We start from the raw sequence: 424,481 nt of genomic DNA, 5'->3' as shown, positions 1-424,481 counted from the left end.
ATAACTCAGTGACTTCTGGTACAATGACCTGTTCTCTTAGAAGTTAAATAAAACGAGCAAAGCTTCCATTATTTTTTTGTTCTCTCCTAATTAGTTTGTTAGACCACAAATTACAAATCAAAAGTCTTCTCATCTCCACTCCTTCCAGCACAGAGACTGTTATCAGTTCCTGAATTTTCTGGGGACTGACTGTCGCTCTTTTTTAAGTGTGAAAAGCTTTAACAGCCGCAAGCAACCAGTGGAATGAATGAAGCAGCAGCTCGCGTGTCCAGGCTATGCCATGGGGAGGCACTGTTCTCACTGGGACAGGACGGGAGCTCTGACGGCTGCTCTCGACCCCAAACCAGGACAGGTGGGAAATGCCTCAGTGGCACCACGGCATCGATCGTGTTACCTGCTGGTACCTGGGCAGGAGAGAAGCAAAGCGCTGCTGCTGCTGCTGTTTGGGCTTATTTTTAAAAAATGCGGTATTTAGGGCAAATGGAACTTTCCAAGATCCTCTCCACCGCAGCAATTAAAATAATAAAATATGCTATGACTATATTTAATATGCTATATATGTGTATATATATATGTTCTATACGTGTGTATAAATATATGTTATGTATGCATAACATATAAACGCATGACAAATAACGAAACCAACACAATTTCACACAGACCCTGAGCCGAGGGGAGCAGGACCGAGCAGCGCTGGCGCGGGGAGCCCCCCCCTCACCCGGGGGGCAGCACCCCCGGACCCGGGGGGCAGCACCCCCGGACCCGGGGGGCACGGGAGGGTTTGGGGGGGTGGTACCTCCGCTCCGCCTCCCCCGCGATGCCGTTCCCGGGACAAACGCGCCACCGCGCGGCTTTGGGGACAAATCCCGGGATCCCGCAGCCCGGCGGGGCTCCGGGGGGACAGAGACCCCCCGCCCCGGGTCGCCCCGCAGCGCCGAGCGGGGCCCGCCCGGGGGTCCCGGGGGGTCCCGGCGTGCGGAGGGTCCGCGGCCCGTCAGCAGGAGGCACCAGAGCCTAAGGAAGATGGAACCTGGAACATCCCCGGAGCCTAAGGAAGATGAAAACTGGAACATCCCCGGAGCCTAAGGAAGATGGAAACTGGAACATCCCCAGAGCCTAAGGAAGATGGAACCTGGAACATCCCCAGAGCCTAAGGAAGATGGAAACCTGGAACATCCCCACAGCCTAAGGAAGATGGAACCTGGAACATCCCCAGAGCCTAAGGAAGATGGAACCTGGAACATCCCCAGAGCCTAAGGAAGATGGAAACCTGGAGCATCCCCAGAGCCTAAGGAAGATGGAACCTGGAACATCCCCACAGCCTAAGGAAGATGGAACCTGGAACATCCCCGGAGCCGCAGAGCCCCCCCGGAGAGGGGCACGGGGAGGGTTCGCACCCCACCCTCCCACCGGGAGCAGGTCGGGGACAAGAAAACGCCCCCGGCCCCGGCCCCGGGACTTGGCGACGCCCCGAACAGGTCAGCAGAGGGAATCGCGGGACACGGAATCGTGGGATCACACGAGCATGGAATCACTGAAGCACTGAGGTTGGAAAAGACCCCTAAGACCACCAAGTCCAAGCGTTACCCCGGCACTGCTGCGGCCACCACTGAACCCTGCCCCCAAGTGCCACAAGTGACAAAGCAAGGAGGTTTCCAGTCTCTGTGATGTGGCCCCACAAAGTTCCCAGGGATCTGAGGGTCAGGGGTGCCAGGCAGCATCCCAGCCCCAAAGAGATTCGAGTCAAAAGTTGAGGTGTGATCACAGGCAAACCACACCTAACGGCTCATGGGCTGTCCTGCTGTTCCACAATTCCTCCTCCCACGTGCCTTAAACAGGGAAAAATGCATTTTGGAGGGTCGAGTGTAACCCAGCAGGTTTGGGGCATTCTGCAGTACCAGCCACACGCTGCCCCTTCCCCTGGCAGCTCACCCACAGCCCAGCACCTCTCCTGGCCAGCCAGCACCCCCCCAGGCTGGGAGAAGCACCTCCGAGCTCCAGGATCACTCCTGGTCCTGGTGTGGGTCTCCAGCAACATTCACACCTGTTTTTTCCCAGCACAGGTACTGCAGGAGAAGCTCCTCTTATTCATAAAGTAAGGTGATCTGCAGGGAGTTAACTTTGGACCCCATCCCAAAGAAGAAAGCAGGAGGAGATCGAATTCTCTGCCACTCTGGAAGACACAACAGTGCTTTTCTGAGACTGAACTGAAGAAATTTCAGTATCTGCAGGCAAACAATGAACCCCGTTCATATTGTGCACGCTGCTGTCTGTCTTCCCTTTAATTCAGTCATCTAATTGCAGACAATTTGGTTTCTAAGCTGTAATCTGATATTTGCACAAAAGTGATACAAGTATCTTGCCTTTGAGTCCTTTTTACTCTGAGGAAACAGTTCAGGTATTGAGAGATGCTTATCAAAGAGCAGGAGCTCTGGGTTCCCAGCTGGAGCTAAGCTATTCTGCCTGCAGGAGAAGGACCTTCTTCGGATGGGGAAGGGTACATGTGCCCACCTGGGTAAGCAGAGGATGCCCTCCTCCTTCCCAGGAGTATCTTATCCTGCACCACACTGGTGCAGCAGGAGCTGAGGGAGCAGTACAAGGACACTTAGGAGAAGCCTGGGGTAAGACAGGATGGCTACAGGCAACAGGGAAGGTGTAATCAGAGAAAACTAAGAGCTTCTAGGATCAGATGTGGCTTGTGCAATATTGTATAGGGATTTTGGAAGTGACTCAAGTTCTCAGCTGGACCCATCTGTCTGCTCCTGCTAGATATTCATATCAGACTCACTGTTCTGTCTCCGAGTGAACAGAAGGGCCACTGAAGAAAAACAGGGTGGAAAAATGAAACTGGGTTTCAGTTCTCCCACTGTACAGCCTTCTCTACCTCACAGATTTTTCAAGGCAGAAAGCCCCAGTTACACAAGAGTGGGGAAGTGTTTGGGGCACAGAACCAGCGGAAACAATGCAGAACATTACAGCCATAAAGAGAGCAAGAGGGTCCCCAGCCCTGCTGTGCTGGGGACTCGCTCAGCCACTCTGTCAGAAGAGAAACAATGGCTTGTACCTCGCCAGCACAGCACAAATTCCAGGCTGCCACCTGGGAGTGGTCCCTGTGCTGCCAACAGCCAACCACAGAGCCAGGCTGGGAACTCCTCATGCACCCAGGAGAGCCAGGCTGGTCCCCTGGGAACTCCCCATCCACTCAGGAGAGCCAGGCTGGTCCCCTGGGAACTCCCCATCCACCCAGGAGAGCCAGGCTGGTCCCCTGGGAACTCCCCATCCACTCAGGAGAGCCAGGCTGGTCCCCTGGGAACTCCCCATCCACTCAGGAGAGCCAGGCTGGTCCCCTGGGAACTCCCCATCCACTCAGGAGAGCCAGGCTGGTCCCCTGGGAACTCCTCACCCACCCTGGAGAGGGAGCAGTCAGTGGATCTGTCTCACCTAGACCCAGCAGCTTTCAAGCAGTGAGACCTCAGCATGGAGTGAAACCCCAACAGAAGTTGCCAAGAGCCACGACAAGAGCAGAGCCTTTCCCAACCCGGCCAACACATCTCCCTGCAGTTCCAAGCCATCAGCAGCAATGCTGCAGCAGCCAGGCCCCTCTGCCAGCCCTGCCCCATGTCCCTGTGCCAGTGCCAGCAGAGCAGAGCCCCTGGGGAGCACAGAGGGGCCCCTCAGCACAGCCCCCAGCCCACCCTGCCCTGGTGAACCACCCACTGTCAGAGAGGGTTTGGTCATTCCAACACTGATTGTTCTACAGCAAGGAAAAAAGATCCAGGAAAAGGTTTTCCTGTGAGAAGCTGCTGTAAACACCACGCTCAGAGCCCAAACAGCACAGAGCCAAGTGTTACCTGTCACGACACAGAGCCAGCCTCAGCCCACGCCTTTGCCAGGAGCTGGCTGGGGCAGCAGACACCTGGCTGCTGCTCTGTGGTCAACACCAGCAGGGAAATGCTCCAAAGGAAGGGAGAGACCGCAGCCCTCTGCTATTTGGAAAGAAAAACACGCAGACAAATCACAGAGCTTTTCTTAATGCTGCCATGATATACAAATAAGAGGCTTAAGTATAATTATAGGTTGTTTAATCAGTGTGAATAAAGAAATATGTAGTAATTGATGCCATATTTTATAAATATCCTAACTGTTTAAGAAACTGAAAATGTTTTCAAAAGAAATACTTTAGCATAATGATTATAAAGCCCTTTAATGAGAGTGAGCTGCTTTCTGAAGCTGGTTTTAGATTCAGGCTCATGAACATAAATAGAGTTAATTGCCCTTCTGTGTGAGCTGGATGTTAGCACATTCCAGCAGAGAGTGCATTTTCCAAAGTGCCAATTCCAACACATTCTACCCTGTGCAACTTCTGCCTTTCTGCACAGCACAGAGAAGGGCACATCTGGGCAAGGGCAAAGTTGAGTGCTCCTAGCACTGAGCCTTGGAGATGGATTGAGACCTCAACTGCTGGCCCAGATGTTAGTTGGATATTCAAGTGCAAATGTGTTTTTTCCTGAATTTGCCCCACGAGGGAGAGCACACTGATGTGCAAATGGAGATGGGGGAGAAGGGATGCTGGTGGCTCCTTCCCTCTTCCTTCTCAAAAACTGCAGCTGCACTGGGATGTGAGGGGATGGTGCTCCTGGTGAAAGGAGGAAGCCCTTCTCCAGAGGCAACTTCTCAGCTGAAGGCCCCCCCAGGTAACCCCCAGGTGCAGGATGCTGACACTGCTGGGAGAGGATGCTCAGGGCAAACTGCCAGTGCAGGCTCTGCCTCTTCCCTGGAGTGCCCCTCCCGCCCCGAGTGGGTGGCAGGACAGAGCCTGCTGCACCAGCCATCCCCCAGCCCCCTCTTCCATTCCAGTTGCCCACTGAGCTGCCAGTCCCTCTGTGATCCCAGCCAGGCCACAGCAACAGAGCTGAGGGATGTTCCTCCCCCAGGCCACGCACAAAGCTCCTTATCGAGTTATATATGAAAAATGCAAATGAAAATACAACACAACTCTACCCAGAGACCTTACAGAAACAAAGCATCTACATCTCCAAAAGTAAATACCACCGGGAGGAAAACAGGGAATACTTTGTGAGTAATGCTAAAAATAACAAAAAAGTCCCCATTTGGACACGGCCCCAGGGCAGAGCACAGTGTGATTCCCAACTGCCAAGCGGAGCAGCCCGTGCAGATGACCCGTGTCAGAGGCTGCCTCGGAGCACAGCACTCCCCGGGGTTTTGGGTTTCTGCCCTTAATGAGCTGGTGATGAGTGACCCTCCCTCAGCCCTCCTTCGCTCCTGGGCCTTCTCCCGGGAGCCAGGCAGAACCATTTGAAATCCAATTTCCTCTCAGAGGCTCTCAGGCAGGGGTGACGAGCAGTGCTGAGCCAGCACAAGTCCTGGCTCCTGCTGCGGCCTCACAGCCCAGCCCAAGAGTCTGTCACCACCTCGGCCACGAGCAGCACCAGGGGCACTTTGGGCCCAGCTCAGTGCAGGGGGAATGCACACCCAGTACAGGGGGAATGCACACCCAGTGCAGGGGGAATGCACACCCAGTGCAGGGGGAATGCACACCCAGTGCAGTGGGAATGCACACCCAGTGCAAGGTGAATGCACACCCAGTGCAGTGGGAATGCACACCCAGTGCAGGGTGAATCCACATCCAGTGCAGTGGGAATGCACACCCAGTAGAGTGGGAATGCACATCCAATGCTGTGGGACGATCCTGCAGATCTGCAATGCTGGGATGCAGCAGGAGCTCCAGCTGGGTCATGCTCTGTTCAGAGCCAGGCTCCTCTGGACCCTTCCAGGGGTCTGTGCTCTCGGCCATCAGCAGCCCCACAGCCCGGGGAGGACGGCAGTGCACTTGGCTCCACGCCTGAACTAAACACTGCCCCATCCATCAGCAGTTTGGCTTCTCATTCCTATGATGGGCTTGATCTTGAAACCATCTGTTTTCCCTCAGCTTGCATCCAGCTTTCACTTGGACAGCAGAGCCCTTTTCAGCTACAGCCCCTGGGCATGGGGGTGGGAAATCTGCTTCACTGGCTGCTCTCTGCAGCCAAAAAAAAAGAGTTTGGCTGGAGAACACACCAATGACTCTTTCCTTGCAGGTAGAGGTGAGACTGGCAGGACTTGCTGGTGAGGATGACCAGAGCAGTAGTCCTGGGACAGAACTCAGAGGGTGCCTTCAGGGCTGCTTGGGCTGGATCCGTGCAGTGGGGCAGATCCTGTGCAGATTGGAAACATTCACCCCATCAGACCCTTCAGTGTGTGGAAAAGGTCCTTTTTCCAGTCTGGGACTCCAGGAGAGAAGGATGCTTCCAGCAGTGGGAAGAAACCCTCGGCAGTCTGAGAGCCTCTGATGAGTAGTTTCATTCTGGTAATATTTGTTTTAGTTGATGTTTTCTGCTCCCCAAAAAACGTGATCTGGACTCTGTCACCAAGAGGCTCTGAGTGTGCTGGCTGTGGCTTGGGGCTTTGTTTCTTTTTCAGGGAATGGAACCAGCGTGAACTTCACTCAGTGGGTCCTTCCCTTCTCTCCTTGTGATGCTTTTGCTTTATTTCAAGGCTGTTATTAGCTGACAGGTTGGTGTAAACACAGGTTTTGAAAGGTGTGAGCAGACAGCAGTGCCTGCACACGCAGGTCCTGGCCACGATTCCTCACGTGCCCGGGTCAGCTCCAGCACCCAGGTGGGGGGAAGGAGCAGTGCCCTGGACTGCAGGGCTCACCTGGGCTCACCTGGGAAACAAAGGGCCTCTGGGCCTGCAAAAGGTGGCTGGGAAGTGTTGCCTCCTGCCCACCACCACGTGGAAGCCGAGCTGTGAGGCGGAGGAAGGAGCTGTGTGTGTCCCTGAGCCCAACTCCCTGCTCGGGCAAAGCAGAGTCTTGTCCAGCTGAGCAGCACAAGTGGTTTCAAAATCCACAGCAGTGAACTGCAGAACTCTGTGCACTTCTAGTGCTTCAGGAGGAAAAAGAGAGTGTTTCCTGCAAGTGTTTCCTGGGCCAAACCTAAACCTGGCATGAGTCGAAGCAGTGCCCAGAGGAGCTGATGAGAGAGAGCCTCCAACAATGACACCCAGAGCAGTAACTCCTGTCCAGCCTGGTGGGGACACCATGTGATGCTCCATCAGTCTCAGTAGCTCATGGTGCCAAGTCTGCAGGAGCAGGTGAGGTACCACAGTGAGGATAATTAAAACCAGCTGCCAGCAAAGTGTCTGGAGACAGCAGCAAACTGTCAGGCTTGGGATAAGTACTGTCTCCTGCAGCATGGAGACAAGATAGCTGTACCTCTGGGAGGGCTCTGCAGAGGTCATTTCCAAGGAGTGGATATGGAGGAGATTTTTGTATTAACCCTTTGATTGCCTCGGCACTGCACAGTTAAAATCCTGGTGGTTGTTGCTGAGCCATTTAGAAGTTCAGCTGCTCTCAACCAAGCCCTGCCCTGGGAACTGCATCTGCAGCCATCCCTCGGTGTGCTGTGGGCACATCTCCATCCTCGAGAGGCAATTGCTTCTTCCCATCATTGGAGGTGCTGCAGGTCAGGCTCCTGTTGAGAAGCCCCGGAGCGCTCGGGAGGGAGGGAGGGAGGACCGGGGAGGGGCTGCCGGGGCGGGGCGAGGGGGCCGCGGTGCCCCCGCGGGAGGTCCCGGCGCTCGGGGACCCCCGCCCGCTCCCCTCGGTCACCGTGAGGTGGCACCCGCCGCCCGCCGCCGCTCCGAGCATCGCCCCCGCATCGCCCCGCATCGCCCCCGCACCGCCCCGCACAGCCCAAAGCGCTGCTCCGAGCCCAACCCCGACTGCCGCCTCTCACAGTCCCCCGGGGATGCCGAGTCTGACTCGCCGTCCCCACGAGGAACCCCCCCAGTGCCCTTGTTCATTGTTCCTCTGGTTGCAGCCAGCGGGAATCTGTGTGTTCTGGCTCCTGGATCTGCTCATCGGGAAAGCAGCAGCGCAGAGCTCTGCTTAAAGCTCCTCTCTGCTCTGCTGGAGTCTCCACTGACACCCCAGCCCTTAAACTGCATTTCTGGGAGCCAAAAAACACCTTGGGGAAAGCGGGAGCATCTCTGCTCCTGCTTAGTCACATATGGTTAATCCAAGTGCTTGGAGGACACAAACCAGGACCCCCAGATCCCAAAAAAAGACTTTAAATCCTGAATCCTCTCTATTTTAAATTAATCTTTTGCCTTTTAACCCTTGAGTGACTCTGCCTAGCTTTCCCAGCCCTTCTGCTGGAGGAGAAATTTCCTCCTTTAGGAAACAGAGAAACCAAGGACTTTCTGCACCCAATGGCCTGCAGCAGATGAGGCACTGGGACCTTCCTGGCCCAGCTGGAGTAGGTGACAACAGAACAGACACACACGGGCTCAGGGAAAGGCTGCCAGAGTGGCACCAGCTGCCCACTTGAGGATACATCCATCCATCTGGCATCTCCCTCTACATCTTCCCCTGCAGCACATCTCTGCCCTGGACCCCATGGGACATGGAGCCCTCACTGGAGGGCTCACTGTGGGAGGAAGACTGCAGGGATCCCAGCCAGGAGCTGCAGCACCCCAGAAATGCAAGCACAGCTCAGACATCTACCCAGGAAAACCTGGGGCTGTGGAAGTCTCCCCCTTTGGCCAGCTGAGGTGAATCCCTGCACTAAACCCCCAGGACAGAAGCCCGAGAGCCAGGTGAACACTGTGGACTGGCCTGGGATGAGATGTTGTCTGTGCAGGCTGGCCTGGGATGAGATGTCTGTGCAGGCTGGCCTGGAAGGAGATGATGTCTGTGCAGGCTGGCCTGGGATGAGATGTCTGTGCAGGCTGGCCTGGGATGAGATGTCTGTGCAGGCTGGCCTGGGATGAGATGTTGTCTGTGCAGGCTGGCCTGGGATGAGATGTCTGTGCAGGCTGGCCTGGGATGAGATGTTGTCTGTCCAACGTACGTCAGATCCATCAAACCAGCTCTGCCGTGCTCAGCCTCCCGCCGGGATGAACAATGATATTTGCATCCACCACGAGCCAAGCAAAGCCAGAGAGTCTGCTGGGAAAGGAAAAAATCTGGAAGGGATGGGCTGTGTTCTGGGTCAGGGCTGAACCCCTCCTGACTTTCAGCCTATACCAACCTCAGTGTGTTCCTGAGGGACTGGGAGAGAGCTGCTCACTGGGACACACTGGATGTGTGGTACCAACGAGAAGCTTTTCTGACTGTGCCAGTGGCAGAGTCCTTCTGGGAATCCACTGGAGACAGAGGGACTGGGAGTTTAGCCCAGAAGGCAGTTTACAAGAAAACACAAACAGCATTTTGGAAAGACCCTGTGCATTGCTGGGGGTGATCAGCTGCTCTCCAGGTGCCAGTCCACAGTCTGGGCAATGACCTGGGCCAGCAGCATGGCAGCTCTCAGCCAGGGTGTAGAATGGGTCTCAGAGGGGTAAGTGCCCAGCTCAGGGCCAGGGCTGCAGCTACTCCTGAGTCACACAGCACATGGGAACCCAACTGCACATCCAAAGCCTCTCCATTCCTCCTAATGCTGTCACCCTGCTCAGGAAGACAGAGGAAGCACTCCATTCCCTTCAGCAGATTCCCTTCAGAGAAGCTTTTATGGAAAGGCTTCACCATGAGTCTCCTTCTCAGAAAACCATCTTTGTCTTGACACAGAAGTGCCACGTCCACACGGCCAAGCAACCCCTCCTCCTGAGAGGAAGACCTGCCACACAGCTGGTTCTGCAGGGAGCATCCCAGCATCTGCAGGGAGCCTGGGACACTGCAGGGTGGGAGTGCCACGAGAGGACAGCCTGACGTAAGGGACGGGGCCTGGCAGGAATCAGCCCCTCCTCATTCATTGCCTCTAATAAGAACAGCCCCTGGTCAGCACAAATTCTTTCATGTTCACTTACAATGTCTATTTATAATATCAACAAAACCACAGGACACAACAGCCTCAGCACACTCAAGAGCTTCCAAGGGCTGGAGACAGAAGAGGGTTTCCACCAGCAGCAATTCCCCAGCAAAGGCCAGGGAGTTTTGTGGTCGGGGCTGTGGGCAGAGGTGCAGGAGAGCCAGCTCAGCCCCAGCTGTGGCCCAGCTGTGCTGCCCAGGGGCTGCAGGGGACACAGCCTGTCACAGGGACACAGCTCTGCTGTCTGTGGGCACTGCCCAGGCAAGACACAGCCTGGCTTGGTCCTCACCTGGGCTCAGCCTCCAGGGTCTGTTTCCACCAGATCCTGCACCAACAGCTCATCCTCATCTCCCTCCTGCACCTCTTCTTTACAAACCAAGTGGTAATAATTAAAAAATGTCTCTCTGCTTGGAGCCAGAGGTCCCTGACTGATGTCTGGGTTTGAAGCAACTCCTGCATCTGCCAGACCCTGTGGAGCACCCAGATCTCCTCAAGAGCCCCACCGAAGCCAGGACACACAAAAGCCAGTCCAGTCACAGAAATGAATGTTTCCTTGGGATCCCTGAGCCCAGACACAACCAAGTTCCTTGAGGGCTTTAGGCCTGGCAGGACTCCTCCCTGCATGTCACATTTTTGGATAACCAGATCCCATTGCTTTGATGTATCTGTGGATTTTTGGTGCCTGCTGGAGCCAGGAGCGTTCCCGGAATGGCAGTGCCATTTCTGCCCCAGCCTGGCAGCACTCAGACCTTCCAGGGCCAACAGCCAAACCCCCATCCCAGCTGGGCTCTGCCCTGCCCAGCAGCACTGCCAGAGCGAGCACAGCCCTGGGCACATGGCAGGGAGGGAGCAAAGCTCCAGGGCTGCTCCAGTGCCCGGTGCCCGGGAGCTGCTGCAGGCCCAGCCCTTCTCCTTGTGCCTCCTACCTGCACCCTGAGCTGTGGCAGCTGCCCCGACCCCGGGGATGCCTCACCATCTGTATCACAGGGAGGCAGCACTGGGCTTTCCCAGAAACACACTTTTTAACCCCCAGATGCATTTGGGATCATCCAGGGGCTGCTGCTGGCTCAGAGCCGGGTGGTTTGGCAGATACAGCTCTAAAGAAAAAGAGGGGGGGGAAAAAACTGGAGGAAAAACGTCCCCTCCAGCCCTCTTGTTGAATTAAACCACATGTATATTTTTAAAATACAGCGGAAAGGAACGACTCTCCAGCACATGTTCGAGAGCAGAGTCTTATTTCAGAGATTTCAAAAAATTAGTGGCTGAATGCTGAAACAATATCGCCTCAGACGGGGACATTTGGAAGTGATTAACGAGCCCCAGCTCATGCGTTCAAAATAAAAAGTTAGTACCTCATGCTGGTAACAACTGTCAGCTACTAAAAAACTGGGGAGGGGGGAAGAAATCAAACTCAAACCCGCATAATCTAATGCTCTAAATCAGCAGGAGAGCACTGTCAAGCCCACCAGCCTGCACCTTCCCCAGGGGCATCACCTCCAGAGCTCGGATGGGTGCCCCTCTCCACTCCCACAGGAGGGCTCGGGGGACACCCCAGACCCCACAGCCCCACTGTGTCACCTTTCCAGGGTGAACAGGGCTGGGCTGGCAGCTGGGTCCCTCAGGAGCTGCCGACCAACCCAGAGTGTGGTGGGAGGCACAGGGGATGGGGTTTGCCAGAACACTCTCCTTCTGCTTCCAGACTTGCTGTCTTTTAAACGATAAAAGCATGAAAACCTGCCCAAGCCCGTGCACTCCGTGCCTTGAAGGAAGCCCCGGGGGTGTAGTCGGCACAGGAGGGAGCTCACAGCCCCTTTGAACATCAAACCTGCTCTGCTCTGCAGGGACTTTGCAGCGAGGAGCAGGAGCCATCCAGCGCTGTGCCGGTGCTTCCCAGATCAAACAGCCCAGGAAGTCTCCATTAAGCAAAACTCACACCTCACACTGCTGTGCAGAAGCTGCTTCTCACCCCCCCAAATCTGAGGCGATTAAGAAGGACGTTGGCCCCGTGGCAGCCAGCCCAGGGGATGGGCAGCTCAGAGCAGCCTGTGGGGCTCCAGAACCTTCTGCCGTGCCCATTGACCAGCAGCACCCCCAGCCTGCCCTTGGAGGGTGCTGGGCTGCCCACCCCAGGGGCACTGTTCCCCAGGGCAGGTGATGTGCCCGTGGCAGGATGCCATGGCACACCCACAGCACACCCTGCCAGGGCAGGGCCGGGAGCTGTGCAGGAATGAGCTTCCCCACGTCCCATGTCTGAGAATTTAAAGATGGATGTTTTGAATTTGCTTCAGTCAAAAGAAACATTGGTAACACGACCAACATCTGGGAGCTTAAAATGAAACCAGACTGCTCCTCCTCTGCAAGGAGCAAACGTGTCCTCAGGCCGGGGCACCCGGCAGCCCCCGGCACTCACAGCCCTGCATCCCCAGCCACACCTTCCCTCCCTGCCTCAACCAAGATCTGGCCATTCCAGCAGCCCCCAGAAATTCATGGCATTTTAGAAATTAGCCCAGAAGTTCCCCCGCCCTTCTCATGTCTTTGTTTTGTTCTCAAGCCTGGCTGAATCACAAGCTGCTCCTCTGGACTGTGCTGGTCTGTGCCATGGTCAGGGGCTGGCAGCAGCCTGTCCTTGCTTCACACACGTGTGCACTGGCAGTGCCATCAGCCCAGGAGTCCAGGACATGCTTCCCATCCCCAGAGCAGACCAGATGTGGTGGCAGAACAATATCAAACCCTAAATGATCTCACTGGGACCAGGGAGAGCATCTCCATATCAGCACAGAGAGCAGCTGCCAAGCCCTGGACCTCACAGCCTCTCTGGACAACGGGCACCCGAGTCTGTCCAACATCCACAGGGAGAACTGTCTCTGCAGCCTGACACACCTCTCCACCTCTCCCCAGAGGTGAAGCTCCACGTCCAAGCAAAGGAATGTACAGCAGGGAACAGGAATTGGAGCTGATGGACAAGAGAGCACAGAAAGTTCCCAGAGCTGGAGTTGCAGCCCCTGAGAATCTGCCAAGGCTGAAGCATGAGGAGCTTTCTTAGCTGAAAGGCACTGAATGCAATTGCAGCTCCTCTCAGGAGCATTCCTGAGCACAGATCGTTATTGTTGTTATTTTCTTGTTTTGTTAATGGCATTGAACACGCTCTGAGACCCCCAATCACAGGGGAGATTACAGCAGCCTCCCAGAGGGCTGACAAACAGGCTGAGCAGGGCCAAGAATAGCTGCAGTGACAGCGTGTCCTGCCAGGAGCAGCTCCGAGGGGAGACGGAGGATCAGGGCAGAGAGCAGCCCCCTCCCCGCTCCCCGGGCAGGCAGGAGGCTCCCACTGGGCTGGAAGGAGCCCAGCACAGCAGGAGCCTCCTCCAGCCCTCTGGGCAGCCCATGCTGTGACCACGAGCCTGTCCCAGCGTGTCCCAGGCCCCCGAGCTGCCCTCCCGGGGCAGGCAGCCAGCACTCCCTCCAGCACAGCTATTCTGGGCTGGGGGGAAGTGAGAACAGTGTTTTGCCCCCGAGGCTATTCCTGCAGCTGCTGGGGATGTGCCAGGATGCCACAGGGTCTGGCCACCAGCTCAGGAGGTGCTGGTGCACAGCAGCTCCTCTGCAGCCACTCGCCCCATCCCAGAGATTCCAATGCCTTGGGCGCTGTGCTGGGGACAGTTCTGCTGTTCCAGAGCACGCTGCAAAGTCAGCAGCACATCATTTCCAAAAGGATTTGCCTCTCTGGGCACGTGGCAGAGGGACCAGCAGCAGAGCTCCCCAGACTGGCCCTCCCCTGCTCAGAGGTTTTCACGTGGGAAAGGTGGGACTGGCCCTTCACAGGGAGCACAGAGCACACTCCAAGCCTCCTCCCTTGATATCAATCTCATGGCTTATCCCACAATTTTGTAAAATAGAAGGTGAACATTTTAAATGAAACATATTCCGCTCTTCGACACCAGGAATTATGAATTGATAAAGATTTCCTATTATCTTACAAAAATCTACCAGGCCAATCCTTCAGCGAGGCCATGCCCATAATTGCAAGCAGATGTCTTTCCCCGCTGACGCGTTAAATGGAAGCAGAAAGACCCGCTGCTATCTCCCATCAACAATTTGCACTAAAGCAGAGAACGGATTTTCACAGAGCTGGGCTGCTGGAGGAGGAGGGGGATTAGGTTCCTGCAGCCCAGGCGTCTCAGCGTTACAGCAAAACAAGGCAGCTCGGGGAAAACAATGAACTCTAAACAGTCCCTAATCCCAAAGTAACCAAAAGCTTTTGTGAAGGAAAATGAATTTGTGAAACTAATACTGCCAGGGCCCGGGGAGAGCGGGGGCTGAGGTAATGCAAGGGGAGATGATCCAGCTGAGGAGCCCCCCCTGCAGCTCCCACGGACCCCCCGGGGCAGCACCAGCTTTTGGGGTCTGTGTTGGTGTGGGGCTGTCCCGTCCCCTGGCGTGGCTGCAGGGCAAAGCACAGGGCCGGGAATTATCAATACAAGTGGAAGTGACAGGGTGTTTAGCAAACATTAAACCCAGGAAGCTTAAAAGGTCTTCAAGGATTATTAAATAAACATTCAGGGTGAGTGAGAGGAAAGATCATGAAGTGGTGAAGAAATTGCAAACACTCCGGAGCAGGCAGGCAGGGCTGCAAAGATTCAGCTGTGCAGGACAGTGTTTAATCATCACCCACAGTCATGCCTCAAGTCTCAGCAAGAGCTAATCCAGGAGAGGGACTTTAATAAAACCTTAATATCAGGCTAAATGTTTGTCAAAGACCATTTGACACACAAACTTGAACATGCCAGCCAGCACCATGGGCTTGGCCAGGCCAACACGGCCACCACTGTCACAGGAGCCCCGGGAGAAGGCACATGGCCTCACACAGCCACCCGTGGAACCACCTCGGGGCTCCCACACCCAGCTCAGCCCTCTCCAGAGCTGTGTCTGCCCTTGCTGTGCAGGAGCTGAGCAGACTGGGCTGGGTGTGATCACCCCCACGTGAGGATGACCCATTTAAAGGTGTCACATTTGCCTCAAGGGGCTGCAGTTTGTTATTTGGGGGGTTTAACGTGGTTCTGAACACACGAGAGGCTGCCCAAGGCAAATGCCCTGATCTCCTCATTTCTTTCCAAGTAACAGCAGAGATACTCCCTCTCCACCATCCTTCTGGGGCCATAATTTATTCATATACAACATTACACCTCCCAGTAAATTAACCTCTCAGCCACATTAATAACTCAAGAGTTTGAAGAAAGGTAGAGGCAGCGAAGTGCTGAACCAGAGGTTGCCAACAGCCCAACCTGCCCCAACCTAAGCTAAAGAAAAAGCAGAAGAGCTTTGGTGGCAGCCCCACGGAGCCTCAGAGAGAGCTGCTCTTCCCACACCTCAGGAGTGGGAGCAGAGAGCTGGACCCCAAACCCTGCAGTGCTGACTGTCCCAGGTATGGCTCCTGCCAGCCCTGTCCTGGCTCCCCTCTTCTCACTCTCCACAGCGATGGCTTGGCAAACATCTCCTGGTTGCCTCTAAAGGAAAAACTGTTCAGACAGCAGCGAACTCCCCACCCGAGCACACTCCTGCAGAAAAGAGGGACTGTTTGCTGGCTGCTCGTGGCTCTGGGATCTTGGCAGGCTGTGAGAGGAGCCCGCTGTGCCGCAGCGTGCCCGTGCCCTCGCCCTGCGAGTGGAGACAGATCCATCACTCTGCTGTGCCAGGAGGGGACGGGGCCAGGGCAGAGCCGTGCCAAGGGCAGGGGCACGGCGGACCCCGATCCCGCCACGCAGGCAGCATTCTTGTGGCAGGCTGCCGCCCCAGAGGAGATTCCAGCCTCTGATGGGAAGTCCTTGAAACAAAGCCCTCATTTTCCAAAGGTTGCGAGGCCACCGTGGCGCAGACGGGGCCACCCTGACAGGTTGATCTGCGCTTCCTCCCGCAGGGCTCCCCGGGACGGGCTCTGCCGCGGGCAGCCACGTGCTGCAGAGCTCCTGGACCCCGCACGTGGGCCTGTCTGCAACGAGAAGCTCCCAAGAGCAGAGGAGCCGCCAGCTTGCCCCACTCCCCTTCCAAGGAGGACATTGGAGCGTGGCTCAGACACCTACAGAGCGCCCAGAGGGAGCAGCTCATCCGACAGGCAGCACGCTCAGGGGCTCGGGGGGGATTACCGGGGGAGAAATAGTAACAAAAAAAGTCTGTTCCTCTGCAAAACAGGGATTTCAAAAGCACTTGCTGAAGACACTGGAAGACGTTTCTCCCTCCTGGCTCTCAGGAGCCCGTTCTCCACGGCGTGCGGAGCTGGGCTGGGATGGAAAAGGAGCCTCCGCGCCAGGGAGCAGTGGTTTCCAGACACAGCTCTGGCCTTGGGGTGGAGGGTGGCTTTAATTACGTGTGTGTGTGTGTCCTTTTTAAGGGTCATCCAGCACGATGCAGTGAGAAAGCAGGAGCAGCCCCTGGAACACGGTGGAGCATTTTCTCTGCAGTGCTACTGGTGCTGGGGTGGGTGGAAGGAGGGTCTCGCTGTGGCTCTGCAGAACATCCCAGCTGAGACCTTGGGTGTTCACTGAGCAGCCCCTCACTGGGGGCCCATCTCTAGCCATGGGGGGCTCATCTGCCCCCCCTCCCCCTGGCACTGCCCAGAGCAGTGATTGCTGTCAGAGCAGCTCCATCTGCCTGCCAAGGGAAGCAGTTTGTCATTTCTGTTATTGCTGCTTCTGTTATTTCTCAGTCACTTGTGCTGCAGTCACTGCAGCCCTGGGTTACCTGTTTGTGAACAGCTGGTGAAAGCAGGACCCTGCCTGTTTGGCTGATGAGCCCAGAGCAGCTGCTGCCTGTGAGCCCCTGACAAGCCAGTTCCAGGCTGGCACAGCCGGGGTGTGTCACCCCCTCTCATGTACAGCATGCACAGAGCAGGACACCAGGCTGACACCCTGCCTGCCCCAGGAGAACCAGTCCTCCCCAACTGCTCAACAGTTCTCCCCCAGCAGAGGTCAAAGCAGAACGCAGACTGCCAGTAATGGGAAAAATTAACTGAGGGATGGAAGATGACTTTTTTGTATAGCATGAAAGAAAACTGTATTTGTTTGTAACTGAACTACAACTGGAGGCCAGAAACTCAATTAACGGGCGGTACTCGACAGAAGGAATGCTGGAGCAAAGAAGATAAACATTATTGGGAGGATAAACTGAGTCACAAAAGGATGATATTTTATTTTAGGATTTAAGATTCTTACTTCAGATAAGCCCAGGCAGACAGCAAGCCTGAGCAGCCCAGAGGTGGCACGTCCCTGTCCCTTGGACACCCCACAGCCCTCAGCAGGGCAGAACTGAAGTTGTCTCCCAGCATGACACGTCTTAAACTGAGCATTTACACAAATGCTTGTAACCTAAACTGGAACTCATTATAACAACCAGCATCTGACATTTTAAAATGTAAAATGTACCCATAAACTGCACAAACACACATCTCTCTGCTCCAGGGAATGCTACACCAGCAGACAGGCAGTGTCTGATCTAAGGAGCCTCTCATGCTTTCTCATTTCAGCCAAAGTCTGTTTGCTCCATATGATCCAGCATGAGCACGACTCCAGGACCTCGGGTGCTTTCTCCTTAGTCTACACTTAGACCATTTCAGGTTTCAGTAGACTTTTGTTATCAGAGAGCAACACAGGAAACCTAAAGACAGCAAATGCCCCCACATGCAGCACTTGACTGTGAGTCTCACTTTTTACAGGACATAAAGATACTTCAGAGTTGTCAGTTACAAGAAGTCAGTGAAGGAACTGAGTTGGTAAATATTCAGCAAACACACTGCCTGGCTTCCTGCACCTCTTCAATCTACCTGGTGCTCACATTTTGTCCAGCAATCACAGACCACCCAGCAGTGAAATGCACAAAGCAGAGCCCAAACCACCCCAGGCACCAGCTCTGAGCTGGGAAAAGGAGACCCCAGGCAGCAGCCCCACAGCACTGGCCTTACCTCTCTCGTGGTGTCAGCATTGCTGATGCCTCCAGCCAAATGTGCTGCAGAAAGAACTTGTTGCTTCCCCCAAGCTCTCAAACCTCCCCCTGCACCAGAGACTCAACTGGGACTGCAGCACATTCACCCTCAGGTGGGTAAAAAATCACCTTAATGCAAACAACCTGTGAGCTGCAGCCAGGACTGGCCAAAGCAGCAGGATGTTCCCAGGAAGGGCCCTGCTCTCCCTGCAACGAGCTACAGCTGCTGCAGGCAGGCAGCAAGGAATCATGGCATCACTGGGGCAGAAAGGACCTCCAAGGTCATTGAGTCCAACCTTGGACTGAACTCCACATCAACCAAAGTGGCACCAAGTGCCACATCCAGTCATTTCCTGAACACCTCCAGGGATGGTGACTCCACCACTGCTCTGGGCAGCCCAGTCCAACCCCCTGGGACTGCTGACAGCCCCCAGGCCAGCTCCTCTGCTGCCCTGGGTGCTCAGGAAGGGGAACCAGGGGAGATGGAAGGTCCCTGCCCCGGTCCCTGCGAGGCTTTTGTGGTGCTGCCACTGTGGGCACTCCCAGACAACCAGCCTTTCACTCCATCTCCCACCCAGCTGGGTTTGCCAGCCCTCTCCATCACTCACCTCATCAATCTGTGATGTTAAAGCCTGTGGTTTGTTTATTTATTTCTTCACTGATAAAAGCACATTATCTACAATGATTAATTTTGCAATAAAGAAACAACACTACTACAAATGGTGGTCTAAGACAACCTAGTGAGACTCTCTACAAAGTTCATGTCCTAAATCCATCTCTCTGTTAGCTGTGAAACATCATTCCTCAGAGTGCTTGGCTTCTTCGTGGAATTCTTCTACAACCAAGTCCACAGCTCTGTTCCCACATGGGGAATAAACAGCACTCCTGAGCTAAGGAATAATTAATTTACCAGCTTTGAGTGGGCTTGGTTCAAACCTCAAAAATGAGGATTTGTTATTTCATTTAACCATGATACAGCAGGATTATCTCAGCTCTCAGATATTCATTCTCCTAGAGTATTGCTGATGGATGAGAATACTGAATGGAAGCAGGAAGGACAATGAATGTGGGATGATATGGGTCCATGGAAAAGAGAACTTGTCCAATTAACAGAATAATGCATTTCAGTTTGGTCGATAAATGCAATCATTCGGATGAGATACTCTTTGTCTTTCATAAACTGTTTGAAATCATACAAACACAACATTTTGATTAGGGGGAAAAAAAATGTAGAATGATACAAAGCCAAGTTGTCCCAGATCAAACAGACAAAGCCCAGACTGATGGGTCCCACAGGGACAGCAAGGAGGGAGAGGCGGAGCCGCCGCGTTCCCTGCAGCTCCTGGGGACGAGTCCTCAGCCTGCTGCTCTCTGGGACTGAGCCAGAGCCTGGAGGAACCATCCAAACATCACTGGGGAAGTGAGGGACTGACATGGGCTGGAGGAGCTGGCCCTGAGCTCCCCCCAGCTGGAGCCCCGGGCAGGCCAACCCTTGAGGGGGCTCAGATGGAGTGGCAGCTCTGGGCACCAGCAGCTCTGGGCACCAGCAGCACTGGGCACCAGCAGCTCTGGGCACCAGCAGCACTGGCCACCCCTGCAGGGCAGTGCCCCCCAGGCCGAGGGCAGGGCAGCTCAGCAGGACCTGCTGTGCCAGGGGCCCACGTGAGGCTGAAGGCACGGGTGGGGCACAGAGCCCCCTCTGCCCCCAGGGCTAGTGCACAACTGCAGGGCATGGCCTGGGGGCTCCAGGGCTGCCAGGGAGCAGCACAGCCCTGGGCAAGAGGGGCTCACAGTGTGGCAGAGGCCAGGGCAGGCACCTGGTGAGACATTGGAGAGATGCTGGTGAGGGAGGGCTCCAGCCCAGCAAGGCACCACAAGGACCTGGGGTTAAGGCTTAGACAAAGCACATTTAGACTACAACGGGATTTTTTTACAGTGAGGGCAATTAGGAGTTTTTCTCAGAGGCTGTAAGGGGACTGTGAGGATGGGATGTCTGTCTGATCAGCTGGCTCTGGTTCGTACAGGAATTCAGGGCGATCCTGCAGCCATGAAGACAGGAGTGACATGGTCACAAGGGTCCTTTCTGCAGGTGTGTAACCTCTGGACATCACCTCACACCCCTCTGCTTGCCCTCTTTACCTGACAGCTGCTATTTGAATGGCTGCACATGTCTGTGGAGTGACAGGTCTTTAGGTGCCGTGGACAGACACCGCGTGTGACCCCAGCGACTGTTCGGGGCACACACGTGGCACGCCCAGGCCAGCGGGATGTGGGAGGGCTGGGGTCACTGAGGGAGCTCTGAGGAGCAGGGTGGAGCAGCAGGAGGGCTTGGCTCCAGCACCCCTGCTGCAGAGGGGCGAGCCCAGCCCGGGCAGCGGCTCTCCCGCATCACTTGAACACGGACGGAAACGTCGGGCAGTCAGGAGACTTCATCTTCTTCATGAACTTCTTGAACTCCTTGTTCTTCTTGTCCCACTTGTAGATGGCTGTCAACAGGTACTGGGTCTTCACCTGACGGCCCATGATGAGGAAGTAGTGGCCGAGGTTGTCCAGCTGATGGCAGGGACAGTCTGCCCCGTTTTTCAGGAACAGCACCAGCTTCTTCAGGTTCTTCTTCCGGATGGGCCCCAGCTTCAGTGCCTTCCTCTTCCGTGGGATGATCATCTTGTCCCCGTTCTCCTTCTTCACTTCCTTTATGGTCATCTTAAGAGCTGCAAAACAAGACAGAGAGAGGGGAAAAACAACACAACTCCTGAGCAGCCTTCACCGGCACAAAGCCTTTGCTAAGTGAGGCTGGGGGTGAGGGGGCACTGGCACCGTGACCCCAGGACAGCAGCAGTGCCCTGCCCCACTGCAGACATCCAGTGCCCCATTCCTGCACCCCCCTTGTCCCCACTCAGCTCCTGCACCCCCCTTGTCCCCACTCAGCTCCGTGTCCCCCTGCTCAGTGACGTGGCCCGTGGTGTCACACACACCCTGTGCCTGAGATGGAGCCGTCCCCAAGCCCGGGAGAGCATCAAGGTCAAACACTGACGTGTCTGTTCCCCTTCCCCCAGCAAAGCATCCAGGCTTTCTGCTTGAGAGGGGACTTGTTCAGCTGCCGAGGAGCTCTTTGAAAGAAAAACGTTAGCTAAGTAAACAGGGTGATTTCCCTGCTCTGGAGGCATGGAGAGATTCTTGAAAGGATCATTTAAAAGGTCAATTTGGCTTCTCAAGCATTTGTTTGCAGTCACACCGGCCCTCAGGTGCCTGTGAAACAAGTTTCCAAGCACTGGGAGTCTCTGCATGGAGCTGAGGAGACCCAGTCACACAGCCTTAAGGGCCCAGAACAGACATGTGCCTGCACCCTCCCCAGGAGAAGGGGAGTTGGTCTGATACAACTTCCATGGAAAATACTCTCCTCTTTGGGTTCAACATTTTCCCAAGCTAATCCCAACCCCCCAAAAAAAATAAAATTAATGTTCTTTTGCTTGACCATGAAGAAGAATTTTGCATACATGGTAAAAATGATGAAAATGTGTTGTACATTAAAGTATCACGTCTGAGCCATTTGGCTTTGCCTCCTTTTTGGGGAAAAGCACATATGGCCAAAAATTACTAACACATTTCCAAGGTTTGGGAGTTTACTTCAGAGCTGCAGATAACTAGTGCTCAGAGAGGTGATTAATTGGCTGCTGTCCCTTCTCATTTGAGTCCGAGGGCGGGTGCAGGCAGCCCACAGGAGCCTCTGGCTCCGCAGCACCGTTCCTTGAAGTCCTGCTCTGCTGGAACGTGCAGCAGCAAACACGTGTTGCTTCCTGGAAGGCAGCGCTGCTCCCCCCTCCAGCCAGGGATGGCAGCAGGACAGCGCTGACAACCCCGAGCAGGCAGCACAGACATCCCCCTCTGCTCCCATCCACTGCCCTGGCAACAGGGGCAGCGGTGTTTGCCTGCCCCTGTGCCAAAAACACCCGCTGGGTTTGCCAAGAGCCCTGTCATGTTACACTGTGACTGCACAGGGAAGTAATCCAGGACTGGAAACCCAAGCAAAACTTTCATTCCATCCGTTTTCCAAATTCAGGATGCTTAAGGAGCTAAAGAGGTTCCAGCTTTAAGGAGCTGGAGATGCTGAACCAGATCAGTTTGCAACAAATCTGGAAAATGAAGCGAGTAGTTTTTGGGCAGCTCTAAACTCCAGGACATAACTGGGCAGCAGCAGCAACACCCTCAGTGTGAGCCTCAGTTTTATCTGTGCTGACCTGGAGCCCTTGCACTAAGCACAGGAGTGGCCAGTGCAGGAGGGATGTAAAACACCATTACAGTGGCACAATAAGAGACTTTTGTGAAATGGCTTGTTTGCAGATTGCTCTGCTGGGATCACTGCAAGGTTCAATCCTTGTTGCTGGAGGAAGAAAAGGACCTGGCAGCTGGTGCAGGAGCTGTCCTGCTCCAAGCATGGAAGACAAAGGAGGCCTGGTAATCCTGTGCCGTGGGAGCTCACAGCTGCTCCCTTCCCTGCACACTGCAGCTCGTCAGCCAGCCATGCAGGTTCATGGGAGCTGCCCAGGGGAACCACAAATCCAGATGTGAACCAAAACCTCATCCAAACCTTGCTCGTGCAGAGCAGCGCACAGAGCCAAGATGGGAGAACGCCAAGGGGGGTGAAGGAGGAGGCAGATCAGGGGTGCAAATAGTTTGTGTCGGACTCCAGTCTTCCCAGCAGTGATGTCCTTGTCACCAGCAACAGCCTGCAGTGCTGCCCAGGTGAACACAGCCTGGCTCAGGGAGCACCAGGCTCCAGCTGCCTGCAGTGCTGCAGGCTGAGCAATCACAGAGCACAACAATCTCTGCTCAGCCCTCACCCCCCTTCAGTGACCTGGCCCCCCTGGCCCCCACTGCTCCCCAAATTGGGCCACATTCCCACAACCCATGTTCCAGGTGAGGCCCCCGGGTATCAAAGCTGTGTTCCCACACACACCAGACCAGCAGCACCCGAGGGCACATTTGTTCCCAGTGCACATCCCACTCCCAGAGCTCCCCACCCCACAGAGGGAGGTGGCCCCTGGCTCGTGGCTTTCCCAAAACCCGGGGTTTGGCAGGGGGGACCCCGGTGCAGCCGCTGCTGGGGCAGCTCGTCTGGCACCTCCCCAGCCCTGGGAACGGCCCTGCGGCAGCGAGAGGCTGGAGCAGGATGGAGGGAGCCTTGGCTCGGGCCCCAGCCGAGCTGCCAAAGCAAACAGCTCCTCACTGGGAGCCTTGGCCTTTCTGCTCCCCCCGTGCTGCACCAAATCCGCCCCAGCGCCGAGCAGGAGAAGGGCCAGAATCGCCTCTGAGACCCCGGGATGTGTTTGCTTGGACACACTAAATCTTCAGCCGTGGCTGCCAGGCAGGAGCTGACCCCAGGAGGAGACCCAGAGGGCTGCCCACGCCACAAGCACGTGCCACCTTTCCAGCCCAGCAGCTGCACAGGCTGCCTTGGCATCGGCCGCAGCACCGGCACCCACTGCCCCACGTGGCACAGGTCCTGTCACCAGGACCCTGCCTCTGGTGTTCTCCTGCCTGCTGGGCCCCACTCCAGCACCTCATGGGCAGGAAAGGAAATGTGAGAGAAGGGAAAGCTCCACTGTTCCTTCAGCCTCATTTCTCCTTCCTTTAGAAATCACTGAGAAGGAGGAAACCTGCCAGAAGACACATTAGGGCTGTAACAGGAGAAGACTGCAGGCAAGGAGCTGTCAGTCACCGGGAGAAAATAAACAGCATGTATTGATTGTTCTGCAGTCCCCAGTGCCACAGAGCCCGTTCAGCAGGATCCCCTCAGACCCCAGAGAAAGGGCAGAAACAATAAATAAAATCACTAAGAGAAACAGAGCATGGAATGAACTCCAGGAGTAAGAAACAAGCGCTGGCTGCAGCCCAGGGCAGCCGGGGGAGGCGGCAGTGGGGGCACGGGAGGCCAATCTCACACTTCCTCTCGCATCCCTCCTGCCCCAGCACACCAGCACTGCACCAAAACCTACACTGCAGTGACACCCACGGACCTGCCCCAGCCCCCTGCACGGCTCTGTGCCCAGGCCAGGGGCCTGGCACCCCTCCCTGACACCCCAGGGACCTGTCCTGCTCTTGGAGGAGCTGCTGAGCCACCTCAAACCAGCACCCAGAGCCCACGGTCACCACTGCTCAAACGAAGGCAAACCCAGAGCTCTGCTGGACCACGAGGCTGGCAGTCCCCTGGCACCCCTCTGAGCCCCAGCACCCTCTTCTGCCTTTCCTTTACAGTCTCCCTGTGTTCACAGCTGGCTGCAGCCCTCCTCCTGCACTGTCCTCAAGATCACTCCCAGGGCTGCCACACAGCCACCTCCTACCCTGGCACAGCCACATATCTGTGGTGGGCAAAGTGCTCCTCACCTCTTGTCTGTAAGGAGCTCCTAAGAGAAAACTACAGTAACAATTACAGTGGGAATCGGTGCAGAACCCACCAACAGCTGCCCCATGCAGCACATGTTAGTTTAAACATTTATTGTACATGTCTGGCTTTGATGAGGATCTGTAACCTGTCAGCTGCCAGTGTTTACCTTGGTGGATGTGCATGAAGAACCTCAGTCTGAAGGGTCAGGAGTTTATTTTAGAGCCAGATAAACAGCTCTCCTTGAGAAATCACCCCACGACAGTAAAGCCCCAAGACTAAACAAAGATCCAAGGGCCACGCACTGTGCTTTGGGAAAACTTCCTAAAGCCCAGATCTCCTCTGCTCACCCCAGCTGAGACATCCCCCAGAGCCCTCGTGCTGCCTGCCCTCAGAGGGCACAGGTAGGACCTGCATTGCATCCCAGCCCTTGCTCCTGCTCCCAGCTGGCTACAGACTGGCCACATCTGCCAAGAAATATTTCCACCCTCTGGACACTGTCACCACAGTATTTCCCAATAACAACTTACACTGGGCAAGTCACTGTCCCAAGGTGCTCTGCCGAGGCCACGAATTCCTCTGGTTTGGCCTCTGCTCCCCGTTGTGTAACTGCCCCAGAGCACAGGAGGATATTTAGTGGCAGAAGCTGACAACAAGCATGTGGTCAAACTTGTTATTTGCCTTCCTGGCACTTGCCCACCAGCAGGATGCCACCTCAGCTCACTCTTCACACACCTCTGGCAAGGTGATGGGGATTGCAGTGACCCACCAGCCAGTGCCCCTGGCTCCTCCTCTGGGATGCAGGTCCCCAAACCAGAGCCTCTGCAAGCCCAGGCAAGCAGCCCCTGCCCCAACCAGCTGGGCTGGTCCCAGAGGCCACTTGCTCCCTGCCCCAGTCTCTCCCCACGCTGTCAGTGGGGCAGGGGCAGCTGTGGTTCAGCTCCCACCCCGTGCCTGCCCAGGGCAGGGCTCTGAGCACCCCAGCTCACCCCGCTCTGAGTGCCCAGCATCTCCTGCTGCCCAGCCAGGCTGTGCACTGAGTGCCTGCTGCCATTCCCCCACCAACCAAGTATGCACATTCCTGGGAAACTATTACATGGGTGTTCCTGTTGATGCTTTTCCCTCTTAGAAAAAGCCTGAGCTGAACTTAGGACTTCTGGCATACCAAATCTGCAGGAGAGTTGAGAATTCATTTCCAGCAGAAAGGGTAACACGCCAGCATGCAGAGCAGGTTTGGGTTTGCACAGCACACTCTGGCACAGGGCACATTCGAGTGTTAATCCCCCAGGAATGCACACCTTGTTCAATATGCCTTTAATAACCTTCCAGGAAAGTCACATACACCAGCAAGGATGTCACAACCAGTTAATTCTGGGTTTGATCTGAGAAAGCTAATATTTTTCCCTGTGATAATCTTTTTTTTAAAATGAAGTTCAGTTTACCTCCGATTGTCTGACTCACTCACTCACTCATAATATATTTAGGACACAGCTTTCAAGTAGCTCTGCATTTTTAAGCTCCCATCTTGGCTCTAGCTAGACAAGGATTGGCTTTGGGGTTTTATGCCTAGATTCGACAAGAGCAGCACAACTTTGCCATAAAGAAATAACAGCAGCACAAGCAATCTGGGGGAAAAGGAGGCTGGTTTCCTCCTTCATGCTTGCAGGCAGAATAAGGGTCCATGCATTATTCCTGCAAGCACACAGAAGCTTGGGAACACCAGGGTTAAGTTACAAACCCCCCTGAGTTCCCCAAAGAACCGGCACTGCCACTTCTGCCCCAACCCCTGCGGCAGCACCGCTGCTTTGGCAGGTGACCCCAGGCCCCACATTTCCCCAGGACGAGCAGGAGGGATGCACAGCACTGCCCCTGAGCCAGGCAGTGTGCGGGCACTGCCTCGGACCCGCTGTCCCTGTCCTGCCCTGTCCCCGGGACGGGCACATCCCGCACGCCCAGCCCAGCCCAGCCCAGCCCCGCCGCAGCGCCCTCCTCCACGCACCCACACTGACATCTAGAGGCACAGGCTGCTGGCCTCGGGGACAGACTGGGCCACACCGCCACCGCCCCGGGCAGGGCAGTGGGGGAACCCGGGGGTCCCCATCCAGGAGCTGTGCTGGCCCTGCCCACCTGGGAACCCCCCCATGCCCCCCGCTCCTCCTCACCGAACTCGCTGGCACACAGGTGCTCCACGATGGCCTCTGACTTCATCTCGTTGTCACAAGGGGGACACACAGTCGTTCCTGGCAGGAGAGGAGAAGCAAAGAGAGAGGCAGTGAAAAGCCAGCTCGAGAAGCACCAGAGCCAGGCTGCCCACGCTGCCAGACCGCTGCCCTCGAGGGGGGCACGTGCCCAGGCACCCTGCCCGGGTTCCCAGCTCCCAGCTCTGCAGGACAACACCCTGCCTGAGGCCAGGAGCCCTACACCAGATCACAGGGCAGCGCTGGCCACGGGCAGCCTCCTGCCAACCCCACTCCAATGCTGTCAGTGCCCCCAAGGCCAGACATAGGCAGGGGCAGGCAGCTGCCAACAGCAAGAGGACAGCCCTGGCAGGGAGAACAGTTCTCAGGACCAGGCACTCAGCTGAGGGGAGCCTGGCCCACAGCCTGCTGACATTCCTTCCCCATGGCATGCCCAGGTGAGCACACGGTGCCCCAACCCCAGCACAGCAGGAGGATGGTGCCCAGGGAAGGCTCATGCACCAAGAGGCCACCCCAGTGCCAGGCAGGGGGGTTCAGGACTGGGACAGCCCAGTTCAGCACAGTGTTCCCCTGGGTGCTGGGGACCACCCTGCAGGCTGCCCAGGCAGCGCTTGGCTAGCCCCTCACTGCCCTCCCTCCCACCCTGTCCCAGAGCAGGGTCTTCTTTGCTTCTTTGTTTTGAGCCCAGCGCAGCCTCCCGGCTCAGAGGAGCAGAGCTGGCTCTGCTCGCCAGCCCTGGGCAGGGGCCAGCATCTGCCTCTTGGGAAACACCAGCCCAGGAGGTTTCACTGGGACATGTCCTGGGAGGAAAGCTCACTGCACCCAGAGAATAAGAATCTGTTTCCAGGTTCCTGCCTGCAGCCAGAGCAGAGACCACCCAGCAGCACAGACGCAGATTTGCGCTACTGGCAGATGAATTTATGGAGCCGGGAGATGCTGCTTGTTCCTGGTCCAGCAGGATGGAGGGCTCTTCCCACACAAGGGAGTTACTCTCAGGGACAACGCTGCAGCAAAACATCTGCCGGTCCCTGCGTGCAGAGCAGCGGCCTCCCAGCCCTCAGCCAGCCCAGCAAACCCACAGCATTGCTGCACTGGAAAAGCAGAGAGGTGTCCCAGAAAGAGAGGGCAGAGCTGGCGAGAGGGGCACGGCCACGACCACAGAGTCATGTCTCCTCAGCCACAGAAGCCCCACAGGGGTTCAGGCGAGACATTTGTTTTCTGTGGCTTGTTCTTTCCCTCTCACCACCCCTAAATCTGTTCTGTGCCAAATCCTAATTCCTGGGGACATGCACCACGACTTTATTAATCACACATGCAGAGCAACTGGCCTTCTGCTCGCCCCTCTGTGCAAGTCACAAGTCACAAGTCAGCCTTCACAGCAGCAACAGTCAATTGCACAGTCCCACTCCTGGTACCTCTGTACCTGTGGGATCTGCCCATCACCTGGGTAACCTCCTCTTCCAAAACCCTAACGTGCAATTGCCACCATTGCCATCTTAACTCAGAGTGACACAGGCAGAGGCCAACCTCTGGGGACACCGATGACATCCCCAACACTTTATTTTTAAAATCAGCAGTCAGAATATTTTCTTCCAGGCCACACATTTAATGAGCTCATGACAAGGGAGAGAGGGTGCTCCCAGGAGGGCGACAGCCCCAGGGCTCCATCTGCTGCAGAGCCAGGAGTTCCTCACTGTGCTGGGGACCACCCTCAGGAACAAGGGGGGGTTCCTTCCATATCTGGGTAACCTGTGCCAGTGTTCTACTATCCTCACTGCAAAAAAACTTCTTTTTATCCAATCTACATCGACCCATCCTCCAGCCCTGCCTCCTGCAGCCCTGTCACAGCACAGACGTGCAGGGGACACTGTCCCATGCCGACAGGGAGGGAAATTGTCCTCTGCTCTGGGACACCACATCACGCCACAGTCAGGGCCACGAATGACAGAGGCCTGGCCAGCTCTGGCACAGCTCTGTACCCCAAGAAAACTGCTGTTCTGTAAAGCCACAGCTACCTCAAAACCACCTGCCCTCCCAGCCCCCTGAGGCACCGTGGCCGAGGTGTCCAGCCCACCCTCCTGGCCCACTGCAGGTCGGCTGGGGCCTGTCTGCAGCTGAGGCTCGACTCCAAGCACAACCTCAGCCTGCTTCCAGCTCGCTTGTTCCCTGCTGACCATTTTCCAATGCCTGGCTGTAGAGCCAGCTTACTCCAGGGGCAGGAGAAGGAATGTGTAATGCTGTATTAATCTGCAACTCCCCTGATGCATCCCGTGGGCCTGCAGGCTTTACCGCCTGTGCTTAAGGAGAAAGGAATTCAACAGGTCAGCTCTTTGAGAGGCAGAAACAAATTCCAATTTCAAGGTGTTAACGGGGAAAAATACTGAAAGGACTCGTTCTTATTAGTGCCGAGAGAAAAGGGGGGACACTGCTGGGTTCTGACCCTCTTTGAATCAACAGGAAACACCCCAGTGCCCAAAAGCAAAGCGGGTCCAGGAGCTGGCACTGGCGGAAAACACAGACAAACAGGGAGCCCACGGCAGAGCCCAGACAGAGGGAAGGACCCAACCAGCACAGGGACAAGGGTTGAGCTGCAGCTCACCCAGGAGGACTCTGCATCTGCAGGAGTGGCAGTGCCAGAGCCCAGGTGAGGGGTCTGGCCCCTGCAGTCACCGAGCTGCCGGCGGATCCTCTGCAGAGCGCAGGAGACCCGGCGGTGCTGGCTCAGAACACAGCAGTGGCTGCAGCTAACTTGGACTTTGCTCTGCTCACTCTGAGCTCTTTGGAGCACCAAAAGAAAGCAGTAGTGTCCCACCCCAGTGCTGCTGCCAAGACAGGTCTGAAAGGTGATCAGAAAGTTGTTAAAATCACACATAGGAAAACTTGGCCAATGCTGCTCATCTAGAAGACTGTTCCCAGGTCTTGGCTCATTGTCTGTAAAATGAATGACTTGCAAACAGCTCAGACTCTATTTCGGACCTTGGAAGGGGCAGCTCAGACCCAGCTGCCCCAGGAGCATGCTTGGCTGCAAGTCCCTGGGGAATAAAAGCAACCTTTGTACCTGCAACACAAGACACGGCTGCGGTCTTGACCAAGGGTCCAGGTTCACACAGGACATATTATTTTAGAGCCTTCCTGGAAAACAAAGAGCTTCCTCCAGCAATCACACCAGTAAGGGCAAGCCAGTGTGGCTGTACTGCCATCAGTGTCAGGAGAGGCTGAGAATGAGAGCAGCCAGAGCTCAGCCCCTGGCACGGGCACAGGCTTCACACTCCACCTGGCTCTGGATGCCACTGTGAGATGTGACACGGAGCTCCTCTGGGTGCCAAGCTTGGGTGTCCCCCGTGCCTGCCAGCCCACAGCCCTCCATGTGCCCCCACAAGGCTCCTAGGGACCCCTCTGCTGCAGGACACCCCTTTCTGCCCCGTATTGGAAGGGCTCCCTGAAGTGTAAGTCCCTCCAGGATGGGCAGGATGACCCTGCACGGTCCCTGCCAGCTGGGTGAGGGCTGCCAGCCCAGCACCACATACAGCCTTTGTCTGTGCAGGTAACTGCAAAGGGCAGCTGCCCCTCCAGAGTAGCTTTGGACACAGAGCAGAAACCACGGCAACAGTTCAGCCCCCCACCCCCGACCCCCAGCTCCTCCCAAGCACCAGCACTATGCCCGGTGGAATCGGGAGTGCCACTCCCTCCAATGAGGCTCTGCTCCCCAAAAAGCACTGCACTCTCTTAGAGCCCTCTGCCATCTCCCTCTACAAACATCCCTCCTTCCAGCCTCTCCCGGTTTCCGACAGCGAATGCCAAAGTGACATCAGGATATTTATTTATTGTAAAGTTTCCAGCAACAAGCCAGACTCACTGCAACTCAAACAAACAAGCCAGTCTGGCACCACAGAAACGTGCCGCACGCAATGGGAACAAACACGAATCCCGTCCACTTTCCCTGGTCATTTCCTGGCAGGTCTCTGGCCCCAGCTCCAGCCCACAGCCCACCCGAGGGCAGGGCTGGATCTCACTGCCCCGGCTGCCCCGTCTCTTGCCCCAGGACTGCAGGGGACGCGGGGGATCCCTCCAGAACTACAGTCACTGTTGACTGCAGCCAGCCAGCACCTCACGCCGCGGGGGCCACGCACCCTCCTGCTGCCCGGAGCAGCCCTGCAGGAGCCGGGCTGGGGAGCAGAACCGCGGCCAGGGCACCGCAGCACCTGAGCACGGAGGGTCGGGCCCTGGTCCACCAGGGCTGCAGCCCAGCCCCGGTGCACCCCCGCCGTGCCCCAAACAGCCTGTCCCGAGGCTTGGCTCCGGGACAGGGATGAGCAGCTGGCAGGGCATCCTGCCCTCCTGGGGACAGGAGTGTGCCGCGAGTGCTCGGAGGCTGGAGCAGGGCTGCTGCCAAGAAGCAGAGTTCAGGTGAGCCTCCTCTTGCCGCAAGACCCCCTTCGATCCCACGCAGCCCCTCCTGGGCTTACAGCTGCTCTGCCAGCTCAGACAGCAGTGCCAGGAGCAAGGCTGCAGCACCGACCATGCCTTACCTTTGGGCCTGGAGACCTCGGTGGCATTGGGAGTTGTCATGGCAATGCAGACGTCATCCTGGGGAAACTGGTCACACTTGAGCATCTCTGGCCAGAAGAAGCCAAAGAACTGCATGACGGGCTCACAGGAGTCACGGACGGCCTCGCAGAGCCAGCGGCAGGGGTAGACCGGCCGGTCCAGGCAGACGGGGGCAAAGAGGGAGCAGAGGAAGACCTGGGTACCCATATGGCAGTTCTTGTTGAGCAGTGGCACCCAGCTGCTCGCCTGGTGCTTCACCTCGGCCATGGTCTCGTGGTCCAGCAGGTTGGGCAGCACCATCTTGTCGTAGCCCACGCTGTGGCAGAGCCGCAGGTCGGCGGGGATGGCCACGCACTGGTGGGGCTTGGCGTAGAAGCGCCCGCCGGGGTAGGGGCCCAGGTCGGACTGGTAGCTGACATAGTCGTACTCGCTGGCCCCGCCGCAGGCCAACAGCCCGGCGGCCACGGACAGCAGCGCCCGCAGGGCGGCCCCGCCGGGCCCCCGCACGCTGCCCATCGCCGCGCCCGCCGACGCCGGCCCCGACGGCGCCGCCCGCTGCCGGCGGCCGCCCCGGCGGACCCTCTGCCGCGCCCTACCCGGGGCCCCGACCCGCCGCCCCCCGCCCGCCCGCCGAGCCCCTCCGAGCCCCTCCGAGCCCCGCCGAGCCCCCCGAGCCCTCCGAGCCCCTCCGAGCCCTCCGAGCCCCCCGCTCCCGGCCCCGCCGCCGCCGCCGCCGCCCCCCGGCCCCGCTCTGGCCGCGCTCGCGCCGCGCCGCGGGTTTGTGAGCCCGCGGCAGCCAATCAGCGCCGCGCCGCCCGCCGCGCGCCCGCCCGCCGCCGCCAATCAGGGCCGCGGGAGCCGATCCCGCCCCGCCCCCCCCGCCCGGCCCCGCCCCCCCGGCCGGGGGAGCCCCACGCGCGGCGCGGCCCCGACGGCCCCGGGAACGGGGAACGGGAACGGGACCGGGGGAACGGCCCCGCACACCCGGACCGACCCACGGCACCGGGAACGGGGGAACGGCCCCGGGACAACGGCCCCGCACACCCGGACCGACCCACGGCACCGGGAACGGGGGAACGGCCCCGGGACAACGGCCCCGCACACCCGGACCGACCCACGGCACCGGGAACACGGACCGGCCCGGCGCCACCTGCAGCGGGACAGGGGCCTGATGGGGGGCTCCGGTGGGCGGCCCGAGCCTCGCGGGGGCCGTGCCCGGGCGGCTCTGGGAGGTCCCGGCGCTCCCGAGCGCCTGTTCCAAGGTTGCAGATGTTTCTGTGAACCTGGACTGAGCCGCGCAAACCTCATTTCCCCGTGGACAAATTCCAACAGAAACTATGGTATTTGGAAAGAAGGGAAAAAAAAAAAACCTAGGAGAGAGAAAGAGGGTCTGTTCCTTAAAGCGGTATCGCACCTGGGAACAGCGGGAGCTGCACTCCCTGCTCCTCGCTCACCCTGCCACGCTCCCCAGGGCCCCCAAAGCCTCGCTGCCCCCAAAGCCAGGAGCTGGGCACACGGGGGACTGTGGCCGTGAGCCCACCTGGGTGCCAGTGCAGGCGCTCCGGGCCAGAGCAGTGTCCCTGGGCACAAGCCGGGCAGGAGGAGCCGGCTCAGCCCTCGTGCACAGGCTCTGGCCTTTGAGCAGCTCTGCCCACAGGTCCCTGTGCCAGGGAGCTCTCCTGAGCTCTCCAGTGGCTCTCCTGAGCTCCCTCCTCCAGACTCCTCTGAAGCTCTTGTTCCTGCTGCTGCCTTTGGCTCAAACAGCTTGTGCCATTTAATACAGGAACTACACCTCATTGAGAGGTAAATGGAAGAGGCTCTGAAGCCTGGAAGCCTGAAAGAGCCACTTTCACCTGAGGGCCAGCAGAAGAGAGCAGCCAGTTTGCACCACTAATGAAGTGAAGAATTCAGCATTAACAGGAGACGTCCGTGCCGTAAGGAGGCTGTAGCAGAGTGAAATAAGCAGTTGGATGGAGCAGGCCCCCTCCTGCTGCTCGGGCTCAGGAAATGTTGGCAAAGCACTGACCACCGTTTGCACCGAGAAACAACTGCAAAATGAACTTTGCATCCCTTGAGAAATTCTGACAGCATAGAATCTGCTTTCACCAAAACCAGTCCAGAGACACTGAAACACTTAATTTTGAGAACGTAGTGCCGTGTCCCAGGAGCCAGGTGTAATGTGGAACACGGAGCAGGGCACTGATCTGCTCGAGGCTTTGTTCGAGCATCTTTGTTTGCACCCAGGTGTTACCTCATGGGCACTGGTCGGGAATCAAACTCTTCCAGTGACTCTCCATTCCATGGCAAGGTCATAGGAAAGTGTCAGAGCCTCTCCATTTGTAGAGCAGCAATGGGCATTTGACTCTGGCAGTGCTACCATCCTGTTCCAGGCTGAGGAGTGTGACAGGGACGTCACGGGTAGGAAGGCAAGGTGGGGACTCGGGAAGCTCTTGTTCGAAAGTTGGGGAGCTCTCCAAAGGCCACAGCAGCAACACTGCCATAAAACTGCAGTCAGGGTTCCAGTTACCTGGGGGTCAGCAAATGCCACGTGGCAGCAGGTAAATGTCCTGTCACAATTACTCCAGGACATGTGCCCTGGAGCATCCCACACTCATTAGTGGGCTTGGCTGCAGCCCCGACACGCTGGACAGTGGCTGCTGAGCCTGCCACAGTTCACTGCTCCAAGCAGGAAAGCTCCAGTTGGGAATGCCTTGGCTGCCAAATCCAACCACACTCACGGCCTGCACGGTTCTTGAACTCGGCCCAGGGAAGGTCTTTGCTGGCTGCCTTCTCCCCTCCGTGGCTGATACCCACACTCATGGCAGCAGCGCCTGAATGGGAATCCAAGAGCGAGTTGTGAACTGAAATACAATTGACCAGCAAATACAGTTGCCAGCAAACCATTTTTTCTTAAAAAAAAAAAAAGAAGAAGAAGAAAGAAGGGAGAAGGGGAAAAAAAACAAAAAATGAAAAAGTTAACAGCTCTGGTCTAGGCCACTAAATTGCTTAACACACAGTATAAGACCTCTTAGAGAGCAGCTGCCCAGGAAGGGCTGCTCTTTCAACAAACCCCTTCTGAACTGGGCACCAACTTTTTTGAGTGAAGCCTGCACAGCCATTTCCCTTCATAATTATGTAGCCCTTTACTGCTTCTTAAATCTCAATCTCTCTAATCTTAATTACTGCTTCTTAAATCTCTGCCTAGTCTCTAATGTCATCATTTAACCTTACTTTACAGCCATTTATTGCTGCCTCTCCCACAGGGGCTAAGATTTTCTTACTGAATAACGAGAGGCTTTGCACCACGCACCATTCTGGCTGTCCCCAGACCTCTCCTGCCCTGTGAAAAGCCCAGCCCAATTAACCGTGCCTGTTCCTGGCTCCATTGTTTGTCCTGGCAGCCGCGGGACCAGGCGCTCTGCCCGCCCCTCCCGCAGCTCAGCACCCCGCCCCGCTCCACACCCACCTGAGGCAGGTGCTCAGCGGTGACAGGGCGGGTGGTGGCCGAGGTGGCCCTGTGCCCCTGGCAGCGGTGCCCTCCCGCCTGTCCCGCCCTCCCTGCCCACTCTGGGCACACTCTGCCCCGGCCCAGACGCTGGAATGTGCCTTTCCCTCCACACTGCCCTGGGGAAACAGGCAGGCGTGGGATAATAGAATATATTAGCCCTGAGCCCATTCAGGCCCTGGCTCTTTAGGAACAATGCCTGCTAACTGAGCTGATTTTTGCCAAATGACTGGCTTTCGTGCATGAGCAGCAAAGGGAAGCCCCCAAATAGTCCCATGCAAGCAGCGCCGTTGCCCAGGGCTCATTGTTTTACTGCTGCGTTGGAGGGCACGGAGGAGTCACGGCCTTGCCTGCCCTGGCATTTCTTCCCCAGTTTCCCAGCCCTGCGTTAGCCCCCTCTCAGCCCCAACAGAGGCAGCAGTGATGGGGTGATGAGCCCAACTGGCCGCAGGGCTCAGGCTGCCCCTCCAGGGAGGGGATGGGACGTGCCAGGGGAGGCAGCCCACCCTCCATGTCCCCTCACGGAGAGCCTGCCGTGGCAGGACAGCTCCTGGACACCTCCAGGGAGTATTTGCTTTAGATTAGCCCCCCTCAGCCGAGAGCTGATAGCCCCTGCCGGGGTCAGCCCCGAGGAGGATGTTGGTTTAGCAGTGTTTGTTTTCTGCCTCCAAGGCTCCAACAACACCGACGCAGCTCCCACGACCAGGGAAGGTTTTGCAGCTGTGGGGACCCGCTCAGGCACCCTGGCCAGGTGCCCAGCGCCCCTGGGGCTGCAGGGGACACCTCCACCACGAGCAGGGCCAGGATCAAGGCCTGCCACAATTCCAGCTGCTGTCTCGTGTTAGTGTGAAATTAGCACCACTAAATGCTATAACCATACAGGATCAGCAATGGGTTTACTAGCTGAGATAACATGTAAAGAACTACAAGAGCTAATGCCTTCAGCACTGTTGAAACTCTGACCGTCTGCCCCCAGTCCCAGGAGGGAACCGACGGCAAATGTTTACAGGGGCTTATAAATATTTATCCTGTAATAACTTGCTGCATTGCAGCACATTCTTCTCCGTGAGGCTCAGCTTTGCCTGGACCAGGTGCAGGCTGCTGAGAGGGTCTGTGGCATATATAAAGTTTGCCTGAATAACATCCAGCGAGCGCTGGCGTTCAATAAAACCGCAGCAGCCGAGCTGTGCACGTGAAAGGAGCTGCAAGTCATTCCTTACCCAACAAAAGAAAAGTGTGGCTGGGGAGCACAGGTGTGCAGGCACCTCGGCGTGGGTGCAGACCCCTTCTAGGTTGCCAGAGGAACCTGGGGAAGTGCTGCAAGTCACCGGGGAGCTCTAAATCACACCACTGGGCTGGTGTGGTGGGAGCCTCAGCCCTGTGGTGCCTGAGCACATGGGGGCCCTCAGCTGCTTTGGTGAGGACCCCAAAGGAGGGGAGCTGGAGACCTGCCCACCACAAGGAAACGCCTCCTCATGCTCTCACTCTGCAGCAATCCCATTTGCCCTCTTCCCTCTAATAATTTTTGAGCCATCCTTCCACTTATTTATTTATCTTTCTCATGCCTGATGATTTGCAAGAGCATAAGAAGCCTGTGGTTTGGAAAACATGTGACAATCTCCAATCAGGACCAGAGATGGAGCTCAGAACTACTTTCTAGCAGGAGTAAATAAACAGCTTGGAAAAGCTCCATTGTGTATATTCTAGGTTGCTATTTTCTTAACCCTGTCTCATTAAGATGGATGGAGTTTCTGCTTATTAGTAATTTGGCAAGTTCCTCTTTGTGTACACTCTGCACTTCTCACTAATGACGCTGTGCTTCAGTGATTAACAAAAGAGACTTCCAGCACAGTCAGGGAAAACACAGCCACGCACTTGGGGCACTGGGATGGAAACCCAGAGTTCTGGAGGTGCTGCCTCTGGAAGACAAGGAACTGCAGGGAACCCAGAAAAGGAGAAGCTGCTGGTCATAAAACCTCTCCTGACACTCAAATAGTTCTGACCTGAGGACGCTGGTCCTTTGATTTACATGCACAATTGCAGAGCTGACAGAGCCTATAACAAAGTGATTCAGAGCCCTTCCTCTGCTGTTCTTAAGACACATCTGATGGACATGAATCTGGCACTGCTACTGCCCGGATTTACAGCTGGCCATTAAAGTATGTTTACAAGCCTTTAGTACAGTGTACACATCTGGTAAATCATTGATTGAACAAATAGCTCCTCGTGTCACGCTCCCTCTCTCACAGCTTTTCCCACTACTCTGTTACCCAGCCCAGAGCCCGAGTTGGGCAGCAGGGGCCAGCCCAGACAGGTCTGAATGTGGTGCTCACAGGCACACACAGGTGCCCACAGGTACCCACATGTGCACACGTGTACACACATGTACCCACATGTACATGTACACACATGTGCCCACACCTGCACGTGCCACTGACGTCTGGATGCTGCTGGACACAGCCCTACCCAAAAAGCCCCCCACGGGTCTTTGGCACTCCCAGCTGACCTGCCCTCACCTGTGCACGGGGACAGGGGTGTGCCCTGCGCAGGGCAGAGTCCCTGCTGGGTGTGCAGGGGAAGGGAGAGGCTGTTCCTTGCTGGGATGCTCTCGGGAGAAGGGAAGGCAATCAGAGGCTGCCTTCAGTGGGCTGCAGGCTGGGCTCACCCCAGCACCACGGAGGGAAAGCCAGGGCTGGCAGGGCTTGGCTTTGCTGCACAGGCACAGTGGAAGAAAAGCAGGATGGAGACTGGGAGCAGCACTGAGCACACGGGGAAGCAGCAGCCCCTCTCCCTGGCACGGGGCAGCATTGGGCACAGCACTGGAGAAAAATCCCAGGTTTGATGTTTTAGCAAGCATGGCAGTGCCTGGGGCCAGGGAGCAGCAGGAGCCCCGGCCCCCCCCCAGCTCATTGTGCTCCTGTGAGAGGATCTGGCCAGCTGTGCAGTCATCTGTGGCCAGGCCCTCGCTCCCCTGGCCACAGAGCTGGGCAAAGGCCAAAGGGTAAAGGGCAAACCATGGGAGCAGAAACAAAGCTCATTCATGCAGACCCTTTCAGGAGCTTTTGGGTGGCAGGACAGACAGCCATGGGAGCGCAGGGCTCCCCATCCGGGTGGGAATTGCTGTGGAGACACACAGGCTGCTGGGTCCCCTGCAGTCACTTGGGCAGCAGCTGAAAAGGTGCAGAGTTCTGGGGGCTTGGAGATTAATAAAATACCTGGAGTTGGAAGGGACCCACAAGGATCATCCAGTCCCACTCCTGGTGCTGCACAGGACACCCCAGGAATCCCACCATGTGCCTGAGAGCATTGTCAAACACTCCTGGAGCTCTGGCAGCCTTGGGGCCGTGCCCACTGCCCTGGTCAGTGCCCGACCACCCTCTGGGGGAAGAACCTGCCCCACTTGCTGCTGTCACACCCTCACCACTGGGTGCAGCAGCGCCCGTGCCCAAATCCTGCTGCAGCATCCTCAGAGTGAAGGTCTCACTTAAGCTTTCCTGAATAAAACCTTGTCAATTCGCCAGAGAAGTGCCTGCAGGGCAGGGCCAGCCCTGCTCCCCTTCCTCTCTTTAAGGGGTGGGAAAATGGAGTGGCTTTGCTGTTCCTTGGGGTTGGAAGGGAAGAGCTGGGCACTCCCCATCCATCCCATTGCACCCAGCTGGTGCCAGTGCCGGCTTCTGAGGGAGACTGGGAGAGGCTGGCTTGAGGCTGATTCCCTGGGGCACAACAGCCCCTGAATTCCAGGGTTTCCATGGACTGGCAGGGCACCTGGGAGGGAGGAGAGGGAAACTGAATTTCCCTTCACCCATAAATAATTTTATGGACGATTTTAAAGGAGATTTAAAGAAGAACCTCTTCCCTCCCTCCCCCCTTTCTCAACTGTACTGTGCATTTTAAACACAGTTTGCGGAAGGAAATTAATTAGTGCAGGCAGCAGAGCCCAAAGCTCTGCAGCAGCCCGTCTTCTGCACAATTGAGATCCAACATTTTCTCCCCTGCCTGAGAAACACATGCCCAAAATCCAAGTACATACATTTTTTTCTAACCTAATTCATTTTGTAGATTGATGGAGAAAATCCATAGCAAATATTTATGACTTTGCAATAAATAACCCTCACAGAAGTTACAAAGAGCTCTGGCGAGTCTCAAGGTAACTTTCAGCGAATTCCAGGGGTCAGGGCAGGCTGGGATACTGAGCCCATAGTGCTCGAGCCTCTGGCTCATCTGTTTTGAATTATTGGTATTACTCAGTGGAGCGCTGCTCTCAATGGAGTGGCTGTGCTGGGATTCCACGCCGTATTTTATTTCTGTGGCGGGAGAGAGGCTTCAATAATTATTAGCTGTGCTCTGCTGCAGCCAGCAAAGAAACCAGGCCCCGGCGAGGAGGGGTCGGGCTGGGAGGTGTCTGTGCCCGGGCGTGACCTGCCTGGGACGCGGGGCTGGGGCAGGACACGGACCTGCCGAGGTGCTCGGAGGGCTCTGGTGCTGTCCCAGAGGTGGCAGAGCCCGGAGATCCCATGGAAGGAGCTGCCGAGGTGCTCGGAGGGCTCTGGTGCTGCCCCAGGGGTGGCAGAGCCCGGAGATGCCATGGAAGGCGGCCCAGGATGCTCCGGGCCCACGGGAGCCAGCGAGGGCAGTGGGTGCTGCCAGGGAGCCAGGAAGGGGCAGTGGGTGCTGCCAGGGAGCCAGGAAGGGGCAGTGGGTGCTGCCAGGGAGACAGTGAGGGGCAGTGGGTGCTGCCAGGGAGCCAGCGAGGGCAGTGGGTGCTGCCAGGGAGCCAGGAAGGGGCAGTGGGTGCTGCCAGGGAGCCAGGAAGGGGCAGTGGGTGCTGCCAGGGAGCCATCCCCGCTCCACCTTCGTTAGCTCTTAATCACCCCAGCGGAAGGAGAAGCCTCTGTCAGCACCACGCTGCTCTCCCGGGCGTGGGCTCCTTTCAGGGCTTTCAGAAAACAGGGTCAGACGTGTCTTCTGACCTGTGACCTGTCGCTTCCCTCCTCGCCATAATTATCTAATACAGCGCTCTCCCTGCCAAGTACAATGAAACAATTTGTCACTTCAATTGTCTGTCAGTCAACACTGGGGCCTTTTCAACAGGCCAACACATGTTTTTTGAGAGCTTGTCAGCAAGGGCTGTCTGGCCAGGCACATAACCATGGAAAATGGAACCTTTGTTAATTCTGGTTCTTAGAAAAGTAAATCCATTCACTTGTTTTTTTCAGGCCTTCAGTTTGGAATTTGCACAAGAAGCTGAATTGCCCCTGATCCCTAAATGATTGGTCAGAGGATTTGCATGAGGAAGCAGAAATTAATTATTCTTTTCTTTTCTTTTTATTTTCTGTAATTGTGTGTTTAGAAATGAGATTACATTCTACAGCAGCACGAGGGGCTGGGGGGGGGGAATTGCTTTGCATTTGTTTAGCTCCTTAGAGTTAAGATCACCTAATCGTTTCAAGCATTTCCTAAGATTCCCTCTCTCTTTTTCTGCTTTAATGACCAAACAAAGATTGTGCTACTTCCCGGGGAACTTTTCTGGCAGCTGAGCTCAGCAGTGGGAGCCAGGGGCTTATCCCTCTGCCCAAACAGCCTTAGAATCACACAATCCCTAAGGTTGGAAAAGACCTCTAAGATCACCGAGTGCAGCCATTAACCAGCTCAGCACTGCCAAGGTCTCCTCGCTGCTTTTGGCTTGCAGGGCACAAAATGCACCCCAGGGCCCTCGGGCTGGGGAGTCACAGCAGCTCCTCGTGTTGGAGGGAAGGTGCCAGGACTCCCACCAGCCCAGGAGGGAGATGCTGTCGCCCCAGTCAGCACGAGCAGGGTGCTGGGACCATCACCTGCCAGGACAAGGACCTGCCAGCTCCAAGCCCTGCAGTCACACTCCTGTTCAGACAACAAAACTCACAATCTTGTTAATGCCACAGATGGGTAGAGGAAAATAACCTTCATTTTTTTGGTAGTACTTTGAGCTTCCTTCTGGTTTTGGGCAGACACGGAATATTTTATTTCAGAGCATTGCAGAAATGCTGGATGGCCTCTACTTGATTACAAACACCCTGAGTGAAAACCTCTCCAGATCTGGCTTTCTGGAATACCCCTATCCCAACCTAATTCAAACCATACAGGGAGCCCTGACTTAGGATCTTTCAAGCCTATAAAACGAAACAAATTGGCTTTGCGAGCGTATCTCCCAATCTAAGCTGTGCCTGTAAATTTGATTTGTCCTCTTGGATCTATACTGCACGAGGTGGCCTGAAAGACCCTTTGTTTCAAAGCATCTCCCCCCGTGAGCCCCAAGTGCCTGCTCTTGGTCGGGCTGGAGGACCCCATGCCCATGGCACAGCGTGGCCCTCCAGCACCCGGGGGCTCACAGGGGCAGAGGGGACCACGTGGCCCCGTGGGCCCTTCCCAGTGCCCCTCCCAGAGGATGGGATCCCACGGGACAGGACCCCCGGAGCCCCCCGGGTTTGTGGCTGAGCCCCTCCAGGTGAGCCCGGGGTGTGTGAGCCCGGAGACAGAGCCTGGCTCTCTCCTGAGCACAGCAATTCACTGCCCTGCTTTATGATTTCGGGGACGCTCCCTGCACAGCTTTAACGGGCTTACTCTAATTCACTGCTCTGGATCGGAATGGGCCCGTTAAAATCATGAACTACTTAGGCATGGAATCATAAAACACCGCGCTGCAATAAATGTGTATTTCAGAAAGGGACAGATTACACGACCAGCGTTCCCATGCCTGGCCTTCCTGTTCACATGGCAAACCTGGAAGGTTTCCAGGGATTACAGTGTTTGCCATCCCTTCTGTTTCAAAAGCACAACAGTAGATGTCTGAAAATGAACATCTATTAAATTCCATTTATCTCCTTCCTTGACTGAGGTTTTCAGTTAAGCCAGGAAAGAAATACATTCTCACCGCCTCTGGAAGCCAGCTGGAAGGGGCTACAGTTGCCAGGCAGGGGAAGAGAGATCTGTTCTTTTGCTTGCTGGGGGATAAGAGAAGCAACTGAGTTAACTGAAGAGTTGCCCTGAGCTCTTAAGCTGTACTTCAGAAGCCAAGCCTTTGGCCTCCAACAGAAAGGAAAAGAAGGTTTCAATGCAGAGATGGAACATATTTGTTATTAACTGCTCCTGTGTTAAGTGGTTTCAGAGGTGATCAGATACAGGACTGAGAAATTAGCACATTTACCTCATCACAAAACTTTCAGAGACATCTCCCACATAGCAGTGATTATATTCCACTGCAAGGTCTTCAGAGTTTACTGCAAAGGCCAGCAGTATCTCAGACACCCTGAAAACATATTTTTATGTTTTTATAAACTAATAAAATTGTAATGGGATAAAACCTTGCATTCAAGAGCGCATTCTTTGAGAATATTTTATATGCACATAAAACATCTGAGAAAATGTTAACATTATGGTCTTAACTGTTTACACATTGGAACCAGCTAAAGGTTAGGAAGATGCTGTCCATCTGGCACAGTATTTTAAGCAGAATATTTCTGAGCACATTTCCTTTGCACTGGGGCTCCTGGCACTGCTCGAGCCCCGCTGTGACAGGCACAGGGCACCGACCACAGCCTTTGCAGGAACAATGAGCCCACCTCGCCTTGCCCACACTCGAGTCCCGGGTCCCCAAAGAGGGGACAAGGCCTGACAGCACTGAGGGGCACGCAGGGACCGGGCTGGGGGTCTGGGCTCGGGGGGCAGGAGGGAAGAGCTGGGGGCAGCCCCAGCCTGCGCTCCCTGGTCTCACCCCACCCCACAGACCAGGGGTTTCCTGCAGCCTTTGCCGAGGTTGTTCAAGCAAACCCATTAGGTGTTTATTAGCCTTCATTATGGAGTGCTAGAGGGTTAATTAGTTCAGGCTGCTCCTGTGGGAGGGCAGGAGGGTGAGGCAAGACCCAGCAGCCGAGTATCCAGGTCCCTGAGCCGGGACCAGGCAGCCTGGGCTGCCCCGGTCCTCAGAGCTGGACAGCCTGGGGGGAATCTGGAGCCCCCTCGCTGGCAGCAGGGACTCCTGCCCCTCCGACCAGGGGCTCGCTGCTCAGGGCCCCCCCAGCTGAGAATTAAGGGTTAATGTTTCCTGCTGCTCCACTGGCACTGAATTCCTCTTGGCCATCAAAAGTCCTCTCTCAGAGGAAGGACAATGCTGCACCAGACTCTGGTGTGATGGGAACCAAGTGGAAATTGCAAATGCAGAGGGTTCACGGGGGTCTCAGGAACTCCCAGGCGGGGCCCCCTGGCTCCCTCCAGCCGTGCCCAGCATATGACCAGGCAGGATGGGGACACTGTCCCCTCCCAGCTCCTGCAGAGCCTTCCAGACAGGCAAGGGCACTTTCCACTTCAAGAGTAGAAAGACAGAGTAAATACAAACAGGAAAAGGTATCTTTAAACTGGTGTTGTGCTGCTTCCTCTCTACACACACTCAGTCTGTCGCCCTGCTGTGTATTCTCTGTTCAGCCCAGCAGCCACTCCTGGGATTTGTTTGCCCACAAAGTCCACGGACTGACTCAGGGTGCAAGAGCAGCTCATCTGAAAGTGGATTTCTACAGGCCTTGTGATAGGAGGTGCAAACATTATCAGCACCTGAGCAGAAGAAAAGGAAAAACTAGCCAAAGAGGACAGTGAAGTAATCCCTGCCTGGCTGAGCCCTGGCAATCAGGTACAAGATAACTATGCCTGTGGCCCTGCTTAATTATTTCTGCTTCATCTCATTGTGAAAAATCGGTCATTTCCACTTAAAAGACACTCTGTGTGATGTTTGGCTTCCCCAGGGGAGTCAGTGCTGCAGCCCCACAGAGGGATTCCCTGCAGGAAGGGCACAAGGCATTTGCATTTTTCAATTACTGCATGGAGAAGTCCCTGTCGGTGGGAACTCCGACACCAAAGTGCCACAGGGCCAGGAGTCTGTGTCCATGGAGAGGGGGACAGATGTGCCAGGGCAGTGTCCAAGCAGCCTGGGCCCCCCCAGTGCTGCAGCCAGTGACCCCCAAGCCCCCTTCCCTTCCCTTCCCTGCCCCATGGCCTGGCAGCACATCCTGCCCCGGGAGCCTCCCCTGGCACCGGGGGCATGGGAAGCACGTCTGGCCCTGCAGCCCTGCCGGACACCGACCCAGCAGAGAGGGAGCGTGACCCAAAACATCCCGTCTGAGCCGCAGTTCATTCCCCTTGGGATGCTCCCCTCGTTTATCATCTCCCGGCGGGAGCTCCAGCTGGCTGGGGAGGGCCGGCTGCGGGAGCACACGGCGGGACTGAAGAAAGACATGCCTTCTTCCCGGGCTGTTTGTTCACCCGGGGACGGGTCTTATCCACTGCTGAAATAAACGAGCCACTGGCTGACACCACAGCGGGCACTCAGCTGGCCGGGGCTGGGATGGTGGCCAGGGGCACAGGGACAGCGAGGGGCACAGGGACAGCGAGGGGCACAGGGACACAACAGCAGTTCCCGGGATGGGAGGGGCCGTTCTTGGGCCGTTCCCGGGATGGGAGGGGCCGTTCCCGGCGGTTCCCGGGATGGGAGGGGCCGTTCTTGGGCCGTTCCCGGGCCGGTCCCACGTGCGCGGCGGGGGGGGCGGAGTCACGCGGAGCCCCCCCCCCCTCCTGTGATGGCGCAGCCAATGGAGCGCGGGCTCCCTTCACGCACGCGCAGACGCGGCCGCTCAACCGCCTGGCGGAGCTGCGCCTGCGCAGTGCCGCGCCCCGGCGCGGTGCGGGCAGCACTTCCGCCCTCGGCCTGCCCGGCGCGGCGCCGGCGCTTTCGCGACAGCCGCAAAGCGCGCGGGGCGGCGGCGGCGGGGCCGGGCCGGGGCGATGAGGCCGCAGCAGGCGCCCGTGTCGGGCAAGGTGTTCATCCAGCGCGACTACAGCGGCGGCACGCGCTGCCAGTTCCAGAGCAAGTTCCCGGCCGAGCTGGAGAACAGGGTGAGGCGGGGCGCGCCGGGGCTCGGCCAGCGGGCCCGGACGGGCCGGGCTGGGCCGGACGGGCGGGCGCCCCGGCCGACCAGGGGCCGGTCCCGCGGGACCTCCGCGCGTGGGGCAGCGGCTCCTGCACAAACCCGCAGCGGAGGCCGGGCGGGGGGGGGTCCCGCCCCCGTGTGCCGGGCCCGGTCCCGTGTCTGGGTCCCAGGAAGGCGGCGGGTTGGCAGCAGGGGGGCAGAGTGTGCCCGCTGTGTCTGCGCGAACAGAGCTGGCTCTGTGCCCCCGGGCGCTGGCATCGTCCCCTCCCGTGGAATCCTGCCCGTCCTGCCGAGCGCGCTCCGAGGCCGCTCAAGTGCGGCCTCAAGTGCTCTCGCTTTGCTCGATGCTGCCAGGTGTGAGATCCTCAGCTGACAGCAAAGCAAACACCCCTTCCTGCCCCCTTCTCTTTCTGTTGCTCCACATTTTCCTCGCCCTCATTCCTTTACTGTGATTGTTGGGGGTGTTGTGTTTTTTGGGGGGGTGTTTGGCCAGCTCCGTGGCAGCAGGAGTGTCCAGGCACTTCCCACCTGCTTGTCTCTGCTGGCTGTGGGCTCAGTTTCTCTCACGGTGGCTGAGGGGTGTTGTGTGCTGCTCTGAGGGGCTCTGTGTGCACGTTGTGCTGCAATCCAGGCCCGGCCCGAGCACAGGAGCTGCACCCTGAGACTGGGTGTCCTTCAGGCTGGGGCTCTGAGCACAGTGCAGCTCTTCCAGGAGAGGAGGGGGATGTCTGAGGGTGTGGGAGGCTGTGACAGCCCCTCTTGCTTCTCCTGCAGATTGACAGGCAGCAGTTTGAGGAGACGGTCCGGACGCTGAACAACCTCTATGCAGAAGCTGAAAAACTTGGGGGCCAGTCTTACCTGGAGGGGTGTCTGGCCTGCCTGACTGCCTACACCATCTTCCTGTGCATGGAGACACACTATGAGAAGGTGTGTGTTTGCCTCCCCTGTGGGCAAGGACGTGGGCCTGGGGGGGTTTCCTGTGACCTGCAGTGCTGTGGGACAGATTCCTTGTGGAGGTACCTCAGTTGGGTCCCTTTGGGGTGCCCCTGATCCCCTAGGGGTGTCCCTAGGTCCCCTTGGGGTGTCCCTGAGTCCCCTGGGTCCTGCAGGGATTTGCTGTCACACCAGGTGTGTGCTGGTTCTCCATACCTGTGACACTGCTGGGGCTCTGACTTGTGACTAAGGAAGCCTGAGGAAGGAGCTGTGACTCCTGTGCTGTTCTGTTGGCAGGTTCTAAAGAAAATTGCCAAGTTCATCCAGGAACAGAACGAGAAGATCTACGCTCCTCAGGGCCTCCTGCTGACAGACCCCATTGAAAGAGGACTCAGAGTTGTATCCTTTTGTGGCTTCTGAGGTTGTCTCCTGGCTCGTGCTGCTTGTTTGTCTCAGTGTGGCACCTCTGTTCAGGCCTGATCTGTGACACAGCACACCCTGGGATTAGTTATGGTGCTCTCTGTTGTGTCCTGGTCTCTGCTCAGGTTTTGGTACATTAAGATTTGGCAGATAGAAAGGCAGTGAAAATGTGGTGGAACCCAACCTGACAGGGCATCTCACATGAGCTGTTCCCTTTGCTTTGGAGCTCTGAGACCTCCCTTAAAACAGCAGGAATGAAGCAGAGGTCAAAGGTCCCATCATCCTGCCTTTTTTTGGTTATGCTTTCATAATCTCTTTATGGTGTGTTTCCCTAACATCTTTTCTGTGCAGATTGAAATTACCATTTATGAAGACAGAGGTTTGACCAGCGGAAGATAAAACTGTGGAGTCTCAGGTACCTGTTACCTTGATCCCAGATCAATCCCAGCCTCTTCTCTGTGCTCAGAGGAGATATAGAACATCAGAATTACTATCCCTGGCCTTGGAAAGCTCAAATTGGAACTGGCTGCCCTGTCTTAGGTGCTCTGCAGGTCCTGGGATGGGGGTGTAAAGTCTGGGTTGCTGGCAGTGTGTGCAGGAAAGAGGGAGGAAATATTTATGCCTGTTATGCAAAAAAAAACAGAATAAAAGTCTTTATTTCCTGTTGGACAAACGAAATCCAGAGTGCTGAGTTCTGCTCAGGCTGCTCCTGCTGCCTCTCCTCCTGAGATAACAAACTGCAGCTGTGGAAGGGTTTGACTTAGGAGGAGTTTCTAATCCCGTGAAACTTCTTTTGCAGACGACAGCTCACCGGTGGACTCGCTGTACCAAGGTTCCCCTACCTCCTACTTTAGAGCATCATTCCTTTCTCTGCTGCCAGATCCACAGTGCCATCTACTACAAGGACTAACTTCCTCAAACTGCTCCCCAGGGGGTGACCTAGCTGGTCAGCATCCACTTTACAGGAGATTTTGAAGCAATGAAATCACTTTTTAGTTTTGTTTTGGCTTTGGGATTTTTTTTTTTTTTCCTGAAGAAGAAGAAAAAGCAGAAGTGGTAAAGCTGCTTTCTCCCCTGAAAGAAACGGGGCCCTCAGCCCAGCAGAGGGTTAGCTTTAGTCCCATAAGTGCAGTGCTGCTCCTCCCTGGTTCTCAAAGCCCTCTGTCCCTCAGTCGGGCTCTGCACAGCTCCAGCTCAGGGTGGGGAGTTCCCCTCCAGGTCGGTGCTGGAGTGAGGACATACCCAGTGCCTCTTCCTGGCCAGGAGTGACCCAAGGCAATGCCTCTTGTAGGAAACCAGAGGGCAAAGTGCTCCTTGTGTGGATGTGTTGGTTATCCCTGGAAGGGGAGGAGTGGCCAGACCTGAGCCCTGGTGGTCTTTGTGCTCCCCAGGAGGGGCCTGTTGGGCTGTGAGCAGAGAGCACAGTAAAGTGGATGCTGAGCCAATAAACATAACAACTCCCACCCTACTCTGATTAATATGTGAAGTGTACAACTGTTTCTTTATGGGTTTATTATCTATAAATTATAGGAAAACATGGCTTTGACGAGCTGTTAGGTGTCGTGTGAGGTGGTCTCTCAGTCCTGGTGCTGCAGGAGCAGAGCTGTGCATTCCTTGGCAGCCTCGTGCATGGACATTGCTCAGCACCATGGAGGGCCCACAGTCCCAGCTGGCTTAATCCTTTCTCTTCCATCCTTTTCCCTGATGAAAGCCTGGGTTTAGGTGCCGGGTGTCAGTGTCCAGTTGTAGAAGGAACTCAGGAGTTCAAAGAGACAACTGAGCAGGGGCCCAGGGGCTGATTTGGTGGTGCTGCAGGTGCTAATACTGGATCTGGAACTCCAGGCTCATTCCTCAGCCACTGTGGGGTTTTGTTTGAGATTTGTTTAATATTTTCATTGTATAAAAACTTGTTTTTTCTAAACTGTGTAACAGTGTTTGCCTTTCACAGCTGTTGCAATATTGGCAGAAGTACTGATCAGTAAACCTTTTCTTAAACCGAGTGCGGGTCTGTGTGGCGGTGCCGGGGGGTGAGCGCAGGGCCGGGATCGGGGCCGGGGCTGTTCCCGGGGAGTTCCCGCGGCTCCGGGGGCGGCGATTCCTGGGCGGGGACCGCTGCTCCCCGGAACGGTTCGCACCCGGAACGGGGGGACACGGGCACCGGGGGCCGGGGGGGGCTGGGGGCGGGAGGTGTCAGCCCGGGCCGAGAGCCGCGCGCTGCGTCTGCCTCCTGATTGGTTGAAGAGGCTGCCGCGCGTGCGCAGCCGGCGGTGGGCGGGGCCGCCGTGAGGGTGGCGATGGCGGCGGCGATGGCGGCGCCCGGGGGGGACGAGGCGGGCGCGGACTCGGACGGCGGCAGCAGCAGCGAGGAGCTGGTGCTCACCCCGGCACAGCTGATCCGCAGCCTGGAGCAGGTGCCGTGCGCTGGGGAGCGGGGGGCGCTGGGCGCTGCGGGACCGGGCCGTGTGCGGGCCCCCGGGCTCCCCGCGGCCGCGTTTGTGCCCTCCCGGGGGCGCGGCGTGTGGCAAGGGCGCTCCTCGCTCACGCCGGCAGCCTGCCTTCTTTCAGGCCTGGCTCAACGAGAAGTTCGCTCCGGAGCTGCTGGAGAGCAGACCCGAGATCGTCGAGTGTGTCGTGGAGCAGCTGGACCACATGGTGGGTTCTGCAGGGCTGGGGGGCGGCACAGGGGCCCTCGGTTGGCTGGACTGGCAGACACACGCCTGGGTGTCTCTGGGAGTTGTTTGCTCCCTGTCTCTGGGACAAAGGCTCACTGAGCACCCTCTCTGAGCTTGCCCAGGGGAGGGGTTGAGGGGTACAAGAACACTGTCTTTGGGTCACCAAGGGCAGCCACGGTCTGATTCCATGGGTTCTGTGTACAAAACCTGTTTTGCTCTGTGTTTCTTGCTGTTTGACATTTCAGCCACTCGATGTCTCTTGGCTTTTCCCTGCAGGAAGCAAACCTGAAGCGGGCAAAGAGAGGAGACCTGAAGGTGAGCGTGCACCGCATGGAGATCGAGAGGATCCGCTTCGTGCTCAGCAGCTACTTGAGGTGTCGGCTGGTGAAGGTAACACTGGCTCTGCAGCCCAGGGGGGAGAAAGGGGCACTGCTCAGAAGGAGGAATTCTTACCCATGCAGGGCCTCTTCCTTCAGCAAGACACTTAGTTAAAGCGTGTTCTCTCCCTGTTCTCCCAAGTGCAGCCCAAGGGAATGAATTCTTTGGGCACACGCCCTGTGGTGGTGAAGGGAGATCACAGTAGTGTTGGTCACAATGCTGTGAGTGTTGTTTCCTTCACCTAAGCCCAGAGTGGCACAGTTGAGTGCTTGCCCATTCTACCTGAGCCCTGCCATTGCACATGTGGTTGTACAGCCTGGCTGGTGTCCCAGTTTGTCCAGGAGTAGGGATTTGGGCTGGCCTGTGGCTGCTCATGCAGCTGCTTGTAGGGGAAGCCAATGGAGAGTGGGGATTTGGGCACTGAACTCTTGGGAGAGGTCTGTATCATTCTTTTGGATTTTGTTCCAATATCAGATAGAGAAGTTTTTCCCCCACATCCTGGAGAAGGAGAAGTCTCGAGCTGAAGGGGAGCCCTCCATCCTGTCACCAGAGGAGTTTGCTTTTGCTAAAGAGTGAGTAGGTTTTTGATGCATCTTCCTCCCTTTTTGTAGATTACAGAACTCCCCTGTGTGTTATGATGAACAGTTCTTGAGACTGAGAGCCTTAGACAGGTCTGAAGTAAGGATCAGTGTGTTTTACCAGGAGGTTTTCCTTAGGGGCAAGAAAAGAGAGCTGAAACAAAATAACCCTGAGTCAGTTAGTTACCAGGGTAAGCCAAGGGGCCTATCTCTGGCTGTGCCTGTGGGACCAGGAGCTGTTGCTTGCTGGCAACAACAGCACTCTCCCTGCAGATTTGTGTTCCATTAAACCAGTCAGTGCTCCAATGGTTTGTTCCAGGTACATGGCGAACACAGAGGCTTACCTGAAAAACGTGGCCCTAAAACACATGCCACCCAACCTGCAGAAAGTGTCTCTCCTAAAATCAGGTGAGTCCATCCAGGTCAAGCTGAAAATTGTAGCGCCAGGGCAAAGTGTGGGAGCCCAGAATGTGAGGGCTTGTCCTCCAGCTGCTGCTCAGGAGAAGCAAAGATGATGTGCTGACAGTGCTGTAACAGCTCCGTGCTGCTGCTGGAGAGTCCTGCTGTGCCCTGCTCTGCAGTCCTGCCTTGCCCTGAGGCAGGGCACACGTGTGCTCAGAGGTGTCTGGGGTTCCCTTTGCTGTGCCCTGCTCTGCAGTCCTGCCTTGCCCTGAGGCAGAGTACATGTGTGCTCAGAGGTGTCTGGGGTTCCCTTTGCTGTCCCTCGGACCCCTTGGTGTCCCACGGAGGAACATCAGCAGGGGCTGAGCTTGTGCTCTGAATCCATTGTGTGCAGTTCCAAAGCCCAACCTGGACTCCTTTGTGTTCCTGAGGGTGCTGGAGCGGCAGGAGAACATCCTGGTGGAGCCAGAGACGGATGAGCAGAGGTGGGTGGGCTCGTCCCCGCGCGGGTGCGGGTCGGTGTCACGCTGGGTGGGCTGGGCTGCAGCTCAGGTGCCACCTGTGCCCGCAGGGAATACGCCATCGACCTGGAGGAGGGCTCCCAGCACCTGATCCGCTACAGGACCGTGGCCCCGCTGGTGGCCTCGGGCGCCGTGCAGCTCATCTGAGGGCAGCGGTAAGTGCGGGGCAGGGGGAGCAGCTGCCACGACCCCTCCCCACACACACACGGCCCAGGGCTCCCTGGAGCTCCCTGTGGGGCCACCCAGGCTGGGTCCCCTCCAGGGGAAACCAGGGTGTCCTGTGGTACCTCAGCACCTGTCAGGGGCTCGTGTTGGCCGGGGCAGGGTCCTCCCTGCGTGGTCTGTGTGAGGGGAGCACCTTCTTCTGCCAGGCAGGGGGTGACATAGGGCATCTTGTAGTGTGAGTGGCTTTGCATGTGTGGTTTATAGTCTTCCTAATTAATCCTTTTAGGTAAAGAAGATTCTTTCAAGTATAGACATTAAGAGGAGGCTGGGTTTAATCCTTAGGAATCAGTAGCACATTCCCCTGCACAGCCCCCCAGGAAGGGCTGTGGATTTGCCCTGCCTGTATTTACAGCCAGACAGCTTCACAGAGGTGACTGGAGCTCCCAGCCAAAGTCCTCGTTAATCTGCTGCTGCGGGAGCGTGCTCCAGGGATCTGCCTGAGCACTGTCTGGGTGGCACGTCTGGCAGCTTTCTCCTTGGCCCTATTCAGTTTGACTGAACACTAGTCCAGACAGCCCGTGCTTGCCACCACGCTGCATCTCACGTGGCTGCTGCACTGCAAGCATGAGTGGCACTGTCCTTTTCTAGCAGCTGAACCTCGACTGACCTGGTGGTATCCAGAGTGCCTTTGGTGCAGCTCCTCTCTGGAGCCTGGCAGCTGGCACACAGCAGTGTCCTCACAGGCTGGGCAGGAGAGTGGACATGGCTGGTAGGCTGAGATCACTCAGGCTCCAAGTGAGAGTCAGTTGTGGCACACCTGAAAATGCTGCTACCTGCTCTTGTGTCCTTCCATGACTAAATACTAGGACAGCTCTGGAATTGCTAACACTGCACCTCTGTTCTGTCTGTGCTGGGGGAAGGAGGTGTGTCCACAGCTTTGTCGAGAAAGTGGTGGTTTTTAGCTTGTGCTTTTAGGCAGAGAAGATGCAGCAGTGGATGCACCTTAATCTGTGCCACTGGAAGAGACTGGGCAGAGTGAGAGCGGCTTTCACAGGGCCTGCTGTAAAACTTGGCCTCAAATATGTTCCCTGTTCCCTGCTCCCCCGGGTGAGATGGCTTTGGTTTGCTGAGTGATTAGCTCTGAATGCAGAGTAGGTAGATGGTGAAAGAGGTCGCAGGGAGGGCACTGATGGTGAGCTGTGATTTCCCTGCCTGAGCCGGATCTGCTCTCCCAGGGTCCAGAAGAAGGTGGGGCAAATGGTTTCCTTGCTAGGAAGGCACTTTCAGATGTTCTGCTGACAGGCTGGGGCTGAACAGCAGGTTTTTGCCAGCCGAGCACTGGGTTCAGCCTCACTTTGGTCGTGCCATGAGTGGTGTCTTGCCTTGTACTGCAGACATTCAGACACGGTGATGAAAAGCTGTGTAGAAATACTGATAGGTCGGTCAGTTGTGTCATGAGCTGATGAAAATCTGTGCTGTCAGCAGGAACAATCAGGGCTGCTTAACATAAATGGCTAGACAGCTCTGGGGAGATTAGCAGGGAGTACAGGGCAGGGGTGATCTGATTTAGGTGACAGTCTTTAGTGTCAAGGAGTCACATGTGAGCTGAACAGTGAAGGTGATTTTGAATATAAATGTCAGGGACACCACAGTGCTCGGGTGTGAGCAAATTTCTTTCTCAGTGCACACAACTAGGGTAAGAAGCTTCTGAGGATGAGCCCAGGGTCTGGGCTTTTCTTTGTTCTTAGACACCCTGGAAATAGCTGTCTTTGGACAGGCACCTGAAAAGGGACGTACAAAGCCCTTCTGAGCCTCCCCCATTGAAGACAACGTGAGAGGAACGTGCTCCTCTTCCTCCCGGTGCTGGTAGTTCTTCCAAGAGCACTCGCGTTTCTCTGGCACCAGGAGCCCTTCCCGTGCCGTTCCCCCCGCTGTCCCCGCCGGGCCCGTTCCCGGTGCCGTTGCCCCGGGGGTCTCCCCGTTCCTTGCCCGCTCCGGGGGCGTGGCCGGGGCGTGGCCGGGCGTGGCCTCGTCGCTGATTGGCCGAGGCGGGGTGTCCCGGGCGCGGGCGCTCCCACGGCCCCATTGAGGCGGAGCCGCCGCGGCGGGAGCGGAGCGGAGCGCGCGGGACGCGATGAGCTGCGGCGAGTGAGCGGGGCCGGGGCGGGCGGGGCCGGGGGGCTCGCCGGGGCTGGCGGCCGGGGCCTGACCCCCTCTTCGCCTCTAGGCTTTTCCAGGTGTGCGGCAGGCGGGCTGTCGCCCCCCCAGCCATGCCCGTGGACCTGGCCGTGCGGCTCTGCCTGAGCCACTCGCCCCCCATCCGCAAGCTGCTGAACTCCTACGAGGAGCTGCGGGGCAACCGAGGCCGCAAACCCCTCCGATCCTGTCTCAACCAGAAGCCGAGCGCAGAACCCGAGCCCGAGCGGCGAGACAACACCAAGAGCTCCAAGGGCCAGAAGAAGAAGCGAGTCGTGTTTGCTGATATGAAGGGGCTCTCGCTGACAGCCGTCCGCTTCTTCTCGAGGATTGAGGAGGACCTTTGTGACTTGCAGCATGCCCTGTCAGACCTTGCCTCCTTCCGCCCCAGGCTGTGGGACTCACGCCCAGAAGCGTGCAGGTACGTGCTGGACTTCCCACAGCCCTCAGTGGACTACACGGCTTTCCGCAGCAGCCTGCACAGGAACCTCGTCTGCCTGGAGAGCTGTGTGATCCAGGACCGTGCTCTGTCAGGGACAGTGAAGGTCAGAAACATCGCCTATGAGAAGAAGGTGGCAGTCCGCATCACCTTCGACGGCTGGAAGAGCTTCCGGGACGTCCCCTGCCAGTACATGCACAGCACGTACGGCTCAGCCGACACAGACATCTTCTCCTTTGAGCTCACCCTGCCCAAGCCAGCCAGCGGCCGCAGGGCCACCGAGTTCTGCATCTCCTTCCAGTGTGGACAGAAGACCCACTGGGACAACAACCATGGGAAGAACTACAAGATCCACCATGTGGGCGGATCCTCCCGTGCCGTGAAGAGTGCCAGTGGGGCCTGGGAGCACCTTGGCACCTCTGGGGCTGCCGCCCTGGTCCTGTCTCACCTGCAGACCTGGCAGCGTTCAGAGACCCAGGCTCCTTACTGGTAGGAGGGCGGTGTGTGAAGACATGTAGGTCCCCTCCACATCCCAAACATGGTACAAGAGTCTTGGGGGAAGGGTCAGCTGCAGAAGATGCTGCTCACAGTTCTGTTAGCTCCTCCACGGCTCTATGAGCAGCTGCCGGTCTCTGCAGAAGCTTTTTCCCTGCTGGCTCCTGCCACAGAGGCTGGAAGCTGCTGCTTGGAGTGACTCCTGTAGGTTCTTGCAAGTGACAAGGAACAGGCTGTGGGCTGGAGCCTGTGGCCATGCCTGAGCCATGCAGGGAGCCACGGGGGCCAGTGCTGCCCAAGTGCCTTGTGTGGAGAGGGCTGTTGGGGAGGGGACGGGCTCCTCGTGCTCCGCCGTCCCGAGAAGGGCTTAGTGTGGGGCCACCGGGCCAAGAGCAGCGGGGACACCTCCGGTCGTTGGTGCTGTAACGGGGAGTTTAATAAAGTGACGGCGCTTTGCGACTCCTGCCTCTGCCTCCTGCTCTTCATCCTCCTCCTGCTCTTCATTCTCCTCGTCTTCATCCTCCTGCTGCTCTTCATTCTCCTCATCTTCATCCTCCTCCTGCTCCTCATCCTCCTGCTCTTCATCCTCCTGCTGCTCTTTATTCTCCTGCTCTTCATCCTCCTGCTCCTCATCCTCCTGCCCTTCATCCTCCTCCTGCTCTTCATCCTCCTGCTCTTCATCCTCCTCCTGCTCCTCATCCTCCCCTCCCACCTCGCGGGGCGGGGCCGGGCGGGCGGGCGCCCCCTGCCGGCGGCGTGGGGATCGGGCCGGCCCTGCGGGCGCGGCCCCGCGGGCGGCGCGCTGACGTCACGCCGGCGGCGCGGTGCGGGGGCGCGCACGGCACGTGGCGGGGCGGAGCGGGGCCCGGCGGCGGCGGCGGCAGGTGAGTGAGGGAGCGGGGAGGGAGGGACCGACCGACCGACCGACCCACCGCCCGGGGCGGCCCCCGCGCCCCGCCCCGCCCGGGCCCGGCGCGGCCGGACGGGGCCCGGCCCGGCCGCGCACCGTTATCCCCGGGAGCGCGGCCTCCCCGGCGCGGCCGCGCGCACCCCGGGGCCGGAGGCGGCCGGGAGGGCCGAGGCCCGGCCCTGCCGGGAGCGCCGAGGAGCGGAGCCGAGCGCGGCCCTCCGGGCGGGCCCTGCCGCCGCTGCGCGGGTCCCGCTGCAGCCCCGGGGCGGCGGTGCGGGCCGCGGGCGCTGCCCCAGCCCCGGGCGGGGCCGGACGGGCGGGGCCGCCCCGGCCCGGCGGTGACACGGTGCACGGGAGCGATAGCTGAGCCCTCGCAGGGCCTTCCCCTGCTCGGGGGGCCGGTCTGACCTGTTCGCCGGCGTGAGTCCTGGTTCGGATGGGTGACGGCTCCGGCATAATGGGCACGTGTGGCTGACGAGCCGCCTCTCCCAGGACATGGTCTGTGCGCGTGTCTTTGAAGCACTTACCATATTCTTAGCGTTACTGGTACAGCCGTGTTCAACCAGCAGCTGCAACGCGCTGTACAGGGGAGCAAGAGGATCTTCACAGACTCTCCTCTGCCCTGTCAGGTACCTGTTAAATCCCATCCTCAGGCTGACACTCCATAGCCAGGTGAAGGTGATGTCTGGAGGGGAGTCTCCCCTGAGCAGACTTGACTGTTGTCACAAGCCTTGGTCCTGTGCATGTACATCCTCCCCCAGCAGGGCTCCGGTGCAGGGTGTGTGACCTTTTCACTGGTCCCCGTGCCCCAGCAAATTCCTCTTTGGCTCATCATCATCAGTAATTCTCTCCCTGGGGTAACTTCCTGTCCTGAACTGTTTGTAAAGCTGCCCTGTGTGACCGAGGATGAGATGTACAGGAGCAGAGGAAGTGATGCCTTCCCAGGAATTTGGGTACCTCGCCTCCTCAGTGCTCTGGGATGCCCTGAAATGAGGGAGGCGATAAGATCTCTGTCACAAGGAAGGGCTTTCTGTCACTCCTTTCCTGTGCTTGGGACCTGATTGCAGCGTCTGTGCCTTAGGCACGGTTGTGGATGAGTCTGCTCTGCCTGAGTCTGAGTGTGCGTGGTATGAAAATACAGGACTGGTATGAAAATACAGGACGAGTGGCAGCAGGAGGTGATTCCTGAGTCTGTGACAGTGCCAGGCAGTAGCTGGAGTCCTGGTCCGAGTCTTGCTGTGTCTCAGGAGCTTCTCTCAGTGGTGTGACCTCACTCAAGCACTGCCTTCCAGGTTCCAGAGCCCACTGTCCCTGGCCTCCTGCCACCATCTCTGCGCTGACACCTCTGCGAGCTGCTGACTTGGGTTGCTCTTTCCTCCGCTGCTGCTGGTGGCACGTGAGTGCCTCGTCTGCCAAGAAGCCAACTCTCTGTTTGAAGAGCTTCCCAGCGACACAGGCTTCGTTCGTGTCTGTAACAGCCCTTCAGCGTGAGTGGATGCCAGGGGCCTCCAGAACTGAACCCGTTCCAGGCGTCATGCGAGGACCTGTGCCGGCACCCGTGTCCTCGTGGGGAGAACAGTAATAGCTCCACACACGGTAGGCTCCGGCGAGCGCCAACTCCCTCCATCTCCTCCAATGCAGGCTCAGGGATGGACTCCACCTTGTCCCTCTGAAGAGACTCTGCATGCTCTCAGCAGCCGGGAGGGGATTCTGCTGCCAGCTTCTCCCCAAGCTGCCCCGCTGCAGGACTCGCTCGGCAGCAGCCTGGGAGGGGCCCCGCGGTCGTGTCGCTGCCGTGCCCCCCGCGCGCCCATGGACGGGCCGGTGTGCGAGTGCCCTCTGCTCTGAGCTCCTCGGCCCGCGCTCGCCTGGCCTCCTGGCAGACTCCTGGCTTGTTCTCCCAAGTGCTCTCCCTGATCCCGTTGCATTCCCTGTCTCTCAGAGCCCCAAAAGGATGTGAACTTTGGAATGGGGTCTGTGAGCAGGCTGCGGACTCGGCGCGTGTGTGAGACTGTTGCTCAGTAACAGGAGGACTGGTTCATCGCTGCGGGCAGTCCTGTCTGGCTGCAGGGCCCCGGCCTTGCCTGGGCCCTTCACCATGTTCCTCCTGCTGCCCTTTGACAGCCTGGTGGTTAATCTCTTGGGGATTTCCATAACTGTCCTCTTCACTCTGCTTCTGGTTTTCATCATCGTGCCAGCAATTTTTGGAGTCTCCTTTGGTATCCGCAAGGTTTACATGAAAACTTTATTAAAAATTTTTCAGGTAAGTCGTGTTTTCAGAATCTTCTGTGTGTTTGCAGGGGTTTTGTCAAGTGTGGTCATGCTAGGAAGAGAGGCTTTTGCCTCAGCAGGGCATCGTGGATGACCAGGGTGGAAGGTTGGGCTGTTGGTGTCATGCTGGGGCCAGATGACCCATTTGGCTCATCCTGGCCAAAGGTGGTTTACCGGACCTCTGTCTGTGGGCTGGTTTTTCCCTCTAATTAATCTAGTAAGTCTTCAAGTAAAGAAACAGGCTGGTGAGGTTGGGCAGCCAGCAGGGATGCAGCAGGGTCTGAGGGGTGCTGAGGGATGGCTTGGAGGGGTTCCTGTCCCAGACAGGGCAGAGTTCTGGTACCCCTCGATGTGGGGTGATGGGGAGGGACCAGCCTGCAGCCAGCAGGTTGCTCCTCTCCAGGACATGTTTGGACGAAGCAAAAGCAGGAGGTAAGGCAGGACTTCTGTCCTGCAAGCCCTGAGTGGTCTGTGGCCAGAACCCAGAGCTCTCAACATGCTTCTGTCCTGGAGTGTCGCCTGCTGAGCCGTGTCTGGACCTGCCACCTCAGAGGACAACCAGCAGCCCTTGCCGACCCTCTTGGCACAGAGAGGCCAAGTGGAATTTTCCAGCTTGGGGTCATGCTGTTCCCTTGCCTGCCTTTGGCGGTCTAATTTTGTGGGCTGTCTCTGAGCCAACACCTCTCCTTGAAGCAAGGCCCTGACCAGAATTTTTTATCTACTAAGAGTAGTAGGTAAAGCCTACAGCACCCTACCCTGGCAGCCCAGGGGAAAGAGCACCCTCTGCTTGCTGGGGAGGTTTTAGGCTCTTAAATGTGGAGTTCATGCTGCTAGAGGGTTTATGGTACAGCTGCTGGTGTTTGAACAGGGCTGGTCATCCTCAGAGTATTTCTGGCTGGGATATAACTGTGTGCTGATTGGCTTGGGAAGCCAGCCCTGGAGCTCACAGTGTTCAGCTCTTTAAACTCCCAGTCCCCCTAAAAGCCTGAGGGAAGACCCTGGTCTTTGTGAGGGGCTTTGCTAACACAGGTGTCTGAAGACCTGACTTCAAATTTACTGACTGAAGCAGGGGGAAAAATAAGAAGTTTGGTTTATCTGAAATGGAACTTTTCACCTTGTTTTCTTTTTTTTCCCTTCAATTCAGGAACATTTACTCTCAACACCTATTTTGGTGTTTGAACCTATTTTTCTGAAAGGAGTGGGAAGTGTATTTCAGGTTTTATCAAAGAATCTTAGTGGTGGGATAGAGGAGCAGTCACACACAGCTGCTCCCTGATAAGTTTGGTCATTCAGAATTGCATGTTTGGGGGCCATTAGTTGCCCAAATGATTTTCCCAGCTCTCGAGGCCAGTGTTGGGAACCCAGAGGGGCAGCAGTCTGGTCTGGCAATTGGTGGGACACAGCCTGAGCCATGGGGCCTGTCTGGCAGCGACACCCCCGTGTCGGTGGGGAGGGAGGGACCTACCTGGTGCTGCCCGGGTGGGTTTGCTGCTGCTGCAGTCAGGATGGAGATGTGCTGGGCTTGCCCTGAATGCCTTCTCCATAGGCTGCTCAGCTCCTGCGGGGTCAGAGCTCCTCTGCTGACTTCTCTTGGGATGGCAGTGTCTAGGCAATCTTCTGCAATCCTGCAGTTCCTGCTGCTGGCAGAGGCGGCTGCGAGGTGAGCCAGACAGACACTCGGTGTGCAATCAGCATTCCCACATCGCTGCCTCCTGAGAGCAGGATGCCAGGAGTTCCCGGCAGTTCCCCTCCCTCACAGATAAGCATGTTGTATACAAGGGCTCCTCCTTCGGAAGCTTGTCCTCCCAGGCCTGGGTGATGCAAGGAGTTACGGGCTGCGGAGGTTTCTCAGAGGGCAGGCAGGAAGAGTGCCCAGAAATCCAGCCTGTAGTTTGTGCTGGTGCCCTTGAAAAGTAGCTGAGAGAACAGGTAGTCCAGACATGGGATTTGGCAGCCAGCTGTCTGAGGGTGCTTGCTGCTGTTTAGGGTGGATTGGTGAGCTGAGAAGCAGCAGCAGTCATCAGCTGAATTGGAGGGGAAAGGATCCCATCCCGTCATCAGCCTGGGGTTTTCAGCAGCAACCTGAAAACACAGTCTCTGCTTTGAGTTCGGAAGAAACAAGGTTGAAAAATAGCTCTGGTCCCCTGAGCAGCTTTCTCCACCCAAGCAGGATGCACAGTTCAGCCAGAAGCTGTGCAGTGGCAACCACGTGCCAGGTGCAGCAGAGCCGAGGTCATGGAAGCTGCAGGAGATCTTGCTGTGCCATCTCGTGGTTGTCTTGTCTGTCTTGCAGTGGGCGACACTGAGAATAGAGCGTGGTGCCAAGGAGAAGAACCATCCGTTGTACAAGCCCTATGTCAATGGTGAGACCCTGCCCTGCGTGGGTGCACAGGACGTTCAAAATTCCTTTGGGGAGATGGGGTAGATGTGGTGCCTCTGAGCAGCTGAGGTCTGTTGGGAAGCCTTTTCCATGTAGATGGATTGGAGGGAGTTATGGAGAGGTCCTTTTCATGAGGAAGGGCAGGGAAGCACCCCAGGAGTGCTTCATTTCTAGACAGTGGGGAGGGCTGGTTTGTGCCTGTCTGGACTGGAGGAAGGGTGGGCAAGGAAGGGCCTGGCTCGTGGCTCTCTTTGAGCGGGCAGGTCACACTTTGCTCAGGGCTGCCTGTGGCACGTTGCAGGTATCATTGCAAAGGAGCCAACGTCGCTGGAGGAGGAGATCAAGGAGCTCCGGCGGAGCGGCAGCGGCAAAGCCCTGGACACCCCCGAGTTTGAGCTCTCAGACATCTTCTATTTCTGCCGCAAAGGCATTGAGACCATCATGGACGATGAGGTGACCAAGAGGTTCTCAGCTGAAGAGCTGGAGTCCTGGAACCTGCTCAGCAGGACCAACTACAACTTCCAGTACATCAGCCTGCGCCTGACGGTGCTCTGGGGCCTCGGGGTGCTCATCCGCTACTGCTTCCTGCTGCCCCTGCGGTGAGTGCTGGGCCCTCCTGCCAGGGGGCTGTGCTGGCCCGGTCCTGCTGCAGCCAGGGCAGCTGCTCCCCAGCCTGTGGACCCTGCTCAGCACCATCAGCAGAGATGGCTGCCTCAGGGAGCAGGGTCCGTGGCTGGTTTTGCTAACATGTGGCTTCCCTCTTTCTGCAGGATAGCCCTGGCATTTACTGGCATCAGCTTGTTGGTGACTGGCACCACAGTGGTGGGATATTTGCCAAATGGAAGGTGAGTTCGTCTTCGAGGGAAGAGCAGATGGGGAGCACCCCCTGCAGTTTGAGACCTGGTAATCCTGAAGTTTTCCTGCAAGGCCTGTCTGTCCTGCCACCTGCAGACACAGCCTCTCAGGACAGACACCCTCTGATGCTAAACAAAGGGCCTAGATGTGAACACTAAACCTGTGGCAGAGTGCTCAGCCCTGGTCTCTGAAAGGAGTAATAACAGAAAAGAGCAAAGGCCAAAGTCTGGTTCTCATGAGTGGCCATAAGCTGATAGCAAAGCCCAGGACATGCTGCCTTTCTGTGGCAGAGACTTAAGGGCTTGGCTGGCTCTGGGCCTGGGGCAGCTGGGCTGAGTGGCACCATGACAGGGGAGATTGTAGGACTGGGGAGTGACTGTCTCTGTCCTGGCTGCAGGTGTAAGGAGTTCCTGAGCAAACACGTGCACCTGATGTGTTACCGGATCTGCGTGCGGGCCCTCACAGCCATCATCACCTACCACGACCGGTAAGGCCCTGCCCGGTGGGCTGGCCCTGCCCGGGAGCTGCTCCAGGCTGGGCCTCGTGCAGGCCTCCCTCCTCTCCTCACCCCTGCCTTTGTTTTGCATTTAGAGAAAACAGACCCCGAAACGGAGGCATCTGCGTGGCCAATCACACCTCCCCCATCGACGTGATCATCCTGGCCAGCGATGGCTACTACGCCATGGTGAGGGCCCAGCTCTGCCTGCAGGGCCTGGCTGCCCCCGGGGAGGGAGCAGCAACGTGTGTGGGACAGGGGGTGGGCAGCCAGAGTCCCTGGAGCAGGCAGAACTGCTGCAGGACATGGCAGGGCTGTCAGACTCTGCTATGCACAGCTTTCGAGCAAGCCTGGCCTGGGACTCAGAGCACCAGGGATCTGTGGGCATGGCTTTGCAAGCAGAGCTCTGGGCTTTGCTGTTGTTGGAAGAGCAAAGCACTTCTGCAGCTGGACCTTGTGCCACACAGAAAGCACTTGGGGCTGGCTGTGTCTGACCTTCCTGTCAGAGCCTGGGACTTTTCCTCTCAGCCTTTCCAGGGCAGGGGTAGGAAGATGAATCTCAGCTTGTCTGTGGAGCTGGGAGCTGCCTTGCCTGTCATGTGTGCCCGGGTCTTGTAACTTGTGTCTTCTTGCCCTGTGCAGGTGGGTCAGGTCCACGGCGGGCTCATGGGTGTGATACAGAGGGCCATGGTGAAAGCTTGTCCCCACGTCTGGTTCGAGCGCTCTGAGGTCAGAGATCGTCACCTGGTGGCCAAAAGGTGTGACAGTCGCTGGCTGCAGGGCGGGGCTGCAGGCTGGGGAGGGAGGAGCTGCTCACTCCCCTTGGATGAGGGCACTGCCTGGCCTCGGGGGTGCTGGCACACTGTGCCCCTGTTGTTGGCACCCTGGTGACTGCAGGGCAAGGACTGTGTGCTGTGTGGATTGCTAGTGAGAGCTCTGTCCCCTCTGCTAATTGGTGACACTCTTCTGTTTAGGCTCACAGAACATGTCCAGGACAAGAGCAAACTGCCCATTCTTATTTTTCCAGAAGGTGAGTGTGCAGCAAGGCCAGGCAAGCACCTGGTGGAGAGGGCACCTTGGGACAGCACCACATCTCTGTTCCTTCCCTTCTCACACAGCCAAGGGCTTGAGACCCTTCACAGAGACAAAGGGACATTGTGTCTTTAGAGCTGCCTGAGCCCAGAATGTGGGGGTCAGATCCATGATGAGTGACCCATCCTGTGCACTCAGAGAACAGGCCTTGGACTGAGGCTTAGGGGGGAGTTCCTGTGGCCCAGCCCTTAAGCCTGTAGCTTAGACTTCTGAACTGACTTGCAGACAGAAGTTGAGAAAACTGTGCTTGTCTCTTCCAGGAACGTGCATCAACAACACATCTGTGATGATGTTCAAGAAGGGGAGCTTTGAAATCGGAGCCACAGTTTACCCTGTAGCCATCAAGGTATGAGAAGGCAACGTTCTTAGGGCACAAGTAGCCCTCTGTCTTGGCAGCCCAGTCCAGCCTGGTCTGGAAGCACAGGAAAGCTGAGGTCACTCTGGGAGAGCTGGCCTGTAGCTGCACTTGGGTGGAAGCTGGAGCCTCAGGGAGGGTGCAGCCACTGCCTGACTTTCATGAACTCTTCTGCTTCTGCAGTACGACCCACAGTTCGGAGATGCCTTTTGGAACAGCAGCAAATACGGGATGGTGACCTACCTCCTCAGGATGATGACCAGCTGGGCCATTGTCTGCAGCGTCTGGTACCTGCCCCCAATGACCAGGCAGGTAAGTAAGGTGAACCTGGCTTGTCTCACCTCCTCCCTCTTTGGCCCTTGCTGCTGCTGAGCTGTCTGACTTTGCCACAGCCTGAAGAGGATGCAGTGCAGTTTGCCAATCGAGTGAAGTCAGCCATTGCCAGGCAGGGGGGCCTCGTGGATCTGCTCTGGTGAGTCCAGGCAGGCTTTTCTCTTCCTGGTGACAGTTCCCTGTCCCTGGGTTCTGGCATGTGCTCCTGGGCTGTAGGGCCATGGGGGCAGCTCCTGGCAGAACCCAGTGGGACAGTGACTGCCCCTGGGGAGAGGTGGCCTGCAGTGTGCCCTGGCAGCCTGTGGTTCAGGGGCAGCTGCTGGAACTCTGACCTGCCCTGAGCGGCCCCATCCAAAGGCAGTGCCTTTCTGCAGCCCCCCTGATCCGACTCTCTCCCCAGGGATGGAGGACTGAAGAGGGAGAAGGTGAAAGACGCCTTCAAGGAGGAGCAACAGAAACTCTACAGCAAAATGATTGTAGGCAACCATGAGGACCGGAGCCGCTCCTGATGCTGCTGCCTCCAGCACTGCCGAGGGGCTGCAGAGCCCTCTGCCTCCAGCACCAGCCAGGGCTTGTCTGGAGCAACTCCAAACCTTTGGACTTGGGCCACTCCAGAGCTGCTTGGACTCACTCCTTCACCCTCTGGCTGTTCTCTCCCAGAGGCACTATTATTGCCTGGAGTCTTTAGGCCCTGGGCAGCTCGTGGCAAAGATGCCTTCTCATTTCTGTTACAGTGAAGCCCCATGCAGGGGCAGTATTAAAAGAAACTCTTATGGTGTCGTGTGCTTCCAATCTGGTGTATCCAGCCCCGGGGGAGGACTGGAATGCTGTGCAGGGGTGTCAGTCACAAGTCTCCACGGCACTGAAGCTGGTGAGCTGCGCTGGAATCAGCTGCCTTGACAACCAGGGGAGTCCTGAGCCTCTCACGTGTGTGGCATAAACCCCTTAGGAGCAGAATGTGGTCTCTCAGGCTGTTTCCAGATCCACTTCCAGGAGAAATCTTTTCTTTTACCACTTTCCTGTCATAGCCTGACCCAGATTGTTGCTTCTCCAGTGTCTGAGTAACAGCCTCTTTGCTGCTCCTGATGCAGTGAGGATGATCCTCCCTGGAAGCCTCCCTGGAGCTGGAGGGTGCCAGGTGTCACTGGTGGGGCTCAGTACGTGCTCTAGTGGGAGCTTAGGGTGGGTAGGAGAGCCTGAGAATTCATGGCTGGGGCAGGAGATCCCCTTTCAAGTATCTCCTGAGGGAAACAGTGGGATTTGACCTTGTCATGTGCCAGCATGCACATGGATAATCTCAGCTTGTTGCAGGAAAACTGGAATCTTGTGCTGAAGGTGGTGCCCCTTTCCCTTTCAGCTCTGCAAGTAAATTATTCAGTAAAACAATTTGCATTTGAGCATTCATCCCGTGTACTTTCCAATTTTCCTGAATTCCTACAAACCTTAGTACTTTCACTGGCTTCTCTGCCTGCTCTTACAAGCAAAAGCTGTTTCACTACCTGCTGAAGCCTGTTTGCATTTCCCAGCACCCTGGAGAAGGCAATTACCTAAGTGCCTTTGTACCTCAGGTGTTTGTGGGGAGGGCATCTGCTCCCCCAGGTGAGGACAGTTGTTCCAAGTGGCCATAAACTGGAATTTCCCTGTGCTTTTTTTTCCCATTTGCCTGATGGAACTTTGCTGCCCTGGCTCCAAGGCTTGCAAAGCTTTTCCCTTGCTCGGAGGCCATTTGGACAAACACCCTGACAGGGTCCTGTGGTCCAGCCAGCTCTGGTGGGAGTTCCAGTCTTGGAGAGCCACGGGGTGCCCGGGCAGGGCCGTGCCCACCAGGAGCTGTGGATGCCCCTTCCCCAGGGGACACAGCCCTGAGCTGGGGACGTGGACACTGCTGCCTGTCCCTGCTGCCCAGGTAGGGTCTCTGGGGTCTCCTTCACCCCTCCCCAGCCAGCAGCTGCTCTCAAGCACTCTCCAGGGCTGGGCAGGGATGGGCATTGCCTTCAGGCCGCGCAGATGCTGCTGCACAGTGTGGGCAGGGCTCTACCCGGGCCAGGCCTCCCACGCCCCTGCCGTGACCTCATGTAGGGACCCAGCTGCAGGTGCCCACAGGTCTCCTGCCCACAGCTGGGTGCCCTGTCCCTGAGGCCGTGGTGATGTGCAGAGCCCTCCCCAGCTCTGCAGGACCTCCCCGTGCTCGGGGACCGTCCCCAGCAGCACCCAGGCCGCTCGGCAGCAGGCAGGGAGCTGGACGGGTTAGGAGGCACACATCCATCTCTGCTCGGCTCTCCCACCCCATGCCCCCAGTCAATATGTCTCTCTCCGATGAGAAAGTTAATAAATTTAGCTCTAGATTAAAAGTATCGATCATTTCATTTGTAAGCGATAAATAACCGGGGGGGGAGCTCTGGGCGGCCGGCGGGGCAGGGGCTGCTGGCTCGGGCTGCAGCCGCCGCGCACCCCGCGGGGGCCCGGGGCTCTCATATGCATTCTGCCCGGATGCTGGCATTGATTTGCTATTAGTCTCCATGCACCACCCAGTAGCACATCATTCCCAGAGCCGCTATTAATGGCCTTTTGATAAATAATCACTTGTAAGTCAATAAATTTTTATTAAACAGTGTGGCGCTTTGATTTATGAAAATCCGACGGGGTTTGTCTGGGAGAAAAGGGATGCGGAATTGAAGCGGAGCTGCCATCCATCTGCCTGCCAGGCTGCCCTGCCTGTGCTCGCACCCCCGGCACCGCGGCTCCCGGCTCTGCCCGCACAGCCAGGGGCTGCTCAGCGCCAGGCACGGGGTGGGCAGAGCTGTGGTCACTGCTGACCGCTCTGCTCGCCCCAGCGAGCCCCCGGCGCCGCGGGGGCACCGCTCTGCTGGGCCACGGGAGCCACGGAGGGCAGGGGGGCAAGGAGAGGGGCTGGTCCTGGCCAGCGGGCTGGGCCCTGCTCGGAGCAGCACTGCCTGGGGTCCTGTCTGGCTGCGGGGATGCATGGGGCAGCCAGGCTCTGGCAGCCATTTGTCACTCTCCCTGGCTACAGCAGGCCCTTTGCCACTTGCTTTATTTGTCTCCTAGCTCTGACGTGGCATCAGACAGGTGTTAAACTACTTAATCACTTTAAAATTGTTTTAATTTTCTGTTTTGTATTGATCTCCACAGCACCAATTAATCAGCTCACTGGACCAGGCAGTTAGTACATTAAAAATTGTCAGCCACACTGGGCAGCTTAGAAAATGTTAAAAAAATATCCCGACAGCAGCCCCTCACTTCTCCCACCGTGTGGAACCTGCTCCTGCTGAGCACTGGCTCTGCCCACAGACAGTGATGTGCCTCTCCCAGCCCTGCCACCAACCCCGGGCACCGCGCTGCCTTGGGACCTGGCATCCCACATCCCTGCAAAGGGTCCATTGGCTCTGCCCCTCAACCCTCCTGGCACCTGCCCATGAGGGCAGTGGAGGGGCTGCGTGGCTGAGGGGGCAGCGTGATGAGCCCCGTGCTCGCTGAGGAGCTGGACAGGCACCTGTGCAGGGAGAAGATCTCCTGAGCCCTGGAAAAAAACTGCCAGGCAGTCAGGGCTCCTGGCAAAGTGCCCCCAGTCCAGTGACAGGTTGGAGAGGACTCGAAGCCCCGTGTGGGCCTTGGGGCCTGGGCAGGAGGGTTGCACAGCCGTGGTCTGCAGCCACACACCACAAGGCTGGTGCTCAGGGCCTTCGACTGTCCCAGGCGTGGACTTGGCCACCAGCCTGGCACAGGTACTGCCTGGGGCCGCAGGAAAGGACATCCCTTCCCTGTGCCTGCCCCTTCCGTGCCTGTGCCACCCCGCTAATCAGTGCTGATGGGCCGGCAGCACCTTATCTCCTATCGATTTCCTCCCAAGACACAGACCGTGTATTTGCTCACACCTGGCTGGCACTGAATTGGCTCTTGGCTGAACAACTGCCGAGCTTGCCGGGCCCCCAGTGCCGTGCCTGTGCCAGCAGGAGCCCCTCTGGCACCTGGGGACGGCCGGCCCCGCACAGCACCCACCCCTGGCACGCAGGGGCTGAGCCCTGGGCAGCCAGAGCAGGGGGTGTGCAGGCCCACGGGTGTGGATGTGCAGCCCCCTCTGCACAGGGCTGCAGCACGGAGGGGGGACCCACCAGGCTGGCAGGCAAACACAGCAGGGCCATCGACGCCACATCAATCCTGCAGCCCCGACAGGTGAATGGGCTCTCACTCACAGGCCAAGATAAATGATATTTATTTGCCGCTAAGAGGTTCCAATAAGAGGCCCCAACGAGTGACTTTTGAACCAGCACCTCTTGCTGCTGGTGCACACCCAAACCACGGCAAACCCTGGGAAAGGTCCCCAGGGCTGCCCTGCTCCTGTAGGCTCTTCCTGCCCCACACACAGCACCACAGCACAGCCCCTTCCCCTGCCTGACACACAGACCCTGCCCCACATATCCTATCCCTGACCCTTCTCTGGCCCAGCCTCACAGGGCCACCCTGGACCCCACACCCACGAAACAAGTGCTTGGACTTGACCGGGACCTTTATTTCATCAGTGCCGACACCACGGCCGTGCCTGACGCTGCCCACACGTGCTGCCCCCAGCCCTGCGAGCCACGAGCTCCGTCCCACCGGCAGCTGCCCCCTTCCAACAGCCTGCCGGGGAGGGCAGTCCCCCAGCAGGATGTGGGTGGCCAGGCCAGTGTCCCCCCAGCCCCGAGGGGCCGGCTGTGCCCGCGCTCAGCCGCTGTGTGAGCCCAAGCCCAGCATGGAGAAGGCCGCGCGGTGCTTCCTCAGCAGCAGCCGGATCTTCTCGTCATCTGAATCGGGGTCCAGGGGTTTGTTGTACTCATCATCCTCGGTCTCAGAGGCCGCCCGCTCTCCACCAGAGCCCCCCGCCCGCTGTGAGGATGAGGAGGGCTCCAGGGCGCTCTTCTTCCTCCATTTGGTCCGTCGGTTCTGGAACCAGACCTGCCACCCCACGGGCCCAGCTCGGTGAGCAGCCACCACACTGCACACCCCGTGCCATGCAGGGACCAGCACTCACCTTCACCTGGGACTCAGTCATGCCGAGAGAATAGGCCAGCCGTGCTCTTTCCGGACCTGCCAAGTACTTGGTCTGCTCAAAAGTCTTCTCCAGAGCAAAGATCTGGTGCCCTGTGAAGGTGGGACGCGTGTGCTTCTTCTTGTGGATGCTGTCAGCCAGGTGAGCAGGGGCTGCAGGAGAGGAGGACAGAAGCAGGTGAGCTCTCTGCAGCCCATGACTCTGGGCAGCTCTCCCCTTCTCCTGAGCACGGCACCAGCCCTCAGTGCCCACAGAGTTCCCCCACACCAGCTCCCCTCCAAATTAAAACCGTATTCTGGCTTGAAAGCTTCAGCCCCATCCCAGGAGGGTTGAGCTGACGCTGTGCCAGAGCCAGGCTGTGCAGCTCCTGCTCGAGGACAGCACCGGGTGGTTGTGCTGAGAGGGGAAGGGTCACTACCACCAGTGCAGGACTCCAGAGCCACGCAGCGCTGGTACACCGGGCCCCCATACCCCACACCTTGCAGGACACAGGACAGAAGACAAGCAGAGCTGGTCATCAGCTCATAGCTGTGCCAGGACCGGATGGCCGAGCTGCCTGACCCATCTGTTCCAAAAGCATCACCTGGAGAGGGTGGAATGGGACCCTGGCCCTGGCCCAGAGCCTCCCTGAACTCCTCATTGTTGGTGCAACCATCCCACCCACCCTCTGGGAGAGCAGCACCATGCTCTGCAGTTCCCCTGCCAGCTCTCCACCAGGCAGGCAGTGCTGCCAGTCCGCAGCCAGCCATCCTGCCTGACTCTGTGTGCCATCCTGCCTGTCTTGGCACCGAGCTGGACCAGGCACTGGCCCCAGTGATGCTGCTGGAGCAAAGGGGGATCAGCGAGCCAGAGTGCTCTGCCTGTCCGTGCCAGCTGCGGCTGCCTGGGGGCAAAGAGTTAATTTCTGTCATTGGAGCTGCCCCCGCTCTTGAGCCGAAACTTCTGTGACAGTTCGAGGTCCAGCAGCCTTTGGCATCGCGGCCCTTCCCACCGCCCGGGGCAGCCCGCGGGCTGACCCGCCGTGCCTCGTGCAGGGTGACGGACAAGACGCAGCCCGGGCAGCCGCCCCACGCCTCTGCCCCGGTGCCGACGGGCCCGGGCTCCGCGGGGCTCCCCCGCACCCCCGCCCGCCCCCGGCCCGGTACTTACGGCCGCCGCACTGCCGCCCGCCCCGCCACGCCGGGGCCGCCTCGGCCCAGCAGCTCCGGCCCCGCGGCAGGTACTCGCCGCCAGCCTTGGGGAGGGCGCCCACCTGGGGCCCGTAATAGACTCCCGGGGAGCTCAGTCCGTTAAATCCGCCCGCGTGCGGGTACCCGGGCAGGAGGCCGCTGTTGGGCGTCGCCGCGGGCCGGCCGAGGATGTCGGAGATGCCGTGCGGGGTGCCCGCGGCCAGCTGGGCGCCCAGCCCGGGGGGACCCAGCTTGTAGAAGGAGCTCTGCACCGAGTACTGGCAGACGGGCGCCTTGGCCTCGGGGAAGGGGCCCAGCGAGGGGCCGTTGAGGAGGAAGGTGCCCGGCAGGTTGGCGTCCATGGCTCCGGCACCGAGGCGGCCGTCAGAGCCCGGACCCCTGGAGGTGCGACGGCTCGCCCATTCCCACTGGACCGGGGGCTACTGGGCCCCCGGGGCCCGGCGTGGCCGGGGGTGCCGGGTGGCGCGGGGACCGCGCGGGGCCGGGCAGAGCCGGCGGGCTGGGCTGGACAGGGCGGGCAGGGCCGGCTGGGCAGGGCCCGGTGCCCCGGCGGGTCCGGCCCCGGACCCTCCGCTCGGCCCGGGCAGCGCCAACATTTCTGATAAAGCCGGGCTCATTAGCATAGCGCGCTCCCATTGGCCGCGCGGCCGCGGGCGGCGCTCCCATTGGCCGGGCCGCGGCCGCCTCGCCCGCCATTGGCTGCGCCGCGCGGGCCGCGCGCGTTGGCCCCGCCCAGATAAATTGCGCTTTGAACGGCGGCGGGGACGGGATGGGATGCGGGATACAGGGATAGAGGGATACAGGGATACAGGGATACAGGGATACAGGGATACAGGGATAGAGGGATACAGGGATACAGGGATACAGGGATACAGGGATACAGGGATACAGGGATATAGGGATATAGGGATATAGGGATATAAGGATATAGGGATGGGGTATGGGGATGGGGTACGGGAGTATAGGGATGGGATATAGGGACACGGTACAAGGATATAGGGATGGGGTACGGGGATATGGGGATGCGGGCACAGTACGGGACAGGACAGGATAGGGAGATACGGGCACGGGACGGGATTTAACAACGGGATACGGGAATGGGATACGGGGTCGGGATAGAGGGACGGAATACGGGACGGGGTGGGATAGGGGCCGGAGTGCGGGGCGGAGCGGACGCTGGACAGCGCCGGGCGGGCCGGGGCTCCCGCTGCCCCCGGGACACCGCCCGCAGCGATGGGGGCACCGCCGGCACCGGCTGCGCTGCCGCTTCCACCCCACCCACCGCGGAGAGCCCGCTCGGAGCGCGCCCGGTCCTGCTCCCTTCCAATCCCCTGCGAACCGCAGGGCACGAACAGCCGCCACCGCCACGGGGGGGGCGGGCAGAAGGGACCCCCCCGGGGTCTCCACCTTCCCCCACCTTTGGAAGAGCAGAGACGAGACACGGTCTGTGTTGGTTTCTTTATTAATTCATAGTCCGATAGCTGGTGTACAGGGAAATGATCTATACATCAGGGGCTAAGACAGGGAGATCCAAAAGGCTTGTTTTCATAACAATTAAAAAAAGAAAATAAAAGTAATTTTTAAAACTCTAAAAAGCTTCTAGTGTGCAGACTGCAGCATTCTCTAGGCTCAATGTTGGGTGCAGCCTCCCCCTACCAGCCCTACAAGCAATCTGAGCGCGAAGCAATGTCACTGCAGGTGCCTGGCACGGTTCAGCACAGCACATTCCCTACGGCATACACAAGGCCAAAGCACTGGACCCACACACAACTCTATGGTGATGCTACGGAGTCAGCTGTCGCAGTGGGTCTAGGGAGGTTATTGTACGCAGCGAGGGTGATGGATGGAGAGACTGTGCCTATATGGCTCAACTTTGGGGTGGGGAAGGGGCTGCTTTGCTCTCCAAGGCTAAGCTGGGTCAGTTGCTTTGCTGCAGTGAGGCTTCTTCGTGGCTGCAGGGCAGCCAGGGGCTCTCCCAGCAGATGTGCACCCACTGCGAGGCAGGGCTGCCCTGCCAAGGCCACCATCACATGGCCTGAAGCTGGAGGTGGGCTCGTTCTGCACGTGGCCATAGAGAGCAAACTCAGACTCTGCAAAGCAGGTCCATGGCCACCTCCAGGGGAAAGAGCAGGGGGTCTCCATACCACTGTGCTACAAAGGCCAGGCCCCCACATCAGTCAGGTAAAGGACAGGATTGGGGACCTGGGACCTACTGCCACCACCTGCATCCTGCACTCCTGGGGTCAGTATTGCAACAGGTTCAATCCATTGCCCACCCCCGAGCTGCCTGGGCAGCTCTGCCCAGTGCTGCTCTCCTGCCAGAGCAGCTGCCGGGGCTGCCCCGGCCCCACGGTGACCTCTGGGCTCGGGCTGCTGCCACAGCACCTTCCCCTTGGCCAAAATGCTGCTACTGGGGCAGCAGCCCCCATGTCTCTGGGATTGGTCCCGGGAGGGTCAGCATCCAGGGGTCACTGGGCTCTATCCTCCCTTGCAGGTAGGCCAGGGTCCCTGCAGAGCCCTTGCCTGGGGTGCGTAGTGCAGGGCTGCTGGCTCCTGCCAGCTCCTGGCTCATCTCCTGAGCAGATATTGTGCTGAGTAGAGCTAGGCACGACCCCATGCGTGGCACAAGCACCCCCTGCTCTGTCTCACTACTCATCCTCCATGGGCCCCAAGCACCTCAACACTGGCCTACAGCTTCAACCCAGCTGGAACCAACACAAACTGGGGCTGCACCACGGACAGACCCATGGGACTGCACCTCTAGGCCCCCCTCTTCAGGCCAGGAAGGGGCCAGGCTCAGGCAGAGGAGCACAGGGCAGGGGCAGACCCTCTCACTGCTGTAGCCTCCCTGCTCCATTCACCAGAGCTGCTCACACACTCCAGAGGTTTTGCCTGTCCTGCAGCCTGAAGAGGTATTTGGGAGCAGAGCTGTTAGTGCTTTGTACATACTGCTAGAGTGTCCCTAGGGGTTTGCATAGTATTTATCGGTTCATATACACAAGGCTGATTGCTGTACAGTTTACACTTTCAACACAAGTAAGAGCTCAGTGCTCAGCCCAGAGCCCTGCCCTGGCGGGAGACGTTGCACGTGCTGGGGAGAGGAAGGGCAGCCCTGCACTCGTCCCTCTGCCCAGGGCAGCCCTGCAGCCTCCCCTCACACCCCCTGCCACTGCTGCCCTCCCCAAAACCCAGCACTCACTGAGAGGGATGAGAAGCGAGTCCAGCAGAGGCAGCAGAGGCACTGGGGGGGCCGAGCACCTCTCCTCCCGTGGTGAGCAGTGCCATGCTGCCCCAGCTTCCCTCCTGCAGCCGGAGCACGGACGTGGGGATGCATCTACACACGCAGTCACACGAGGGTGGAATCTCCTTCCCCCTCGTTGTCTTCTAGTCCAGCTCTTGCCTCGCAGAGGAGCTGAGAGGATGCCCCTGGTGTGTGCTGCTGTCCCTGGGCTCCTGGCAGCAGCGGGGCAGGGACGGAGGCCCCGTCAGTTTGAAGTACTGTAGCTCATGCGTCTTGCAGTCAGTCAGTCATGCGGATAGGACGGTAAGTATGTCTCATACAGAAATCATGCCATTAGCCTATAGAAACATGTACAGCCAGCCCTGCTCCCCTCCACTCTCTGCTCTCCTCTCCTCTCTTCTCAGGTATGTGTCAGAACGTGTGTGGAGTTCAGTGGTTTGGTGTTGAGGTGCGATCCTGGAGAGACACGTACAGAGAGATGGGGTTACCGGGCGTTCGTGGTGGCACAGCCAGGAGAAAGGCTGAGGGCAGCCAGGCATGTGGCTGGGAAGCCCCTTCTGCACGCTGTGCTCAGCCCACATGCACCCATTCTGCCCAGAAACCACAAGACAAGTTTTGGGGAGCATCAGAGAGACGGTGACAGAGCCCCAGTAAGTGGCCTGCCTGGAACCAGGAGCAGTGACACAGATGGCATTGGTGAGAGAACAGCAAGCAGGGGCTGAGCAGCACCAACAGCAACATGGCACTGGGAAGGAGCTGGCAGGGCTGCTCTAGGATGGAGGAGGCCAGCCCTGAGCCCCCAGCCTCAACTGGGGTGACTGACTGCACCCCACTCTCCCAGCAGTGAGGAAGACCCCATACATCCCCCATGCATACTCTGGGCCACTTTGACACATGACAGAAAATAGCAAAAGCAAAGCAGCAAGAGCAGTGCCCCAGAGAGAGGCAGAGCCAGGGACTGCCTGGGGAGTGGGGCAGACAGAGAGGATGAGGATGGGTCTGCATGAACCTGTGCTCACAAGCACAAGCCTCTTCACTGTCACGCACCCACAGAGAGCCCACTAACAGAGTGGAGAGAGCAGGGAGAGGGAGCACAGACAGACCCATGCATGTAGAGCAGAGGACCAACTGCCCCTGCTGAGCAGCCTCCTCCCAGGCCCAGGCAGTGCTGGGCAGCTGGGGAGCACTCGTGCAACACCTTCCCCAGCACTGCTCTGACGGCCCTGAGTGTGCAGAGCACAGTGATGCAGCTGCCCAAGTGTGCTGTGCCAAGCACCCTGCCTCAGCCTGCTCCAGACCCACCCCACAAGGAAGGCAGGGGGAGCAGGGAATAACTCTGAGCTCACGCTGCGGATCAATGGAAGAAATGTCCCAGGCCAAAGGCAGGGGTTCTGCCTCAGCCCCTACAAGGGTCATGTTCCTGCACCTGCCACTCCTGCATCCCTACTGCCCTGCCATCCACCAGCAGCACCCTGCCATGGCCTGCACCCCCATCCTGGCTTCAGTGCCCCTCACTGTGGCTGCAGTGGGGTGCTGTGCACACAGCTGGCTGAGGCATCGAGGCACCCTGTGCCCACAGCACCCAGGAGCAGGTCAGCAGCAGGGGCACCCCACTGCCCACCCTCAGCACTCTGCTGCAGCACAGCAACCCCTCTCTGCAGGCCAAGAGCTGGGCACAGCCATGTTACACTTCCCCAGGAGAATGTGCATGACCACAGCTCGGTGCAGGCAGCAGCACGGGCAGAAGGAAGAGCAAAGGTGGGGTTACCTCAAAAGAGGCCATTTGAGGGGTCACTGCTTCCCCCTTTTCAGGCTGGCTCGTTTCACTATCTGAGCCCCCATCCTGCCCCCGGAGACCTCTGGTTTCGGGACACGCACTTGCACCTCCTCCTGAGGGAGCCGCAGGGGCAGGAAGCAGGACATCACCCGGGTGAAGACAGACACACAGAAGAGGACAGGAGAGGGAAAGGCAGAGTCAGTTGGCAGAAGACACCAAGCAAGAAGACAGGGCAGTGGGCAAGATTTGCCCCTGGAATTCTTAGAGGGGAAACAGGAGAGGAGAGCAGGGCAGAAGAAAGGACAGAGGGTGGCATAATCCCAAAGCCTGAGAGTACTGCAGAGGTGGTGCTGGCCCGGGCAGGCTGCCTGCAAGGCAGGGCTAAGAGCCACACTGTACCTTGGCCCCCAGACCATCCCGGTGCAAGAAGGAGTATTTCATGAAGTGATCATCCTCAGCCTCCAGGTCTTGGGGCTCCCGCAGGGAGCCCTCCAGAATCAGCTCCTCCTGTTCCTGCCTGTCACCCATGTCACCAGGGCCCAGCTGACGCACCACCTTCCGGATGATCTGTGGAGACCCACACAGCCGCTGTCACAGCTAGCTCCAGGACACCATGCCTCCCTCCTCACCCAGTCTGGCCCTAAAGTGCACGTGGCAGCCTCCGTCCCACGAGCTGCAGAAGTGCCCTAACTGAAGACAGCAGGACACGAGTGCCCTGCATGGACCCCTGGGCTGCAGGGAGGAACAGGGCAGCCAGGTGGAGGGGAAAGAAGAAAGGCTTCTTCGTGCCCTTGTCCATATCTTGCCCCTGATCACTCACCTTCTTGGTGACTATATTGCCTTGATCATCTGTGAACTGCTCCTCCGTCACCTGCTCTCCAGGGAGATGAAGGACTTCGTTCCCCTGCAGCAACAGGAGGGAGATCAGGGCATTTGAGGCGGGTGAGGGGAGTCCCTTCGCAGGCAGAACAGTACACCTGACACGCACCCCACAGCCTGCGGCTCCCCCCTGCCCTGCCCCGTCCCTGCCTTCCTCCGCATCTGCCCCGGGGCTGCTCTCTCGGCTCCCTGCTCGTTACCTTCACCAGGACGCGCCGGCGGACGACTCTGGCGGAGAGAGCCTCCTCATCGTCCGCCAGCCCCGGGCTCTCCCCGAGCTCCTTGTCCAGCTCCCGGTGGGCGTGTGTGAGCAGGAAGCGGACGGAGCCCCTGACGATGTGCATGACGTTCTGGCAGCTGACCAGGAAGAACGCCAGCAGCACCAGCGCGATCAGCAGCTGGGCCAGCAGAGCCCACATCCTGCCCCCGCGGGTCCGCGCCCGCCGTCAGAGCGCGGCCATGCCCCGGGCTGGGACGCTGCGGGTCTGCCCGGCCCTGCGGGACGCGCCTGTAACCAGAGCTCGGCTGGCTGGGGGCGGCGAGAAGGGAGCGGGCAGCTGCGCTGTCCTTTGCGCTCGCAGCTCCTCTCAAAGTCATGGGGCCGGGATGCCCCGGCCAGGCAGGGACCGGGACAGCTCTGTCCCTCTTCCCCGTCAGCCTGCCAGTCCTCCTGACTGCGTGGGAGGGCAACGTGCAGTCCCTCTGTCACAGGACAAAGGAAGCCCTGGGCAGGAGCCAGGGCTCTGGGATGTCATTGGAATCACCCGTGACTCAGGAGACTCACTCTGCAGAGCTGAGCAGCCACCTCCAAGCCTGACCGTGCTGCCGGGATGGCTCTGCGTGCCCTGGCTGGGGAAAGGTGCTCGCCCTCACCTTGTACCTGCTGGCTCTGTGTGACCATGCCATCATGCCCACCACCCAAGCCTGGCCCCCAGACCAGCGCTATTTCTGGCTCCAGCAGGCTGATGGGCCAGCAGCCAGGGCAGATACTCAATAAGGAAGCAGTCAGAGAGGGTGACTGGGTTATAAATGGAGAGCAAGGTCTCAGGTATCAGGCACAGCAGGCTATTCTGGGCCGAGAGGCACCCCTAGGGGCAGGAATTGTGCCAGGAGATTTGCAGAGCTAGCATCCGGTCTGCCTGACTGGCCTGGCAGCAGGCTCCAGACAAGGCTGTCCATAGGGTCTCCACCTTCTGCGGGGCCAAGTCCCCTGCCCTTCCCCTCACCTGCCCAAAGAAGCGGCTGTGGGCCTCCTCCTGCCAGCCGCCCGTGGGGTGCTGAGGCTGCCAGTCGCTGTCCTCTGCAGAGCTGATCCGCATCAGCTCCACGGCTGGCACCAGGACCTGCTCTTGCTCCTGGCCCTGTGCCTCGGAGGCCGTGGTGTGCGTTGGGAGCAGCCTTCGGGTGACCCCCTCCTGCCAGGAGCCCGCTGTCAGGTCCTGTAGGCAGGAGATAAAGGAGCCTTCTGCATTCCAGTCCCTCAGCCTGGGCACCGGAGAGGGACAGGGAGAGAGAGACAGAGAGAGAGAGGCAGTCAGCTTTGCCGTGGAGTGCTGCACCCCGAGCACCAGCCGAGCTCCGCAGGCACACGGGCACAGCCCACACCCCGCCGGGCGTGGCTCCCGGCACTGCCGGCTCCCGGCAGAAGCAGCACAGGATACAGATGCACAAAGGGCACAGACCACCTCCCTGCCATGCTCCCTGCCCACCCCACAGCCCCACAGCTTGGCTGCCAGGGTCTAAGGCAATGCTGTGGAGCATCACTGGGTGCTGCTCCCAGTGCCACTGGGAACATGGGAGGAGGCAGCCCAGGCTGGGATGGCTCTGGTAAGCACAACCTACATGCAGGGCCTGTCTGCCTGGGCTCCCTCCCAGCTGCTCTGCAAGGAGTCCCCCCAGAGCATCGCCAGAGGTGCACGAGGCACTCGGCCCAACCACTGCTCCGTGTGCCCGGGCTCCAGAGCTGGAGACCAGCAGAGAAGCAAGCAAAGCTGGGAGATCATTGCAGCTGGCCCAGCACAGGGCAGTAGCTGGCGAAGCAGTTCTGCTCCCCTCCCGTGGTCACCCTGGTGCTCAGGCTGCAGTACCTCTCTGCACTCTTCTCCACAGCATGGCTAATAGTGGGTGATGTCGTGATCCTGGCTTGCACCTTCTGCTGAACTGAAACAAAAGAGACTTCACTCTCCGGGTCCTGCTCCCCAGTCCCTGGCTGATGATCACCGGCTGGCATCTTCCCCTCTGGCCTCTGCCCTTCCTCCTGCTCTAGAAGGTCAATCAGGCCATTCATGGCATCTGAGTCCACTGTGTCATCCTCAACCAGGTCCATAGAGCCCATGTGGTCTGGGCCATGCACATCTGCTAGAAGCTGCCCTGTGAACCGGCCTTCGCTCGTGGCGTCCGAGTCCTCAGCCTTGCTGCACTCCAGAGAGGAGTCCTCAGCCGTCACCAGCGAGGGGGTGAGCCCCGAGGACCACACCTGCATGTCGGACATCTCCATCAGGGCGTCCTGCTCAGTGGCAGCCATTGGGATAGCATCCATGATGGCCACCTCATTCCAGTACTGGTCAGCCCGCAGCGGGGACGGCAGCGTGTAATGCAGGGAGGCGGGGGACAGCAGCTCGTCCTGCAGCGAAGCGTAACCTATATGGGCAGACAGAGGCAACGTCTCCAGCAGCCGCCCCACGCACGCACAAGCACAGTGGGGCAAAAGGGAAATGGGGAACAGCCTCTGGGGGGATGCCTGCCCCGAGGACAGCGATGGTCATGCCACAGCCCCCCATGGCCAGGCTGAGCAGGGCCGCGCTCCCAGCAGCAGCTGCCTTCACATGGTCCCTGCGAGTGCTGCCATGCCTCCCTTCGAGGCCTGGGGCTGCTCTGGGCAGGCTCTGGGGCTGCCTGCTCCCCTGAGGAGGACTGGCCTGGCGTTCACATGATGCCCCATCCACACTGCAGGACACAGTGCCCTCTTTGCTACCCTGCTCCATCAGACCCCAGGTCCCTGCCCACAGCCCCCATCCAGCATCAGCAGGCTGGCACTTAGCCTGGAGTTCAGGTGGCCAAGCCTGGCAGACACTGACTCCCAAAGCCAAACACTCTCCACAGCACAGAGGAGCAGGTTGAAAGTACCATGAGCAGGGAAGGACCACGCCAGTAAATGTCATGCAACCCCCCAAGGCCCTGCAGGAGGCAGCCAGGGCCTTACAACCCTCTTGGTCTCTCCAGGGCTACAAGCAGTTGTTATGTCCTCATCACCCAGGGCCACATGCACAGCTCAGGCACATCCGTATGGACAAGCCAGGCAGCCCTACCCATGCAGGTGGCTTTGCTCAGCTTTTTCCCGCTCTGAGCCATCAACTCTTTTTCCACCCCTGGAGATCAGCAACAAACCCGTTCTGTTCCCCAGACAGGGAATGCCAGCCACAGCCAAGGCATGGGGCACAGCTGGGACCTCCAGCACAGAGAGGGCACCTCAGCCCCGTGCAGGCGCCTGGCCAGGGACATGCAGTGCAGGGCCAGCAGGGGAGGAGCAGCCCGTGCAGGAGGAGGAGGCCTGGGATGGCTGCCTGCAAGCACAACACCCCCCGGGTGGGCAGTCCCTGGACATGCAGTCGCCGGAGCAGGACGCGGCTCCCGGAGGGCTCAGCTGAGGTGGAGACAGTGGAGACAGGCAGTGGAGAAAGATGAGAGAAGGAGAGGCCAGGATGAGCTCAGAGGAGAAAGGTGACAAGAAGTGACCCACAGGAGTGCCCGCACCTGGCAGCACTAGGTGGCATGTTTGAGAGAGCAGAACAAGGGGAGAGACAGAGAGGGAGAGAGCGATGAGCCAGCGCTGCAGGGGCAGAGCCACAGTGCAGGGCTGCAGCAGCACAAAGCCCTGCCCCTGTCCAGTGTGCCCGCTCCCTGTGGCACATGCTGCAGCTGAGCCCGGCTGTGCCCCACACCCAGGCACGCTCTGCCTGGGGCCCAGCCCGGACACACCACCTCAGCCACACAGCCAGGGCTCCACGGGCTCCTGGCTACTGCTCAGCTTGCACAGCCAGGGGCACCTCTCACTGGCACACTGGGATAAGGAACGCGTGTCAACCCCACCTGGAGAGTTTTGAGAAGGCAGGAGGACAGGGCCAAGTTTCCTGCAGCGTAAGCCCCAGTGAAGAGGCCACGTCTGTCAGCAACACCTTGTGCCCACTGAGTTCTCAGCAGGTGCAACCTGGTCAGGCAGGACACCAGCCCCGATCTCTCTGTGCACAGAGTGTGACCCCGGGGCCCTCCTGCAGTCCCTGCCAGGAGCTGGGGCTCACCATTCATCTGGGATGGTGAGAGGGAGTATTCTCTGTCCGTGTAGCGCCAGCCGCCCTTCAAGCTGCGGCTCTGCCGGCCGGAGCCGTCCAGCGCGCTGACGATCTCGCCGCGGTCGATGTTCCTCAGCGCCGTGTACAGGTTCTCCACTGCAGGGGGAACCAGTGTCAGCAAACTGCTCACTGGAGGGGACACAGCCGTGCCCCACACGCCCTCCAGGCGGGCAGGAATGCACGAGCCAGTGCTGTAAAGCACAGCCAGCGATCCCCCAGCGTGCACACAGCCAGCCCGGACACCTCTGTGCCCGTAACAGGGCACCACAACTACTCACTCTTGACATTCTTGCCCTCTCGGCTGACCCAGAGGTTCAGTAAGGCTATGCTCTGCTCCAGAAGGGAGTTGGGGTTCTCCACACGTATCCTGTTGATGTCTTCCACTCCAAACTGCAGCTCACGTGCCAGCTCTGGGGAAAACACCACGTCTCAGTATCACACCCTCTGGTGCCCACCACCAGGCTGGGGACAGTGTGAAGGGCTCAGCCAGGCCCGGTGCAGAGACCCTCTGTTAGGTACAACTGAACACAGCAGAACATGTGGGAGCTGGGATGGGGCAGAGGCTGAAGCCCTGCTGCCCAGGTTGGCTGTGACCAGCGTGGCAGGGTGTCAGGATAAGGACAAGTGTGGGTATTGCCAGGTGGGTGTGTGGCTGCAGCGACAGTGCTGGGCCTCCCTGAACAGCAGCAGCACACACAGCTGGTGACAAAGCACAGGGCTGGTACTCGTGTGTGTGACACGTGCAGGAAAGTTCACTCCAGTGCCCTGGAACACTCGCAGTGTGGGCCCAGTGCAAAGCACAGTCACTCCACCCAGCACCTTGCTTCCAGCTTCCCTAAGCATCAGCTTCCCAAGGAGTGCTGTGCATCCTCAGAGCTGTCAGGGGTGGACTCACCAGCCCAGCTGAGGCCCAGCTGTTCTGCTATGTCAACCATCTTCTGGTCTGCCTTGTCCGTGCTGCTCAGAGAGCCTGGAGGAGAAGAGGGAGTCACAGCTTCAGCTGCACAGAATGGGGAGGGGAATGGGGTGCTGGCCTGGGGGTCTCACAGCCCCATAGCACAGCAGTGCCCTGCAGGCAGGACCAAGGAAACCCGCAGGGAAAGGGGAGCTGCCATGAGTGTGAGCACAACAGGGTCAGCCCAGCCTTTCCACTGAGTCGGGCAGCCCAAGCACAGGTGGTGAGTGGGCTGGAGCCATCCCAGCTGGCTGCGTACCAAAACTGGTCTCACTGAGGATGCTGTACCGCTCCCGCAGAGACAACGGCGTCAGGGTCCTCCTCCGCTCCTCGCTGCCGCTGCCCTGTGACAGAGGGGACAAGCCAAGGGCTCAACAGCTTGCAAAGAGGGCAGCAGCTCTACCCTGCCACCACTGCTTCTCCCACAGCCACAGAGGGGCATGGCATGGCCGTGTGGAGAAGCTGAGGAAGAAAAGCTGGCAGCAAGGGCTGTGCCCTGCCCTCCCAGAGTGGCAGACACTGACCTTGGTGCAGGGTGGTATGCTGATGTTCAGGTGGCAGAGCACATGCTGGAGGTCCTCATATTTCATGGCTTTGCGCAGGAAGGACAGGGAGCCGCTGGCTTCCCGGCTGCTGTCCCGGACCTGAGCAACAAGGGCCCGGTTAGGTGGCCTGGCACAAGCCAAGGGCCCCAAGTGCTGCCCAGTCCTGCACCCTGACGTTACCTTGATGGGGATGGCGAGACGATTCTCCCGGAAGGACTGGAAGAGGAAGGTGCGGGGCTGGGTGGCCTTCTTGACAGGCACCAGGTTCCCTGAGAGTTCGACGTGCAAAGGCATCCCCTCTACCACCTGGCAGGGAGCAGAAAACAGGCTCAGACCCTGTGCAGAGCTGCTTCTCCTGCTCCTGGACAGGGCAGGTAATCTTGACTCTCCTACCCAAGCCAGGGCCAGGCCCCTCCACCAGCATCAGTCTCCCCTCACTTGGTCAGCCCTCTCTCTCCCTGCTGCCCTCCACGTGTGTGCTGGGGACAAACCTCAATGTCCCTGCTGCGGGCCACCTCGGTGAAGTTCTCGTGCTGCTCCAAAGTCTTGTCAACCTTGTCATCAGTCATGCAGTAGCAGCGCAGGCGGCCTTCCCGTGCATCGTTCATCTTGGCAAACACCACGAATTTGGCCATGTAGGGCACGGCTGTCAGCTCCTTGTACAGCATGGTGGCAAAGTGCACGGCCTCGGCCGTGCGCGGGCAGTCAGCCAGCCAGAACCTGCGGGAGAGCGGGGTCGGGGTGCTGCTGGGCAGGGCCCCCAGTGGCACCAGTGGAGCTGCCCCCACACCATCCCCAACAGCAAACTGGACTGCAGAGGGTGCCCCAAGAGCTGGGTACAGGTGGAGCCCCATCTGTGACAGGGACACACCCAAATACAAAGAATGGCACCCTTCCCTCTGCACACCCTGTTGCCATGAGTGTTTCCTCATGCAGGGGGGCCCCATGGCTGGAAGGAATTACCCTGCATGTAGGAATGGGGCAGCACCACAATGAGCACAGGGCAAAGGGCTTCTCCTGGCAAAGGCCAAGAAGGTCCAAGGAGCACTGGATGTCCCCAGAGGAGCACACGTTCAACCAGGACTCACCTGGCAGACACATTGGTGGTAAAGTTAGCACACTCATTTTCATAGACCAGCTTCGTGGTGCCTGTTATGTCTTCCCACTGGGCTTGGGCTGTCCCTCCTGCAGCAGAAAGCAAGGGTGAGCATACTGTCCTTCCATAAGCCTGGGGTCTGCATCCCCTAAGCATTTGCTCTCTCCACTGCTGTGCCCTTTCCTCAGCTCCCAGGACCTGCATCCCCTGTGGCAGGCCAGCCTGCCCCCATGGAGAGCACACGCAGAGGGACTGGCAGCCTCACCGATGACACTGCAGAGCAGGCGCAGGCTGGTGGTGTCACCCTCACCGCTGTCCCTCGGGTTGTCCTTCCAGGACGGTGGCAGCGGGATGCGGAGCCCAATGGGTCGGTGGAATTTCCTCCGTCGTGGCTCCACCGTGACAATGGGGCTGAAGGTCGCTTGGTTCCCCAGCAGCTTGGTCACCAACTCGTCAGGTACAGGCTGAGCCTGTGGGTGGAGAAAGGAGAGGCATCAGGGATGGTTTTTCCCGGGGCTGGGGCACGTGCCCACCCCTGCCTGCAGGAGCATGTCTGGGCCCTGGGCCAGGCCCTCTGGGGCTCACCTGCAGGGCCAGCCTCACTCTCTTGGTGACAGCAGTGTCTGGGAAGGTGGCCTGTACCATGGGCACCAGTGTGCTTTTCAAACACCCTCCCTCAGGGCCGATCATATCGCAGTCCTGGCAAATCCGGGACATGACCACAAAGTAGAGAGGGAAGTCGGTGGTGATGATGCGGCAGACCCTCTTCTTATCCAGCTCCTCCTGGCTCTCCAGCTCTGCAAGGGCAGCACAGCCATCAGTGCTCGCACACCGAGCCTGCGGCTGTCACCCGACACCCTCCTCGCTGCACAACCGCAGCTCAGTCCATCCCACCGCCCCGGCCGGCACAGCCCTGCCCGCAGCGAGGGCAGAGCCCCTCCTGCCCCGCTCACCCTCGTCCATGCCGTTGAGCAGCTGGTCCATGTAGCTCTCCTCGTAGCGGTTGCGGTGCTCCTTCCACACGGAGCCGTTCTCGCTGCGCAGCACCACCAGCTCACGGTCCCCGCGCCCGTACGAAGCAAAGTGTGGGATCTCCACAATGACGGGGCTGCAGAGGCAGAGAGAGGGCACTGGCACCCACGTGCTGCCACCAGGACATGCAGGCAACGAGGTGGCCCTGGGCAGAGTGCCTGCCCATGCCGTGCAGCTGCCGGGCGAGAAGGCAGAGCTGCTGACCTCCCTCTCTCTGGGCATCGGGCTCTGTGCCCGGTGGGACGAGGCTGGCCAGGGCTTCTCCTACCACTGCTCTGTCATGCTGGAATGACCCACCCCAGAAACACACTGTGCCCAGCCAGAGGTGGGACATCTCCTCCACCCACCCCCAAGAAGCAGAGGTGGGCCGAGGTCTTGCCCCGGATAGATCCTCTCTGGTAGAGATTCCAGAGGAGCCCAGATCGGTTCCCGGTCCTGAGGGATGACCCTGGTGCTGGCAGTCTGATCCACTCCGTTCCCAGCCATGCTCACCTGAGAAACTGGGCACCAGCAGGCCCCAGGGCGATGATCCTGCTGGCCAGGCCCTCCTCCTCGGCCAGTGGCGGGGGCGCAGGCAGCTTCTGGGGCTTCACCAGGCGGCAGGTGATGCGGGTGGGCGCGGCGCAGGCGCGGGGCGGGATGACCACGCGCAGGCCGTGGTGGCGGCTGCCCCGCATGGACCCGCCACGGGCGTCCACCATGAAGCTCACCAGGAACCTGGAGCGGGCAGAGGCACGGGCAGGTGGGCACCGTGCAGCCGGCTCGTGCACAGAGCACACACGTGCTGCAGGGGCCGGGCACTCACCCTGTGTGCACGGGGCTGGCCACCGGGCTGATGTTGTCCGAGGTCTCGGTGGCAGGGCTGCTGGGGATCAGGGAGTCCTCGTCAAACTCCTTGGAGGGCTGTGTAAGGCACCAAAAAGACCCCATGGGCAAAGGGTCCTATGTGGTGGTGTTGAGCCTGCCCACCCTTACACAGTCTCACAATGGTCCCTGGACAGTCCTGTGCCACTGGGTCGATGCCCACCACCCACCCCATGCTTCAGCTCAGTGATGGTGGAGCTGCCCCCAGCAGGGAATGCCTGGGGGAGGCTGTGACAGGCTGTGTCTCATGCTCACCTCCTGTGGGGACACCGAGGGTGCATGCAGCAGGCTGACTTGCTCAGCTTCTGTCTCCACAGGTCCTACCTGCTCAGTCTCCTCTGCTCTGGTCACCACAGTCTCAGGTGGGACACAGGGGACCTGCAGGACAGCTGGAGACTCCACCCTGGCAAGAGAGATCAGTGACAGCCAGTGAAGAGGCAGGCCTGGGTCCCTCAGCCCCCATCCATCCCCACAGAGTCCTGGGGCTGCTGGACAAAGGCAAAGGCAGCAGCAGCCTCATGTCCTGGTGCAGGAACAGCACTGACCAGCCTTGCCTGCCATGCCAGCTGATGGGGGCTCAGTGATCTGTTCCTTTCCCAGAGCTGTCCCTGCCCCACGGGCAGCCCAGCCCAGCACAAGGCTGGTCCTGTGCCCTGTATCTGCTCCCTCCCCACCCTGCAGTTCTCTTACGTTTGCTCCAGTGTCGTCGTGGTCATGAACTCCAGTATCTCCTTCTTGCCTTCCTGGTCCCTGAGATCAGCTGTCCTGGGTTTTGGTGCCATCAGCTCCTCCTCTGAAAGCGAGAGCTGGCTCAGCACGCAGAGGCAGGTGGACAAGGGAAACACAGACATCCAGCCCTTGCCCCCCTCCCTCCTCAGGGCTGGAGCCAGGGCCCATCCCTGCTCCCTCTCCTGGACACACACACTTGTCCCCTGGGCCTCAACCAGACATGGGGGTTTGCTCTCTGCCAGGGGGGGTCTGCTGGCAAGGCAAGGTCTATGCAGTGGGCCAGTGGGACAGGAGCTGTGGGAGCCACCAGGAGCCTCAGCTGTTCACTGACCCCCTTCTTACAGCCCCAAACACAGAGCAGAGCCTGCAGGGGACACCCTATCCTTGGATTCCTGGGACAGGGGCTGGGGGTGCCCCCGCACTGGAGGCACAGAGCCCTGCCAGCGCTGCCCGCTGGCCCCACTAACACCTGCTAACGAGCTCACTGGGGTTTGGCTCTTGCCAGTGCCCTGTGGGAGCGTGCCCAGCACCTCCCAAAGCAAAGGGAGTCCCCAGAGATGGGGTAGGGACCACAGGAGCACAGAGCCCCTAGAGCTCTCAGGTCAATCCCTGCTCTGGCCAGCACGGCACGGGGCAGTTGTGGAGGGGCACAGAACCAGGTTCCTCTGCCTGCCAGGGACAGGGCCTGGGGCCACCAGGGAGTCAGGGTCCTCCTGAGTGGGAGGATGCCCGTTCATGCAGTCACACCACAGCAAGCAGCACGGACATGGATGGGCAGGGCAGGATGGCGGGGCTGGCACTGGAGCCCAGCCCAGCAGGAGCTCAGCAGATGGACATGGCGTGCGGATGGTTAGTGGCCATGGGGTGAAATGGGCCATTGAGCTGGGGCAGGGGGACACATTTCATACCCATTACTGTGACATGAGCAGTGCCTGCAAAGTAAGAAGAGGCAAAGGTGAGGTCTTGGTGGGAGGGTGCAGGAGCAGACCAGCTGCAGCTGTGCTGGGAGCTGGTACCCCCCGGCAGAGCAGGGCACAGGGGGGGCTCTGCATGCCCAGGGGCTCTCCACACGCTGTCCCTGGGGCTTGGGATCACAGAGAGGTCCAGGCACATCCCTCCTGCACAGTGCAGGGAAGCACCCGAGCCGGGAGGTGCCACCCCAAGAGGCTGGCGAGCTCCCCTCATCCTCTCTGCAAAACCACTGCAGGACCCACAGCTCCCCCACCCCAGCCAGCAGGAACACCAGTGCCAGCCCTGTGGCTGCTGCCTGCCACACTGACCCAGTCAGACCTCTGGGATGGTGTGACCCAACCCCTGCCCCTCACCTTCATCCTCTGATACATCCAGAATCTCATCCACAGTCTCCGGGAAGCTCATGCGGTGCTTGTCGCCAACTGGCTGTGGGAGCAGAGCAGAGTCAGAGGAGCCCTTCCCTGCACAGCCCTCTCCTGGTACCCGGGCTGGGCACCCAGCTGCAGACCTGTCCCGGGCTGCTCCCAGCCCTCCTGCCCAGGGTCCTGTCCCCACACCCGGGGGGCTCACCGGGATGTCAGTCTCCTCTGTGACGATCTTGAGCACGTCCGTGACGGAAATGTAGCCCAGGCGCTTGGCGATGGCCAGGGGAGTGGTGCCGTTCTGCCACGGGGGAGAGACGGGGTCAGCAGCCACACAGGGGGCCTGGGCAGCTGCCCGGGCTGGTCACAGGGTGAGGAGGGGCGGGTGAGCACCGTACTCACCGTGCTGATCTCGTTGGGAGAGGCTCCGTGCTTCAGCAGCAGCGTCACCACGTCCGTGTGGCCCTGCTGTGCCGCCTGGTGCAGGGGGGTGTAGCCCAGCTGCAGGGGAGGACAGAAGGTGCTGCCATCAGTTCTGGGAGCCTGCTGCCCCAGGAATGCCCCCAGACCTCACACTGTGCTTCATGCCCAGAGCATGAGGGCAGCTGCCTTCCCCATCAACCTGCACGCTGTGGCCCAGGGCAGAAGGGTCCTTGGAGCACAGGATAACTTTGTACCTTAGTCTTGGCATTGACATCAGCTTGGTGCTGCAGCAAAAACTTCACCAGCTTGATGTTTCCATAGTGGCTGGCCACATGCAGCGGGGTGTAGCCCATCTGAAAGACAAGACAAGGTCTCAGCCTCTCCTCAGCAGTGCTTTCTGCCCTTCTGGCTTGGATATGCTCATCCCACAGGCAAGCCCCCGTGCATGAGGGATGAGGCACATGTGTGGGTGTTTCCCCAAGAGCCCAAGATCAGGGCAGAGGGCTCACTGCAGACTATGCTGTACCCAGGGGTACAGGGGTGAGCTATGGGAGCAGGTAAGAATCATCCCTCCAGTGAGGTGGGAGGTAGAGGAGGAAGAGTCCCCAGGACACTGGCAAAATGGCAAGAATGCCTGTGAGAGGGAAGTCTCTTGCACAAAGAAAGAGGAAAGCAATGCTCCTCCTGGAGCAGGCCTAGGGGTAGCTCCCTCATGTTTTTCACCACAGCCATGGTCAATTCACTACTTTACCCTGGTTGTTGCATCCACTGTCACTCCATGTTTCACCAGAACATCAGCGACCAGCACATGCCCCTCTTGGGCCACAAGATGGAGAGGAGTCAGGCCACTCTGCAGAGAGAGGAGGTCTCAGCACAGTGGCAGTGCCATCACTGCAGCTCCACCAGCAGAGGCTCTGTCAGGTCTCCAGCCTGGCAAACTGACTGGCACTGTGCTGCTGGCCATGGCACTGCTCCCCGAGCACAGGGGGGCACAGGGGCCTGGCCAGCACCCAGTCAGCTGCTCTCTGCTGGCCTGTTCATCCCCAGCCCGGCAGCAGGTGCTGGGACAACTCACCTTGTTGCCGAGGTCGCCGTTGGCTTGTTTGGAGAAAAGCAGGGCCACCATGTCTGCGTGCCCCTCCTGGGCAGCCAGGTGCAGGGGGGTGACGCCCTGCACAGACTCGGCGTTCGCAGAGGCCCCGTACTGCAGCAGGCTGCTGGCCACCTCCAGCTGGTTCTGCTTGGCAGCGATGTGCAGGGGGGTGTACCCATTCTGGGGGAGAGAGGCTCCTTGCAGTGCTCAGCCCCGCCGAGCAGAGCAGCAGGGACAGGAGGTGCCACCCCTGCCTGCAGGCCAGGTCTGCCCTTCCTAGTTGCCCCTGAAGCTCAGGGATGCTCCCAGAGCATCTTCCTGGCAGCAACTAGCCCTGACACTGAGGCCAATCCCACTCTTCCAGCCAAGGCAGCAGGGGGGTGTCAAAGACCATCTGCGTCAGGTTCAGCCGCTGTGGGCTGTCCTGGAGCTTTCCACACAGGAATTTCTGCGGCAGCAGCCTCTGGGAGCTTCGAGAGGCGGGGCAGACAGACACCTCCTGGAACGTGCCTGGCTAAGGAGCGGAGCTCAACTCCCAGTGCACAGCATTAGTATTCAGGCAGAGACTGCAGGGCCCTGAGTGCTGCCCTGTGCCACGCTGCAGGAGCAGAGCAGCTGGCACACACCCGCTGCCCAGGGTGACGCGCAGGCTGCCGGTGACGCAGAGCGGCGGGGCTGGCACCGGCACCGGCTGCTCCCGGTGCCTGCCCAGCACGTCTGCCGGCAGCCTGCGCAGGGGAGAGCAGGGTGCCAGATGGGCAGGGCTGGCACCAGCAGCCACTTGGCTGTTTTCAGGACGCAGCTTCTGCAAACAACACAGAGAGCGAGGCGACTGCTGCTCTGCTCTGTGGGGAGATGCTCCCCACGCTCAGGCAGAGAGGGGCGACTCTCACGAGCTCGTGGGTTTTCTGACTCACTGCTTCGTAGCTGCATGAAAACATTTGTGTGTGGTTCCCCAAACTGCCAGAACGCAGTGCTGCTCTGCAGGACTTGCCATGGAAACACACTCCCCACACAGCAGTCACCACGCTGCCAGCAGGGACCACCCCGACACAGCCTATCTGCTGGAACGGGACCATTGCCTGGCACCCTGCCTGCCCCTCGTGTGCTGCGAGCACAGGCAGCATGAGCAGCAGGCGTGGAGAGAGGCTGGGGATTGGTGCCTTGTGCATTCCCTGAGTGCCAGGGCTGAGGGGCAGTGCTGGCTGCAGACTGGTGGGCACTGAACACACAACAACACCTCCCCACACCCCCAGGGACACCCAGCCCAGACTCACCCAGGCTGAGTTGTGCGGGGAGCTCCCCTTGGGAAGCAGCAGTTTGACAATCTCCAGGTTGTTGTGGTGCACAGCCACATGCAGCGGGGTCAGACCATTCTGCAGAGGAGGAGAGGGTACAAACAGGTAAGACAGAACCTCTCCCCATACTGCTCCACTCCTCCCACAGCTGCAGAAGCAGCACTCACCTTCCCTGCTGCATTGGGGTGAGCATCGTGTGCCAGCAGCAATTCTGCCACATCCACCTTCCCATACTTGGCTGCAACGTGGAGAGGGGTAAATCCTTTCTGAGGAGAAAGGCAGCCCATCACAGGGTGGCAGAGATGAGGAGAGTGCTAGCCCATGCTGTGACACAGGAGGAGGCTGCCCCTCCTGCAACAGGGACACTGTGCCACCAGCCTGCCCAGCCTTGGCCCAGCCGGGTGACACCTTCCACAGCCGTGGACTCAGTGGCCTACCTTGGTCATGCAGGTCTGCAAGGCCCCCTTCTCCAGCAGGGCCAGGGCCGTGTCCATGTGCCCCTCCCTGGCAGTGATGTGCAGGGGCGTGTGCCCTGCCGTGGTGGCCAGGTTGGGGTTGGCATTGTTGTCCAGCAGCAGTCTGACCATGCCGGTGTGGCCGATGCGGGCAGCACAGTGCAGGGGGGTCTGGTCATCCTGCAAGGGAGGCAGAGCAGTTGCTTGGGCAGACCTGGAGCAGTCCCTTCTTGCCATGCCAAAGGGGTCCCAGCCCTGCACAGCCCCTGGCAGGCTGGACTCTGGCCACGTGAGAGCAAAGAAACAAGCACTAGCTGTTCCCAGAGCTGACTATCACACAGGTTCTCTGTACCTACCTTGGCCTTGGCATTGGCCTTGGCTTTGTTCTGCAGCAGGTACTTTGCCACATCCGTGTGCCCAGCTCTGGCTGCCATGTGTAGGGGTGTCTCTACTTTCTGCACCAAGGACAGGATAAAGTGGTGAGGCTGAAGGAGGGGTTATGCCTTCCTGCATTTGTTCCTCTGCTCTGAGCAGAGGAGGGCAGTGCCTGCAACCTTGTCTGGCCCACACTAGTTCCTCCTGCCAGCACAAAGCAGAGGGCACCAGGCACTGCTCAGGTGAACAGAGGGTGCAGGACCTGAGCAATTCTCACATCCTGTTGACCCCCAACATGCTGGGCTCCCAAAGCCCCAGCCAGGGTGGGTACTCACCACGTTGGACACGTTAGGAGAGGCTCCACGCTGCAGCAGGGTCTTGACAATGGGCAGGTGCCCCATGAAGGCAGCCACATGCAGGGGGGTCAGGCCAGACTGCAAAGAGAAAGGGGCCAGGAGCCAAGATGGGACTGATGGCCTTGCCAGCATCTCTTCCTGCCCCTTCCTCCCTCTCCCCAGGGCACGTTCCAGCACAGAGGCAAAATCTGAGTCCCTGGCCTGCTCCAGGAGCCTGGCAGGTGAGTGCAGGGAGAACGCAGAGGGCTGCTGTCTCCCCTGCAGGGAGATGCTGCCAGGCTCAGCAGGTCCTGAGCTGCAAAGAGCTCCCAGAAAGGTTCCTGGGGAGCGGCAGAGGGAGCAGGGCAATCCCATCCTGGGCTCACACCCACCTCTGTGACAGCATCGATGGAGGCGCCCGTCTTCAGCAGCAGCTCCATCACACGGATGTGGTTCTTCTTGCAGGCGATGTGGAGGGGCGTGAAGCCGTTCTGCAGACAGACAGACAGACAGACAGACAATCAGTCACTCGCAGGAACACCCCCCTCTCTCCCCTGGCCCAGCCCCGCCTGCCTCCCTGGCTCACCAGGGCTCTGGAGTTGGGCTTGGCCCCCTTCTCCACCAGCAGCTTGGCCACGCGGTGGTGGCCGCAGTGGGCAGCCACGTGCAGCGGCGTCAGGTGGTCGAGGGTGATGTCGTCGATGTCGGCGCTGTACTGCAGCAGCAGCCGCACGCAGTCCAGGTGGTCGCCCTGCGCTGCCATGTGCATCGGAGACAGCCCGTTCTGCCCCGGGGGGCGGCACCTCAGGCTGGGCCGGGAGGGCACCGGGCACCCCACCCACACCCCCGCCACAGCTCCGGGGCAGGACAGACAGCCTGTTCCCAGGGGCTGCCAGAGAGGAGCCCTGAGATCCCTCACTGCCCCAGAGAGGAGCCCTGAGATCCCTCACTGCCCCAGAGAGGAGCCCTGAGATCCCTCACTGCCCCAGAGAGGAGCCCTGAGATCCCTCACTGCCCCAGAGAGGAGCCCTGAGATCCCTCACTGCCTTACTGGGAACAATGCTGGGTGCAGTCAGGGCCTGAAGGGCTGTTGTCCCCAGGCCATCCCCTTCTCAGGGCTGGTCCCTTCCAAGCATGAAGCCCTCAGGCAAAGGACTCCAGCTAGAGCCAAGCAGGTCAGGAAGCTCCTTATCCCTCAGCCCCAACCCACCATGGGTGCCATCCAGCAGCTGTGCACAGCTCGTTACCCCCCTGTGCTGCCCTGGGAGCTGGCACCAAGCACAGCCCCACTGAGTCTCATGGCTACCTTAGTTTTGGCTTGAATGGGAGCCCCGTGGTCCAGGAGGATCTCTGCAATTCTCACGTGCCCGTTGCGTGCTGCACAGTGCAGAGGGGTCAGCTCATCCTGGGGAGAGAGGAGGGTTCGAGGGCTCAGTATGGCACGGAAGGGCAGGGTTTCCTCAGGCAGAGGAGTAAGAGGGACTTTCAACCTGTTTGCAAAATAAGGCAAAACCGAGTCTGCCCTCAGCCCCCAGGCACACCCTTGCAGCCATGAAGCTCTGTGGCTCCTCTCACCTCTACAGGTGCCAGCAAAAAACCTGGTCCATCCCCTCAGTGCACCAGGCACCCTCCCTCCCAGCCCCAGCAAGAGGTTTGCAGGGTCAGCACTGGGATAAGGAGCTCAGGGAGGGACATGGCCTGTGTCCAGACGGGCCGTGCTCAGAGCTGCTCTCACCTTGGTCCTGGTCTCGATCTGGGCCCCGCGGTCCAGCAGCAGCCGCACCATGATGATGTTGCCCCGGCGGGAGGCAATGTGCAGGGGAGTGATCCCGTTCTGTCAGCAAGAGCAGCACTCTGTTAGAGGAGCAGCCCCTTCTCTCTCAAGGAGGCAAGGGGTGAGCAAAGCAGAGCCCCAGCAGCTTCCCCCCTGCCCTCACCTGGGGGGTGAAGTTGACGCTGGCCCCGCGGTTCAGCAGTAACTGGGCCACGCTGAGGTTCTCGTAGTGGGCTGCAATGTGCAGGGGGGTGAATCCAGTCTAGGGGAAAGAAGGAGGGATCAGCCCAGCCAGACAAAGGCTCCCTGCTGGAAGGATGGACACACACAGCATACCAAGCTGCTGCTCTCCCTGGGGGCGGGGGAAGCTCCCAGAGGCAGGACGGGGAGGGCACACACCTTGGAGAGCACGTCGGCGTTGGGGTCGTTCTGCAGCAGCACGGCCGCCGTGCGGGTGTCGTCGTTGCGGGCTGCGATGTGCAGGGCGGGCAGGCGGACCTTCCCCTTCGTCCCGTAGTTAATGAGGTGAGCCACCACGTTCTCGTGGCCTTGCTGCAGAGCCACGGCCAGTGGCGTGAAGCCGTCCTGCCGAGGAGACCAGGTAAGAGGGGGAGAGCCAAGGAGCCATGGCAGAACCTGGAACACCCCACAGCAGCCCCCCAAGCAGAGCCACAGGCTCCCCCCCAAGGATCTCACCTCTGTGGCTACACTCTGGTTGGCTCCGTTTTCCAGCAAGAACTTCACAACTTCCAGGTGGTTCTCCTGCGCTGCCATGTAGAGAGGTGTGAAGCCTTTCTGCAAACACAGGGCCATGCACATCAACACAACTCTTCCTCGAGTTTCTCGAGTTCCCTGCAGACCCACACCCCATCAGCACCCACACCCCCAGCTCAGTGAACTGGGGCAAAACCATCCCAAGTGTGGGTGTGAAAAAGCAAAAAAGTGGCGACGGTGAAGCAATCATGGAGCTGGAGCCCAGGGCTCCACACATCCAGGAAAAAAGGACTGCTGAAGTGCCCACGCTGGGCACAGTTCCCACCACGAGGACACCACCATCACACACTGGGTGTCTTTCCCAGTCCAGACCAGGTGACCCTACCTGTGACTGTGCGTTGACGTTGGCCCCATAGTTCACCAGCTCCCGGACCACGTCCTGCTGTCCAGCCAAGGCAGCAATGTGCAGGGCTGTGTTCCCCTTCTAAAAGACACCACAGGGCAGTGCTCAGGGGCTGAAGCAGCCCAGGATGCCAAGGAAAGATGGGCCTGACATGTGCTAACGGGCATGCAAACAGGGCAGCTGGCCAAGAAAGCCTGTGGGGGCCGTGCAGCCCTTGTTCCATGTCCCATCCCTGCCACAGATGAGCCATCCACCCTTCCCATGTGCTGGCCAGGCAAGAGAGTGACTTCATCTCTCCCATGCAGTTACTGGCAGTGAAAGCTGTGGGCACTGTCAGGTGCTGTGCATGTCCAGCACCGAGAGATGAGCAGGGTAGGCAGGACGGGGGAGCTGAACTGGCAGTCTCCAGGCAAAGCTGCAGAGTGTGCCCTGGTAGCCAAGGCACCCCAGCAGACTTAAGGGATGATGAGCAGGCTGGAAAATGCAGACACAGGCTCTGCCTTTGGGTGGTGAGGCAGAATGCCAGACTCTGCTCCGTGTCCTGAACCCCGTGAGAGCAGCAGGGAGGTGGCAAGCGAGGCCTCCTCCTGTTCTCAGCCCTTCAGGCGGTGCTGGAGACTGTTCACTTGTCAGCCCTGCTTGCCTGTGCCACTGTCTCGCCTGTCACCAAGCAAGAACCACACCCCGTGGTGATGCACGAGACAACAGGACATTATTTATGGAGCACCAGAGCTCTCCAGGCTTGTGACAACGGTGCTGAGGCCACCCCAGTGCTGCAGCAGGCAGGGAGGGCTGACCTGAGCCAGCAGCCCGTGCTGGGGGAGCTGTTGGTCAGACAGCACTGGCACATGTTGTGGTTTCTGTTACTCCCCTCTCAAGGGAAGTGGCCCCCACAGGGGAGAGGCCAGACTGCCTTTTCCTTACCTTGGTTGTTGTCTCCAAAACAATCTCCTTGTGCAGCAGCTCCACCACCATTTTCACGTGGCCCTCCTTGGAGGCCAAGTGCAAGGCATTGAGCCCGTTCTGGAGGGAGCAAAGGTGGGAGAGGGGAATTAGTCACCATCTGGGGCTGGGGCTCTCTGGGGAGCCTCCTACTCTGAGCTCCTGTGCAGACACGACTGCAGGCATTTGGACACCCACTTCCACTTCCCAGGTAACAAAAGGGCTGGGATATTTGCTGGAAAAGAGGCTAAATACCTGCAAATGCCCCTTTTTCTCCTTGTCCCTCACTTCTGCCAGGTGGATGCACTAGGTTTACTCACCCCTACGCAGTGTTGTCACATGGCAGAGTTCCTGCCCAAGTACTCCACCTCCCAACCATCTGTTCGGACTCCTGACTGGAATGTCAGTTCACAGAAATGCTTCATCCTCTGAATACAGGTAGGGGAGCATAAAATGCTCAAGGAGGCTCCAGTTCCAGCCCTCAATACTTCAGTTAAAATCAGAACAGCTTCAAGAGCATTGCCAGACTGGAAAAGGCTTTTCCACCCTCCCTCACTCTAAGCACCAGTTGTCCAGGACCATGGTTGAAGAGTTACAGATTCTTTTGCTCAACTCTGGTTACAGCAATAAAAACAAAACCCTCCAGGCTTCCTCAGCATACCAGCCCCAGTGTTCCCTCAAGCCTCAAGCACAGAAGGCCTCTTCCAAGGGGAAATGCAGTGGGAGTGCTGCAGCACCCACAGAACAGTGTCACTGAAGGGAAATACTCCCCAGCCAGGTCTGGCTACACTGAGTCCATCTCCTCTGACCGAGCCCAGCTTCTCTGATGAAGACACACCTACACAACCCCTGACAAATGATCACTGGCACCCTTGCCTCACCAGGGATAAGTGGACACAGACGTGCAGGCTTTTTCTTGGTGACCAACACCTGGAGTGCAAGACCACAGCTGCCCAGCTGCTCTCCTCAGCCCATGTGCCCTTTTACGCAAAGGATTCACAAATCACCTTTTGAATGCTGAAAACCTGTGACAAATCATTATTCTCTGTCCTAACAGCAATAAGTGCAACGTCTGCAGAAGAATGTTTCCATTGGTATTTCTGCTCCAGGAGCAGTACAGGCTGTTTTGCACATTTGCTTTGGCTTGACAGCTCATCTGACCCAAAACCGCCGCAGGACGTGCGTAATTTGAAAGGTGCTGTGTTTTCCTCACCCAGTGCTGCAAACACTTCCCAGAAATCCCAGTCACGGGCTGTCAGTGCGACAAATGCAGCCCCACAGGAAAACACAGACTTTGCATTTGGCCTGTCCCCAAGCAGGGCCCTGCCCTGGACTGTCCATCAGGGCTGGCCACCCCAACGAGGACCATCTCCGGGCACCCCCGTGCCAGCACAGCACTGTTCCCTGCTGGTGAGAGTCCTGGCAGCAAGGTGCACTCATCCTCAGGCCTCCAGCTCCTCGTGGGTGAGATGGGAGCATGCTGGGGTTTGAAACACGAGAGGTGGATGATGAAGATGCAGATGGCAGCGATGGAGGGGATGAAGATCAGATGGCATGTCAAGGTCTCTGCACTTGAGCAAGAATACAGGGCCTGTGGGATAGGTCTGACCACATATATCCCTCTTTATTCTATACAGGACATGTGAGGTTGGACCTTTCCCACAGGTCTGATATTCCTCAGAAGGAAACCCCAAAGTGCCATCTAACCTCTGGGAGATGGCAGGAACCAGTGCAAAGGCATCACTGAGAGAAGTGCCTCATACTGCTGCGGCCACTCAGTGCCCATCAAAGTGTTAATCTCCTCACCAGCACTGGAAATCTGGCTGGAGACAGGACTTGAAGCTGGTCAGTGGAGACAGCTGATGACTGACCATCTCTCTGGGTGAGGAAGAAGTTCAAAGCCACCACCTTTAGCTTGTGGCTGGGTCACCCTGCTGTAGTTCTTTGCAGAGCCCTCTCCAGAACCACATATTCCCAGAGTGTTACAGGACCAGTGCACATAGAAATCCCCCCTCTGCTCTTGGGCTTGCTATTGGAAATGAGGGAACATCCGTGGTGGGCTCTGCCTGTGCCTGGGGGAGCCTGTCCCCAGTGACTGCACTGGCCACCACAGCACACAAACCACAGGTCTGAACTTCACCTGGTTTGGGGACTGGATAACGGAGCAGGTGAAGGTGCCTTTGTGCTGAGTCAGCCTCCCAGCACCACCCCTGCTCCCGAGGGAGCCTGTCTGCTCCCCCTGCTCAGGCCAAGCCCCCTGAGTCTGTCCCTGCCCCAGTTCGGGCTCAGCCACTTGCATTTGGCAGCTCCACAGATACAAAATGTTCTGACAGTGATGAGCAAACAGCTCCTCGGTGCCTGCAGCTCTTTGTTCCTGTGCCGACCTGTCTCTGCTCTGGACGGGCAGGGCTCCCCCTGCCCGACACCTCCCAAAACACCACGGCTGCCGTTTGCAAACATTCCCTGCTTGTGATCGGCTGCAGCTTCTGGGAGTCTGAGAGCCTGAGAACTGCAGGCAAGGGGAATATTCCCCACGAGCCACTCCTGTGATGCTCCAGCCCCTGTGCTACTCTTCATAGCTACTGCTCTGCCCTCTGAGAAGCAGCTGAGCCCCTTCCAGATGTCCCAGGTGCTTGTCACACTAAAGGAGCCCTCTCTGCTTACCTGTTAATGTCCTTTGCAAGTACATGCAGGGGCCCCAGATCTTTATAGCTATTGCTGCCCTCCTGGCCCCAAAAGACAACTGCTTCAGATCTGCCTCCTGGTCAGCCACATTTTCACATGAACTGGAGATGGTACCAGAAGCCCCGTGGGTTTCACCTACCTGGTTACAGGTGTTAATATCTACCCCATTCCTGAGGTGATCCAAGGCTTTGTCCAGATTCCCGGATCTTGCAGCTCTCAAGAAACTGGTTGCAGCATCGGCCTTGGGGACAAAAAGAAAAAGCATGAAACTCAGAGTCCTGCTGTTCTCCCCCACCACCAGCACTGGGTCAGCTCTTGGCTCAGCTGCAGAGAACATAACTACAGAGACCAGGCAGAAAAGGCAGAGACCAAGGAGGTCACAGTGGGAACTGCTGGGACAGACTGAGGTGCCCCAAATCAGACAGGAAGAAGGAGGGCTGGGACCTGGACTTAAAGTGAAGAGCATCCAGATGACAGGGCAGGAGGTCTGCAGCTCCTGTGGGGATGGTAGAGAGGGAGGTCCTGCCACCATGGCAGCCCCCCTTGGCCCAGGAACCCCCTCTGTGTCCAGACTGAGGGGCTGCAGCGATGGAGCTGTGGTGAGCCCACCCCTACCCTCCTCCAGCAGCTGCTGGGTAACCACAACACCAGGTACCAGCACCAGGGACAACAGCCCCAGCTGAGAACCCTGCAGCTGTGAAAGTCAAAGCTCTCTTTTCTGACAGTGCCTCCCTGCACTGCTACACCACAGCCAGCCCAGGCAAGGCACAGCAGCACTTGGAGCAACACCACTGAGCAGGGTGAGGCAGCAAATGAAGACAATGGCATGGCTCACCAGAAGCTGGAGAACAGGGTGGAAATGCAGTGATGTGAGTCTGTGAGTCTGGGACCTTGGACTGGTAACTCCAAGCTGGTACCTGCCTGCTCAGGCCAGCCCAGAGGGCTCTCTGCAGCCAAGAGCCATGAGACATCCATGGCAGGGGCACAGGACACACTCCTCTGTCCTCGGCTCCAAGAGAAAAACCAGAAGCCCTCTTGTACCACTCACATTGGGACTGACCAAGGGACCTCCTGTGCTAGGAGAGCCTCCACCCTGCCACCCCAGAACATCCTGTAGTGCCCACAGCCTGGTTGAAGAAGAGCACCCAGGATTAGGAAGCTCCTGGACAGGAGCTGGGAGCAACACAGCCAAGACAAAAGCCCTGGAGGCAGACCTAGGGAGGATGATGCACCACATGGGTTCAGGCTCCTCTCTTCCCTTCTCTTTACAGTCTCAGACATCTGAACTGGGACTTTGGAGCAGCACAACTCAAATGCCTTCTGCTCTCCTCCCTCTGCCTCCCCAGCTCATCCTTTCTGCCTGACCCTCCTACCCCAGAGAAATGCAGCCGTGCCCTGGGCCCAGGGGGACCCTGCTGTCCCCTGCAGACAGAACCACCATGGACAGGGTGTCCTGGCCCTGCTGGGCTGGGCACAGAGCTCAGCCTGGGCTCCCACCACAGTGGAGGGGGCCATGGGGGCAGGTGGCAGGACCACCGTGCCCCGTCCTGGTGCCAGGGGAGCACGTGCTGGTCCGTGACCTCCTGCCCAGCTGGCTCCACTCGCTGCTGCCTCGGAGGAGGGTCCGTCCATCAGGGCAGAGCCCTCGGATTCACGGTGGAGCCGTGGCTCTGGGGGGTGTGAGCACAGGGGAGGCAGAACACGGCCCCTCAGTGCTCTGCCCACGCGGGAGGATCGGCTGCCAGAGGCAGCAGCAGCAGCAGTGCTGTGCTCAGGAGTGCACACCGACACCCTGAGCCCTGTGTGCTGTCTGGGGTCCAGTGAGGAAACACTGACAGCTTCAAGCAACAGGCTGAGTGCAAAGAGCTTTTCCAATGCAGACCCTGCTGGCAGTCTCTGTGTCTCGGGTCGGGATCGAGGACAAGGCAGCACCTCAGCTGTGCCCCAGCACAGCACAGAGCTCTGACAGCAAACCCCGTGGAAAACCAAAGCACAGCTCAGCCAGGCTCTGCCCCCGTGGGACACACATGGAGCTCTGAAGATTAAAATGGCAAAACTCTACATGGTCCAGCAGCAAAGGGGCTCCTGAAGCCCCAGCACGCCCAGCAGCAGAGACTACGAGCAGAAAGCAAGCAGAGAAGCAAAGCAGAGGTCTCTGTGGGCATGAAGGAGAAGTGCATTGTATACTCACAGCCACGTCTGGACCAGACCTGCCCTTTCGTGCTGCCATAGCCCAGCACTTCGGCTGAAACCTGAGCCCGGTGTCCCCTCTCTCCCTCCTTGGTTATCTACTCCCCAGCTTTGAGAGAGCCAGTAAGTTACATTGCATCCTATCTAAAAATACAGGCTCCGTCCTCTCTCCAACGCAGACCCTGAAGGGATCGCCAACTGCTAATGGAATTTGTTCATTTTCTCTCCATTATTGTGTCAGACAGGATATTTAATACCAAGCTGCCTCCGGAAAGCAAATGACTGCTGCCAAGCGCAGGGAGTGGGTCAGAGCTGCAGGTACCACCTTGGGAACAGCAGAGGAAAAGCAGCCCCACAGCCATGCCCGGGAGCCCAGCATCCCACAGGTAACTCCTGCCACAGAGGAGAGGGCTTGCAGTTCCCTCCCGACCCCCTGGATGCGGGGGCCCGGGTCTGGGAGGACGTGCCAAGGCTGGAGTGAGTCAGAGGAGCTGCCTTTGGCTCCTGTGCTCAGCACGTACCTTCAGGAAGCACAGGGAGATGCAGGGCACCAGACACCAGCAGTCACACCACACATGCCGCCAGAGAAGATGGGATAGCTCAGCTCAAATGGGACAAGCAGAGGAAATGGATCCACAGTCATATTGTCCTTCTGATGCCAGGCTGCTCAGTGGGACTGGCTGCCTACTGCTTGGGGCAGTTCCCTCCCCAGGGAACGGGGGCAGAGCTGGGCCACTGCCCCCTCCCGAACTGCAGCACAAGGGAGCAGTGACAGCAGGAACTGCAGAGACCCCATGGACACAAGGAGTGTGCACATCGAGGAGATACACACACAACACCCCAGCCAGCACCACCCCAACACACCCAGACAGAGACACATTGTCCAGCCACCCCCCGACAAGCACAAAGTGCAGCCCAGCCCTGCCCCGTGCACACACACAGTCACCCCCCCGTGTGCCCCAGGACACACAGCAACTGCCTCCAGGTGCAGAAACTGCCCCTGCTGCTTCCCCTTTACTGGAGTTTGCAGAGTTTCTTTCCAGTCTGCTTCGCCTTCCGAGCAATTTTCCAGGAAGGAGCTACTCCAGAGGAGAAAATAAACTGCCCCACTTGCCGTTGAGTACCTCCTGCACTCTCACTAAATCCTAAATTTAATCTGCTAAAGCCTATACACAGGCGTCATGCTCCACAGACTTGTGGCCATCCAAGCTGTGATGTGTCAGGAGGCTGCTGCCAGCAATTCCCCAAGAAAGAAGCCTCCGATCTGGACTTTGATAAGTGCTCCTTCTAAAGTCAAAAACATAGCACAGCACATCAGACTGCACTTCTATTCTCCTTCCTTTTCTTCAGGAAAAACCTCCCCTTGCCTGCTGACAATATACATTTTTCCCTTTCCCTCTGCCCTGGTTTCAGTTAGGACAGAGTTAATGTCCTCCTGCCCTCACAACATTGATGCCACTGGCCCCTTCACCCCAACAGGACAAGCCTGGAACTGCCTGAGCCCTTTGCATGGGAGCCATGGCCAAGGCAATAAGCAGAGGGGAAGTTCTGCCAAACCAGAGGCTCAGGCTGGGTTTCAAGGGCTGCAGTCAGAGTTCAGTAAGCCTGCTGTGTCTCCTGCTCTTATCTCTCCTGGCAGTGCCTGCTCTCACTCCCACCACCTCCTGCTGCCCATCACTGATAACGGGAGGGAGGGTCTCAGCATTGCCTCCTCCTGTGAGAGGTGGCCACACTGGGCAGGAGCCCACTCTGTACAAGCTGCTAAATGCTGTAAGTCGATGATTTCCAAGTGCAAACGAGTTCAGGGGCTTGTGCTGATCTCACCGTGTTTTCTGGGACACAAAGGCAGCAAGGAGCAGGTCTCCACACTGTTCCAGCCTGGCAAAAGGGACATGTGCACCCTGCTGCACTGCCCTCCTTACCCTGGGTGCCCACTCATCTCTTCAGCTGGGCTGGCAGGGGCTCGTGGGCAGTGGCAGAGGAGGCCCAGCACGGACACACCTCGGGCTGGGCAGCACCCGCCACCCCACAGCCACAGAGCCCCAGGCCAGGCACCCAATCATGTGTTGCTGAGGACATCCTGTCTGGATGCTGTGGAAAGGTCCAACTCACGTCTCAGAGGTCATCCAGTTACTTCCAGCTGCTAATGCCAGCCTGCTGGAGCCCAGAGCCAGCTGCCACTGGGCAGGGGTGACAAACCTGGCAACAGCCCTTGGCACTGGCTGTGATGTCTCCTTGCTCACGGGGGCTTGAGTCCAGCAGTGGGCATGACCCTCACCTTTGAGGCACTGTTTCCAGCAGGCAGCAAAGCCTCTCATCCATTCAGAGGTTCACTTTTAGGCAATTGCCCAACCCGGGAATTCCTCCGGAGCCAGAGCTCATCTGGGCCTCCCTCTGCCTTACAGATACCAAGTGCCCAGGTCTGCAGGTGATAACCTCGATCCCTTCTCATCAGATGAATTTGTCAGTCCTGGAGACACACTAAAAGAGCTGCTAAGATTAAGAGCAGTCAGAGATTACACCTCGGGTCCCTGCAGGATGATCAGGGAAGGTCAGGAAAATCGAATCAGAGATTCAACTCGAAATGCTCAGAAATGGAAACCACACCATCCATCTTACAGGAACTTTCTCTCCTATCTGTATTAACAGAAACTGGATGCTCTCAGTGGTCCCTGCAGTGGAAAGAAAACCTACTGGCAGGTTTCTGCCTTCTGAGTAGAAGGCAGCATTCAGCAGAGCACAGCGTCTCCAGAGAGGCCACGGTAGCAAAGCCTCAGGCAGGCAGCCAGCAGAACATGGAGAACAGGCAGATACTGCAAACCCAGATGAAAGAGAAAAGCAAAAGCACAAGGGAAATTCATCTGATGAATGCATCAATCCACGTGCCCAAGTTCTGCTCTCTCATCATCCTCACCTCTGCCACGTGATTTAGCACAGGTCCACAGACCTTGACAGGACTGATGAGAGTCCAGGCACAAGAAGTTACCTCTGGAAGGCATCTGGCAGGTGAGTTTGTTCTCATTTCATGCACCAGCCTGAGCAAACCCTTTGTCCGTACTGCTCTCTGCTGAGTGAAGATTTCACAGCCCCAAAGGATGTACCTTGACCTGCCCAACAGAGACCCCCAGCCCACGGTGGAAGGGGCAGCTCAACCATCCTGCAGCAGGTGAATCAGAGCGTGCAGGGAGTGAAAGATCTGTTCATGTTCCTGTGCAAGGGGCTGACGGAGCTGGAGAAGATCTCGACACAACTGGGGGGGGAGAAATCCCAAAGCAGAAAAGGAGGGCCCCTGGCAGGTTTGTGGGAGGGGAGGCAACCTGTCCATTAGCATTTTGACAGAGCTGAAGAGGGGGCAAGCTTTCAGGTGCCAGCACCAGACTGGCCTCTCCCCCATGCACAGTCCTCCATCATTACATAATCAGGAGTAGTGGGCTTCTGGAAAGGTCAGGTTAACTCAGTCCCTACTGAGCCTTTGGGATACAGGCAGCATCTCTGCTGCCATTTGGCTCCTTCCTTCCCCCTTCATGGGTCCCCTTTCCCTGCTGCAGCTGGAACAGGTTCAGAACTGTGAGGAGGGAAGATAGCAGGAACAGTTTAATCTGCACTGAGCAAGGCAGCAAGGACCTGCCCCTACCCAGCAGACTGATCCTTCTGATAAGGGTCCCCTGGTGCTCCAACTCTGTGGAAGCCTCCCTCCAGCAGTGCCTGCCTGCTGCTCATGGATTTTCTAAGCAGTGGGATGGAGACCTTGTTCTGTCATTTGTAAACTATCACTTCCCCTGTGAAGTACAGTTCTGGGTCCAGCAGAGAGTGGAGAGAGGAACAGGGGCTGGTCCAGAGACCTGAACAGGGAAAGCAGAGCAGGACATCTTTCCTTTCACACAGAGCCAAAGTAAGGCAAGAATTAACACAGCTACTGCTCCTCTGCCAGCTGAGGCCACGCACACCCAGGGGAAAGCTGTCACTCTCCTTTGATGTTAGCAGGAGCCTCTGCTCTCTGCATATCCTGAAAAAGAAAAGCTATTTTTATCTCATCAGAAAATATATAGACTGTGACTGAAGACAATACACAAGAGCTTTTTGCTCAGGCACTACACCTCTTCTAACAGCATAACAACATTTACAGCTGCTGAGAGAGGTGCAGCAGAACAGGAACTGCTTTCCATCTCCTGCTTTCCTAAGGCAATACCTTCTCTGGACCATGGCATGGTTCAGGCAGGTCTGTGCAATGAGCACTGGGGAGCTGAGAGAGCTTTAACGGGATGCCCAGTGCAAGGGGGAATCAGAGACCTGCCCTGAGCCTGCCTGCTGCCAGCCAGGGACTCAGACCCAGCTTGTGGACCAGCCTCAACCTGCCCTGGGCTCTGTCAGTGCCCTCCTGCTCAGGAGAGACACTGAGCCCAGGCCACGCCATCAGGATCTGCCCTGGCACCCTGTGGAGAAGCTTCCTCCTCTTTGCTGGTGATGCTCCCAAACTGCTCCTGGTCCCTGCAGTCTGTTCTGACTCATTCCCTGCCTCTGCTCCAGCACACCAGCCCTGCCTGCACGAGCAGAAGCGCTGGGAAGGGGATTTTCCTCTGGGATCTGCACCCTGGGAGGAGTCACAGTGCAGCCCATGGATTCACTGCCATCAGCCCTCAGCCTGGCCAGACTCGGGTGCAGCCTCCAGAAGCCATGCAGGGAGGGAAGCACTGACAAGGGAGCACCTGAGGCTGGGATGTGTCCCTGCAGCTGAGCCCTGGGAGGACATGCGAGCACAACACAGCCCCTGCTCAGAGCCTGCACCGTGCTGGGGGACAAACAGCACCCCGTGCTCCTGCCCCAGGGTAAAACAGCAAAGGTGGCAACACAGAAATCAACAGGGACCATCACAAAAACCAACCCCGGGGCACCTCCCTGCCATAGCAAAGCAGTGGTGAGAAGGACAAGGCAAATACAGCACCAGGGGACCTGGTTTCGACACCAGACACTGTCACTGGCTCCCAGTATGACCTTAGGCAAGCTCCCAGTGACTTAAGAAGGGCAGCAAACCCTTCCTGCCAGTCTGAGGTCCATTTAGCTGCAACCATTTGTGGAGAAGGGCCATTTTCTCTGGACTAGGACTTAAGTTCATGTTCCCAGCCAGAATACACCTAAACTGCCTTGTGCAAACCAGCTGACCTGATTCCTCTCCCCCTGTGCTGCCCAGCACACCCCTGACCATGCCCACGTACTCACCCTGAGGCAGTGCAGACATGTCATGGCTGCAGGAGAAGGTCAGCTCACCCTGGACAGCCAGGTCTGCAGCTCTGATCAGCCCCTCACACTGAATGCTGCAGCCAAAGCAAGCGTGAGCAGCCAGGCTGGAGGAGGTTTATCAGCAGCAGGACTGCACCCTATCACCACTCACACACCTGACTGCCAGCCAGCACAACAAGGAGGCTCCTGCCTGGAGTCTGGAGATTACGGGCTGGGCTGTCCCACCTCAGGGGCTCGAGGACACTGTTTATTTGGTGTCATGCCTGAGCCACACGTCATGAACACATCTGTGGGCTGTCAACAGGGAGGAGCCCACGTGCATGAACCCTGCTCTTCAAACAGTACGAGGGAAGATGGAACTTCAGCAATACGAAGCAGAATGGAACAGCTCTGTGGCTCGAACCAAAGTGTCCCTTGGTCTGTGCCACACGAAGCAGGCTGGGCCAGAGGCAGCGAGCAGAGACCTCATGTCGTTCACTGGTCTCTGCAGACCTTGGCTGGGCACAGTCCCAAATGGAGGACACCGAGATGGAACTGAAGTGGCAAATGAAGTCTCGTGACAGCAGCTCCAGGCTCTTGGTAGGGCCTCGAGCCCCTGCAAACAATGAACGCGCCCCTTCCCCCCTTCTACCTGCACAGCAGACTCCTGCTCCAGCATCCCTTCAGGAGATCCTTGCTTGCAGCAAGAAGGCAAGGGGTCCACAGTGGTTGGTGCATGCCCTCTCTGAAAGACACGCAAGGGAGTCACACCAGTGGTCCAAAGGAACAGCCCTCCTGGACATCACTCCCGTCCCACCCTCCGGGGGCTCTGCGGGGTGACCCTGCACAGCTGGGCTGGCAGGACTCATCCAGCCCTCTGCCTGTGCTCTGCCTACCCCTCCTGGGGTCCAGATGCTGCACCAGGGCCATCTCCACGAGGCACTGGGGGCCTGCAGGGCAGCCACACAGCTTTGGGCCTGGAAAAAGGAGCTCTGCCCTCCAGTCCATCCAGGGTTCCCTTCGGGCACCACAGGGAAAAGCAGTCACAGTGCCCCTGAGACTGCCCCCCTTGTCCTCCCCCACTGTGAGACTGGGTCTAGCTTTGCTTTGTGCAGCCTCTGGCACTGGGGACGTTCACAAATCTAGAACAGGCAAACTCAGGGACGAGACAATCCCTGGGGCTGTTTGTGGAGCTGGTGCAGGCTCCACCTCTGAGAAAACTGGTCTCTTTGCTCCATTAATTGCTGTCTCTTGTTAATGATAATTTCCTGAACACTTCCCACTGATGCCTCTACCAGGTCTCATTCACTCATTATCACCTCACCTGAGGCATCTTCAAAAGTTCCCCTTATCTAATTGTAGACATGTATCAGTGCTGAATCTCATACCACAGAGCAACTTGGTTTACAGTTTGTCGCTCTTACCTTGCCTGTTAGATATAACAATAATATCTCTGCAGTTCTGGAGAAACCAACACTATGGGCACAACCCTGTCTGAGAAATCAGAGCCTGGGAGAGCTTGAAAAATAACAAATACAGTTCTTATAAATGAATAGCTTTTACTCCCAAGAGCTCTTTCCATTTCTAAGGTCTCTGGCAGCTCCTTAACACTTACCTGTTTCCAGAGCCTGAACTGAGATTGTCTGGTTTGCTCATTCTCCAAGATTTTATCCTGTGTCCTCTCCTTAGTGACATCAGAGCACATGAATGTCCCTTTAAAGCCTCAGAGACTGCACAGGTCGGTGTCATGTTGGACCCACAAAGCTGACACAGAGTTAAACTGGGCCTCTGCAAAGGGACATGATTTACACTGGGAAAAACAGGAGCATTGTCTAAAAAAAGAGCTAACTCATGCTGAGAAAAAGTGACCAAGAGTTACAGTGAATGACAGCAAATAATTGCCACTGGGCACCCCTGTGGGCTTCAGGGAGTTTTTGTGAGCCAGGGTTCCAGTACTCTCTTAAGTGCTGTCCTCTGGATGCTGTGATATCTATCATACCCACAGGAAAAATAATTTCTCCCTCTGCTATCCTGAGATGGCTCCTGGGACAAGGCTCCACGTCCCTTGTGCCTCAGTGCCATCACATTCCAGGTGAATGGGAGGTGAAAACACCAAATTCCAGCAGCAGCTGCCAATGGACTCAGGGGTGCGGCAAAACTGCCAGAAATTCAGGAGCAGAGGAGGTCTGAAGGAAACCACTCCTTCAGCTACAAAGAGTTTTGTTTTCTCAAGATCCAGAGTCCTGCCTGTGACCTTTGGAGAAGCTCCTGAGGTGGTGATGTGGCTGTGGAGGAACGTGAGGCTCCTTCCCTGGGATCTGTAACCAGAGACGTGCTGGCTGCTGCCAGTCTGTCCTCAGCTGCTCTTCCTCTGCCTTCAGGGAACGGGGAGGGAAGTGTGTGCAGCAGAGAGCCTTAAACACCTTGCAGGAGAGGAAATAACAGTGGGCTCTCCTGTCTGGAGCCAGCTCTGTGTGCCTTTGCTCGGGGAAGGAGGGGCAGCCCTTCCTGCACTCAGCACTTGGGAAACGATGGGATGGGTCCAGGGCTGCAGTTACTGAAGGGAACTGCTGCTCCCTGAGCACTTGGCAGTCCCCTCCTGGTGCAAGGACACGGCACACAGGGGTTCACCTTACTCCAGCATGTCCCTTTCTGCTTACCCAGGAAAGCACTGGCTGTGCTCCTGTCACCTGCTGGGGCTCCAGGAGCAGCCAGGGCCTGGCCAGCAAACTGTTCCCTCAGGAAACCTCAGGGGAGTTTTACAGCCGAGTCAGCAGCAGAAGCTGAATAATTTAAACCTTTAGCAATTCTGCCAGTGCTGCCCAGCCATGGATAACAGCAGGTACTCAGAGGAACAGTGGTGCTGTCAGGCTGCTCCCTCCTGTCGGGAGAGCAGTGGTGATGCAGCCAGAAATGCATAAATAAGGGGACAAGGATGCTCTGCAGAGCTGGGATAGAGCTGCAGCTCAGAGCAGGCAGCTCCCAGAGCACCACACAGCTGAGCCTTCACTTCCCTGGGGTGTTGGTGGCTCCTGGCACAGTGATCTGTGATCCAACAGGAGATTCATGGGTGCTACTGGTGCCTTACCTCTCCAGCAGCTCACCCTCAGCCTCCCAAGTGCTGGAATCACCAGCCAGGAGCACCAGAGGAACTATGTGAGGGGTCCACACCCACACCTGCTCTTCAGCTCTCTGTCCATGGAGGAGCTGTGCAATGTTATGTGGTGGGAGGGGGACAAAGATTTGCTGTACACAAATATTCCAGCCCTTGCTCTCTCCCGAGCTGCCTCTCCGTGCCCTTTACTGTCAGGAGGGGAGGAAGGTGAGGAAGCCAATTCAGAAGTACTTCTCCCCAAATCAGTCTAAAAACTGGCACCCAGAAGCACCTAATAGACATAAGAAATCTCCTCCTGTCACAGCCCTGATCTAAGAAACCATTTCATGGTCGTTTATCGGTTCAGAACTATTTAATCTGTGAGGTTCCCAAAGGAAATTCAGAAATACAAAGTGAGTAGATGTTCTCCAGGTTTTGTTTCTTGAACTGTGCACTGCTGCCTCCAAAGGCATGGTTCTGAAGATGAAGCAGCCTGCTGTCTCACTCCAAGAGACAGCTGCCCTGTGCCAGCAGAGCCACCATTTAGTTCCTGGAGAGGAATTAGTCTGAGCCCTAAACCAAGACATTCCAGCAGCCCTTTGCCCCTCCCTGCACACAGACAAATTCAGAGCAGACAGACAAATTCACAGCATGTGCCTCTCTGGCATCTTGTGCCATGACTTAGCAGGTGTTCCTTTTGCTCATCATTTGGACAAGCCAAGCAACACAACTGAAAATTTCACCACACTGATTTATCTTATTCATATTTATTCACCATGAAAACTCAGATCTTCGGAGTGAAGACATGGAAGAGCTGCAGAGTTCCCAAAGGAAGGGAATATTCATGGCCCACTGTTTATGCTATGGCTCAGTTCTGTGCTGTCCTGGCTGCAAAGAAGATATCTGCACAGATAAAAAGTGTTCAGCAACCTCTGCCTCCAGCTCTCCTACCCAGGGAACCAGAAGGTGTCTTACCCACAGGATTAACAGCCACTGTTTGTCCCCCTCTCAGAGAACAGGCAGTTCTGAGACCAGAAACCATCACCTAGCTCAGCCTGAATCTGAAAAATCCCAGTTCTAGGAACAAGGAATTTGGCATTACGCCCACAATATGGGCCAAGGGCAAATCACTTCTTAATTACTGCTCACAGTGCAGATTTCAGCTTTCACTCAGGCAGGTACCAAACTAAAAGACGTAACAAGACCCTGCCCAGGCTGCAGTTAATCCACCCCAGCTATTGATCCTGTTGGATCCCCTGGTCCTGCAGTAACTGCAAGGCTCCAGATCCCTGAGAGATGCCAAAATTGTTCCCCCTGTTTGGGGATCTCAGGACCAAGAGATTTCCAGCACTTGGCTGCAGTGCCTGCCTGGAGGCAGCACAGACCGACCTCCTGAGAGAGCAGATGAAGGCACAGTCCCCACCTGGGAGGCTGCACTCTGCTCCTCTTGGAAAGAAACCTGCTCTGCTGCTGAACATCGAGCCAGAGAGCAAGAACTCAGCTCTCATCCCACACTTTCAGTGGACCTTCGTTCTCAGCCACCCTGAGGTCTCACTGTCCCTAAACAACACAGTCTGCACCAAGATCTTCTTGCTCTGCTCAGGCAGTCTGACAAAATATTTCCTCCTTCAGCCTGCAGTGGCCAAGAGCACTGAGAGCACAAGTCTGAGGGTTGTTTATTGCTGTGACAGCACGAGGGCACTCAGAATTACCTGATTTCCCTCAGCACATCTCCCAGCTGTCCTGAGTGCCCATCTCCACAGCCCCCAAAGGACATCTGCTGTGTCCAAACCAGTCCCACATGTGCCTGTTCCCTCAGCACACATTGGCCAGAGATGCTGGGGTCACCCAAAAGAGAAATGGTCACAACAGCAGTGAATTCCCAGGGGCCGTTTCACAGACCACAAGGGGGAGGATGGGGCATTTTGCCCAGGACACACAGCCTGACAGTCCCAGGGAGGGCCCACAGCAGCCCCTGACATGCTGCCCAGCCAGACCAGGAGCACATTTGCACAGTGTAAAAAGCTCAGCTTTGTGCCCACTCCTGGAAATCCACTGTCTCCAGCACACGTGGAGCTGCAGGAGGATGGAAGAAGCACCTGAGGGCAAGATCCCGAGGGCAGGCTCACCAAAGCAGTGCTGGGCTCCTACAGAGTCAGTGCTTGAAGCAGGACTCGCTGCCTGGCTCCCTGGAGAGCCAGGGAAGAGAAAGGAGCATTTCCAAGGGTGTAATTCAGCTGACCTACTTCCACGTGTGGCGCAGCACGGGAAGGGCTCCCTCCTCCTCCTCCTCTCCCGGGCTGGAGGAGCTGAAGTGAGCAGCTGGGGTGCAGAGTTCTGCCCCCCAGGACCCCTGAGTGTGCCCAGAGCACCCCCTCGCACAGGACGATGCCCTCGGTGGCACCGCCGTGCAAAGAGCAGCCCCGCTCTGCCCAGCACCCCGAGCAGCACAGTCCTACCCCAGAAACATCCAAATCCTCTCAGCTGCTGTTGCCATGGTAACGCCAGAGCCAGGATCCACCAGCCTTTGATGTTGGGATCCGCTCGAAGCGTGCAAAATGTTTAAAGCGTGCAAAACGCTGCTCGGAAGCTGGGGAGCTGAGTGGAGGAGCCCCTGACTGCCCCGGAGACGGGAGGCTCTCCGAGGAGCAAGGATTGGTGCTGGCCAGCACTGCTTCATCCCCTCCCCAGCCCGGCACTGCCAGCACGCTGCTGCCTCTGTGCCCCAGCTCACCCACTTAATGCAGTTTAATATTTAACGGCAGACAAGCTGCTGTTTCACGGGGTAATTTGGGTTATTAATAAAAAATCCCCCTTCCCCCCAGTGATTCAGAAATAAGATGGTGTTACTCCATGTTACCCATGCTGGGAGCTGAGCCCCACGAGGGTGCTGGCACTCAGGAAGGGCTGAGCAGTCAGGAGAGCAGCCAGAAGAGCCAGCAGAGCCCAGGAAGATGCAGCACAACACTGTCCCCATCGCCCACTGCATCACAGCAGAGGGGAGGTCATTCCACATGAACACAGGCTGTGCCAACCACAGGAGGAGCTGCTGCCTGCTCACCTCTCCAGCAGCACAGAGATGCCCTGTGTGGCAAGGGCACCTCCGACCTCAGCACTGAATAACTGCTTACCTTAAAAAAATGAACACTCCTGGAACACTCAGCACTGGGATTCTCTGAGGCTTTGCTAAAACACAGTGCTGTCAGTGCCAGGAAATGCTGGGCACTGACCCTGCCCCCACCTGACCCTGCACCCACCTGACCCTGCACCCACCTGACCCTGCCCCCACCTGCCTCCCCCCGCCAGGGCAGGGGGGTTCAGTACAAGCCAAGATGCTCTGAAGTGTGGGGGCAGAGAGAAAGATCTGAAACATCTGAGGGGTTTTTATGCCAGACTTCTGACAGAATTTCCTTTACAACATGAAACACAGAATCCTGAAGCAGTCTCCTACTACAGACTGTGCTGAAAGGCCCCACAGGCAAGTGCTGCTGATCCCTGGGAAATGTTGTCAGGAGACAGGGAATGCTGCTGCCTCACATTTTGGATGGAAAGGGTGTTTCCTCTGTGCCTTACTGAGCTGCTGCTGGCCTTGGAGGACTTCCCTGGTGCCAGGTCCAAGAAGCACATCTCCCCACTGGCAGGGACGAGTGCACGAGTTCTGAGAAGGAGTTTTGCTGATACAGAACTGATGGGCAGCAGATATTTTATACTTGTGCCCTGTGACACTGCAGCTACTCTTACTGCAGCCTCAGCTCCACAGCCATCTGACAGCAGGCTGACAGGGAGCATTTCTCCCCAGCCCTCCCAGGGAGGGCTCAGCCCACCTCGTGGGTGTCGGGGCAGTGGCACGGCCGAGCTGCGTGTGAAGGGAGCTGCCACACCACGCTCCACCGAGCAATTCCTGCTTGGGCCAAACCTACTGTCACTGGGAGCCGAGAGGCTTCTGCCAGGAAAAGAGCTGAAGAATGAAAAAAGCCTCGAAAATTACAGCCTGCGGGCCAAATCCTGATCCCAGGCAGGCACCTCCTAGAGCTGAACCCCCCCGTGCCAAGGACAGAGTGCCACAGATGCCACTCCTGTTTCAGTGTTGAAGAGGGGAAGAACTGTAACACTCCCCACTGCAGTAAAAGCAAGTCTAACATCAAAAGCCAGTTGGGTAAGATTTCCTTTTCTCAGAACTCTCTGGCACAGCACCCACCCCCTGCACTCCACTCCCTGTCCCCACTGCCAGCCAGGGGACTTTCATCCACCACGAGGGAAATGGAGAGGGGAAAACAAAAAACCACTCCAAAAAAAGAGAAACTCCACACAGATATTCCAAAGTCAAGAACACTGGATCGTTGAATTTTAGTATCTTATTTAAGGACACACTACTCCAATAACCAAACCCATGGAAATCATTTACAGCCTGAGAACCTAGAAGTTTATATTCTTCTAGGTTCAGAAGGTTTCAGAATGCTGTTCTCTGCATTTCCCATTGGGAAGGTCCAACACAGGTCCATGAATGCACCCTACAAGCCCTGTAAAGTCCTGTCACCACAGTGCAGTGAAGGACCAAAGCCTTCATTTCTGCTTGCTGCCTTGCTGCAGTACCTTTTCCATTAGACAGGAGTCTTCCCAGTGGCCTGGACACACACACACACACTCTCTCCTTCCTTCCTCATCCCTGGATAAATTTAGAAACCTCGTCTGTTTTCTGAATGCTCTCCTGCTGCTGCGTTCTCTCCTTCCGCCTCCCAAGGCACCTGGGTGAATACCTGCTGCTTTGTCTCTGCTGGAGATTTTTCACTGAGGCTGCAACATCTTGGAGGCATAGATTTAACACAGTTCCTACACTTGCAACCCCTCCACACAAAATGTATGGCTCTGGCTTAACGTTTCACCCAGTCAGCAAAATTTCATTTGCAAATAGGAAGGGAGCTTGAATTTTTGCTGCTGTTTGCAGAGTTGAGGTTCAAAACATGACATAATCAGCTGTGAAAGAAAATGTGAATTTTCAGATGGCTCTACTGTGCTGGTAAGTGCCCTTAGAGAGAGAAGGTGTCAGGAACTTCCCTGCACCCAGGAAGCTTCCCTCTACTCACTGAAGGTTTTAGCAAGCTGGTCTGTTCAGCCCAGAGCTGACACTTTCAGAATCTACCCCCGTGGCATTTTGAGAGCTGGAGGTGAGGACTGTGAGGGAGATGTAAGTAGGCCAGGGAACCCAGAAACCTCCACCATCCTTGACCCATCCTTCCATCACAGCCCTGGTGATGCCACACCTTTCCAGACCACCACACAGAGGGTGTATTTCTGGAGAACCTTGACACACTTAGACAATTAAAACAAATTAGCATAATTCAGACTAAACTTCTAATTTTAGCACTCTGTAAAGCTGCTTTCCTTTGAGCTTAGATCCAGCTTGCTGCACCTCAGCTTCACCACACTGCCTGTATGCCTTCCTGCAGTGGATAACCTGAGCCCCCCGGGCTGCCAGGGGCAGGACTTCCAGAGTCCTTTGTGCTCACCCTCCTGAAGGCACCTGCTCCAGGCAGGGCTGGTCCCTGTGCTCAGCCAGGGCCCTGCTGAGGGGACAGCGTGGAAGAGCTGAGACACATTTCTGAGTGCTGGGAGCTTTCACCTCATTCCAGCACCTCCTTAACCACTGGGCTCCCCAGCCACATACAGATGCTGGTATGACCTGAATAATTTAAGAGCCTGTAGAGCAGCAGTGCAGAACAGCACCAACATCCCCCCAGTGCTTCCTCCTGCCAGTGAGTCCCTGCAGCAGAGGATTCTGCTCCTGCCCCACCTCCCTCACATCCAGATGCCTCCTCACCCCACCCCACATGGGGCTGCATCTCCCTCCTGCCTGGGAATGCCAGGAAAAGACACAGGCACTGCTCTGAAATGCCTTTCTAGCCAAGCACTGTGCACACTGTTCTTCAGCTACAAGTATTTGTGGACAACTATTTAGTGGGGAAGGGATGGACTTGTCAAGTCAAACACAGGTCAATATATATTAGCTCATGTTATCTCAGAGACCAGGCTCTCTTGTCACCACATTCTGCAAAGGGCAAGGCAGACAGTGAAAGAAGAAATAGGTAAACACCAGAGAGGACCTGCTACCATATAAATATTCTGATTTTCCTAATTGGGTCACTCAAGAGGGCTCTTGGTCCACGTCCCCTGCGATGCCCTGTGCTCAGTCAGGATCTCCTGTAACATCCCCAACACTGAGATCAGCGTTGCCTCTTTCCATCCTGCACACAAACATGCTGTGCACTGTCCTCTGCCATCCCTCCCCCAGACACGATGGCAGCACTGAAGGAAAACCCCCGTGCTGGGGGCAGAGCTGGGGGCAGAGCTGGGGGCAGAGCTGCTCCCGTTCCAACCAGCGTGTGCTGTGGGGCTCGACAGGGTGTGGGGAGCAGAGGCAAGTGAGACTGCCCAGAGTTTAGCCACAGGTCAGTTTGAAACAGCCTCTTCCTGCTGACTCCATTCCAGAGAGTCACGGGGAGAGAAGGAGATGGAGAAGCCTCGGTGGCTGGAGAGGACAATGTCCCTCCCGGCCACGGGAGCCGAGAGGTGCTGCAGGGATCCTGCTTGGAATCCTGACAGCATTTCCCTTCCTGCAGGACTCCAGTGGCAGGTCAGACAAGCACCATCAGAGGAAAACACAGTCCCACACAGTCCCTCTGCTTCCCAACCCAGCCTAAAGCAAGAACTAAATATTTATTAAGCTTCTATGAATCAGAGGTCTGAGTCTCCTGACAGTGCAGCCAGCTGACGTAATCCTCCCCACACCCCAGGGGGACTTGCTTCCCCAACAACCTTGACAGAGCTTGGAGGGTCACAGTTACCTTGCTGGCACACAGAGCAGTTCCAGGCTGGAACACTGGGCAGAGGTGGAGGAGCAAATCCTCCCCAGTTGCTCCATCCCTCTGTGCTCCAATCTCCTGTAAGGCAGCTCATGCTCTGCCCCACTCTGCCAGCAGCTCTGTGTACAAAGCACCTTCAGCTTTACACACTGGACATTTACAGCAGGAAAGATTCAACACTACTTAGTCTGAACCTGGCACACAAACAACCCAGAGGAAGATGTGAGATGACCCTTTGATTTGCAAAATAATTTTGACAGTCTAGGTAACAGCTGACAGTTGGGCTCATTACCAGTTATAGTTCAATTCTTTGTCTATACTGTCCCTCTGGTTACATTCAGAGTGCTAAAAGCTCATCCAGCCTCAAAGGCCTTGGCTGTCCTGATATCCCTCCCATGCCCCTTCTCCCCACCACTGCACAGCAGCATCGTGTTCCAGGAAGAAGATACCCATTCCTCTGCAGAAAAAGTGCCTCTGACAGAGAGCTCTGGAGTACAAACACCTAATCCTGGCTGCAAGGAGCTGCTGCAACAGCTGGAGCCCAGCTGGAGCTTCGGGTGTCCTCCTGGCCTCACCTAGTGCTGGTCTCACGTGGCCCTTCAATGCTGTGCCCCACCACAGCTGGTTGACTTCTCAGTCACTGCTCTGCCAAGGGCACTTAGTTGCTGGCTGGTGTTAAACCACACCAGAGATGCAGGCAGGGTTTTGGCTGATAGAACCAACAAAACCTGCAGTAGGAGAGAACAGAAGCTGCAGCAGGAGCTGCTGCTCTAGGAGCAGGCAGAGAGAGGAGACAAAGCAGCTCTGGTGCTCTGAGACTCTGCAGGTCCTTTCTCCAGCTTGCAGGTGAGACACCAGCACAGCTCCCAGCAGCCAGTGAAGGCCTGGGGGGCTGACAGCCATGTCACATCTCTGGCAGGATCTGCTGCAAGAGTCCAGGTAGCCCAGCCCAGTGACTGCAGCCAAACACCCACGGGAGGAGGACCCAGTGGAGCTCACAAGTGCATTCACCATGGGCTGTCCTGAACCCCCTGCAGCTGGCTCTGCTGAAACCCTTTGCCCTCCTTCTGTGCATCCCTTTTCCCTGCAGCCCCTCTGAAGGCAGTGCCAGCTGAGGCTGCTGCACAGTGAAGCCATTTGGGAGGATGAGGCGAGCAGGGAGAGCAGCCCCTGCTGCTCCTTGGCCACGCTCCAGCAGCGATTTCTCACCCCAGTTTCTCATGTGCTCATTGCATAATTCTGACAGAGGTGTCCGGATTTTACAGCTCAGGGATCCTAAGCTCAGACCCAAGTTCCACCCTGATACACCCTGTCAGTGAACAGTCAGTGAGTGACCTCTTTTCCTTGTCACACGACAACCACAAGCGTGGTCACCCTGCGCGACTGCTCGACTGTCCTGCTAAGGAATCATCTGCAATTGCTTCCCTGTCTGACTGGCTTTGTGGCTGTTGGTCCAAACTGTTCCGACTTGTTCTAGTTCCCACATTTCCCTGGCTTCCTAAGGATGCCAAAATTCACCCATGTAAAAGCATTCTCATCAGCATCCTCCATGTCACTGTAATCTCAGTGCTGCCCTTCCAAGACCCAGCCCCTCTCCCAGCTCACCTCACACACCTCAGCTTGGAGTTTCTTCTGGCAGTTGTTGCCAGCCATTCCAAGGCCCACATTTATTCCTTATCCATGACTGACTATACAAAGGGGGTCCCTTGCTCCTCTGTCCTCCCTTTGCTCTTTCCCACCATTTCACCCCAGCCGATGGGGGAGCTCTGTCTCTGCCACAGCTCCTGCCAAGCAGAAACACCTCTCCTGCTTTCCCACGGAATTCAAACCCTCTCTCATTAATTTCTTGTCTCCCTGCTCCGAAGAACCCCCCCAGCCTCTCCTGCCAGGCTGTATTTCTGTGAGCACCACACGTTTCCTGCTGCAGAAGCAGTGCTGCACTGAGGATGGGTGCCAGCCTGTGCTCTGGAGAGCCAGGGACCCTCAGGCTGCTCCGTGTGCTGTTTCCAGGAAAATATCAGCTAGAAAAAGCCAAGGGATTTTATGCAGAGGTTTCTTATTAGGAATCACTTTCTTTCACTACTTAACACTGCACTGTGTGAGATGCTCTACAAATCCATAACAAGGGACTGAATTACCCTTGAACAGCTGCAAGAGAAAGAAACTAGAGAGAAGAGAAAAGCAGTTTGTTCCTCCCCCACACCAAAAAAAAAGAAATTAAAAAAAAAAGGGGTAAATTCAGGCAGTTCCTCTATTCTTTACATGCCCAAGGAAAATTTACTCTGAATGTACCAAGCAGATACCTCACATCTTTCATACTAATAATTTATCATTTGAACACGGATAGCAATCATCACAGGAATTTCCTTTTGAGCTCTTGGTCAGATTTTTATTTAATACCATGGTTCCAGTTATGCTGCAGACAGACTGCCTGTGCACTTGGGGAGTTATTGGCACTGCTGCTGTTACTGAAATCCTCTTGCTCTTTGCTGTGTGGCACCCTTGTCACAGACATTTTAGGGGTTCCAGCCTCCTGCTCCATGAATCCTGCATGGCCAGTGAGAAGCACAGCTGGAATCTGCCTCTTTGTAGAGAGGCAGATGAAGGTGTCTGCTGAATACATGGCTGAATGTACATGGCTGAATTTAGTACCAGAATAAGGATACTTCAGTAGGAAGAAAGATGCTCATAAAAGTATTAACTTTGATTTATTAATCTCAAACTGTGTCAGGCTGCAATGCCACCAGCCACCAATGATGGTGGCACAGCTGCAAGGTGCTTGTAGGTTTATGTTTGAGATAAAAGGGCCCAAGTGCTCTGGGCCCCAGTTTGGGGGTTGGACACTTTGGGGCCTTTCTAACCACCCATTTGGTGAGCTCTGCCAGTGCTGCCAGAATTCCTGGAAAGAGATTCGGTCCATTTTCTGTCCTGAACACACAACCACAAGTCCTGTGCAACTCAAAAAGGACTCAGTAACTGTGTGCACACAAGTTACAGGAACAGAGTCCCAGCCTCCCATTGCCCCAGTGGGTTGTGCTGCTGCCCACGACCCTGGCAAAGGCAGGAGTGTGTCTTTCAAGTGCTCTGTGACTGCCCCATGAGGGCTTCCTGCTGAGGAGCCTGACCACAGCTGCAGGGGAAGGAAGAAAGTGTTCCTGCCCATCATTGCCTCTCAAAACCACAAAGAAGGGATAAAGAGCTGCATCCAGAGCACAGACATGGGTCTGCCCATCACCACTTCCCTGTCAGGGTAGCTGTGGCCACATCAGAGGCTCCACGAGCAGCCCAGCAGCAGGGACAGAGTGAACTGCCCATCCAAGCAAAATGCAGAGATTTGAAGCTGGGATCCTGCAGCAGCAACAGGAAGGAGCCAACCCAGAGGGTGCTTGGCACATTCTCTAAAGGCAGTGAACTCCTGCTAGTCCACTCTGCTCTCTGCCACACCTGCCAGTGTCAGGGCACCCCGAGGACTCACCAGCACATTTTGCCACAGCCCTGGGAAGTCCTCACAGTTCAGCACTTGCACCAAGTGTGGGAAGGCACAGCTATTGTACACTTGCTCTCTGGGGTCAAGTGTGCCTGGGCTGGACAGAGAGCACAGGGGAGTGACAAGATCCTGTTCCTTAAATCCTTCCTGCAGCCCCTGTCAGACAAAACATCAGCTCTCATCACCTGAGTTCCAAAGGCTGGGTGCAGGGGGTACTGGAGGAGTGACAGGGTCACACTCCTGGACTGTCCCTGTGCCAAGAGACAAACAAGAGGCACAGAACACGAAAATGGACAGTACAAGGTCAATCTCATTACATGCACTTAATACAAAACCCAAGAAATTGCCATGGAAACTGAAGAGCAACAAATATGATCATGGTCCAAGGAGAAGGGTTTTGGGGAACACAGCATTAAATAACAGAACTCACTCCTCCAGGTGTCACAGAACACGAGGTTCCTGAAGGATTCAACTGTGCAGTTCATGGGACACACACAAACACACAGAAATGCCAGGAAATGCTGAAGGATACAGAGCTCAACACATAACAGCTCACAGCAGGAGCTCACATGGCATGAGGAGAAGAAACTTGTTCTGGGGCCATCATCTCCTTCCCTCTGGCCATCTCCACTGCCTTGTGTCATGCTGGGGCTTCCCTGGATCACAGGTCACACCTCTGCTAACAACCTCCTTTGCAGCAATGCTTGGTGGGCTCAGCCAGAACTCGAGATCTGATCCCCTGCACTGTGCAAACCCTGAGCAGATGAGCAGCCTCTGCCCAGAGAGCCCTGTGTGTGCACAGAGCAGGGCACAGCCAGCAGGCACTGCCAGAGGGGCAGGAACACCACAGTGCCTTCAGTCCATCCTTGGCCAGTGCAGGGGCCTTTGGCACGGCCACGACACGAGTCCTGCCGGGCTCACGGGGCACCAACAGCCTGCCCTGACACACACCAACCCTCCACAGCTGCTGCAGCAGCACAGGATGGGGCTCCAACACCTCCTGGCAGCTCCCTGCTTGTCCCAGGGGGACCTGGGCAGTAAAAACACCACCACTGGAGACCCCGAGGCTTTGGGGGCAGGGGAGAACAGGAGAGAGCTGACCCAACAGAGACATGTCCTGATTTGGTGGCTCTTCACAGGAGAACCCCTTTGCAGTCCTCTGGCAATGTGAGAGGGAAGCTGCTCCATCAGCTCCCAGTACCAGGGGCCCTGCAGGGACCCCCAGGAGGGAGCAGCTCCTGTCACTGGAGGAGGCACCTGATCCCCACACCCAACTTCCAGCTGCTGCCTGCAGACCCCACATTTGTCCTGATGTGCCCACTGAGCTCCCCCTGAGGAGCTGCTCTGTTGGCACAGACCCCTCCCAGGCTGCCCTGGCCCAGCTTTAGGAAAAGCAGGGCTCTCCTCAGGGCTCTCCAACAGCAGAGCTCTGCTCTGGGGCTCCTGCTCAGAGGGGCACATGGAAGTCTCCAAGTCTTTTGCTAAAGGCAGAGGAGGAGCCCACCTAAGAATTCCTGTATCACAACCTGCTGCCAGATATATCCTTGACTACCCTTGGTCTCACCTCTCTCCTCGCTGCCTCTCTGCATTGGTGCAGAGCACAAACACCCTCAGACCCTGCTGGGAGAGGAGCATCCAGTTCAAGAGGTCTTCAAGGGGGAGCAAAGCTATTTTACCAACACTCCTGCAGGAAGCTGGTGGCAAGAAAAAGCTGGCAGTGACTTTCCAGAGAGGAACTACAGCTCAGAAGAGCCAGCAGACCCCAGGCTCCAGCATGTGGGTGTCAGCAGAGGGGACAGACACCCCTGATCCCCCCCATCTGCTGCCAGCAAGGGATGTGCCTTTGCTGGGAAGGACGACCCCTGTCCCATGCACAAATCCAGCCTGCCCTCAGCAGCAGAGCTCACAGTCCCTGCCCAAACATGCCTGCTCTGTCTGCTCCTGCTGTCCCCTGATCTCGGTGTTCTGGGGGAGATCAAGCAGCGGGGGGAGTGGACACCAAAACTGCTCCTTCACTAGAGAAAAGGAGTGGGGGCCTCTTGGCCCTTTGCTCTGAACACAAAGAGCAACTCTGGGAAGCTGCAGGAAGCCAGGAACCAGCAATTTTATTTTAGAGATCCAGTCTGTCACTGGTCTGAACAAACCTCTTGAGCTGCCTTGATAAACCCCTCACTTCCCTTCCCCCTCACCAGACTTTTCTCCAGCCCCCCTCCCTAAGATGTCAGGGTAAACAGCAGATCCTGCTCCTGAAAGTTGTCCTCTCTTTGGCAGACTGTTTCCTGTGCTGGCTGCACACAGGCTCACACAGGGACCAGGCTGCCCCTCTCTCCCCCCACCACAAACACCTCTCAGTGCCAGACCACAGGACCTGGACCTGGCTTTGCTCTCCCAGCACCACTGACCTTTTTCTTCCGGTCCCGGGAGCGGTTCCTGCGCTTGCGGTTGGATTCCTCCTTCTCCTTCTGCTCCTGCAGAGCCTGAGCCTCGATATCTTTGATTTTCTTCAGCTGCTTAGCTGCTTGAGCCATGGCTGGTCAGACTGCAGTCCCCTCCAGAGCTCACACCTGCACTTTCCACGCAGCAAAATCCTCCTGGCCAGGGAAGTCCCTTCCCCTCGCGCAAACGCCGCCGACCCAGATGAGTGTGAAACCAGTAATGAGAGGAGAATCAAAAGCAGTCAGCAAGCCCCAAAGGGCAGCCAATGTCTCCAGCTAGTTGCTAGATGGAGTCTGGGACACCTTTATAAAGCATTAATAATCCCAAATCCAGCTGTTTGCGAGGTCCCACGCACCATTGCAGCAGCCCCTGACTGCGCTGGCACATCCTGCAGGAGCGTTCTTGTGGGACAGGACACTGGGCTGCTGCTGTGCTCACCGTTTCTCCTGCAGCATGAGAAGAGATGCAGGCAGGCAGCCACAGGAAGGAAAATAACTCCCAGCAATTAGTGCCCGATGACAATAGAGCAGCAGTGAAAAAGGAGGCCGATGCATCTCATCCGCCTGCCGAGTTCTCTGTAGCAGTGCCTGAGGAACAGGAACCTGCACGTAGTCAGGCAGGGGCTTCACCACTGCAGTGCTGCTGAGGCAGGCACATATTCCAGGCTCTCCAGCTTCCCTCCTCCCAGCCAGGCTCTGTGCAGCGGCCGCATCACTCACTCACTCCCCGGGTTGTGGTTCCATCTCCCTTCCAGGGGAGCAGGAGGGAATGGCTGCAGCATCTCTGCTCAGCAAACAGCCTGTTCTGCAAAGGATGTGCCAAGTACTGGAGCAAAGTGCAGCTCAGCAGCATCCTTTCCTCCTCTCATCTCCGTGAGCAGCGAGGGGAGGGGAGGGATCTCAGCTGTGAACAGGAGACACAAACCAAGGGCTCAGTCTGCTCGTTTACACAGCAGCAGCAAATTAACCCAATCCAGCAGCTCCTGCCCACCCTGGCATCACCAGAGCTCTCTGAGGACACCCAGGCAAGACACCCAGGGAGTCAGGACCCCTTCACCACACGCAGCCCTGCACTTCAGCTGCAGCTGCCTTCCAAAAGCACCAACAATTCCGTGTGGGAACGCAGGGGCCAGGCCTGGAGGAGCCACTTTGGTTCCTGCATGTGGTGCCAGTGTGTGAGGGGGCAGGATAAAAGGGGGGTGGGCTCTTCTGTGGTGGCCACACCATCACCTGAGCAAAGCAGGTGCAGGCACTTGAGAGCAGCCCTGCCTTCACCAGCTCAGTTCTTGTCCCTCAGAAAAACCACTGCCTGGGTGCAAACCCACGGGCAAAGCCCTGGGCAAACTGCACAGGGGCAGGCTCTGCACAGGCTGCCCTTTCCTGGGACCATTCCCCCCCATTCCAGGCCCTGATGGTCCCTTTTGTGTTAAAAGATGGCCAAACAGGGATTAATGTCAACTTCTCAGCAACTACTTGACACTCACAGGTTCTTTGGGCTGGCAAGAAGCTGAGATGCAGACTAAATTGTACAAACACTATAGGTCACTTCTCTGCCTGAGTAAGTTTTCTTGCATTTGTTTTCCCTTTGTCTCTTTTCCCTTTGAAGTTCCTCCAGTTCTGTTACTTCCCCACAGACCAAAGCAGACGCAAAAATCAGGAAAAAAGACTGAACTACAGTTCCTAAAGGATATGATGACTGAGGATATAGAGAAGGTCCTAAGAGAATATGAAGACTAGGAAATCATAGAATTTTGTGGTGTTTCCAACTACAGCTTTAGTTTTGTGTATTGCACCCACGTGGACAAATAACACACTCCAGCCTAGAGCCCACCTCTTAACTCCTTGGGAGCCAGAGCTCAGGGCAGGAGCCACAACGAGCCCAGCAGGGCTGGGTGAGGAGCTGGGGGGGGTCAGGCCGTGCAGGGCCCCTGCCTGGCTCTGGGGAGGCTCAGCTGCCACAAAGGGAATTTCCTAAGTTTGCTCTGGGAACCAGGAGCAGGGCAGCCACTGCCACCAGCTCGGGGCACCTCCACCAGGTTGTCGAGCCCAGGAGTCTCTTGGGAAGCTTTTCCTTCTGCCACTGCTGCTTTTAACCTGCTAACCTATTTGCTGGCTCGTGCAGCAGGCACTGCATTCCTTCTTTCTCCACACTGGGAGAAACGTGTGAGACCTCAGTTGTCTGGTTCTCTTCCCCAGGCAGCTTTGGGCAGTGTCACCAGAAGCTCCAAACAAAGGGCTGGGGAAAAAAGCAGCAGCATTAGGGAATAGGGACATTTAATGGACTCAGGGGTAGAGACGTAAAAGCCAAACTAAGAAAGAAGTTATTAATCACAAAACAGGCCTGGGACATACAATTACAAGGTAACATCACAGCTCAGAGCTCAGAAGAGCTCAGGAGAACTCAGAGGTACAAATGCAAGTGCTCTGAGTGACCCTGAGGGAGACACTTCCAGAGGAGGTGCAGATCTCATCACCACCTGTGCAATCAGCTGCCAAGCCAAAACAGTGCAGACTCCAGTAACTAATTGAGTGGCCATTCTTGGGGCCTGGATATGCTCAGGCAGAGAACTTTTCGAAGTGCTGTTCCTGGCCATGTCGTTGATACAAACCCCTCTCCCTGCTGCCCTCTGTGTTACTGCTTGAACTGCAAAATATCCCCAGTGCCTGCCTGCCCACAGAGCAGAGCAGAGGAGTAGGTAGCAAGACTCCAGAGAGCCCCAGGTTCAGACTCCATCTGTAAATCAGAGGGATTATTGATCTAATGCCCTTTAGGTACAGCCTGAAAGGCACCAAAAGCATCATCTGCCATTGCCAGAAAAGGAAGGAGCACTTGAGCAGATGAATCACTTTTACCAGTGCAGCTGAGACATTTGTGCTTTTCTAGGGCTGGAAATGTTTCCCTGTCCAAACTCATTTTCCTTATCACCTTACCCAGAGCAATATTGTATTCTTCAGCCCCTGACTGTATCCCTGTTATCTGCAGCTGTACATGTGCTGTCAGAGCTTCCCAACACTGCTACCCCATAACACAATTCCCTTTTTACCTTCCTCCTGCACCAACATTCACTGCTTGGACTCACTGGGCCCTGTGCAGAATTTGTGATGAAGGTTCTTGAGGACAAGGATCAGGTTTCCAAGCAGATCAAAGTGCCTGTCTCACAGCTGGACAGACAGAGAGATGATCAAGGGTGTCTGCCATGGCCTCTAAAGACACTGTTTTGTTCAGTGCTTTCCTTTGTGCCCAGCCATCACCTGCTGGCTCCTTGCTGTACATCCCCAGCCAGCTCTGATCACCTTCTGGGGACCAACTCCTGTGATTCTCTTTGCTCTCAGGAGCATGTTCACCAACACAAAGCAAAGGAGGACAAGGACACTCCGAAAGCAGCTGCAGCCTCGTCTGCTTCAGCCTGCAGGAGATTTTTATGGGGAGGGAACACACAGCAGCTTGAACCTGCCCCCTGGAGAACAGCTCCAGCTCCTCCCAGCAGGGCTGATGAAGCCCTGGGTCAGGAAATCTGCTGTCCAGTAACAATTCAGTTCTTCCCATGTGACACCCGTTTTCCTTTCCCCCCAGATTCCAGGGGAATTTCACCCTATTGAATTCGGAGCTTTGGCCCCCCTGGCTGGCAGCCTTTGGGGAGATGCTGAGCTCTGACAGGGCAGCAGCACGTGCTGCCTCCTGAGTGGCCTTTGGTGCCAGTGGTGGTGCTTTTAGAAACATCTGTCCTGAATTTTGACAGTCTGATTTAAAAGTCGACCTTAACTCACCGTGTCTTTTTTTTTTTTTGTCCAACACTGATTTTTATCTTCTTTGGAGAAATTGTTTGGGAAATATCCAGAACTGTAGATGTGTCATATCTTGTTGCTGCTTGTTCCTATGGGTTAAAATGGGAAAACAGAGGATGAATATTTCAGTAAACACTCTCTCCTATAGCTGGAAGGTACCACAGGCATCTATTAGCCAACATGTGAATAGAAAAGGAATTTTCAAGAGCCTTATTTAATTTTTTGGCACAGAACACCATGTTTATCACTTTTCCCTTGAAAACAGATTATTTGTGCTATGATAACTCTGTTATCTCAATCATAGACTGAGATTCTGCCACGTGACAAATGACAAACACACCAACAACAGAGGCCCTGTCTAAAGAGTTCACAGGGTAAAGTATTTGGCAAGGGAGAACAAACAGATACTGACAGGGGAATCTTTGTGAAAATTATCACACAAAATGAACAAGGTCGTTATGTGCCAGTTCCACACACAGAGCTGTCCTACAGCACAGAACCTCCCATAAGGAAGGAAGCACAGGAACAAATTCCTGATTCTCTCTGCAAGGCACTGCAGCTGTTTCAAGAGATTAAGCATGTAGCTGGAGTCCTGCCTCGCTCTAGGTGAAAATCAATGTTTGGTGAAGTTGCTGAGATTCTCTGTATTCGGGGCAAAAGGATTTTACATTCAAAGCTCAACTTCAGGCAGCTATTTTTAGGTAAATTATTCTGGCTGACAAGCTGTGAAGATAAAAGATGCTGCAGGCCTCACCTCAGCTGCTGTAAACTTGGTGTGCCTCAGTCAATCTGCATTCCTCTGCTACTGCAGAGCTCGCAGGGATCTCAGCAAGGAGCTCTTTCCCCGAGCTGGGAGCCTAATTAAGAACGTTCTCTGCTTTTTAGCTTTTCCCGAATTATCTCACTGATGAGCTTTCAGAAATCACGGAAGCCCCCGAGATCCTTCTCCTTTCAGTCAGTCCCTCCCAAGAACCACCACTCCGGGCTCCCAGGCAGTAGCTTGGTGCTGTGGGTTGCATTCCAGCTCTTCCCTGCGTGTTGAGAGCTGCCAACAGACATTTTGGTCCCCCCCCCAACTAATTTAGAGCAAAGGTGGCAGTGCTGAACAGAGCAGCTCTCCCCTGCCCCAGCACGAGCAGAGCCTGCAGCAGAGCTGCTCTCAGGTACCAAAGGTCCTTGCACTTCAGGACAGCCAGATTTCAATTGGCAAGTCTCTCAAAAAAAACCCCACAAACAAACAAACAAACACCCAACAAACCAAACCCCTTTCCCCTGTTCAGTCCCTCTCTAGGGGTGGGATTTATCATCCCACTGGCCCACGGGAGCAGGGGGTGGGGGTTTGTTTGTTGTCACTTTTTAACCAACGAGCAGTGACCAGAGCAGCCTATTTGATCAAATAGTGGGGTTTATAAACAGTTCTGCTTTCTCAGGACATCGTGAGGGCCCCTCTGTGGCAAAGCCTTTGGGAGGTGCCCGTGGGTGCTGGGGCTGCTCTGGCTGGCAGAGATCTGGGCAGTGAATTCCCAGTGTCACCTCCCTCCCAGGTGAAAAGGCCAAGAGGGAATCGTGTTCCCAGGGCCAGGGATCAGGGGCAGGGTTCCCCACTCACAGGGAAGAAAAGAAATCCACACGCACAACTGACATCCAAAATGGCTCAACATAATTTATTTTTTATGTTAAAATGTACAGAGTTCTTTTGAAAGTACTTGCTAGAAAGGGGAAAAAAAAGTGATATTACATACAAGGAGAGGAAGGGAGACCATCCAGCCAGGAGCGTATGACATGGAGAATTACAAAGGCATCTAGGCACCCCCTTCCCCTTAGCTTACAAGTCACCATGAACAAAGTACAAAGAGGTTACAAAACAGGAAAAGCAAATATAAACAGACAGGAATAGACTCAGCTTCATTTGTACATGCGGCTTTTAGAGGCATCTGGAGCTCCTATTCACACACTCTAGAGATCTCTTTAAAGAGAATTTTATCTTTCTTAAAATAGTTTTTAATATTCTACAACAAAGATAAAAAATTTTAAAGATGGAATGAAATGAAAAAGCTCTTATTTTTAAAAGGCATCAAAGTCACTAACTGTGAGATTTTTTTTTTTAATTTCTTTTAGAAGATTACCCAAGTTATCTTGCTAAAAATACATTTTTTTTTTAAACAGAAGTGAAAAAATGGTAGGTACCAATATTACTGCGTTGGATAATTTCTTTTTATATATAGAAAAGAACTTTTTTTTTCTACAATAGTTCTACAGTCACAAAGGCTTGTGGAAAAGGGAGCTGCCCAATTGATAAAAAAACCCATACAAAACCAAACCAAACATAACAGCAAACAAACTAAATTCACGGCCCTCATTTCAACAGCTTCTCCTCCTGTCTCAGACCCACCCCCACCCCCAGGAAGCAGCGACACAGCTGAAGATCAAGGAAGAGAGGGCAGCACAGTGCGCTTTCTACACGGGTTATTTGGAACTGGAATAGTATATACAGAGAAACGGGGTCCTACACAGCCTTGTACATGCTCAAAATTAAACAGAAATAAAAAGTGGAAGTCCTTTGAATTCTGCCTTTTATGGTTAGCAGTTACTGGAGGAAAAGTCCATTTTAGTGCATCTGAAAAAACCCCAACTTTCTTTTAGACTCTTTTGGTTTAAAAACAAAAGAAATTAGTCTTATTAATGTGTCTGTATCTCTACTTCATATACAATAAAAAAAGAACTTTACATTAAAGGGTGTCCCTTTTTGTACTGGGTGACGTGCCAGCAGTGTAGCCAAAAAGAATGTAAATTGGATTATGCAGCAACAAACAGCAAAATCCTCCATCCTGCTCCGGTGCTGGGACGGTTTCACTGCTGTCAGACAGGCCGATTCCCTTCTTTGCCCACACTAGATCAAACGTGGGGCTATTCCTATAAAATGGGCATCAAACACGGGGGGAGAATCAGGGAGCACATCACCGACTCCCCCCGAGAGTGGCACATGCAGCAACTTCCTACCCCGAGCAGAGAGGGAAGAGGGACGAGGACCCCGCAGGGCTCCCGCCCCAGCCCCCAAACACTTCGGGCTCCAGCACTTCCCGAGCCAGGAGGGAACTGGAAACAGCTGCTCCCGAGCTCAGCCCGACCCCCAGGCTCAGAACCAAGCCCCTCAGCACTTCCAGGGACATACCAGAGCAGTTTGGGGCTGACTCCAGGTCCCCACAGGTCCTTGTCCCCGCAGACATCGCCCCCCGTCCCCCACGCAGGGGGACACAGCCAAGTTCTCTCCTGAGGTGCTTCCAGCAGTCCCGTGCCAGCACGTGTGTGCATTCCTGCACACGTGTGTCCACGGCTGTGCATTCCTGCACACGTGTGTCCACGGCTGTGCATTCCTGCACACGTGTGTCCACCTGCGTGTCTGGGTGGTGAATGGGATCACTTTAAAGTTACATTATATTTTCAGCATGAACATACAATTTCAATTAACTCATCTACAAAAACACCAAGGTGAATAGTTTATTGTTTACACCTAACTCCAAATTTTACTGAGGGTGAGGGAGTCAGGGAAAATACAAGATTAAAATTTTTTCCTGACTTGCAGAAATAAAGATCTTCATTTATCCTCTGTGTCCCCTTCCAAGTCTCCCAATAAGTGCCTCCTGCTAGAAGTAGGAAATGCTAAGTGGGGTTTAGAGGGAAGGGTTGTTATTCTTTGAGATGTCGAACATTTTACATGGCTGCAGCACTAGAAACTGCATACAGAGGGGCACAGGGGAGGGAGAAGGACATACATTTTTTAAAAAATTTAGGAACATGATTTCACTGTTACACATAGTCTGTCCACTTTGTCAGCAAAGTAAGGCTCTTTTTAAATTATGAAAAGATTTTGTGCATGTTTTCCTCTCTAAAAAACATCTGTAAATGATTTTAGCTGTAAAATGTTTGAGGATTGTGAAGAAAACAAAAACAAACAAATAAACAAACAAAAAAAATCAAAAAAATAAAGACCAGGCTTCCTAAAAAATAAAATAAACCAAAGAAAATCCCTCTAAATCTACAGCAATATTTTAACTGGAAAAAGGTCCATTTTCTCTGGTTTGTCAGTATAAAAGGTTCCTTTATTTATATATATTTCAGTTTTTAGGACGCAAGTTCATCTTGCTCATCTTCTCATGTATGGTCCATTGAGGGACTGCTTGGGCACCCCGGCAGCGTTCATGTAGCTGTGATGGGAGGGGCCAGTGTACATCATGTTCCCGTGAGGGTTTGGCTGCATAGGCTGCTGGGTATAGGCCTGGCTCCCCATCATTCCCATCTGCATCTGCATAGGATACTGTGCTGTCTGGTTCATGTAGGCAGGGTTGCTATGGTAACTGCTGTTCATCATGGGCTGCGTCATGCGGTAGCTGTTCATGGCGTTCAGGGTGTTCATGTTCATGGAGTTCACGTTGTAGGGGGCGGTGGGCATCAGGTTGACCCCCATGTTCATGCCGCGCTGCACGGCCAGGGCGCGCGGCCCCGCCTGCATGGCCACGGCCGGGGGGCTGCGCCCGTACAGCTGCTGCTGGTGCGCGGGCGCCGAGGGCAGCGGCGCCGACTTGGAGCGGATGGAGATGTGCCCCTTGACGGGCATCTGGCCCTGCAGGCGCTGCGCGTGCGGCAGCCCGATGTTGGTGGCCGACATGTTGCACTGCAGCAGCGGCGACGTGAGGTTCATGGTGGTGGAGGCCAGGTTGGGCGGGGGGGTCATGGTGGCTTGTGCTTGCGGGGCGCCGGCCAGGGGGTGGGAGGGGGCCAGCTGGGCCAGCCCCGTGTTGGACAGAGAGACGCTGGTTGCATAGGAGGTCACGGCAGGAGAATGGCTATAAGGCATGGCGTGGGGGTCCATTATGGTGTTGGTCAGCTGCTGCAGCTTGGCTAAGCTGAACGTGGCCGAGGGCTGGGAATAGCTCCCGGCGCCGAAATCCCCCGGGATCCTCTCGTAGATGCTGATGTTCCCGGTGCTGCCCGACTCGGGGATCTCCATGATCATGGGGGCCGGGGTGAAGCTGTTGTTCATGCTACACTGGGACAGCGGCGGCTGCTGCTGGGGCGGAGGGGGGGGCTGGGGCTGCTGGGACTGAGGCTGCTGCTGCTGGGGCTGTGTCGTTGGTTGCTGGTTACTCGGGGGCCTTTCCACCACACAGCTCTGAGGTGACTTGATATTACAGTTTGCTGCAGGCTGGACAGTGTTTTGCTGCATCATGCTGCAACTGCTGCCAATGTTTGCCATTTGCTGAGTGACAACACAACTGTTCTGAGTGAGGCTGCTGGAAGAAGACAGTCCTCCGTAGGAACAGCTGCTCTGGGAAGAGTTATTTCCACAAATGCTGCCTCCCATAGTGGAGTCGTAGCTGCTGGGGTTTTCATAATTCTCTGTAGTGCTCTCAATGCTGCCAAGGTCACTGAAGCCACTATCCACCACCTGCTGGGAGTGGTCCGATACTGAAGGCACATCCATCATGGGGCTGGTCTCCATGTTCTGCATAGAGGGAGCGGACAGGGATCCTTGCTCAGGACTGATCTGGGTGTAGCTGCTCTCCAGAGCAGGCACGTTTGGGCTGCTGACAGAACGCACAGACTGGCTGGGGTGGGACTGAACGGAGGATATTGGACTGTTGTGTTCTGAGGCCTGGCAGTCTTCAACCATTGATATCTGAGGGTCCTCCTCAGTCTGGGTGTAACTCTGCAAAGTCTGACAAGCTGCAAGAGTTTCCTCACAGTCCTGGTAAGCTACATCATGCTCATTGCTTTCCTCCTGTGTCAAGGACTGGACTGCTTGAACAGTTTCAAGATCTAGTTCACTATGAGGAATCTCTTCCTTTAATTCAATTAACCCTTCTTTATTACTTTGTTCTTCTTCGTGATCATCCTCAGACCCAGGGACGTGCTCTGAGCCCACCGATGTCTCGTTGGAAGCCTGCTCTTCCTCAGAATCTGCCTCTGCTTCATCCTTTTCTTTTGCATCTTCTCTACTGCTTGGTATGCTTGTTTCTAAAAAACATTCTTGCCCCTGAGGCTCTTCCTTGACCCCTTCTCTAACAGGCTGTTCCTCCAATTCTTTTTTCTTCACTGACTCCAGATGACCATCATCTTCGTCGTCAGCGTCGTGATCTTCATTTTCATTTGTCACTACTGCAACCTCCTCCTCTTCCTCATGGTCGTGCTCAGGTTCATCGAGTTCTTGCTGCTCTTCTTCTGATTGCCTCTGCTCTTCTAAAACCCGTGGCTTCTCCTCTACCTCCTCTTCTATCTCAGGCTCTTTTACTTCTGGCACTGGACTGCTGTTGCTGTCCACAGGAGAAACTGCTCTTACTTCATTGCTGGCTATATCTTCCTCTTCTCCCTCTCCTACCTCTTCTGCTTCCATGTTCACATCTTCCTCTTTCCTTTCCTCAAGGAGAGGCAGGTCTTCTTTCTGCTCAACACATTCTTCTTTATCTGAAATTTTGGGCTTACGCCCCGGTTTTGAATTAGCTGCTGCTTCATCAGCTCCTTCATCCTGAACTGGTGGTGGCACCTCTTCCTGGGTCAGTTTAAAACCTGGTTTTCGACCAGGTCTTTTCTTCCAGTGGACTGGTTTTCGGCTTTTCCCTTTTGGCCATCCCTTCTTCTTTTTCAGGGGTGTGGAAGTATCTGGCTCCAGTGAAGAATCCTTTGCTTCGCATTTCCTCAGCATAGACAACGGTTTCAGAGGTGGGGTACCTGAAAACACAGATTGAAAGACACTGTTCAAACGTTTTGTTTGACCTGAGCATTCATGGGAGCCTTCCCAAGCACGCCCAAAGTGTTCATCAGCTCCAATATTAGCTTGGAAATTTATTGTGAAGAGCAACAAGGAGGATCAAGGTCTGCTCATCTGCAAGCATGATGCACACTGTATTTTCAAAGAACAACAATGCTTTCAAGATTTTGAATGTTCAAATCTCTGAGCCTTTATACACAATCCCAATTAAGCTCTATGCTATACAATAAAGCCCTGAAAAGACAGATTTTACTGATAAAATATGTTCACAAGTGAAAGTGCTGCAGCGTAGGGGAACACGTGAAGTTGCAATAAAAACGTGTTTCCATTTAGATCTGTGTTCATAGTATTTGTTAAAGCATTAACACTTAAACCCTTAAGAATAAAATCCACCTCCTAAAAAAAGTAAATCACTATTTCTCTTCCCTGTCTTTCACATTTCATATCTGCTACAGCAGATGAGATTTATCACATTCACAGTAAAACTTACAGACTGAACAAGGGAAAGTAAAAAAACACAGTTCAGCCTATTACTGAGCTTCATCTTCCCCCACACAACACTGCTCAAGCTGCACAGAACTGGTAGAACATAGAGAAAAAGCTTTGTTTTCCACACCACAGAACACCTTCTGTCTTCTAGAACACCTGACCCCTATTAAAAACTGGCCTCAAATCCCCACCTGCATTAAAGGCAAAAGCAGCCAACAGCTCCTGTTTGATGTCAGGAACAGAACACCCTAAAATAGTGTGCTTACTACTCATTACTTAGAGGTTCTGACAAATTTGCAGAAGTCAGGGGAAATAAAAAAAGGCAACAGAAATGAGACAAGGGAACAGAAAGCACTAAGTGACAAGTATTTATAAAATAGGTGAGCAAGAAATTTATCATTGTAGTATGTAACAGGTGTGAGTTAAAACAGTGGCTTTGCAAATACCATTTTTGATCCCTGGGCACTCTATGGACTATTTGTAGTCTGCAAAAGACAGTTAAAAATCATTGATTTATTTTATAAAACAATATATGCGAGTGGAATCTCTAAAGGGATCTGCATCTCCACCAGAAAACATTCAGAAGAGCACAAAGTCCTTTTAAAGAAAAATTCTCCTCTGGTAACCACAGCCTCGTTGAAAGCCATAAATTAATGAGTTTGTTCCAGTAACAATTTTTTATTGTGGGATAATGGCCCCATACTTGTTTTTCATACAGTTTTTTTATCTAGTTGACTGTTTTGCACTGTGCAGCCCATCAAGAAAACAGCCATAACGAAGATTGCTAATGGAGCATCTAATGACAGATGCTGCTGCTGTGGACTCTACACAACCAGCCTCAACCAAATAACTTTATTTTGTGAACTGAAGGTTCAGAGAACTTCAAGGAGATGTGAGAAGCTGAGTGCCTGAACATGCAATGTGATAACGAAGAGGATCTCAGAAGAGACAATTTAATATTTCCCTTTGTTATGGAAAATTGAGGGCTCCCAGTTCATGTTCATTTTATCTCTGTAAGTGACCCTGCTCTGTAGGTTCTTCCACAATCACAGATACAAATTCCATTAGGAAAGCTGAATCACAGGGACAAGCCTGTGATCAGCTCATGGCTAATAAGATAGTTAAATGCATGCACCACATTTTCATAAACCTTGGGAGTGCTTGAGGCCAGTTTGAACTGGGAATTTATGCCTACCCCACATTTGGGCCAGAAGTTACAAGGCAAGGTAAGCAACTTGTTCTGTCCTGAGCTGTTATCATCTCACACAGCCTATACCAGACTTTCACCAGCATACCACCAAACATACCAGTGTTGTCATCAGACTCCTCCTCGTCTTTGGACTTCCTCTTGGAAGAGGGTCTGTGCCTGAGCGTGTCTGCTGGGGCTAAGTGCCGAAAGTATCCACTGGACAGAAGTTCACTCTCCTCCTCTTCGTCCTCCTCCTCCTCCTCCTCCTCCTCAATCTCAAAGGTGGGCTCTAACCGGGGCATCGGCCGCTCGGAGTCGGAGTCCTCGAAGGGCTCATCCAGCACCTCGGTGGTCTCGGAGATGGTCTCGGTGACCACGCTGCTGTTGTGGTGCTTGCGCTTGCGGACCCGCCTCTTCCGGTGCAGGATGGGCTTCTGGGAGCGGGAGGGGGGAAAGAGGAGGCATTTCATCAAGTGAGGCAGAAACACAGCACTGGTAAATACGGGAAAAAGGACCGGCAGAGTTCAGCGGCCCGAGCAGGACCAGAGAGCTCCCTCCTGGAACCCAGAGTTCACCAGAAATACTGAGGAGCACCTGCCATCAGCTGGGATTTGAACAGCTGAAGTTCACAGCCCATCCACAACAGCTGGAGTTTAGAGACACTACAACACAGAGGTGAACAGTTTAGAATAAGCTGTGAAGATGATATAGGAGAGAACCTTTTAGTGCAGCTTCCCACAAAGAGAGGATCTGCTTAGTCACGTTGATAGAATTCACATCTCCACCTCCACAGTAAATAATTTCAAAGACTTTATGCTGTGATTTCAGTTGTTTAGAGAGCATTTGTGGTTTGCAAGCTTCTTGCATAAGTAGGACCATATCTCTTTCTATTTTGCATAACTGAGTAAAACTTTAATAACCAAGGTAGAAAAATAACCCAAGGCACGAGATAGAATTAAAAAACCCCAAACTCCTACCCAAACTCCTACCCCTGATTCAACAAAAACCACCACTAAAAAAAGTCAGTAGGACTTTAGAGAGAGTTCTGGAACACTGAGCATGTGCCACCCGTCCACTTAATACAGACCTCATGAACTGCACCATCCTTCAGAAAGCCCCAACATCCTGACCAAACCGCCTGCATGACACAGCCAGAGACAAGAGGAAATAAGGTACACACCTTCCGTTTCAACGTTGGCTTGGTGAGGACGGGTGGAGAGCTTGACCGGGGGCTCACGGGCTCGTCGTCCTCCTCTTCACTGCTCTCGCTGAAACACCTCAGCAGTGCCCTGTCGCTGTCGCTGTAGCGCCGGGGTAACCTGTCACAGTCCTCTGGGAATCGACACTTGGGGGGCTCCGTGTTCTTCTTCAGCTGCCCCCTCCACCTCTCCATGCCCTCGCTGTGCCGCCGGCGGGGAACCGCGGCCTTCTCCCCTTTGCCGTACTGTCCCTGGGAACCCGGGGATTTCTCCTCATCCTCAGCATAGCGGCCTCTCAAGGCCGGAGACTTCTCCTCACACTCCCCACACCTCCCTTGCAGGGCCGCCGACTTCTCCTCGCAGTCGCTGCAGCGGCCCCGTGAGGCTGCCGACTTCTCCTCGCACTCGCTGCACCTCCCGCTGGGCACGGCCGCCTTGTCCTCCCCGGGCAGGGCCGGCTCCTTCTCACAGAAGGGCTCGCGCAGCTTTTTGCTCTTGCGGTTCCATCGCCCCCTCCGGGAGGGCTGGCTGTTGGCAGGAAGACTGTCCAGGGGGAACATGTGCTTGTCTGGTCGCGCGGAATTGGCCGGAGCGACGATGTCTGGCTTTTTTTCGCTCTCTGTAGGTGAGTAAGGCTCCTGCTCCTTCTTCTCCCATGACACGGATTTTACCATCTGAGTTAAACAAAAACAAACAGATTTCACACCTCCTATTTCAGCGTGCATGTCCATCCTGAATTTGATTCCACAAAAGCTCTCAAGCAAAAAGTCAGAAAAGTTTAACGAGAGTGACTTTTAAGAATCCGATATTAAAAAGAAGAATTGACCTTTATGAGATCCAAGTAGTGCCACCTGCTACTCCTTTCCTCACTGGTGATAATGCACCTCAATTAGCCTCCCAATTAACTGACTGCAGTCAGCAGTGGCAGCTGGAACACCACCCATCACCTTGCTACATTCCAACACGTGTTTGTGCCGTTTTCAAGAAAAAAGTGAGACAAACTTGAATCTATTTTCCCATTGAAATGCACAATTAGCTTAATGTAAATACAGGAACAGCAGATAATTTGCCTCTTAGTATTCTAGTCAGTGCTGATCACCTGGTGCAAGAGTGCAACCCCTTCAAGGACTGTTCTCCAGACTATGCCTCCACATTTTCTCTATTTTTATTTTCTAACCTGAAACCATAAAGATACATCAACTTGTCATGACTGCATTGCTTTTTATGATTATGACAAGCGCTCAAACTTTGCACGTGAAATCCTGTCAGCGCTGCCTGCAGAAGCACCAAGGGTAAACCACGTGCCACCCTGGAGTAATAGATTCACTCTTACACTGGTCTCTGGATCCTTTTCTTTCTGCTGTTGTTGCTCCTCATTTTCCCCATCCTCTGTTTCCTCCTCTTCGTCCTCAGAGACCACGGAGTTGGAGACGATGACGGGCGTCCAGCGCAGACACTCGGCGTCCACGTCGATGGGCCGGACGTTGGTTCGGAGCTTGGCCATGTGCTCCTGGATCAGCTTCTCCCGGCGCACGATCACAAACCTGGCCAGCAACGACACCCACTCAGTGACAGGCCACAGACTGCACGTGTTGGCACGTGGAACAGATGTGTTACAGAGAAACCTGTGTGCTCTCCATCAGGGCTGTCACAGATAACTTCAGGGGACACAGAGCTCATTAAAACTGCACAACTTCCAGCACCATCAGACTGCCAGAGAAACCATCTCACAGCTGAGGAAACGCTAAACTCTTTCCATTTCTTGTTAATGGTGAAGCCTTTATCCTGCCATGGGTACCACTGAGCTGCAGAGGATCACTTTTATGACACTTAAATAGACAGGGGGTATGCCATTGGGGAACTGGCAATAGAAGGTGAAAGGTACTAAAGAGTAATAAAAGAACTGCTTAAAAAAGTTTTAGCCCCACTATCATAAGTGAATTTTATTCAGGGGGCTGGGAGCAATATCACTGGTTAAAGTATACTGTGAAATGAGGAAATAAAACTATTCTCAAGTAACTTCAAGTTTTCCAAATAAGTTTCAAGTTTAACACACAATAGAATACAACCCCACTCAAACTGCTGTGGTCTGAAACAAGAATAATTCCCAGTATTTCACCTGACTTGTCAGCTGGGCAAGCAGACTACCTCTATTCTACACCCACACACCTCATTTCTCCCAGTGATCTATCCCACTCCTCAAGCATTCCATGTTATTCCACACAGCTCATGGCATTTTTGAGACGCAGAGAAAAGGAGGGGAACAGCTCAGAAACAACTGTCTGCTCAGAAACTGAAAATAAGGAGCAGACCTCCCTTTGGAGAAGGGAAGCTGCTGTTCTTTGCTCTGTTTTGTGAGCATATTCCACTGATTGTGCTGAGGGACCCCGAGAGAACATGACCAAGAGACCAGCTCGCTTTCTCTCACAGCTGCAAGTTCCTCCCAGGCTCCACATCTGCAGTGCTACACAGCTGGACACCTGACCCAGCTCTGGCACCTCTGGCACTGTAAATGAGCGTCATAATCTCTACAGCCAGTATCTGGACACCTAAGTCTTAAATGAAATCAAGCTTTCTGCATGTGAGTTGTCTCCCAGCACCACCAAACTTCACTGCAACCCCCCTGAATGCAGCTGGAATTGCAGAGGGCTCCTGTACTCACTGGTCACTGCGGAAGTCGAGCATTCGCAGGTGATGGAGGGTGGAAGTGATGTCTTGGGGGCAGATCCCAGTCAGCTTGCTCAGTTTCTTGATGCTTAATTGCTTGTCACGTTGATGATAAAGGCACTCCAATATGACACTTTTCCAGTAAGCCATGTATGAGAGGCGCCCCAGGTCTGACAGGGGCTTCTCTGGGGATCCTGCCTGACCCTCACGCTTTGAAAGCAAATAGCCTAAAGGATACACAGGGAAAAGGTTACAAAAAATACCTTCTGCTTCCACCCCAACTTCCACAAAGGCATTTCTCCAGAAAGCAGCTGAATGCTGCCTACAAGATACAGATGGTAACTGTGAAGGATGCTCCAAACTGTTCGGTCAATTTTGTATTTGTTTGTTTAAACTCCTGTTATTCAACGCTCGAGTGTGGGATTTGTGAGCTCTGCTGCCATCAGACTCTGGTTGTAGGCAGTGCCACGAGATGGCAGCAGGAGCCTGCCCAGACACTGCACCCAGCCCAAAGCACAGCTGCAGCAGCAATTTTGGAGGCGACAGAGGAAAAAGCTATTTTAGCCATTTAAAACTAATACATCCACTTCCACTGCTAAGTCCTTCTTTAAAACATGGAAAGACAAGGACTAAAAAAAGTAAAGTTTCTTACTGAAGTCGATGAGGAACCTGCCATAGCCCTTACGCTGGTATTGTGGAAGAATCATTATACAGGAAACATTGTACTTCTGTTGGCAGTGCTTTTCCTGTGGGAAAAGAAAAGCAGAAGACTGGTGAGAAAAAGTAGAAGTTGTTCTGTACAAGCTCCTAAGTAATTTTATAGCAAAAAGTGAGAGGGGAAGCCACAAATAAAAGATAAAAATCTTAAGAAAAGGCCTATCTGAAATCTTGGTCCTGTTCCCTCAAAAAAATAAAAGGTTTCAAAAGAGGTGCAAAATTGCCAAACTTGTTTGGAAAACAATGTATTCACAGAACAAAGGTGAGACAGAACAGTTGGTAATTCTGTTTATCTCACAAACAGTACTCCCCAAGAGCAGGAAGTCATTTGAGGAGCTCTTCTTTAACCACTAGCTGCAGTACAAGTTCCTTAGCAAATATATGCTATTCAACATTCTGAGGAAACCTGGTTTTACTAATTTGTGGTCTCTGAGTGTAACATAAAAAAAAAATCTGTTTGAAACAGATGTCTACACCTGTATTACATAATTTATCACGTAAAATGCAAGAGCCCTAAAATTACAAGAAGTAAAGACTCCAAACCAGCATTTCTCAGCACAGCAAACAGTTTGTACTCAAACACTCACCTTGGAAAAGTAGCCAACAAGGTGACAGCCCTTGACATCGTTCTGTGTCAGCACGTAGAAAAGAAATGGCTCCACGTCGTAATAGAGAGTCTTGTGGTCCAGGAAGAGCTTGGCTAACAAGCACAGATTCTGGCAGTAGATAGTGCTGACATTGCCATCAACCTTACAGACAGGAGAAAAGCTCTGTCACTCCACGTGCTGGCATGCAAGCTCGTGCTTCACCTGAGTGTCCCCGTGTGTTTAAAAGGCCTTAACAGGAGAGGAAGACTCCTCTGGTACAGGTGGTGCCTCAAAGGACTTAAAACTGCCCCAGAACAAAGGCTGTGGCCAATTCCTGTTACATTCATTAGCTTAAGAGACAACCTAAAATTAATTTTCCTAAAACGAAAGAAACACATTTTTACACAGTGAGTTTTCTCCTGTTTTGTGGATGAATAATCTATATACAGGGTCAGTTCCCACTGCCTGCTTGCTCGTAGTTCTTCACTCTTGGCAAGTGAATGTTTCAAGAACGAAGGTCTTTTGGGCTGTGAAAAACTTATCACCCAATTTAGTGCTGAAGATCCTATTTTACAGATAAAAGTGAGTGACTCAGTTTTCTAACTTACCTCAAAGACTGAAATATTGTTTTTCCTGTAAATTTCATTGGCTGGAGGATGAAACCAGCCACACTTTTTCATATGCTGTTGGAGAATAGTTCTGCTTTTCATATACTTTAGACAGAATTCACAAAGGTACAACTTAGGTAGCCTGTAAGCAAAGGCAAAGGAAGGTCAGAGACTGAAGATACAAACTTCTGTATAAAATTCCTCACTCCTGCAGATTGAGAACCTGATGACAACAAACCCAGTGTGTACTGACCTCGTGTAATGTGCTAATGATAGGCAAAACCACCTTACCATAGTTAAAGTCATGGCATTTACTCCTTCTGTAACAAATGCACATTTAAAAAGTGTCCCTCCCTTCCCTCGTCCCCACAGACATATGGGTCACACTGACATCAACAACTGCAGTGCCAGTGTCCTGACCCTGCTGGGCTTTAACTCCAGTTACACACTCCAGCTTGGGCAGGAATGCTGTTTGCAGTTCCCTCCAATGTCTTCAGTACAGCTGCAATAATTCCTCATGACAGACCACGTGTTCTCATTAAATGGTGAATAGAGTTTCACTTAATTTTCTTTCTCTAGTTATAGCCCTTAGAAGTCATTCCTCTTTCAGAATAAAGTTGAAGTTCGAAGGGTTTGCAGTTTAAACAGTTTGCAAAGGCCTTAGGTAAGAGAACCTCAGAACACCCATACATGCAGCACAGCACAACAACCCTCCAGACATCAAAATGTGTAAGATTTCTGTGCCAGCTGTCCCATAAACACTGAGGCAGAACCAGAGTCTTACCTCGAGTACTCCTGGGGATATGGGGAGGAATACCAGGTCTGGATCTCATATTTGCCAAACTCAATGACAGAAGGGCAGCGGACCTGTGGGTCGGGAGGCCCAGTCACCCCTACTTTCTATGCAAGGGGAAAAAAAACAAACAAGTTTTCATGAATTTCCAAGTGAAAGACTTCTAAGCTGAAATAAGTTAAAACATTCTTATCTACACAGTCCATCCTACTCAAACTCAGAGAGAACCAGCAAGAGGCAGATGTTGTTTTCTGACACTAAACCCAGTGCCAGTCACACTTCAAGGAACCACGTGATTCACAAAAAGAAAGAATTATAAGCATTGTCACACCACAAACCTCCACTACCTTCCCCACTGCTGCCTGTCACAGTTTTAAATGCAGATTAGTACACAGTGAAGTTTAACACAATCTTTCTTTAGTCCCACTGTAATTTCCTTTCTTGTTATTTCAATAGCCAAGAACAGAAACACAAACTGCTCCTGAGGTTAAAAACTGGAATATGCAAGTATTTAACCTAATGCATCAGTGTCTTCCCAGTTTTGAGACTGGATGTACTACTGTAAATGTAGCAGCTACCAATGTTCAGGGTGCAGCTACCTCCTTATCATCACAAGTGCAGAAGAATTAAAAACCACCTCACATTTATAAGAAGAAAAAACAGCAAAAAGAGTACTTTTTAATGACTTATACATGCTTTATTTCCTTTCTGCCACTCTGACAGTAACTGTATCTATTATGGCACCCAAAAATAAGGAAACTAAATGCTCTGCTTTCAAAGAAAACAAATGTTTTCTTAAGTCATGAGGATTTTATCCCAAAATGCCAAAATTTAACTTTACCTGCAGTGCTTGTTCCTGAATATCTCTGAACAACTCCATGTCTTTTTCATTTAAGACATCCTGGCTCCCAAAAAAACGGTCCTCATTTTCTTGTTTTCCATCCCAGCCATCCTGATTGTCTGTAAATAAAAGAGAAAATTGTCTTCACCTACATTTACAAAAGAGTTCTTGCTTTTAGAGCACTGACAAACAACACCTGGCTGTATTCAGACACCCTGCCAGGTTTTTTTGATGGGATTTTCTATTCAGATTTGGGACCACAAAGAAAGAACCAGGAAAGCAGAACTGTATTTAGAAGAAGGGAAGGGGTGCTTTCCAGCAAGAAGATGCCAAACTGCACAAACAGGCTCCTCCATGGCTGAGAAATCTAAGAACCACTCACGAGCCCAGACCACAGATCAGAAACTCACGGTCTGTCAGCCTGGTTTGAATCACCCACTTCCCATTTCCCACTTCTACACTGCTGCTCTTATTTTCCTTAACCACTCTCTATGTTACCTCTTTCAAATGGGACATTATTTAGCATGTTTTCTAGGGCATTTTACCTCACCATCATCATTTAATCCCTCAACAGACCTTGCAATCACATATAAAGAGGCAAAGGTCTCTAGGATCACTTCCTTTTTCCAGCTGGTTCTACCTCAGTGCACCAAAGATAACTGCATTTGGGTGTCAAACTTCAGCTCAAAGTCTCCAGCCTCTAGCAATTCTACCCACTTCAACATCCTAGCCTTTGAACATTTGCTTGGTGTACAGGATACTTACATTGGCAGGGTGAAAGATCTTTACCTGTGGGCCATTCTGAAGTGCTAGATTTCCTGGTACCCTTTTTCCTGATCCTGTACTGCTGAGAATAGTGGACCACCTCCCCTCGAGCTTTCCGGCCGTCGGGGGAGGGAGTGAAGAATTTAGTAAGGCCATCTATGAGCCCTTTGGTTTTCTTGTTGAACTTCAGGGTGTTGCTGCCATCTCTGCAGAAGTCCAGGACATCTGTCTGCTCCAGGTATCCCCCTTCTGCCCCCGCTGACTGGCCGGACAGAGCGATCTTGCGCTTCCGGCCCCGACCGGGCCCCGCGCGCACTTTGCTGAAGGGGCCTTTTGACCTGCGGGGTGGGAAGGGCAGAGCTGGGGCCAGGAGAGCTGGGGAGGGGCCTGCCCTCCTCTCCAACTCACCTGTCAGCCCCACACAAACCAAACATGAACTGAAGGGCAGAGCTGGGGCCAGGAGAGCTGGGGAGGGGACTGCCCTCCTCTCCAACTCACCTGTCAGCCCCACACAAACCAAACATGAACTGAAGGGCAGAGCTGGGGCCAGGAGAGCTGGGGAGGGGCCTGCCCTCCTCTCTGACTCACCTGTCAACCCCACACAAACCAAACATGAACTGAAGGGCAGAGCTGGGGCCAGGAGAGCTGGGGAGGGGCCTGCCCTCCTCCCCGACTCACCTGTCAGCCCCACACAAACCAAACATGAACTGAAGAGTTTAAAAATGAAGCAGTCAGAGATCCTGTGCACCCCACAGGAGCCAGCATTTAAACCCCTCAGGAGAAGCACTGCACTGGTTTTCTCCACACTGAACATTATGTGAAATTAATCTGAGCATAAACAAGAGATTTTCACCAAATTTAATACACATCAAATTTTAGAATTGGTAACCAGAATGAATACACTGCACACGAGGCTTCAGTTTCTGCAGTCATTAAACATTCACACTTGTCATTTGTCAGAGTTTTTGCACTGATCAGGAATTGTTGTAAGAACTCCACAGAAAGTTAATACCTGCAGGACACATATTACCTAAGAACCTACACCACTGGTGGTCATCTTAGCTGAGGACAGCATTCTCCAACCAGCTGCCATCTTTCAGGCTGGAAATTTTAAAACCCTGCTGAGATGGAAGTATTCAAGAGGTGTGTGGTGTGGCTTGGGGACTTGGGTAGTGGTGAACACAGTGGTGCTGGGATAAAGTTGGACTCAATGATCTTAGGGGCCTTTTCCAATCTAAAGGATTCTATGAGAGAACTGAGTATTCAACACTTCTTAGAGGGAGTGCCCTAGAAGTCACTTCTAGTCTTTCACAGCCCTTTTCAGAAAATCTGTATTAAAGAATAATGAGCAGCTCTTAATTGTAAAAGAAACCTTCCCACAAGGTAAAGCAGACACTCCAGAAATAACCCCCGTCCTCCAGAATCTCACATTTTCTCCTCCTTGCAGAGACTTACGCTGTGTTTTGATTCTTTAGCCTGTTCTTGGGCCGTCCGATGGGGTTGGCGTAGCGCCTCTTGATCTGGGCTGCCTTCTTCTGTAACAGCTTCCTTCCCTTCTTCCGGGGCCGACAGATCTGACATATCCACATACCTGTAAGGCACAAGTCCCCACCACTGAATGCAAGAGACATCTACACAGGACAAAAAGCAGAATTACAGTCCACAGGCCTTCTGAGAGTAAGAGCAGGAATGGTGCCATAGGCCTTGATTACACATATAGGGGTAAGAGAAATTATGTGTATGCTTCAGCAATCTAAAACTCGAGTTAATGCTCCCCACCCCCCAAATAGTTCCAAACATGAAGGAAATCTCTTTAATTGGCAGCACATCACCAAAAAATCATAATTTAATGGTTAATTATCCCATTATCTGCTTATGACTGTACTACTTCCAACTATCTTCTATAGGAAAATTTTCTTATACCTACCAAGGAGGAATTTTCCATAGATAACCTGCTTTCTGACTGAAAGTTCATTTGTCTGGGACACTCTACTGTCCAACTGGATGTGACTTCAAAAACTTCTAAATCCATCTCTTTCTTTTGGACAAGGCTATTCATTCAAATGGAAGTTGATCCTTTTAACCTGCAGGGATCACTTCTACTCCTTCAAATCTCAAAGATTTTTTTTCAAACCCCTCCACAGACAGTAAAGTACGGGAAGCAGGAGACAGCGGAAAATCTGGATGTGAAGCTCTGACCCTTCTCTGGTTTCTAACACCTGAAAAGGAATTCCATAAAAAACAAGCCAAATGCAGCTAAAAGTAGCTAAAAGAGGACTAAGTAAGTGGAAGCACTGTCTACCCACTGATCTCTTCCCACATCATCTTAAAATCATCCTTTTCACAGCACAGTCCTCACCTTTTGGCATCCTGGTGAGCGGAGGATCGCAGCATTCCATGTGAAAGCCACGGTCACAGGAGTCACAAAAGAGCATGTTATCCTGGGGAAGACAGAGGGAGTGAACCTCTCCTGACATGTGCACCAGCACCAAGCCCTCCTCTAACCTGTCACCATCCCAGAGAACAGGCACAGGTTTTATCTACAGACATATCCAGGTATCCCACAGGTCTCAGAAGGACTCCCAGACTCAAATAAAAGCTGCAAGTCTTTGCCTCTAGACTGTTTTATTGTGTAGTTGAACAGCACAGCCCCAGGGCTGCTGTGCTCCAGCCCCAGCCCTGCACTCACAGCATTCTTGCCCTGGTCTCGACAGGAGCTGCAGGTCTTGCACTCGATGCACTGCCACCGCAGGGCCTTCACCCGCACCGTCAGCTCCGGGGAGAACTTCAGGCAGGACGGATGACCTGGGGAACGGGGGAAGCACACCAGTAAAACCCTTCTGCTGCTGGCAGTGGTCACAGAGAGCTCACAGGCAGACTGCTGCATCACTTGTGTGCTCCCACGCAGAATTTTGGTTATCCAGATACTCCTATTTTTAGATGCTTCTATTCCTATCTATTATAACACCAAACCAATGCCCTAGATAGCAAGTGGCAGGTCCACACACAAAAGAACACAAAGGTAATTCTTCATAACTGAATTGAGAAACATGATAAAACTGGTCTTCGTTGCCATATTTTTAAAGAAACTTCCAGGAGCCAAATGAACTATTTGAGGCTGACTGAACTGAACTGTCTCCCCTCTGAAAGCACAAGATCCAGCTGAACTAACTGTTCTCTGCCCCAGCAGCATATTCCTCCCAGGTCTGGGTCAGCAGCAGTCACTACACGGGATTTCTCTGTGTTAAATGGCAAAGGTCTCACTGGTGGGTCCTCCCCGTGGGGGGGGACAGAAGCAGGCACTGGACAAGCTCCTCTGCCCCAAGGGAAGGGAGCAGCACCAGCAGCTCTGTAAAGGGTCACCTACCACTGTTGCCACAGTCAGCACAAGAGATGAGCTCTTCAGGCTTCTTCTCCCGATTTTGCTCTTTTGTACCAAGGCAGAAACTGCAAATTGGAATTGGTTCAGCAACAGGCTGTGAGGAAAAGGGACAATAAAGGCACTGAGTAACTCGAGGGAACAAACCCTAACACACAAAGTGACACAGACATTTACAGATCATCTAAACTGTTGTATGTACAGCACATCTCACAGATTTTACTTGGTTCTCACACTCAGTACAGCACTGACTGTAACCTGGACAGAAGTTAGTGCTCCAAAGTGTACAACTATTGACACCATCACTTGTTTATGTTCAGTTCAGTCAGATGTCATCATGAAGTTTCACAGAGAATCTCAACTACATTGTAATGGTCCTTCAGACAGAAGGTAAAAAACAATATTTATTAATAAACTTTAGTGGGACTGAACATTCAAGAGCATCAATTTCCCTGCATGTATGGCTAAATCTTACATTCTTACACAGTTTTTAACTCATAGTTCAGAGCCAATGTGACATCAAAGTTGCACTATGGAATCACAGAATCACAGGATGGTTGGGTTGGGAAGGGACCTTAAAGATCATCCAGTTCCACACCCCTGCCTGGGGCAGGGACACCTTCCACTACACCAGGTTGCTGACATCCCAAAAAGTGCCCCACACAAACATCAGTTCAACAGTGCAGCTGCATTATCACCACCAGTGAATGCTGTTGGCATTTCTGTGCTGACTTTTCGATCTGAAAGACTACAATATTTTCTTCCCAGGAGGAAACCATACATTTTGACCCCATTTCTTTTTTATCTGCCTCAAATCCATGAGGGCTATTTTATGGGGGGGAAGGGTGTACAATCCTCTGTAAGAAACAGTATTTGTGCACACCCTGTTCATCCCCATAGTCCTTCCCATTTGATGTCCACATTCAAACACTGCCTAGGTTTGGAAGAACCAGATTAAAGACTATCCTTCACAGCTCCAATGTTTCCTGTGTTTACCACCTCTGACAAGCTGCAAGCAAAGACTTTACCAGATTTAAAAAAAAAAAAAAAATCACCTACAGATGGGGGGAAGGTTCTACCACCATTCAAAATGTTTTAGAGTAAGTAACTAAATTGGAATAATTTTGAAGGTGGAGATCAGGCTGCTCCTCCAAAAGGACTGCCTTTCTGTGTGAGACTGTTATGCTAAGTATGGAGAGATTTCAGTGCTGCTGTGTTTGTTCAGCAAAGAACATCCTGGCAAGTGGAAAACGCAAGCACACAATGAAAGATTGGTGAAAACAAGACTGGAAGCAGCCAGCTCAGTTTTATACTGCGAATTTTTGGCAGCCATTCAACTCCTTCTGCTGTTTTGCTCGCGAGCACATCTATCTGTGTGATGTCACCGGATTCGGCGAGGGAGGCAGCCAGAACAAATTGGGCTGACAGTGTCTTGCAGCCTGCCAGCCTCCAGCACATGTTGTTACTATACAAAGGGGATCCAGGAACCAAATGTGCTCCACGAGTCACCCACGGGGCCCCCTCCTAAGGCACCACGGACAAGTGCCCATGGAAGGAGTGTGTCTGTGTGTGCAGTGATGTACAACCCCAGCCTGGGCCCATCCAGCTGCCCTGTGGCCCTCCTAGTTTAGGAACAGGGAGGCAGGAGCTCCTCAGGACCCCCAGCCCAGCCTGCAGCCCCCAGTGCTCCCGTGGTCACTGTCACAGCGTGGATGGACTTCACTCCCTGCATTTACCACCACGGGATCACTGGGCACCAGCACTGCCTGTGCCCATCACACACAGGATCACTGGGCACCAGCACTGCCTGTGCCCATCACATATGGGATCACTGGGCACCAGCACTGTCTGTGTCCATCACACACGGGATCACTGGGCACCAGCACTGTCTGTGCCACCATCACATATGGGATCACTGGGCACCAGCACTGTCTGTGCCACCATCACACACGGGATCACTGGGCACCAGCACTGTCTGTGCCACCATCACACACAGGATCACTGGGCACCAGCACTGCCTGTGCCACCATCACATATGGGATCACTGGGCACCAGCACTGTCTGTGCCCATCACACACGGGATCACTGGGCACCAGCACTGTCTGTGCCCACCATCACACACAGGATCACTGGGCACCAGCACTGTCTGTGCCCATCACACACAGGATCACTGGGCACCAGCACTGCCTGTGCCACCATCACACACAGGATCACTGGGCACCAGCACTGTCTGTGCCCACCATCACACACGGGATCACTGGGCACCAGCACTGTCTGTGCCCACCATCACACACAGGATCACTGGGCACCAGCACTGCCTGTGCCCATCACACACGGGATCACTGGGCACCAGCACTGTCTGTGCCCATCACACACAGGATCACTGGGCACCAGCACTGTCTGTGCCCATCATCACACACAGGATCACTGGGCACCAGCACTGCCTGTGCCCATCATCACACACAGGATCACTGGGCACCAGCACTGTCTGTGCCCATCACACACGGGATCACTGGGCACCAGCACTGCCTGTGCCCATCATCACACACAGGATCACTGGGCACCAGCACTGTCTGTGCCCATCACACACGGGATCACTGGGCACCAGCACTGCCTGTGCCCATCACACACAGGATCACTGGGCACCAGCACTGTCTGTGCCCATCACACACGGGATCACTGGGCACCAGCACTGCCTGTGCCCATCACACACAGGATCACTGGGCACCAGCACTGCCTGTGCCCATCACACACGTGCTCTGGGACCCCTGGGGCTGGGCTCAGTGGGTGTGTGACTCACACCAGTGTAAAAGGAACACAGACACTCACACCAACACTGTTCTTCCTTTGCTTTGCTCTGTGAGCCCTCGGGGGGCACTGAGAGGTGGCTGCTGAGAACTCACACCAGGTCCTGCTTTTCTGGGGGTCTGTTTTTAGACAAGCACTACTCCTCACTTCAAATAGCCCACGCTGGTGCAAAGGTCTGCCTCAAAAGCTGAAGCAGATGAACCAGAAAAGCCAGAGGGGAACTACAACCTCCACCACATGAAGAAAATTATTTAAAACATGAGGAAACATGTTCCAGTGAGGAGGGCAGCACAAAGCCTGGATTCCATGCCTTTTGGATCAGTGGCTGGGGAAGGAAACCGCTCCAGTTCCATGCCTCAATAAAATCAGAACCAAGGAATTTCAGATTGCCAAAGTAATTTTACTAATCATGTGGGGTTTTCTGTGGTATACAGAGAAAACTGGATAATTTGGGAAATACTATCCAGTAGTACCAACCTGTGGCAGCAATGGTTAATAACTAACCCTTCTTCTGTCTAAGCTACCAAATCACAATTTTTAATGTTCTCTCCAGACAGTATGGTGAAGAAAAAATATGGAGCAACACAGTAAAAACAGAAATTCTGTAAAATACTGTTTGTGCTCAAGAAAACAATGCTAAATATATTTTAATACACCCAAGACAAACTGGTACCATAACACGTGTGCATGTTTGCCTGTGCAAATGGATATTGTCCCCAGTTCACCTGTTGAGTCTCACTTGAAAGAAAGAAGCTTATTTATATGGCAGAATGATGGCCTAAAACATGAGGCTACATTAAAACAAATGTAAGGAAGGAAAGGAAAATTGTATACAGAAGGAAGGACAAGCACAAAATACATTCCTCTTCCTAAGAGAAACATATAAGGGTCACTTAAAAAGAAAAACCAAAGGACATTCAAAGTAAGTGCTGCTGTTTGAGGAAGGACTATTACAATGGGGAGAAAATCTGAAATGCTGCTGCCACAAGAGTAAAGTCAAGTGTGAAGGCCACAGCTTGGATATTAGTGAGGTACATATGGGCTGAACTTTCTGCAGTGCTTACTGACACCTGGAAACCCCCACAGAAAAGCAACGTGGACACTCTGGGGCTGCCACTCAATCTGAAGAAACTGCACGTGGCAAGAACTTCACAGGACGTCAAGTGGAAATATTTAGACAGTCAGTCGTTAAATAACCTTCCCAGAGCTAACAAGTCCCCTAAGCAGAGGATTAAACCGGGGCAAGATTTCCTCGTCACAATCAGGATCACATGCCAGGACTTCCTGCCTGCAAACTGGGGTGTGGAGGGAGGACAGGCTCACATTCCTGTCTCTGCAGTGTAAGGAACTCCCTCCACTGGACACTGGCTCAGGAACCTGCAGGTTCAAGGCACTGAAGTTTTCTGTACCCAAACTTAGATCCTGGGAGCTCTCTCCTGCACTTTGTCCTACCTTAGAAAATAAAGGATGCTGTCTTGGGAGTGACAGATTACTCTATTTTAGATTAAAAAATGTATAGGTAATTATTCTATCTTTAAATACTGTCCATTGATTTACATCAACATCAGCTGCATCCCTAAAAGAAGGGAAAGTACTTCAGTTAGAAAACAAACGTAAATGAAAAAAAATATTTAAGAGAATGCAGGGAGCCACATAAACATGATACTAGAGAAGACACAAAAGGAACTGTGAATGAGCATTTTGTGCACATGAGAAATATCTACCTGGTTCCTGGCTGCTATTTGCAGTTTACCCAGGACACCTACACAAGTGCAACTAGGACACCAAATCCCACTCATTTTTTGGAACTCTACCAGCTTGAACACAAGATGGAGAGAACAAAGGAAAAGAAATATTTATCTACATACATAGTTCTACATATTTTTAATTCTATGTATAATTCCTCACTATCCAAACCCACTGCTCAATATAACACTGTTGACAGTAAGATTGAACAAAATGCCACGTTCTTGACCCACAGTCCTGCTGTGCTGTTCTCTCTCCCTGCACCCTGCACAGGCACAGACCAGTCCCAGGGGAGCAGCCTCACACAGCCAGTGTGGCAAAACCCCAAACACATGCAGAGAAAACCTCCTCCCAACAGGTCTGCTGCTGAGACCACCCCTACAGAGGCATCCTGAATTTGCAAAGCCAGGTAAAGCCTGTGCTGAGTCAGTTTGTGCATTTTATGGATGTTTATTTGGGAAAAAAAAATAAATATATTTTGTAAGAAATGGGTAGCAGCACAAAGCCAGGGCATCTCCTTGTTCCTGAGCTGGCACTCAGGGTTTTGCTCACAGCTCAGTGATCAGCAGGTTCTGAAGCTCAGCCACTGCAACACTCAGCAGCAGAATCACCTTCTTTCCTTCCACGCACACCTTCAAGGAATTCACTATGAGCCCAGACAAGTTCAGAGATCCAGCACTACAATCAAAACACTCATTACTAAATATCCAGATTTGAGGCTCAAAGACTGAGGAGAAACCTAATCCCTGGGAGAGGCTGTATACTGTTCAAGAATTCTAAATGAAGTCAAACCCATACACACACACCTCCACAGGCTGTACCCAACACCAGTTCTTCTGGACTTTTAAGATCAGATGGAACAGTTTAACAGAAATGGGATGAAATGTGTAGAACCAGTGATTTCTTTTATAACTCAGAACACCTTCAGTTTTGGCAAAATTTCCATTTTACACACTGATAAGTGGAGATAAATTGGTGACTCGAGTTGCTGGTAAAGGTTTAAAGGCAAAGATTTCAGGAAATTAAGAGATCCATTCTCATATTTTTAATAACACTTGTGCAGGTATTTAACTGTGTACCAAGATCCATAATTTGTTCTATCCAATTTTCCGAAATACAGTGAACTCACAGAAGTATTGATAATTTAAAGTTTTACTAATTCATAGGTCTTCACAGAAACATGCTTGGAAGATTCAGTATTTTCATCCCTGAATTCGTGGTTCCTGCCCAGGTTGGTAACTGACCTTGCAAAGGACCTCAAAACAAGCAAATATATCACAAATGAGACTGTTTGCAACACAAGGGTCACTCTCCTCAGACACCCTTCTTTCCCTTTTCCATCTCACTGCAAGTCCAGCTCCACAAGAGCAGTGACAGTGGAGGGCTGCCAGACCCTTGGCCAGGGGAACAAGCAGCAGCATCCCGTGCCAGCAGCAGTTTTAGGAGCTGCTCCAAGGAGAGGTGCTCGTGTAGTGAGAAAAAAATTAGTGAGGACAGAAAAATTAAGTCAGATTTACACACCAAATAAAGAGAAAACCTAAGCAGGTGGAACAGAGCCTAACATGACTGATCACAGCTCATTAGGATAAATGCAGTTTGAAATGCTTGAACAAGGCAGGTAGGAAGAAAGCCCATCCACCCACCTACTCCCAGAGGACAGAGGCTGAAGTCTCAGCAGTCCTGCACATTGTGTTTGTTTACCAGACTGTGTTGACTGTGTATTCGTACTTATTTAAGAAAACTGAACCTATATTTTGACGAAAATGACAGTACTTCCTTTAATAATTATTCCTCTTTAACTGTTTTTCCTGCCACCACTATGACTTAAGACAAAATTGCTGGAAAACAAGGGGAAAGGCAGGGATGGGATTATCTGTTCTCATTTTCTCTGCTGTTTCTTCCCTTCCTACATAACAAAGCTAACAGAGGAATCAAGCTGTTGTTTATTTATCAACATTCTCCATCATCCACCCTCCTCCCTGTCTGACTAGGTTTTGAAGCTCTGTAGTAAATACAGTTCCTTTATTAACCAAACTTCAGAGATGTGCCATTCCATATCTGCCAACAGTCCCCAGGACAGACAGGACTGGCACACTGGACATATTGGACTGGTCTCCTTTTTAACCAGGTATCCCCTGCCCAGCTGAGCCTGTGTCAGAGAACACTGTTACAGACACGTCCTCCCCAGTGGCACCTGCTGACACAGGGACCCAGCACACACCTGATGTCCTCCCCCAGTGCCAGGCTTGGCTCTGAGTTCCCAGGACTGCAGACCCTGGCAGAGCCCCCCCGGTGCCATCCAGCCCCATCCCACCCCGGGTGCACCAGCCCATGGCATCCCCTGGCAGCTGCCCCTGACAGGAGCATTTCAGAGCTGCTCTCCTGGGCTCTGAGAGCTCCTTCACCTGTTCACTAATGGAGTGAATAAAGTTCAAAGTCATTTCTTAGCACTCTGGTTTCCAGAGTTACCCAGTGTACAGATGGAGGCCATCTGTTATCAACCACGGATTTTTTAGACAGAACTACAGACTTCTCTTCCCCAGAACCAGCTGGAGGAGAGTGAATCCTAATCCTCCTCCAGCTGGGAGCCAAAGCTTGCAGAGCACCCTTGGAGAGCAAGGGTGAGCTGTCAGGATGTAATTACAATGCTCTGGTTGCAGATCATTTCTGTGCTCCACCCCACACAAACCAATCCACAAACAACCCCTTCCCGGTAACCGGACAGTTCCTCTAAGACATGGAATTAACAGTCATGAACCTAAAACAGACACAATACAGCATTAAAGGCCTCCAAAACAACCATGACGCCCTCAAAGCACAAGAAATGTGGCTTCATGTGAGTTTCTCAGTGTTTCTGGGCTCCAGAAGTACTGCTGGCAAGAGGGAAGGCCTCAAGGGTGCTGCATGTACAGCAACCCCAGTGAAAGGGACTGGTGAGTACCAACAAAGAGCAGTCCCAAACCAGGAAACACATGCCACAAGGAACATGTGAGACAGCAGGGCAGGGAATCTGCTTGAAATATTATTCCTGGTTTTTAGCTGCAGAAGTTCCTCTCTTTTTTTTTTTTCCCCAGGAAACACTTCCAGAGTTTTGGTTTTATACTCTAAGCTGTACTGCAGGATAATACTAAGATATTTACTTAAAAGTTGCTACAGCCATATTCAGTTTTAACTGGCATAAAAGCCAGTTTCAAGGATAGTGCAAATGGAGATCAAATAATACCACCTGTATTTTCCTCCTGATTGAGGAAGAAACAGTCCTGCTATTGTCCTGAGATCAAATTTCAGATGCTTTGGAAACTTCCAATGCACATGTACATCAGTTATTTCAACTTCTCCTTCAGTTAGCTGATATGTTACCTTTTTTTTTTTTCCAATAATAGCAATTTTACAAAAACTCTGACAGCGTTTCAGCCTGTGTTCTGTAACAAGTGTCCCCAAAACAAAAGCAGAGCAAGCTCTCTCTAAGGCACCCAGCCTCACAACCTGCCTCTTACTGCAGGTGAAGTTCCTCAAAACAGTGTCCCAGGAAAGAGCTCTTTGCTCTTAAGCAGTACCAAATATTACTTGTAGCAGTGCAGCAGTTCTTGCATTGCAGTCCCACTGTCTGAACCCTGGACAGCTGTTTGGTGGCACAGTGTTCACCAGTCCCACTGTCTGAACCCTGGACAGCTGGCCTGGTTGGGTGGCACAGTGTTCACCAGTCCCACTGTCTGAACCCTGGACAGCTGTTGGGTGGCACAGTGTTCACCAGTCCCACTGTCTGAACCCCAAACAGCTGGCCTGGTCTGGGGGCACAGTGTTCACCAGTCCCACTGTCTGAACCCTGGACAGCTGGCCTGGTTTTTTGGCACACCTGGTTTGGTGGCACAGTGTTCACTCTCCCACTGTCTGAACCCTGGACAGCTGGCCTGGTTGGGTGGCACAGTGTTCACCAGTCCCACTGTCTGAACCCTGGACAGCTGGCCTGGTTTGGTGGCACAGTGTTCACCAGTCCCACTGTCTGAACCCTGGACAGCTGGCCTGGTTGGGTGGCACACTGTTCACTCTCCAGGGCTGTGCTTTCCAGGATGACAATACTCTGGATAACACCCTGATGTTTCAGTTGTTGCTGAGCAGGGCTTACACCAAGTCAAGGACTCTCCAGCTCCTCACCCCCCAGTGAGGAGCTGGGATGGGACCCAGCCTGGCCCCAGGGACATTCCAGACCATCTGGTGCCATGGACTGGGGGAGCTGGCTGGGCACTGCCAGCCCCTCGGGCAGCAGGTGCTCAGCAACTGCCCTGGGCAGCACTTGTTGGGGAGGCTTGAATTATTTTACCATCATTGCTATTATTTTCCCTGTCTTTCCTGTCTTATTAAACTGTCTTTATCTCAACCCATGAATTTCACTGGTTTTTCCCCGATTCTCTCCCCATCCCCTGTGGATTTGCTGTTTGGTGACAGCAGCCCTTATTTATTGGAGCCATGGTCAAGAGAGTCATGCCCACAAATGATAAAACTGTTCTTCTGAACCACCACTAGCAAACATCACATTTTTTGTCCATAACAAGTAATACAGAAACAGTTCAACTCACATTTTCCCTTCTAAACCACTTTTCAGGAAACTGAAAAGAAAGGAAAGGCCACTTCCCTAAAGCCTTAAAACTGGAATTAAAGACTACTCTCCTTTTGTAGGCCACTGTCACTATCAGATAAGCAAATTTCAGCAGTGAGCTCAGCCCATCAGGAGGGGTTTTTTCTGTTTGCTTGTTTTCATCCAAGTAGTGTTTTTAGGCCAGGGATTTCAAAACCATAATGTCAGCAGCATGTCATTACTACCCAGTAAACCAGGACAACTTGCCAGGTCTTTTGCCCTTGAACACTAGAATGTGGTATTCACAGAACACTGAGATAAAAAATAAGATCAAACAGTATTTACTAAACAAAGCTTCCCTAGTGCTGCTTTATGTTTATTTTGATTAAAAAATTTAAGCTTCAGCTTTACAGATCTCATGCAAGGTGCTCAATTCCATAATACAGAGAAAACATCCAGAAGTGAATGTCCACTGCTAGATATCCAACAGTGACAGTGACAGTGCTGTCAGAGCCACTCACAGCTGAGTGGATGCTGCACTTGAATAAATGAAAGGAAAAAATATTACACCTTTAAGATTCATAAATTTGGATCATATATGGAGAGTTTTTAAATGCATGTCAAAGATCAAACAGTGCAAGGATAAAAGATTAAGAGCAGACTGTTAGGATTTCTCAGATTTGGGAACTTTTTTGTTCATGTTACTGACAAGGCTCTTCTAAGAATCAAGAGAAACATTGTCACAACACTCCCAAAGAATCTGCACCGAGTATATTCCACTAAAGACAAAAATATTCAGAAGAATTTACTGAAGAAATCCCCTGCAGAATTTCTACTCTGGCTACTGTGCATTCTCATGCTACCAACAATCCTTCCAGTGTTCAAGCTGCTCAGATCTGAACAGGTGGGAACATATCAGAGAGCATATCTAACAACCCAGGCACACACACAACAACTCCACACACAGATTTTCCCCAGAGGGACAAAAAACCAAATCCCAGACCAAATTCAGTATTTATGACACCTCATATCATCATTCACCACTCTGATATATCACTTTAAGAAAAGTGCAGGGAACAATTTATCTCCAAGAATATCAATGGGTCCTGAGTTTGGCACTTCCCAAGGAGCCTGCACGGCCTGTCAGACAGACTGTGTTAATGAGAATATGCACAGCTAATATTTTCCACTGCCACCAGCACTCTCAGTCCAGCCACCTCATGTGCCAGCCTTGCTTACATCCAGTTTTCAGAACGTTTTACAGCTACACTGATCTCATTACAGACAGAGCTGCAGATGTACACAGGAAACATTTGTAGACAGAGCACTTGAAAAAAGGATGGAGGAAGCTGCTGGAATTCTCAGCACAGTGATCCTGACTTCCTATGTGACACCAGCCCACAACACAACACTGACTAGATAAGTACTGTGGCCACAGTAGCCCTCCCACAGTTAAATTAGAACTTCAGAGAAACTTTGCTGGTGATAAAACAGCTGTGCAGATTTTGTTTTAGGAAAAAGACTCCTACAGTGGTTTCAAACCTTCAAACCCTAAGAGATCATAAAGCAGCCCTCTCACCAGAGAGTGAAGCTGACTCCAGAAAACCTGAGCAGCACAGACCAAAGAACTCATCCCAGAGCAGGATATTTACAACAACAAGAAATTCCAATTCTGCTGAAAAACGTATATTTTATGAATAGAAAACATAGTTTTTACATTCTAGATGTCCTGGACACTAGGAATGACTGGTAAATTGATCTTTAAAAAATAAAAAGGACAAATTTCTGCTTTACTTTCCACCCCCAGCAGCAGAAAGAATGGAAAGATACTGACTGGGTATGAATTTCACTCCAACAACTTCATCTTGAGGTTGGAGTGGAGGATCAACGACCTTAGGCATGCAGAAGGATGGCAGAAAGGAAGGGAAGAAACAAGAGAAAGCAATAGAAAACTCCTTTGTTTTGTATAATGAACTACATGTAAAATGGGGGGGCAGTGGCACAGGGTGCAGAAGTCCCTGAGTGCTCATCCCAGCACCTCCACGCTCTCTGGATCATAGAATGCTTTGGGTGGGGACCTTAAAAAACATCCATATCCAACTCCCGTCCACTAGAGCAAGTTTCTTCCTATTTCACAACAAAGTGGCTCTGGGACAGAAAGGGATTTGCTCATTATGAACAAAGAAAGCCTCTAAGACAGCACTGGGTGGTAATTGCTAATCAGCACTTCACTGTGTTACCTGAATTCAAATGAGAAGGTGAACTGGCAGTCAAATAAAAATGTGAAAGTAAGAGATCATCTCAAATTTGTTTAGCAAATCCACCTCACCTTAAAGAGAGGAGGCTTTACTTCCTATGTTTTGCTAACACAACTGGTAAGCCTGTTACCATCCATTCAGTTCCCCTGTACAGGAGTTAGGAGGTAAATTCCCCACAGCAGCTCCTTTGCAGTTCTCTGTTCAAAGTACAAATTGCAACCCATTACACCTCCTGTGATCCTGCTTAGAAATTTGGACACAGCAGGATCCTAAATGCACATTAGTAACTTTGAACTTCCCAGATGCAAGTTAAACAAACCACTGACCTCAGGCTGGGACTCTGTATCATCACATCTCATCAATCACAAGAAAATGCCCAGGCAAAAACCGTGTCTTACCTTATCCTTTTCATGGGGAAGGAGACACACTGGAGGGAGACAGGAAAGAGACTCAAAGCTCTCCTTCCCATCAGCATTCGTAGTTGCTTTAGTGTTGAGCTGGTAGAGAGGTCCATCTTTGAGGAGCCTGCCATGGCCAACAGCACGTTTGACAGCTAACCGTAATTGCTGGTGAAAAATGGAGGCAGCACTGCCCCCAAACAATGCAGACACATCTTTCTGACCTTTCAGAAAGCGCTCAATGTTCTTCAGGGATGAGCCACTGGACTCAGCCAAGCCCTCGATCGCCCGCTTGATGAGTTTATTCCAGTCCACATTTGGTTTACCATCCAACTTGCCATGATTCCGAGGCTTCGGAAGTGCTATTCTCCCAGGATTATCAGGATCCTTGTAGGAGTTGAGACCCTTGTTGGACACTTTTAAAATAGTTCCATCTTTAACACTCAGCTCCAACTGCTCCAGAACAGTTTTGCGGTCCAGGCCATGAGAAGACGACACTGCATTGCATATCCTCTCCTCCGAAGGACGCTGTTTCTGCTTCTTTACCTTTTTGATTGCCTCCAAAATCCACTCTGTGTACAGCGGGTTGGCGAGTTTTACCATGGTGAAGGATTCTGTATATCCATAGAGTCGTTATCCTTTGTCCCGGTGCTGAGCGAGTGTCACGCGAGGAGAAAACAGCCCCGGGAGGCAGCTAACCATAGCATGCACCTGGTCTGCGCTGAGCCAATCCCCTGGGCTCGGACATCATTCGTCTGCACTCTGAAGGGAAGGAAAGAAAACAGTTAGAAACTTCTGCACTCCTTCCAATAACCCCCTGACAACTTCACGGAAGGTTTTTCCACAGAGGCGCAAAGATCTCAGCATTTCTCACCTCAGCTTCTGATCTGCACACTCACAATCACAAGAACTGTAACGTTAGGCCTGGAAGAAAACAAGGAGAGAGACGTTTTCAAAGAACAGTTAAGAAGAAAAAAAAAAAAGCAGCAGACAATATTAATTCATTAAACACATAGCAGAGTTTTAAGCCACTACTACAGCTCTGAAATACTCAAGTAATACTTCAGGTTTTATCCTCACTACTAATAAAAGCAGACTAACACTGAAGCATCTCCATTCAACCCACAGAAAAAGGCTGTGTCCTTTCCATTTTGATCAATAAGTCAGTATAAATTCTATACCGAGTTTTACATCACTGCTGAGCACAACTTAATATTTGGGGGGAAAAAAGAAAACCGCAACAAAGATGTTAAAAAAGCTGCAGGTCTCTTCATTTTTGCACATGGAAGACACTGCCTGAAACCTCAGCAGAAGGCGGGAACAGCCAAGAGTCTTGTGCAAACAGCAAGAAACTTTCAGAGCTCTTCCAGGAGTGTAATCATAGGTCTGTTTGCCTTCTGCTAAGAAAAGCTATGACAGTTGTTCCATAAAGAAAAAAAAGCGAAGACACAGCTGGAGATTGTAATCAAACGTTCCACTTTCAGAGACCATAGAAAAAAAGAATGCAATGTAATTTTCAGTATAGATGAGGCAATCTGAAAACACTTGAGGACACAGTAACAGGTGACCATGCACAGTGAAGAAGGAATGCTTATGACACTGCTAATTAAAGATGCTAATGAAAGGGTATGAGGCTCTACTTCAGAGCATTTAAGAGTTATCTTTAACAAAGACCTTTTCTAAATGTGATAACAGTCTGTTGTGCTGAAGTTCTACTGCAGGAGCACAGTAACCCAGAAGGGTCTGTAAACTGTTTATCACAAGGAATAACGATTTTCTGCAAGCGAAGTTTTAGACAAGAGCTAAGTTGTCAACACAGTTTTCCCGTTCTCCTTTCCAGTAAGCACTGAAGAATCTATCAACACACACAAGGCATTTCCACACAGACACCAGACTCGCAGCACAGCTCCGCACGGCCGGTCCCGGAGAGATCCCGACCGGCTTCCAGACCGGTGCTTGTCTAGAGTTCTCTCCAACAGACGAGAAGGGGAAAATGGTCCCCGAGACGTGCCCTCCTGCCCGAGCGGAGCTGCGCTCGCTCGGTGCCGCTGCCCGCCGGGACGGCGGGGCCCGGGGGATGCCGAGCCCAGGGGATGCCGAGCCCGGGGGATGCCGAGCCCGGGGGATGCCGAGCCCGCTCCCGGCACAGCTCCGTGCGCAGGGGTTACGTAACCGCCCGGCCAGGCCCGGCCGCACCGGGACGGTCCCGGCACCGGGGGTCTCTCTCCCGCTCGCTCTCGCCGTGACAAGCGGCCCCTGCACCTGCTACCGCCCGTCCCCCTCCGCACGGCGGGCGGGTCCCGCGCCCCGAGGGGCACTGCCCCGGCACGGGGACCCGCACCGGCGGCATCGGGAGCGGCGCGCCGCAGCCGCGGCCGCCCGCCGGGCCCCGCGCCGCTCCCCGCGCTCCCGGGCACGGGCGGTGCAGCCCGGCCGGCTCCTCGCAGCGGCACGGCCGGGCCCGCGGCCGCCCCGGCCGCGCTCTCCTCCCGCGCCGGGCGCGGAGCGCGGCTCAGCCCGCGGCCGCCCGGCCGCTCCGCCGCCTCCCCCGCGCCGCGCCGCGGCCGCCGCCTGCCCGGGGCGCGGGCCCGGCGGGCGCCGCGGGAGCGGGCGGCGGGGCCGGGCCTGGCGCAGAGCGGCGGCGGGGCCGGAACAGGCCGCGAGCCTGGAGCGCCCGCCGGGCCTTCCCCGTCCCCGGCCCGCGGGGCCCGCCGGCCGCCCGCCCCCGAGTCCCCCGGCGCCAGCCGCCCCGGTCGGCGCGGCCCCGCCGGCGCTACTCACCGAGGTCCGCGAGCGCCGGGCCCCGGCGGGCGAAGGCCGGACGGCGGCGAAGCCCGAAACTGACACGGCGGCCATCTTGGGCCCGGCGCGCTGCGGCGGGCGGGGAGGGGGGGGCGGCGCGGGCCGGAACAGCCCGCGGGGGGAGGGGGGGGCGCGGGAACAGCGCGGAGGGGCGCGCGCGGCCGCCGGGGGGCGCTGAGGAGCCGCGGCTGCGGCACCGGGGGCGGGGCCAAGGGCCGAGGGGGCGGGGCCGGGACAGAGGGACCGACCGGGGAACCGGGATGGAACCGGGATGGAGTGAGGGAACCGGGATGGACCGAGGGAACCGGGATGGAACCGGGATGGAGTGAGGGAACCGGGATGGACTGAGGGAACCGGGATGGAACCGGGATGGAGTGAGGGAACCGGGATGGACCGAGGGAACCGGGATGGACTGGGGGAACCGGGATGGAGTGAGGGAACCGGGATGGACTGGGGGAACCGGGATGGAGTGAGGGAACCGGGATGGAACCGGGATGGAGTGAGGGAACCGGGATGGACTGAGGGAACCGGGATGGAATGAGGGAACCGGGACCGACCGGGGGAACCGGGATGGAACCGGGATGGACTGAGGGAACCGGGATGGACCGAGGGAACCGGGATGGAGTGAGGGAACCGGAATAGACTGGGGGAACCGGGATGGAGTGAGGGAACCAGGATGGACCGAGGGAACCGGGATGGACCGAGGGAACCGGGATGGAACCGGGATGGACTGAGGGAACCGGGATGGACTGAGGGAACCGGGATGGACTGAGGGAACCAGGATGGACCAAGGGAACCGGGATGGAACCGGGATGGACTGAGGGAACCGGGATGGACCGAGGGAACCGGGATGGAACCGGGATGGAGTGAGGGAACCGGGATGGACCGAGGGAACCGGGACCGACTGAGGGAACCGGGATGGACTGAGGGACCCGGGACCCAGCGAGGGAACAGGCGGGGCCGCGGGAGGGCTCGGGGGGCCAGTTGGCGCTCGATGGATGCCCGTCTCCTGGAAAGCAGGAAATCCCTCTCTTAGCCCTAATTAAGCTTGCGCTGGGAACCGCGAGTCTGGGCTTTTAAAGATGAACTCTGAAATAACGACACCATTTAGCTCGGAGAGCGGGCACTCCTTACCTGTGCCCGTGACTGCTGATTTTAAGGTCCAGGTTAAAAACAGAAAGGTTTGTGCTTCATGGAGAACCAAATGTATAAAGGCTTTACGTTGTTGTCAGTCTAACTATGTTCTGTCTGTGGTATCTCTATGACTCCCATTAATACAGTCTCCAAGAGCCTCCTGGACTGATATGATGATCTTTACAATGTCTTTGTGTTAAAAGTAAACCTGCCCCTGGAGCAGTGAGGGACCCGTGACCTCCTTTCCCCTGTGACAAGCGCTGTGTGCTCAGACAGCTGCTTTAGCAGGGTACAAAGGGCCGCTTTCCTCTTGGTTCTCTATTTGTTCCCAACAGTGTAGGAGGAAAATCATTTGTAATGGCATCTGCATGACTCAGAAGTCCAGGGATCGGCTCTGTGAACATGAAACATCTGTTCTAATCGCGCAAAGGAATCATTTGGCAGAGTTCAGGTAAAATTTTGCACGACAACTGTCACTTTCGTGCCAGCTGGGTCGGGATTTCAGGGCTGTTACTCCTCCGTGCTGAACAGACCAGGAAAATAATACAGTGAGATCACTCCCCCGGCTGCTCCTCGCTGCAAGGCCGGGTCACTCCCATGTGTCACAGACTATCCCCAAGCTCAGCTCTGGAACATCCCCGAGCTCAGCTCTGGAACATCCCTGATTTCTGCTCTGGAACATCCCTGAGGTCTCATCTGGAACATCCCCGAGCTCAGCTCTGGAACATCCCCGAGCTCAGCTCTGGAACATCCCTGGTTTCTGCTCTGGAACATCCCCGATTTCTGCTCTGGAACATCCCCGAGCTCAGCTCTGGAACATCCCCGAGCTCAGCTCTGGAACATCCCCGAGCTCAGCTCTGGAACAGGGACCCCTGAGGGCCCGTGACGGGCTGGGGGGGCCGGGCCGCGCCCCCCGTGGGCGCTGCCGGGCGCGCTCCCGACCCCGCTCCCGCCGCCGCGCGCGCACCGCCCTGTGCGTCACCGGGCGCGCGCCTCCCGCCGGCCAATAGCAGCGCTCGCTGCCGGCCCCGCCCACAGAGACCGGCGCGTGTCTGTCCGCGCGCCGGGGGGCGGGGCCTGTGCCGGGAGCGCGCGCGGGGGACTCGCTCCGGCCCAGCCGAGCCCGGCCCGGGAGAGCTCAGGTCAGATCAGATCAGATCAGATCAGCCCGGGAGAGCTCAGCTCGGCTCAGCCCGGCCCAGCCCCAGTCCCAGTCCCACCGCCCCCCAGCCCGGCCCAGCCATGATCCACAGCCTGTTCCTGATCAACGCCGCCGGGGACATCTTCCTGGAGAAGCACTGGAAGAGCGTGGTGAGCCGCTCGGTCTGCGACTACTTCTTCGAGGCGCAGGAGCGGGCCTCGGAGGCGGAGAACGTGCCGCCCGTGATCCCCACGCCGCACCACTACCTGCTCAGCGTCTACCGCCACAAGATCTTCTTCGTGGCCGTCATCCAGAGCGAGGTGCCGCCGCTCTTCGTCATCGAGTTCCTGCACCGCGTCGTGGACACGTTCCAGGTGCGGGTCCCGCGGGCTGGGCGGGCGGGCAGAGCCCTTCGGTGCCGCGGCCGTGACAGGGTTCGCTCTGTTTGCTGTCACTTCACTCGCGTCCTGCCTTGGCGAGGGGACAGGCGAGGGCTTGCGGTGGTTGGGGATTTACTGCCCGGAATTACGATGGCTTCGGGACCACCCGCGCTCAGGGGAAGGACCTTTCAGCAGTCGGTGTTTCTGCTCTGGCAGCTGGAACTAAGACCAAGCTGACCTTGTTCTCACAGGGAGCTCTTTGACGTGCTTTAGTCAGTCAGTGACACCCAGCCCGTGCTCACATCCAGGGATGCTCCTTGGAATCCTCCTAAACGGTGGGTCGTAGGGGCTGCCCCAGAGCAGCCCTGTTCCCTCTGGGCTCTGGTGGACATGGTCCATGTAAGAAAATGGAGAAGATGCCTGTCCTTCTGCCTGCCAACAACAGGGTTGTGTTGCCCAGATTTGAGATGTCTTGTGACCAGCATCCTGACAGAACACAGGAAATGTGGTGCTTGGTCAAACAAGTGTCATGTGAGCTCTTCCTTCCAGATGCCAGTCGAAATGTGAGTGTATTCTGAGTTCTGTTTCACTGTGGATTGGCTGTTCAGGCCAAAAATAGATCCTGTCAGACATTTAGGTTTTGGTTTTTCTTGGGGTACAAGATGTGTGTCTTCACTGGCCTGGCCATTTATTAAAATCTGGTATGTCTGAAAAAGAAATAGTGCTTGTAGTGCAGGACAGGAGTTCTCTGCTGTCACAGTCTGTTATTACTCATGCTTTGTGCAGAATGTCTGATCTCCTAAATTGCTGTAACTAACCAGCAGCTCAGGTGTGTGTTTGTGCTCTCTCCTGAAAGATGTGTGAAATCCACATAGAGTAAGACTGTAAGGAAATTAAATGTTCAGTTTTAAAAATTGCTGAATTAATTGGGAGTGCTGATGCAGGGATTTGGCAGCTAAGTGGGGCAGTGGCAGAGGGTGCTCAGAGCTGCACATCTGCTGGAGTGGTCAGTCTGTCTGCTGTGCTCGTAGAACCTCGAGTTTCAGTGTTGTTCCACCTCCTCCAAGAAGCAGCTGGATTTATTCCTGGGGGGGGAACACAGGACTGAATGATCAGAAGATTCTCTTTCAGCAATTGTTGAGTCATTATTTCTTTTGCACAGGATTACTTTGGCGTGTGTTCAGAGGTGATAATCAAGGACAATGTCGTGGTGGTTTATGAGGTGCTGGAGGAGATGCTGGACAATGGCTTTCCATTGGCAACAGAGTCTAATATTCTTAAGGAACTGATAAAACCTCCCACTATCCTGCGGACAGTCGTCAACACCATCACAGGTACAGGGAATCAGAGCAGACAGACTGGGAAGTCCATGTGCAATATCCCTGCAGAAGGGAATTAGGACATGGGTGAGGGAAGTTTATGTTCCCTGCCATTCTGAACTGCAGCACAGGTGTGTTAGTGCTTTGCTTGGGGTTCCTTCCAATTCCAGCACCAGCTGCACTTTGGGTTTTGGGTTGGTTTTGGGTTGGTTTACAGTCAGATTACATCTCCAGTCACAGCCGTGCCCTGACTTGCAGGATGTCAGTGTGCTGTGGGTTTACACATCCCCACATGTTCACACTTGCCCGTGGTGTGTTTTAGAGCTGGGTGTAAGAGAGATGTAAACTCTAGAACACAGTGGGTCTCCAAGAGTAATTGCCCCCCTACAAAGAAACAGGCACTCAAGGGTTAATCACAATTAAGTTCTGTAGGTCAGGGGACTTGTTCTGGAGCCCTGTCTGACGTCTGGGGGGGTTGTGGTTGCCTTTCTTTTTCCAGGAAGCACTAATGTGGGTGACCAGCTCCCCACTGGGCAGCTCTCAGTGGTGCCTTGGAGACGGACTGGTGTCAAATACACCAACAACGAGGCCTATTTCGATGTGATCGAGGAGATCGACGCCATCATCGACAAATCAGGTATGGAAGCTGCTCCTGGCTGGCACGAGGGGGACTTGTCCTGACAGTGCCTGGAGAGAGAGCTGGGTTTTCGAAGAGGGTCGCCTTCCTCCAAGTGTGGGAAGCTCTGTGTCTGTTTTACTCTGGATTGTTGCCATCCTGTACGTGCTGCTCAGTCAAACATTTCCCAGAGGTACCACGATTTTCACTTGTCCTTGTTCTTGAGGTCTCCTAAGCAATTTTATATTGGGAAAATAGAAGGTGAGCAAATATTCTTTCTCTTTACTATTTGTGCATCTTAGTCTTGTTAGATTTGGGAGATGCTGTCTTTGGCCATTAGAATGAACATTGCTGGTGTCTGTTGTTTTTAATTGTTTGCATCTTCTAGAGAAGTCATTGGGAATGAGAAAAATGTTGAGCAGGCAACATAATGAACCATGACATTTCATAAAGATAATAGATTTCCTTCCTCCCCACTGAGGGTTTTTCCACTTTGGGATTTTTTTGACCAGGTTCACATAACCACCTGTTTGCTTTATGGTTGCAGGTTCCACGATTACTGCTGAAATCCAAGGGGTGATTGATGCTTGTGTCAAGCTGACTGGGATGCCAGACCTTACCCTCTCCTTTATGGTAAAGCTCAAGGATGTATTTTTACTGAAGTAATTGGAAAAGCATTTGCCAGCCCCCCTGCTAAGATCTGTCTTACACTGACAGAGTCCAGCACATCAGACTCTGGGTATGCCAAACAGAAAGAGAAAGAAATGACAGTGGGAACTCATTGTGAACTTCAGCAACTTTGAGCCTAAAAATTGTATTTTCAGGTTCTTTGTTTAAAAGCACTGTTTGTGTGTGCTGTGACTGAGTATTTGAGTCTTTAGTGGTGCTTTAGGCAGATATGAAGGGCCATCTTTTTCATGAGTATGTATCAATGCAATTATTCAACATGACTAAATTTTCTAAAATAGGGTAAAAAATGCCCTGAGAAAGGACAGAGGTTGCTGAGTGCTGCTTTCACCCGGGTACAGCAGCACCAGAGAGTGTCCCGTGCCTGAGTGCAGACACCTTCAGTGGTCAGAGTGTGTCAGGAGATGAGGAGCAGAGGAGTCCTTTGAGGTGGCACTGCCCTCACAACCCTCTGCTGTCTCTGCTGCAGAACCCTCGGCTGCTGGACGATGTCAGCTTCCACCCCTGCGTGCGGTTCAAGCGCTGGGAGTCGGAAAGGATTCTCTCCTTCATCCCACCTGACGGGAATTTCCGCTTGCTCTCCTACCATGTCAGTGCTCAGAAGTAGGTGATGATTGTAGTGCTGTGAGTTATGAAATTTGGATCTTTCTGGCCAGGGAGAGGATAAAAAAAAGGGAACTTTTAAAGATCAGGTGGTGTGTTGTGCCAAATGAAGTAGAGGGGCACGATAACTTGCATTTTTCCTTTTATAAACCACGTTTTCTCCTTGCTTGGAGCAGTGATTCTGTAATTTCTTTTTGGTCAGCCAGCATTTTTCAAAGACTAGTAGCAGATAAACAAACTAGAGAGGGAAAGAGTTAGGCAGTAGGGAGTAATCAAGCTGTTGATTTCCCATGCTTATAAAAAGCTTTTAGAATCAAACAAGGTGAAAAGAATTGTAATTAAGACTTGAGAATGGGGTTCCAACTTTGCCCTTAGACCAAGCAAACGGGTGTAGGATTTCCTTCTCTGTTAAGGAGATTGGTTCCCAGTGTTCTCAGTGCCTCAGGAAAAGCAAATACGAAGGCAGGAGATGGACAAGGACTTTCTGTCTCTGTTCCAGTCTGGTGGCAATTCCTGTCTATGTGAAGCACAACATCAGTTTCCGGGACAGCAGCTCCCTGGGGCGCTTCGAGATCACCGTGGGGCCCAAGCAGACCATGGGCAAGACTGTGGAGGGAGTGATGGTCACCAGCCAGATGCCAAAAAGTGTGTTAAATATGACCCTTACACCCTCTCAGGGAACACATGTCTTTGATCCAGTTACAAAGGTGAGAGCAAAGGTAGAAATTAGATACTGGGTGTTTTTAAGAAAATGCAGTCGAGCTGTTCCTGCTTCCATGGACATTTCCAGGAACACTGCTTTGCTGAAGGCAGGATCCTTTTTTGGGATGGGGTGCTATCTTTTCTTTTTCTGAACAATTGCACACTAGAAGTTTCCTCAATCCCCACAACAAACAGCTGGGTGTCTGAGTGGATCATAGTTCTGGTTACTTGGGGTGTGAAGCAAATGCCAGCACTGGTATTGTGTGGTGGCTCTGGTGGATGCCTTACAAACCTCTGCATATCTGGTTGTCCTGCCTGGTGCTGCATGTTAGACTTGGTCCTTGGCAAACACTGAGGGGTTTGGTGGGTTTGGATTTGGTTTGGGGTGTTCTGGTTTTGTTGTTTGAGTTCATTTAAATTTAAATCTGATGGGCTTGTCCATGGGGCCTTTAGCACAAGTAGAGGAAATATCATTCGTGGAAGGCTTTGGGGAGGTATCTGCTCCTTAAGCCTGTGTCTGTCCAACATGTGTCTGTCAATATGAAAGGTGAGGTACCAAGAAGAAAACATTTTTCACAAAGAAACCCTAAAAGCTGTCACTGGAAGGGGACTCTTCTTTAGAGGGTGTTACAGCATTTCTGTTTCACTGCTGAATTTTCTGTTCCTTTCAGTTACTGTCATGGGATGTGGGGAAAATAAACCCCCAGAAGCTGCCAAGCCTGAAGGGCAGTGTGAGCCTGCAGGCTGGGACATCGAAACCAGATGAAAACCCCACCATTAACCTGCAGTTTAAAATTCAGCAGCTGGCTATATCTGGTAAGTGACTGTCAGGTGAAGGAGGGGAATGTTCTCTGCTGTGCCAGTGCCCATTCTGCAGGTAGCTGAAGTAGCTCTGCAGGCCTTCTACAGTACATTCTACCTGAAACAAGCAAAAAATTGTCTGCTTTGACTACAGATACATGGATTTGTTCTCTCTGGTGCTCTGTGAAGCAATTCACCTACATTTCCTTGCATTTGCTGCTTACAGAGCTATAAAGAATTTTAGGGTATGATGTGTTTGTAAAGAATGATTCTGACATTAGGCAGTTGTCAGCTTTTCTCTGTTCTGTTTACTGCCTGCTAAAACTTCCCCTGTGCTTTCTGTCCCTCTCTCGAAGGCCTGTCTGCTTTGTTTGTGGCAGCACCAGCCTCATGCTGTGTTTGTTTCCTTTAGGACTGAAGGTGAATCGCTTGGACATGTATGGGGAGAAGTACAAGCCATTCAAGGGGATCAAATACATGACTAAGGCTGGCAAGTTCCAAGTGCGAACCTAGAGGATCCTGGCAGTGAGGAAGAGCACTTCTCCTTTTCCCCTGTCCCTGGCTGTTGGGTGCAGCCTCTTTCCCCATCCATCTGTTTAGGGTTGCTCCCTTGCCTGTAGTAGCATGAGCAGGAAAGCAAGTGCTCAGACTGCTGGAAAGCAGGGGAAAGTAAGGCTGACCTGAAACAACCTCATCTCTTGGAAGTCTTTGGAATAACAGTGGATGGGAGAAGTGTTCAGGTCCCTTGGGATTACTGAGTCAGCTGTTTAAGCTTGTATCACCCTCATTTTGCTGTCTTAGAGGAAATTCCAGGTATTTATTGCCTTTTGTATCTCCTCTTCCTTGTATTTTGGTTGGCTTTTATCCCTTTGTAGATGATCCAAAGTTGAATTTCCACAAACTTCAACTCCAGTGTGAGGATCAGCACCTGCCCTTCTCCATCACTGTGTGTCAGGGTGCAGAGCTGTTCTTGGCAGCAGGGAAATCATCTTGCCTTTCTGCCTCAGAGGGGCTGGAGAAAGTGGAAGGGTAGATTGTTCCACCCAGGATAGCTGGTTGAGAAGCCTGAGACTGGGGATGGTGCCACAGAGGGAGGAATGGAAGAAGTGGATGCTTCTTGTAGATACTTCATAAGCCATCGTTAAGTATCTTAAATCTCTGAACACAGACTTGAAATGCATTCAAATCTTGTAACTGGGGTGTGGTGGCATCTCAGTGTCATTCTGCTTCTCTGGTTATTTTATCAGTATTTGAAGGTAGGAGTTCTCCCAGCTGCCTTGGGGAATCAGACAAGACAGGGAGGGGAATTTTTGTGAGGACAGCACTGATGGAAATTGCAGCTGTGAGTAAATGAAGATAATCACTGTCCTATAACTTGTTGGAACCTCTCTCTGCCTCTGCTTGCCTATTGCAAATGAAGGCTGTTCTCCTGCTCACTGGTGTCCTTCTTTGACATAATTGTGACCTGGTACCTTTGTAGTGTTCCTGCCTGTCCTACCTCATTCAGTTCCTGTCCCAGTCAGGATGTGGATTCAAGGGTTGCCCACTGGGACCATCTCCTGTGCAGGAGCTGTTGCTCCATGTCCCACCCCAGCCTGTGGTACCTCCCTGTGTACAGCAGAGACAGGAGATGGGAGGCACCTGCACTGTTGGTGGTGTCTGGAACAGGCTCCTTGGCCACCACATGCCAGGGTGTTTTCCCTGGGGGAGCAGAACTCGGCCCTGAGCTGCTGTGCTGGGACCCACACGTGTGGCTGTGCAGTCCAGCATGGTCAGCCCCTAAAGGAAGGGTGGCATCCATGGGGGGGTGATGGAGACTCGAGTGGGTGAGTGGCATCTTGCCTGTGGAGCTGCAGGTTCCAGGGCTCCAGAGGAATGGAGAGCAGGTGGCATCTGCTGAGGTGACATTACTGCTGAGCATGTTCGGTGCAAATAAAACCTTCAACGAGGGCATCAATAAAATTAATTTTTACATGTCATCTGTGTCATTTCAGTGTGGTTTGTGCAGGCTTTACAAGAAATATGGTTGGTATTTGAGGAGGAAAGTAAACTATGCCAATTGGACTGTGAGTAGTGGGTGCCTGAGGGAGATAAATGTCTTTATGCAGTTGGGATTGTAAGCCAGGGACTAAGTCACTGTCTGACAAGCTAAAATTCATTACTTTCTTGGTAATTTTTCTTAGTGTTTCCCAAAAGGAGTGCTGAGCATTTCCTGGAACCTCAGTGAAAATCATGTCTTTAGGAGTGCAGCTGAACCATTTTTGTTTACTGGGTAGCAGGCTCAGGGTAGTGCTTTGATTATAAAGACAATGAAATACCTCATCACCTCCTGCTTAAGTACTGATCCTGTCCTCTGGCTTTGTAGCTTTGTTTTTTAAAGGATCTTTTCTGCCCTGCTGAAGTGATTCATGTTACTCAAGGTTTGTTATGTACATAAAGGCATCTGGCCCTTGAGCCTTTCTCAGTCTGAGATGGCTGCAGGGTCCTGTGGGATGAAAGGTGAAACAGGGCAGAAGGGGGAACAGGGGAACAACATTAATGACATGAGCTGGTTGATAGAAGGACTTTTGGGGAGGGACCATGAGGTGTAGCTGTGCACCTCAGTCACCACAAATGCTGATGCTGACCTGGGTTCTGAAAGACCTTGAATATGACAATAGCAACTGCAGAGGCAGAGGGAAGCAAGCAAGCAGATGGCAGTGGCTATTCTTAGACCTTGTCTAAAGATGGTGCTGCTGTGTCCTGGAAGAGGACAAGCAGGGATAAAAGCAGGATAAGAAGTGGAAAAGTTGATGTTGTAAAGATGGAAACATTTTATTGGTGGCTGTTAGGTCACATTGAGTTCAAATATTGTATTTAATAGACTGTTTGAATGGCAAAACAAAAGTGTTCCTGAGGACACTTACTTGGGTTACCCAGTGGAATGGTTTTGGCTGCTTTACAGGCAGGTATTTGGCAGGCTTGGGAATGCCAGGATAGTGAGGCACAAGAGCACTTGGAAATGGGTGTAGGGGAGATGAATGGAAATTTAATTTGTATTTTTCTCAACATTAATATTTAATAAAATGAAAATATCAACAATAAAAAGAAAATTTACACCAAAACCCTGAACTGTGACTCTTCATTAAAAAACATCTTGGGGGGTTTTTTCCCCGTCCACTGTTGTTGAACTGACTGGACTTACACCACCATTGCTCTGAGGGCATTAGAGATCATCTCTCTGAGGGCATTGCCTAAGCTGGTAGCTGGAAGATCAGACATTTACAACCCCCTTTTACCATCCCCACCATGTCGCTGTACTTCCATAGCAGGGTTCTGTATTTGACTGGGTGCTGTGCTGGTCTGTTCTCAGTAAACATTTGGAGTTAAAATGTTTTGAGTTTCCCAAGTACAACAGACTGGTGTTCTGGCTGCAATTGGTACCAAAGCTAAAACTCCTTTTGTTCCCTCAGGATAACGTTTTCCTTTTGTAAAACAGTAGTTACACCTGCTTTCTCTTTATAAAGCCACTGGACAAAGGAGAAGCTTTCAAAGGCTCCACTCCTGGGTGTGCACAGATGCCACTCAGTGTCACATGGCAGCTGCAGTCAGGGCAGTAAAGCTGATTACTGAGGGTCTGGTTCATGGGGATTGGTTGTACCTGCCCTGGCTGCTGCTAAAGGACAAAGGCAGCCTTGTGACATGTGATTTGGCCTTTTACTTGTGGATATAAATCTAGCAGGCACTTAAAACTGCTGCCATTACACTTGTCCTTTGTTCTGCCCTACTGCACTGAAAAGAGAGCTTTTGCTTTCATATCAGATGATAATGCACAGAAATTTAACAGTCAAAAAGTATGCACTGATTTTGTGGCAGATAAGGCATCTGATGTTAATATTTTTACCTATTCCTTTACCAGGAGGAAAAGCAAGTGGGAGAACAGAATGTCCTAACAAGCATGCCACCCTGGATTTGCTCAGAGAGTTTAAGCTCAGACTTGGTTAATTAATCAGTTCCAAACTGAAAAAGCAAGTAGTATATTGATCTGGAAATAAGCAGCTCATACCTACAGCTTTGTTCTTTCTATTGGAGTCAAGCTGAAACCAGCTTAAATTACCCAAGTCAAATGTTATAAGGACAGAGCTTAAGTCTGACTGGAATGTCTTCCAATTTTACAGCCAAGTAAGGAGGGAAATGAAGTTTTCAGGAAATTAGATCTGTCCTCTTTGCCTTCAGTTTACACCCATTTCCAAAACAACATATCTGCTCAGGGATGCACGATGTTCTCTCTTGGCTTATTCTTTTGGCCCAAAACTAATTTGAAATTGTACTCATGTGATTTGATGCGAGTGGAAAGCTTGGGGATGTTGGGGGGAAAGGAGGATGAGTTTCTGATAACCTGTAATAAGGACAGGAGGGTAATTTGGGAACGTGCCCTTCTCACACACTGCAGTTTGTCCTCCCGTTGCACTGAAAGTCACGAGCCTGTGGACAAACAGGAAGCCCTTGAAGTCCTCAAGGCACCAGAGGGAAGTTGTGAGGGACATGGCCACGAGACTGCAAAGAGTTCATGTTTCTCTCTCAGGGTTTCGTGGTGTCCTGGATCCAGCCCAGGTAACGGCTCACGTTTGTGTAAACACCAGGCACGTCCCTGCGGCCACAGCCAATGCCCCAGCTGATGATCCCAACCACCACCAGCCGCTCCTCCTCCGGGCACACCAGGGGCCCTCCCGAGTCGCCCTACAGAGAAGCAGCAGATTAGTAACAGTTTCCTTTTCTGTTTGTTTGGGTTTGTGCTGGTTTTTCGCTCCCACTATCTTTAGAGGTGCACCAGTGTTTGCAGAAAGGCCCTGTGCAGTGTGCTCACAAATCAGGAGCTCTCAGGAACAGCACTTCTACAGAAATCACTCTCGTGTTCCAGATCCCTCAGTGCTCCTCATGGGGAGAGATGCAAGAGATGTAACAGTGAAGTGTCTAACTTTGTATGGTGCTCATTTATGAAATGTAGGTGAGATGCTGATAATAAGAAAAAGAGGAAGGCTGTGTGTAACAGTAAAGCAAAATTATTAAAGACCTGTTCAAGCAGAAAGGATGTGGAGTGAATGCATCCCTTCCTTTTTCCTCATGTCATAGCTGCTCCTTCTCCACCATCTTTCAGCCTTTATTTTTCTTTTCTCTACTTTTAAGTAGAGAGGCACCTCTTCCTCCTCCAGAACCTCCTGCTGAGTGTTTTGCATGCTCACATAACAGAAAATATTAGGAAATGCTGGGGTGGATTTTCCTGTTCAGTTTTGTGGAATTTCCTGTATTTGGGATTTTCAGCCTGTGTTGCTCTGGTTTGATTGGCTAAGTTGTGCCCTGCCTTCCCATCTACAAGGGGCAAGGGAAGGAAAAAGAAAGAGGAGCCAGCAGTTCTGTTCTGTTCAACAAAAGTCTACTGGAGCTGCCACGCAGGCAGATGCACAACTCCTTTAAACTATTTTCTGAAGCCTTTTGTTTGCTTGGCTCAGACTACCAGGGGCAGAGAAAAGAAAGGGGCAGGGGGAGGAGGAGAGGAACAGAAGGGGGTTTACCTTGCAGGCATCATCGAGGTTCCTGGTGTCTCCTGCACACAGCATGTTGTCGGTGACCGTGCGGTTGTCCAGGAGCTGGGCCGTGCACTGGCTGGGCGGGAACAGCCGCACCCGACCCTCCTTCAGCTGCTCCGAGTAGAACGGAGAGACTGCAAGGGACACAGGATACTTACACACCTCTGGGTATGTTTTAAAAACATTGCAGCTCAGTTTCTGCAGCTCAGAGGAGCATAAACAGAAGTGGCTCAGTGGCTAAACAAATATTTCCTTGCCAAAGGGTTTTTTTGTATCTTGGGTGTTCCACTTCGCCAGTGAGAACAGCTTAAACCTGACTGAGGGAGAATATTGTTTCTTCAGCAAGCTTTAGCAAGTTAAAGAGGTTTTTCTAGGCTCCAAATTAAAGGCTGCTGGGTGGGTAAGTCATCTTTGCACAGTTACATCAATCGAAATGAAGTCACAGGAAGTGCCTATGAAAATGCCTCAACTGTATGAAACAGGGTCCCAACTTTTTAATATTAGACTTGCACTAACAAAAATCTGATGCCTTGTCATACACAATACTGAGTAACTGGATAGGAATTTACACTTGGGTTGGAATGGAAGAGATTTGGGTGGTTGGTTGGTTTGGATATTGGGTTTATGTGCAGCTGCAATTGCACAAAATTGAAAGTTGGCAAGATTGTTGTTATTCAGTCTAGTTTTGAGTTACAGTTGCAGCATCCTGCCCTCTCAAAGAGTTTATCCTGTACTCCCTGTAAACAATGCTGAGGACAAGCTTTAAAAGCACTTTAAAAATCTGTAACTGTATGGTACACCAAATCTTGACAGGAAGGGATTTCTGTCCAAACTACAACATCTAAATGTACTGAGTACAGCAGAAATGTGGCAGCTGTGACTGCAAATCTGCTGTCTTTCCTTCCCTATCCATTGTGCCAGGTTTTTGGTTTTGTACTGTGGAGAGTATCAAGGAAGACTCTACTGGCCCATACAGCTGACAGAACTCAGATGAATGAAATAACTGACAGCAAAACTTCCTTTTGAGTGACTCCTACTTATACATACATTTTGTGGTGTTCATATAAGCCAATATATGAATTCAGTAAGGCTAAAGGCTTGAATTCTTTGATGGCAGGGGACTCAAGCTTTGGACAGACTATTTTCTACTTGCATGTAGACATTATCTTCTACTTACATTCCTCATCTTTGCCATAGCCAGAGATCTCACACTCGGTCCAGTCAGGCAGCTGCAGCCCTGGCGTGGGGAGGCAGGCAGCTCGCACGGTGTCTGTCTCAACAGCACAGGTTCCTGCATCTGAGCTCAGCTGCAGCAGAGCTGAGGAGGGAGAAAACAATCCCCACTTCATTAACCATTATTAAACTTGAGCCAACCGTGAGCTTTCCAGCCACAAGGGCAGAAAAGTTCTTACCAATATCATTGTTGAAATTTTCTGAGTCAAATCTCGGGTGGACAATGTAGTTCTTCACTCGGAACTGTTGTTCATTTTCCTCGGGGGTGGCTCGGGAGGTCCTACCCAGCACAATCTTCAGCTGATTTGTACTAAAGCTGGAGAACAAGAGAGTCTCTGTTCTTGTGTTAACTAGAGGGGACCCTTCCCTTCGAGATGTGTTGTTGGAACTCCTGCTTTTCTCATTTTAGCACTATTACTACTCTGTTACCCAGGCAGCTTGACCTCAAGTGACCTATTTGGCTTCATTTTTGTGCTATTTGCTTACAGCCATCGTGGCAAAGCTCCTCTGCCAGCCCCTTGCTGTTCTCAAGTTTCAGATGGCTCTGCATGTGTATTGACAACTTTGTTCTTCTGCTATTTGATATTCTGCTGTGGTACCTTAGTGCCATGCTGCTAGTTTGCACAATAAATGCCTCTCTGTAATGCTCAGCACGATTAACTACAATCTTTAGTGCAGACTGGCTTAGTGGGATGAAGAGGGTTTTCTCCAAGGCCCCACTGGACCCTTCCATTTCCCAGGTTTTATTTTTTTCCCCCAGACAGTGCTGGACCCTCAGCTTACCGTTCCTGAAAGCAGTGAGCAGCAGACAGCACCCAGCAGGAGCTGATGAGGGTGCCCCCGCAGAGGAAGTGCTCCCCGGGCAGCCGGCGGTAGGAGACGAGGATTGCAGCCTGCCAGGGGTGCGCCGCGATGTCGGCGGAGGAGCCCCCTCGGACGCGGAACTGCCGGGCCCGGCGCTGCCGCACGCCGCAGCTGGCTGGGGATGACAGACCCACAGCAGGCTGTTGGTGCCGGCACTCGGGCTCTGAGAGTGGGTTAAGAGCCTGTTAGTCACCGGTGCGTGCTGAGGCAGCCTGCTGTGAACTGTTTGGTATCTGACTCACTCCTGTTTCCTAGGAAACTTGTATTCGGATTTGAAAAATACAGTAAGGAAACCCTGCCTTTCCTGTCCTCCATTTCTGCAGTCTTCCCTTCTGGCAGAGAGAAAGGCACTGCTGAGAGTGGAGCTACAAATCTCTTTCTACTCCAAAAAGCTTTTTTTTTTTTCCCTCCAGCTCTTATTTTACTGTAAGAGGTTTCAGTTTAATACAGATGGCATGCAGGACTGTAGTGCCTCAAAGACAGAGAAGAATCAGCAGTGCTAGTATCCTTACAGCAAGCAGGCACATTGCAGTACTCCCACGTGAGCTGACTTCCCTTCAGGACGTGGCACCAGGGCTTGCTGTCATTGTCAGGATTCCTGCAGCACAGGAAAAAGAAGAGCTCTTTGTATTATCAGATCTGCAGGGGGGTTGTGGAGACCTAAAGGTGGCAGACTGCAACCCCAGTGTATTCTTTTTGATTTTTCTAGAGAGCCCTGAGGGCACATGGAATTTGCATTTATGGGGTCTGATGTCAGAGAAGCAGAGATAGGTCAGGCAGAACAAAACTACTATTGCAAGTGAGCTTCATTCCCAGCAGGAGTGTATTTCCTGTGCTTTCTACACCCCAGACATACCTGCAGAAATTGTGACTCCCGAGGCCCAGCTGGGAAGCGTCTCTTCTCCAAGCAGTGAATCGCCTGTTGAAAAGGATCCCAGAATTCCACCTCAGACAGGGAGCTCCAGAACTGGTAACACTGTGGCTGCCTCGGTAATCTGTGCCTCTCCCAGATCTGCAGCTGGTGCTTGAAACTGCAACAAGAAAGCTGCACATTAACCCATGGATGGAACCCATCAGTTGTTCCTAAGTGTGACTTCTGTCAAGGCATCTCTCTATTAACCAGACACATCTCAGTCTCTTGGTGTCATACACATGAAAAGCTTACATATAATTTAACATGAGAGTCTCAACTTTTCAGGCTACAGAAACAGCACGAGTCTACAGTGAACCCTCACACATGCAGTGAATAACAGAAACTCCAAAGTCCCCTCCCTGTCCCCCTGCACGTACCTTTTGAACAGGAGGGCACACTGCAGTGCTCCCAGGTGTACCTTCCCCCTTTATAGATATAGCACCAAGGTTTGGAGTCCTCATCTGGGTTTCTGAAAGAGTTATGATATTATGCACCATTACAAAGCTGTTGTCAGCAGCCCCATGTCTGCCATCTCGTTTGGTAGCTCCATCCTGCTCTGCAGCAAAGACAGGGACTGACCCACCACAAGTGTCTGGATTCCTGTTTTAACTGTGGAGCACATGGAGGTGAAGATGAGATGGCCAGTGGCTAGCAGGGGTGGACAGCATGTTTGTGCAGTTCAGTTCCATGTGCACAAAGCACAATATTTTTACAGTTTTGACTGGGATCTGGAACTGTGGGAAACTGAATTACAAATGGAGTTTTAGGCACTGAGAAGGGACAAGGGAAAGACTGTGGGATGAGAGATATCTGCATCTTTTAGCCTGTCATAAGCATCCAGTCTAGACAGATCTGAAGTTCAGATATACCTCCAGAAGTTGCAACTGCTGCTCATGTGCTGGGCCATATCTGCACCTGCTGGGTATCAGACTCCAGCAAAGAGCTGCTCCTTTGCTCCAAGCTCTGATTCCTCTCACCTGTGTGCCATCAGCCCCTCACCTGCAGTAGTTGTGATTGCCTAATCCCAGCTCAGCTGCATCTGCTCTTTGGCCATGGTATGTCCAGTCCATCAAGTCTTTGCTATTCCAATTTAAACATTCAGATCCACTCTCTGTCACACTCCATGTACCCCTGTATGTTACTCCAGCATCTCTGTAGCATTTAACTTCAGTATCTGAACAAAAGGGAACAAAATGGTACTGGAAGGACAACATCCCAACCCTGCTTCCCCAGTCTCTGTTCTGTTTAAACTTGGCTCTCAGATGTCTTGTCTAGTGGGTCAGTGAAAATGCCTTGTCAGGCAGACTGTAAGTGTAAACAAAGGTGTCTTCAGCTACAAAATTTAGAGTTTTATTAAGAGATGCTGAGAACAGCCCAGGTGTCCTTAAAAGTTCTTTGTAGTATTAGTTTTAGAATAAAAATGGCAACTTAATAGAGAGCCTAGAATACAGAAGGAGCTTCTGGGTACCTCCTCCTTCTGTACTGCACAGCTCAACCCAATCCCTGTTCACAGAACTGATGTGCTGTACTCACCTATTTCACACTGCTTCCCTGAGAAACCCTGGTGGCACTGGCAGATGAAGAGCTGTGGGGAATAATATGCCTGTGAACATTGGCCCCCATTGTAGCATTTATTTCTAGTGCAGGCTGTGGAATAAGCAAAAGCCAGGAAATACTGTTAGGTTTCACAGAAGCAAGAAGCTGGCAATGTATACACATCTTTCCTTTCCTGTCAGTCTCCTTTAGCCTGTTCTGTTTTTCCCTACCTACCTGGTACTGCCACGTGCTTACAGCCTTTCTGTGTAGTGCTGACATTCTTCCTTTGTTCCATTCTCTCCACATTTGCTGTCAGAAGACTCCCCCAGCCCCTTGCCCACTCCCACTCAGTCCTGCCTGAGTCAGCAGATATTGGTATTTTCATTTCTATCCTATTTCAAGCCAAATTTCCTGTGCAATAACTCCAGCCCTGACTGTGGAGTTTTCTTTCAGGTGGTTAGACAGACAATCTCTCATCCCTCACCATTTCCTTCCTCTTCTCCTTTGTCACACTCACCTCTGACGGGCACCGTGTGGCAGCGCCTCTGCCCGCTGTCACACCTACAGTATTCTATCCTGCTCCCTGCCAGCCTCAGCCAGGTCCATCCATGCTGGAACACTTCTCCAGAGGAACTGTCTTTGCAAATGGCTGCAATCAGAGAAAGGAAATCCTTTTAGAGATCTGGGGAAAAGACCTGGCTGAGCAAGGCTCCCTTCCACTCCCAGGAGCAAAGTATCTGTGAAGGGAGCACCCGTCTAACAGGCTGCCCTTCCCCTTCTCAGAGCACCCTGTCCCATCCCTCTCTCTCACTGCTGTGTTGCTGGAGTTACTATTCCACTACTGACCAGCCTTGTTTTCTTTGAAGAAGAGCAGCAGGAGAGGAAAACCTCCCTGAGCTGTGGATGGCACTAATGGTCTGGTATTTTGCCTCCTGAATCTCTCATTCAGATAACCCCGACAAACAGCTTTCAGGCTCCACTCCTGCAGCATCATTTCCTTCCACCTCCCGTGCTCCTCACACTCCAGGTCACAGGGTTGTAGTTTCCTGGCTTACCTCTGGGTCTGGCTCCCCGTCTGAAACGTGTGAGCAAGCCCTGCCAGCAAAGAAGGTTAATTCTGTGAGTAACTGCTCTCTTAAAATAACTGAGAACAAGTGTCTACAGAGAGTCAGTCTTCTCCTTGAGGTCATGGGAACCAGGGAAGCCGTTCCAGAGGCACAGAAATCTCACCTGGCACTGGGTAGTCACGACTGCTCCCACCAGCAGGAGGAGACATGGGAGTTTGCCTTCCATTCTGAGTGTTTTCTACATCAGCTCCAAATCTCAAGTTATCTACAGAGACAAAAAATAAGATGTTGAACAAAGGGGTTTTACAGAGTGAATGGAGTTCAAGGTCATAACCTTAAATAAAGGTTTTCCATTATGAAAATTCTTTGTACACACTTTCAACCCTTCACTTCTCAGCTGTCTGGTCTAGCTGTCCTGGTCTTCCAGAGGCACAAAAATCCTACACAAACCAAGAGGTGGGAGTGAGGTAGAGCAGCAGGCAAGAAGGTACAATTTAATTCCCAATCTCTAAGATTGCCCTGCAGTTCCAAATATTTGAAACAGTATTCAGGCACTGTCTCCCACACTATCACCTTTTTATCATCTACATTATATGTAGAAAGCTGACCCAATTATTTGAGAAAACTACTACTTCCAGAAATTAGGAGCTCAGACTGTTTATGCAAAGCCAGAGAAGGCAGCTGGATAACAGCTGGTGAAATTGGAGTATGACAGATGAGTCAGAAATTGTGATTCATGGCTAATAAAGTGTGTTTGTGGGTTTTTGGTGGTTTTGTCATTGTGTTTGTTTGTTTGTTTAAGATTTGTTCAAAGAAAAAGCAAAAGGAACAAACAGTCCAGTTTCTGAAGCAGATCAGGAGTACAGCAGGACAGTTTAGGCTGTGATTTCTCATCATTAGGCAGTAAAAAGTCACTCTGAACAAAGGAAAAGATTCACAAGAACATCTTCCAAGAACTTTAATTACTCCATGACTTGTCTTTAGGTCACATCTTGGGGACGAAATTCTTGTAATTCAGAGCATCTCTCAGGGATTTTTGTTAGCCCCCAAAACAAGGCAACACCAGTGAAATTTGAATCTTGGAGTGTTCTGGTGTTGTTGTGGGTCTTTTGTTGTTTGGGGATTTTTATTTTGTTTGTTTGTTTGTTTTGTGGGGGGGTTAATTTGATTGTTTCTGTGGAGAAGAGAGTGGCAATGCTGGCCTGATACCTGGAGGAGGTCCTGGCTGTCTGAAACCAGCAGGAAACTATAGATAGTTTTCAGGAGTAGTAGGAAACATCTTTTAAAGTCTCTATTTCAAAGGCATCTGCGTGTTTAATGTTTACTCAAGGTTATGGTTACAGTCAAGTTTATCTCATACACTTGGCTGTACCAGTGGGTTCTGGTCTTGCACAGCACGTGCTTATACTGCAGTACAACGCAGTCCAGAGTCTGCCCAAAGTTAGTTTGCATCAGATGCCACCCTTCTTTCTGCTGTCCCTGTCCAGGCTGTCTCAGCTCACAGTGCTGCCACGTTTCCTGCTCCTCTCCCCCTCTCCATGTGGGATGCCTGTCCATCCACTGATGGCTGCTGTCCCACTGTGCTTGGAAAACTGATAGCAGATGTTGCCAGATGTTTATTTTTAGTTTTGGGAAAGGTACAGCTTAGACCAGTCCTTTGGAATGTTCTGGATGCTAAGGCCCATCAAACTGAAACCATATGGCTGTTTGAAAAACACCACTTTGACAGGACTCCAAGCAGAAACCTGCAGTGTGCTTTCTGGCAGGACTCCCCAAACAGTGTGTGCCTTCTGACCTCAGCCTGTGCTTCCTCTCTGATCGAAAATACCACAGCAACAAGTCAAAGACTGATGTGCTGTTCCAACATTTTGATTTGATTTGACACTTTCGAGTACATTAGGACACAAAAGATATACAGTACCCTAAATTTGTCTCTCTTTGCTGAAGAATCAGCAGCAGAAATACTTACAATCCTATCTATTAATTTATTATTAATAACAGCCCTTCTGAGCAGCAAGAGTGTGAGCATTATCTTACCAATGTGGAATAATACCTAAAAAGGAGATGTAACTTCTCAAGGTCGAACAAAAAGTCATTAATCACAGAATCACTTAGGTTGGAAAAGACCTTAAAGATCATCGAGTCCAACCATAAAACCAACACTGCCAAATCCACCATTAAACCATGTCCCTAACTGCCACATCTACAGGTACAGAAATTAAAAGTGGCTCTCCTCCCTCCCACTAACACAGCATGTCCATCCCAAAATGCATTGATTCTGCATCTATAAGGCTAAGAGCTTTCCTGTTGATCAACAGCTACCTTGATTTAGTTCAAGCAACAGACTGCAGCTCCTTGCTGCCTTTTCCTGCCTTCTGGAGAAAGTGCTTTTGCATCCCTTTTCTGAGCTGAGCAGATGCATAGCAGACTCTTACTATTTCTCCTTAAAAATATAACAGACAGACCTCTGGTTTGGGGGGAAAGAGTTAAAAAAAAAAAAGGAAAAAAAAGTAAGATGCTGTAGTCTTTGAAAGCATTGGAGGAAATGGATATTTCAAAATCAGGCTTTGTTTTGGGAATCATTCTCAGTATTCCTGTGGTTTTGGCCACATTTAAAGAGAAGCATGATTAGGGTGAACTGAAGATGACCCACCCTCCTCCTCCTCTTTGTCCCTCCATTATCCTGGTTTGGAACCTGGGGTGAGAGGAACAGTCTGATCTCCTCCCAGGGAGATTAGATAAATTCTTCTTTTTCAGCTAGTTCTCTGGGTCCCCTTACCATCAAGATATTTGTCCATAACTCTTCCTTTGGTTTAAGTTCTTTTGCTAATGTTCTTTGTGCAGGACACTCCTCCTTGCTTAATGGGTCAGAGCCTGAGGCTGTTGGTCCTTTCAAGAAAGCTTCAGCATTCTTGAAACAACTGAAAGTTAGCAGCTTTACCCACATTATGCATCCCTTCAAAAGCTGAAAGCCAATAGCTCAGTTAGGTAACAATCACGGTGATGCAGTGGGATTTATTATATAATAATATTTAAGAGTAGTTAATGACTTTGCCACTGATGTTGAAAACAGGAAATGCAGTTTTTAAAACAGGTACAAAGTAGTACCTACCTTTTTGCTTTTTCTCTTCTGTATTCTGATTATTTCCTTTCCAGACCAGGCTGGTTTTGTGTTTTCTGTGTCTCTGCTCTGATTTCTCTGAACAGCTCCTGCCCTACTTACAGCTCCACTGGAGGGGGTGGAGACTCCCCGGGCCGTGCTGTCCACATCCCACCCCTTCCCGAGCATCTGGGATGGTCCGGGCTGGTGGCTGAGGGTCGGGAGGGAGCCTGTGCAGGACGCCAGGGAAGCTGCTGTACTCCGAGCAGAGATGTCTGGCAGAGAGGTCCTGACCTGCATGTGGAGCAAAGCACGCCCTGAACAGTGCCATGGGAGAAGAAACAGTCAGGGGAGCTCGTGAGTTAAAGGAACAAAATGTCTAAGGAACTTAAGACAGAAACAACAGCATGTTGGGGACCAGAGGGTTAAATGTTCACTGCTACTGCCCATCCTAGAAAATGAAGATCTGCTCAGCAGGGTGTGGCCACACTCGGTTATCAAAGTGTGGCAGACAAATCTGAGTTATCGGTTTAAGAGCTGATCTTAGGGCTGGGTTATGAAAACAGTCGGTGATGCAACTGTCAGAGTAATGGATGTGTCCTAACTACTCATAACTGATTTGACAGCAATCAGGTTCCTATAGCATTTGGTGTGAGCACAGACATAAGAACTGGTGCTCTTATGAGGGACCTCTGTCTTCAGGAACTAGCTGCCTGGAGTCCTTATTTGGGAAGCATGGCAGTGGTTATTTTGCATAATGATAAAGATGGAACACTGGCTACTCTGTATGTTTAGATTTTCTCTGTACGGAAATCTATGCCAAGATTATCACATGTATTTCTCCAAGAGTCACGGTGCTGGTGGTAACATTACTACCACAAATCTGAGTCAAGGGGAGCTGCGTTTGACTGTTTCCAGAAGGGACTCCCAGCTGCTGAGAAAAAGATGATCGAACACTGCTGAGTGAGCGGGGGCTAATTTATTTCCTTTCTAAAAACAGCACCCATTTGCTACTGGCCTTCTAGATTAAAGATGCTAACAAACTAATGGCCGTGGGGGGAAGAGCTCAGAAATTATCTCCTGACTTTTCACATCTTTAGGACAACTATAACTTGTCTCCAGAGCGCTGTGCCATTTGTACTGCTTAACCCACTTTGGGAAAGGCGGCGACAGCAGCGTCTGCTCTCTGAAGCACCATCTGCCGGCTTTAATCTGACCGTGTCTCGGGGCGCTTTCGGCAACGACACCGTTCAGTGTCGGTGACCAAGTGTGACCCTGCGACACCCCCGCGGGCCGCCTTACCCCGAGGGGCCCCGCAGTGCCCGGCAGGTCTCACCTTCCCTCGCTGGCGGCTGGAGCCCCTCACGGCCGGAGGGAGCGGCACCGGCCCGGCCGGAACGCCCGGAGCGGCCCGGGGGGCGCGGGGGGCAGCGCGGGCGCACGGCGCGCCCCAGCCCGGCGGGTCCTGGCGATGTTTTCCCCTCACGATGCCCGCTGCCCTCACGATGCCCGCTGCCCTCAGCCCCGCTGCCCTCAGCCCCGCTGCCCTCAGCCCCGCTGCCCCGGCCCCGCTCCCCTCACGATTCCCGCTGCCCTCAGCCCCGCTGCCCTCAGCCCCGCTGCCCCGGCCCCGCTCCCCTCACGATGCGCGGCCCCGCGCGGGCGGGCGGGCGCGCGCTCGGCCGGAGCCGGAAGCGCGGCGCGCGCAGGAGCCGGGCCCGCCATGAGCCGCCCGCCCGCGCTGCAGGCTCCGACCTGCGGGCCCTGGGAGATGCGGGAGCGCCTCGGCACCGGCGGCTTCGGCAACGTCGTCCGCTGGCACAACAAGGTAGGCGGCGGGTCGGGCCCGCGGGGCACGCCCCGGCGCGGGGCCCCTCGCTCAGCCGGCCCGCGCTGTGCCCGCAGGAGACCGGCGAGCAGGTGGCCATCAAGCAGTGCCGGCAGGAGCTGAGCCCGCGCAACCGCGACCGCTGGGCGCTGGAGATACAGATCATGAAGAGGTGAGGGGGTCCCGCCGTGCCCGGGGGCGGGTCTGGCGGGTGCCGAGGGAGGTGCCGGGAGAGGCCCCGGGGATCCCTTCCGGGCGGTGCCCGCTCCTCCGCTCACCCACCCGGCCTGCGGCTCCCTCGGTACCTCCCGGGCAGATCTGCCGTGCGGGAACGCACTGTCTGCGCATGAAATGCAGTGAGTCAGGGTGAGCCTAGGACCGTGAAGGATGGGTGAATTGCAGACCTTTAGAACTCACCGGTTCAGTTTCTGAAAGGGTTGGTGACCACGTAGGACTTGGAGTGATGACCATGAGCATGTGAAACTGTGTAGGAGTTACAGCACATCACGTGTGCTCGCCTTGTTTTCATTCCTCAGGCTCAACCATCCCAATGTGGTGGCTGCCCGTGATGTCCCCGAAGGGATGCAGAAGCTTGCCCCAAATGACTTACCCTTGCTGGCCATGGAGTATTGCCAGGGTGGAGACCTCCGCAAGGTGAGGCCCTGGGAAGGTGACCGAGGGCTGGATCAGCTGCTCATCTCATCCCAGGTGTTCTGTTCAAGTTTTCCCATAAAATCTTTGTTTTCACATCCTGATGCTTCGTAGTCATGGCATCAACAGATTCCTCAAAGTGATTAACTCCTGTCTGTCAAAGGGAAAAATAACACAGGGTAATTCTAATCCTAAAGTTTTTCTAACCCTTGCTGTAATCTGCCTGTAGATAACAGCCAGAGCTTAGACCTGAGGTTTGACCTGATACTCCCACACTAGGGGAAATGGCTGAGAAAGGTGGAGCAAGTAGAAGGATGAGAATGGGATGACCCTGACTTCTCTCACCCACTCTGTTATCCTCCCATGCCATTAGGCCAAGGCCTGAAGCTGTAATTGCTGCTACCAGAGGTCACAGACCATAGAATTTTGTGCCTCTGGAGAATTTGATTGCTGTTACTTAGACTTCTTGCATCCCTGAGAATTTGTGGGACTGTGAGCCTCACTCAGGGTAGAGGAGGGAAAGCCTACATTCTGTGTTGTTTCCTTGCAGTACCTGAATCAGCTGGAGAATTGCTGTGGCTTGCGGGAGGAAGCCATTCTCATCTTGCTGTCTGATATTGGTAAGTGGCTGCAGCACCTCCACTGTCTGAACCAGTGCTGTGACCTTAATAACTGCAGCAGTGACCTTAATAACTGCATCTTAGTCTGACCTTTTATGATCATCTACCAAAGGTTCTGGGAGTCTGTGGAGGTCCCTGCTGACTTGAAACTAGCCAGCATTATTACAGTTTACAAGAAGGGTGGGAGGGAACACCCAGGGAGAAAACTCTGCTTGTGTCCAGAGGTGTTTGATGCTGACTTTCCTCTTGCACTTACGTGTTTCATTGTATGAGATTTGACCCAAAAGCCATGCTTATAGTCAGTAGAACTGAATCCTTACCAAGCTCCTGCTACATACTGTTAATTATGCTCTTAGAAGTGGCTTTTTCTGTGTCTCAGCTTCTGCTCTCAGGTACCTTCATGAGAACAGGATCATCCACAGAGACCTGAAACCAGAGAACATTGTGCTGCAGCAAGGAGAGCAGAGGGTAAGCAGAAACTGGGTGTCTCTACCTGCACACACAAGTAAGTGTAAGAGGAGGTGCGTGTGGTCCCTCTGCAGAGCACTCCACCTCCACCCAGGGTGACAGCTGTGCCAGATGAACAGTGTTCTGTGTGCAGCTGAGATGAGAGATTGTGTTAGGCACCTGTTAACACCTGACATTCTGACTTTCAACTATTAAGCAGAGAATCATAGTGATGGACCAAGGATCAGAAAGAGCTGGAGACATAACTGCTAAATGTGTGCCAAGCCCCTGACAGCTTTACATATGTTGCAGTTTTAGGAATCTCCCATTTCTCCTTCCCTCTCTTCCTTGGCACCTTTCCTGCATACCTTTGAAGAGCTGAACCTTTTCTTTCTGCTGTATGATGTGCTTTTAACAGGACTTCAGTCTAGTGTCCTTGTTCTCTGTTGTGTGTTTCAGTTAATACACAAAATCATTGACCTGGGTTATGCTAAGGAACTGGATCAGGGTAGCCTGTGCACATCCTTTGTTGGGACTCTGCAGTACTTGGTAAGGAAGGAATTCAGCTGGAAGAGCAGCTCCTGCTTTTCAGTGGGGTAGAATTAACTGTTATCCAGCTTTGGGCTGGGATGAGGTCTTGTGCTGGCATGGGGTGCATTTGGGGTGCTGCAGCGAGCAGAGGTGACCCTTTTTTGCTGACACTGTGTTTTCAGTGTCTGCCAGCTCTGTCTGTTACAAATCAGGAGCAGGAGGGCCAGTGACCTGCACGGGTCACTCTGGGAGGGTCTCGAAGCTCGTGTTCCATAACATCTTTGATCTTGTGTAGGAACATTAGTGAGCTGTTAAGGGGCAGAGAGAGCCAAGAGCTGGGTGGCTTTGTCTCACGTGTGTGACTGTCTCAGGCTCCAGAGCTGCTGGAGCAGCAGAAGTACACGGTGACAGTGGATTACTGGAGCTTTGGCACACTGGCCTTTGAGTGCATTACAGGCTTCCGACCGTTCCTGCCCAACTGGCAGCCAGTGCAGTGGTGAGTGAGCTGGGGCTGGTGGCAGGAGGGGACCCCACTGTCTGTCCTGTTTACAGTCCCTTGATTCTTAGGACAACATCCCTGTGTTCCTTGCCCTTATGGAGACTGGCTCCCTTCACAGGAGTTTGACCTACCTGAGCAAGTTCAGCATTCCTGATACTTGCCCTCTGGGAATAAGGTCTGACTCCTGCAGGGCAGGTAACAGAAAGCAAAGTGGCATCTGTATTATATCTGTCAAGAGTAGCTTTAAGAGCCTACTGTCATGCAGGCTGGGAGAGGCAGGTGCTTGTTTCACCATTGTACTTGCTTGAATTCCTCAGGCACACAAAGGTGCGTCAGAAGAGTGAGCTGGATATTGTTGTTTCAGAAGACTTATCTGGAGAAGTCAAGTTTTCCAGCAGCTTACCCTGCCCAAACAATCTAAACAGGTGTGCACTGGAAATTGCCCTGCTGGGATAAACTGATTCTTCTGCATGAGGACCAGGTTTCTATTATACACTGTGTTGATCTGTGGATAAACGGAGTGCATGACACAGACAGTTCTTGTGTCACCTGTCAGACTTGTGTAGTTGTGAGTCTTGGTTTCTGCCTTCTAAACACTGCACTTGTGATGGGGAGTGTTGGGGGGATCGGGGTGGGGGCAGTTGTTTGTCAGTCCTCCTGCAGAGAACAGGCCATGTGGTGACTGCAAATGCACTTTTACTTCTTGTGATCCCCTTCTGTTCTTGGTTGTTCAGTGTTTTGTCTGCGAGGTTGGAGAAATGGCTGCAACTCATGTTAATGTGGCACCCACGTCAGAGAGGGACAGATCCTACTTATGGACCCTATGGGTGTTTCAAAGCCCTGGATGACATTTTGAACTTGAAGGTGAGCAATGGCTCTGTATTATCCTGAAAAGTTTTCCAGTGAGCAGTTGCCTGTAGCCCATGAGAGAAGGTGCTTGAGTCAGAGGCCTAGGAGAAGGAGTTGCACAGAAGCTCATGGAGCTGTCTCCTGACAGTGAAGGGACTTTCCTCTTGCTTCTCTGAGGACAAATACTCCTTGAGCTTGTTGGGAGTAGCAAATAGCTTCTGTGTGTGCTTAGTTCCATGTTCTGGTAGAGGATTCTTTGGCATAATATTATGAAGTAGCTGCAGAGTGACTTCCTGAGCCCACCAAGTGCTTTGAACAGTTTATTGGTGACCAATTTCTCAGTCCTGCCATCTCTGCTCAAACATGACCAGTGTTTCTTCAGCCTTTCTCATGTCATGCTGCTCTTGTAGTTGCTTCATGTTTTGAACATGGTTACGGGAACTGTGCACACCTACCCTGTGACAGAGGAGGAGACTCTGGAGAGTGTGAAGGCCAGGATCCAGGCAGACACAGGAATCCCAGAACAGGACCAGGAGCTACTGCAGGAAGCAGGACTTGAATTGTTTTCTCAGAAGTTGGTCACTAAACATATAGCTGATAGCAAGGTGAGTCTGGGTACTCCTTTTCTTGTTGTTGAGTGAATCAGCAGGCACTGCTCTCCCTTTGGGATCACAGCACTCCCTGCTGTTGTGCAGGCCTTTGTCACAGTAACCACACAGCCCTTGCCTCTGGTGTTCTCAGTGTGGCCGAGGAGGAGTGTTCTGGTTACGGGGTTAACGAGGCTTGGCTTTCTGAGGGAACTCAGTCGGGTCTTTTTTCTTCTGCAGGTGAATGATGCTGCAGCTGCAGACACAGACCTCCTGTTCCTCTTTGACAACAAGAAAGTTTCCTACGAGGCTCAGGTGGCCCTGCGTCCTCACCCAGAAAGTGTCGACTGCATCCGTAAGGACTTTCTCTGACGTGAACGTGGGAGGGGGCCTGTGTCCTGTGCTCTGTGCCACGTGCACACAGCAGACAGAGCTTTGCATGCTGGGGACTGAAGCAGCAGTAAAGTGGACTGGCATAGCATTCATTCAGTTTGTCAGAGTAGCTGAGAAAAGGGAGTGTTTGATTTTGGTACGGGGGGAACTGAGTAGGGCTTGGCCAGCTCTGGGCTTGGCAGGAGGTAACAGTGTTTGAGGCTGCTGTGTCATGTGGTAACACCACTCTTGGGCTGCACGTTGACATGGACGTTTGTCTTTCCCTCCCTCCCCCCCTCTGTCTGCAGTTCAGGATCCCAAGAAGAACCTGCACTTCTTCCAGCTGCGCAAGGTGTGGGGTCAGATCTGGCACACGATCCGGGTGCTGAAGGAGGACTGCAACCGGCTGCAGCAGGGGCAGCGCGCGGCCATGTACGGGGCAGCTGCTCTGGGCACTTCTCTGTGCTCTGGGGCACCTCTCTGTGCTCTGGGGCACCTCTCTGTGCTCTGGGACACTTCTCTGTGCTCTGGGGCACTTCTCTGTGCTCTGGGACACTTCTCTGTGCTCTGGGGCACCTCTCTGTGCTCTGGGCACTTCTGTCTGTGCTCCGGGCACCTCTCTGTGCTCTGGGACACTCCTCTGTGCTCTGGGGCACTCCTCTGTGCCCTGGGGAGAGGGAAGGGGTGGGAATGGGGCCCTGCTGGAATGGGAAGCCCCTGAGTGGAGCTGTAAACTATTCCTGAAAAGCTGGGAGTTGGCCCTCTGGCCCAGCTGCCTTTGTCCCCAGTCCTCAGTGAAGCTGTGCTGTGCTGGAAGTGCATTCCCAGTCTGGGAGGCTGACAGCACCTTCCTGTCCCTGCAGGATGAATCTGCTGCGTTACAACAGCACCCTCTCCAAGATGAAGAATTCTATGGCCTCCCTTTCCCAGCAGCTGAAAGCAAAGCTGGACTTCTTTAAAACAAGCATCCAGATCGATCTGGAAAAGTATAAAGAGCAGATTGAATTTGGAATTAGTGAGTATAGCATCTGGAAAACGTGCCTTTTCTTCCCACAAAGTACCTACCTCTTCCTCTGTGAACCTGAGAAATCCAATGTCTCTTCTGTCATTCCTGTAGCTTCTGAGAAGCTGCTGTTTGCCTGGAAAGAGATGGAACAAGCTGTGGAACTTTGTGGGCGGGTACGTTTCTAAATAACTGCTTATCCTAAAGAAAAAGAGGCTTGTTTTTATTATCTTTTTTTTCCCCCTTTTTCTCCTCATTGTTCCCCCTTAAACAGAAACTTCTCGTGTCTGGACTGATTCCAGATTTCACATTGCCTTGGTTTGGGTGGCACCATTTTTGTCCATTACTAGTATTTCATGAAGCTCACTCTGTTGGAGGAGGCAGGGGGCAGAATGTCTGTCTGAACAAGCAGCAGTTTCTGCTTGTGAATGGGTTCAAGTGAAAAGCAGGATTTGGGGTGCCAGGAGTTGATGTGGTTATGTGCTGAAGGAAAAGGGGAAAAGTGGTAATGGATAGGATGAGAGTAGCCAAGGAAAAGGGAGAAAGATGGCCTGGGAACCAGCAGCACATCTACTACAAAGTCTGACCCTTAATTGCTCTTTGTCACAGGCTGAATTTTTCACCAAAAAATTCTTGGAAGTTGTCTTATCCAAGAGCAAAAACCTAATTTCTTTGAATTGAAGTGAGTTCTGTTCTCCCTTGTCTTTGGCCAAGGCTGCTGTTTGCATCCTGCTGATGTGTTTGGAAATGTGAACAAGAAGGGAAGAGCCACTGTGAGTGGTCGTGTCTCTGAGTATGACACTGTTTGTTGCTGATGCTCTGCCCTGCTTTCAGGAGGATGATGTGGATCAGCTGGTGAAGAGGATGATGGCCCTGCAGACAGACATTGTGGACCTGCAGAGAAGCCCACTAGGTCGTAAACAAGGAGGAACACTGGAGGATCTGTGAGTTGAACTACCTTGAACTTCAGATGCAGGACTATTTCTAGCTAAGCTGACCCAGCACAGGACAATGGAAGGGCTCTTTCCTCTGCCCAAATTATGGGGTACTGGGAGGACTTCAACACTGAAGGCAGTTTTTGACTCATCTGCCATCAGTCTGAAATGGCAGACTGGCATAGAAAAGATTCAGCTTCTCAAACTATTTGTTCCTTATTTTGGTTCTTGAGAAGTCATTTGTTTTCTCTGCCTTTTCCTTCTAGAGAAGAACAAGCCCGAGAGCTGTACCGGAGACTGAGAGAGAAGCCAAGAGGTAAAAGACATTTGAGCTCAAGGTCAGCTTGCTTTGTGGGGATGGTGACTTTGGAGATGCAGCAATGACCCCTGAGGAAACTTTCTGTGCATTCTAGGCCTGCCCACACATTAGCTGCACATGGACTCTGCTGGACTTACCTTCTTTTGGAGAGGGGAGCCATGGAGTCAGTTTTACACTAGGCCAGCCTTGCTTTCTTGGCACCTTCTGAGCTCTCCCTGAGCCTCCTCTGGAGCTCTGCTCAGAGCAGGCTGTTGCCACAAGCATCTGCTGCTCCTTCTGTGTGGGGTGAGAGACGTGGCTGTTCCTTGAGCAGCTGTCCAGGCCCAGCTCTGCTTTCCAGTTCTTAAACCTTTGAAAAGGTGGCTAAAATCCAGTGCAGTGCATCCCACTCAAACTTGCATGCCCTGAACTTGGGGTGCTTCAGGGTTGAGGCAGCAGTGGAAACAAGCCACAAAGAATCCTCTCCCTCTATCCTGTAAGGCTTTCTTTCTGTGTGACACTCTGGGTCTCGCTCCAGATCAGAGGACGAGCAGTGACAGCCAGGAAATCGTGCGGCTGCTGCTCCAGGCAATCCAGACCTTCGAGAAGAAAGTCCGAGTCATCTATGCTCAGCTCAGGTGAGCTTTGCAGATCTTACTGAGGGCTGAGAGAAAGCATTCTCTCCTTCAGCAGGAGAATGTTTAAAACCCAGTGCACACAGGGAATAAGTAACTTCAGAAATGTTTCCCTGCTGCAGTGGCCCGTGTGTGACCTGATCCATTTTTACTTTTTTAATAGTAAAACTGTAGTTTGCAAGCAGAAGGCACTGGAATTGTTCCCCAGAGTGGAGAAGGTGATGGATCTGATGCGTGAAGATGAGGAAACCGTTGTCAGGCTTCAGGAGAAACGGCAAAAAGAATTGTGGAACTTGCTGAAAATTGCTTGTGTAAGTAAAATAAAAACTCCACTTTAATTTAAAAATATGGTTTGTAGCACAGGTTACTGAAATAATAGTAAATGGAGTAAGTCCTATGGTTCTTGCCTTTGTTATTCTGAATTAGTGTTAGAGCCAAGTTCCAGGTTGTCTCATACTCCTGTCTGCTGATAACTAGTGGAAATAGTTGCAACCTGAATATTCTGTGTTTTCTCCAGAGTAAAGTCCGTGGTCCTGTCACTGGCAGCCCAGAGAGCATGAACACATCTCGTCTTGGTGGCCCTGGTCAGCTGCTGCTGCAGGTCCCTTCTGAAACCTACCATTTATCAGACTCTGTAAGAAAAAGGTGAGGCAAGTCTGGAGTATGAATTATGAATTATGACCTGACTGCCTTCAGTGTCTGCAGCATACCTGCCAGAAATATTTCAGAGGTAGAAGCAGTATCTCTTTAAACTGCCATAGAAAATAATAGTGTAATAATTGTCCCTTTCAGTGAGGAGCTACTGCTGGAATCACAGAAACTTTGCAGCCAGCTAGAAAATGTGATGTATGACACAATGAAGGATCAGGAGCAGAGCTTCATGGTAATGTATTCATTCTTCTAGAAACAGACTGGGCAAGCTAATGGAAATCTGGGATTTACTCTTGGACAAAGAGAACAGGAGCTGTGCAGACAGGAAGCACCTGCTCCCCCAGGAGCTGCTGCCTGACACTCTGTGGCTGCTGAGAAGGAGAGCCCTGCACTGGGGACTGGTGGGGTGAACAATAAAGGAGGGGGGAGTTGCTTGGCTGTTGTATCAAAATACTGCAAAACTGCACTCTTAAATCTGGTGGCAATACAGGGGGGGCAGGATGCAGAATATTAAAATGAGAGCAAAATATTAGAGAAATAAATAACTTAAGCCATGTGACTGCTGTAAAGGAAACCCTTATCTTGAAACTCTACTGCCCAACTTGTTCACAGTAATTTTTTTTAATTCTTTTAACTCGCTTCTCCTTTACTCTAAAGAAAGCTCAGCTGTAAGCTGGTGTTGACCTTTGCAGTTCTGTTTATTCTCCAGGCTCTAGACTGGAGCTGGCTGCAGCTTCAGGTGGAAGAAACCAACAGTGCAGAACAAACCCAGATGTGAAATCACGTCCGTCGCCCCTGCAGACGCTGCTTTGGGAAGCCAAGTGTGAAAAGCTGCTGCCCCTGAGAAGGGAAGATCAGCTGCCCCCTTCTCCTGTCACCTGCTGCTCCTGTGACACACACAGCCTAGCTTTAGTATCCACCTCCCAGACACTCTGCTCACAAAGCTACATAGGAAATGCCTGTTCTAACTGCCTGGAAAACGTTCTTAATTGTGCCTTATGACAGCAGATAATTCTTATTCTCTGTCCTGATATATCTTCCCCTAGGCATCACCTGTGGCTGTTCTACTGCATTTTAGGCTTTCTGATGGAACAATGGACAATGTTTGCCCAGGCACTGGTAGATGTCACCTTTGTAATATACTTGAACTGTGAACCTCATTTCTTAACTCTGCTGATTTGCACTTTTTTTTCTTTAAGTGTAATGGTTGTACTTACCTAATACTTGTTTCCTATATGGGAACGAAATTATCTAAAACATGTAAACTTTTGGTTTGCTCTTTTTGATACCATCAATAACATTTTAATGGAAAAAGCTGCTTTCACTGTGCAGGTCTCTAAAACATGAGAAGTGTAAGGATGTTATCCTGGAAACCCCAGGAGAAGGAAATGCTCAGTGTGCAGGTACAGTGTGACAAAGCATTTGCAGGTTATCTATTAGCCATGCTTAAAGTTGCATCAAAAGGAAAAAAAAAGAACAGCCAGGTGGAACACAGGTTTTCTGAACCTGGCTAAGAGTCAAGACACAGCAACCCTCTGTTCCGACTGGGACCAATTTATTTCATTCCGATGTAAACCCAAATTTCCACTACAGCACAGCGACCACCTTTTGGAAAAGGCTGTGGAGTACAGGACATGCAAAATGCAATACAATAAGGGGGAGAGGTTGGATTTTCTTCTGTTTTTTAGGAACAGATTTAAAATACAGGAAACTGAAATGTGGCACAAACATCACAACTTCCATGCACGCCTTCAAGTGTCTTCCTCTGTTGTGCTGGCACTCTCTGGACCTTCAGCAGTGGGTTAAAGTCGTTCTTTGGAAGAGCAGAAAGTTCACACTTCTTCAAATTTCAGAGTATATTAAGGCCGAAACACACTGGGTATACTTTTCCTTCACCTTCCAGAGCACCACCAGTTGTTTTACTTACAGCTGTGTTAAGCTTCCAGCTCAAATCCCAGCCCAACTTTGTGACCTCCAGCATTGAAATTCTTGCCATCAATCAAGCCTGAGACGGTCAGTTTAACACCTGTGAAAGCAAGTCATGAGAGCCACCCCACTGTGAGAGCCCTGGGCAGTGCCCTCCCTCAGCACCCGAGCTCAGCACTGCCTCTGTACCCCAGTTCCTCAGTGAGATACCCCTTCCTTCTGTGACTGTGCAAAACTGAGCTCACCTGTTCCTCTGTTCTGTTCTAAGGATGACAGGAAATACCCCCCAGTGCAGCACTCAACACTGTTTGCTGTGCCAGTGGGACTTACGTACCGGGTCGGAGGACATGAGTGTAGCCGAGTCCAATGAGGCTGGCATTGTTCACCTTGCCCTGCAGGGAAATCACAGCAGTTATACACTGTGCATAAATATTCAGCACTGTCCCAGCCCTGAGAAGGTGGCTTATGCATTAATTCTCTTCAGCTACTTGTAGAGTAACCTCTGTTAGGAGCACATTCCAGTCTTTTCTCAAGAGTTTCCAGCCCAAGCAATCTTTTCCTCAAATGGTGGCCCCATTATGCCCAGATAAAATGCCACCCCATTCTTCACTGCCCCCAGCACTGTGTCTTCATATCCTTTAAAGAGCTCCTTGCTGCAGTCCCTCAGAGCCAAAGAAGCCTGTCTTGTTCACATCACTCAGGAGTGACTTTTTTTTCATTTAATGAGCAATAAATACATGAATATGCAAACCCCATTTTCTGCATTACTAAGTTTTGAGCTGTTTACAATAGTATTTCTCATCTTTAATTCTGGCTGAATTGTCCTGGAACTGAGTCTTGTTTTGAAACAAAACAAATGCTTGTTTTAACACTAAGAACTGAAGCAGCACTGACTTCATGTGTCAGCTGACTTTCGAGGGTCAGCTCAGGAGAAGGCTGAACCTCCACCACTGTAACTGTAGTAGTGTTTTATGTTATGGATTAGAGAATTAAAACACTACAGCCTTTCAGTACCTTTTGACACACATCTTGCAGGGCTCCAAACACACTAATCAGACTGTTTCACTGTGGACAAAATTACGGTTTAGATTTATTTTTTTTCCTAATTTCACAAGTATAACCTGTGAGGTCCCAATTTAAATTTGAACCACAACAAAAGCCACAGTTTGACCTCTACTATACTCAGTAATTAGTCAAAGCAACTACTTCATAACACAAATTTTCAGTATTTGTGGGAGCTTGAAACAGTCATTTCTTTAACCAAGTTCTTACCACAAGAGAGGTCTTGTCATCCAGTTGGTACTTTGCAGCAATCCCAAAGCGTGTGTTGTTACTGCCAGCAGTCCATGCCAGGTTGACTGATGTCTCAACGTTATTATTAACCTTCTGATAAATAGACCCACCAAACTCGGTGCCATCATTCCTGTGTTAACAGATCAAAGTGTGTCAGGCCTTGCCTTGCTCAGTAACTCTTTAGGTCAGCCCTTCCCCACAATCACCATAGACAAGACTTTCCAACAGCTGAGACCTACATTTTGAGGCTCTGACAGAAAAAATACACCCAATAACCTGGTTGCTTGTCTCAAGCCAACCTGTGGTAACACATGAAGGGACAAATCCAGGAGAGTTCAGTTTTGGCAGTGATGAGACTGAGAACATGTTACTGCAGTGCAGTTGTTTAAATGCACCATCTCCAGACTCTCAGAGATCTGAATGCCCAGGCATTCAGATCCAGCTACAGTGACAGCTGGACACACTCAAGCACAACAGAAGCCTCTCTCCTTCACCTTGGGCATTTCTGAGGGACACCAATGGTGGGGAGGGGGAGAAGGTACAGTGGTTTAATTGAAGGCTCTTTTATCTAGTGCCAGAACAGAAGTTAAAAGCTGACAGATTTAAATTCCAAATTAACACTTCCAAAGTGCCCCTACGTCACTATCTTACATACACAATCCCCCAAATTACTCTCAGACAAGCTATCAAGGCAGACAAGAGTTGGAAAGGTGCCCTGAAAATGAAAACACTGAATACAAATTATTTGGAAACAAATTAGCATCCCCTTCCATCCACCTGCCTTTGACCTAAGTCCACTAATGCAACTATTCCTACAGTTTGGCTCCTCTGGTAATATTTTCCTAGGCTCAGAGAATACTTACACATTAGTGTGCAGCTGAAAGTCTCCTGACTTATATCCCAAGGCAAAGTTATTTTGTGAAAGCTTATACTTGGCTGTATCAAAAGCCATCTGGTAGCCAGCCAGCCAGCCCTCATAGCCCAGCACTGCCCAGCCATACACGGTCGGCCCAGCGAGGTCAATGTCTATGTTGCAGCCTACATTTATATATTCTCTTTTGTAGGAGGTCTTCAACTTTGCACTCTTCTTCCTGCAGAGAGAAAATGCCATTTTACCCGTGGCAGTGCACAGGGGGGTGTGGGACGTGGTTATTCAGGTATTTAATATTTACCCTGTGTTCGGTACAAATGTAGTGTCAAGAGCCACCTTCAATCCTCCAGCCAACTGCAAAGAAAAACCAAGACACCTGCTCAGAATTCTGCTGAAACATGGTTTGTTACACTCACTACTAGAACTCTGTTTCCTATCTAAAGAGAAAACAAAACACAACCATGTGTTTAAATCCCTCATCCTGCAGCATCTTCAGAGTTCACTGTAAAACATGAATGGCCATACAGGGCAGAGGGCACCACAGAATTTTCACTGTCTTTGGCACCATTACCTTCAGGCATTAAGTGAAAGGCATAAACCTATTAATCTGAAAAAGAACTGTGTGTTTTGAGAGTGCTGTACCCTACCAACCCTTCGTGTAAGCAGTGCCAAGCTGCAAATGCTCATCTTTCTCTTCAACCTTACAAAATATATTCAATCTCAAGGCAGCCAAACTTAAGTCCCTGTGTATTAAAGCATTTAAAATGATGAGAGCCCTCTGTTTTCCCTGCATGACTGCAGCAGTGACAGTTCCACACAGCTCATGGATAACACTTAGGTTCATTCAACCAGCCAAGTAATTCCACAGGGCTGTAACTCCAGGAACTCCATCCCCCTGGATCATTCTGCTGGAATCCAGCACCCTGCCCCCCCAGCCTGTGTGTTCTGCCAGGACACATCACTTCTTGCAGCACTCCAGCTAGTTCTGTTCAGCTGTCACTCCCCAGTGCTTCCTGCTCAGCTCCAGACTTTCCCACACCAGCTGCAGAAACGTTTTCAAAGGATCTACTTCCTCTTACCTGATCCTCCACAGCAACTTCTGTTCCCAACGTGTTATCCGTGTTCCACTTCTGGGTGAACGTCAGCCCATGCTCTTTCATCTTGTATTTGGTCTCCAGACTGCCCGAGGCCTTGCCCGTGTCCGTGTTGGAAGAACCAGTAGCAGTGAAGTCCTGGCAAGAGCATAATATGACTTTCAGCACTCTTGAGGTTCAATTACATTCAGTTTTTCCACTTGTCCAGCACTCACGACTGCTACCCTCAGGCTTCTTGACAGAACCCTCAAAATCCTCCTCCTCTTCCCAATCCCCACCTAAAATAATTATTTTTGCATCACAAAAGGCTACTGCTTTTGGCATCTCTGTTCTGAGTATTTCTTTTATTGAGGTGTGCTCCTGAAAACCCACTCTCCCCTAGGAAAAGCAATCCTACACCCAACTTACAGTGTCAGATGAATATCAAAAAGAAAAAAATGTATTTTTCCCACATTTCTGCAAACACCTTGTGTGTTTCTTCATTGTAATTATTTTTTTCTCCCATGTTTCAGCAGTGAAAGTCTTCTGGAGAACTGATGCTTTTCACACTGACTACTGCAACCTAATTGTGGTTCCCCCTCCCCTTTATCCTGATGTCACTGAGACTCTTCATATACCACGGGGATGACTTCAGTACCTTCTCCCTCAACTTCTCACTCATTACTTCAGTCAGTAACTGCACTTCTGAAGCTGAGTCACCCTTTGGAAAGCACCTTAAAATCAGAGACCTTTTCTTCTTCCCAGTATCAGAAAGTAACCTGCCCCCCACGGCACCCTGAGGTCTCTGCCAGGTGATCCTTCACTGAGGGTCAGTGTGTTCTGCAACATGCTCTGTGTGTGTTCTGGAACATCAGAGCTTCCTGTTATTTAGGGGACTTCAAGTCTCAGTAAACATCTCTCCTCCTGGAATAACTCAAGAGTTTCATGCACAACCCAGTATAAAGCAGTGAGTAGGAATATTGCCACAGCAGTAAGCAAGGTGTGGAATTAGGTTTTAAGAAGCATCTGAGAACAGCCCTCATTTGTTATCCCCACCTCTCAAATATTTTCCTTGAGAAAAGATAAATAACCTGTCATTACATTTCCAAGTTATGTCTCTCTTGAAGTTTAAATACTGAAAAATACAGTGCTTAAGGGATGGCAGTATCCATTTCCAATATATCCAAGCTTTGGAACCCTGACTTTCCAGATCCTTGTCATTCCAGGACTATTCCTGGATGCTGTGTATTACTTTCACAATTCTGGACTTTGCAGAGTGTACAGAGACACAAAGACTGTCAGTAAATGGTTTGGAAGTGCCAGGTAACACCCTCACCCACAGCCTGGGACGCTGCAGGGGAGGGACAGGTACTCAAGCTAATGCAGCACTACAAGAGCACAGCAGCTGTACCACACATGGAGCCAGCTAACAGGGACATGTGACAGTCAGGATGTGTGGGACTGTCCCTCAGACATCACTGCTACCCAGTGTTCTAATGCCACTTTCACACAGTCAGTAAAGACACCTCGACCCTGCCTCAGAATTCAGAAGGAACTCTCTCCTGAGCTTAGAGCAGGTAACCAATTCAAAAGGCTTGGCTTGTTTCTCAGATCAAGCAAAGGGAAGGTTGTAAACACTTGTCTCAAAGCCAAAGAACCTGCACTGTCACATGATCCAAAGCCAAAGCATTTTGTCAGGTGTCAGGAACTAGAGCTGCTTCTGGAAGCAGGAGGCACAAGCCAACATCTGCTGCCATCAGTCTCTGCCCGTGTCACCAGAGTGTCTCCCAGAGCAGCTCGTGGAGGAGCATCTCTGGAATTCTTTGTAGCTGAAAGACCAGACTCATTCTGGCTCCGTGTCACACCCAGCTGGGTCAGCAGCCAAGCACAGCTTCCCACTGACCTTCTAGTTCATGGTGGCACCTTCAGCAGTGCCAAGCACTCAGCAGGCAAAACCACTTGCAATCTCTGCAACAGTTATAACCAACAGACACTGTCGTTGTTTTCTGTGTCCACAGAAAACACCCAAACGTTTCTGTACCATAACCACCAGAGGTACTATCAGTACCCATGCAGGAATTAGATCTCACACTGTTCCCTACCTCAGCTCCATCCCCAATACCCACTTTGCTGCAGCAGAATGCTCAGCAGAAACACCAACAAGCACAAAATCTGAAGCAACAGACAAGTCTATCAATACCACACCTATCCTGTTTTCCCCCTGCTGTTCTTACAGTGTTCTTGTTGTGGACTGTTGGGCAAAGATTGCAAATGGCTTTACACACGTGGATGACAAAGCAGATTTAGAGCTCTGGACACAGTTAAATTGCACAAGGTGGATGATAACAGGACTGACTACACCCAGTGGAATGGTTCACAAGTGACAGTATGCACCACAGAAGACAAGGAAGACAAAGCAATGAAGAGCCAACATGCCAAAACAGTCACTATTCTTACCAGCTGGATAAACATCCAATGAAAATTGCATGGAAAAGAAAAAGCCCATTTTAGAACTTACTACAGTCGTTCATGTTCCATCACACTCCAAAGACAGCAAAATTAACTATTTGCACATTATTTGAGAATCAAAACTTCCAGCCAGGAAAACTGCATATCAAGAGATGTCAGTAAGTGGAGGCAGATGTAGTGTAGAGAGCACAGGGTGTAGAGAGCACATGTTCCTGGAGCACAATGCAGTAACCCATCAAAGGCATAACTGGGCCAGAATACAGCAGCACTAAAGGAAGCACTTACCCCATTTGCATGATAAGAATGCAAGAGAAGGAGGGAGCTAAGGCAAACATGTTTATGAAGTAGGCTGAAAAGCAGGACCATCTCATCAATCAGAACAGCATCAAGTGGGAGCATGCACAGAACTGAGAGTCAGTGTAAGAAAAATATTATTTAGTAAACAACATATGCCTCTGGTAAAGATCAAAATTATGAAGCCCATTCCTGGTTTTGCCTCCTGTGAAATCGTGAGGAAGCTCCACTTCTCCATCATAACGTTTTCTAGTTGCTTGAAGTGCTAAAGTTTAATTAAGCCCTCAAATTCTACATAAAAGGCACTGCAGAAGGACTGTTTAGTTTTAATTAAGTCTTGAAGTGTAACCATAGGGAAAAGGAGTGAAAATGAAGTTAAGTTAAACTGTGGTGCTTATGTGCCACTTGGCCTTTTGGATAAAAGTCCTTCCAGACTCAAAATCCTATGAAAACCAACAGCAGCAGGGAAACTCAAACGTGTTCCTAAGCAGAAATTAGAGCTACATAAGGTGAAGAAACTCCTGTCTGGGACATATCAATGGGAAAAGGGAGGAATGAGAGTTCTTGCAGGCCACAGGAGAAGCAGCACTGCCATGTCAGCTCAGAAACATCTGAGTCAGCTACAAGTTTTAAAAGGAGAAATGAAAGAGGGAGGCAACACCTGCCAGCAGGTTGCTGCCACCAACCAGCTCAGGGCTCTGTCCCTCCACTGCCAGGCTGGTGAGGTGGAGAGCCCCCAGTACTTACCACCCCACTGGTGGACTTGGTCTTCAACTCCAACTTGACCATTCCAAATCCTGAAAGCAGAACATCACACAGGGCCTGTTTTACAATACACAGCACACCCAAAGTACCACAGGTAGGGTACACTAAGCCCCAAATAACTGAGACCAAAGCAGGGATCTTGAGCTGAATTTTAGCAAAGCCTGAACTCCAGGGTGGCAGAGACCAGACCACAGTGCTTTTTAGTTTTATGTAGCATATGGATTTGGGATACAAATGCAATCTTTATCACACACAAAACCAGATTAAAAACATCAACACTGTTAGTACTGTTCCCAAAAAGGGACGAATGCAAATATTGTGACAATATCTTCTCTAGCTGTACCAGTCAGCTGCTCTGATTAACAGAAAGGTCACTCTACCTCAGGAACCTGCTTATTGCCACATACAGCCTCCTATGGCAGCCTACATCACTGGCACTGATTTAATGCCTCCAAAAACAAAAACTGGAAGGGAAAGGGTGGAGCATTTTCCAGAGACTGTTCTGGAGTGCATCTTAAGGTCAAACTCCTAACTCTCCCCTCTAACTCTTTGCCACTGCAGCATTTTCATGACACATGCCCAAAGTTCAGATGCAGAAGGTGCCACGTGCTCCAAGCCTCTGCCCAATTCCTACCACGAGCTAGTAGGGGATCTCTGAGGTACTGATGTTTCTATTGGCATTTTCAAGATGCCTAAGAAAAAAACAGGAAAGGTTATCAAACCACAATCATCTCACTTACCATAGCCCTTGTTGAACACATCCCTGGCAGACTTTCCCAAGTCACTGTACGTCGGTGGTACAGCCATTGGATCTGAAACATATGGGGAGCTGTAAGAATCTTGGGTGTAACAGCATCAAATCCAAACTACAGCCAAAGCATTTACAAATCTATGACCAGCAGTACTTCACTGACAAGGAACTGTCAGAAGTCCTCCTTGTGTCACTGTTGCTGTGTCACAAACAAGCTCCAATCCAAGGAAGTTCCCAAAGCCAATCCATTACTTGGGAACTCTGAACCCAGCTATTACACCCACCAACATCAGCCTCACATTCTTCCACTGCAGAAAGAGCTCCTGGGAGCCTTATCACTGTTCTGATAACCAGCAAACACTGCTTTCCTGGCAGGACCCTTTCTGAAAGGGACCCCAGAGGGCAAAGCAAGGTCAGCACTGAGCAATCCCTCACTTCCATCTGCACTTGTGACTTCCTAGAAAGCTTTTTCAGAGATGTGTAAGACACAGAGATCTCTGTGCACTGTCCAGTAACCATCTGTATCTCTGCACTGTGCATACACAGCAGCAAAACCTACATTTTCTAGTATGGGTCCCTGGTACAACCACTTTGGAGGGCAAAACTCAAAAGGACAGGCACGTGATATTACAGCTCACATGATATATTCATTTTAGTTACCATAATTCAGGGATTTTGCATCAGAAAATCCACAGTAAACGAGTAGAAAAACTCTTCCCCTTGGAAAATTAGTCTTGCCCTTCTAGATTAAGTTTGCATAACTGTGAAGGCACACCTGCTTCAGGAGAGAAAAGCTATCAGAGATGTTCCTTCCTTTTGGTTTCAAGGGTAATTCTTTGTCATTCCTACTTCTGATGCATTTGTTCATATTCTTCTCTGCAACACCCGACACCAGAAACCCCCCTACCCCAGCTTCTGAAAACATGTCACCCCCCTGCCTCTTTCATTGGGGCTCTCCACACCAGCTTCACTGAAAACACATCCAGTACAGGAGGACTTTACCATCCTGTCCAGCACCTGCTTCATCTAAATCTCACCCTTTCGGGGGACAATCTGTTCAGTTTACACTTCATTTTCATAAGGCTGTTGAGACATCTTGAAAATTGTGAGCCTGTTCACTCCCCTAACATGTCTCTTTACAGCACATAGCTACATTTTCTGTATTCTACGTGTTTAAATGTGTATGTTAAGTTTTATGCAAGTATTTAAACGGTATTAAAAAAAAAAAAAAAGGGATTCTCGACGTTAACTCATACTGAAATACACAAATTCTTTGCTAATAACAAACAGCTCTAAAAATCGTCCGGAGGAACAGAGCTCAGGGTTTCACAGCTCTGAACCCTGGTCTCCATCACCCAGACGGGATGACAGCGGCCCGCAAAACGCGGTGCGAGGCGGGCAAGGAAACACAAGAGGCTGTGGAGTAACCGTAAAACGCCCGTACCGCGCACAAGAGGCAGAAGCGCCCTCAGGCCGCCGCGCCGGTTCCGAGGGGCGCGGCGGGGCCCGGCCCGTGACCGCCCTCACGCACCTTTCGGCGGCGGCCCCGGGGGCGCGAGCGCCGCCCCCGCCCCGCCGCTGCCTCGTTACGCAACCGGTAACGGCTCCGGGCCCTGCCCGCGCCCCCGGCCCGGCCCTCCCGGCCGGGACAACCGCCGGCGGGACCCCCGCGCCCGGGCCGCAGGGACGGGCCCGCCCCGGGCGGCCCGCGGGGCTGAGGGCGCTGAGCGAGCGGCCCGCGGCCCCTCCGCAAGGTGACTCGGGGGACGCCCGGGGAGGCCCCGGGGAGGCCCGCAGGACACCGCCGGGCCCGGCCGGACAGCGCCGCGGGACGCGGCCCGCCCTCGCCCCGTGCCCGGCCCCGGTCCCGGCCCCGGTCCCGGCCCGGCCCCGCCGGTACCTGCCGCCCGCGCTGCCTCCGGTGCGGCTCTCGGCGCCCCCCCCTGCGCATGCGCGGGGCCCCCGCTGCGCACGCGCCCCGGCCCCGGCCCTGCCCCGCGCGCGCCCGCCCGCCCTCCCTCCGCGGGAGCGCGGCCCCGAGCGCGGCCCCGAGCGGGGGCTGAGGGTCCCCTCACCAACCCCTCACCAACCCCTCCCCGCTCGGGACCTGGGCTGGGTGACAGGGGGCTCTCGGGTCACAGGCTGGATGGACTCGGTGAGCTCAGAGGTCGTTTCCAGCCTCAGTGATCCCGTGGTTCTGTGATTCCTGAACGGCTGCTCAGCAAAGCCCTCAGGAAGGGCCACCGCGGCCCTGAGGTGGAGGAAGGAGCCGAACTGAAGCAAGTCCTTGGCAAACCCTGCCAGGACGGTGCGGCCAGTGCTGCTGACAAGGCCCAGTGCCAGCGGGCACAGCAGCGGGGTCTGTGTGCCCACAGGAGCACAGCTCTGCCCCTCACAGCCTGCCCAGGGCTCACAGCCTGCCCAGGGCTCACAGCTCTCCCCTCACAGCTCTGCCCCTCACAGCCTGCCCAGGGCTCACAGCTCTCCCCTCACAGCTCTGCCCAGCGCTCACAGCCTGCCCAGGGCTCACAGCTCTCCCCTCACAGCTCTGCCCCTCACAGCCTGCCCAGGGCTCACAGCTCTCCCCTCACAGCTCTGCCCAGGGCTCACAGCCTGCCCAGGGCTCACAGCTCTCCCCTCACAGCTCTGCCCAGGGCTCACAGCCGAGCACCGGGGACCTGCAGTCCAGTAAAGCCCACAGGAGAGCCAGTGAAGTGGGGAGTGCAGGGAGAGAAGACGAAAAAGAAGGGTACACTGTATACGTAGTTCAAGGAAAACAAACAAGCAAGCACTCTGAACAAGCCTTTTGTGGTTTTTTTTGCACATAGAAGAATTCACAGCGTTACAGAGAGGGACTGCAAAGCCAGCGAGTTCTGCCTCGAGGCCCCGGACAAAGCTGGGCTGCCTGTGGAAGAGGATGGAGAAGGCATCAGTGTAATGCTGTGTGCTGCCCAGAAAACACCTGTCAGCACGGGAAACCTGTGCTACTGCTTCCTGATCTCTTAAAATTGTAGCTAATAAATAATAACAAAACCGGATTGCACATTCATGATGGAATATTCAATTTGTTTATTCCCACTGATCATTGAATACTAAATATATATATATATTTTTACTATGAGGCATCAGAAGACTTCACATAGCACCAAGTTAACTTCTAGTTACCTTACCTACCACTGCATGCATTACTGTTGGGGAACATTCACAAAAAAATTATTAAAACTCCCAATATGAATAACAGAAGAAAAAAAAGATATAATCAGGAGAACCAGCCTATAATCTCCATTACTAAGACTGATCAACACTCATTGTATAAGAACAAGTAAAAATGTAGTTGTTCTGTAAGCTTAAGTCAGATAAAAATAAGAAATAGTATTACATCCATCTTTGTTTTATGATTCAGGTCAGGTTAAGTAGTCTGACAATAAAGAATCTTTGTCCCAAATACAGCTAGCAATGCATTCTTGATGAGACCTCCTCTCATATCCAAACCAGTCCTTACCTTCCCCAACAATTAGAGAGGAGGCATAAAATAAGATCTGACAGGTTTGCACATAAAAAAGGGCAGACTGAATCTACAGGAGTGGTGGAAATGCATCGATTCCTCAGAGCAAGCTGAACAAAGTGAACAAAGTACAGAGCACTGCAGTGGACAGGACTACAACCCCCCTGGTAACAAAACCCAGTCCCAGGCAGCAGGAGAATGGTGACAGCAGAGTACAGCCCACACTGAACGGGTTTAGAGGGAAACTGCTCATCAGGAGCTTCAAGACGCTTAGCCCAGAGATAAGGAGATATAAATAGCAGTGAAAATGGTATTCTTCAGGAGTACTGCAGGACACAGCTCGCTTTCTCATTCTGTGGCTACATGTACACAAGATACAAAGAGAGGAGCTGGATGCCCCAACCCTGGAAACGTTCAAGGTCAGACTGGACTGGGCTCTAAGAAACCTGATTTAGTTGGAGATGTCCCTGCTCATTGCAGGGGGGCTGGACTAGAAGACACTTAAAGGTCCCTTCCAACCCAAACTATTCCATGACATCTTGCAGGATTTGATCTTCACTACACGTTCTGTACTAGTGCCATGGACTTGCTTTAAACATCAGTAACACACAGTTTTTGCAGTAACAACCAAAGTAATTCTATGCACTTCATAAGAAGCTGTGAAACATCTCTCCAGGCTACCCAGACAATTATTCACTGCGGTCCTTTGGCTCCCGGTACTTCCACTGGATGTAGTCAAAGATGTCTTCTTCACATTCCACGGGCAGGGCCTCTCCAGCAACTCCTGCAGGTGAATTACAGATGCTGTTTGAAAGGGGGATGGTCTGTGCCACCCAGACAAGCCAAGTGCATTGCAAGATGAAGACAAAACTGCTGTAAGTAAAGCAGACTTAAAAAACCACCCAGAACAACCCTCACTGCTCCCCTGGCCTTTTCATACAGTGTGTAGGTGATTATTCCTATTAGTGTCAAAGGAAATAAGGTAATGAATGAACTTTGGGCCACGTGGTTGTGCAGTTAAATACATTTATAGTCATGTGCATGTGTGTATAGTCACCTCCCCTCCAAAGCAAAACAACTGAAGGACGTGGCATATCCTGTGAAAAGAGTGGGAAACCCCTTATGTGCTGTGCTTGACACAGAAAAAACAATCTTTACACCAGTAAGACTTTAAGAAGATTAGGCAGCCCAAAGAGGTAACTCTGTGCCACAGCACTGCCTGTACATAAGCAGGCTGCCTCTTCTTGCTGTAATGGTGCCCAACACCAAAAAGGACACTGTAAAAACAGTGTTTATCAGAGCTGTTTGCAAACCACCCAGAGAAGATGACACCCAGCATGTGAGCAGAGGAACACTGTGCAGAGCCCCAGACTGACCAGTGACACCCAAGCGACGGATGGTGTACTCATTGATGGTGAAGCCCATCTCCAGGGCATGAGCTCTCATGTTCTTGTTGAATATATCACTCCCTGTGAAGTACAGCACACCACAGTAATACTGATCCTTGGGGATAAGCCTGGAGGAAAAAGCAGAAGTGCAGACAGAGCAAATATATAACAAAAAAGCTACAAGCCACTTGAAATTCAGCCCTTCAGACACTGCTGTGGGTCTGCTTTCTGTTTATGTCCACACATCCTGCAACTCTGTACATTTGATTTTCCCCAAGCCAGATGCAAGAATGAAATGAACTAAATATCAAAGAAAGGTTCAGCACATCTACCTGACCCAGAAGTTACTGGTGTTCAGCCACTACCTGGTTATGGTGCTTGCACTCCTGCCAAGAATTAATGTCAAAGCAGGATGGTAAAACAGGACACAATTCTGAACCTGGATAGAATGTCATGATTTAAAATACAGCATTATTGCTAATAACCTGTTGGAGATACTGGCAGTTGTACAGTGGCTTCCTCAGTGCAAAGGAATTAGAAACCCAGTAAATGCCATGTTCTGCCAATGGAAGGAGAGATCTGACTGCAGAAGTGGATGTAAATGCCTGCTCTGCAGCAGACAGCTGCACTGGGGGTCTGGCTGGGGTTTTTTGGGTGCATTACCTGATATCAATTCTCCTGTGGGGATAGGCTGTGCCATCTTCTTTCGCTGGCAGCTGACAGACACCCTGGGAGGAAGTAAGGCAAGCAAGAAATCCAAATGAAACTAAACAGATTTGAGATCAATCTTTACCACTCCACCCTTAAAAACCCTCTAAACAATCCTCAGTTATCTGGAAAGCAAAGTTAAATTCCAGCTGAAGTGATTAAATATTTCACTGGAACAGCTGGATATCTGAGTACAGTAAATCATTAGAAACTGGGGGGGTAAAGGAAGTTTTTTCTTGAGAAATCCTCTGCCTCTTTTCAGTTCAAACTGCTTTTTAATCTTCATGCAATATTTAAGTTAAAAAAGAAAAGGAAAAGCTGCGTTGTGAGCAAGGGATCTAAGAAAACTAATGTTCCTGTAATTCACTTCTTGCTTTAGGCATCCAACACAGTCCCTATTATATCCTGAGTCTGGCATCTTACCCATTAAATCTGTTCTGCAGCAAAACTCACAAAAAAAAGGAGACCAAAGTGTGTTGTGTATTGGACAAAATCAGGGGAACAGAGGTCCGAGAGCACAGACAACTGTTACCAAGGTCTCGAGGACAGAGTTAGGAAAGGGGTCACTGGTGCTGCTGAAGGAGGGAGGTTGTGCTGAATTCTGGGGAAATACCACCAAACCAGAGACACAACTGACCTGCTGTGGTGCAGGGTGTCAGAGCTACAGAAATATCTGTATACTTACTGAGATCTTATGTAAGAGATTCCCTAAGAGCTAACTGTAGGAAGTTTTTATGGGAGGCAAGGGGGAGAATTAAAAATAAAATAAAATAAAATCACAATTCCAGCAGTCCAAAGAATGTATCTTGTATGTATCCCAGCTTCTGTCAGGAAAGGTAATCCCACCACAACATCCCTCCCCACCAAAGAAGCCCTTACCATGAATTTGGTGTCACCTTTAGACAGCATATCTGTGACAAAGTGGACTTTTTCCAGTTGTTCCACAACTTGATGCAGAAGTTTTGACTAGGAACAATGACAACACAACAGAAATCAGTTCACAGGTAAAGAGAATATCTTACCTATTTATACTAGATGGTGGCTCACATAAGTACAGGACATCACCATAAATATATGTACTATTCTACACGAGATTTGACCCTGGGGGAAAAAATGTAAGTGACTATAACTCCTCAAATTAAACATGGTGATCCAAGAGAGGAGATTAAAATTACAGTAATGAGAAGATGCAAAAAGCTGCAGTACAAGTCTGAGACTACATCTCTTCTGAATTTAAACACACCCTGGTGGAAGGAAAGCCCAGCACTGACTCACAGCAGCTGCAAACACACCTGTTTGGAGGACTGGGATGTGAAGCTCGGATGGGTCAGGAGAACATCCATATCACCACTTGACTCTGCACCTGGGCGAGGGAGAAGCACAGAAAAACCCCTCTGTGCATGACAGAGTGCACTGACATTGGTGAAATTCCATCTAACCTTTTCCTATAAACGTGTTTTTCTGGTAGAGTCACTGTTCAAGAACATTTGTAAAAAAAAAAAAGAGAACCTTGTTCTTCCACCAAAAAGTTTCTATCCCCCACACCTCAGAAAATGCCCCAGAATTTCCTGCTGTACTCTCACACACAGTAAAGGGTCTTGCTTATTATCCCAAAATAAACATAACAAGATCAGAGAGTACCAACCTCGTCTAAAACTGCCACAGACCGTAGCAATATAGTTTGGGTCCAGCTTCTTTACCTCTTTCAGCACAATTTCCTGTGTAAAAAGGAAAGATGTGTGTTGGGAGGTGTCAGTCATTCACTGGCCATCAGCACCTCACATCCTCAACAAAGACATTCTTACCTGCATTTGCAGCATTTCTTCCCTTGGGATTCTTTTCTCAAAATCTTCAAAATATCTGCATATATAAAAATAAAAGTATCTAAAAGAGTGCCAGAGGTAGCATCTTAAATTTTCAGTCAATTAAATGTGTATCAGAGGAAAGAATACAACTTGTGGTACTGTCACATCACAGAAAGCTCCCAACTCCCACCAAGGGGAGAGTAAAACCTCAGAACTGCAAGTCTGACAATGCTTAGAAGATGGTTTCATTATTTCCACTGCACATGAAGAGCTGCTGTGAGGTGGGAGTAGTATATCATCCATTCCATCCTGGTGTCTGGAGGAGCCATTAGAAAAGCCAAGGAAGCTTACTTCAGTCCAATTCGCTGGTGGTGGGTCAGCTTGTGCTCATTTTTCCTGAGATCTAGAACAATTAAGGAAAAAAAAAAAAAAAAGAGTTACCTTAGGACTCAAAATATTACAGTAAGTTTTCAGCAGTGCAAAAATGATGCACACAAAGAATATGTGAGGAGAACACAACAAGCTCAAGGGAAGGAGTGTTAAACTGACTGTGCAGCAGCTGACAGGATGACCACAAATGCACAGAGCACTTCCCAATAAAGACTTAGCAGGACACTGAAGAGCCCAAATCCTTGATATCTTCCACATAACCTGCAAGGACTTTATTTTGGATATGTATATAATGCCTTAAGCCTCTGTACTAACTTCAGCACCTTCCACACCTTCCTCACAGCCTCGGGCACATTTGCTATCACAGAACCCTTTGGGAGAGGCAGCACGACAGAAAAACAATGACAAATCAGTGAACTGAGGCCCCAAATCTACACTTACCTTCTAAAGTCTTAATTCCTTCCTCGACAAACTTCCTGGCAGCAGCAGGACTGCAAAGAGACAAGGCAGTCTGGCATCAGGAACAGCAAGAATCTTACAACACTGAACAGGACATCCCAGTGCACTGTAACTGGCTGGGTCCTTAAAGGCCGAGGCTGAGGGCACTTGTGACACTTACCCTCTTCTCAGCATTGGGCATTTTCAGTGCATGCTTTCAGCTGCAGCCTCAAGAGAGGCAACTTCCACTGTCCTGAGACAGGACAACACCCAACCTTCTCCTTCTGTGTCCCATCTCAATTCCTCAAAGGCATTCTCAAATCCCAGTATACCCTCAACCTTTGTGCACAGTTTTTCTCAGAATTGAGAACGATTGCATTACCCACCCTCAGCCTCAAGGGTTCTAAACAAAACAAAACAATTGTTACCCAATGCCAGTAACTCGTGTCAGGAAATTGATAGAAGCACTTGTATCATCTTGTCGAATCTACGAAAACAAAACAACACAAGCCAATTCCTCCTTTACTCCTTTTGCAATAAACAAAAAACCCTCTGAGAAGATAAAACAGCTTAGTCAGACTCTGCTTGGGAGGCTCACCACAAATTTCTACTTACCATACACCCTATGTTCACCATTCTTAAGACTGACCTCAATCTCTCCAGGGACAAGAACAGAAACTGTGCAAAGCAAGCAGGCTACTTTGCAAGTTCCAAAGGAAAGCAACTATTGAGAAACAGAGCACAAGGGAAAGAAACCCACCTTTTCCAGTTTGCGTAGTTTTCCAGTGGATAAGAACTCATCTATCTTCTCGGCAATCTTAGCACCTACTCCATCCTAAATATTGGGGGGCGAGGACAAACAAGTTACCTTCAAAAATCACTTAAAGTCATTATATTTGGGAAGAAAAGAAAGCTCCCTAGAATTTAGAGTCCCAGAAAGAACTATGGGCCTCCCAAGACCACGACAAAATACGGGACCACAAAGGAGCACAGGAATTCCAGGCTATAACACAACTCCCTGGCGGGAGTTACAGGTTCGACTCGGTGATCTCAGAGATCTTTTCCAATCCTGGGATTCTGTGAAACCCCCACAGCGGCCACCCCGCCCCCGAGGGCACCAAAATCCCTACCAGCTTCTTGGCCTCGGCGCCGCTGCGGATCTTGCTGGGGTAGCGGGCGATCACCGAGGCCGCCTTCCTGCGGAGAGTGCCGGTCAGTGCCCGGGCCGGGGGGCGCGGGGGCCGCGGCGGGGCCGGGGGGGCTGTACCTGTAGGCGTTGTACTTGTGGATGGCCCGGTTCACGTTGCGCTCGTAGTTGGCCAGTTCTGCGGGAGGAGAGTGGTGAGAGCCCGGACACGGACACACACACCCCCTACACACACCCCACACACACACAGACACACCAACACACAGACACACAGACACCAACCCACCCACACTACATACAGACACACAGACACAGACATAGACAGACACACATACACCAACCCACCCACACTACATACAGACACACAGACACAGACATAGACAGACACACATACACCAACCCACCCACACTACATACAGACACACAGACACACATACCCCAACCCACCCACACCTACATACAGACACACAGACACACACAGACACACATACCCCAACCCACCCACACTACATACAGACACACAGACACACACACCAACACACAGACACACATACCCCAACCCATCCACACCTACACAGACACACGCACACCCACACACACCAACCTACCCACACACACGCAGACATACCAACACACAGACACACCAACACACAGACATACATATCCCAACCCACACCCACACACACGCACACACAGACACACATACCCCAACCCACCCACCCACAGACACACACACACCCCCCTACGCACAGACACACGCACACACAGACACAGACAGACACACAGACACACACCCTAACACCCACATAGACACACACAGACCAACACACACCAACCCACACCCCCCCACACACGCCGGGCGGGCAGGCGGCACCCACCCATGAGGAAGTCGGTGATGCCCTCGTTGGGGCTCTCCTGGGGGGCTTTCCGCTTGCTCATGGCCGGCACCGGGAGCGGCCCGAGGGGACGGAGATGGGGTTCGGGATCGGGATGGGGTTCGGGATCGGGTTCGGATCGGGATGGGGATCGGGACCGGGACCGGGACGGTCTCGGCCCTCGCGGCCGCAGCTCCGGGAGCTCCGCGGAGCCGCCTCAGGGAGGCGCTTCCGGCCGTGTCGTCACTGCCGGCCCGGCCCGGAGCGCCTTACACTGGGCCGAACTCCCCCTTTTACACCTTTTTCGGCTTTAACTTGAGCCGAGACCCTTCTTTCTTTATGAAGGATCAAATTGAGGGACACACGCACCCCCTTTAGCGGCGTTTAAAGGGTTTAAATCGAGAGGAAGACAGCGATGTGAGACAGGGAGACATCCCCCCCCCTTCAGAGGTGTTCCCTCGCCCGCCTAATCCAGAGGAAAATAAAAGAGAAAAAATAAATGAAAGAAAAAAATACAATAAAGACTAAATAATACAAATATAGAAAATAAAAATAAAATTAAAAAAATAAAAAGTCCTGGGAGAGGTCTGGGATCTACAACCTTGATAAATTAGGATTGTGAGCAGGGAAGATACCAGAATCCCAGAGCTTCCAGCCACCTGAGGAGCACATTTGCATCCCTTTGTTTATCCCACCTGTGTCTTCCCAGCATCTCCCTTTCTTTCCAGCGGGAGGGGTCTCTCTTTGAAGCCTTCCCGGCCTCAGGAATGAGCGTCTCCATTCCTGGGGATGTTTGAGGTGGCTTTTTTCAACGTTGTGTGATCTGTGCATTCAGATTCTTCACACCCCCATGGAACGTGATAACCCATGGTGTGGGTGGGAGGATCAGCACAAGTGTGTCCTCCAGGTGTGGGAGGTTCCCAAACTGCTCTGCCTGAACAAACCCTTCCTTTCCAGCCACCTGCACATGGAGCTGCTCCTGGGAAAGTGGCACCAGGCCCCGCTGTGTTTTGGGTTGACTTTTGTTGTGGTTTTTTCTCTGATTCCCAGTAAAAAGGGGCAAAAATGAGGCTTTGCCTTTCCAGGCTCACACAGTGAGGACTCCTCAGGACTTCCTGTAATACAGGAATATTATCCCTTTCCAGGATAAAAAAAAAAACAACTGAGGTGGTAAAACCTGCCCCATCATGGTGTCCCTGCCCATTAATTCAGCAAATCCTCCTGGCTGGTGAGGGGGAATAATGACAAATGTCAAAACATTCCCACCTGGCAGTTAGAAATGTGCATTTAGGAAGCACTCCAGTGTTTCAGCAGGATTTCTGGAGAGGGGCACTCTGTTTAGAGAGCAGACTTTTCCTTGGAAACAGCCCTGAAGGAGAACAGAGGGAGTTCAAGGGCAGACCTGGGTGTGATGTTAAAGCCACTCCCCACTGACCTGCAGCTCCAGGTGGGATTTTCCCTTCCCTGAAAAGCCAGAAGCTGCTGTTTTTATTTCAGCCTGAACCAAAACCCTTGATTTTTTCATCATTTGTCCCAGCTCAGCTGTGGAGCTGTGAACCCCTGGCAAGGTGGGGTTGGAGGAAGATGAGGGTTTCTTCCCCGACATGGATGCAAACAGGAATGCACATGGAGGGGTCGGCTTCAGAGATCCAAAATAGCTTGTTTTGGGATTTAACTAAGGCAGAACTGCCCCCTTGGAGCCTGATCCCAAATGGCTGGTGGTTCCCCTCTCCTCTGATGTCTGCTGAGAGCCAGGGATCCCACAGGGATTTGTGTGGAAGCAGGGGACGGAATGCTGGGGGTAGGTGGGCTGGTTGGGCTCCATCACAGGAGGGTTCCCAGGGACACTGCAGCTCCAGGTGCTCCATTGCTCCAGGCCTCAGTTTCACAGACGGAGCATCCTGGATCCTGTGGATGCAGTGGGAGAAGCCTGAGGATGCCAGGAGATGGCACCATCCTCCCGGCTGGAGCTGCCACCTCTTCCTTCAGGGAAAGGGCTGTCCAGCCCTGGAACAGGTTGCCCAGGGAATCATTAAGGATCATGGAATCATGAAGGCTGGAAAAGCCCTCTAAGGTCACTGAGTCAGGTGGCCAGGGCCACCACTAACCCATGTCCCCACGTGCCACATCCACAGGGATGTTAAATCTCCCCAGGGATAGGGACTCCACCCCTGCCCAGGGCTGGGCAGCCCTTTCCATGAAGGAATTTCCCCAGTATCCAACCTGAACCTCCCCTGGCACAACCTGAGGCCATTTCCTCTCAGCTCTGTGTTCTCAATCAAAGGACCCACATACTGGGGGAGCCTGGGAGGGCAGAATCCCTGATTTGGGAGCATTTGGGATTTATGGAGCTGGGATGTGACGAGGGTCATCCAACAACTCACCCAAGGACATCTGTGGTGTCTGACTGAGAAGAAATGGAATTTTAATAGGAAGAAGGAACTGGATTTTAGTAGGAAATTGTTGTCCCAGTGCAGCGGGTGCCTGTGGGTGCAAGATGAACCTTCAAAAATCCCTGGCCAAAGGAGTGTGTGGGAAAATAGGGATTTTTACCCTCTTTCTTTTGTATTTCTCTCCTGTTCTCTCCACAGAGCTGCTGGCACACGGATCAATAGATTGGCACCTTGACCTTGGTGCCGTCCCCATCCCAATGGATGCGGGTGGGACACCAGCACAGCGGGATTGGGGCGGGATTGGTGCAGGATCCCCCTGGCACCACCGCCCGTGCCGGGATGTCTCTCTGCTTCCCAAGCCACAGGATCTCCCCTGGCCCATGAGCCGTGCCAGGATGTGTCCCAGCTCCGGAGCCAGGCTCCTGATGGATTTTTGGCGGGTTGGCCCCTGGCCGAGCCGCTTCCCCGCCGTTCAAAGGCTTTTCTTGTTCGGCGCCGGCTCCCGGAGAAGGGCTCCTTTCACAGCCGCCTTCCCGAGACAGAAATTGTCATTTTCCAAACACAGCTTCCCTTCTCCTGGCCCAGAGCCTTCCTCCTCCCTGACGTCAGCAGCCTTTGTGATGCTCTGGTGGAATTTTGTGCTCCTGGTTCTTTTCACTGGGTTTAGATATCAGGGGGTGAGGGGCAATGGGGAGGCCACGGTGGGATTCCGACGGAGCCAGGGGGTTGGCACTGGGATCTGAGCAGGTCTGGAGCCTTGGGAACCGGCACAGAGTCCTGACAGATGGGGAGAACTTTGGGTTTGAGTTTCCTGGTGGGATGGGAGAAGAAAGGGATGAATTTTTATCATGATTATTCTCATTATTATTTCATTATCATAACTGATCATTACTGCCATTATTACCTTGTCTTTTACTAATTCCTAGGTTTTTGGGGCTGCCAAGGATTTTCCAATGTGCTCACACGAACCAAGGTGCACATCAGAGAGGCCACGGCTCCATGTCCCTGGAGAACTCGGGGCTCACTCAGCTCTGGTCCATCCTGAGGGGCTGAAGGCTCCTGGTGCCTTTTCCACGATGGGGAAATGAGGTGAGGAGCTGGCACAGACATGCAGGGGGTGTTTCCCTCTTGCGAAACCCCTGGGTGCCGTCACCTGGCCGAGACACAAAGTCACCGCTCAGGACAACGTTGCAACACAACCCCAAAATAGCAGCAACCCCCAGAAAACTAATGCCCTGCTCCCTGCCCGAATTCCCCTCCTTGCTCCAGCCCTGTCTCCTGGATCCATCGGAATGCCTGGAGGGCAGAGCTGGTGGCATCATCCCAGGGTTTGTCCCTGCAGCCCCGGTGACTCCCGGCTGTGCCCGCGCTGCTCCTGGCACTCCAAATTTTCCAGCCCTGGCCCTGGCCCAGCGTCGGGGTTTGTTTGGCAGCAGTGCAGAATCTGCTCAGTGTTGCCACCGGAGCAAAGTCTGGGTCTCTCCCGGGCTCTTCCCATGGAATGTTTGTGTTTCATCCCGATTCCCATCCCCACCCTGGTGGCTCAGCCAGGACGTGTCCCCTGCAGAGTCCCCTCGGCCTTGGGGCCCTGTGGGGTCACACTTGATCCTTAAAAGGGGTCTGGGGGGTTGGGATGGAATGGGCTGGCACGGCAGCTCCTCTTCCCATTCCCATCTCATCCATGCAGGGGACCCTCGTGGTGCCACCAGCCTGTCACCTTCTGTGTGAGGGTCCCCTGGCACAGCTCCTGGATCCATTGGAATGCACAGCATTCCAAGGTACAGGTGAGGTCTCTGGTCCCCACCACTGCCCAGAGCAGGGACACTGAGGTGGGGGACACCAAATTCCTGGACTCCCTGTCTGCCAGAGGGTCATTGCTGGCTCTTCCCAGCTCCATAATGAGCCAAACTCCGAGCTTTGGAGTGCTTTAGGGTCTGGCAGCAGTGGCTGTGCCGTGACCTCGCCAGGATCAGGAGCAGATCCCAACCTTCCCCTCCCAGTTTGTCTCCCTTGGGAAACGCAGGTGTGAGCTGTGTAAGATCTCAGGGATCTGCGAGTGCCTGGGAACATCCGATGGCTCCAGGGCCTTCCTCTGCTTCCCGAAGGAGTTCCGGAGAGTGCCTGGACCTGTCAGACCTGTGTGGCCTTCCCGGGGCAGGGACACATTCCAGCCGTTCCTGCGGGCTGAGTCACGCGTGGCTCCCGCGGCTCCTGCGATCCTTCACCCCCATCTCCACTTCCGAAGGTGAATCATTCCCGTGGGAGGGAGCTGGGAATCGCCTATCGCACCGGGGAGGCTCAGCCCGGGGCAGGGACCACAACAGGGCTGTTTTCCCACGTTCCCGGGGAAAGATGGGAGCTCTGGGCACGATCCCGGGCAGCTGAGAGGCTGTGCTGGTGCCATCCCAAGGGGCCAATAACATCCCAAACCTCCTGGCTCTGGTTCTGGCAATGCCATCCCAAGGTGCTGATCCCATCTCAAGATGCCAATGCCATCCCAAGCTTTCCAGCTCCTGTTGTGCCAATGCCCTCCCAAGGTACCAATGCCATCCCTCCCCTCCCATCTCTGGTTGTTCCACTGTCATCCCAAGGTGCTGATGCCATCTCAAGGTTCCAGTGCCATCCCAAGGTGCTGATGCCATCCCAAACCTCCTGGCTCTGGTTCCGCCAATGCCATCCCCAGGTCCCAACACCATCCCCAGGTGCCGGTGCCATGCCCTGCCCGGCTGCGGGAGCGGGCGGATTCCCGGGCAGGGGATGGATTCCCGGGCAGGGGATGGATTCCCGGGCGGTCGCCGCGTGGGGAGCGGGGCCGCGGGCGCTGAGTCAGCGCTCCGGAGGGTGCGGAGCCGCTCCTGCCGGGCCGGCACAATGGGAGCGCTGGATAAACAGGCTGAACAAGGACAAACAGCTCCCGCGGGGGCACTGCCAGCATTGTGACCGCCCGGATTAATGACCCGGACACTGAGAGCCTCTGTTCCACCGCCGGCTGCTTTCCGGGGGCTTTTTCCTGGCCGGACACCCTTTCCTGGCCCTTTGCCCTGCTCCGGTGGCTCAGGGAGAAAGGAAGGACACAGGGAGGAATCTCAAGCCTGAACACCTTGGCTGCATGGCTGGAGAAACCTGCCTGGGGGTCCCACCTGTGCTGGGAGGGTATCCTGAGCCTCCCAGCCCCTTCCCGGTGTCATTTGGGAATGCTGCTTCCCCAAAAGTCACCCCAACACCCTCCTGCCCTTCCCCACTCAGCCACTGAAAAACCTCAGAGGGATCCTGAGGGGGACAAGGAGAACCAGAGCATGGATTTGGGGTCCCACTGCAATGCCCTGGGCAGATCCCTAGAAGGAGTAGGAGAACCAGAGTGTGGATTTGGGGTCCCACCACAAAACCCCAGAGGGATCCCAAGGAGGAGGAGGAGAACCAGAGTGTGGATTCGGGGTTTCTGAGGGCACAGCCAGACGTGCAGCCGCCCGAGTGCTCTCCAGGCTCGGGTCACCGCAGCTGAATGATCCCTGTGTCCATGGCACGGGTGGACGTGGCTTCCCATGACCACAGCAGGTCACGGAGAGCTGGGAAACCCCAAAACACCTGGCACGGGGACCTGCCAGAGCCACCACAGGGTCGGCTCCGGAGCGGGATCAGCCCCTCTCCTGCATTCCCGGGGAGAATTCCTGCTCACTCTGGACATGCTGATCCCTGCTCTGCCACTGCTGGATAAACATATATTTAATATAATCTGGTGCTAACTGATCCATTATTGACATTATCCCGGGAGCTGCCAACCCGGAGCCGGCGGCATTCCGGCAGCCAACAAAGCCCTTGTTAGTGCCCAGCCTTGGACTGCTCCAAAATCCTTTATTTATGGAGGTTTTAGGCAAAAAAAGGGACATAAACAGAAAAGGGGGAGTAAGGAAAAGGGGAGGGAAGGGAGAAAACCCTGAGAAGTTATTTAGGAAAGGAAGAAAGAAAAAAAAACTGGAATAAAATGGACATTCACAGGGAAAATCCTGGCTATGAAAGAGCCTTTTAAGCCGGTGGAAAAACAGAACCTGTAAGATAAAGCCAGGAAAAAATTCCCAATAAAGCCCCATTTTTAGTGGGATGGAGGAGACATTGGAGGTGATGACTGCCTGATAATGGGATGAAGATGCCCCGGGATGGGTCAAACCCCCAAAATTTGGGCCTTGGGAGATGTTGGAGGCACTGCCCTTCCAGTAACAGCCCTGGCATGGGCCAGACCCCCGAAATCCAGGATGGGGCAGCAGCGATCGGAGCATCCCGGGGCTGGGACTCTCCAGAGCAGCAACATTCCTGACCCTGGGAATAACATTTAATTTATTCTCAGCCCATATATTAAGAAAATAAACACGGGGGGGAGGAGGGGCTGTTCCCCCCCTCAGCCGCCGCCTGATTGATTTCAGGGCTCCCCGGAGCAGCCAAACCCATCCCAGCGGCTACAATTTGGGATTGTGTGAGGCGGCGGGAGGGGCCGGGGGGAGCCCAGCGCCGTGTTTTCCCTCTGCCTCATTTTCACCTTCCCCATCCAAAGCAAACAGGCGGCCGGAGGCTTTTCTGCCGGACACGAGAACACACAGCTCCCTTGTTCCTCCCTTCTCCAGGGAGGGAGGGAAACGGGGGATCGGGGGGATTTTTTCCTGTTTTTTTCATCGCCACATCGGAATATCGGTGATTAAAATCATGGGAGCACAAGAGGGATGAGAATCCACAGTGAGGAGAATATTCCCTGTCCATCCCAGGGGGCTGGAATTGTCCCCGTGGGGGCACAGAGGGTGTTTTGGGGGGGAATTCCCCAAACCCCCAAAGTCCCATATTTTGGGTGAGTTTTCCCATCAACTGCTGCATGGAGGCGTCCAAAGCCTTGCCCTCCAGCCTGGATAAATCCCCAAATCCCACGTTTTGGGTGGTTTTCCCACTGGCTGCTGCATGGAAGGGTCCAAAGTGTCACCTTCCACCCTGGATATCCCACAGGCAGGGAAAGAGGAGGGAATGGAGGTTGAAGGTGAAGGGGTTTATGCACCTTTTTCAGGGATTTGCCCTAAATTGATGGATTTATCCCAGATTCAACTCGGCTCTGCTGAATCTGTGGGATCTGCCCCTGGGAATGACCCTTTAATCCCAAACCCAGCATAAACCATGGACAAAGAGCAATTCCAAAAGGAAAACCCAACCCCCGGAGGCTCCCAGGGCAGGAACAATTAAAGAATCCTAATTTAATTATCCTTATAATCCCAAAATAACACCTGGCTTGGGTTTGTGGTTTTATAACTCGGGGAAAAGGAACTGGAGCCCTGGAACTCTGGAGCCAGCACTCGGAGAGGGCTGGATTGTGTGGGGTGATGTCCCGGGTGCTGCTTCCAGAGGGTGAGGATCAGGAATGTTGGTGGGGGTCGGGGGTGCTGGAGGGTCTTGGGAATGCTCATAGAGGATGTTGAGGAGTGTTGAGAATGCCAGTGGGTGCTGGGAATGCTGGAGGGTGTTGGGAATACTGGTGGGGGCTGGGAATGCTGGTGGATGTCAGGGATGATGGTGGGTGTCGGGAATGCCAGTGGTGCCAGGGAGGAAAGAGTCACCTTTTCATACACCCTGCCCATGACATTCCAGGTGCTTTTGAGGTACTCGGGATCAGCCCAAATCCCTTTGGCTCCTCCTGCCCACTCCACTGCCCTGGCCCTGCCACCATTCCCATTCCAATGGCAGCTAATGCTTCCAATGCTGATTCCCAGTGGGTGGGAGGATGATGGCACAAGAGGAAACCTCTGCTTGCAAAGAAACCTCTTTGAAAACTCTGCTTCCCTGTTATCATCCCAGGAAAGCAGGAATGGGGGGAACACCCCGCCTTTCCCATACTGGGATCGGCTCCCAGGGTGTTTTCCCCTTGGATGGCTGGGAGGGGAATCACTGGCAATGGCAGAGGATCCTTTATGGGGTTGGTGGGACCCCACTGAGTGCCACCACTCCAGGATATGGCAGCTGGATTTGTCCTGTCCTCGGGGATATATCTGCCTGGAGCAGCTGGGAAAGACTTGGGATGGTTGGGATGAGCCCCACTGGGTGGAAATGCCGTGAGTGCCTGAAGGAACAGAGAGCCCGGGATGTGCAGCCCACAGGGCCCCCCATGATCCAACGGGCTCCAGTGGGATTTGGGGATGGTCATGGCACTGGGATGCCTGTGTTCTGAGGTAACATTCCAATGGATTTTGGGGTGCTGGGGATTCGGGATCGGCAGCGTTGGGAAGAGCTGGCTCCCAGCCCCTTCAAAGAGCCGCTTTCAAGTGCCGAGGGGAGATGGTATCACCTGGGAACGGGGAGGGCTGGGCCCGGCTCCCACCACAGGGCTGGGAGCAGCTCCCACGGGACGCCGGCACAGCCCGGCACAGCTGCAGGGATCCTGGCACAGCGGGGTCCGGGTGGACCCCCTGCCTGTCCCCACCCCTGGGGGCTTCCATGGCTTAAATACGGTATCCCAGGGGATGATCCTCATGGATCACGGGGGATGTGTCAGCCACCAGATGGATTTGAGCCACCACAGTCTCTTTGTCCCCAAACAATGTCTCCACAACACATATCTTTCCTGAAAGGAATCCCAGCCGGGCCTGTCGGATTTTGGGATGACCAAGATTGGGATCAGTGGGGTGGGGACCCTGTAGATTTTGGGCTGACCAAGGCTGGGATCAGCAGCAGTTGAGGATGATGAAGGATGTGCTGGCAGCAGATTTGGCAATCCAGGAGTCATGGGAGTGCACAGAGGGATGGGGGGGGCTCCTGGTTCCTCCTGCTCCCCCTCCTTGTGGGGACCCCGGTCAGGAGGTGACACTGAGCTGGGGGCTCTGGGGGTGTTGGGACTCCAGGGAGTGTGGGGGGTCCCGAATGGTCCCATGGCAGAGACCCCAGGTAGTTCCATGGGGGTGTCCCGGATAGTCTGGTGACAGGGGCGCCCAGTGGGGTCACAGATAGTTCCGTGAGGGGGTCACGGATGAGCCCGTGAGGGGCGCCCTGGATGTTCCCATGAGGGGGATCCCGAGTCGTCCCATAACGGGGGTCCCAGGCAGTGCCGTGAGGGGGGTCCGGGTGATCCCGCGAGGGCTGTCGGGACAGTCCCCTGAGGGGGGTCCCGGGCGGTTCCGGGGGGGGTCCTGGATAATCCCCTGAGGGGGGTCTCGGTGCCCCCTGAGGAGGGTCCCGGATAATCCCCTGAGGGGGGTCCCGCTGTCCCCTGAGGAGGGTCCCGGATAATCCCCTGAGGGGGGTCCCGCTGTCCCCTGAGGAGGGTCCCGCTGTCCCCTGAGGAGGGTCCCGCTGTCCCCTGAGGGGGGTCCCGCTGTCCCCTGAGGGGGGTCCCGCCGTCCCCTGAGGGGTCGCGGTGGGCGGCGGTCCCCGCGCTGTGCCCGCCCCGGCCCGGCCGGTGCCGCCCATTTCCGCCGGGCGGAGCCGCCCCTCGGCCCCGCAGCGGCCCCGCCGCCACCGCCCGCCCCCGGCCCCGGCCCCGGCGCCGGCCCCGCTCGCTCCGGTGCAGCCCCGCCATGGCGGGCGGCCCGGCCGCGCTGGCCCTCGGTACGTGCGGGGCCGCTCCGGGACCGGGGGGCTCGGGGGGCTCCGGCCCGGGGGGTCCGCGCCCCGCCTGCCCCGCACGGACCCGCCGAGGGGAGCGGGGGGGGCGCCCGCAGCCCCCTCCGCACTGGCGGGTTCTGAAGGGTTTGGGGGTTTTGGGGGTGGTTTGTGGTTGTTTGGTGCGCGAATGCCATGAAATCCCATAAAATCCCCCGGGCGGTCGCTCCCGAAGTTCGTTCCCTGTGGGAAGGCGCCTTCGCCGCGACGCGTGAGTACGGCCCTGGCCGCTAATTAGGGCGGTTAATTAGAGCTGGGGGCTAATTAGAGCAGGGGTGGTGGTTGCCGGGGAAAGGGGGAGCAGTGGGAAGCGGGGGTTCTCCAGGATGGAGCGGGGCGATGCTGCGGATGGGACGGAGGCGCTTCCCAGGCTGGCAGTGGGATGAGTGTGGATGTGGGAGAACGCGGAACCGGGTCCTGGGTGCCCCTCATGGGATGCGGCACCGGGAAGGATCCGCGGCTGGATTTGTCCCGCTGTCCCCGAGGAGGACGTGGTGTCCCCGCCTGTGTCACCACAGCTCCGGGGCTCCTCGCCGGGGCAAGGGTTGTTCTATCCCGGTGGGAAAGAGCCGCTTGGCAGCGCTTGGATTCGGGAAAGTGGCTGGAATTGGCTCCGCTCCAGCTCTTGGAGCTGCTGCTTTGGCTCCGCGTCTCCGGATCGCTCGGGGGGTCTGAGCATCCCTTGAGGGTGTCGGTGACACCCCTCAGCTCATCCAGGGGCTCCCATGGCCCCTCTGCTCATGCTGCTTCCCATTCCTGTGGCTCCAGACCTCTCCAGCCCCGATGGTTGCCCACCTGTCTGGGCACTATAATCCCCCATCCAAGAGCAGTGGCTCCTGGGGGATCAGATCCAAATCTCGATGGGGAGAGAGCTCTGGATAAAATGCATCAGGCCAGCAGATCGGAGCATCCACTTGGAATATCGTGGAGAAGGGGAAAACCCCCTCCAGCACAACGTACATGCACCTAAAGGCTTCCAAGGGCTGGGCTGGAGCTGAGGGGAAATTGGAGCCAAGCAGATCAGGAGGGAAAACTTGGAGCAGGGAACAGACCCCAGCGATAACGGCGGAGGCAAGAGGAGCTGAGCCCTTTGCTGGGGGAGGAGGCTGGGAATTAGTGAGAGGGAGAACCGGGGGCTGGGAATTAGTGGGATGGAGTTGTTGGATCTGTATCTATCCATTGGAAAGGCTTGGGAGTCCCTCGGTGAGCTGGGGGTTCATGCCAGGAGGGTGACTTCAGGGGGCTTGGCTGGCAGAGGAGGTGATGGCAAGGAGAGCTTCCCAAATGTCCCCAGAGAACGGGATGGGATGGGACTAGAAAACCAAGTGAGAGCAGCTGCCTGGGATGGCTGGTGGAGGCAGCCCCAGTCCAGGGGCCGGTCAGACCGAGGGTGTGGATTCCACTGTGTCCATGAGGTGTCCATGGGGAGCCACTGGAGCCCTCGGCTGGCGTTGGGGATGGAAAACTGCTGCCAAGGACTGGCACCAGTGACAAGGTGGTCACACGGGGCAAGCTGGGCTTCCCCCTCAGCCGGGCTTTGCAGGGGCAGATGTTACACCTGACAGGGAAGAGACGTTGGGAAGAGGCACTGCTGGAGCCAAGAGGGATCCCAGCAGGAGAACAGGCAAACCAGAACTCTGGAGGGAGTGGTACAGCCACCCCATGGCACAGGGATGAGCCATTTCCCAAATAACACCTGGAGTGGAGGGCAGAATACTGGGACAAGCCGGAGCGGGGCTGGAGGACGGAGCACTGTCCAGCACTGAGCCAAAAAAAATGGGAAAACCTGATTAAATTTCCGTGGGAAGAAAATCCCTGAGGTCTCCAACAAAAGCAGGGAAGCTGTGGCTGATCCCTGAAGCTCCAGTGATCCCTGGAGCCCTGGTCAGTTCCTGAAGCTCCAGTGATCCCTGAAGCTCCAGGGCCGCTGGGATTTGCTGGATGTGAAGCCCGAGGGTCTGTCTCGCCTTTCTGCGCCGTTCGATTAAATCCATGCAGGAAATTGGGTCAAATCCAGGGAAGGGGCTGCTGCCCTCGCTGGCTCCACAGCCCAGGAAGGCTCCGAGCGGGGGGGCCGCTCCATCCCCCCTAAGGGGGCAGCTCGGGGGGGTCATTCCAAGCCTTCCCATCCTGCAGCCCCTCCTTCTGCCTGCACAAGGAATTCCTGCGTTGTCCTTAAAACTCTTGGAGTGATTTTGGTGAACCCTCTCAGCTTTTGGGGGGTCACAGCGTGGCTGATTCCCATCTCTGCCCCTTCCCACAGGTGTCCTGCTCGCCGCGTGCCACGCGCTGGAGAACACCACGGCAGCCCGGAATGGTGAGTGTGCCAGTGGGAACTGTGGGGTATCCGCGTTTCCAGCCTGCCTGGGATCAGCCACGTGGATGCTCTGGCATCCCACCCTCCTCCCTGCAGGATAATGGGGCCCTGGGTGGGATCCTGCCCCCACGGGGACTTTATCCCTAAGGAAAAGCTGGGCTCTGCAGTGGCTGTTGTCCATGCACCTTGCTTTTGGGGGGTGGAAATTCCTCGGAGTCCTGCTGCGTGACCACTCGGAAGTGTGTCCCACCGGGAAGCTGCTGGTGCCTGACGGTCCTGGCGGCACCGGGGGGATAAATTGGCTCATTCATGGAAGTGGCACAATGGGCTGTGCCAGCCCAGGGCCCTTCGCTCCCGGCACGGCTCCGATGGGATGTGCCAGCCTCGGGAAGGGCTGGCTGCAGGCAGGGCTGGGACATTTGGGGCTGGAAGTGCTCCCTTTGGGGCTGGACACCCTTTCCTTTTAGGGCTGGGAAACCTTTTCCTTTGGGGGCTGGGAAAGTCTCCCTTTGAGGCAGGAAAACTTCCTTTGGGGCTGGAAAATGGGATAGTTCAATGGCATCGTTTGGGAAAGTGGTGCCAGGAGGCTTTGGAGCAAAACCCTGTGGCACTACCATCACCCTGAGGGTGCTGGCAGCCCTTTTGCTGATGGATGTGTGCCCAACCTCCCTTTGGGGCTGGGAAACCTCCTTTTGGGACTGGGAAATGGGATGGTTCAACGGCATTGCTTGGGAAGCATTAAAGGGAACGGTGCTGGGAGGCTTTGAAGTAAAACTCTGTGGCAGGGAAGGCACCCTGAGGATGCTGGCACCCCCTTCCCAGTGGATGTGTTCCCAATCTCCTTTTGGGGCTGGGAAATCTCATTTTGGGCTGGCAAATCTCCTTTTGGCGCTGAATAATGGGATGGTTCAACAGCATTATTTGGGAAGCAGTGCTGGGAGGTTTGGGAGCAAAACCCTGTGATGGGGTTGGCACTGGCATCCTGAGGATGCTGGCAGCCCCTTTCCCAATGGATTTGTGCCCATCCCAGAGGCTGGAGGGTGGGAGCTGATCCGAGGGGACACTGCAGGGACAGGGATCCTTGGGGTGGGAGGAGGAGGAGGAGGAGTTGGCTGCAATGTGGGCAACAGCTGGGAATGCCGAGGCTGAACAGGAGCCAGGACACCCCGGGAACTGTGCTGGATCCAGGGATGCACCACAGGGACAAAGGGACGTGCTGCCTCTTCCAGCCCTGCTGGTCCATCCTCAGCAATTCCAGGGGGCTCCGAGCCTGGCATGAGGGTTTGGAATCCAGGATGGGGGGCACAGCAGGCACAGGCTTGGATTTGTGGGTTAAAACCCTAAAAAGGGGTAGTTTTGTAAAGGTATTCCAGCCAGAAGGAGGAACCTGGGCTCTCCTGGGATATTCCATCCCTGGGGATGGAGGTGTCGGGGTTTTCCTGGCGAGGTGCTGATTTTGGCAGCGATTCCCACTGTGAACTCCAAATCCCTGTGGGAGCCATCCCGCTCCGTGGTTCCTCGCCCGGGCTCCCCGAGGACCCGGAAGCATTCCCGCATCCATGGCTTTAATTACCCTGGCCTGCCATAAATCCACGGCACAGGAACTTGAGGTGGCTTTGAAACGACAGCGATCGGATGTGCTTTATTCCCGGGATAATCCCAGTGCAGGATATTTGCTTCCCGTGTCTATAATTCAAACCAGCGTGGGATGTAATGGAAAACAGGATCCCGGCAAAGCCACCGGCTCGGGCAGAGCTGCAGCGACTCTGACGTTCTTTAACTCTCTCCTCCTCCATTTTAAGCTCTTTAGGAAATTCCTTCAGGATTATTTTTTGCTGCTGGTTTAAGCAGGACCCGTCTGGGCTCCCTTGGGTGGTCACTGGACTGTATCCCACGTGCTGATCCCAAAATAAAGCCGTCCAGCCCCAAAACAGAGCTGGGTAGGTGTTGGGCTTGGGAAGTTCCCTAAAAATGCTGTTTTGTCCTTGTTTTTGCTCCCAGCTCCAGGCCCACCGGTGGCAGCAGCCGTGAGGTCCCACTTCAACGACTGTCCTGACTCCCACAGCCAGTTCTGCTTCCACGGCACCTGCCGGTTCCTGGTCCAGGAGGACAAGCCAGCGTGTGTGTGAGTGCCAGGAAACCTCTGGGATGCAGCTCCTGGGGCTTCCTTGGGGTCTTCCCTCGTCTGTGCCGTGGGGATCCCCAAAGAGCCAGGCTGAGCCTGGCTTTGCTGGCTGCCAGCAGGTCCTGGGGCTGCCTCTGGTGTCCATCCCATGTGTCCTTGTTCCCAGGGTGACTCCCCTGTCCCTCCCATTTGTCCCTGGGGCTGACTCCATGTCCCTCCTGTGTGTCCCCTATTCTGGGCTGTCTCTGCTGTCCCTCCCCTGTGTCCCCTATCCCGGGGTGACTCCTCTGTCCCTGTGGTGTGTCCCCTGTCCTGAGGTGACTCCTCTGTCCCTCCCCTGTGTCCCCTGTCCTGAGGTGACTCCTCTGTCCCTCCCCTGTGTCCCCTGTCCTGAGGTGACTCCTCTGTCCCTCCCCTGTGTCCCCTGTCCTGAGGTGACTCCTCTGTCCCTCCCCTGTGTCCCCTGTCCCAGGGTGACTCCTCTGTCCCTCCCCTGTGTCCCCTGTCCCGGGGTGACTCCGCTGTCCCCGTTCCTGGTGCAGGTGCCACTCTGGGTACGTGGGGACACGCTGTGAACACGCCGACCTCCTGGCCGTGGTGGCCGCCAACCAGAAGAAGCAGACGATCACGGCCCTGCTCGTGGTGGCCGTGGTGGCCTCGGTGCTGCTCATCTCCGTCTGCGTCCTCATCCAGTGAGTGTTCGGGGGCAGGGGCACCCCGGGGCATCCAGCACCCCCCAGGTACATCCCAGGGAGGGGCCTGGGACCCCCTGACCGCCCCCTCCCCGCTCCCTTCCAGCTGCTGCCGCCTGCGGAAGCGATGCCCGTGGTGCCGGGAGCCCGGAGGGGGCCAGGAGAAACCAGGGGGGCTCCTCAAGGGGGGCACCTCCTGCTGCCACGCTGAGACAGGTGAGGGCTGGGGGGACCTCCTGCCGGGACAGGGAGGGGACAGGGGACACCTGAGGGGTGGCACCTGAGACAGGTGAGGGACAGGGGACACCTGAGGGGTGGCACCTGCTGCCATGCCAAGACAGGTGCCCGGGGGCACCATGGTGGGACCACAACCACCAGCACCCCCGGGGTATAACCCGCTGCCCCCTCCTTCCCCACAGGTGTGTGACGGAGCCAGGACCCCCCGGACCCCGGGAATGGCACAGCACCTCTCCTCTGCTTTCGGTCTATTTTCTGGGATGTTTTCCCCCTTTTTCCTCATTTTCCCACCACCACGGAAGAAGCAAGGCAGGAACGTGCTCAGCAGCACCAGCAGAGCCACGGGCCCGAGCCCTGGCCTTGTGCCAGTGGGCTTTGCCTTTGGTTTTGGGTTGTTTTCCCTGGTTTTTGCCTCCTGGATGATTGTTTTTAAACCAGAACCCCGGCAGGATGGGGCTTTATTTTTCTACAGAGACAGAACCTTGGCAGCCACTCGGCCCACGCTCATTTTGGGGACAAATACAAGCTTTTTATTAATAATAAAATGAACCTTAATCCTAGGAAACCTCCTCGGGCTGGAGCTCCAACCTCCAGCACGGCCTTAATGCTCCCCGTAGTCCTTCTCATAACCAACCCGGCGCTTTTTCCTCTGTTTTTGGGTTATTTTTGGTTTTTTTTAAGTCATGGTTACTCTCATGTCTTCTGTATATGTTGCACTGAAAGTTAATATTTAATGTTTTAATTTATTTTGTGTGGTTTAAATTAATTTTGATTCCTATAAATATGTTCTTGTGATCGCCTGGTCTTTTTTTTTTCCCCTCTCCTAATACCTGGATTAGAGTTATTTAAGTGATATAAAAGACACTTTTTTCCAGAAAACTCGTGGTTTGGGGCTTTTTTGGGGGGATATTTGTGAAGGAGGTGCTGGGTCCTGTGACAGGGTGGGGAGTACCCCCAGGGTGCAGGACTGATGCTCCAGTGATGGGCTCAGCCCCCTTTTCCCATGTTTTTATCCCAAATCATGAAGCCAGGAGTGAGGAAAGGGTGGACCTGCAGAATTTGGGGGCCTGGGGGGCCACATCCCCACCTCCCCAGCAGCGTAGGGGATGTGTTTGGGGGAGGGTGAGCCAGAGAATTTGGGGGGCTGCAGGATCTCATCCCTGACCCAGCCCGCCAGCATTGTCAGGGATGTGTTTGGGGGGGAACACAGCGAATTTGGGGTGTTGCTTTTCCTCCATGGCCAGTTTGGGGGGTGAGGGGGGAACGACCTTAATCCTTGTTCTGGATTAAAGTCATAGGGGGGTGACCCCGGTCATTGCAGCACGTGGCAGGGGGGGTTGCACTGCCCCCCTGGCCCCCCCATGGGGCCCCGCTCGGCCCCCCCCGTTTTTGGGGGGCGGGCATTGCAGTGAGGAGGGTGGGCACTGCCCCCCCCGAGCCCCCCGGTTTTGGGGGTGGACATTGGAGCACGGGGGGGTTGTGACGCCCCCTCCACCCCACCCCGAGCCCCCTGGGGTTGCCCGGCCCGACCTCCCCCCCCCGCCCCGGTGTCTGGGGGGCAGCAGGGGCTGGGAATGCCCCGCTTCCCGGGATCCACCCCGATGGTTCCCGTCCCCCCGCCCGCCCCCGGCCCAGCCCGGCCCCGCTCGGGGCGGGCCCGAGGCCGCGGTGCCGGGCGGGGATGGCGGAGGCGGAGGCGGCGCAGGGCCGGGTCCAGGCGGCCGTGGAGAGCGCGGTGCAGGGGCTGGAGCGGGAGCGGATCCGCGCCATGCAGGTACCGGGACGGGGGGGACGGGGGGGACACGCCCGGGGGGCTCCGGGGCCGCGCAGGGGCCGCTTCCCCCCCCGCCCCACGTGTGACCCGGGCAGCGCCGTGACCGCCCTGTGAACCCCCCCCAGTGCTTCTTCTCTGTCCCCACACACACCGTGTGCCCCCTACGCGTGCCCTGTGCCCCCTAAATATGCCCTGTGCCCCCCCCACGCCCCGTCCCCCCCATTCCCAGGGCAGCTGCAGGCTCAGGGGGCTCCTCCTGGGGTTTCCCACAGAGTGTGGGGGGTGTCCCCCACGCTGACCCCCCCGACACGCCCCCACACTGCCCCCCTGCCTGCCATGCCCCTCTGGATGACCCCACTAACCCCCCCGTCCCCTCCACACCCCTGGGGGTGCCCCCATTAACTCCCCCTGTCCCGGGGGGTGTCCCCTCTCACCCTGTCCCCGTGCCCAGGGTGCCATGTTCCGGTGCAGTGCCCGTTGCTGTGAGGACGGCTCAGCCTCCATGCAGGAGGTCCAGCGCTGCATCGAGCGCTGCCACGCGCCCCTGGCCCAGGCCCAGGCCATCGTCACTGCCGAGCTCGAGCACTTCCAGGTGAGACATTCCCCCCCCGGTGCCAGCCCCGTGCCCCCCAGCACACCCTGAACCAGCCCTGCCCACCCCCACACCCTGTGCAGGGCCTGACCCCCCCAAATCTCTGCACCCCCTCACTGCATGTCCTGTGCCCCCTAAATATGCCCTCTGCCCCCCAGTGCATCTCCTCTGCCCCCCAACACACCCTGTGCCCCCCAAAACACCTTGTGCCCCCCGTTGTATCTCCTGCATCCCCCAACATTCCCTGTGCCCCCACGTGTCCTGTGCCCCCTAGACAAGCCCTGTGCCCTCCATCCAGTGCATCTCCTGTGCTCCCCAACACCCTGTGTGCCCCCCAGCACCCCCCATACAGCCCATGACCCCCCCAAATCCCTGTTTCCCCCCCCAGGACCGGCTGAGCCGCTGCTCCCTGCAGTGCCGGGACCAGGCGAAGGACGCGCTGGACTCGGGGGGCTCGGAGCCCAAGGTGAGGGGGCAGCTGGACGCCTGCCTGGCCTCCTGCGGGGACCAGCACCTGCGCCTCGTGCCCCTCATGGCCAGGAAGATGAGGGACGGGCTGGCTGCCATCCAGCAGTGATGGGGGGCACCGAGGAGACCCCCCCAACGGCCTCAGCAAAGGAGAGCGGCTGCGGGGACCCGGGAATTCCCAAAGTGCAGCTGGGACACACTGAAGGACATTGGTACCACCCAAACCCTGCCTGGGACCCCCCAAAATATACTTGGTACAACCCAAAACTCACCTGGGACCCTCCAAATACACCTGGGAGTTCTCAAAACGTACCTGGGATACATCAAAACTCACGTGGGATTCACCAAAGGACATTGGTACCACCCAAACCCTGCCTGGGACCCCCCAGTATACACTTGGTACAACCCAAAACTCACCTGGGACACCCCCCCCCCCCCCCAAAAACACACCTGAGCTGGCTCTGGCTTCTCCTGCACCCCAAAATACAGCTGGGACACCCCCCCAGATACACCTGGAAATTCCCAAAACACGCCTGGGATACACCAAAAGATATTGGTACAACCCAAAACTCACCTGGGACCCCCCCCAACTGGGATTCCCCAAAACACACGAGGGGCCCCTCCCGTGGGTGCTGGGGGTGTCCTGGGTGGGTGGGTGAGGGTGGGGCTGGTGGGCACCCCCATCCTGGGGGGCTCGGGGGAGGATGGGGCACACAGGTGGGGCTGGGGGGCACCCAGGGGGGCACCCCCAACTCGAGGGGCTCGGGGGGCTGTGCTGGGGAGGGTGGTGGGGGCACCCATGGCCCTGCCTGGGCAGGGGGAGCCCAGAGCGCTCTGTGCGGGGCGATGCCGGTGTGGGGTGACCCCAAATGTGCTGGGGGGCGGTGGGGGGGTCTGCAGGGCCCAGGGGGACCCCCCCTGTGTGTGTGTACATGGTGTGGGGCGGCTCCTGCACACGGGCACAGCCCCGGGGTGAGCCCCAGCCACACACACATTGCACACGTGTGCACACATGTGCACGCACACCGTACATGCACCGCACACGTATGGACATGGGCACACATGTGTAACACACATGTACACACACATGTACACACATGCGCACACACCCTCTACACACCTCCTACACACATGCACACACACTGTGCACACATGGCACGCATGTGGACACATGCACACAACATGTGCACACGTGCACTCACCTCACACACACGCGCACACACATTCATTCACACACGTGTTCTCACACACCCATACACACACACACATGTTCTCACACACACACGTGTTCTCACACACGCACATGTTCTCACACACACACACACACGTGTTCTCACACACACACGTTCTCACACACACGTTTTCTCACACACACACACACGTGTTCTCACACACACACATGTTCTCACACACACACATGTTCTCACACATACACACACGTGTTCACACGTGTTCACACGTGTTCACACCCGCACACCCCATGGCGGCCGTACCGTACCTCCCGTAAAGCCTCGCACGTCCCGCTCCCCCCCAACATACCGCGCCGCTACTCGAATCAGTGCGGTAGCGGCGCCGCGGGCTGCCATTGGCTGGCGGGCCGCAGTGACGTCGGGGCGCGGTGACGTCAGAGCCAGCGCGCGGCAGGGACGAGCTGAGGGCGCCATGAGCAAAGCGCACCCGCCGGAGCTGAAAAAGTGGGTCCGGGGGCGGCACCGGGGGTGGGACCGGGCCGGGGACCGGGTCGGGGGGCGAGGGGGCCGGGGGGAAGCGCGGGGGCCGCCGCTTGCCGCGGTTCCGGCGTGCACCGCGCTGTCATGGCGGCGGCGGGGTGGTCGCCCCGGTGTGATGGCGGCGGTGGAGGGTGGAGGGTGCAGGGGGGTCTCTCGCCCCGTGTCCCCCCCGCCGGTGCTGACCCGGCCGCCGTTTCGTTGCAGGTTCATGGACAAGAAGCTGTCATGTGAGTCCCGTGGCTGATCCCGCCCCCTGCCCCCCCCGCTCCCCCGTGGTGCCGTTTTGGGGACCCCCCGGCCCCTCTGCCGCTCACAGTGCCCGGGAGCTCCCCCCCGCCTCGCTCCCTCTCATGGCCCCTGGTATCAGGGCCCTCCACCCACGCCGGTCCCCCCTGATTTTGGGGACCCCCTCACACTGCCCAGGGAGGAGGGTCCTGCCCAGCACAGACCAGACCCCCTGGAGCAGACCCTGCCTAATTTCAGGCTTCACAATCCACTAATTTAAATTAAAATCCATTGAAGTTACAACCCATTAAGACCTAATCCAAAAATTTAAGTATAATATTAATTTAAAACTGCCTTTTTCTCCCTCTCTCCCCTCACCCCCTCAACGGGCTGCACTAAACCCTCCCCATTAACACCCCCCACACGTGTCCTGCCCCTCCCGAGCTGCGGTTTTGGGGTGAATCCCTCCCGTTTTGGGGTTTGCCCTTCCCTAACCCCCCGGGTTCCCTGCAGTGAAGCTGAACGGGGGCCGACACGTGCAGGGGATCCTGAGGGGCTTCGACCCCTTCATGAACCTGGTCATCGACGAGTGCGTGGAGATGGCGCCGGGCGGGCAGCAGAACAACATCGGCATGGTGGTGAGTGCAGGGGCACTGGGACGGACTGGTGGGCACAGCCACGGCCGGCGTGGGCAGAGAAGGGACAGGTGTGGGATGTGTCAGCCTGGGCTTTACAGAGCTTTGGATGCTGTCTCCATCCTGCTGCACTCTCAACTTTCCCCTTCCAGGTGATCCGAGGGAACAGCATCATCATGCTGGAAGCTTTGGAACGAGTATAACTCTGGAAAAACCCGAATCCCAACCCACCGGTGCTGTTCCCTCCCCCAGGATGATGCCCACGAGGATACAACTATTTTGTTTTGTTTTAAAATAAATTTTGTAATGGTTGACATAACTCATCCTTACATCATTTTTTGCCAGCTGGGTGTTAATTCCACTCCCAATCTCAGGAAAACTTTAAAGGAGGCTGAATTTATTGAAGAGGGTGTTAAATTTGTGCTACTTCTGGTGTTATTCATGTTATTTCATGACCTTAAAAACCGGTCAGGCCATAAAATTCCTTATTAACTCCTTCACACCCCGATACAGCGATGGATATTTGTGGTTTTCCTTCTTTCCCACCCATTCTGGCAGCTCGCAGCACACAAGTTCCCCTCCCATAAGCAGTTTGGGAAGCTAATTAAGCCCCAGTTTCCACCCTGAGGAATAATTAGTTGGTAGACAGTTTGGAAAGTAGGTGAGGCAGAGAGATGGACAGTCAAGGAGTGGATATTCCAAGCTGGAGAAGGGATATCACAGGGTTATCAGAATAGGGATATCAGCAGGGCTTCACAGTGATCCTGAGCTGGGAGGGAACTTTTGGGGTCAATATGGCACTTTTGGGGTCAATGTGGCACTTTGAATGACTTCTCTAATCTCAGACAGGGATAGCTGGAGCAGTTTGAGGAAAAGGCATTTGCTTGAGGAAAAAGTCCTGGCTCGCTTGGGAATGCCTCCTGTGCCACTTCACCCCTGTCCTGCCCCCTCCTGGGTTGGCCAAATGGCCTCAAGTTGCACCATGGGAGGTTTAGGTTGGATATGAGGAAAATTTTCTTCATGGAAGGGGTTGTTCAGCCCTGGAAGCGTTCAGAAACCACGTGGATGTGGCATAATTAGTGGTGACCACGGTGGTGGGGTTGGACTTGATGCTCTGGAAGGTCTTTCCCATGGTGGTGGTGTTGTCAGACGTTGGACTCGATGATCTTAAAAGCCTTTTCCAAACCTATCCCACAATTCTGCAGAACACCCTGGGCGGGCTCAGCAGGGAGTTGCTGTTCGTTAGTGTTAATGAACCCCAGGGCCCCCCTCCCGGAGGTCAGAGCTCCGTTTTGAGCTTCTCATGCAGGCCCTCCTGGTCGATCCTGTCGGAGCGGCCGTGCCAGCGGTGGAAGGCGAGGAGGGCGGCGTTCCTGGCGGCGATGGCGCACATCTCCATGGCGCTGGCCGCCCGCTCCAGCCCGTTCAGGTAGTACACGTGCTCGTGCAGGATGATGGGGGGGCACTTCTCGGGAGGGCTGTACTGGGGATACGCCAACCACGGCTTCACCTTGACCGAGTCGTACGAGGAGAAGAGCAGGGCGAGCTGCTCCTTGGTGAGCACCTCGTTGGAAAATATCTTCCAGATGGCTGATTCCAACGGTAGCTTCCCGTCCCCAGTGGCGTCCCCCACGGGGTGCACCACCCCCAGGCTGTTGATGAACAGCTTGGGGTTCTCCGTGGTGAAGATGCCGCTCAAATGAAAGGCCTGTGGGTCCTGGTAGCCAAAGAAAGAGGTGTTTAACCGCCCGTGCACCAGGGTGGTGACAGTCTGGTGGTAGGGATTTGGGAATTCCGGGACGGGAGGGTCGAAGTTCCTGAAGGTGATGTTGGCCATGCTGCGGCCCAGCGGAGCAGCGATGATGACCATGTCGTACGTGTCCCCTGTCAGCCCTGAGGACGTGTTGTAGGTGACCTGGTACAGCTTCACGGGATCCCCTGCAGGGAACAGCTCGGTTATCCCACCTCCTGACGGGAGGGAATCCCATTTTTCCCATTTGGGTTTATAGTACCAGCTTAGCTGTCAGCTGGGTTTTGTGTCCTGTTTACATGGAATCATGGAATGGTTTGGGTTGACAGGGATCTTAAAGCCCATCCAGTCCCACCCCCTGACATGAGCAGAGACACTTTCCACTATCCCAGTTTGCTCCAAGCCCCGTCCAACCTGGCCTTGGACACTTCCAGGGATGGGGCAGCCACAGCTTCTCTGGGAATTCCATCCCAGCCCCTCCCCACCCTCCCAGGGAAGAATTTTCATCCTGAAAGCCCAAGGAGCTGCAGCCATGGGGCTGAGGGTGGTCTCCAGTGTTGCCATTCCCCTCCCCACTGAGGGAAATCCACCCCAACTCACCACTGGGCCTGGGTCTGATTTTTGGCTCTATGGACACAACTGTTCCAGGGATAACGTCAGCCTTGGAGGCATAGAGGAGGCCGGGGCAGACGAGTTTGTTCCCCCCTTTCACAGACCAAAGACCTGACTGCACCCCAGCCAGAGAAACAGCACCTGCAAGGAAACCACCATCGTTTGGTGTCATTGTGTAGGGAAGCACTGGAAAGGCAAAGCGGAGAATTAGGGGGGATAAATATCCCTTTGAGGCTCAGCTTGGAGTCCAGGGAGCAGGAATCCCAACACCTGTGAAGAGCATGAGGTCCCTGGGACAGCCAGGATGGGAGACTGACCTCCAAAACACTCACCTACAAAGGCATTGATGTTGACTCCTTGCCCATAGTTAACCCTCATGACCGGACAGATGACCTCGTTGATGAATTTCTGGGAGAACCCCGCTCTCTGCAGGGCCTCGTCGATGCTCTGGTTCAGCATCCGCATGAAGTCGTCCCCTCCCAGGGCGTGCACCAGCTGCTCGTTGCTGCTGAAGGCGTAGTCGTGCATCTGGTAGCGATAGATCCTTTAATTGGAGGCAAGGAATTCATTATTAATTATCTCTGTGGCTCTGGGAAGCTGTTGGGGATCTCATGATGTAGCTCCCAGCCCTTCGTGGGAGCAGCAGGACAAGGGCCTGGGAGACAGGACAGAGGGGAGGTTTAGGTTGGGTATAAGGAATTTTTTTATGATGAGGGTGGGGAGGCCCTGGCACAGGTTGCCCAGAGAAGCTGTGGCTGCCCCATGCCTGGAAGTGTCCAAGGCCAGGTTGGACGGGGCTTGGAGCAACCTGGGCTTGTGGAAGGTGTCCCTCAGATGGTTTTTCCATTTTTTTGCACTTTTCTCCTCTGAGGGCCCAACATACCTCATGAACTTGTCCAGGATGTCCTCCACCCACATGGACATGCGCAGGGGGTTGAGCCCATAGTGCCAGAGCTGCTTGAGGACGTTGATGATGTACCAGCTGCTCTCCTCAAACACAAACTCCTCCCCGTTGTAAACGCCAGCGAGGCTGCCCGGGACTGGGGCGGCAGAGAGGCCTTCAGGAAAAGGGGTGGAAAACATTAATTTAGGGAAAGGAAGAGCTCTTACACCTTGATTTTACCTTCCTGAGACAACCTGGCTGCTGGGGAAGAAAAGAGGGCAACCAAGACCTGTTCTTTAGAGGAATGTCCCCCAGCAGAGTGGGATCCAGAGCATGCCAGGGGGGTGATTTTGGGACCAAGGGATGATTTGGGGGCTGGAGGACACTGTGACTGGGGATCCTGACTCACCCAATTCCTTGACAAAGTGCTTCATGTGCAGGTTGAGGGGGTGGATGATGGACCCCCCGGCCTCGTAGGCGGCCCCCTCGACGTCCAGCGTGGCCAGCCGGCCGCCCACCGCCGCCTTCTCCAGCACGTCCAGCCGCACGCCCGGGCCGAACTTCTGCCGCAGGAAATACGCGGCGGCCGAGCCGCCGATCCCGCCGCCCACCACGGCTGGGGAACGGGGCCGGTCACCTCCGCGGGCCCATCACGGCCCCCGGCCTTCACAGATCCCCTCACGGGCCCCTCCGTCACAGATCCCCTCACAACCCCCCTTCTCACCCTCCTCACAGATCCCCTCACACCCCCTGCCCCTCACAGATCCCCTCACAACCCCCCTTCTCACCCTCCTCACAGATCCCCTCACAACCCCCCTTCTCACACTCCTCACAGATCCCCTCACACCCCCTGCCCCTCACAGATCCCCCCACGGACACCCCCTTCACACCCCCCCCAGATCCCCTCACAGGCCCCTCCTTCACATCCCCTCGCGCTCCCCTCACGCCCTGTCCCTCCCCGGCCGCACCGATCCTGGCGGGCGCATCGCGGCGGCCGCGGGCGGGCGGGCAGAGCGCGGCGAGGAGCAGCAGGAGCGGGCACAGGCCGTGCATGGCGCCGGGCGCAGGACGCGGCCGAAGGGCGAGGGGCGGGCCGGGAGCCGGCGCGGGGCCGGAAGCCGCTGGGATGATGAGGAGCCGGGAGGAGGAGTTGTAGCAGCCGCGCCGCTGGTGTAGTGGTATCATGCAAGATTCCCATTCTTGCGACCCGGGTTCGATTCCCGGGCGGCGCACTGAGATTTTAGTCCCTCGACCTTTAATTCTTTACCGAAATACTTGTACTCCCTTCACTCTGAATTCCTTTACTTTCAATTCAATTCTTTTAATTCTTTTATTTTTAACTTCTTCATTTTAAATTCCTTCACTTTTAATTCCTTTATTTAACGCCTTCGTTTTTCTTTTCCCACCCTCCACCCCGATACCCCCGTTCCCAGCGACCTGATGTCCCTTTTCACCCCACTTTTAACCCCTTTACTTTTAACTACTTCACTTTTAACTCCTTTCTATATTTCAATCCCTTTACTTTTCAATCCCTTCATTTTAACCCCTCTATTTTTAATCGTCCCCGCCGTTCCCTGTCGCGCACGCGCAGATTGGCAGCGGGCGGGGCGCGCGCTCCCGCTCCGTTCCCGCGCTCTCTCGGCGCACGCGCGTTCCCGCCCCTCCACCGCCCCCCCCAGCCCCCTCAGCCCGCCCGCCCGCCGCCATCTTGCGAGGAGCTGCCGCGGGACCGTCCGCCGGCGGGGCCGGCGCCGCTCGGGCTGCCCGGGCTGCCCAGGGCTCACGGGGCCGCCCCGGCGGGGGGGAAGAGCCGGGGTGGGCGGCGGCGGCGCCATGGAGGATGAAATGCCCAAGACCCTGTGAGTGGGGAGGGGGCGAGACCGCCTATTGTTCCCGGCTCCGCGGGGAGGGGCGGCCCGGGGTCGCCTCACGGAGGGGCCCCTCAGGCACCGGCGGCGCCGCTGGGGCTCCGCCGCGGGCCCTCAGCTGCCCGCAGTGCTGGGGGAGCGACCCCCGCCTGGGGCTAAGGGGTACCCGGCGCCCCCTGCGGTGTTCCTGCCCCTTCCCGGTTCCCAGTGCTGGTCACCGCCGTCCTGCCCCGCGATCCGGGTGTTATCCCGGGCCTCCAGCTCACTTCTGGAGGAAAAGGGGGTCTGGAAGATGTGTCCGCCCTCCCCAGTCCATCCTAGCACGTGGCAGGGGACGGAACTGGATGATCAAGGTCCCTTCCACCCCAGACCGTTCCATGATGACGATCCTATCATCCTACATGCTCCATGTGCATTTTGTGAGCGTCTGGCTGGATTTTACTATCTCTGGAGCATGTGGCACCACCAGCTCCCAGGGAATGTGGGCACTGCCCTGGGAAACAGCTGGAGCCCCAGTGCCATGATCAGCAGCTCCAAGGAAGTACCCAGGAGGTGCCCATGAATCCATTGTTTGCCCCAGTGTTCAAAGCACGCCTTGAGCCTGTTACTTCCCAAAGAACTAATTATGAAGCTGTGTCGGGGGAGGTTTACATTGGGTATTAGGAAAAGGTGGTGGTGCTGTGGACACCCGACACTTTTCCAGGCACGGGAGCGCTCCTGTGCACCCCTGGTGCTGTTTCCCAGAGCTCCTGTGCACACCTGAGCTGTGTGTTTCCCTCCTTTTCCCAGGCAGGTGTTACCTGGAGTGGTATCCCTCATGTAGATCAGGGAAATCAGCCTCCAGTCTTCCCATCTGACCTCTACCAGCTTCATTCTCCAGTGCAGGAGCAAAGGCAGGAGGGAGAGGGAATCATTCCAAGGCGAGGGAACATTGTGCCCTTGGATTGCTGCACCTCCCCAGGGCTTGAGAAACAACTTGGCTGAGTGACCGCAGGAAAACAAGCCCTTGAGGTGCCTCACGGCAGTGACCACTCTGTCTGCTCCTCCAATCCCGTTGTCTTCCCACATTTTGGGAGCTATTCTCGGCATCAGCAAACATGGTCAGACCTGTTGGCGTGTTCTGTGTTTATTTAGGAAGATGTTCCCCCCCCATCCCAATAGTTGTGTGGAGCCTGGTGGTCTCGGTGTGTTCCCGAGGGAATGAGGTCCCTGTCCTGGAGCACGTGCAGCTTGTGGCACAGACATGGAATTACTGAGGGTGGAAAAGATCCCCAGGATCATTGAGCCCGACCTTACACACGGCCGGGTTCTGAGCACAGCTGAGGACTGAGCAGCACCCTGGGATGGGATTCCTGTGGCACCTCCCAGTGCCTTTCTCAAATCACACAGGGGATTGCCACGAGCTGGGTGTCACAGGGCACGTTTAGAACGAGCAGTTGAAGGCAGAAAGTGCAGCTTAAGGTGATCTTTGCAGCTGGGGGCCGAAGTGTGTGTTAAATCCATGTCTACACAAGGATTTCTGTAGGATTTCTGCTCCAGAAACCCCACCTGGGTGTAGATTTTGGGGCTCCCTCACTTGTGTGACATCATGAGGGGCCTCCAAAGCCCTCTGCACCCCTGTCCCTGTTCCTTTCCTTCCTTTAGCACATTTCAGACATTTTTCTGGAATAGATTCCAGACGTTACTGGAAGTAACGCCTTGGTTTTGCCATTTCCACATAACCCATGTCTGTGAGGGGGTGTAGATCCTTTAGGAGCTGTTATTCCTTTTATGTAAATGATTTCCTGGAGAGGCAGCTTGTTCTCCCTTCCTTGAAAACCACTCTTCACCAGCAGATTGCAGATCTGCAGAGTGGTTACGAGATGGGTTTGAAGTGACTGAGTCCTCTTGTTTGTGTTTTCCATGGAGGTCCAGGGATGCTTGTGGAATACGTGTCCTAATTCGGTTTGTGTGTCTGGAAGAAGTGCTGGCAGTGGTTGGGTTTTACTTCTCAAGAAGCCACACGCAGTGAATAAAGTTGGAAAATGCAGTCCTTCATCTGCAGAGAGTCACCAACCAACTCATTAATTGGGTTCTCTTCCAATTAGCAGGAAAGAGAAGGATGGGAAAGGTGCAGGAAGAGACAGGACTGAGATCTCCTCCTGTGAGTGCAGAGGTCGGGGTGTGGGCACCCTGTTTGGGGAACTCTCAGTCACAAATTAATTAATTTGGACCCAGAAGGTCACATGAGGCTCAGTTTATGCATTATCCAAAGGATGACAATATTGAAAAAAAAAAGGGGGAGGAAAAAAGAGGCCTTTCTAGTTCTGGTCTGGTTGACAAGGTGATGATCAGCCAAAGGTTGGACTTCATGAGGTCTTTCTCAAGTAAATGATTCTGTGATTTTGACTCTTGGTTGAGCTTGATGTGGGGGATAATGTCCTGGTTAATTACCTTAATGAAGTGCACCAATCCCTCCTTTTTTGAAGGTTTTAGGGCTTAAGGAAACTTGTCAGAAGTGCAGGAATCACTCAGAGCAAGATGATGGCTGTGAAGGTCTGTCTGGGGATTTTAAAATACACTCCTGACTCCTCCCTAAAATAGTTGTCCAAATTATTAACACAGGGCTCCTGTATTTATCACTTCTGGCAGCAAAACAGGCTCTGTGTCTCCTTCCCACAGTATCTGCCTAACCAAATATTGGAGCTCATCCCTCTGGCAGGTTCCTGGCCTTGTGTCAACACCAGGAGCACGAGCAGCCCCTGTTGTTGCTGCCTGGTTGTTTCCTTACAACACCTTTACACCTCTTGGCAGCGGGTGGGGGGGTTGCAGGTGCACCCAGGTGGTTTTGGTGGTGGGATTTGTCCAGGATTCCCGTGGCAGAGGTTACCCACAGAACATTCCTTTGTGGGAAGCTGCTGCCACACCTCAGGAGCTGAGGTTTCTCACTGTGCTTTTTATAAAAATCTCGTGACTTGGGCTCGACAACAACAACAAAAACACCCACGTGTGGTTCATGGGGGTCTGAGAAAGCCAAAATCCCAGATGGGAGCAGGGGTTGGGGTTGTGTTTGTGCACTCGAGCACGTTGGCCTGTGGTCTCACACAGATCTGATGCTTCCAAAACCTGAGGCCTTTGAAAGAAATGGACCAAATGTTGTGTAACAACCTTGACAAACACCAGCCTGAGCTGTTGGGGCAGCTGGGAAATGGTGCCTGGGGAATGATGATGTTGTACAGACACCAGAACTGCCATTTCTGTGCGTGGAAATCAGTTTGGTGGGTTGAGTTCATGGAGTTACAGGGTCATGGAGTTACTTGAGTTGGAAGGGACCTTAAAGATAATCCAATTTATCTCACCCCCCTTTCATGGGCAGGAACACATTCCACTAGACCAGGCTGCCCCGTTGGACTGACCCTTCCTCTCCAAACATCCCATACAAACCCAAATAAATTCAAATAAATATGAATAAATAATAGAATCATAGAATGGTTGGGTTGGAAGGGACCTTAAAGCCATCCCTGCTCATCCCAGGGGCAGGGCCACCTTCCACTCTCCCAGGTTGCTCCAAGCCCTTCCAGCCTGGCCTTGGACACTTCCAGGGATGGGCAGCCACAGCTTCTCTGGGAATTCCATCCCAGCCCCTCCCCACCCTCCCAGGGAAGGATTCCTTCCCAATATCCCATCTAACCCTGCCCTCTGTCAGGGGGAAGCTATCCCCCTTTTCCTGTCCCTGCAGTCCCTTGCCCAGAGCCCTCTGCAGCTCCCAGTGTGACCAACACCCGTGTCTGTGCTGTGTTTGATCCTCAGGTACGTGGGGAACCTGTCCAGGGACGTGACCGAGGCTCTGATCCTCCAGCTGTTCAGCCAGATCGGACCATGCAAGAACTGCAAGATGATCATGGATGTAAGAGCCTGCACTGATTGCCGTGTTCCTCATGGCTCCAGGCCGTACCTGTGTGTCTGGGAATTCCCCTGGAAAAAGGGCACGACCAGTTAAAGGGGGTAATAAGCCTGGAGGTGCTGCTGTGTGCTTTTGGCATCATTCCTGCCTTGTGCCTGCTGTGAATTGAAGGATGGGTGGACATGGTGAGGGGGAGTGAACAGCTTAAACCGTGGCGGGGTTGTAAATGAGATTTTAAAAATTCTCTGCCGTAATTTCAACTTTGTAAGGCAGAGCTTTGTCAGTCCCTGAATGTAATCCCTGTGCAATGAAAAAGCCTGTCCACTGGGGATGCTGAGGGGTGAGGAATCAGGAGCTGAGCAGAGCAGCCGAGTGCAGCCTGAGGAGGTTTGGGTCCCTGACCCTGGGTTTGCCTGTTGTCTCAGACAGCTGGAAACGATCCCTACTGCTTCGTGGAGTTCTACGAGCACCGGCACGCGGCCGCCGCGCTGGCGGCCATGAACGGCAGGAAGATAATGGGTAAGGTAAGCTGCCCTGGCTGCGGGTGAGTGAGGGGACAGCGGGCTGGCCCGGCTGGGCAGGATGGATCCAGGGCACAGGTCCACTGGAGACACACTGGAGCTGTCAGGCACTCCCTTGGGACAGAGATTGCAACAGAACACGACTGGGGAGAGAATTCAGGCTGTTGTAGGAAGAAGGCAGAGGGAGGTGGGAATGTGGAAGTGGGAGGGAGGAATGCCCACAGAATTCCAGAGTGGTTGGGGTTGGAAGGGACCTCTGGAGATGATCCCACCCAGCCCCCCTGCCAAGGCAGGTTTACCCAGAGCAGGTTGCACAGGGTGTTGTCTAGGCAGGGGTTGAATGTCTCCAGAGAAGGAGATTCCACAGCCTGTTCCAGGGCTCTGTCACCCTCAAAGGAAAGTTTTCCATCGTATTTTCCTCATATTCGGGTGGAAATTCCCACGTTTCAGTTCATGCCCGTTGCCTCTTATCCTGTCACTGGGCACCACTGAAGAGAGTCTGTCCCCATCCTCTTGACACTTCCCTGTAAGATATTTGGAAGTCATTCCCCGTGGTCCAAAGTCCCTCTCCAGCTCTTGGAGCCCCTTTAGGCACTGGAAGGGGCTCTGAGGTCTCCACAGAGCCTTCTCTTCTCCAGGCTGGACACCCCCAGCTTTTCCAGCCTGTCTCCATGGCAGAGCTGCTCCAGCCCTCAGAATAATCTTAAGAACAAGCCCTCTCCCTAGAAATATGTGTTAAACTTGACCTTTCACCCCAGCCTTGCCCATGGGGAGCTCTGTAGGGTCAGAATTAAGTGCTGGAGGTGTCTTGAGCTCAGTTGTGAGTTCCAGGATCTAATGATCTTCCATTTGCAGGAGGTCAAAGTGAACTGGGCCACCACCCCCAGCAGCCAGAAGAAGGACACCAGCAGTAAGTACCACTTATGCCTGAGTTGTACAAGTTCTTAAACATAAATACATCAAATGATGCTTTGTGGGAATGTTTTTATTGTAGTCCTAATTAATGTCTTTGTCTTAATAAACTGAAGAAGAAATCTGATCTTTGCCATCAGGTAGTTCCATTGCCAGCACAGTGTTCACAAGGTAACTGTGTCTTCTTAAACATAAGTGGAAGTATCTCCAGGGTCTTCACCAACCACCTGAAGCTGTGTTTGGGTTTTTTTGGTTTTTTTTTGTTCTCCATTTATTTTTTATGGAAAGGCTTCCCTTGGAATTCCTGTAGGCTGGTGAGGGTAAACCACGGCAGCATCTGAGTTGACTGGAGTTTGGTATCTGCTGTAGCACAGATCTGGGGGGCACGGTGACTGTGGTGGAAAACTTCTTAGATTCAGGACTGGTTTTCCTCCTTTCATGGCAAATTGTTAAGTTGGGTTGTTTTGATCTGTCCTTTATGACCTGCAGTGTTAACCCAGACATTGTGGGTAGGATCAAAATCCCTCCTGTGTTTCTTGAAGCATTCCAGCTTACGGGACTTCAAGGAGCAACTGATCTCCTGCCACATCCAGAGGAGCTGAGGCTGCCCCACCCCTGGAAATGTCCAAGGCCCGGTTGGACAGGGCTTGGAGCAGCCTGGGATAGTGGCAGGTGTCTGTGGCAGGGCATGGGACTGGGTCTTTTAAAGGTCCCTTCCAACCCAAACCATTCCATGATTCCATAATTCTGTGTCACAGCTTAATGCTGGCATAGGAAGAGAAAAATTTTTGTGTAATCTGGACACATTAAGTAAGTAGTTTCAGATTTGTACAGTAAATACTGGCAGGTCTTAAAAGCAGTTGGTAAAATTCAAGATACAAAAGTGGCTGCAGTGTCCTTCAAATCACTGACTTGTAGCACGGCCAAGCACAGAGAACAGCAGTGAATTCTGTGCCTCAGCAAACTCTGGTCTTCATGTAGAAGATGTTTGAATATTAATTGATTATTAATTTTTTTTGGTGGTATTTATTAGGTATTTTTGTTGTATTTAATAATGTATTTTTAATAATAGCTGGAGTTTTAATAAAGGTTTTCTTAATTTATTTTTTTTTTTACTCTACTCTGTACAGAGTTGTTCAACCATTAAGTGCTTCTTTCTCTTTTTCCCCAAAAGACCATTTCCATGTCTTTGTGGGAGACCTCAGTCCAGAGATCACAACTGAAGACATCAAAGCAGCCTTTGCCCCCTTTGGAAGAATATCGTAAGTCCTTTTTTAGGGCACAGAATCTCCAAGTTCTCTCTCCCAAGTGGAGGCAGCTTTGTGTGTGAGTAAGTAACACTGTGCAGGGCAGGGACACACACTCCTCTGGTCACACAGCAGCCTCTCACCCGAATCCTTTATCCCAGTTTGTTCTGCTTTCCTGGAACAGTTGTGTCCAGCTTGCTTTGGCTTTATCCTCCTTGCCTCATTTGGCAAAGCAACACTGGAAAATCCAGACTCTTCAGCCCGGGGTGTGCATTTCCCTGGCCCTCTCAGCCCAGTTTGCACTCTGGATTTTTGGGGTGCCATAGCCAATGTTTTTTATGGAGTTAATCCCCGTTTCCCACAAATGAACCTTTTTTGAGCACAAGGCTCGCTGGGGCACTGGGGCAGCGTCAGCCCTTGACCCAGGGCCCCACAGAGGGGTCAGGGAGCTGAGCTGGTCCCAGCGGGGCAGGGATGGTCCCAGCCCTCCCTGCCAGTCTGTCCTGCTCAGGGTGTAGCAGAGAGAGGAGCAGTTCCTTCATTCCGTCCTCCAAACGTAAACCATTAATTTTCCTTGTAGTGTTGTCTGTACTGGACATTGGAGTTTCTTGATGGTGATGTAAGAACATAGAGTGCTTTGGAGTGTTGGGTAGTGAAGCATTTAATTGAAGTAAGTTTGTTTTTTGTTGTTTTATTTTTTTTTACCCCTCAAGAGTCCAGTTTATTCCTCTTTTAATGCCAGCTTGATTTCCTTTTATTAGAAGGTTTAAAATTTATCTGTGTGTGGTCTTGCTTCAGACATCCCCAATGCCTGACTGCAGCTAATGGTCACCAGGGAGTGCAGAGGGAGGGCTCCAGGGAGGCAGTTCATGCTCTCATCCTCTGGCCAGATGTGCTGGATGGAAGGGATAGGCTGGAATGATGGGAGAAGGAGGCAGGAGCGGGCAGCGAGAGAGTTTCCCCCTACCTGGGTATCAGAGGTGACAGCTCAGTGGACACACATTCCATAAATAACCCCCTAAGCTCCCTCCTACCCCTGAATCTGAGGCCAGGCCTGTTGTCCCATCTTTCCTGGAAGAGTTTTTTCCCTGGAAGAGCTATCCCTGTGTGATGGTGGTGATGGGGAGTGGTGCTTGTGCTGCTGACACACAGAACACTTGTGGTTTGCCTTGGCTCAAACTGACCATCCAAGCTGAAACTCAGTTTTTTCCCCAAAAAAGCAGAATTATCCCCTTAATGACTTTTTTGAACTCTTTTTCCAAACTCAGAATGACCCAGATTTTCTTCTTATTTAAGTTTAACCTGGAAAAACAAGTGATTGAATGAAGTGACTTGACTTTACCTGTTCTTTAACAGTGACCAGCCTGTGGAATTGTGCTGCTAATGGAATATTTCCTGATTGATTTCTTTTTATTTTAATCTTTATTGGTGCCAAACTGAGCTTTTTTTCATTAATGACACCGAGGTTGAAGTACTGCATGGTTAACTCAGAAAGAAATTGGGTAATTCTTTGCATCTGGCTTTTTTTAAACAAACACCGTTTTGTTGTGGTTCCTTTTTCTCTTGCTCTGTGCATGTTTTCACTTGTTCTCAAGTCTTTATTCCCAAGTTTTCAGTTGAGGGTAAGTAGAGATGAGTTTTTCCCTCACTGCCTCTCTAGACTCAGCTCCCAAAGTGGCTTTTCTCTGGCAATTTGTAATGTTTGATCCAAGTTCTGACCTAGGAAAGAAAAAAAAGGGGAAGTGGGGGAGGGTCTAACAGAGAGGAAAGGACAAATATTCCTGCTGTAGCTTTGGGAGAGAGATTTTCATTAGGCACCACTGACACTGTCATGCTGTGGGTGCCATAATTAAACTTAATTAGGCTTACGAACTCCAGGCCTTAACAAACTTTCTCTCCATTGTGGCTTCTCTTTTGAGTCTCAGTGCTGTGCCCACATTAACACTGTTTTTCCTCTGCCCCCTCTGACTTCTCCAGCCCTAAATTGCATGACTTCCTGAGTGGTTTTGCTGCTGTTTCTGTTTCTTTTCCTGCCTGTCCGTGGTGGGAGGGAGGAGAGGGTGGCCTGGGATGAGGACACCTCACCCTGGGCTGGCTGGGCCCCGAACTGCTGCTGTATCCTCCAGTGGGTTTAGCTCTGGTAGCTGGGTTCTCTTCCTAACTCAATCCCAAATAATAGGGCTCTGGTTATTTTGCAGAGTGTCCCTGAAGAATGGACAGAATTCCATGGCTAACCACAAGCTACAGTTCACAGTGGACAAACGTTGTAGTTTTCTTATTTATTTTTATCAATTTTATTCATTTTTTTCCCTCTTTTTTATATATATTTCGTAGTTCCAATCTCTGTTGTACCAATGCTGTGTAATGTGTAGTTTGTAAAGATATGAATATTGCAGTGTTTTCTTCACTAATTTCTGAAATATCAATCTCTCAAAATTTGCAGCTGCCCACAGTCCAAACAGGGGGTAACGACCCAAGAATTAAAGAATTCAGTTAACAGGCGACGTATGCCTTTTAATTCCTATCTTCTTTTTTTTTATTTTTTTTTCTATTTAATATTTGGAATGAGTATGTAGAATGTGTTGGCAAATAAATAAAAGTTTAAAAATGGCGTGGTTGAAGAGAGCCATTCAGCTCATGTCAGCCTTAAGCCATCTGGAATAGCTGCTTTGACCATGCTTTGTGCCTTAACAGTCTGTGAGAGTGTTTTGAAGCAGGAGCCAGCTGTAGAGTGCAGACATTTGTTAGAGAAGCCATTGATTTACATGTTTACACAATTAAGTTTTAATTTTGCTGCTACCTGGCAAAGCCTTAGTAAAGTTCTGTGTAGACAAGGAGCCTTTTGCTTTGAGTGTGTTGCTGGTGCAGTGAAGAGCTGAGGATTAGTGGAGGTGAGAGAGGAAAATGACTCAGGGACTCGAGGAGGGGCTGCACTGGAAGGGGCTGAACTGGCTCTCGTTTGTGCTTTGTAGGGACGCACGGGTGGTCAAGGACATGGCGACAGGGAAGTCCAAGGGATATGGCTTCGTGTCCTTCTTCAATAAATGGGTAAGATCCCTTCCTCTCCTTCTTCAATAAGCGGGTAAGATCCTCTAGGTTCCTTCTTCAATAAAGGGGAAACATCCCTTGGCCCTCTCGCAGGGGAGGAGCTGCTGACAGGGGGTTTTGTTGTCTCCTCTCCCCCAGGACGCAGAGAACGCGATCCAGCAGATGGGGGGGCAGTGGCTCGGGGGACGGCAAATCCGCACCAACTGGGCCACGAGGAAACCTCCGGCTCCAAAGAGCACCTATGAGTGTAGGTGCTCAGCTGGGTGCCCTGCCAGCCTCCCGAGTCGGGGAATCATGGAATGGGTTGGGGTGGAGGGACCTCAGAGCCATCCCATTCCACCCCCTGCCATGGGCAGGGACACCTTCCACTAGCCCGGGTTCCTCCAAGCCCCGTCCAGCCTGGCCTTGGACAGTGCCAGGGATCCAGGGGCAGCCACAGCTGCTCTGGGGATTCCATTCTCAGCCCCTCCCCACCCTCACAGCCAGGAATTCCTTCCCAGTATCCCATCTAACCCTGCCCTCTGGCAGTGGGAAACCATTCCCCCCTTGTCCTGTCCCTCCATCCCTTGTCCCAAGTCCCTCTCCAGCTCTCTGGGAGCCCCTTTAGTCACTAGAAGGCTCTCTTAAGTCTCTCCACAGAGATTCTCAGTGGGGTGTTTGCAGGTTGTGCTCAACACCTTTTGCCAGTCAGGATTATAATTATAATTCCCCCACCATTCCTGTCAGATCCACTGAAAATCCCTGTCCAATCTCTCCCAGCAAACACCAAACAACTGTCCTACGACGACGTGGTCACCCAGTCCAGCCCCAGCAACTGCACCGTGTACTGTGGGGGGGTTACCTCGGGCCTCACAGGTACGTGGGGTTCCCCCTGTGCCCCCTGTTCTGTGCCCCTGCGGGTTCCTCACGCCGCTCCCTGTCCTTCCTGCTCCAGAGCAGCTGATGCGCCAGACCTTCTCCCCCTTTGGGCAGATCCTGGAGATCCGAGTGTTCCCGGATAAAGGATACTCCTTCGTGCGGTAGGTGGGCCGAGGGCATGGTGGTCTGCTCGGGTGGGAGTTTGCCAGGCTGCAGAGCCCACCCTGCAGCAGCTCCCTCTGCTCTGAGGAGGGGTTATGGGCTGTAACACGCAGGAAAAACCCCAGAAAACAGCTGGAACCGTACAGGACCTTGGTCTGTTGTGTCATCTCAGAGGAGTTACTGAAACACTCTGAGTCTTCCCAAAAGCACCATCCCTTTATTGATGAAGCTCCATACAGCAGAAAACATCATAAATTGACTGCTCTCCTTGCTGGATTTTCCAGTGTATTTAGGGAGAATCACAGCATGGGGACAGGAAGAGCAGCCCCAACCCTTTGTCACCCGTGACCTCACGTCCTGCCACCCGCTGGGGTGGGACAGGGGCAGTTCCAGCTGGTTCTGAGGCCCCAAAGCCATCCTGGGCTAGCGAGGAGCCTGGGGGTTATCCCAGCCGTTATTCCCTGAGTGAGTGGCTCGTGTTGTCCCACCTTGATCCCGGCAGGTTCAGTTCCCACGAGAGTGCAGCGCACGCCATCGTGTCTGTCAACGGCACCACCATCGAGGGCCACGTCGTGAAGTGCTACTGGGGCAAGGAGACCCCTGACATGGTCAGCCCCGTGCAGCAGGTCAGGGCTGCTCCTCTGGGAAGTTGTGTCTGCTGGGAATTCCTTAAGGGGCTGGAAAATGTAAATGAGCTGGGGGGGCTCAGCCTGGAGAAAAGGAGGCTCAGAGGGGACCTTCTCGCTCTCTGCAACTTCCTGCCAGGAGGGGGGAGCCTGTGTCCCTGGCAGTGTCCAAGGCCAGGTTGGAGCAGCCTGGCCTGGTGGAAGGTGTCATTCCCTGATTCCTACCCTGGCTCTTCCCACAGAACCAGCTGAGTTACCCCCCTCCCTACGGGCAGTGGGGGCAGTGGTACGGCGGGGCCCAGCTCGGGCAGTACGTGCCCAACGGGTGGCAGGTGCCCACCTATGGCGTGTACGGCCAGGCCTGGAACCAGCAGGGATTCAGGTGAGTTCAGGGGGGGCTTTAATCTCCTTTTTATCCCCTTGGGAAACGGCTTTGTGACCCTACAACCCCCTCAAAGCTGTTCCACTCCAGGACAACTCCCCCACCCCCCTCAGTGCCCCAATTCCTCATCAAACCCCCCTTCCCTTATCCCCCCCACATTCCTAAGGGATTCTTCTCTCCCCCCACAGCCAGACCCAGTCGGCAGCAGCCTGGATGGGCCCCAGCTATGGAGTGCAGCCCCCCCAGGGCCAGAACGGCGCCGTGGTGCCCCCCCAGCCCGGCTTCCGCGTGGGCTTCGAGACCCCCTGAGCGCAGGGACCCCCCAGCACCCCCCACCCGGGTATTTATTACCAGAGCCACAATCCGAGGGGTTGGAATCATGGAAAAATCGCCCCCACCCTTTCAATTTTAACAGAATCCCCCCTTCCCCCCCACACCCAGATGCTGGATCGCCGCCTTCTGCCTTGGTTGTTTTTTCCTCCTTTTGATGTGTTTCTTAAATTCAATGTTTTTTAGAAACACAAATGCAGGGACTTCGCTGCCTTAGCTCAGAATTGGGGCAGGAATTGCACAAGTCATCCTTGTTTTTGTATTTTTGGGGAGGTTTTCCCTCGGAGCCGATGGAAAAATACACCATAAACAGCTGTAAAACCCCCCAAAATAAGCCAAAAGTGTGGGAATCCTGGAGCTGCCACATCTTCAGCCTCACACCCTGTTTTTAAGGAGCCTCTTGGAAAAACCCTCTGGTTTTTCTTCCACCAGGAGGGTGTTTTTTTGAGGATAAATTACTCGTTTACATCATTTTTTGTGGATCTCAGTGTGTTTTTCAGGGTCGGTTTTGCCTTACGATGGGGGGAAAAAAAGGGGTGTGACAACACCCATCTCCCCACGTGAGCCAAGATTCCCACCCTGGGACAGCAAAATTCCTGTTGCTAAAACGTGACAAATCCCTCCAGGGTTGTTACTTTGATTTTTTTTTTTTTTTACTGATTTCTACATTTTCCTGTAAAATATTTGAGCAAATTGAAGAATTTTGCACAACTTTTGGCCACTTTTGTACTTTTCCTTATTTAAAGGTAGGACATGGAGTCTTTTTGATGTGATTTTATGCCTCAAATCTTCTTTTTTTCCCTTAATTTTTTGTGGATATCAGATATCTCTTGGAATATAAAGTTTTTAATGAATTGTGTAAAATTCCCTCGATATCCCAGGTGTGTTTTACAAGGGAGTGAAGGTGAGAAGAGCTCCCAAACCTGATCTATCAGAGGCCAAAAACACCCTTTTTTTAATCCTACCTCTTGCCCAGCCTTTAAAAAAAAAAAAAACACAAACCCACAAAAATGGAAAAAAAAAAGGAAAAAATTTAAAAAAAAAAAAAAAGGAAAAATTAAAAAAACCCTGAAGCTTGTGTGCTGTGTTTTGTTGGTCACGGGGGGGAGTGGAGCGGGTGCTGGTGGGATTTGGGGGGAAAGGTTGGAATTTGGGGGGGAAAGGGGAGAAAGTGGTGAATTCCTGCCGCGGGGGCTGCTGGGAGTTGTAGTCCAGGCCCTGGTGTGGCCGTAGCCCCTCTTTGGACTACATCTCCCAGCAGCCCCCGGGACGCACCACGTGGTGCTGGCAGACCAATAAGGGCGCGCGAATGGCGGAAGTGGGACCCCCCCCTCACGGTGCCCACGGCGGCGGTAACGGGGCTGCAGGTACCGGGGCGGGGGAGAGACCTCCCTGGGGCTGGGGGAGAGATCCCCGGGCTGGGGCTCAGGGGACGCGGGGCAGAGCAGGGACGGGCACAGGCTTCCTGGGGGTCACGGGGAGCCCTCCCACTCCCCCCCAGTGTCACACTGGGATAGGGAGCTGTGTGAGGGGGGGAGTGGGTTGAGGGACTGAATTCGCTGTTCTGATCCTCAGAACTGGCCAAACTGGTGCAAAACCCAACATGGGGGGGCAAGAGGGAATCGCCCCATTCCTGCCTCCATTCCTGCCCCCATTCCTGCCCTATTCCTGCCTCCATTCCTACCCCCATTCCTGCCCTATTCCTGCCCCATTCCTTGCCCCCATTCCTTGCCCCCATTCCTTGCCCCCATTCCTTGCCCCCATTCCTTGCCCCCATTCCTGCCCCATTCCTGCCTCCATTCCTGCCCCCATTCCTGCTCTATTCCTGCCCCATTCCTGCCCCATTCCTGTCCATGGTTCATGTTTTCTGGGGTGACATGGGGACTGTCAGGGTGGCTCAAGGACTGTCAGGATGGCACAGGGATCGGACAGGGTGTCCCAGGGACTGTTGGGACACCACTGGCACCACCAGTGACCAGCCAACTAATCTGTTCCCCCCCATTTCCCCCCTCTGTGCCCTCCCAGCTCCCTGAGCATGGACCCCCCGCCATCGAGGCCCAAAGCCCCCTCCTTCCTGTCGGACCTGGGCAAGGCCACCCTGCGGGGCATCCGCAAGTGCCCCCGCTGTGGCACCTACAACGGCACGCGGGGGCTGAGCTGCAAGAACCAGCGGTGTGGGACGGTGTTCCGGCCCGGCGCCCGCCGCCCACCCGGCCCTGGCACTGGCACCGACCCCGGCGCCGTGCGCGTCCTCACCGGCTCCCCCGCCCAGCTCTACTCCGTGCGGCACCGCGGGCACCACGCCCGCTGCTTCGTGGAGCTGGGGGTCTCCGAGACCGCCATCCAGACTCCCGAAGGCACTCTCATCACCCAGCTGAGCTCGGGGCGCTGCCATGCGCCCGCCTGTGGCACAGCGGTGGCGGAGGACAAGCAGTGCCAGCACCTGAAGCTGGCACTGGGCTGCCAGGCCGAGGCCACGCCGCTGCCCCTCAAGAGCTCTGTGCTGGGCTCCCTGCAGGCGCCCCCCGAGGCCAAGCAGAGCCTGTGGGAGCTGGCGACAGAGCCCACGGGGCCGCTGGTGCAGAGGGTCACCAGGAGCGTGCTGGTGGTCAAGTGCCAGGCCAGCCAGAGGCACGGCCTGGGCTACCTGCACGCCTGCTTCGCTCAGCACCGCTTCTCCTGCGCCTGCCGGAGCCCCCGCGCTGGGCACGGCAAGGGGGAGGAGGAGGAGGAGGAGGAGGAGGAAGAGGTCCCACCAACACGCTGCATCCACTTCCTCGCCTGCATCTGCGCCTTCGCCAGCGACGAGAGCCTGGCCCAGGAGTTCGCCGAGTTCCTCGCTTCCGACGCCGGGGGTGGGAAGGGGGGGGCACACGGGGGCTTTGGGGGGTGTTGAGGGGTCGGTGACACCCCAGCCCGGGCCCTGGCACCGGTCAGCAGCTACCCTGGGGGTTGGGTTTGTGTCCTGCCCAGTCCCTCTGCACGGGGAGTGATTCCCACCATGATGCAGCCAGCTCCTGGTTCCCAGAGTGTGGGAGCAGAATGAGGAGCTCCCCGTGCTCCCATGAGAGCTAGGTGGGGGCAGATCCCACTGGGATTCACTGCCTTGGGTGCTCAGGGCATCCTGGGGTTGTTTTCCAGGGCTGGAACCTGTGAACCCCCTCCCACAGCAGCCTCTGGGGTTAATTCCCTGTGAACCCCTCCCACAGCAACAATATCTGGGGTTCACTGCCCCAAGGGGGTTCTGCACCCCAAAAGCTTCACCCTCATATCCCCATCCCACCCTGTCCTTGGGCATCCAAAGGTTGGAAACCCCCCCTGAGGGCACAATGGGAGCAGGATAAAATCCTCAATGTCTTCCCAAAGGAGGATGTCCAGAGGAGGGGGGATTCCCCTGCAAACATTTGGGATGTGCTGGGAGGTCCTGTGGGGGCACATGAGCCCCCTGTTCCCTGGTTGAGATGTTTTTAGGGACAGGATTTGTGTCCCCAGGTCTGAAGGGTGCGGTGATTCCGCAGCTGGTTTGTGGCCCCGGATCCACAGCACGGCCTCGGGGGGTGGCTGCTGCCAAGGCCAGGAAGAGGAAAAAGGATGTGGGGCCGGGTGAGTGTCCCTGGGAAGGTCTGTGGGATGGGTGGGAGCTGAAAATCCCCTTGGGAGCACCTCCAAGGGACTGGGATCCAGCTTGAGGATTGGGTGGGATTTGAAATCCTCCAGCAATGCAGCTCCAAGGGACTAGGATCCGGCTGTGTCGGTGCCAGTGGAGCCTTGGGAACAACCCCAACCTGGCCCAAAGGGGTTTTTTCCCATGCTCATGGTGGTGTTATGGAGGAGAAGGGCCCCAAGGAAGGAGGTGACAGGCAGGGATCCCATGGGGTGACTCCTGCAGTGACAACCCCTCCCTCAGGGACACAAGTGACCAGCCCGCTCCTGGCTCCGGACCCGGCTCATCCCGGCCCCAGAAGGAGCAGCCTCAGGAAGCCACCAGTCGCCTCGTCCTCCCTGAAGAGACACAGTGAGTCTGGGGGCACCCAGGGCCCCCTTGGCAGTGCCCACTCTGGGTTTATGTAGATTTATATGGGTATTGGGAAGGGATTCTTCCCTGAGAGGGTGGTGAGGGGCTGGGATGGAATTCCCAGAGAAGCTGTGGCTGCCCCTGTATCCCTGCCAGTGTCCAAGGCCAGGCTGGACAGAGCTTGGAGCAACCTGGGAGAGTGGAAGATGTCCCTGCCAGTGGGATGGGCAGGGAGGGCTTTAAGATCCCTTCCAACCCAAACCATTCCATGATTCTGTGATTTGAGTTTTCATGGGATGTTTGGAGAAGGGTCTGTCCTTTTGAGTTTCTTCAGAACCCTGTGGAGAAACCCTCTCTCCATGCTGGCAATGCCCTGTGCCAGGGCAGGAGCCTCTGCTTGGTGCTTTTCTCTCTCTCAGCTTTAGTTTTGGCCTGGAAAGTGGAACAAATCCCTCATTTTCCCCTTTTTCCCTGAGACAAAGCACATCCATCCCACCCCACAGCCAGGAAGGACTGGTTTGGCTCCCACAGATGCCCCTGGGGAGTGTATGGGTGCTCTGGGGGGTGACATTCCAACATCCCTTCCCTCCCTCCTGCAGGCTGTACCCAGGTGCTGGATGAGTCCCAGGTGTCCCTGTCCTTCCAGGACTGGCTGGCCAGTGTCACGGAGCGCATCCACCAAACCATGCACTACCAGTTTGAGGGTGAGTCTGGGGGGCACCCAGGGGGGCTTTGGGGCTCCAGCCCACCCAGGGACTGCCCCCAGGGCCCGAGCAGGATGAGGGTCCTGGATCCCCCAGCCCCTGATCCCTGTGCTCCCCCTGTTCCCCCTGCAGGGCGTCCTGAGCCCCTGGTGTTCCACATCCCCCAGGCCTTCTTTGATGCCCTCCAGCAGCGCATCTCCAGTGGGAGCAGCAAGAAGAGGCTCCCCAACTCCACCACGGGTGAGGGATCCCAGGGGAGAAAAAGGAGAAAAAAGAGGTGGGGGGAAAACAGGGGGGAAAAAAGAGGATAAAAAAAAAAAGGGTGAGAAGGGAGAAAAGAGGGACAAAAAAAGGGGGGGAAAGTGGGGGGAAAAAAGTGTGGGATGAGGCAAAAGGTGAAGAGAAGACAGAGAAAAAAGGGAGGGAAGCCCCGCAAGTCCCCCCCCAGCCCTGACAGCCCACCCTCCCCAGCCTTCGTGCGCAGGGACGCGCTGCCCCTGGGCACCTTCTCCAAGTACACCTGGCACATCACCAACGTCCTGCAGGTGAAGCAGATCTTCGACACGCCTGAGGTAAGGGGGGAGCAGCCCCTCCGGCCCCCCAGAGCCCCCCACAACCCCTCCTGACCCCCCCCTCGCCGCAGCTGCCGCTGGAGATCACGAGGAGCTTCGTGCAGAACCGGGATGGCTCCTACGAGCCCTTCCAGACCCCCCGCGTGGAGGTGGAGCCCGTGGGAGACGGGTTTGGGACACCCGAGAAACAGCCCCCCCTGCGGCCCCTGGAGCTCCAGACCTTCCTCAAAGTTGGTGAGTGAGGGGGGGGAACAGAGTGGGACCCCAGAATCCACAGGGAGGGGCAGGATGGGACCCCAAAATCCACAGGATGGGACCCTGAAATCCATGGGGAGGGGGGCAGAATCCTGGGAACCCTGGGGACTGTAAAGAGAGGGAGAAAAGGGGGAGCCCAGGGGAGGGGGGGCTCGGAGGAGGGGGCTCGGAGCAGCCAAAGGAGGGGGCAGGCCCAGAGGGTGAGGGGGCTTCAAGGGAGGGGGGAAAGGGGGACCCAGAGGGTGAGGGACAAACACACAGACACCCCTGGAGGCTTTGAAGAGAGGCAGAATAGGGGGTCCAGAGAATGGGGGCTACAAAAACACCCCTGGGGGCTTCAAGAGAGGTTAAAGGAAAGTCTGAAGGGTGGGGGGCTTCAGTGGAGGGGCAGGGGGGGCCTGCACCCACCCCGCCGTGCCCCCCCAGGACACACATCCCCCACGCAGAAGGAGCCCACCCCATTCACCATCGAGTGGATCCCCAACATCCTGCCCCGCTCCCGCCTGGGGGAGCTGCGCCTCAAGTTCCAGTACGGCCACCACGGGGGGCCCCGGCCCGCGGGACCCCCCCGGGACCCCCCTCCGACCGACCCCCCACTGGAGCTGCCCCCCCTCAGCACCATCGCCTTCCCCTGAGCCCCCCAAACCACCCCCGGCACTGGCACCTGCACAGACACGATGGAGCCCCCCCAAAATAAACCCCCCTCAGCACATGCTCTGAGTCTCCTCTGCAGGGGGGAAGGAGGGACATCTGGGGAGACCCCCAGGGTGGAGGGGGGAAGAGGGGAGACCCCCAGGAGGGGAGTGGAAAGAGGGAGGAAACCTGGGGAGCCCCTCAGGATGGGCGGGGGGTCACCCGGAAGGTGAGAAGGGGGGCTGTGACTGACAGCCAGAGGGGGGGGCACAGGGTATGGGGGGCAGACCCCCCATCATGGGGAGGGTCTTACCTGGGTAATCCCAGGGGCTGCTGCAGGGTTTGGGGGGGCACAGAGAGACCCCCCGGCACCCCAGAGAGGAGGGGCAGTGCCCCAACACCCCATGGTGGGGGTAGCCCCCCACCCAGCAAGGCCAGGGACCCCAAAATCGAGTTTGAAAGAGACAGGGGGCTGTGCGGGGGAAAACCAGGGCCCCCCAGAACCCCCCGACAGTACTGGGGGGGCAGCCAGGGCCCCCCAGAACCCCCCGACAGTACTGGGGGGGCAGCCAGGGCCCCCCAGAACCCCCCGACAGTACTGGGGGGGCAGCCAGAGCCCCCCAGAACCCCCCGACAGTACTGGGGGGGCAGCCAGAGCCCCCCAGAACCCCCCGACAGTACGGGGGGGGCAGCCAGGGCCCCCCAGAACCCCCCGACAGTACGGGGGGGGCAGCCAGGGCCCCCCAGAACCCCCCGACAGTACGGGGGGGGCAGCCAGAGCCCCCCAGAACCCCCCGGCAGTACTGGGGGGGCAGCCAGGGCCCCCCAGAACCCCCCGGCAGTACTGGGGGGGACCCAGTGCCGCCCTCCCGCCGCCAGGGGGCGCTGCCGCCCCGGCCCCGGTCCAAGATGGCGGCGGCTGCGCGCGCCCTGAGGGTGAGGGGGCACGGGGGGAACCGGGAATGGGGGGGACACGGGGACAGGGGGGGATGCCGGGGGTGGGGGGACACTGGGAACACTGGGAATGGAGAACACAGGGGTTGGGGGTACTGCGGAAGGGGGGTCACTGCCTACAGGGGACGCTGGGGACGCTGGATATAGGAAACACCGAGTGCGGGGGGACATTGGGTGCAGGGGACACCACGTGTGGGGGGCACTGGTCCCCTCCCCGGGGGGGCTCCAGCAGCGCTGGCCACACTCTGGGGACAGCGGGGTCCGGGGGGACAGTGGCTGTTGGGGGCAGGGGACTGGGACAGGCCCCCAGCCCCGGCTGCCCCCAGCCCTGTGACCCCCCCAGGTACTGCCCTGTGCCCTGCCTGCCCCCCGGCACCTCCACACCACCCCCGCCTGCCTCAAGGTGAGTCCTGGGGCCCCCGGGGTGTCCCCTCCCTGCGCCCCCCGGGCTGTGCCCGCCCCGGGCTGTGCCCCCTGACCCCTGTCCCTGCAGACGCGGGCGGCGAGGGTCCGGGTGGGCAAAGGGGACAAGCCCGTGACCTACGAGCAGGCACATCCCCCCCACTACATCGCCCACCGCAAGGGCTGGCTGTCCCTGCACACCGGTGGGTACCGGGCACGGGGGGACGGGGGGGGGCGTGGGGCACACAGAGGGGCAGCGGGTGGGGAGAATGAGGGCACCCGTGGGGAGGGATCACAGGGCGTTCTGGGGACAGCGCCGTGTGGATCACACGGAGCAGGGACGTGGGGCACGAGGGCACTGTGGGACACAAGGGTGTTGTGGGAGCAGGGATGTGTGGGGTGGGCACAGGGGGTCGGCAGTGCCAGCCCCCGGTGCCAGCCGTGCCCCTGTGCCCAGGTAACCTGCACGGCGAGGCAGGCGCGGCAGAGCGGGCAGTGGAGGACTCGTTCCTGCGCCGCTTCATGTATGGCACCTTCCCGGGGCTCCTGGCGGACGAGGTGGTGCTGAAGCGCCGCGGGAACCTGCTGGTGATCTGTGCCCTGCTTAGCCGGGCACTGCCCCCCAGCAAGATCTACTTCCTTGTGGGCTACACCGAGACCCTCCTGAGCCACTTCTACAAGTGCCCCGTGCGCCTGGAGCTGCAGACCGTGCCCGCCCGCGTGGTCTACAAGTACCTGTAGTGCCCGGCAATAAACACCTAGCTCTGAGTGGTTTGTGGTGCAGGGACCTTGGGACCCCCAGTGCCACCCCTGGCACGGGCAGGGACAGTGCCACCAGCACAGGGGACTCCCAGCCCCGGCCAGCCTGTCAGTTGGTCTGTCCCCTCAGTGCCCTCGTGCCCCAGAGAACCCTGTCCCTGTGTGTCCCATCTCAGTGGTGCCACGTGCCCCCCATGTCCCTGTCCCCATGATGTCCATGTCCCCATTGTGTCCCTCTGCCTCACACATTCCTGTGTCCCCCATGTCCCTGTCCCCACACTGCCCGTGTGCCTCACACATCCCTGTCTCCACACTGTCCATGTCCCTGTCCCCACAGTGCCCTTGTGCCACACACATCCTGTCCCCATCCCGTCCCCATCCCCGTGTGACACTTCAGAGCCAAGACACGCCCCCACCCGCCCCAGTTAAACCAGTCCAGTCTCTGAGAAAACCAGTTTAAATAGAACAGCAGCAGCAAAGGGAGCAAGAGGGGAGTGAGAGGGGCCAGGAGGGCTCAGCTCTTCCCGGGCTTGTCCATGTCCTTGTCCTTGAAGTAGGTTTTGCCAGAGCCCAGCCCTGCACCCTGTGTGTCCCCCGGCGTGTCCCCTGCTGGCACCCGCGGGCTGGGCCCTGTGGGGACAGCAGGGATGGTGCCAGGCTGTCCCTGTGCCCCGGGGGTGGCACACAGGGCCAGGGCACTGTCCCAGGGGTGGGGCCGGGGGATCCTTACCGATGTAGCTGAGGAGCACGGGCAGGAAGACCAGTCCATGTGCCAACCCCACGAGGGTGATGATGAAGTTGAGGCGGAAGAAGAAGATCTGGATGAGCTGGGCCTTGGCGAAGGCCAGGACCACCACCCCGGGCAGGCTGGTCATGGCCACCCCGGCCACCACCTGTGGCCACAGCAAGGATGCCATCAGGGACAGGGTGGCCAGGCCACCCCGAGCCCCCCAGCACAGCAGGGGAGGGGTGGGGGCACAGGGGCTTGGGGGCACAGGGTACCCCCCCTAGGACCACGCCCCTCTCCCCCCTCCCCATCCTGGGCCTCGCATGGTGTCACCTTTGGCCCCCCAGGAGGATTTGGGGTGCCATGGCATCCCCCAAATCCCAGCAGGGTTAGGGGTCCCACAGTGTCACCCCAGGGAGGACTGGGGGGCCCACGGTGTCACCTGTGCCCACCTTGCTGCCCATGGTGTTGGTGGCCTCGGCAGCTCGTTCCACCCTGGTGGGCTGGGCACTGCGGGCGAAGGCGCACGTGATGTGGGACACGAACTCCACCGAGATGCCCACGGCCTGCGGGGACACCGCCTGTCACCCCCCTCCTGCCACCCCCTGTGCCCCCAAGCCCCTGTGCCGCCCGCCTGCCCCATGTCCCTGTGGCACCCAGGTGTGTCCCAGGTCCTGCTGCCACCCCCTGTGCCCCCAAAGCCACCCTTGCCTCCCAAATCCCTGTGCCTATTCTCACCATGCCCCTTGTCCCCTGTGCCACTCCGTGTGTGCCAGGTCCCCATTCCACCCATGTCCTTGTTCCACCCCACATTTCCCGTGTCCCTGTGCCACCCCTCATGCCCTATGTCCCTGTGTCCCCAGTGGCCCCCCTGCCCCCCGTGCCCGCACCGCGACGAGGTTGATGAGGGCGACGGCGTTGTAGGGCACGTCCCAGAGGGCCATGAACCCCACGGTGTCCAGGAGGATCATGGCGATGGTGACCAGGGTGGCACAGCTGGAGCGCAGGTCCATGCCCAGCAGCAGGAAGGACACGGCGAAGGTGGGCACCAGGCACATTGCCAGTGTCACCAGCCCCTCGACCACCACCGTCAGGTACTGCTCGTAGTACACGTACGTCACCCTGCAGGGGTGGCACCATGATGTGACACTGTGACAGGGCACCAGGCACCCACAATGGGCACCAGGTACCCCAAAATGGGCACTGGGTACCCGAACACAGGCACCCGCACCCCAACATGGGCACTGGGACCCCGACAGGGGTTCCCACAGCAACCCCAGCCCTGAACTGGGCACCCCTGTTAACCCCAGTGAGGCACTGAAGTGCCCACGTTGTCCTTGACCTGGGCACCCCTGAACTGGTCATCCTCTAACTGGGCACCCACAGTGACCCCCAGCAAGGGCACCCTCAGCACCACTGGATGGGCACCCCTTAACTGAGCACCCCTAACTGGACCACCCCTTAACTGGACACACACTTGTGATCCCCAGTTCGAGTGCTGGGGCACCCACAGCACCCCACAATGGGCACCCTTTAACTGGGCACCCCTTAAGTTAGGACCCCCACTGACTCCTGACTGGGGCACCCACTTGTGACTCCCAAGAAGGGCGCTGGGGCACCCCCAGCACCTCGTGCTCTGCACCCTGGCCTGGGCACCCTTAACTGGGCATTCCTGAACTGGGCACCCATTGCTGACCCCACACCAGCCAGCGGTGCCCCCCCAGCACCTCGCTCCTCTCCCCCCTCCCCATCCTGCGCCTCCCATGCCCCCCCCAGTCCCAGGTGGGCACTCACGTGTAGGGGAACACGCTGAAGTCGGGGTCTGTGCCGGGCACCCTGCGCAGGGTGCGGGTCAGGGTGTCCCCCAGGGCACGGGCTGCCCGCAGAGCCGCCGTGTACTCCTGCGAGGTGCGCAGCGGGCGCTGGTACGCCATGAACCGGGTGGCTGGCACAGAGCGGGGGGGTCAGGGGCACCCCCGGGGGCCCACCGGGCACCCCCCGGCCCACGCCAGCCCTGCACTCACCCAGGATGGTGCCGTTCTCGTCCATGCTCACCGAAGTGTCGTAGGCGCCCAGGCCCCTGCGGGGGGGACAGGGGTCAGGAGGCACCCAGGGGGGCACCCAGGGGTGGGTGGTGGGGGGTTACCCACTGATGGCCATGTCTGGGTAGGGGACCCCCAGTGCCACCTACCCCTTGGCACACTGCAGGGTGGGCCGGTCCTGCAGGAACCAGGGCAGGAAGCGCTGGAATTCCTCGGCCGTGGGGCGTCGGAGCGTCTTCAGGCACTGCCCCGCAAGGCAGCTCAGGTCATCTGTGGGCACAGGGGGTCAGCAGTGGGGGGCACCCAAGTGTGCTCCCAAGGGCCACCCAATGGCCACCACAGTGGACACTGCATGTAGACCCAAGAACCACCATGGTGGGCACCCACTGGCCACGATGGCACATCCACCCCGTGCCCCCCAGCCCCTACTCACTGCTGGTGGAGGGGCAGAACTCCCCCTTGTGCTCCCCAAACTGGTGGATGCGGCAGCAGCGGCTCGTGGGGTTCAGCCAGTCCAGGAAATCATCCACCCAGGAGGTGGCCGGGATGGCCAGGTAGGACCTGGAGGGGGCACACAGGGCTGGCAGGAGCTGGTCACCCCTCCCCTGTGCCCCCCCGTGCCCCCTCTGTGTACCCACACATTGGGGAAGTCGGTGGCGTGTTGGATGGTCTGGGTGAGCGAGTCGGAGTCGCAGCCGGCGCTGGAGCAGATGGCGTTGGTGCCGTTGGCAGAGGAGAAGTCGTACCCGCCCGTGGTGACAAAGTAGGTGGGCACCCCCACGGCCAGGTACTGGTTCAGTGCCGAGAAGTACTGCAGCATGTACGAGTCCTGGGGGCACCCCCGTCAGCTGGGGGGGCACGGGCACCCCCCAGCACCCCCCAGGGCCTGGGGGGCCCAGAGGGTCCCACTATCCCCATGTGTCACCCTATAGGGCCTTGTCACCCACTGCAACACCCTCAGGGCCTAAGGGGTCACGAGGGTCATCCCATCTGCATGTGTCACCATCTAGGGCCACGTCACCCACCCAGCACATGCAGGGTCCTGCAGGGCCCAGAGGGTCACCCCATCTCCGTCTGTCACCATCTAGGGCCATGTCACCCCCCCATGTGTCACCCTATAGGGCCATGTCACCCCCGCAATGTGTCCCCAAGCCCCCTCATAGGGGCCACCCCCCCAAGATGTCCCCCTATAGGCCCCGCTGTCCCCTCGTGTCCCCCCTGTCCCTGTGCCCCCCCCCCCCCCCGGCAGTCCCGCTCCCACCTCGGGCAGGGCGAGCTCCTGGTCCAGCCCCACGGGCACCTGGAACATCAGGAACAGCCCGGCACAGGCCAGGAACAGGAACAGCAGCACCTGGGGGGCACCTGGTCAGGGACCTCCAGGACCCCTGACACCCCATAGCTCCCCCTGGGACCCCACAGCCCCCCAAATTCCCTCCCAAGACCCCTGGTCCCCTCCAGCCCCCACGTCCCATCCCACTCCCAAGCCCCCCACATCCTCCCCACCTTCCAGGACCCCCCAGAATCCCTGTGCCCCCCATTCTCCCGTTCTCCCCGATGCCTCCACAAACCCCCATTCCCCTGGTGCCCCAACGCCCCCCATGGCCCCCCCCACCATTCCTCCCATGCCCCCCTTTCCCCTCATCCCTCCACTCCCCCCCAGCCCCCCACTTCCCCAGCCCCCCTTCTCCCCCCGTGCCCCCCGTGCCCCCTCACCACGCAGGGCCGGACGCGGCGGTGCAGCAGGAGGGGGGTGTAGTAGCGCTCCAGGAGGGGCCGCAGCAGCCGAGCCCCCTCCCCGGCCGGGCCCCCTCTGCCCTTCCCGCAGCAGCAGCACAGGTCAAACCGCCCGGCCTGGGGGCACAGGGGGGTTGGCACGGGACCCCCACGGCCCCCTGCCCACCCCGGGCACCCTCTGCCCACCCTCTGCCCACCCTCTGCCCACCCTGTGCCCTCCCCACGCCCCCAGAGCCCCCCGGGTGGTACCTCCTGCCGCCGGGCATCCAGTGCCACCAGTGCCACGAACCCCGACATCTGGAGCAGGAAGTCGAAGGCGATGGCGAGGGCGGCCGTGAGGGCGAAGGTTTGCACGGCGGGCATGGACGAGAGGGCACCTGCGGGACCCCGGGCTCAGCGGGCACCCGCACCCCGCAGCCCCCGCGCCAGCGAGCGCTGTGCCAGCCCCTGCACCGCCCTGTCCCCCCTGTGCCCGCCGTGCCCAGCTCCTGTGCCGTGGTCCCGTGCCCCCACGGTGCCCCCCCGTACCCCGTGCACCTCACATGTCCCTCCATGCCCCCATGTCACTGTGCCCCCCCCGTGCTCCTGTTGCCCCCCACCATTTTCCAGTGTCCCTCTGCCCACCCTGTGCACCCCCATGTCCCTGTGCCCACAGTGGCCCCTGTTTCCCCGTGCCCCCCGTGTTCCTGTGCCCCCGCTGCCCTCCTGTGTCCCCTACATGTCCCTGTGCCCCTGGTCCACCCCGTGTCCCTGTGCCCCCCCCAGCTCACCCAGGAGGAAGCAGATGGCCTCGGAGATGCTGCACAGCAACATGCTGGGTGCCACCTCTGCCAGCACCCGCCCCAGGTGCTGCTCCCGCGTCTCGTCCGGCTCCCGCTGCGACTGCTGCTGGCAGGGGTGGTCAGGGGGGACCCCATGGGGCACCCCCACCCTGGGGGAGAACCCCAAAGGTACCCCCCAACCCCTGGGGGAGCCCCATTGGGCACCCACCACCCGGCCTTGGGGCTGCTGTGCCCCATGGGCGCCTCCCTCCCTACTCTGCCCCATGGGGACCCCCAGGTGCCTCCCCAGGGCCACATTTCCCATGAGAATCCCCAAAGTGCCCCCGTGCCCCCCCTGCCCTCGGTGCCCCCCATCCCGGACCTGGAACTCCTGCACGAAGATGAAGATGTTGTCGGCGCCCACAGCGAGCACGAGGAAGGGCACGACCTCGAGGATGATGAGGGACGAGGGCATCCCCAGCAGCGCCAGGAACCCCATGGAGGCAAACACGGCCCCCAGGACCACGGCAATGCCCCCCACTGCCAGCGTCACCTTCGACTCCACCTGTGACACCCGCACTCAGCACACCCAGCTCCCCTAGAACCCCACCCAGATCCCACTGGGGCCTCCCAGAACTCCTGGACACCCCCTGGGACCCCCCCGGATCCCCCAGGACCCCCTTGGGACCCCTGGACACCCCCTGGGACCCCCCCGGATCCCCCAGGACCCCCTTGGGACCCCTGGACACCCCCCGGGACCCCCCGGATCCCCCAGGACCCCCTTGGGACCCCTGGACACCCCATGGGACCCCCCCTGGACCCACTGGTACACCACCCAGGATCCCCCGGCTCCAACAGGACCCCCCTGGGACCCCCTGAACCCCCGGGATGCCCCTGGGATCCCTGGACTCCCCGGACACCCCCCTCGGACCCCCGGGCGCACCAGCACGCGGCTCCAGGCCGTGTACTCGCCCAGGGCCAGCGCGATGTAGGCGAACACGAGCAGGTAACTGAGCGCGAACACCGGCAGGTCCTCCCCGCTCGTGCGGTTGATCTCGTCCTCCAGGGAGCGCTGGGGGGGCACCGACAGGGGAGGGGGAATGAGGGGCACGGACAGCGGAGGGGACACCGGGCACGCCGGGGACCCCCCATCCCACCCTGAGAATGGGAACACGGGATGTGGGTGGGGAAATCGGGGCACAGGGACATGGGGGGGCACAGGGACATGGGGCACTGGGGGCACCAGGGTCCCGGGGGACATAGGGGGGTACGGGGGCACTGGGGGCACAGGGACACAGAGAGGACGCAGAGGGGACACAGGGGACACCGGGAGGGGTCTGACCTCGGCCATGAACGTGACCGACAGGTTGGGGCCGTGCGAGCGCTGGAAATCCTGAACCACCTCGAGGAACTTGCTCTCCCAGCTCAGAACCCACTCGAGCCGGGGGTCACCGTGGGGGAAGTTGTTGAGGGAGTAGGTGATGATCAGAGCCTCGGCCTCCGTGTACTCTGAGTCTGGGGACACAGGGACATGGGGGACATGGAGGGACATGGGGGACACGGCAGAGACACCTCACAGGTCCCCCCCTGCCCCATGGAGCCCCCTGTCCCCCCAAGGTGTCCCCATGCCCCCTGTCCTACAGGTGCCCCCCAGGCCCTATGAGGACCCCTGTCCCCGAGGTGTCCCCATTGCCCACAGGTCCCCCACACCCCACAGACACAGACCTCTGTCCCCCCAAGGTGTCCCCATGTCCCACAGGGACCCCCATTGCCCACAGGTCCCCCATCCCCCAGGTGTCCCTGTGCCCACAGGTCCCCCCTGCCCCACAGAGCCCTCCACCTACCCAGGTCCCTGTGCCCCCCTGCCCTCTGTGCCCCCGTACCCTGGTATCCCCCGAAGGCGATGTATGGGAACACGGGCCCGCCGTACTCGGCCATACAGCTCAGCTCCAGCGCTGTGATGTCCTTGAAGGAGAGCGGGGAGCTGGTGGGGACAGGGTGCCAGGGGGTCAGCGGGGGCACCCATCACCACCCTGAGCCCACCTGGACCCCGCTGTGAGGGAGGACCCAGAGAGAACCCCAACCCCATAGACACTGTGCCATGGTGGGCACCCCATGGAGAACCCTCCAGCTCCACAGGTATCACCCCAGCCCCACACCACCGATACCACCCCATGGCCAGGGTCTCATGGACATCACCCCAGACACTACCGGGCTCCCCATGGGCACTGTGCCATAGTGGGCACCCCATAGAGACCCTCCCAGCCATCCCCCCAGGGACACCCCCTGTGCCCCCCGTGGCGCAGCACCCACCTGACGCAGTAGATGAGGTGGTCGTGCCAGTCCACAGTGCCCGTCTCTTTGCCGTCCTCCTGCAGGGCGGTGAGTGCCAGGTGGGAGCGGTTGTTCTGGAAGTACTGGGTGACGCTGTTGACACAGCAGTCGCCCAGGGTGGGCTCTGTGGGGTTCAGGGGGGCATAACACACGTCCTTGAGCGTCACGTTCCTGCCCGCCTGCGGTGCCCAGGCTTCGATGCCCGCCAGCCGCTCCTGCAGCTCCAGCAGCGCCTGCAGCACGTCCTGGGCCAGGACCCCGCTGAAGTTCTTGGCCCCCAAGACCACGGAGTCGTAGAGAGACCCGGCCCTGCCCGGCGCCGTCACAATGATCTGGTTGGTGCGCAGGAAGGGCCCGAAGTGCTGGTCGTGGAAAGCCTTCTCCTGCCTGGCACGGCTGCCCGGCGCTGACCAGAGCTCCACAGGGTCCGTGGTGAGCCGGAGGGTCACCATCCCGGCCGAGAGCCCCCCAGCCACCACCACGGCCACCGCCAGCACCACCACGGGCCTTGAGGCCACCAGCGTCCCCCACCAGCGGAACGCCCGTGCCAGGGCCTGGTGACTGACGTCGCTCGCCCGTGCCGAGCACCCGCGGGCAGCGGGCACCGCCTGCGGCACCGTGAGCCCCTTGGAGCGCCGCTGGCACAGCAGGGCCACGAGGAAGACCATGGCAAAGAAGGCGAAGAGCAGGACACAGAGCACCAGGACGCCGTCGGCCTCGCCCAGCCGGAATGGGTGCGACGAGTCTGTGGGGGCCACCACAGGTGGGCAGGACTCGGTGCAGTCCTGGCACGAGCAGGGTTCTTCATCCTCACTCGGCGCCTCGCTGCAGCTCCAGACCTGCGCGTCCAGCGGCTCGATGGCATCGCCCGGCTCGGTGCCGTTGGGCACCAGCTGGAAGTTGATCTGCAGCGGTGCCAGCCCGTTGTTCTTGTCGCCCTGGAAGTCCAGCCAGCGCTGGGGGGTGCAGAGCTCGGCGCCGTAGCGCCCGCACATGGTGGCGATGGCGAAGCCGCCGGTGGCCGGGAGCCGCACCCCTCGGCACGAGGAGAAGGCGGCATCGGCGAAGCGCTGCCGGTAGAAGCTCTGATACTCCACCACCGCCACGCTGGGCACCCCGGGCACCACCGTGCGGTTCACCACCCGCGTCACGTTGGTGAAGAGGCTCTGGTCGGGGCTGCAGGTGTTGTGGCAGTACAGGCTGGCGAAGTTGCGGGCGCAGGACGGGCACCGCGCCAGGACGGTGCCCGAGAGCGCGACGCTGAGCTGGAGCGCGCTGAGCTGCGCGTAGGTGCAGCACACCAGGGTGGTCTCGTTGTCCCCCCGCACCAGGTCCGGGCACACGGAGCGCAGCAGGGTCAGCACGGCACTGGTGGCCTCCCGGGCAGGGGTGTTGGACAGGCAGGGCACGTTGGAGGGCACCAGCGACACGTTCACCTCGGGGTTGCGCCCGCACTCGCCATAGAAGGAGCAGTACCCGGCACGGTGGATCGGGGTGAAGGATGGGGAGGCCTGGGGGAGTGGAGGGGGAGCGGGAAGGGGTTTGGGGAGGGGGATGGCACTGTCAGCATCCAAATGATACCCAAATGGTACCCAACAGGCATCTGGTGGGCACTGCAGAGGTGTCCCCCCACTCTGCCATCCTCAGCCCCCGCAAATACCACCCAAAGGGCACCCAACAGGCACCTGGTGGGCACTGCAGAGCTGTCCCCCCCAGTCTGTCATTGCTAGGCCCTCAAATCACTACCCAAAGGGTACCACAATGGTTTCCCTCCCACTCTGCCACCCTCAGCCCCACCACTGTCACCCAACAGGCACCCAGTGGGTGCCACACCAGTGTCCTCCCAGCTCTGCCACCCCAAGACCCTCCAAACATCACCCAATGGGCACCACGCCAGCGTCCCCCTACTCTGCCACGCCCAGCCCCTCTAAATGTCACCAAATTGGTACCAGAATGGGGTTCCCTGGCTCTGCCACCCTCAGCCCCCCCAAGGGGCACCCAACAGGCACCCGATGGGCATTGTACCATCACCCCCCCCACTCTGCCACCCTCAGCCCCCCAAGTGTCACCCAATGGGTGCCACACCAGTGTCCCCCTACTCTGCCATCCCCAGCCCCCCACACCCCACCCCTTCCCCTCAGAGTGCCCGTGTCCCCCCAGTGCCACCCCGGCTCCTACCAGTGCCAGCAGTGCTGCCAGGAGGGCGCCGGGCAGCGCCAGGGACCCCGCCATGGTGGCAGAGGGGTGTCCCCGACACTGCCCAGCCCGTTTTATATGGGTGGCACCCCCGGGGCAGGCACTGCCTTGGCAGGGCCCTGCTGGTCTGATAGCCACAAGGCCAATCAGCCCTGGTCAGGGCTGTAAATGGGGGATCATTAACCCGGGGGATCATTAACGAAGATCGATCGATTGATCCCGGGGCGGGGCCGGAGCCGCTTCCTGGGAAACCCGAACGGGCACAACACGGGAGCTGGGAACAGAAATGGGGCACTGGGGCACAAACTGGGGGATTCGGGAGCGCTGCGGGGGCACACGGGAGTGGGGGGAGGGAGCGACAGTGTGGGGTCACCCCTGGGTGTTGTGGCAGTGCCAGGGGGTTGCCACAGGTGTGTCCTGCAGGGAAACCCCCCTGTGCTCCCCACTCCGTGGCCAGGGATGTGCTGGTGCCGGTGCCATCCCAGGGGCAGGTGGGTGACACTGTGGTGCCATGCCAGGGGGTGGGTGGGTGACATTTCAGCACCGTCCCGGGGGGTGGGTGGGTGACATCCCAGTGCCATCCTGATCAACAGGTGGGTGCCATCCTGGTGCCATCCCCATGGACAGGTGTGTGACACCCCACTGCCATCCCGGGGGGTGGGTGGGTGACATCCCAGTGCCGTCCTGGGGAAGAGGTAGGTGCCATCCCAGTGGCTGGGTGGGTGCCGTCCCAGTGTCATCCCCGTGGACAGGTGTGTGACACCCCAGTGCCCTGTGCCCAGTGCCAGGGAAGGGTCCAGAGCCTTGGACCCCGATAAGGCCCTGGAACCCTGATAAAGTGCCGGGAACCCTGATAAGTGTCTGGGTCACGATAAGTGTCTGGGCGGGCACTGACGGGCAGGGCTGGGCCATCCCACCCCGGTGCCATCCCGCCACAGCGTTCCCTTGGGGTGCCTGAGGGGCTCTGAGCCCCTGAACCCATCGGTGCCACCTCTCAGGGTGTGCCTGCCCCCCCCTTTATGGCCCTGGGCGGTGATAAGGGGGGTGGTCCCGCTCTGGCACCTTTGCCCGGGTCCCACACCTGTGACACCAGCCCAGCCCTGTCCCCGTCACGTCACGCAGGGCGGGCACCACGCCCACACACAGCACCCCAAAACCAGCCCCCTGGCACCTTTATTGGGCACAGCACAGCCCCCGGGCCCTGGGGGGATGCAGGGGGGCACAGCACAGCCCCCAGGCCCCCAGAAGGGCACGGGGGGGTCAGGGGGTGGGCACAGCCCGGCCCTTGGCACCACGCCGGGAGAACTTGAAGCTCTGCAGAGGGTTCCCGGTGCCACGGCGCTGGAAAAGAAGAGCAGGGAGGGGATCTGCAGGGGGCTCAGGGGGAATATTTGGGGGTGTTTGGGGGCATTCTGGGGTTCAGGGGAGGGAGCTGAGGGAGTGGGGAGGCATTTGAGGGTGCAGTGGGGAGATTTGGGGGGATTTCAGGGAGCAAGGGGGGATTTGGGGGATTTTGGGGGGGCTGAGGGCTCAGGAGGGATTTAGGAGAGTGGAGGTGATTTGGGGGTGTTTTGGCTTTGCAGGGAGGATTTGGGGGTCCAGGGGGTAATTTGGGGTTCAGGAGGAATTCTGGGGAGTGAGGGGGATTTGGGGGTCTGTGCAGGGGATTTAGGGGTGTTTGGGGACGTTTGGGGTCTCAGGGAGAGGATGTGGAGGGGATTTGGGGTCTCAGGGAGGGGGTTTGGGGGTCACTCACAGCAGGTTTCCCCTTGTGGGCACTGGGCCCTCGGAGCACTCGGGGGCCCTTTCGTTTCCTGGGGCCAGGCCTGGCAATGCCCCGGAGGCTGGGGGGCACTGGGGGGGCACTGGGGGTTAGTCCTGTCCCCCTTCCGCCCCGTTTTCCCCCCAATTCCCCCCATTTTTGCCCATTTTCCCCCAATCCCCCCCATTTTTGCCCGTTTCTCCCCCCATGCCCCTGCTGTGCCCCGTTTTTGCCCGTTCCCCCGTACCCAGGTAGTCTGGCACGTTCCTCAGGTGAGGTTTCACGATGGCCGGGTGCAGGGGCTTGTCGTGGCGCAGCACGTGCAGGTCCCGGGGGTTGTCCTCGAAATAGGCCTGGCCATGGACAACGAGGGGGGGGAAGTTGGTACCGCCCAGGGACCCCCTGTGTCCCCCCAGGGACCCCCAAACCCCCTCCCCGAGCCCCCCGGGGTCACCTTGAGCTTCTCGGAGTTGAGCAGCTCGTCCCTGATCTCGCGCAGCCGCGCCTCCTTCACTGCCTGCTTGGTCACCGAGCGCATGGCATCCTTTGGGGGGGGCACAGTGAGGTCAGAGGGTGCCACTCCCATGCTGGCACCCCCTCCGAGTCACCAGGACCTTCCCTGGTACCACCAACACCCCCCTGGTGTCGCCAGGACCTCGTCAGTGCCACCAGCAGCCCCCTGTCCCCCCCAGCCCCGCCGGTGCCCCCCGTACCCGGCAGCGGTAGCGCAGCGACTCGATCTCCTCCATGCAGAACTTGTAGGGCTGGAGCATGGACTGCCCGTTCTCTGAGGGGACACAGAGGATCACCCCAGTCCCCCAGTGTCCCCCAGCCCCCCAGGTGGCACAGGGACCCCCAAACCTCCTGCCAGGGCATCCTCGATGCGGGTGAGCCCCTCGTGCTCCTCGGGCAGCGCCAGGGTCAGTGCTGTGCCAGGGTTGTCACCACGGGCTGTCCTGGGGGGTGCAGGGGGGACACAGGGTGGGACCACGGCCAGCCTGGCACCCCTGGGGTCCCCCCAGTGCCCACACAGACCTGCCCACACGGTGGATGTAGGACTCGACTGTGGGGGGGACGTCGAAGTTGATGACGGCCGAGACGTTCTGGAAGTCGATGCCCCGCGCGACCCCATACTCGGGGTCCTGGGCCTTGGCCTTCCCCTTGTCCTTGGCCTTCCCCTTGTCCTTGGCCTTCCCCTTCCCCTTCCTGGGGGAACACAGGGACACCAGGGGTTGGGGGGGCTCAGGAGGGACACCCAGAGCAAGTGGGCATCTGGGATATGGGGACAGGGAGGCTGGGAAAGGGGATCCCCTGGGCACAAGGACATCCTGGGCACGGTGAGGCCACGGTCACAGGGACACCCTGAGCCCCCCAAGGGGGACACATTTGCACAGGAATGGGACACTGGTGGCCACCCAGGTCCCTGGTGATGCCCACAGGACACTGGTGTCACCCATGTGATACTGGTGGCATCAGTGGCTCCCTGGTGGCATCTTCAGGGCACTGGTTGCACTCCCAGGTCCCTGGTGTCACCCCCTCGTTACTGGTGCCACCCTCAGGACACTGGTGGCACTAATGGGTTCCTGGTGACATCCCCCAACCCCCGTGCTCACCCCGGGGTCCCCCCTTTCCGTGCTTGGCGCTGGGGGGTCTCCACAGGCCCCTCCTCGTCGGTGGCCACAATGAAGTCGTAGAGGCCACGGTTGAACTGGGCGATGACGTGGCACCTGGGGACAGAAGAGACCCTCAGTGTGCCCACCCCCCTTCGTGTGACACCCCCCGGACACCCCCAGGGACCCCTGTCCTTCCTCACGGGGTGTCCTTAATCCGCCTTTTCCCCTGGCACCCGAGGGACACCCTCTTGTCCCCAGGAACCCCCCCGTGACCACCCAGCTCCCAGGGACCCCCACAGTGTCCTTATCCCCCCCAGCACTTCCCTGGCACTCCACAACTCACCTGGGACACCCCCACCCCATCCAGGCACCCACCATCTCCTTGGGAATACCAGGAGCAAGTGGGAATCCCAAACTGATCTCCTTCGTGGACATCCCTGAGCACCCCATTATCCCCTTCACCCTCTTTCCCACCATCCCAGGAACACCCCACCCCACCCAGGCCCCTTTCCTGCCCTCTGGGATATGGGGACAGCATGTACAGCTCGGAGCTGAGGGTGCAGGTGGGGATCCCAAACTGAGACCCTTCACGGGCACCCCGTCACCACCTCAGGGACACCCCTGTGACCCCAGGGCCACCCCAGGGCCCCCCCGGTGCCCCTGGCATACCGGGAGGCCGCGGGCAGCTCGGAGTTGAGGGTGCAGGCGGGGATGCCGAACTGCTCGAGGAAGAGCTTGAGGCGGAAGGCCCTGGCCAGGCTGCCCACGAAGAGCAGGGCCCGGCCCCGCAGCAGCCGCAGCTGCAGCAGCGCCACGAGCACCAGGAACTTGTCCTCCTCCGTCCCACAGCGCACCTGGAACTGCTGCAGCTGGGAATGGCCCGGCAGCCGCGGCTCCGGGGGCAGCACCAGCACCTGGGACGGGGGAAAACGGGGAAAAACGGGGGGGCTGTGGCACCCACAGGGTCCTCTGGGCTCCTCCTGTCTCCTAAATCTGCTCCTGGGGGGCGGTGCTCCCAAATCCCGGCGTTTTCCCATCTTTGTGCCCGCTCTGGATCCTCCTTGGATCCTGCAAACCTCCCTCAGAGCCCCCAAACCTCCCCCTGGATGCCCCAAACTCCTCCCAGCCCCTCATTCCTCACGGGGTTGTGCAGCACGAGCTCCTGCAGCGCCTCCAGCTCGGGGTTGAATGTGGCCGACACCAGCAGGGCCTGGTAGATCTTGGGCAGGTGGCTGAGGGGAACAGGGGGCTCAGTGCCCCCCAGGCCCCCTGGCACCAGGCCTGGTGATGCTCTGCTGCCCCTCTCGAGCCCCCCTGTGCCCCCCAGCCCTGGCAATGCCCCCAAAACTCACTGTGCCCCAAAGTCCCCCTGCTTTAACAATGTCCCCCAAACCCCAGCAGTGCCCTCCAAACCCAAGGTGGTGCCCCCATAACTTTCAGTGCCCCCCAAACTCCTGGGCTGTGCCCCCCCCACAACCTCCACCTCCAACAGTGTCTCCCAATCCCCTGGCTGTGCCTTCCACCCCTTCCAGCCCTGCTGCTTCGCCCAGCCCTGGCAGTGCCCCCAGCAGAGCCCCCCATGCTCCCATCCCCTGCCCCCCATGTCCCCATTGGTGCCCCCTGTGGCCCTCCACCCCAGCAGTGCCCCCCAAACCCTCAGTGCCCCCAAACCCCTGGCACTGCCCTCCATGCCCTCCACCCCCAGCAGTGGCCCCAGTACCCCCATCCCTGCTCCCATGTGCCCTGTCCATGCCGCCCACACCCCCTGTGCCCCCTCACCAGAGGAGGGCCTTGATGTCGTCCCCAAACCCAAAGGACAGCAGCAGATCGGCCTCATCCAGCACCAGCAGCTCCAGCGAGTGCCGCAGGCTCAGGCTGTGCCCGCCCAGGTGGGCCAGGACCCGCCCCGGGGTGCCCACCACCACGTCAGGCTGCTCCATCAGCACGGGCCTGGCACACACACGGGGTAAGGGAGGGCTGAGGGGCTCAGGGGGCACAGGGAGGGTCGGGGGGCAGAGGGAGGCACAGAGGGGGTCCCTCAGCTCTGGGCAGCAGGGTCACTGTGAGCACAGGGGGGCACAGGGAGGGTCAGGGGGCACACAGGGCACAGGGGTCCCTCACCTCTGGGCAGCAGGGTCGCTCTGTGAGCACAGGTCCACCACACGCAGCCGGCGGGCACAGAAGGCCGAGAGCTGGCGCAGGGTCTGCCCAACCTGCCGGCCCAGCTCCGCCGAGGGCACCAGCACCAGGGCACGGACGGCCTGGGGCAGCGCCGGGGACGCCTGGGGGACAGGGGCTGTCACTGGGGCACACAGGGATCCCCCCGTGTGCCATAGAGCCCAGCCCTGCACCCCCCGAGGGCACCAGTGCCCACACAGCCTGTGGGCACCAGCACTGACACCGGGGGAACAGGGACACCAAGGACACCCCTGTGCCCCACAGAGCCCACCGTGTCCTGGATGCCCCATGGTGCCCCCCACCCCAAAGTGCCCCCATGACCCCACTGCCAGGATGCCCAATACCCCCCCATCCCCCGTGCCCCCCATGCCCTCACCTCTTTGATGCTGAGCAGTTTGTGCAGCAGGGGCAGCCCGTAGGCTCCTGTTTTCCCGGAGCCCGTCCTGGCCCGTGCCAGCAGGTCCCTGCCCTCCAATGCCAGGGGGATGGCCTGGGCCTGGATGGCCGTGGGAGTTGCCCAGCCCAGTTCTGCCACCGCCTGGGGGGACACTGGGGTTACCACAGGGACCAGGACAAGCCCTGTCCATGGTGGGGGACACAAAAACCCCCCCAGATACGCCCTCCCCACGGTGGGGTCATCAGTGCCCCCCAAGGCCCACAGACACCCCCTCCTCAAAACGGGGGACCTCACTGTCCCACTCTGTCCTACAGACATCCCCACTAAAACCCGGGGTCCCCAATGCCCCCCCAAGACACTCCCTCCCCATGGTCGGGATCCCCAGGGACTCCAAAACCCTCTCAGCCCCGTCGAGGCCTCCCCTCGTTCCCCGTGGTCCCCTCCCGTGGACCCCTCCCCGTGTCCCGAAGGTCCCTGTTTTCCCCCCCCGTGCCCCCCGGCCCCCCCACCCTCAGCAGCCGCGGGTCCAGCCCCATGTGCTCGAAGCCCGACGCCGCCGTGTCCGCCGCCATCTTGGCCGCCCCGCCCACAGACACTTCCGGTTGTGTGCACAGAGCGCCGCCGAGGAGGCAGGCGCCGCAGCGCCCCCTGGCGGTGGAGGAATGCTCGGGGCTGGAGGAGCCCCTGAAACCTTGTCCCCCCCTGTCCCAGGGGTCTTTTTTGGGGGGATTCATTCCCCAGGAGGGGGAAAACGCACTGTAGAAAGGTAGCTGGATGGCTGAACCCCCACCCTGGCTTCCTGCAGCACCAGATTCCCTCCTCAGTCCAAAAAAGCACCAGGAAGCCCCATTGAAACAAAAAACCCTTTTATTTTCCCCAATAAAATCTTTATTTTCCCCCAAGTAGGGGGCGGGTTCCCCCCTCCCAGATGGCAGGCAGGGCCCCCCCAAACCTGTCTACCATCCCCAGGGTCCCAGCAGGCAGCAAAGGTCCCTCCCCAGGTCTGTGGAAGTCCCCCAGGGCGGGCTGGATCCCCCCTTTGGGGCGTGTTGGGTGATTTGGGGGAGCCTCTCAGGGGTTTGGGGTGGCTACACCAACTTCTTGGCCTCAAAGAAGCTCTTGAGGTGCCTCATCTGCCAGATGCCGGTGAGGATGAGGATGATGGTCTGGGCGATGGACCACCAGAGCACCCTCTGGTTGGTGCTCTCGCTCGTCATGCGGAACCGCTCCTCCCGGTACTGCCCCAAAAATGGGGAAAGGGGGTCAGAGAGGGGGGGAAACTGGGTGATCCCCCCAACTGGGTGATCCTGCAGAACCCCCTGCTCACCCTCTGGTAGTTCTGCTCCTTCTGGATCTGCTCCACCTGGTCCAGGAGCTGCCGTGCCCGGAGCTGCAGCTCTGTCAGCTTGTCCTTGGCCGCGATCTCGGGGTAGTTGTTGGTGTGTTCACCCACCTGGATGTCCAGGTGTACCCGCTGCAGGCACAGAAGGGGTCAGGGGGGGCTCAGGGGGTGGCACAGGGTGGCAGAGAACCCCCCCTAGGGTTGGGGAGCCCTCCCCAGTGTTCCCAGTTTGCCCCAGCAGTACCAGTTTGCCCCCAGCGAACAGGGCCATGCGGGTGGAGTTGGAGTGCAGGCAGATCTGGTGCTCCCCCGGCGTGTGGGATGTGAAGGTGAAGCGACCCTCGGAGCCGTACTGGCGGGACAGCACCACCTGGGACAGGGACAGTGTCACACACAGCCCAGGGACCCACAGGGCCACTGTGACACCACGGGGACAGCACCACCTGGGGACATGGGGGGCGTGTCACGCCCCCAGGACTGGGAAAGGGCCACTGTCACACCCTGGGACACTGGGACAGGGCCACTGTCACCCACTCCAGGGCACCAAGACAGGGCCGCTGCCCTGTCCTGGAGGTGCCCACCTTTCCGTCGGGGTCCTTGACCTCCACGTGCATGCCCAGCCCGGGAGTGGAGGGCAGGAACGACTCGGACTGTTTGTCCCACAGCTGTGTCCGGTAGTTCCCTGGGAACGGGGAGGACACGGGGTCGGGGAAGGTCCAACTCCCATCCCAGTGCCCCCCAGCCCGGCCCCTCCATCCCCCTTCCCAGGGGTTCCTCCTGCCCTTCCCCATCGCACCTGGGGGGTTTCTCGGTCCCTCCCATCGCCCTCCCCCCAACCCGGTGGTCTCCAATGTTGCCCCCCCCAGTGCCCGGGGGTCGCTCCCGTGACATCCCTGGTGACCCCTCCCAGATCCCGGTGGTCTCTCCCATCCCCAAAAAGCACCTGGTGGCCCCTCCCGGTCTCCAGTGGTCTCCTCGTCCCCTCCCGTACGGAGTGGTCCCTCCTGTCCCCCCCGCCCAGATCCCGGTGGTCTCACCCCCCCCGCAGTACCCAACGGTCCCTCCCATTACCCCCAATCCGCAGTGGTTTTTCCCGTTACCCCCCAAGTCTCCGGTGGTCTCTCCCCCCCCGCCACAACGGTCCCTGCCGTGCCCCCTCCCCTCGCACCGATGACCATGGTCTCGTCGGGGATCTCCTCGATGAAGCAGCGCTTCTCTGTCTCCCCGATGTGGAAGTAAAGCCCGTGTGCGCCGCAGCCGAGGAGCAGCAGCAGCAACAGCGCGGCCTCCGCCGCGCTCAGCGCCCTCAGTGCCGCCATGGCCCTGCCGCTGCCGCCCGCGGGGGCGCTCTGCGCATGAGCCGCCGCCTCACGGCGCACGCGACGCATGCGCTTCTCCCGCACTTAGCGCCCTGCGCCTGCGCCGGGGCTTCACATCCCGCATTCCGCAAGCGCATATGGTGCCCTTACCGCCCTGCCCGTGCATGGAGGCTTCACCTCGCTCTCTGCGCATGCGCTATCCACCCCGAGCCACTCAGCGCTGCCCACGCCGCTCCTGTGGGCCTCCCGCCTTCCTAACTGCGCATGCGTACGACGCCCCCTCGCGGTGGCGCAACAGGGAGGGCGCCGCTCCCTCGCTGGGGAATCTATGGGTTCGAGACCCGCTGCGGCCAGTCGGGGGTCGCACTGACCCCCTGTCATGTCCCTGTGTCGCCCCCCTCGATGTTTCACCTCGGGTGTCACCCCCCCGAGGTGTCCAGCGCTGGGCAGGGGAGGGCCCCGCCTCCCTCCCCAGCAGTGTGGCAACACCACCGCCACCCTCCTTCCTTCCTTCCTCCCTCTCACGGTCCCGCAGCATGAGTAGGGTGGGGGGTCCCGCGGGTGAGAGTGGGGACCCCGGCAGGGCTCGGCGGGCCGGGAGGGGAAGCGGAACCGTGGTGGTTGTTACGCCACTGGGAGCCCCCCACCCCCGCAGCACTGGCATTTCGAGGGGGTTATAAGGGCAGGGGTGCTGGGCCGGTGTTGGGGTGCCAGAGGGTGCCAGGGCGGCTCCGGAGCACCATGGCCAGCGCCCTCACCCTCTCCCTCTTCCTCCTCCTCTGCGCAGAGGCTGAAGCCTTCTCCCCCTGCCAGGCACCCACCCTGCAGACCAAGGTGTTCCAGTACCGGTAAGGAGGGCGGGGGGCACCCCTCGGGGACCCTGAGGGGTGGCAGAGGGTGACACCGCTGTCTGTGCCCCCCCAGGCTCTGGGATGTGAACCAGAAGTCGCTGTACCTGCGGGATGACCAACTGCTGGCCGGGCACCTGCAAGGGGCCAACGCCGCCCTGGAAGGTGATGAGGGGGCATGGGGGGGACATGGGGGTGGTGAGGCACCCTGACCCTAATCCTGATGGTCCCCTGGGTGTGTGACCCCCCCAGAGAAGGTGTTCTGGGTGCCCAACCGTGCCTTCGAGCCCACCCGGCTCCCCGTCATCCTGGGCATCCGCAACGGCACCCGCTGCCTCGCCAGCCACCCCAAAACCAGCACCACCCCGGCACTGCAGCTGCAGGTGGGACAGACACGGGGACAGGGGCATGGGGACACTGAGGGGACACCAAAGGGATGGCGACACCATGGGATGGGGACACTGTGGGACAGGGATGCCAAGGGGATGCCATGGGGATGGGGACACCACAAGGGTGGAGACATGGGGACTGCAGGGATGGGGACCCAGGGACCTTAGGGATGGCACGGTGTGGGGTGGGGACACAGGGACTGTGGGGATGGGACATCGTGGGGACGGTGCCACCGCACCCCCAGTGGCACAGTGCCCGTGTCCCCTGCTGGCCGTGGGTGCCAGCCCTGCCGTGCTGCCCCCAGGCCGTGGGTGACCCCTCTGTCCCCACAGGCCGTGGACATCCGGGAGCTGCCCCACACCGGGGAGGCCTCGGCCGCCTTCACCTTCTTCCGCTCCTACAAGGACGGGCTGTGGCGCTTCGAGTCCGCTGCCAACCCCGGCTGGTTCCTCTGCACCTCTGCCCGGGGCCACCAGCCCCTGGCGCTGTCCCGCAGCCACGATGCCACCCACCTGCTCGACTTCTACTTCCAGCTCTGCTGAGCCCCCCTGGCACAGCCGTGGGGACACTCCCAACTGGGAACAGGGACGTCCTCAGCCTGGGGACAATGGCACCTCCCCCAGGATAGTGCCAGCTCCTTGGGGAGGGTGACATCCCCACCCAGGTTGGTGACATCCTCACCCCGAGGATGGTGCCAGCCCCCTGGCGAAGGTGACATTCCGCTGGGGAAAGTGACATCCTCACTCCAGGGTAGGTGCCATCCCCCCAGGATGGTGCCATCCCCTTCGGAAGGGTGGCATCCTCCCCAGGAGAGTGGCATCCTCGCCCTGGGCATGGTGCCAGCCCCATGGGGACGGTGACATCCTCACCCCCGGGCTGGTGCCACCACCCTCCCACCACCTCCGACAGTGCCATCCCCGCGGGGACAGCGCCGTCCTCCCCCCTGCGCCGCTGAGGCAATAAAGATGCTCAGGCCAGCGCGGTGCCCGTGGCGTGGGTGGCACCGGGGACAGGGCACGGGGGGGCGGCGGTGGCTGCGTCACCCGCGGAGTGTCCCGGGTTGCGCCACCGGCCCGTGGGGACGGGAACGGCGCGTCCCCAGCCCGGGGTGACGCAGCCGGGGCTGCCCCGGTCCGGGCACCTTCGGGGCCGCCCCTTCCCGGATCCCGCCGGGGAAACGACGCTTCCCGCCCGGCACACCCGGCCTGGCACCGCGGGGAGGGGACGCGGGGACACGGCACACGTGGGAATGGGGCACAGGGACACCGCGGGGACAGGGGATGTGGGACCAGGGGACACCGGGACACGCGGGGCTGTGGGGACGGGGCACATGGGTACAGGGCACATGGGATCTTGGGGACAGGACACCATGGGGACAGGGCTTGTGGAACCATGGGGACAGGGAGGACACAAACATGGGGACAGGTATCACGGGGATGGGGCACATGGGCATGTGGGACCCAGGGACAGGGGGCACAGCAGGGACAGGGCACTCAGGAAAAGGGGGATTGGACATGCGGGGCTGTGGGAATGGGGCACAGAGACACTGCGAGAACAGAGATTGTGGGGCCACAGGGACAGGGGGCACAGGACCATGGGGATGGGACACAGGTGCCTGTGGGGACAGGGCTCACAGGCACCATGGGGACAAGGCACATGGGAAAATGCTGACAGGGCACTGGGGACACACCAGTACCTGTGGGACAGGGCACACCGCGGGGACAGGGCTGGGGGGGGGGGACATGGCACAGGGGACATCCTTGCCACGGTGACCGTGGCAGCACAGTGGATAATGGGGACAAGGGGCCCAGGTGGCATTTCCCCATGCCAGCTTGTCACTGCCCTACAATCAGCAGGGCGGGCTCTGCCCCCCCCGCCCTGCCCGGCCCTATAAAGCCACCACCACCCCCAGGGGACAGAGCCCAGACAGGACCAGACCTCAGGAGCTGCCAGAGTCACAGGTACCTGGGAACGGGGACAGGGACAGGCCAGGTCCTGCCTGGGAACAATTCCCAGGGCTGGGAACAGGGACAGGGTCAAGCCAGGTCCTGCCCAGGAAGGATTCCCAGGGCGTTCACTCTGGATGCTCCTGATGGCCGGGGCTGGCAGCAGGGGACAGGGGTGAGTGGCAGGGGTGTCCTCCACCTGTGTCACCCGTGTCCCCCTCTCCCTCCAGGCCCAGCCATGTCCCGCGTGTCCAGACCTGCTGTCACGTGAGTGGGGACAGGGTGGGATGGGGCTGCCCCTCCCTTCGGACCTGGGTCGGGTCACCCCGTGTGACACCCATCTTCACCCCCCTCTCTCTCCCCCCTCCCCGGTGCAGAGGGGCCCGGGGTCCCCGGGGCCCCCCCAAGCGGTCCCACCCCCTGGGAGTCCTGACGGGGCCCGGGAACGCGGCCGAGTCTGTCGTCGACCCCGACATGGAGGCCCTGTTCGAGGACTTCCTGGGGAAAGGTAGAGGCAGTGCCTGCTGGGTGCCCCACGGGTCCCCTGTGTCCCCAGGTGTCCCTGTGTCCATCCCTGCCCCCAAATTCCTATGTCCCACATCCCTGTGGTGCCCACTTGTGCCCGTGCACCCATGTGCCCATGTGCCCCCTCGTGTACCCCTGTGTCCACGTGCCTCTTTCCCACTCCCCACGTCTGTCACACTCGTGTCTCCAATCCCCATGTCCCCGTGTCCCCCATCCCCACATCCTTGTCATGTCCCTACGTCTCCACGTGCCCAAGACACCCCATGTCCCCATGGTCCCCATGTCTCACCTGCCCATCACCCGTGGGCCCCATCCCCACGTCCCTGTGATGTGCCCACGTCCCCATGTCCCCGTGTCCCCACATGTCCGTCCCCACCGTGTCCCCCATCCCCACATCCCTGTGTCCCGTCCCTGTGTCCTCACACGTCCCCGTGTCCCCAAAAGTGACGATGGTGGCCTCGGCGGCCTCGCGCCCCCCGGCCCAGCCATACCACTACGTGCTGCGGGACACGGAGCAGAAGGGGCTGTGCCTGCGGGACGGGCACCTGGTGGCCACCAGCCTGCAGGGCGCCAACGCCGCCCAGGAAGGTGGGTGTCGTCCGTGGGGAGGGTGACCCCCCTCGAGGGCCCCCACCCAGCCCCGTGTCCCCACAGAGCCCATCAGCGTGGTGCCCAACCGGCACCTGGAGCGCCGGCGCTGCCCCCTCATCGTGGGCATCCGCGGGGGCACCCGCGCCCTGTCCTGCGGCACCGGCCCCGAGCCTCGGCTGCACCTGGAGGTGAGGGGGCACCTGGGGGGGCAACAGGGTTGGTCAACCCAAGGTAGATGACCCAAGGGGAGGGGCACCCAGAGGTGGGTCAACCCAAAATGGGAGCACCCTGAGGTGGTGGGGACCTGGTGGTGATGTCACCTGGAGGTGGGGGTTTCTTGAGGTGGGGTCACCTGGAGGTGGGGTCACCTGGCAGTGGAGTCACCTGGAGATGGGGGTTCCCGGGATGGTGCCGCCCTGGGGTGGTGTCCCAGCTCTGTGTGTCCCTCCGGCAGGACGTGGAGCTGCTGGAGCTGTTCTCAAAGATGGGAGACGAGGCCACGCCCTTCACCTTCTACAAGACCTTCGGGGGGTCCACGCACACCTTCGAGGCCGCAGCGTTCCCAGGGCTGTTCCTCAGCACGGCCCCAGGCCCGGGGGAGGCCCTGGCCATGGCCCCCCCCCACGGGGCCACCGCCTTCTACCTGCGCCGAAAGTGACCCCGGCACCCAGGGGCGGGGGGCACTCAGGGGGGGCACCCATGGGGGGACATCCACGGGTGGGGGTGTCCTCCCTGCCAAATAAAGCGACAGTCTTGGTGTCAGCTCAGGGTGTGTGATTTGGGGAGGGGTCCAGGATCGGGCCCCGTGGGGCAGGACCGACCCACAGGGTCAGGATGGTCCACGGGGGCTCAGGATCATCCCACGGGGTTCAGGATGATCCCACAGGGTCAGGATGGTCCACGGGGGCTCAGGATCATCCCACGGGGTTCAGGATGATCCCACAGGGTCGGGATGGTCCACGGGGGCTCAGGATCATCCCACGGGGTTCAGGATGGTCCACGGGGGCTCCATCGGGATCGGTCCCGCGGGGCAGCCCGGGGGCTCGCGGCCTCTCGGGGGGGGCGTGGCCTAACAAGTGGGCGTGACAACAACGAACTCATCGAGCCCCTGGCCCCGCCCCCGAGGGGGGCGTGTCTACCCGACCCCCGAGAGGGGGCGTGCCCAGCCGAGGCCCCGCCCCCGCCCGCGCGGCAGTGCCGGTAAGGGGGGGAGGGACTCCGGGGGTCCCCACGGCCCGGGGGGTGGGAGCGAGGGGTCCCTGTGGGGCCCCCAGAGCCCTCGGAGCCCCCCCCGGGCTCCCCACACCGCCCTGCAGGGCCCTCCAAGCCGTGAGGGTTCCCCCAAAAAATCCAGGATGCCCCCACCCTTGGGGCCCCCCCGTAACCCTCGGGGCCCCCCATAACTCTTGGGGTCCCCCCATAACTCTTGGGTCCCCCTTGGACTCTGAAGGTCCCCCCTGGAGCCCCCACTTGTCTCTGGGCCCCTTCACTCCGTGGGGTCTCCCCCACCCATTTGGGGTCACCCCTACACCTTTTGGGGTCCCCTCAACCCCTGGGGACCCCACCCCCCTCCTGACCCCCCCGAAACTTTTGGTTTGCCCTGGTCTTTGGGGTCCCACCCATCGGGGTCCCCAACACCCCCCAGAGCACCCCAAATTCCTTTGGACTCCCCCCACCCTTTGGGGTCCCCCCCTTTGGGGCCCCACCCCAACTTTTGGGGTCCCCACCCTCAGACACCCCCCACCCCTCCCCATAACTACTTGGGATCCCCACAGACCTTTCCTCCCCCTCCTCTAGCCCCTTTAAAAGCCTTTGCGGGGCGGTTTTGGGGGGGATTTGGGGGTGCAGCCCCCCCCAAGCTGAGGGGGGGTCTGTGGGTGCCCCCCCCCGTTTCCTGCCCCGCGGGGCGGAAGCGGTGCCGGTGACGCGGTGACACGGGGTGGGTGACGTGGGGCCGTGGGGTGACGGGGCCGGACACGGGGTGTGCAGGTGCTGGGTGAGGGTGCCGGGACCCCCCACCTGGCCGTGGGGGCCTCCTGACCACCCCCTGACCCTCCTCCCCTTCCCCGAGCCTCCTCCCCCTCTCCCTCCTCCTCCTCCTCTTCCTTCCTCCTTCCTCCTCTAAGCCCTCCCTCCTCCTCCTCCTCCTCCGCTTCCTCCTTCCCTCTCTCCTGCCTTCTCCCTTCATCCATCCCCCTCCTTCCCTCCTTCTTCCTCCATCCTTCCTTCCCTCTTTTCCTTCATCCCTTCCGCCCACTCTTCCCTCTCTCTCTCTCTCCCTGCCTCCCTCCCTCCCTTCCTCCCCCCTTCCCTTCCTTCCTCTTTTCTCCTTCTCCCTTCCCCCCTTCTTCCTTCATCTCTTCCTCCCCTCAACTTCCCTCCCTCTCTTCCCCCTCCTTCCTCCCTTCCTCCTCTGTCTTTCCCTCCTCCCTCCTCTTCCTTCCCTCTTTCCTCCCTCCTTCCTTCCTCCCTCCCTTCTTCTCCCCTCTTTCCTCCTTCATCCCTCTCTCCCATCTTTCTTCCCCCTTCCTTCCAACCCTTCCTTCCTCATTCCTCTCTTCTCCCTCCCTCTCTCATCCCTCCCTTGCTCTCTCCCTTCTCCCTCCCTTCCTCCTCCTTCCCTCCATCGTCCTGCCATCCTTCATCTCTTCCCCCTCCCTCCCTCCTCTCCTTTCTTCATCCCTCTCTCCCTCCTCTCTTCTCTCCCCTTCCTCCTCCTCCCTCCTTCCCTTCCCACCCCACCCCACCCCTCCCTACGTTGTAGACCCCCCACCCACATCCCCTCTCCTCCCTCTGCCCCCAGGGCCCCCCCCACCATGGGCACGGACCCTTCGGACCCTCAGGACCCTCAGGACCCTCGGGGCAGTGCAGCCCCCCCCAGCCTGGCCGGGCAGCTGTAGGAGGGGCCCCATGGAGCCTGCGGGGACCCCCCCGACCCCTCCCGGGGTGCTGGCGGCGCAGGACGCCATCGTCTTCTCCGGGGGGGGAGCCGAGGGGGTGACCCCCCCCCTGGTACCCCCCCTGGCATCCCCCCTGACCCCCACCCTGACCTCCCCCCAGGCACCCCCCCTGACCCCCTCCCAGACCACCCTGACACCCCCAGTAACCCCCTCCCTGACCCCCGTGACCCCCCCGCAGGCCCCCTCCCCAGCCCCCCCCCAGGCCCCCAGCGCCCCCCACGACGTGTTCTGGGCCAGCCTGGCCCGTGCCCAGCTCTGCGTGTGGGACCTGCAGGGAGCCCTCGAGGGGCAGCCCCCCCCCAGGGACCCCCTGCCCCAGCACCCCTGGGACCCCCCCCCCTGTGGGGACACGGCCCCCGGCACTGATCCCCCCCAGCCTGGGGGTCCGGAGGAGAACGTGCAGAGCCTGGGGGTGGATGGGAGCAGCTTCCAGGAGCTCCAAGGCTGTGGATCCACGTTGGAGAACATCTTCCACATGTCCGTGGATGGGAATGTCCCACCCAAGCCCATGGATAAGAGCAACTTCCAGGAGCTCCAAGGCCATGGATCTACATTTGAGAGCATCTTCCACGTGTCCATAGGGGGGAACATCCCACCCAAGCCTGTGCTCATGGATGGGAGCATCTTCCACACGTCCATGGATGGGTCCATCCCACCCAATTCCATGCCCATGGATAAGAACATCCCACCCCAGTCCATGCCCATGGATGGGGGCACTTTCCATGAGGACCAAGGCCATGGATCCACACACAAGAGCATCTCCCTCGTACCTTCAGGTGGGGCCATCTCCCCGAAATCCGTGCCCGTGGACAAGAACATCCCACCCGAGTCCTTGCCCTTGGATGGGAGCGTCTCCCAGGAGGACCAAGGCTGTGGATTCATTTTTGGGAGCATCTTCCACGTGTCCACGGGTGGGAGCGTCTCCCCCAGGTCCATGGCTGTGGGTGGGAGCACCTCCCCCACGTCCATGCCCACGGATCAGGGAATCTCTCAGGAACATGTGACTGTGGATGGGACCATCTCACCCGAGCCCGTGGCCATGGATGAGACCAACTCGTGCACAGGCAGGAGCATCTCAGGGGAGACTGTGCCAGAGGGTGGGACCATCTCACACATGTCCATGTCCATGGATGTGCCAAAGGATGGGACCATCTCACCCAAGTCTGTGCCCATGGGTAGGACCATCTCTCAGGAGAACATAGATTCGACCATCTCACCCGAGTCTACGACCATGGATGGGCCCAACTTGCCCAAATCTGTGCCCGTGAATGGGACCATCTCACCTGAATCTGTGCCCATGGATGGGACCATCTCACCTGAATCTGTGCCCATGGATGGGACCATCTCACCCAAATCTGTGCCTGTGGATGGGACCATCTCACCCAAATCTGTGCCTGTGGATGGGACCATCTCACCCACGTTCATGCCCACAGGTGGGACTATCTCTCCAGAGGATGTGCCCATGGACACAACAATCCCACCTATGCCCATGACCATGGATAGGACCATCCCATCCGGGTTCACGACCACAGATGGGACCATCTCACCCAAATTCGTGCCCACGGATGGGACCATCTCTCAGGAGCACCTGACCATGGATTTGACCACCTCGGCCAAGTCCGTGACCATGGATGAGACCCACCTGTCCAAGACTGTGACGATGGACGGGACCACCTTGCCCAAAACTCTGCCCGCGGGTGGGACCACACCCCCTGAGCCCCGAGCCCCCGAACGCGGCAAAGAGGAGAAGAGTGAGGATGATGAGGTTGATGAGGAGGAGGATGACGAGGATGACCACGGCAGCACCTCCCCAGAGGAAGATGCCGAGGACGAGGAGGACCTGGAGGAGGAGGAGGAGCCCCAGTTCCACACCAACCCCCTGTTCCAGAGCCGGCTGGTGGCCCTCGGAGGGGCCCAGGGGGTGCCCCTTTACCGAACCCACAGTGCCGCCTTCGCCGAGGGGGGGGACACCACAGGGGGCACCGGGGCAGAACGGGGGGACCCCCAAACCCCCCCCACGCCCACAGCCCTCAGGGGTCACCCCGAAGGGGACATCGGGGACGTTGCCGTGGAGTGGGGTGAGTGTGGGGACCCCCCATCCTGGGGGGGGGCTGGTTTTGGGGGGGCACTGATGCTGATGGGGACCGCCCCCCCCGTGTCTTCTCCTCCCCCAGGACCCCCCCAACCCTCAGACCGGGCACTCTCCGACCCCCCAGAGCTGCCCCCGGGATCTGGGAGGGGGCAGCTGGAATGGGCGGAGCAGGACCCCCCTGCAGTCCCCACCCCTCTGGAGCCCAGCCCAGGTGAGGGGGACTGGGACCCCCCTACCCCTCCTGAGCTCACCCCAGAGCAGGGGGGCCTGGACCCCCCCACTCCCGGGTACCCCCCAGGAGGGGGAGATGAGGATCTGCCCCTCCCCAGGCCCCCGACCCCCCCAGAGCCACTCCTGGGAGAGGGGTCTGGGACCTCTGCCAGCCCCCCAGTGCCCCCAGATTTGCCCCAGAAGGGGGGGCAACAAACCCCTCCAGCCCCCCCTGATTTGCCCCTCAAAGAGGGGCAAGAGACCCCCACAGATTTACCCCAAAAAGGGGGGTTCCAAACCACCCCAGCCCCCCCAGATACGCCACAGAAAGGGGGGTACAAGACCCCCCCCACCCCCTCCTCTTTGTCCCCAGAAGAGGGACACCAGAGCCCCCCAGAACCCCCAGATTTGCCCCAGGCAGAGACACACCAGGCCCTCCCAGCCCCCCCAGATTTACCCCAAAGAAGGGGGAACCGAACCCTCCCAGACCCCCCCAGTTTGCCTCAGGGAGGGGGGTACGAGACCCCACCAGCCCCCCCAGATTTGCCCCAAAAAGGGAGGAACGAAATCCCCCCAGATTCCCCCAATGTGGCCCAAAAAAGAGGGGGGTACCAGACCCCCCCTGGCCCCCCCGACCTGGCCCAAGAAGGAGGGGACCAAACTACCCCAGATTTGCCCCAGGGAGGGGGGCACCAGACCCCTCCAGTACCCCAAGATTTGCCCCAGAAATGGGGGTACCAAACCCCTCCAACCCCCCCAGATTTACCCCAAAAGGAGGGGCACCAGGCCCCCCCAGATGTGCCCCAGGTCGGGGGCCATCAAACACCCTCAGCCACCCCCAATATCCCCCGAAAAGGGGGGCACCAGACCCCTCCACCCCCCCCAGATTTGAACCAAGGAGTGGGGTTCCAGCCCCCCGCCGCCCCCCCAGATCTGCCCCCAAAAGGGGGGTTCCAGCTGCCTGTCAAGTCCTTGCCCCCCACCGATTTATCCCAGGGAGGGGGACAGCAGAACCCCCCCAGCCCCCTGACCCCCCTCAAGCCCCCCCTCAGCCCCCTTTACCACCCCCCCCCCAAGTCCCCCCAGCTCGGCCCCCCCGCCCCCCTGAGAGTGATGCACAAACCCCCCCCCGGCCCCGTGACCCTCCAAAATCCCCCCCAGCGCCCCCCCAGCCCCCAACCCGCCCCGTATCAGCCCCTGGGAGGGGGGTCCCAGCCCCTCTGCCCCCTGCCCTCACCGCCCCCCCCGGGACCGGGGCTTTCCGAGGGGTCCCGGGGGGGGCCCCTCCTGCCAGGACATGGCTGTTTGTGGCTCCCGGCCCGGGGGGGGGAAGGGGCGCAGGGACCCCCCCTCGGGCCCCCCCCCGCACGCCCCGACATGGAGGAGTCGCCCCCCGAGACGGGCCTGGAGCCCCCGCCGGACCCCCCCGACAGCAGCCCTGGGTGAGGGACCCCCCCGCCGTGGGACCCCCAGACCCGTGTGGGACACCCCCCTTCCTGCTGCCCCCTCAAAACTCTCTCTGACCTCCCCCAAACTCTGACTGACCCCCCCGGCCCCCCCATCTCTGTCCCCCCCGCCCGCCCCTCCCAGAGCCTCTGTGACCCCCCCCCTCACCCCCATGTGTCCCCCTGGCTCCCCCAGTTCCTCCAGTCCCTCCTGTACCCCCCCATTCCTCACCACCCCCCCCCGTGCTCCCCCAGCCCCCCAAATCCTGTCTGTCCATCCTCTCAGACCCCCCATTCCCCCCCCAGCCCCCCAAACTCCCCCAGCTCCCCTGCCCCATCCAGGCAGGGATGGGGACCCCCCCAGTCCTGCCTGACCCCCCAAACCCTCCTTGCCCTGTCCGTCTGTCCCTCAGCCCCCCCATTTATGCCCCCCCAACTCCCCCCAGACTCCCCCTCACCCCCTCGAGCCCCCCATGCCCCCCCCAGTCCTCCCCTACTCCCTCCCACACCCCCTTCCCCCCACCCAGGCAGGGTTTTGGGGTCCCTCCACCCCCGGCCCTGCCTGACCCCTCCTTCCCCCCCAGATCCCCTTTAGGGGGGCCGGTGGAGCCCCCCGGGGGGGGGTCCCAGCCGGGGCGGGGGGAGGCCCAACGTTTGGCCTCCCGCCTGTTCCACCTGGAGGGCGTCCGGAAATCCCAGGTGGCCTCGTTCCTCCGCAAAAAGTAAGGATTTGGGGGGTCCCCTCCCCCTTTTGGGGGTCCTCTGGGCTCCAAACCCACCCCCCCAAACTTGTGTGCCCCCCCAGCAATGATTTCAGCGCGATGGTGGCCCAGGAATACCTGGAATTCTTCCAGTTCCAGGGGCAGACGCTGGACCAGGCGCTCAGGTTGGGATGGGAGGGGGCTGGGTGGGGCTTTGGGGGGGCAAAGGGACACCCCAAAATCGATAGGGGGGTGGGAGGGATGGGGGGTTGGGGGACGTGAAGAAGGGAGATGTGGGATGGTTTGGGGAATGGTGGGGTCTGGGGGGGGAAGATTTGGGGTGATGAGGGATCCGGGGGGGTAGATTTGGGGTCCAGGGGGGCAGATTTGGGGTCCAGGGGGGCAGATTTGGGGTTCAGGGGGCCAGATTTGGGATCCAAGCGGGCAGAAACACACCCAAGGGGATGTGTTTTTGGGGTCCCCCATGCTGGAGATGTCCCTGGGGGGGTATTTTTGGGGTCCCCCCCTGGTGGTGCCCCTGGGGGGTGTTTTTGGGGTCCCCCAGCCCGGGGTTCCCCCAGGTCGTTCCTGCAGGCCCTGGTGCTGTCGGGGGAGACGCAGGAGCGGGAGCGGGTCCTGGGCCACTTCTCCCGGCGCTTCCACCACTGCAACCCCGGGGCCTTCCCGTCCCCCGGTGAGACCCCACACCCCAAACACCCCCCGGGGACCCCCAGAGCTGGTTAATGCCCCCTAACCCCCCCCGTGCCTCAGTTTCCCCCCCCAGCCCCTCCCAGGGCTACAAGGCCCCCCCCAGCTGCACCTTTTGGGGTTCAGGGGGTGGGTGCCCTTACTGGGGGGGGGTCTCCTCACACCCTCCAGCCCCCTCAAATCCCCCTCAGCCCCCCAAACCATCCCCACATCCCCACAAAGCTCCTTCACCTCCCTCTGTGCCTCAGTTTCCCCACTCACCCACAGCCCCTCCCAGCCTCCCGGGGCCCCCCCAGCTGCACCTTTTGGGGTTCAGGGGGCGGGTCCCCTCCCCTGGTGGGGTGGTAGGACCCCCATGTGACACCCCCAACCCCCCAGACTCGGTTCACTCCCTCACCTGTGCCCTGATGCTGCTGAACACGGACCTGCACGGGCAGGTGAGCACGGGGGGGGACTCCAAAAACCCCCAAAATCTACACCCTGCCTTTTTCAGGGGGGACTGGGGGGATATGGGGGTGTGATGGGCAAGGGGTTTGGGGAATGGCTTGGGGCAGATGGGGAATTTTGGGGGGTCCCAGGGGGTGGATTGGGGGTTTGGTGGGTGCAGGGGCAGATTTGGGGTGTGTTGGGATCTGGGAGGGCACATTTGAGGCATTTTGGGGGCAGATTGGAGGTTTTGGCGGCCCCAGTGGGACAGATTGGGGTTGTTTTGGACCTGGGCAGGGGGCAGATTTGTGGTCTCCCCAATTTCTGGGCTGGATTTGGGGCCCCCACCCTCCAACTGTGCCCCCCCAGCTCGCAACACCCCCAAATTTGCCCCCCCAGCACCTGCGCCGGGCCATGACCAGCTCCGAGTTCGTGTCCAACCTCAGCGGGATGAACGACGGCCAGGACTTTCCCAGGGAGCAGCTCAAGGTATTCTGGGGGGGGCCTGAGGCTGAAAAAGGGGGTTCCCTCCCCTGAGCCCCCTCAAGCCCCCCCCACACCCCCTGACCCCCCGAATTTCCCCCCCAGGCTCTTTATGGCTCCATCCGCAGCAAGAAGCTGGAGTGGGCGACGTGAGTGGGGGGAGCTTGGGGGGGATTTGGGGGCTGGGGGGGCTCCCTGTGATCCTGAACGTCCCACAGGGAGGAGGAGGAAGAGGAGGAAGAGGCCGGGGGAGGGAAGAAGATCCTCCCCCAAATCCCAGAGCTGCCAGGGGGGGTCGTGACCTTCCGCAGGGGGTGGTTGGCCAGGAAGGTCCTGGCAGAGGCTGATGGCAAGAAAAGTGAGTCTGGGGGGATTTGGGGGGCTTGGGGTACAGGGGGAAGGATTTGGGGTGGGTTAGGGGTGCAGGGAGGCAGATCTGGGGTGGTTTTGGGGCTCAGGGGAGAAGATTTGGGGGGTGTTTGGATCTGGAGGGGCAGATTTGGGATTTTGGGGATCCAGGGGAGCAGAGCTGGGGTGTTGTAGGGTAGATTTGGGATCTGTTGGGTCAGGCTTGTGGGGGGGTAGATCTGGGGTGGTTTGGAGTTGGTGGGGGGGCATATTTGGGCTGTCTCTTCCTCTTTAGGGTCCCAAAGGGTGACTTTGGGGTGCGTTGGGATCTCTGGATGCAGCTTTGGGGGTGGGACACAGATGTGGGACCGTTTGAGCTCCACTGTGACCCGGGGGGGCCCCATTTCAGGCTCCACTGCACTGGGGCAGTGTCTCACTGTAGGGGGGTATTTTTGGGGTGTCCTTTGTGTCCCACCCCCATCTCACCGTTCCAGCTCCCTGGGGCCGCCGGGGCTGGAAGCCTTTCCAAGCCGTTCTCCGCGGGACCTTCCTGTTCTTCCTCAAGGCTGGGGGGGGGGCCCGGGGGGTCTCCCGACGCCCCTCAGAGCCGGGACCCCCCGGGCCCCCCCCAGAGGAGGGGGGGGGGGCCGAGGAGCCCCTGGGGGTCCATCATGCCCTGGCTGAGAGGGCCCCCAAATACACCAAGCGGCCCAACGTGTTCCGGCTGCAAACGGCCGAGCGGAGGCTGTTCCTGTTCCAGGCGCCGTGAGTGACCTGGGGGGGGGAAAAAGGGGGTCACGGCAGGGGGTCCCTGCAGGGTGTGACAGCGCTGGTGACGTCACTGGTGATGTCACGATCCAGCACCCCCGAGGAGATGCTGTCCTGGATTTCCCGGATCAATCTCGTGGCCGCCCTGTTCTCCTCCCCTCCGTTCCCGGCGGCCGTGGGGTCCCAGCGACGCTTCGTGAGGCCCATCCTGCCCACGGCCCCCAGCAGGAGCCCCCCGGTGAGACCCCCAAACAGGGGTGACACCCATGGGTGCCCATCACCCCCATCCTGCCCACAGCCCCCAGCAGGAGCCCCCGGTGAGACCCCTGGGACCCCCAAATAGGGGTGACACCCCTGGGTGCCCATCACCCCCAGCTGAAGCCCCCAAGTGAGACCCTTCCAAGCCCCCTGAGTAGGAGGGTTCACCCCTGGGTGCCCAACCAGCTCCATCCTCCCCACAGCCCATGGTGAGACCCCCAAGCCCCCTGGGTGGGTGGAGACACCCCTGGGTGCCCATCAGTCCCCCCCGAGCCCCCCGGGTGGGTGGGTGGGGGTCAGCCCTGGTCTCCCCCCAGGAGGAGCAGCTGCGGTGCCACGAGCAGTGGCTGGAGCGGGTGGGGCAGGAGCTCCTGGAGCACCAGAGGCACCTCCCCGAGGGCCGGGGCCGCGCCCGGGACCTGGACGAGTATCGGGTCAAGAAGGAATTCCTGCTGGAGGAGGTGGGTGGGGACATGGGGACACCCGAGGCAGGGGGGACACCAGGACACCGGATCATCAGGGACACTGGGGAGCTCCCCAGGGTGGTTTCTTATTTTAGTCCTTCTCCATGGAGGACACCAGGAACGTCCCCATGGCAATGGCTCGTCTCCATCCTTATCTTCCTGGTGGTCTAGGTAGCACTGTGGGACAGGGGGGACACTGGGAACACCAGGAATGCCCCCGTGATGGTGGCTCATTCCCATCCTTATTTTTCCCATGGGATGGACACTGCTATGGAACAGAGAGACCCTGGGGACAGGAGGGGACACAGGGGACAGGGGTGGTGACCGGGGGGTGACCCGTCCGTGACCCCCTCGTCCCCCCAGCGCCGGCGCTACGAGACCTACGTGCAGGTGCTGGAGACGTGGCTGAACTCGGGCGCCCGGGACCTGGAGGGGTGGGAGGCACAGGCAGGGGGGGCCCCCCCAGACCCCCCCACTCTGACCAAGGCCCACTCGAGCCCCTCACTGGCCCCTGAGCCCCCCCCGGGCCCCACCGTCCGTGTCCGGAGGAACATCTCGGAGCGAAGGACCGTGAGGAAAATCGTCCCCAAGCGCAACAAGAACCTGCTGTGACCCCCTGGGGGGACCCCAAGGGACAGGATCCCACCGGGGAGCCACCCCAGGACCCCTCGGTACGAGGTTCTTTGGGGGGTCCCGGTACGAGGTTCCTTGGGGCCCCCCCAGTTTGAGCCACCCTGGGGGGATTCAGGATGGGGAAACTCAGGGAAAACACCCCTTTCCCCCTCCCAAAAAGGGGGCTGGGGGTCTGAGGGGTTGTAACTCCCCCCCCAGGACCCCCAGCCTCCCCCCTGCACCTGCTGCCTGCTGCTCTCTGTGTGCAATAAAGGTGTGTCCCACCGCTGGCATTCCCAGATCCCAAAATTCCTGAGGGAGAGGGTCAGGGTGGGATTTGGGAACCCTGGGAACCCCCCCCTTCCTGCCAGTGCTGCTTCATCGGGGGGGGGGGTAGGGGTGTGAAACCCACAGCACCAACCCCCCACTCCCTCCAAAATAGTGGGAAACCTCCCCAAAATTCCATGCTGGGGAATGGGGGGAGAGGGGTGTGGAACCCAGTGGACCCCCCCCATCCCCAGAATTCCAGTCTATGGGGAGGTGGGATCCACTGGAAACCCCCCCCAAAAAATTAGACCCACTGGAAACTCCCCCAAAATTCCAGGTGTGAGGGAGATGGTTCCCTCTCCTGAAGTTTTCCTCATTAACTATTGGTGCTAATTGGGCTGGGAGGCTGAATTTTGGGAAGGAGGGAAGGTGAAAATTGGATGCTCCAAAGGGAGTGATAAAATTAGGATAAATTTATTATAAAGTGAGAATTTAGAGTGATGATTAAAGGGGGGCCCAAACCCCCCCAAACTGGTGACTGGGAGAAGGGGGGTCGTTAATTAGGAGCTAATGAAGATCCTAGATGTTTATTAAGTAGTTTCCTGCTCCTGCTGTTTTCCCAGATTCCCAAGGCCAACGGAGACCCCCCAAACTGGGGAGGGGGCTCAGGGTGACCCAGGGCAGCACCAGTGCCCCCCAATCCCTAAAACCCCCCCAAAACTGCCTTTTTTTTTCCCAGTTTCACCAGTTCAAACGCCCCTTCCCAGTAATCCCAACCCCCCATCCCAGTAATCCCAACTCCCAGTCCCAGAAATCCCAAAGGGATGAGTTCAAAGGGCTGTTTCTGGGGGGAAAACCCCGTGGAAATGGTGACGTGGAGCACCATCACCAATCCCTGTGGTGCCACCGCATCCCGAAAACATTCCAGTCTGAGCAGGGATGAGGAGTGGGGAGAACCCACTGCCAGAAGAAGTGGGAATTCCATGGGTTTTCCCTGTCAGGATGAGGAAACATCGACCAGGAGACGCAGATTCCACCACAGACACGCAGCAGGGGGAACAAATCCCTGTCCTTGAGCATCGGGAATGGGATGGGGAGGGAAAATGGGGCTGAAATCCCACAGCACAGGTCCCTGTCCGAGGCAATTCCCAGAATTCCAGTGCCTCAGGCATATTCCAGCTGGGCGGGGCCACAGGGCTCCGGGGCCGTGTCTGAGCCCTTGGAAAGGTAATCCCGGACCTCCAGCTCCATCTTCTTGGCCTTCAGGGCCGCCGAGTGCAGTTTCTCCAGGAAATCCGGCATTCCTGGGAAAAGGGGGAGGGAGAGCCCGCTGGGATCCAGGATTGCTGAGGGAAGAGGCTCCCAATCCATCCCCTCCTCCAGCTCTGTTCCCAGCTCACCTCGTTCTTCTCTCTCCTGATTTTCCCTTTCTCTCCTTGTTTTTTCCCTCCTAATTTTTCCTTTCCCTCCTGATTCTTGTCCTTTCCAGTTTTTCCTTTTCCCTCCCAGTTTTTCCTTTCCCCCCCAGGTTCTTCTTCTTCCCAGTTCTTCCTTTCCCTCCTGATTTTCCCTTTCCTTCACAATTTTTCTTTTCCCTCCAAACTTTTCCTTTCCCTCCTGATTCTTCCTGTCCCTCCCAATTTTTTTTTTTTGGTCCTTCCCAATTTTTCCCCCCATAATGTCACTTTTTAAGCCTCTCCATGTATCCCCCTCCCTGCTCTGGAGCGGGAAGGGAAGGGGGCCCCTGTGGAGGGAGGATCCCGAGGGAATTCCGGGCACTCACCGCTGGAGACCATCCAGCTGACGCAGTAGCGCGGGAACACGGTCTGGGGGTTGTCACTGTAGGTGAGCAGGTAATCGAACCCATTCTGGGGGGACAAACATGCCTGGGATCCCCAGCCCATCTCAAACCCCGCTGGAGCCGCTCCCACCTCCCCCAAGGAATTCCCTGTGGAGCTGCTCATATCCCACAGGAAAAGCTGCCGGAGCCTCTGAGAGCATTGACAAAAGACCCAAGGAAATCCCACCAGGAGGGAATTTGGGAGGAGGGGGTGGCATTCCCTGAGTATTCCAAGCTCTATCCATGCTCTGGACGGCCTGGAAATAACCCACAAGCCTTTTTCCAAGAGGATTTAGTGCTTGGAATGAGACTTGGGAGGCTCATGGCTTCGTAAAGGGAGCTCTGAAAGGGAGTGTTTGGCTCCCTCAAGAGCACCAAATTCCCGAAGGAAAAGTCCCAGGATAGTGAGATAGAGCTGCAAATCCTTCCCAAGCCACACATGCATATGCTTTCCTTGCCTTTGGAAAAATAATTCACCCTCCTCCCATAAATCATGGAATGGTTTGGGCTGGAAGAGACCTTAAAGATCATCAAATTCAACCCCTAGGGCTTGACTTTCCCAATGTTTGGATTATTGCCCAGCTCCCAGGGCAGGAGAAGGAGCAGCTCCCTCTGGAGCAGCAGGAGGATCCTCCCCATGCCAGGTTTTCCGCCCCCTTTCCCAGATTTACCTCATCAAAGGTTTTGTGGGGTCGGATCACCATCTGGGACTCGTAGGTCCTCACCCGGACGTACTCGGGATCCTCGGGAACGCTGGGATGCTCCACAGCCCTGGGAGGAGGAGGAGCATCCCAAGGTGAGCTCAGGGTGCCAATTACACCCGGAATCCACCAGTTTTTTGGAGGTGGGGGGTAAAAAACCGGCATTTTTCCCCCCAAAAACAGTTGTTTTATTTCCCAAATGAATCTCGGCGGGATCGATGGGGGTCAGTAAAGTCAGTTAAGTTTATACCCAGCTCCCCGTGGATCTTTAGGGATGGGAATGGTGGGAATTCCCTCCAGGAACACCCACCTCGACACCAGCACCATCAGGTTGTTCTCCTTGTCCACGCTGTAGCGCCGGACGTAGACGTAATCCCGGGAATACATGGGATACTGCAGGAAGGGCCCCGGGATTGGGATCAGCCCCCGCTCCCGGCCCTGCCCAGGGCAGATCCCGGGATGGGCGGGGACTCACCGGGAAGTGGGTGACCCAGTGAATCACCTCGGAGCCCGTGGCCACGTCCCGCTCGATCACATCCAGTTTGATCACCAGGGAATCCCATTTCTTCCGATATTCCGTGTCCAGCTGGGAAGGGACAGAAGCCGAGTCAGCGGAAATTCCAGCAGAGGGGGATGAAGGGAGGGAAATATCCCTTTTTTTTTTTCCTGTCTCCTGTGGGAACATTCAGTGTCATGGGCAGGCAGGGAATTATTAATATCCTGGAATATTCTGGAAGTTGGGAGAGAGGGACTTGGGATCAGGAATCCACTGGGATCCTGCAGCCCAACCCTTCACTTCCAGCAGCAAAACCCACCTGGAGAACAGGATAATCCACTGGCATCGGCTCTGGATCGTGCAAATGGTACAAAGGGAAGGGAATATTCCCAGTTCCCCCATTCCATCCTCTGGAAGAGGCTCCTGGAGCTCCATCCCACCCCCTGAAGTGATTCCAAAGGTGCTGCTCACCTGGACATTGAAGAATTGCCTAGGAGTCACATCCGTGTAGGATCCAAACACTGGAAAACAGAGCCTGGAATGAGAACTCTTGGTCCCAGGAAAGGATTGGCAATGAGCAACTCCTGATCCCAGGGTAGGGTTAGGAGGGAAAGGGGAGTTTTAAGGCCCTCTGGAAGAATAAAGTGGGATGGAGCAGCAGGGATGGGTGTAAAGGATGGTAATTCCTGTTTTTCCTGAGGACAGGGATGAGTGAGGCCCAATCCCAGGGGACCTGGGCCATGGAAAAGCCCATGGATACCTCGGTACTGGTACAGGTGGGATCCCTGGATCGGCCTCCGCCACAGCCTGAAGTGCTTCTTGTCCATGATGAGCTCCCAGGGCTGCTCCCGCTCCGAGGGCTGGAATTCCATGGGGCCACTGCCCTGGGCCAGGCTGGACAGGTTCTCCATGTGCTTCATCTCCTGCGCGGAGCTGCCGGAACAAATCCCACCAGGAGTCAGGAATGGGCCCCTCGGAGCGTCCGGGAGCCCCCCGGGCTCGGAAAACACCCCAGGACTCAGGGAGAGGGGCAGGGAACTGAGTTTGGGTGTGGGAATGGCGTGGAAATCCCAGGTTTTGGGGTGGGAAGAGCTGCCTGGGCTTGGAAATCCCATTTTTTGGGGAAATCCCATTTCTTCATGTGGAAAAAGCTGCTTGGGCTTGGAAATTCCTTTTTTTTATTATTTTCTTTGGGAAGAGCTGCCTGGGAACGGAAAACGTGTCCTCTCATCCCTCTTCCCACTTTTCCTCTGCTGGAACTCCAGTTTTTGGAAATACCAGCCTTTCTCTAAGGGAAAATAACCCTCAGGGGGTGCAGAGCAGGATTTGTTTTCCTGGCTGGATCAAAGCTGAGCAGGATGGAATGGGATGGGAGATGGATTTAAGGAAAAGCAGGATTTGGAGGCACCAAAATTCCCTGTGGAGCTGCTCACATCCCAGATGTGAGATGCTGCAAATCCTTCCCAAGCCATGCAGAGGATTGGGATTTGGGGGGAAAAGGAAGCAGGGATGGGGTTCCTGCTGTTCCAGGGGGTGGGAGAGGGGGAAGAAGGGAATCTCCAACAGCAGCTGGAGCAGGAAATGGGAGTCACAGGAGGAAAGGAGCTGGAAAAGCCTTGGATCAACCCCCAGTTTCAGCCTCCTCAGCCAACAGAAACTGGAGCTGGATTTGGATCCCAATTCCCAAAAATCCAGTGGAAAAAAGCCTGGAAACCTCCCCCCCACCAGGATAATCCCTCTGAATATGGCCTAAGCTCCCAAAAACAGCCCTGGAGAGGGAAGGCTAGTTCATCCATCCCCAAAGCCCCTGGGAATGCCAAGGAAGGAGGGAGGAGGATCCCAGGGTGCTTTCAGAGGCACTAATTAATGCAGGTAATTAATGAACAGAGCTGGAATTAACGACCTGGGACCGGCCGAGCTCGTGTTCCCATTCCTTGGAACCACTCCCTTCCCAGATCTCCAGGCAGATCCCAAAGCTCCACAGCATCAACTGGATCCACAAGCCTGTTTTCTGCAGGTATTCCCTTTGGGATTGAGGCTCTTCCACAACCCCAACCCCTCCATCCTGCCCTTCCCGTGCCGGGATGAGCCATTCCAGCCCCAGCCCTGTCCATCCATGGGATCAGCAGCATTCCCAACCACCAGGTGAGCCACTGGACATGGGATCCAGGGACAGGGAGCCGAGAATGATCCCCAGGGGGGTGGGATGGGATCCAACTGGGACAAGGAGCAAAGTGCTCCTGCTTCTCCAAATCCATCCTGCCCGGCCAGGAAAACCACAACCACGGGATTTATCCCTTTGGAATGAGGCTGTGCCCGCCCTGCTCCCCTCCCAGTCCAAGATTCCTGGCTCCCTGAGGAGGGGACACGGAACTGGAGCATCCCAAAGCCCGGACCCCCAAACCTGCTCCTGTCATTCCCAAATCCCATGAATTACTGAATTAGGGATGTGGTTCCCAACCTTGGCAGTGGCTCCATCCGGCACAGCCCGATCCCAGGAGCCTCCAGAGCAAGGACAAGGGGACACCAAGGGGACACTGGAGCCGCTTCCCTGACCCCTGTCCAGCTCCACGTGTCCAAGTGGGACACGTGTGATCCCCCCATGGCACCTTCCAGCCAGGAATTCTACTTTTCCCAAGGAAAAACAAGCCTTTCCTGAAGTGAAATGAGCAGGAAGGAAAACTGGGAGTCGACTGAAACCCCGGGAGGTGACTCAGCCCATGAGGAAAAAGGGATTCTCTGCATGGATTTCACCTGTTCATGGATTCCTGGGATCATTTTAGGGCCTGTGTGAGGCTCATTCCCACCTGTCCAGCCAAAAATGTTGGATGTGGAAGAGGGGAAGGAAATTCCTGCCTGCCAAGAGCTGCCAGAATTCCAGCCAAGATCCCACTGGGGGCTTTGCTGCTCCCAGAATTAGGCTGGAGATGGAGAGGAAATAAATGGAATGAGGAGAAAGGAAAAACGAAGAAGAAGAATCCCAGGGAACGTTCCTGTGCCTGGGAAAAGGCTCAGGAAGAGGATTTGGAATCCTCAAATCCAGTTGAGGAGGCTCAAGACCTGACCTTGAGCAAGGAAATCCCACCTGGTTTTAATCCCAGGACTAAACCCAGCCCTGCTGAGCCACTGGAAAACTCCCCAGGGTTTATCCTCAATCCCAAAGGCTCCTTTTTGGGGAATGAAATTGGGATTTGGGGCTTTTTCCCAGCTGGGAATCTCCCTAAAATCTCCAGAGGTGCCAGGAGGGGGGGGGGATTCCTCATTAACTCCAGGGTTAATTAAGCTTTAAATGAGGTGCTTCTCAAACTCTGGGTGATGAATCCCTGTGGGATGAGGAACCTGGAGGTGGAATTTCAGATCCCAAGATTCCCATAAAGGGTTAATTACCCCCTGCTGAGTCATGGGGTAATTAAGGGAATTAATCCCTAAGGAATCCTCGAGATTCCAAGGACACTCCAAGAGCTGCTGGTGGGGGGGAGGCCCTTCTACCTCCATCCCGTGAGATTTGGGTGTCTCACCCCCCGCTTTGGGCACAGGGATGGGTTTGGAGGGTCCCCAGCAATGGAGTGGAGAACCCCTTTTTCCATGGGGAGAATTCCCAATGACACCACCCCCAGGCAGCATCCCAAAGTTTGGGGTGGGTGGAGGGGACACCCCAACAACCCCCTCAGGAATTTTGGGGAGGGATTTGGGGGGACAGGGGGGTACCCCGAGATCAGAATTGGGGCACTCTAAGGTCCGAATTGGGGGATACCCCAGAGGGAGAGGATTTAGGGAACAGTGCCCCCCAGCACCCCAAAAAAGGAAGGGGGCACCTTCCAGGGCAAATTTTGGCAGGGCACCCCAAAATTTAGAGGGGCACCCCCAGATCAACACAAGATGGGCACTCCCATCCCAGGAAATCGGGGGGAACCCTGAGGATTTGGGGGTACCCAGGATCTAAGGAAGGGGAGAGGGTGCTGGGGGACCTGGAGGCCCCAGTGGAGGCGGGGGGGGGTGTCCCTGTCCTGGGTGTCCCACGGTGGGGGTATCCCGGGGACTTGGGGGCCCCGTTCCCAGTGTCCCAACCCCAGGGCCCCGTTCCCAGTGTCCCAACCCCAGGGCCCCGTTCCCGAGGGCGCCCCATTCCCAATGTCCCCGTTCCCAGTGACCCCTTCCCGAGGGTGTCCCATTCCTCGTCCCCGGTGTCCCGGTGCCCTGCTCCCCGTATCCCGTTCCCGGTGTCTCCCCGCTCACGCACCGCCGCAGCTCCTCCTCCTCGATGCGCCGCCCGTCCCACACGAACACCCCGGCGAGCGCGGCCATCAGGCGCCCGGGGCCGGCGAGGGCGGGGCGGCCGCGGAGCGCTCCCCGCCACCACCCCCCCCAGCCCGATCCTGATCCCGATCCTCCTCCTCCTCCTCCTCCTCCTCCCTCCGCCGCCGTCCCCTCCCCGTGCCCGCGGGGCCAGGCCCGCCGAGCCCGCCGAGCCCCGTGCACCGTCACGCAGCTGCACTGGCGGGCCAACAGCGCGGCGGGGGCGGCCCGGGGAGTCCCTGCGGGGGGCCCTGCTCGGGGGGTCCCGGGGGTCCCTCCGCGGGGGCTCCGCGCGGCGCGGGCGCCGAGCGCCCTCCACATGCCGCCGGAACGGCCCGTCGCCCCCGGGGCAACGTCATCGCCCCGCGCCGCACAACCCATTGGCTGCGACCGCAACGCCCCCCGCGCTCATTGGGCCGTGTGGGACGGGCGGCCACGCCCACCGGGAGGGCAAGGGCGGGGGCGGAGCTTGGGATGCGGGATTGGGCGGAGCTTGTGGGAGGTCAGTTGGGGATGGGGCGGGGCCTGTAGAAGGGACACGCCCCCAGCGGGGCGGGAGGGGAATTGGGGGGCAAGGGGGATTTTGGGGGGTAATGGGGGGCAAGGGGTATTTTGGGGGGTAATGGGGGGCAAGGGGGATTTTGGGGGGTAATAGGGGGGTAAGGGGGATTTTGGGGAGTAAGGGGGATTTTGAGGAGTTATGGGATGGGCAAAGGGGGACTTTGGGGGGGAATGGAGGATTACAGGATTATAGCAATGGGTGGGTATCGGGGGCCGGCAGGAAGGGGTCGGGGGGTCCGGGGAGGGGCAATGAGGCTGGGGCAAGGCGGGGTTTGGGGGTCAGTGGGGGGTTATGGGTGGCAGGGCTGGCCCCTGGTCCCTGCCCAGAAGGGCCCACTCCGGGATGTTTTGCGGGGACAGCACAAGGCCCCCCCTTCCCCAGCCCAAAGCAGGAGCTCCACACACAGCTCTTTGCACCCCTTTATTCCCCCTGGAGCCCCAAATCCCGCAGCTCCCACATCCCAACATTTCCAAACCCTAACCTTCCCCCCTTTCCCCCGAGCTCTACAGGAAATAACATCATGTCCCATTTTGGGGTCTTTTTTTTACCCAAATTCAGAACGTTTAAGCTCAGACTATTTACACCCAACCCCCCTCTTGCATATCCAGGGAATCCCAAAGCCTTTCCCAGCTGCGGGATGTTCCCTTTGGGAGCCCCTGACCCCCCATTCCCAGGATCCCCCCAAAGGGGTTTTAGTGTTGATTTGGCTCCTTGGAGCCTCCCAGGGCTCAGGAAGGGCTTTTCCCAGGATGAGTTTTCCGGATTCCACCCGGAGAGCGACCGAGGCTCTTGCATAGCCAGGGGCAGGGGGGGAAAAGGGATGGGGGTGGGGGGGCAAGAAAGCAGGAAAACAGGGATAAAAGCGTTGGGGGGACGGTGGAAAACCTAAACCAAGCCATTTTCCAGGCCTAAAGCTTCTTCCTGGAGCCAGCCTGGGGCTTTCCTGGATCGTCTTTCAGGTCCTTCCAAGGCAAACCATTCCATGATTCCCTGGTGGGATTTTCGGTGCTGGTCGATGAATCCCATGGGTTTTTTCCTTATTATTTGCCTTAAACAGCCCCAAAATCTGCTGGATTCCTCCTCCGGGATGGGAAATGCTGGATCAGCTTCTCCTGGTGCTCCAGCACCATCCAGGGAAAGTGTCTGCTCCTGGATGGAGCATCCCAGGGATTGAAGAGGGAAAAGGGGGCAAGGAACCAAGAGCAGGAGGGAAAAACAGAATTTGGGAGGAAAAAGCAGGAGAGTGGGGGCGGTGTGGAGGGATTTGCATAAAAGCTCCAGGATTTTTCCAGCATGGGCTCCTGCTTCCCAGGAGCTGTGGCTGGGCCAAAGTCTGGGGTTATTTTGGCTAAAAATCCCAAAATTTTGCCGGCAGGAGTCAGATGATCCCAAAAACCCCCAGAGTTTTCCTCCCCGTGCTGTGCCAGAGGCCCCAAAACTGTCCCAGTCCTTCCCAGACCTTGGAATAAAGTGCAGAATGTCCGTGTAGTGAGAAGAGAGGCGCAGGGAGAGCCGGGAGTGGGAATTTCCACCTCCTGTCGTGCAGGATGGGCCATCCCTGCCCTGGGAATGTGGTGGGAGCTTCCCTGATATAAATATATATAAATATATATAAATATATCCACTCGTGTCCAGGCCTTGGGGGCCTTGGAGGAGGAGGGAACGAGCTCTGACGTGGGAATGTGGATCCCACACCCCTCATTCCAAGAACTGTGGACCCCACACCCCTCATTCCAAGAAGAACTGTGGATCCCAAACCTCTCATTCCCAGGAGAATTGTGGATCCCTTATTCCCAGGGGAAACATGGATGCCCCATTCCCAGGAGGAGCCATGTGGGGGAAACGAGGCTGAGTCCAAACGTCGCCGCGGAGCCACAAACCCAAGGCCGGGAATCAAACGCCGCCAATCCGCCCCAAAAACCTCTTGTGGAGAGCCCCGGGAGCCACAGGAGGTGGGAGTGGGGCCGGAGGGACATTCCAGGCGGGATCAGGGGGTGTAGGCCGGCGGAGGCTGGAACTGGTTGATCACCTCGTACTCGGCCGGGTAGGGCTCGTTCTCCTCCATCTCCGAGAGCAGCTCCAGCGCCTGCTCCTCCTCCTCGGTGGGATAATGCCGGAGCAGGTTGGCGGCCGTGGCCAGGATCGAGGCCCCCCCCGCTCCCGCCACCAGGTAGAAGCTGACGGCGAAGATGACGTAGACCTGGGAGCCGTGGTACTTCTTGTGCTGCTGCTGCTGTGCCAGGATCAGCTCCGACGCCCAGTAGCAGAACCCGATGACGGTGGCACATTGCAGGACTGGGAGGGACAAGGAAAATGGGGAGAAATGGGAGACAAATCAGTCACAGAGTGGTTTGGGATGAACAGGGATGTGGGGAAGGGCAGAGCTCGGGGTGAAATGTGGTGATGAACACCCAAAACCCAGCCAGAAATCTACAAAAACTGTGAGGCTTTCCCTGCAGGAATTCCCGGCTGGAATTCCCTGGCTGTACCTGTGAGGATTCCCTGCAGGAATTCCCAGCTGGAATTCCCTGGCTGTACCTGTGAGGATTCCCTGCAGGAATTCCCGGCTGGAATTCCCTGGCTGTACCTGTGAGGATTCCCTGCAGAATTCCCGGCTGGAATTCCCTGGCTGTACCTGTGAGGATTCCCTGCAGGAATTCCCAGCTGGAATTCCCTGGCTGTATCTGTGATTTTTCTGCAGAATTCCCGGCCGTACCTGTCAGGATGTGGGCGAAGGCGTAGCGCCGGGTGATCTTCAGCGCCGGGTGTTTGGGGCCGAACACGTCGAGCAGAAAGGCCGAGAGGCTGCACAGGATTCCCAGGAAGCAGAAGGCAGCAATGACCCGGAGCAGCAGCACTGTCTGCGGGTTCATGCAATAATCTAGGAGAGAGGGACGGAGGTGAGCACCCAAAAAACCCTCTTTTCCACCCAAATTTCCCCCTGCTCCAATCTCACCCGGATCCTTGAGGATTAAAATCAGAACCCTCCAGATTCCACAAGATCCATGACAGAGAAAGGGGCTGTAACACTGCCACTCCCCCACACCATCACAAATTTTAATAAATTCATCCAAATATTCATTTAAATATGTTAATTAGTGCTAATGAACATGTGCCAGTGTGAGACATGCTGGGAATGAGTCTCCAGTTCCATCCGTGCCTGAGGGGGGTGAGTAATGCTGGAAAAATAGGTGGAAAGGGGCCTCTCCAAGGGCCACAGTTAACCAAAAGCAGGAAAACAGACATGGTGTGCAGCTGCCTGTGGAGTTATATCCATAGAGTTATACCCCCTTCCAACCCAAACCATTCCAGGATTTTATATTTGGAGCTGAATTTGTACAGTGGGGCCATGGGTGTTGGTTGAAGGGAATGGAAGGACTTGGAGGGGGATGTAAGGGGGTCAAAGAGAGATGGAAAGGGATGGAGGGGGTGGAGAGGGATGGAAGGGGGACAGAGGGGTTGAAAGGAGAGGGGAGGGAAGGGGATGGAGGAGAACGGAAGGTGAGATGGAGGGGGGACAGAGAGGGATGGAAGAAGGATGGAAGCAGGACAGAATGGGGTGAAGAGGATGGCAGGGGACAGAGGACTGAAGGGATGGAAGGGGCCAAAGGGGTCTCACCTCTGAGCAGCTCGGGGTTCACATAGCCCAGCACATCGGCCACCCCCAGCTCCTGGCGGGAGCAGGTGCCGCCGTGGATGCGGAGCCAGGCGGGCTCAGCCAGGGCGGTGCAGAGCGCGGTGATGGACAGAGCCCCGGGCAGCGCCGACGCCAAGCTCCGCTCCGGCTGCTTCGGCAGCCCCGCCGCGCCCCGCCGCCGCCTCCCGCCCGGCCCCGCCGGCCCGCCCGGCGCGTACATCGCGGCGGGCACCGGCACCGGGGGCACCGCCGACACCGGCACCGGCACCACCGGCACTGGGGCCACGGGCACCGGGGACACCGGGAACGGGACCCCCGACCCCCGCTCTCGACCCCCGGCAGTGGCTCCGGGACTCTCGGCGGCGAGCCCGGGACCACCGGCAGCGGCTCCGGCCCCACAACAGCGGCTCTGCGTCCCCGATACCGGACCCGGGCCCCTGACACCGGCCCTGGATCACCCGACACCGGCCCGGGGTCCCCGCAGCAGCCCCGGACCCCCCGATACCGGCTCGGCCCCTCGGCAGCGGCTCCGGGCGCCCCGTTCGCGTCCCCCCTTCCCGGTTCCCGGCCCTGCCCGTTCCCGTCCCCGCCCCAGTTCCGGCGCGGCCGTTTCCGTTTCCGCGCTGTCCCCGCGATGCCCGAAGCGCTGTCGCTGCTGTGCCGGGTCCCCGCGCACCCCGAGTCCCGCTGCTGGGCCCTGGCCTGGAGCCCCGGCGGGGCCCTGCTCGCGTCCTGCGGGGGCGACCGCGCCGTGCGCGTGTGGGGCCGGGCGGGTACGGGGCAACGGGCCGGGCGGGACCGGGCCGGTGTGGGGGAGAGCGGAGCGTGCGGGGCTGGCAGGGGAGGAAGGACCGGGGCTGTGCGGGTACGGGGGGACCGGGCCGTGCGGGGCTGTGCGGGTACGGGGGGACCGGGCCGTGCGGGGCTGTGCGGAGTGTGCGGGGCTGTGCGGGTGCGGAGGAGCAGCAGGGGGGAAAGGGGGGCTGTGAGGGGGGACGGGGTTACGGGCTCGCTGTGGGCGGGGCTTTGCTGGGGGCGGAGTTAGAGGGTTTGGATGGGTTGTCGTGGGGGCGGGGCTACATCGCGGATGTGGGCGGAGCTGCGGCGAGGGGCGGGATTAGCAGTTCATGTGGGGGGGTTATCATCTTGTGTGGGCGTGGCTTGTTCGGGGGCGTGTCCCGTGTTCGGGTGGTCCCATCCTGGGCTGGGTGAGGCTGGGGGTGACTGGGGCGGGGCTGGGGTGGCAGGGGCGTGGCCTGTGCCCATGGGGTCTCATCCCACCCCTGCAGGCTCTGTCTGGACGTGCCAGGCAGTGCTGGGTATGGCTGGGCTGTGGTCGGGGCAGTGCTGGGTGTGGATCTGGGTGTGGCCGGAGCGTGTCCCGTGTCCATGGACCCTATCCCACCCCCCAGGCTCCAGCTGGACATGCCGAGCGGTGCTGGGGGACGGGCACCAGCGCACCGTGCGCAGGGTCGCCTGGTCCCCCTGTGGCTCCTACCTGGCTTCTGCCAGCTTTGATGGCACCACCTGTGTCTGGAAGCGGCAGGAGGATGGATTTGAGGTGAGACCACCCCCTCAGAATCCCCCCAGCCCCCCTGGGGCCCTCCAACCCGTCCCAGCCTTTATTGTCCCCCTGCAGTGCGTGGCCACCCTCGAGGGGCACGAGAATGAGGTGAAGTCAGTGGCCTGGGCACCCTCGGGGTCCCTGTTGGCCACGTGCAGCCGAGACAAGAGTGTCTGGGTGTGGGAAGGTGAGGAGGGGCTGGGGGGTCTGGGAAGGACTGGGGGGAGGTGTTCAGGGGCTCAGCCAGACCCCCCCTGACCAATCTGTCCCCCCACAGTGGATGAGGAGGAGGAATATGAGTGTGTGAGTGTCCTCAATGCCCACACACAGGACGTGAAACATGTGGTGTGGCACCCGAGCCAGGAGGTGAGAGGGGGGACCTCCCAGTCCCCCCCCGGTCCCATCCTGTCTCCCCCCCCCCCCCTTCCAGCCCCTCCTGTGGTCCCATCCAGAGTGATTTAGGGTCACTTTGCCCCCCCACCTGCCTCCCCAGCTCCTGGCCTCTGCCAGCTACGACGACACGGTGCGTCTGTACCGGGAGGAGGAGGACGACTGGGTGTGCTGTGCCACCCTGGAGGGACACGACTCCACCGTCTGGGCCGTGGCCTTTGACAAGGAGGGGGAGCGTCTGGCGTCTGTCAGCGACGACAGGACCCTCCGGGTGTGGCGCCGGTACCACCCCGGGAACCAGGAAGGTGAGGGGAGGTGGGGGGGAGAGCTGTGGGGAGGGGAAAGGGGGAGAGAAAAGAGGAAGAGGGAAAAGAAGAGGGAGAGGGGAAAGGGAGGAGAAAGAGGGGAAAAGAGAGGGGAAAGGAGAAGAGGTAAAGGAGGAAAAGAAAGAGGGTCAAAAGAGAGAAGGAGAGGAAGAGGGAAGGCAGAGGGAAAAGAGGGAGAGGGAAGGGAGAAAGCATAAGGAAAGGGAAATGAGGGAAAGGGGAGGAGAGGGAAAGGGAAGGAAGAGGGAGAAGGAAAGGAGAGGGAGAGGGAAAAGAGAGGGAAAGAGAAAAAGGGGAGGGAAAGGGCACTGAGCTCTCTGACCTCCCTCCAGGCGTGGCCTGCAGTGGCACCGATCCCACCTGGAAGTGTGTGTGCACCCTCTCAGGGTATCACAGCAGGACCATCTACGACGTGTCCTGGTGAGGGGCAGGTATTGGGGGCACCCCAAAACAGGGCCCTGTCCCCTCCTGGTGACACCCACGACCCCTCCAGGTGCCACCTCATTAGGGCCCTGTCCCTTCCAGATGCCACCTCCCCAGGTCCCATCCCCTCTGTGTGTCCCCCAGGTGCCACCTGACAGGTGCCCTGGCCACAGCCTGTGGTGACGACGCCATCCGGGTGTTCGAGGAGAGCCCCACGTCGGAGGAGGCCCAGCCCACCTTCAGCCTCACCGCCCACGTGCCCCGGGCACACTCCCAGGACGTCAACGGGGTGGCCTGGAACCCCAAGGAGCCAGGACTCCTGGCGTCCTGCAGCGATGACGGGGACATCGCCTTCTGGAAGTACCAGCGCCCCGAGGGCTGCTGAGGGGGACAGACCCCCCTGTGTGTCCCCCTGAGCCCACCCTGGCCTGCTCCTCCTTCTCACCTGTGGGAGGCCAGGACAGCTGTGCCAGACTCTGGTTGGATCCAGGATCTGGAGCAGGACTTTCTCCCCTCTCTTCCCCCCCCCAATAAATCCATGAGCTCCTGGCCTCTGGATCTTCCTTCTGCAAGTGGTTTGGGGCTTACAGTTCTTGGGTTGATGGTTGGACTCGATCCTAAAGTCTCTTCCAACCTTCAGGATTCCATGATCACACACCTGGGATCTTCCTTTGACACTCCTGGAACCCTCAGAGTGACACAAGAGGGTGTGGGTGCTCCCTGGACATGGATGAGGTGGCACAAGGGGACAGGACTACCCAAGGGGAAGCACTGAGGTGTTGGGATCATCATAGTTTTCCCAGAAATGTCCTAATTAGTGCTGCTAATGAGCTTGTTGAGCCTCAGGGTGAAGGCAGAGCTCAGTGAGTCTGGAGTCACACTTTTTCCCCCCCTCCTCACCCCATCAGCACAGTCAGGTCCCGAGATTTATTGCAGTTGCTGTCATGCAGCTCCTGCCTAGAAAACACTGTACAAAGCATCCACACTTTAAAAAACCAAAGGAAAACATGTGGAAAACACATGGAAACAACACAAAGGGAGGGGACACGAGTGCTGTGGAGGTTGGGGGTGGGGGGCTGAGCTCTGGGGGGGATCCTCTGGCCTGGGATCAGTCAGAGTCACTGTCGCTTTCCGCCTCCTTCACGTCTACACTGAACTTGTACTCCTGGTCACAGCCCATGTAGGCGTCACTCATGAAGTACAATGTGTAGTTGTGAGTCCCCGTGGCTGGAGCCACAAAATCCAGCTTGACCTGGGTGGGGAGGGGGAGGTGTTGGGATGGCAGCAGGGACAGCAGGGAAGGTGCCCAGTGCCACCCCCGGTGCCACCCCCTACTCACCTTGGCCTTCTGCTGCAGCGTCAGGCGCTTGATGGAGATGAGGCTGTTGGACTTGGAGTCTCCGATCACCACCCACCAGCCCTCCTCACGTTTCTGAGGGGGAGGGAGGAGCAAACAGGTGAGATCTGGGGACAATTCCCCCCCTCCCCAACCTGCCACCCCGGTGTCACCATACCTGAGGGAACAGGGGTGCGATGACAGGCCCTGTGACCTCCTCCTCACGCTCCAGCTGCACCAGCACCACCACGGGCCCTCCACTGCAGGAACAGAACCACAGAATTGTGGAATGGTTGGGGTTGGAGGGACCTTAAATTCCACCCAGCTGGAGGGACCCCAAGGCCACCCACCTGCGGATGCTGTCCTTGTCCACCACCTCGTAGGACAGCTCAATGTTGGGGTAGCGGTTGCAGAACCGGGCGACATCGGCGATCTGGGCATCTGAGAGCTGCAGCAGCGCGTTCCTGTCCTCGTCCTCCATCTCCATGATGTCAAACACGCTCTCCACACCCTGCAAGGAGGGATTTTTTCAGCCTGGAGCTTCCTGGCACTCCGAGGGCAGGACCCTGGTGCTCCTCCCACCAGGATTTACCTTGTCCGTGCAGCGCTTGATGTGCTCCGAGGTGAAGTGAGGCAGCTGCTTGAGGTAGGAGTCCTTGGACCACATGGCCTGGGTGACCATCTGGGCCAGCTCCATGGCGGCCAGAGCTGGGCTCAGCCACCCATTGCTGGACAGCACGTCCACGCAGGCCTGGATCAGCCGGATCGCCTGGACATGGGGGACAGAACGGGTTAAGGGGTGGAGACGGTGACACGGGGAGTTGGGTTGGTGTGCCCAGGGATTGGTAGTGGAGGGGCTACAGGGTTGGATTCAGTGAGAAACTACCAGAAGTTTGCCCCATGTCCAGCAAAGCCAATTCCAGCAGACCCAGGACAGACCCACCACTGGCCAAAGCTGAGCCCAGCAGGAATGACAGTTACACCTCTGGGATAACATGTTTAAGGAAAAAGTTATGGCACGGATGGAACTGGGTGCAGGGAGGAGCAGAGTGAGAACATGTGAGAGGAGCAGCCCTGCAGAGCAGGAGGAGCAACATGGTATGAACTGACTGTGACCCCCATTCCCATCTCTGGAGGTAGGAGGGAGAGCCTGGGAAGGAGGGAGGGGAAAGTGTTTTTTGAAGACTTATTTAACTTTTCATTATCCTGCTCTGATTTGGTTGGTAATAAATTCAATTCCTATCCCCAGTTCGAGTCTGTTTTGCCCATGGAGGTGATCTCTCCCTGTCCTTATCACAACTCATGGACCTTTCCCTATATTTTCTCTCCTCTGTCCAGTTGTGGAGGGCAGTGACAGAGTGGTTTTGGTGGGCCCCCCAGCCCCACCTTGCTGAGGATTTCCTCGGTGTCTGACTGCAGCTCCGCACTCAGCTGCATCCGGGACAGGTGGGCCTGGAGCAGCAGGTTGGTCTTGACGTGGGGATCATTGAATTTGGGGTTGGTCAACTTGTGGGGGACCTTTTGGGACAGCTGTGGGAAGAAATGATTAACCCATCAGTGCTTTACCCTGAAAACATGGACAATTCCATCCCTGGGGTGATGCAGAGAAACCACCTTTTGGAATCACAGCATTAATTAGGATGGGAAAGAGCTCTGAGATCACAGAATTGCAGAATTAATTAGGTTGGAAGAGACCTCCAAGGTCACTGAGTCCAACCTGTGACCAATCCCCACCTTGTCACCCAGCCCAGAGCTCTGAGCACCATGTCCAGTCGTTCAGAAATTGCCCCCCTGAGCCTCACCTGGCGCAGCAGGTTGTCCTCGTGGTGCCGGATGGGGATGTTCTCGTACTCAGCAGCGTTGGAGATGATCTCAATGAGCCCTCTCACCTTGGTCTTGGCATTAAGGGACATGCTGAAGAGCTCTGGGGAAGGGAGGAGTGGAGACAGCATGAAAACACTGATTTTTTTTCAGAGAAAAGAGGCAAAAGGATGGAGTTTTACACACCCACAGCACCTTCTCTGTCACCTGTGGCACTGGATCAGGAACAGAGGGCAGGTGTGGTGCCTGTCCCTGGGGAGCCCTCACCTATGGTGGTGTAGTTGATGTAGTAGTAGGCAGCAATCATGCCCAGGTTCAGAGGAGCCACATCCATCTCATCTTCGATGCTGATGCACTTGGACTGCTCCAGGTCGCTCAGGGTCTGCTCCACCAGCTCGGAGAGGTGATCTGAAAGGTGCCTGTGGGACACACCTGTGGGTACAGCAGAGCTCAGAGACTTTCCAGGAAGGGCAAAAAAAGCTGCAGAGCCCACAGGCAGAGGGTCCCTGATACCCTCAGCCCTCTCTGCCCACCTTGCAGGTTGTAGTAGTTGGGGTTCTGGGTCATCCTGCGGTACAGGAAGGTCCATGTGAGATAATCCACCGCATCCTGCTTGTTCTCGATGGTCTTGGTGACGATCTCGGCGTTGAAGTGGTCGTGCATGCAGTGATCCAGGTGGGATTCCACTGGCAGGGGCTCATACAGGAACTTCTTGAAGAAATCCTACAGCCAGGGCAGGAGGGAAGGGGTAAATAAACCTCCAAAATCCCAGAGCGACTCCCAGGTCGCAGCCACACAGCTCTGAGTGAGGGTTATCCATCAGCTGGGAGAGAAACATCTGCCTCCACACCCTAGGAAGATATCTGAAGACCAGGAATGTGCTCCAGCCCTCACCCACCTTCTTGGACCCCTGGCACATGATGACACAACGGCCCTCGTCGTCCTGCAGCGGGCGGTTGGCGTGGCCCACCATCTGCAGCACATCGTAGATGGGGTAATCCACATACCTGGGCAGGGACAGAGGGTGAGCAGAGCTCCAAGCAGAGCTCCCAGGGATCCCCTTGGGCAGGAATGAGGCCCTGTGGGATTGGGGGGCTCCACTCACGCATGGATCTTGCCGTTGTAGTACTGGGTGTCCATGATGATCACCAGGTGGGCTGCGATGTTCATGCCCCAGCACAGGCTGCGGGAGGCCACCATCACCTGGACTGCGCCTGGAAGGGGAACAGGGAGGGTGCTCAGCATTTTTGCAGGGCACTGGAATTGGGGGGGGGAGAGATCTGTGGGGTTCTGTGCTCCCCAGAGGGGTCTGGGAATACAGGGAGGTGCAGGAAAGGTGGGGGGTGATGTTTAAGATGGCAGATTTTTTGGATGTGAGAGGTAGAGGATCACGGAATCATGGAATGGTTAGGGTTGGAAGGGACCTTAAAGATCTTCCTGTTCCACCCCCTGCCATGGGCAGGGACATCTTCCACTAGCCCAGGTTGCTCCAAGCCCTGTGCAACCTGGCCTTGAACACTTCCAGGGATCCAGGGGCAGCCACAGCTGCTCTGGGAATTCCATTCCAGCCCCTCCCCACCCTCACAGGTAAGAATTCCTTCCTACTATCCCATCTAACCCTGCCCTCTGTCAGTGGGAAGCCATTCCTCCTTGTCCTGTCCCTCCAGGCCATTGTCCAAAGTCCCTCTCCAGCTCCTGGAGCCCCTTTAGTCTCTGGAAGGGGCTCTCAGGTCTCTGTTAGAAGTGCCACAAAGCTTGGACAAGGTGTCATCTCCAGTCCCAAGACTTTGGGCACTGTTGAGCTCCAAGGAAAAGGGTTCCAGGCCCTGTCCCCACCCTACCCCTTACCAGAGCTGAAGAGCTGCTCCACCACACGTCGTTCCATGGCCGTGAGCCCCTCGTGCAGGTACCCAACCCCATTCACCAGTGTCTCCTTCAGGGTGTTGTCGTTCAGCTTGTCCAGGTACGGCACCAGGTCCTTCTCTGCGCAGTGCAGGAACCTGCCCGGGAACCATGGAATGGTTTGGGTTGGAAAAATCCAGTAAGATCATCGAGTCCAACTGTTCCCCCAGTGCTGCCCAGGCCACCACTGACCATGTTCACAAGTGCCATCAGGGATGGGGACTTCACCCCTGTGCCAGGGCTGGACAGCCCTTTCCATGAAGGAATTTCCCAATATCCAACCTGACCTTCCCCTGGCACAGCTTGAGGCCGTTTCCCCTTATCCTGTCCCTTGTTCCCTGGGAGCAGAGCCCGACCCCCCCAGCTCCCCCTCCTGTCAGGGAGTTGCAGAGAGTGAGAAGGTCCCCCCTGAGCCTCCTTTTCTCCAGGCTGAGCCCCCCCAGCTCCCTCAGCCACTTCCCCAGCTCCGTCCTCTTCCCTGGACACACTCCAGCCCCTCGCTGGGGTGCGAGTCCCCCCGTGATGTCCCCCCAGGTGCCCCATGTCCCCCCCCAAGTGCCCCATGTCCCCCCCAGCCCCATGTCCCCACCTCTGGCGCTGCACATCCGAGGCACAGGTGGTGAGGATGTTGATGGCCGTGAGCCGGGTCTGTTTGCGGGACGGCACGAAGACAATGACGGGTTTTTTGGGCGAGTGCTTCATGACAGCGTGGTACACAGGCTTGGCCATGGACAGCAGCCGCGTCTGCGTGTGGCTGATGTTGAAGCCCTGCCCAGGGAGAGTCACCAAACCAGTTACGTTTTCTTTAAAAATATAGATATTGTATTATAATCACATTATAATCACATAATCACACTATAACGACATTATAAAATATATTAATAGTCTTGTGCCAGCTGCCTTAATTACCTGTATCAGTGATTAGTTAATGTGGACTAGGAGACATCTTAGATTTGGGAACAAGGGTTGTGTGTCAGAGCAAAGAAGGCAATAATAATTGCAATAATATATAACAATGCAATATAATAAAATAATAACTTATATTTTTATTAATTAATTAATAAACCCCAATCATTCAGTGTCCTTTCACTCTAATCTATCCCAAAAGGATTACTAACAAGAATCAATGAAACAAGAATTAACAATAACAGGAACTAACAACAATCCCAAGGGATTATTAACAACAACAAGAATTAACAACAATCCCAAGGCACCATCCCCCTCCGGGGCAGGAGGCACACAGGTGCCATTCCCAGCCCTACCTGGATGTGCAGCTCCAGGGGCACGGGGCGCACGTTAGGGTGGAAGTTGAAGGTGGAGGTGGCACTGCAGCCCAGCCAGTGGGCCACGTCCTTGGCGTTGGACAGGGAGGAGCTGAGGGCCACGATGCGGATCGGCCGCTCGATCTGAGAGGAGATGTAGCGCATCCGGGAGCAGATCACCTCCAGCACGGGCTGTGGGGACACATCTTGGAGTGGGAATGGGGACACGGAGAGCTCCCCGCTGGGGAACAGGTGGGGATTCCAGGGGATGCCCCTCCTGAGCTTCCCAAGGGATACAGCTCTCCTATGCCAGCCCACGGGAGAATTCCCAGCTGGGGAAGTTGAGCTGAGAGTGGATACAGGATCAATCCACCCCATTCTCAGCAAGGAAAGCTGATTGGACCTGGATACAGGATCAATCCACCCCATTCCCAGCAGGAAAAGCTGATCCAGACTGGACACAGCACCAGTCCATCCACCATGAGGGACATCCCTCAAGGAGAAGCACCTTCTCCCCTCCCCAACTCACCCCATTTTCCCCCCCAATCAGGTGCACTTCATCCACGATGAACAGGTTCACGTTCTGGACGTTCTTCCTCTGCTTCCAGCGGCGGGACAGGATGTCCCACTTCTCCGGGGTGCTGATGATGATGTTCCCTTTTCCCAGCAGCTTCAGGTCGGTGCTGGTTTCCCCCGTCAGCAGAACCACCTTCTTGTTGAGGCGCTCCTGGAACTTCTCGTACCAGTCCATGAAAACCTGCCAACGAATGAGAAAGATGCTGCTGTTACCCTCAAATTCCTACCAAATTCCTGATGCAGGCTGGCAGTGGGATAGTGCCTCTGCTCCCTCAGGGAGGACACAATAATCAGATAACTCTGGAGTTATCCCAAGGGTTGTGACAGCAAAGAAGGGATGAGGAAAATGAAACAGGGGATGAGGATGGAAATCAAAGCTGAGATAAAGCCCCAGGTATTCCCAGGATGCTGGACCCACCTGCTCTGCCAGGGCCTCCATGGGAGTGATGTACACACAGCGTCCCTCGGAATTCTGGAGCAACATCCTCAGGATGGCAAACTCGGCACAGATGGTTTTCCCACTCCCCGTGGGGGCTCCCACAAACACGTTGTCATCGCTGTTGTAAACCGTGTTGAACACTGGGGACACAGGGACAACCAGTTCAGTGAAAATCCCCATGGATTTCTGGGAATGGGACGGGAAAACATGGTCTGGATCCAGCCTACACAAGAGGAGCTCCAGAAAAGGCTGTTTAGGGAGTTTTAGCCTAGGATTCACTGAGCAAAACAGGTTCTAATCTGTTACAGGAGCTCCCAAGTGGGAATTCCCCACTCCAGGCAGGGAAACTCCAAGAGGGAAGCTCCCAACTTCATCCCTGCAAGCAGCAGAGCTGGAAAAGTTTGGGCACAGCATCCAGGAGCAAATCTGCTGCTTCAGGAATGTGCCAAAGATCCTCTGGAGGAAGCTTTTGAGACATCAAACCTCGCAGGCTCCAGGAGGTTGAGGGAGACATCATTTGGTATGAAATTCCTGACTTCACACGGATAAATCCCACAAAAACAAGGCTGGATGGGGCTGGGGGGGCAGCTTGAAGGAAGTGAAACACCCACCCTGGGTCTGGATGGGGTTGAAGAAGGGGAACTTGTCCTGGTAGAGGCTCTCGAAGGCGCTGTTCCGCAGGGCCGACACGGGCAGGGGCTGCAGGTCCAGCAGCTCCGTGGGGGGGGGATACTTCTCTGGGAGGATCAGGTGCCGGAAGGAAACGGGCAGCTGGGTCTCACAGGCTGTCACACACACAAAAACACATTTTCACCTTCAAAACCACTCCCATGGCTCCATCTCTACACACAAAAACATATTTTCAGCTCCAAAACCCCTTCCACGGCTCCCTCCCTACCTGCACAAACATTTTCCCCTCCAAACCCACTCCCACAGCTCCACCCCTGCACTCCCGCTGTCAAGGGCTCCTCCAGTTCTGTTGTCACTTGGATTCCAGGAGGTTTTTCCTCCAGAAAAGCACTCAGAGGGAGGATTATCCAACCCCTGAGGCCCTTGGGGGAAGCACTGGGGTGCACTGGGGTGAGGGGACTCACAGAGCCAGCGATCGGAGACCACCCGGATGAAGTACTGGGGGGGCAGTGGCTCAAACACAGGCACAAAGAAGGTCACCAGGTGCTCGTCCTGGGCATACTTGGATTTCAGCAGGAAGTACTCATGGTGCAGAATCACCTCACTGTCCACATCCTCCACCAGGATCCAGAAGGCCTCGGATGAGCCGTGGACCTGAGCAGGGACAGATCTCACCTTCAGGGCACAGCCCAGAGCCCCCAGTTCCAGACAACCAGCAGCTGTCCCACAGCAACCCAGACCCAAAAATGCCCTTTTTCCAGCAAACAGGGTATTTACCCTGATGATTTTCACAAACAAGTCCCCAAAAATGCCCCTTTTTAAACCAGAGTATTTTCCCTCATGATTTTCACAACTCAGCCCCAAAATTCCCCCTTTTCCCTGCCATCCTGATGATGTTTGGAGGCAGAACTCACCTTCTCATCCCACTGGAAGTCAGGAGCGATGGTGAGCTCCACTTTGAGGGTGGAGCGGGTGATGGGCTGTAAATGCACGGACAGCTCCAGTTTGGGGAACAGATGAACGTATTTGTGGATTGTTTTGCCCATTTTGGGCATCCTGATCAGTTCTCCTGCAAGAAAAAGGGGATACCGTGACCACAGCTCCCAAACTGAGGATTCCAAGCAATCCCAGCAGCTGGAAGGCACCAGGATGAAGCCTCTGCCCTCCTCCAGCTGTACCAAGACCCTCACCAGGAACAAGCCCCCCAGTCTCTGCATCAAAACATGAAATCATGGAATGGTTTGGGTTAAAACCCATCCACTCCAACCCTCTGTCAGGGGCAGAGACACCTTCCACTAGATCAAGTTGCTCCAATCTAGCCTTGGAACACTTCCAGGGATTCAGGGACAGCCACAACCCCTCTGGACAAGCTGTGCCAGTGTCCCACACCCCTTCCCAAAGGAGGGGTGGGAACAGGCAGCCCCCTCCCGTGCCTCAGTACCGATTTCATTGTGGTTCAAGTCGTAGAGTCGCTCAAAGGGGAAATTCTTCTTCTCAATTTTTTTCACCACCTCCTCAGGCAGCTTCTTGAACTGGCGCAGAGGACACATGGATTGCCACCTGCAGGGACACACGGATCAGGCACGGGAACCCTGGGAAGCCTGGAAGCAGGACCTCCCTGGACTCCTCACTCACATGCGCTTGTCGATCATCTTGCAGAGGTTGAGGGTCTTGTCTGTGAGTTGGGCCCAGCCCCGGTTGAGGACGATCTCAAAGATGGCTCTCATGAGCCTCCCGGCCGACTGTGGGCATGGAGCAGCTCTGGGTCAGCATATCCCACCCTTCCCTCCTTCCCACCCCAGTTCCTGACCAGCTAAAACTCATGGAATTGTTTGGGCTGGAAGGGACCTTAAAGCCCATCCAGTCTCACCCCCTGCCATGGGCAGGGACACCTTCCACTATCCCAGGTTGCTCCAAGTCCGGTCCAACCCGGCCTTGAACACTTCCAGGGATCCAGGAGCAGCCCCTTAATTATTGTGATTCCAAACCGGAGACTCCCATGAAGATCTCATTCCCACCCCGACAGGAATTACACCTTCCCACCGCTCCCAGCTCTGATTTCCAGAGGCATTTTTGAACATAAACTCAATGTCTGAGGTGGAAAGAGTTGTGGGATTAGACAGATGCTAAGGGAACATGCTCGCTCCTCACCTGGGTCACATACACCATGTCAGCCATGAGGGCGAACCCCTCCAGCTTCAGCTGGGAGATAAAGGCCTGCAGGAGCACGTTGATCTGGGAAGGACAAGGAGAGACTCTCAAGATACATCCCAGGAAAGCTGCTTTTCCTGGTGCCATATTTCCCAGGAAAGCTGCTTTTCCTGCTACCTGATTCCCTCTCTCAGCTCCCCTCTTGGTGCCCAATCCCAGTGGATTGGGATGGACACGGCAGGACAGCAGTGACCAATGGGACTGGCTGTCCCCAACCAGGGACATGGAGCACCTGCAGCTCTTTGAGCATTCCAGACACATCCAGGATGTCCCACAGAGGGAAGGGAGCAGAATTCCTTGCCCAGGGGGGATTTGCTATCCCAGCTCTCTCCCAAGGATCCTGCTCCCCTCTAGACAGGCAGAGAAGCCCCTCCAGGGCTCACCTTGGCACTGGGCTCCTCAATGCTCTCCTTCACCGGGATGGGAACTCGCTCCAGCAGCTTCTGCAGCTCCAGCTTCTCTTCCTGCAGGAAAACAAGGCAGGAGGGATGAGATGGTCCCTCAGGGAAAGCTCTGCTTTGTTCCTGCAGCACCAGGATCTGTGTCACCCAGAACAGGCAGATTTTTCATATTTTCCCCACTTTTCTCTGCCTCGTCTGGACACTTTTCCTGCCTTCACAAAGCTGGGAGGGGGTTGTTCCAGTGGAAAAGGGTCTGGAGGTCTTTTGAGGTCCTTCCAAGCAAACACTCCCTAGAGGAGAGCTCAAGCCATGACTCGGGAAGGGGGGGAACAGGAGAATTGCAACTCTTGAAGAAATTAAACTCACCAATTCCAGATCCCCCTTACTAAATAAAAGTCTGACAAGATTAGAAATGAATTCTAGAGAAAAAATTCCTAAGGTTTTTATTCTGTTTCCTGGGAAACAGGCTCATGTCTGTTTTGCTCATCAGTCTTTTCCTCTCCTAGGAACTTCTGAAGATTCCAATTTCCAGCTTGGAATCACTTGGAAAGAAGTGGAAGATCAATAATACTTCCAAGTATTAAAAATATTTTATATTCTATATATTCTATATTCTGGGTCTCTCATTGCTCCTCTTATTCATAGGAATCTTTTCCTCACAATCATGTCTTTCCTTATTTCTTTAACCTGCTCCCTCACAGGGTGATGCTTCCAAGAAAGGCCTCAGAGAAAAAACAAACATGTTCCTTCCCTGAGCTTTTCCAGCCAGATTTTGGCATTAAAAATGGTTGTGAAATTAGGGATGCACATCCTGAAACTGGGGATGCGCTTCCTGAAGTCAGGAATGCACATCCTACGAACAGAAACTGGGATGACAGAGGATGAGAGAACTCGATCAGAAAAGACCTGGATAGAAAACACTGTGGAAAACACTAGGAAAATATGGATCAGCTATTGCAATTACATTGCATCCTAGTTCTTTGGGCAAAAAAAAGCAGGATTGATCCCATATCCTTCCATCTTTCTCCCTGACCACTCTGGGACCCTCATCTTCTTTTGCTTCTGGCTCTCCTGTAGTTTTGTTGTTGTTTGGCTCCGTACCTCCCTCACGGTGATGTTCCGGAATTCCGAGGACAGGGAGAAGACCCGGAAGAGCTCAATCTCGCTCAGGGTGGGTTTCAGGAGCTGGTTGTAGGTCTGCACGGTCTCGTTGGTGATGTAGTAGTGGCTGGCAATGCGGCCCAGCTCCGTCACCTGGGGGGACAAGGCTCAGATTCCAACTGCTCCTGGCACAGGCTGGATGAGAACAGGGCTGCAGCAGGGAAAATGGCTACAGGAAAAACTCCTAGGCTGCAAACATCCCAGGAAAGCTGCTTTTCTTGATTCCTGATTTCCCAGGAAAGCTGTTTTTCCTGGTGCCTAATTCCCCTTTCTTGTCTCACTCTCTCTGAAGCAATGGAAATGCAACAGGAATGGGAATCTGCCCAGGAGGCAGCAGCAAACACAAAGCAGGTTTGAGGGCCAGGTGTTATCCCAGGTGTTATCCCAGGGCCAGGTGTTATCCTGTGCCACCTCCCTGGAACCACAGACATGCCCAGCGGCATTCCTTGAGATCCGTGTTTAACTGTATCCCTTCTCCCAGCCAGGGGATGCTCTGCTGGCTCCCAGTACCTTCCCCAGGGGCTGCCTCACCTGGAAATTCCCAGTTTTCTTGTCGTACTTCACCAGGTTGTTCTTGTCCAGCATCAGGGCCGCGGTGTGCACCAGGTCCAGGCGCCGCTGGTCCAGGAGCGGATCAGCCTTCAGGTCATCGTGGGAGATTCCATAGAGGGTTGGGGAGCGCAGCATCCGGATGTACAGGTAGGTATAGCCCAGCCAGTTCACTGCATCCTGAGGGAACACCAACACCATCCCATGAACACAGCCCTTGGAAATCACAGGTGATGTTCCAGCTCAGAGCCAGGTGCTCCAGATCTGACACAGAACCTGATCCCAGCTCAATCCCACTGGATCACACTAAACCAGAGCATGGAAGCCCAGCAGGACCACCCACAGCTCCTCTCCTGCACCAGAAAAATATTAGTGAATTAAAATCCAAAAAAACACCCATCTTCCACATGCAGATTTTTCCCTGAGTGTCCTTTTCCACATGGAAAACTTCACTCTCAGTGACGGAAGCATCCACTCTGCACCTGATTCCCCACCCAGTAATTACCATGGCTCCAAATCTCTTATCTCCTCCCAGTTCCCACTGGGTGCCAACCAAGGGCACAAATCCCTGTGGAAAGCAGAGATTCCCACTCGCCTTGGCATTCTGGACATTCCCAAGGACGGTCTCTGCGTTCAGCATGTCCGGGAGCTTTGACACCATCTGGCTCTCGATGGGGAGCTGCTGGTTGAGCAGGGACAGGTAATACTGGAGCTCGCCATGGGATGTGATAAGAATTCCCTCTCCTTTGGTGTCGTACTGGGGTCTCCCAGCACGTCCCAGCATCTGAAAATGGGAAAATGAGGTCAGCAAAACATCAAAGCTTTGGAATTCCATTGTTTTGGTTGGAAAACACCTCCAAGATCATCAAATTCAACCATCAAACAAGGAATTTCTCCTTGCTGCCATGTCCTGGGGCTTTTCTGCCAGGTTGCTCAGCCTGCTGCTACTTCCAGCTGGCAGGAGACACATAGAAATAGCTCAGATGTGTCTGGGCAAGGAATTATGGAGGAATTATTTGTCCAGAACACAGGGACTGTCTGACAGGAAAGAATAGGGAGCGACTGCACGGAGAAGACACAAACAGAGATTTTAAATGTGGGATCTGAGGAAGGGAAAATCCTGCCCCGGGGTCCTGGTGGTTTCTTTGTTCCCAGAAGTTCACCTGGAGGATGTCCAGGGCTCCCAGCTCGGTCCAGCGCCCCTTCTCTGGGCTGTACACCTGAGTCCCCTTGATGATGACAGTGTGGGCAGGAAGGTTCACCCCCCAGGCCAGGGTGGCTGTGGAGACCAGCACCTGCAGGGAAAAACAGGGATCAAAGCCAGGCACAAACCTCTTCCCAAGGAAAACATGGATCTAAATGCTGGGCCCAACTCCAGACAAGCACAAAAGGGATAAAGACTGGGAAACGGGACTGTCTTCACAGCTGAACATGGAAGAAGAGGTGAACAGAGGGATCTTTACCCAAATTTTCTGAGAAACCAAAAAAATCCTTCCATTTATCCCATGGCCAGGAAATTTTGGATGAGGTTTTGCCAAAGTGGCATTTGAGGAGGAACCAGCTCTGGGACAGAGTTCTGGCTGAAATCATCTGAAATTCCTGCCCTCCTGGCCACATGTTTTTACCTATTTTATTCCTACTCTTCAGGAAAATCAGCCAGGCCAAGGGGATAAATCCCTGCCCTCTCTTCTCCTGACCAAATGCTTTAAGTCTCTATTTGGATCCTATTCTTCAGGAAACTCAAGGCTGCCTCCAGCAGCAGAGTGGGATGGGGTTGGCTACCCTTGATCCTCAGGATTTTGCCCCAAAAAGGCCATTGGAAAACACAGACTGTGTTTTTTGTGAAGAGCCTGCCCTGGCTAAAGCTGTGACTCCTCCTGGAAGTGCTCCTGGCTTACCTGGATGTGCTTGTCAGCAAACAGATCCTCCACCAGCGTCCGGTCCACGCGGGTCATCCCGGCGTGGTGGATGGCAAAGCCGTAGGGCAGGAGATCCTTCAGCTCCAGGTTCTGTGGCATAAACACAACCAGCTCTGGGGTTTCTACCCAGGGAGAAAACAAGGTGGAGCATCCCAGGGGAAAGGCTGTGAATCTGCACCAAACTGGTAGGATGTTTATCATGGAATCATGGAAAAGCCTTCTAAGATCATCGAGTCCAACCATTCCCCCAGGACTATCAAGGCCACCCCTAACCCATGTCCCCAAGTGCCACATCCCCAGGGATGTTAAATCCCCCCAGGGATGGAGGCTCCACCCCTGTGCCAGGGCTGAATGGCCTGTTCCATGAAGGAATTTCCCCAGTATCCAATCCAGTCTATCCAATCTCACCTTGCACTGCTCAGCTTCCGTCCTCAGAACTTCGGTGGAGGCTGAGCCCTCCCGCAGGAAGAGGCCCAGGGTGTCCTTCTCCAGGCACATGTCCCTGATGGCCCTGGCTGTCTTCCCAGTCTCCTTCCTGGAGTGCACAAACACCAGGACCTGTCAAACAAGCAGATGAGACATCACTGAGCAAGGAATCACTGTGGCAGCTCCTGAAAAAGATGCCCAACCCAACCTGCTCCTGGTGCTCGGGGTAAGGAGAGACCTGGAATTAATCCAGATGTGGCTGCACATAGAGCTCCTGATTTAATAGGGCAGCACACCAAAATTTCCTCATCCTAAAAGGACTAACCCTACATTAATCAGAGCTGGCACAGAGAAAACTGTGTTCCTTCTCCCCTCATGAACCTCCCCTCTACTGCAGCTTCTCCAGAGCAACAGGAGCTCAAAGGGGATTAAGTGTGTCAGGAATGAAGTCTCCAACCTGGTTCTTCCCAGCATGCTCCATAATCTTCTCATAAACAATCTCATTCATGATCTGGAAGCGTTTGATGGCTTTCTTCTCTGTGATGCCAACATAGGTCTGCTCCAGGGGCACTGGGCGGAAGCTGTGGGGGAAAAAACCCCAACCCATCAAAGAGAAAATGAGAGAAAAAACCCTCCCACAAAGGTCAAAAGGTATCCAAAGGCATCCTGCTTTTTGGCCAGCTCAACTCCTTTGTGCCTTGATGTACTCAGAGCTCTGATGGCTCTAGCTGAGCCATAAGGACCAGCCACAATCCCTCCTGATTCCTGGAATCCATTTGCTACTCAGGGAGCAAAGAGGGTGTTCTGGGAACTACCATTATCCTAGTTTAGGCTTCCTTCCAGCAGCTCCTGCTGCCCACAGGGGTGGCAGAGCTTCTCTGCCTTCTCCCAGCACCTTCCTGCAGGGATGACCATGCAGGAATATGATTTGAGGGATGTATTTAACTGCTCTAGACCCAAAAATGCTTTTAATGACCCATCAAAGAGCAACTAAACATGTGCTGAAGGTCTGGTAAGGCCCTGGCACCATCTGACAGATGGACACTCTATGCTGCTGAAGGAGGGAGGTGTAAGTCCAGCTGGAAAAGCTTTCCAAGGTACCTGTTATCAAAGTAGAACAAGCCTTTGGCTGGGTCCACCCTCAGGAACGTGGCCACGTCCTCGTAGTTGGGCAGGGTGGCACTGAGGCCAACCAGCCTCACATCCTCCTGGGTCATCTCGATGTTCCGGATGGCTCTGGCCACCAGGGACTCCAGGACGGGGCCGCGGTCGTCATGCAGGAGGTGGATCTCATCCTGCACAGAGGGAATGGGAACAGGGTTATCCCTGCTCCAAACTGCCTCTTTCATTGAATTGTGGAATGGTTTGGGTTGGAAGGACCTTAAAGCCATCCAGTCCCACCCCCTGCCATGCACAGGGACACCTTCCACTATCCCAGGTTGCTCCAAGCCCCATCCAATCCGGCCTTGGACACTTCCAGGGATCCAGGGGCAGCCACAGCTGCTCTGGGAATTCCATTCCAGCCCCTCCCCACCCTCCCAGGGAAGGAATGTCCCATCTAACCCTGCCCTCTGTCAGGGGGAAGCCATTCCCCTCGTCCTGACCCTCCAGGCCCTTTCCAAAACCCCTTCCCCATCTTTCTTAGAAGCCCTCTTTAAGCAGGGAATTATACTTTCAAACCTTTCATCCCAAAAACCTACAAGTGGAGCAACTTGTTGATTCCCAGCCTTGGAAACTTGGGATGCCTCCAGGGATGGGCAATCCACAACCTCTCTGGAAAACCTGATCCATTTTTGGGGTGATTCCTTGGCTTTTGTGGACTGGAGCAGCTCAGCGCAGGGCTCAAAGCCTGAGTGTCTCCAGAACCAAGAGACACCTTCACACACGTTCAGGAACCACAGAGATGGAGGACACAGCGCTCCCCACCCTCCTCCTCCTCCCTGCCGGGGCTCTGAGGCCCTAGTGCTGCTCACCAGTATGACCAGTCGCACCAGCTGGGTGTAGGTCCTCTCCCCTCCCTTGCGGGTGATGATGTCCCACTTCTCGGGGGTGCACACGATGATCTGGGTCGCGCTGATCTCCTCCTTGCACAGCTGGTGGTCCCCGGTCAGCTCGGCCACGTTGATCCCGTATGTGGCCAAGCGCTGGGAGGAAACCACAGGGCAAACATGGACAGCCTCTTCCGTGAAGGAATTTTCACTATATCCAATCTAAACCTCCCCTGGCACAGCTTGAGGCCGTTTCCCCTTGTCCTGTCCCTCGTTCCCTGGGAGCAGAGTCTGACTTCCCCCAGCTCCTCCTTCCTGTCAGGGAGTTGCAGAGCGAGAAGGTCCCCCCTGAGCCTCCTCTTCTCCAGGCTGAGCCCCCACAGCTCCCTCAGCTGCTCCTGGTGCTCCGGACCCTTTCCCAGCTCCGTCCCCTTCCCTGCACACGCTTCAGCCCCTCAATGTTTTGTCATGAGGAGCCCAAAACTGCTCCCCAAATTCAAAGTGCCTCCAGGCACAGGACACCCATCCACCCTCTCCTATGTTCCAGCATGGGCAGGACCAAACCTGTCCTCACCTTCCCAAAGCTTCCCACCATCTCCTGCACCAAGGACCTCATGGGAGCAATGTAGATGATCTTGAAATCATCCACGTTGATGGTCCCGTCCATGTTGATGTGCTTCCCGATCTCCCTCAACATGCACATGAGCGCCACGTTCGTCTTCCCAGCGCCCTGGAAGGCAAGACCACCAAATCCCATCAGATCCCTGGCTTCTTCAGGGGAAAGGGTCTCCCAAAGTCATCATCTTTGTGGGTTCCCCTCACACAGGCCCTGAATCCCGGGATCTCACCGTGGGAGCACAGAGCAGCAGGTTCTCATCCGACTCCAGCGCTGCACGGTACAGTTTGCTCTGGATACGGTTCAGGGTCTTAAACCCCTCAAATCCAGCCTGGGCGTATTTGGGCAACTTTTCCACAGAAACCAATTGCTGAAAAGTGGGGAGAAAAATGGGAAAACATTGAGTTCAGCCTTTGTTACAATCTCAGAGGCTGCAGGGCAGATGTGGGATCTCGAGGACAGCCTGTTGAGCAGCAGCAGGGATGTCTTATTTCCAGATGGGAGGAAAATCCCTGTGCCCTGGGATCATGGAGCAGGTTAAGGAAGGATCAAACAGGGCTCATTAGCAGGCACATGCACTTCAACCAGGCTAAGTTATATCTGACTACACATCAGAAGATCAAACCCCTGCTGTGCTCCTGTGGTGGGACAGATCAGACCACATCGGTGCTTCCAGCACAGATCAAAAGAGGGGATTTATCCCAATTAATCACACAGCTCCAGCCCACATGGGAAGGAGAGAGAAAAAGCAGAGCTGAGGGCTCAGCAGAGCAGCTGGACGGGGCAGAGCAGCCCCAAAACGGAAACCACTGCACAGGATGAACAGTCCACAAGTGGGAAACCAGAAATCAGGAAGTGTCTTCAGACACGTGGAAAAGAAGGGTCTGCAGGGAATGTGAGAGAGAGGAACAGCCACATCAAAGCTGCTGAGTCACAGGAAGTGTCTGTCACGGCATCAGCAACAGCTCAGGGACTCACACAATGGTTTGGGTCGGGAGGGAACTTAAAGGTCATCCTGTTCCAACCCCTGCCATGGGCAGGGACACCTTCCACTATCCCAGGTTGCTCCAACCTGGCCTTGGACACTTCCAGGGATGGGGCGTACACAGCCTCTCTGGGAATTCCATCCCAGGCCCTCACTCCCTCATAGGGAGGAATTCCTTCCCAATATCCCACCCAAATCTCCCTTTTTCCAGTAGGAAGCCATTCCTCCTTGTTCTGTCCCTCCACCCCTTATGCAGAGCCCCTCTCCAGCTCTCTGGGAGCCCCTTTAGGCACTGGAAGGGCTCCGAGGTGTCCCTCAGTACTAAGTAAGTGAGAACAGACAGGTCACCAACCTCTTCAGCCCCAAAAGGCTTTGGTTTCAGGGCAGGCACATGAACCTCCTCGTAGCCCTTGCGCTGCCGGCGGAAGGATCCATCCGGGAGCTGGCATCGCTTGTTGGCCATGAAGTGACTGCCCTGGGCAAACACCAGATCCTCCAAATCCAGCACCTGTCGTGGAGCCAGTGCCTGGAGACAGATGGAAAAGGGGCACAGGTTAGGGAACAACATTCTCCTGGTGTTTTCACCCTGGGATGAAAGGAAAAGCTACTGCATCCAGCTGGAAAGCGCCTCTGGAGCACATCAGGGCTTGTTCATGGTATCTTCATGCTCATGTTACTGCAAATAACCTTTTTGCTCTGACTGAGCATGTTTCAGGAAGACTGGGAACAGATCCAAGGGTTTTACCTCTCCTCCTTGGTCCAGATCCATGGTCTCCAGGTCCGTGTCCATGCGGGACTGCCGCACACGCTCCCGGCGGGACCGCTCCTCCTGTGGGGAGAGACCAGGAGTCAGCCCTGGGAACAGCCTGAGCCTCCTCCATGGGCTGCCAGGAGCTCCTGTCACACCCTGCAGGTCCTGTGCCCCCATTCCCTTTGAGCATAGGCATCCACAGAAACAGGAAAAACCATTTGTGGCAGGAAAAACCAGTGCCCTCAAGGCCAGGACATAAATGTGACATCTGGGAGAGCAGAAGAAGGGAAGCAGGGAGGGAAAATGCAGCCAGCAGCACTTCCCAATCCCAGAGACACCAAATACACAACATAACCAGGGGAGTTTCCAGCCACAAACCAGGAATGTAGTATTAATCCCATAAAACAACCCCCAAATCAGTTCTGGAAGAGCAAAGGCCAAGCAGGGGTCATCCTGCACAGCAATAATCAGGTTCAGTGTCCCATTCCAGCCCCAGAGAAGCAGAGGTGACAACCAGAGGGGTTGAGCCTCATATGGGGGAGGCCAGAGGTGAAAGAGGACACTTGAAGACAGTTCATAAATGTGGAAGTTGCTGACATGACCCTTTTCCTGGGAAAGCGGAGTCCTGTGTACCTCAAAAACAAGAAGTGGTGAAAAGATTGTCCTTTCTGAGCAGCATTTCCCACGGACTGGGGGCTCCAGCTCGGTCAGCAGCTCCTCTCTCCCACCCAAACCAACCCAGACAGTCCACAGCCAATCCCCCATCCTGCCCCAGCTTCCCCCCAGCTCACCCGGATCAGATCCTCCTTCTCCGTCTCGTGCAGCTGGTACAGGAACTTGGAGAGCTCGGGATCTGCCTCCATCTTGCCCATGATCCTTTCCTTCTCAGCTTCACTCTGGGCACTGGCCAGCAAAGTGCAGTACAGGACTGGGGGGGACAGGAGTGAGGGTGAGCCAAACAAGGGACAAACACGGGTCCAACCTTCCCAAGGCAACAGTTCAAAAGCCTTGGATTGTGGCAGAATCATGTCAGAAGAGCAGGAAGTGGAGGGGAAGATGAACATGGAGGTGTGAAGAAGGACCTGACAGTGAGAGTGAAGGTGGAAGTGAAGGTAGCGGAGAAGGTGGAAGGGAAGGGGAGGTAGAGGTGAGGGTGGAAGGGAAGAGGAAGGTGATGGCAGAGGGTGATGGTGGAGGTGTGAAGGTGAAGGAGATGAAGGAAGTGAAGGTAGAGGTGGAGGTGATGGAGGTGAAGATGAAGGTCACTCACTCATCATCCGGTGCTGCCGCAGGACCTTGATGAAGTCGAAGGTGTTGAAGCCCAGGAGCAGAACCAGCTGGTTCTCACATTCCCGGTCATCACTGGCAGTCTGGGAGAAGAGATAGGGAATGACCAGTAATCTCTGTGCCCACAGACCCTGGATCCCTGTCTTCCATGAAACTGAAGGCATGAGCAGCTCAACAGCAGCAGCAAACAAGGCCAGGTTTGAGCGACTGAGCCTGAAATAACAATCTCACCTTCCCTCTAATTCCCTTTTTTCCCACCAGGCCATGATGCCCAAAACACATCAGAAACAGAATTAGGAGGGAAATGGACACCATGGATGCTGATCTCCCAGCAAACACCAACACAAACCCAACCACCTCCCCCTCAAGAGATCCCTGTGAACTAAGACTAAGCCCAGCCTAGTCCAGTCTTGTCCACAACTCAATCTAATGTGAAGAAACCTAAATTTTTGGGGCAAATTCCTGCCTTCCAGGCAGATAGACACTTCAAGGCCGCTGTGATCCCATAGATCAGGTGCCCACTGACCTTCAGGATCTCCAGCACCTCATCTGCCTTTTTCTGGGACACGATGGCGTCATCGTAGAAGCGGCTGAGCTGCCGCTGGAGCCAGAAGGCATCGATGTCTCTGGGGTGCAGATCCTTCTTCTTGGAGCTCATCAGCTCCCCCGATGCCACGAGCTTGGGAAAAGCCCCAAAAACCATTATTTCCCTATGGCCTTGGTGTGGTGGAGCCAGAGTTTGGGGTGTCAGAGGGATGTTCATTCTTGAACACCCATTTTGGCTGCACTCAGAGAACTCCAAGGCTCCTTTCCACCCCCAAAACCCAACAGGATCACCAATCCTGCTCCAGATGATCCCAAGCCCACGTTCCATGTGACTCACGTTGGCTGAGAGGGTGCAACGCACGACAGCCTCGTCCCCTTCCATGTCATCGTCCGACGCCTCGTCACGGACTTCCCCGTAAATGTCCTCATCCCCTTCCTGTAGAAAGCAGCAATCTGGTAAGTGGCTCTTCCAAACATCAAAGAGCAGCTTTTCATTGGCAAGAATGACTCATCTGGCAGCTCATTCCCAAGGGGAACAGCCTGACTTGTGCTTTTAGCGGGAACGTGGCGCTGCAGCTCAGGTGAAGCTCCACGTGGTATTTCTACTCTAAACAGGATCTGCCAGTGACTCCTCCAACAATCCCCTATTTATCCCTCTTTTCTCTCAGCCCTTTCCAAAACCAATCCTGGAGAGTGTTTCTGTGCAACACCTCCACCCAGCGCATCCAAATCCCTCTTTTCCATCTGTCAAGTTTCCCCACGAGATCTAAATGTCACCATCTGTCTCCCATCACGCTGAGTCATGGTAAGCCTTGGATTAGTAGGATAAGCCACAAATCCTCCCCAGGCTGGGAAGTGGCATCTAAAATAATCCAGGTTCTGCCCGTAAGAGACGTCCCAGCCTGAGCCAACGTCCCCTTTCTGAATGGGACAGGGGGAAATGGGACAAATGCGGTCCCTGCGGAGCCACCTCCAGCCTCATCTCCTACCTCCTCATCAGACTCAAACTGCACGTTCACCCCGTAGGTCTCATCGATGTTGTCGTCTGCAGGGAGAGGGGAGGGAATTCAGCAGGAAATCTGGGCCACACATGCAAAACTTCCAGACCCATATCCCACCCCATATCCCACCCACATCCACACCTCGGAAACACCAAAATAACGCGGTTCGGGGGCCTGGAAACCACCCCAAAGCGTTTCCCTGTGTGCCAACAGCACCAGCCACCCCTCTGCCCGGCCCCACCGCCGGAGAGGCCCCGTACCCATGTTCTGGATCTCCTTGTCCCCCCCATAGTCGGTGATCTTCTTGCCCAGGTTCACCAGGACGTGGTACCGCGTGTCGTCCGTCTGGCCCAGCAGGAGGTCGATCTCCTTCCGACGCTCCTTGTCCCGCAGCTTCTCGTTCTTCAGCACAGCCAGGACCTCATCAGCTGCCCCACAAAGGATGTCCCGGGGCTGGGAAAGGGGTGACAAGCAGGGAATTCAATATGGAAAAAGTCTTGAATCTTTCTGGGCCCCCCAAGTACCAAAGAACCACTTCACCACAATGAAATCACCATCGGAACATCCCCAAGCCCCAAAGCAGCACCAACAGAGGAAAAAAAAGGATGCCCAGAGAAGCTGTGGATGCCCCTGGATCCCTGGAAGTGTCCAAGGCCAGGTTGCACAGGCCTTGGAGCAACCTGGCCTAGCAGAAGGTGTCCCTGCCCATGGAACTGGATGGTCTTTAAGATCCCTGCCAAGGCAAACCACTCCATGTGCTAGTTTAGATTGCATATTGGGAAGAAATACTGGATGTCCCCGGGTCCCTGGAAGTGTTCCAGGCCAGGCTGGATGGGACTTGGTCTATGGAAGGTGTCCCTGCCCATGGCAGGGGGTGGAATAGGATGATCTTGTCCCTCCAACCCAAACCATTTCATATCTCCATGAACCCATGGGATGACAGGGATAGATTAACCAATCCAAGGGCTGGATCTCTCTAACCCAGGCTGTGATCCCAGCCTCACCTGGTCCCCCAGGGCTGCCTGGATGAAGCTCAGCAGGACCTCGTAGGTCTCACGGGTCTCCTTGGTCTTGGGTTTGTAGATGATCCCAACCATCTCATCGATGCCCTCGGACAGCAGAGTGTAGCCCTTCATCTTGTTGATGTCGTGCCTGTCCTCGTCCCTCTTCCTCCTCCTGTGGACAGGAGCAGGAGTGGGACATGGAGTCAGAGCCACAAAGTACCACAAGGCTCCTTAATTTCAAAAATAAAGGGGTAAAACTGATTGATTTTAATTTCTCCCCTTCGATTTTCAGTTCCTAACACAGACCAAGTGACTCCAAGTGGAGAAAACTATGTGTTTCTGACATGCACGTTGGTGGGGTTTGGTCTCCAGCCCTGTGCTCACATCACCACAAGGTTTTCCACCTCCAAATATTCCCAACACTGGAGAAGAGAAGGGTCCAGGGAGATCTTGGAGCCCCTTCCAGTGTCCAAAGAGGCTCTAGGAGAGGGACTTTGGACAAGGGATGGAGGGACAGAACAAGGGGGAATGGCTTCCTGCTGGAAAGGGGAAGATTTGAGTGGGATATGGGGAAGAAATTCCTCCCTGTGAGGGTGGGGAGGGGCTGGGATGCAATTCCCAGAGAGGCTGTGGCTGCCCCTGGATCTCTGGCAGTGCCCAAGGCCAGGCTGGACCCTGCTCTGGTGTCAGGCCAACAGTCTTTAAGGTCCCTCCCACCCCAAACCTTTCTGTGACCCCCCAAAATCCTGTTTGGGGACAGGAATTCCCATTCCAGGCCCAGCTCCCACTCACTTGGCTCTTCTCTCCTCCTGCATCTGGGGTTTGGTCCTCTGGGCCTTGTCTCCCATGCGGGTCCCCTCGAGCTTCCCCACCAGTGACAGCACCTCCCCCGTAGGCTCGTCCCGGCGCGTGCGGTCGATCAGGGACCGGTCAGCTTGGAGCACCAGGTTGGAGTTCTGGGGGATGGAGAACGGGGTCAGGGGGGCTCAGGGAAACCCTGAAATGGGGCTGGGGGAGGCAGGGAGACCCTGGAATGGGGCTCAGGGAGATGAGGATCCTGAAATGGGTCTGAGGGGAACTGGGAGGGGTCCCAGAATGAGGCTGAGGGGGATAAGGAGGTCCCAAAATAGGGCTGAGAAGGGTCAGGGGGGTCCTGAAACGGGTCCCTCTATAGGGCTGAGGGTCCTGAAATGGGGCTCAGGGACACCGGGGGTCCCAAATGTGCGGCTGAGGAGGGTCAGGGGATCCTGAAATGGGACTGAAGAAGTCAGCGGGTCCCACTGGAGATCCCACCAAGGGGCCGAGGGGGCTGGAGTGGTCCCTCCATGGGAGGGGGGGGGGCTGGGGATCCCGAAATGGGTCCCAACCTGGGACTGAGATGAGTCAGAGGGTCTCACCGTGGCGCTGAGGGGGGTTGACGGTACCGGGGGAAGATTCACGGCACTGGGCCCGTACTCACCGCCTTGTACTCATACTGCAGGCTCCGGGCGGTCACGTCCGCCATAGTGGGGCCGAGATGGGGGCCGAGGCCGGGACCAGGGTCAGAACCGGAGCCGGAGCCGGAGCCGGGGCCGGACGAGGCCGCGCCGCCGCCGCGCCGGAACTTCCGGGTCGCGCCGCCGTTTCCGCCTGACCCGGAAAAGCGTCCGCACCCCGGGAGCGCAAGGCCGCGCCCATCCTACTCTGATTGGTTGGTGTGGGCTACACCCCGCCCCCCGGCACTGAAAAATGGCTATGATTGGTTTAACTGCTCGCCCGCCGCGCTCTGACTGGCCAGCAGATGTGTGGGTGGGGCGGAGAGTTTGAAAACGCAGGGGCGGGGCAGGGGCGGGGTCAGCTCTCCGTTCACCACTTCCTATTGGCTGTTCCCGAGTAAGCCACGCCACCTGCTCCTGGCCCTGCCCGTTCCGCGGTGAGGGGACGCGTGAGGGCCTCGCGAGATGCTGCCCACCCCCCTCTGCTCCTCCCAGGCGTCTGTCCTGCTCCCGGTGCCACGGCCTGGTGCTGTGTGCCCCGTGGGTGCCCCACGCGTGCCGCGGACGCTGCGCCCTCGTTATCTCTGCCCCGCTAATTAGTGGAGCAGTGCCAATGCCAGCACCTGGAGTGGTGCCCACCGGCCATGCCAGCCTGGCCCTGCCCCAGCGGGGACATCACCACGGGGGTTTTGAGGCCCCTCGGTGACACGGCACCTTCCCCCTCCAGTTCCTGGGGGTCACCCAGCTGTGCCACCACATCCACAGTGCCCACCTGGAGCTCATCGTCCTCCTCTCCTCCCTCACCCTTGCCCAGGCAGGTACTCCAGGAAAGTATCCTAGGCAGGGACCCTGTAAAGGTATCCTGGGCAGGGATCCTGGGAAAGCATCCTGGGCAGGTACCCAGGCAAGGACTCTGGGCAGGGACCCTGGGCAGGGACCCTGGGCAGGTATCCAGGAAAAGTACCCTGGGCATGGACCCCGGGCAGGATTACTGGGCAGGTGTCCCAGTCAGGTCGCAGCCAGGCCAAACCCACCCAGTGCTGTGTCCAGTGGGATGCCATCGGCCTGTGCCACCCGCGGGAGGGTGGCAGGAGCTGCCAGGGCCCCGTGCCAGGGCCGGGAGGCGGCTGCTCTAATTCTTTTATTCCAGCCGATTGTGCAGACACAAAGCAGGCATGGCCCAGCTGCTGGCACTGTCCCCTCGCCACGGGCACCAGGGGCACCAGGGCTGGGGATGGCACCGGGAATGGCACCAGGACCGTGACACCAGTGGGTGGCACCAGGGATGGCACTGGGGCCACAGCAGCACTGGGACAGGCACGTGGGTACACACTGGCCCCTCCCTCACCTCTTGTCCCTCTCCCCAGGGAATTTTTCCAGGCCATGCTGGAGCAGCTGTGGGAGCCACCGGACACGAGGCCACCCCCAGGGCATGGGCACAGTCGGTGGCACCATATAGGGGGAACCTGCCAGGAGGTGCAGCCCTGAACCACCTCTTGGGACGGTTTCCAGTGCTGGCACAGCCCAGAGGGACCCAGAAGAGGCTGACCAGGACGTGGGACCCCCCTCGGTGCGATGTGGGTGACGTGGGGCACCCCAAAATGTCCCCGTGCCTCTCTTGGTGACCCCTGTGCCCACTCACAGGGAGTCAGGCTGAGCCAAATGGGGTTAAACCAAGCTGGGCTGAACCAAACTAGGCTGAGCTGAGCCTGGTTAAGGTGACTTGAACTGAGCTGAGCCAAACCAGGACACCCCAAACTGGACTGAGTTGAGCCTGGTTGAACTGAGCTGAACCAAGCTAAGCCAGGCCTGGGCTAAGCAAGACCAGGTTAAACTGAGCCGAGCTGAACTGAACTGAGGTGAGCCAAGCTAAGCCGACCCAGCTAGTTCCAATCTGACACAACTGGTTCTGATCCAATCTGAGCCGACTGTTTCCCATGCAATCCAACCCGATCTGACCCGATCCAAACCTGGCTGAGCAAAGCCAGGTTAAACTGAGCCAAGCCCAGCAAAGCTGAGCTGAGCTGAGCTGACTGGTTCCAATCTGATCCAACTGGTTGTGATCAGACCTCAGCAGAGCTGAGTAGAGCTCAACTGAACCAAGCTGGGCTGAACCAAGTGGTTCCAAACAGACACGACTGGTTCTGATCTGATCCAACAGGTTCTGATCCCACCGGGCCATGATGGGGGTGCTGTGGGAGCTGGGCTGAGCCAGTGGGTTCCAATACAACCCAACTGGTTCTGATCCGATCTGGGCTGGGCCGGGTTGAGCTGAGCCCAGCGGAGCTGAGCTGAGCTCACTGGTTCTGGATCCGACCTGACTAGTTCTGATCCAAATCAAACTAAGCCAAACCGAGCTGAGCTGGGCTGAGCCATCTGGTTCCAATACGACCTGATTGTTTCTGATCCGATCTGATCTGAGCTGATTGGTCCTGGATCCGAACCGAACCGAGCTGAGCTGGGCTGAGCCAACTGGTTCCAATACGGCCTGACTGGTTCTGATCCGATCCCACCCGAGCGGTTCCGATCTGACCCGACCCGACCCGACCCGCGCCCCCTCCGCGGGGCTCCGCACGTGACGTCACTGCGGGGGCGTGTCCCCGCGGAGCCGCGCGGCGCGCACCCGCCGCCGCCCCTCACGGCCGCTCCCGCCTCAGCCGGGCCCCCCCGGGCCGTCCCTCCCCCCCCTCACCGCCCCTCACGGCCGCTCCCGCCTCGGCCGAGCCCCCCCGGGCCGTCCCTCCCCCACCTCACCGCCCCTCGCAGCCGCCGCCGCCTCCCGCGCCCCCCCGAAGCCCCCCGGGCCCCCCGCCCCTCACGGCCGCTCCCGCCGCCCCCCCCGGACCCCCCCGGAGCCGCCGTCGCGCCCCGAGGTGAGTGCGGGCCCCCCCCCGCCGGCCCGGCCCCCCCGCCCCGCCCCGGTATTGTTGTGGCGGAGCCGCGGGGGCGGGGGGAGGAGGGGGAGGCGCTTTGTTCCGCCCGGTACCGGCCATCGGCACCGGCTGCCCCTGCTCGTGGGGGGACCGGGACCCCCCGTCGGTAACGGGGACGTCCCTTCTGCCGGGAGCCGTCGGCGCAACGGGAACTGCCCCCCCCAGTACCGGCAACTGGTGCGCGGGAGGGGCCCTCACCCGCGGGTGCCGTGGGGAGCCCCGGGATGGGAGCGTCGTGGCTGGCGCTGCAAATAGGGACCCCCCAATCTGGGATGGGACCCCCGGGTGGCACCGTCGTGGAGACCCCCCTGGGATGGGACCATTGTGGAGACTCCTTGGGTTGGCACTGCCACAGGGACCCCCTACCCAGGATGAGACCCCACCCGGGATGGCACCGCTGTGAGATCGTGGGACACCAGACTCGCTGTGGGATCCCCAGGTGTACAGCACCAAAACTGGGGACCCCGGGGACCGTCCTGCCTGTTGCACTCTGATGGTGCCTGTCCCCGCTTTGGGCACCCTGGCCGCGCCCAGGGCACCCCAGCTTTGCCTGTTGCACCCTGACTGTGCCTGTGGTGCCCCAGCTATGCCCATTGCATGCCAACTGTTCCCATGGCACCCTGGCCATGACCAGGGCACCCCAGCTTTGCCTGTTGTACCCAGCCATGCCTGTGGCCCCCCCAACTTTGCCCATGGCACCCTGGCATGCTCAGGGCACCCCTGTTTTGCCCATGTCACCCCAGCTGTGCATGTGGCACCCTGGCCATGACTGTGGTCTGTGGCACCTTTACTGTGCTTTTGTCTCCAGAGCCAAGCCCGTTGTACCCTAGATATGCCCGTGGCACCCCAGCTTTGCCTTTTGTACCCCAGACATTTCCCTGGCACCCCAGATTTGCCTGTTGCACTCTGCCCATGCCCATGCTGCTGTGGCCATGCCTGTTGCACCTCATCTTTGCCTATGGCATTCCAGATTTGCCTGTTGTACCCTGACCATGCCTGTAGCACCCCAGAGTTGCCCATGGCACCCCAGCTGTGCCCACAGCACCCTGGGCATGCCTATGGCACCCCATCTTTGCCTGTGGCATCCCAACTGTGCCCATGTCCTGGCCCTGCCCAGGGCATCCCATCTTTGCCCATATGACCCATCTTTGCCCGTGGCACCCTGTCCACGCCCGTGGCACCTCAACTGTGCCCGTGACACCCCAGCTTTGCTCATGGCAGCCCATCTTTGCCTGTTGCACCCCAGCTGTGCCTGTGGCACCCTCAGCCATCCACCCTGCCGGGGTGTCCCCCATTCCCACGCCTGTTCCCGGCCTCCCACCCTCCCGGAAATCCTTCCCTGGCGGCGCGGGGGCCCTCCCGGACCCCCCCAACTTCCTGCTTCCCGCCGGGCAGGGCAGAACAATTCCCGGCCGCCGCATCCTGCCCGGCCCGGGGCGCGGGAGGGGGGCACTGCGGGGGCGCCCCCAGGACACCAGGCAGGGCCTGGGGGTCCGGGGCAGGACGTGGGGTGGGGAGGGGGAGCGGACGGGACGAGTTTCCTGAGCCTCGTCACAGCTGGAGGAGGGGCTGTGGCGGGGGGGGGGCAGAGTCGGGGACCCCCCAAGGGCGTGGGGGGCCCTCGTGACACCCTTCCCTCAATGCCGCCTTGTCCCCGTGCGGCCCGCGTGACGCTGCTGCCCCGTGGCCCTGACGGGGCCCCGGCGTGGCCGTGTCTCCCCCCAGGGACCCCCTGGTGTCCCCCCCGCCCCAGCGCCATGGCCCCTGGCCGGCCGCTGGCCCTTGCCTTGCTGCTAGCCCTCACCACCGCTGCTGCTGCCACCGCTGTCACTGCCCCGGGGGCCTCGTGGAGCGCCGTGCCCCGGAGAACTGTCCTCTATGCCGGTGAGTACTGGGGGACACCCTGGGGGGCTCAGGGAGGGAGGGGAAAGGGGGGAAACTAAGACACAGTGGGTGGGAGCGTTGATTCTGTCCCTTGCTGACAGCGGGTGACACGTTGGTGGTTCAGGCATGAGGCTTTGGCTTGTCCCCCCAAAGCTTGTCAGCATTGTGGGACACCCCCCACCCAGGTCAGTGTTCCCAAAATTGGGAGTCTGTGGAAGAAGAGGAGGGACATGCAGGGACTGCTCCCTGTCCTGGTGCTGTGCCGGTGCCTGGGGTCCCCAGGCCTGTGATATGTCCCATCCCTCTTCCATGGCCCTTGTACCATCCCTCTGCCATGTCCCCTGTCCCCAGCCCTGTGCCATGTCCCTTGTCCCATCCCTGTCTATGTCCTCCTGCCCTGCCAGCATCTTGAGATTCCATCCTTTTCCCATCCCAGCACAGTGTCCCTGTGCTGTGCCATCACCCTGTGTCCCCATCTGCCGTGCCCTGTGTCCCTGTCCCCGTGCTGTGCCAGCTCCGATGCCCCTGTCCCTTTGCCATGCCCTGTGTCCCCATGTCATGCCCCATTCCCCTGTCCCTGTGGGGTGGCAGTGCCCTGTGTCCTCTATCCCTGTTCTGTGCCAGTGTCCCTGTGCTGTGTCCCCTGTCCCCCTGCCTGTGACTCCTGTCTCCTTTGCTGTGTTCCGTCTGCACTCCTGCAACCCCCACCTTTCTGCCGTGCCACTGTCCCCATGCAGACCCCATCCCCTGTCCCCTCTCCCCACACCCAGGACCCCCACCCTTCTGCCGTGTCCCTGTGCCGTCCCCGTGCCGTCCCCGTGCCTCCCCCGTGCCGTGCCATCCCAACATCCCCGTCCCCACCCAGGGGCCCTGGTGCTGCCCCATCAATGGGCCCTTTCTGCAGGGCCCGGGGGTGGCTGGGGGGCACAAGGGGGGGCCGGGGGGGCCGCAGGGTCTCTGCAAAGGCCACTGTGTTCGCCCGGCGCCGTCCGTGTGGGTGACAAAGAGCCCTTTGTGTGCCACAGGGCCAGGGGGCTCGGGGGGGTTCTAGTGGGCGAGGGGGGTTTTGTGGATGCACCCACCCAGGGCAGGGGGTCCCTGCAGTGCTGGGGGGCTCTGGAGGGTTTCCAGTGGTGGTGAGGGGCTGTGGGTGCACCCATCCGGGGTGGGGTCCCTGCGGGGCTGGGGTGTCCCAGCCCGGTGTCCTGTGTCCCCGCAGAGCTGCGGGATGCAGCCAAGCGCTTCTCCCATGGGGGGGTCTCGCACTACCTGACGCTGACGCTGGACGAGGCCGAGGGGCTGCTCTACGTGGGGGCTCGGGAGGCCCTGTTCGCCCTGGCCACCGGCACCGTGGAGCTCAAGGCAGCGGTGAGGCCCCGGAACTCTCAGAAGGAGGGGAGGTTTTGGGGGGAGTGTGAGATTCCAGCCCCCTCACCCGTTCTGCACCCCCAGATCTCCTGGGAAGCCCCAGTGGAGAAGAAGGCTGAGTGTGTGCAGAAGGGCAAGAACAACCAGGTGGGTGCTGTGAGTGCAGTGGGGGGGTTTGGGGCACTCTGGGGTGGCCCCCCCTGTGAGGACACCCCATTAATGTTCCCTCTGTCACCCCCCCCAGACCGACTGCTTTAACTACGTGCGGTTCCTGCAGAGCTACAACAGCTCCCACCTCTACGCCTGTGGCACCTACGCCTTCCAGCCCAAGTGCACCTACATCGTGAGTGGGGGGGGGCAACACCTGGTTAGGCCTCAGTGCACCCCTGTACCCCGGGATGAGGCCCAAGAGCATCACTGAGGGGTGTCCCTCTTGCCAGGGGCAGCATTCAGGGGTGCCCCTGTGGGCAGGGGGGTGTCTTATGCCCATGAGGTGGGTTTGGGGAGGGTCTCCTGTGCCCTTGGAGTGTTGTTAGTGTGTCCCTGTCCACAGAAGGGTCATCCAGGGGTGTCACTGTGCCCAGGAGGTTCATCTGGGCCTGGGGCCTATCAGGGCATTGGGGGACATGAATTGAGCAGGGGGTCAGGACCCCCACCTACTCCTGTGCCCCCCAGGAACTGTCCGGATTCACCCTGGACCAAGTGGCATTTGAGGACGGCAAAGGGAAGTGTCCCTACGACCCCACCAAGGGGCACACTGGCCTCATCGTGGGTAAGTGGCACCGCTGGGCGCCTGCTGGGCTCAGGGGGATGCCCACTGTGCCCCCCACCCCCCTAAAACCCCTCCCTCACAGATGGGGAGCTCTACTCAGCCACCTTCAACAACTTCCTGGGCACAGAGCCTGTCATCCTGCGCAACCTGGGCCCGCACTACTCCATGAAGACGGAGTATCTCACCTCCTGGCTCAATGGTAGGGATGGGGGACACACAGGGAGGGGACAGTGGGGTCAACCATGTCCTGGGGACATCAGGCCCAACATCACCGGCCAGGTGAGGGAGGGGATTGTCCGGCTCTGCTCTGACCTGGGGTGGCCTCACTTGCAATATTGGGGCAGTTTGGGGGGACAAAATATAAGGAAGATATTGAGCCATTAGAGGGTGTCCAAAGGAGGCAATGAAGATGGTGAAGAGCCTTGAGGGGAAACCGTGTGAGGACGCTGAGGGCATGTGGTCTGTTCAGCTGGAGAAGAGAAGATTGAGGGGAGACCTCATTGCAGTTACAGCTTCCTGGGAAGGGGAAGAGGAGTGGCAGGTGCTGAGCTCTACTCTGTGGGGACCAGGGACAGGACCCCAGGGAATGGCCTGAAGTTGTGTCAGGGGAGATATTAGAAGAAGGGTCTTCCCCCAAAAGGGTGGTTGGGCACTGAACAGGCTCCCCAGGGCAGTGGTCACAGCCCCAAGGCTGCCAGAGCTTAAGGAGCATTTGGATGATGCTCTGGGGCACATGGTGTGACTCTTTGGAATGGGCCTGCACAGGGCCAGGAGTTGGACTCGGTAATCCTTGTGGGTCTCTTCCAACTGAGCGCGTTCTGCCACTCCCCCACCCCACACGGTGTCACCCCGTGTTTCCCCAGAGCCCCACTTCGTGGCCTCAGCGTTCGTGCAGGAGAGCTCTGGCAGCAGCACCGGCGATGACGACAAGGTGTATTTCTTCTTCAGTGAGCGCGCGGTGGAGTACGACTGCTATGCTGAGCAGGTGGTGGCCCGGGTGGCCAGGGTGTGCAAGGTATGGAGGGGGCACCACAGGGACACCAAAAACCGGGATAGGAACTCTCCAAGCAGTTTGTTGGGTTGGAAAGCTGACGTTCCTTTGTTGGGTGCACCCAAATGCACCCCCAGCACCCACTAGAGCAGGGGACAGTCATGAACTGATCCATATTCATCACGTTGTGTAACATATTCATTGTGTTTCCTGAATAATCTGCTAATTATTTCCGTGGATTTATTTGGATATGAGTAAGGGTCTTTTGAGGGTCTTTGGTGGTAGTTTGGGAACATCCCATTCCCCAAATTTCCCTTTGATGGTTCTGGATCTTCTGATGAATCTTTTCTCCTTCTCAAGTACATGGTCAGGTCATGGTGCCCCTTCTCTAATCAGTCTTTGACACACAACCCTTGTTCCCAAAACAAAGACATCTAGTACTTATTAATCATTGATATAGGTAATTAAGGCAGCAATAGCTGGAACAAGGCTATTAATCACTGATTTAGGGATCAAATACTGTTGTGTTGAAGTTAATTGTCCAACACCTTCCCCCACTGCTGCACAGACCCTTTGTAACCAGTTTGGTGTCACCATGGTGGCTGTGCCATGCGATGACTGTGGCCTTTTCTCTGTGTCCAGGGGGATGTGGGTGGTGCCCGGACGCTCCAGAAGAAGTGGACGACATTCCTGAAGGCCCGTTTGGTGTGTTCAGCCCCGGAGCAGCAGCTCCACTTCAACCGGCTCCAGGCCGTGTTCACCCTGCCCGGGGCCGAGTGGCAGGAAACCACCTTCTTTGGGGTGTTCCAGGCCCACTGGTGAGTCCGGGGGGATGTGGCATGCCAGGGATCCCCAGGATGGAGGCTTCCTGCCCCAACCCCTCCTGTGCCTGCAGGGGGGACGTGGATGTCTCAGCCATCTGCCGGTACCACATCCTGGAGGTGAAGAAGGCATTTGAGGGGCCCTACAAGGAGTACCGGGAGCAGGCGCAGAGGTGGGGCCGTTACTCAGATGAGGTGCCCAGTCCCCGGCCCGGAGCGGTGAGTGGGCACTGGGGACTAGGGGGGAAGGGTGGGATCCATCTGTGTGGCTGAGGGCCCTCAGTGCCCTCCTAAGAGACTGGCATCTGTCCATGTGCCTGATAGTGCTCTCTCTGCCCTCCTAAATGGGCTGGGATCCATCCACATGGCTGATGGTGCCCTCCTAAAGGGGGGTGGGATCCCTCCATGCTCCTAATGGTGCCCTCAGTGCCCTCCTGAGAGGGGCTGGGATCCCTCCCCGCTCCTGACACTGCCCCTATGCCCTCCCCACAGTGCATCACGGACTGGCACCGGCAGAACGGCTTTGCCAGCTCCCTGGAGCTGCCCGACAACACCCTGAACTTTGCCAAGAAGCACCCACTGATGGACGAGCCGGTGCCGCCGCAGCGCGGGCGCCCGCTGCTGCTCAAGAAGGACTCCAACTTCACCCAGCTGGTGGTGGATCGCGTGGCTGGGCTGGATGGCACCGTCTATGAGGTGCTTTTCATTGGCACAGGTACCTGGGGCAGCTGGGAGGGCATGCAGGGGACAGTCCATGCTATGGCACAGCCCTGAGCACCTGCCCTGCTCACAGGTGATGGGTGGGTGCACAAGGCACTGGATTTGGGCACTTCCATCCACCTGGTGGAGGAGCTGCAGGTGTTCGAGCCGGCACAGCCCGTGGAGAGCCTGGTGCTGGCCAGGAGGAAGGTGAGCAGGGCTGCGGGGCCAGGGGTGGCACTGCGGGGACACCTCGGGGCAGGGTCACCTCAGCCCTTTTCCCTGCCCTCGTAGAAGCTGCTCTTCGCCGGCTCCCGTTTCCAGGTGGCCCAGCTACCCCTGGCCGACTGCGGGCGGTACCAGTCGTGCACAGACTGTGTCCTGGCACGGGATCCCTACTGCGCCTGGAGCCGGAACGGCAGCACCTGTGTCCGGATTGATGGGCAGAACGGGTACGGGATGGGCTGGGGGGTCCCTCATCCACAGCTTCCTCATGGGAGGAAGCTCCATCTCTGTGACTGGTGACAGGACCCTAGAACAGCTGGAGCTGTGTCAGGGGAGGTTTAGGTCGGATATTGAGAAAAGGTTCTTCCCCCAGAGGGTGGCTGGGCACTGAACAGGCTCCCCAGGGCAGTGGTCACAGCCTTAAGAGCTCAAGGAGTGTTTGGACAAAGCTCTCAGGGACAGGGTGGATTTTGGGGTGTCCTATGCAGGGCCAGGAGTTGGACTGGATGATCCTTGTGAGTCCCTTCCAATATTCCATAATTTTAGATTGGGGAATGTTTGGACAGTGCTCTCAGGTGTTGAGATTTGGGGACTGGGAGGGACTTTTGGGGGTGTCCTGTGCAGAGCCAGGAGCTGGACTCATCCTTGTGAGTCCCTCCCAACTCAGGATATTCTGTGATTCTCTGGGTATGGGGCTCCCCTGGGAGGGGGAGGACACCCTACAAGGACTCCTCCTCACTGCACCCCCTCCTGCCACAGGTCCCACCTGGTGCAGGACGTGCTGAGCTCCGACACTGGCGCCTGCTCCGTCCCTCAGGCAGCCAAACAAGGTGAGCCCCCCTGAGCCACATGGATCCCCCCATCCCTCTTCCTGCCCTCCCTCCTGACCCCCCTCTCTCCCCACAGGGCCCCTCACCCCCAAGAACGTGACGGTGGTGGCAGGCACCGACCTGGTGCTGACGTGCCGCCTGGGCTCCAACCTGGCACGGGCGCAGTGGACGTTTGAGGGCCGTGCGCTGCCGGCCGAGCAGGCGCTGGTGCTGAGCGACGCGCGGCTGCGGGCGCTGGTGGTGCCGGGTGCTGGTGCCCAGCACAGTGGCACATACCGGTGCCTGGCGGAGGAGCAGGGGGCCCCCTTGGGCACCCAGGAGTACCAGGTGACTGTGCTGGCGGGGCCCGGGGCGCCGCTAGAGGCGCGGGCACCGCTGGAGAGCCTGGGCGTGGTGTGGGTGCTGGCCGTGTGCCTGGGCGCCCTGTGCCTCGTACTGCTGCTCGCTGTGCTCTCGCTGTGGCGGCGCCTGCGTGAGGAGCTGGGCAAGGGTACCAAGGCCATCGAGAGCACCCTGGTGTACCCCATTGAGCTGCCCAAGGAGCCACCCAGCCCCCGCTTCGTGTCCAGCGCCGCCTCCGACTCGGATGAGAAGCTCTGGGACCCCTCCAGCTACTACTACTCGGACGGGTCCCTGAAGATTGTGCCTGGCCACGCCACCTGTCGCAACGGCGGCCCTGGCACCGCTGCCTCGCCACCCGCTGCCATCCCTGGGCAGCCCCTGCACTCGCCCACCCGCATCCACCTGGGACCCCTGCGCGGCTCCTCGTCCAACGGGTACATCCGGCTGGCACTGGGTGCCGAGGAGCGCCCACCCTGTGCCGACCTGGCTGAGGAGCTGCGGCGGAAGCTGCAGCAGCGCCAGCCCCTGCCCGACTCCAACCCCGAGGAGTCATCGGTCTGAGCCAGAGGGATTGGCACCACCTACCTCAGGGCCCCACCCCAGACCCCAGGGTGGGCACCCTGGCCTAAGGACCGGCATCGGCACCCAGCCTGGGGCTGTGGGGTGGGCGCTGGCACCTGCCCTGGGGACAGGATTGTTGCCTCAGTGCCAGTACCCGCCTTGGGAACTGATATATTGGCACTGGTACTTGCCTTGGGAACAGGATTGCCACCCTGGTACCCTCTTTGGGGACAGGATTGCCACCCTGGTGCCAGCACCCACCTTGGGGGCAGGATTGTCACCCCAGTGCCAGTACCTATGTTGGAGACTGACACACTGGCACTGGCACCTGCTTTGGGGACAGGATTGTCATGCCAGCACCTGCTATGAGGACAGGAGTGTCACCCTGGTGCCAGCACCCACCTTGGGGACAGGATTGTCACCTGGTACTTGCCCTGGCAGTGGGATTCCTACCCTGGCACCACCTTGGGGACAGAAGTGTCACCCTGACACTCACCCTGGGGTGTCACATTTGGGGTCCTGGTGCCCATTTTGGGCCCCAGAGCCACCCTCGGTCACCACACCCGCCTTCGGTACCATGTCCCACACAAGGGACAGACCTTGGGGACACCCCCCCCGGCCCACGCCCCGGTGGCCCCAGGATGTTTTTTGGGCTGATTTCTGAACTGATCGGGTTTTTCTTCCTGAGAACTTTTCTATTACCCCCACCCCAGTGTCCCCTTTCCCAGGGCTCTGCCCCCCCAGCCCTGGCTGTACATCCCCTCCCAACCCCCCGCCTGCTCCCCCTGCACGGTCCCCTCCCATTTTGTATAACCCTCCCAGTGTAATTTATTTGTTACCGAAATATATTTATTTGCTGTAAATACGTGAGTATTTTTATATTAATAATAAAAGGAGTTGAAAATACGAATTCTCTCTGAAAAGTGACACCCGCGGTGGCCGCAGCCAGTGCTGGGAGGGATGCTGGGCCCCCCCGGGTGCTGAGCTCATGGAAAAAGGCTCATAAAAGGGCTATAAAAGGGCATCGCGGTGCCGTTCCCAGGCGGGGGGGCCGGGGCTGCCCGTGCCCCCCCCCCGGATGCGGGGGGTCAGCACGGGGGGTTCCCTGGGGAGGCTCTGCTGGGAAACCAGGCGGAAGCAGGACCAGGATCCTGGGGAGGGGGGGGGCTTGGGAACGGGGCCAGGGGTGGCACCAGGGCGTGGGAAGTGGGGCCGCGGGGGCCCTGAGCCCTCCGGGGTGGGAGGGTGAGGACTGGGGGCTCTGGGACACCCATTGCTGAGGGGAGGATGGGGGTTTGGGACCCCACAGCCAGGAGGGGACAGGTCTGGAGACCTCCCAAGTATGTGGAGGGTGATTCCTACACCCCCCAAAGTACGGAGAGGTGACCCCTGGGCCCTCCACAGTGGGGAGGGGAGACCTGGCACTCCCATAACTGGAGGGGGGGACTCTGAGACCCCCATTGCTGGGTGGGGGGGTGAGGCTTGGGGATCTCACAGGTAGGACAGGAGAGGCCTGGAGACCTCATAAGTGTGTGGGGGTGGTCCTTAAGCCCCCGTAGCGCGGAGGGGTGACCCCAGGGTCCCCCATGGGGAGGGAGGCCGGACCCTCCATAACGGGGGATTTGGTGGCCCCCGGGGGGGGGCGGGAGGGGCCGCTGAGCACAGTGGCGGGCGCGGGCGCCCCCTGGCGGCGGCTCCGGGGCACTGCGGGGGAGCGGGCCTTTGCCTCGGGGGCGGGGCCGTTCGGCTGCATTCGGCCCTTTCCGTCAATCTTCGGTTTCCGTCAATCCTCGGTCCTTTCCGGCAACTTCCGGTCTTTTCGTTCAATTTCCGGTCCTTTCCGTCAATCATCGGTCCTTTCGTCAACTTCCGGTCTTTTCCGTTAATTTCCGGTCTTTTCCGTTAATTTCCGGTCTTTTCCCGTTAATTTCCGTCCCTTTCCGTCAACTTCCGGCCTTTTCCGTCAATCATCGCTCCTTTTCCGTCAACTTCCGGCCTTTTCCGTCAACTTCCGGCCTTTTCCGTACACTTCCGGACTTTTCCGTCAGTTCACGGTCTTTTCCGTCAATTTCCGGTCCTTTCCGTCAATCCTCGGTCCTTTCCGTCAATTTTTGGTGTTTTCCGTCAATCTTCGGTCCTTTCCGTCCATCTCCGCCCCCGTCCCAGTCGCCCCCCGGTCTCTCCGGTCCCCCGGCGCCATGGCGGGGGGTCGCCGCTCTCCGCCCGGTCCGTGCTGCCCCGGGCAGGGGGCGATGTCCGATCCTTGCTGCTCGGGGCCGGTGGCCGTGCCCAGCGTACACCAGAGCCTGGCCGAGATGGACTTCGAGCGGGGTCCGGTGGGCTCTGGGGGTACCGGCGGGGTGCGCGGAGGTGCCGGTACCGGGAGGGTACGGGGGGGCTCTGGGCGGGAGTACCCGGTACCGGGGGTCCCAGGGCAGCCCCGGAGGTCGGTCCCGGCCTGACCCGGTCCCGCTGCCTGCAGGGATCTGGGCGGCCGCGCGGGACGGGGACGAGCCGCGGGTACTGCGGCTGCTGGAGCGGCGCGGGGACCCCGGAGAGCCCGACCGGGCGGGGTACACGGCACTGGTACGGGGGTCTGGGGGTCCTGGGGGGGCACACGGCCCTGCTGCGGTGGGCACGGGGGATGGCACGGGGGGCTCAACCTGGCGGGTACACGGCCCCGGTATGGGGGTCCCGGGGGTCCCGGCCCCCCTGCCCACTCTCTTCCCCCCTCCTTCTCTCAAGCACTACGCCAGCCGTAACGGGCACCTGGGGGTGTGCCGGGTGCTGCTGGAGCGGGGGGCTCCCTGCGACGCCCGGACCCCCGGTGGGGCCACCCCCCTGCACCGCGCCTGCTACTGCGGCCACCTCGCCGTGAGCCGCCTCCTGCTCCAGCACGGGGCCGACCCCGCGGCCACCGACGGCGACGGGCGGACCCCCCTACACAAGGTGGGGAGGCACGGGGGGGAACCTTCTGTCCTTGGCACTGAACAAGGTGGAGGGGTTACAGGATGGAGGGACCCCCTGCACAGGGTGGGAGGGGGCAAAGAGGATCCCCCTGTCCCTGGCACTGCACAAGGTTGGGGGGGGGACACGGGGGGGGGGGACCCCCTGCGCAAGGTGGGGGGAGGATACAGGGGGTCCCCTCTCTCACACAAAGGGGGTGGGGGCACAGGGTCTCCCCTCCCATGGCATGACCTGCACAAGGTGGTTGGGGGGCACAGGAGTGTTCCACCTGCACAAGGTGGGAGCTGGGGGTCCACTCTTCCCCTCAAGGTGGGTGGGGGGCACGGGGAGTCCCCTTTCTCACCTAAGGTGGGTGGGGAGCCTGGGGGGGGTGTCTCTCTGTCCCTCTGGGGGTCACACGAATGCCCTCCCAGGCAGCCGAGCAGGGGCACCGTGAGCTCTGTGCACTCCTCCTGCGGCTCTGCCCGGCTCTGGCCACACTCCAGGATTCCAGGGGCCGCCTCCCGCGGGATGGGGCCCACCCGGACGTGCGGGACCTGCTGGACACCTGAGGGGACACAGGACACCCGGAGCCACCCCAGTGGGACCTCCAGAGGCGTCTCCAATGGACAAACACAGCCTGTGGCACCAACTCTGTCCCCTTGTCACCTGTGCCAGAGGCCAGGGTGTGGGGGGGGTCACACCAGGAGGGAGGTGCAGACCCCCCTCCCGCCTTCCAGGGACTTTGTTTCCTAAAAAACCCACTAAAAATGTGGAAAACAGTTTGTTGAAACAGTAAATTCCGCGGGAGGTGGGAGGGCTCCTGTGCTTCCCCCTGGGGTGGTTGGGAGGGAACAGCAGCTGCTCAGGGGATTCTGGGAGGATCCAGATCCCACTGTGGGGGGAGGCAGAGGCAGGTTGGGCACTGATCCCGCTTGTCCAGGATCTCCAACAGCACCTTTTCCTCCCTGACCTCAGAGACGAGTCTCCACCTTTGTGGGTGCCTAGGTAGGACTTCATGGAATCCTCAAATGGTTTGTTTTGGAAGAGACCTTAAAGCCCATCCAGTCCCACTCCCTGCCACAGGTAGGGACACCTTCCACTAGATCAGGTTGCTCCAAGCCCCATCCAACCTGGCCTTGGACACTTCCAGGGCTGGGGTGGTGCCGGGTGGTGCCCTCGGGATCCCCCTCCCATCACCAGGCCCCTCGCCCCCCGTGAACCACGGCAGAGACCCACGTACAGATATAGACTTTTATTACCCATCTGGCAAAAAAATCCCTCAAAAAACCCCCAGGAGATAAAATCCCGTGGTTGTTTCACAACCAGGAAGGGGGGGAGGGGGGGATTGGGGAGGGGTAGACCCTGCCCTCTCCCCTCCAACCCACTAGGCCCTACCCTCCCCAAACATACAAATCAAACCTGAACAATAAATAGGAATTCCCAGGGGAGGGGTTAGGGGTTTGCATAGAGGAAGATTTAATAAAAAAAGGGCTTTTTTTTTGTCCTGGCTTATTATTATTAATTATCATTATTATTATTAATTATTATTATTCTCTCTAAAAATGTCCCCACAGAAGGACCTCTAGGAACTGATCGTCAAGACATGATTAACAAAAATAATTAATTAACCTTCTCCCAATAACTTACAGAGTTCAAATCAGGGAACTTGTGCTTTTCTTAGGGGGGGGTCTCCCCCTTTCCCAAAACTAGGAATAAACCCAGAGGGAGGGGGGTCCCGATGGCTTTGGGGGTCCCCCGGTGCCTTGGGGGACACATGACCCCTCCTGCCTGTACAACTTTGGTCACTAGCGCTGTGTCACCCCAAAAAAACCCACAAAATTGGGATCCTGGTGCGTCTCCCCCCGCCCCCGTACCGACCCCTGACCCCCTTCCCCAAGACCCTGAGACCCCCTGTGGTGGGGGGAAGGCACCGAAACCCCCCAAGGGGGACCCCGGACTGCTTGTGGTGGGGGGGTCCCAGGGGGCTCCAAGCCCATCCCCATGTCCCCGGCCAGCAGGAAAGGGGGTTGGGAATGGGGAGGGGGAGAGGCTGCAGCACAACCAGGGGGTCCCTGACACCAAAAACACCCCAGAGGGGCAGGGACCCCCATCCTGGGGGGGCCTGAGGGGCTGGGACCTCCATCTTGGGGGTCCCAGTGTGGTGTAGGAATTCCAAGGGCTCAGGACCCCCATCCCAGGAGGGTGTAGAAGTCCTCAGGGATCTGGGATGCCCATCCTGGGAGTACCACAGTGGTGTAGGAGACCCCAAGGGGCTGAGATTTCCATCCTGGGACCCCCCAAAATGGTGTAGGATTGGAACCCCCATCCCAGGCTGGTGTAGGAGCCCTGAGGGGCCGGGATTCCCATCCCAGGGGATCCCAAAGAGCCGGGATGCCCATCCCAGGGTCCCAACATGGTGTAGGAGAGCCGAGGGCCCAGGACCCCCATCCCAGGCTGGTGCAGGAAAGGGAACATCCATCCCATGGGTCCCAATAGCACAAGAGCCCTGAGGGGGTGGGATGTCCATCCTGGGGGTCCCAAAGGGTCAGGACACCCATCCTGTGGATCTGAAAGGGCCAGGACATCCACCCCAAGGATCCCAAAGGACCAGCCCATCCATCCCAAGGGTCTTGAAGGGCCAGGATGTCCATTCCGAGGATCCCAAAGGGCAGGAACATCCATCCCCAGGGTCCTACTGTGGCAAACAAGACCCCAATGTCCCTGAGCTGTGTGGGCGGTGCTGGCGGTGCCTTTGGTGCCGCCTCCGCCGCTGCTCCAATCAATCCCAAAAAAACGAGCCAGCCTGGAAACAGCAGCAAATTCCAGCTCCTCCATTCTTCACCGTGCTGTTGTCACTTCTCCTGGCTCATATTCCAGTGGCAGCCAATTCCTGCCGGGATGGGGGTCCCTGCACCGGGCACGCCCCGGGCCCTCCGGAGCGCGCCGGCGCTGGCCGGGGTCAGACGTTGTTGTTCTCCGTGGAACTGTGGTTGCTCCGGCGGCCCTGGCAGTTCCTGTCGTTCAGGAGGCTCGTGGTCTCATCTGCGGGGGCCGAAGGCTCTGGTCTCTCCGGATTGTCGGGGCCCGGTCTGGGGGAGTTGTTGCTGTCAGGGGACTGGGGACAACTGTCCATGCGGGAGGCTGTGAGGCCGTTCAGGTACTCCTGGCGTGTGATCTGGGCCAGGGAAAAAACAGGGATGACGGAGGGATTCCTGGTGTTTCCCTGTTCCCCTTCTCAGTGTTTCCCTGTCCCTGGTGTTTCCTTGTCCCCGTTCCTGGTGTTTCCCTGTCCTCCTTCCCAGTATTTCCCTGTCCCCATTCCCACTGTTTTCTGTTCCTGGTGTTTCCCTGTCCCCAGTGTTCCCCTGTCCCCATTCCTGCTGATCCTGTCCCCATCCCCACCGTTCTGTGCCCACCTTGACGAACTGGAGGTCGGTCAGTGCCCGGAGGCTGAAATCAGCCACGTACTGGTTCCCGGTCCCGCTGAGCTGGTTGGTGCTGCTGCTCACGGCCGACGAGATGGACTCGGAGCGCTCGTGGTTGCTCAGGGAGGCTGAGCGGGCCAGGCCGCTTCCACGGGATGGGGACCGGAATTCTGGGGGATCAGAGGGGTGGGGTGAGACCCCAGAACCCCCGGAACTGGGAGGAGACTATGGAGTGCTGGGGAGCGGGCTGGGAGCTCAACCCAGTCACAAGGGGCCAGGACACACATCCCAGGGCATCCCACAGCTGTCCCAGGGCATCCCAAGGGGGTGTGGGAGACCCAAGGGGTCAGGACACCCATCCTAGGACATCCCAAGGCGGTGCAGGAGCCATCTCATCCATGAGGCTCCCCGTGTGGCTGCTCAAGGACCCCAAAGCTGGGGCAGTGGGATTCAGCCCAGGTGTCCCTGAGGACACGCTGCCCAACCCAAGGGGCACCAACGGGGCTCGGAGCCTCCGGCATCTCCCACCTGCAGCCCTATCCCAGGGAGCATCCCGAGGGATCAGGGGCTTCTCACCAGATCCAGGAGGGGGGCTGAGGGCCATCACCCCGTAGTAGGTAAACGGTCCCGCCTCAAACTTCATGCATTCCTTGCCAGCCTCCACCTCCACCTTGCCCTGCCAGGCGGAGACATTCCATAATCCACATCCTTAAGGAATGAGACCCCTCCCCTCCCCACAGCATTCCCAGCGGAATGGAGGCCCCCAGGAACCCTCCAAACCTGCAGGATGAGGATGAAGTAGTCAGCAGGCTTGTTCTTGCAGTAGAGGTAGTGCTGGGGGGATTTCTTGTCCTCCTCATTGAACTTAAGCTCCTGGATGACGTCAGAATATCCAAGGAGCCGCAGCAGGATCTTCTCTGACATGAGGGTAGGGCTGAAAAGTGGCACCTCTGGGAGAGGGAAAAGGGGTCACACATGGTTTTTGTCCTTCCAGGGGCAGGTGCAACCTCCCCATCCCTTGGGATGGTGCCTGGGATGGAATGGGCTCCAGCAACAGCTCCCTCCGGGAGAACCCACAGATCCAGGTCCCCAGCAAGGGCATTCCCTTGGGAACAGGATCATCCTGGAGTTGCCCCCCCCCCCCCGGAGGTCCCCAGCTTTGGGAATAGGATCATCCTGGAGGTCCCCAGCAAAGCTATCCCCAGCCTTGGGAACAAGATCATCCCAGAGGTCCCCACTCAGATCATCCCAGGGGGACAGGGCCCTGTCAGAGGCAGGTCTGGCATTCCCAAACCTCATCCCTTCCCATTTGGGGGGGGGAAGGGGAAACAGAGCAAAGGAAAGCAGGACAAGACCCATCATTTCTCCATGAGATGGTTGGAGCAACTCCTTGGAGTCTCCAGGGCCAGAGCTGGCATGGGGAACACGGGGACACACCGAGCCCATCCTGGGTTTCCCTGAGCCACAGGGAGCTCCCCCTTCCCAGAACTCACCAGTCAGGAGGAACCTGTGGGCAGCCAAGAGGAGCTGAGGGGATACCTTGACCTTTTGCTCGCTGACGGGGTCCTTGAAGGCCGAGAAGTCCCTCCTGTTCTTCTGGTTGGTCACACGCTTCCGGCTGCGGTTGTCGACTGTGGGGGGCAGGAGTCAGCTCTGGGGGGGATGGCAGGACCCCTGGCACGGGGTGGAGGGAGGATCGGTCCAGAGTGGGTGGGAACAGCCCATGGGGGAACAGGAGCAGCCCATGGGGGGACAGGATCTCCCCACGGAAGGACAGGATGATGGGAACGGGGGAGCCCCAATACCTACTGTAGGTGTCAGACTCATCCAGGATCTCGGACTTGATGATCTCCTCGATCACATCCTCCAGGGTCACCAGCCCCAGCACCTCGTAGAAGGGATCCCCCTCCCCCTCGTTGTTCACCTTCTGCACAATGGCCAGGTGGGATTTCCCTATGGATAGACAGAGATGTTGGAATGGGAGACACCTCAACACCCTGGGATGTCCCTGGGCCCGGCCCTTCCCTCCCCAGAGCAATAAACCAGTTCAAATCTAACAATAAACCAATTAAAACCTAAACATTAAACCAGTTCAAATCTAACAATAAACCAGTTAAAACCTAAACCAGTTCAAATCTAAACAAGCCCTTGGGCCGGGCTTGGCTCCCAGGGTAATGACACTAATTAAGCCCAGGATGGTGATTAAGGCTGGACTGAGGCACCCTCCAAGCTGAAGTACCTGGGAGCTGCCTTGGGATATGGGATTGGCCAAGGGCATCCCAGGGGATGGGATGAGACAAGAGCAACCATGTCACCACCACCATGGCCACCAGGAATTGTGTTTCACCCAGAATTCCTTTCCCAAATTCTTTGGCAGCTCTTCCAACCTGATCCTATCCTAGAGGAAACACTCTGGACACCTGGTGTCCACCCGATCCCAGAGCCAAAACACCCCAGGGAACAGAGCCAAGGGCCCTGGCCAGCAGCAGTAATGTCCTTCCAGGCAGGAAAACCTTCCAGTCCTGGATTTAGGGCTCCCCTCATCCCATTCCAGCAGGATTCCAGCTAAATCCCAACCACTGAAAGTGCATCATCCTGCCCCAGCTGCTCCATGGAATGGAGTTTCTCCTGCTTTGTCCCAAAATCCCGCAAAACCAGCAGAAAAAATTCCTAGGATGTTTCCACTTCCACGTGGAAAACTGGTATCCTTATCCTGGGGAAACTGGGGCTTGGAGAGGGCAACATTCCCTCCCTGACCTCAGTGCATCCCAAAATAAAGGCACTTTTACCTTCTCAAGGCCTACACGGGGTGTCCCACTTGTGTCCTGCTCTGGCATTATTCCAAACCTGCCCTTCCTGACTCTCTCCACTACTTAATTTTAGAGCTACAGCCCCCTCATCACTCAGGGAAAGGGGAATTTTAGGGATGGGCACCACACAGATCTCCTTTTTCTCCCCCTCCGGCCACGCTCCTTCCAAAGCTGGAAAAAGGTGGTGCCTGAAGGGGTGGGAATGCCCAAAAATTGTTGTTTGGGTCATTAAACCCCCTTTATGGCCCTGTTTGATGCCTGGGTGGGGCGTGCTGGGGACAGGTGACAGGATTGGGGCTGGCCCAGGTGAGTCAGGAGCTGCTCCCTGTGGGATAAGGAGGACAGGGAGCGGCCCCGGCACAGCAAACACAGCCCGGGGAGCCCAAACCCACAGGCAAAGGGCACCTGGATGGGCATCACCAGGGAGTGATGGATACTGGGACCCCCTTTGGGGCTCCCCACAGGAACAGGGAGCTCCCCATGGGGTGTTCTTGGAATCCTGGAATGGTTGGGAGGGAACTCAAAGGCCATCCAGTGCCATGGGCAGGGACACCTTCCACTCTCCCGGGTTGCTCCAAGCCCTGTCCAACCTGGCCTTGGACACTTCCAGGGATGGGGCAGCCACAGCTTCTCTGGGAATTCCATCCCAGCCCCTCCCCACCCTCACAGGGAAGAATTCCTTCCCAATATCCCACCTAAATTCCTCCTTTGTCCTGTCCCTCCATCCCTTACTCAAAGTCCCTCTCCAGGTCTTGGAGCCCCTTTAGACTCTGGAAGGGGCTCTAAGGTCCCCCTGGAGCCTTCTCTTCTCCAGGCTGGACATTCCCAGCTCACCCAGCCTGTCCCCATAGGCAAGTTCCCCACTTAAAAGCCTCACACCAAGAGGAGAAAGTTGGGAAGAGGCCAGACATGGATGTGGAAATTGTCACCCCAAGGCCAGTGACTGTGACAACAGGGAGAGTTTTGGCTGCCAAGCCCCACAATTAGCACAACTAGTTAATTATTCCCTCTGGATGCACCTCTCGTGCCTGATCCAGGGGGATGAGGCAGATCCTCACCATGGAGCTGCATCCATGAGGAATGTGTGGGGCTCAGCTCCAAACCAGCCCCACAAATTCCCTTCTCCTGACCCGGCAGTGGAAAAATAAGAGCCCTGGGTGTTATGGGCAGCTTTGAGCCCGGAAGGAACGTGGTTAAATCCCTTAATCAGGATCCAACGAGGGAAAGCTGCTGCCAGGAGCGGGGATAACTCCAGATCCGGCAGCAACTCTGCTCCCATGTCCTGCTTTTTGGAGCTGGACTGGGGTGGGACAGCCCTGGAGAGCCAGGCTTGGATGTGCCAGCTCCCAAAGCCTCACCCAGGCTCCAGGAGGGATTAGGATCCCCAAATCCGTGCATGATCTCCCGGGAATGTCCTGCGAATCTCCTGGATCTGCTCCTGGTGCTCTGGAAAGTGTAACAGGAGCTGGAGAGTGTGTGGGATCATGGATGGCCTGGGATGGTGCAGGATCACCCAGCACCGCTGCTCCAGAGCTGGGATCTTCCCTCCATCCTGGCCCCATGCAGGAGCTGGGCAGGGAAGGAGGTCCCTGCCTGGGCTGGAAAGGCCTGGGGAGGGCAAATCCTTCCTGGGAGCTTTGCTGTGCCCGGTGGGTTCATCCCACAGCAAGCTCACATCCCACTCATCCTCCCAATCCCACTTTTTGGTGCCCTGATGCTATGAGTGGGAGGAAGAGCAGGGATAGGAGCCAGGACAGAGCAACTCTCACCATTCCCAAGTGTCAGGAAGAGCCTGGAAGAGGGAGCCAAGCCCAAAATCAGGGACCAGAGTGATTCCCCAGCCATTATCCAAAAGCCTCCAGGGCTGATAATCAAAAACAAGGAAACACTCACAAAGCATTCCTGGAGGCAACACTGGGTTTGGTGACCCCCTGTCCATCCCCAGGTGGCCTCAATCCCTCAGGATCACAACCACTCAAACCATGAGGAACCCCAGGGAGGGCAAAACTCCCTGGAATTCTGCCTCCAGCTGGCAGGAACCAGCGACCCCTCTACCTTTTTTGAACTCCTCCAGCATGGCATCGAGCTTGGTGTCATGGAACACAACGTGCACAGGGTGGTTGTAAAACTTGGTGATGGTCTTGAGGGCAGTGCAGTCATCAGGGTCCACGAAGGCCAGGTCCTGCACGTAGAGGATGTCCATGATGTTCGCCCTGTCGCCCTCGTAGACGGGGATCCGGGTGTACCCGCTCTGCATAATCTCAGACATAGTGTTGAAGTCCAGGACGGCATCGCTGCTGATCATAAAGCAGTTGGGCAACGGGGTCATCACGTCCTCCACCGTCTTGGTGCGCAGCTCCAGCGCACCCTGGATCATGTTCAGTTCCTCCTTGACCAGATCATTGAAAGACTCCGTCACCTTCAGCATCTCCAGGAACCTCTCCCGGTTGTAAACGGTGCTGATCTCTTGGCCCAGGATGCAGTCCAGCAGTCTGCTGATGGGGTAGGACAGAGGCAGCGTGAGCAGCATGAAAAACTTGGTCACCAGAATGGTCTTGGCACCCACAGCCAGCCCATGCCGGGAGCACAACGCCTGGGGAACAATCTCCCCAAGGATCACGATCCCCACGGTCGAGGCCACCACGGCGCCTACGCCGGAGCCAGTCAGGTCATCCAGAAGGATGGTGAGGGTCGTGTTGACCAACACGTTGCCCAACAGCAGCGAACAGAGCAGGTAGTTTCCTTTCTTCCGTATGGGGCTGATCCTGCGGGCATAGCGTCGCTCCTTCTCCGAGCCACAGTTCTGCAGGATGCGGAGCTCGATGGGGTCGAGTGCCATCAGCCCCAGGTTCAGCCCGCTGAACATCCCGGACAGCCCCAGCAACGCGGCGATGAGAATCACCTGCAGCCACAGCGGCAGCAGGGACTTCTTCTCTTCCAGGACCACCACCTGCCCATCGGGCCCCTGGTGCGGCAGCCAGGGCTGGTCAGGCCGGCGCTGCGAGCACAGCACGTAGGCCTTGGCTTTCTCGTGCTTGCGCAGGGGCAGCACCCGCAGCCACAGCAGCGCCGAGGTGTCGCGGGGCTCGGTGGGGCCGGGCCGCACCAGCAGGTCCTGCGAGCGCTCCCCGCACGTCTCGTTCACGGCCGGGATGGCATCCGGCCTCAGCTCGGCGAAGGCCACACGCTCCGCGGCTCCCGGGCCCAACCCCAGCCCGTAGAGCCGGAGCAGGGCCTCGCTGCCCTCCGTGAGCCGGATGGGCCCCGGAGCCACCCCGGCCACGGGCTCGGGAGGCTTCGTGCTGCCTTCCAGCCGCAGCCCCAGCACTACGGTGTCGAGGCCGGGCGTGGCGAGGGCGGGCTGCGGCAGGAGGAGGAGAAGGAGGACCGGCGGCAGGAGGAACCCCGTGGGCAGCGGAGCCCCCGCGGAGGGACCGGAGCTCCCGGGGCCGCCCCCGGCAGGGCTCCCGCAGCCGCTGCCGCCCGCCATGTTGGAAACAGGCGGGACCGGCGCGAGCAGGGGGCGGACACGGCGCGATGACATCATAGGGGGCGGGACTATCGACACGCCCCATGGGGAGCAAATAGGAAGACCACGCCCATTTTGCGGCGTAATGCAAAAGGACACGCCTCCATAGGAGATCACACAGCGACACGCCCCGTTCGTGACGCCTGCACATGGACACGCCCCTGCGGGTCAATTATAGGGACACGCCCCCAATGTTGACGTCACGCAGCGCGACACTCTCCCCGTGCAGCAGCGGCTCCGGTCACGTACCCTGAGGGAGGAAAGATGCGGGGATAAGCCCCCGCTGTGACGTCACGAACAGAGACACGCCCCCTCGGGGAATCGCTAGAGGGACACGCCTCGGTTGAGACGTCCCACACAAGACCACGCCCTCTCGTGGAGTAACTCTCGGTCACGCCCCCGATGACGTCGGCCAGAACGCCACGCCCCTGCTCGGAGAGCCACACGACTGACCACGCCCCCCACACGGCACGTGCTGGGTCACCCCCCTGGAATGACGTTATTCGCTCAAACCACGCCCCCGAAGGCGGGAGAGGGGTGGCACTAGAAGCTGCAGTGGGCACTAGGACCTGGAGGGGCGGGGGGCATTAGGACTCGGGATGGGGTGGCACTAGAGCCTGGAGGAGGTCACAAGGAGCTGGTGGGAGAATAGCACATGGGAGGGCACTAGGGCCTCTAGAGGGTGGGGGCACAGGGACCTGGAGGGGAGTGGCACAAGGTTCTGGGGCGAGGGGAGCATTAGGACGGGGGGGGGGGGGGGGGCACTAGGACCCGGGGCTGCAGGTCCCACATTACCTTCCGCTCTCAGGCGCCCAGAACTACATTACCCCCCACTGCCCGCGCCTCCCGCCCCCGCAACTGACAGACAGCCCTCTCCACCAACCATCCTTGCTGAACGCCCCAGTGGGCGGGCACATTGGCTCGGGGCAGCCAATCGGCGCGCGGGGAGGGGCGGCGGAGGGAAGATGGCGGCGGTGGAACGGTGGCGGGCCGGGATGGCCTTGCTGGCCCTGCTGGCCTTGGGGCTCAGCCGGGTCCTGGCCGAGCAGACCGAGGAGCACCTCAAGCGCGAGCACTCGCTGTCCAAGCCCTACCAGGGTGAGAGGGCGGGCGGGTGGTGAGCGGTGCACGGTGCCGGTGCTCCGGTACCGACGATGCGTGTGGGCCCGCAGGTGTGGGATCGGCCAGCTCGGGGCTGTGGGACCTGCTGGGCAACGCCATGGTCATGACCCAGTTCATCCGCCTCACCCCTGACGTGCAGAGCAAGCAAGGAGCCGTGTGGAACCGCGTGGTGAGCGAGGGGCACCGCGGGGGCACCGGGATGGGGGGGAGGGAGGGAGGGGAGAGGGTCGGGACCGGGAGGACTCAGGGATGGAGTGTTGAGAGCTGGGGGAGAGGGTCGGGATCGAGACAGGAGGGGGCCGGGATTGGGGGTGACACGTTATGGGATCAGAGGAGAGGACTGAGATTGGGACAGGAGAGGGTCGGGACTAGGGGGACTCGGGGATGGAGTGGGGAGGGCTGGGTGAGAGGGCTGGGACACAGCGGACATCGAAATGACAGAATGATGGATATTGGTGAAGGAACAGGGAATGATGGATTTTGGTGAGAAAAAGGGGGAATGAGGGCATGTGGAGTGTTGAGATGGGCAGGGAATGGCATGGACAGTTCCTGTTGTCCCCTTACTGTTGGCAGGAGAGACCCCCTAAATTCCCATTTTTTCTCTCTTTTCCAGCCCTGTTACCTGCGGGATTGGGAGATGCAGGTGCACTTCAAAATCCATGGACAAGGCAAGAAGAACCTGAACGGGGATGGCTTTGCCATCTGGTACACCAAGGACAGGATGCAGCCGGGTAAAATCCCGTGGGAAGGGGTCAGAGCACACCTTGGATGGGCCTTGGAGCAATCTGGATTCATGGAAAAGATCCCTGACTGTGGCAGGGGTGGGATTGGATGGTTCTTAGGGTCTTGTCCAAGCCAAACCCGTTCCATGACGATACGGAACAAACCCTGCCTGGCATTCCCAGCCTCATCCCAAGGTCTCTCCTTCCTCCTAGGACCTGTGTTTGGAAGCAAGGATAACTTCCTCGGCCTGGGAGTGTTTGTGGACACTTATCCAAACGAGGAGAAACAGCAGGAGGTGAGCAGAGAGGGAGGAATGGGATGGGTTACACCAAGGTTATGGACACAGCTTTTCTTTGGAATCATAAATTCAACTCAGCTCCTGCTCTTCCTCCTTCCTCTGCTTTTCTACAGGGTTGGATTTAGTTCCTGGTGAGGGAACATGGGAGAAGCTGGGGGTGGTTTTGTGGGAAGCTTTTTCCCAGAAGAAGGGATTTTAGGGCAGGAAGAGCTGAGTTGATGGAGCTGGGAATTCTGCTGTTGGGGGCTGCACCAAGAGTAGGGGCTGGTAAACCTTGAGTAAGGGCTGAGGAGCCTTTCCCTATTCTCAGGCGCCTCTTGGAAAGGTCTAAAAGGCCTCGTGTTCCTGATGTTGTTTGGGGTTTAGTGGTGTCATTCCCATGGAAAAGTAAGTGCAGAGGTGGATAAACCTGGACTATTCCCACCCTGTTATAGAATCATGGAATCCTGGAATGGTTTGAGTTGGAAGGAACCTTAAAGCCCATCTAGTGCCACCCCTGCCATGAACAGGGACACCTTCCTTTAGCCCAGGTTGCTCCAAGCCCTGTCCAACCTGGCCTTGGACACTTCCAGGAATCCAGGAGCATCCACAGCTTTTCTGGGACACCTGTAGCTGGAAACTTCCATCCCTCCAAACCCAAAGTTGGGTCTTTTCTCATTTCCAATTCCTCCTAAAAACCAGGTGATACTCTAACCCAATACTGATATTTTATGACCGTGAGTAACTCTCAGCTTTTATCACAGTCCCCAAACCCACTGGCTCCGAGGCAGGGATGGACTTTGTGCTGGGAAAAGCCTTTCCAAGCTGCTGGACTAGCGAAGTGTTGGATGTATCTTTGGATTTGTAGAGTGGCAGCTCTGCTTTTATGGGATAAAGTGGCACACAACAGGTCTTAGTTAGAGGGAATAACTAGTGGAATGTGGGTGACATAGAGCAGGAGCCCGAAAGGGGGTCAAGCACCAAGAAAAACTGTTTCTGTGGGTTCCGAGCTGCTCATTCCCACTTTTGCAAGGACAAAAAAAAGGATTTTATTCCCGAGGGAAGCTTGGTTGGGATTCCCTGCGGGGCTGTGGGGGTTCAAGGAGCGACTCCATCCGTGGTCTTGCGACTCCATCTCGCCTCCTGGCGCCGCTTCCATGCCTTATATCCCGGGATTTGGCACTGACCCCCCCCCATGCTCCCAGTCCTGGGAAGGCAGGAGGTGCTCCGGGAGGAGGTTTCCCGGGATGCAGGGCCCTGCTGGACTCTGCCCTGTGACCGTGTTGCTCTGTGCTCTCTCTTGCTTTGCGCTCATTCCGGAGGGCAGGCTCAGAAGAGGAGGTACAGCCCAGGAAACCAGGTACTGGCTCCTGCTCCTCAGGGTTCCAGGGCAAGGAATTCCCTCCCAAGGGCTCCAGGAATCCCTGTGGGAGCCGGGAGGGACTGCATGGAATGTGTGCTCCATCCAGGATCTCTGGGAGCTGAGGCTGAGCCTTGGGGATGGAGTGGGGTCATGGTGGTGTCTTGTGGAGCAGATTTTTTGGGAGTGAAGGAGTTTGGGGCTAGGGATGGAGCAGGGTCATGTTGGTGTCTTGTTGAGCAGATTATTTGGGATGGAGGAGTTTGGGGTTAGGGATGGAGCAGGGTTGTGATGGTGTTGTGTGGAGAAGGTTATTTGGGATGAAGGAATTTGATTGGGGTGGAGTTCAGGGTCAGGGGTGGAGCAGGACCATGCTGATGATTGTTGAGGCAGATTCTTGGGGAGTGAAGGAATTTGGGGTCAGGGGTGGAGTGGAATCATGTTGAGGCAGATGGTTGAGGTGGAGTTTGGGGTCAGGGATGGAGCAGCGTAGTCCTGATGTCTTGTGGAGCAGATCCTTGGGGTTGAACAAGTTCAGGTCCAGGGGGCTGCTGCGACTCTTGCCTTTGGAGATGCTCCGGGGTCCAGACTCCCTTGTCAGACCCCAAACTCACTCCCTGTCCCCCTGGCAGCGGGTGTTCCCCTACATCTCAGCCATGGTGAACAATGGCTCCCTGACCTACGACCACGACCGGGACGGACGCCCCACGGAGCTGGGGGGCTGCACGGCCATGGTGAGGAACTTGCCCCACGACACCTTCCTGGTCATCCGCTACGTCAAGAGGAGGCTCACGGTGAGTGCTGCCCATGATGCCTAAAAACAGCACTTAAATAAACCCCCCAAAACTCAATTTGTGAGTTTTAGAAGGTAGCATTTCCTTTTATTTTGCCAAATATAATATATGTAATATTTATATATTATTACATTGATATATTAATATATTAATTTTACGAGAATCTAATTTCTTCCAAAGCATGCATGCAGTTACCAAAGCCTCTTGCTTTTATTTAGTTATTTATTTTGTTTATTATTTAGTTAATTTAGTTAATTAGTTAATTTATTATTTAGTTACCTGATTAATAATTTAAAGCATTACCTAATACTGTTACACCCACTTCCAAAACCATCCCTCTCATAGTACCATCTTTGCTCCACCCCTGACACGCCTCTTGAATTTGAGTCGGAGGTCTCAAAGACCCTTGATCTTCCACTTCCTTGTTTCCTTTGGCACAGTATCAGCCTTCTGGAAGGGTTTCAAGGCTTCTAAATAGCTTTGACTGCTTATATCAAGTGTTATGTGTCTTTCTCAGCACATTTTTACAGACAGAGAACTCTCCTCCTCATTAAAATCCCTCATCTGTTGAAATTCTTAACAAAGAACGTAAAAACAGTGTTTGTAGAATTCTTGTTCGAAGGCACCAACAAGTTACCCCAAAACTTATAGGATATAGATTTGAAGGCATCACCCACCTGGGGGGGTTGCCCAGGGGGGTCCCCATGGGGCTCAGGGAGGTGTTTGTCCCACAGGTTTTGATCGACATCGATGGGAAGCACGAGTGGAGGGACTGCATCGACGTGCCGGGCGTGCACCTGCCCCGAGGGTACTACTTTGGGACGTCCTCGGTCACCGGGGACCTGTCAGGTACTGCCAGGGGAGTCCAGGTAGGATTCCCTAAAGGCTATGGCAGATCTGGGGAGCTGCAGGGCCTTATGGAAGCATTTGAGGGCCTTTCCCTTCTTTGGGGAGCTTTCCCTGCTTTGAGGAACTTTCCCTTCTGAGTTTTCCATGGCATTCCAGCCCCTGGCCAGAGCTTTGGGAATGGGTGACCCCTCAGGACACCTCAGTTTTCCCTCTCCTTCCAGACAACCATGACATCATCTCACTGAAGCTGTACCAGCTCACAGTGGAGCGAACACCGGAGGAGGAAAAGCGGGACAGGGAGGTGTTCCTGCCTGTTGTGGACAACCTGAAACTGCCTGGAAGTGAGTGAGAACCTCTGGCTTCACGGTGGGGAAGGTGGGACGAGGAGGGATTTGGGGACACTTGGAGCTGGGGAGGAAAAAGGAACTTTGATTTTCGGGTCTATTTTCGTGAGGGTCCATCTGCCAGTCTGGGGTGGGAGGGAGGTGGGTCATGTCCCATCCTGAAATTCCACCATGAGTTCCTGGTTTGCCCCAGGGTCTCAGGGCCCAAAAGCTTTGGGGAGCTGAACCCCTAGGGGTGTGGGACGGTGAAAACGTCTGGAGCAGGGAAATCTCTGCTAATTTTGGGGCTCTCTGAGGTCTCATGGGGTTTTCCCTCCCTCCTCTCCCAGTGGAAGCACCTCTGGAGCCCATGAGTGGCCTGGCCCTGTTCCTCATCGTGTTCTTCTCGCTGGTGGCCCTCGTCTTCGCCATCGTCATCGGCATCATTGTCTACAACAAGTGGCAGGAGCAGAGCCGGAAACATTTCTACTGACCTGGGAAACACCCGGGATGGCCTACTCCTGGGCTTTGCCGGCCACATCCCAACTCCCACCCATCCCAGACTGGCCTGATGGACAGACCCTCGTGGTGGAGACCACGAAATCCCAGCGGGAGCAGCCACTGTTCACCTGAGGGCTCCAGAGCTGCTGCGCGGATCCCAGTGGGAGTGGATGTGCCATGGAGGGGGAGCTGAGTCCTGAGGGGGCTTTGCTGGGAATGGCTCCGGAAGGGGGGGTTTAGGGAGCCCCAGCACAGGGGCTGTGACACCCCAGGAGCCATGGGAGCATGTCAGTCCTCACTGGATTCCTGCTGGAGCCCCTCATCCCAAGTGATGTCAGTGCCAGGAGAGACTTTCCAAGCTCTTCATCCCACTCTGGCTGTTTCCCACGTGGAGGCCAGCCTGCTTTGCCTTGTTGGAACCCCCGACCTGCCCCTCTGGGTGCTGAGTTTTGGTGTTTGGAGCCAGATGCTGGTGGTTCTCCAGTAGTTTTCCCAGCGGGATGAATTGGGAAGCTGTGTGGCTGCAACCCCCTCCCCACATCTCCTGCCACATTCCTGCTGCCTCCTGCATGTCGTGTCCTGGCTCCGGGACTCACTGCATCCTGGAACCCTCCAGGAGGGGATTCCCAAGCTTCTGGAATCGATTCCTAAGCCTCTGGAGGTGATTCCTGAGCCAGAGCTCCTGCTGCCTGCAGGGAGTCGGGGTTGTTCCTACCTCAGTGACTGTTTTGGGAAGGGATTTCTCTGGAGGGTCCCTCACCCCTGGACACCCAATGGTCCCCAGAGAGACCCAGGAGAGGGAAATGCTGAATCAGTGGGGACTCTGGCTCTGGGAATATGAAGATGGCAGCTCCCTCCTCGCCGGGATCCAGGGGATCCAAGCCCAATCCTGTGGTTTTCCAGGACATTCCCACCCAGGACAGATCCTGGGGGGTCTCAGCGGTACCTGGGCCAGGGGAGGACACCCGTGGCTGGTGGTTTTTCAGGTCACTGGGGGCAGTGGGAGCTGTTTTCCAAGTGCCCAATGGGGGGTTGTGGTGTGGAAGGAGAGTTTTCCTGGTGTTTTGCCTCATTTTTGCCTGATCAGGATGGAATTTTGTGGCCTCTCTCTGGAGCTGTAACTGGTGTCTTGGAATAAACATTGGAGGGTGTGTGTGATGTCACCGTGGTCCTTGTCACTGCTGAGGCCCCTGGATGTGGCAATTCCCTCCCAAATTATCTCCCTGAGTGCCAGAGTGAATTGGGAGCTGTGTCCTGGTGCCATGGGGCTCCCCAGAGTCATGGAATCATGGAATGGTTTGGGTTGGAAGGGATCTTGAAAGCCCATCCAGTCCCACCCCCTGCCATGGGCAGGGACACCTTCCATCATCCCAGGTTGCTCCAAGCCCCATCCAACCTGGCCTTGGATGCTGCCAGGGGTCCAGGGGCAGCCACTCCTTCTCTGGGCAACCTCCCGTGAACACACGAGATGGCTTCATGAGATGGACATCAGGAGGAATTTCTTCCTGGAAAGGGTGATCAGGCATTGGAAGGGGCTGCCCAGGGAGATGGTGGGGTCCCCATCCCTGGAGGTATCCAGGGAACGACTGGAGGTGGCACACAGTGCTCTGGTCTGGGTGACAAGGTGGGAATCGGTCACAAGTTGGACTTGATGATCCCAGAGCTCTTTTCCAACCTCAGGGATTCTAGGATTCTGTGATAAGTGGAGCAGCTCTGGCTGCTCCTCTTCCTCCTCTTTCTCCTCCTCCCAGGCGGCCTTTGCCGGTGCGGGCGGTGCCGGGGCACCCCCGGCGTTGGGTGACACCCCTCACAGCCCAACCCAGGACCGGACAATCAGGGTGATCGTACCCGGAGGTCCCCCCCGGGGGTCTCTCGGAGCGGATTCTCCGCCCCCCGCTCTTCCCCCAGCCCCGGCCGTTACCGCACGCGCAGCGCGCGCCGCCGTTCAAACCGCGGGGCGGTCCACGCGCTGATTGGCCGGCGGGGCGGGGCGGACTGCGCGCTGATTGGCCCCTAGGGGCGCGCGCGCGGGGAGGGCGGGCGCGGCCATGGCGGTGGGCGGGGCCGAGGGCCGCGTTTGATCGCGGGGCGGGCCCGGTTCGATGCCGCCGGGACTGGGGTTCGGACCCGCTCCATCCCTCTCCCGGAACGATGACCGCCCGCACCCCGCGCTGCGCCGCCGCAGCCTCTCCGGCCCCGCGGGCCCTGGGCAGCGCCGGCACCCCCGTGCTGGCCGAGTGCCCCGGCAACGACGATGAGCGCGAGCGGCGGCAGCGCCGGCGCTCCAGGGCCGCCGACTTCTCGCTGGGCCTCGGCTCCCCCGCGCCCAGGTACGGTCGGTGCTGCCTGACAGGAGGGTGGAGCCGCGGGGGGGTCGGACTCTTCTCCCAGGACAAGAGTGCACAGTCTCAAGCTGCGCCAGGGCAGGTTTAGGTTGGACATTAGGAAGAAATTCTTTACAGAGGCAGTGATCAGACATTGGAATGGGCTGCCCAGGGAGGTGGTGGAGTCGCCGTCCCTAGAGGTGTTTAAGAAGAGACTGGATGTGGCACTCGGTGCCGTGGTCTGCGTGACAAGGTGGTGTTGGGTCACAGGTTGGATTTGATGATCTCAGAGATCTTTTCCAACCTCAGTGATGCTGTGATTCTCAGTCCCGTGACCCCTCCGTGTGTCCCGCAGGCAGGAGGGCTGGCAGCTCCCGCAGTGGAGCAACGTGCAGATCTCGGAGCACTACAGCACCTGCATCCGCCTCTCCACGGAAAACGTGAGTCCCGGGGCATCGGAACCGGTCCTTAAATACTCACTCTGGAGGTTAAACCCCCCTGGCTGCAAGGTTGGAGGGGGATTTAAAAGCCTTGGGTCTTGCATGGTTATTCATGTGTTGCCTTAAGAGACCGCAGAAAAAAAGGACTCCAGCCAATTTAGTGGATAAGACAAGATAAAGAGAGTAGGTCCTTTAATTTCAGGCCTGAGGCCCAGTGAATACATATGACACGCCTGCCGTGTCCACGGGGTTCCACAATTTAAGGTATTATCTCAACCAATCCCAGATCTGTCCACCCCCCAGATCCTCCTCCCGGCACACCCCTCTGGAAATTGAGCCAGGGGGCTCTGGGACCCCCTCTTCCTTGTCTTCATCTTCCTCAAAGCACATCCAGTCCTTGGAGCTCCTCCAAAGTTCTGGGCTTGAAGGTCGTTGTGTCTGTGGAGTATCTTGTTCAAGCCAGGGTGCAGATGTTCTTAAACAGAATGAAAGCCTACCTTGAGGGAAGTCTAAACATGCTAACGGAATTCAGAGGGGTTGATATGGAATGGGGAAACAGGGTTGGCTAAATGTGTAAACTACTGTGCTAAAGGGTGAGCTAACTACAGCTACATTAAAATCTACATTCACTACACAGCTACTTCTAAAATCTACAAAAGTTAAGAAAACCAAAAAGCTCTGAGGCATCATATGGAATCACAGGATGGGTCAGTGGGTCCAACCTTGCTGCTCCAGCAGGACCTTCCCAGAGCACATGGAACAGGATTGTGTCCAAGTGGTTCTGGAATATCTCAAATTACAGTGACATATTCACAGTTTGTCCTAGAAAGGCACAAGTCACAGAACCACAGAAATACAGAATGTCTAAGGTTGGAAGGGACCAAGGGCTCACTGCTGGTCAGGGAGGACCTGTCCACGAGGACCCTCAATTCCTCCCCCAGCCTGTGCTGCTGCCTGGGGTTGTTCCTCCCCAGGTGCAGGACCTGCATTTGCCCTATTGAATTCAGAAGGTTCTTCTCTGCCTGTCTCTCCACTGTCCTCCTATTCCTCTTCCCTGGGCCAACCATGGGCCTGTTGGTGCCCTCCCATCACTAACACACCTTACAGCCCATGTCCCCTTGGCCCTGCCCTAAATCCCCCCCTGAGCTGGGGGTCCAGGCAGGGTGAGGGGTGTCCTTGGCCCGGGGATTGGTCCCAAGCTGTGCTTTGTTCCAGAAAATCACCTCGAGAAATGCCTTTGGTTTACATCTCATCGACTACATGACTGAGATCCTGAAGCAGAAGAACTCTGAGCTCACCAGCTTCAAGGTGAGAGGAGTTTATTTCTATCTGGTGCTTTATTTCCATCTGGATTTAACCCAGCTAATATCAACCCTCAAATAATGCTCAGGTAGCTGAGCCTGTTACTGCCACCAAAAATACCTGGGAGAGGCAGCACATTCACTTGTTGCAGGAGTTTAAGGCTGTGAATAATCCTTTTGTACCACAGAAATTAATGTCTGAATTCTCTCAGTTATGGTCCTTCTAAAGCAAATCTTGCTTAAAAGTAAGGTTTGTTAATATTGAGTGTTAAAACCAGGAAAAAAATAAGGCTGGAAAAGAAAGGAAGTTAGTGCTGGTCTGTTTTGATCTAGGAAAGGATCAGAATAAGAACTTGCCAAGGAAAAGACAAACTTTAATAGTTGACTGATGCTGGGAGGGAAAACTGGGTTCTTGGATGAAGGAATAAATGGCTGAACTTTTGATGTGGCCTCAAGGAACCTCTGAACGAGCTGGTTGTGTTTGATGGGATGAAGAAAGGCTGGGAAAGGCTGCACAGGATTTTATTGGGGGATTTTCCACCTTCCAGGGGGGAGTCTGTAATCAAAAAAGGAACTTGGTATCTCCTGTTTCTTCACCTCTGGAGTTCATAATCTGGGAAAATAGAACGATACCAATGGGGTGACCCTAAAAAAGGCATGAAGGGGAAGTGGAGGAGAGAGTTTTGCTTCTCCCCATTGCTTAATCTTGGCAACTTTTTAAGCATTTTTCTGTGTGATCCCAAAAGATGAAGCAAACTGTGGGGAAAACACACCCTGGCTCCTGCTGGGGGGGCATTAGCTTTTAGAATAAATCCTTTTCCAGCTGTTCACAGTTTTTCTTGTGATGCAGAGCATTCAGGAGCTCAGTCTTGTATCTTATAGATGAGACTTTTCCCTTTCCAACTGAGAATTCCCTGTCCCTGCTGTCAGGTCGCAGCTGGAACGTTGGATGCCAGTGCCAAGATCTACTCTGTGCGTGTGGACACGGTCTATGCAGACACCTACAAAGTCCTTGGGGGCTTGGGCAAGGACTCAGCACCTGCCAAGGGCCTGGACAGCCCAGGGGAAGGTGGGCAATTCCCTCATTTTCCTGTTAAGCTGCTGCTTTTCCCCCTGGGAACAAAAGGAACCTCAGTGCTCAGGGAATTTCAAAGCGCTTTGCTTTGAAATAAATGTGCCAAATAGAGGCAATTTGTGACCAAGTAGAGTTGATAAAAAGCAAAACAGCATCCAGGCAGTGAAACATTGGTGGTTTATGCTAATAAATCACTGACTGAGCAACTTCATTGTGTATTTGTTGTACAAATTGAACTCAAAGTTGTTCTGTCCCTCCTTGGGGTATTTTAGCAAGTTTTTTAAGTGTCATTTGTTCTTCTTTCCCTTTCAGAAGACAGTTCAGCTCCTGAGGCCGTCAAGAAAGTTCAGCCAAAGAAAAAACAGTCCTTCAAAACCATCGAGCAGAATTTGAACAACATCAATGTGTCAGAGGCCAATCGCAGGTGGAAGGTGGGTTTTGGGGGAGGCTGCTGGAGCAGCTGCGTGTAGGAGGAAGGGGATTGTCACCTCATCTTCCTCATCTCTGTTTTTCTTCTTGTTCATTCCTCTCTTGGGCTCTGACAGTCACGTCCATGTCTGGATTGTGCTGCTGCAGCAGAGTTGTGTCCAGTCAGGTCTGAAAGGGAGCTGGGAGGGCTCTTTCCTTACTGAAAAAGATCATGAATTATGGGATGGTTTGGGTGGGAAGGGATCTTAAAGATCAACCAATTCCACCCTCTGCCATGGGTAGGGACACCTTCCACTATCCCAGGTTGCTCCAAACCCTGTCCTGCCTGACCTTGGACACTTCCAGGGATGGGGAGGAGATGTTTGGGGTCATTCTCCACTTCCCTCCACACCTGCAGGTGGATCCCATGTTCCAGAAAGCAGCAGCAGCCTTTGATGAATGCAGCACTGCTGGGATTTTCCTCACTCGTCTGCGCTCCCAGAACTTCCACAGCGAGCTCCAGTTTGAGTCCAGGATTGTCCCTCTCCCTTCCTCGGAGACTCTCTCGCTGCCAAACTCAGATCCCGTGAAAATGATGGGTTTAAAGTGTGAGTGTTGGGCTTATCCAGACCTTTCCATGCTTTTCATCTCCCAAGTGAGCTCATTTTAGTCTCAGTTGCCTTGAGCTGTGCTTTGGTCACTGCTTGGCTGTCCTGGGGCACCAGTGCTCTGATCCTGGCCCAGTTGGGAGCAGCTGCTGGAAAACCAGGACCTCTGTAGGTTTTAGAACTTGACCAGTCACCCAACCTCTGGCACATCTGGCACAGCAGATGTTGGTCTGAGCTTTGCAGGACTTGGGATTAGTGCTCCAGGCTAAGGACTGACCTTCTCAGAGTGTGTTGAGCCTGGATATAGGACCAGCCCCAGCTGCTCTGACAAGATTCCCAGAGTTATTCCCACCCTGGAGTTAGGGTGGGAACTGAAATATCCCTTATAAATGAACTCTGCATAGAAGAGCTGCCCACATACGTGACTTTAAGATTAATTAATTAAGAAATCATGCCTGGCACTAGTTTTAGGTGCTGGTTTTGGATCCTGAGTCTAATCCCTCCCCATTGCCCTCCCTGTCTCCAGCCCTGCTGGCTCAGTGTGTTGAGAAACGTCCCATCTGCTCTTCCCTGGCTGGTTTCCAGTTCACAAAGTGGGATGAAGAGTCCCATGAGGAGGTAGGTTGGATGGCTCTGTGCTGGGGGGGATAACTGGGCCAGGTGGGATACCTGAGTTCTCATCTCCGAGATACACAGGGGGAGGTTGTGCTGCAGGGCTGCTGCTATCCTGCTTTTTCATGGAATCATAGAATCCCAGACTGGTTTGGGTTGGAAGGGACCTTAAAGCCCATCCAGTCCCAACCCCTGCCATGGGCAGGAACACCTTTCACTAGACCAGGTTGCTCCGTCCCTGTCCAACCTGGCCTTGGACACTCCCAGGGATGGGGCAGCCACAACTTCTCTGGGAATTCCATCCCTGCTCCTCACCACCCTCCCAGGGAAGAATCCCTTCCCAATATCCTGTCTAAATCCACCCTCCTTCAGCTCAAGGCCATTAAGCTGAAGCTTCCTCAGCTTCAAATACCTTCCTGAGTTCCTTCTTCTCTCAGTCAGTGTTGGCCCTGCTGGATAAATTTAAGAAAAGTGAGCACATGTTTGACCCCAACGCGGAGGTGGAGAGTGATGGGGAGGGCTGTGCTCCCCTCCTGCCAGAGGATGACTTCCACTCGGATTCCCCTGGGAGCAGAGCAGCAAAAAAGCTTGGGGATATCACAGATAACATCAACTCCTTTGGAACAATCAGCCAGAACCAGAGCAAGAGGTGAGTGCTCACTGAAAATCCATAGCTTTGCTTTAATGGCAACTCACAACTTTTGGCAGCTCTCTGGGGACTCTTTTGTTCCCTGCTTCCTCCTCCAGTTCTGGGTAAATCCAGGGATGTGTTATGGGAATATCTCTACCTTCCAAGGGGATCTTTGTCAAATCCACCTCTTTTTTGCAGCAGCCTCACAGATTTAAGACATTGCAACACCCCCAGCTCTGGTTAAAGACCAGGACTCCTTCCCTGCTGGCACAGTGAACGGGAACGTCTGTCCAGAGCTGCCCTGGGTATTCAATGCCCTCAGGAGTGCCAAAGGAATGGTTTCACTGAGTGCACATATGCTCTTTCCAGGACTGACGGGACTCTTTTTGGAGAGGGAGATGTTGAGACCATGTGCCTTCACCTCTCCATGAATCCAGGGGAATATTCCTACTTCAGTCCCCGCACTCTGTCCATGTGGGCTGGCCCCCAGCACTGGCGCTTCAAACCTCGCCACACATGTAGGTATTTGGGGACAGCAGCTACTGCCAGGTCCTGCTCACCCCAGAGATCAGGGAATCATGGAATGAGTTGGGCTGGAAGGGAGCTCAAAGCCCATCCAATTCCATGGGCAGGGACACCTTCCACCAGACCAGGTTGCTCCAAGCCCTGTCCAACCTGGCTGTGGACACTTCCAGGGATGGGGCAGCCACAGCTTCTCTAGGAATTCCATCCCAGCCCCTCACAGAGAGGAATTCCTTCCCAATATCCCATCTAAACCCACCCTCCTTCAGCTTAAGGCCATTAAGACTAAATTAGACTTTCTGCTTCCATAAAAAGATGCTGATCCCTGTAAAACATGAAGGTGACAAGAACACATTGCTTTCCCAAAACAAAGGGTGGGATCCATCCTTGTGGGTGGATCTGTGTGGGAGTGAGCTGCTTGTCCTGGCTCTGTCACCAAGCACTGACACTTCCCTTCCTTTCTGCAGCCAATGCCAACTCTGAAAAGGAGACCAGGAAAAGGAATGTAAAGAAAGTGTTTGAGCTGGACTTTGATGAGAATGTTGACTTTGAGGCCTATTTCCGTAAGACCAAGGTACCTGCTGAGTTCCTGCCTCTTCCTGCTCTCCATTTTGCTGGATTCTTCCTGGTTTACACCTGGTTTACACCTAGGTGTCCAGGGTGCTGAATGGAAGCTACCGGATGCACCAGCTGAACCCATTGTGGAATTCCTCCTTGGAGGCATCCTAGACCTTGCCCCCTTTTAGACAAAGACCTGTGTTCAAAGCACTTATTTGTGCATGAAAAGCTCCTGCCTGATGGCGTCTTCCACCCCTTTCCCAGGCATCTGTAACTCTGGCCAAATCCATCCTGGAAAGACAGAATGTGAGAAGCACCACGCTCCCTGCAGACTTCACCTATAACCCTCAGAACATGCTCCAGCTGTTCCTCAAACCACTTGTTAAGGTAAGAGCCTTCTCTGAAGTCCTCTCAGCAATAAGTCCAGGCTCAAAATCTCCAAAATTCTTGAAATCCTGGGAGTCTTTTGGAATGCTCCTCAGGGTTGGGGATGGGCCAGTGTGTGACACGGAGCTGACCCACTGTGGATGCCGAGGCTGTTGTAGGGGGTTGCTGGAGGTGTGTGAGGAGGAGGAAGAGCTAGAAGGGGATGAAGGAACATGACACAGGCATTGCTTGGGGAAATATTTAGTATTTTTCCTTCCCTGGTCTGTCCCTGTAGCTCAACAGGACGTCGAAGCCAGTCACCCCCTTGGAGAACGAAGCTGAGATTGGGGACTATGACTACGACAACCCCAATGACACCTCCAACTTCTGCCCTGCCCTGCAGGTAAAGAGCAAGAAAGTCTTTTTTCTGTTTGATACGATGGGAATGATTTAGGGATAATCCATGTCCAGAATTAATTACTAGTGAAAAGGAAGTGGAGCTGCAGAGTCTCTGTGCCCATCCCATCCCCTCACTGACATAACCTGAACTTTGCCTTTGGTGTTTGCACCTGCTGCAGAAACCCCATTCCAGGCTTTTCCAGGCCCTGAAGTGGGAATAAATTCCATGTCTCACCTCTGCACTGAGCTCTGCACAGGGAGTTTTCCTCCCAGCCCTTCCAAGCTCCAGTTGAAGTTGATTTCTCTTAAAACTTCAGCTTTCTGCCAGGTTGTGGTTGTCACAAGTCCTGGCTGGTCCCACTCTGGCAGCAGAGCCCTCTTCTCCTTGTTTTTCCGTGTATTATGGGATCCCAGAATGGTTTGGGTGGGAAGGGACCCTAAAGCCCATCCAGTTCCACCCCCTGCCATAGGCAGGGACACCTTCCTCTTCACCAGTTGCTCCAGCCTGGCCTTGGACACTGCCAGGGATGGGGCAGCCACAGCTCCTCTGGGAATTCCATCCCAGCCCCTCCCACACCCTCCCAGCGAAGAATCCCTTCCCAATATCCCATCTCAACCCACTCTCTGTCAGTTTAAATCCACTGAACCAACAGTTTAAACCCAAGTATTTCAGCTGCCTCTGGGGTGGGTCTGATGAGGGACTGAGACCCCCAGTGCTGCTGGTGGGATGGAGCTGGAGCTGCCAGAGATGGGCAAGAACATGGAATGGTTTGGGTTGGAAGGGACTTTAAAGGCCACCCAGTGCCACCCCCTGCCAGGGGCAGGGACACCTTCCACTATCCCAGGTTGCTCCAAGCCCCGTCCAACCTGACCTTGGACACTCCCAGAACGTGGGACAGGTTTTTGATATTCTTCTCTCTAGATTCAGCCTTAGAGAGGCTGAATAAGACCCTGTTCTGTGGGGAATGTGGGCAGGAATTGCCACCGTGGAGAGGCTCCTCAGGGATGTCTCTTGGTGGTGTCACTGCTGTGTCTCCTGTCCAGGTCGCAGACAGTGACGATGACAATAACCCTTCTGAGTTCCTGGGTCAGACAGAGGAGTTCAATCCCCAGGGGCTGCAGCTCAACAGGGTGGACGTCACCACGTACGGGGAGCTGAACCTCATCGCTGAGCCCCAGAAGGTGAGCACTGGGGGCTGCTCCCAACACTCAGAAATTTTTGAATTTCTAAAAATTAAAAGCTGTTTAAATTAAAAAATTAAAAGTTAAAATTAGAAGTTTCTTAAAATTAAAAGACAGAACTAGAATCTAGTTGATTCTGTGATTCTGTCAAAGTTTCTTAAAATTAAATATTTCTTAAAATTAAACGTTTCTTGAAAGTTGTCTCAGGATTAGAGATTCCGAGACAGCTTTCCCTGGTGCAGGATCTCCTGGGTTTGCTGCTGGATACTTTATTCCCAGCTGATCCTTCACGTAAGAGGAGGGAATTAAACACCAAAGGCCATTCCCAAGGGAACCATGCCTTGGTTATCCCTGTGATCCCAATGATCTCCACTTACCCTGCCTGTCCTTCCCTCAGATCAATAAAATTGAAATTCAATATGCAAAGACTGCCAAGAAAATGGACATGAGGAGGCTGAAGGAAAACATGTGGCAGCTGTTGACTGATGGGCAGAAGAAAGGGACAGTGGGAGAGGTGAGTGCAGGAGGAGCTGGATTCCTCAGGAAGTGTCCTGAGGGAATTGTGCAGGTTTATCAGCAATCCCTTCCTTGTTCCCATGGGTTGGTGGTAAAGACAGACAAAGTGTGACTTGCAGGGGATTGTATCTGGATTTTGGGGAGCAAACTTTGTCTCTGATTTTTGCTGAGTAGGTAGAAGATGCTGAGAAAGAGAAGGACACGTCAGTGGTGGCAGGAGAGAAGAAGCTGAGCAACATCACAGAGGACCTGCTGCACAGGTAGAGACTCTAAACCAGGTTGGACTGAAGATAGGACAGACTTTAGTGAAGTTTGGGCAAGAACAGCCCCCTCTGTGTCTGTCACAGCCCTTCTCTTGCTCTAGGTTTTCCTGGGGGAGCTGTGGGTTCATCCAGCTCAGCAGCGGAAGGGGAAAGTGGAAAAAAGCAGATCCCTAGGGAGGAGCTGATCTCTGTGCTCTGTCCATCCTAATCTTGGTCTCCCTTCCCTTCCATAGGCTTCCTGCTGCCATGGCAACCAACCTGTCCGTGCCCTTGGCCTTCATGTGCCTCCTGCACTTGGCAAATGAGAAGGTGAGTGCACACCTGGGGCAGGGCCACTTCCTGAATCAGGATTTCTGGACTTTTCCCATGCCCACAGTGGACACTGATGGGCTGGGAACACCACCATTCCCAGCTGGTTGCTCTCAGTCCTTCCCTGTCCTTGGGTCTGGCAGCACTTTGCTCCTCAGAGTTGTTTCAAGTGTTGTGAGTGTTCCAGGTTCCCAGTCATGGAATAGAATCCCAGAATTATTGAGGTTGGAAAAGACCTCCAAGATCACAGAGTCCAGTCTTTGACTGATCTCCACCATCCCAACCAGCCCAGAGTGCCACCACCAAGTGAGGTGTTCCTTTGACACCTCCAGGGATGGAGACTCCACCACCTCCCTGGGCAGCCCCTTCCAATGCCTGACAACCTGTTCCACGGAAAAATTTCTACCTGAACCTCCCCTGGCACAGCTTGAGGCCTTGTCCTCCTGTCCCTTGTTCCCTGGAGAAGAGTCCAACCCCAAAAAGCAACAGCCCTGGCCTTGCTGAGGAGGGGCTGGAGTTGTTCTGAACCTTCATCCTGTGGGGGTTTTATGCCTTCAGACTCCGAGGGGTACAGTCTGGCTTTGTCAAACTCAGCTTTCCCTTTGTATTCCCAGAGTCTGAAGCTGGAGGGCACAGAGGACATGTCTGATGTCCTGGTGACACAAGACAACTGAGCCACATGTGGAGCAGCCCCCTGGAATGACCCCAGGCCGGAGCTCAGTGTCCCAGCTCTGGACTCTCATCAGTGGCAGATGTTTCTCCTCCCAGCTGAGAAATCCCACTGGTCTCTGCACCTCAGGAAGGCTTTTAAGTCAGGGATGTCCCACTTGACCACAGGACCTGCACAGATGGTTGTGGCTCAGCCTTCCTGGCTCCTGCCATCTCTGATCCATCAGCTTTTCCTGGAATGGGTAGTGGCATTCCTCCATTTCACTGTGAACCACCAGTGCCTACAGCAACAGGCTCTTCTGTGTGTGTCCCAAAAGGTTCCTCTGTCTGTCTCAAAAGGTTCCTCTGTGTGTCCTTCCCTGTCTGTTATTCTTAGTTTTTGGACTGACTGTTACTCCTCTCCAGTTCCTCCCACAGTCCTGTTCACCCCATGAAAGGATTTACCTTTTACACTGTGTTTAAAGATAATAAATTGCTCCACACTGTGCAGATGGGCCTTTGAAGGAGTCTCCAAACCAGAAGGAGTTAAAATAACACAGGAGGGTTGGGGGCAGAAGGGTTGGGGCAGCTCCCTAAAAAAGGGGGTCCAGGAGTCATTGGGATCATGTGGTTGGATCACCAGCCTCGACCCCTCCTCCAGTACCCAAACAATGGGAGCAGGACCAGCCTGGAGATGGTGACCAGGGTCAACCAAGAGCTGAGATCACCAGGGATGTTCCTGGTGCTGAGGCAGGTCCAGGATCAAGCTGGGAAGTCGGTCTGGAGGTTGTGTTTGGGTCCAGGTTCCACGTGCCAGACTGGAGCTGGAGCTGCAGCTCCCTGCCAGCACCAAGGCCATCAACCCACAGGGGGAAGATTCATTCCAGCCCCAAAGGCCCCCCAAATCCCTGGAGATAAGGAACCCTCTCCCTGCAGCCAAAGTGATGCTGGTCCTGCCAGAGCTGCCAAATCTAGCACAGACCCAGAAGCTGGGCTTGCAGGTTTGGGCTATTTTCCCCTTCTTTTCCATTTCCTTTTCCTCCACCTCTTCCTTCTCAGTTACCTTTTCCTCCTACTTTTCCTATTCCGCCTTCTCCTTTTCCACATCCTTTTCCATTTCCTTTCCCTCCATCTCCTTCTCTGTTGTCTTTTCCTTCTTATCCTCCTCTTTTTCCTCTTCCTTTTCTTTTTCCATTTCCTTTTCCTCCATCTCCTCCCTCTCCTTTTCCATTTTCTCTCCCTTCATCTCCTTCTCCTCTTCCTCCACCTCCTTTTCCTTTTTCTTTTCTTCCTTCTCCTTTTTCCTCTTCTTCTTTCTCCTTTTCCTCCTCTTTAGGGATGGCAGCTGGCTCAGGGTTCCCCCCTGGCTGAGCCCCAACACCTTTTATTGCACCAATGGCTCCTCTCACTCCCGACACCTTCCAACCCCAACAATTCCCCTTTTCCTCCAACACCTCTTCCAGGATTAAAACCTAAAATCCCCCTGGGGAAGAAGATTTCCCTGGAGCTCCTGTTGGAGTGGAGCTCTGAGGGGGCTAGATCCCACCGAGGGGTGCTCAGCTCCCCTTGGTACCCTGAAATTCTATGTATTCCTGAAATCCAGTGTAATCCTGAAATCCAATGTATTGCCAAAATCCAAGCCATCCCAGAGCTGACGGAAAGTCCCTGCAGGCTGGACCCTGATCATGGGGAAACAGGCAGGGACAACCCTCAAATCCCCCTCCTCACATCTCTGGACACACCCCCTCCCATTCTGCCCAAATAAAAACCAGAGCCGGGAATAAAAACCCGAATAGGGTTTCTTTTGTTGTTTATTTTACGCATTTTTGTTAAATTCTGATATTTTTACGTAGAGGGCGGGAGCCTTCCTGGAATGAGAGGGTTTAATGTCACCTCGGATCCTTCCCCCCCTTCCTGGCCCCGGAGGAGGGGACAGGAGCCAAATCTTCCCCCTCCCCCAATTTCCCCCCGCTTTTGCTTTCTCTGCTTTTTTGGCCCAAAATGAGTCACCGGGGGATTTTTTTTTCTCTCATTTTTCGGGACTCTTTCACAAGCCGAAAGAGGGGAGGGATTCTCGGGGGGCTGCAATGGGGCTGAGCACCCCTGGGTGCCCTCCAGCAGCCCCAGCTGGGGTTCCCAACGAGGGGACAAGGGACGACATCCCTGGAGGTGTCACCCACCGCCCGCGCGGTGCTGGGACCCCCCCCCAGGAAGGGGACCAAAGTGGCCACGTCCAGTGACCGCGACGCAGCCGTGTCCCCAAGCCCCGGGTGGCTCCGGGGGGGAGCCTGGGGCTGGAAAGTCCTGCCTAGTCATCCAGGGGGTGGCGCGGGGTGAGAGCCCCAAAAAGCGCGTCCGTTCCGGTAAGGAAAGAGTCAATGGCCCGCGCGGAGCCGCCTCAGCCCCGCACACGCCACTTCCCCGAGCGGGGCTGACTCATCCCCGCGCTCCGTCCCGCTCCCGATACCGGCTCCCACCGCTCCATGAGCCGCTCGACCTGAGCCCCTCCGTGAGTACTGGGGGTCCCGTAGGGGGTTGGGGGTCCCGACATCCGCCACGAGCCACGTGTCACCCCGCCCCGCTGCCCGCTTCGCCCCATCCCGGCGGGGACCCCAAGAACTCGGCTGGGAATCCCAAAATCCCAAACCCCATAGAAGTGGGGTGCGCCCCAACTACGCGGGGAGACCCCAACCTGTGCTCGCCCCCACCTGCCCCAAAACCCCTTTTCCAGCCTCTCCCACCACGCCGGGTGATGTCAGGGGTTCTTCTCCCGGTGCCCGCGGGATGGGAAGGGATGACTTCACCCCATTACTCACCCGCCGTCACGATTTGGCTCCGCTCCCGCGCTATTCCCGGCTCAGCCCCGTGCTCCAACAGGGAATTCGGGCCTGGATAGCACGAGTTCGGCTTAATGGGGGGATTTCGGGAAGGAGAGGGAGCCCCAAAAACGCTCCGGGGGGTCGCAGGGGTTCGGAGCGCGGCGGGATTTGGGATGAGTTTGGCCGCCGCGAAAGAGCCGCCGAAGCGCCGTTAACTGTCATTTTAATCAAATTATTGAGTAATTAGAGTCACCTCCACCCCGTAACTCCCCCGCTCAAGTAGGTTACAGATGGTTCCCGCCGGCAGGAGATGTTCATCCCCGAATCGGCCGTTTTTCGTCCCCAAACCCCCGACATCCCCGCCGGCGGGGGGAAATCGCGTCAGCGGTGCCGGGAACCGGCCGGGAACCGCCAGAATCGCGGGGAGCACGAGAAGGGGAACATGTGTGAACATGTGTGAGCTTCACCTGTACTTGAACACGCGTGCACGCACACACACACACAGAGGTGCCCACCAGCACCCACACATCACCTCCACGCAGAGGTGTGTCTCACTTGTAGCTCACCTGCACATGTATGTGCTCACCTGCACACACCTGTACTCACCTGTGCTCACATGCATGTTGGCACTTGTGTGCTCCTGTAAACACACCTGGGCACGTGTTCACTCTGACGCGCGTATGTGCTCATCTGCACATGGGGACACACATTACGTACTACCTGTACTCACCTGTGCTCACATGCATGTTGGCACTTGTGTGCTCCTGTAAACACACCTGGGCACGTGTTCACTCTGACGCGCGTATGTGCTCATCTGCACATGGGGACACACATTACGTATCTACCTGCACTCACCTGTGCTCACACGCACACACATATCGGCGCTTCTATGCCCTCATAAACACACCTGGCCACGTGTGTTCACCCTGCATGAGGACAGACACGTACCACTTACCTGTACTCATAGACATGTTGGCAGTTGTATGCACGTGTAAACACGCCTGGGCACGTGTGTTCACCCTGCACACGAGAACACACATGTACACACCCACCCATGGCCGCGCAGACGCTGCCGCTTCCGGACTACAAGTTCCATCACACCCCTCGCCGGGGACGGGGCCGACCCTCCCGACCGCCCAATAGGCGGAGGGGGCGAGTTGGTCCCACCCAATGGGGGCCGAGGGGGCGTGTTGGCCCCGCCCCTCGGGCGCGCCCCAGTCACGTGGTGCAGGCGCGGCGGGTGAGCGATCGGGGGCGGCGGGGGGGGGACGGGGACACGAGGGGGTCCCGTGGGAAGGGGTGAGTCAGAGGGGGGTTGGATCCCCCCCCGACCGGGCCTCATTTACTTCAGGTTGGCAGCGCCTTTTTTTGCCGTTTTTCCATGGGTTTTACCCCAAAAAGTGGGCGGGGGGGACTATTGGGAGGGTACCGAGGCCTGGATGGGGGGGGGGGCAGTCAGCGAGCAGCTTCAGGCCACGAGTGGCCGATTTCGGGTGACGCCGTGACCCGAATCATCCCGATTTCTCCTTAATTTTATGGGAGCAGCAACAATTTGGGGGTCTCACCTCCCCTTCCTCCTCCTTTTTTTTTCCTTTTTAGGACCTCTTCCTAAAGCAACAGTTTGGGGTCTCTTACTCCCCACACCCCATTTTTTTCCCCTCAGGACCTTCCTAAGCTCAAAGCCAACGACTCCCCCCCATGGAGAACAACCAACCAGGGCAACAAGACCCCCAAGAAGCCACCACCAGCAATCCCACAGTGAGTTCACCCCGAGATTTTAAGGGGGGTGCTGAACCCTCCCAGATTTGGTGGGGGGACAAGGGCGAGCAGCACTTTGGCCACCAGTGAAAGAGAGGATGAGGAAGAGAAGGGTGAAATTTCCAGACTTGCGGGGGAAAACCAGACCTAAACCGGCATTTTTTAGAGGAAAAATGAACTGTCCCATATAAATAATACTTTTCATAATTAGTTTTTATCCTGAAGAGGAAACAGCATTTAGATTTTGTGGCGCTGGATCCCCCTCCCTCCTCAGCGGCTTTTTCTTCCACTCCAAAAAAAAAGCGCCTCAAAATAGTTGAGCCATTAAAACTCAGCATCTGTCACAAGAGTTTAAATGAATCGAGAGAAGAATCACCACCAAAAAAAAACCCTAAAAAAGAATCAAAGGCCGGACTTGGGAGCCAAGCAGCTGCTTTGCCCAAAAATAGCAACAAGTTTTATAACTCCGGAAAATGTAGAACAAACAAACGGGGCACATTTTTAGCTGAGAAAGGCGGTGGCGGTGGGAGGGAGGGAGGAGGAATTCCTGCCCCTCTGTTTTCCTGGAAGCTGTTCCTCGTGTTCTTGCCTGGATCCAGAGCTTTGACCAACTTGGCCACCGTCCCGGGGTGACAAAAACGAACCCAGAGCTGCTTGAATCGCCAGGCAGGGGGTGGGGGAGCTGCTGCTCGGCCTCAGTTTCCCCAAATTTCCCCCCTCCCGTGTCCCACAGGAGGATCTGGGTCCCGAGGATGGATCTGAGCAGGAGAAGCCAGTGGGGGAAGGGGAGAAGGAGGAGGAGGAGGCTTTTCTGGTCAGTCTCTACAAGTTCATGAAGGATCGACACACCCCCATTGAGAGGATCCCCCACCTCGGCTTCAAGCAGAGTATGGACTCCCCAAATCCCCTGGGGACAGGGAGACCCCCTGTGTCCCCCTGACCCTCAGCCTCTCCTCTTTATTGCCAGTTAACCTCTGGAAGATCTACAAAGCTGTGGAGAAGTTGGGAGCCTATGAGCTGGTAAGTGGTGTCTGGAGGTGCTGGTGTCCAGTGGGTGTCGGGGTGTCCCCTGACTGTAGGAGTGTCCCCTGGGTGCCAGGATGTCCCTGGGCGTCAAGATGTCTCCTGGGCATTGGGATGTCCCCTGGGTGCTGGGATGTCCTATGCATATCACAATCTCCTGTGCACACTCGGCTGTCCCCTGGGTGTCATGGCTGTCCCCTGGGTACTGGGCTGTCCCCTGAGCACCCGGTGTCACCCCTCCCTCCCCGTGCAGGTGACAGGGCGCCGGCTCTGGAAGAATGTGTATGACGAGCTCGGGGGGAGCCCCGGCAGCACCAGCGCTGCCACCTGCACCCGGCGCCACTACGAGAGGTGGGCACACAAGGGGGATTGGGGGGGTGTCTATCCCTTCCTGGGCCTCAGCTCTCCCTCTCAGGGCCAGTTCTCACTGTGCCCCCCCCCCTGCCCACAGGCTGGTCCTTCCCTACGTGCGGCACCTCAAGGGGGAGGAGGACAAGCCGCTGCCCCCCAGCAAACCTCGCAAGCAGTACAAGGGCTCCAAGGATGACAAGAGCAAGAGGGCCAGGAAGGAGAAGGGCAGGGAGCAGGTGTGTGGCTCCTCTGGAAGTTTTGGGAACAGCCTCGGACCCCCATGTCCATCCCTCACCCACTGGGGTGCGCAGGGAAGAGCAAGGAGGGATGTGGATCACTGGGAAAAGGGAGTGGAGGGTGGTTGGAAAAAGGGAGTGGAAAAGGGGGAATGAAGTTGGGGGATCCAGGAGCCCATCCCGGGATGCAGCACCCACCACCCAATAACTCCCTCTGCCTGCAGATGCCTCCGGACAAGGTGAAAACAGAGGTGGCAGCTGGCACCGAGGACACCCGGGACATCCCAGAGCGGGGCCGGGTGGCCCAGGGATCCATCCCAGCAATGCCACCCCACTGCTCCAGCTTGGCAATCCCGACCCCCAGCCCCTCGGGGGGGCATCCCAGCCCCTGCCAGACCCATAGTGAGACCTACAAGTGCCTTTTCTCCAGCTTCTACTCCAAAGGGAACCACCCCATCATGTCCCCACTAGCCAAGAAGAAGCTGCTGGCCCAGGTGAGCGAGGCTGAGTCCCGGCGCTGCCACAAACGCCACTGCCTCGAGGGCCGGTGGGCACCAAGCGCTGCCACCACCAGCCACAACCCGCCCCGGCCGGCCCCTGAGAGGAGCCCGGAGCCCTCAGCTCAGGATACAGTTCCGAGCATCAGGAATGAGGTGGGACCCTCCACCAGTGCATCCCCCGGGGGCACAGACACCCAGGGGTGCCCCCGGGCCGAGAATGGGGGTCCGGCACCTCCCGTGTTCACCGGCTACTTCCATGCCTACCGCAGCGAGGGGCTCCCGCCCAGTGCCCCCCATCCGCTCTGGGGGTACTTCTCCAACCTGAAGGATTTTTTGGAGCCGCCTCCTGCCTTCCCAGAGCCAGAGCAGCCCCAGGACCTGCGGAGCAAAGTATGGGAGAGCCAGGGGGCTGCCGTGCAGGCCTGGGTGCCCCCCGGACCCGCTGCCAGGGCCAGGCATGGCCATGAGGAGGAGGAGGAGGAGGATGACGAGGAGCCCTTTGGCCCCAAATTCGGCGCCGTGTCCCCCTTCCCCAGGGAGGCCGAGGGCAGGGACATGGGATCCAGCCCCCTGGGGGGCCACCGCGGGCTGGCCAAGCCCAAGGCCGTGGTGGCCAGTCCCAGCTTTGCTGCACTGCACTTCCCGCCAAGCTTCGGGAGCCCCCTGGAGCACCTCAAAACTCAGGGTGTGCCTGTGGCCCCTGCGCTCTCTGCCAACCCCTTTGTCATCCCGGCCTTTCCCAGCCCCTTGGTGGTGGGCTCCACACAGCCCCCAGAGCTGTGCCAGCCGCTGGGCACCGGCCCCAGGCACTACCCCAATTCCTACAGGAATTCCCTGCGCCACCGGTCCTACCCATGGCACAGCCACCATTCCTGTGGCTCCCAGCACATGCCAGCCTTCCACCGCCACACCAAGCTGTAGGAATTCCATCCCAGCCAGCAGCATTCCCTGTGGAGGAGGGAGAAGCCAGGATGCCCCACCAGAAAGTACCAGGGCCATCACTGCTCCAGGGCTGAGAGGGGACAATCTGGACCGAGTAATTTTTACTCTTGATCTTGAGCTGTTTGTATCCAACCTTGTTATGGTGGTGACTTAATTACGTATCACATAGTTCTATATATATTTTATATACACACCTATAAAAAGGGAGCAAAATGAGTGCTGGAGGTTTGTGTTTTGCCCGGGCTGAGCCAGCTGATGGTCATTCTCATCCCTCCTTGCCTGGATTTTTGGAGACTCCCCAGGCCCCCTGTGACCAGTGACAGGACCCTGGAACAGCTGGAGTTGTGTCAGGGCAGTGTTAGGTTGGATATCAGGAAAAAGTTCTTCCCCCAGAGGGTGGCTGGGCACTGAAGAGGCTCCCCAGGGCAGTGGTCACAGCCCCAAGACTGCCAGAGCTCAAGGAGGGTTTGGACAATGCTCTCAGGGACAGGGTGGGATTGCTGGGGTGTCTGTGCAGGGCCCGGAGATGGATGGATGATCCATCCTGCTCATGATTCCCTGATTCTGTAAGGGAGGTACAGGAGGAGCTGCCCCCCTGCTCCCAGGACCCACAATGTAGATCCTTCCCTGGATCCATTCCTATTTTGTCCCTCTGTTTCTCTACAACTCCAGAAATCCACCCTCACCACAAGTTCCCCCCAGCTGCCTCTGGAGGGGCTGTGGCCACAAACTCAGCACAGAAGAATAAAAAAGGAAATTTTTATTAAACAATAACAAACCCAGAAAAACATCACCCCTCTGCCCAGGGGGCTGCTCCTTTCCCACCCCTCAGCCTTCCTGTGGGTCCCTGGGGTCCCTACGGCTGGTAGGTGATGCTGGAGGAGCTGTCCAGCCTGAGGATGCGCACTAAGTGTCTGCTGGCTTGAGAGCCTCCCTGGGGTGGATGATGGTGCTGCCATTGTCCACCATGGGGGGAGCCCTCCCCAGGGTCTCCAGGACATGGCTCTTGGCTAAGCTGACCCGCTCCCTGAGGTGTCCCAGGGCCCTGTCACCCTTCCCTAGGGTCAGGAGGAGCATCCTGGAGGGGCTTTGCAGGGCAGGTCCCACCTTGGGGTGCACCAGGGTGGCAAAGGGGAGGGCACCAGTGGAGGAGGAGGAGGAGGAGGAGGAGGAGGAGGAGGAGGAGGAAGGCTGGATGCCCAGCAGTGTGAGTGGCATGGCAGGAGCCTCACTCATCCCAGGCTTGGTGAGAGCTGAGAGCCTGGCGGCTGACATGATGTAGAGGGTCTTCATGGGGCTGGTGGTGGTCACTGTGGAGAAGGGGAGAGGATCAGCAGTGGGGGACATGGTGCTCACCCTGGGAGCTGATGGGAATTGTGCCCCCCAAAAGCATCTTGGCCATGAAGCAAATGTTGCTTCATGTGAAGCAAAAATCAAGGGCTTGAGGTGCAGCTGAGCCAAGCCTGGGATGGGGACACGGAGAGCACTGGGATTATCCCAATGCCGCACCCTTCAGCTCTTCCAGACTGAACAGAAGGACCTGGCCCGGTCCACTCTCCAGAGTGAGACCCCAAAACAAACCCCAGCGCTGGCACAACCCAGGCAGGGAAACCAAAACAACGAAAACTGGCACCACTCTACTCCCAGACCACTCAGATTCCCCTCCTGTTTGATGCCTAGGGGGAAGGAAAGCTACCCCCTCAAAGTGCAGCTCAGATGCTCCAGGCACAGTTGAAATCCATGACCAGTTGAAATGGCTTCCAGCTTCCTGCAAAGGCCCAGCTGGAATTTCAAAGGGAACAACCAACAATAGCTCTGGCTACTGCTGAAAACACAAGAGTTTAAGCCCCCAGCATTATCCCCCAAAGCCTTTTGTAAATCCAGTCTGTTCCAGGAAGCCCTGGATTACGTAACCCTCTGCGCCAGAGGGACAGGGAGCTGATGTCAAGGGCTATAATTAGTTACAAAAACACACAGCTCACCCCATTTCCTGTAAAAGGCAGCTTTCAGTTTGCTTTTGAAGCAACTCTTACACCAGCCACACAATTAAGCCCTGCCTTGAACACACAAGCTCAGCATTGTAGGGAAAAGTCACAGCTCAGGGTCAAATATCCACTTTCAAGTGGCACCACATAAAAAATTAACCCTTCCCTAAACCACTCAACCCTAGAGTCAATCTGTGTCAAGTTCCATCACTTCTCCTGGGTATTTAGGGGGTCTCAAAGGTAACAAGGACATGAAGGGAAGCACAGCAGCTCTGATGTTTACTGAAAAGCACAAAAGCTGTTTCCCACATGGATGAGGAGTTTCAGACCCACACAAGTTACTCCCCTGGTGCTCAGGGGGGATCTGAGGGGCACCAGCTCAGGATTCTGAGCTCTGCCTTAGCCAGGTTCTAAGCTCAGCGACTGAAAGAAACTCAGAAGGATGTGGATGCTCCCAAATCTGAGCTTTAACCAGCAGTAAACCATGATTTTGCATGGGAACTCCCAGCAATGACAGATGCAATGTCAGCTCTAACAGGACAAACAAAGGATTTCTGGCTGCTGCTCTTTGTACTCACCCAACTTCCATCCAAAGGCTTCACCTGAAGGGTAATTTTTACCTGGGGATTCAGTAACATGCTGATGGCAGTTTTCCAAGTCTAGCTGGAGATTCCCTTGGTGCAGTATTAGTGTGGGAAGGTTTAGATGGGATACTGGGAATTGTTCCCTGGGAGAGTGGAGAGGCCCTGGCACAGGTTGCCCTGCAAAAACCTTGGAGCTCTTTCCAGTGCCTAAAGGGGCTCCAAGAGCTGGAGAGGGATAGAGCAAGGCAGAATGGCTTCCAATTGTCAGGGGGTAGGGTTAAATGGGATATTGGGAAGGAATTCTTCCCTGTGAGGGTGGGGAGGGGGCGGGATGGAATTCCGAGAGAAGCTGTGGCTGCCCTGGATCCCTGAAAGTGTCCAAGACCAGGCTGGATCGGGCTTGGAGCAACTTGGTCTAGTGGAAGATGTCCCTGCCCATGGCAGGGGGTGGAATGGGATGAGCTTTAAGGTCCCTTGCAACCCAAACCAGTCCATGATTCTGTGATATCAAGCACAATCAACCCTGACACAGACATGATGATGACTTGAATCTTCTCAACCACCTCAGCAAATCACCAACTCATCACACCCAAGAGATGTGACCAAGAACACTTTCCCCACTACAGCCACACCTGCCCTTGGACTGCGACAGTCAGAAACAGCTCAAGTGAGCAGTGATGGACACATTCTGTGGGGAAGGGTGTCCCAGATTACCTGAGGGCCCTGTGTCTGCATGGGCTGCTCCTCCAGCTGGGGCTGGATCATCCCCATGGCCGCCTGGCTCAGGGTGCTCACACGGCCGGGCTGCCCTCGCAGGGTCACAGTGATGGTCGTGGGCGCCTTCAGGCCTGGAAAACACACATGGGAGATGCCCCTGAGACAGAGGGATTGTGGAAGCCAGAATCAGCAGCTTGGGGGGCACCAGAAGCCTTTTCATCAGAGGCGGCTCCTTGGAAACTGCCAGCACATGTGGTTGCCCATAAGGAAAAAGGTTTGGGAACGCTGGTCTCGGGGTGCTCCAGGCACCTGGATCACCTTCCAGCCTCCCTTCTCCCTCACCCTCAGGGTGCTCCAGGCACCTCCCTGCCTCCTTATCCCTCACTCTCAGGGTGTTGGGGTGTTCCAGCCCAGTCCTTCCTTCTTCCTCACTCTCGGGGGTGTTCCAGATGCCTCCCTGCCCCCATGTCCCTCACCTGCTGCCTGGTTGGAGATCTGGGCCAGCCCTGGCAGGCTGCTGGCCAGCTTGGCCAGCCCCCCATTGGTCAGCAGCTGGTGGATGGCCGAGGGCTTCCCACTGGCTGAGGCCCCCAGGGCCAGGGAGGTGGGCACAGGGATGGTGCGGACGATGGTGCCCGTGTCTGTGGTGATGGCACTGAGGCTCTGCAGGGCTGTGGGAGCCTTCACAGCTGAGCTCTGCAAGGACAAGCAGCAGCACTGAGCACCTGGAAAGAAAGGGGATGAGGCGGTGGCACAGCCTCTCCCTCCCACAGAAGCCAGAGGTGTTAGAGGTCATGGTTTTCCCACTTTTTTCTTGGTCACACGCAGGTCTAAATGCCAGTAAACTTGTCCCTTCCAGTTTGCACATCTCATTTCAGCTTGATACTATGACTGGGAGAAACTGAGCCCACTCCAAATGAAGCCACGCATGAAATCACCTCACACTGAAGGGATGAGCAGTGCAGTGAGAGGTCACAGGTGTGTGTTTTCCCAGAATATCCAGGAGAATGATCCCTGATTCCTCTAAATCCATTCTCCAACTCAGCATTTTCTAGAAGGCTGCCTAGAAACACCTTCCCACAGACCCCTTCCCTAGACCTGTCACTGAGCCTCCCCTCCTCATCTCTCCTGGTCCTGGAGCAAACAGGGCCTTGTCCAAGTTCCCTCTAACTCCAGCCTGCATACAGCTTCCCAGTGGGATCTCCAGTGGATACCTGCACAGGTGGCCCAGCAGCAGCCATGCTGGCAGGGAGGGTGGATGCCTTGGTCCCAATGTCCTGCAGGCTGAAGCTCAGCCCTTGAAGCAGGCTGCTGGCAGATGCTGCTCCTAAAAAAGAAAAAAATCCAGGAAAAGAATCAAATCAGGCTTGGAGAATTCAGCAGCATGAAATTCCAGGTGTGTCCCATGGCTGGAAACCTGCTCTTTAACGAGCAGCAACCCGAGGCTGGCGGGAATCCTCCAAGCTGCTCTACACACATAGTGCCACATGTTTCATAGAATCACGGAATATCCTGAGTTGGATGATCCACAAGGATCATGGATCCAACTCCTGGCCCTGCACAGACACCCCAACAATCCCACCGTGTCCCTGAGAGTGTTGTCCCAACACTCCTTGAGCTCTGCCAGCCTTGGGGCCACGACCAAACTCTGGGGAGCCTGTTCAGTGCCTAACCACCCTCTGGGGAAAGGACCTTTTCCCCATATCCCACCTAAATCCCCCTAGCACAGCTTCATTCCACTGCTGCAGCTATAAATGGGGTCACTTGTGAAACCCAAGATGCAAGAAGAGGTCGGGTTTGGTGTTTCAAGGCATCATTACATACAAGTGACACAATTATCAGGTCAGCTGCTGCATCCCACTGCATCTTCCACAGCAAATCCCTACAAATCCTGCCTCAACCAGACCCAAAGCAACCAGGGAATGCAAGGAAGAGCCTCCACTGAGTGATTTTGAACCTGGTTTACCTTTTACCTTCCCGGGACAGACATAGGGAGGTGGATACCTTGGAGGGCACTGGCTGACTGGGCCTGCAGGCCGTGGGTGCTGCTGGCCACCAGCCTGCTCTGCAGGGCATGGAATGCACTGGGAGCTGTGCTACTGGGAATTCCAGCTGGAGCGGGGCTTAGTGATGCCTCTGCTGCTGAACTCAGCCTAAAAGAGAAGAAAGAGGCTCCCATCAGTGACAAACCACACAGGGACACAGATGGCACCAACCCAAACAACCAGCAGGACTCCTGAAGGAAGGGAGTTGAGCTACAAAGCAAGAGAATCATGGAATTGTTAAGGTTGTAAAAGGCCTTTAAGATAATCAAGTCCAAGGGAAGTTTCCCTGTTCCACTGCAGGAGCACCTGTGGCAAAATCCATGGATTTCCAAACTGGAAGGGCTTGTTACAAGCGTGCACCTCTCTGGGTCACCCTACACTAAAGTCGTTGACCCCAAAGTGACACTCGTCCTGTTTAAAACCTATTTTCTATTTAAAACAACTCTTCTCCTCTCCCAGATCACAGAATCTCAAAACATTTTGGGTCCCATTTGAGGGACCTCAAATCCAGTTCCACCCAGGGACATCTTCCACCAGACCAGGTTGCTCCAAGCCCTGTCCAACCTGGCCTTGGACACTTCCAGGGATGGGGAATCCACAGTCTCTCTGGGCAAAAAGATCAGTCAGAGTCTGGTTGCACAAAGCTTGGGTTTGAATTAGAAGGGAAAACAGGCATCAGCATGAGATTCATCCCCCAACAGAAATCCCTATGGGCAGTTAATGACCTTCATGAGTCACTTTGAGGCTTTTCCCTGTCTTTGGGAAAATAAAAGTTTGACTGTCAAAGGGAATTAAGGGAAGGATTAAACACTGAATTTCTGCCAAAGCCACCCCGGTCATTCAAAAAACAGATAACCTGAATTTGGGGAACTACATAAAACATAACCCAACAGCCACAATACCTTCTACTTCTGCCCATTTCTGCCATTCACAGGCTCAACTCCCAGGTGACAACGAGTTTCCAGGAGCCCAAAAGCCTCCTGCCACATGGCAGAACATTCCAGTGAGAAGCAAGAAACCAGAAAGCTCCATATGCAGGACTGCCCCTGTTGTGGTGTTTCCTGTCGAAGAGACCCACAGCTCATAAATCCCAAATTCCCACTCACCTGGGGGTGGAGAGCAGCCCCGAGAGCTCCTTTGCTCCAGACACGGCCATGGGCACCGGCTTTCCGGAGACAACTGCAAGAGAAAAAGGAAAATCCTCATTTTCCCTCCTCCACAGGGCTTTAGGGAATTTTTAGGGATCCCCCTCTCACACAAGTACCCACAGGCACGGCCATGGGTTCATCCTGCCCCCAGAACATCTTCTCCAGGAAAAACACACATCCCAAAGAACAAAGTCCAATCAAAACTGCTGTGGAACGACAGCCAAGATTGAAGGAATCCGCTTCCAAAGTCTCGGGGATCTCAGCCCCTTGACACCAAATCCAAATCTCTCTCCTAAACATTGTCTCCACTAATCCCTTCCTAAGTTCATCATGGCACAGTTGAACCACCTCAATGGATTTTTGGGATCTGGCTGATGGATTTTGTAAGGATTCTTTAATTAAAGACACTTTACAAAATACACAGGGATGCGACGAGTCACGAGATTTGTTTATTGCGGTGTTTTTTGGGATACAACTGTGTTTGTCTTGTGCTTTCCTCCTGCTCACACCGGGTAAGAGGGAATTCTTGTTTTGGTTCATGTTTTACTTCTGTAATTCATTTCCTTTCTGTGAAAAGAAGTAAAGTTTGGAAAATTAAATAAAATAAAATAAAAAAAGACTCCAGAAAGCAGAGATTTTCAAAGCTGCCCGAAGATCAACTGTAACCTTCCAGAACGATGTGGATTTAGGTACTTTCACAGTTTAAAACAACTGTTAAATTAGCAAAGAGGTGCTTGGAAAGGAGCAGAATTATTTCTCAGCTTGGAAAAAGCTCTGATTTCTGAGCAGAACGGAGACACTTTCAGTCCATAACCTTATGGATCTGGAGCTCTGGCAGGAGGAAAACACACACTCCAGACAAGAAAACATCCTTCAGGGTCACAGGGAACAGCAGCCAAAGCTTTTGGTCTCTCTTCCAAAGGCTCAAGGGGAAGAAGATGGAGCACATCACCTCTCCTTGGATACAGGATGTATTGTGGTGGGTCTTCCCAGATGCAGAGGTAGGAAAGCTGGGATTTTTATACGTGCGTCAACTGTGTGCTGTGCCAGACTCCAGGCCCCACGGGGCTGAAGTGTCTGAACACACAAAGGTCTTCCAAAGGGAGGAACATGGTTGCCATCCCTAAAGCAGGAGCATATTCCAGGTGGGAGGAGCGGAACCAGAGATGCACCCGACCTACGTGGAGCAAGGGGTCCAGCAGGACCAGCATCCTGCTTCCAGCAGCAGCTCCACACTCAGAGGAAGGAGGGAGTAAGACCAGAGGAAAGTGTAAAACCAGAGGAAGGTGTTAGACCACAGGAAGGTGTAAAATTCACCTCCCAGCTCCAGGCTGCAGCCAAGCATTCTGCTGGAATGTGCAATTCCAACTGCTATGGAAAACAGGATCCTGTCAAGCCCCAACATGTTACACTCCCCCAGCTGCCCCCAAGCCACTCACACCTTGAGCCACCACCTTTTCTGCAGCAAACTCCTCCAAAAATGGCAGCAATAGGTCAATAAATCACAGCTCCCTCCCCTCCCTGCAGGTGCCCCTGAGGGCAGATCTGGGCACAGCCAGGGGCCCGTTTTTGGGTTAAGAAGCAGCTGTGCAGCCACAACTCACTTTCTGCCTGGGTGGTGAGGGCAGCTCCGGTGCCCATGGCAGCAGCATCCCCGTGGGAGACAATGGTCACCTTGATTTTGGCTCGTTTGGAGGATTTGGAGCACTGGGTCGGGCTGGGGGGCTGGTGCCTCTTCAGCTGCAAACGCACATCATCTTTCTCAGCCCCTTCCGAGGGCTCTGGCACCGGAACTGGGGGACACAGAAGGAGCTGTTTGAGCACCTCTAGGTCAGCGCTGCTCCTCTGGGCACAGGAGGGACACATGCCCATGCACACACCTCCTCAGTTCCCTCCATGTCAGCCTTGCCCACTCCCATGCACCAGGAACACGCTTTCCTTTCCACCTCAGCTGGCTCCTGCCTGTCCTGCGCCGAGTTAAGGCCAGGATTTGGCTTAAGCTACTCACAGGCTAAGGCAGGATGGGATGTAACATCTGTCTTGCCTCTGCAGAGAAGGGAAATGGATGTGGACAGTGATACCACACCTCCACATCAACACTTTTCATTTCGAAGTGTGGCACATACAAATCCTGGCAAAAGGCCCCTCCAACATCCCTAATTTCCAGGTGAGGGGATCAAGGTGGAGACTTGCAGAGATGGTGCAGGATCAGAGCTCAGCCTGCTTGTTCCTCCAACACAGCCAAGGGATTTGCACACCTATTATTCTTCCTGGAGCTGGGCAGGTTTTTGGGAGGCACCAAGCAAAGCAGAAAAGGTGCTGCAGCAAAGCCAAGCCCCTCAAAGTCCCACACTGGCACTTGGGGAGAAAACCCACATGTTGAGAGTTCTCTTCCACACCAATGTGTCATTTTGCTGCCACATCCTTGATGTGTCACATCCATTCCATCCTCCCTAAAGCATAAACTTCCCAGGGCCAAAGCCTGTGAAAAAGCACAGGGGACCCCCAACAGCTCAGGAACAAGACATAGCCATGAGCTGCCACATCCTGCCCATCCAGCATCCCCCACGATCATCAGTCCAGCCTGAAATGCTGGGAATTCCCTGTATCCAGATGGTCCTGGGCATCCAAGCCATGTATTCCACAGCCCAGAGGCCAAGATGTACATCCCTTTTTATTTATAAATATCCAGGTGCAGATATATTGTATAAAATATATATAGATATGTGTGTGTACGTATATATTTATACACTGTGTACCACCTACACACCTCAGAACTGTGGATGTAGGACAGGATTGCAGTCAAATCCCGAAATTTCAGGCAACTCCAAGCATTTTGGGGCTGCTCTGGTCCCCAAGACAAGTGCCAAGCTTGCTGTCCTGCTCTCCAAGGCTGGACCTGAGGCCTGTTCACTCATGCAACACTTCCATGCCTTTGCCCTCCTCCAAACATGCACCATCCAGGCCCAGATGCATCCAGGGAGTCCTCGGAGCCGTGCACAGCCTGCAGGCCCCACAGCCCCACCCAAGGGCCACCAGCCAAGCAGGACAGTGAAAGGCACGTGCACAGGTGTCAGGTGTCCCTCAAAGCATCAACAAGCAGTGACCCAATGTCCCTCTGTGTTCCCACCACTCCAGGGAGGACCCTGTTCTTCCTTGTGGATCCATGAAGCTCCACCCCCCTTCCTGCCTCACATCTCAGGCATTAACAAGCCCAGAGATTTTAACTGGCTTTTGAAGTTATGAACAGACCCCCCCAGGCTTGTGCCAGGCTCTCCACAGCTCCCACCAGCTGGGGATTCCCCTGCAGGGCTCCAAGTGTGCTCTCTCCCCTCATGGCACAGGGGAGAGCTCTAAGCAAGGCTCCAGGGAGAAAGAAACCCCTAAACCAGGCTCAAGAGGGAAAGAAACCTTTCAAACCACCAGCCTGGGGCAATACCTGCCTCAGGGGTTGATTACCATGGTTGGAGAGTTAAAGGCAACAGCATTTGGGGTGGCAGAGGAACTTCTCACCCAGGTCAGCTCTCAGCACCCTAATGGAGTACTGACATACTCATATGACACCACCACAGCCTCCCAAATCCTTGGATTTCCACTTTGCCTGCCTTCCTAACCCCAGATCCACACGTTCACTGTCATTTGTGATGGTAAAACACATCTTCAGATACTATGGATTTCGCCCCTTGATTCCAAACCCTCAGAGCATGACACACTCAGTTACCTCTGTGCTCAACTTGAGAGACTCCAGGACTACGGAGTGCTCACTTCCACATGTCTCCTGGTCCAGACAGTGTCCCTCTCCCCGATCTATCACAGCTTCCCAAAGCCATCCCCCCTCCCTGACCTCTCTGCTCTAATTCCCTCAGACCAAGCAAAGCTGCTCCACGTGTCCCTTCCGAGTCACTTGGCTGTCCCTTGTTTCTCTCCCACGTGTCTGGGATGCTCCACTACAACCACACATGGTCTCTTCAGGTTGATATCCATGTCCCCTTCTCACCCCCAACAAAGAAAAAGGGTTAAACTCGTGCACAAAGCTTTAGTCCATCAGAGCAAACCAACTGCCAGACACTGCCTTTATCCATTGGGAACAAGGAAGAGCTCGGGAAAAGTCACAGCTCCCAGGTAAAGTGGGCCCTTGGCTCCAGCTCCAAATACAGCAAAGAGGAAGCAAAAAGCAGGGGGACAAGGGGACACGTTGGGCCACATCCCCAAATCAATGCAAGGGGAGAGGAAGATGATGGAAGAAGGGAGCAGAGACAGAGAGGAGGGAGATAGGAAGAGAGACAGCGGGAAGTGAGAGGATACTCACCAAAGAGACATGAAGAGGTGCCAGGAGGAAGAGCTTTCCTCACCAGCATGTTTTGTTTCAGAAAAGCAGCAAACTGAGCTGAAATGAATCAGAGAGAATTACAGGATCACAGGATCTCTGGAGGGGACAGGGAGCTCCAGGGACACCACAGACAGACCTCTGAGCAGAGACAGAGCTCTGGACATAACTCATCCAGCCACAGGCACAACGGAGACACAGCCACCTCTTCCTCATCCCACCTCTCACTTGGAGCCCTCTCCAGCCCCACAGCCACTGTGAAAAGGCCCTGGAAACAAGAGCAGGCCTGGCTGGAAGAGCACAGCTAAGCTTGGCTCAGTTGCACCAAGGAGCTGAGAGCAGTTGGGAGACGTGAGCCAGCACATCCCTCAGCAGCTCCAGCCAGGAGCAGCAGCATTGCTGACTAAACCAGAGAGCCGCGACACAGCCAAAGACCCAAAAAGACCCACAGACCCTCCTCCTGCCTCCCATGTGCTACCTGGAAACTGTTTCCCTCAGCTACAACAACAAAGGAATACAATCCTTCAGTCCATTGTCTGAGAAATTAAGGAAAATGCAAGCTTCAGCTTCCTCCTGGAGTCTATCCCTGAATTAGGAAAAGGCTTCAGAGGATGTGGAAGGTCACAGAAGACAACAATGAGCCTGTTCAGGTCTGCCCTGGGCAAAGAAATAAGGAGAGAAGGAAGGATGGAGAACTATTGCCCAGGGATTTGCCAGGAGGATCCTCATCCACAAAACCACTTCCTACGCTCCGAGCATTCACCACCACAATGAAGCTGCACAGAAAGGTTTTAAATCAACACTAACAGGACACAAAACTCCACAGGGTGGGTTCTTATTCAGAGCGGGTTTTCCACAGTCATTTACTGCAAGATCACTCTATAATTCCCTAAATCCCACAGTTTCAGTCTCAATTCAACAGCCTCAAACATCACCTGAGCATCTTTATTCTCTCCTGAGCACCTTCAGTCTCTTCCCAGGGAGCCTTCAAGGATTCATGACACTGGACAAGGGGCTCCCACTTCCAAAAGGATTAGAGCAAGGCTACAGAGGGATTTGATGAGCCAAAGTGAAAGTCCTTCCCACTCCCCAACAGCAGGAAGACTCCACAAGCTCCACAAACATAATTCCCAACATAATTCCAACCCTCCAATCCTTTCAGATGGCAGTGACAGGGACTAAGCTGGAGAAAAAGTTGCCACGGGGAGCTTGGAATTCAAGACAGGACTCTGAAGACAAAAACCTCCACACACTAGGACAGAAAAAGACCAAAAATCTGGATGCTAAAAGGGTGGGAAAGCTGCAGGGAATTACCTTGTGCCTGCTTGTGTGTCAGGACTGTGTCTGCCCTCGGCACCTGCCTCTTGAGGAGCTGTGTGGTGCCCACTGGGGGGGGCTTCTGGAGGGACACGGTGGCCACTTTGGTCTTGGGGCTGGAAGTGGGGCTGCTGGAGACGCTGGATAAGTCCTGCTGGAAGAGAGGGACACCTCTTATCCCAACGTTTCCTCAAGTCAGTCTTAACCCTGAGTGTCAGGAATCCTTCAGCTGGAGCACACCTATCTCTGAAGGTTCATTTGTCTCACCACAAGCTATTGGAACAATGGAATTGTTAAGGTTGGAAAAAACCTTTAGGATCATCAAGTCCAACCGTAACCCACCACCACAGTCACCACTAAACATATCCTCAAGTGCCACAACCATATGTTTTTTAAACACTTCCAGGGATGGTCACTCTACCACTGCCCTAGGCAGCCTCTTCCAATGCTTTACAACCCTTTCCATGAAAACTTTTTCCTAATATCCAATCTAACCCTCCCCTGGCATAACTTGAGGCCATCACTCCTCCATATCCTCTTACCTCCATCTTCAACACTAAAAACAGCTCTCACCACATATTTCAGTGGCACAGAGGTACCTCTTTACACAACCTCAGCCTTTCCCAGCTGGAATTACCCTGGGAAAAGCTCCCACCTCTGATCCTGAGGGCGAGGCTGGCACTTTGGCTGCGGGGGAGGTAGGTCTGCTGTTCCTTTCTGGCAAGTCAAAGGATAGATCCCTCCTGGTGGAGTCACGGGGCTTTTTCTTCTTCTCAGCATCCAGGTCCCGGGGGTCGGAGCCCGAGTGGCTCTCGGCTCGGGTCAGCACTCCAGTCAGGAAGTCAGCTATCTCATCCTAGGGAGGAGGGAATAAATAGCTGGATTAAGAGGTGGGTAGGTCTCTAACAATGGATCTTCACAGCTTGAAGCAAAGGAGCAATAAGATTCCCAAAAAGATAAATGGATAAGGTTCTGTAGGTTTGATATTCCGCAGGAAGAATCCCTAAAACCTCACAGACAGACCCAAGAATGAGACTCTTGAAGGAACAAATGGATAAGGCTCTAGAGGTTTAATATCCCGCAAGAAGATTCCCTATGAACTCACAGACAAATCAAAGAATGAGATTCCCAAAGGGACAAATGGATAAGGCTCTGGAGGTCTAATATTCCACAGGGAGAACATCTAAAACCTCACAGACTTTGGCTTTCACATTAAAACTCACACCCCGCTGATTTTGGACACCTGGGAGAGAAATATGATGGTTTCTTCAAACTCCCCAAAAATACCACCTGTGTCCCTTGAGAGACTTAGGAAACTGCTCCTTGTTTAAGGTGCACCACCAGGAATCGCACATCTCTACTGAAACAGCCACTTCCAAATTCCCCTCAGGAGACAGATTCCCTTCAATCCAACCAATCCTGGCTGGAACCTTTGGGCATTGAGACATTTCAGCAGGGATTACCCCTTTTTTTGGAGGTGTGAAGGGAAGATCCCCATGGTTACCTGGATGCACCTGTCCACCATGCTCTGGGTCAGGCCTTCTGACTTCTTTTTGGCTTTGCTTATCCTGGGAAATAAAAACAGATGGAAATCAACATGTTTGGTTTTCCACTTCCATGCTCACAACATCCTCACCTGAGAGAAAGATTCAAGTGACACAAGATGGGTCGCTTACCCAGTTACACATTGAGTAAGGCCTGAGTAAGAGCCTTCATGTCACAACCCAAGAGCTGGAAGGATGAGATTGATCCCTCAGAAGTGCCAAGACAAACTTTGAGGAAAAATATCCAGCATCCCAAAGCATTTTCCAAAGCAAATCTGACACCTGAGAGCTCTTTCTCCAGACCCAGCGTCAGAATTTTATGTTTCTTTCTTTCCTCTCCTTTACTGATTTTTCCCACCAGAGATTTCTGATCCGTACGATGCTCTAAAACCTGATCTGTGCTCTGGGTCCAGCTCTAGATCAGGCAACCCCATTCCCATACACAACTGGTTCAGCTTTTTGGTGCAATTATTCCAAACTCACCCAAGTATGGAGCATTTTCATGCCATTCCCACTTAGTTCCAGTACCGAATCTGGGGTTTATTTACACAGCACGCCTAGATGTTGCCCAGAATTCCTGGGAAAAGAGAGTATCCACCTGACAGGGTGTTACCTGAGGTTGTCATCTGCTCCCCCCACCACCACCATGCTGTTGTCTGCCCGGATTTTCTCCCGGAAATCCTCCATGGCTTCGATGTTGCACTGCAGGGAATTCTGCCCAATGACGAAGAGGACGGGGGTCTTCATCTCCAGGAGGGGGTCATCAACATCCTGCAAGAGCACAGGGAATTGCAATCTGGAAGGGCTGAGCCAGGATGAAGAATCTTTGGAGCTGAACACCTGAAGAGGCACTTGGAGATAATCCCGATGGGATTGACAGCTGTACTGAGTCCAGATGAAAACTGCTCCAGCAAACACCTCCCAGATGGATTTCCAACACCCTCAGAATTAGCCACTGCATTTGCACAGCTCTAATTATTCCCAAGCCAGTCACACACTGCTCAGCTCATAAAGGAATAAACCAGCTCTGGTGCCAAATGATAGAATTAATGAGGGACCCAGGGCACGGTTAACGAGGGATCTACACGTCCAGCAAAAACAGGTCACAGCCGAGACAAGCACAGATAGCACGTCTCACACCTGCTATTGCATCAAGAATCCCACCAGGAATGCAACAGTCCCTACTCTAAATGCAACACCTCCTTCAAAGACAAATCACACAGATATTCTGCAAAAAATATGCCAATTTCACTGGACTTCCAAGCCTGATTCCATGAAACAATGTAGGGAGATTTAAAGAAAAGCAGAGTTCTTTCAACAGCTCCACCTGGTCCTTACCCCTCTGGGGCCATCCACGGTGAGCAGTGGGAATCCAAGGCACACAACGGCAGTGACATATTCCATCACTGAAACCTGGGCAGAGAGAGCAGCACTCAGCATTCTCACAGCACAGAGCATCCCAGGAGCAAAAGCTGCTGTGCCAGGCACAGAAACACTTTCCATAGCTACACTTGGCTTTGGAGATTAAAAGAGTGATTAGAAAATGTTAAATGACTCAAGTTGCTAATGGCCCACAACCACAGACTGGTCAAAAGCAGGCCACAGAAAGAGGAAAGGGACAAGGAGAACCCATCAAGTGTAACAGTCTCTCAAATCCATCTCTGAACTGAGGCTGCCAAGTGGGCTCTGGGAGAATCACAGAACCCTGGAAGGATTTGGGTTGGAGGAGCCTTAAAGGCCATCCAGTCCCATGGGGAGGGACACTTTCCACTATCCCAGGTTGCTCCAAGCCCGGTTGAACCTGGCCTTGAACACTTCCAGGGATGGGGCAGCCACAGCTTCTCTGGGAATTCCATCCCAGCTCCTCGTCACCCTCACAGAGAGGAATTCCTTCCCAATATCCCATCTAATCCAGCCCTCTGGCAGTGGGAAGCCATTCTGCCTTGTCCTGTCCCTCCATCCCTTGTCCCAAGTCCCTCTCCACCTCTCTTGGAGCCCTTTCAGGCACTGGAAGGGGCTCTCAGGTCTCCCTGGAGAGGTCTTCTCCAGGCGAACAGCCCCAGCTCTCCCAGCCTGGCTCCAGAGCAGAGGGGATCCATCCCTTGGAGCATCTCTGCAGCCTCCTCTGGACCTGCTCTAACAGATCCATATCCTTCTTGTGCTTCCTTGACGATGTAAAGGAATCAGGTACTCACGTGACAGGCCACCAAGGCACCCGTGTTCCACCCGATCAGGATGATCTGCTTGTGAGAGAAGTGGTTGTGAATCTACAGGAGACAAAAACACAGGAATGCAGAAGCAGGACAGACAATGAGATGATGCCCTGGGGTAGCACAGCACCTCCAGGAATGGGAATAAGGTCAATGGGAGCACAAAGACTCCCTTATAAACCCGTTACCTCTCCCTCACCTCTGCCACTTTGCCCCTCACAGCCCCAATCATGTGCTCCAGACACTGCAGCACTCCTACCCCACTGCCATTGTTCAGCAGGGAGGTGGCAATGGGAATCACCTGCCAGTGGAGAGGGAAAATCAGGAATTAACCAAGGCCTTACTGAGGACAACAGGTGCTGACAACAATTAGCACAGAATGGAGCCCATTTTACACATGAACTCGTGCTTTCTCTCCTTCTTTACCCTAGGATTCATTTCTAGCTACTAAAACCACAGTAAATGGAGAACTCCCCATGGATTCCCACCAGAAAACATCTCCCCTCACTCCAGTGTATCAAACACACTCATTAGGAGATGAGTGAGCAGCTCCATAGCCAAGAGGACTAACATGACCTCCAGTCTCCCTTCTCCAACCCCTGCCTACCAGAACCCTCATCAATCCTTAATAACAGTATCAAAAAACCTCAAACACAAATCCTTTCCAAGGATTTTGGTGCACCAAAGGCTTCTGGAAGCAGCTCTGTCCTTCCCCCAGAGCCAAGCCCACACACCTTTCCCAGGCAGGAGAGCTGTGACTGCCAGAAGCGGTGCCGTCGGGAAGCGGGGAACATGGAGTTGGCAGGGCCAGAGGAAGCGATGAGGATGAGAGGGGAACCAGGCAACTTGCTCTGCAAAGTTCAACAAGAGACCTGTCAGGGAGAGCAACTTCTCTGGAGGGACCTCACTGCCTTCCTGGCTTGCATAGGGAAGCAGGAGGGACCTTGTACAGCTTGTTAAGTGATTGTTTTCCCAAGCCAAAGTTTGGGACAGTCCAGGGCGAATGTGCCCAACAGGAGGACTCCCCGTCATTGAGAAAGTCAAAAACACGGGGAAAAGAGCTCAGGGAGAAGACAGAGGTGGAAAGAACAGGAGTATGAATTTCCCAAGCCAAAGCTCCCTTGGGATAGCCCAGGGGGAACATGCCCAACAGAAGGACTCCCCATTACTGAGCAAGTCTAATGCGGGGGAAAGAGCAGAGCAGACAGAGGTAGAAGGAAGAGGAAGAATAAAGTTGATGTGGGACCTCTTGCACCCCACAAGCCCCCAGAGGCACTTACTGGTTTATTATGGGACAGGACACCCACTGCTGGGTCCCAAGGCCTCTTGAGCAGCAGGGACAGAGCCTCAGCCCCAGCTGCTCCTGTCTTGGCCGTGGAAGAGAGCAGCATCCTGTCGATCAGCGTGGGGATCTGAAACCAGAGGCCAGGAGGGACTGAGAAAACACACACAAAACAAGGGATAACAATTCCATCTGCGAGCTGGATAAAGGGAGAAGGTCATCCACGACAGCCAAGTCTCCCACTGCTTTTATCACCTTTCCTTTCAGGGTCTGCAGAGCATCCAGGTATGCGGCCAGCACGGGCAGGCTGAGGGTCTCCACCAGTGTCGTGTGGAGCCACTGGATAAGTTTGGTGTCCCAGTTCACACTGGCCAGGGCCTGGCGCACCCTCCGGGCACATTTATCCACCGCTATCCTCCTCAGGACAGGCTCATTGCAAGCCTGGAGACCAGGAAATCCAAAAGGAACAGTTATGGGGAAAATCAAGCATGTCACATGCATCCTGATCCATAGGGAAGTGTTGGCTTGGGCAGCCCTAAGACCCCTGGAAGCAAAGCCCAACATCTGGCCGTGAGAACTAAACCTGTCCTTGGAAGGCAAGTGGAGGCTGAGGGGAGCCCTCCCAGAAAGTCAAAACTTCCTCCTGAGGGGCAGCTCTGATCTCTGCTCTCTGTGACCAGTGACAGGACATGAGGGAATGTGCTGGAGCTATGTCAGGGGAGGTTTAGGTTGGATACTAGGACAAGGTTCTTCCCCCAGAGGGTGGCTGGGCACTGAAGAGGCTCCCCAGGGCAGTGGTCACAGCCCCAAGGCTGCCAGAGCTCAAGGAGGGTTTGGATGACGCTCTCAGGGCCAGGGTGGGATTGCTGAGGTGTCTGTGCAGGGCCAGGAGTTGGATCAATGATCCTTGTGGGTCCCTCTCAATTCAGGATATTCTATGATTCCACAAAAATCATGGCTCAAAGAAGCCCAGAGCTGCCTGTTCCTTGAGGCTACATGATCCAAAGGCCAAGACTTCCATCCTGGCTTTGCTGAGAAGGACAGATAACAACAACTCTTACCCCCTCATTGGCCAGGCGAGCCAACCTATCCGACTGCAGCGCTTTGTGGATCTTGTTAAACAGCTTGTTCTGGGCCATGGTCCACCCTGTCCTGTGGGGAGAGACACACAGGAGCTGTCACACACACACCTGGGGCCTGAGAGCTGCTGTCCATAAAACAACCAAATTCCTCATAATGCTAACACTGTGGGCTGGAGGGTTCCACAGGGTGGAATTTATGCACATCCTCATTTTCTTTGACATTGGAACATGGTTGAACTGAGGATCTACGTGTAATCCAGTGACTCCCCAGATCCCTGCCTGTGCTGGGCATTGCTGAGGCTCCTCCATTCCTGGGGACAGTTCTGGGCCCTCACCTCAATACAGACATTGAGGGGCTGGAGTGTGTTCAGAGAAGGGAATGGAGTGGGGAAGGGGCTGAAGGAGCTGAGGGGGCTCAGCCTGGAGAAAAGGAGGCTCAGGGGGGACCTTCTTGTTCTCTGCAATTCCCTGACAGGAGGGTGAAGCCAGGGAGGGTTGGGCTCTGCTCCCAGGGAACAAGGGACAGGATGAGAGGAAACGGCCTCAAGCTGTGCCAGGGGAGGGTCAGGTTGGATACTGGGGAAATTCCTTCATGGAACAGGCCATTCAGCCCTGGCACAGGGGTGGAGTCCACACTCCTGGGAGGATTTAACATCCCTGTGGATGTGGCACTTGGGGACATGGGTTTGTAGTGGCCTTGGCAGTGCTGTGGAATGGGTGGATTCAATGACCTTAAAAATTTGGCTTTTCCAACCCAAATGAGTCTATGGATCTGTACCATCACTCCATGACTCACTGTTCCAACCTCCCCTGAATACATGAGATGGATTCATGGGATGGACATCTGGAGGAATTTCTTAACAGAAGGGGTGGTCAGGCATTGGAAGCAGCTGCCCAGGGAGGTGGTGGAGTCCCCATCCCCAGAGGTGTCCAAGGAACAACTGGACGTGGCACTCAGTGCTCTGGGGTGGGTGACAAGGTGGGGATCGGGCACAGGTTGGACTCAATGACCTCAGAGGTCTTTTCCAACCTTAATGATTCTGTGATGCCATGTGGGAGAGGTTCACCAGCTGGGCCACCCCCCACCATCACACTCAGATTTCACAGCAGCCAGATGAGTTTGGACACAAAAATCCATTTTCCTTGAACATAGCTCAGTTCAGTAACATCCCTGTGTGTCCAGTCTCACCAAAACCCTCCCAGCACTCCAGGGGGTGCCAGAATTCCCTGTCCCTGCTGTCCCTGGGTACCTGTTGACGTGCTCTTCCCAGTCATCAGGGGGTGGAGGTGCATCAGCATCAGTGCGTGCGAACATGACGTGCCTCTCGCACTCGTTCATCACGCTCCGGGCCTTCTGGTTGTCGTACAGGGGCACCGGGGTAGGCGTCACTGTCTCCACGTCGATTGGCACGTCGGCCTCCCTGCCAGGGAACGAGGGTTTAGGGCAGGGACGGATTTAGAACAGGGATGGGTTACCCTGGGCTCTGCTATGGTGGGCACTGAGATTCAGGGACCCTGTTACTCCTGATCTGTGCCCTGGCAGCCCCCTGGATTCCAAACTAAGCTTCCCTGGATGCCCAAACCAAACCCCTGCACCCCCAAACCAAGCCTATCCTGGACCCCAAACCAACCCACCTGGGCCCACAAGCCAAGCTCTCTGGATGCCCAAACCTGCTCTTGTCTTCCCAGGCTCACATTCTCCCCTTCCCTCTACAGCCTCTCACAGATCCCTCAGGGCCTGTCCTGCTCCTCCCCTCAGGCCCCCCAAAACTTCCCCCATCCCATGGGACCACTCACATGACCCCAGCCGTACACAAGTCTCTCAGCTCCCCCTGACAGACAACACAGCCTCCCCTCACAGCCCCCACCTGCCCCACAGGTCCCTCAGGACCCCTTACAGCCTCTCAGCCCAGAGGAGCCCCCTACCCACCCCACAGTCCACCCCGGGACCTCAGGGTGCCCCCACCCTTCTGCTCCACAAACCCCACACTACCCCCGGGACCCTCATCCTTCCCTCATACCCCCAGCCCCACACTGTCGCCTCACAGCTCCTCTTCCCACCTCACAGCCCCTCAGGACATGCTCTCAGTCCCTACACAGGTTCCTGATCCCAACGGTCCCCCCAGACCCACAGGAGCCCCGACTCCCCTCACAGCCCACCCATCTGCCACTCAAGACCCCCACAAGCCCCTCAGGACAAGCTCCCAGCCCCTAGGGAGGTCCCTGAGCACCCCCTCCCCTCTTCTCATCGACTCCCCAGCCCCACACAGCTCTCTCTGACCCTCAAAACCCCCACAGGCTCCTCAACCCCCCAGTCGCCTCAGGATCCTCACAGGCCCCCTCACAGCCCCCCACCTGCCACTCAGGGTCCCCCTGGCCCTTCTCCCTCCTCTCACAGGCCCACTTAGCTCCCTCAGGACCACCCACTCGCTCCTCACAGGCCCACCACCTGCCCCTCAGGACCCCCCCTGGCCCCCTTCAGACCCCTCACCCTCTTCTCTCAAGACCCCCCTTCCCCGCAAGCCCCCTAAGCCCCTCAAGACACACCCACGGACACCCCCCCCCTTCAGTCCTCCCCTCAGCCCCTCGGTGTCTCACGGGGCGGTGCCGAGGTGCCTGCGGGGTGTGATGAAGAGCAGTCGGGCGGGCCGGGCCGCGCTGGCATCGGGGTGCGCGCTCCAGGGCTTGGCGTAGCTGTGGTCGAGGCACACGAGGTCCAGCTCTCGCTCGTGCGCCGACAGCTGCAGCAGCAGCGACGTACCCATCCTGCGGGCCGACCACTGCAGCTCCCGCTCCCTGTCGTGCTCCCTATCGCGATCGCGGTCCCCGCAGCGTTGCGACATGGCGGGAGCGCTCCCCCCCCCCGCACTGCGCGTGCGCGGGGCCCGCCCCCGCCCCGGATCCGCAGCGCGCGTGCGCGGGGCGGGATGCCGAGGATATCCTGAGGGGAATGAGGGAATCGGGAAATATCCCGATTAGGGGGGGACCTCCAGGGTTCGTGCGATGGCCCGAGTGGGAAGAGACCCACACGGATCAGTCAGTCCAACTCCTGGCCCTGCACAGGACACTGGGCGCTCCCACAGAATATCCTGAGGAGGAAAGGACGCACAAGAATCCGATAATGTCCTGAGGGGAAGGGACACGCAAGTATCATCCAGTCCAACCTCTTTCACCACCCCTCAAGTGCACACGAGCGTTGAGGGAGTGTTCCCGTGTTCTCACATTCCCATCGTCTTGCAGTCCCATGTTCCTGTAGTCCTGTGTTTCCACTTTCCTGTGTCCCATCCACGAACACTTCACATCTTCCACGTGTCTCCTCCATTTTCCGTCACTGGTGTCTCCATGTCCCCTCTTATTGTCCTTTCCATCATTGCTCCGTGCCCTCTCTGTGTCCCCTTCCTGTCCCCTCTGCATCCCTCCAATGTCCCCACCATGTCCCCTTTGCATCAGGGTGACACAAGACATGGGAGCACATGAACACGGAGGCACAGGAACACGCTGACATGGCTGCTCATGGACATGACAGTGACAAGGACATGGGGACATGGCTGCTCACAGACATGGCCACACAATGGCAGAGACATGGGGACACAGGGACACATCTATCCATCCAACAGTCCCTGCCCTGCCTCCCTCCCACTGACATTCTGGAACGTGAGAACCAAACCGTTATGCTGCTGTGGTGTCATCAGTTTGGGGACAGCACATGGAGGGGCACATTGGTGGCACCCCTTTGGTGACAACCTCGAGAGTGGCACATTGGTGACAAACCTGCAGTCATTTCTTTGGTGACAGCACTGAAGCCATCACCAGTGACAGCACCTCAGGGGTGGCCTATTGATGGCAGCCCCTTGGTGACAAACCTGCAGCCATTTCTTCGGTGACAGCACCTCAGGCGTGGCACATTGGTGGCAGCCCCTTGGTGACACTCTTGCCGCCACCCCCAGTGCCAATGGTCCCTGGCCATGCTGCGACTCCATGTGGTCAGTGTCCACATCCCCGGGGCCACTGGCTTTGGTCCCAGTGTCCATCTGTCCATCTGCTTCCGAGGTACCACTGGGAACAGGAAGGGGACACCGCAGTGGCCGTCCCTGTGGGGCTGGGTGGTATTGGCCGTCCTGGTGTGAGGGGTGGCATCCCAGTGGGACAGGATGTTGGTGGCCACAGCCGGGGACAGCTCTGGGTGTCCCAATGCATGGGGCCAGTGCCAGGCTTACCCTGCTACCCCAATGACCCCACCCTGAGGTGCCACCACCCTCCTCTTGTCCTCTCCACAGGTACCTCCAGGAGAACCCAGGTGGTACCTGAGGAGCGCAGCCCCACCTGGAATGAGGTGAGGTGACCCCAGGGGGACCTGCAGTGGCACAGGAACACACGAGTTATCCCCCTGACCCCTTGTCACCTCCCTCCAACCCCCAGGAGCTAGTGTGGTCACTGGACGAGTGTCCCCTAAGCCCCACGGACACGCTGAGCCTGCGCCTCCAGCACTGGGACCACCCACTGCCCCGGGGGTGAGTGGCAGGTGTGGGTGGGCACCCCAGGGTGACGCCCACCTCATAGCCACCCTCACCGTGTTCCCCTGTCCCCACAGGGACCTGGGTGGCACCACAGTGTCATTGGACCAGTTGGTGGCCAACCCCAGCCTGCCGATGGCCCGCAGGGATGTCCTGCTTCTGGACCGCTGGGATAAGCCCACAGGGGTGAGCTCCCCCCCACAGAGCCCCCCTCCAGCACCCTGGGGTGCCACCAGGGCCACTGGGGTGTCACTGTCCCTTTGCAGTGCACTATCACCTTCCGCTGTTACTACACCCCCTGTGGCAAGGCTGGGAATGCCACGGTCACCCCTCAGGGATGGGTGGCACTGCCGGGGGCACTGGAGACACCTCAGAGCTCTGGCAGGGCCCCCGTGGAGAGGAAAGAGGATTTCCAGGTATGGCACTCCAAACTAAGCCTGGCCTAAACCCCAGATAAGCCTATCCTGGACCCCCAAACCAATCCCCCCGGAACCCAAACCAAGCCTATTCTGGACCCCGAACTGAGCCAAGCCCCCTGGACCTTCAAACCAAACCTCCTAGACCCCCAAACCAAGCCTATCCTGGACCCCCAAACCAATCCCCCTGGGCCTCCAAATCAAAATCTCTTGGACCCTCAGACCAAGTCCCTTAACCCTAAACCAAGCCTATCCTGGACTCCAAATGAAGACTATCCTGGACTCCAACCCAAGCCCCCTGGACCCCAAGACCCCCGGGGGTGGTATCCCACCCATCGCCCACTCTGGTCCCTCTCCCGCAGGTTCGGGTGAGGATCATCCAGGCCCGGCAGCTCCAGGGCAACAATATCAGGCCGGTGGTGAAGGTGCTCATAGGGAAGCGGCACTTCCGGACCCGGAGCCGGACAGGGAACAATCCCTATTTCAATGAGGTGACCCCAGGGAGGGGACACGGGGACCCCCAGTGTCCTTCAGCCCACGCTCACCCTCTTTGCCCTTTCCTTAGGTGTTCTGCCAAAATTTCCACGAGACGCCAGAGCAGTTGGTGGCACAGCCCATCCGGATCCAGGTGGGAGGGATTGGTGGCACTGGCAGGGATGGAACAGGGACAGGGACAGGGACAAGGACAGGAGGTGGCTCCTGATGCCGTATCCCCTCCCTGTCACAGGTGCTCCGTTCCCAAAACCTCTGCACCAAAGCTGTCATTGGCACCTTCGAGGTGAGGGATGTGGCTTGGGAATGAGGAATTGGGAATTGGGGGACTGGAACAGGGCATTGGGAGTTGGACTTGGGAATGAGGTGTCGGGAATGGGATGTTGGGAATGGGGGGTCTGGAACAGGGCATCAGGAATGGGGTTTCGGGAACGGGGCGAGGGGAATGGGTTGTTGGGAATGGGGTGTGGGATCGCTCTCTCACCCCTTTGCCATCCCTGCAGCTCGACATCGGCACTGTGTACTCTGCACCAGGTGGGCGAGAGGGTTGAGGTGACACTGGAGTGACACCAGGGTGATTCTGGGGTGACCCCAAGGTGATCACGAGGTCTCCCCTCATTTCAGGGCGCACCCTGAGCTGGCAGTGGTTGAGCCTGCAGCACCCACAGCACCATGACAGCCACTCCCGGGGGTACCTGCAGGTCAGCCTGGCCGTGCGCCGGGCGGGGGAGAGAGTGCAGGTGAGGCCCTCTAAACCCCTCAGCACCCTGAAAACCTTCCTACGGGGTTCCCTAATTTGTGGCACTTCCCCAAGGAGCAGGAGGTGCCAGCGGGGGACGAGGACGTGAAATCCAACCTGCTGCGCCCACCCCCATGTGCTACCATGCTGCAGATCCGCGTGTACTGCGCCCAGGACCTGCCACAGGGTAGGCACAGGGGGGTTTGGGGTTGTGGGGGTTTGGGGGACTCCCCTGCTCACCTGTCTCCCCTTCCCGTGGCAGTGGAGCCGGCGCGGCCGTGCCTGGGTGTCAGGAGGGGCTCGGGGAAGGTGGCAGTGCGGGTCAGCTTTGCCGGCAGAATGGTGAGTGCTGGGCAGGGAATGGGGCGCACCAGGAAAAACAGGGGGACTGGATGATGGTGGGGGGCTCACGGCTCTGCCCAATGCAGCTCTGCACCCGAGCGATGCTCCCCAGTGCCAACCCCGAGTGGAACGAGGTCTTCTTCTTCCCACTGAGGGTGAGGTGTCCCCCCAGACCCCCATCCTACACCTCTCCCCAAAACAAGGGTACCCGAAAAAGGGGGACAGCCCCATTCCCATACCCCCATTCCCACATCCACACCTCCATTCTCACACCCCCATTCTCACTCCACACCGCTATTCCCACACCTCCATTCCCAACCCCACATCCCATTTCCACACCCATTCCTCCATTCCCACATCCCCATTCCAATCCCCACACCCCCATTCCCACACCCCCATTCTCATTTCCACACCCCCTTTCCCACCTCACACCCTCTGTTCTCCCTCTGCAGCTGCCCCCCATCTGTGAGGAGATCCAGCTGGACCTTCTCCGGGGGTGAGTGGGGGGCACCTTGGGATTGGGGGACACCTCCTCGGATTTGGGAAACACCCCTGTATTTGGGGGACCCCCCATGTTTGGGGGACCCCTCACACTCCCCTCCACAGGTCATGCCGGAGCAAAGTCCTGGGCACTGCCACCATCCACCTGTCCCAGATCTACCAAGACCCTGAGGAACTCCAGGGTGAGCAGGGTCCACTGTTGGGGGGTCCCCAGCACCCAGACCCCCCCTGGTACCCTGACCCTCCTTTTTTTTGATCTCAGGGGGGACCCCCGGCTTCCTACCCTGCTTTGGACCTGCCTTCCTGCCCCTGTATGGCCCCCGGCCCGACTGTGTCCGGGTACAGAGTGAGAGGGTGACAGGGTGGGCACAAGGGGGGTGACAGGATAGGCACAAGGGGATGGCAGGATGGGCACAGTGGCCTTTTTGGGGAGGGATGCCCACCCAAACCTCCCCTTTGTTACCCAGGACTTGGGGGTGGATTATCGGGGTCGGGTGCTCCTGGAGATCTGCACCAGTGAGGGGACCCCAGACGGGCGGCAGAGAGACATTGTGGCACCCGTGGATGTGGAACGGGCACAGGTGGGACATGGGGACGGGGGACATGGAGACATGGGGGATATGGGGACACGGGGATATAGAGGATGTGGGACATGGGGACACATACTTATTTATTTTTATTAATGCATATATTCAGCATATAACATATATAATGTATATTATATAATATGGTTTAAGTATTTATATATAAAATATATACTACATATACACTATAGTATATGTAATTAACACGTACTCATCATCATGGCTAGGCTTCGCAAATGAAGATTTGGGAAATTAACATGTACTATATGATATTTAATATCCAATATAGAATTAACATGTGATTAATATATATTAATAATATATTAATATAATTAACATGTGATTAATGTATACTTTAATATTTCTTTCCCCCAGGCTTTGTTCATTGAAGGCCATCAGGGTTAATTTAGCAAAACTCAAAAGTCCCACTAATTTCCTCAACCTGTGATCCCACAAAAGCCAAACTTTGCTGAATGCCATCTGAAAGTGCTTTAAGCCCAACCCCTGGCTTGTGGTTAATAGAGTGCTGATGAGTAATTCAAACGATTAATTCAAACCATTAATTAACCCCCCATTTGAGTGGTTTTGGGGTTATTTTGCAGCAGCAGCTCCTGCCCCGGTGCCAGTGGGGGCTCTGTGGGGTGTTTTATTCAGCCACAATGGTCCCAGAGGGTCCTGATCTGCTGGGATTTGAGCTCGGGATTGGACACGACTCCTCGGCCACCCCCCTAAGCCCTCCCGTGTTTGATGGTGAGTGGGGGGGACACCCCGAGAGGGGGGGAGACACAAACCAGGGTGTATTGTATAAACACAGAAAATATCATGTAAATATAAAATATTATATAAATATAGAAAATATTATACACGTATCTAAAGTATTATATCAGAATAATAAAACAATAGTACAAAAATAGTGTTTGATCCCTATATCAGGCTTAGTTTTGTGCCATGTATTGCTTAGTACAAACACCAGAGATTAAAGTGGCTTTGTGTTAATTCTCTATATCTGTGATTAATAATCTTGTGCAAATTAGTCCTTCATTAATTACCTAAATCAGTGATTAATTAATATGGATTGGGAGATGTCTCAGTTTGGGGAACAAAGGTTGAGTGTCACAGCACAGAGATCAGGGAAGGGGCACCATCACCTGAGCATGTATTTGAGATGCTCTCAAGGAGAGAAGATTCATCAAAAGATCCAGAACCATCAAAGGGAAATTTGGGGAATGGGATGTTTGTAAATGACCACCAAAGACTGCTACTCAGATCTAAATAACTCCATGGAGATAGTGGGCAGAGTATTCATTAAATATGATGAATATGTAACACAATGTGATGAATATGGATCAGTCCATGACTGTCCCGTGCTCTGGTGGGTTCTGGAGGTGCATTTGAGTGCACCCAACAAAGGAATATTGGTTTTCCAACCCCCCAAAAAACCTCTTGGAGAGTTCAATTCCTGTTTTTTGGTGGCGCAGGGAACCTGTACCACCACCTACCCTGGGACGGGGACAAGCCTGTGGTGGCTGTCACCTCGTCCTGGGAGGACAATTGTCGCCGCTGGGACACCCTGAACCTCCTGCGCACCCTGTGCCGGCGCCTGGTGAGACCCTAGGGGTGGGCAGGACTGGGGTGGGGTGGGACCCCCCCACCCCAGCTGGAATGGTTTAGGATGTGATTTCAGGAGAGGAACACGGCGGAGCTGCGGCGCTGCCGCGGGGACACCGCGAGGGACGTGGGGGTGAAGCTGCTCTGGGAGCTGGAGCAGGACTGCACGTGAGGGGGGGGTCCTGGGGGTCCCATGCTCCCCAAATCGGGGCTGGGGGAGCAGGACTGCACGTGAGAAGCGGGGGGCTGGGGATCCTGAGGGTTCTAAATCCCCCAAATTGGGGTTTGGGGAGCAGGACTGCACGTGAGAGGGGGGCTGGGGGTTCTGGGAGTCGTCTTTCCCCCCCCAGATGGAATGGGGAGTTTAGAGGGTATATGGGATCCCTGGGCTTGTCAGTCAGAGTTCGGGAGCGTGGAATGGGGTATTTGGGGGGGGGGAGGAAATGGGATTTTGGAGGTTCTCAGTCAAGGTTTGAGGGAGTGGAATGGGGAATTTGGGACATTTTCGAGGATGATGGGACATTTGGGGCGAACATGGAATGACGGGGAAATGGGATATTTGAAGGTGCAATGGGGCATTTGGGGGAAACAATGAGGAATTGGAGCAAATGAGAATTTGAGAAGATAATGGGACATTTGGGGTGAAAATGGGACAATTGAGGAGACAATTGGGTATTCGGAGGGGGAAATGGGACATTTGTGGGGGCAGCAGGGCATTGCTGGGTGGAACTGAACTTCGTGGGGGAAACGGCATTTGGAGAGACACAAAGCATTTTTAGGGAAACCAAGTGGGGAAAAAACTGGGCGTTTTGGGTGCAAACTGGGAGTTTTGGGGGTGTTTTTGCAGGCAGGCACTGGCCCAGCTGGAGGCACAACCCACACCCCTCACGGCTCTGGACAAGCAGCTCAGGAATTCCCGGCGGCTTCTCCTGCGACATTTGTGGAATGTGGCCAAGGAGGCTCCAGTAAAGGCTGAGAAATACGACTGGGACACACTGGTGTCGGGGGCTGAGAGGTGGCTCAGACAGGTGGCTGCCCTGGCAGTGGAGGTGGGGAATTTTGGGGCATGATCATCTCTGAACAAGTTATATTTCTTTAAAAAGCAAATTAAATTTAATTAATAGGAAATTTAAATTATAATTTAAATACAAATATAAATAATTATGAAATTAAAATTCAAGTGTAAAAATAAATTACAATTTAAATGTAAATTTAATGGAAATGTAAATTTAAATAAATATAAATTTCTTTAAAATTTCTTTCCATGCAGCCGGGGGGAGATGCTGGAAAATTCTTTTAACTTTAGCACAATAATGTTTGATCCTTAAATCAGTGATTAACAGTCTTGTGCCAGCTATTGCTGCCTTAATTACCTGTATCAGTGATTAATTAATATGGACTGGGAGATGTCTTAGTTTTGGGAACAAGGGTTGTGTGTCAGAGCAGAGAGATCAGAGAAGGGGCACCATGTATTTGAGATGCTCTCAAGGAGAGAGGATTCATCAGTAGATCCAGGGAAATTTGGGGAATAGGGTGTTCCCAAATGACCACCAAAGCCCCTTAAAAGACAGATCCCAGTAACTCCGCAGAGATAATTAGCAGAGTATTCAGGAATGCAATGAATATGTAACACAATGTGATGAATATGGATCAGTCCATGACTGTCCCCTGCTCTGGTGGGTGCTGGGGATGCATTTGGGCGCACCCAATAAGGGAATGTCAGCTTTCCGAACCAACAAACCTCTTGGAGAGTTTAATTCCTGGCTTTTGGTCTCTCCTTGTGTCCCTGCAGCCCCAGGCCGGTGTCCCCAACTTGGTGCTGTGGCTGCTGCAGGGGCAGCACCGGGTGGGCTGTGCCCATGTCCCTGTCACCGATGTCACCTTCTCACCAACTGGCCCTGACGCCTGCGGGCGGCTCTGCGGGAGGATGCAGACCATCTTCCTGGTGGGAAGCTCCCCGTGTTCTCTCTATACCCCCTCCACATCCCATTTGTGCCCCTGCATGTCCCCTCATGTCTCCTCTGTCATCGCTTGATGTCCCTTCCATGTGTCCCTCCCTGACCCCAAGCATCTCCCTCCCATATTCCCTCCCTGTCACCTCACTGTTTTGTGTCCCCTCCATATTCCCTCAACATCCCCCTCCATGTCCCCTCTATCATTGCTCTGTGTCCTCGCTACATCCCTCCCCATGTCCCCTCTATATTCCCTCCACATCCCCCCCCAACATCCCCTCCAAATTCCCACTACACCCCTTCCATGTCCCTTGGTGCCTGTTCTGTGTCCCCCCATGCCCTCTCTCTATCCTCTTCGCTACTGCTCCATGTCCCCTCCACCCCCCCCATCTTCTCCAAATTCCCACCACATCCTCCCCATGTCCCACTCTCTGTCCCCCCCCGTCCCCTCTCTCTCCCCTCTCCCTTTCCACCCCTCACTCACATTTTGGGGTTCAGGGCTCCGGGACGGTTCGTGCCCAGGTCCGTGTCCGGCTGTGGCTGTGCCGGGTGTGCGACAGCGGGGCCCTGCCCCGGCTCCTCGAGGGGTCCCTGCAATTCCACACTGAGACCGTGAGTGTGGCACCACCCTGGGACCACCCAAACCCCCTGAGGGAACCCCCAAACCCTCCCCAACCCTGCTGTGTTTTTTGTCCCCCCAGTACGAAAACCAGACAAGGCTTCTGGGGAAATGGGGGCCCTGGAAGCTGTTGGGACGTCCCCCCTTCTCCGATGGCATGGGCAGGGAGGGGCTCCCTCCGGGAAAGATCCAGCCCCCCAAGGGATGGCGCTGGGAGGGACCCTGGAACGTGGAGCTGCAGCCGAGGTGGATGAGGGGGTTTTGACAGGATAGGAGAGGGTTTGGGGGGGATGTTGGGGTGGATATGGGGGGATTTAAGGGGGTTTGGGGGTTATAGGTGGGTTTGAGGGGAATACAGGAGGGTTTGGGGGGGGGGTTGGGAGGGTTTGGCTGGGATACGAGGGGGTTTTGGGAGGATATGGGGGGATTTGAGCGGGTTTGGGGGATAGGAAAGGGTTTGGGGGAGTTTGGGGAGGATATGAGGGGATTTAAGGGGGCCATGGGGGGTTACAGGTGGGTTTGATGGGGATACAGGGGATTTTGAGAGGGGGTTGAAGAGGGTTTGTGTGGGATATGAGAGGGTTTGGGGAGGATATGGGGGGACTTGAGGGGGTTAGGGGTAGTTTGGGGATATGGGGGGATTTGAGGGGGTTTTGGGGGATTACGAGTGGATTTGAGGGGGATACAAGGGGGCTTGAGGGGGCTTTAGGTGGATATGATAGAGGATTTGAGGGGTTTTGGGTGGGTTAGAGGTGTGTTTGAAAGGGGTACGGGGGGTTTGGGGAGGATATGGAGGGATTTGAGGGGATTGTAGGGCTTTGAAGGGTGTTTGGGGGCATACAGGGGGGTTTGAAGGGTGTTTGGGGGCATACAGGGGGGTTTGAAGGGTGTTTGGGGGCATACAGGAGGGTTTGGGGAGGATATGGGAGGGTTTCAGGGCGTTTGGAGGGGATACAGCAAGATTTGTGGAGGATATTGGGAGTCTGCAGGGAGTTTGGGGGGGATACAGGGGGGTTTGAGGAGGATATGGGGGTTTGAGGGGGATTTGAGGGGGTTTAGAGGGGATACAGGAGGATTTGAGGGGGATACAAGGAGAAAGCCACCCACCTGCCACCACGGGGACCTGGGTGACACCAGCACTGTCCCCTTGTCCCCAGGGAGATGCTGGACGCAGGCAGTGCCGTGTGTGAGATGCTGCAGGAGCTGAACGGGAACCAGATCCAGAGGAGCCGCTCCAACGGGACCACCTCAGATACTGTGAGTGAGGAGGGGGGAGGAGGGAGCAGGATAGGGGGATGGCAGGATGAGGGGTCAGGGAAGGGGGTGTCAGGGATGAGGATGATGGGAATGGGGGTAACAGGGACGGAGGGAAATGGAGGTGGCAGGTTGGGGGTGATGGGGATAGGAGGAGGGAATGGGGATGGCAAGATGGGCTGATAGGGATGGTGGTGTCGCCATGTCATGGTGTCCCCATGTTACTGTCCCATGTCCCTGTTGTCCTATCCTTCCCCAGGACCCTGGAGCAGTGTCAGAGGACGAGCCCTGGCAGTCTGAGTGTTTCTGGCCCTGCCCCTTCCGTCCCAAACCCCCGGGGGGTGTCCTGGGGGGGGCCCTGTGCCGGCGGCGCCGCTGGCACCGTGGCTTGGTGCTCGCCCAGCCCACGGCCGTGGCACCCCTGTTCCTGCTGCAGGGAGTCCCAGTAGGAGAGAGGGTGGGGAGGGGTCTGGGTGGAAGGGGGGAATGGCGAGGAAGGGGTGGAAAATGGGGGAAAGAAGGGATAGATGAGGGATGAGGCATAAATGGAGGGATGGATGGAGGGATGGGAGCAGAGGAATGGATGAAGGATAGAGCATGGAGAGATGGAGGCAGGGATGGGGAAGGGAGGGAAGGATAGTGGCAGAGGGATGGATAAGGGATAGGGCACGGATGGAGGGATGGGAGGAGGGATGGAAGGATAGGGGGCAAAGGGATGGCTGAGAGATGGGGAGATGGAGGGAAGGAAGGATGGATAAGGGATGGGAAATGGATAGAGGGATGGCAGGAGGGATGGAAGGATGTGGGGTTGGATGGAGAGATGTGGAGAGTGATGGAGGAGGGAGGGAAGAGGGAGGGAGAAAGGGAAGAACAGGGCAGCAGGATGAATGAGGGATAGGGCATGGATAGAGGGATGAGGGAGGGATGGAAGGATAGGGAGGGCAGGGATGGAAGTGATGTGGAGATGGGCCATGATAGGACTGCAGAACACAAGACAGCAGATGCAGGACCAGAGGACAACAGGGCCAGAGGGGCTCCCACCCCACACTCCATATGCCTCACCCCCCATCCCTTCCTGCCACAGGACACGGAGGACACGCCCGAGGAGGACAATCCAGCCGTGGCACTGCTGGAACCCTGGGGGTCGCGGCCCCCCCTGGAGCAGCCCCCGCCCTTCATTCTCTGCACTTTCTCCTGTGAGCCTGGGGGGAAGGGGGGGGGTATGTGTGTCCAGGTCCAGCCTGGGGGTCCCAGCCCCCCTGACACCCCTGTCCCGCAGGTCCCAGCCGCTTCCAGCTCCGCTGTTACCTCTTCCGGGCCCTGGATCTGACCCCTGGCATCTCCAAGACCTCTATAGGTGGGACCCCCTCCCCGTGCCCCCCCTCCAGTGGCCCCACGGGGTACTGATGGTGTCACTGTCACCCAGCCACTGCTGCCCACGTGTCGATCATGGATCGGAGCCAACGCTCCCGGGTCGTGCGGGGTGTCCTGGACCCACTCTGGGAACAGACGCTGCTGCTCCACCCAGTGCTGCTGTTCGGGAACCCCCAAGGGGTTCGGGAGGACCCCCCAGCCGTAGTGGTGGAGGTGTTTGACCAGGCTGGGGAGGTAAGGAACACAGTGGGGGAGGGAGGAGGGAAGGAGGGATGAGAGAGAGGTGGAAGGATGGGGGGGTCAGGGATGTAAGGAATTGGGGATGGGGGGAGCAATGTGGAGAGAGAGGGAGGGAGGGAGGGAAGGACAGCAGAGGGATGGATAAGGGACAGTATATGGATGGAGGGATGGCAGGAGGAATGGAAGGATGCGGGTCAGGGATGGAAGAATTGGGGGTAGACTGAGCAATGTGGGGGGAGGAGGAAGAAAGGAAGAGAGGAGGGAGGGAGGGAAGAAGGGAAGGATGTGGGCAGACAGATGGATGAGGGATGGGACATGGATGGAAGGATAGTGGGAGGGATGGAAGGATGGGGGGTCAGTGGTGAAAGGATTTGGGGATGGAGGGAGCGATGTGGAGAGGAAGGGAGTAGGGAGGGAGGCATGAAAGGATGGGGGCAGAGGGATGGATAAGGAATGGGAAACAGAGGGGTAGGAGGAGGTAGAGAAGGTTGGGGGGGTAAAGGGATGGAAGGATTTGGGGACGGAGGGAACAAGAGTGATGTGGAGAGGGAAGGGGGGAGGGAGGGAAGGAAGGATGGGATCAGAAGGATGGATTGAGGGATGGGGCATGGATGGAGGGATGAGGGAGAGATGGAAGGATGGGGCAAGAGATGATGAGGGATGGGGGACAGAGAGATGGGAGAAGGGAGGGAGGAGTGAGGGAGGCAGGGAGGGATGGATATAGAGGTATGGATGAGGGGTGGAACACGGATGGAGGGATGGCAGGAGGAATGTAAGGACGAGGGGTCACCCACGGGTGGGGGAAGCAATGGGAGGACCGAGGGGGTCAGGGATGGAAGGATGAGAGAGGCACCCATGGGTGGGGGCAGCACCTTCACCCAATCCCTGCCTCACAGGGTGCCGGTGTTTTTCTGGGGAGGTGTGTGTGCACCCCCGAGGTTTGGCTGGATCTGGGACACCGGGAACCCCCTCGGCTCCAGCCTCACCCCCTGCGTGGGCCGTGGGGCCCGGCCGGGGACCTGGTGGCTGCCTTTGAGCTGCTGCTCGAGCCCGAGGTGAGCAGGGGGCACCAGGGGCACTGGGGGGGCACGGAGGCACCCAAGGGTGGGGTCCCATCGTCATTGACCCCTCTCCCCGCAGGACGGGGCCCTGGCAGCGCTCACACTCCCCCCGCTGAGGAAGGATGTGCTTGGCATTCCCCTGGGAATCCGGCCACGGCTCCAGAGGGTGGCACTGGAGGTGGCATATGGGGACACTCGGGGGGGGGGGATACAGGGGGGAATGGACAGGGAGGGGAACATGTGGGAGTAGGGATGAGAACAAGGAGGAAGCAGGGAATAGGATGGGGACAAGGGTGAAGCAGGGAGAGGGATGGGCACAGGGACTGGAACAGGAATAAAGACAGGGTGGGCACAGTCTGGGATGGGACAGGGATAAAGATGGGATGGGGACGAGGTCTGAGATCGAGACTGGGAGGGGAACAGGAACAGGGACAGTGCTGAAGGTCCTGGGGATGGCAACATGGACAGGGGTGAAGGGGATGTAGATGAGACAGGGACAAGAACAGGGATGAAGATGAGGACAAGCACAGAGGGATGAAGGCAAGGACAGCTCGGGGCCGGGATGAGAACAGGGACAAGGACAGGGACAGTGCTGGAGGTTCTGGGAACGGGATGGGGACAAGGACAGGGATGCAGACAGGGATGAAGGTGGGATGGGGACAGTATCTGAGATGGAGACTGGGGGGGGGACAGGGACAAGGGACAGTGTTGAAGGTAGTGGAGATGAGATGAAGACAAGGACAGGGTGGGGACAGTGGATGGAGACGGAATAGGGACAGTGACTGCTGAAGGTCCTGGGGATGGGCTGGGGACAAGAACAGGAATGGGACAGGGATAAAAGTGGGGTGGGAATGTGGTGTGAGATGGAGACTGGAGTTGGATGGGGATGGGGACAGGGACAAGCACCTTAACCCTCCCACTGGGCACAGATGCCCTTCAAGGGGCCCCCAGGGCACCCAAGGGTGACATCTCTCAGGTGTCCCCACAGGTGCTGGCCTGGGGGCTGCGGGGGCTGCATGGGGCTGTGAGGGAACCCAGGCTGGAGCTGCAGTGGGAGGACCAGACCCTGTGGACTCCTGTGATCAAGGATTTCGCCTCCAACCCCAATTTCCCCACCACCACCTTCCTGCTGACCCTGGTGAGTGGGGGGGGGGAAGGGGATGACCCCCACCCATGAGTGCTGCTGTGGCACCCTGGGGTGTCCCTGTGGCTCGTCCCCAGGCCCTGCCAGAGGAGGAGCAGTTGGTGCCCCCCATCCGGCTGCAGGTGTGGGACAGGGGGAACAGGAAGCTGGAGGTCCTGGTGGGACAGGGCTGCGTGCGGGGACTGGGCCAGTACCGCTGCAGGACCCCTGGCCTAGAGCAGCCCCCCCGTCAGGAGCAGCCCCCTGGCCCTGGAGACACTGGGACTGGCTCCTATACAGTCGTGTCCATGCCAGGTACTGCTTATCCCTGCCCCATCCCTGGTACCACCTCTCCCATTCCAAATACCCCTGTCTCATCCCTGCCCATCACAAGTACCACTTGCCCTGTCCCAGTTACCCCCTGTCCCATTTCTCTTCCCCTCTATCCCATCCCTGCCTCATCCCTGGTACCATCTCTCCCATCTCAAATACCCCTTGCCCCCTGCCCGGTACTCCCTGTCCCATCCCAGGTAACCCCTGCCCCATCCCAAGTATACCCTGCCCCATCCCTGCCCCACCCTTGGTACCCCCTCTCCCACCCCTGCTCCATCCCTGTCTCATCACTGCCCCATCCCAGGTGCCCCCTGCCCCATTCAAGATGCCCCCTGCCCAGGTCCCATCCCCGCACCATTCCTGCCCTGTTCCTGCCCCATCCCAGGTTCTTCCTGCCCCATCCCTGCCCATCCCTCTCTCCCACAGATGAACCCCTTTCCCTGCTGGCCGTTTTCAGCCTCTGGAAAGGTTTATGTTCCCACCTCCTCACCAGAGCCTGGGCCAGGATTGCCCAGGTGAGTCCCTGGGATGGCACCCCCCACCCTGGCACTGCTGGGCCCCGTGCCTCAGTTTCCCCATGTGCCCTTTGCTCCTGCAGATCCTTCTCAGCTGCCTTGGGAAGAAGGGGAATGGCAACAAGGTAGGCACAGGAATGGGGCTACCCGGGGGCCACCAAGGCCACCTGTGCCACCCGTGCCACCCATCCCACCTTCCCCTGTTCCCTTAGGACATGGAGGAGGAAGAGGAGGAGGTGGACTGGTGGAGCAAATTCTACATGGCCTTGGAGGATAAGGGAGAAATCCCGTGGGGAACAAACAGGGACAGACTTAAGGTGAGGCAGAGCCTGCGATTGGGATGGGGACAGGAGTGGAGATGGGACAGGATGGGACAGGGGTGGAGATGGAACAGAGGTGGGGATGGCACAGGATGGGACAGAGATGGGGATGAGACAGGATGGGACAGGGATGAGTGGGGACAAGGACACAGATGGAGACAGAGAGGAAAGTGGGATAGGGATGGAGTCAGGGATGATGGAAACAGGATGAGAATGGGGATAGGGATGGAGATGAGGTGGGGACTGGGACAGGACGGGGATAGAAACGGGCTGGGGACAAGGGCAGGGATGGAGATTAGGAGGGAAGCAGGATGGGGACAGGGACAGGGATGATGAAGGGAGGCAGATGAGGACAAGGACAGGGCTGAACAAGAGGACAAGGATGGGGATGAAGATGGGAAGGGGACAGGGATGGGGATAAAGATATGATGGGGATGAAGTTGCAAGGATGCTGAGGACAGGGATGAAGCTGGGATGGGGATAAACATAGGAAGGGGATGAGGATGAAGGGGACAGGTCTGTGATGGGGAGAAGCACAAATACAGGACAGGGATGGGGGTGACAGGGATGAGAACAGGGATAAATCCCAGGCTGGGCATGGTCCCACAGATCTATGGCTGTGAGCTGGAGGCTGTGCCCGAGTTCCAGGGGCTGCAGGATTTCTGCCAGACCTTCCCTCTCCACAAACCGGGTGGTCCCCCCGTGCCTGGGCAGGATCCTGAGCCTGTGGGTGAGTTCAAGGTGAGTGAGACCCCCCCGTGGGACCCCAGAGCTGGGGCCGTGAGACCCCCCAGGGGTGCATGGCTGGGATTCTCTCTCAGGGGCTGTTCTGTATCTACCCCCTGCCCGAGGAGCCCAGGGTGCCCCCCCCACCCCAGCACTTCCAGCAGCTGCCCCCCAGCAAACCCCAGGATTGCCTGGTGCGGGTCTACATCGTCCGGGCCTTTGACCTGTCCCCCTGTGATGTCACTGGACTGGTAAGGACCCCCGGAGGTCTGGGGGGGTCTCCTGCCCTCTCCCCGCCCTGGTGCCACTCTGACTGTGCCCTCCCTGCTGCTAGAGTGACCCCTATGTCCGGGTGTCCCTGGGGAAGAGGACCCTGGGCCAGCGGGACCAGTACGTGCCCAACACCCTGGAGCCCGTGTTTGGCAGGTGGGGATGGGCTGGGGGTCTGTGGGCACAGTCATCCCTGGGTGGCATAGGGATGGGAGGGGAGTACTGGGCGGAGGGGGGCTCATTCTGCATGTCAGCACATCCCTGTGCCAATCTGTCCCTGTGCTACCAGGTCCCCCTTCCCCATGCCGGTGGATCCCAGTGCCACCAGATATCCCATTCCCAATGCCAGTGGGTCCCTCTGCCATCAGATATCCCATTCCCATGCTGGAGGGTCCCTATGCCACCAGATGTCCCATTCCTGATACTGGTGGGTCCCCATTCCACCAGATATCCCTTTCCTATTGCCAGTGGGTCCCTGTTCCACTGGGTATCCCATTTCTTGTGCTGGTGGATCCTGTTGCCACCAGCTCCCCGTGCCTGTGGGTCCCCACTCACCAAGCCAGTGGGTGCCCCTACACAATGTCTTGGTGGGGTCTGGGAGGGGTCTAGGTGGATCTGGGGGAGGTCAGTGTTTCTGGGTAAGACTGGGTGAGATCTGACAGGGATATCTGAGGGGGGTCTGGAGGGGTCTGGGTGGCTCTGGAGGAGTCTGGGGGAGGGAGTCTCAAGGGGGGCTGGGGTGGGGGGTCTGGGTAAGTCTGGGGGAGGGATCTGGGGGGGTCAGGAAGGTTGGTTGTCTGGGGGGATATGGAAGGGTCTGAGGGGATCTGGGTGGGGTCTGGAGGGGTCTGGGGGTGTCAGCAGTCTGGGGAGGGTCTGGGAGCATCTGGAGGGGTCTGGGAGAGGTCTGGGGGGGTCTAGGGGGGTCTGGGTGTGGTCTGGGTGGAGATCTGGGGGGGTCGGGGGGATTGATTGTCTGGGGGCATATGGGAGGGATCTGGGGGGTTCTGGAAAGAGCTGGGGGGGATCTGGGTGAGGTCTAGGGGGTTCTGGAAAGAGCTGGGGGGGATCTGGGTGAGGTCTAGGGGGTTCTGGAGGGGTCTGAATGGTCTAGGATGGTCTGGAAAGGTCTGGGTGGGATCTGTGAGAGTCTGTGGGGAGTCTGTGAGTGGTCTAGGTGGGTCTAGGGGAGGTCTAGGGATGTCTGAGGGTGGGTCTGGATGGGGATCTTGCGGGTGCTCGATGTGGGCTGGTTGTCTGGGACAAAATGAGGGGATCTGAGGGGATCTGGATGGGGTTTGGAGGGGTCTGAGAGGCATCTGAGAGGGGTCAGGGTGAGTCTGGAGAGTCTAGGGGAGTCTCAAGGTGGTCAGGGAGGTCTGTGGGGGGTCAGGAGCTGGTTGTTTTGGGGGATATGGGAGGGGTCTGTGGAGTTTCTGGAAGGATCTGGGGGGGGTCTAGGAGGAGTCTCGGAGGGTCTGGGGGAGGTCTAGGTGTGTCTGGGGGTGGGTCTGGGTGGGGGTCTGGGGACTTGGGGGGGGGGGTTGGTTTTCTGGGGAGATATGAGGGGGTCTGGGAGGGGTCTGGGGTGCCCCCCACCCCCATGTCCCAGTGCCGATGCCATTCTGCCCCCCCCCCCCCCCCCAGGATGTTTGAGATGACGGCCACCATCCCCCTGGAGAAGGACCTGAAGGTGACACTGCTGGACCGTGACCGGCTCCCCCCGGACCAGGAGATCGGCAGCACCTCCATCGACCTGGAGAACCGTCTGCTGTCCAACCACCGCGCCCACTGTGGGCTGCCCACCCTGCACCACACGTGGGTACCACGGGGGAACACAGGGGGATGGGGTGGGCATTTGGGAATGGGCACAGGGAGAGAGTTAGGGATTGAGTGGAGACAGGGATGGGGTAGGCACAGGGGAATAGGGGGGCACAGGGAGATTGGAATGAGGTGAGAAGAGGGATGAGTGGGCACAGAGGGATGTGGGGCACAGGGAGATGGGGGCACAGAGGGGTAGGAATAGGGTGGGCACTTGGGAATGGGCACAGCGAGTCAGCGAGTGGATGAGGACAGGAGTGGGAACAGGAGACAGGGATGTGGTGGGCACAAGGAGCTTGGGATGGGGGCACAGAGGGGCAGGGGCACAAGGAGGATTAGAGGGCATAAAGAGGATGGTGGGCACATGGGGGTAGTGCTGGGGTGGGCACAGGGATGAGAATGAGGGATGGGAATGGACACAGTGGGATGGCACAGGGGGTATATATAGGAGAGGGTACAGGGGGGACAGCTGGTGGGGAGGTTTCGCAGCCCCCTGCCCACCCCTTGCCTCTCAGTGCGGGCCCCGCAGCCTGGAGGGATCAGCTGTGCCCAAGCAGGACCCTGGAGCTCGTCGCTGTCACCCGGGGGCTGCCCACCCCTGAGTTCAGCCCCGACGGATTGGCTGTGACCTTCAACCACCGAACCTTCCTCCTCAGGCACTTTGGTGGGTCCAGGGGCTGGGGTGGTCCAGGAGGGGCTGGGGGGATTGGGGAGAGAACTGGGGGGGTACGGGGGGGACTGGGTGGAGACTGAGAGGGTCTGGGGGGGTGTGGAGGGGACTGGGGCAGAGGGTCTGGAGGGGTCTGAGGGGTGAGGAGAGTCCAGGGGGTCTGGGTGGAGTTTGAGGGGGATCTGGGGGTGTGTCCGGGCCCTGTCCCACTTGTGCCGGTCCCTGTGCAGAGAGTGGCCCCCCCACATTCCGCCACCCTGGGCCCCCCCGGGAGCGCCTGGCCCTGCACGTGCTCAACCTGTGCCCCTTTGTGCCTGAGCACCTGGAGACACGGTCCCTCTACAACAGTGCCCAGCCCGGCCTCGAGCAGGTGGGCACTGGCACCATGGGTGGGGGGGGACATGGGGATGGGCATGGGGACACTGGGGTGACAGGGAACCTGGGGATGGGGTCCCTGGGGTGACAGAGACCCCAGGAGTGGGTGATGGGGACCCTGGCATGACAGGAACCCCAAGGGTGAGTGATGGGGACACTGACATGACAGAGAACCTGGGGGTGGATGACGGGGACCCTGGGGTGACAGGGACAGATGCACTGGGGTAATAGAACCTCACAATGATGCAGAACTCCAGGCAGGGAGGGATCCTGGGGTGCGGGGGTATGATGGGCGCCCAGGGGGATGTGACCCACCCTGGGGATGGGTGATGGGGACTCCAGGGTGAATGAGAGCCTGGGGTGAGGACCCTGGGGTGACAGACTCTAGGGGTGGGGAGCCTGAGGTGGCAGGGACCCTAGGGGTGGGTGACGGGGTCCCCCAGGACCAAGGGGTGCCTGAGGTGTCCATTCCCAATCCCCTCGTGCCCCATGCAGGGCAAGCTGCAGATGTGGGTTGACATTTTCCCCTCCAACCTCGGACCCCCTGGACCCCCTGTGAACATCGACCCCCGCAAGGCTGAGGGGTGAGTGGCTCTGGGGGGTTGGGGCAGCTATCCCTTGGCAGACGGGGACACTGCTCTGTTCCCCCCAGGTATGAGCTGCGTTGTGTGGTGTGGAATGTGCGGGACACGGACTTGGGGGACACCAACCTGCTGGGGCAGCGCATGAGTGACATCTATGTGACTGGGTGAGCACAGGGCACACGTGTGTGCCCCACAAATAGGTCCACATCACTGTGGGGTCCCTGTCACCCCCCAGCATCTGTCCTTGTCATCCCAGGGTCCCCATCCCCAGACTCTGTCACCCCAGGGTCCCCGTCACCCCATGACCAAGTTCTACATCATCCCAAGGTCCCCATCCCCAGGTTCCCTGTTACCCCAGAGTCTCCACCCCCAGGTTCTCCTATCATCCCAGTGTCCCCATCCCTCACTCTTGGAATCCCTGTCACCCCTATCACCGATCACCAGGTTCTCTGTCACCCAGAGTCCCCATCCCCTAGCCCCATGCTCCCTGTCACTCCATCGTCCCCACCCCCAGGCTCTCTCTCACCCCCGGGGTCCCTGTCACCCCAGGGTCCCTCTCTCCATGTTCTCTGTCACCCTAGTATTGCCATCACTCACTCCTGGGATTACTGTCACCCTAAGGTCCCCTTCGCACATCCCAGGTTCTCCACCACCCCAAGATCCCCATCCCTAGGTTCCCTGTCACCCCAATGTCCTCACCCCCAGTCCCCCCATGACCCCCAGCTGTGATAGCCGTGTCCCTGTGCCCAAGTTCTTCCTGTCACCCCAGGGTCCCCATCCCCAGTTTCCCTGTCACCTCAGGGTCCCCATCACCCACTTGGGGTTCTCTGTCACCCCAGGATCCCCATCACCCACCCCAGTGTCCCCATCCCCAGTCTCTCTGTGACCCCAGGGGTCTCTGTCAGCTCAGAGTCCCCATCTCTCTGTCACCCCAGGGTCCCCATTCCCAGCCTCCTTCTCACGCCAAGGTGCCCATTCTCAGATTCCCTGTCAGCCCAGTATCCCCACCCCCAGTCCCCTGTGCCCCCTGGCAGTGCTCTACGTCCCTGCAGGTGGCTGGACGGTCTCCCTGAGCAGCAGCAGCACACAGACATCCACTACCGCTCTCGGGACGGACACGGTGCCTTCAACTGGCGCTTCCTGTTCCCCTTCGAGTTCCTGGCGGCTGAGAAACTCTGTGTCATCGGCCGCAGGGTGGGGGGACACCCCGGGGGGATTGGGGGACAGAGAGACTGGGGAGGGAGGGGGGCATGGGGTGACAGAGACCAAAGAAGTGGATGATGGGGACCTGGGGTGAGAGGGACTCTGGGGTGACAGAGAACCTGGGGATAGCCCTGGGGGAACAGGGACTCAAGAGATGGGTGATGAGGACCCTGGGGTGATAGGGACCCTAGGATTGGGTGATGGGGACCCCGGGGTGACAAAGAACCTGGGGGTGGCCCTGGGAGGACAGGGGCCCTGGGGATGGATGATGGGGACCCTGGGGTGACAGAGGACACTCCCGAGTGTGACAAGCATGACCCCCCTTTCCCCCTCCCCAGGAGCACGTCTGGAGCCTGGACAAGACAGTGCTGAAGGTGCCACCCAAACTCATCCTCCAAGTGTGGGACAATGACAAGTTTAAAGCAGATGATCTTCTGGGTGAGACCCCATTTCCCTGCCCCTGGACTTCCAGAGGATTGGGGGGCACCCACTGGTGACAGGGAGCACCCACAGATGATGGGAATCACCTACTGGTGACAGGGAGCACCCACTGGGGATGAAAAGTATCTGCTGGGGAAGGGGAGCACCTACTGGTGATGGGAAGCTCCCACTGGTGATGGGAACTCTCCCTCCTTGCCTTTCCCCACAGGCGTCCTGGAGCTGGACCTGACCAAGCTGCCCTACCCAGCTCTGACCCCCAGGCTGTGCAGGGCCATGCCCTGGGAGCACCGTTGTGTCCCCTGGCCCTGGTGCAGGACCCCAGCCCTGGCCCCCTCCTCAATCAACCTGTTCCGAATGCGGCGGACGCGGGGCTGGTGGCCCTGCACGATGCAGGAGGACGGTGCCCAGCGGCTCTCTGTAGGTTGGGAATGTCAGGATAATGGGGGGCAGCCATGATGGAGGAGGGCAAGGACACGCTCTGCATCCCAACTGCCCCCACAATCCCTCCAGGGGAAGCTGGAGCTGAGCTTGGAGCTGCTGACAGCCGAGGAGGCCGAGGAGCGGCCGGTGGGGAAAGGGCGGGAGGAGCCTAATAACTACCCAACGCTGCCGGTGCCCAGGTGAGTTCTGGGAAGGAGCATGGGGATGTGGGGAGGGAGATCAGGGGTGGGGTGTCTGAGCTCCCTGTGATCTGCAGGCGCTCCAAGTCCTCGTTCCTGTGGCTGCAATCTCCGCTCCGCCTCCTGCGCTATGGGATCCGCTGGCGCTACTGTGGCTGGGCCGGGCTGGCATTGGTGGCAGTCTTGCTCCTCTTCCTCATGCACATCTTCTTCCCGGTAAGCACCCCCTCACCAAATCCCACCTCTCCTGGCTGGGGACACCTCCTGAGCTCCCCTCTCTCCCTCCTTGCAGAGTTCTATGACTGTTAAGATGGTTGACCAACTCCATGTCCTACATCCTGCTGGTGCAGAGCATCCCAAAATGGAGCATCCCCCTGGCAGAGGGGCAATGCCAGCCTGAGGAGCCCAGGAACCCCTCAACTCCCCCCTTCCCTGGCTGCCAACCCCTCCCTGAGCTCCTCTCTCTCTCTCCTTTTTGGATTATCCCACCATGGAGTGGATTGTCCTGCTCCAGAGGCTACATCCTGATGAGTATTCTAGGAATTAACAAAGTAATGTCCACAAACCATCAAAGTGCCATCTCAAACTCTGTGGGCTGGGGGTGAGGGATATGAACATGGCCCACGGAGCAGATCTGCATGGAGGCAACGTTAGGGGACTGTTATGATCAGGTTCTTAAAATTATTAGAGAGGCCTCTGCCAAAATTAAAGTGCAAATGGGACCATGTTGCAGAGTCAACAGGACGGATTTTTATTAACAGGTAATGTGAGGCAGAGAGAGAGAGAAAGAAATAGGAAAAAGAGAGAGAAGTGGAAAGAGAGGGTGAGGGCTTTCTGTCCTGGGTGGAAGGGCAGTCGTTGGCTTGCAGGAGCACGACGCTGCAAGGGGCCGTCCGAGTGCCAAAATTCAATATGGACAAAGATTCCTCCCAGACCAAAGGTGCCCGCCCACAAAGCTCTTGTCCACGTAGTGCAGAAAGTGGCGTACTAACTGCAGGTGAGAGACAGAGGGCGAGGGCTTTCTTTCCTGGGCGGAAGGGCAGTCATTCACTTGCAGGAGCGCCACACTGCAAGGGGCTGTCTGAGCGCCAAAATTCAATACGGACGAAGATTGCTCCCAGAGAAATGATCCTGAGTCACCTTCTCACCCAGGTGGGGTCTCGCAAAGGGGGGGGGGGCGCGGCTGCAGTGCCGCTCCCGGCCGTGTCCGCCAGGCGGCGACTGCGAGGCAGGGCCAGGCGGTCGGGGCGGGCTTGGAAGCGGCGCATGCGCAGAGCGAGGCGTTGGCCGGGCCGGGCCTGAAGCGCTCGGGGCCGCCGGGCAGGGCAGTGGCGGCGACCGGCAGGGGCGGGGGGGTGGTGGCGGCCGCCTTCCATGGGCTTTCAAGAGAATAATAACGAAATTTAAGGATAAAATAAAAATTTAAAAAGACAACAGAAAACGCATTCAACCCGAACGTTTTTCTGCAGGAGGTGGGCTGTGACAGGGGAATTGTTTCCAAGGCGGCCCAGGATCGGGGTGGGCTCTGCGGCGGGGACGACTGCCACCGCTGGATGGGGAAAGGCACCTTCCCCCCACTCCCAAAAAACTGGGAAGAGATAACATCTTCCTGCAGCTGCCTGGAGTTGCTGTTGGCCCTGGGCTTTCTGTGCCACTCGTGGCCACGGGCTGATGGCAGGATCACTCCAGCCTTGGGACAGACGGCCTGAAGGCCAGCCCTGGGGCCTGTGCGGGGCAGGGCTGCCCCTCGGCCCCTGAGCGCGAGGGGGTGTGGAGGGAATGGACTGGCCGGGCTTTGTCAATCTGGCCCCCAAAAAGACTAAGTGACCTCTTCCAACAGGGGAAGACTGAAGCAAGCGGGGCCAGAAAGAACTGGAGTTTTAGAGAATAAAACCTGGAAGTGTGCCCCTGAAAATCCCCCCGGGTGGTCACCGGTCTGACTACCACAGAACGGTCGCCTTGGCCAGGAGCGGTCCTGCCAGCAGTGCGTTTGCTCAGGCTGTAATTTTAATTCCCATTGGATGCTGGCAAAGCCCCCCTGGGTGAGCCCCAGTGCCTGGCAGGAGCGGAGCGGGCTTCCAGGGAGGTATTCACCTGGTCAAAGTCAGGAACCGTCCTACCTGAGGCCCTGGTGAGTGCTTTTTTATGACTGAACGGTGAAGCTGTCTGTGTGAATGACCTGGCTATTGCTCAGTGTACTCCTAATTAAAGTGTCTTTTACTCCATGTTCCCAAGCTCCCTCTTTTCCTTCGGTCGCCGTGGATGTGCCGGACACCTCTGGCAGGACTAACCCTGTGGCTTTTATGTCCAACGTGCTGTATGCCTGCAGGTAAGAAAAGCTGGGAGTGCAGTCCCTCTGCTTTGATTGCTGTGTCTCTTGGGTAGTGATTTTGGAGGGGAATCCCAGAACGATTTGGTTTGAAGGGGACCTTTAAAGGCCAGCTTGTCTTCCGTGGGCAGGGACACCTTCCGCTCTCATCCCCGGTTGGATGCTCCCAGTCCCATCCAGCCTGGCCTGGAACACTTCCAGGGATGGGGCAGGCTCAGCTTCCGTGTGCAGTGTGTTCTAATATCTCTCCACTGGCATCAGGAAAAATGTTGTCAGCGTGTTTTGCTGGACGATGGTAAGCAGGACCCGGGTGAAAATGACATTCTCTTAGGTGCAGAGGGAAATAATTCTCCTTTGAAGTCAAATGTATTCAGATTTGCACGAGTCTTGTCTGCCTTCTGTTTGAATTGCTTTCTCTTCTCGGCAGTTGTTTTAAATTAAACTTTTATTTTGTGTCTCCCCCCCAGTATCCTGTCCAAGACAAAGCAACCTTTCCTCGTGGGAATGGACCGGCCGGGCTTTGGCAATCTGGCCCCTCGAAAGACTAAAGTGACCTCTTCCAACAGGGGAAGACTGAAGCAAGGGGTGCCAGAAAGAACTGGAGTCTCTGGAGAATAAAAGCTGGAAGTGTGCCCCCGAAAATCCCCAGCCCCGGGTGGTCAGTGGTCTGACTTGCACGGACCGGTGGCCTTGGCCAGGAGCGGTCCTGTGGGAAGCGCCTTTGCCCAGGCTGTAATTTTAATTTTCTCTTGGATGCTTGGCAAAGCCCCCCTGGGTGAGCCCCAGTGCCTGGCAGGAGCAGAGCGGGCTTCCAGGGAGGCATTCACCTGGTCAGCGTCAGGAACCATCCTAACTGAGGCCTCGGTGAGTGCTTTTTGTGTGACTGGACGGTGAAGCTGTCTGTGTGAATGACCTGGCTAGTGCTCGGTGTACTCCTAATTAAGGTGTCTTTTACTCCGTGTTCCCAGGCTCCCTCTTTCCATTCGGTCGCCGTGGGTGTGCCGGACGCCTCTGGCAGGACTAACCCCGTGGCTTTTATGTCCAACGTGCTGTGCTGTGTGTGCCTGCAGGTAAGAAAAGCTGGGAGTGCAGTCCCTCTGCTTTGATTACTGTGTCTCTTGGGTAGTGATTTTGGAGGGGAATCCCAGAGCGATTTGGTTTGAAGGGGACCTTCAAAGGCCACCCTGCCTTCCGTGGGCAGGGACACCTTCCACTGTCCCCGGTTGCTCTGAGTCCCGTCCAGCCTGGCCTGGAACACTTGCAGGGATCCAGGGGCAGGCTCAGCTTCCCTGTGCAGTGTGCTCTAATATCTCTCCACTGGCATCCTGAAAAATGTTGTCAGTGTGTTTTGTTGGACGACGCTAGGCAGGACCTGGGTGAAAAGGACATTCTCTGGGGTGCTGGGAG

The 424,481-nt window shown here is 56.2% G+C and overlaps 38 protein-coding genes, 1 long non-coding RNA gene and 1 other non-coding gene across 103 annotated transcripts; 24 read left to right on the top strand and 16 right to left on the bottom strand.

The window, feature by feature from the left end:
* Positions 1-18,460: 18,460 nt before the first annotated feature.
* Positions 18,461-31,585, bottom strand: SFRP1 (secreted frizzled related protein 1). Of its 5 annotated transcripts, none has more exons than XR_010425493.1 (4): positions 30,950-31,575; positions 26,385-26,462; positions 19,426-20,551; positions 18,461-19,392 (listed from the first exon to the last, which is right to left on the bottom strand). XR_010425493.1 is itself a non-coding variant. In XM_064638116.1 (3 exons), the coding sequence occupies exons 1-3, from the start codon at positions 31,482-31,484 to the stop codon at positions 20,229-20,231; spliced, it is 936 nt and encodes a 311-aa protein (XP_064494186.1). In that variant the 5' UTR covers positions 31,485-31,575; the 3' UTR covers positions 18,461-20,228. The 5 variants fall into 5 exon arrangements, 3 of the variants coding, with proteins under 3 accessions (XP_064494186.1, XP_064494188.1, XP_064494189.1); XR_010425494.1 differs by having other exon boundaries at positions 18,461-19,376; XM_064638116.1 differs by having other exon boundaries at positions 18,461-20,551.
* Positions 31,586-44,189: 12,604 nt separating this feature from the next.
* On the top strand, positions 44,190-47,775 carry GOLGA7 (golgin A7). Its single transcript, XM_064637943.1, has 5 exons — positions 44,190-44,388; positions 45,198-45,350; positions 45,654-45,755; positions 46,128-46,191; positions 46,576-47,775. The coding sequence occupies exons 1-4, from the start codon at positions 44,278-44,280 to the stop codon at positions 46,173-46,175; spliced, it is 414 nt and encodes a 137-aa protein (XP_064494013.1). The 5' UTR covers positions 44,190-44,277; the 3' UTR covers positions 46,176-46,191; positions 46,576-47,775.
* A 262-nt stretch (positions 47,776-48,037) lies between these two features.
* On the top strand, positions 48,038-54,081 carry GINS4 (GINS complex subunit 4). Its single transcript, XM_064637941.1, has 8 exons — positions 48,038-48,187; positions 48,342-48,428; positions 48,725-48,838; positions 49,301-49,398; positions 49,724-49,812; positions 50,201-50,291; positions 50,378-50,482; positions 52,720-54,081. The coding sequence occupies exons 1-7, from the start codon at positions 48,071-48,073 to the stop codon at positions 50,472-50,474; spliced, it is 693 nt and encodes a 230-aa protein (XP_064494011.1). The 5' UTR covers positions 48,038-48,070; the 3' UTR covers positions 50,475-50,482; positions 52,720-54,081.
* Positions 52,763-54,081, top strand: LOC135403684 (protein phosphatase 1 regulatory subunit 3C-B-like). The gene has a single exon (XM_064637936.1). It carries the CDS (start codon positions 52,763-52,765, stop codon positions 53,618-53,620), a length of 858 nt encoding a protein of 285 aa, XP_064494006.1. The 3' UTR covers positions 53,621-54,081.
* Positions 54,082-54,428: 347 nt separating this feature from the next.
* On the top strand, positions 54,429-63,093 carry GPAT4 (glycerol-3-phosphate acyltransferase 4). Of its 3 annotated transcripts, none has more exons than XM_064637932.1 (13): positions 54,429-54,506; positions 55,825-56,795; positions 59,097-59,166; positions 59,485-59,782; positions 59,954-60,028; positions 60,436-60,525; positions 60,630-60,723; positions 61,177-61,292; positions 61,509-61,564; positions 61,887-61,972; positions 62,165-62,293; positions 62,374-62,453; positions 62,715-63,093. In XM_064637932.1, exons 2-13 carry the CDS (start codon positions 56,631-56,633, stop codon positions 62,821-62,823), a joined length of 1,368 nt encoding a protein of 455 aa, XP_064494002.1. In that variant the 5' UTR covers positions 54,429-54,506; positions 55,825-56,630; the 3' UTR covers positions 62,824-63,093. The 3 variants fall into 3 exon arrangements, with proteins under 3 accessions (XP_064494002.1, XP_064494001.1, XP_064494003.1); XM_064637931.1 differs by lacking the exon at positions 54,429-54,506 and adding an exon at positions 54,912-55,156 and having other exon boundaries at positions 55,812-56,795; XM_064637933.1 differs by lacking the exons at positions 54,429-54,506; positions 55,825-56,795 and adding an exon at positions 58,367-58,463.
* Positions 63,094-66,821: 3,728 nt separating this feature from the next.
* NKX6-3 (NK6 homeobox 3) lies at positions 66,822-69,117 on the bottom strand. The gene is made up of 3 exons (XM_064637940.1): positions 68,511-69,117; positions 67,344-67,513; positions 66,822-67,267 (listed from the first exon to the last, which is right to left on the bottom strand). The coding sequence occupies exons 1-3, from the start codon at positions 68,890-68,892 to the stop codon at positions 67,037-67,039; spliced, it is 783 nt and encodes a 260-aa protein (XP_064494010.1). The 5' UTR covers positions 68,893-69,117; the 3' UTR covers positions 66,822-67,036.
* Positions 69,118-69,995: 878 nt separating this feature from the next.
* On the bottom strand, positions 69,996-120,020 carry ANK1 (ankyrin 1). Of its 18 annotated transcripts, none has more exons than XM_064637903.1 (45): positions 119,100-120,012; positions 103,909-104,001; positions 95,989-96,090; positions 93,147-93,245; positions 92,205-92,303; positions 91,802-91,900; positions 91,505-91,690; positions 91,269-91,367; positions 91,067-91,165; positions 90,638-90,736; positions 89,918-90,115; positions 89,724-89,822; positions 89,332-89,430; positions 88,978-89,076; positions 88,604-88,801; positions 88,334-88,432; positions 88,146-88,244; positions 86,851-87,048; positions 86,527-86,625; positions 86,030-86,128; positions 85,755-85,853; positions 85,561-85,653; positions 85,344-85,416; positions 84,927-84,950; positions 83,980-84,082; positions 83,545-83,692; positions 83,231-83,328; positions 82,918-83,142; positions 82,347-82,501; positions 81,979-82,190; positions 81,659-81,863; positions 81,386-81,482; positions 80,789-81,017; positions 80,478-80,603; positions 80,277-80,396; positions 80,012-80,096; positions 79,693-79,767; positions 79,076-79,207; positions 78,747-78,893; positions 76,536-77,088; positions 75,675-75,933; positions 74,390-74,473; positions 73,969-74,136; positions 73,561-73,682; positions 69,996-72,248 (listed from the first exon to the last, which is right to left on the bottom strand). In XM_064637903.1, exons 1-44 carry the CDS (start codon positions 119,223-119,225, stop codon positions 73,584-73,586), a joined length of 5,997 nt encoding a protein of 1,998 aa, XP_064493973.1. In that variant the 5' UTR covers positions 119,226-120,012; the 3' UTR covers positions 69,996-72,248; positions 73,561-73,583. The 18 variants fall into 18 exon arrangements, with proteins under 18 accessions (XP_064493973.1, XP_064493975.1, XP_064493980.1 ...); XM_064637905.1 differs by having other exon boundaries at positions 83,614-83,692; XM_064637910.1 differs by lacking the exon at positions 73,969-74,136 and having other exon boundaries at positions 119,100-120,016.
* A 4,541-nt stretch (positions 120,021-124,561) lies between these two features.
* Positions 124,562-157,623, bottom strand: KAT6A (lysine acetyltransferase 6A). 3 transcript variants are annotated; one of them, XM_064637901.1, is made up of 18 exons: positions 157,486-157,623; positions 155,579-155,628; positions 154,705-155,466; positions 142,907-143,015; positions 142,229-142,344; positions 141,899-141,980; positions 140,995-141,130; positions 139,564-139,877; positions 138,775-138,893; positions 137,925-138,040; positions 137,141-137,282; positions 136,533-136,694; positions 135,881-135,974; positions 135,224-135,455; positions 133,895-134,105; positions 132,543-133,235; positions 131,481-131,796; positions 124,562-129,644 (listed from the first exon to the last, which is right to left on the bottom strand). In XM_064637901.1, exons 3-18 carry the CDS (start codon positions 155,305-155,307, stop codon positions 127,063-127,065), a joined length of 6,027 nt encoding a protein of 2,008 aa, XP_064493971.1. In that variant the 5' UTR covers positions 155,308-155,466; positions 155,579-155,628; positions 157,486-157,623; the 3' UTR covers positions 124,562-127,062. The 3 variants fall into 3 exon arrangements, 2 of the variants coding, with proteins under 2 accessions (XP_064493971.1, XP_064493972.1); XM_064637902.1 differs by lacking the exon at positions 155,579-155,628 and having other exon boundaries at positions 157,486-157,587; XR_010425459.1 differs by lacking the exons at positions 124,562-129,644; positions 131,481-131,796 and adding an exon at positions 133,661-133,738 and having other exon boundaries at positions 133,148-133,235.
* A 2,124-nt stretch (positions 157,624-159,747) lies between these two features.
* On the top strand, positions 159,748-166,868 carry AP3M2 (adaptor related protein complex 3 subunit mu 2). Its single transcript, XM_064637934.1, has 8 exons — positions 159,748-160,155; positions 161,324-161,495; positions 161,980-162,117; positions 162,644-162,729; positions 163,253-163,386; positions 163,886-164,093; positions 164,760-164,904; positions 165,302-166,868. Exons 1-8 carry the CDS (start codon positions 159,883-159,885, stop codon positions 165,400-165,402), a joined length of 1,257 nt encoding a protein of 418 aa, XP_064494004.1. The 5' UTR covers positions 159,748-159,882; the 3' UTR covers positions 165,403-166,868.
* Positions 166,869-167,678: 810 nt separating this feature from the next.
* On the bottom strand, positions 167,679-180,939 carry PLAT (plasminogen activator, tissue type). Of its 7 annotated transcripts, none has more exons than XM_064637924.1 (15): positions 180,925-180,939; positions 179,182-179,486; positions 176,233-176,334; positions 176,058-176,097; positions 175,520-175,651; positions 175,000-175,113; positions 174,466-174,640; positions 173,844-173,935; positions 173,410-173,584; positions 173,066-173,151; positions 172,473-172,668; positions 171,869-172,005; positions 171,634-171,774; positions 170,442-170,590; positions 167,679-169,608 (listed from the first exon to the last, which is right to left on the bottom strand). In XM_064637924.1, exons 3-15 carry the CDS (start codon positions 176,293-176,295, stop codon positions 169,450-169,452), a joined length of 1,659 nt encoding a protein of 552 aa, XP_064493994.1. In that variant the 5' UTR covers positions 176,296-176,334; positions 179,182-179,486; positions 180,925-180,939; the 3' UTR covers positions 167,679-169,449. The 7 variants fall into 7 exon arrangements, with proteins under 7 accessions (XP_064493994.1, XP_064493996.1, XP_064493997.1 ...); XM_064637926.1 differs by lacking the exon at positions 180,925-180,939 and adding an exon at positions 178,392-178,512 and having other exon boundaries at positions 179,182-180,490; XM_064637927.1 differs by lacking the exon at positions 180,925-180,939 and adding an exon at positions 176,446-176,509 and having other exon boundaries at positions 179,182-180,490.
* IKBKB (inhibitor of nuclear factor kappa B kinase subunit beta) lies at positions 180,847-190,345 on the top strand. Its single transcript, XM_064637922.1, has 21 exons — positions 180,847-180,997; positions 181,075-181,169; positions 181,534-181,651; positions 182,199-182,268; positions 182,648-182,736; positions 183,175-183,264; positions 183,618-183,742; positions 184,063-184,170; positions 184,480-184,609; positions 185,005-185,199; positions 185,422-185,536; positions 185,862-185,985; positions 186,417-186,568; positions 186,671-186,732; positions 187,391-187,500; positions 187,758-187,807; positions 188,328-188,427; positions 188,588-188,735; positions 188,942-189,069; positions 189,217-189,307; positions 189,785-190,345. Exons 1-21 carry the CDS (start codon positions 180,893-180,895, stop codon positions 189,851-189,853), a joined length of 2,274 nt encoding a protein of 757 aa, XP_064493992.1. The 5' UTR covers positions 180,847-180,892; the 3' UTR covers positions 189,854-190,345.
* Positions 190,346-190,613: 268 nt separating this feature from the next.
* On the bottom strand, positions 190,614-200,500 carry VDAC3 (voltage dependent anion channel 3). 2 transcript variants are annotated; one of them, XM_064637938.1, is made up of 9 exons: positions 200,418-200,500; positions 198,507-198,578; positions 197,749-197,798; positions 194,245-194,397; positions 193,467-193,519; positions 193,158-193,385; positions 192,274-192,424; positions 191,336-191,393; positions 190,614-191,101 (listed from the first exon to the last, which is right to left on the bottom strand). In XM_064637938.1, the coding sequence occupies exons 2-9, from the start codon at positions 198,571-198,573 to the stop codon at positions 191,010-191,012; spliced, it is 852 nt and encodes a 283-aa protein (XP_064494008.1). In that variant the 5' UTR covers positions 198,574-198,578; positions 200,418-200,500; the 3' UTR covers positions 190,614-191,009. The 2 variants fall into 2 exon arrangements, with proteins under 2 accessions (XP_064494008.1, XP_064494009.1); XM_064637939.1 differs by having other exon boundaries at positions 196,696-197,798; positions 200,418-200,472.
* LOC135403692 (uncharacterized) lies at positions 199,949-201,555 on the top strand. Its single transcript, XR_010425463.1, has 2 exons — positions 199,949-200,271; positions 201,346-201,555. It is a non-coding gene; the product is annotated as an uncharacterized LOC135403692 (long non-coding RNA).
* A 7-nt stretch (positions 201,556-201,562) lies between these two features.
* Positions 201,563-208,995, bottom strand: POLB (DNA polymerase beta). Its single transcript, XM_064637935.1, has 14 exons — positions 208,777-208,995; positions 208,019-208,076; positions 207,882-207,948; positions 207,512-207,586; positions 207,180-207,238; positions 206,755-206,804; positions 206,275-206,326; positions 205,924-205,978; positions 205,764-205,836; positions 205,411-205,481; positions 204,998-205,084; positions 204,074-204,138; positions 203,399-203,538; positions 201,563-202,806 (listed from the first exon to the last, which is right to left on the bottom strand). Exons 1-14 carry the CDS (start codon positions 208,835-208,837, stop codon positions 202,712-202,714), a joined length of 1,008 nt encoding a protein of 335 aa, XP_064494005.1. The 5' UTR covers positions 208,838-208,995; the 3' UTR covers positions 201,563-202,711.
* A 9,598-nt stretch (positions 208,996-218,593) lies between these two features.
* On the top strand, positions 218,594-224,955 carry TGFA (transforming growth factor alpha). 2 transcript variants are annotated; one of them, XM_064637897.1, is made up of 6 exons: positions 218,594-218,735; positions 221,053-221,106; positions 223,108-223,231; positions 223,774-223,923; positions 224,030-224,139; positions 224,343-224,955. In XM_064637897.1, the coding sequence occupies exons 1-6, from the start codon at positions 218,705-218,707 to the stop codon at positions 224,348-224,350; spliced, it is 477 nt and encodes a 158-aa protein (XP_064493967.1). In that variant the 5' UTR covers positions 218,594-218,704; the 3' UTR covers positions 224,351-224,955. The 2 variants fall into 2 exon arrangements, with proteins under 2 accessions (XP_064493967.1, XP_064493966.1); XM_064637896.1 differs by lacking the exon at positions 218,594-218,735 and adding an exon at positions 218,811-219,000.
* Positions 224,956-225,799: 844 nt separating this feature from the next.
* On the top strand, positions 225,800-227,261 carry FAM136A (family with sequence similarity 136 member A). Its single transcript, XM_064637898.1, has 3 exons — positions 225,800-225,934; positions 226,386-226,526; positions 226,915-227,261. The coding sequence occupies exons 1-3, from the start codon at positions 225,842-225,844 to the stop codon at positions 227,101-227,103; spliced, it is 423 nt and encodes a 140-aa protein (XP_064493968.1). The 5' UTR covers positions 225,800-225,841; the 3' UTR covers positions 227,104-227,261.
* Positions 227,262-228,452: 1,191 nt separating this feature from the next.
* SNRPG (small nuclear ribonucleoprotein polypeptide G) lies at positions 228,453-229,903 on the top strand. Its single transcript, XM_064637895.1, has 4 exons — positions 228,453-228,688; positions 228,929-228,951; positions 229,463-229,587; positions 229,737-229,903. Exons 1-4 carry the CDS (start codon positions 228,657-228,659, stop codon positions 229,785-229,787), a joined length of 231 nt encoding a protein of 76 aa, XP_064493965.1. The 5' UTR covers positions 228,453-228,656; the 3' UTR covers positions 229,788-229,903.
* A 58-nt stretch (positions 229,904-229,961) lies between these two features.
* PCYOX1 (prenylcysteine oxidase 1) lies at positions 229,962-234,029 on the bottom strand. The gene is made up of 6 exons (XM_064637890.1): positions 233,798-234,029; positions 233,239-233,445; positions 232,830-233,004; positions 232,279-232,490; positions 231,935-232,087; positions 229,962-231,522 (listed from the first exon to the last, which is right to left on the bottom strand). The coding sequence occupies exons 1-6, from the start codon at positions 234,012-234,014 to the stop codon at positions 230,864-230,866; spliced, it is 1,623 nt and encodes a 540-aa protein (XP_064493960.1). The 5' UTR covers positions 234,015-234,029; the 3' UTR covers positions 229,962-230,863.
* TRNAG-CCC (transfer RNA glycine (anticodon CCC)) lies at positions 233,991-234,061 on the top strand. Its single transcript has one exon. It is a non-coding gene; the product is annotated as a tRNA-Gly (tRNA).
* A 466-nt stretch (positions 234,062-234,527) lies between these two features.
* TIA1 (TIA1 cytotoxic granule associated RNA binding protein) lies at positions 234,528-247,667 on the top strand. 4 transcript variants are annotated; one of them, XM_064638014.1, is made up of 12 exons: positions 234,528-234,688; positions 238,487-238,583; positions 239,006-239,104; positions 239,957-240,011; positions 241,188-241,275; positions 244,233-244,308; positions 244,447-244,555; positions 245,068-245,163; positions 245,243-245,327; positions 245,831-245,954; positions 246,197-246,336; positions 246,525-247,667. In XM_064638014.1, exons 1-12 carry the CDS (start codon positions 234,663-234,665, stop codon positions 246,643-246,645), a joined length of 1,116 nt encoding a protein of 371 aa, XP_064494084.1. In that variant the 5' UTR covers positions 234,528-234,662; the 3' UTR covers positions 246,646-247,667. The 4 variants fall into 4 exon arrangements, with proteins under 4 accessions (XP_064494084.1, XP_064494086.1, XP_064494088.1 ...); XM_064638016.1 differs by having other exon boundaries at positions 234,530-234,688; positions 239,010-239,104; XM_064638018.1 differs by lacking the exons at positions 234,528-234,688; positions 238,487-238,583; positions 239,006-239,104; positions 239,957-240,011; positions 241,188-241,275 and adding an exon at positions 241,841-241,930.
* Positions 247,668-247,934: 267 nt separating this feature from the next.
* C28H2orf42 (chromosome 28 C2orf42 homolog) lies at positions 247,935-252,924 on the top strand. 2 transcript variants are annotated; one of them, XM_064638012.1, is made up of 9 exons: positions 247,935-248,033; positions 248,692-249,521; positions 250,159-250,269; positions 250,574-250,681; positions 251,281-251,385; positions 251,518-251,625; positions 251,857-251,957; positions 252,029-252,191; positions 252,659-252,924. In XM_064638012.1, exons 2-9 carry the CDS (start codon positions 248,702-248,704, stop codon positions 252,907-252,909), a joined length of 1,767 nt encoding a protein of 588 aa, XP_064494082.1. In that variant the 5' UTR covers positions 247,935-248,033; positions 248,692-248,701; the 3' UTR covers positions 252,910-252,924. The 2 variants fall into 2 exon arrangements, with proteins under 2 accessions (XP_064494082.1, XP_064494083.1); XM_064638013.1 differs by having other exon boundaries at positions 252,639-252,924.
* Positions 252,925-253,675: 751 nt separating this feature from the next.
* MRPS24 (mitochondrial ribosomal protein S24) lies at positions 253,676-254,969 on the top strand. The gene is made up of 4 exons (XM_064638062.1): positions 253,676-253,781; positions 254,143-254,202; positions 254,293-254,404; positions 254,659-254,969. The coding sequence occupies exons 1-4, from the start codon at positions 253,755-253,757 to the stop codon at positions 254,940-254,942; spliced, it is 483 nt and encodes a 160-aa protein (XP_064494132.1). The 5' UTR covers positions 253,676-253,754; the 3' UTR covers positions 254,943-254,969.
* A 432-nt stretch (positions 254,970-255,401) lies between these two features.
* NPC1L1 (NPC1 like intracellular cholesterol transporter 1) lies at positions 255,402-265,802 on the bottom strand. The gene is made up of 19 exons (XM_064638055.1): positions 264,737-265,802; positions 262,538-264,069; positions 262,108-262,208; positions 261,567-261,739; positions 261,168-261,296; positions 260,607-260,789; positions 260,234-260,348; positions 259,713-259,840; positions 259,443-259,580; positions 258,991-259,080; positions 258,368-258,558; positions 258,163-258,290; positions 257,879-257,999; positions 257,712-257,767; positions 257,482-257,632; positions 256,578-256,809; positions 256,140-256,253; positions 255,691-255,853; positions 255,402-255,590 (listed from the first exon to the last, which is right to left on the bottom strand). The coding sequence occupies exons 1-19, from the start codon at positions 264,788-264,790 to the stop codon at positions 255,475-255,477; spliced, it is 3,915 nt and encodes a 1,304-aa protein (XP_064494125.1). The 5' UTR covers positions 264,791-265,802; the 3' UTR covers positions 255,402-255,474.
* A 102-nt stretch (positions 265,803-265,904) lies between these two features.
* On the bottom strand, positions 265,905-271,438 carry DDX56 (DEAD-box helicase 56). The gene is made up of 14 exons (XM_064638056.1): positions 271,214-271,438; positions 270,684-270,845; positions 270,251-270,411; positions 269,909-270,079; positions 269,271-269,361; positions 268,799-269,043; positions 268,130-268,243; positions 267,552-267,722; positions 267,378-267,472; positions 267,230-267,303; positions 266,971-267,060; positions 266,764-266,869; positions 266,511-266,608; positions 265,905-266,095 (listed from the first exon to the last, which is right to left on the bottom strand). The coding sequence occupies exons 1-14, from the start codon at positions 271,436-271,438 to the stop codon at positions 266,015-266,017; spliced, it is 1,884 nt and encodes a 627-aa protein (XP_064494126.1). The 3' UTR covers positions 265,905-266,014.
* Positions 271,439-271,553: 115 nt separating this feature from the next.
* TMED4 (transmembrane p24 trafficking protein 4) lies at positions 271,554-273,449 on the bottom strand. Its single transcript, XM_064638061.1, has 5 exons — positions 273,215-273,449; positions 272,628-272,728; positions 272,291-272,416; positions 272,032-272,178; positions 271,554-271,942 (listed from the first exon to the last, which is right to left on the bottom strand). Exons 1-5 carry the CDS (start codon positions 273,432-273,434, stop codon positions 271,793-271,795), a joined length of 744 nt encoding a protein of 247 aa, XP_064494131.1. The 5' UTR covers positions 273,435-273,449; the 3' UTR covers positions 271,554-271,792.
* Positions 273,450-273,502: 53 nt separating this feature from the next.
* LOC135403756 (uncharacterized) lies at positions 273,503-275,581 on the top strand. Its single transcript, XM_064638060.1, has 5 exons — positions 273,503-273,926; positions 274,153-274,213; positions 274,290-274,378; positions 274,466-274,596; positions 274,936-275,581. The coding sequence occupies exons 1-5, from the start codon at positions 273,503-273,505 to the stop codon at positions 275,143-275,145; spliced, it is 915 nt and encodes a 304-aa protein (XP_064494130.1). The 3' UTR covers positions 275,146-275,581.
* Positions 275,582-275,647: 66 nt separating this feature from the next.
* LOC135403755 (interleukin-36 receptor antagonist protein-like) lies at positions 275,648-278,409 on the top strand. Of its 3 annotated transcripts, XM_064638059.1 has the most exons (6): positions 276,454-276,564; positions 276,780-276,816; positions 276,927-277,057; positions 277,519-277,662; positions 277,729-277,853; positions 278,120-278,409. In XM_064638059.1, exons 2-6 carry the CDS (start codon positions 276,788-276,790, stop codon positions 278,321-278,323), a joined length of 633 nt encoding a protein of 210 aa, XP_064494129.1. In that variant the 5' UTR covers positions 276,454-276,564; positions 276,780-276,787; the 3' UTR covers positions 278,324-278,409. The 3 variants fall into 3 exon arrangements, with proteins under 3 accessions (XP_064494127.1, XP_064494128.1, XP_064494129.1); XM_064638057.1 differs by having other exon boundaries at positions 275,648-276,816; XM_064638058.1 differs by having other exon boundaries at positions 275,702-276,564; positions 276,780-277,057.
* Positions 278,410-278,808: 399 nt separating this feature from the next.
* Positions 278,809-289,433, top strand: LOC135403668 (PH and SEC7 domain-containing protein 4-like). 4 transcript variants are annotated; one of them, XM_064637886.1, is made up of 14 exons: positions 278,809-278,865; positions 280,469-282,703; positions 282,800-284,369; positions 284,957-285,094; positions 285,178-285,258; positions 285,655-285,767; positions 286,160-286,218; positions 286,607-286,696; positions 286,796-286,839; positions 286,909-287,048; positions 287,533-287,803; positions 287,900-288,044; positions 288,382-288,525; positions 288,892-289,433. In XM_064637886.1, exons 2-14 carry the CDS (start codon positions 280,576-280,578, stop codon positions 289,138-289,140), a joined length of 5,172 nt encoding a protein of 1,723 aa, XP_064493956.1. In that variant the 5' UTR covers positions 278,809-278,865; positions 280,469-280,575; the 3' UTR covers positions 289,141-289,433. The 4 variants fall into 4 exon arrangements, with proteins under 4 accessions (XP_064493956.1, XP_064493957.1, XP_064493959.1 ...); XM_064637887.1 differs by lacking the exons at positions 278,809-278,865; positions 287,900-288,044 and having other exon boundaries at positions 279,707-282,703; positions 288,892-289,078; XM_064637889.1 differs by lacking the exons at positions 278,809-278,865; positions 284,957-285,094; positions 286,160-286,218 and having other exon boundaries at positions 279,707-282,703; positions 282,800-282,928.
* A 432-nt stretch (positions 289,434-289,865) lies between these two features.
* On the bottom strand, positions 289,866-297,100 carry STARD7 (StAR related lipid transfer domain containing 7). Of its 3 annotated transcripts, none has more exons than XM_064637893.1 (8): positions 296,685-297,100; positions 293,205-293,377; positions 292,916-292,965; positions 292,451-292,534; positions 292,259-292,341; positions 291,919-292,018; positions 291,191-291,275; positions 289,866-290,711 (listed from the first exon to the last, which is right to left on the bottom strand). In XM_064637893.1, exons 1-8 carry the CDS (start codon positions 297,059-297,061, stop codon positions 290,572-290,574), a joined length of 1,092 nt encoding a protein of 363 aa, XP_064493963.1. In that variant the 5' UTR covers positions 297,062-297,100; the 3' UTR covers positions 289,866-290,571. The 3 variants fall into 3 exon arrangements, with proteins under 3 accessions (XP_064493963.1, XP_064493962.1, XP_064493964.1); XM_064637892.1 differs by having other exon boundaries at positions 292,424-292,534; positions 296,685-297,097; XM_064637894.1 differs by lacking the exon at positions 296,685-297,100 and adding an exon at positions 294,906-296,506 and having other exon boundaries at positions 292,424-292,534.
* Positions 297,101-297,709: 609 nt separating this feature from the next.
* TMEM127 (transmembrane protein 127) lies at positions 297,710-301,520 on the bottom strand. Its single transcript, XM_064638051.1, has 3 exons — positions 300,922-301,520; positions 300,019-300,183; positions 297,710-299,597 (listed from the first exon to the last, which is right to left on the bottom strand). Exons 1-3 carry the CDS (start codon positions 301,157-301,159, stop codon positions 299,290-299,292), a joined length of 711 nt encoding a protein of 236 aa, XP_064494121.1. The 5' UTR covers positions 301,160-301,520; the 3' UTR covers positions 297,710-299,289.
* Positions 301,521-301,541: 21 nt separating this feature from the next.
* CIAO1 (cytosolic iron-sulfur assembly component 1) lies at positions 301,542-304,191 on the top strand. Its single transcript, XM_064638048.1, has 7 exons — positions 301,542-301,712; positions 302,352-302,500; positions 302,579-302,690; positions 302,781-302,869; positions 302,997-303,198; positions 303,552-303,639; positions 303,787-304,191. Exons 1-7 carry the CDS (start codon positions 301,574-301,576, stop codon positions 304,025-304,027), a joined length of 1,020 nt encoding a protein of 339 aa, XP_064494118.1. The 5' UTR covers positions 301,542-301,573; the 3' UTR covers positions 304,028-304,191.
* Positions 304,192-304,555: 364 nt separating this feature from the next.
* On the bottom strand, positions 304,556-328,090 carry SNRNP200 (small nuclear ribonucleoprotein U5 subunit 200). Its single transcript, XM_064638022.1, has 45 exons — positions 327,913-328,090; positions 327,246-327,409; positions 326,454-326,625; positions 325,710-325,902; positions 325,438-325,493; positions 324,786-324,884; positions 324,429-324,581; positions 323,886-323,985; positions 323,407-323,543; positions 322,610-322,693; positions 322,217-322,390; positions 321,112-321,249; positions 320,838-320,993; positions 320,249-320,419; positions 319,377-319,570; positions 318,733-318,856; positions 318,258-318,407; positions 317,829-317,939; positions 317,094-317,225; positions 316,526-316,714; positions 315,913-316,110; positions 315,322-315,474; positions 314,203-314,283; positions 313,760-313,843; positions 313,244-313,350; positions 313,050-313,168; positions 312,523-312,677; positions 312,073-312,262; positions 311,590-311,763; positions 310,958-311,118; positions 310,493-310,720; positions 309,964-310,155; positions 309,291-309,469; positions 308,648-308,799; positions 307,905-308,013; positions 307,698-307,806; positions 307,333-307,522; positions 307,067-307,231; positions 306,781-306,902; positions 306,365-306,508; positions 305,571-305,747; positions 305,329-305,489; positions 305,157-305,238; positions 304,982-305,074; positions 304,556-304,894 (listed from the first exon to the last, which is right to left on the bottom strand). Exons 1-45 carry the CDS (start codon positions 327,955-327,957, stop codon positions 304,751-304,753), a joined length of 6,411 nt encoding a protein of 2,136 aa, XP_064494092.1. The 5' UTR covers positions 327,958-328,090; the 3' UTR covers positions 304,556-304,750.
* Positions 328,091-330,676: 2,586 nt separating this feature from the next.
* Positions 330,677-340,260, top strand: SEMA4C (semaphorin 4C). 2 transcript variants are annotated; one of them, XM_064638025.1, is made up of 15 exons: positions 330,677-330,801; positions 332,587-332,745; positions 333,965-334,113; positions 334,198-334,260; positions 334,358-334,456; positions 334,789-334,885; positions 334,968-335,084; positions 335,749-335,900; positions 336,519-336,694; positions 336,772-336,916; positions 337,190-337,412; positions 337,491-337,606; positions 337,691-337,848; positions 338,381-338,451; positions 338,528-340,260. In XM_064638025.1, exons 2-15 carry the CDS (start codon positions 332,619-332,621, stop codon positions 339,352-339,354), a joined length of 2,520 nt encoding a protein of 839 aa, XP_064494095.1. In that variant the 5' UTR covers positions 330,677-330,801; positions 332,587-332,618; the 3' UTR covers positions 339,355-340,260. The 2 variants fall into 2 exon arrangements, with proteins under 2 accessions (XP_064494095.1, XP_064494094.1); XM_064638024.1 differs by lacking the exon at positions 330,677-330,801 and having other exon boundaries at positions 331,635-332,745.
* An 864-nt stretch (positions 340,261-341,124) lies between these two features.
* On the top strand, positions 341,125-343,082 carry ANKRD39 (ankyrin repeat domain 39). Of its 2 annotated transcripts, none has more exons than XM_064638052.1 (4): positions 341,125-341,703; positions 341,837-341,940; positions 342,100-342,303; positions 342,735-343,082. In XM_064638052.1, exons 1-4 carry the CDS (start codon positions 341,553-341,555, stop codon positions 342,870-342,872), a joined length of 597 nt encoding a protein of 198 aa, XP_064494122.1. In that variant the 5' UTR covers positions 341,125-341,552; the 3' UTR covers positions 342,873-343,082. The 2 variants fall into 2 exon arrangements, with proteins under 2 accessions (XP_064494122.1, XP_064494123.1); XM_064638053.1 differs by having other exon boundaries at positions 341,139-341,685.
* A 458-nt stretch (positions 343,083-343,540) lies between these two features.
* Positions 343,541-352,068, bottom strand: CNNM4 (cyclin and CBS domain divalent metal cation transport mediator 4). The gene is made up of 7 exons (XM_064638039.1): positions 350,594-352,068; positions 347,538-347,681; positions 347,222-347,359; positions 346,509-346,678; positions 346,305-346,404; positions 345,720-345,898; positions 343,541-345,478 (listed from the first exon to the last, which is right to left on the bottom strand). The coding sequence occupies exons 1-7, from the start codon at positions 352,026-352,028 to the stop codon at positions 345,263-345,265; spliced, it is 2,382 nt and encodes a 793-aa protein (XP_064494109.1). The 5' UTR covers positions 352,029-352,068; the 3' UTR covers positions 343,541-345,262.
* A 927-nt stretch (positions 352,069-352,995) lies between these two features.
* On the top strand, positions 352,996-359,174 carry LMAN2L (lectin, mannose binding 2 like). 2 transcript variants are annotated; one of them, XM_064638049.1, is made up of 9 exons: positions 352,996-353,165; positions 353,240-353,358; positions 353,803-353,920; positions 354,125-354,207; positions 355,517-355,549; positions 356,182-356,343; positions 357,078-357,192; positions 357,414-357,533; positions 357,866-359,174. In XM_064638049.1, exons 1-9 carry the CDS (start codon positions 353,033-353,035, stop codon positions 358,006-358,008), a joined length of 1,026 nt encoding a protein of 341 aa, XP_064494119.1. In that variant the 5' UTR covers positions 352,996-353,032; the 3' UTR covers positions 358,009-359,174. The 2 variants fall into 2 exon arrangements, with proteins under 2 accessions (XP_064494119.1, XP_064494120.1); XM_064638050.1 differs by lacking the exon at positions 355,517-355,549 and having other exon boundaries at positions 353,010-353,165.
* Positions 359,175-360,081: 907 nt separating this feature from the next.
* Positions 360,082-370,688, top strand: NCAPH (non-SMC condensin I complex subunit H). Its single transcript, XM_064638040.1, has 17 exons — positions 360,082-360,346; positions 360,696-360,780; positions 361,996-362,088; positions 363,012-363,150; positions 363,469-363,587; positions 363,983-364,172; positions 364,699-364,790; positions 365,222-365,433; positions 365,785-365,933; positions 366,405-366,511; positions 366,760-366,882; positions 367,157-367,264; positions 368,305-368,442; positions 368,840-368,956; positions 369,133-369,218; positions 369,455-369,530; positions 370,145-370,688. The coding sequence occupies exons 1-17, from the start codon at positions 360,168-360,170 to the stop codon at positions 370,202-370,204; spliced, it is 2,073 nt and encodes a 690-aa protein (XP_064494110.1). The 5' UTR covers positions 360,082-360,167; the 3' UTR covers positions 370,205-370,688.
* Positions 370,689-372,319: 1,631 nt separating this feature from the next.
* On the top strand, positions 372,320-378,023 carry ARID5A (AT-rich interaction domain 5A). 6 transcript variants are annotated; one of them, XM_064638044.1, is made up of 7 exons: positions 372,320-372,687; positions 374,661-374,755; positions 375,489-375,642; positions 375,723-375,775; positions 376,032-376,129; positions 376,230-376,365; positions 376,590-378,023. In XM_064638044.1, the coding sequence occupies exons 2-7, from the start codon at positions 374,696-374,698 to the stop codon at positions 377,784-377,786; spliced, it is 1,698 nt and encodes a 565-aa protein (XP_064494114.1). In that variant the 5' UTR covers positions 372,320-372,687; positions 374,661-374,695; the 3' UTR covers positions 377,787-378,023. The 6 variants fall into 6 exon arrangements, with proteins under 6 accessions (XP_064494114.1, XP_064494112.1, XP_064494111.1 ...); XM_064638042.1 differs by having other exon boundaries at positions 374,597-374,755; XM_064638045.1 differs by lacking the exon at positions 372,320-372,687 and adding an exon at positions 374,115-374,237.
* Positions 378,024-378,552: 529 nt separating this feature from the next.
* KANSL3 (KAT8 regulatory NSL complex subunit 3) lies at positions 378,553-398,929 on the bottom strand. Of its 12 annotated transcripts, none has more exons than XM_064638030.1 (21): positions 398,647-398,929; positions 397,299-397,469; positions 396,028-396,118; positions 395,222-395,407; positions 394,965-395,096; positions 394,419-394,535; positions 393,884-393,985; positions 393,670-393,741; positions 392,813-392,887; positions 392,088-392,245; positions 391,435-391,498; positions 390,586-390,786; positions 389,928-390,084; positions 388,596-388,673; positions 385,891-386,079; positions 384,245-384,317; positions 383,098-383,246; positions 382,308-382,420; positions 381,570-381,789; positions 381,091-381,224; positions 378,986-379,117 (listed from the first exon to the last, which is right to left on the bottom strand). In XM_064638030.1, exons 1-21 carry the CDS (start codon positions 398,889-398,891, stop codon positions 379,115-379,117), a joined length of 2,730 nt encoding a protein of 909 aa, XP_064494100.1. In that variant the 5' UTR covers positions 398,892-398,929; the 3' UTR covers positions 378,986-379,114. The 12 variants fall into 12 exon arrangements, with proteins under 12 accessions (XP_064494104.1, XP_064494100.1, XP_064494096.1 ...); XM_064638026.1 differs by lacking the exon at positions 378,986-379,117 and adding an exon at positions 379,189-379,589; XM_064638027.1 differs by lacking the exon at positions 378,986-379,117 and adding an exon at positions 379,189-379,589 and having other exon boundaries at positions 389,928-390,081.
* Positions 398,930-399,010: 81 nt separating this feature from the next.
* Positions 399,011-423,716, top strand: FER1L5 (fer-1 like family member 5). Its single transcript, XM_064638023.1, has 52 exons — positions 399,011-400,098; positions 400,326-400,381; positions 400,468-400,559; positions 400,640-400,748; positions 400,829-400,978; positions 401,341-401,469; positions 401,544-401,606; positions 401,706-401,756; positions 401,974-402,004; positions 402,095-402,210; positions 402,285-402,396; positions 402,472-402,551; positions 402,638-402,706; positions 403,004-403,047; positions 403,158-403,234; positions 403,315-403,391; positions 403,520-403,633; positions 404,239-404,386; positions 405,115-405,239; positions 405,321-405,412; positions 406,092-406,293; positions 407,037-407,189; positions 407,695-407,808; positions 407,898-408,061; positions 408,973-409,072; positions 409,329-409,514; positions 410,154-410,265; positions 410,349-410,426; positions 410,496-410,677; positions 411,580-411,738; positions 411,824-411,922; positions 412,733-412,882; positions 412,966-413,182; positions 413,627-413,715; positions 413,799-413,840; positions 413,928-414,032; positions 414,645-414,776; positions 414,857-415,012; positions 415,096-415,187; positions 416,679-416,849; positions 417,368-417,516; positions 417,753-417,892; positions 418,393-418,481; positions 418,550-418,645; positions 419,534-419,675; positions 420,023-420,122; positions 420,334-420,542; positions 420,636-420,745; positions 420,823-420,961; positions 421,038-422,876; positions 422,981-423,074; positions 423,542-423,716. The coding sequence occupies exons 1-50, from the start codon at positions 400,014-400,016 to the stop codon at positions 421,143-421,145; spliced, it is 5,805 nt and encodes a 1,934-aa protein (XP_064494093.1). The 5' UTR covers positions 399,011-400,013; the 3' UTR covers positions 421,146-422,876; positions 422,981-423,074; positions 423,542-423,716.
* Positions 423,717-424,481: the final 765 nt, after the last annotated feature.

The sequence above is a fragment of the Pseudopipra pipra genome, chromosome 28 (genome assembly GCF_036250125.1).
Source record: "Pseudopipra pipra isolate bDixPip1 chromosome 28, bDixPip1.hap1, whole genome shotgun sequence".
NCBI lineage: Eukaryota > Metazoa > Chordata > Aves > Passeriformes > Pipridae > Pseudopipra > Pseudopipra pipra.
The sequence above is the reverse complement of the archived record's forward strand: the minus strand, read 5'-3'. Positions and strand labels throughout refer to the sequence as shown.

What these genes read in the sequence shown, in the direction of transcription:
- VDAC3 (XM_064637938.1), bottom strand. Translation starts at nt 198,573, where the DNA reads ATGGCTGTACCACCGACGTACAGTGACTTGGGAAAGTCTGCCAGGGAT. An exon ending in TTTCAGCTGCACACTAATGT is followed by an intron (nt 192,425 to 193,157) that starts GTAAGTATTCTC and finishes CTGTTAACACAG; the next exon opens with GAATGATGGCACCGAGTTTG. An exon ending in ATGACAAGACCTCTCTTGTG is followed by an intron (nt 191,394 to 192,273) that starts GTAAGAACTTGG and finishes ATTTCCCTGCAG; the next exon opens with GGCAAGGTGAACAATGCCAG.
- SEMA4C (XM_064638024.1), top strand. Translation starts at nt 331,794, where the DNA reads ATGCCTGTTGCACCTCATCTTTGCCTATGGCATTCCAGATTTGCCTGT. An exon ending in GAGAACTGTCCTCTATGCCG is followed by an intron (nt 332,746 to 333,964) that starts GTGAGTACTGGG and finishes GTGTCCCCGCAG; the next exon opens with AGCTGCGGGATGCAGCCAAG. An exon ending in CCCTCAGGCAGCCAAACAAG is followed by an intron (nt 338,452 to 338,527) that starts GTGAGCCCCCCT and finishes CTCTCCCCACAG; the next exon opens with GGCCCCTCACCCCCAAGAAC.
- DDX56 (XM_064638056.1), bottom strand. Translation starts at nt 271,438, where the DNA reads ATGAATCCCCCCAAAAAAGACCCCTGGGACAGGGGGGGACAAGGTTTC. An exon ending in AGCTCGTGCTGCACAACCCC is followed by an intron (nt 269,044 to 269,270) that starts GTGAGGAATGAG and finishes CCCCCGTCCCAG; the next exon opens with GTGCTGGTGCTGCCCCCGGA. An exon ending in GAACGTGCCAGACTACCTGG is followed by an intron (nt 266,609 to 266,763) that starts GTACGGGGGAAC and finishes GTGCCCCCCCAG; the next exon opens with TGCCCCCCAGCCTCCGGGGC.
- TGFA (XM_064637896.1), top strand. Translation starts at nt 218,925, where the DNA reads ATGAAATCCCATAAAATCCCCCGGGCGGTCGCTCCCGAAGTTCGTTCC. An exon ending in CACCACGGCAGCCCGGAATG is followed by an intron (nt 221,107 to 223,107) that starts GTGAGTGTGCCA and finishes TTTTGCTCCCAG; the next exon opens with CTCCAGGCCCACCGGTGGCA. An exon ending in GAGGACAAGCCAGCGTGTGT is followed by an intron (nt 223,232 to 223,773) that starts GTGAGTGCCAGG and finishes TTCCTGGTGCAG; the next exon opens with GTGCCACTCTGGGTACGTGG.
- LMAN2L (XM_064638049.1), top strand. Translation starts at nt 353,033, where the DNA reads ATGGCGGCGGTGGAACGGTGGCGGGCCGGGATGGCCTTGCTGGCCCTG. An exon ending in ACGAGGAGAAACAGCAGGAG is followed by an intron (nt 354,208 to 355,516) that starts GTGAGCAGAGAG and finishes TCCGGAGGGCAG; the next exon opens with GCTCAGAAGAGGAGGTACAG. An exon ending in GGTCACCGGGGACCTGTCAG is followed by an intron (nt 357,193 to 357,413) that starts GTACTGCCAGGG and finishes CTCTCCTTCCAG; the next exon opens with ACAACCATGACATCATCTCA.
- GINS4 (XM_064637941.1), top strand. Translation starts at nt 48,071, where the DNA reads ATGGCGGCGGCGATGGCGGCGCCCGGGGGGGACGAGGCGGGCGCGGAC. An exon ending in TGAGGTGTCGGCTGGTGAAG is followed by an intron (nt 48,839 to 49,300) that starts GTAACACTGGCT and finishes TTCCAATATCAG; the next exon opens with ATAGAGAAGTTTTTCCCCCA. An exon ending in GAGTTTGCTTTTGCTAAAGA is followed by an intron (nt 49,399 to 49,723) that starts GTGAGTAGGTTT and finishes GGTTTGTTCCAG; the next exon opens with GTACATGGCGAACACAGAGG.
- LOC135403755 (XM_064638057.1), top strand. Translation starts at nt 276,428, where the DNA reads ATGCCAGCTTGTCACTGCCCTACAATCAGCAGGGCGGGCTCTGCCCCC. An exon ending in GTGTCCAGACCTGCTGTCAC is followed by an intron (nt 276,817 to 276,926) that starts GTGAGTGGGGAC and finishes TCCCCGGTGCAG; the next exon opens with AGGGGCCCGGGGTCCCCGGG. An exon ending in CGCCAACGCCGCCCAGGAAG is followed by an intron (nt 277,663 to 277,728) that starts GTGGGTGTCGTC and finishes GTGTCCCCACAG; the next exon opens with AGCCCATCAGCGTGGTGCCC.
- FER1L5 (XM_064638023.1), top strand. Translation starts at nt 400,014, where the DNA reads ATGCTGCGACTCCATGTGGTCAGTGTCCACATCCCCGGGGCCACTGGC. An exon ending in TGGCTGCCCTGGCAGTGGAG is followed by an intron (nt 406,294 to 407,036) that starts GTGGGGAATTTT and finishes GTGTCCCTGCAG; the next exon opens with CCCCAGGCCGGTGTCCCCAA. An exon ending in ACGGGACCACCTCAGATACT is followed by an intron (nt 409,073 to 409,328) that starts GTGAGTGAGGAG and finishes ATCCTTCCCCAG; the next exon opens with GACCCTGGAGCAGTGTCAGA.
- ANKRD39 (XM_064638052.1), top strand. Translation starts at nt 341,553, where the DNA reads ATGGCGGGGGGTCGCCGCTCTCCGCCCGGTCCGTGCTGCCCCGGGCAG. An exon ending in GGGTCCGGTGGGCTCTGGGG is followed by an intron (nt 341,704 to 341,836) that starts GTACCGGCGGGG and finishes CGCTGCCTGCAG; the next exon opens with GGATCTGGGCGGCCGCGCGG. An exon ending in GGCGGACCCCCCTACACAAG is followed by an intron (nt 342,304 to 342,734) that starts GTGGGGAGGCAC and finishes ATGCCCTCCCAG; the next exon opens with GCAGCCGAGCAGGGGCACCG.
- SNRNP200 (XM_064638022.1), bottom strand. Translation starts at nt 327,957, where the DNA reads ATGGCGGACGTGACCGCCCGGAGCCTGCAGTATGAGTACAAGGCG. An exon ending in GTTGCACCCTCTCAGCCAAC is followed by an intron (nt 324,582 to 324,785) that starts GTGAGTCACATG and finishes GCTTTTCCCAAG; the next exon opens with CTCGTGGCATCGGGGGAGCT. An exon ending in TCGCACCCCTGTTCCCTCAG is followed by an intron (nt 305,075 to 305,156) that starts GTATGGTGACAC and finishes CCTCCCCCTCAG; the next exon opens with AAACGTGAGGAGGGCTGGTG.
- ANK1 (XM_064637903.1), bottom strand. Translation starts at nt 119,225, where the DNA reads ATGGCTCAAGCAGCTAAGCAGCTGAAGAAAATCAAAGATATCGAGGCT. An exon ending in CCCCGCACAACTCAGCCTGG is followed by an intron (nt 87,049 to 88,145) that starts GTGAGTCTGGGC and finishes TCTCTCCCCCAG; the next exon opens with AATGGGTACACCCCCCTGCA. An exon ending in CAGAGGAGACTGACATCCCG is followed by an intron (nt 85,417 to 85,560) that starts GTGAGCCCCCCG and finishes CTGCTCCCACAG; the next exon opens with CCAGTTGGCGACAAGCACCG.
- C28H2orf42 (XM_064638012.1), top strand. Translation starts at nt 248,702, where the DNA reads ATGGACCCCCCGCCATCGAGGCCCAAAGCCCCCTCCTTCCTGTCGGAC. An exon ending in CCTCGCTTCCGACGCCGGGG is followed by an intron (nt 249,522 to 250,158) that starts GTGGGAAGGGGG and finishes TTGTGTCCCCAG; the next exon opens with GTCTGAAGGGTGCGGTGATT. An exon ending in CATGCACTACCAGTTTGAGG is followed by an intron (nt 251,386 to 251,517) that starts GTGAGTCTGGGG and finishes TTCCCCCTGCAG; the next exon opens with GGCGTCCTGAGCCCCTGGTG.
- SNRPG (XM_064637895.1), top strand. Translation starts at nt 228,657, where the DNA reads ATGAGCAAAGCGCACCCGCCGGAGCTGAAAAA. An exon ending in CACCCGCCGGAGCTGAAAAA is followed by an intron (nt 228,689 to 228,928) that starts GTGGGTCCGGGG and finishes GTTTCGTTGCAG; the next exon opens with GTTCATGGACAAGAAGCTGT. An exon ending in CATGGACAAGAAGCTGTCAT is followed by an intron (nt 228,952 to 229,462) that starts GTGAGTCCCGTG and finishes GGTTCCCTGCAG; the next exon opens with TGAAGCTGAACGGGGGCCGA.
- NPC1L1 (XM_064638055.1), bottom strand. Translation starts at nt 264,790, where the DNA reads ATGGCGGGGTCCCTGGCGCTGCCCGGCGCCCTCCTGGCAGCACTGCTG. An exon ending in ACCCTGCAGTGTGCCAAGGG is followed by an intron (nt 257,768 to 257,878) that starts GTAGGTGGCACT and finishes TCCCCCCCGCAG; the next exon opens with GGGCCTGGGCGCCTACGACA. An exon ending in CCCTCATCAACCTCGTCGCG is followed by an intron (nt 256,254 to 256,577) that starts GTGCGGGCACGG and finishes GTGTCCCCGCAG; the next exon opens with GCCGTGGGCATCTCGGTGGA.
- LOC135403756 (XM_064638060.1), top strand. Translation starts at nt 273,503, where the DNA reads ATGGTGCCCTTACCGCCCTGCCCGTGCATGGAGGCTTCACCTCGCTCT. An exon ending in TAGGGTGGGGGGTCCCGCGG is followed by an intron (nt 273,927 to 274,152) that starts GTGAGAGTGGGG and finishes TCCTCTGCGCAG; the next exon opens with AGGCTGAAGCCTTCTCCCCC. An exon ending in ACCAAGGTGTTCCAGTACCG is followed by an intron (nt 274,214 to 274,289) that starts GTAAGGAGGGCG and finishes GTGCCCCCCCAG; the next exon opens with GCTCTGGGATGTGAACCAGA.
- TMEM127 (XM_064638051.1), bottom strand. Translation starts at nt 301,159, where the DNA reads ATGTACGCGCCGGGCGGGCCGGCGGGGCCGGGCGGGAGGCGGCGGCGG. An exon ending in GAACCCCGAGCTGCTCAGAG is followed by an intron (nt 300,184 to 300,921) that starts GTGAGACCCCTT and finishes CCTCTCTCCTAG; the next exon opens with ATTATTGCATGAACCCGCAG. An exon ending in CTTCGCCCACATCCTGACAG is followed by an intron (nt 299,598 to 300,018) that starts GTACGGCCGGGA and finishes TGTCCCTCCCAG; the next exon opens with TCCTGCAATGTGCCACCGTC.
- KANSL3 (XM_064638026.1), bottom strand. Translation starts at nt 398,891, where the DNA reads ATGTCGCAACGCTGCGGGGACCGCGATCGCGATAGGGAGCACGACAGG. An exon ending in TGAGGGGCAAAGTGGCAGAG is followed by an intron (nt 393,742 to 393,883) that starts GTGAGGGAGAGG and finishes TGTCTCCTGTAG; the next exon opens with ATTCACAACCACTTCTCTCA. An exon ending in CTGCTGGGCCACCTGTGCAG is followed by an intron (nt 381,790 to 382,307) that starts GTATCCACTGGA and finishes TTGTCCTTGCAG; the next exon opens with AGCTCAGCTGTGAAGGCTCC.
- CNNM4 (XM_064638039.1), bottom strand. Translation starts at nt 352,028, where the DNA reads ATGGCGGGCGGCAGCGGCTGCGGGAGCCCTGCCGGGGGCGGCCCCGGG. An exon ending in GCTGGAGGAGTTCAAAAAAG is followed by an intron (nt 347,682 to 350,593) that starts GTAGAGGGGTCG and finishes GTCTATCCATAG; the next exon opens with GGAAATCCCACCTGGCCATT. An exon ending in GGATGAGTCTGACACCTACA is followed by an intron (nt 347,360 to 347,537) that starts GTAGGTATTGGG and finishes TGCCCCCCACAG; the next exon opens with TCGACAACCGCAGCCGGAAG.
- TIA1 (XM_064638014.1), top strand. Translation starts at nt 234,663, where the DNA reads ATGGAGGATGAAATGCCCAAGACCCT. An exon ending in ACTGCAAGATGATCATGGAT is followed by an intron (nt 238,584 to 239,005) that starts GTAAGAGCCTGC and finishes CTGTTGTCTCAG; the next exon opens with ACAGCTGGAAACGATCCCTA. An exon ending in GCAGGAAGATAATGGGTAAG is followed by an intron (nt 239,105 to 239,956) that starts GTAAGCTGCCCT and finishes TTCCATTTGCAG; the next exon opens with GAGGTCAAAGTGAACTGGGC.
- GOLGA7 (XM_064637943.1), top strand. Translation starts at nt 44,278, where the DNA reads ATGAGGCCGCAGCAGGCGCCCGTGTCGGGCAAGGTGTTCATCCAGCGC. An exon ending in CGGCCGAGCTGGAGAACAGG is followed by an intron (nt 44,389 to 45,197) that starts GTGAGGCGGGGC and finishes CTTCTCCTGCAG; the next exon opens with ATTGACAGGCAGCAGTTTGA. An exon ending in TGGAGACACACTATGAGAAG is followed by an intron (nt 45,351 to 45,653) that starts GTGTGTGTTTGC and finishes TTCTGTTGGCAG; the next exon opens with GTTCTAAAGAAAATTGCCAA.
- PCYOX1 (XM_064637890.1), bottom strand. Translation starts at nt 234,014, where the DNA reads ATGATACCACTACACCAGCGGCGCGGCTGCTACAACTCCTCCTCCCGG. An exon ending in GCACTTTGTCAAGGAATTGG is followed by an intron (nt 233,005 to 233,238) that starts GTGAGTCAGGAT and finishes CTTTTCCTGAAG; the next exon opens with GCCTCTCTGCCGCCCCAGTC. An exon ending in ATCCTGGACAAGTTCATGAG is followed by an intron (nt 232,491 to 232,829) that starts GTATGTTGGGCC and finishes CTCCAATTAAAG; the next exon opens with GATCTATCGCTACCAGATGC.
- ARID5A (XM_064638041.1), top strand. Translation starts at nt 374,168, where the DNA reads ATGGGGGCCGAGGGGGCGTGTTGGCCCCGCCCCTCGGGCGCGCCCCAG. An exon ending in CCACCACCAGCAATCCCACA is followed by an intron (nt 374,756 to 375,722) that starts GTGAGTTCACCC and finishes CTTTATTGCCAG; the next exon opens with TTAACCTCTGGAAGATCTAC. An exon ending in AGTTGGGAGCCTATGAGCTG is followed by an intron (nt 375,776 to 376,031) that starts GTAAGTGGTGTC and finishes CTCCCCGTGCAG; the next exon opens with GTGACAGGGCGCCGGCTCTG.
- FAM136A (XM_064637898.1), top strand. Translation starts at nt 225,842, where the DNA reads ATGGCGGAGGCGGAGGCGGCGCAGGGCCGGGTCCAGGCGGCCGTGGAG. An exon ending in AGCGGATCCGCGCCATGCAG is followed by an intron (nt 225,935 to 226,385) that starts GTACCGGGACGG and finishes CCCCGTGCCCAG; the next exon opens with GGTGCCATGTTCCGGTGCAG. An exon ending in CCGAGCTCGAGCACTTCCAG is followed by an intron (nt 226,527 to 226,914) that starts GTGAGACATTCC and finishes TTCCCCCCCCAG; the next exon opens with GACCGGCTGAGCCGCTGCTC.
- POLB (XM_064637935.1), bottom strand. Translation starts at nt 208,837, where the DNA reads ATGAGCAAGCGGAAAGCCCCCCAGGAGAGCCCCAACGAGGGCATCACC. An exon ending in AAGAAATGCTGCAAATGCAG is followed by an intron (nt 205,837 to 205,923) that starts GTAAGAATGTCT and finishes CTTTTTACACAG; the next exon opens with GAAATTGTGCTGAAAGAGGT. An exon ending in CATCCCAGTCCTCCAAACAG is followed by an intron (nt 205,085 to 205,410) that starts GTGTGTTTGCAG and finishes CATTGTTCCTAG; the next exon opens with TCAAAACTTCTGCATCAAGT.
- LOC135403668 (XM_064637886.1), top strand. Translation starts at nt 280,576, where the DNA reads ATGGAGCCTGCGGGGACCCCCCCGACCCCTCCCGGGGTGCTGGCGGCG. An exon ending in ACGCTGGACCAGGCGCTCAG is followed by an intron (nt 285,259 to 285,654) that starts GTTGGGATGGGA and finishes GGGTTCCCCCAG; the next exon opens with GTCGTTCCTGCAGGCCCTGG. An exon ending in ACACGGACCTGCACGGGCAG is followed by an intron (nt 286,219 to 286,606) that starts GTGAGCACGGGG and finishes TTGCCCCCCCAG; the next exon opens with CACCTGCGCCGGGCCATGAC.
- MRPS24 (XM_064638062.1), top strand. Translation starts at nt 253,755, where the DNA reads ATGGCGGCGGCTGCGCGCGCCCTGAGG. An exon ending in CCACCCCCGCCTGCCTCAAG is followed by an intron (nt 254,203 to 254,292) that starts GTGAGTCCTGGG and finishes CTGTCCCTGCAG; the next exon opens with ACGCGGGCGGCGAGGGTCCG. An exon ending in CTGGCTGTCCCTGCACACCG is followed by an intron (nt 254,405 to 254,658) that starts GTGGGTACCGGG and finishes CCCTGTGCCCAG; the next exon opens with GTAACCTGCACGGCGAGGCA.
- NKX6-3 (XM_064637940.1), bottom strand. Translation starts at nt 68,892, where the DNA reads ATGGACGCCAACCTGCCGGGCACCTTCCTCCTCAACGGCCCCTCGCTG. An exon ending in CGGGCGGCAGTGCGGCGGCC is followed by an intron (nt 67,514 to 68,510) that starts GTAAGTACCGGG and finishes CCTCTCCTGCAG; the next exon opens with CCCCTGCTCACCTGGCTGAC. An exon ending in TGACTGAGTCCCAGGTGAAG is followed by an intron (nt 67,268 to 67,343) that starts GTGAGTGCTGGT and finishes GTGGGGTGGCAG; the next exon opens with GTCTGGTTCCAGAACCGACG.
- PLAT (XM_064637930.1), bottom strand. Translation starts at nt 175,996, where the DNA reads ATGATGCTGCAGGAGTGGAGCCTGAAAGCTGTTTGTCGGGGTTATCTG. An exon ending in CTTCAAAGAAAACAAGGCTG is followed by an intron (nt 175,652 to 175,848) that starts GTCAGTAGTGGA and finishes CTCTGATTGCAG; the next exon opens with CCATTTGCAAAGACAGTTCC. An exon ending in GGCAATCACAACTACTGCAG is followed by an intron (nt 173,936 to 174,465) that starts GTGAGGGGCTGA and finishes TAACTCTTTCAG; the next exon opens with AAACCCAGATGAGGACTCCA.
- GPAT4 (XM_064637932.1), top strand. Translation starts at nt 56,631, where the DNA reads ATGTTCCTCCTGCTGCCCTTTGACAGCCTGGTGGTTAATCTCTTGGGG. An exon ending in GTACAAGCCCTATGTCAATG is followed by an intron (nt 59,167 to 59,484) that starts GTGAGACCCTGC and finishes GGCACGTTGCAG; the next exon opens with GTATCATTGCAAAGGAGCCA. An exon ending in TTTACCCTGTAGCCATCAAG is followed by an intron (nt 61,973 to 62,164) that starts GTATGAGAAGGC and finishes CTGCTTCTGCAG; the next exon opens with TACGACCCACAGTTCGGAGA.
- NCAPH (XM_064638040.1), top strand. Translation starts at nt 360,168, where the DNA reads ATGACCGCCCGCACCCCGCGCTGCGCCGCCGCAGCCTCTCCGGCCCCG. An exon ending in CCTATTTCCGTAAGACCAAG is followed by an intron (nt 366,512 to 366,759) that starts GTACCTGCTGAG and finishes CCCCTTTCCCAG; the next exon opens with GCATCTGTAACTCTGGCCAA. An exon ending in TCCTCAAACCACTTGTTAAG is followed by an intron (nt 366,883 to 367,156) that starts GTAAGAGCCTTC and finishes CTGTCCCTGTAG; the next exon opens with CTCAACAGGACGTCGAAGCC.
- AP3M2 (XM_064637934.1), top strand. Translation starts at nt 159,883, where the DNA reads ATGATCCACAGCCTGTTCCTGATCAACGCCGCCGGGGACATCTTCCTG. An exon ending in CGCCATCATCGACAAATCAG is followed by an intron (nt 162,118 to 162,643) that starts GTATGGAAGCTG and finishes TTATGGTTGCAG; the next exon opens with GTTCCACGATTACTGCTGAA. An exon ending in ACCTTACCCTCTCCTTTATG is followed by an intron (nt 162,730 to 163,252) that starts GTAAAGCTCAAG and finishes TCTCTGCTGCAG; the next exon opens with AACCCTCGGCTGCTGGACGA.
- SFRP1 (XM_064638116.1), bottom strand. Translation starts at nt 31,484, where the DNA reads ATGGGCAGCGTGCGGGGGCCCGGCGGGGCCGCCCTGCGGGCGCTGCTG. An exon ending in CGAGGTCTCCAGGCCCAAAG is followed by an intron (nt 26,463 to 30,949) that starts GTAAGGCATGGT and finishes CTCTCCTGCCAG; the next exon opens with GAACGACTGTGTGTCCCCCT. An exon ending in CCTGTGTGCCAGCGAGTTCG is followed by an intron (nt 20,552 to 26,384) that starts GTGAGGAGGAGC and finishes CTTGTTTTGCAG; the next exon opens with CTCTTAAGATGACCATAAAG.
- IKBKB (XM_064637922.1), top strand. Translation starts at nt 180,893, where the DNA reads ATGAGCCGCCCGCCCGCGCTGCAGGCTCCGACCTGCGGGCCCTGGGAG. An exon ending in AGAAAGTGTCGACTGCATCC is followed by an intron (nt 185,537 to 185,861) that starts GTAAGGACTTTC and finishes CTCTGTCTGCAG; the next exon opens with TTCAGGATCCCAAGAAGAAC. An exon ending in ATCAGGAGCAGAGCTTCATG is followed by an intron (nt 189,308 to 189,784) that starts GTAATGTATTCA and finishes TTTATTCTCCAG; the next exon opens with GCTCTAGACTGGAGCTGGCT.
- TMED4 (XM_064638061.1), bottom strand. Translation starts at nt 273,434, where the DNA reads ATGCGTCGCGTGCGCCGTGAGGCGGCGGCTCATGCGCAGAGCGCCCCC. An exon ending in TCAAGGACCCCGACGGAAAG is followed by an intron (nt 272,417 to 272,627) that starts GTGGGCACCTCC and finishes TCCCTGTCCCAG; the next exon opens with GTGGTGCTGTCCCGCCAGTA. An exon ending in TGTTCGCTGGGGGCAAACTG is followed by an intron (nt 272,179 to 272,290) that starts GTACTGCTGGGG and finishes CTGTGCCTGCAG; the next exon opens with CGGGTACACCTGGACATCCA.
- STARD7 (XM_064637892.1), bottom strand. Translation starts at nt 297,061, where the DNA reads ATGTGGAGGGCGCTCGGCGCCCGCGCCGCGCGGAGCCCCCGCGGAGGG. An exon ending in GGCAATTCTTCAATGTCCAG is followed by an intron (nt 292,535 to 292,915) that starts GTGAGCAGCACC and finishes GTCCCTTCCCAG; the next exon opens with CTGGACACGGAATATCGGAA. An exon ending in CAGCTGGATGGTCTCCAGCG is followed by an intron (nt 290,712 to 291,190) that starts GTGAGTGCCCGG and finishes CCCTTTTCCCAG; the next exon opens with GAATGCCGGATTTCCTGGAG.
- KAT6A (XM_064637901.1), bottom strand. Translation starts at nt 155,307, where the DNA reads ATGGTAAAACTCGCCAACCCGCTGTACACAGAGTGGATTTTGGAGGCA. An exon ending in GCTCACCAGGATGCCAAAAG is followed by an intron (nt 141,131 to 141,898) that starts GTGAGGACTGTG and finishes TGTGCCTTACAG; the next exon opens with GTATGTGGATATGTCAGATC. An exon ending in CTAAAGAATCAAAACACAGC is followed by an intron (nt 139,878 to 140,994) that starts GTAAGTCTCTGC and finishes CCCACCCCGCAG; the next exon opens with GTCAAAAGGCCCCTTCAGCA.
- CIAO1 (XM_064638048.1), top strand. Translation starts at nt 301,574, where the DNA reads ATGCCCGAAGCGCTGTCGCTGCTGTGCCGGGTCCCCGCGCACCCCGAG. An exon ending in GAGTGTCTGGGTGTGGGAAG is followed by an intron (nt 302,691 to 302,780) that starts GTGAGGAGGGGC and finishes GTCCCCCCACAG; the next exon opens with TGGATGAGGAGGAGGAATAT. An exon ending in TGTGGCACCCGAGCCAGGAG is followed by an intron (nt 302,870 to 302,996) that starts GTGAGAGGGGGG and finishes CTGCCTCCCCAG; the next exon opens with CTCCTGGCCTCTGCCAGCTA.
- LOC135403684 (XM_064637936.1), top strand. Translation starts at nt 52,763, where the DNA reads ATGCCCGTGGACCTGGCCGTGCGGCTCTGCCTGAGCCACTCGCCCCCC.